The sequence below is a fragment of the Pseudophryne corroboree genome, chromosome 2 (assembly GCF_028390025.1).
Source record: "Pseudophryne corroboree isolate aPseCor3 chromosome 2, aPseCor3.hap2, whole genome shotgun sequence".
In the NCBI taxonomy this organism is placed as follows: Eukaryota; Metazoa; Chordata; class Amphibia; order Anura; family Myobatrachidae; genus Pseudophryne; species Pseudophryne corroboree.
Genome location: NC_086445.1, coordinates 647640431 through 648217146, shown reverse-complemented (window position 1 = coordinate 648217146; position 576716 = coordinate 647640431).

Here is a 576716-nt window from a genome sequence, read left to right as displayed (position 1 = left end):
CTAACCAGACCGTGTATACCAGACACACAATTTATCAGAGATTTAAGTGAATAAGCTACAGTGTCCAAGGTACTAAACAATATATTCTATGGGGTGTCATAAGCAAGTCATTAGAATACGTTCCTACTAAATTTATAAGACATAAGCATTCAATATTTGAGTAAACAAAGAGAAAATAAAGCTATCTATTGGGTTTCACTAAAAAGTCCATTGGAAGACTTGACTATTGTTGTTAAAAGACATAGGCATTCATATTATAGAACCACAAACCACACTAGTAAAATAAAAACATGATAACATGGGATTCGAACCAATGACAGTCTTAGTTTGATAGTGCAAACCCAACACAATACTAACTGTGCTAACCAGACCGTGTATACCAGACACACAATTTATCAGAGATTTAAGTGAATAAGCTACAGTGTCCAAGGTACTAAACAATATATTCTATGGGGTGTCATAAGCAAGTCATTAGAATACGTTCCTACTAAATTTATAAGACATAAGCATTCAATATTTGAGTAAACAAAGAGAAAATAAAGCTATCTATTGGGTTTCACTAAAAAGTCCATTGGAAGACTTGACTATTGTTGTTAAAAGACATAGGCATTCATATTATAGAACCACAAACCACACTAGTAAAATAAAAACATGATAACATGGGATTCGAACCAATGACAGTCTTAATTGATAGTGCAATCCCAACACCTTACTAACTGTGCTAACCAGACTGTGCATACCAGACATACAATTTATCAGAGCTTTAATTGAATAAGCTACAGTGTCCAAGGTACTAAACATAATATATTCTATGGGGTGTCATAAGCAAGTCATTAGAATACTTTCCTACTAAATTTATAAGACATAAGCATTCAATATTTGAGTAAACAAAGAGAAAATAAAGCTATCTATTGGGTTTCACTAAAAAGTCCATTGGAAGACTTGACTATTGTTGTTAAAAGATATAGGCATTCATATTATAGAGCCACAAACAACACTAATAAAATAAAAACATGGTAACATGGGATTTGAACCAATGACAGTCTCAATTTGATAATGCAATACCAACACCTTACCAACTGTGCTAACCAGACTGTTCATACGAGACATACAATTTATCAGAGATTTAAGTGAATAAGCTACAGTGTCCAAGGTACTAAACATAATATATTCTATGGGGTGTCATAAGCAAGTCATTAGAATACTTTCCTACTAAATTTATAAGACATAAGCATTCAATATTTGAGTAAACAAAGAAAAAATAAAGCTATCTATTGGGTTTCACTAAAAAGTCCATTGGAAGACTTGATTATTGTTGTTAAAAGACATAGGCATTCATATTATAGAGCCACAAACCACACTAGTAAAATAAAAACATGATAACATGGGATTTGAACCAATGACAGCCTTAATTTGATAGTGCAATCCCAACACCTTACTAACTGTGCTATCCAGACTGTGCATACCAGACACACAATTTATCAGAGATTTAAGTGAATAAGCTACAGTGTCCAAGGTACTAAACATTATATTCTATGGGGTGTCATAAGCAAGTCATTAGAATACGTTCCTACTAAATTTATAAGACATAAGCATTCAATATTTGAGTAAACAAAGAGAAAATAAAGCTATCTATTGGGTTTCACTAAAAAGTCCATTGGAAGACTTGACTATTGTTGTTAAAAGACATAGGCATTCATATTATAGAACCACAAACCACACTAGTAAAATAAAAACATGATAACATGGGATTCGAACCAATGACAGTCTTAATTTGATAGTGCAAACCCAACACCTTACTAACTGTGCTAACCAGACCGTGTATACCAGACACACAATTTATCAGAGATTTAAGTGAATAAGCTACAGTGTCCAAGGTACTAAACAATATATTCTATGGGGTGTCATAAGCAAGTCATTAGAATACGTTCCTACTAAATTTATAAGACATAAGCATTCAATATTTGAGTAAACAAAGAGAAAATAAAGCTATCTATTGGGTTTCACTAAAAAGTCCATTGGAAGACTTGACTATTGTTGTTAAAAGACATAGGCATTCATATTATAGAACCACAAACCACACTAGTAAAATAAAAACATGATAACATGGGATTCGAACCAATGACAGTCTTAATTTGATAGTGCAAACCCAACACCTTACTAACTGTGCTAACCAGACCGTGTATACCAGACACACAATTTATCAGAGATTTAAGTGAATAAGCTACAGTGTCCAAGGTACTAAACAATATATTCTATGGGGTGTCATAAGCAAGTCATTAGAATACAATCCTACTAAATTTATAAGACATAAGCATTCAATATTTGAGTAAACAAAGAGAAAATAAAGCTATCTATTGGGTTTCACTAAAAAGTCCATTGGAAGACTTGACTATTGTTGTTAAAAGACATAGGCATTCATATTATAGAACCACAAACCACACTAGTAAAATAAAAACATGATAACATGGGATTCGAACCAATGACAGTCTTAATTGATAGTGCAATCCCAACACCTTACTAACTGTGCTAACCAGACTGTGCATACCAGACATACAATTTATCAGAGCTTTAATTGAATAAGCTACAGTGTCCAAGGTACTAAACATAATATATTCTATGGGGTGTCATAAGCAAGTCATTAGAATACTTTCCTACTAAATTTATAAGACATAAGCATTCAATATTTGAGTAAACAAAGAGAAAATAAAGCTATCTATTGGGTTTCACTAAAAAGTCCATTGGAAGACTTGACTATTGTTGTTAAAAGACATAGGCATTCATATTATAGAACCACAAACCACACTAGTAAAATAAAAACATGATAACATGGGATTCGAACCAATGACAGTCTTAATTTGATAGTGCAAACCCAACACCTTACTAACTGTGCTAACCAGACCGTGTATACCAGACACACAATTTATCAGAGATTTAAGTGAATAAGCTACAGTGTCCAAGGTACTAAACAATATATTCTATGGGGTGTCATAAGCAAGTCATTAGAATACTTTCCTACTAAATTTATAAGACATAAGCATTCAATATTTGAGTAAACAAAGAAAAAATAAAGCTATCTATTGGGTTTCACTAAAAAGTCCATTGGAAGACTTGATTATTGTTGTTAAAAGACATAGGCATTCATATTATAGAGCCACAAACCACACTAGTAAAATAAAAACATGATAACATGGGATTTGAACCAATGACAGCCTTAATTTGATAGTGCAATCCCAACACCTTACTAACTGTGCTATCCAGACTGTGCATACCAGACACACAATTTATCAGAGATTTAAGTGAATAAGCTACAGTGTCCAAGGTACTAAACATTATATTCTATGGGGTGTCATAAGCAAGTCATTAGAATACGTTCCTACTAAATTTATAAGACATAAGCATTCAATATTTGAGTAAACAAAGAGAAAATAAAGCTATCTATTGGGTTTCACTAAAAAGTCCATTGGAAGACTTGACTATTGTTGTTAAAAGACATAGGCATTCATATTATAGAACCACAAACCACACTAGTAAAATAAAAACATGATAACATGGGATTCGAACCAATGACAGTCTTAATTTGATAGTGCAAACCCAACACCTTACTAACTGTGCTAACCAGACCGTGTATACCAGACACACAATTTATCAGAGATTTAAGTGAATAAGCTACAGTGTCCAAGGTACTAAACAATATATTCTATGGGGTGTCATAAGCAAGTCATTAGAATACGTTCCTACTAAATTTATAAGACATAAGCATTCAATATTTGAGTAAACAAAGAGAAAATAAAGCTATCTATTGGGTTTCACTAAAAAGTCCATTGGAAGACTTGACTATTGTTGTTAAAAGACATAGGCATTCATATTATAGAACCACAAACCACACTAGTAAAATAAAAACATGATAACATGGGATTCGAACCAATGACAGTCTTAATTTGATAGTGCAAACCCAACACCTTACTAACTGTGCTAACCAGACCGTGTATACCAGACACACAATTTATCAGAGATTTAAGTGAATAAGCTACAGTGTCCAAGGTACTAAACAATATATTCTATGGGGTGTCATAAGCAAGTCATTAGAATACAATCCTACTAAATTTATAAGACATAAGCATTCAATATTTGAGTAAACAAAGAGAAAATAAAGCTATCTATTGGGTTTCACTAAAAAGTCCATTGGAAGACTTGACTATTGTTGTTAAAAGACATAGGCATTCATATTATAGAACCACAAACCACACTAGTAAAATAAAAACATGATAACATGGGATTCGAACCAATGACAGTCTTAATTGATAGTGCAATCCCAACACCTTACTAACTGTGCTAACCAGACTGTGCATACCAGACATACAATTTATCAGAGCTTTAATTGAATAAGCTACAGTGTCCAAGGTACTAAACATAATATATTCTATGGGGTGTCATAAGCAAGTCATTAGAATACTTTCCTACTAAATTTATAAGACATAAGCATTCAATATTTGAGTAAACAAAGAGAAAATAAAGCTATCTATTGGGTTTCACTAAAAAGTCCATTGGAAGACTTGACTATTGTTGTTAAAAGACATAGGCATTCATATTATAGAACCACAAACCACACTAGTAAAATAAAAACATGATAACATGGGATTCGAACCAATGACAGTCTTAATTTGATAGTGCAAACCCAACACCTTACTAACTGTGCTAACCAGACCGTGTATACCAGACACACAATTTATCAGAGATTTAAGTGAATAAGCTACAGTGTCCAAGGTACTAAACAATATATTCTATGGGGTGTCATAAGCAAGTCATTAGAATACGTTCCTACTAAATTTATAAGACATAAGCATTCAATATTTGAGTAAACAAAGAGAAAATAAAGCTATCTATTGGGTTTCACTAAAAAGTCCATTGGAAGACTTGACTATTGTTGTTAAAAGACATAGGCATTCATATTATAGAACCACAAACCACACTAGTAAAATAAAAACATGATAACATCGGATTCGAACCAATGACAGTCTTAATTTGATAGTGCAAACCCAACACCTTACTAACTGTGCTAACCAGACCGTGTATACCAGACACACAATTTATCAGAGATTTAAGTGAATAAGCTACAGTGTCCAAGGTACTAAACAATATATTCTATGGGGTGTCATAAGCAAGTCATTAGAATACGTTCCTACTAAATTTATAAGACATAAGCATTCAATATTTGAGTAAACAAAGAGAAAGTAAAGCTATCTATTGGGTTTCACTAAAAAGTCCATTGGAAGACTTGATTATTGTTGTTAAAAGACATAGGCATTCATATTATAGAGCCACAAACCACACTAGTAAAATAAAAACATGATAACATGGGATTTGAACCAATGACAGCCTTAATTTGATAGTGCAATCCCAACACCTTACTAACTGTGCTATCCAGACTGTGCATACCACACACACAATTTATCAGAGATTTAAGTGAATAAGCTACAGTGTCCAAGGTACTAAACATTATATTCTATGGGGTGTCATAAGCAAGTCATTAGAATACGTTCCTACTAAATTTATAAGACATAAGCATTCAATATTTGAGTAAACAAAGAGAAAATAAAGCTATCTATTGGGTTTCACTAAAAAGTCCATTGGAAGACTTGACTATTGTTGTTAAAAGACATAGGCATTCATATTATAGAACCACAAACCACACTAGTAAAATAAAAACATGATAACATGGGATTCGAACCAATGACAGTCTTAATTTGATAGTGCAAACCCAACACCTTACAAACTGTGCTAACCAGACTGTGCATACCAAACTAACAATTTATCATAGATTTAAGTGAGTAAGCTACAGTGTCCAAAGTACTAAACATAATATATTCTATGGGGTGTCATAAGCAAGTCATTAGAATACTTTCCTACTAAATTTATAAGACATAAGCATTCAATATTTGAGTAAACAAAGAGAAAGTAAAGCTATCTATTGGGTTTCACTAAAAAGTCCATTGGAAGACTTGACTATTGTTGTTAAAAGACATAGGCATTCATATTATAGAACCACAAACCACACTAGTAAAATAAAAACATGATAACATGGGATTCGAACCAATGACAGTCTTAATTGATAGTGCAATCCCAACACCTTACTAACTGTGCTAACCAGACTGTGCATACCAGACATACAATTTATCAGAGCTTTAATTGAATAAGCTACAGTGTCCAAGGTACTAAACATAATATATTCTATGGGGTGTCATAAGCAAGTCATTAGAATACTTTCCTACTAAATTTATAAGACATAAGCATTCAATATTTGAGTAAACAAAGAGAAAATAAAGCTATCTATTGGGTTTCACTAAAAAGTCCATTGGAAGACTTGACTATTGTTGTTAAAAGACATAGGCATTCATATTATAGAACCACAAACCACACTAGTAAAATAAAAACATGATAACATGGGATTCGAACCAATGACAGTCTTAATTTGATAGTGCAAACCCAACACCTTACTAACTGTGCTAACCAGACCGTGTATACCAGACACACAATTTATCAGAGATTTAAGTGAATAAGCTACAGTGTCCAAGGTACTAAACAATATATTCTATGGGGTGTCATAAGCAAGTCATTAGAATACGTTCCTACTAAATTTATAAGACATAAGCATTCAATATTTGAGTAAACAAAGAGAAAATAAAGCTATCTATTGGGTTTCACTAAAAAGTCCATTGGAAGACTTGACTATTGTTGTTAAAAGACATAGGCATTCATATTATAGAACCACAAACCACACTAGTAAAATAAAAACATGATAACATCGGATTCGAACCAATGACAGTCTTAATTTGATAGTGCAAACCCAACACCTTACTAACTGTGCTAACCAGACCGTGTATACCAGACACACAATTTATCAGAGATTTAAGTGAATAAGCTACAGTGTCCAAGGTACTAAACAATATATTCTATGGGGTGTCATAAGCAAGTCATTAGAATACGTTCCTACTAAATTTATAAGACATAAGCATTCAATATTTGAGTAAACAAAGAGAAAATAAAGCTATCTATTGGGTTTCACTAAAAAGTCCATTGGAAGACTTGACTATTGTTGGTAAAAGACATAGGCATTCATATTATAGAACCACAAACCACACTAGTAAAATAAAAACATGATAACATGGGATTTGAACCAATGACAGCCTTAATTTGATAGTGCAATCCCAACACCTTACTAACTGTGCTATCCAGACTGTGCATACCAGACACACAATTTATCAGAGATTTAAGTGAATAAGCTACAGTGTCCAAGGTACTAAACATTATATTCTATGGGGTGTCATAAGCAAGTCATTAGAATACGTTCCTACTAAATTTATAAGACATAAGCATTCAATATTTGAGTAAACAAAGAGAAAATAAAGCTATCTATTGGGTTTCACTAAAAAGTCCATTGGAAGACTTGACTATTGTTGTTAAAAGACATAGGCATTCATATTATAGAACCACAAACCACACTAGTAAAATAAAAACATGATAACATGGGATTCGAACCAATGACAGTCTTAATTTGATAGTGCAAACCCAACACCTTACAAACTGTGCTAACCAGACTGTGCATACCAAACTAACAATTTATCATAGATTTAAGTGAATAAGCTACAGTGTCCAAAGTACTAAACATAATATATTCTATGGGGTGTCATAAGCAAGTCATTAGAATACTTTCCTACTAAATTTATAAGACATAAGCATTCAATATTTGAGTAAACAAAGAGAAAGTAAAGCTATCTATTGGGTTTCACTAAAAAGTCCATTGGAAGACTTGACCATTGTTGTTAAAAGACATAGGCAATCATATTATAGAGCCACAAACCACACTAGTAAAATAAAAACATGATAACATGGGATTAGAACCAATGACAGTCTTAATTTGATAGTGCAAACCCAACACCTTACAAACGGTGCTAACCAGACTGTGCATACCAGATACACAATTTATCAGAAATTTAAGGGAATAAGCTACAGTGTCCAAGGTACTACACATAATATATTCTATGGGGTGTCATAAGCAAGTCATTAGAATACTTTCCTACTAAATTTCTAAGACATAAGCATTCAATATTTGAGTAAACAAAGAAAAAATAAAGCTATCTATTGGGTTTCACTAAAAAGTCCATTGGAAGACTTGATTATTGTTGTTAAAAGACATAGGCATTCATATTATAGAGCCACAAACCACACTAGTAAAATAAAAACATGATAACATGGGATTTGAACCAATGACAGCCTTAATTTGATAGTGCAACCCCAACACCTTACTAACTGTGCTAACCAGACTGTGCATACCAAACTAACAATTTATCAGAGATTTAAGTGAATAAGCTACAGTGTCCAAGGTACTAAACATAATATATTCTATGGGGTGTCATAAGCAAGTCATTAGAGTACTTTCCTACTAAATTTATAAGACATAAGCATTCAATATTTGAGTAAACAAAGAGAAAATAAAGCTATCTATTGGGTTTCACTAAAAAGTCCATTGGAAGACTTGACTATTGTTGTTAAAAGACATAGGCATTCATATTATAGAGCCACAAACAACACTAGTAAAATAAAAACATGGTAACATGGGATTTGAACCAATGACAGTCTCAATTTGATAATGCAATACCAACACCTTACCAACTGTGCTAACCAGACTGTTCATACCAGACATACAATTTATCAGAGATTTAAGTGAATAAGCTACAGTGTCCAAGGTACTAAACATTATATTCTATGGGGTGTCATAAGCAAGTCATTAGAATACGTTCCTACTAAATTTATAAGACATAAGCATTCAATATTTGAGTAAACAAAGAGAAAATAAAGCTATCTATTGGGTTTCACTAAAAAGTCCATTGGAAGACTTGACTATTGTTGTTAAAAGACATAGGCATTCATATTATAGAGCCACAAAAAACACTAGTAAAATAAAAACATGATAACATGGGATTTGAACCAATGACAGCCTTAATTTGATAGTGCAATCCCAACACCTTACTAACTGTGCTATCCAGACTGTGCATACCAGACACACAATTTATCAGAGATTTAAGTGAATAAGCTACAGTGTCCAAGGTACTAAACATTATATTCTATGGGGTGTCATAAGCAAGTCATTAGAATACTTTCCTACTAAATTTATAAGACATAAGCATTCAATATTTGAGTAAACAAAGAGAAAGTAAAGCTATCTATTGGGTTTCACTAAAAAGTCCATTGGAAGACTTGACCATTGTTGTTAAAAGACATAGGCAATCATATTATAGAGCCACAAACCACACTAGTAAAATAAAAACATGATAACATGGGATTAGAACCAATGACAGTCTTAATTTGATAGTGCAAACCCAACACCTTACAAACGGTGCTAACCAGACTGTGCATACCAGATACACAATTTATCAGAAATTTAAGGGAATAAGCTACAGTGTCCAAGGTACTACACATAATATATTCTATGGGGTGTCATAAGCAAGTCATTAGAATACTTTCCTACTAAATTTCTAAGACATAAGCATTCAATATTTGAGTAAACAAAGAAAAAATAAAGCTATCTATTGGGTTTCACTAAAAAGTCCATTGGAAGACTTGATTATTGTTGTTAAAAGACATAGGCATTCATATTATAGAGCCACAAACCACACTAGTAAAATAAAAACATGATAACATGGGATTTGAACCAATGACAGCCTTAATTTGATAGTGCAACCCCAACACCTTACTAACTGTGCTAACCAGACTGTGCATACCAAACTAACAATTTATCAGAGATTTAAGTGAATAAGCTACAGTGTCCAAGGTACTAAACATAATATATTCTATGGGGTGTCATAAGCAAGTCATTAGAGTACTTTCCTACTAAATTTATAAGACATAAGCATTCAATATTTGAGTAAACAAAGAGAAAATAAAGCTATCTATTGGGTTTCACTAAAAAGTCCATTGGAAGACTTGACTATTGTTGTTAAAAGACATAGGCATTCATATTATAGAGCCACAAACAACACTAGTAAAATAAAAACATGGTAACATGGGATTTGAACCAATGACAGTCTCAATTTGATAATGCAATACCAACACCTTACCAACTGTGCTAACCAGACTGTTCATACCAGACATACAATTTATCAGAGATTTAAGTGAATAAGCTACAGTGTCCAAGGTACTAAACATTATATTCTATGGGGTGTCATAAGCAAGTCATTAGAATACGTTCCTACTAAATTTATAAGACATAAGCATTCAATATTTGAGTAAACAAAGAGAAAATAAAGCTATCTATTGGGTTTCACTAAAAAGTCCATTGGAAGACTTGACTATTGTTGTTAAAAGACATAGGCATTCATATTATAGAGCCACAAACAACACTAGTAAAATAAAAACATGATAACATGGGATTTGAACCAATGACAGCCTTAATTTGATAGTGCAATCCCAACACCTTACTAACTGTGCTATCCAGACTGTGCATACCAGACACACAATTTATCAGAGATTTAAGTGAATAAGCTACAGTGTCCAAGGTACTAAACATTATATTCTATGGGGTGTCATAAGCAAGTCATTAGAATACGTTCCTACTAAATTTATAAGACATAAGCATTCAATATTTGAGTAAACAAAGAGAAAATAAAGCTATCTATTGGGTTTCACTAAAAAGTCCATTGGAAGACTTGACTATTGTTGTTAAAAGACATAGGCATTCATATTATAGAACCACAAACCACACTAGTAAAATAAAAACATGATAACATGGGATTCGAACCAATGACAGTCTTAATTTGATAGTGCAAACCCAACACCTTACTAACTGTGCTAACCAGACCGTGCATACCAGACCCACAATTTATCAGAGATTTAAGTGAATAAGCTACAGTGTCCAAGGTACTAAACATATATTCTATGGGGTGTCATAAGCAAGTCATTAGAATACTTTCCTACTAAATTTATAAGACATAAGCATTCAATATTTGAGTAAACAAAGAGAAAATAAAGCTATCTATTGGGTTTCACTAAAAAGTCCACTGGAAGACTTGACTATTGTTGTTAACAGACATAGTCATTCATATTATAGAGCCACAAACCACACTAGTAAAATAAAAACATGATAACATGGGATTCGAACCAATGACAGTCTTAATTTGATAGTGCAAACCCAACACCTTACTAACTGTGCTAACCAGACTGTGCATACCAAACTAACAATTTATCAGAGATTTAAGTGAATAAGCTACAGTGTCCAAAGTACTAAACATAATATATTCTATGGGGTGTCATAAGCAAGCCATTGGAATACTTTCCTACTAAATTTATAAGACATAAGCATTCAATATTTGAGTAAACAAAGAGAAAGTAAAGCTATCTATTGGGTTTCACTAAAAAGTCCATTGGAAGACTTGACCATTGTTGTTAAAAGACATAGGCATTCATATTATAGAGCCACAAACCACACTAGTAAAATAAAAACATGATAACATGGGATTCGAACCAATGACAGTCTTAATTTGATAGTGCAAACCCAACACCTTACTAACTGTGCTAACCAGACTGTGCATACCAAACTAACAATTTATCAGAGATTTAAGTGAATAAGCTACAGTGTCCAAAGTACTAAACATAATATATTCTATGGGGTGTCATAAGCAAGCCATTGGAATACTTTCCTACTAAATTTATAAGACATAAGCATTCAATATTTGAGTAAACAAAGAGAAAGTAAAGCTATCTATTGGGTTTCACTAAAAAGTCCATTGGAAGACTTGACCATTGTTGTTAAAAGACATAGGCATTCATATTATAGAGCCACAAACCACACTAGTAAAATAAAAACATGATAACATGGGATTCGAACCAATGACAGTCTTAATTTGATAGTGCAAACCCAACACCTTACAAACGGTGCTAACCAGACTGTGCATACCAGATACACAATTTATCAGAAATTTAAGGGAATAAGCTACAGTGTCCAAGGTACTAAACATAATATATTCTATGGGGTGTCATAAGCAAGTCATTAGAATACTTTCCTACTAAATTTCTAAGACATAAGCATTCAATATTTGAGGAAACAAAGAAAAAATAAAGCTATCTATTGGGTTTCACTAAAAAGTCCATTGGAAGACTTGACTATTGTTGTTAAAAGACATAGGCATTCATATTATAGAGCCACAAACAACACTAGTAAAATAAAAACATGATAACATGGGATTTGAACCAATGACAGTCTCAATTTGATAATGCAATCCTAACACCTTACCAACTGTGCTAACCAGACTGTTCATACCAGACATACAATTTATCAGAGATTTAAGTGAATAAGCTACAGTGTCCAAGGTACTAAACATAATATATTCTATGGGGTGTCATAAGCAAGTCATTAGAATACTTTACTACTAAATTTATAAGACATAAGCATTCAATATTTGAGTAAACGAAGATAAAATAAAGCTATCTATTGGGTTTCAATAAAAAGTCCATTGGAAGACTTGACTATTGTTGTTAACAGACATAGTCATTCATATTATAGAGCCACAAACCACACTAGTAAAATAAAAACATGATAACATGGGATTCGAACCAATGACAGTCTTAATTTGATAGTGCAAACCCAACACCTTACAAACTGTGCTAACCAGACTGTGCATACCAAACCCACAATTTATCATAGATTTAAGTGAATAAGCTACAGTGTCCAAAGTACTAAACATAATATATTCTATGGGGTGTCATAAGCAAGTCATTAGAATACTTTCCTACTAAATTTATAAGACATAAGCATTCAATATTTGAGTAAACAAAGAGAAAGTAAAGCTATCTATTGGGTTTCACTAAAAAGTCCATTGGAAGACTTGACCATTGTTGTTAAAAGACATAGGCAATCATATTATAGAGCCACAAACCACACTAGTAAAATAAAAACATGATAACATGGGATTAGAACCAATGACAGTCTTAATTTGATAGTGCAAACCCAACACCTTACAAACGGTGCTAACCAGACTGTGCATACCAGATACACAATTTATCAGAAATTTAAGGGAATAAGCTACAGTGTCCAAGGTACTACACATAATATATTCTATGGGGTGTCATAAGCAAGTCATTAGAATACTTTCCTACTAAATTTCTAAGACATAAGCATTCAATATTTGAGTAAACAAAGAAAAAATAAAGCTATCTATTGGGTTTCACTAAAAAGTCCATTGGAAGACTTGATTATTGTTGTTAAAAGACATAGGCATTCATATTATAGAGCCACAAACCACACTAGTAAAATAAAAACATGATAACATGGGATTTGAACCAATGACAGCCTTAATTTGATAGTGCAACCCCAACACCTTACTAAATGTGCTAACCAGACAGTGCATACCAAACTAACAATTTATCAGAGATTTAAGTGAATAAGCTACAGTGTCCAAGGTACTAAACATAATATATTCTATGGGGTGTCATAAGCAAGTCATTAGAGTACTTTCCTACTAAATTTATAAGACATAAGCATTCAATATTTGAGTAAACAAAGAGAAAATAAAGCTATCTATTGGGTTTCACTAAAAAGTCCATTGGAAGACTTGACTATTGTTGTTAAAAGACATAGGCATTCATATTATAGAACCACAAACCACACTAGTAAAATAAAAACATGATAACATGGGATTTGAACCAATGACAGTCTTAATTTGATAGTGCAAACCCAACACCTTACTAACTGTGCTAACCAGACCGTGCATACCAGACCCACAATTTATCAGAGATTTAAGTGAATAAGCTACAGTGTCCAAGGTACTAAACATAATATATTCTATGGGGTGTCATAAGCAAGTCATTAGAATACTTTCCTACTAAATTTATAAGACATAAGCATTCAATATTTGAGTAAACAAAGAGAAAATAAAGCTATCTATTGGGTTTCACTAAAAAGTCCATTGGAAGACTTGACTATTGTTGTTAAAAGACATAGGCATTCATATTATAGAGCCACAAACCACACTAGTAAAATAAAAACATGGTAACATGGGATTCGAACCAATGACAGTCTTAATTTGATAGTGCAAACCCAACACCTTACTAACTGTGCTAACCAGACTGTGCATACCAAACTAACAATTTATCAGAGATTTAAGTGAATAAGCTACAGTGTCCAAAGTACTAAACATAATATATTCTATGGGGTGTCATAAGCAAGCCATTGGAATACTTTCCTACTAAATTTATAAGACATAAGCATTCGATATTTGAGTAAACAAAGAGAAAGTAAAGCTATCTATTGGGTTTCACTAAAAAGTCCATTGGAAGACTTGACCATTGTTGTTAAAAGACATAGGCATTCATATTATAGAGCCACAAACCACACTAGTAAAATAAAAACATGATAACATGGGATTCAAACCAATGACAGTCTTAATTTGATAGTGCAAACCCAACACCTTACAAACGGTGCTAACCAGACTGTGCATACCAGATACACAATTTATCAGAAATTTAAGTGAATAAGCTACAGTGTCCAAGGTACTAAACATAATATATTCTATGGGGTGTCATAAGCAAGTCATTAGAATACTTTCCTACTAAATTTCTAAGACATAAGCATTCAATATTTGAGGAAACAAAGAAAAAATAAAGCTATCTATTGGGTTTCACTAAAAAGTCCATTGGAAGACTTGACTATTGTTGTTAAAAGACATAGGCATTCATATTATAGAGCCACAAACAACACTAGTAAAATAAAAACATGATAACATGGGATTTGAACCAATGACAGTCTCAATTTGATAATGCAATCCTAACACCTTACCAACTGTGCTAACCAGACTGTTCATACCAGACATACAATTTATCAGAGATTTAAGTGAATAAGCTACAGTGTCCAAGGTACTAAACATAATATATTCTATGGGGTGTCATAAGCAAGTCATTAGAATACTTTACTACTAAATTTATAAGACATAAGCATTCAATATTTGAGTAAACGAAGATAAAATAAAGCTATCTATTGGGTTTCAATAAAAAGTCCATTGGAAGACTTGACTATTGTTGTTAACAGACATAGTCATTCATATTATAGAGCCACAAACCACACTAGTAAAATAAAAACATGATAACATGGGATTCGAACCAATGACAGTCTTAATTTGATAGTGCAAACCCAACACCTTACAAACTGTGCTAACCAGACTGTGCATACCAAACTAACAATTTATCATAGATTTAAGTGAATAAGCTACAGTGTCCAAAGTACTAAACATAATATATTCTATGGGGTGTCATAAGCAAGTCATTAGAATACTTTCCTACTAAATTTATAAGACATAAGCATTCAATATTTGAGTAAACAAAGAGAAAGTAAAGCTATCTATTGGGTTTCACTAAAAAGTCCATTGGAAGACTTGACCATTGTTGTTAAAAGACATAGGCAATCATATTATAGAGCCACAAACCACACTAGTAAAATAAAAACATGATAACATGGGATTAGAACCAATGACAGTCTTAATTTGATAGTGCAAACCCAACACCTTACAAACGGTGCTAACCAGACTGTGCATACCAGATACACAATTTATCAGAAATTTAAGGGAATAAGCTACAGTGTCCAAGGTACTACACATAATATATTCTATGGGGTGTCATAAGCAAGTCATTAGAATACTTTCCTACTAAATTTCTAAGACATAAGCATTCAATATTTGAGTAAACAAAGAAAAAATAAAGCTATCTATTGGGTTTCACTAAAAAGTCCATTGGAAGACTTGATTATTGTTGTTAAAAGACATAGGCATTCATATTATAGAGCCACAAACCACACTAGTAAAATAAAAACATGATAACATGGGATTTGAACCAATGACAGCCTTAATTTGATAGTGCAACCCCAACACCTTACTAACTGTGCTAACCAGACAGTGCATACCAAACTAACAATTTATCAGAGATTTAAGTGAATAAGCTACAGTGTCCAAGGTACTAAACATAATATATTCTATGGGGTGTCATAAGCAAGTCATTAGAGTACTTTCCTATTAAATTTATAAGACATAAGCATTCAATATTTGAGTAAACAAAGAGAAAATAAAGCTATCTATTGGGTTTCACTAAAAAGTCCATTGGAAGACTTGACTATTGTTGTTAAAAGACATAGGCATTCATATTATAGAGCCACAAACAACACTAGTAAAATAAAAACATGGTAACATGGGATTTGAACCAATGACAGTCTCAATTTGATAATGCAATACCAACACCTTACCAACTGTGCTAACCAGACTGTTCATACGAGACATACAATTTATCAGAGATTTAAGTGAATAAGCTACAGTGTCCAAGGTACTAAACATAATATATTCTATGGGGTGTCATAAGCAAGTCATTAGAATACTTTACTACTAAATTTATAAGACATAAGCATTCAATATTTGAGTAAACAAAGAGAAAATAAAGCTATCTATTGGGTTTCACTAAAAAGTCCATTGGAAGACTTGACTATTGTTGTTAAAAGACATAGGCATTCATATTATAGAGCCACAAACAACACTAGTAAAATAAAAACATGATAACATGGGATTTGAACCAATGACAGCCTTAATTTGATAGTGCAATCCCAACACCTTACTAACTGTGCTATCCAGACTGTGCATACCAGACACACAATTTATCAGAGATTTAAGTGAATAAGCTACAGTGTCCAAGGTACTAAACATTATATTCTATGGGGTGTCATAAGCAAGTCATTAGAATACGTTCCTACTAAATTTATAAGACATAAGCATTCAATATTTGAGTAAACAAAGAGAAAATAAAGCTATCTATTGGGTTTCACTAAAAAGTCCATTGGAAGACTTGACTATTGTTGATAAAAGACATAGGCATTCATATTATAGAACCACAAACCACACTAGTAAAATAAAAACATGATAACATGGGATTTGAACCAATGACAGCCTTAATTTGATAGTGCAATCCCAACACCTTACTAACTGTGCTATCCAGACTGTGCATAACAGACACACAATTTATCAGAGATTTAAGTGAATAAGCTACAGTGTCCAAGGTACTAAACATTATATTCTATGGGGTGTCATAAGCAAGTCATTAGAATACGTTCCTACTAAATTTATAAGACATAAGCATTCAATATTTGAGTAAACAAAGAGAAAATAAAGCTATCTATTGGGTTTCACTAAAAAGTCCATTGGAAGACTTGACTATTGTTGTTAAAAGACATAGGCATTCATATTATAGAACCACAAACCACACTAGTAAAATAAAAACATGATAACATGGGATTCGAACCAATGACAGTCTTAATTTGATAGTGCAAACCCAACACCTTACTAACTGTGCTAACCAGACCGTGTATACCAGACACCCAATTTATCAGAGATTTAAGTGAATAAGCTACAGTGTCCAAGGTACTAAACAATATATTCTATGGGGTGTCATAAGCAAGTCTTTAGAATACGTTCCTACTAAATTTATAAGACATAAGCATTCAATATTTGAGTAAACAAAGAGAAAATAAAGCTATCTATTGGGTTTCACTAAAAAGTCCATTGGAAGACTTGACTATTGTTGTTAAAAGACATAGGCATTCATATTATAGAACCACAAACCACACTAGTAAAATAAAAACATGATAACATGGGATTCGAACCAATGACAGTCTTAATTTGATAGTGCAAACCCAACACCTTACTAACTGTGCTAACCAGACCGTGCATACCAGACCCACAATTTATCAGAGATTTAAGTGAATAAGCTACAGTGTCCAAGGTACTAAACATAATATATTCTATGGGGTGTCATAAGCAAGTCATTAGAATACTTTCCTACTAAATTTATAAGACATAAGCATTCAATATTTGAGTAAACAAAGAGAAAATAAAGCTATCTATTGGGTTTCACTAAAAAGTCCACTGGAAGACTTGACTATTGTTGTTAACAGACATAGGCATTCATATTATAGAGCCACAAACCACACTAGTAAAATAAAAACATGATAACATGGGATTCGAACCAATGACAGTCTTAATTTGATAGTGCAATCCCAACACTTTACTAACTGTGCTAACCAGACTGTGCATACCAGACATACAATTTATCAGAGATTTAAGTGAATAAGCTACAGTGTCCAAGGTACTAAACATAATATATTCTATGGGGTGTCTTAAGCAAGTCATTAGAATACTTTCCTACTAAATTTATAAGACATAAGCATTCAATATTTGAGTAAACAAAGAGAAAATAAAGCTATCTATTGGGTTTCACTAAAAAGTCCATTGGAAGACTTGACTATTGTTGTTAAAAGACATAGGCATTCATATTATAGAGCCACAAACCACACTAGTAAAATAAAAACATGATAACATGGGATTCGAACCAATGACAGTCTTAATTTGATAGTGCAAACCCAACACCTTACTAACTGTGCTAACCAGACTGTGCATACTAAACTAACAATTTATCAGAGATTTAAGTGAATAAGCTACAGTGTCCAAAGTACTAAACATAATATATTCTATGGGGTGTCATAAGCAAGCCATTGGAATACTTTCCTACTAAATTTATAAGACATAAGCATTCAATATTTGAGTAAACAAAGAGAAAGTAAAGCTATCTATTGGGTTTCACTAAAAAGTCCATTGGAAGACTTGACCATTGTTGTTAAAAGACATAGGCATTCATATTATAGAGCCACAAACCACACTAGTAAAATAAAAACATGATAACATGGGATTCGAACCAATGACAGTCTTAATTTGATAGTGCAAACCCAACACCTTACAAACGGTGCTAACCAGACTGTGCATACCAGATACACAATTTATCAGAAATTTAAGTGAATAAGCTACAGTGTCCAAGGTACTAAACATAATATATTCTATGGGGTGTCATAAGCAAGTCATTAGAATACTTTCCTACTAAATTTCTAAGACATAAGCATTCAATATTTGAGGAAACAAAGAAAAAATAAAGCTATCTATTGGGTTTCACTAAAAAGTCCATTGGAAGACTTGATTATTGTTGTTAAAAGACATAGGCATTCATATTATAGAGCCACAAACCACACTAGTAAAATAAAAACATGATAACATGGGATTTGAACCAATGACAGCCTTAATTTGATAGTGCAACCCCAACACCTTACTAACTGTGCTAACCAGACTGTGCATACCAAACTAACAATTTATCAGAGATTTAAGTGAATAAGCTACAGTGTCCAAGGTACTAAACATAATATATTCTATGGGGTGTCATAAGCAAGTCATTAGAATACTTTACTACTAAATTTATAAGACATAAGCATTCAATATTTGAGTAAACGAAGATAAAATAAAGCTATCTATTGGGTTTCAATAAAAAGTCCATTGGAAGACTTGACTATTATTGTTAACAGACATAGGCATTCATATTATAGAGCCACAAACCACACTAGTAAAATAAAAACATGATAACATGGGATTCAAACCAATGACAGTCTTAATTTGATAGTGCAAACCCAACACCTTACAAACTGTGCTATCCAGACTGTGCATACCAGACACACAATTTATCAGAGATTTAAGTGAATAAGCTACAGTGTCCAAGGTACTAAACATTATATTCTATGGGGTGTCATAAGCAAGTCATTAGAATACTTTCCTACTAAATTTCTAAGACATAAGCATTCAATATTTGAGTAAACAAAGAAAAAATAAAGCTATCTATTGGGTTTCACTAAAAAGTCCATTGGAAGACTTGATTATTGTTGTTAAAAGACATAGGCATTCATATTATAGAGCCACAAACCACACTAGTAAAATAAAAACATGATAACATGGGATTTGAACCAATGACAGCCTTAATTTGATAGTGCAACCCCAACACCTTACTAACTGTGCTAACCAGACTGTGCATACCAAACTAACAATTTATCAGAGATTTAAGTGAATAAGCTACAGTGTCCAAGGTACTAAACATAATATATTCTATGGGGTGTCATAAGCAAGTCATTAGAGTACTTTCCTACTAAATTTATAAGACATAAGCATTCAATATTTGAGTAAACAAAGAGAAAATAAAGCTATCTATTGGGTTTCACTAAAAAGTCCATTGGAAGACTTGACTATTGTTGTTAAAAGACATAGGCATTCATATTATAGAGCCACAAACAACACTAGTAAAATAAAAACATGGTAACATGGGATTTGAACCAATGACAATCTCAATTTGATAATGCAATACCAACACCTTACCAACTGTGCTAACCAGACTGTTCATACGAGACATACAATTTATCAGAGATTTAAGTGAATAAGCTACAGTGTCCAAGGTACTAAACATAATATATTCTATGGGGTGTCATAAGCAAGTCATTAGAATACTTTACTACTAAATTTATAAGACATAAGCATTCAATATTTGAGTAAACGAAGATAAAATAAAGCTATCTATTGGGTTTCAATAAAAAGTCCATTGGAAGACTTGACTATTATTGTTAACAGACATAGGCATTCATATTATAGAGCCACAAACCACACTAGTAAAATAAAAACATGGTAACATGGGATTCAAACCAATGACAGTCTTAATTTGATAGTGCAAACCCAACACCTTACAAACTGTGCTATCCAGACTGTGCATACCAGACACACAATTTATCAGAGATTTAAGTGAATAAGCTACAGTGTCCAAGGTACTAAACATTATATTCTATGGGGTGTCATAAGCAAGTCATTAGAATACGTTCCTACTAAATTTATAAGACATAAGCATTCAATATTTGAGTAAACAAAGAGAAAATAAAGCTATCTATTGGGTTTCACTAAAAAGTCCATTGGAAGACATGACTATTGTTGTTAAAAGACATAGGCATTCATATTATAGAGCCACAAACAACACTAGTAAAATAAAAACATGATAACATGGGATTTGAACCAATGACAGCCTTAATTTGATAGTGCAATCCCAACACCTTACTAACTGTGCTATCCAGACTGTGCATACCAGACACACAATTTATCAGAGATTTAAGTGAATAAGCTACAGTGTCCAAGGTACTAAACATTATATTCTATGGGGTGTCATAAGCAAGTCATTAGAATACGTTCCTACTAAATTTATAAGACATAAGCATTCAATATTTGAGTAAACAAAGAGAAAATAAAGCTATCTATTGGGTTTCACTAAAAAGTCCATTGGAAGACTTGACTATTGTTGTTAAAAGACATAGGCATTCATATTATAGAACCACAAACCACACTAGTAAAATAAAAACATGATAACATGGGATTTGAACCAATGACAGCCTTAATTTGATAGTGCAATCCCAACACCTTACTAACTGTGCTATCCAGACTGTGCATAACAGACACACAATTTATCAGAGATTTAAGTGAATAAGCTACAGTGTCCAAGGTACTAAACATTATATTCTATGGGGTGTCATAAGCAAGTCATTAGAATACGTTCCTACTAAATTTATAAGACATAAGCATTCAATATTTGAGTAAACAAAGAGAAAATAAAGCTATCTATTGGGTTTCACTAAAAAGTCCATTGGAAGACTTGACTATTGTTGTTAAAAGACATAGGCATTCATATTATAGAACCACAAACCACACTAGTAAAATAAAAACATGATAACATGGGATTTGAACCAATGACAGTCTCAATTTGATAATGCAATCCTAACACCTTACCAACTGTGCTAACCAGACTGTTCATACCAGACATACAATTTATCAGAGATTTAAGTGAATAAGCTACAGTGTCCAAGGTACTAAACATAATATATTCTATGGGGTGTCATAAGCAAGTCATTAGAATACTTTACTACTAAATTTATAAGACATAAGCATTCAATATTTGAGTAAACGAAGATAAAATAAAGCTATCTATTGGGTTTCAATAAAAAGTCCATTGGAAGACTTGACTATTGTTGTTAACAGACATAGTCATTCATATTATAGAGCCACAAACCACACTAGTAAAATAAAAACATGATAACATGGGATTCGAACCAATGACAGTCTTAATTTGATAGTGCAAACCCAACACCTTACAAACTGTGCTAACCAGACTGTGCATACCAAACTAACAATTTATCATAGATTTAAGTGAATAAGCTACAGTGTCCAAAGTACTAAACATAATATATTCTATGGGGTGTCATAAGCAAGTCATTAGAATACTTTCCTACTAAATTTATAAGACATAAGCATTCAATATTTGAGTAAACAAAGAGAAAGTAAAGCTATCTATTGGGTTTCACTAAAAAGTCCATTGGAAGACTTGACCATTGTTGTTAAAAGACATAGGCAATCATATTATAGAGCCACAAACCACACTAGTAAAATAAAAACATGATAACATGGGATTAGAACCAATGACAGTCTTAATTTGATAGTGCAAACCCAACACCTTACAAACGGTGCTAACCAGACTGTGCATACCAGATACACAATTTATCAGAAATTTAAGGGAATAAGCTACAGTGTCCAAGGTACTACACATAATATATTCTATGGGGTGTCATAAGCAAGTCATTAGAATACTTTCCTACTAAATTTCTAAGACATAAGCATTCAATATTTGAGTAAACAAAGAAAAAATAAAGCTATCTATTGGGTTTCACTAAAAAGTCCATTGGAAGACTTGATTATTGTTGTTAAAAGACATAGGCATTCATATTATAGAGCCACAAACCACACTAGTAAAATAAAAACATGATAACATGGGATTTGAACCAATGACAGCCTTAATTTGATAGTGCAACCCCAACACCTTACTAACTGTGCTAACCAGACAGTGCATACCAAACTAACAATTTATCAGAGATTTAAGTGAATAAGCTACAGTGTCCAAGGTACTAAACATAATATATTCTATGGGGTGTCATAAGCAAGTCATTAGAGTACTTTCCTACTAAATTTATAAGACATACGCATTCAATATTTGAGTAAACAAAGAGAAAATAAAGCTATCTATTGGGTTTCACTAAAAAGTCCATTGGAAGACTTGACTATTGTTGTTAAAAGACATAGGCATTCATATTATAGAGCCACAAACAACACTAGTAAAATAAAAACATGGTAACATGGGATTTGAACCAATGACAGTCTCAATTTGATAATGCAATACCAACACCTTACCAACTGTGCTAACCAGACTGTTCATACGAGACATACAATTTATCAGAGATTTAAGTGAATAAGCTACAGTGTCCAAGGTACTAAACATAATATATTCTATGGGGTGTCATAAGCAAGTCATTAGAATACTTTACTACTAAATTTATAAGACATAAGCATTCAATATTTGAGTAAACAAAGAGAAAATAAAGCTATCTATTGGGTTTCACTAAAAAGTCCATTGGAAGACTTGACTATTGTTGTTAAAAGACATAGGCATTCATATTATAGAGCCACAAACAACACTAGTAAAATAAAAACATGATAACATGGGATTTGAACCAATGACAGCCTTAATTTGATAGTGCAATCCCAACACCTTACTAACTGTGCTATCCAGACTGTGCATACCAGACACACAATTTATCAGAGATTTAAGTGAATAAGCTACAGTGTCCAAGGTACTAAACATTATATTCTATGGGGTGTCATAAGCAAGTCATTAGAATACGTTCCTACTAAATTTATAAGACATAAGCATTCAATATTTGAGTAAACAAAGAGAAAATAAAGCTATCTATTGGGTTTCACTAAAAAGTCCATTGGAAGACTTGACTATTGTTGTTAAAAGACATAGGCATTCATATTATAGAACCACAAACCACACTAGTAAAATAAAAACATGATAACATGGGATTCGAACCAATGACAGTCTTAATTTGATAGTGCAAACCCAACACCTTACTAACTGTGCTAACCAGACCGTGTATACCAGACACACAATTTATCAGAGATTTAAGTGAATAAGCTACAGTTTCCAAGGTACTAAACAATATATTCTATGGGGTGTCATAAGCAAGTCTTTAGAATACGTTCCTACTAAATTTATAAGACATAAGCATTCAATATTTGAGTAAACAAAGAGAAAATAAAGCTATCTATTGGGTTTCACTAAAAAGTCCATTGGAAGACTTGACTATTGTTGTTAAAAGACATAGGCATTCATATTATAGAACCACAAACCACACTAGTAAAATAAAAACATGATAACATGGGATTTGAACCAATGACAGTCTTAATTTGATAGTGCAAACCCAACACCTTACTAACTGTGCTAACCAGACCGTGCATACCAGACCCACAATTTATCAGAGATTTAAGTGAATAAGCTACAGTGTCCAAGGTACTAAACATAATATATTCTATGGGGTGTCATAAGCAAGTCATTAGAATACTTTCCTACTAAATTTATAAGACATAAGCATTCAATATTTGAGTAAACAAAGAGAAAATAAATCTATCTATTGGGTTTCACTAAAAAGTCCACTGGAAGACTTGACTATTGTTGTTAACAGACATAGGCATTCATATTATAGAGCCACAAACCACACTAGTAAAATAAAAACATGATAACATGGGATTCGAACCAATGACAGTCTTAATTTGATAGTGCAATCCCAACACTTTACTAACTGTGCTAACCAGACTGTGCATACCAGACATACAATTTATCAGAGATTTAAGTGAATAAGCTACAGTGTCCAAGGTACTAAACATAATATATTCTATGGGGTGTCTTAAGCAAGTCATTAGAATACTTTCCTACTAAATTTATAAGACATAAGCATTCAATATTTGAGTAAACAAAGAGAAAATAAAGCTATCTATTGGGTTTCACTAAAAAGTCCATTGGAAGACTTGACTATTGTTGTTAAAAGACATAGGCATTCATATTATAGAGCCACAAACCACACTAGTAAAATAAAAACATGATAACATGGGATTCGAACCAATGACAGTCTTAATTTGATAGTGCAAACCCAACACCTTACTAACTGTGCTAACCAGACTGTGCATACCAAACTAGCAATTTATCAGATATTTAAGTGAATAAGCTACAGTGTCCAAAGTACTAAACATAATATATTCTATGGGGTGTCATAAGCAAGCCATTGGAATACTTTCCTACTAAATTTATAAGACATAAGCATTCAATATTTGAGTAAACAAAGAGAAAGTAAAGCTATCTATTGGGTTTCACTAAAAAGTCCATTGGAAGACTTGACCATTGTTGTTAAAAGACATAGGCATTCATATTATAGAGCCACAAACCACACTAGTAAAATAAAAACATGATAACATGGGATTCGAACCAATGACAGTCTTAATTTGATAGTGCAAACCCAACACCTTACAAACGGTGCTAACCAGACTGTGCATACCAGATACACAATTTATCAGAAATTTAAGTGAATAAGCTACAGTGTCCAAGGTACTAAACATAATATATTCTATGGGGTGTCATAAGCAAGTCATTAGAATACTTTCCTACTAAATTTCTAAGACATAAGCATTCAATATTTGAGGAAACAAAGAAAAAATAAAGCTATCTATTGGGTTTCACTAAAAAGTCCATTGGAAGACTTGATTATTGTTGTTAAAAGACATAGGCATTCATATTATAGAGCCACAAACCACACTAGTAAAATAAAAACATGATAACATGGGATTTGAACCAATGACAGCCTTAATTTGATAGTGCAACCCCAACACCTTACTAACTGTGCTAACCAGACTGTGCATACCAAACTAACAATTTATCAGAGATTTAAGTGAATAAGCTACAGTGTCCAAGGTACTAAACATAATATATTCTATGGGGTGTCATAAGCAAGTCATTAGAGTACTTTCCTACTAAATTTATAAGACATAAGCATTCAATATTTGAGTAAACAAAGAGAAAATAAAGCTATCTATTGGGTTTCACTAAAAAGTCCATTGGAAGACTTGACTATTGTTGTTAAAAGACATAGGCATTCATATTATAGAGCCACAAACAACACTAGTAAAATAAAAACATGGTAACATGGGATTTGAACCAATGACAGTCTCAATTTGATAATGCAATACCAACACCTTACCAACTGTGCTAACCAGACTGTTCATACTAGACATACAATTTATCAGAGATTTAAGTGAATAAGCTACAGTGTCCAAGGTACTAAACATAATATATTCTATGGGGTGTCATAAGCAAGTCATTAGAATACTTTACTACTAAATTTATAAGACATAAGCATTCAATATTTGAGTAAACGAAGATAAAATAAAGCTATCTATTGGGTTTCAATAAAAAGTCCATTGGAAGACTTGACTATTATTGTTAACAGACATAGGCATTCATATTATAGAGCCACAAACCACACTAGTAAAATAAAAACATGATAACATGGGATTCAAACCAATGACAGTCTTAATTTGATAGTGCAAACCCAACACCTTACAAACTGTGCTATCCAGACTGTGCATACCAGACACACAATTTATCAGAGATTTAAGTGAATAAGCTACAGTGTCCAAGGTACTAAACATTATATTCTATGGGGTGTCATAAGCAAGTCATTAGAATACTTTCCTACTAAATTTCTAAGACATAAGCATTCAATATTTGAGTAAACAAAGAAAAAATAAAGCTATCTATTGGGTTTCACTAAAAAGTCCATTGGAAGACTTGATTATTGTTGTTAAAAGACATAGGCATTCATATTATAGAGCCACAAACCACACTAGTAAAATAAAAACATGATAACATGGGATTTGAACCAATGACAGCCTTAATTTGATAGTGCAACCCCAACACCTTACTAACTGTGCTAACCAGACTGTGCATACCAAACTAACAATTTATCAGAGATTTAAGTGAATAAGCTACAGTGTCCAAGGTACTAAACATAATATATTCTATGGGGTGTCATAAGCAAGTCATTAGAGTACTTTCCTACTAAATTTATAAGACATAAGCATTCAATATTTGAGTAAACAAAGAGAAAATAAAGCTATCTATTGGGTTTCACTAAAAAGTCCATTGGAAGACTTGACTATTGTTGTTAAAAGACATAGGCATTCATATTATAGAGCCACAAACAACACTAGTAAAATAAAAACATGGTAACATGGGATTTGAACCAATGACAGTCTCAATTTGATAATGCAATACCAACACCTTACCAACTGTGCTAACCAGACTGTTCATACGAGACATACAATTTATCAGAGATTTAAGTGAATAAGCTACAGTGTCCAAGGTACTAAACATAATATATTCTATGGGGTGTCATAAGCAAGTCATTAGAATACTTTACTACTAAATTTATAAGACATAAGCATTCAATATTTGAGTAAACGAAGATAAAATAAAGCTATCTATTGGGTTTCAATAAAAAGTCCATTGGAAGACTTGACTATTATTGTTAACAGACATAGGCATTCATATTATAGAGCCACAAACCACACTAGTAAAATAAAAACATGGTAACATGGGATTCAAACCAATGACAGTCTTAATTTGATAGTGCAAACCCAACACCTTACTAACTGTGCTATCCAGACTGTGCATACCAGACACACAATTTATCAGAGATTTAAGTGAATAAGCTACAGTGTCCAAGGTACTAAACATTATATTCTATGGGGTGTCATAAGCAAGTCATTAGAATACGTTCCTACTAAATTTATAAGACATAAGCATTCAATATTTGAGTAAACAAAGAGAAAATAAAGCTATCTATTGGGTTTCACTAAAAAGTCCATTGGAAGACTTGACTATTGTTGTTAAAAGACATAGGCATTCATATTATAGAGCCACAAACAACACTAGTAAAATAAAAACATGATAACATGGGATTTGAACCAATGACAGCCTTAATTTGATAGTGCAATCCCAACACCTTACTAACTGTGCTATCCAGACTGTGCATACCAGACACCCAATTTATCAGAGATTTAAGTGAATAAGCTACAGTGTCCAAGGTACTAAAGATTATATTCTATGGGGTGTCATAAGCAAGTCATTAGAATACGTTCCTACTAAATTTATAAGACATAAGCATTCAATATTTGAGTAAACAAAGAGAAAATAAAGCTATCTATTGGGTTTCACTAAAAAGTCCATTGGAAGACTTGACTATTGTTGTTAAAAGACATAGGCATTCATATTATAGAACCACAAACCACACTAGTAAAATAAAAACATGATAACATGGGATTTGAACCAATGACAGCCTTAATTTGATAGTGCAATCCCAACACCTTACTAACTGTGCTATCCAGACTGTGCATAACAGACACACAATTTATCAGAGATTTAAGTGAATAAGCTACAGTGTCCAAGGTACTAAACATTATATTCTATGGGGTGTCATAAGCAAGTCATTAGAATACGTTCCTACTAAATTTATAAGACATAAGCATTCAATATTTGAGTAAACAAAGAGAAAATAAAGCTATCTATTGGGTTTCACTAAAAAGTCCATTGGAAGACTTGACTATTGTTGTTAAAAGACATAGGCATTCATATTATAGAACCACAAACCACACTAGTAAAATAAAAACATGATAACATGGGATTCGAACCAATGACAGTCTTAATTTGATAGTGCAAACCCAACACCTTACTAACTGTGCTAACCAGACCGTGTATACCAGACACACAATTTATCAGAGATTTAAGTGAATAAGCTACAGTGTCCAAGGTACTAAACATTATATTCTATGGGGTGTCATAAGCAAGTCATTAGAATACGTTCCTACTAAATTTATAAGACATAAGCATTCAATATTTGAGTAAACAAAGAGAAAATAAAGCTATCTATTGGGTTTCACTAAAAAGTCCATTGGAAGACTTGACTATTGTTGTTAAAAGACATAGGCATTCATATTATAGAACCACAAACCACACTAGTAAAATAAAAACAAGATAACATGGGATTCGAACCAATGACAGTCTTAATTGATAGTGCAATCCCAACACCTTACTAACTGTGCTAACCAGACTGTGCATACCAGACATACAATTTATCAGAGCTTTAATTGAATAAGCTACAGTGTCCAAGGTACTAAACATAATATATTCTATGGGGTGTCATAAGCAAGTCATTAGAATACTTTCCTACTAAATTTATAAGACATAAGCATTCAATATTTGAGTAAACGAAGATAAAATAAAGCTATCTATTGGGTTTCAATAAAAAGTCCATTGGAAGACTTGACTATTGTTGTTAACAGACATAGGCATTCATATTATAGAGCCACAAACCACACAAGTAAAATAAAAACATGATAACATGGGATTCAAACCAATGACAGTCTTAATTTGATAGTGCAAACCCAACACCTTACAAACTGTGCTAACCAGACTGTGCATACCAGATACACAATTTATCAGAAATTTAAGGGAATAAGCTACAGTGTCCAAGGTACTAAACATAATATATTCTATGGGGTGTCATAAGCAAGTCATTAGAATACTTTCCTACTAAATTTATAAGACATAAGCATTCAATATTTGAGTAAACAAAGAAAAAATAAAGCTATCTATTGGGTTTCACTAAAAAGTCCATTGGAAGACTTGATTATTGTTGTTAAAAGACATAGGCATTCATATTATAGAGCCACAAACCACACTAGTAAAATAAAAACATGATAACATGGGATTTGAACCAATGACAGCCTTAATTTGATAGTGCAATCCCAACACCTTACTAACTGTGCTATCCAGACTGTGCATACCAGACACACAATTTATCAGAGATTTAAGTGAATAAGCTACAGTGTCCAAGGTACTAAACATTATATTCTATGGGGTGTCATAAGCAAGTCATTAGAATACGTTCCTACTAAATTTATAAGACATAAGCATTCAATATTTGAGTAAACAAAGAGAAAATAAAGCTATCTATTGGGTTTCACTAAAAAGTCCATTGGAAGACTTGATTATTGTTGTTAAAAGACATAGGCATTCATATTATAGAGCCACAAACCACACTAGTAAAATAAAAACATGATAACATGGGATTTGAACCAATGACAGCCTTAATTTGATAGTGCAATCCCAACACCTTACTAACTGTGCTATCCAGACTGTGCATACCAGACACACAATTTATCAGAGATTTAAGTGAATAAGCTACAGTGTCCAAGGTACTAAACATTATATTCTATGGGGTGTCATAAGCAAGTCATTAGAATACGTTCCTACTAAATTTATAAGACATAAGCATTCAATATTTGAGTAAACAAAGAGAAAATAAAGCTATCTATTGGGTTTCACTAAAAAGTCCATTGGAAGACTTGACTATTGTTGTTAAAAGACATAGGCATTCATATTATAGAACCACAAACCACACTAGTAAAATAAAAACATGATAACATGGGATTCGAACCAATGACAGTCTTAATTTGATAGTGCAAACCCAACACCTTACTAACTGTGCTAACCAGACCGTGTATATAAGACACACAATTTATCAGAGATTTAAGTGAATAAGCTACAGTGTCCAAGGTACTAAACAATATATTCTATGGGGTGTCATAAGCAAGTCATTAGAATACGTTCCTACTAAATTTATAAGACATAAGCATTCAATATTTGAGTAAACAAAGAGAAAATAAAGCTATCTATTGGGTTTCACTAAAAAGTCCATTGGAAGACTTGACTATTGTTGTTAAAAGACATAGGCATTCATATTATAGAACCACAAACCACACTAGTAAAATAAAAACATGATAACATGGGTTTCGAACCAATGACAGTCTTAATTTGATAGTGCAAACCCAACACCTTACTGACTGTGCTAACCAGACCGTGTATACCAGACACACAATTTATCAGAGATTTAAGTGAATAAGCTACAGTGTCCAAGGTACTAAACATAATATATTCTATGGGGTGTCATAAGCAAGTCATTAGAATACTTTACTACTAAATTTATAAGACATAAGCATTCAATATTTGAGTAAACGAAGATAAAATAAAGCTATCTATTGGGTTTCAATAAAAAGTCCATTGGAAGACTTGACTATTGTTGTTAACAGACATAGGCATTCATATTATAGAGCCACAAACCACACAAGTAAAATAAAAACATGATAACATGGGATTCAAACCAATGACAGTCTTAATTTGATAGTGCAAACCCAACACATTACAAACTGTGCTAACCAGACTGTGCATACCAGATACACAATTTATCAGAAATTTAAGGGAATAAGCTACAGTGTCCAAGGTACTAAACATAATATATTCTATGGGGTGTCATAAGCAAGTCATTAGAATACTTTCCTACTAAATTTATAAGACATAAGCATTCAATATTTGAGTAAACAAAGAAAAAATAAAGCTATCTATTGGGTTTCACTAAAAAGTCCATTGGAAGACTTGATTATTGTTGTTAAAAGACATAGGCATTCATATTATAGAGCCACAAACCACACTAGTAAAATAAAAACATGATAACATGGGATTTGAACCAATGACAGCCTTAATTTGATAGTGCAATCCCAACACCTTACTAACTGTGCTATCCAGACTGTGCATACCAGACACACAATTTATCAGAGATTTAAGTGAATAAGCTACAGTGTCCAAGGTACTAAACATTATATTCTATGGGGTGTCATAAGCAAGTCATTAGAATACGTTCCTACTAAATTTATAAGACATAAGCATTCAATATTTGAGTAAACAAAGAGAAAATAAAGCTATCTATTGGGTTTCACTAAAAAGTCCATTGGAAGACTTGACTATTGTTGTTAAAAGACATAGGCATTCATATTATAGAACCACAAACCACACTAGTAAAATAAAAACATGATAACATGGGATTCGAACCAATGACAGTCTTAATTTGATAGTGCAATCCCAACACCTTACTAACTGTGCTATCCAGACTGTGCATGCCAGACACACAATTTATCAGAGATTTAAGTGAATAAGCTACAGTGTCCAAGGTACTAAACATTATATTCTATGGGGTGTCATAAGCAAGTCATTAGAATACGTTCCTACTAAATTTATAAGACATAAGCATTCAATATTTGAGTAAACAAAGAGAAAATAAAGCTATCTATTGGGTTTCACTAAAAAGTCCATTGGAAGACTTGACTATTGTTGTTAAAAGACATAGGCATTCATATTATAGAACCACAAACCACACTAGTAAAATAAAAACATGATAACATGGGATTCGAACCAATGACAGTCTTAATTTGATAGTGCAAACCCAACACCTTACTAACTGTGCTAACCAGACCGTGTATATAAGACACACAATTTATCAGAGATTTAAGTGAATAAGCTACAGTGTCCAAGGTACTAAACAATATATTCTATGGGGTGTCATAAGCAAGTCATTAGAATACGTTCCTACTAAATTTATAAGACATAAGCATTCAATATTTGAGTAAACAAAGAGAAAATAAAGCTATCTATTGGGTTTCACTAAAAAGTCCATTGGAAGACTTGACTATTGTTGTTAAAAGACATAGGCATTCATATTATAGAACCACAAACCACACTAGTAAAATAAAAACATGATAACATGGGATTCGAACCAATGACAGTCTTAATTTGATAGTGCAAACCCAACACCTTACTAACTGTGCTAACCAGACCGTGTATACCAGACACACAATTTATCAGAGATTTAAGTGAATAAGCTACAGTGTCCAAGGTACTAAACAATATATTCTATGGGGTGTCATAAGCAAGTCATTAGAATACGTTCCTACTAAATTTATAAGACATAAGCATTCAATATTTGAGTAAACAAAGAGAAAATAAAGCTATCTATTGGGTTTCACTAAAAAGTCCATTGGAAGACTTGACTATTGTTGTTAAAAGACATAGGCATTCATATTATAGAACCACAAACCACACTAGTAAAATAAAAACATGATAACATGGGATTCGAACCAATGACAGTCTTAATTTGATAGTGCAAACCCAACACCTTACTAACTGTGCTAACCAGACCGTGTATACCAGACACACAATTTATCAGAGATTTAAGTGAATAAGCTACAGTGTCCAAGGTACTAAACAATATATTCTATGGGGTGTCATAAGCAAGTCATTAGAATACGTTCCTACTAAATTTATAAGACATAAGCATTCAATATTTGAGTAAACAAAGAGAAAATAAAGCTATCTATTGGGTTTCACTAAAAAGTCCATTGGAAGACTTGACTATTGTTGTTAAAAGACATAGGCATTCATATTATAGAACCACAAACCACACTAGTAAAATAAAAACATGATAACATGGGATTTGAACCAATGACAGCCTTAATTTGATAGTGCAATCCCAACACCTTACTAACTGTGCTATCCAGACTGTGCATAACAGACACACAATTTATCAGAGATTTAAGTGAATAAGCTACAGTGTCCAAGGTACTAAACATTATATTCTATGGGGTGTCATAAGCAAGTCATTAGAATACGTTCCTACTAAATTTATAAGACATAAGCATTCAATATTTGAGTAAACAAAGAGAAAATAAAGCTATCTATTGGGTTTCACTAAAAAGTCCATTGGAAGACTTGACTATTGTTGTTAAAAGACATAGGCATTCATATTATAGAACCACAAACCACACTAGTAAAATAAAAACATGATAACATGGGATTCGAACCAATGACAGTCTTAATTTGATAGTGCAAACCCAACACCTTACTAACTGTGCTAACCAGACCGTGTATACCAGACACACAATTTATCAGAGATTTAAGTGAATAAGCTACAGTGTCCAAGGTACTAAACATTATATTCTATGGGGTGTCATAAGCAAGTCATTAGAATACGTTCCTACTAAATTTATAAGACATAAGCATTCAATATTTGAGTAAACAAAGAGAAAATAAAGCTATCTATTGGGTTTCACTAAAAAGTCCATTGGAAGACTTGACTATTGTTGTTAAAAGACATAGGCATTCATATTATAGAACCACAAACCACACTAGTAAAATAAAAACAAGATAACATGGGATTCGAACCAATGACAGTCTTAATTGATAGTGCAATCCCAACACCTTACTAACTGTGCTAACCAGACTGTGCATACCAGACATACAATTTATCAGAGCTTTAATTGAATAAGCTACAGTGTCCAAGGTACTAAACATAATATATTCTATGGGGTGTCATAAGCAAGTCATTAGAATACTTTCCTACTAAATTTATAAGACATAAGCATTCAATATTTGAGTAAACGAAGATAAAATAAAGCTATCTATTGGGTTTCAATAAAAAGTCCATTGGAAGACTTGACTATTGTTGTTAACAGACATAGGCATTCATATTATAGAGCCACAAACCACACAAGTAAAATAAAAACATGATAACATGGGATTCAAACCAATGACAGTCTTAATTTGATAGTGCAAACCCAACACCTTACAAACTGTGCTAACCAGACTGTGCATACCAGATACACAATTTATCAGAAATTTAAGGGAATAAGCTACAGTGTCCAAGGTACTAAACATAATATATTCTATGGGGTGTCATAAGCAAGTCATTAGAATACTTTCCTACTAAATTTATAAGACATAAGCATTCAATATTTGAGTAAACGAAGATAAAATAAAGCTATCTATTGGGTTTCAATAAAAAGTCCATTGGAAGACTTGACTATTGTTGTTAACAGACATAGGCATTCATATTATAGAGCCACAAACCACACAAGTAAAATAAAAACATGATAACATGGGATTCAAACCAATGACAGTCTTAATTTGATAGTGCAAACCCAACACCTTACAAACTGTGCTAACCAGACTGTGCATACCAGACACACAATTTATCAGAAATTTAAGGGAATAAGCTACAGTGTCCAAGGTACTAAACATAATATATTCTATGGGGTGTCATAAGCAAGTCATTAGAATACGTTCCTACTAAATTTATAAGACATAAGCATTCAATATTTGAGTAAACAAAGAGAAAATAAAGCTATCTATTGGGTTTCACTAAAAAGTCCATTGGAAGACTTGATTATTGTTGTTAAAAGACATAGGCATTCATATTATAGAGCCACAAACCACACTAGTAAAATAAAAACATGATAACATGGGATTTGAACCAATGACAGCCTTAATTTAATAGTGCAATCCCAACACCTTACTAACTGTGCTATCCAGACTGTGCATACCAGACACACAATTTATCAGAGATTTAAGTGAATAAGCTACAGTGTCCAAGGTACTAAACATTATATTCTATGGGGTGTCATAAGCAAGTCATTAGAATACGTTCCTACTAAATTTATAAGACATAAGCATTCAATATTTGAGTAAACAAAGAGAAAATAAAGCTATCTATTGGGTTTCACTAAAAAGTCCATTGGAAGACTTGACTATTGTTGTTAAAAGACATAGGCATTCATATTATAGAACCACAAACCACACTAGTAAAATAAAAACATGATAACATGGGATTCGAACCAATGACAGTCTTAATTTGATAGTGCAAACCCAACACCTTACTAACTGTGCTAACCAGACCGTGTATATAAGACACACAATTTATCAGAGATTTAAGTGAATAAGCTACAGTGTCCAAGGTACTAAACAATATATTCTATGGGGTGTCATAAGCAAGTCATTAGAATACGTTCCTACTAAATTTATAAGACATAAGCATTCAATATTTGAGTAAACAAAGAGAAAATAAAGCTATCTATTGGGTTTCACTAAAAAGTCCATTGGAAGACTTGACTATTGTTGTTAAAAGACATAGGCATTCATATTATAGAACCACAAACCACACTAGTAAAATAAAAACATGATAACATGGGATTCGAACCAATGACAGTCTTAATTTGATAGTGCAAACCCAACACCTTACTGACTGTGCTAACCAGACCGTGTATACCAGACACACAATTTATCAGAGATTTAAGTGAATAAGCTACAGTGTCCAAGGTACTAAACAATATATTCTATGGGGTGTCATAAGCAAGTCATTAGAATACGTTCCTACTAAATTTATAAGACATAAGCATTCAATATTTGAGTAAACAAAGATAAAATAAAGCTATCTATTGGGTTTCACTAAAAAGTCCATTGGAAGACTTGACTATTGTTGTTAAAAGACATAGGCATTCATATTATAGAACCACAAACCACACTAGTAAAATAAAAACATGATAACATGGTATTCGAACCAATGACAGTCTTAATTGATAGTGCAATCCCAACACCTTACTAACTGTGCTAACCAGACTGTGCATACCAGACATCCAATTTATCAGAGCTTTAATTGAATAAGCTACAGTGTCCAAGGTACTAAACATAATATATTCTATGGGGTGTCATAAGCAAGTCATTAGAATACTTTCCTACTAAATTTATAAGACATAAGCATTCAATATTTGAGTAAACAAAGAGAAAATAAAGCTATCTATTGGGTTTCACTAAAAAGTCCATTGGAAGACTTGACTATTGTTGTTAAAAGACATAGGCATTCATATTATAGAGCCACAAACAACACTAGTAAAATAAAAACATGGTAACATGGGATTTGAACCAATGACAGTCTCAATTTGATAATGCAATACCAACACCTTACCAACTGTGCTAACCAGACTGTTCATACGAGACATACAATTTATCAGAGATTTAAGTGAATAAGCTACAGTGTCCAAGGTACTAAACATAATATATTCTATGGGGTGTCATAAGCAAGTCATTAGAATACTTTACTACTAAATTTATAAGACATAAGCATTCAATATTTGAGTAAACGAAGATAAAATAAAGCTATCTATTGGGTTTCAATAAAAAGTCCATTGGAAGACTTGACTATTGTTGTTAACAGACATAGGCATTCATATTATAGAGCCACAAACCACACAAGTAAAATAAAAACATGATAACATGGGATTCAAACCAATGACAGTCTTAATTTGATAGTGCAAACCCAACACCTTACAAACTGTGCTAACCAGACTGTGCATACCAGATACACAATTTATCAGAAATTTAAGGGAATAAGCTACAGTGTCCAAGGTACTAAACATAATATATTCTATGGGGTGTCATAAGCAAGTCATTAGAATACTTTCCTACTAAATTTATAAGACATAAGCATTCAATATTTGAGTAAACAAAGAAAAAATAAAGCTATCTATTGGGTTTCACTAAAAAGTCCATTGGAAGACTTGATTATTGTTGTTAAAAGACATAGGCATTCATATTATAGAGCCACAAACCACACTAGTAAAATAAAAACATGATAACATGGGATTTGAACCAATGACAGCCTTAATTTGATAGTGCAATCCCAACACCTTACTAACTGTGCTATCCAGACTGTGCATAACAGACACACAATTTATCAGAGATTTAAGTGAATAAGCTACAGTGTCCAAGGTACTAAACATTATATTCTATGGGGTGTCATAAGCAAGTCATTAGAATACGTTCCTACTAAATTTATAAGACATAAGCATTCAATATTTGAGTAAACAAAGAGAAAATAAAGCTATCTATTGGGTTTCACTAAAAAGTCCATTGGAAGACTTGACTATTGTTGTTAAAAGACATAGGCATTCATATTATAGAACCACAAACCACACTAGTAAAATAAAAACATGATAACATGGGATTCGAACCAATGACAGTCTTAATTTGATAGTGCAAACCCAACACCTTACTAACTGTGCTAACCAGACCGTGTATACCAGACACACAATTTATCAGAGATTTAAGTGAATAAGCTACAGTGTCCAAGGTACTAAACAATATATTCTATGGGGTGTCATAAGCAAGTCATTAGAATACGTTCCTACTAAATTTATAAGACATAAGCATTCAATATTTGAGTAAACAAAGAGAAAATAAAGCTATCTATTGGGTTTCACTAAAAAGTCCATTGGAAGACTTGACTATTGTTGTTAAAAGACATAGGCATTCATATTATAGAACCACAAACCACACTAGTAAAATAAAAACATGATAACATGGGATTCGAACCAATGACAGTCTTAATTTGATAGTGCAAACCCAACACCTTACTAACTGTGCTAACCAGACCGTGTATACCAGACACACAATTTATCAGAGATTTAAGTGAATAAGCTACAGTGTCCAAGGTACTAAACAATATATTCTATGGGGTGTCATAAGCAAGTCATTAGAATACGTTCCTACTAAATTTATAAGACATAAGCATTCAATATTTGAGTAAACAAAGAGAAAATAAAGCTATCTATTGGGTTTCACTAAAAAGTCCATTGGAAGACTTGACTATTGTTGTTAAAAGACATAGGCATTTATATTATAGAACCACAAACAACACTAGTAAAATAAAAACATGATAACATGGGATTCGAACCAATGACAGTCTTAATTGATAGTGCAATCCCAACACCTTACTAACTGTGCTAACCAGACTGTGCATACCAGACGTACAATTTATCAGAGCTTTAATTGAATAAGCTACAGTGTCCAAGGTACTAAACATAATATATTCTATGGGGTGTCATAAGCAAGTCATTAGAATACTTTCCTACTAAATTTATAAGACATAAGCATTCAATATTTGAGTAAACAAAGAGAAAATAAAGCTATCTATTGGGTTTCACTAAAAAGTCCATTGGAAGACTTGACTATTGTTGTTAAAAGACATAGGCATTCATATTATAGAGCCACAAACAACACTAGTAAAATAAAAACATGGTAACATGGGATTTGAACCAATGACAGTCTCAATTTGATAATGCAATACCAACACCATACTAACTGTGCTAACCAGACTGTTCATACGAGACATACAATTTATCAGAGATTTAAGTGAATAAGCTACAGTGTCCAAGGTACTAAACATAATATATTCTATGGGGTGTCATAAGCAAGTCATTAGAATACTTTACTACTAAATTTATAAGACATAAGCATTCAATATTTGAGTAAACGAAGATAAAATAAAGCTATCTATTGGGTTTCAATAAAAAGTCCATTGGAAGACTTGACTATTGTTGTTAACAGACATAGGCATTCATATTATAGAGCCACAAACCACACTAGTAAAATAAAAACATGATAACATGGGATTCGAACCAATGACAGTCTTAATTTGATAGTGCAAACCCAACACCTTACTAACTGTGCTAACCAGACTGTGCATACCAAACTAGCAATTTATCAGAGATTTAAGTGAATAAGCTACAGTGTCCAAAGTACTAAACATAATATATTCTATGGGGTGTCATAAGCAAGCCATTGGAATACTTTCCTACTAAATTTATAAGACATAAGCATTCAATATTTGAGTAAACAAAGAGAAAGTAAAGCTATCTATTGGGTTTCACTAAAAAGTCCATTGGAAGACTTGACCATTGTTGTTAAAAGACATAGGCATTCATATTATAGAGCCACAAACCACACTAGTAAAATAAAAACATGATAACATGGGATTTGAACCAATGACAGTCTCAATTTGATAATGCAATCCTAACACCTTACCAACTGTGCTAACCAGACTGTTCATACCAGACATACAATTTATCAGAGATTTAAGTGAATAAGCTACAGTGTCCAAGGTACTAAACATAATATATTCTATGGGGTGTCATAAGCAAGTCATTAGAATACTTTACTACTAAATTTATAAGACATAAGCATTCAATATTTGAGTAAACGAAGATAAAATAAAGCTATCTATTGGGTTTCAATAAAAAGTCCATTGGAAGACTTGACTATTGTTGTTAACAGACATAGTCATTCATATTATAGAGCCACAAACCACACTAGTAAAATAAAAACATGATAACATGGGATTCGAACCAATGACAGTCTTAATTTGATAGTGCAAACCCAACACCTTACAAACTGTGCTAACCAGACTGTGCATACCAAACTAACAATTTATCATAGATTTAAGTGAATAAGCTACAGTGTCCAAAGTACTAAACATAATATATTCCATGGGGTGTCATAAGCAAGTCATTAGAATACTTTCCTACTAAATTTATAAGACATAAGCATTCAATATTTGAGTAAACAAAGAGAAAGTAAAGCTATCTATTGGGTTTCACTAAAAAGTCCATTGGAAGACTTGACTATTGTTGTTAAAAGACATAGGCAATCATATTATAGAGCCACAAACCACACTAGTAAAATAAAAACATGATAACATGGGATTAGAACCAATGACAGTCTTAATTTGATAGTGCAAACCCAACACCTTACAAACGGTGCTAACCAGACTGTGCATACCAGATACACAATTTATCAGAAATTTAAGGGAATAAGCTACAGTGTCCAAGGTACTACACATAATATATTCTATGGGGTGTCATAAGCAAGTCATTAGAATACTTTCCTACTAAATTTCTAAGACATAAGCATTCAATATTTGAGTAAACAAAGAAAAAATAAAGCTATCTATTGGGTTTCACTAAAAAGTCCATTGGAAGACTTGATTATTGTTGTTAAAAGACATAGGCATTCATATTATAGAGCCACAAACCACACTAGTAAAATAAAAACATGATAACATGGGATTTGAACCAATGACAGCCTTAATTTGATAGTGCAACCCCAACACCTTACTAACTGTGCTAACCAGACTGTGCATACCAAACTAACAATTTATCAGAGATTTAAGTGAATGAGCTACAGTGTCCAAGGTACTAAACATAATATATTCTATGGGGTGTCATAAGCAAGTCATTAGAGTACTTTCCTACTAAATTTATAAGACATAAGCATTCAATATTTGAGTAAACAAAGAGAAAATAAAGCTATCTATTGGGTTTCACTAAAAAGTCCATTGGAAGACTTGACTATTGTTGTTAAAAGACATAGGCATTCATATTATAGAGCCACAAACAACACTAGTAAAATAAAAACATGATAACTTGGGATTTGAACCAATGACAGTCTCAATTTGATAATGGAATCCCAACACCTTACCAACTGTGCTAACCAGACTGTTCATACCAGCCATCCAATTTATCAGAGATTTAAGTGAATAAGCTACAGTGTCCAAGGTACTAAACATAATATATTCTATGGGGTGTCATAAGCAAGTCATTAGAATACTTTACTACTAAATTTATAAGACATAAGCATTCAATATTTGAGTAAACGAAGATAAAATAAAGCTATCTATTGGGTTTCAATAAAAAGTCCATTGGAAGACTTGATTATTGTTGTTAAAAGACATAGGCATTCATATTATAGAGCCACAAACCACACTAGTAAAATAAAAACATGATAACATGGGATTCGAACCAATGACAGTCTTAATTTGATAGTGCGAACCCAACACTTTACTAACTGTGCTAACCAGACTGTGCATACCAAACTAACAATTTATCAGAGATTTAAGTGAATAAGCTACAGTGTCCAAAGTACTAAACATAATATATTCTATGGGGTGTCATAAGCAAGTCATTAGAATACTTTCCTACTAAATTTATAAGACATAAGCATTCAATATTTGAGTAAACAAAGAGAAAATAAAGCTATCTATTGGGTTTCACTAAAAAGTCCATTGGAAGACTTGACCATTGTTGTTAAAAGACATAGGCATTCATATTATAGAGCCACAAACAACACTAGTAAAATAAAAACATGATAACATGGGATTTGAACCAATGACAGTCTCAATTTGATAATGCAATCCCAACACCTTACCAACTGTGCTAACCAGACTGTTCATACCAGACATACAATTTATCAGAGATTTAAGTGAATAAGCTACAGTGTCCAAGGTACTAAACATAATATATTCTATGGAGTGTCATAAGCAAGTCATTAGAATACTTTACTACTAAATTTATAAGACATAAGCATTCAATATTTGAGTAAACGAAGATAAAATAAAGCTATCTATTGGGTTTCAATAAAAAGTCCATTGGAAGACTTGACTATTGTTGTTAACAGACATAGTCATTCATATTATAGAGCCACAAACCACACTAGTAAAATAAAAACATGATAACATGGGATTCGAACCAATGACAGTCTTAATTTGATAGTGCAAACCCAACACCTTACAAACGGTGCTAACCAGACTGTGCATACCAAACTAACAATTTATCATAGATTTAAGTGAATAAGCTACAGTGTCCAAAGTACTAAACATAATATATTCTATGGGGTGTCATAAGCAAGTCATTAGAATACTTTCCTACTAAATTTATAAGACATAAGCATTCAATATTTGAGTAAACAAAGAGAAAGTAAAGCTATCTATTGGGTTTCACTAAAAAGTCCATTGGAAGACTTGACCATTGTTGTTAAAAGACATAGGCATTCATATTATAGAGCCACAAACCACACTAGTAAAATAAAAACATGATAACATGGGATTAGAACCAATGACAGTCTTAATTTGATAGTGCAAACCCAACACCTTACAAACGGTGCTAACCAGACTGTGCATACCAGATACACAATTTATCAGAAACTTAAGGGAATAAGCTACAGTGTCCAAGGTACTACACATAATATATTCTATGGGGTGTCATAAGCAAGTCATTAGAATACTTTCCTACTAAATTTCTAAGACATAAGCATTCAATATTTGAGTAAACAAAGAAAAAATAAAGCTATCTATTGGGTTTCACTAAAAAGTCCATTGGAAGACTTGATTATTGTTGTTAAAAGACATAGGCATTCATATTATAGAGCCACAAACCACACTAGTAAAATAAAAACATGATAACATGGGATTTGAACCAATGACAGCCTTAATTTGATAGTGCAACCCCAACACCTTACTAACTGTGCTAACCAGACTGTGCATACCAAACTAACAATTTATCATAGATTTAAGTGAATAAGCTACAGTGTCCAAGGTACTAAACATAATATATTCTATGGGGTGTCATAAGCAAGTCATTAGAGTACTTTCCTACTAAATTTATAAGACATAAGCATTCAATATTTGAGTAAACAAAGAGAAAATAAAGCTATCTATTGGGTTTCACTAAAAAGTCCATTGGAAGACTTGACTATTGTTGTTAAAAGACATAGGCATTCATATTATAGAGCCACAAACAACACTAGTAAAATAAAAACATGATAACTTGGGATTTGAACCAATGACAGTCTCAATTTGATAATGGAATCCCAACACCTTACCAACTGTGCTAACCAGACTGTTCATACCAGACATACAATTTATCAGAGATTTAAGTGAATAAGCTACAGTGTCCAAGGTACTAAACATAATATATTCTATGGGGTGTCATAAGCAAGCCATTGGAATACTTTCCTACTAAATTTATAAGACATAAGCATTCAATATTTGAGTAAACAAAGAGAAAATAAAGCTATCTATTGGGTTTCACTAAAAAGTCCATTGGAAGACTTGACTATTGTTGTTAAAAGACATAGGCATTCATATTATAGAGCCACAAACCACACTAGTAAAATAAAAACATGATAACATGGGATTCGAACCAATGACAGTCTTAATTTGATAGTGCAAACCCAACACCTTACTAACTGTGCTAACCAGACTGTGCATACCAAACTAACAATTTATCAGAGATTTAAGTGAATAAGCTACAGTGTCCAAAGTACTAAACATAATATATTCTATGGGGTGTCATAAGCAAGCCATTGGAATACTTTCCTACTAAATTTATAAGACATAAGCATTCAATATTTGAGTAAACAAAGAGAAAGTAAAGCTATCTATTGGGTTTCACTAAAAAGTCCATTGGAAGACTTGACTATTGTTGTTAAAAGACATAGGCATTCATATTATAGAGCCACAAACCACACTAGTAAAATAAAAACATGATAACATGGGATTCGAACCAATGACAGTCTTAATTTGATAGTGCAAACCCAACACCTTACAAACGGTGCTAACCAGACTGTGCATACCAGATACACAATTTATCAGAAATTTAAGGGAATAAGCTACAGTGTCCAAGGTACTAAACATAATATATTCTATGGGGTGTCATAAGCAAGTCATTAGAATACTTTCCTACTAAATTTCTAAGACATTAGCATTCAATATTTGAGGAAACAAAGAAAAAATAAAGCTATCTATTGGGTTTCACTAAAAAGTCCATTGGAAGACTTGACTATTGTTGTTAAAAGACATAGGCATTCATATTATAGAGCCACAAACAACACTAGTAAAATAAAAACATGATAACATGGGATTTGAACCAATGACAGTCTCAATTTGATAATGCAATCCTAACACTTTACCAACTGTGCTAACCAGACTGTTCATACCAGACATACAATTTATCAGAGATTTAAGTGAATAAGCTACAGTGTCCAAGGTACTAAACATAATATATTCTATGGGGTGTCATAAGCAAGTCATTAGAATACTTTACTACTAAATTTATAAGACATAAGCATTCAATATTTGAGTAAACGAAGATAAAATAAAGCTATCTATTGGGTTTCAATAAAAAGTCCATTGGAAGACTTGACTATTGTTGTTAACAGACATAGTCATTCATATTATAGAGCCACAAACCACACTAGTAAAATAAAAACATGATAACATGGGATTCGAACCAATGACAGTCTTAATTTGATAGTGCAAACCCAACACCTTACAAACTGTGCTAACCAGACTGTGCATACCAAACTAACAATTTATCATAGATTTAAGTGAATAAGCTACAGTGTCCAAAGTACTAAACATAATATATTCTATGGGGTGTCATAAGCAAGTCATTAGAATACTTTCCTACTAAATTTATAAGACATAAGCATTCAATATTTGAGTAAACAAAGAGAAAGTAAAGCTATCTATTGGGTTTCACTAAAAAGTCCATTGGAAGACTTGACCATTGTTGTTAAAAGACATAGGCAATCATATTATAGAGCCACAAACCACACTAGTAAAATAAAAACATGATAACATGGGATTAGAACCAATGACAGTCTTAATTTGATAGTGCAAACCCAACACCTTACAAACGGTGCTAACCAGACTGTGCATACCAGATACACAATTTATCAGAAATTTAAGGGAATAAGCTACAGTGTCCAAGGTACTACACATAATATATTCTATGGGGTGTCATAAGCAAGTCATTAGAATACTTTCCTACTAAATTTCTAAGACATAAGCATTCAATATTTGAGTAAACAAAGAAAAAATAAAGCTATCTATTGGGTTTCACTAAAAAGTCCATTGGAAGACTTGATTATTGTTGTTAAAAGACATAGGCATTCATATTATAGAGCCACAAACCACACTAGTAAAATAAAAACATGATAACATGGGATTTGAACCAATGACAGCCTTAATTTGATAGTGCAACCCCAACACCTTACTAACTGTGCTAACCAGACTGTGCATACCAAACTAACAATTTATCAGAGATTTAAGTGAATAAGCTACAGTGTCCAAGGTACTTAACATAATATATTCTATGGGGTGTCATAAGCAAGTCATTAGAGTACTTTCCTACTAAATTTATAAGACATAAGCATTCAATATTTGAGTAAACAAAGAGAAAATAAAGCTATCTATTGCGTTTCACTAAAAAGTCCATTGGAAGACTTGACTATTGTTGTTAAAAGACATAGGCATTCATATTATAGAGCCACAAACAACACTAGTAAAATAAAAACATGGTAACATGGGATTTGAACCAATGACAGTCTCAATTTGATAATGCAATACCAACACCTTACCAACTGTGCTAACCAGACTGTTCATACGAGACATACAATTTATCAGAGATTTAAGTAAATAAGCTACAGTGTCCAAGGTACTAAACATAATATATTCTATGGGGTGTCATAAGCAAGTCATTAGAATACTTTACTACTAAATTTATAAGACATAAGCATTCAATATTTGAGTAAACGAAGATAAAATAAAGCTATCTATTGGGTTTCAATAAAAAGTCCATTGGAAGACTTGACTATTATTGTTAACAGACATAGGCATTCATATTATAGAGCCACAAACCACACTAGTAAAATAAAGACATGATAACATGGGATTCAAACCAATGACAGTCTTAATTTGATAGTGCAAACCCAACACCTTACAAACTGTGCTATCCAGACTGTGCATACCAGACACACAATTTATCAGAGATTTAAGTGAATAAGCTACAGTGTCCAAGGTACTAAACATTATATTCTATGGGGTGTCATAAGCAAGTCATTAGAATACTTTCCTACTAAATTTCTAAGACATAAGCATTCAATATTTGAGTAAACAAAGAAAAAATAAAGCTATCTATTGGGTTTCACTAAAAAGTCCATTGGAAGACTTGATTATTGTTGTTAAAAGACATAGGCATTCATATTATAGAGACACAAACCACACTAGTAAAATAAAAACATGATAACATGGGATTTGAACCAATGACAGCCTTAATTTGATAGTGCAACCCCAACACCTTACTAACTGTGCTAACCAGACTGTGCATACCAAACTAACAATTTATCAGAGATTTAAGTGAATAAGCTACAGTGTCCAAGGTACTAAACATAATATATTCTATGGGGTGTCATAAGCAAGTCATTAGAGTACTTTCCTACTAAATTTATAAGACATAAGCATTCAATATTTGAGTAAACAAAGAGAAAATAAAGCTATCTATTGGGTTTCACTAAAAAGTCCATTGGAAGACTTGACTATTGTTGTTAAAAGACATAGGCATTCATATTATAGAGCCACAAACAACACTAGTAAAATAAAAACATGGTAACATGGGATTTGAACCAATGACAGTCTCAATTTGATAATGCAATACCAACACCTTACCAACTGTGCTAACCAGACTGTTCATACGAGACATACAATTTATCAGAGATTTAAGTGAATAAGCTACAGTGTCCAAGGTACTAAACATAATATATTCTATGGGGTGTCATAAGCAAGTCATTAGAATACTTTACTACTAAATTTATAAGACATAAGCATTCAATATTTGAGTAAACGAAGATAAAATAAAGCTATCTATTGGGTTTCAATAAAAAGTCCATTGGAAGACTTGACTATTATTGTTAACAGACATAGGCATTCATATTATAGAGCCACAAACCACACTAGTAAAATAAAAACATGATAACATGGGATTCAAACCAATGACAGTCTTAATTTGATAGTGCAAACCCAACACCTTACAAACTGTGCTATCCAGACTGTGCATACCAGACACACAATTTATCAGAGATTTAAGTGAATAAGCTACAGTGTCCAAGGTACTAAACATTATATTCTATGGGGTGTCATAAGCAAGTCATTAGAATACGTTCCTACTAAATTTATAAGACATAAGCATTCAATATTTGAGTAAACAAAGAGAAAATAAAGCTATCTATTGGGTTTCACTAAAAAGTCCATTGGAAGACTTGACTATTGTTGTTAAAAGACATAGGCATTCATATTATAGAGCCACAAACAACACTAGTAAAATAAAAACATGATAACATGGGATTTGAACCAATGACAGCCTTAATTTGATAGTGCAATCCCAACACCTTACTAACTGTGCTATCCAGACTGTGCATACCAGACACACAATTTATCAGAGATTTAAGTGAATAAGCTACAGTGTCCAAGGTACTAAACATTATATTCTATGGGGTGTCATAAGCAAGTCATTAGAATACGTTCCTACTAAATTTATAAGACATAAGCATTCAATATTTGAGTAAACAAAGAGAAAATAAAGCTATCTATTGGGTTTCACTAAAAAGTCCATTGGAAGACTTGACTATTGTTGTTAAAAGACATAGGCATTCATATTATAGAACCACAAACCACACTAGTAAAATAAAAACATGATAACATGGGATTTGAACCAATGACAGCCTTAATTTGATAGTGCAATCCCAACACCTTACTAACTGTGCTATCCAGACTGTGCATAACAGACACACAATTTATCAGAGATTTAAGTGAATAAGCTACAGTGTCCAAGGTACTAAACATTATATTCTATGGGGTGTCATAAGCAAGTCATTAGAATACGTTCCTACTAAATTTATAAGACATAAGCATTCAATATTTGAGTAAACAAAGAGAAAATAAAGCTATCTATTGGGTTTCACTAAAAAGTCCATTGGAAGACTTGACTATTGTTGTTAAAAGACATAGGCATTCATATTAAAGAACCACAAACCACACTAGTAAAATAGAAACATGATAACATGGGATTCGAACCAATGACAGTCTTAATTTGATAGTGCAACCCCAACACCTTACTAACTGTGCTAACCAGACCATGTATACCAGACACACAATTTATCAGAGATTTAAGTGAATAAGCTACAGTGTCCAAGGTACTAAACAATATATTCTATGGGGTGTCATAAGCAAGTCATTAGAATACGTTCCTACTAAATTTATAAGACATAAGCATTCAATATTTGAGTAAACAAAGAGAAAATAAAGCTATCTATTGGGTTTCACTAAAAAGTCCATTGGGAGACTTGACTATTGTTGTTAAAAGACATAGGCATTCATATTATAGAACCACAAACCACACTAGTAAAATAAAAACAAGATAACATTGGATTCGAACCAATGACAGTCTTAATTGATAGTGCAATCCCAACACCTTACTAACTGTGCTAACCAGACTGTGCATACCCGACATACAATTTATCAGAGCTTTAATTGAATAAGCTACAGTGTCCAAGGTACTAAACATAATATATTCTATGGGGTGTCATAAGCAAGTCATTAGAATACTTTCCTACTAAATTTATAAGACATAAGCATTCAATATTTGAGTAAACAAAGAGAAAATAAAGCTATCTATTGGGTTTCACTAAAAAGTCCATTGGAAGACTTGACTATTGTTGTTAAAAGACATAGGCATTCATATTATAGAGCCACAAACAACACTAGTAAAATAAAAACATGGTAACATGGGATTTGAACCAATGACAGTATCAATTTGATAATGCAATACCAACACCTTACCAACTGTGCTAACCAAACTGTTCATACGAGACACACAATTTATCAGAGATTTAAGTGAATAAGCTACAGTGTCCAAGGTACTAAACATAATATATTCTATGGGGTGTCATATGCAAGTCATTAGAATACTTTACTACTAAATTTATAAGACATAAGCATTCAATATTTGAGTAAACGAAGATAAAATAAAGCTATCTATTGGGTTTCAATAAAAAGTCCATTGGAAGACTTGACTATTGTTGTTAACAGACATAGGCATTCATATTATAGAGCCACAAACCACACAAGTAAATAAAAACATGATAACATGGGATTCAAACCAATGACAGTCTTAATTTGATAGTGCAAACCCAACACCTTACAAACTGTGCTAACCAGACTGTGCATACCAGATACACAATTTATCAGAAATTTAAGGGAATAAGCTACAGTGTCCAAGGTACTAAACATAATATATTCTATGGGGTGTCATAAGCAAGTCATTAGAATACTTTCCTACTAAATTTATAAGACATAAGCATTCAATATTTGAGTAAACAAAGAAAAAATAAAGCTATCTATTGGGTTTCACTAAAAAGTCCATTGGAAGACTTGATTATTGTTGTTAAAAGACATAGGCATTCATATTATAGAGCCACAAACCACACTAGTAAAATAAAAACATGATAACATGGGATTTGAACCAATGACAGCCTTAATTTGATAGTGCAATCCCAACACCTTACTAACTGTGCTATCCAGACTGTGCATACCAGACACACAATTTATCAGAGATTTAAGTGAATAAGCTACAGTGTCCAAGGTACTAAACATTATATTCTATGGGGTGTCATAAGCAAGTCATTATAATACGTTCCTACTAAATTTATAAGACATAAGCATTCAATATTTGAGTAAACAAAGAGAAAATAAAGCTATCTATTGGGTTTCACTAAAAAGTCCATTGGAAGACTTGATTATTGTTGTTAAAAGACATAGGCATTCATATTATAGAGCCACAAACCACACTAGTAAAATAAAAACATGATAACATGGGATTTGAACCAATGACAGCCTTAATTTGATAGTGCAATCCCAACACCTTACTAACTGTGCTATCCAGACTGTGCATACCAGACGCACAATTTATCAGAGATTTAAGTGAATAAGCTACAGTGTCCAAGGTACTAAACATTATATTCTATGGGGTGTCATAAGCAAGTCATTAGAATACGTTCCTACTAAATTTATAAGACATAAGCATTCAATATTTGAGTAAACAAAGAGAAAATAAAGCTATCTATTGGGTTTCACTAAAAAGTCCATTGGAAGACTTGACTATTGTTGTTAAAAGACATAGGCATTCATATTATAGAACCACAAATCACACTAGTAAAATAAAAACATGATAACATGGGATTCGAACCAATGACAGTCTTAATTTGATAGTGCAAACCCAACACCTTACTAACTGTGCTAACCAGACCGTGTATATAAGACACACAATTTATCAGAGATTTAAGTGAATAAGCTACAGTGTCCAAGGTACTAAACAATATATTCTATGGGGTGTCATAAGCAAGTCATTAGAATACGTTCCTACTAAATTTATAAGACATAAGCATTCAATATTTGAGTAAACAAAGAGAAAATAAAGCTATCTATTGGGTTTCACTAAAAAGTCCATTGGAAGACTTGACTATTGTTGTTAAAAGACATAGGCATTCATATTATAGAACCACAAACCACACTAGTAAAATAAAAACATGATAACATGGGATTCGAACCAATGACAGTCTTAATTTGATAGTGCAAACCCAACACCTTACTAACTGTGCTAACCAGACCGTGTATACCAGACACACAATTTATCAGAGATTTAAGTGAATAAGCTACAGTGTCCAAGGTACTAAACAATATATTCTATGGGGTGTCATTAGCAAGTCATTAGAATACGTTCCTACTAAATTTATAAGACATAAGCATTCAATATTTGAGTAAACAAAGATAAAATAAAGCTATCTATTGGGTTTCACTAAAAAGTCCATTGGAAGACTTGACTATTGTTGTTAAAAGACATAGGCATTCATATTATAGAACCACAAACCACACTAGTAAAATAAAAACATGATAACATGGTATTCAAACCAATGACAGTCTTAATTGATAGTGCAATCCCAACACCTTACTAACTGTGCTAACCAGACTGTGCATACCAGACATCCAATTTATCAGAGCTTTAATTGAATAAGCTACAGTGTCCAAGGTATTAAACATAATATATTCTATGGGGTGTCATAAGCAAGTCATTAGAATACTTTCCTACTAAATTTATAAGACATAAGCATTCAATATTTGAGTAAACAAAGAGAAAATAAAGCTATCTATTGGGTTTCACTAAAAAGTCCATTGGAAGACTTGACTATTGTTGTTAAAAGACATAGGCATTCATATTATAGAGCCACAAACAACACTAGTAAAATAAAAACATGGTAACATGGGATTTGAACCAATGACAGTCTCAATTTGATAATGCAATACCAACACCTTACCAACTGTGCTAACCAGACTGTTCATACGAGACATACAATTTATCAGAGATTTAAGTGAATAAGCTACAGTGTCCAAGGTACTAAACATAATATATTCTATGGGGTGTCATAAGCAAGTCATTAGAATACTTTACTACTAAATTTATAAGACATAAGCATTCAATATTTGAGTAAACGAAGATAAAATAAAGCTATCTATTGGGTTTCAATAAAAAGTCCATTGGAAGACTTGACTATTGTTGTTAACAGACATAGGCATTCATATTATAGAGCCACAAACCACACAAGTAAAATAAAAACATGATAACATGGGATTCAAACCAATGACAGTCTTAATTTGATAGTGCAAACCCAACACCTTACAAACTGTGCTAACCAGACTGTGCATACCAGATACACAATTTATCAGAAATTTAAGGGAATAAGCTACAGTGTCCAAGGTACTAAACATAATATATTCTATGGGGTGTCATAAGCAAGTCATTAGAATACTTTCCTACTAAATTTATAAGACATAAGCATTCAATATTTGAGTAAACAAAGAAAAAATAAAGCTATCTATTGGGTTTCACTAAAAAGTCCATTGGAAGACTTGATTATTGTTGTTAAAAGACATAGGCATTCATATTATAGAGCCACAAACCACACTAGTAAAATAAAAACATGATAACATGGGATTTGAACCAATGACAGCCTTAATTTGATAGTGCAATCCCAACACCTTACTAACTGTGCTATCCAGACTGTGTATACCAGACACACAATTTATCAGAGATTTAAGTGAATAAGCTACAGTGTCCAAGGTACTAAACATTATATTCTATGGGGTGTCATAAGCAAGTCATTATAATACGTTCCTACTAAATTTATAAGACATAAGCATTCAATATTTGAGTAAACAAAGAGAAAATAAAGCTATCTATTGGGTTTCACTAAAAAGTCCATTGGAAGACTTGACTATTGTTGTTAAAAGACATAGGCATTCATATTATAGAACCACAAACCACACTAGTAAAATAAAAACATGATAACATGGGATTCGAACCAATGACAGTCTTAATTTGATAGTGCAAACCCAACACCTTACTAACTGTGCTAACCAGACCATGTATACCAGACACACAATTTATCAGAGATTTAAGTGAATAAGCTACAGTGTCCAAGGTACTAAACAATATATTCTATGGGGTGTCATAAGCAAGTCATTAGAATACGTTCCTACTAAATTTATAAGACATAAGCATTCAATATTTGAGTTAACAAAGAGAAAATAAAGCTATCTATTGGGTTTCACTAAAAAGTCCATTGGAAGACTTGACTATTGTTGTTAAAAGACATAGGCATTCATATTATAGAACCACAAACCACACTAGTAAAATAAAAACATGATAACATGGGATTCGAACCAATGACAGTCTTAATTTGATAGTGCAAACCCAACACCTTACTAACTGTGCTAACCAGACTGTTCATACCAGACATACAATTTATCAGAGATTTAAGTGAATAAGCTACAGTGTCCAAGGTACTAAACATAATATATTCTATGGGGTGTCATAAGCAAGTCATTAGAATACTTTACTACTAAATTTATAAGACATAAGCATTCAATATTTGAGTAAACGAAGATAAAATAAAGCTATCTATTGGGTTTCAATAAAAAGTCCATTGGAAGACTTGACTATTGTTGTTAACAGACATAGTCATTCATATTATAGAGCCACAAACCACACTAGTAAAATAAAAACATGATAACATGGGATTCGAACCAATGACAGTCTTAATTTGATAGTGCAAACCCAACACCTTACAAACTGTGCTAACCAGACTGTGCATACCAAACTAACAATTTATCATAGATTTAAGTGAATAAGCTACAGTGTCCAAAGTACTAAACATAATATATTCTATGGGGTGTCATAAGCAAGTCATTAGAATACTTTCCTACTAAATTTATAAGACATAAGCATTCAATATTTGAGTAAACAAAGAGAAAGTAAAGCTATCTATTGGGTTTCACTAAAAAGTCCATTGGAAGACTTGACTATTGTTGTTAAAAGACATAGGCAATCATATTATAGAGCCACAAACCACACTAGTAAAATAAAAACATGATAACATGGGATTAGAACCAATGACAGTCTTAATTTGATAGTGCAAACCCAACACCTTACAAACGGTGCTAACCAGACTGTGCATACCAGATACACAATTTATCAGAAATTTAAGGGAATAAGCTACAGTGTCCAAGGTACTACACATAATATATTCTATGGGGTGTCATAAGCAAGTCATTAGAATACTTTCCTACTAAATTTCTAAGACATAAGCATTCAATATTTGAGTAAACAAAGAAAAAATAAAGCTATCTATTGGGTTTCACTAAAAAGTCCATTGGAAGACTTGATTATTGTTGTTAAAAGACATAGGCATTCATATTATAGAGCCACAAACCACACTAGTAAAATAAAAACATGATAACATGGGATTTGAACCAATGACAGCCTTAATTTGATAGTGCAACCCCAACACCTTACTAACTGTGCTAACCAGACTGTGCATACCAAACTAACAATTTATCAGAGATTTAAGTGAATGAGCTACAGTGTCCAAGGTACTAAACATAATATATTCTATGGGGTGTCATAAGCAAGTCATTAGAGTACTTTCCTACTAAATTTATAAGACATAAGCATTCAATATTTGAGTAAACAAAGAGAAAATAAAGCTATCTATTGGGTTTCACTAAAAAGTCCATTGGAAGACTTGACTATTGTTGTTAAAAGACATAGGCATTCATATTATAGAGCCACAAACAACACTAGTAAAATAAAAACATGATAACTTGGGATTTGAACCAATGACAGTCTCAATTTGATAATGGAATCCCAACACCTTACCAACTGTGCTAACCAGACTGTTCATACCAGCCATCCAATTTATCAGAGATTTAAGTGAATAAGCTACAGTGTCCAAGGTACTAAACATAATATATTCTATGGGGTGTCATAAGCAAGTCATTAGAATACTTTACTACTAAATTTATAAGACATAAGCATTCAATATTTGAGTAAACGAAGATAAAATAAAGCTATCTATTGGGTTTCAATAAAAAGTCCATTGGAAGACTTGATTATTGTTGTTAAAAGACATAGGCATTCATATTATAGAGCCACAAACCACACTAGTAAAATAAAAACATGATAACATGGGATTCGAACCAATGACAGTCTTAATTTGATAGTGCGAACCCAACACTTTACTAACTGTGCTAACCAGACTGTGCATACCAAACTAACAATTTATCAGAGATTTAAGTGAATAAGCTACAGTGTCCAAAGTACTAAACATAATATATTCTATGGGGTGTCATAAGCAAGTCATTAGAATACTTTCCTACTAAATTTATAAGACATAAGCATTCAATATTTGAGTAAACAAAGAGAAAATAAAGCTATCTATTGGGTTTCACTAAAAAGTCCATTGGAAGACTTGACCATTGTTGTTAAAAGACATAGGCATTCATATTATAGAGCCACAAACAACACTAGTAAAATAAAAACATGATAACATGGGATTTGAACCAATGACAGTCTCAATTTGATAATGCAATCCCAACACCTTACCAACTGTGCTAACCAGACTGTTCATACCAGACATACAATTTATCAGAGATTTAAGTGAATAAGCTACAGTGTCCAAGGTACTAAACATAATATATTCTATGGAGTGTCATAAGCAAGTCATTAGAATACTTTACTACTAAATTTATAAGACATAAGCATTCAATATTTGAGTAAACGAAGATAAAATAAAGCTATCTATTGGGTTTCAATAAAAAGTCCATTGGAAGACTTGACTATTGTTGTTAACAGACATAGTCATTCATATTATAGAGCCACAAACCACACTAGTAAAATAAAAACATGATAACATGGGATTCGAACCAATGACAGTCTTAATTTGATAGTGCAAACCCAACACCTTACAAACGGTGCTAACCAGACTGTGCATACCAAACTAACAATTTATCATAGATTTAAGTGAATAAGCTACAGTGTCCAAAGTACTAAACATAATATATTCTATGGGGTGTCATAAGCAAGTCATTAGAATACTTTCCTACTAAATTTATAAGACATAAGCATTCAATATTTGAGTAAACAAAGAGAAAGTAAAGCTATCTATTGGGTTTCACTAAAAAGTCCATTGGAAGACTTGACCATTGTTGTTAAAAGACATAGGCATTCATATTATAGAGCCACAAACCACACTAGTAAAATAAAAACATGATAACATGGGATTCGAACCAATGACAGTCTTAATTTGATAGTGCAAACCCAACACCTTACAAACGGTGCTAACCAGACTGTGCATACCAGATACACAATTTATCAGAAACTTAAGGGAATAAGCTACAGTGTCCAAGGTACTACACATAATATATTCTATGGGGTGTCATAAGCAAGTCATTAGAATACTTTCCTACTAAATTTCTAAGACATAAGCATTCAATATTTGAGTAAACAAAGAAAAAATAAAGCTATCTATTGGGTTTCACTAAAAAGTCCATTGGAAGACTTGATTATTGTTGTTAAAAGACATAGGCATTCATATTATAGAGCCACAAACCACACTAGTAAAATAAAAACATGATAACATGGGATTTGAACCAATGACAGCCTTAATTTGATAGTGCAACCCCAACACCTTACTAACTGTGCTAACCAGACTGTGCATACCAAACTAACAATTTATCATAGATTTAAGTGAATAAGCTACAGTGTCCAAGGTACTAAACATAATATATTCAATGGGGTGTCATAAGCAAGTCATTAGAGTACTTTCCTACTAAATTTATAAGACATAAGCATTCAATATTTGAGTAAACAAAGAGAAAATAAAGCTATCTATTGGGTTTCACTAAAAAGTCCATTGGAAGACTTGACTATTGTTGTTAAAAGACATAGGCATTCATATTATAGAGCCACAAACAACACTAGTAAAATAAAAACATGATAACTTGGGATTTGAACCAATGACAGTCTCAATTTGATAATGGAATCCCAACACCTTACCAACTGTGCTAACCAGACTGTTCATACCAGACATACAATTTATCAGAGATTTAAGTGAATAAGCTACAGTGTCCAAGGTACTAAACATAATATATTCTATGGGGTGTCATAAGCAAGCCATTGGAATACTTTCCTACTAAATTTATAAGACATAAGCATTCAATATTTGAGTAAACAAAGAGAAAATAAAGCTATCTATTGGGTTTCACTAAAAAGTCCATTGGAAGACTTGACTATTGTTGTTAAAAGACATAGGCATTCATATTATAGAGCCACAAACCACACTAGTAAAATAAAAACATGTTAACATGGGATTCGAACCAATGACAGTCTTAATTTGATAGTGCAAACCCAACACCTTACTAACTGTGCTAACCAGACTGTGCATACCAAACTAACAATTTATCAGAGATTTAAGTGAATAAGCTACAGTGTCCAAAGTACTAAACATAATATATTCTATGGGGTGTCATAAGCAAGCCATTGGAATACTTTCCTACTAAATTTATAAGACATAAGCATTCAATATTTGAGTAAACAAAGAGAAAGTAAAGCTATCTATTGGGTTTCACTAAAAAGTCCATTGGAAGACTTGACCATTGTTGTTAAAAGACATAGGCATTCATATTATAGAGCCACAAACCACACTAGTAAAATAAAAACATGATAACATGGGATTCGAACCAATGACAGTCTTAATTTGATAGTGCAAACCCAACACCTTACAAACGGTGCTAACCAGACTGTGCATACCAGATACACAATTTATCAGAAATTTAAGGGAATAAGCTACAGTGTCCAAGGTACTAAACATAATATATTCTATGGGGTGTCATAAGCAAGTCATTAGAATACTTTCCTACTAAATTTCTAAGACATAAGCATTCAATATTTGAGGAAACAAAGAAAAAATAAAGCTATCTATTGGGTTTCACTAAAAAGTCCATTGGAAGACTTGACTATTGTTGTTAAAAGACATAGGCATTCATATTATAGAGCCACAAACAACACTAGTAAAATAAAAACATGATAACATGGGATTTGAACCAATGACAGTCTCAATTTGATAATGCAATCCTAACACCTTACCAACTGTGCTAACCAGACTGTTCATACCAGACATACAATTTATCAGAGATTTAAGTGAATAAGCTACAGTGTCCAAGGTACTAAACATAATATATTCTATGGGGTGTCATAAGCAAGTCATTAGAATACTTTACTACTAAATTTATAAGACATAAGCATTCAATATTTGAGTAAACGAAGATAAAATAAAGCTATCTATTGGGTTTCAATAAAAAGTCCATTGGAAGACTTGACTATTGTTGTTAACAGACATAGTCATTCATATTATAGAGCCACAAACCACACTAGTAAAATAAAAACATGATAACATGGGATTCGAACCAATGACAGTCTTAATTTGATAGTGCAAACCCAACACCTTACAAACTGTGCTAACCAGACTGTGCATACCAAACTAACAATTTATCATAGATTTAAGTGAATAAGCTACAGTGTCCAAAGTACTAAACATAATATATTCTATGGGGTGTCATAAGCAAGTCATTAGAATACTTTCCTACTAAATTTATAAGACATAAGCATTCAATATTTGAGTAAACAAAGAGAAAGTAAAGCTATCTATTGGGTTTCACTAAAAAGTCCATTGGAAGACTTGACCATTGTTGTTAAAAGACATAGGCAATCATATTATAGAGCCACAAACCACACTAGTAAAATAAAAACATGATAACATGGGATTAGAACCAATGACAGTCTTAATTTGATAGTGCAAACCCAACACCTTACAAACGGTGCTAACCAGACTGTGCATACCAGATACAGAATTTATCAGAAATTTAAGGGAATAAGCTACAGTGTCCAAGGTACTACACATAATATATTCTATGGGGTGTCATAAGCAAGTCATTAGAATACTTTCCTACTAAATTTCTAAGACATAAGCATTCAATATTTGAGTAAACAAAGAAAAAATAAAGCTATCTATTGGGTTTCACTAAAAAGTCCATTGGAAGACTTGATTATTGTTGTTAAAAGACATAGGCATTCATATTATAGAGCCACAAACCACACTAGTAAAATGAAAACATGATAACATGGGATTTGAACCAATGACAGCCTTAATTTGATAGTGCAACCCCAACACCTTACTAACTGTGCTAACCAGACTGTGCATACCAAACTAACAATTTATCAGAGATTTAAGTGAATAAGCTACAGTGTCCAAGGTACTAAACATAATATATTCTATGGGGTGTCATAAGCAAGTCATTAGAGTACTTTCCTACTAAATTTATAAGACATAAGCATTCAATATTTGAGTAAACAAAGAGAAAATAAAGCTATCTATTGGGTTTCACTAAAAAGTCCATTGGAAGACTTGACTATTGTTGTTAAAAGACATAGGCATTCATATTATAGAGCCACAAACAACACTAGTAAAATAAAAACATGGTAACATGGGATTTGAACCAATGACAGTCTCAATTTGATAATGCAATACCAACACCTTACCAACTGTGCTAACCAGACTGTTCATACGAGACATACAATTTATCAGAGATTTAAGTAAATATGCTACAGTATCCAAGGTACTAAACATAATATATTCTATGGGGTGTCATAAGCAAGTCATTAGAATACTTTACTACTAAATTTATAAGACATAAGCATTCAATATTTGAGTAAACGAAGATAAAATAAAGCTATCTATTGGGTTTCAATAAAAAGTCCATTGGAAGACTTGACTATTATTGTTAACAGACATAGGCATTCATATTATAGAGCCACAAACCACACTAGTAAAATAAAAACATGATAACATGGGATTCAAACCAATGACAGTCTTAATTTGATAGTGCAAACCCAACACCTTACAAACTGTGCTATCCAGACTGTGCATACCAGACACACAATTTATCAGAGATTTAAGTGAATAAGCTACAGTGTCCAAGGTACTAAACATTATATTCTATGGGGTGTCATAAGCAAGTCATTAGAATACTTTCCTACTAAATTTCTAAGACATAAGCATTCAATATTTGAGTAAACACAGAAAAAATAAAGCTATCTATTGGGTTTCACTAAAAAGTCCATTGGAAGACTTGATTATTGTTGTTAAAAGACATAGGCATTCATATTATAGAGCCACAAACCACACTAGTAAAATAAAAACATGATAACATGGGATTTGAACCAATGACAGCCTTAATTTGATAGTGCAACCCCAACACCTTACTAACTGTGCTAACCAGACTGTGCATACCAAACTAACAATTTATCAGAGATTTAAGTGAATAAGCTACAGTGTCCAAGGTACTAAACATAATATATTCTATGGGGTGTCATAAGCAAGTCATTAGAGTACTTTCCTACTAAATTTATAAGACATAAGCATTCAATATTTGAGTAAACAAAGAGAAAATAAAGCTATCTATTGGGTTTCACTAAAAAGTCCATTGGAAGACTTGACTATTGTTGTTAAAAGACATAGGCATTCATATTATAGAGCCACAAACAACACTAGTAAAATAAAAACATGGTAACATGGGATTTGAACCAATGACAGTCTCAATTTGATAATGCAATACCAACACCTTACCAACTGTGCTAACCAGACTGTTCATACGAGACATACAATTTATCAGAGATTTAAGTGAATAAGCTACAGTGTCCAAGGTACTAAACATAATATATTCTATGGGGTGTCATAAGCAAGTCATTAGAATACTTTACTACTAAATTTATAAGACATAAGCATTCAATATTTGAGTAAACGAAGATAAAATAAAGCTATCTATTGGGTTTCAATAAAAAGTCCATTGGAAGACTTGACTATTATTGTTAACAGACATAGGCATTCATATTATAGAGCCACAAACCACACTAGTAAAATAAAAACATGATAACATGGGATTCAAACCAATGACAGTCTTAATTTGATAGTGCAAACCCAACACCTTACAAACTGTGCTATCCAGACTGTGCATACCAGACACACAATTTATCAGAGATTTAAGTGAATAAGCTACAGTGTCCAAGGTACTAAACATTATATTCTATGGGGTGTCATAAGCAAGTCATTAGAATACGTTCCTACTAAATTTCTAAGACATAAGCATTCAATATTTGAGTAAACAAAGAGAAAATAAAGCTATCTATTGGGTTTCACTAAAAAGTCCATTGGAAGACTTGACTATTGTTGTTAAAAGACATAGGCATTCATATTATAGAGCCACAAACAACACTAGTAAAATAAAAACATGATAACATGGGATTTGAACCAATGACAGCCTTAATTTGATAGTGCAATCCCAACACCTTACTAACTGTGCTATCCAGACTGTGCATACCAGACACACAATTTATCAGAGATTTAAGTGAATAAGCTACAGTGTCCAAGGTACTAAACATTATATTCTATGGGGTGTCATAAGCAAGTCATTAGAATACATTCCTACTAAATTTATAAGACATAAGCATTCAATATTTGAGTAAACAAAGAGAAAATAAAGCTATCTATTGGGCTTCACTAAAAAGTCCATTGGAAGACTTGACTATTGTTGTTAACAGACATAGGCATTCATATTATAGAACCACAAACCACACTAGTAAAATAAAAACATGATAACATGGGATTTGAACCAATGACAGCCTTAATTTGATAGTGCAATCCCAACACCTTACTAACTGTGCTATCCAGACTGTGCATAACAGACACACAATTTATCAGAGATTTAAGTGAATAAGCTACAGTGTCCAAGGTACTAAACATTATATTCTATGGGGTGTCATAAGCAAGTCATTAGAATACGTTCCTACTAAATTTATAAGACATAAGCATTCAATATTTGAGTAAACAAAGAGAAAATAAAGCTATCTATTGGGTTTCACTAAAAAGTCCATTGGAAGACTTGACTATTGTTGTTAAAAGACATAGGCATTCATATTAAAGAACCACAAACCACACTAGTAAAATAGAAACATGATATTCGAACCAATGACAGTCTTAATTTGATAGTGCACACCCAACACCTTACTAACTGTGCTAACCAGACCATGTATACCAGACACACAATTTATCAGAGATTTAAGTGAATAAGCTACAGTGTCCAAGGTACTAAACAATATATTCTATGGGGTGTCATAAGCAAGTCATTAGAATACGTTCCTACTAAATTTATAAGACATAAGCATTCAATATTTGAGTAAACAAAGAGAAAATAAAGCTATCTATTGGGTTTCACTAAAAAGTCCATTGGAAGACTTGACTATTGTTGTTAAAAGACATAGGCATTCATATTATAGAACCACAAACCACACTAGTAAAATAAAAACAAGATAACATGGGATTCGAACCAATGACAGTCTTAATTGATAGTGCAATCCCAACACCTTACTAACTGTGCTAACCAGACTGTGCATACCCGACATACAATTTATCAGAGCTTTAATTGAATAAGCTACAGTGTCCAAGGTACTAAACATAATATATTCTATGGGGTGTCATAAGCAAGTCATTAGAATACTTTCCTACTAAATTTATAAGACATAAGCATTCAATATTTGAGTAAACAAAGAGAAAATAAAGCTATCTATTGGGTTTCACTAAAAAGTCCATTGGAAGACTTGACTATTGTTGTTAAAAGACATAGGCATTCATATTATAGAGCCACAAACAACACTAGTAAAATAAAAACATGGTAACATGGGATTTGAACCAATGACAGTATCAATTTGATAATGCAATACCAACACCTTACCAACTGTGCTAACCAAACTGTTCATACGAGACACACAATTTATCAGAGATTTAAGTGAATAAGCTACAGTGTCCAAGGTACTAAACATAATATATTCTATGGGGTGTCATAAGCAAGTCATTAGAATACTTTACTACTAAATTTATAAGACATAAGCATTCAATATTTGAGTAAACGAAGATAAAATAAAGCTATCTATTGGGTTTCAATAAAAAGTCCATTGGAAGACTTGACTATTGTTGTTAACAGACATAGGCATTCATATTATAGAGCCACAAACCACACAAGTAAATAAAAACATGATACCATGGGATTCAAACCAATGACAGTCTTAATTTGATAGTGCAAACCCAACACCTTACAAACTGTGCTAACCAGACTGTGCATACCAGATACACAATTTATCAGAAATTTAAGGGAATAAGCTACAGTGTCCAAGGTACTAAACATAATATATTCTATGGGGTGTCATAAGCAAGTCATTAGAATACTTTCCTACTAAATTTATAAGACATAAGCATTCAATATTTGAGTAAACAAAGAAAAAATAAAGCTATCTATTGGGTTTCACTAAAAAGTCCATTGGAAGACTTGATTATTGTTGTTAAAAGACATAGGCATTCATATTATAGAGCCACAAACCACACTAGTAAAATAAAAACATGATAACATGGGATTTGAACCAATGACAGCCTTAATTTGATAGTGCAATCCCAACACCTTACTAACTGTGCTATCCAGACTGTGCATACCAGACGCACAATTTATCAGAGATTTAAGTGAATAAGCTACAGTGTCCAAGGTACTAAACATTATATTCTATGGGGTGTCATAAGCAAGTCATTAGAATACGTTCCTACTAAATTTATAAGACATAAGCATTCAATATTTGAGTAAACAAAGAGAAAATAAAGCTATCTATTGGGTTTCACTAAAAAGTCCATTGGAAGACTTGACTATTGTTGTTAAAAGACATAGGCATTCATATTATAGAACCACAAACCACACTAGTAAAATAAAAACATGATAACATGGGATTCGAACCAATGACAGTCTTAATTTGATAGTGCAAACCCAACACCTTACTAACTGTGCTAACCAGACCGTGTATATAAGACACACAATTTATCAGAGATTTAAGTGAATAAGCTACAGTGTCCAAGGTACTAAACAATATATTCTATGGGGTGTCATAAGCAAGTCATTAGAATACGTTCCTACTAAATTTATAAGACATAAGCATTCAATATTTGAGTAAACAAAGAGAAAATAAAGCTATCTATTGGGTTTCACTAAAAAGTCCATTGGAAGACTTGACTATTGTTGTTAAAAGACATAGGCATTCATATTATAGAACCACAAACCACACTAGTAAAATAAAAACATGATAACATGGGATTCGAACCAATGACAGTCTTAATTTGATAGTGCAAACCCAACACCTTACTAACTGTGCTAATCAGACCGTGTATACCAGACACACAATTTATCAGAGATTTAAGTGAATAAGCTACAGTGTCCAAGGTACTAAACAATATATTCTATGGGGTGTCATAAGCAAGTCATTAGAATACGTTCCTACTAAATTTATAAGACATAAGCATTCAATATTTGAGTAAACAAAGATAAAATAAAGCTATCTATTGGGTTTCACTAAAAAGTCCATTGGAAGACTTGACTATTGTTGTTAAAAGACATAGGCATTCATATTATAGAACCACAAACCACACTAGTAAAATAAAAACATGATAACATGGTATTCAAACCAATGACAGTCTTAATTGATAGTGCAATCCCAACACCTTACTAACTGTGCTAACCAGACTGTGCATACCAGACATCCAATTTATCAGAGCTTTAATTGAATAAGCTACAGTGCCCAAGGTACTAAACATAATATATTCTATGGGGTGTCATAAGCAAGTCATTAGAATACTTTCCTACTAAATTTATAAGACATAAGCATTCAATATTTGAGTAAACAAAGAGAAAATAAAGCTATCTATTGGGTTTCACTAAAAAGTCCATTGGAAGACTTGACTATTGTTGTTAAAAGACATAGGCATTCATATTATAGAGCCACAAACAACACTAGTAAAATAAAAACATGGTAACATGGGATTTGAACCAATGACAGTCTCAATTTGATAATGCAATACCAACACCTTACCAACTGTGCTAACCAGACTGTTTATACGAGACATACAATTTATCAGAGATTTAAGTGAATAAGCTACAGTGTCCAAGGTACTAAACATAATATATTCTATGGGGTGTCATAAGCAAGTCATTAGAATACTTTACTACTAAATTTATAAGACATAAGCATTCAATATTTGAGTAAACGAAGATAAAATAAAGCTATCTATTGGGTTTCAATAAAAAGTCCATTGGAAGACTTGACTATTGTTGTTAACAGACATAGGCATTCATATTATAGAGCCACAAACCACACAAGTAAAATAAAAACATGATAACATGGGATTCAAACCAATGACAGTCTTAATTTGATAGTGCAAACCCAACACCTTACAAACTGTGCTAACCAGACTGTGCATACCAGATACACAATTTATCAGAAATTTAAGGGAATAAGCTACAGTGTCCAAGGTACTAAACATAATATATTCTATGGGGTGTCATAAGCAAGTCATTAGAATACTTTCCTACTAAATTTATAAGACATAAGCATTCAATATTTGAGTAAACAAAGAAAAAATAAAGCTATCTATTGGGTTTCACTAAAAAGTCCATTGGAAGACTTGATTATTGTTGTTAAAAGACATAGGCATTCATATTATAGAGCCACAAACCACACTAGTAAAATAAAAACATGATAACATGGGATTTGAACCAATGACAGCCTTAATTTGATAGTGCAATCCCAACACCTTACTAACTGTGCTATCCAGACTGTGCATACCAGACACACAATTTATCAGAGATTTAAGTGAATAAGCTACAGTGTCCAAGGTACTAAACATTATATTCTATGGGGTGTCATAAGCAAGTCATTAGAATACGTTCCTACTAAATTTATAAGACATAAGCATTCAATATTTGAGTAAACAAAGAGAAAATAAAGCTATCTATTGGGTTTCACTAAAAAGTCCATTGGAAGACTTGACTATTGTTGTTAAAAGACATAGGCATTCATATTATAGAACCACAAACCACACTAGTAAAATAAAAACATGATAACATGGGATTCGAACCAATGACAGTCTTAATTTGATAGTGCAAACCCAACACCTTACTAACTGTGCTAACCAGACCGTGTATACCAGACACACAATTTATCAGAGATTTAAGTGAATAAGCTACAGTGTCCAAGGTACTAAACAATATATTCTATGGGGTGTCATAAGCAAGTCATTAGAATACGTTCCTACTAAATTTATAAGACATAAGCATTCAATATTTGAGTAAACAAAGAGAAAATAAAGCTATCTATTGGGTTTCACTAAAAAGTCCATTGGAAGACTTGACTATTGTTGTTAAAAGACATAGGCATTCATATTATAGAACCACAAACCACACTAGTAAAATAAAAACATGATAACATGGGATTCGAACCAATGACAGTCTTAATTTGATAGTGCAAACCCAACACCTTACTAACTGTGCTAACCAGACCGTGTATACCAGACACACAATTTATCAGAGATTTAAGTGAATAAGCTACAGTGTCCAAGGTACTAAACAATATATTCTATGGGGTGTCATAAGCAAGTCATTAGAATACGTTCCTACTAAATTTATAAGACATAAGCATTCAATATTTGAGTAAACAAAGAGAAAATAAAGCTATCTATTGGGTTTCACTAAAAAGTCCATTGGAAGACTTGACTATTGTTGTTAAAAGACATAGGCATTTATATTATAGAACCACAAACAACACTAGTAAAATAAAAACATGATAACATGGGATTCGAACCAATGACAGTCTTAATTGATAGTGCAATCCCAACACCTTACTAACTGTGCTAACCAGACTGTGCATACCAGACATACAATTTATCAGAGCTTTAATTGAATAAGCTACAGTGTCCAAGGTACTAAACATAATATATTCTATGGGGTGTCATAAGCAAGTCATTAGAATACTTTCCTACTAAATTTATAAGACATAAGCATTCAATATTTGAGTAAACAAAGAGAAAATAAAGCTATCTATTGGGTTTCACTAAAAAGTCCATTGGAAGACTTGACTATTGTTGTTAAAAGACATAGGCATTCATATTATAGAGCCACAAACAACACTAGTAAAATAAAAACATGGTAACATGGGATTTGAACCAATGACAGTCTCAATTTGATAATGCAATACCAACACCTTACTAACTGTGCTAACCAGACTGTTCATACGAGACATACAATTTATCAGAGATTTAAGTGAATAAGCTACAGTATCCAAGGTACTAAACATAATATATTCTATGGGGTGTCATAAGCAAGTCATTAGAATACTTTACTACTAAATTTATAAGACATAAGCATTCAATATTTGAGTAAACGAAGATAAAATAAAGCTATCTATTGGGTTTCAATAAAAAGTCCATTGGAAGACTTGACTATTGTTGTTAACAGACATAGGCATTCATATTATAGAGCCACAAACCACACTAGTAAAATAAAAACATGATAACATGGGATTCAAACCAATGACAGTCTTAATTTGATAGTGCAAACCCAACACCTAACAAACTGTGCTATCCAGACTGTGCATACCAGACACACAATTTATCAGAGATTTAAGTGAATAAGCTACAGTGTCCAAGGTACTAAACATTATATTCTATGGGGTGTCATAAGCAAGTCATTAGAATACGTTCCTACTAAATTTATAAGACATAAGCATTCAATATTTGAGTAAACAAAGAGAAAATAAAGCTATCTATTGGGTTTCACTAAAAAGTCCATTGGAAGACTTGACTATTGTTGTTAAAAGACATAGGCATTCATATTATAGAACCACAAACCACACTAGTAAAATAAAAACATGATAACATGGGATTCGAACCAATGACAGTCTTAATTTGATAGTGCAAACCCAACACCTTACTAACTGTGCTAACCAGACCGTGTATACCAGACACACAATTTATCAGAGATTTAAGTGAATAAGCTACAGTGTCCAAGGTACTAAACAATATATTCTATGGGGTGTCATAAGCAAGTCATTAGAATACGTTCCTACTAAATTTATAAGACATAAGCATTCAATATTTGAGTAAACAAAGAGAAAATAAAGCTATCTATTGGGTTTCACTAAAAAGTCCATTGGAAGACTTGACTATTGTTGTTAAAAGACATAGGCATTCATATTATAGAACCACAAACCACACTAGTAAAATAAAAACATGATAACATGGGATTCGAACCAATGACAGTCTTAATTTGATAGTGCAAACCCAACACCTTACTAACTGTGCTAACCAGACTGTGCATACCAAACTAACAATTTATCAGAGATTTAAGTGAATAAGCTACAGTGTCCAAAGTACTAAACATAATATATTCTATGGGGTGTCATAAGCAAGCCATTGGAATACTTTCCTACTAAATTTATAAGACATAAGCATTCAATATTTGAGTAAACAAAGAGAAAGTAAAGCTATCTATTGGGTTTCACTAAAAAGTCCATTGGAAGACTTGACCATTGTTGTTAAAAGACATAGGCATTCATATTATAGAGCCACAAACCACACTAGTAAAATAAAAACATGATAACATGGGATTCGAACCAATGACAGTCTTAATTTGATAGTGCAAACCCAACACCTTACAAACGGTGCTAACCAGACTGTGCATACCAGATACACAATTTATCAGAAATTTAAGGGAATAAGCTACAGTGTCCAAGGTACTAAACATAATATATTCTATGGGGTGTCATAAGCAAGTCATTAGAATACTTTCCTACTAAATTTCTAAGACATAAGCATTCAATATTTGAGGAAACAAAGAAAAAATAAAGCTATCTATTGGGTTTCACTAAAAAGTCCATTGGAAGACTTGACTATTGTTGTTAAAAGACATAGGCATTCATATTATAGAGCCACAAACAACACTAGTAAAATAAAAACATGATAACATGGGATTTGAACCAATGACAGTCTCAATTTGATAATGCAATCCTAACACCTTACCAACTGTGCTAACCAGACTGTTCATACCAGACATCCAATTTATCAGAGATTTAAGTGAATAAGCTACAGTGTCCAAGGTACTAAACATAATATATTCTATGGGGTGTCATAAGCAAGTCATTAGAATACTTTACTACTAAATTTATAAGACATAAGCATTCAATATTTGAGTAAACGAAGATAAAATAAAGCTATCTATTGGGTTTCAATAAAAAGTCCATTGGAAGACTTGACTATTGTTGTTAACAGACATAGTCATTCATATTATAGAGCCACAAACCACACTAGTAAAATAAAAACATGATAACATGGGATTCGAACCAATGACAGTCTTAATTTGATTGTGCAAACCCAACACCTTACAAACTGTGCTAACCAGACTGTGCATACCAAACTAACAATTTATCATAGATTTAAGTGAATAAGCTACAGTGTCCAAAGTACTAAACATAATATATTCTATGGGGTGTCATAAGCAAGTCATTAGAATACTTTCCTACTAAATTTATAAGACATAAGCATTCAATATTTGAGTAAACAAAGAGAAAGTAAAGCTATCTATTGGGTTTCACTAAAAAGTCCATTGGAAGACTTGACCATTGCTGTTAAAAGACATAGGCAATCATATTATAGAGCCACAAACCACACTAGTAAAATAAAAACATGATAACATGGGATTAGAACCAATGACAGTCTTAATTTGATAGTGCAAACCCAACACCTTACAAACGGTGCTAACCAGACTGTGCATACCAGATACACAATTTATCAGAAATTTAAGGGAATAAGCTACAGTGTCCAAGGTACTACACATAATATATTCTATGGGGTGTCATAAGCAAGTCATTAGAATACTTTCCTACTAAATTTCTAAGACATAAGCATTCAATATTTGAGTAAACAAAGAAAAAATAAAGCTATCTATTGGGTTTCACTAAAAAGTCCATTGGAAGACTTGATTATTGTTGTTAAAAGACATAGGCATTCATATTATAGAGCCACAAACCACACTAGTAAAATAAAAACATGATAACATGGGATTTGAACCAATGACAGCCTTAATTTGATAGTGCAACCCCAACACCTTACTAACTGTGCTAACCAGACTGTGCATACCAAACTAACAATTTATCAGAGATTTAAGTGAATAAGCTACAGTGTCCAAGGTACTAAACATAATATATTCTATGGGGTGTCATAAGCAAGTCATTAGAGTACTTTCCTACTAAATTTATAAGACATAAGCATTCAATATTTGAGTAAACAAAGAGAAAATAAAGCTATCTATTGGGTTTCACTAAAAAGTCCATTGGAAGACTTGACTATTGTTGTTAAAAGACATAGGCATTCATATTATAGAGCCACAAACAACACTAGTAAAATAAAAACATGATAACTTGGGATTTGAACCAATGACAGTCTCAATTTGATAATGGAATCCCAACACCTTACCAACTGTGCTAACCAGACTGTTCATACCAGCCATCCAATTTATCAGAGATTTAAGTGAATAAGCTACAGTGTCCAAGGTACTAAACATAATATATTCTATGGGGTGTCATAAGCAAGTCATTAGAATACTTTACTACTAAATTTATAAGACATAAGCATTCAATATTTGAGTAAATGAAGATAATATAAAGCTATCTATTGGGTTTCAATAAAAAGTCCATTGGAAGACTTGACTATTGTTGTTAACAGACATAGTCATTCATATTATAGAGCCACAAACCACACTAGTAAAATAAAAACATGATAACATGGGATTCGAACCAATGACAGTCTTAATTTGATAGTGCGAACCCAACACTTTACTAACTGTGCTAACCAGACTGTGCATACCAAACTAACAATTTATCAGAGATTTAAGTGAATAAGCTACAGTGTCCAAAGTACTAAACATAATATATTCTATGGGGTGTCATAAGCAAGTCATTAGAATACTTTCCTACTAAATTTATAAGACATAAGCATTCAATATTTGAGTAAACAAAGAGAAAATAAAGCTATCTATTGGGTTTCACTAAAAAGTCCATTGGAAGACTTGACCATTGTTGTTAAAAGACATAGGCATTCATATTATAGAGCCACAAACAACACTAGTAAAATAAAAACATGATAACATGGGATTTGAACCAATGACAGTCTCAATTTGATAATGCAATCCCAACACCTTACCAACTGTGCTAACCAGACTGTTCATACCAGACATACAATTTATCAGAGATTTAAGTGAATAAGCTACAGTGTCCAAGGTACTAAACATAATATATTCTATGGAGTGTCATAAGCAAGTCATTAGAATACTTTACTACTAAATTTATAAGACATAAGTATTCAATATTTGAGTAAACGAAGATAAAATAAAGCTATCTATTGGGTTTCAATAAAAAGTCCATTGGAAGACTTGATTATTGTTGTTAAAAGACATAGGCATTCATATTATAGAGCCACAAACAACACTAGTAAAATAAAAACATGATAACATGGGATTTGAACCAATGACAGTCTCAATTTGATAATGCAATCCCAACACCTTACCAACTGTGCTAACCAGACTGTTCATACCAGACATACAATTTATCAGAGATTTAAGTGAATAAGCTACAGTGTCCAAGGTACTAAACATAATATATTCTATGGAGTGTCATAAGCAAGTCATTAGAATACTTTACTACTAAATTTATAAGACATAAGCATTCAATATTTGAGTAAACGAAGATAAAATAAAGCTATCTATTGGGTTTCAATAAAAAGTCCATTGGAAGACTTGACTATTGTTGTTAACAGACATAGTCATTCATATTATAGAGCCACAAACCACACTAGTAAAATAAAAACATGATAACATGGGATTCGAACCAATGACAGTCTTAATTTGATAGTGCAAACCCAACACCTTACAAACGGTGCTAACCAGACTGTGCATACCAAACTAACAATTTATCATAGATTTAAGTGAATAAGCTACAGTGTCCAAAGTACTAAACATAATATATTCTATGGGGTGTCATAAGCAAGTCATTAGAATACTTTCCTTCTAAATTTATAAGACATAAGCATTCAATATTTGAGTAAACAAAGAGAAAGTAAAGCTATCTATTGGGTTTCACTAAAAAGTCCATTGGAAGACTTGACCATTGTTGTTAAAAGACATAGGCATTCATATTATAGAGCCACAAACCACACTAGTAAAATAAAAACATAATAACATGGGATTAGAACCAATGACAGTCTTAATTTGATAGTGCAAACCCAACACCTTACAAACGGTGCTAACCAGACTGTGCATACCAGATACACAATTTATCAGAAACTTAAGGGAATAAGCTACAGTGTCCAAGGTACTACACATAATATATTCTATGGGGTGTCATAAGCAAGTCATTAGAATACTTTCCTACTAAATTTCTAAGACATAAGCATTCAATATTTGAGTAAACAAAGAAAAAATAAAGCTATCTATTGGGTTTCACTAAAAAGTCCATTGGAAGACTTGATTATTGTTGTTAAAAGACATAGGCATTCATATTATAGAGCCACAAACCACACTAGTAAAATAAAAACATGATAACATGGGATTTGAACCAATGACAGCCTTAATTTGATAGTGCAACCCCAACACCTTACTAACTGTGCTAACCAGACTGTGCATACCAAACTAATAATTTATCAGAGATTTAAGTGAATAAGCTACAGTGTCCAAGGTACTAAACATAATATATTCTATGGGGTGTCATAAGCAAGTCATTAGAGTACTTTCCTACTAAATTTATAAGACATAAGCATTCAATATTTGAGTAAACAAAGAGAAAATAAAGCTATCTATTGGGTTTCACTAAAAAGTCCATTGGAAGACTTGACTATTGTTGTTAAAAGACATAGGCATTCATATTATAGAGCCACAAACAACACTAGTAAAATAAAAACATGATAACTTGGGATTTGAACCAATGACAGTCTCAATTTGATAATGGAATCCCAACACCTTACCAACTGTGCTAACCAGACTGTTCATACCAGACATACAATTTATCAGAGATTTAAGTGAATAAGCTACAGTGTCCAAGGTACTAAACATAATATATTCTATGGGGTGTCATAAGCAAGTCATTAGAATACTTTACTACTAAATTTATAAGACATAAGCATTCAATATTTGAGTAAACGAAGATAAAATAAAGCTATCTATTGGGTTTCAATAAAAAGTCCATTGGAAGACTTGATTATTGTTGTTAAAAGACATAGGCATTCATATTATAGAGCCACAAACCACACTAGTAAAATAAAAACATGATAACATGGGATTCTAACCAATGACAATCTTAATTTGATAGTGCAAACCCAACACCTTACTAACTGTGCTAACCAGACTGTGCATACCAGACACGCAATTTATCATAGATTTAAGTGAATAAGCTACAGTGTCCAAGGTACTAAACAATATATTCTATGGGGTGTCATAAGCAAGTCATTAGAATATGTTCCTACTAAATTTATAAGACATAAGCATTCAATATTTGAGTAAACAAAGAGAAAATGAAGCTATCTATTGGGTTTCACTAAAAAGTCCATTGGAAGACTTGACTATTGATGTTAGAAGACATAGGTATTCATATTATACAGCCACAAACCACACTAGTAAAATAAAAACATGATAACATGGGATTCGAACCAATGACAGTTTCAATTTGATAGTGCAAACCCAATACCTTACTAACTGTGCTATCCAGACTGTGCATACCAGACACGCAATTTATCATAGATCTAAGTGAATAAGCTACAGTGTCCAAGGTACTAAACAATATATTCTATGGGGTGTCATAAGCAAGTCATTAGAATACGTTCCTACTAAATTTATAAGACATAAGCATTCAATATTTGAGTAAACAAAGAGAAAATGAAGCTATCTATTGGGTTTCACTAAAAAGTCCATTGGAAGACTTGACTATTGATGTTAGAAGACATAGGTATTCATATTATACAGCCACAAACCACACTAGTAAAATAAAAACATGATATCATGGGATTCGAACCAATGACAGTTTCAATTTGATAGTGCAAACCCAACACCTTACTAACTGTGCTAACCAGACTGTGCATACCAGATGCACAATTTATCAGAAATTTAAGGGAATAAGCTACAGTGTCCAAGGTACTACACATAATATATTCTATGGGGTGTCATAAGCAAGTCATTAGAATACTTTCCTACTAAATTTCTAAGACATAAGCATTCAATATTTGAGTAAACAAAGAAAAAATAAAGCTATCTATTGGGTTTCACTAAAAAGTCCATTGGAAGACTTGATTATTGTTGTTAAAAGACATAGGCATTCATATTATAGAGCCACAAACCACACTAGTAAAATAAAAACATGATAACATGGGATTTGAACCAATGACAGCCTTAATTTGATAGTGCAACCCCAACACCTTACTAACTGTGCTAACCAGACTGTGCATACCAAACTAACAATTTATCAGAGATTTAAGTGAATAAGCTACAGTGTCCAAGGTACTAAACATAATATATTCTATGGGGTGTCATAAGCAAGTCATTAGAGTACTTTCATACTAAATTTATAAGACATAAGCATTCAATATTTGAGTAAACAAAGAGAAAATAAAGCTATCTATTGGGTTTCACTAAAAAGTCCATTGGAAGACTTGACTGTTGTTGTTAAAAGACATAGGCATTCATATTATAGAGCCACAAACAACACTAGTAAAATAAAAACATGATAACTTGGGATTTGAACCAATGACAGTCTCAATTTGATAATAGAATCCCAACACCTTACCAACTGTGCTAACCAGACTGTTCATACCAGACATACAATTTATCAGAGATTTAAGTGAATAAGCTACAGTGTCCAAGGTACTAAACATAATATATTCTATGGGGTGTCATAAGCAAGTCATTAGAATACTTTACTACTAAATTTATAAGACATAAGCATTCAATATTTGAGTAAACGAAGATAATATAAAGCTATCTATTGGGTTTCAATAAAAAGTCCATTGGAAGACTTGACTATTGTTGTTAACAGACATAGTCATTCATATTATAGAGCCACAAACCACACTAGTAAAATAAAAACATGATAACATGGGATTCGAACCAATGACAGTCTTAATTTGATAGTGCAAACCCAACACTTTACTAACTGTGCTAACCAGACTGTGCATACCAAACTAACAATTTATCAGAGATTTAAGTGAATAAGCTACAGTGTCCAAAGTACTAAACATAATATAGTCTATGGGGTGTCATAAGCAAGTCATTAGAATACTTTCCTACTAAATTTATAAGACATAAGCATTCAATATTTGAGTAAACAAAGAGAAAATAAAGCTATCTATTGGGTTTCACTAAAAAGTCCATTGGAAGACATGACCATTGTTGTTAAAAGACATAGGCATTCATATTATAGAGCCACAAACAACACTAGTAAAATAAAAACATGATAATATGGGATTTGAACCAATGACAGTCTCAATTTGATAATGCAATCCCAACACCTTACCAACTGTGCTAACCAGACTGTTCATACCAGAAATACAATTTATCAGAGATTTAAGTGAATAAGCTACAGTGTCCAAGGTACTAAACATAATATATTCTATGGAGTGTCATAAGCAAGTCATTAGAATACTTTACTACTAAATTTATAAGACATAAGCATTCAATATTTGAGTAAACGAAGATAAAATAAAGCTATCTATTGGGTTTCAATAAAAAGTCCATTGGAAGACTTGATTATTGTTGTTAAAAGACATAGGCATTCATATTATAGAGCCACAAACCACACTAGTAAAATAAAAACATGATAACATGGGATTCTAACCAATGACAATCTTAATTTGATAGTGCAAACCCAACACCTTACTAACTGTGCTAACCAGACTGTGCATACCAGACACGCAATTTATCATAGATTTAAGTGAATAAGCTACAGTGTCTAAGGTACTAAACAATATATTCTATGGGGTGTCATAAGCAAGTCATTAGAATACGTTCCTACTAAATTTATAAGACATAAGCATTCAATATTTGAGTAAACAAAGAGAAAGTAAAGCTATCTATTGGGTTTCACTAAAAAGTCCATTGGAAGACTTGACTATTGATGTTAGAAGACATAGGTATTCATATTATACAGCCACAAACCACACTAGTAAAATAAAAACATGATAACATGGGATTCGAACCAATGACAGTTTCAATTTGATAGTGCAAAACCAACACCTTACTAACTGTGCTATCCAGACTGTGCATACCAGACACACAATTTATCATAGATTTAAGTGAATAAGCTACAGTGTCCAAGGTACTAAACAATATATTCTATGGGGTGTCATAAGCAAGTCATTAGAATACGTTCCTACTAAATTTATAAGACATAAGCATTCAATATTTGAGTAAACAAAGAGAAAATGAAGCTATCTATTGGGTTTCACTAAAAAGTCCATTGGAAGACTTGACTATTGTTGTTAACAGACATAGGCATTCATATTATAGAGCCACAAACCAACCTAGTAAAATAAAAACATGATAACATGGGATTCGAACTAATGACAGTCTTAATTGATAGTGCAATCCCAACACCTTACTAACTGTGCTAACCAGACTGTGCATACCAGACATACAATTTATCAGAGCTTTAATTAAATAAGCTACAGTGTCCAAGGTACTAAACATAATATATTCTATGGGATGTCATAAGCAAGTCATTAGAATACTTTACTACTAAATTTATAAGACATAAGCATTCAATATTTGAGTAAACGAAGATAAAATAAAGCTATCTATTGGGTTTCAATAAAAAGTCCATTGGAAGACTTGACTATTGTTGTTAACAGACATAGTCATTCATATTATAGAGCCACAAACCACACTAGTAAAATAAAAACATGATAACATGGGATTCGAACCAATGACAGTCTTAATTTGATAGTGCAAACCCAACACCTTACAAACTGTGCTAACCAGACTGTGCATACCAAACTAACAATTTATCAGAGATTTAAGTGAATAAGCTACAGTGTCCAAAGTACTAAACATAATATATTCTATGGGGTGTCATAAGCAAGTCATTAGAATACTTTCCTACTAAATTTATAAGACATAAGCATTCAATATTTGAGTAAACAAAGAGAAAATAAAGCTATCTATTGGGTTTCACTAAAAAGTCCATTGGAAGACTTGACCATTGTTGTTAAAAGACATAGGCATTCATATTATAGAGCCACAAACCACACTAGTAAAATAAAAACATGATATCATGGGATTCGAACCAATGACAGTTTCAATTTGATAGTGCAAACCCAACACCTTACTAACTGTGCTAACCAGACTGTGCATACCAGATACACAATTTATCAGAAATTTAAGGGAATAAGCTACAGTGTCCAAGGTACTACACATAATATATTCTATGGGGTGTCATAAGCAAGTCATTAGAATACTTTCCTACTAAATTTCTAAGACATAAGCATTCAATATTTGAGTAAACAAAGAAAAAATAAAGCTATCTATTGGGTTTCACTAAAAAGTCCATTGGAAGACTTGATTATTGTTGTTAAAAGACATAGGCATTCATATTATAGAGCCACAAACCACACTAGTAAAATAAAAACATGATAACATGGGATTTGAACCAATGACAGCCTTAATTTGATAGTGCAACCCCAACACCTTACTAACTGTGCTAACCAGACTGTGCATACCAAACTAACAATTTATCAGAGATTTAAGTGAATAAGCTACAGTGTCCAAGGTACTAAACATAATATATTCTATGGGGTGTCATAAGCAAGTCATTAGAGTACTTTCATACTAAATTTATAAGACATAAGCATTCAATATTTGAGTAAACAAAGAGAAAATAAAGCTATCTATTGGGTTTCACTAAAAAGTCCATTGGAAGACTTGACTATTGTTGTTAAAAGACATAGGCATTCATATTATAGAGCCACAAACAACACTAGTAAAATAAAAACATGATAACTTGGGATTTGAACCAATGACAGTCTCAATTTGATAATAGAATCCCAACACCTTACCAACTGTGCTAACCAGACTGTTCATACCAGACATACAATTTATCAGAGATTTAAGTGAATAAGCTACAGTGTCCAAGGTACTAAACATAATATATTCTATGGGGTGTCATAAGCAAGTCATTAGAATACTTTACTACTAAATTTATAAGACATAAGCATTCAATATTTGAGTAAACGAAGATAATATAAAGCTATCTATTGGGTTTCAATAAAAAGTCCATTTGAAGACTTGACTATTGTTGTTAACAGACATAGTCATTCATATTATAGAGCCACAAACCACACTAGTAAAATAAAAACATGATAACATGGGATTCGAACCAATGACAGTCTGAATTTGATAGTGCAAACCCAACACTTTACTAACTGTGCTAACCAGACTGTGCATACCAAACTAACAATTTATCAGAGATTTAAGTGAATAAGCTACAGTGTCCAAAGTACTAAACATAATATATTCTATGGGGTGTCATAAGCAAGTCATTAGAATACTTTCCTACTAAATTTATAAGACATAAGCATTCAATATTTGAGTAAACAAAGAGAAAATAAAGCTATCTATTGGGTTTCACTAAAAAGTCCATTGGAAGACTTGACCATTGTTGTTAAAAGACATAGGCATTCATATTATAGAGCCACAAACAACACTAGTAAAATAAAAACATGATAATATGGGATTTGAACCAATGACAGTCTCAATTTGATAATGCAATCCCAACACCTTACCAACTGTGCTAACCAGACTGTTCATACCAGAAATACAATTTATCAGAGATTTAAGTGAATAAGCTACAGTGTCCAAGGTACTAAACATAATATATTCTATGGAGTGTCATAAGCAAGTCATTAGAATACTTTACTACTAAATTTATAAGACATAAGCATTCAATATTTGAGTAAACGAAGATAAAATAAAGCTATCTATTGGGTTTCAATAAAAAGTCCATTGGAAGACTTGATTATTGTTGTTAAAAGACATAGGCATTCATATTATAGAGCCACAAACCACAATAGTAAAATAAAAACATGATAACATGGGATTCTAACCAATGACAATCTTAATTTGATAGTGCAAACCCAACACCTTACTAACTGTGCTAACCAGACTGTGCATACCAGACATGCAATTTGTCATAGATTTAAGTGAATAAGCTACAGTGTCTAAGGTACTAAACAATATATTCTATGGGGTGTCATAAGCAAGTCATTAGAATACGTTCCTACTAAATTTATAAGACATAAGCATTCAATATTTGAGTAAACAAAGAGAAAGTAAAGCTATCTATTGGGTTTCACTAAAAAGTCCATTGGAAGACTTGACTATTGATGTTAGAAGACATAGGTATTCATATTATACAGCCACAAACCACACTAGTAAAATAAAAACATGATAACATGGGATTCGAACCAATGACAGTTTCAATTTGATAGTGCAAACCCAACACCTTACTAACTGTGCTATCCAGACTGTGCATACCAGACACACAATTTATCATAGATTTAAGTGAATAAGCTACAGTGTCCAAGGTACTAAACAATATATTCTATGGGGTGTCATAAGCAAGTCATTAGAATACGTTCCTACTAAATTTATAAGACATAAGCATTCAATATTTGAGTAAACAAAGAGAAAATGAAGCTATCTATTGGGTTTCACTAAAAAGTCCATTGGAAGACTTGACTATTGTTGTTAACAGACATAGGCATTCATATTATAGAGCCACAAACCAACCTAGTAAAATAAAAACATGATAACATGGGATTCGAACTAATGACAGTCTTAATTGATAGTGCAATCCCAACACCTTACTAACTGTGCTAACCAGACTGTGCATACCAGACATACAATTTATCAGAGCTTTAATTGAATAAGCTACAGTGTCCAAGGTACTAAACATAATATATTCTATGGGATGTCATAAGCAAGTCATTAGAATACTTTCCTACTAAATTTCTAAGACATAAGCATTCAATATTTGAGTAAACAAAAAAAAATAAAGCTATCTATTGGGTTTCACTAAAAAGTCCATTGGAAGACTTGACTATTGTTGTTAAAAGACATAGGCATTCATATTATAGAGCCACAAACAACACTAGTAAAATAAAAACATGATAACATGGGATTTGAACCAATGACAGTCTCAATTTGATAATGCAATCCCAACACCTTTCCAACTGTGCTAACCAGACTGTTCATACCAGACATACAATTTATCAGAGATTTAAGTGAATAAGCTACAGTGTCCAAGGTACTAAACATAATATATTCTATGGGGTGTCATAAGCAAGTCATTAGAATACTTTACTACTAAATTTATAAGACATAAGCATTCAATATTTGAGTAAACGAAGATAAAATAAAGCTATCTATTGGGTTTCAATAAAAAGTCCATTGGAAGACTTGACTATTGTTGTTAACAGACATAGTCATTCATATTATAGAGCCACAAACCACACTAGTAAAATAAAAACATGATAACATGGGATTCGAACCAATGACAGTCTTAATTTGATAGTGCAAACCCAACACCTTACAAACTGTGCTAACCAGACTGTGCATACCAAACTAACAATTTATCAGAGATTTAAGTGAATAAGCTACAGTGTCCAAAGTACTAAACATAATATATTCTATGGGGTGTCATAAGCAAGTCATTAGAATACTTTCCTACTAAATTTATAAGACATAAGCATTCAATATTTGAGTAAACAAAGAGAAAGTAAAGCTATCTATTGGGTTTCACTAAAAAGTCCATTGGAAGACTTGACCATTGTTGTTAAAAGACATAGGCATTCATATTATAGAGCCACAAACCACACTAGTAAAATAAAAACATGATAACATGGGATTAGAACCAATGACAGTCTTAATTTGATAGTGCAAACCCAACACCTTACAAACGGTGCTAACCAGACTGTGCATACCAGATACACAATTTATCAGAAATTTAAGGGAATAAGCTACAGTGTCCAAGGTACTAAACATAATATATTCTATGGGGTGTCATAAGCAAGTCATTAGAATACTTTCCTACTAAATTTCTAAGACATAAGCATTCAATATTTGAGTAAACAAAGAAAAAATAAAGCTATCTATTGGGTTTCACTAAAAAGTCCATTGGAAGACTTGATTATTGTTGTTAAAAGACATAGGCATTCATATTATAGAGCCACAAACCACACTAGTAAAATAAAAACATGATAACATGGGATTTGAACCAATGACAGCCTTAATTTGATAGTGCAACCCCAGCACCTTACTAACTGTGCTAACCAGACTGTGCATACCAAACTACCAATTTATCAGAGATTTAAGTGAATAAGCTACAGTGTCCAAGGTACTAAACATAATATATTCTATGGGGTGTCATAAGCAAGTCATTAGAATACTATCCTACTAAATTTCTAAGACATAAGCATTCAATATTTGAGTAAACAAAGAAAAAATAAAGCTATCTATTGGGTTTCACTAAAAAGTCCATTGGAAGACTTGATTATTGTTGTTAAAAGACATAGGCATTCATATTATAGAGCCACAAACCACACTAGTAAAATAAAAACATGATAACATGGGATTTGAACCAATGACAGCCTTAATTTGATAGTGCAACCCCAACACCTTACTAACTGTGCTAACCAGACTGTGCATACCAAACTAACAATTTATCAGAGATTTAAGTGAATAATCTACAGTGTCCAAGGTACTAAACATAATATATTCTATGGGGTGTCATAAGCAAGTCATTAGAGTACTTTCCTACTAAATTTATAAGACATAAGCATTCAATATTTGAGTAAACAAAGAGAAAGTAAAGCTATCTATTGGGTTTCACTAAAAAGTCCATTGGAAGACTTGACCATTGTTGTTAAAAGACATAGGCATTCATATTATAGAGCCACAAACCACACTAGTAAAATAAAAACATGATAACATGGGATTTGAACCAATGACAGTCTCAATTTGATAATGCAATCCCAACACCTTACCAACTGTGCTAACCAGACTGTTCATACCAGACATAAATTTTTATCAGAGATTTAAGTGAATAAGCTACAGTGTCTAAGGTACTAAACATAATATATTCTATGGGGTGTCATAAGCAAGTCATTAGAATACTTTACTACTAAATTTATAAGACATAAGCATTCAATATTTGAGTAAACGAAGATAAAATAAAGCTATCTATTGGGTTTCAATAAATAGTCCATTGGAAGACTTGACTATTGTTGTTAACAGACATAGTCATTCATATTATAGAGCCACAAACCACACTAGTAAAATAAAAACATGATAACATGGGATTTGAACCAATGACAGTCTTAATTTGATAGTGCAAACCCAACACTTTACTAACTGTGCTAACCAGACTGTGCATACCAAACTAACAATTTATCAGAGATTTAAGTGAATAAGCTACAGTGTCCAAGGTACTAAACAATATATTCTATGGGGTGTCATAAGCAAGTCATTAGAATACGTTCCTACTAAATTTATAAGACATAAGCATTCAATATTTGAGTAAACAAAGAGAAAGTAAAGCTATCTATTGGGTTTCACTAAAAAGTCCATTGGAAGACTTGACCATTGTTGTTAAAAGACATAGGCATTCATATTATAGAGCCACAAACCACACTAGTAAAATAAAAACATGATAACATGGGATTTGAACCAATGACAGCCTTAATTTGATAGTGCAACCCCAACACCTTACTAACTGTGCTAACCAGACTGTGCATACCAAACTACCAATTTATCAGAGATTTAAGTGAATAAGCTACAGTGTCCAAGGTACTAAACATAATATATTCTATGGGGTGTCATAAGCAAGTCATTAGAATACTTTCCTACTAAATTTCTAAGACATAAGCATTCAATATTTGAGTAAACAAAGAAAAAATAAAGCTATCTATTGGGTTTCACTAAAAAGTCCATTGGAAGACTTGATTATTGTTGTTAAAAGACATAGGCATTCATATTATAGAGCCACAAACCACACTAGTAAAATAAAAACATGATAACATGGGATTTGAACCAATGACAGCCTTAATTTGATAGTGCAACCCCAACACCTTACTAACTGTGCTAACCAGACTGTGCATACCAAACTAACAATTTATCAGAGATTTCAGTGAATAAGCTACAGTGTCCAAGGTACTAAACATAATATATTCTATGGGGTGTCATAAGATAGTCATTAGAGTACTTTCCTACTAAATTTATAAGACATAAGCATTCAATATTTGAGTAAACAAAGAGAAAGTAAAGCTATCTATTGGGTTTCACTAAAAAGTCCATTGGAAGACTTGACCATTGTTGTTAAAAGACATAGGCATTCATATTATAGAGCCACAAACCACACTAGTAAAATAAAAACATGATAACATGGGATTCGAACCAATGACAGTCTTAATTTGATAGTGCAAACCCAACACCTTACAAACGGTGCTAACCAGACTGTGCATACCAGATACACAATTTATCAGAAATTTAAGGGAATAAGCTACAGTGTCCAAGGTACTAAACATAATATATTCTATGGGGTGTCATAAGCAAGTCATTAGAGTACTTTCCTACTAAATTTATAAGACATAAGCATTCAATATTTGAGTAAACAAAGAGAAAATAAAGCTATCTATTGGGTTTCACTAAAAAGTCCATTGGAAGACTTGACTATTGTTGTTAAAAGACATAGGCATTCATATTATAGAGCCACAAACAACACTAGTAAAATAAAAACATGATAACATGGGATTTGAACCAATCACAGTCTCAATTTGATAATGCAATCCCAACACCTTACCAACTGTGCTAACCAGACTGTTCATACCAGACATACAATGTATCAGAGATTTAAGTGAATAAGCTACAGTGTCCAAGGTACTAAACATAATATATTCTATGGGGTGTCATAAGTAAGTCATTAGAATACTTTACTACTAAATTTATAAGACATAAGCATTCAATATTTGAGTAAACGAAGATAAAATAAAGCTATCTATTGGGTTTCAATAAAAAGTCCATTGGAAGACTTGACTATTGTTGTTAACAGACATAGTCATTCATATTATAGAGCCACAAACCACACTAGTAAAATAAAAACATGATAACATGGGATTCGAACCAATAACAGTCTTAATTTGATAGTGCAATCCCAACACCTTACTAACTGTGCTATCCAGACTGTGCATACCAGACACACAATTTATCAGAGATTTAAGTGAATAAGCTACAGTGTCCAAGGTACTAAACATAATATATTCTATGGGGTGTCATAAGCAAGTCATTAGAATACTTTCCTACTAAATTTATAAGACATAAGCATTCAATATTTGAGTAAACAAAGAAAAAATAAAGCTATCTATTGGGTTTCACTAAAAAGTCCATTGGAAGACTTGATTATTGTTGTTAAAAGACATAGGCATTCATATTATAGAGCCACAAACCACACTAGTAAAATAAAAACATGATAACATGGGATTTGAACCAATGACAGCCTTAATTCGATAGTGCAATCCCAACACCTTACTAACTGTGCTATCCAGACTGTGCATAGCAGACACACAATTTATCAGAGATTTAAGTGAATAAGCTACAGTGTCCAAGGTACTAAACAATATATTCTATGGGGTGTCATAAGCAAGTCATTAGAATACGTTCCTACTAAATTTATAAGACATAAGCATTCAATATTTGAGTAAACAAAGAGAAAATGAAGCTATCTATTGGGTTTCACTAAAAAGTCCATTGGAAGACTTGACTATTGTTGTTAACAGACATAAGCATTCATATTATAGAGCCACAAACCAACCTAGTAAAATAAAAACATGATAACATGGGATTCGAACTAATGACAGTCTTAATTGATAGTGCAATCCCAACACATTACTAACTGTGCTAACCAGACTGTGCATACCAGACATACAATTTATCAGAGCTTTAATTGAATAAGCTACAGTGTCCAAGGTACTAAACATAATATATTCTATGGGATGTCATAAGCAAGTCATTAGAATACTTTCCTACTAAATTTCTAAGACATAAGCATTCAATATTTGAGTAAACAAAGAAAAAATAAAGCTATCTATTGGGTTTCACTAAAAAGTCCATTGGAAGACTTGACTATTGTTGTTAAAAGACATAGGCATTCATATTATAGAGCCACAAACAACACTAGTAAAATAAAAACATGATAACATGGGATTTGAACCAATGACAGTCTCAATTTGATAATGCAATCCCAACACCTTTCCAACGGTGCTAACCAGACTGTTCATACCAGACATACAATTTATCAGAGATTTAAGTGAATAAGCTACAGTGTCCAAGGTACTAAACATAATATATTCTATGGGGTGTCATAAGCAAGTCATTAGAATACTTTACTACTAAATTTATAAGACATAAGCATTCAATATTTGAGTAAACGAAGATAAAATAAAGCTATCTATTGGGTTTCAATAGAAAGTCCATTGGAAGACTTGACTATTGTTGTTAACAGACATAGTCATTCATATTATAGAGCCACAAACCACACTAGTAAAATAAAAACATGATAACATGGGATTCGAACCAATGACAGTCTTAATTTGATAGTGCAAACCCAACACCTTACAAACTGTGCTAACCAGACTGTGCATACCAAACTAACAATTTATCAGAGATTTAAGTGAATAAGCTACAGTGTCCAAAGTACTAAACATAATATATTCTATTGGGTGTCATAAGCAAGTCATTAGAATACTTTCCTACTAAATTTATAAGACATAAGCATTCAATATTTGAGTAAACAAAGAGAAAGTAAAGCTATCTATTGGGTTTCACTAAAAAGTCCATTGGAAGACTTGACCATTGTTGTTAAAAGACATAGGCATTCATATTATAGAGCCACAAACCACACTAGTAAAATAAAAACATGATAACATGGGATTAGAACCAATGACAGTCTTAATTTGATAGTGCAAACCCAACACCTTACAAACGGTGCTAACCAGACTGTGCATACCAGATACACAATTTATCAGAAATTTAAGGGAATAAGCTACAGTGTCCAAGGTACTAAACATAATATATTCTATGGGGTGTCATAAGCAAGTCATTAGAATACTTTCCTACTAAATTTCTAAGACATAAGCATTCAATATTTGAGTAAACAAAGAAAAAATAAAGCTATCTATTGGGTTTCACTAAAAAGTCCATTGGAAGACTTGATTATTGTTGTTAAAAGACATAGGCATTCATATTATAGAGCCACAAACCACACTAGTAAAATAAAAACATGATAACATGGGATTTGAACCAATGACAGCCTTAATTTGATAGTGCAACCCCAGCACCTTACTAACTGTGCTAACCAGACTGTGCATACCAAACTACCAATTTATCAGAGATTTAAGTGAATAAGCTACAGTGTCCAAGGTACTAAACATAATATATTCTATGGGGTGTCATAAGCAAGTCATTAGAATACTATCCTACTAAATTTCTAAGACATAAGCATTCAATATTTGAGTAAACAAAGAAAAAATAAAGCTATCTATTGGGTTTCACTAAAAAGTCCATTGGAAGACTTGATTATTGTTGTTAAAAGACATAGGCATTCATATTATAGAGCCACAAACCACACTAGTAAAATAAAAACATGATAACATGGGATTTGAACCAATGACAGCCTTAATTTGATAGTGCAACCCCAACACCTTACTAACTGTGCTAACCAGACTGTGCATACCAAACTAACAATTTATCAGAGATTTAAGTGAATAATCTACAGTGTCCAAGGTACTAAACATAATATATTCTATGGGGTGTCATAAGCAAGTCATTAGAGTACTTTCCTACTAAATTTATAAGACATAAGCATTCAATATTTGAGTAATCAAAGAGAAAGTAAAGCTATCTATTGGGTTTCACTAAAAAGTCAATTGGAAGACTTGACCATTGTTGTTAAAAGACATAGGCATTCATATTATAGAGCCACAAACCACACTAGTAAAATAAAAACATGATAACATGGGATTTGAACCAATGACAGTCTCAATTTGATAATGCAATCCCAACACCTTACCAACTGTGCTAACCAGACTGTTCATACCAGACATAAATTTTTATCAGAGATTTAAGTGAATAAGCTACAGTGTCTAAGGTACTAAACATAATATATTCTATGGGGTGTCATAAGCAAGTCATTAGAATACTTTACTACTAAATTTATAAGACATAAGCATTCAATATTTGAGTAAACGAAGATAAAATAAAGCTATCTATTGGGTTTCAATAAATAGTCCATTGGAAGACTTGACTATTGTTGTTAACAGACATAGTCATTCATATTATAGATCCACAAACCACACTAGTAAAATAAAAACATGATAACATGGGATTCGAACCAATGACAGTCTTAATTTGATAGTGCAAACCCAACACTTTACTAACTGTGCTAACCAGACTGTGCATACCAAACTAACAATTTATCAGAGATTTAAGTGAATAAGCTACAGTGTCCAAGGTACTAAACATAATATATTCTATGGGGTGTCATAAGCAAGTCATTAGAATACTTTCCTACTAAATTTATAAGACATAAGCATTCAATATTTGAGTAAACAAAGAAAAAATAAAGCTATCTATTGGGTTTCACTAAAAAGTCCATTGGAAGACTTGATTATTGTTGTTAAAAGACATAGGCATTCATATTATAGAGCCACAAACCACACTAGTAAAATAAAAACATGATAACATGGGATTTGAACCAATGACAGCCTTAATTTGATAGTGCAACCCCAACACCTTACTAACTGTGCTAACCAGACTGTGCATACCAAACTACCAATTTATCAGAGATTTAAGTGAATAAGCTACAGTGTCCAAGGTACTAAACATAATATATTCTATGGGGTGTCATAAGCAAGTCATTAGAATACTTTCCTACTAAATTTCTAAGACATAAGCATTCAATATTTGAGTAAACAAAGAAAAAATAAAGCTATCTATTGGGTTTCACTAAAAAGTCCATTGGAAGACTTGACTATTGTTGTTAAAAGACATAGGCATTCATATTATAGAACCACAAACACACTAGTAAAATAATAACATGATAACATGGGATTCGAACCAATGACAGTCTTAATTTGATAGCACAAACCCAACACCTTACTAACTGTGCTAACCAGACCGTGTATACCAGACACACAATTTATCAGAGATTTAAGTGAATAAGCTACAGTGTCCAAGGTACTAAACATAATATATTCTATGGGGTGTCATAAGCAAGTCATTAGAATACGTTCCTACTAAATTTATAAGACATAAGCATTCAATATTTGAGTAAACAAAGAGAAAATAAAGCTATCTATTGGGTTTCACTAAAAAGTCCATTGGAAGACTTGACTATTGTTGTTAAAAGACATAGGCATTCATATTATAGAGCCACAAACAACACTAGTAAAATAAAAACATGATAACTTGGGATTTGAACCAATGACAGTCTCAATTTGATAATGGAATCCCAACACCTTACCAACTGTGCTAACCAGACTGTTCATACCAGACATACAATTTATCAGAGATTTAAGTGAATAAGCTACAGTGTCCAAGGTACTAAACATAATATATTCTATGGGGTGTCATAAGCAAGTCATTAGAATACTTTACTACTAAATTTATAAGACATAAGCATTCAATATTTGAGTAAACGAAGATAATATAAAGCTATCTATTGGGTTTCAATAAAAAGTCCATTGGAAGACTTGACTATTGTTGTTAACAGACATAGTCATTCATATTATAGAGCCACAAACCACACTAGTAAAATAAAAACATGATAACATGGGATTCGAACCAATGACAGTCTTAATTTGATAGTGCAAACCCAACACTTTACTAACTGTGCTAAACAGACTGTGCATACCAAACTAACAATTTATCAGAGATTTAAGTGAATAAGCTACAGTGTCCAAAGTACTAAACATAATATATTCTATGGGGTGTCATAAGCAAGTCATTAGAATACTTTCCTACTAAATTTATAAGACATAAGCATTCAATATTTGAGTAAACAAAGAGAAAATAAAGCTATCTATTGGGTTTCACTAAAAAGTCCATTGGAAGACTTGACCATTGTTGTTAAAAGACATAGGCATTCATATTATAGAGCCACAAACAACACTGGTAAAATAAAAACATGATAACATGTGATTTGAACCAATGACAGTCTCAATTTGATAATGCAATCCCAACACCTTACCAACTGTGCTAACCAGACTGTTCATACCAGACATACAATTTATAAGAGATTTAAGTGAATAAGCTACAGTGTCCAAGGTACTAAACATAATATATTCTATGGAGTGTCATAAGCAAGTCATTAGAATACTTTACTACTAAATTTATAAGACATAAGCATTCAATATTTGAGTAAACGAAGATAAAATAAAGCTATCTATTGGGTTTCAATAAAAAGTCCATTGGAAGACTTTATTATTGTTGTTAAAAGACATAGGCATTCATATTATAGAGCCACAAACCACACTAGTAAAATAAAAACATGATAACATGGGATTCTAACCAATGACAATCTTAATTTGATAGTGCAAACCCAACACCTTACTAACTGTGCTAACCAGACTGTGCATACCAGACACGCAATTTATCATAGATTTAAGTGAATAAGCTACAGTGTCCAAGGTACTAAACAATATATTCTATGGGGTGTCATAAGCAAGTCATTAGAATACGTTCCTACTAAATTTATAAGACATAAGCATTCAATATTTGAGTAAACAAAGAGAAAATGAAGCTATCTATTGGGTTTCACTAAAAAGTCCATTGGAAGACTTGACTATTGATGTTAGAAGACATAGGTATTCATATTATACAGCCACAAACCACACTAGTAAAATAAAAACATGATAACATGGGAGTCAAACCAATGACAGTTTCAATTTGATAGTGCAAACCCAACACCTTACTAACTGTGCTATCCAGACTGTGCATACCAGACACGCAATTTATCATAGATTTAAGTGAATAAGCTACAGTGTCCAAGGTACTAAACAATATATTCTATGGGGTGTCATAAGCAAGTCATTAGAATACGTTCCTACTAAATTTATAAGACATAAGCATTCAATATTTGAGTAAACAAAGAGAAAATGAAGCTATCTATTGGGTTTCACTAAAAAGTCCATTGGAAGACTTGATTATTGTTGTTAAAAGACATAGGCATTCATATTATAGAGCCACAAACCACACTAGTAAAATAAAAACATGATAACATGGGATTCGAACCAATGACAGTCTTAATTTGATAGTGCAAACCCAACACCTTACAAACGGTGCTAACCAGACTGTGCATACCAGATACACAATTTATCAGAAATTTAAGGGAATAAGCTACAGTGTCCAAGGTACTAAACATAATATATTCTATGGGGTGTCATAAGCAAGTCATTAGAGTACTTTCCTACTAAATTTATAAGACATAAGCATTCAATATTTGAGTAAACAAAGAGAAAATAAAGCTATCTATTGGGTTTCACTAAAAAGTCCATTGGAAGACTTGACTATTGTTGTTAAAAGACATAGGCATTCATATTATAGAGCCACAAACAACACTAGTAAAATAAAAACATGATAACATGGGATTTGAACCAATCACAGTCTCAATTTGATAATGCAATCCCAACACCTTACCAACTGTGCTAACCAGACTGTTCATACCAGACATACAATTGATCAGAGATTTAAGTGAATAAACTACAGTGTCCAAGGTACTAAACATAATATATTCTATGGGGTGTCATAAGTAAGTCATTAGAATACTTTACTACTAAATTTATAAGACATAAGCATTCAATATTTGAGTAAACGAAGATAAAATAAAGCTATCTATTGGGTTTCAATAAAAAGTCCATTGGAAGACTAGACTATTGTTGTTAACAGACATAGTCATTCATATTATAGAGCCACAAACCACACTAGTAAAATAAAAACATGATAACATGGGATTCGAACCAATAACAGTCTTAATTTGATAGTGCAATCCCAACACCTTACTAACTGTGCTATCCAGACTGTGCATACCAGACACACAATTTATCAGAGATTTAAGTGAATAAGCTACAGTGTCCAAGGTACTAAACATAATATATTCTATGGGGTGTCATAAGCAAGTCATTAGAATACTTTCCTACTAAATTTATAAGACATAAGCATTCAATATTTGAGTAAACAAAGAAAAAATAAAGCTATCTATTGGGTTTCGCTAAAAAGTCCATTGGAAGACTTGATTATTGTTGTTAAAAGACATAGGCATTCATATTATAGAGCCACAAACCACACTAGTAAAATAAAAACATGATAACATGGGATTTGAACCAATGACAGCCTTAATTCGATAGTGCAATCCCAACACCTTACTAACTGTGCTATCCAGACTGTGCATACCAGACACACAATTTATCAGAGATTTAAGTGAATAAGCTACAGTGTCCAAGGTACTAAACAATATATTCTATGGGGTGTCATAAGCAAGTCATTAGAATACGTTCCTACTAAATTTATAAGACATAAGCATTCAATATTTGAGTAAACAAAGAGAAAATAAAGCTATCTATTGGGTTTCACTAAAAAGTCCATTGGAAGACTTGACTATTGTTGTTAAAAGACATAGGCATTCATATTATAGAACCACAAACACACTAGTAAAATAATAACATGGGATTCGAACCAATGACAGTCTTAATTTGATAGTACAAACCCAACACCTTACTAACTGTGCTAACCAGACCGTGTATACCAGACACACAATTTATCAGAGATTTAAGTGAATAAGCTACAGTGTCCAAGGTACTAAGCATAATATATTCTATGGGGTGTCATAAGCAAGTCATTAGAATACGTTCCTACTAAATTTATAAGACATAAGCATTCAATATTTGAGTAAACAAAGAGAAAATAAAGCTATCTATTGGGTTTCACTAAAAAGTCCATTGGAAGATTTGACTATTGTTGTTAAAAGACATAGGCATTCATATTATAGAGCCACAAACAACACTAGTAAAATAAAAACATGATAACTTGGGATTTGAACCAATGACAGTCTCAATTTGATAATGGAATCCCAACACCTTACCAACTGTGCTAACCAGACTGTTCATACCAGACATACAATTTATCAGAGATTTAAGTGAATAAGCTACAGTGTCCAAGGTACTAAACATAATATATTCTATGGGGTGTCATAAGCAAGTCATTAGAATACTTTACTACTAAATTTATAAGACATAAGCATTCAATATTTGAGTAAACGAAGATAATATAAAGCTATCTATTGGGTTTCAATAAAAAGTCCATTGGAAGACTTGACTATTGTTGTTAACAGACATAGTCATTCATATTATAGAGCCACAAACCACACTAGTAAAATAAAAACATGATAACATGGGATTCGAACCAATGACAGTCTTAATTTGATAGTGCAAACCCAACACTTTACTAACTGTGCTAAACAGACTGTGCATACCAAACTAACAATTTATCAGAGATTTAAGTGAATAAGCTACAGTGTCCAAAGTACTAAACATAATATATTCTATGGGGTGTCATAAGCAAGTCATTAGAATACTTGCCTACTAAATTTATAAGACATAAGCATTCAATATTTGAGTAAACAAAGAGAAAATAAAGCTATCTATTGGGTTTCACTAAAAAGTCCATTGGAAGACTTGACCATTGTTGTTAAAAGACATAGGCATTCATATTATAGAGCCACAAACAACACTGGTAAAATAAAAACATGATAACATGTGATTTGAACCAATGACAGTCTCAATTTGATAATGCAATCCCAACACCTTACCAACTGTGCTAACCAGACTGTTCATACCAGACATACTATTTATAAGAGATTTAAGTGAATAAGCTACAGTGTCCAAGTTACTAAACATAATATATTCTATGGAGTGTCATAAGCAAGTCATTAGAATACTTTACTACTAAATTTATAAGACATAAGCATTCAATATTTGAGTAAACGAAGATAAAATAAAGCTATCTATTGGGTTTCAATAAAAAGTCCATTGGAAGACTTGATTATTGTTGTTAAAAGACATAGGCATTCATATTATAGAGCCACAAACCACACTAGTAAAATAAAAACATGATAACATGGGATTCTAACCAATGACAATCTTAATTTGATAGTGCAAACCCAACACCTTACTAACTGTGCTAACCAGACTGTGCATACCAGACACGCAATTTATCATAGATTTAAGTGAATAAGCTACAGTGTCCAAGGTACTAAACAATATATTCTATGGGGTGTCATAAGCAAGTCATTAGAATACGTTCCTACTAAATTTATAAGACATAAGCATTCAATATTTGAGTAAACAAAGAGAAAATGAAGCTATCTATTGGGTTTCACTAAAAAGTCCATTGGAAGACTTGACTATTGATGTTAGAAGACATAGGTATTCATATTATACAGCCACAAACCACACTAGTAAAATAAAAACATGATAACATGGGATTCGAACCAATGACAGTTTCAATTTGATAGTGCAAACCCAACACCTTACTAACTGTGCTATCCAGACTGTGCATACCAGACACGCAATTTATCATAGATTTAAGTGAATAAGCTACAGTGTCCAAGGTACTAAACAATATATTCTATGGGGTGTCATTAGCAAGTCATTAGAATACGTTCCTACTAAATTTATAAGACATAAGCATTCAATATTTGAGTAAACAAAGAGAAAATGAAGCTATCTATTGGGTTTCACTAAAAAGTCCATTGGAAGACTTGACTATTGTTGTTAACAGACATAGGCATTCATATTATAGAGCCACAAACCACACTAGTAAAATAAAAACATGATAACATGGGATTCAAACTAATGACAGTCTTAATTGATAGTGCAATCCCAACACCTTACTAACTGTGTTAACCAGACTGTGCACACCAGACATACAATTTATCAGAGCTTTAATTGAATAAGCTACAGTGTCCAAGGTACTAAACATAATATATTCTATGGGGTGTCATAAGCAAGTCATTAGAATACTATCCTACTAAATTTCTAAGACATAAGCATTCAATATTTGAGTAAACAAAGAAAAAATAAAGCTATCTATTGGGTTTCACTAAAAAGTCCATTGGAAGACTTGATTATTGTTGTTAAAAGACATAGGCATTCATATTATAGAGCCACAAACCACACTAGTAAAATAAAAACATGATAACATGGGATTTGAACCAATGACAGCCTTAATTTGATAGTGCAACCCCAACACCTTACTAACTGTGCTAACCAGACTGTGCATACCAAACTAACAATTTATCAGAGATTTAAGTGAATAATCTACAGTGTCCAAGGTACTAAACATAATATATTCTATGGGGTGTCATAAGCAAGTCATTAGAGTACTTTCCTACTAAATTTATAAGACATAAGCATTCAATATTTGAGTAAACAAAGAGAAAGTAAAGCTATCTATTGGGTTTCACTAAAAAGTCCATTGGAAGACTTGACCATTGTTGTTAAAAGACATAGGCATTCATATTATAGAGCCACAAACCACACTAGTAAAATAAAAACATGATAACATGGGATTTGAACCAATGACAGTCTCAATTTGATAATGCAATCCCAACACCTTACCAACTGTGCTAACCAGACTGTTCATACCAGACATAAATTTTTATCAGAGATTTAAGTGAATAAGCTACAGTGTCTAAGGTACTAAACATAATATATTCTATGGGGTGTCATAAGCAAGTCATTAGAATACTTTACTACTAAATTTATAAGACATAAGCATTCAATATTTGAGTAAACAAAGATAAAATAAAGCTATCTATTGGGTTTCAATAAATAGTCCATTGGAAGACTTGACTATTGTTGTTAACAGACATAGTCATTCATATTATAGAGCCACAAACCACACTAGTAAAATAAAAACATGATAACATGGGATTCGAACCAATGACAGTCTTAATTTGATAGTGCAAACCCAACACTTTACTAACTGTGCTAACCAGACTGTGCATACCAACCTAACAATTTATCAGAGATTTAAGTGAATAAGCTACAGTGTCCAAGGTACTAAACATAATATATTCTATGGGGTGTCATAAGCAAGTCATTAGAATACTTTCCTACTAAATTTATAAGACATAAGCATTCAATATTTGAGTAAACAAAGAAAAAATAAAGCTATCTATTGGGTTTCACTAAAAAGTCCATTGGAAGACTTGATTATTGTTGTTAAAAGACATAGGCATTCATATTATAGAGCCACAAACCACACTAGTAAAATAAAAACATGATAACATGGGATTTGAACCAATGACAGCCTTAATTTGATAGTGCAATCCCAACACCTTACTAACTGTGCTATCCAGACTGTGCATACCAGATACACAATTTATCAGAAATTTAAGGGAATAAGCTACAGTGTCCAAGGTACTAAACATAATATATTCTATGGGGTGTCATAAGCAAGTCATTAGAATACTTTCCTACTAAATTTCTAAGACATAAGCATTCAATATTTGAGTAAACAAAGAAAAAATAAAGCTATCTATTGGGTTTCACTAAAAAGTCCATTGGAAGACTTGATTATTGTTGTTAAAAGACATAGGCATTCATATTATAGAGCCACAAACCACACTAGTAAAATAAAAACATGATAACATGGGATTTGAACCAATGACAGCCTTAATTTGATAGTGCAACCCCAACACCTTACTAACTGTGCTAACCAGACTGTGCATACCAAACTACCAATTTATCAGAGATTTAAGTGAATAAGCTACAGTGTCCAAGGTACTAAACATAATATATTCTATGGGGTGTCATAAGCAAGTCATTAGAATACGTTCCTACTAAATTTATAAGACATAAGCATTCAATATTTGAGTAAACAAAGAGAAAATGAAGCTATCTATTGGGTTTCACTAAAAAGTCCATTGGAAGACTTGACTATTGATGTTAGAAGACATAGGTATTCATATTATACAGCCACAAACCACACTAGTAAAATAAAAACATGATAACATGGGATTCGAACCAATGACAGTTTCAATTTGATAGTGCAAACCCAACACCTTACTAACTGTGCTATCCAGACTGTGCATACCAGACACGCAATTTATCATAGATTTAAGTGAATAAGCTACAGTGTCCAAGGTACTAAACAATATATTCTATGGGGTGTCATAAGCAAGTCATTAGAATACGTTCCTACTAAATTTATAAGACATAAGCATTCAATATTTGAGTAAACAAAGAGAAAATGAAGCTATCTATTGGGTTTCACTAAAAAGTCCATTGGAAGACTTGATTATTGTTGTTAAAAGACATAGGCATTCATATTATAGAGCCACAAACCACACTAGTAAAATAAAAACATGATAACATGGGATTCGAACCAATGACAGTCTTAATTTGATAGTGCAAACCCAACACCTTACAAACAGTGCTAACCAGACTGTGCATACCAGATACACAATTTATCAGAAATTTAAGGGAATAAGCTACAGTGTCCAAGGTACTAAACATAATATATTCTATGGGGTGTCATAAGTAAGTCATTAGAATACTTTACTACTAAATTTATAAGACATAAGCATTCAATATTTGAGTAAACGAAGATAAAATAAAGCTATCTATTGGGTTTCAATAAAAAGTCCATTGGAAGACTAGACTATTGTTGTTAACAGACATAGTCATTCATATTATAGAGCCACAAACCACACTAGTAAAATAAAAACATGATAACATGGGATTCGAACCAATAACAGTCTTAATTTGATAGTGCAATCCCAACACCTTACTAACTGTGCTATCCAGACTGTGCATACCAGACACACAATTTATCAGAGATTTAAGTGAATAAGCTACAGTGTCCAAGGTACTAAACATAATATATTCTATGGGGTGTCATAAGCAAGTCATTAGAATACTTTCCTACTAAATTTATAAGACATAAGCATTCAATATTTGAGTAAACAAAGAAAAAATAAAGCTATCTATTGGGTTTCACTAAAAAGTCCATTGGAAGACTTGATTATTGTTGTTAAAAGACATAGGCATTCATATTATAGAGCCACAAACCACACTAGTAAAATAAAAACATGATAACATGGGATTTGAACCAATGACAGCCTTAATTCGATAGTGCAATCCCAACACCTTACTAACTGTGCTATCCAGACTGTGCATACCAGACACACAATTTATCAGAGATTTAAGTGAATAAGCTACAGTGTCCAAGGTACTAAACAATATATTCTATGGGGTGTCATAAGCAAGTCATTAGAATACGTTCCTACTAAATTTATAAGACATAAGCATTCAATATTTGAGTAAACAAAGAGAAAATAAAGCTATCTATTGGGTTTCACTAAAAAGTCCATTGGAAGACTTGACTATTGTTGTTAAAAGACATAGGCATTCATATTATAGAACCACAAACACACTAGTAAAATAATAACATGATAACATGGGATTCGAACCAATGACAGTCTTAATTTGATAGTACAAACCCAACACCTTACTAACTGTGCTAACCAGACCGTGTATACCAGACACACAATTTATCAGAGATTTAAGTGAATAAGCTACAGTGTCCAAGGTACTAAGCATAATATATTCTATGGGGTGTCATAAGCAAGTCATTAGAATACGTTCCTACTAAATTTATAAGACATAAGCTTTCAATATTTGAGTAAACAAAGAGAAAATAAAGCTATCTATTGGGTTTCACTAAAAAGTCCATTGGAAGATTTGACTATTGTTGTTAAAAGACATAGGCATTCATATTATAGAGCCACAAACAACACTAGTAAAATAAAAACATGATAACTTGGGATTTGAACCAATGACAGTCTCAATTTGATAATGGAATCCCAACACCTTACCAACTGTGCTAACCAGACTGTTCATACCAGACATACAATTTATCAGAGATTTAAGTGAATAAGCTACAGTGTCCAAGGTACTAAACATAATATATTCTATGGGGTGTCATAAGCAAGTCATTAGAATACTTTACTACTAAATTTATAAGACATAAGCATTCAATATTTGAGTAAACGAAGATAACATAAAGCTATCTATTGGGTTTCAATAAAAAGTCCATTGGAAGACTTGACTATTGTTGTTAACAGACATAGTCATTCATATTATAGAGCCACAAACCACACTAGTAAAATAAAAACATGATAACATGGGATTCGAACCAATGACAGTCTTAATTTGATAGTGCAAACCCAACACTTTACTAACTGTGCTAAACAGACTGTGCATACCAAACTAACAATTTATCAGAGATTTAAGTGAATAAGCTACAGTGTCCAAAGTACTAAACATAATATATTCTATGGGGTGTCATAAGCAAGTCATTAGAATACTTTCCTACTAAATTTATAAGACATAAGCATTCAATATTTGAGTAAACAAAGAGAAAATAAAGCTATCTATTGGGTTTCACTAAAAAGTCCATTGGAAGACTTGACCATTGTTGTTAAAAGACATAGGCATTCATATTATAGAGCCACAAACAACACTGGTAAAATAAAAACATGATAACATGTGATTTGAACCAATGACAGTCTCAATTTGATAATGCAATCCCAACACCTTACCAACTGTGCTAACCAGACTGTTCATACCAGACATACAATTTATAAGAGATTTAAGTGAATAAGCTACAGTGTCCAAGTTACTAAACATAATATATTCTATGGAGTGTCATAAGCAAGTCATTAGAATACTTTACTACTAAATTTATAAGACATAAGCATTCAATATTTGAGTAAACGAAGATAAAATAAAGCTATCTATTGGGTTTCAATAAAAAGTCCATTGGAAGACTTGATTATTGTTGTTAAAAGACATAGGCATTCATATTATAGAGCCACAAACCACACTAGTAAAATAAAAACATGATAACATGGGATTCTAACCAATGACAATCTTAATTTGATAGTGCAAACCCAACACCTTACTAACTGTGCTAACCAGACTGTGCATACCAGACACGCAATTTATCATAGATTTAAGTGAATAAGCTACAGTGTCCAAGGTACTAAACAATATATTCTATGGGGTGTCATAAGCAAGTCATTAGAATACGTTCCTACTAAATTTATAAGACATAAGCATTCAATATTTGAGTAAACAAAGAGAAAATGAAGCTATCTATTGGGTTTCACTAAAAAGTCCATTGGAAGACTTGACTATTGATGTTAGAAGACATAGGTATTCATATTATACAGCCACAAACCACACTAGTAAAATAAAAACATGATAACATGGGATTCGAACCAATGACAGTTTCAATTTGATAGTGCAAACCCAACACCTTACTAACTGTGCTATCCAGACTGTGCATACCAGACACGCAATTTATCATAGATTTAAGTGAATAAGCTACAGTGTCCAAGGTACTAAACAATATATTCTATGGGGTGTCATTAGCAAGTCATTAGAATACGTTCCTACTAAATTTATAAGACATAAGCATTCAATATTTGAGTAAACAAAGAGAAAATGAAGCTATCTATTGGGTTTCACTAAAAAGTCCATTGGAAGACTTGACTATTGTTGTTAACAGACATAGGCATTCATATTATAGAGCCACAAACCACACTAGTAAAATAAAAACATGATAACATGGGATTCAAACTAATGACAGTCTTAATTGATAGTGCAATCCCAACACCTTACTAACTGTGTTAACCAGACTGTGCACACCAGACATACAATTTATCAGAGCTTTAATTGAATAAGCTACAGTGTCCAAGGTACTAAACATAATATATTCTATGGGGTGTCATAAGCAAGTCATTAGAATACTTTCCTACTAAATTTATAAGACATAAGCATTCAATATTTGAGTAAACAAAGAGAAAATAAAGCTATCTATTGGGTTTCACTAAAAAGTCCATTGGAAGACTTGACCATTGTTGTTAAAAGACATAGGCATTCATATTATAGAGCCACAAACAACACTAGTAAAATAAAAACATGATAACATGTGATTTGAACCAATGACAGTCTCAATTTGATAATGCAATCCCAACACCTTACCAACTGTGCTAACCAGACTGTTCATACCAGACATACAATTTATCAGAGATTTAAGTGAATAAGCTACAGTGTCCAAGGTACTAAACATAATATATTCTATGGAGTGTCATAAGCAAGTCATTAGAATACTTTACTACTAAATTTATAAGACATAAGCATTCAATATTTGAGTAAACGAAGATAAAATAAAGCTATCTATTGGGTTTCACTAAAAAGTCCATTGGAAGACTTGATTATTGTTGTTAAAAGACATAGGCATTCATATTATAGAGCCACAAACCACACTAGTAAAATAAAAACATGATAACATGGGATTCTAACCAATGACAATCTTAATTTGATAGTGCAAACCCAACACCTTACTAACTGTGCTAACCAGACTGTGCATACCAGACACGCAATTTATCATAGATTTAAGTGAATAAGCTACAGTGTCCAAGGTACTAAACAATATATTCTATGGGGTGTCATAAGCAAGTCATTAGAATACGTTCCTACTAAATTTATAAGACATAAGCATTCAATATTTGAGTAAACAAAGAGAAAATGAAGCTATCTATTGGGTTTCACTAAAAAGTCCATTGGAAGACTTGACTATTGATGTTAGAAGACATAGGTATTCATATTATACAGCCACAAACCACACTAGTAAAATAAAAACATGATAACATGGGATTCGAACCAATGACAGTTTCAATTTGATAGTGCAAACCCAACACCTTACTAACTGTGCTATCCAGACTATGCATACCAGACACGCAATTTATCATAGATTTAAGGGAATAAGCTACAGTGTCCAAGGTACTAAACAATATATTCTATGGGGTGTCATAAGCAAGTCATTAGAATACGTTCCTACTAAATTTATAAGACATAAGCATTCAATATTTGAGTAAACAAAGAGAAAATGAAGCTATCTATTGGGTTTCACTAAAAAGTCCATTGGAAGACTTGACTATTGTTGTTAACCGACATAGGCATTCATATTATAGAGCCACAAACCACACTAGTAAAATAAAAACATGATAACATGGGATTCGAACTAATGACAGTCTTAATTGATAGTGCAATCCCAACACCTTACTAACTGTGCTAACCAGACTGTGCATACCAGACATACAATTTATCAGAGCTTTAATTGAATAAGCTACAGTGTCCAAGGTACTAAACATAATATATTCTATGGGGTGTCATAAGCAAGTCATTAGAATACTTTCCTACTAAATTTATAAGACATAAGCATTCAATATTTGAGTAAACAAAGAAAAAATAAAGCTATCTATTGGGTTTCACTAAAAAGTCCATTGGAAGACTTGACTATTGATGTTAGAAGACATAGGCATTCATATTATAGAGCCACAAACCACACTATTAAAATAAAAACATGATAACATGGGATTCAAACCAATGACAGTCTTAATTTGATAGTGCAAACCCAACACCTTACAAACTGTGCTAACCAGACTGTGCATACCAGATGCACAATTTATCAGAAATTTAAGGGAATAAGCTACAGTGTCCAAGGTACTAAACATAATATATTCTATGGGGTGTCATAAGCAAGTCATTAGAATACTTTCCTACTAAATTTATAAGACATAAGCATTCAATATTTGAGTAAACAAAGAAAAAATAAAGCTATCTATTGGGTTTCACTAAAAAGTCCATTGGAAGACTTGATTATTGTTGTTAAAAGACATAGGCATTCATACTATAGAGCCACAAACCACACTAGTAAAATAAAAACATGATAACATGGGATTTGAACCAATGACAGCCTTAATTTGATAGTGCAATCCCAACACCTTACTAACTGTGCTATAAAGACTGTGCATACCAGACACACAATTTATCAGAGATTTAAGTGAATAAGCTACAGTGTCCAAGGTACTAAGCATAATATATTCTATGGGGTGTCATAAGCAAGTCATTAGAATACGTTCCTACTAAATTTATAAGACATAAGCTTTCAATATTTGAGTAAACAAAGAGAAAATAAAGCTATCTATTGGGTTTCACTAAAAAGTCCATTGGAAGATTTGACTATTGTTGTTAAAAGACATAGGCATTCATATTATAGAGCCACAAACAACACTAGTAAAATAAAAACATGATAACTTGGGATTTGAACCAATGACAGTCTCAATTTGATAATGGAATCCCAACACCTTACCAACTGTGCTAACCAGACTGTTCATACCAGACATACAATTTATCAGAGATTTAAGTGAATAAGCTACAGTGTCCAAGGTACTAAACATAATATATTCTATGGGGTGTCATAAGCAAGTCATTAGAATACTTTACTACTAAATTTATAAGACATAAGCATTCAATATTTGAGTAAACGAAGATAACATAAAGCTATCTATTGGGTTTCAATAAAAAGTCCATTGGAAGACTTGACTATTGTTGTTAACAGACATAGTCATTCATATTATAGAGCCACAAACCACACTAGTAAAATAAAAACATGATAACATGGGATTCGAACCAATGACAGTCTTAATTTGATAGTGCAAACCCAACACTTTACTAACTGTGCTAAACAGACTGTGCATACCAAACTAACAATTTATCAGAGATTTAAGTGAATAAGCTACAGTGTCCAAAGTACTAAACATAATATATTCTATGGGGTGTCATAAGCAAGTCATTAGAATACTTTCCTACTAAATTTATAAGACATAAGCATTCAATATTTGAGTAAACAAAGAGAAAATAAAGCTATCTATTGGGTTTCACTAAAAAGTCCATTGGAAGACTTGACCATTGTTGTTAAAAGACATAGGCATTCATATTATAGAGCCACAAACAACACTGGTAAAATAAAAACATGATAACATGTGATTTGAACCAATGACAGTCTCAATTTGATAATGCAATCCCAACACCTTACCAACTGTGCTAACCAGACTGTTCATACCAGACATACAATTTATAAGAGATTTAAGTGAATAAGCTACAGTGTCCAAGTTACTAAACATAATATATTCTATGGAGTGTCATAAGCAAGTCATTAGAATACTTTACTACTAAATTTATAAGACATAAGCATTCAATATTTGAGTAAACGAAGATAAAATAAAGCTATCTATTGGGTTTCAATAAAAAGTCCATTGGAAGACTTGATTATTGTTGTTAAAAGACATAGGCATTCATATTATAGAGCCACAAACCACACTAGTAAAATAAAAACATGATAACATGGGATTCTAACCAATGACAATCTTAATTTGATAGTGCAAACCCAACACCTTACTAACTGTGCTAACCAGACTGTGCATACCAGACACGCAATTTATCATAGATTTAAGTGAATAAGCTACAGTGTCCAAGGTACTAAACAATATATTCTATGGGGTGTCATAAGCAAGTCATTAGAATACGTTCCTACTAAATTTATAAGACATAAGCATTCAATATTTGAGTAAACAAAGAGAAAATGAAGCTATCTATTGGGTTTCACTAAAAAGTCCATTGGAAGACTTGACTATTGATGTTAGAAGACATAGGTATTCATATTATACAGCCACAAACCACACTAGTAAAATAAAAACATGATAACATGGGATTCGAACCAATGACAGTTTCAATTTGATAGTGCAAACCCAACACCTTACTAACTGTGCTATCCAGACTGTGCATACCAGACACGCAATTTATCATAGATTTAAGTGAATAAGCTACAGTGTCCAAGGTACTAAACAATATATTCTATGGGGTGTCATTAGCAAGTCATTAGAATACGTTCCTACTAAATTTATAAGACATAAGCATTCAATATTTGAGTAAACAAAGAGAAAATGAAGCTATCTATTGGGTTTCACTAAAAAGTCCATTGGAAGACTTGACTATTGTTGTTAACAGACATAGGCATTCATATTATAGAGCCACAAACCACACTAGTAAAATAAAAACATGATAACATGGGATTCAAACTAATGACAGTCTTAATTGATAGTGCAATCCCAACACCTTACTAACTGTGTTAACCAGACTGTGCACACCAGACATACAATTTATCAGAGCTTTAATTGAATAAGCTACAGTGTCCAAGGTACTAAACATAATATATTCTATGGGGTGTCATAAGCAAGTCATTAGAATACTTTCCTACTAAATTTATAAGACATAAGCATTCAATATTTGAGTAAACAAAGAGAAAATAAAGCTATCTATTGGGTTTCACTAAAAAGTCCATTGGAAGACTTGACCATTGTTGTTAAAAGACATAGGCATTCATATTATAGAGCCACAAACAACACTAGTAAAATAAAAACATGATAACATGTGATTTGAACCAATGACAGTCTCAATTTGATAATGCAATCCCAACACCTTACCAACTGTGCTAACCAGACTGTTCATACCAGACATACAATTTATCAGAGATTTAAGTGAATAAGCTACAGTGTCCAAGGTACTAAACATAATATATTCTATGGAGTGTCATAAGCAAGTCATTAGAATACTTTACTACTAAATTTATAAGACATAAGCATTCAATATTTGAGTAAACGAAGATAAAATAAAGCTATCTATTGGGTTTCACTAAAAAGTCCATTGGAAGACTTGATTATTGTTGTTAAAAGACATAGGCATTCATATTATAGAGCCACAAACCACACTAGTAAAATAAAAACATGATAACATGGGATTCTAACCAATGACAATCTTAATTTGATAGTGCAAACCCAACACCTTACTAACTGTGCTAACCAGACTGTGCATACCAGACACGCAATTTATCATAGATTTAAGTGAATAAGCTACAGTGTCCAAGGTACTAAACAATATATTCTATGGGGTGTCATAAGCAAGTCATTAGAATACGTTCCTACTAAATTTATAAGACATAAGCATTCAATATTTGAGTAAACAAAGAGAAAATGAAGCTATCTATTGGGTTTCACTAAAAAGTCCATTGGAAGACTTGACTATTGATGTTAGAAGACATAGGTATTCATATTATACAGCCACAAACCACACTAGTAAAATAAAAACATGATAACATGGGATTCGAACCAATGACAGTTTCAATTTGATAGTGCAAACCCAACACCTTACTAACTGTGCTATCCAGACTATGCATACCAGACACGCAATTTATCATAGATTTAAGGGAATAAGCTACAGTGTCCAAGGTACTAAACAATATATTCTATGGGGTGTCATAAGCAAGTCATTAGAATACGTTCCTACTAAATTTATAAGACATAAGCATTCAATATTTGAGTAAACAAAGAGAAAATGAAGCTATCTATTGGGTTTCACTAAAAAGTCCATTGGAAGACTTGACTATTGTTGTTAACCGACATAGGCATTCATATTATAGAGCCACAAACCACACTAGTAAAATAAAAACATGATAACATGGGATTCGAACTAATGACAGTCTTAATTGATAGTGCAATCCCAACACCTTACTAACTGTGCTAACCAGACTGTGCATACCAGACATACAATTTATCAGAGCTTTAATTGAATAAGCTACAGTGTCCAAGGTACTAAACATAATATATTCTATGGGGTGTCATAAGCAAGTCATTAGAATACTTTCCTACTAAATTTATAAGACATAAGCATTCAATATTTGAGTAAACAAAGAAAAAATAAAGCTATCTATTGGGTTTCACTAAAAAGTCCATTGGAAGACTTGACTATTGATGTTAGAAGACATAGGCATTCATATTATAGAGCCACAAACCACACTATTAAAATAAAAACATGATAACATGGGATTCAAACCAATGACAGTCTTAATTTGATAGTGCAAACCCAACACCTTACAAACTGTGCTAACCAGACTGTGCATACCAGATGCACAATTTATCAGAAATTTAAGGGAATAAGCTACAGTGTCCAAGGTACTAAACATAATATATTCTATGGGGTGTCATAAGCAAGTCATTAGAATACTTTCCTACTAAATTTATAAGACATAAGCATTCAATATTTGAGTAAACAAAGAAAAAATAAAGCTATCTATTGGGTTTCACTAAAAAGTCCATTGGAAGACTTGATTATTGTTGTTAAAAGACATAGGCATTCATACTATAGAGCCACAAACCACACTAGTAAAATAAAAACATGATAACATGGGATTTGAACCAATGACAGCCTTAATTTGATAGTGCAATCCCAACACCTTACTAACTGTGCTATAAAGACTGTGCATACCAGACACACAATTTATCAGAGATTTAAGTGAATAAGCTACAGTGTCCAAGGTACTAAACATAATATATTCTATGGAGTGTCATAAGCAAGTCATTAGAGTACTTTCCTACTAAATTTATAAGACATAAGCATTCAATATTTGAGTAAACAAAGAGAAAATAAAGCTATCTATTGGGTTTCACTAAAAAGTCCATTGGAAGACTTGACTATTGTTGTTAAAAGACATAGGCATTCATATTATAGAGCCACAAACAACACTAGTAAAATAAAAACATGATAACTTGGGATTTGAACCAATGACAGTCTCAATTTGATAATGGAATCCCAACACCTTACCAACTGTGCTAACCAGACTGTTCATACCAGACATACAATTTATCAGAGATTTAAGTGAATAAACTACAGTGTCCAAGGTACTAAACATAATATATTCTATGGGGTGTCATAAGCAAGTCATTACAATACTTTACTACTAAATTTATAAGACATAAGCATTCAATATTTGAGTAAACGAAGATAATATAAAGCTATCTATTGGGTTTCAATAAAAAGTCCATTGGAAGACTTGACTATTGTTGTTAACAGACATAGTCATTCATATTATAGAGCCACAAACCACACTAATAAAATAAAAACATGATAACATGGGATTCGAACCAATGACAGTCTTAATTTGATAGTGCAAACCCGACACTTTACTAACTGTGCTAACCAGACTGTGCATACCAAACTAACAATTTATCAGAGATTTAAGTGAATAAGCTACAGTGTCCAAAGTACTAAACATAATATATTCTATGGGGTGTCATAAGCAAGTCATTAGAATACTTTCCTACTAAATTTATAAGACATAAGCATTCAATATTTGAGTAAACAAAGAGAAAATAAAGCTATCTATTGGGTTTCACTAAAAAGTCCATTGGAAGACTTGACCATTGTTGTTAAAAGACATAGGCATTCATATTATAGAGCCACAAACAACACTAGTAAAATAAAAACATGATAACACGGGATTTGAACCAATGACAGTCTCAATTTGATAATGCAATCCCAACACCTTACCAACTGTGCTAACCAGACCGTTCATACCAGACATACAATTTATCAGAGATTTAAGTGAATAAGCTACAGTGTCCAAGGTACTAAACATAATATATTCTATGGAGTGTCATAAGCAAGTCATTAGAATACTTTACTACTAAATTTATAAGACATAAGCATTCAATATTTGAGTAAACGAAGATAAAATAAAGCTATCTATTGGGTTTCAATAAAAAGTCCATTGGAAGACTTGATTATTGTTGTTAAAAGACATAGGCATTCATATTATAGAGCCACAAACCACACTAGTAAAATAAAAACATGATAACATGGGATTCTAACCAATGACAATCTTAATTTGATAGTGCAAACCCAACACCTTACTAACTGTGCTAACCAGACTGTGCATACCAGACACGCAATTTATCATAGATTTAAGTGAATAAGCTACAGTGTCCAAGGTACTAAACAATATATTCTATGGGGTGTCATAAGCAAGTCATTAGAATACGTTCCTACTAAATTTATAAGACATAAGCATTCAATATTTGAGTAAACAAAGAGAAAATGAAGCTATCTATTGGGTTTCACTAAAAAGTCCATTGGAAGACTTGACTATTGATGTTAGAAGACATAGGTATTCATATTATACAGCCACAAACCACACTAGTAAAATAAAAACATGATAACATGGGATTCGAACCAATGAGAGTTTCAATTTGATAGTGCAAACCCAACACCTTACTAACTGTGCTATCCAGACTGTGCATACCAAACACGCAATTTATCATAGATTTAAGTGAATAAGCTACAGTGTCCAAGGTACTAAACAATATATTCTATGGGGTGTCATAAGCAAGTCATTAGAATACGTTCCTACTAAATTTATAAGACATAAGCATTCAATATTTGAGTAAACAAAGAGAAAATGAAGCTATCTATTGGGTTTCACTAAAAAGTCCATTGGAAGACTTGACTATTGTTGTTAACAGACATAGGCATTCATATTATAGAGCCACAAACCACACTAGTAAAATAAAAACATGATAACATGGGATTCAAACCAATGACAGTCTTAATTGATAGTGCAATCCCAACACATTACTAACTGTGCTAACCAGACTGTGCATACCAGACATACAATTTATCAGAGCTTTAATTGAATAAGCTACAGTGTCCAAGGTACTAAACATAATATATTCTATGGGGTGTCATAAGCAAGTCATTAGAATACTTTCCTACTAAATTTATAAGGCATAAGCATTCAATATTTGAGTAAACAAAGAGAAAATAAAGCTATCTATTGGGTTTCACTAAAAAGTCCATTGGAAGACTTGACTATTGTTGTTAAAAGACATAGGCATTCATATTATAGAGCCACAAACAACACTAGTAAAATAAAAACATGATAACATGGGATTTGAACCAATGACAGTCTCAATTTGATAATGCAATCCCAACACCTTACCAACTGTGCTAACCAGACTGTTCATAGCAGACATACAATTTATCAGAGATTTAAGTGAATAAGCTACAGTGTCCAAGGTACTAAACATAATATATTCTATGGGGTGTCATAAGCAAGTCATTAGAATACTTTACTACTAAATTTATAAGACATAAGCATTCAATATTTGAGTAAACGAAGATAAAATAAAGCTATCTATTGGGTTTCAATAAAAAGTCCATTGGAAGACTTGACTATTGTTGTTAACAGACATAGGCATTCATATTATAGAGCCACAAACCACACTAGTAAAATAAAAACATGATAACATGGGATTCAAACCAATGACAGTCTTAATTTGATAGTGCAAACCCAACACCTTACAAACTGTGCTAACCAGACTATGCATACCAGATGCACAATTTATCAGAAATTTAAGGGAATAAGCTACAGTGTCCAAGGTACTAAACATAATATATTCTATGGGGTGTCATAAGCAAGTCATTAGAATACTTTCCTACTAAATTTATAAGACATAAGCATTCAATATTTGAGTAAACAAAGAAAAAATAAAGCTATCTATTGGGTTTCACTAAAAAGTCCATTGGAAGACTTGATTATTGTTGTTAAAAGACATAGGCATTCATATTATAGAGCCACAAACCACACTAGTAAAATAAAAACATGATAACATGGGATTTGAACCAATGACAGCCTTAATTTGATAGTGCAAACCCAACACCTTACTAACTGTGCTATCCAGACTGTGTATACCAGACACACCATTTATCAGAGATTTAAGTGAATAAGCTACAGTGTCCAAGGTACTAAACAATATATTCTATGGGGTGTCATAAGCAAGTCATTAGAATACGTTCCTACTAAATTTATAAGACATAAGCATTCAATATTTGAGTAAACAAAGAGAAAATAAAGCTATCTATTGGGTTTCACTAAAAAGTCCATTGGAAGACTTGACTATTGTTGTTAAAAGACATAGGCATTCATATTATAGAACCACAAACCACACTAGTAAAATAAAAACATGATAACATGGGATTCGAACCAATGACAGTCTTAATTTGATAGTGCAAACCCAACACCTTACTAACTGTGCTAACCAGACCGTGTATACCAGACACACAATTTATCAGAGATTTAAGTGAATAAGCTACAGTGTCCAAGGTACTAAACATAATATATTCTATGGGGTGTCATAAGCAAGTCATTAGAATACTTTCCTACTAAATTTATAAGACATAAGCATTCAATATTTGAGTAAACAAAGAGAAAATAAAGCTATCTATTGGGTTTCACTAAAAAGTCCACTGGAAGACTTGACTATTGTTGTTAACAGACATAGGCATTCATATTATAGAGCCACAAACCACACTAGTAAAATAAAAACATGATAACATGGGATTCGAACCAATGACAGTTTCAATTTGATAGTGCAAACCCAACACCTTACTAACTGTGCTATCCAGACTGTGCATACCAGACACGCAATTTATCATAGATTTAAGTGAATAAGCTACAGTGTCCAAGGTACTAAACAATATATTCTATGGGGTGTCATAAGCAAGTCATTAGAATACGTTCCTACTAAATTTATAAGACATAAGCATTCAATATTTGAGTAAACAAAGAGAAAATAAAGCTATCTATTGGGTTTCACTAAAAAGTCCATTGGAAGACTTGACTATTGTTGTTAAAAGACATAGGCATTCATATTATAGAGCCACAAACAACACTAGTAAAATAAAAACATGATAACATGGGATTTGAACCAATGACAGTCTCAATTTGATAATGCAATCCCAACACCTTACCAACTGTGCTAACCAGACTGTTCATACCAGACATACAATTTATCAGAGATTTAAGTGAATAAGCTACAGTGTCCAAGGTACTAAACATAATATATTCTATGGGGTGTCATAAGCAAGTCATTAGAATACTTTACTACTAAATTTATAAGACATAAGCATTCAATATTTGAGTAAACGAAGATAAAATAAAGCTATCTATTGGGTTTCAATAAAAAGTCCATTGGAAGACTTGACTATTGTTGTTAACAGACATAGGCATTCATATTATAGAGCCACAAACCACACTATTAAAATAAAAACATGATAACATGGGATTCAAACCAATGACAGTCTTAATTTGATAGTGCAAACCAAACACCTTACAAACTGTGCTAACCAGACTGTGCATACCAGATGCACAATTTATCAGAAATTTAAGGGAATAAGCTACAGTGTCCAAGGTACTAAACATAATATATTCTATGGGGTGTCATAAGCAAGTCATTAGAATACTTTCCTACTAAATTTATAAGACATAAGCATTCAATATTTGAGTAAACAAAGAAAAAATAAAGCTATCTATTGGGTTTCACTAAAAAGTCCATTGGAAGACTTGATTATTGTTGTTAAAAGACATAGGCATTCATACTATAGAGCCACAAACCACACTAGTAAAATAAAAACATGATAACATGGGATTTGAACCAATGACAGCCTTAATTTGATAGTGCAATCCCAACACCTTACTAACTGTGCTATCCAGACTGTGCATACCAGACAAACAATTTATCAGAGATTTAAGTGAATAAGCTACAGTGTCCAAGGTACTAAACATAATATATTCTATGGAGTGTCATAAGCAAGTCATTAGAGTACTTTCCTACTAAATTTATAAGACATAAGCATTCAATATTTGAGTAAACAAAGAGAAAATAAAGCTATCTATTGGGTTTCACTAAAAAGTCCATTGGAAGACTTGACTATTGTTGTTAAAAGACATAGGCATTCATATTATAGAGCCACAAACAACACTAGTAAAATAAAAACATGATAACTTGGGATTTGAACCAATGACAGTCTCAATTTGATAATGGAATCCCAACACCTTACCAACTGTGCTAACCAGACTTTTCATACCAGACATACAATTTATCAGAGATTTAAGTGAATAAACTACAGTGTCCAAGGTACTAAACATAATATATTCGATGGGGTGTCATAAGCAAGTCATTAGAATACTTTACTACTAAATTTATAAGACATAAGCATTCAATATTTGAGTAAACGAAGATAATATAAAGCTATCTATTGGGTTTCAATAAAAAGTCCATTGGAAGACTTGACTATTGTTGTTAACAGACATAGTCATTCATATTATAGAGCCACAAACCACACTAGTAAAATAAAAACATGATAACATGGGATTCGAACCAATGACAGTCTTAATTTGATAGTGCTATCCCAACACCTTACTAACTGTGCTAACCAGACTGTGCATACCAAACTAACAATTTATCAGAGATTTAAGTGAATAAGCTACAGTGTCCAAAGTACTAAACATAATATATTCTATGGGGTGTCATAAGCAAGTCATTAGAATACTTTCCTACTAAATTTATAAGACATAAGCATTCAATATTTGAGTAAACAAAGAGAAAATAAAGCTATCTATTGGGTTTCACTAAAAAGTCCATTGGAAGACTTGACCATTGTTGTTAAAAGACATAGGCATTCATATTATAGAGCCACAAACAACACTAGTAAAATAAAAACATGATAACATGGGATTTGAACCAATGACAGTCTCAATTTGATAATGCAATCCCAACACCTTACCAACTGTGCTAACCAGACTGTTCATACCAGACATACAATTTATCAGAGATTTAAGTGAATAAGCTACAGTGTCCAAGGTACTAAACATAATATATTCTATGGAGTGTCATAAGCAAGTCATTAGAATACTTTACTACTAAATTTATAAGACATAAGCATTCAATATTTGAGTAAACGAAGATAAAATAAAGCTATCTATTGGGTTTCAATAAAAAGTCCATTGGAAGACTTGATTATTGTTGTTAAAAGACATAGGCATTCATATTATAGAGCCACAAACCACACTAGTAAAATAAAAACATGATAACATGGGATTCTAACCAATGACAATCTTAATTTGATAGTGCAAACCCAACACCTTACTAACTGTGCTAACCAGACTGTGCATACCAGACACGCAATTTATCATAGATTTAAGTGAATAAGCTACAGTGTCCAAGGTACTAAACAATATATTCTATGGGGTGTCATAAGCAAGTCATTAGAATACGTTCCTACTAAATTTATAAGACATAAGCATTCAATATTTGAGTAAACAAAGAGAAAATGAAGCTATCTATTGGGTTTCACTAAAAAGTCCATTGGAAGACTTGACTATTGATGTTAGAAGACATAGGTATTCATATTATACAGCCACAAACAACACTAGTAAAATAAAAACATGATAACATGGGATTCGAACCAATGACAGTTTCAATTTGATAGTGCAAACCCAACACCTTACTAACTGTGCTATCCAGACTGTGCATACCAGACATGCAATTTATCATAGATTTAAGTGAATAAGCTACAGTGTCCAAGGTACTAAACAATATATTCTATGGGGTGTCATAAGCAAGTCATTAGAATACGTTCCTACTAAATTTATAAGACATAAGCATTCAATATTTGAGTAAACAAAGAGAAAATGAAGCTATCTATTGGGTTTCACTAAAAAGTCCATTGGAAGACTTGACTATTGTTGTTAACAGACATAGGCATTCATATTATAGAGCCACAAACCACACTAGTAAAATAAAAACATGATAACATGGGATTCAAACCAATGACAGTCTTAATTGATAGTGCAATCCCAACACCTTACTAACTGTGCTAACCAGACTGTGCATAACAGACATACAATTTATCAGAGCTTTAATTGAATAAGCTACAGTGTCCAAGGTACTAAACATAATATATTCTATGGGGTGTCATAAGCAAGTCATTAGAATACTTTCCTACTAAATTTATAAGACATAAGCATTCAATATTTGAGTAAACAAAGAGAAAATAAAGCTATCTATTGGGTTTCACTAAAAAGTCCTTTGGAAGACTTGACTATTGTTGTTAAAAGACATAGGCATTCATATTATAGAGCCACAAACAACACTAGTAAAATAAAAACATGATAACATGGGATTTGAACCAATGACAGTCTCAATTTGATAATGCAATCCCAACACCTTACCAACTGTGCTAACCAGACTGTTCATACCAGACATACAATTTATCAGAGATTTAAGTGAATAAGCTACAGTGTCCAAGGTACTAAACATAATATATTCTATGGGGTGTCATAAGCAAGTCATTAGAATACTTTACTACTAAATTTATAAGACATAAGCATTCAATATTTGAGTAAACGAAGATAAAATAAAGCTATCTATTGGGTTTCAATAAAAAGTCCATTGGAAGACTTGACTATTGTTGTTAACAGACATAGGCATTCATATTATAGAGCCACAAACCACACTAGTAAAATAAAAACATGATAACATGGGATTCAAACCAATGACAGTCTTAATTTGATAGTGCAAACCCAACACCTTACAAACTGTGCTAACCAGACTGTGCATACCAGATGCACAATTTATCAGAAATTTAAGGGAATAAGCTACAGTGTCCAAGGTACTAAACATAATATATTCTATGGGGTGTCATAAGCAAGTCATTAGAATACTTTCCTACTAAATTTATAAGACATAAGCATTCAATATTTGAGTAAACAAAGAAAAAATAAAGCTATCTATTTGGGTTTCACTAAAAAGTCCATTGGAAGACTTGATTATTGTTGTTAAAAGACATAGGCATTCATATTATAGAGCCACAAACCACACTAGTAAAATAAAAACATGATAACATGGGATTTGAACCAATGACAGCCTTAATTTGATAGTGCAATCCCAACACCTTACTAACTGTGCTATCCAGACTGTGCATACCAGACACACAATTTATCAGAGATTTAAGTGAATAAGCTACAGTGTCCAAGGTACTAAACAATATATTCTATGGGGTGTCATAAGCAAGTCATTAGAATACGTTCCTACTAAATTTATAAGACATAAGCATTCAATATTTGAGTAAACAAAGAGAAAATAAAGCTATCTATTGGGTTTCACTAAAAAGTCCATTGGAAGACTTGACTATTGTTGTTAAAAGACATAGGCATTCATATTATAGAACCACAAACCACACTAGTAAAATAAAAACATGATAACATGGGATTCGAACCAATGACAGTCTTAATTTGATAGTGCAAAACCAACACCTTACTAACTGTGCTAACCAGACCATGTATACCAGACACACAATTTATCATAGATTTAAGTGAATAAGCTACAGTGTCCAAGGTACTAAACATAATATATTCTATGGGGTGTCATAAGCAAGTCATTAGAATACTTTCCTACTAAATTTATAAGACATAAGCATTCAATATTTGAGTAAACAAAGAGAAAATAAAGCTATCTATTGGGTTTCACTAAAAAGTCCACTGGAAGACTTGACTATTGTTGTTAACAGACATAGGCATTCATATTATAGAGCCACAAACCACACTAGTAAAATAAAAACATGATAACATGGGATTCGAACCAATGACAGTCTTAATTTGATAGTGCAAACCCAACACCTTACAAACGGTGCTAACCAGACTGTGCATACCAGATACACAATTTATCAGAAATTTAAGGGAATAAGCTACAGTGTCCAAGGTACTAAACATAATATATTCTATGGGGTGTCATAAGCAAGTCATTAGAATACTTTCCTACTAAATTTCTAAGACATAAGCATTCAATATTTGAGTAAACAAAGAAAAAATAAAGCTATCTATTGGGTTTCACTAAAAAGTCCTTTGGAAGACTTGACTATTGTTGTTAAAAGACATAGGCATTCATATTATAGAGCCACAAACAACACTAGTAAAATAAAAACATGATAACATGGGATTTGAACCAATGACAGTCTTAATTTGATAATGCAATCCCAACACCTTACCAACTGTGCTAACCAGACTGTTCATACCAGACATACAATTTATCAGAGATTTAAGTGAATAAGCTACAGTGTCCAAGGTACTAAACATAATATATTGTATGGGGTGTCATAAGCAAGTCATTAGAATACTTTACTACTAAATTTATAAGACATAAGCATTCAATATTTGAGTAAATGAAGATAAAATAAAGCTATCTATTGGGTTTCAATAAAATGTCCATTGGAAGACTTGACTATTGTTGTTAACAGACATAGTCATTCATATTATAGAGCCACAAACCACACTAGTAAAATAAAAACATGATAACATGGGATTCGAACCAATGACAGTCTTAATTTGATAGTGCAAACCCAACACTTTACTAACTGTGCTAACCAGACTGTGCATACCAAACTAACAATTTATCAGATATTTAAGTGAATAAGCTACAGTGTCCAAAGTACTAAACATACTATATTCTATGGGGTGTCATAAGCAAGTCATTAGAATACTTTCCTACTAAATTTATAAGACATAAGCATTCAATATTTGAGTAAACAAAGAGAAAGTAAAGCTATCTATTGGGTTTCACTAAAAAGTCCATTGGAAGACTTGACTATTGTTGTTAAAAGACATAGGCATTCATATTATAGAGCCACAAACCACACTAGTAAAATAAAAACATGATAACATGGGATTTGAACCAATGACAGTCTTAATTTGATAGTGCAAACCCAACACCTTACTAACTGTGCTAACCAGACCGTGCATACCAGACTCACAATTTATCAGAGATTTAAGTGAATAAGCTACAGTGTCCAAGGTACTAAACATAATATATTCTATGGGGTGTCATAAGCAAGTCATTATAATACTTTCCTACTAAATTTACAAGACATAAGCATTCAATATTTGAGTAAACGAAGATAAAATAAAGCTATCTATTGGGTTTCATTAAAAAGTCCATTGGAAGACTTGACTATTGTTGTTAACAGACATAGGCATTCATATTATAGAGCCAAACACCACACTAGTAAAATAAAAACATGATAACATGGGATTCAAACCAATGACAGTCTTAATTTGATAGTGCAAACCCAACACCTTACTAACTGTGCTAACCAGACTGTGCATACCAGACAGACAATTTATCAGAGATTTAAGTGAATAAGCTACAGTGTCCAAGGTACTAAACATAATATATTCTATGGGGTGTCATAAGCAAGTCATTAGAATACTTTCCTACTAAATTTATAAGACATAAGCATTCAATATTTGAGTAAACAAAGAGAAAATAAAGCTATCTATTGGGTTTCACTAAAAAGTCCATTGGAAGACTAGACTATTGTTGTTAAAAGACATAGGCATTCATATTATAGAGCCACAAACAACACTAGTAAAATAAAAACATGATAACATGGGATTTGAACCAATGACAGTCTCAATTTGATAATGCAATCCCAACACCTTACCAACTGTGCTAACCAGACTGTTCATACCAGACATACAATTTATCAGAGATTTTAGTGAATAAGCTACAGTGTCCAAGGTACTAAACATAATATATTCTATGGGGTGTCATAAGCAAGTCATTAGAATACTTTCCTACTAAATTTATAAGACATAAGCATTCAATATTTGAGTAAACAAAGAAAAAATAAAGCTATCTATTGGGTTTCACTAAAAAGTCCATTGGAAGACTAGACTATTGTTGTTAAAAGACATAGGCATTCATATTATAGAGCCACAAACAACACTAGTAAAATAAAAACATGATAACATGGGATTTGAACCAATGACAGTCTCAATTTGATAATGCAATCCCAACACCTTACCAACTGTGCTAACCAGACTGTTCATACCAGACATACAATTTATCAGAGATTTAAGTGAATAAGCTACAGTGTCCAAGGTACTAAACATAATATATTGTATGGGGTGTCATAAGCAAGTCATTAGAATACTTTACTACTAAATTTATAAGACATAAGCATTCAATATTTGAGTAAATGAAGATAAAATAAAGCTATCTATTGGGTTTCAATAAAAAGTCCATTGGAAGACTTGACTATTGTTGTTAACAGACATAGTCATTCATATTATAGAGCCACAAACCACACTAGTAAAATAAAAACATGATAACATGGGATTCGAACCAATGACAGTCTTAATTTGATAGTGCAAACCCAACACTTTACTAACTGTGCTAACCAGACTGTGCATACCAAACTAACAATTTATCAGATATTTAAGTGAATAAGCTACAGTGTCCAAAGTACTAAACATACTATATTCTATGGGGTGTCATAAGCAAGTCATTAGAATACTTTCCTACTAAATTTATAAGACATAAGCATTCAATATTTGAGTAAACAAAGAGAAAGTAAAGCTATCTATTGGGTTTCACTAAAAAGTCCATTGGAAGACTTGACTATTGTTGTTAAAAGACATAGGCATTCATATTATAGAGCCACAAACCACACTAGTAAAATAAAAACATGATAACATGGGATTCGAACCAATGACAGTCTTAATTTGATAGTGCAAACCCAACACCTTACTAACTGTGCTAACCAGACCGTGCATACCAGACTCACAATTTATCAGAGATTTAAGTGAATAAGCTACAGTGTCCAAGGTACTAAACATAATATATTCTATGGGGTGTCATAAGCAAGTCATTATAATACTTTCCTACTAAATTTACAAGACATAAGCATTCAATATTTGAGTAAACGAAGATAAAATAAAGCTATCTATTGGGTTTCATTAAAAAGTCCATTGGAAGACTTGACTATTGTTGTTAACAGACATAGGCATTCATATTATAGAGCCAAACACCACACTAGTAAAATAAAAACATGATAACATGGGATTCAAACCAATGACAGTCTTAATTTGATAGTGCAAACCCAACACCTTACTAACTGTGCTAACCAGACTGTGCATACCAGACAGACAATTTATCAGAGATTTAAGTGAATAAGCTACAGTGTCCAAGGTACTAAACATAATATATTCTATGGGGTGTCATAAGCAAGTCATTAGAATACTTTCCTACTAAATTTATAAGACATAAGCATTCAATATTTGAGTAAACAAAGAGAAAATAAAGCTATCTATTGGGTTTCACTAAAAAGTCCATTGGAAGACTAGACTATTGTTGTTAAAAGACATAGGCATTCATATTATAGAGCCACAAACAACACTAGTAAAATAAAAACATGATAACATGGGATTTGAACCAATGACAGTCTCAATTTGATAATGCAATCCCAACACCTTACCAACTGTGCTAACCAGACTGCTCATACCAGACATACAATTTATCAGAGATTTAAGTGAATAAGCTACAGTGTCCAAGGTACTAAACATAATATATTCTATGGGGTGTCATAAGCAAGTCATTAGAATACTTTCCTACTAAATTTATAAGACATAAGCATTCAATATTTGAGTAAACAAAGAAAAAATAAAGCTATCTATTGGGTTTCACTAAAAAGTCCATTGGAAGACTTGATTATTGTTGTTAAAAGACATAGGCATTCATATTATAGAGCCACAAACCACACTAGTAAAATAAAAACACGATAACATGGGATTTGAACCAATGACAGCCTTAATTTGATAGTGCAAACCCAACACCTTACTAACTGTGCTAACCAGACCGTGCATACCAGACTCACAATTTATCAGAGATTTAAGTGAATAAGCTACAGTGTCCAAGGTACTAAACATAATATATTCTATGGGGTGTCATAAGCAAGTCATTAGAATACTTTCCTACTAAATTTATAAGACATAAGCATTCAATATTTGAGTAAACAAAGAGAAAATAAAGCTATCTATTGGGTTTCACTAAAAAGTCCACTGGAAGACTTGACTATTGTTGTTAACAGACATAGGCATTCATATTATAGAGCCACAAAACACACTAGTAAAATAAAAACATGATAACATGGAATTCGAACCAATGACAGTCTTAATTTGATAGTGCAATCCCAACACCTTACTAAATGTGCAAACCAGACTGTGCATACCAGACATACAATTTATCAGAGATTTAAGTGAATAAGCTACAGTGTCCAAGGTACTAAACATAATATATTCTATGGGGTGTCTTAAGCAAGTCATTAGAATACTTTCCTACTAAATTTATAAGACATAAGCATTCAATATTTGAGTAAACAAAGAGAAAATAAAGCTATCTATTGGGTTTCACTAAAAAGTCCATTGGAAGACTTGACTATTGTTGTTAAAAGACATAGGCATTCATATTATAGAGCCACAAACCACACTAGTAAAATAAAAACATGATAACATGGGATTCGAACCAATGACAGTCTTAATTTGATAGTGCAAACCCAACACCTTACTAACTGTGCTAACCAGACTGTGCATACCAAACTAACAATTTATCAGAGATTTAAGTGAATAAGCTACAGTGTCCAAAGTACTAAACATAATATATTCTATGGGGTGTCATAAGCAAGTCATTAGAATACTTTCCTACTAAATTTATAAGACATAAGCATTCAATATTTGAGTAAACAAAGAGAAAATAAAGCTATCTATTGGGTTTCACTAAAAAGTCCATTGGAAGACTTGACTATTGTTGTTAAAAGACATAGGCATTCATATTATAGAGCCACAAACAACACTAGTAAAATAAAAACATGATAACATAGGATTCGAACCAATGACAATCTTAATTTGATAGTGCAAACCCAACAGCTTACAAACGGTGCTAACCAGACTGTGCATACCAGATACACAATTTATCAGAAATTTAAGGGAATAAGCAACAGTGTCCAAGGTACTAAACATAATATATTCTATGGGGTGTCATAAGCAAGTCATTAGAATACTTTCCTACTAAATTTCTAAGACATAAGCATTCAATATTTGAGTAAACAAAGAAAAAATAAAGCTATCTATTGGGTTTCACTAAAAAGTCCATTGGAAGACTTGATTATTGTTGTTAAAAGACATAGGCATTCATATTATAGAGCCACAAACCACACTAGTAAAATAAAAACATGATAACATGGGATTTGAACCAATGACAGCCTTAATTTGATAGTGCAACCCCTACACCTTACTAACTATGCTAACCAGACTGTGCATACCAGACATACAATTTATCAGAGATTTAAGTGAATAAGCTACAGTGTCCAAGGAACTAAACATAATATATTCTATGGGGTGTCATAAGCAAGTCATTAGAATACTTTCCTACTAAATTTATAAGACATAAGCATTCAATATTTGAGTAAACAAAGAGAAAATAAAGCTATCTATTGGGTTTCACTAAAAAGTCCATTGGAAGACTTGACTATTGTTGTTAAAAGACATAGGCATTCATATTATAGAGCCACAAACCACACTAGTAAAATAAAAACATGATAATATGGGATTCGAACCAATGACAGTCTTAATTTGATAGTGCAAACCCAACACCTTACAAACTGTGCTAACCAGACTGTGCATACCAGATACACAATTTATCAGAGATTTAAGTGAATAAGCTACAGTGTCCAAGGTACTAAACATAATATATTCTATGGGGTGTCATAAGCAAGTCATTAGAATACTTTCCTACTAAATTTATAAGACATAAGCATTCAATATTTGAGTAAACGAAGATAAAATAAAGCTATCTATTGGGTTTCACTAAAAAGTCCATTGGAAGACTTGACTATTGTTGTTAACAGACATAGGCATTCATATTATAGAGCCACAAACCACACTAGTAAAATAAAAACATGATAACATGGGATTTGAACCAATGACAGTCTTAATTTGATAGTGCAATCCCAACACTTTACCAACTGTGCTAACCAGACTGTTCATACCAGACATACAATTTATCAGAGATTTAAGTGAATAAGCTACAGTGTCCAAGGAACTAAACATAATATATTCTATGGGGTGTCATAAGCAAGTCATTAGAATACTTTCCTACTAAATTTATAAGACATAAGCATTCAATATTTGAGTAAACGAAGATAAAATAAAGCTATCTATTGGGTTTCAATAAAAAGTCCATTGGAAAACTTGACTATTGTTGTTAACATACATAGGCATTCATATTATAGAGCCACAAACCACACTAGTAAAATAAAAACATGATAACATGGGATTCAAACCAATGACAGTCTTAATTTAATAGTGCAAACCCAACACCTTACTAACTGTGCTAACCAGACCGTGCATACCAGACTCTCAATTTATCAGAGATTTAAGTGAATAAGCTGCAGTGTCCAAGGTACTAAACATAATATATTCTATGGGGTGTCATAAGCAAGTCATTATAATACTTTCCTACTAAATTTATAAGACATAAGCATTCAATATTTGAGTAAACGAAGATAAAATAAAGCTATCTATTGGGTTTCATTAAAAAGTCCATTGGAAGACTTGACTATTGTTGTTAACAGACATAGGCATTCATATTATAGAGCCAAACACCACACTAGTAAAATAAAAACATGATAACATGGGATTCAAACCAATGACAGTCTTAATTTGATAGTGCAATCCCAACACCTTACTAACTGTGCTAACCAGACTGTGCATACCAGACATACAGTTTATCAGAGATTTAAGTGAATAAGCTACAGTGTCCAAGGTACTAAACATAATATATTCTATGGGGTGTCATAAGCAAGTCATTAGAATACTTTCCTACTAAATTGATAAGACATAAGCATTCAATATTTGAGTAAACAAAGAGAAAATAAAGCTATCTATTGGGTTTCACTAAAAAGTCCATTGGAAGACTTGATTATTGTTGTTAAAAGACATAGGCATTCATATTATAGAGCCACAAACCACACTAGTAAAATAAAAACATGATAACATGGGATTCTAACCAAAGACAATCTTAATTTGATAGTGCAAACCCAACACCTTACTAACTGTGCTAACCAGACTGTGCATACCAGACAAGCAATTTATCATAGATTTAAGTGAATAAGCTACAGTGTCCAAGGTACTAAACAATATATTCTATGGGGTGTCATAAGCAAGTCATTAGAATACGTTCCTACTAAATTTATAAGACATAAGCATTCAATATTTGAGTAAACAAAGAGAAAATGAAGCTATCTATTGGGTTTCACTAAAAAGTCCATTGGAAGACTTGACTATTGATGTTAGAAGACATAGGTATTCATATTATAGAGCCACAAACCACACTAGTAAATTAAAAACATGATAACATGGGATTCGAACCAATGACAGTTTTAATTTGATAGTGCAAACCCAACACCTTACTAACTGTGCTATCCAGACTGTGCATTCCAGACATGCAATTTATCATAGATTTAAGTGAATAAGCTACAGTGTCCAAGGTACTAAACATAATATATTCTATGGGGTGTCATAAGCAAGTCATTAGAATACTTTCCTACTAAATTTATAAGACATAAGCATTCAATATTTAAGTAAACAAAGAGAAAATAAAGCTATCTATTGGGTTTCACTAAAAAGTCAATTGGAAGACTTGACTATTGTTGTTAAAAGACATAGGCATTCATATTATAGAGCCAAACACCACACTAGTAAAATAAAAACATGATAACATGGGATTCAAACCAATGACAGTCTTAATTTGATAGTGCAAACCCAACACCTTACTAACCAGACTGTGCATAACAGACACACAATTTATCAGAGATTTAAGTGAATAAGCTACAGTGTCCAAGGTACTAAACATAATATATTCTATGGGGTGTCATAAGCAAGTCATTAGAATACTTTCCTACTAAATTTATAAGACATAAGCATTCAATATTTAAGTAAACAAAGAGAAAATAAAGCTATCTATTGGGTTTCACTAAAAAGTCAATTGGAAGACTTGACTATTGTTGTTAAAAGACATAGGCATTCATATTATAGAGCCAAACACCACACTAGTAAAATAAAAACATGATAACATGGGATTCAAACCAATGACAATCTTAATTTGATAGTGCAAACCCAACACCTTTCTAACCAGACTGTGCATACCAGACACACAATTTATCAGAGATTTAAGTGAATAAGCTACAGTGTCCAAGGTACTAAACATAATATATTCTATGGGGTGTCATAAGCAAGTCATTAGAATACTTTCCTACTAAATTGATAAGACATAAGCATTCAATATTTGAGTAAACAAAGAGAAAATGAAGCTATCTAATGGGTTTCACTAAAAAGTCCATTGGAAGACTTGACTATTGAGGTTAGAAGACATAGGTATTCATATTATACAGCCACAAACCACACTAGTAAAATAAAAACATGATAACATGGGATTCGAACCAATGACAGTTTTAATTTGATACTGCAAACCCAACATCTTACTAACTGTGCTATCCAGACTGTGCATACCAGACAAACAATTTATCAGAGATTTAAGTGAATAAGCTACAGTGTCCAAGGTACTAAACAATATATTCTATGGGGTGTCATAAGCAAGTCATTAGAATACTTTCCTACTAAATTCATAAGACATAAGCATTCAATATTTGAGTAAACGAAGATAAAATAAAGCTATCTATTGGGTTTTAATAAAAAGTCCATTGGAAGACTTGACTATTGTTGTTAACAGACATAGTCATTCATATTATAGAGCCACAAACCACACTAGTAAAATAAAAACATGATAACATGGGATTTGAACCAATGACAGTCTCAATTTGATAATGCAACCCCAACACCTTACCAACTGTGCTAACCACACTGTTCATACCAGACATACAATTTATCAGAGATTTAAGTGAATAAGCTACAGTGTCCAAGGTACTAAACATAATATATTCTATGGGATGTCATAAGCAAGTCATTAGAATACTTTACTACTAAATTTATAAGACATAAGCATTCAATATTTGAGTAAACGAAGATAAAATAAAGCGATCTATTGGGTTTCAATAAAAAGTCCATTGGAAGACTTGACTATTGTTGTTAACAGACATAGGCATTCATATTATAGAGCCACAAACCACACTAGTAAAATAAAAACATGATAACATGGGATTCAAACCAATGACAGTCTTAATTTGATAGTGCAAACCCAACACCTTACTAACCAGACTGTGCATACCAGAAAACAATTTGTCAGAGATTTAAGTGAATAAGCTACAGTTTTCAAGGTACTAAACATAATATATTCTATGGGGTGTCATAAGCAAGTCATTAGAATACTTTTCTACTAAATTTATAAGACATAAGCATTCAATATTTGAGTAAACAAAGAGAAAATGCAGCTATCTATTGGGTTTCACTAAAAAGTCCATTGGAAGACTTGACTATTGTTGTTAACATACATAGGCATTCATATTATAGAGCCACAAACCACACTAGTAAAATAAAAACATGATAACATGGGATTCGAACCAATGACAGTCTTAATTTGATAGTGCAATCCCAACACCTTACCAACTGTGCTAACCAGACTGTGCATACCAGACATACAGTTTATCAGAGATTTAAGTGAATAAGCTACAGTGTCCAAGGTACTAAACATAATATATTCTATGGGGTGTCATAAGCAAGTCATTAGAATACTTTCCTACTAAATTGATAAGACATAAGCATTCAATATTTGAGTAAACAAAGAGAAAATAAAGCTATCTATTGGGTTTCACTAAAAAGTCCATTGGAAGACTTGATTATTGTTGTTAAAAGACATAGGCATTCATATTATAGAGCCACAAACCACACTAGTAAAATAAAAACATGATAACATGGGATTCTAACCAATGACAATCTTAATTTGATAGTGCCAACCCAACACCTTACTAACTGTGCTAACCAGACTGTGCATACCAGACAAGCAATTTATCATAGATTTAAGTGAATAAGCTACAGTGTCCAAGGTACTAAACAATATATTCTATGGGGTGTCATAAGCAAGTCATTAGAATACGTTCCTACTAAATTTATAAGACATAAGCATTCAATATTTGAGTAAACAAAGAGAAAATGAAGCCATCTATTGGGTTTCACTAAAAAGTCCATTGGAAGACTTGACTATTGATGTTAGAAGACATAGGTATTCATATTATACAGCCACAAACCACACTAGTAAAATAAAAACATGATAACATGGGATTCGAACCAATGACAGTTTTAATTTGATAGTGCAAACCCAACACCTTACTAACTGTGCTATCCAGACTGTGCATTCCAGACACGCAATTTATCATAGATTTAAGTGAATAAGCTACAGTGTCCAAGGTACTAAACATAATATATTCTATGGGGTGTCATAAGCAAGTCATTAGAATACTTTCCTACTAAATTTATAAGACATAAGCATTCAATATTTAAGTAAACAAAGAGAAAATAAAGCTATCTATTGGGTTTCACTAAAAAGTCAATTGGAAGACTTGACTATTGTTGTTAAAAGACATAGGCATTCATATTATAGAGCCAAACACCACACTAGTAAAATAAAAACATGATAACATGGGATTCAAACCAATGACAGTCTTAATTTGATAGTGCAAACCCAACACCTTACTAACCAGACTGTGCATAACAGACACACAATTTATCAGAGATTTAAGTGAATAAGCTACAGTGTCCAAGGTACTAAACATAATATATTCTATGGGGTGTCATAAGCAAGTCATTAGAATACTTTCCTACTAAATTTATAAGACATAAGCATTCAATATTTAAGTAAACAAAGAGAAAATAAAGCTATCTATTGGGTTTCACTAAAAAGTCAATTGGAAGACTTGACTATTGTTGTTAAAAGACATAGGCATTCATATTATAGAGCCAAACACCACACTAGTAAAATAAAAACATGATAACATGGGATTCAAACCAATGACAGTCTTAATTTGATAGTGCAAACCCAACACCTTACTAACCAGACTGTGCATACCAGACACACAATTTATCAGAGATTTAAGTGAATAAGCTACAGTGTCCAAGGTACTAAACATAATATATTCTATGGGGTGTCATAAGCAAGTCATTAGAATACTTTCCTACTAAATTGATAAGACATAAGCATTCAATATTTGAGTAAACAAAGAGAAAATGAAGCTATCTAATGGGTTTCACTAAAAAGTCCATTGGAAGACTTGACTATTGAGGTTAGAAGACATAGGTATTCATATTATACAGCCACAAACCACACTAGTAAAATAAAAACATGATAACATGGGATTCGAACCAATGACAGTTTTAATTTGATACTGCAAACCCAACACCTTACTAACTGTGCTATCCAGACTGTGCATACCAGACAAACAATTTATCAGAGATTTAAGTGAATAAGCTACAGTGTCCAAGGTACTAAACAATATATTCTATGGGGTGTCATAAGCAAGTCATTAGAATACTTTCCTACTAAATTCATAAGACATAAGCATTCAATATTTGAGTAAACGAAGATAAAATAAAGCTATCTATTGGGTTACAATAAAAAGTCCATTGGAAGATTTGACTATTGTTGTTAACAGACATAGTCATTCATATTATAGAGCCACAAACCACACTAGTAAAATAAAAACATGATAACATGGGATTCGAACCAATGACAGTCTTAATTTGATAGTGCAAACCCAACACTTTACTAACTGTGCTAACCAGACTGTGCATACCAAACTAACGATTTATCAGAGATTTAAGTGAATAAGCTACAGTGTCCAAACTACTAAACATAATATATTCTATGGGGTGTCATAAGCAAGTCATTAGAATACTTTCCTACTAAATTTATAAGACATAAGCATTCAATATTTGAGTAAACAAAGAGAAAATAAAGCTATCTATTGGGTTTCACTAAAAAGTCCATTGGAAGACTTGACCATTGTTGTTAAAAGACATAGGCATTCATATTATAGAGCCACAAACAACACTAGTAAAATAAAAACATGATAACATGGGATTTGAACCAATGACAGTCTCAATTTGATAATGCAACCCCAACACCTTACCAACAGTGCTAACCAGACTGTTCATACCAGACATACAATTTATCAGAGATTGAAGTGAATAAGCTACAGTGTCCAAGGTACTAAACATAATATATTCTATGGGATGTCATAAGCAAGTCATTAGAATACTTTACTACTAAATTTATAAGACATAAGCATTCAATATTTGAGTAAACGAAGATAAAATAAAGCGATCTATTGGGTTTCACTAAAAAGTCAATTGGAAGACTTGACTATTGTTGTTAAAAGACATAGGCATTCATATTATAGAGCCAAACACCACACTAGTAAAATAAAAACATGATAACATGGGATTCAAACCAATGACAGTCTTAATTTGATAGTGCAAACCCAACACCTTACTAACCAGACTGTGCATAACAGACACACAATTTATCAGAGATTTAAGTGAATAAGCTACAGTGTCCAAGGTACTAAACATAATATATTCTATGGGGTGTCATAAGCAAGTCATTAGAATACTTTCCTACTAAATTTATAAGACATAAGCATTCAATATTTAAGTAAACAAAGAGAAAATAAAGCTATCTATTGGGTTTCACTAAAAAGTCAATTGGAAGACTTGACTATTGTTGTTAAAAGACATAGGCATTCATATTATAGAGCCAAACACCACACTAGTAAAATAAAAACATGATAACATGGGATTCAAACCAATGACAGTCTTAATTTGATAGTGCAAACCCAACACCTTACTAACCAGACTGTGCATACCAGACACACAATTTATCAGAGATTTAAGTGAATAAGCTACAGTGTCCAAGGTACTAAACATAATATATTCTATGGGGTGTCATAAGCAAGTCATTAGAATACTTTCCTACTAAATTGATAAGACATAAGCATTCAATATTTGAGTAAACAAAGAGAAAATGAAGCTATCTAATAGGTTTCACTAAAAAGTCCATTGGAAGACTTGACTATTGAGGTTAGAAGACATAGGTATTCATATTATACAGCCACAAACCACACTAGTAAAATAAAAACATGATAACATGGGATTCGAACCAATGACAGTTTTAATTTGATACTGCAAACCCAACACCTTACTAACTGTGCTATCCAGACTGTGCATACCAGACAAACAATTTATCAGAGATTTAAGTGAATAAGCTACAGTGTCCAAGGTACTAAACAATATATTCTATGGGGTGTCATAAGCAAGTCATTAGAATACTTTCCTACTAAATTCATAAGACATAAGCATTCAATATTTGAGTAAACGAAGATAAAATAAAGCTATCTATTGGGTTACAATAAAAAGTCCATTGGAAGATTTGACTATTGTTGTTAACAGACATAGTCATTCATATTATAGAGCCACAAACCACACTAGTAAAATAAAAACATGATAACATGGGATTCGAACCAATGACAGTCTTAATTTGATAGTGCAAACCCAACACTTTACTAACTGTGCTAACCAGACTGTGCATACCAAACTAACGATTTATCAGAGATTTAAGTGAATAAGCTACAGTGTCCAAACTACTAAACATAATATATTCTATGGGGTGTCATAAGCAAGTCATTAGAATACTTTCCTACTAAATTTATAAGACATAAGCATTCAATATTTGAGTAAACAAAGAGAAAATAAAGCTATCTATTGGGTTTCACTAAAAAGTCCATTGGAAGACTTGACCATTGTTGTTAAAAGACATAGGCATTCATATTATAGAGCCACAAACAACACTAGTAAAATAAAAACATGATAACATGGGATTTGAACCAATGACAGTCTCAATTTGATAATGCAACCCCAACACCTTACCAGCTGTGCTAACCAGACTGTTCATACCAGACATACAATTTATCAGAGATTGAAGTGAATAAGCTACAGTGTCCAAGGTACTAAACATAATATATTCTATGGGATGTCATAAGCAAGTCATTAGAATACTTTACTACTAAATTTATAAGACATAAGCATTCAATATTTGAGTAAACGAAGATAAAATAAAGCGATCTATTGGGTTTCAATAAAAAGTCCATTGGAAGACTTGACTATTGTTGTTAACAGACATAGGCATTCATATTACAGAGCCACAAACCACACTAGTAAAATAAAAACATGATAACATGGGATTCAAACCAATGACAGTCTTAATTTGATAGTGCAAACCCAACACCTTACTAACCAGACTGTGCATACCAGAAAACAATTTATCAGAGATTTAAGTGAATAAGCTACAGTGTCCAAGGTACTAAACATAATATATTCTATGGGGTGTCATAAGCAAGTCATTAGAATACTTTTCTACTAAATTGATAAGACATAAGCATTCAATATTTGAGTAAACAAAGAGAAAATGCAGCTATCTATTGGGTTTCACTAAAAAGTCCATTGGAAGACTTGACTATTGTTGTTAACATACATAGGCATTCATATTATAGAGCCACAAACCACACTAGTAAAATAAAAGCATGATAACATGGGATTCGAACCAATGACAGTCTTAATTTGATAGTGCAAACCCAACACCTTACTAACTGTGCTAACCAGACCGTGCATACCAGACTCACAATTTATCAGAGATTTAAGTGAATAAGCTGCAGTGTCCAAGGTACTAAACATAATATATTCTATGGGGTGTCATAAGCAAGTCATTATAATACTTTCCTACTAAATTTATAAGACATAAGCATTCAATATTTGAGTAAACGAAGATAAAATAAAGCTATCTATTGGGTTTCATTAAAAAGTCCATTGGAAGACTTGACTATTGTTGTTAACAGACATAGGCATTCATATTATAGAGCCAAACACCACACTAGTAAAATAAAAACATAACATGGGATTCAAACCAATGACAGTCTTAATTTGATAGTGCAATCCCAACACCTTACTAACTGTGCTAACCAGACTGTGCATACCAGACATACAGTTTATCAGAGATTTAAGTGAATAAGCTACAGTGTCCAAGGTACTAAACATAATATATTCTATGGGGTGTCATAAGCAAGTCATTAGAATACTTTCCTACTAAATTGATAAGACATAAGCATTCAATATTTGAGTAAACAAAGAGAAAATAAAGCTATCTATTGGGTTTCACTAAAAAGTCCATTGGAAGACTTGATTATTGTTGTTAAAAGACATAGGCATTCATATTATAGAGCCACAAACCACACTAGTAAAATAAAAACATGATAACATGGGATTCTAACCAATGACAATCTTAATTTGATAGTGCCAACCCAACACCTTACTAACTGTGCTAACCAGACTGTGCATACCAGACAAGCAATTTATCATAGATTTAAGTGAATAAGCTACAGTGTCCAAGGTACTAAACAATATATTCTATGGGGTGTCATAAGCAAGTCATTAGAATACGTTCCTACTAAATTTATAAGACATAAGCATTCAATATTTGAGTAAACAAAGAGAAAATGAAGCCATCTATTGGGTTTCACTAAAAAGTCCATTGGAAGACTTGACTATTGATGTTAGAAGACATAGGTATTCATATTATACAGCCACAAACCACACTAGTAAAATAAAAACATGATAACATGGGATTCGAACCAATGACAGTTTTAATTTGATAGTGCAAACCCAACACCATACTAACTGTGCTATCCAGACTGTGCATTCCAGACACGCAATTTATCATAGATTTAAGTGAATAAGCTACAGTGTCCAAGGTACTAAACATAATATATTCTATGGGGTGTCATAAGCAAGTCATTAGAATACGTTCCTACTAAATTTATAAGACATAAGCATTCAATATTTAAGTAAACAAAGAGAAAATAAAGCTATCTATTGGGTTTCACTAAAAAGTAAATTGGAAGACTTGACTATTGTTGTTAAAAGACATAGGCATTCATATTATAGAGCCAAACACCACACTAGTAAAATAAAAACATGATAACATGGGATTCAAACCAATGACAGTCTTAATTTGATAGTGCAAACCCAACACCTTACTAACCAGACTGTGCATAACAGACACACAATTTATCAGAGATTTAAGTGAATAAGCTACAGTGTCCAAGGTACTAAACATAATATATTCTATGGGGTGTCATAAGCAAGTCATTAGAATACTTTCCTACTAAATTTATAAGACATAAGCATTCAATATTTAAGTAAACAAAGAGAAAATAAAGCTATCTATTGGGTTTCACTAAAAAGTCAATTGGAAGACTTGACTATTGTTGTTAAAAGACATAGGCATTCATATTATAGAGCCAAACACCACACTAGTAAAATAAAAACATGATAACATGGGATTCAAACCAATGACAGTCTTAATTTGATAGTGCAAACCCAACACCTTACTAACCAGACTGTGCATACCAGACACACAATTTATCAGAGATTTAAGTGAATAAGCTACAGTGTCCAAGGTACTAAACATAATATATTCTATGGGGTGTCATAAGCAAGTCATTAGAATACTTTCCTACTAAATTGATAAGACATAAGCATTCAATATTTGAGTAAACAAAGAGAAAATGAAGCTATCTAATGGGTTTCACTAAAAAGTCCATTGGAAGACTTGACTATTGAGGTTAGAAGACATAGGTATTCATATTATACAGCCACAAACCACACTAGTAAAATAAAAACATGATAACATGGGATTCGAACCAATGACAGTTTTAATTTGATACTGCAAACCCAACACCTTACTAACTGTGCTATCCAGACTGTGCATACCAGACAAACAATTTATCAGAGATTTAAGTGAATAAGCTACAGTGTCCAAAGTACTAAACAATATATTCTATGGGGTGTCATAAGCAAGTCATTAGAATACTTTCCTACTAAATTCATAAGACATAAGCATTCAATATTTGAGTAAACAAAGAGAAAATAAAGCTATCTATTGGGTTTCACTAAAAAGTCCATTGGAAGACTTGACCATTGTTGTTAAAAGACATAGGCATTCATATTATAGAGCCACAAACAACACTAGTAAAATAAAAACATGATAACATGGGATTGGAACCAATGACAGTCTCAATTTGATAATGCAACCCCAACACCTTACCAACTGTGCTAACCAGACTGTTCATACCAGACATACAATTTATCAGAGATTTAAGTGAATAAGCTACAGTGTCCAAGGTACTAAACATAATATATTCTATGGGATGTCATAAGCAAGTCATTAGAATACTTTACTACTAAATTTATAAGACATAAGCATTCAATATTTGAGTAAACGAAGAAAAAATAAAGCGATCTATTGGGTTTCAATAAAAAGTCCATTGGAAGACTTGACTATTGTTGTTAACAGACATAGGCATTCATATTATAGAGCCACAAACCACACTAGTAAAATAAAAACATGATAACATGGGATTCAAACCAATGACAGTCTTAATTTGATAGTGCAAACCCAACACCTTACTAACCAGACTGTGCATACCAGAAAACAATTTATCAGAGATTTAAGTGAATAAGCTACAGTGTCCAAGGTACTAAACATAATATATTCTATGGGGTGTCATAAGCAAGTCATTAGAATACTTTCCTACTAAATTGATAAGACATAAGCATTCAATATTTGAGTAAACAAAGAGAAAATGAAGCTATCTATTGGGTTTCACTAAAAAGTCCATTGGAAGACTTGACTATTGATGTTAGAAGACATAGGTATTCATATTATACAGCCACAAACCACACTAGTAAAATAAAAACATGATAACATGGGATTCGAACCAATGACAGTTTTAATTTGATAGTGCAAACCCAACACCTTACTAACTGTGCTATCCAGACTGTGCATACCAGACAAACAATTTATCAGAGATTTAAGTGAATAAGCTACAGTGTCCAAGGTACTAAACAATATATTCTATGGGGTGTCATAAGCAAGTCATTAGAATACTTTCCTACTAAATTGATAAGACATAAGCATTCAATATTTGAGTAAACAAAGAGAAAATGAAGCTATCTATTGGGTTTCACTAAAAAGTCCATTGGAAGACTTGACTATTGTTGTTAACAGACATAGGCATTCATATTATAGAGCCACAAACCACACTAGTAAAATAAAAACATGATAACATGGGATTTGAACCAATGACAGTCTTAATTTGATAGTGCAATCCCAACACCTTACTAACTGTGCTAACCAGACTGTGCATACCAGACATACAATTTATCAGAGATTTAAGTGAATAAGCTACAGTGTCCAAGGTACTAAACATAATATATTCTATGGGGTGTCATAAGCAAGTCATTAGAATACTTTCCTACTAAATTTATAAGACATAAGCATTCAATATTTGAGTAAACAAAGAGAAAATAAAGCTATCTATTGGGTTTCACTAAAAAGTCCATTGGAAGACTTGACTATTGTTGTTAAAAGACATAGGCATTCATATTATAGAGCCACAAACCACACTAGTAAAATAAAAACATGATAACATGGGATTTGAACCAATGCAGTCTTAATTTGATAGTGCAAACCCAACACCTTACTAACTGTGCTAACCAGACTGAGCATACCAAACTAACAATTTATCAGAGATTTAAGTGAATAAGCTACAGTGTCCAAAGTACTAAACATAATATATTCTATGGGGTGTCATAAGCAAGTCATTAGAATACTTTCCTACTAAATTTATAAGACATAAGCATTCAATATTTGAGTAAACAAAGAGAAAATAAAGCTATCTATTGGGTTTCACTAAAAAGTCCATTGGAAGACTTGACCATTGTTGTTAAAAGACATAGGCATTCATATTATAGAGCCACAAACAACACTAGTAAAATAAAAACATGATAACATGGGATTTGAACCAATGACAGTCTCAATTTGATAATGCAATCCCAACACCTTACCAACTGTGCTAACCAGACTGTTCATACCAGACATACAATTTATCAGAGATTTAAGTAAATAAGCTACAGTGTCCAAGGTACTAAACATAATATATTCTATGGGGTGTCATAAGCAAGTCATTAGAATACTTTACTACTAAATTTATAAGACATAAGCATTCAATATTTGAGTAAACGAAGATAAAATAAAGCTATCTATTGGGTTTCAATAAAAATTCCATTGGAAGACTTGACTATTGTTGTTAACAGACATAGGCATTCATATTATAGAGCCACAAACAATACTAGTAAAATAAAAACATGATAACATGGGATTCGAACCAACGACAGTCTTAATTTGATAATGCAAACCCAACACCTTACAAACTGTGCTAACCAGACTGTGCATACCAGATACACAATTTATCAGAAATTTAAGGGAATAAGCCACAGTGTCCAAGGTACTAAAAATAATATAGTCTATGGGGTGTCATAAGCAAGTCATTAGAATACGTTCCTACTAAATTTCTAAGACATAAGCATTCAATATTTGAGTAAACAAAGAAAAAATAAAGCTATCTATTGGGTTTCACTAAAAAGTCCATTGGAAGACTTGATTATTGTTGTTAAAAGACATAGGCATTCATATTATAGAGCAACAAACTACACTAGTAAAATAAAAACATGATAACATGGGATTCGAACCAATGACAGTCTTAATTTGATAGTGCAAACCCAACACTTTACTAACTGTGCTAACCAGACTGTGCATACCAAATTAACAGTTTATCAGAGATTTAAGTGAATAAGCTACAGTGTCCAAAGTACTAAACATAATATATTCTATGGGGTGTCATAAGCAAGTCATTAGAATACTTTCCTACTAAATTTATAAGACATAAGCATTCAATATTTGAGTAAACAAAGAGAAAATAAAGCTATCTATTGTGTTTCACTAAAAAGTCCATTGGAAGACTTGACCATTGTTGTTAAAAGACATAGGCATTCATATTATAGAGCCACAAACAACACTAGTAAAATAAAAACATGATAACATGGGATTTGAACCAATGACAGTCTCAATTTGATAATGCAATCCCAACACCTTACCAACTGAGCTAAGAAGACTGTTCATACCATACATTCAATTTATCAGAGATTTAAGTGAATAAGCTACAGTGTCCAAGGTACTAAACATAATATATTCTATGGGATGTCATAAGCAAGTCATTAGAATACTTTACTACTAAATTTATAAGACATAAGCATTCAATATTTGAGTAAACGAAGATAAAATAAAGCTATCTATTGGGTTTCAATAAAAAGTCCATTGGAAGACTTGACTATTGTTGTTAACAGACATAGGCATTCATATTATAGAGCCACAAACCACACTAGTAAAATAAAAACATGATAACATGGGATTCAAACCAATGACAGTCTTAATTTGATAGTGCAAACCCAACACCTTACTAACCAGACTGTGCATACCAGAAAACAATTTATCAGAGATTTAAGTGAATAAGCTACAGTGTCCAAGGTACTAAACATAATATATTCTATGGGGTGTCATAAGCAAGTCATTAGAATACTTTTCTACTAAATTGAAAAGACATAAGCATTCAATATTTGAGTAAACAAAGAGAAAATGAAGCTATCTATTGGGTTTCACTAAAAAGTCCATTGGAAGACTTGACTATTGAGGTTAGAAGACATAGGTATTCATATTATACAGCCACAAACCACACTAGTAAAATAAAAACATGATAACATGGGATTCGAACCAATGACAGTTTTAATTTGATAGTGCAAACCCAACACCTTACTAACTGTGCTATCCAGACTGTGCATACCAGACAAACAATTTATCAGAGATTTAAGTGAATAAGCTACAGTGTCCAAGGTACTAAACAATATATTCTATGGGGTGTCATAAGCAAGTCATTAGAATACTTTCCTACTAAATTGATAAGACATAAGCATTCAATATTTGAGTAAACAAAGAGAAAATGAAGCTATCTATTGGGTTTCACTAAAAAGTCCATTGGAAGACTTGACTATTGTTGTTAACAGACATAGTCATTCATATTATAGAGCCACAAACAACACTAGTAAAATAAAAACATGATAACATGGGATTTGAACCAATGACAGTCTTAATTTGATAGTGCAAACCCAACACCTTACAAACTGTGCTAACCAGACTGTGCATACCAGATACACAATTTATCAGAGATTTAAGGGAATAAGCTACAGTGTCCAAGGTACTAAACATAATATATTCTATGGGGTGTCATAAGCAAGTCATTAGAATACTTTACTACTAAATTTATAAGACATAAGCATTCAATATTTGAGTAAACGAAGATAAAATAAAGCTATCTATTGGGTTTCAATAAAAAGTCCATTGGAAGACTTGACTATTGTTGTTAACAGACATAGGCATTCATATTATAGAGCCACAAACCACACTAGTAAAATAAAAACATGATAACATGGGATTCGAACCAATGACAGTCTTAATTTGATAGTGCAAATCTAACACTTTACTAACTGTGCTAACCAGACTGTGCATACCAAATTAACAATTTATCAGAGATTTAAGTGAATAAGCTACAGTGTCCAAAGTACTAAACATAATATATTCTATGGGGTGTCATAAGCAAGTCATTAGAATACTTTCCTACTAAATTTATAAGACATAAGCATTCAATATTTGAGTAAACAAAGAGAAAATAAAGCTATCTATTGGGTTTCACTAAAAAGTCAATTGGAAGACTTGACTATTGTTGTTAAAAGACATAGGCATTCATATTATAGAGCCAAACACCACACTAGTAAAATAAAAACATGATAACATGGGATTCAAACCAATGACAGTCTTAATTTGATAGTGCAAACCCAACACCTTACTAACCAGACTGTGCATAACAGACACACAATTTATCAGAGATTTAAGTGAATAAGCTACAGTGTCCAAGGTACTAAACATAATATATTCTATGGGGTGTCATAAGCAAGTCATTAGAATACTTTCCTACTAAATTTATAAGACATAAGCATTCAATATTTAAGTAAACAAAGAGAAAATAAAGCTATCTATTGGGTTTCACTAAAAAGTCAATTGGAAGACTTGACTATTGTTGTTAAAAGACATAGGCATTCATATTATAGAGCCAAACACCACACTAGTAAAATAAAAACATGATAACATGGGATTCAAACCAATGACAGTCTTAATTTGATAGTGCAAACCCAACACCTTACTAACCAGACTGTGCATACCAGACACACAATTTATCAGAGATTTAAGTGAATAAGCTACAGTGTCCAAGGTACTAAACATAATATATTCTATGGGGTGTCATAAGCAAGTCATTAGAATACTTTCCTACTAAATTGATAAGACATAAGCATTCAATATTTGAGAAAACAAAGAGAAAATGAAGCTATCTAATGGGTTTCACTAAAAAGTCCATTGGAAGACTTGACTATTGAGGTTAGAAGACATAGGTATTCATATTATACAGCCACAAACCACACTAGTAAAATAAAAACATGATAACATGGGATTCGAACCAATGACAGTTTTAATTTGATACTGCAAACCCAACACCTTACTAACTGTGCTATCCAGACTGTGCATACCAGACAAACAATTTATCAGAGATTTAAGTGAATAAGCTACAGTGTCCAAGGTACTAAACAATATATTCTATGGGGTGTCATAAGCAAGTCATTAGAATACTTTCCTACTAAATTCATAAGACATAAGCATTCAATATTTGAGTAAACGAAGATAAAATAAAGCTATCTATTGTGTTTCAATAAAAAGTCCATTGGAAGATTTGACTATTGTTGTTAACAGATATAGTCATTCATATTATAGAGCCACAAACCACACTAGTAAAATAAAAACATGATAACATGGGATTCGAACCAATGACAGTCTTAATTTGATAGTGCAAACCCAACACTTTACTAACTGTGCTAACCAGACTGTGCATACCAAACTAACGATTTATCAGAGATTTAAGTGAATAAGCTACAGTGTCCAAACTACTAAACATAATATATTCTATGGGGTGTCATAAGCAAGTCATTAGAATACTTTCCTACTAAATTTATAAGACATAAGCATTCAATATTTGAGTAAACAAAGAGAAAATAAAGCTATCTATTGGGTTTCACTAAAAAGTCCATTGGAAGACTTGACCATTGTTGTTAAAAGACATAGGCATTCATATTATAGAGCCACAAACAACACTAGTAAAATAAAAACATGATAACATGGGATTTGAACCAATGACAGTCTCAATTTGATAATGCAACCCCAACACCTTACCAACTGTGCTAACCAGACTGTTCATACCAGACATACAATTTATCAGAGATTTAAGTGAATAAGCTACAGTGTCCAAGGTACTAAACATAATATATTCTATGGGATGTCATAAGCAAGTCATTAGAATACTTTACTACTAAATTTATAAGACATAAGCATTCAATATTTGAGTAAACGAAGAAAAAATAAAGCGATCTATTGGGTTTCAATAAAAAGTCCATTGGAAGACTTGACTATTGTTGTTAACAGACATAGGCATTCATATTATAGAGCCACAAACCACACTAGTAAAATAAAAACATGATAACATGGGATTCAAACCAATGACAGTCTTAATTTGATAGTGCAAACCCAACACCTTACTAACCAGACTGTGCATACCAGAAAACAATTTATCAGAGATTTAAGTGAATAAGCTACAGTGTCCAAGGTACTAAACATAATATATTCTATGGGGTGTCATAAGCAAGTCATTAGAATACTTTCCTACTAAATTGATAAGACATAAGCATTCAATATTTGAGTAAACAAAGAGAAAATGAAGCTATCTAATGGGTTTCACTAAAAAGTCCATTGGAAGACTTGACTATTGAGGTTAGAAGACATAGGTATTCATATTATACAGCCACAAACCACACTAGTAAAATAAAAACATGATAACATGGGATTCGAACCAATGACAGTTTTAATTTGATACTGCAAACCCAACACCTTACTAACTGTGCTATCCAGACTGTGCATACCAGACAAACAATTTATCAGAGATTTAAGTGAATAAGCTACAGTGTCCAAAGTACTAAACAATATATTCTATGGGGTGTCATAAGCAAGTCATTAGAATACTTTCCTACTAAATTCATAAGACATAAGCATTCAATATTTGAGTAAACGAAGATAAAATAAAGCTATCTATTGGGTTTCAATAAAAAGTCCATTGGAAGATTTGACTATTGTTGTTAACAGATATAGTCATTCATATTATAGAGCCACAAACCACACTAGTAAAATAAAAACATGATAACATGGGATTCGAACCAATGACAGTCTTAATTTGATAGTGCAAACCCAACACTTTACTAACTGTGCTAACCAGACTGTGCATACCAAACTAACGATTTATCAGAGATTTAAGTGAATAAGCTACAGTGTCCAAACTACTAAACATAATATATTCTATGGGGTGTCATAAGCAAGTCATTAGAATACTTTCCTACTAAATTTATAAGACATAAGCATTCAATATTTGAGTAAACAAAGAGAAAATAAAGCTATCTATTGGGTTTCACTAAAAAGTCCATTGGAAGACTTGACCATTGTTGTTAAAAGACATAGGCATTCATATTATAGAGCCACAAACAACACTAGTAAAATAAAAACATGATAACATGGGATTTGAACCAATGACAGTCTCAATTTGATAATGCAACCCCAACACCTTACCAACTGTGCTAACCAGACTGTTCATACCAGACATACAATTTATCAGAGATTTAAGTGAATAAGCTACAGTGTCCAAGGTACTAAACATAATATATTCTATGGGATGTCATAAGCAAGTCATTAGAATACTTTACTACTAAATTTATAAGACATAAGCATTCAATATTTGAGTAAACGAAGAAAAAATAAAGCGATCTATTGGGTTTCAATAAAAAGTCCATTGGAAGACTTGACTATTGTTGTTAACAGACATAGGCATTCATATTATAGAGCCACAAACCACACTAGTAAAATAAAAACATGATAACATGGGATTCAAACCAATGACAGTCTTAATTTGATAGTGCAAACCCAACACCTTACTAACCAGACTGTGCATACCAGAAAACAATTTATCAGAGATTTAAGTGAATAAGCTACAGTGTCCAAGGTACTAAACATAATATATTCTATGGGGTGTCATAAGCAAGTCATTAGAATACTTTCCTACTAAATTGATAAGACATAAGCATTCAATATTTGAGTAAACAAAGAGAAAATGAAGCTATCTATTGGGTTTCACTAAAAAGTCCATTGGAAGACTTGACTATTGATGTTAGAAGACATAGGTATTCATATTATACAGCCACAAACCACACTAGTAAAATAAAAACATGATAACATGGGATTCGAACCAATGACAGTTTTAATTTGATAGTGCAAACCCAACACCTTACTAACTGTGCTATCCAGACTGTGCATACCAGACAAACAATTTATCAGAGATTTAAGTGAATAAGCTACAGTGTCCAAGGTACTAAACAATATATTCTATGGGGTGTCATAAGCAAGTCATTAGAATACTTTCCTACTAAATTGATAAGACATAAGCATTCAATATTTGAGTAAACAAAGAGAAAATGAAGCTATCTATTGGGTTTCACTAAAAAGTCCATTGGAAGACTTGACTATTGTTGTTAACAGACATAGGCATTCATATTATAGAGCCACAAACCACACTAGTAAAATAAAAACATGATAACATGGGATTTGAACCAATGACAGTCTTAATTTGATAGTGCAATCCCAACACCTTACTAACTGTGCTAACCAGACTGTGCATACCAGACATACAATTTATCAGAGATTTAAGTGAATAAGCTACAGTGTCCAAGGTACTAAACATAATATATTCTATGGGGTGTCATAAGCAAGTCATTAGAATACTTTCCTACTAAATTTATAAGACATAAGCATTCAATATTTGAGTAAACAAAGAGAAAATAAAGCTATCTATTGGGTTTCACTAAAAAGTCCATTGGAAGACTTGACTATTGTTGTTAAAAGACATAGGCATTCATATTATAGAGCCACAAACCACACTAGTAAAATAAAAACATGATAACATGGGATTTGAACCAATGACAGTCTTAATTTGATAGTGCAAACCCAACACCTTACTAACTGTGCTAACCAGACTGAGCATACCAAACTAACAATTTATCAGAGATTTAAGTGAATAAGCTACAGTGTCCAAAGTACTAAACATAATATATTCTATGGGGTGTCATAAGCAAGTCATTAGAATACTTTCCTACTAAATTTATAAGACATAAGCATTCAATATTTGAGTAAACAAAGAGAAAATAAAGCTATCTATTGGGTTTCACTAAAAAGTCCATTGGAAGACTTGACCATTGTTGTTAAAAGACATAGGCATTCATATTATAGAGCCACAAACAACACTAGTAAAATAAAAACATGATAACATGGGATTTGAACCAATGACAGTCTCAATTTGATAATGCAATCCCAACACCTTACCAACTGTGCTAAGCAGACTGTTCATACCAGACATACAATTTATCAGAGATTTAAGTAAATAAGCTACAGTGTCCAAGGTACTAAACATAATATATTCTATGGGGTGTCATAAGCAAGTCATTAGAATACTTTACTACTAAATTTATAAGACATAAGCATTCAATATTTGAGTAAACGAAGATAAAATAAAGCTATCTATTGGGTTTCAATAAAAATTCCATTGGAAGACTTGACTATTGTTGTTAACAGACATAGGCATTCATATTATAGAGCCACAAACAACACTAGTAAAATAAAAACATGATAACATGGGATTCGAACCAACGACAGTCTTAATTTGATAATGCAAACCCAACACCTTACAAACTGTGCTAACCAGACTGTGCATACCAGATACACAATTTATCAGAAATTTAAGGGAATAAGCCACAGTGTCCAAGGTACTAAAAATAATATAGTCTATGGGGTGTCATAAGCAAGTCATTAGAATACTTTCCTACTAAATTTCTAAGACATAAGCATTCAATATTTGAGTAAACAAAGAAAAAATAAAGCTATCTATTGGGTTTCACTAAAAAGTCCATTGGAAGACTTGATTATTGTTGTTAAAAGACATAGGCATTCATATTATAGAGCAACAAACTACACTAGTAAAATAAAAACATGATAACATGGGATTCGAACCAATGACAGTCTTAATTTGATAGTGCAAACCCAACACTTTACTAACTGTGCTAACCAGACTGTGCATACCAAATTAATAGTTTATCAGAGATTTAAGTGAATAAGCTACAGTGTCCAAAGTACTAAACATAATATATTCTATGGGGTGTCATAAGCAAGTCATTAGAATACTTTCCTACTAAATTTATAAGACATAAGCATTCAATATTTGAGTAAACAAAGAGAAAATAAAGCTATCTATTGTGTTTCACTAAAAAGTCCATTGGAAGACTTGACCATTGTTGTTAAAAGACATAGGCATTCATATTATAGAGCCACAAACAACACTAGTAAAATAAAAACATGATAACATGGGATTTGAACCAATGACAGTCTCAATTTGATAATGCAATCCCAACACCTTACCAACTGAGCTAAGAAGACTGTTCATACCAGACATTCAATTTATCAGAGATTTAAGTGAATAAGCTACAGTGTCCAAGGTACTAAACATAATATATTCTATGGGATGTCATAAGCAAGTCATTAGAATACTTTACTACTAAATTTATAAGACATAAGCATTCAATATTTGAGTAAACGAAGATAAAATAAAGCTATCTATTGGGTTTCAATAAAAAGTCCATTGGAAGACTTGACTATTGTTGTTAACAGACATAGGCATTCATATTATAGAGCCACAAACCACACTAGTAAAATAAAAACATGATAACATGGGATTCGAACCAATGACAGTCTTAATTTGATAGTGCAAATCTAACACTTTACTAACTGTGCTAACCAGACTGTGCATACCAAATTAACAATTTATCAGAGATTTAAGTGAATAAGCTACAGTGTCCAAAGTACTAAACATAATATATTCTATGGGGTGTCATAAGCAAGTCATTAGAATACTTTCCTACTAAATTTATAAGACATAAGCATTCAATATTTGAGTAAACAAAGAGAAAATAAAGCTATCTATTGGGTTTCACTAAAAAGTCAATTGGAAGACTTGACTATTGTTGTTAAAAGACATAGGCATTCATATTATAGAGCCAAACACCACACTAGTAAAATAAAAACATGATAACATGGGATTCAAACCAATGACAGTCTTAATTTGATAGTGCAAACCCAACACCTTACTAACCAGACTGTGCATAACAGACACACAATTTATCAGAGATTTAAGTGAATAAGCTACAGTGTCCAAGGTACTAAACATAATATATTCTATGGGGTGTCATAAGCAAGTCATTAGAATACTTTCCTACTAAATTTATAAGACATAAGCATTCAATATTTAAGTAAACAAAGAGAAAATAAAGCTATCTATTGGGTTTCACTAAAAAGTCAATTGGAAGACTTGACTATTGTTGTTAAAAGACATAGGCATTCATATTATAGAGCCAAACACCACACTAGTAAAATAAAAACATGATAACATGGGATTCAAACCAATGACAGTCTTAATTTGATAGTGCAAACCCAACACCTTACTAACCAGACTGTGCATACCAGACACACAATTTATCAGAGATTTAAGTGAATAAGCTACAGTGTCCAAGGTACTAAACATAATATATTCTATGGGGTGTCATAAGCAAGTCATTAGAATACTTTCCTACTAAATTGATAAGACATAAGCATTCAATATTTGAGAAAACAAAGAGAAAATGAAGCTATCTAATGGGTTTCACTAAAAAGTCCATTGGAAGACTTGACTATTGAGGTTAGAAGACATAGGTATTCATATTATACAGCCACAAACCACACTAGTAAAATAAAAACATGATAACATGGGATTCGAACCAATGACAGTTTTAATTTGATACTGCAAACCCAACACCTTACTAACTGTGCTATCCAGACTGTGCATACCAGACAAACAATTTATCAGAGATTTAAGTGAATAAGCTACAGTGTCCAAGGTACTAAACAATATATTCTATGGGGTGTCATAAGCAAGTCATTAGAATACTTTCCTACTAAATTCATAAGACATAAGCATTCAATATTTGAGTAAACGAAGATAAAATAAAGCTATCTATTGTGTTTCAATAAAAAGTCCATTGGAAGATTTGACTATTGTTGTTAACAGATATAGTCATTCATATTATAGAGCCACAAACCACACTAGTAAAATAAAAACATGATAACATGGGATTCGAACCAATGACAGTCTTAATTTGATAGTGCAAACCCAACACTTTACTAACTGTGCTAACCAGACTGTGCATACCAAACTAACGATTTATCAGAGATTTAAGTGAATAAGCTACAGTGTCCAAACTACTAAACATAATATATTCTATGGGGTGTCATAAGCAAGTCATTAGAATACTTTCCTACTAAATTTATAAGACATAAGCATTCAATATTTGAGTAAACAAAGAGAAAATAAAGCTATCTATTGGGTTTCACTAAAAAGTCCATTGGAAGACTTGACCATTGTTGTTAAAAGACATAGGCATTCATATTATAGAGCCACAAACAACACTAGTAAAATAAAAACATGATAACATGGGATTTGAACCAATGACAGTCTCAATTTGATAATGCAACCCCAACACCTTACCAACTGTGCTAACCAGACTGTTCATACCAGACATACAATTTATCAGAGATTTAAGTGAATAAGCTACAGTGTCCAAGGTACTAAACATAATATATTCTATGGGATGTCATAAGCAAGTCATTAGAATACTTAACTACTAAATTTATAAGACATAAGCATTCAATATTTGAGTAAACGAAGAAAAAATAAAGCGATCTATTGGGTTTCAATAAAAAGTCCATTGGAAGACTTGACTATTGTTGTTAACAGACATAGGCATTCATATTATAGAGCCACAAACCACACTAGTAAAATAAAAACATGATAACATGGGATTCAAACCAATGACAGTCTTAATTTGATAGTGCAAACCCAACACCTTACTAACCAGACTGTGCATACCAGAAAACAATTTATCAGAGATTTAAGTGAATAAGCTACAGTGTCCAAGGTACTAAACATAATATATTCTATGGGGTGTCATAAGCAAGTCATTAGAATACTTTTCTACTAAATTGATAAGACATAAGCATTCAATATTTGAGTAAACAAAGAGAAAATGCAGCTATCTATTGGGTTTCACTAAAAAGTCCATTGGAAGACTTGACTATTGATGTTAGAAGACATAGGTATTCATATTATACAGCCACAAACCACACTAGTAAAATAAAAACATGATAACATGGGATTCGAACCAATGACAGTTTTAATTTGATAGTGCAAACCCAACACCTTACTAACTGTGCTATCCAGACTGTGCATACCAGACAAACAATTTATCAGAGATTTAAGTGAATAAGCTACAGTGTCCAAGGTACTAAACAATATATTCTATGGGGTGTCATAAGCAAGTCATTAGAATACTTTCCTACTAAATTGATAAGACATAAGCATTCAATATTTGAGTAAACAAAGAGAAAATGAAGCTATCTATTGGGTTTCACTAAAAAGTCCATTGGAAGACTTGATTATTGTTGTTAAAAGACATAGGCATTCATATTATAGAGCCACAAACCGCACTAGTAAAATAAAAACATGATAACATGGGATTCTAACCAATGACAATCTTAATTTGATAGTGCAAACCCAACACCTTACTAACTGTGCTAACCAGACTGTGCATACCAGACATGCAATTTATCATAGATTTAAGTGAATAAGCTACAGTGTCCAAGGTACTAAACAATATATTCTATGGGGTGTCATAAGCAAGTCATTAGAATACGTTCCTACTAAATTTATAAGACATAAGCATTCAATATTTGAGTAAACAAAGAGAAAATGAAGCTATCTATTGGGTTTCACTAAAAAGTCCATTGGAAGACTAGACTATTGATGTTAGAAGACATAGGTATTCATATTATACAGCCACAAACCACACTAGTAAAATAAAAACATGATAACATGGGATTCGAACCAATGACAGTTTTAATTTGATAGTGCAAACCCAACACCTTACTAACTGTGCTATCCAGACTGTGCATACCAGACACGCAATTTATCATAGATTTAAGTGAATAAGCTACAGTGTCCAAGGTACTAAACAATATATTCTATGGGGTGTCATAAGCAAGTCATTAGAATACTTTCCTACTAAATTGATAAGACATAAGCATTCAATATTTGAGTAAACAAAGAGAAAATGAAGCTATCTATTGGGTTTCACTAAAAAGTCCATTGGAAGACTTGACTATTGTTGTTAACAGACATAGGCATTCATATTATAGAGCCACAAACCACACTAGTAAAATAAAAACATGATAACATGGGATTTGAACCAATGACAGTCTTAATTTGATAGTGCAATCCCAACACCTTACTAACTGTGCTAACCAGACTGTGCATACCAGACATACAATTTATCAGAGATTTAAGTGAATAAGCTACAGTGTCCAAGGTACTAAACATAATATATTCTATGGGGTGTCATAAGCAAGTCATTAGAATACTTTCCTACTAAATTTATAAGACATAAGCATTCAATATTTGAGTAAACAAAGAGAAAATAAAGCTATCTATTGGGTTTCACTAAAAAGTCCATTGGAAGACTTGACTATTGTTGTTAAAAGACATAGGCATTCATATTATAGAGCCACAAACCACACTAGTAAAATAAAAACATGATAACATGGGATTTGAACCAATGACAGTCTCAATTTGATAGTGCAAACCCAACACCTTACTAACTGTGCTAACCAGACTGTGCATACCAAACTAACAATTTATCAGAGATTTAAGTGAATAAGCTACAGTGTCCAAAGTACTAAACATAATATATTCTATGGGGTGTCATAAGCAAGTCATTAGAATACTTTCCTACTAAATTTATAAGACATAAGCATTCAATATTTGAGTAAACAAAGAGAAAATAAAGCTATCTATTGGGTTTCACTAAAAAGTCCATTGGAAGACTTGACCATTGTTGTTAAAAGACATAGGCATTCATATTATAGAGCCACAAACAACACTAGTAAAATAAAAACATGATAACATGGGATTTGAACCAATGACAGTCTCAATTTGATAATGCAATCCCAACACTTTACCAACTGTGCTAACCAGACTGTTCATACCAGACATACAATTTATCAGAGATTTAAGTAAATAAGCTACAGTGTCCAAGGTACTAAACATAATATATTCTATGGGGTGTCATAAGCAAGTCATTAGAATACTTTACTACTAAATTTATAAGACATAAGCATTCAATATTTGAGTAAACGAAGATAAAATAAAGCTATCTATTGGGTTTCAATAAAAAGTCCATTGGAAGACTTGACTATTGTTGTTAACAGACATAGGCATTCATATTATAGAGCCACAAACCACACTAGTAAAATAAAAACATGATAACATGGGATTCGAACCAATGACAGTCTTAATTTGATAGTGCAAATCTAACACTTTACTAACTGTGCTAACCAGACTGTGCATACCAAATTAACAATTTATCAGAGATTTAAGTGAATAAGCTACAGTGTCCAAAGTACTAAACATAATATATTCTATGGGGTGTCATAAGCAAGTCATTAGAATACTTTCCTACTAAATTTATAAGACATAAGCATTCAATATTTGAGTAAACAAAGAGAAAATAAAGCTATCTATTGGGTTTCACTAAAAAGTCCATTGGAAGACTTGATTATTGTTGTTAAAAGACATAGGCATTCATATTATAGAGCCACAAACCACACTAGTAAAATAAAAACATGATAACATTGGATTTGAACCAATAACAGTCTCAATTTGATAATGCAATCCCAACACCTTACCAACTGTGCTAACCAGACTGTTCTTACCAGAAATCCAATTTATCAGAGATTTAAGTGAATAAGCTACAGTGTCCAAGGTACTAAACATAATATATTCTATGGGGTGTCATAAGCAAGTCATTAGAATACTTTACTAATAAATTTATAAGACATAAGCATTCAATAGTTGAGTAAACGAAGATAAAATAAAGCTATCTATTGGGTTTCAATAAAAAGTCCATTGGAAGACTTGACTATTGTTGTTAACAGACATAGGCATTCATATTATAGAGCCACAAACCACACTAGTAAAATAAAAACATGATAACATGGGATTCGAACCAATGACAGTCTTAATTTGATAGTGCAAACCCAACACCTTACTAACTGTGCTAACCAGACTGTGCATACCAGATACACAATTTATCAGAAATTTAAGGGAATAAGCTACAGTGTCCAAGGTACTAAACATAATATATTCTATGGGGTGTCATAAGCAAGTCATTAGAATACTTTCCTACTAAATTTCTAAGACATAAGCATTCAATATTTGAGTAAACAAAGAAAAAATAAAGCTATCTATTGGGTTTCACTAAAAAGTCCATTGGAAGACTTGATTATTGTTGTTAAAAGACATAGGCATTCATATTATAGAGCCACAAACCACACTAGTAAAATAAAAACATGATAACATGGGATTCTAACCAATGACAATCTTAATTTGATAGTGCAAACCCAACACCTTACTAACTGTGCTAACCAGACTGTGCATACCAGACATGCAATTTATCATAGATTTAAGTGAATAAGCTACAGTGTCCAAGGTACTAAACAATATATTCTATGGGGTGTCATAAGCAAGTCATTAGAATACTTTCCTACTAAATTTATAAGACATAAGCATTCAATATTTGAGTAAACAAAGAGAAAATAAAGCTATCTATTGGGTTTCACTAAAAAGTCCATTGGAAGACTTGATTATTGTTGTTAAAAGACATAGGCATTCATATTATAGAGCCACAAACCACACTAGTAAAATAAAAACATGATAACATTGGATTTGAACCAATAACAGTCTCAATTTGATAATGCAATCCCAACACCTTACCAACTGTGCTAACCAGACTGTTCTTACCAGAAATCCAATTTATCAGAGATTTAAGTGAATAAGCTACAGTGTCCAAGGTACTAAACATAATATATTCTATGGGGTGTCATAAGCAAGTCATTAGAATACTTTACTAATAAATTTATAAGACATAAGCATTCAATAGTTGAGTAAACGAAGATAAAATAAAGCTATCTATTGGGTTTCAATAAAAAGTCCATTGGAAGACTTGACTATTGTTGTTAACAGACATAGGCATTCATATTATAGAGCCACAAACCACACTAGTAAAATAAAAGCATGATAACATGGGATTTGAACCAATGACAGTCTTAATTTGATAGTGCAATCCCAACACCTTACTAACTGTGCTAACCAGACTGTGCATACCAGACATACAATTTATCAGAGATTTAAGTGAATAAGCTACAGTGTCCAAGGTACTAAACATAATATATTCTATGGGGTGTCATAAGCAAGTCATTAGAATACTTTCCTACTAAATTTATAAGACATAAGCATTCAATATTTGAGTAAACAAAGAGAAAATAAAGCTATCTATTGGGTTTCACTAAAAAGTCCATTGGAAGACTTGACTATTGTTGTTAAAAGACATAGGCATTCATATTATAGAGCCACAAACCACACTAGTAAAATAAAAACATGATAACATGGGATTTGAACCAATGACAGTCTCAATTTGATAGTGCAAACCCAACACCTTACTAACTGTGCTAACCAGACTGTGCATACCAAACTAACAATTTATCAGAGATTTAAGTGAATAAGCTACAGTGTCCAAAGTACTAAACATAATATATTCTATGGGGTGTCATAAGCAAGTCATTAGAATACTTTCCTACTAAATTTATAAGACATAAGCATTCAATATTTGAGTAAACAAAGAGAAAATAAAGCTATCTATTGGGTTTCACTAAAAAGTCCATTGGAAGACTTGACCATTGTTGTTAAAAGACATAGGCATTCATATTATAGAGCCACAAACAACACTAGTAAAATAAAAACATGATAACATGGGATTTGAACCAATGACAGTCTCAATTTGATAATGCAATCCCAACACTTTACCAACTGTGCTAACCAGACTGTTCATACCAGACATACAATTTATCAGAGATTTAAGTAAATAAGCTACAGTGTCCAAGGTACTAAACATAATATATTCTATGGGGTGTCATAAGCAAGTCATTAGAATACTTTACTACTAAATTTATAAGACATAAGCATTCAATATTTGAGTAAACGAAGATAAAATAAAGCTATCTATTGGGTTTCAATAAAAAGTCCATTGGAAGACTTGACTATTGTTGTTAACAGACATAGGCATTCATATTATAGAGCCACAAACCACACTAGTAAAATAAAAACATGATAACATGGGATTCGAACCAATGACAGTCTTAATTTGATAGTGCAAATCTAACACTTTACTAACTGTGCTAACCAGACTGTGCATACCAAATTAACAATTTATCAGAGATTTAAGTGAATAAGCTACAGTGTCCAAAGTACTAAACATAATATATTCTATGGGGTGTCATAAGCAAGTCATTAGAATACTTTCCTACTAAATTTATAAGACATAAGCATTCAATATTTGAGTAAACAAAGAGAAAATAAAGCTATCTATTGGGTTTCACTAAAAAGTCCATTGGAAGACTTGATTATTGTTGTTAAAAGACATAGGCATTCATATTATAGAGCCACAAACCACACTAGTAAAATAAAAACATGATAACATTGGATTTGAACCAATAACAGTCTCAATTTGATAATGCAATCCCAACACCTTACCAACTGTGCTAACCAGACTGTTCTTACCAGAAATCCAATTTATCAGAGATTTAAGTGAATAAGCTACAGTGTCCAAGGTACTAAACATAATATATTCTATGGGGTGTCATAAGCAAGTCATTAGAATACTTTACTAATAAATTTATAAGACATAAGCATTCAATAGTTGAGTAAACGAAGATAAAATAAAGCTATCTATTGGGTTTCAATAAAAAGTCCATTGGAAGACTTGACTATTGTTGTTAACAGACATAGGCATTCATATTATAGAGCCACAAACCACACTAGTAAAATAAAAACATGATAACATGGGATTCGAACCAATGACAGTCTTAATTTGATAGTGCAAACCCAACACCTTACTAACTGTGCTAACCAGACTGTGCATACCAGATACACAATTTATCAGAAATTTAAGGGAATAAGCTACAGTGTCCAAGGTACTAAACATAATATATTCTATGGGGTGTCATAAGCAAGTCATTAGAATACTTTCCTACTAAATTTCTAAGACATAAGCATTGAATATTTGAGTAAACAAAGAAAAAATAAAGCTATCTATTGGGTTTCACTAAAAAGTCCATTGGAAGACTTGATTATTGTTGTTAAAAGACATAGGCATTCATATTATAGAGCCACAAACCACACTAGTAAAATAAAAACATGATAACATGGGATTCTAACCAATGACAATCTTAATTTGATAGTGCAAACCCAACACCTTACTAACTGTGCTAACCAGACTGTGCATACCAGACATGCAATTTATCATAGATTTAAGTGAATAAGCTACAGTGTCCAAGGTACTAAACAATATATTCTATGGGGTGTCATAAGCAAGTCATTAGAATACGTTCCTACTAAATTTATAAGACATAAGCATTCAATATTTGAGTAAACAAAGAGAAAATGAAGCTATCTATTGGGTTTCACTAAAAAGTCCATTGGAAGACTTGACTATTGATGTTAGAAGACATAGGTATTCATATTATACAGCCACAAACCACACTAGTAAAATAAAAACATGATAACATGGGATTCGAACCAATGACAGTTTTAATTTGATAGTGCAAACCCAACACCTTACTAACTGTGCTATCCAGACTGTGCATACCAGACATGCAATTTATCATAGATTTAAGTGAATAAGCTACAGTGTCCAAGGTACTAAACAATATATTCTATGGGGTGTCATAAGCAAGTCATTAGAATACTTTCCTACTAAATTGATAAGACATAAGCATTCAATATTTGAGTAAACAAAGAGAAAATGAAGCTATCTATTGGGTTTCACTAAAAAGTCCATTGGAAGACTTGACTATTGTTGTTAACAGACATAGGCATTCATATTATAGAGCCACAAACCACACTAGTAAAATAAAAACATGATAACATGGGATTTGAACCAGACAGTCTTAATTTGATAGTGCAATCCCAACACCTTACTAACTGTGCTAACCAGACTGTGCATACCAGACATACAATTTATCAGAGATTTAAGTGAATAAGCTACAGTGTCCAAGGTACTAAACATAATATATTCTATGGGGTGTCATAAGCAAGTCATTAGAATACTTTCCTACTAAATTTATAAGACATAAGCATTCAATATTTGAGTAAACAAAGAGAAAATAAAGCTATCTATTGGGTTTCACTAAAAAGTCCATTGGAAGACTTGACTATTGTTGTTAAAAGACATAGGCATTCATATTATAGAGCCACAAACCACACTAGTAAAATAAAAACATGATAACATGGGATTTGAACCAATGACAGTCTTAATTTGATAGTGCAAACCCAACACCTTACTAACTGTGCTAACCAGACTGTGCATACCAAACTAACAATTTATCAGAGATTTAAGTGAATAAGCTACAGTGTCCAAAGTACTAAACATAATATATTCTATGGGGTGTCATAAGCAAGTCATTAGAATACTTTCCTACTAAATTTATAAGACATAAGCATTCAATATTTGAGTAAACAAAGAGAAAATAAAGCTATCTATTGGGTTTCACTAAAAAGTCCATTGGAAGACTTGACCATTGTTGTTAAAAGACATAGGCATTCATATTATAGAGCCACAAACAACACTAGTAAAATAAAAACATGATAACATGGAATTTGAACCAATGACAGTCTCAATTTGATAATGCAATCCCAACACTTTACCAACTGTGCTAACCAGACTGTTCATACCAGACATACAATTTATCAGAGATTTAAGTAAATAAGCTACAGTGTCCAAGGTACTAAACATAATATATTCTATGGGGTGTCATAAGCAAGTCATTAGAATACTTTACTACTAAATTTATAAGACATAAGCATTCAATATTTGAGTAAACGAAGATAAAATAAAGCTATCTATTGGGTTTCAATAAAAATTCCATTGGAAGACTTGACTATTGTTGTTAACAGACATAGGCATTCATATTATAGAGCCACAAACAACACTAGTAAAATAAAAACATGATAACATGGGATTCGAACCAATGACAGTCTTAATTTGATAGTGCAAACCCAACACCTTACAAACTGTGCTAACCAGACTGTGCATACCAGATACACAATTTATCAGAAATTTAAGGGAATAAGCCACTGTGTTCAAGGTACTAAAAATAATATAGTCTATGGGGTGTCATAAGCAAGTCATTAGAATACTTTCCTACTAAATTTCTAAGACATAAGCATTCAATATTTGAGTAAACAAAGAAAAAATAATGCTATCTATTGGGTTTCACTAAAAAGTCCATTGGAAGACTTGATTATTGTTGTTAAAAGACATAGGCATTCATATTATAGAGCCACAAACCACACTAGTAAAATAAAAACATGATAACATGGGATTCGAACCAATGACAGTTTTAATTTGATAGTGCAAACCCAACACCTTACTAACTGTGCTATCCAGACTGTGCATACCAGACACGCAATTTATCATAGATTTAAGTGAATAAGCTACAGTGTCCAAGGTACTAAACAATATATTCTATGGGGTGTCATAAGCAAGTCATTAGAATACTTTCCTACTAAATTGATAAGACATAAGCATTCAATATTTGAGTAAACAAAGAGAAAATGAAGCTATCTATTGGGTTTCACTAAAAAGTCCATTGGAAGACTTGACTATTGTTGTTAACAGACATAGGCATTCATATTATAGAGCCACAAACCACACTAGTAAAATAAAAACATGATAACATGGGATTTGAACCAATGACAGTCTTAATTTGATAGTGCAATCCCAACACCTTACTAACTGTGCTAACCAGACTGTGCATACCAGACATACAATTTATCAGAGATTTAAGTGAATAAGCTACAGTGTCCAAGGTACTAAACATAATATATTCTATGGGGTGTCATAAGCAAGTCATTAGAATACTTTCCTACTAAATTTATAAGACATAAGCATTCAATATTTGAGTAAACAAAGAGAAAATAAAGCTATCTATTGGGTTTCACTAAAAAGTCCATTGGAAGACTTGACTATTGTTGTTAAAAGACATAGGCATTCATATTATAGAGCCACAAACCACACTAGTAAAATAAAAACATGATAACATGGGATTTGAACCAATGACAGTCTCAATTTGATAGTGCAAACCCAACACCTTACTAACTGTGCTAACCAGACTGTGCATACCAAACTAACAATTTATCAGAGATTTAAGTGAATAAGCTACAGTGTCCAAAGTACTAAACATAATATATTCTATGGGGTGTCATAAGCAAGTCATTAGAATACTTTCCTACTAAATTTATAAGACATAAGCATTCAATATTTGAGTAAACAAAGAGAAAATAAAGCTATCTATTGGGTTTCACTAAAAAGTCCATTGGAAGACTTGACCATTGTTGTTAAAAGACATAGGCATTCATATTATAGAGCCACAAACAACACTAGTAAAATAAAAACATGATAACATGGAATTTGAACCAATGACAGTCTCAATTTGATAATGCAATCCCAACACTTTACCAACTGTGCTAACCAGACTGTTCATACCAGACATACAATTTATCAGAGATTTAAGTAAATAAGCTACAGTGTCCAAGGTACTAAACATAATATATTCTATGGGGTGTCATAAGCAAGTCATTAGAATACTTTACTACTAAATTTATAAGACATAAGCATTCAATATTTGAGTAAACGAAGATAAAATAAAGCTATCTATTGGGTTTCAATAAAAAGTCCATTGGAAGACTTGACTATTGTTGTTAACAGACATAGGCATTCATATTATAGAGCCACAAACCACACTAGTAAAATAAAAACATGATAACATGGGATTCGAACCAATGACAGTCTTAATTTGATAGTGCAAATCTAACACTTTACTAACTGTGCTAACCAGACTGTGCATACCAAATTAACAATTTATCAGAGATTTAAGTGAATAAGCTACAGTGTCCAAAGTACTAAACATAATATATTCTATGGGGTGTCATAAGCAAGTCATTAGAATACTTTCCTACTAAATTTATAAGACATAAGCATTCAATATTTGAGTAAACAAAGAGAAAATAAAGCTATCTATTGGGTTTCACTAAAAAGTCCATTGGAAGACTTGATTATTGTTGTTAAAAGACATAGGCATTCATATTATAGAGCCACAAACCACACTAGTAAAATAAAAACATGATAACATTGGATTTGAACCAATAACAGTCTCAATTTGATAATGCAATCCCAACACCTTACCAACTGTGCTAACCAGACTGTTCTTACCAGAAATCCAATTTATCAGAGATTTAAGTGAATAAGCTACAGTGTCCAAGGTACTAAACATAATATATTCTATGGGGTGTCATAAGCAAGTCATTAGAATACTTTACTAATAAATTTATAAGACATAAGCATTCAATAGTTGAGTAAACGAAGATAAAATAAAGCTATCTATTGGGTTTCAATAAAAAGTCCATTGGAAGACTTGACTATTGTTGTTAACAGACATAGGCATTCATATTATAGAGCCACAAACCACACTAGTAAAATAAAAACATGATAACATGGGATTCGAACCAATGACAGTCTTAATTTGATAGTGCAAACCCAACACCTTACTAACTGTGCTAACCAGACTGTGCATACCAGATACACAATTTATCAGAAATTTAAGGGAATAAGCTACAGTGTCCAAGGTACTAAACATAATATATTCTATGGGGTGTCATAAGCAAGTCATTAGAATACTTTCCTACTAAATTTCTAAGACATAAGCATTCAATATTTGAGTAAACAAAGAAAAAATAAAGCTATCTATTGAGTTTCACTAAAAAGTCCATTGGAAGACTTGATTATTGTTGTTAAAAGACATAGGCATTCATATTATAGAGCCACAAACCACACTAGTAAAATAAAAACATGATAACATGGGATTCTAACCAATGACAATCTTAATTTGATAGTGCAAACCCAACACCTTACTAACTGTGCTAACCAGACTGTGCATACCAGACATGCAATTTATCATAGATTTAAGTGAATAAGCTACAGTGTCCAAGGTACTAAACAATATATTCTATGGGGTGTCATAAGCAAGTCATTAGAATACGTTCCTACTAAATTTATAAGACATACGCATTCAATATTTGAGTAAACAAAGAGAAAATGAAGCTATCTATTGGGTTTCACTAAAAAGTCCATTGGAAGACTTGACTATTGATGTTAGAAGACATAGGTATTCATATTATACAGCCACAAACCACACTAGTAAAATAAAAACATGATAACATGGGATTCGAACCAATGACAGTTTTAATTTGATAGTGCAAACCCAACACCTTACTAACTGTGCTATCCAGACTGTGCATACCAGACATGCAATTTATCATAGATTTAAGTGAATAAGCTACAGTGTCCAAGGTACTAAACAATATATTCTATGGGGTGTCATAAGCAAGTCATTAGAATACTTTCCTACTAAATTGATAAGACATAAGCATTCAATATTTGAGTAAACAAAGAGAAAATGAAGCTATCTATTGGGTTTCACTAAAAAGTCCATTGGAAGACTTGACTATTGTTGTTAACAGACATAGGCATTCATATTATAGAGCCACAAACCACACTAGTAAAATAAAAACATGATAACATGGGATTTGAACCAGACAGTCTTAATTTGATAGTGCAATCCCAACACCTTACTAACTGTGCTAACCAGACTGTGCATACCAGACATACAATTTATCAGAGATTTAAGTGAATAAGCTACAGTGTCCAAGGTACTAAACATAATATATTCTATGGGGTGTCATAAGCAAGTCATTAGAATACTTTCCTACTAAATTTATAAGACATAAGCATTCAATATTTGAGTAAACAAAGAGAAAATAAAGCTATCTATTGGGTTTCACTAAAAAGTCCATTGGAAGACTTGACTATTGTTGTTAAAAGACATAGGCATTCATATTATAGAGCCACAAACCACACTAGTAAAATAAAAACATGATAACATGGGATTTGAACCAATGACAGTCTTAATTTGATAGTGCAAACCCAACACCTTACTAACTGTGCTAACCAGACTGTGCATACCAAACTAACAATTTATCAGAGATTTAAGTGAATAAGCTACAGTGTCCAAAGTACTAAACATAATATATTCTATGGGGTGTCATAAGCAAGTCATTAGAATACTTTCCTACTAAATTTATAAGACATAAGCATTCAATATTTGAGTAAACAAAGAGAAAATAAAGCTATCTATTGGGTTTCACTAAAAAGTCCATTGGAAGACTTGACCATTGTTGTTAAAAGACATAGGCATTCATATTATAGAGCCACAAACAACACTAGTAAAATAAAAACATGATAACATGGAATTTGAACCAATGACAGTCTCAATTTGATAATGCAATCCCAACACTTTACCAACTGTGCTAACCAGACTGTTCATACCAGACATACAATTTATCAGAGATTTAAGTAAATAAGCTACAGTGTCCAAGGTACTAAACATAATATATTCTATGGGGTGTCATAAGCAAGTCATTAGAATACTTTACTACTAAATTTATAAGACATAAGCATTCAATATTTGAGTAAACGAAGATAAAATAAAGCTATCTATTGGGTTTCAATAAAAATTCCATTGGAAGACTTGACTATTGTTGTTAACAGACATAGGCATTCATATTATAGAGCCACAAACAACACTAGTAAAATAAAAACATGATAACATGGGATTCGAACCAATGACAGTCTTAATTTGATAGTGCAAACCCAACACCTTACAAACTGTGCTAACCAGACTGTGCATACCAGATACACAATTTATCAGAAATTTAAGGGAATAAGCCACTGTGTTCAAGGTACTAAAAATAATATAGTCTATGGGGTGTCATAAGCAAGTCATTAGAATACTTTCCTACTAAATTTCTAAGACATAAGCATTCAATATTTGAGTAAACAAAGAAAAAATAATGCTATCTATTGGGTTTCACTAAAAAGTCCATTGGAAGACTTGATTATTGTTGTTAAAAGACATAGGCATTCATATTATAGAGCCACAAACCACACTAGTAAAATAAAAACATGATAACATGGGATTCGAACCAATGACAGTTTTAATTTGATAGTGCAAACCCAACACCTTACTAACTGTGCTATCCAGACTGTGCATACCAGACACGCAATTTATCATAGATTTAAGTGAATAAGCTACAGTGTCCAAGGTACTAAACAATATATTCTATGGGGTGTCATAAGCAAGTCATTAGAATACTTTCCTACTAAATTGATAAGACATAAGCATTCAATATTTGAGTAAACAAAGAGAAAATGAAGCTATCTATTGGGTTTCACTAAAAAGTCCATTGGAAGACTTGACTATTGTTGTTAACAGACATAGGCATTCATATTATAGAGCCACAAACCACACTAGTAAAATAAAAACATGATAACATGGGATTTGAACCAATGACAGTCTTAATTTGATAGTGCAATCCCAACACCTTACTAACTGTGCTAACCAGACTGTGCATACCAGACATACAATTTATCAGAGATTTAAGTGAATAAGCTACAGTGTCCAAGGTACTAAACATAATATATTCTATGGGGTGTCATAAGCAAGTCATTAGAATACTTTCCTACTAAATTTATAAGACATAAGCATTCAATATTTGAGTAAACAAAGAGAAAATAAAGCTATCTATTGGGTTTCACTAAAAAGTCCATTGGAAGACTTGACTATTGTTGTTAAAAGACATAGGCATTCATATTATAGAGCCACAAACCACACTAGTAAAATAAAAACATGATAACATGGGATTTGAACCAATGACAGTCTCAATTTGATAGTGCAAACCCAACACCTTACTAACTGTGCTAACCAGACTGTGCATACCAAACTAACAATTTATCAGAGATTTAAGTGAATAAGCTACAGTGTCCAAAGTACTAAACATAATATATTCTATGGGGTGTCATAAGCAAGTCATTAGAATACTTTCCTACTAAATTTATAAGACATAAGCATTCAATATTTGAGTAAACAAAGAGAAAATAAAGCTATCTATTGGGTTTCACTAAAAAGTCCATTGGAAGACTTGACCATTGTTGTTAAAAGACATAGGCATTCATATTATAGAGCCACAAACAACACTAGTAAAATAAAAACATGATAACATGGAATTTGAACCAATGACAGTCTCAATTTGATAATGCAATCCCAACACTTTACCAACTGTGCTAACCAGACTGTTCATACCAGACATACAATTTATCAGAGATTTAAGTAAATAAGCTACAGTGTCCAAGGTACTAAACATAATATATTCTATGGGGTGTCATAAGCAAGTCATTAGAATACTTTACTACTAAATTTATAAGACATAAGCATTCAATATTTGAGTAAACGAAGATAAAATAAAGCTATCTATTGGGTTTCAATAAAAAGTCCATTGGAAGACTTGACTATTGTTGTTAACAGACATAGGCATTCATATTATAGAGCCACAAACCACACTAGTAAAATAAAAACATGATAACATGGGATTCGAACCAATGACAGTCTTAATTTGATAGTGCAAATCTAACACTTTACTAACTGTGCTAACCAGACTGTGCATACCAAATTAACAATTTATCAGAGATTTAAGTGAATAAGCTACAGTGTCCAAAGTACTAAACATAATATATTCTATGGGGTGTCATAAGCAAGTCATTAGAATACTTTCCTACTAAATTTATAAGACATAAGCATTCAATATTTGAGTAAACAAAGAGAAAATAAAGCTATCTATTGGGTTTCACTAAAAAGTCCATTGGAAGACTTGATTATTGTTGTTAAAAGACATAGGCATTCATATTATAGAGCCACAAACCACACTAGTAAAATAAAAACATGATAACATTGGATTTGAACCAATAACAGTCTCAATTTGATAATGCAATCCCAACACCTTACCAACTGTGCTAACCAGACTGTTCTTACCAGAAATCCAATTTATCAGAGATTTAAGTGAATAAGCTACAGTGTCCAAGGTACTAAACATAATATATTCTATGGGGTGTCATAAGCAAGTCATTAGAATACTTTACTAATAAATTTATAAGACATAAGCATTCAATAGTTGAGTAAACGAAGATAAAATAAAGCTATCTATTGGGTTTCAATAAAAAGTCCATTGGAAGACTTGACTATTGTTGTTAACAGACATAGGCATTCATATTATAGAGCCACAAACCACACTAGTAAAATAAAAACATGATAACATGGGATTCGAACCAATGACAGTCTTAATTTGATAGTGCAAACCCAACACCTTACTAACTGTGCTAACCAGACTGTGCATACCAGATACACAATTTATCAGAAATTTAAGGGAATAAGCTACAGTGTCCAAGGTACTAAACATAATATATTCTATGGGGTGTCATAAGCAAGTCATTAGAATACTTTCCTACTAAATTTCTAAGACATAAGCATTCAATATTTGAGTAAACAAAGAAAAAATAAAGCTATCTATTGGGTTTCACTAAAAAGTCCATTGGAAGACTTGATTATTGTTGTTAAAAGACATAGGCATTCATATTATAGAGCCACAAACCACACTAGTAAAATAAAAACATGATAACATGGGATTCTAACCAATGACAATCTTAATTTGATAGTGCAAACCCAACACCTTACTAACTGTGCTAACCAGACTGTGCATACCAGACATGCAATTTATCATAGATTTAAGTGAATAAGCTACAGTGTCCAAGGTACTAAACAATATATTCTATGGGGTGTCATAAGCAAGTCATTAGAATACGTTCCTACTAAATTTATAAGACATAAGCATTCAATATTTGAGTAAACAAAGAGAAAATGAAGCTATCTATTGGGTTTCACTAAAAAGTCCATTGGAAGACTTGACTATTGATGTTAGAAGACATAGGTATTCATATTATACAGCCACAAACCACACTAGTAAAATAAAAACATGATAACATGGGATTTGAACCAATGACAGTTTTAATTTGATAGTGCAAACCCAACACCTTACTAACTGTGCTATCCAGACTGTGCATACCAGACATGCAATTTATCATAGATTTAAGTGAATAAGCTACAGTGTCCAAGGTACTAAACAATATATTCTATGGGGTGTCATAAGCAAGTCATTAGAATACTTTCCTACTAAATTGATAAGACATAAGCATTCAATATTTGAGTAAACAAAGAGAAAATGAAGCTATCTATTGGGTTTCACTAAAAAGTCCATTGGAAGACTTGACTATTGTTGTTAACAGACATAGGCATTCATATTATAGAGCCACAAACCACACTAGTAAAATAAAAACATGATAACATGGGATTTGAACCAGACAGTCTTAATTTGATAGTGCAATCCCAACACCTTACTAACTGTGCTAACCAGACTGTGCATACCAGACATACAATTTATCAGAGATTTAAGTGAATAAGCTACAGTGTCCAAGGTACTAAACATAATATATTCTATGGGGTGTCATAAGCAAGTCATTAGAATACTTTCCTACTAAATTTATAAGACATAAGCATTCAATATTTGAGTAAACAAAGAGAAAATAAAGCTATCTATTGGGTTTCACTAAAAAGTCCATTGGAAGACTTGACTATTGTTGTTAAAAGACATAGGCATTCATATTATAGAGCCACAAACCACACTAGTAAAATAAAAACATGATAACATGGGATTTGAACCAATGACAGTCTTAATTTGATAGTGCAAACCCAACACCTTACTAACTGTGCTAACCAGACTGTGCATACCAAACTAACAATTTATCAGAGATTTAAGTGAATAAGCTACAGTGTCCAAAGTACTAAACATAATATATTCTATGGGGTGTCATAAGCAAGTCATTAGAATACTTTCCTACTAAATTTATAAGACATAAGCATTCAATATTTGAGTAAACAAAGAGAAAATAAAGCTATCTATTGGGTTTCACTAAAAAGTCCATTGGAAGACTTGACCATTGTTGTTAAAAGACATAGGCATTCATATTATAGAGCCACAAACAACACTAGTAAAATAAAAACATGATAACATGGAATTTGAACCAATGACAGTCTCAATTTGATAATGCAATCCCAACACTTTACCAACTGTGCTAACCAGACTGTTCATACCAGACATACAATTTATCAGAGATTTAAGTAAATAAGCTACAGTGTCCAAGGTACTAAACATAATATATTCTATGGGGTGTCATAAGCAAGTCATTAGAATACTTTACTACTAAATTTATAAGACATAAGCATTCAATATTTGAGTAAACGAAGATAAAATAAAGCTATCTATTGGGTTTCAATAAAAATTCCATTGGAAGACTTGACTATTGTTGTTAACAGACATAGGCATTCATATTATAGAGCCACAAACAACACTAGTAAAATAAAAACATGATAACATGGGATTCGAACCAATGACAGTCTTAATTTGATAGTGCAAACCCAACACCTTACAAACTGTGCTAACCAGACTGTGCATACCAGATACACAATTTATCAGAAATTTAAGGGAATAAGCCACTGTGTTCAAGGTACTAAAAATAATATAGTCTATGGGGTGTCATAAGCAAGTCATTAGAATACTTTCCTACTAAATTTCTAAGACATAAGCATTCAATATTTGAGTAAACAAAGAAAAAATAATGCTATCTATTGGGTTTCACTAAAAAGTCCATTGGAAGACTTGATTATTGTTGTTAAAAGACATAGGCATTCATATTATAGAGCCACAAACTACACTAGTAAAATAAAAACATGATAACATGGGATTCGAACCAATGACAGTCTTAATTTGATAGCGCAAACCCAACACCTTACAAACTGTGCTAACCAGACTGTGCATACCAGATACACAATTTATCAGAGATTTAAGTGAATAAGCTACAGTGTCCAAAGTACTAAACATAATATATTCTATGGGGTGTCATAAGCAAGTCATTAGAATACTTTCCTACTAAATTTATAAGACATAAGCATTCAATATTTGAGTAAACAAAGAAAAAATAAAGCTATCTATTGGGTTTCACTAAAAAGTCCATTGGAAGACTTGATTATTGTTGTTAAAAGACATAGGCATTCATATTATAGAGCCACAAACTACACTAGTAAAATAAAAACATGATAATATGGGATTTGAACCAATGACAGCCTTAATTTGATAGTGTAACCCCGACACCTTACTAACTGTGCTAACCAGACTGTGCATACCAGACATACAATTTATCAGAGATTTAAGTGAATAAGCTACAGTGTCCAAGGAACTAAACATAATATATTCTATGGGGTGTCATAAGCAAGTCATTAGAATACTTTCCTACTAAATTTATAAGACATAAGCATTCAATATTTGAGTAAACAAAGAGAAAATAAAGCTATCTATTGGGTTTCACTAAAAAGTCCATTGGAAGACTTGACTATTGTTGTTAAAAGACATAGGCATTCATATTATAGAGCCACAAACCACACTAGTAAAATAAAAACATGATAACATGGGATTCGAACCAATGACAGTCTTAATTTGATAGTGCAAACCCAACACCTTACAAACTGTGCTAACCAGACTGTGCATACCAGATACACAATTTATCAGAGATTTAAGGGAATAAGCTACAGTGTCCAAGGTACTAAACATAATATATTCTATGGGGTGTCATAAGCAAGTCATTAGAATACTTTCCTACTAAATTTATAAGACATAAGCATTCAATATTTGAGTAAACGAAGATAAAATAAAGCTATCTATTGGGTTTCAATAAATAGTCCATTGGAAGACTTGACTATTGTTGTTAACAGACATAGTCATTCATATTATAGAGCCACAAACCACACTAGTACAATAAAAACATGATAACATTAGATTCGAACCAATGACAGTCTTAATTTGATAGTGCAAACCCAACACTTTACTAACTGTGCTGACCAGACTGTGCATACCAAATTAACAGTTTATCAGAGATTTAAGTGAATAAGCTACAGTGTCCAAGGTACTAAACATAATATATTCTATGGGATGTCATAAGCAAGTCATTAGAATACTTTCCTACTAAATTTATAAGACATAAGCATTCAATATTTGAGTAAACAAAGAAAATAAAGCTATCTATTGGGTTTCACTAAAAAGTCCATTGGAAGACTTGACCATTGTTGTTAAAAGACATAGGCATTCATATTATAGAGCCACAAACAACACTAGTAAAATAAAAACATGATAACATGGGATTTGAACCAATGACAGTCTCAATTTGATAATGCAATCCCAACACCTTACCAACTGAGCTAACAAGACTGTTCATACCAGACATTCAATTTATCAGAGATATAAGTGAATAAGCTACAGTGTCCAAGGTACTAAACATAATATATTCTATGGGATGTCATAAGCAAGTCATTAGAATACTTTACTACTAAATTTATAAGACATAAGCATTCAATATTTGAGTAAACGAAGATAAAATAAAGCTATCTATTGGGTTTCAATAAAAAGTCCATTGGAAGACTTGACTATTGTTGTTAACAGACATAGGCATTCATATTATAGAGCCACAAACCACACTAGTAAAATAAAAACATGATAACATGGGATTCAAACCAATGACAGTTATAATTTGATAGTGCAAACCCAACACCTTACTAACTGTGCTATCCAGACTGTGCATACCAGACAAACAATTTATCAGAGATTTAAGTGAATAAGCTACAGTGTCCAAGGTACTAAACAATATATTCTATGGGGTGTCATAAGCAAGTCATTAGAATACTTTCCTACTAAATTGATAAGACATAAGCATTCAATATTTGAGTAAACAAAGAGAAAATGAAGCTATCTATTGGGTTTCACTAAAAAGTCCACTGGAAGACTTGACTATTGTTGTTAACAGACATAGGCATTCATATTATAGAGCCACAAACAACACTAGTAAAATAAAAACATGATAACATGGGATTTGAACCAATGACAGTCTTAATTTGATAGTTCAAACCCAACACCTTACAAACTGTGCTAACCAGACTGTGCATACCAGATACACAATTTATCAGAGATTTAAGGGAATAAGCTACAGTGTCCAAGGTACTAAACATAATATATTCTATGGGGTGTCATAAACAAGTCATTAGAATACTTTCCTACTAAATTTATAAGACATAAGCATTCAATATTTGAGTAAACGAAGATAAAATAAAGCTATCTATTGGGTTTCAATAAAAAGTCCATTGGAAGACTTGACTATTGTTGTTAACAGACATAGTCATTCATATTATAGAGCCACAAACCACACTAGTAAAATAAAAACATGATAACATGGGATTCAAACCAATGACAGTCTTAATTTGATAGTGCAAACCCAACACCTTACTAACTGTGCTAACCAGACTGTGCATACCAGATGCACAATTTATCAGAAATTTAAGGGAATAAGCTACAGTGTCCAAGGTACTAAACATAATATATTCTATGGGGTGTCATAAGCAAGTCATTAGAATACTTTCCTACTAAATTTATAAGACATAAGCATTCAATATTTGAGTAAACAAAGAGAAAATAAAGCTATCTATTGGGTTTCACTAAAAAGTCCATTGGAAGACTTGATTATTGTTGTTAAAAGACATAGGCATTCATATTATAGAGCCACAAACCGCACTAGTAAAATAAAAACATGATAACATGGGATTCTAACCAATGACAATCTTAATTTGATAGTGCAAACCCAACACCTTACTAACTGTGCTAACCAGACTGTGCATACCAGACATGCAATTTATCATAGATTTAAGTGAATAAGCTACAGTGTCCAAGGTACTAAACAATATATTCTATGGGGTGTCATAAGCAAGTCATTAGAATACGTTCCTACTAAATTTATAAGACATAAGCATTCAATATTTGAGTAAACAAAGAGAAAATGAAGCTATCAATTGGGTTTCACTAAAAAGTCCATTGGAAGACTTGACTATTGATGTTAGAAGACATAGGTATTCATATTATACAGCCACAAACCACACTAGTAAAATAAAAACATGATAACATGGGATTCGAACCAATGACAGTTTTAATTTGATAGTGCAAACCCAACACCTTACTAACTGTGCTATCCAGACTGTGCATACCAGACACGCAATTTATCATAGATTTAAGTGAATAAGCTACAGTGTCCAAGGTACTAAACAATATATTCTATGGGGTGTCATATGCAAGTCATTAGAATACTTTCCTACTAAATTGATAAGACATAAGCATTCAATATTTGAGTAAACAAAGAGAAAATGAAGCTATCTATTGGGTTTCACTAAAAAGTCCATTGGAAGACTTGACTATTGTTGTTAACAGACATAGGCATTCATATTATAGAGCCACAAACCACACTAGTAAAATAAAAACATGATAACATGGGATTTGAACCAATGACAGTCTTAATTTGATAGTGCAATCCCAACCCCTTACTAACTGTGCTAACCAGACTGTGCATACCAGACATACAATTTATCAGAGATTTAAGTGAATAAGCTACAGTGTCCAAGGTACTAAACATAATATATTCTATGGGGTGTCATAAGCAAGTCATTAGAATACTTTCCTACTAAATTTATAAGACATAAGCATTCAATATTTGAGTAAACAAAGAGAAAATAAAGCTATCTATTGGGTTTCACTAAAAAGTCCATTGGAAGACTTGACTATTGTTGTTAAAAGACATAGGCATTCATATTATAGAGCCACAAACCACACTAGTAAAATAAAAACATGATAACATGGGATTTGAACCAATGACAGTCTTAATTTGATAGTGCAAACCCAACACCTTACTAACTGTGCTAACCAGACTGTGCATACCAAACTAACAATTTATCAGAGATTTAAGTGAATAAGCTACAGTGTCCAAAGTACTAAACATAATATATTCTATGGGGTGTCATAAGCAAGTCATTAGAATACTTTCCTACTAAATTTATAAGACATAAGCATTCAATATTTGAGTAAACAAAGAGAAAATAAAGCTATCTATTGGGTTTCACTAAAAAGTCCATTGGAAGACTTGACCATTGTTGTTAAAAGACATAGGCATTCATATTATAGAGCCACAAACAACACTAGTAAAATAAAAACATGATAACATGGGATTTGAACCAATGACAGTCTCAATTTGATAATGCAATCCCAACACTTTACCAACTGTGCTAACCAGACTGTTCATACCAGACATACAATTTATCAGAGATTTAAGTAAATAAGCTACAGTGTCCAAGGTACTAAACATAATATATTCTATGGGGTGTCATAAGCAAGTCATTAGAATACTTTACTACTAAATTTATAAGACATAAGCATTCAATATTTGAGTAAACGAAGATAAAATAAAGCTATCTATTGGGTTTCAATAAAAAGTCCATTGGAAGACTTGACTATTGTTGTTAACAGACATAGGCATTCATATTATAGAGCCACAAACCACACTAGTAAAATAAAAACATGATAACATGGGATTCGAACCAATGACAGTCTTAATTTGATAGTGCAAATCTAACACTTTACTAACTGTGCTAACCAGACTGTGCATACCAAATTAACAATTTATCAGAGATTTAAGTGAATAAGCTACAGTGTCCAAAGTACTAAACATAATATATTCTATGGGGTGTCATAAGCAAGTCATTAGAATACTTTCCTACTAAATTTATAAGACATAAGCATTCAATATTTGAGTAAACAAAGAGAAAATAAAGCTATCTATTGGGTTTCACTAAAAAGTCCATTGGAAGACTTGATTATTGTTGTTAAAAGACATAGGCATTCATATTATAGAGCCACAAACCACACTAGTAAAATAAAAACATGATAACATTGGATTTGAACCAATAACAGTCTCAATTTGATAATGCAATCCCAACACCTTACCAACTGTGCTAACCAGACTGTTCTTACCAGAAATCCAATTTATCAGAGATTTAAGTGAATAAGCTACAGTGTCCAAGGTACTAAACATAATATATTCTATGGGGTGTCATAAGCAAGTCATTAGAATACTTTACTACTAAATTTATAAGACATAAGCATTCAATAGTTGAGTAAACGAAGATAAAATAAAGCTATCTATTGGGTTTCAATAAAAAGTCCATTGGAAGACTTGACTATTGTTGTTAACAGACATAGGCATTCATATTATAGAGCCACAAACCACACTAGTAAAATAAACACATGATAACATGGGATTCGACCCAATGACAGTCTTAATTTGATAGTGCAAACCCAACACCTTACTAACTGTGCTAACCAGACTGTGCATACCAGATGCACAATTTATCAGAAATTTAAGGGAATAAGCTACAGTGTCCAAGGTACTAAACATAATATATTCTATGGGGTGTCATAAGCAAGTCATTAGAATACTTTCCTACTAAATTTCTAAGACATAAGCATTCAATATTTGAGTAAACAAAGAAAAAATAAAGCTATCTATTGGGTTTCACTAAAAAGTCCATTGGAAGACTTGATTATTGTTGTTAAAAGACATAGGCATTCATATTATAGAGCCACAAACCGCACTAGTAAAATAAAAACATGATAACATGGGATTCTAACCAATGACAATCTTAATTTGATAGTGCAAACCCAACACCTTACTAACTGTGCTAACCAGACTGTGCATACCAGACATGCAATTTATCATAGATTTAAGTGAATAAGCTACAGTGTCCAAGGTACTAAACAATATATTCTATGGGGTGTCATAAGCAAGTCATTAGAATACGTTCCTACTAAATTTATAAGACATAAGCATTCAATATTTGAGTAAACAAAGAGAAAATGAAGCTATCTATTGGGTTTCACTAAAAAGTCCATTGGAAGACTTGACTATTGATGTTAGAAGACATAGGTATTCATATTATACAGCCACAAACCACACTAGTAAAATAAAAACATGATAACATGGGATTCGAACCAATGACAGTTTTAATTTGATAGTGCAAACCCAACACCTTACTAACTGTGCTATCCAGACTGTGCATACCAGACACGCAATTTATCGTAGATTTAAGTGAATAAGCTACAGTGTCCAAGGTACTAAACAATATATTCTATGGGGTGTCATAAGCAAGTCATTAGAATACTTTCCTACTAAATTGATAAGACATAAGCATTCAATATTTGAGTAAACAAAGAGAAAATGAAGCTATCTATTGGGTTTCACTAAAAAGTCCATTGGAAGACTTGACTATTGTTGTTAACAGACATAGGCATTCATATTATAGAGCCACAAACCACACTAGTAAAATAAAAACATGATAACATGGGATTTGAACCAATGACAGTCTTAATTTGATAGTGCAATCCCAACACCTTACTAACTGTGCTAACCAGACTGTGCATACCAGACATACAATTTATCAGAGATTTAAGTGAATAAGCTACAGTGTCCAAGGTACTAAACATAATATATTCTATGGGGTGTCATAAGCAAGTCATTAGAATACTTTCCTACTAAATTTATAAGACATAAGCATTCAATATTTGAGTAAACAAAGAGAAAATAAAGCTATCTATTGGGTTTCACTAAAAAGTCCATTGGAAGACTTGACTATTGTTGTTAAAAGACATAGGCATTCATATTATAGAGCCACAAACCACACTAGTAAAATAAAAACATGATAACATGGGATTTGAACCAATGACAGTCTTAATTTGATAGTGCAAACCCAACACCTTACTAACTGTGCTAACCAGACTGTGCATACCAAACTAACAATTTATCAGAGATTTAAGTGAATAAGCTACAGTGTCCAAAGTACTAAACATAATATATTCTATGGGGTGTCATAAGCAAGTCATTAGAATACTTTCCTACTAAATTTATAAGACATAAGCATTCAATATTTGAGTAAACAAAGAGAAAATAAAGCTATCTATTGGGTTTCACTAAAAAGTCCATTGGAAGACTTGACCATTGTTGTTAAAAGACATAGGCATTCATATTATAGAGCCACAAACAACACTAGTAAAATAAAAACATGATAACATGGGATTTGAACCAATGACAGTCTCAATTTGATAATGCAATCCCAACACTTTACCAACTGTGCTAACCAGACTGTTCATACCAGACATACAATTTATCAGAGATTTAAGTAAATAAGCTACAGTGTACAAGGTACTAAACATAATATATTCTATGGGGTGTCATAAGCAAGTCATTAGAATACTTTACTACTAAATTTATAAGACATAAGCATTCAATATTTGAGTAAACGAAGATAAAATAAAGCTATCTATTGGGTTTCAATAAAAATTCCATTGGAAGACTTGACTATTGTTGTTAACAGACATAGGCATTCATATTATAGAGCCACAAACAACACTAGTAAAATAAAAACATGATAACATGGGATTCGAACCAATGACAGTCTTAATTTGATAGTGCAAACCCAACACCTTACAAACTGTGCTAACCAGACTGTGCATACCAGATGCACAATTTATCAGAGATTTAAGGGAATAAGCTACAGTGTCCAAGGTACTAAACATAGTATATTATATGGGGTGTCATAAGCAAGTCATTAGAATACTTTCCTACTAAATTTCTAAGACATAAGCATTCAATATTTGAGTAAACGAAGATAAAATAAAGCTATCTATTGGGTTTCAATAAAAAGTCCATTGGAAGACTTGACTATTGTTGTTAACAGACATAGTCATTCATATTTTAGAGCCACATACCACACTAGTAAAATAAAAACATGATAACATGGGATTCGAACCAATGACAGTCTTAATTTGATAGTGCAAACCCAACACTTTACTAACTGTGCTAACCAGACTGTGCATACCAAATTAACAATTTATCAGAGATTTAAGTGAATAAGCTACAGTGTCCAAAGTACTAAACATAATATATTCTATGGGGTGTCATAAGCAAGTCATTAGAATACTTTCCTACTAAATTTATAAGACATAAGCATTCAATATTTGAGTAAACAAAGAGAAAATAAAGCTATCTATTGGGTTTCACTAAAAAGTCCATTGGAAGACTTGACCATTGTTGTTAAAAGACATAGGCATTCATATTATAGAGCCACAAACAACACTAGTAAAATAAAAACATGATAACATGGGATTTGAACCAATAACAGTCTCAATTTGATAATGCAATCCCAACACCTTACCAACTGTGCTAACCAGACTCTTCATACCAGAAATCCAATTTATCAGAGATTTAAGTGAATAAGCTACAGTGTCCAAGGTACTAAACATAATATATTCTATGGGGTGTCATAAGCAAGTCATTAGAATACTTCACTACTAAATTTATAAGACATAAGCATTCAATAGTTGAGTAAACGAAGATAAAATAAAGCTATCTATTGGGTTTCAATAAAAAGTCCATTGGAAGACTTGACTATTGTTGTTAACAGACATAGGCATTCATATTATAGAGCCACAAACCACACTAGTAAAATAAAAACATGATAACATGGGATTTGAACCAATGACAGTCTTAATTTGATAGTGCAAACCCAACACCTTACTAACTGTGCTAACCAGACTGTGCATACCAGATACACAATTTATCAGAAATTTAAGGGAATAAGCTACAGTGTCCAAGGTACTAAACATAATATATTCTATGGGGTGTCATAAGCAAGTCATTAGAATACTTTCCTACTAAATTTCTAAGACATAAGCATTCAATATTTGAGTAAACAAAGAAAAAATAAAGCTATCTATTGGGTTTCACTAAAAAGTCCATTGGAAGACTTGATTATTGTTGTTAAAAGACATAGGCATTCATAATATAGAGCCACAAACCACACTAGTAAAATAAAATTATTATAACATGGGATTCTAACCAATGACAATCTTAATTTGATAGTGCAAACCCAACACCTTACTAACTGTGCTAACCAGACTGTGCATACCAGACACGCAATTTATCATAGATTTAAGTGAATAAGCTACAGTGTCCAAGGTACTAAACATAATATATTCTATGGGGTGTCATAAGCAAGTCATTAGAATACTTTCCTACTAAATTTATAAGACATAAGCATTCAATATTTGAGTAAACGAAGATAAAATAAAGCTATCTATTGGGTTTCAATAAAAAGTCCATTGGAAGACTTGACTATTGTTGTTAACAGACATAGTCATTCATATTATAGAGCCACAAACCACACTAGTAAAATAAAAACATGATAACATGGGATTCGAACCAATGACAGTCTTAATTTGATAGTGCAAACCCAACACTTTACTAACTGTGCTAACCAGACTTGCATACCAAATTAACAATTTATCAGAGATTTAAGTGAATAAGCTACAGTGTCCAAAGTACTAAACATAATATATTCTATGGGGTGTCATAAGCAAGTCATTAGAATACTTTCCTACTAAATTTATAAGACATAAGCATTCAATATTTGATTAAACAAAGAGAAAATAAAGCTATCTATTGGGTTTCACTAAAAAGTCCATTGGAAGACTTGACCATTGTTGTTAAAAGACATAGGCATTCATATTATAGAGCCACAAACACACTAGTAAAATAAAAACATGATAACATGGGATTTGAACCAATAACAGTCTCAATTTGATAATGCAATCCCAACACCTTACCAACTGTGCTAACCAGACTGTTCATACCAGAAATCCAATTTATCAGAGATTTAAGTGAATAAGCTACAGTGTCCAAGGTACTAAACATAATATATTCTATGGGGTGTCATAAGCAAGTCATTAGAATACTTTCCTACTAAATTTATAAGACATAAGCATTCAATATTTGAGTAAACGAAAATAAAATAAAGCTATCTATTGGGTTTCATTAAAAAGTCCATTGGAAGACTTGACTATTGTTGATAACAGACATAGGCATTCATATTATAGAGCCAAACACCACACTAGTAAAATAAAAACATGATAACATGGTATTCAAACCAATGACAGTCTTAATTTGATAGTGCAAACCCAACACCTTACTAACTGTGCTAACCAGACTGTGCATACCAGACATACAATTTATCAGAGATTTAAGTGAATAAGCTACAGTGTCCAAGGTACTAAACATAATATATTCTATGGGGTGTCATAAGCAAGTCATTAGAATACTTTCCTACTAAATTGATAAGACATAAGCATTCAATATTTGAGTAAACAAAGAGAAAATAAAGCTATCTATTGGGTTTCACTAAAAAGTCCATTGGAAGACTTGACTATTGTTGTTAAAAGACATAGGCATTCATATTATAGAGCCACAAACCACACTAGTAAAATAAAAACATGATAACATGGGATTCAAACCAATGACAGTCTTAATTTGATAGTGCAAACCCAATACCTTACAAACTGTGCTAACCAGACTGTGCATACCAGATACACAATTTATCAGAGATTTAAGGGAATAAGCTACAGTGTCCAAGGTACTAAACATAATATATTCTATGGGGTGTCATAAGCAAGTCATTAGAATACTTTCCTACTAAATTTATAAGACATAAGCATTCAATATTTGAGTAAACGAAGATAAAATAAAGCTATCTATTGGGTTTCAATAAAAAGTCCATTGGAAGACTTGACTATTGTTGTTAACAGACATAGTCATTCATATTATAGAGCCACAAACCACACTAGTAAAATAAAAACATGATAACATGGGATTCGAACCAATGACAGTCTTAATTTGATAGTGCAAACCCAACACCTTACTAACTGTGCTAACCAGACTGTGCATACCAAACTAACAATTTATCAGAGATTTAAGTGAATAAGCTACAGTGTCCAAAGTACTAAACATAATATATTCTATGGGGTGTCATAAGCAAGTCATTAGAATACTTTCCTATTAAATTTATAAGACATAAGCATTCAATATTTGAGTAAACAAAGAGAAAATAAAGCTATCTATTGGGTTTCACTAAAAATTCCATTGGAAGACTTGACCATTGTTGTTAAAAGACATAGGCATTCATATTATAGAGCCACAAACAACACTAGTAAAATAAAAACATGATAACATGGGATTTGAACCAATAACAGTCTCAATTTGATAATGCAATCCCAACACCTTACCAACTGTGCTAACCAGACTGTTCATACCAGAAATTCAATTTGTCAGAGATTTAAGTGAATAAGCTACAGTGTCCAAGGTACTAAACATAATATATTCTATGGGGTGTCATAAGCAAGTCATTAGAATACGTTCCTACTAAATTTATAAGACATAAGCATTCAATATTTGAGTAAACAAAGAGAAAATGAAGCTATCTATTGGGTTTCACTAAAAAGTCCATTGGAAGACTTGACTATTGATGTTAGAAGACATAGGTATTCATATTATACAGCCACAAACCACACTAGTAAAATAAAAACATGATAACATGGGATTCGAACCAATGACAGTTTTAATTTGATAGTGCAAACCCAACACTTTACTAACTGTGCTATCCAGACTGTGCATACCAGACACGCAATTTATCATAGATTTAAGTGAATAAGCTACAGTGTCCAAGGTACTAAACAATATATTCTATGGGGTGTCATAAGCAAGTCATTATAATACGTTCCTACTAAATTTATAAGACATAAGCATTCAATATTTGAGTAAACGAAGATAAAATAAAGCTATCTATTGGGTTTCATTAAAAAGTCCTTTGGAAGACTTGACTATTGTTGTTAACAGACATAGGCATTCATATTATAGAGCCAAACACCACACTAGTAAAATAAAAACATGATAACATGGGCTTCAAACCAATGACAGTCTTAATTTGATAGTGCAAACCCAACACCTTACTAACTGTGCTAACCAGACTGTGCATACCAAACTAACAATTTATCAGAGATTTAAGTGAATAAGCTACAGTGTCCAAGGTACTAAACATAATATATTCTATGGGGTGTCATAAGCAAGTCATTAGAATACTTTCCTACTAAATTGATAAGACATAAGCATTCAATATTTGAGTAAACAAAGAGAAAATAAAGCTATCTATTGGGTTTCACTAAAAAGTCCATTGGAAGACTTGACTATTGTTGTTAAAAGACATAGGCATTCATATTATAGAGCCACAAACAACACTAGTAAAATAAAAACATGATAACATGGGATTTGAACCAATGACAGTTTTAATTTGATAGTGCAATCCCAACACCTTACTAACTGTGCTAACCAGACTGTGCATACCAGACATACAGTTTATCAGAGATTTAAGTGAATAAGCTACAGTGTCCAAGGTACTAAACATAATATATTCTATGGGGTGTCATAAGCAAGTTATTAGAATACTTTCCTACTAAATTTATAAGACATAAGCATTCAATATTTGAGTAAACAAATAGAAAATAAAGCTATCTATTGGGTTTCACTAAAAAGTACATTGGAAGACTTGATTATTGTTGTTAAAAGACATAGGCATTCATATTATAGAGCCAAACACCACACTAGTAAAATAAAAACATGATAACATGGGATTCAAACCAACAACAGTCTTAATTTGATAGTGCAAACCCAACACCTTACTAACTGTGCTAACCAGACTGTGCATACCAGACACACAATTTATCAGAGATTTAAGTGAATAAGCTACAGTGTCCAAGGTACTAAACATAATATATTCTATGGGGTGTCATAAGCAAGTCATTAGAATACTTTCCTACTAAATTGATAAGACATAAGCATTCAATATTTGAGTAAACAAAGAGAAAATAAAGCTATCTATTGGGTTTCACTAAAAAGTCCATTGGAAGACTTGACTATTGTTGTTAAAAGACATAGGCATTCATATTATAGAGCCACAAACCACACTAGTAAAATAAAAACATGATAACATGGGATTCGAACCAATGACAGTCTTAATTTGATAGTGCAAACCCAACACCTTACAAACTGTGCTAACCAGACTGTGCATACCAGATACACAATTTATCAGAGATTTAAGGGAATAAGCTACAGTGTCCAAGGTACTAAACATAATATATTCTATGGGGTGTCATAAGCAAGTCATTAGAATACTTTCCTACTAAATTTATAAGACATAAGCATTCAATATTTGAGTAAACGAAGATAAAATAAAGCTATCTATTGGGTTTCAATAAAAAGTCCATTGGAAGACTTGACTATTGTTGTTAACAGACATAGTCATTCATATTATAGAGCCACAAACCACACTAGTAAAATAAAAACATGATAACATGGGATTCGAACCAATGACAGTCTTAATTTGATAGTGCAAACCCAACACCTTACTAACTGTGCTAACCAGACTGTGCATACCAGAAATCCAATTTGTCAGAGATTTAAGTGAATAAGCTACAGTGTCCAAGGGACTAAACATAATATATTCTATGGGGTGTCATAAGCAAGTCATTAGAATACTTTCCTACTAAATTTATAAGACATAAGCATTCAATATTTGAGTAAACAAAGAGAAAATAAAGCTATTTATTGGGTTTCACTAAAAAGTACATTGGAAGACTTGATTATTGTTGTTAAAAGACATAGGCATTCATATTATAGAGCCACAAACCACACTAGTAAAATAAAAACATGATAGCAAGGGATTTGAACCAATGACAGCCTTAATTTGATAGTGCAAACCCAACACCTTACTAACTGTGCTAACCAGACTGTGCATACCAGACACACAATTTATCAGAGATTTAAGTGAATAAGCTACTGTGTCCAAGGTACTAAACATAATATATTCTATGGGGTGTCATAAGCAAGTCATTAGAATACTTTCCTACTAAATTTATAAGACATAAGCATTCAATATTTTAGTAAACAAAGAGAAAATAAAGCTATCTATTGGGTTTCACTAAAAAGTCAATTGGAAGACTTGACTATTGTTGTTAAAAGACATAGGCATTCATATTATAGAGCCAAACACCACACTAGTAAAATAAAAACATGATAACATGGGATTCAAACCAATGACAGTCTTAATTTGATAGTGCAAACCCAACACCTTACTAACCAGACTGTGCATACCAGACACACAATTTATCAGAGATTTAAGTGAATAAGCTACAGTGTCCAAGGTACTAAACATAATATATTCTATGGGGTGTCATAAGCAAGTCATTAGAATACTTTCCTACTAAATTTATAAGACATAAGCATTCAATATTTGAGTAAACAAAGAGAAAATAAAGCTATCTATTGGGTTTCACTAAAAAGTCAATTGGAAGACTTGACTATTGTTGTTAACAGACATAGGCATTCATATTATAGAGCCACAAACCACACTAGTAAAATAAAAACATGATAACATGGGATTCGAACCAATGACAGTCTTAATTTGATAGTGCAATCCCAACACCTTACTAACTGTGCTAACCAGACTGTGCATACCAGATATACAATTTATCAGAGATTTAAGTGAATAAGCTACAGTGTCCAAGGTACTAAACATAATATATTCTATGGGGTGTCATAAGCAAGTCATTAGAATACTTTACTACTAAATTTATAAGACATAAGCATTCAATATTTGAGTAAACAAAGAGAAAATAAAGCTATCTATTGGGTTTCACTAAAAAGTCCATTGGAAGACTTGACTATTGTTGTTAAAAGACATAGGCATTCATATTATAGAGCCACAAACCACACTAGTAAAATAAAAACATGATAACATAGGATTCGAACCAATGACAGTCTTAATTTGACAGTGCAAACCCAACATCTTACTAACTGTGCTAACCAGACTGTGCATACCAAACTAACAATTTATCAGAGATTTAAGTGAATAAGCTACAGTGTCCAAAGTACTAAACATAATATATTCTATGGGGTGTCATAAGCAAGTCATTAGAATACTTTCCTACTAAATTTATAAGACATAAGCATTCAATATTTGAGTAAACGAAGATAAAATAAAGCTATCTATTGGGTTTCACTAAAAAGTCTATTGGAAGACTTGACTGTTGTTGTTAAAACACATAGGCATTCATATTATAGAGCCACAAACCACACTAGTAAAATAAAAACATGATAACATGGGATTCAAACCAATGACAGTCTTAATTTGATAGTGCAAACCCAAAACCTTATTAACTGTGCTAAGCAGACTGTGCATACCAGACATACAATTTATCAGAGATTTAAGTGAATAAGCTACAGTGTCCAAGGTACTAAACATAATATATTCTATGGGGTGTCATAAGCAAGTCATTAGAATACTTTCCTACTAAATTTATAAGACATAAGCATTCAATATTTAAGTAAACAAAGAGAAAATAAAGCTATCTATTGGGTTTCACTAAAAAGTCCATTGGAAGACTTGACTATTGTTGTTAAAAGACATAGGCATTCATATTATAGAGCCAAACACCACTCTAGTAAAATAAAAACATGATAACATGGGATTCTAACAAATGACAGTCTTAATTTGATAGTGCAAACCCAACACCTTACTAACTGTGCTAACCAGACTGTGCATACCAGACACACAATTTATCAGAGACTTAAGTGAATAAGCTACAGTGTCCAAGGTACTAAACATAATATATTCTATGGGGTGTCATAAGCAAGTCATTAGAATACTTTCCTACTAAATTGATAAGACATAAGCATTCAATATTTGAGTAAGCAAAGAGAAAATAAAGCTATCTATTGGGTTTCACTAAAAAGTCCATTGGAAGACTTGACTATTGTTGTTAAAAGACATAGGCATTCATATTATAGAGCCACAAACAACACTAGTAAAATAAAAACATGATAACATGGGATTTGAACCAATGACAGTTTTAATTTGATAGTGCAATCCCAATACCTTACTAACTGTGCTAACCAGACTGTGCATACCAGACATACAGTTTATCAGAGATTTAAGTGAATAAGCTACAGTGTCCAAGGTACTAAACATAATATATTCTATGGGGTGTCATAAGCAAGTCATTAGAATACTTTCCTACTAAATTTATAAGACATAAGCATTCAATATTTGAGTAAACAAAGAGAAAATAAAGCTATCTATTGGGTTTCACTAAAAAGTACATTGGAAGACTTGATTATTGTTGTTAAAAGACATAGGCATTCATATTATAGAGCCACAAACCACACTAGTAAAATAAAAACATGATAACAAGGGATTTGAACCAATGACAGCCTTAATTTGATAGTGCAAACCCAACACCTTACTAACTGTGCTAACCAGACTGTGCATACCAGACACCCAATTTATCAGAGATTTAAGTGAATAAGCTACAGTGTCCAAGGTACTAAACATAATATATTCTATGGGGTGTCATAAGAAAGTCATTAGAATACTTTCCTACTAAATTTATAAGACATAAGCATTCAATATTTGAGTAAACAAAGAGAAAATAAAGCTATCTATTGGGTTTCACTAAAAAGTCAATTGGAAGACTTGACTATTGTTGTTAAAAGACATAGGCATTCATATTATAGAGCCAAACACCACACTAGTAAAATAAAAACATGATAACATGGGATTCAAACCAATGACAGTCTTAATTTGATAGTGCAAACCCAACACCTTACTAACCAGACTGTGCATACCAGACACACAATTTATCAGAGATTTAAGTGAATAAGCTACAGTGTCCAAGGTACTAAACATAATATATTCTATGGGGTGTCATAAGCAAGTCATTAGAATACATTCCTACTAAATTTATAAGACATAAGCATTCAATATTTGAGTAAACAAAGAGAAAATAAAGCTATCTATTGGGTTTCACTAAAAAGTCAATTGGAAGACTTGACTATTGTTGTTAACAGACATAGGCATTCATATTATAGAGCCACAAACCACACTAGTAAAATAAAAACATGATAACATGGGATTCGAACCAATGACAGTCTTAATTTGATAGTGCAATCCCAACACCTTACTAACTGTGCTAACCAGACTGTGCATACCAGACATACAATTTATCAGAGATTTAAGTGAATAAGCTACAGTGTCCAAGGTACTAAACATAATATATTCTATGGGGTGTCATAAGCAAGTCATTAGAATACTTTCCTACTAAATTTATAAGACATAAGCATTCAATATTTGAGTAAACAAAGAGAAAATAAAGCTATCTATTGGGTTTCACTAAAAAGTCAATTGGAAGACTTGACTATTGTTGTTAACAGACATAGGCATTCATATTATAGAGCCACAAACCACACTAGTAAAATAAAAACATGATAACATGGGATCCGAACCAATGACAGTCTTAATTTGATAGTGCAAACCCAACATCTTACTAACTGTGCTAACCAGACTGTGCATACCAAACTAACAATTTATCAGAGATTTAAGTGAATAAGCTACAGTGTCCAAAGTACTAAACATAATATATTCTATGGGGTGTCATAAGCAAGTCATTAGAATACTTTACTACTAAATTTATAAGACATAAGCATTCAATATTTGAGTAAACAAAGAGAAAATAAAGCTATCTATTGGGTTTCACTAAAAAGTCCATTGAAAGACTTGACTATTGTTGTTAAAAGACATAGGCATTCATATTATAGAGCCACAAACAACACTAGTAAAATAAAAACATGATAACATGGGATTTGTACCAATGACAGTCTCAATTTGATAATGCAATCCCAACACCTTACCAACTGTGCTAACCAGACTGTTCATACCAGACATACACTTTATCAGAGATTTAAGTGAATAAGCTACAGTGTCCAAGGTACTAAACATAATATATTCTATGGGGTGTCATAAGCAAGTCATTAGAATACTTTACTACTAAATTTATAAGACATAAGCATTCAATATTTGAGTAAACGAAGATAAAATAAAGCTATCTATTGGGTTTCAATAAAAAGTCCATTGGAAGACTTGACTATTGTTGTTAACAGACATAGGCATTCATATTATAGAGCCACAAACCACACTAGTAAAATAAAAACATGATAACATGGGATTCGAACCAATGACAGTCTTAATTTGATAGTGCAAACCCAACACCTTACAAACTGTGCTAACCAGACTGTGCATACCAGATACACAATTTATCAGAAATTTAAGGGAATAAGCTACAGTGTCCAAGGTACTAAACATAATATATTCTATGGGGTGTCATAAGCAAGTCATTAGAATACTTTCCTACTAAATTGATAAGACATAAGCATTCAATATTTGAGTAAACAAAGAGAAAATAAAGCTATCTATTGGGTTTCACTAAAAAGTCCATTGGAAGACTTGATTATTGTTGTTAAAAGACATAGGCATTCATATTATAGAGCCACAAACCACACTAGTAAAATAAAAACATGATAACATGGGATTCTAACCAAAGACAATCTTAATTTGATAGTGCAAACCCAACACCTTACTAACTGTGCTAACCAGACTGTGCATACCAGACAAGCAATTTATCATAGATTTAAGTGAATAAGCTACAGTGTCCAAGGTACTAAACAATATATTCTATGGGGTGTCATAAGCAAGTCATTAGAATACGTTCCTACTAAATTTATAAGACATAAGCATTCAATATTTGAGTAAACAAAGAGAAAATGAAGCTATCTATTGGGTTTCACTAAAAAGTCCATTGGAAGACTTGACTATTGATGTTAGAAGACATAGGTATTCATATTATAGAGCCACAAACCACACTAGTAAATTAAAAACATGATAACATGGGATTCGAACCAATGACAGTTTTAATTTGATAGTGCAAACCCAACACCTTACTAACTGTGCTATCCAGACTGTGCATTCCAGACACGCAATTTATCATAGATTTAAGTGAATAAGCTACAGTGTCCAAGGTACTAAACATAATATATTCTATGGGGTGTCATAAGCAAGTCATTAGAATACTTTACTACTAAATTTATAAGACATAAGCATTCAATATTTAAGTAAACAAAGAGAAAATAAAGCTATCTATTGGGTTTCAATAAAAAGTCCATTGGAAGACTTGACTATTGTTGTTAACAGACATAGGCATTCATATTATAGAGCCACAAACCACACTAGTAAAATAAAAACATGATAACATGGGATTCAAACCAATGACAGTCTTAATTTGATAGTGCAAACCCAACACCTTACAAACTGTGCTAACCAGACTGTGCATACCAGATACACAATTTATCAGAAATTTAAGGGAATAAGCTACAGTGTCCAAGGTACTAAACATAATATATTCTATGGGGTGTCATAAGCAAGTCATTAGAATACTTTCCTACTAAATTTCTAAGACATAAGCATTCAATATTTGAGTAAACAAAGAAAAAATAAAGCTATCTATTGGGTTTCACTAAAAAGTCCATTGGAAGACTTGATTATTGTTGTTAAAAGACATAGGCATTCATATTATAGAGCCACAAACCACACTAGTAAAATAAAAACATGATAACATGGGATTCTAACCAATGACAATCTTAATTTGATAGTGCAAACCCAACACATTACTAACTGTGCTAACCAGACTGTGCATACCAGACATGCAATTTATCATAGATTTAAGTGAATAAGCTACAGTGTCCAAGGTACTAAACAATATATTCTATGGGGTGTCAAAAGCAAGTCATTAGAATACGTTCCTACTAAATTTATAAGACATAAGCATTCAATATTTGAGTAAACAAAGAGAAAATGAAGCTATCTATTGGGTTTCACTAAAAAGTCCATTGGAAGACTTGACTATTGTTGTTTAAAGACATAGGCATTCATATTATAGAGCCACAAACCACACTAGTAAAATAAAAACATGGTAACATGGGATTCGAACCAATGACAGTCTTAATTTGATAGTGCAAACCCAACACCTTACTAACTGTGCTAACCAGACCGTGCATACCAGACCCACAATTTAACAGAGATTTAAGTGAATAAGCTACAGTGTCCAAGGTACTAAACATAATATATTCTATGGGGTGTCATAAGCAAGTCATTATAATACTTTCCTACTAAATTTATAAGACATAAGCATTCAATATTTGAGTAAACGAAAATAAAATAAAGCTATCTATTGGGTTTCATTAAAAAGTCCATTGGAAGACTTGACTATTGTTGTTAACAGACATAGGCATTCATATTATAGAGCCAAACACCACACTAGTAAAATAAAAACATGATAACATGGGATTCAAACCAATGACAGTCTTAATTTGATAGTGCAAACCCAACACCTTACTAACTGTGCTAACCAGACTGTGCATACCAGACACACAATTTATCAGAGATTTAAGTGAATAAGCTACAGTGTCCAAGGTACTAAACATAATATATTCTATGGGGTGTCATAAGCAAGTCATTAGAATACTTTCCTACTAAATTGATAAGACATAAGCATTCAATATTTGAGTAAACAAAGAGAAAATAAAGCTATCTATTGGGTTTCACTAAAAAGTCCATTGGAAGACTTGACTATTGTTGTTAAAAGACATAGGCATTCATATTATAGAGCCACAAACCACACTAGTAAAATAAAAACATGATAACATGGGATTCGAACCAATGACAGTCTTAATTTGATAGTGCAAACCCAACACCTTACAAACTGTGCTAACCAGACTGTGCATACCAGATACACAATTTATCAGAGATTTAAGGGAATAAGCTACAGTGTCCAAGGTACTAAACATAATATATTCTATGGGGTGTCATAAGCAAGTCATTAGAATACTTTCCTACTAAATTTATAAGACATAAGCATTCAATATTTGAGTAAACGAAGATAAAATAAAGCTATCTATTGGGTTTCAATAAAAAGTCCATTGGAAGACTTGACTATTGTTGTTAACAGACATAGTCATTCATATTATAGAGCCACAAACAACACTAGTAAAATAAAAACATGATAACATGGGATTCGAACCAATGACCGTCTTAATTTGATAGTGCAAACCCAACAACTTACTAACTGTGCTAACCAGACTGTGCATACCAAACTAACAATTTATCAGAGATTTAAGTGAATAAGCTACAGTGTCCAAAGTACTAAACATAATATATTCTATGGGGTGTCATAAGCAAGTCATTAGAATACTTTCCTACTAAATTTATAAGACATAAGCATTCAATATTTGAGTAAACAAAGAGAAAATAAAGCTATCTATTGGGTTTCACTAAAAAGTCCATTGGAAGACTTGACTATTGTTGTTAAAAGACATAGGCATTCATATTATAGAGCCACAAACAACACTAGTAAAATAAAAACATGATAACATGGGATTTGAACCAATGACAGTTTTAATTTGATAGTGCAATCCCAATACCTTACTAACTGTGCTAACCAGACTGTGCATACCAGACATACAGTTTATCAGAGATTTAAGTGAATAAGCTACAGTGTCCAAGGTACTAAACATAATATATTCTATGGGGTGTCATAAGCAAGTCATTAGAATACTTTCCTACTAAATTTATAAGACATAAGCATTCAATATTTGAGTAAACAAAGAGAAAATAAAGCTATCTATTGGGTTTCACTAAAAAGTACATTGGAAGACTTGACTATTGTTGTTAAAAGACATAGGCATTCATATTATAGAGCCAAACACCACACTAGTAAAATAAAAACATGATAACATGGGATTCGAACCAATGACAGTCTTAATTTGATAGTGCAATCCCAACACCTTACTAACTGTGCTAACCAGACTGTGCATAGCAGACATACAATTTATCAGAGATTTAAGTGAATAAGCTACAGTGTCCAAGGTACTAAACATAATATATTCTATGGGGTGTCATAAGCAAGTCATTAGAATACTTTCCTACTAAATTTATAAGACATAAGCATTCAATATTTGAGTAAACAAAGAGAAAATAAAGCTATCTATTGGGTTTCACTAAAAAGTCCATTGGAAGACTTGACTATTGTTGTTAAAAGACATAGGCATTCATATTATAGAGCCACAAACCACACTAGTAAAATAAAAACATGATAACATGGGATTCGAACCAATGACAGTCTTAATTTGATAGTGCAAACCCAACACCTTACAAACTGTGCTAACCAGACTGTGCATACCAGATACACAATTTATCAGAGATTTAAGGGAATAAGCTACAGTGTCCAAGGTACTAAACATAATATATTCTATGGGGTGTCATAAGCAAGTCATTAGAATACTTTCCTACTAAATTTATAAGACATAAGCATTCAATATTTGAGTAAACGAAGATAAAATAAAGCTATCTATTGGGTTTCAATAAAAAGTCCATTGGAAGACTTGACTATTGTTGTTAACAGACATAGTCATTCATATTATAGAGCCACAAACCACACTAGTAAAATAAAAACATGATAACATGGGATTCGAACCAATGACAGTCTTAATTTGATAGTGCAAACCCAACACCTTACTAACTGTGCTAACCAGACTGTGCATACCAGAAATCCAATTTGTCAGAGATTTAAGTGAATAAGCTACAGTGTCCAAGGGACTAAACATAATATATTCTATGGGGTGTCATAAGCAAGTCATTAGAATACTTTCCTACTAAATTTATAAGACATAAGCATTCAATATTTGAGTAAACAAAGAGAAAATAAAGCTATTTATTGGGTTTCACTAAAAAGTACATTGGAAGACTTGATTATTGTTGTTAAAAGACATAGGCATTCATATTATAGAGCCACAAACCACACTAGTAAAATAAAAACATGATAGCAAGGGATTTGAACCAATGACAGCCTTAATTTGATAGTGCAAACCCAACACCTTACTAACTGTGCTAACCAGACTGTGCATACCAGACACACAATTTATCAGAGATTTAAGTGAATAAGCTACTGTGTCCAAGGTACTAAACATAATATATTCTATGGGGTGTCATAAGCAAGTCATTAGAATACTTTCCTACTAAATTTATAAGACATAAGCATTCAATATTTTAGTAAACAAAGAGAAAATAAAGCTATCTATTGGGTTTCACTAAAAAGTCAATTGGAAGACTTGACTATTGTTGTTAAAAGACATAGGCATTCATATTATAGAGCCAAACACCACACTAGTAAAATAAAAACATGATAACATGGGATTCAAACCAATGACAGTCTTAATTTGATAGTGCAAACCCAACACCTTACTAACCAGACTGTGCATACCAGACACACAATTTATCAGAGATTTAAGTGAATAAGCTACAGTGTCCAAGGTACTAAACATAATATATTCTATGGGGTGTCATAAGCAAGTCATTAGAATACTTTCCTACTAAATTTATAAGACATAAGCATTCAATATTTGAGTAAACAAAGAGAAAATAAAGCTATCTATTGGGTTTCACTAAAAAGTCAATTGGAAGACTTGACTATTGTTGTTAACAGACATAGGCATTCATATTATAGAGCCACAAACCACACTAGTAAAATAAAAACATGATAACATGGGATTCGAACCAATGACAGTCTTAATTTGATAGTGCAATCCCAACACCTTACTAACTGTGCTAACCAGACTGTGCATACCAGATATACAATTTATCAGAGATTTAAGTGAATAAGCTACAGTGTCCAAGGTACTAAACATAATATATTCTATGGGGTGTCATAAGCAAGTCATTAGAATACTTTACTACTAAATTTATAAGACATAAGCATTCAATATTTGAGTAAACAAAGAGAAAATAAAGCTATCTATTGGGTTTCACTAAAAAGTCCATTGGAAGACTTGACTATTGTTGTTAAAAGACATAGGCATTCATATTATAGAGCCACAAACCACACTAGTAAAATAAAAACATGATAACATAGGATTCGAACCAATGACAGTCTTAATTTGACAGTGCAAACCCAACATCTTACTAACTGTGCTAACCAGACTGTGCATACCAAACTAACAATTTATCAGAGATTTAAGTGAATAAGCTACAGTGTCCAAAGTACTAAACATAATATATTCTATGGGGTGTCATAAGCAAGTCATTAGAATACTTTCCTACTAAATTTATAAGACATAAGCATTCAATATTTGAGTAAACGAAGATAAAATAAAGCTATCTATTGGGTTTCACTAAAAAGTCTATTGGAAGACTTGACTGTTGTTGTTAAAACACATAGGCATTCATATTATAGAGCCACAAACCACACTAGTAAAATAAAAACATGATAACATGGGATTCAAACCAATGACAGTCTTAATTTGATAGTGCAAACCCAAAACCTTATTAACTGTGCTAAGCAGACTGTGCATACCAGACATACAATTTATCAGAGATTTAAGTGAATAAGCTACAGTGTCCAAGGTACTAAACATAATATATTCTATGGGGTGTCATAAGCAAGTCATTAGAATACTTTCCTACTAAATTTATAAGACATAAGCATTCAATATTTAAGTAAACAAAGAGAAAATAAAGCTATCTATTGGGTTTCACTAAAAAGTCCATTGGAAGACTTGACTATTGTTGTTAAAAGACATAGGCATTCATATTATAGAGCCAAACACCACTCTAGTAAAATAAAAACATGATAACATGGGATTCTAACAAATGACAGTCTTAATTTGATAGTGCAAACCCAACACCTTACTAACTGTGCTAACCAGACTGTGCATACCAGACACACAATTTATCAGAGACTTAAGTGAATAAGCTACAGTGTCCAAGGTACTAAACATAATATATTCTATGGGGTGTCATAAGCAAGTCATTAGAATACTTTCCTACTAAATTGATAAGACATAAGCATTCAATATTTGAGTAAGCAAAGAGAAAATAAAGCTATCTATTGGGTTTCACTAAAAAGTCCATTGGAAGACTTGACTATTGTTGTTAAAAGACATAGGCATTCATATTATAGAGCCACAAACAACACTAGTAAAATAAAAACATGATAACATGGGATTTGAACCAATGACAGTTTTAATTTGATAGTGCAATCCCAATACCTTACTAACTGTGCTAACCAGACTGTGCATACCAGACATACAGTTTATCAGAGATTTAAGTGAATAAGCTACAGTGTCCAAGGTACTAAACATAATATATTCTATGGGGTGTCATAAGCAAGTCATTAGAATACTTTCCTACTAAATTTATAAGACATAAGCATTCAATATTTGAGTAAACAAAGAGAAAATAAAGCTATCTATTGGGTTTCACTAAAAAGTACATTGGAAGACTTGATTATTGTTGTTAAAAGACATAGGCATTCATATTATAGAGCCACAAACCACACTAGTAAAATAAAAACATGATAACAAGGGATTTGAACCAATGACAGCCTTAATTTGATAGTGCAAACCCAACACCTTACTAACTGTGCTAACCAGACTGTGCATACCAGACACCCAATTTATCAGAGATTTAAGTGAATAAGCTACAGTGTCCAAGGTACTAAACATAATATATTCTATGGGGTGTCATAAGAAAGTCATTAGAATACTTTCCTACTAAATTTATAAGACATAAGCATTCAATATTTGAGTAAACAAAGAGAAAATAAAGCTATCTATTGGGTTTCACTAAAAAGTCAATTGGAAGACTTGACTATTGTTGTTAAAAGACATAGGCATTCATATTATAGAGCCAAACACCACACTAGTAAAATAAAAACATGATAACATGGGATTCAAACCAATGACAGTCTTAATTTGATAGTGCAAACCCAACACCTTACTAACCAGACTGTGCATACCAGACACACAATTTATCAGAGATTTAAGTGAATAAGCTACAGTGTCCAAGGTACTAAACATAATATATTCTATGGGGTGTCATAAGCAAGTCATTAGAATACATTCCTACTAAATTTATAAGACATAAGCATTCAATATTTGAGTAAACAAAGAGAAAATAAAGCTATCTATTGGGTTTCACTAAAAAGTCAATTGGAAGACTTGACTATTGTTGTTAACAGACATAGGCATTCATATTATAGAGCCACAAACCACACTAGTAAAATAAAAACATGATAACATGGGATTCGAACCAATGACAGTCTTAATTTGATAGTGCAATCCCAACACCTTACTAACTGTGCTAACCAGACTGTGCATACCAGACATACAATTTATCAGAGATTTAAGTGAATAAGCTACAGTGTCCAAGGTACTAAACATAATATATTCTATGGGGTGTCATAAGCAAGTCATTAGAATACTTTCCTACTAAATTTATAAGACATAAGCATTCAATATTTGAGTAAACAAAGAGAAAATAAAGCTATCTATTGGGTTTCACTAAAAAGTCAATTGGAAGACTTGACTATTGTTGTTAACAGACATAGGCATTCATATTATAGAGCCACAAACCACACTAGTAAAATAAAAACATGATAACATGGGATCCGAACCAATGACAGTCTTAATTTGATAGTGCAAACCCAACATCTTACTAACTGTGCTAACCAGACTGTGCATACCAAACTAACAATTTATCAGAGATTTAAGTGAATAAGCTACAGTGTCCAAAGTACTAAACATAATATATTCTATGGGGTGTCATAAGCAAGTCATTAGAATACTTTACTACTAAATTTATAAGACATAAGCATTCAATATTTGAGTAAACAAAGAGAAAATAAAGCTATCTATTGGGTTTCACTAAAAAGTCCATTGAAAGACTTGACTATTGTTGTTAAAAGACATAGGCATTCATATTATAGAGCCACAAACAACACTAGTAAAATAAAAACATGATAACATGGGATTTGAACCAATGACAGTCTCAATTTGATAATGCAATCCCAACACCTTACCAACTGTGCTAACCAGACTGTTCATACCAGACATACACTTTATCAGAGATTTAAGTGAATAAGCTACAGTGTCCAAGGTACTAAACATAATATATTCTATGGGGTGTCATAAGCAAGTCATTAGAATACTTTACTACTAAATTTATAAGACATAAGCATTCAATATTTGAGTAAACGAAGATAAAATAAAGCTATCTATTGGGTTTCAATAAAAAGTCCATTGGAAGACTTGACTATTGTTGTTAACAGACATAGGCATTCATATTATAGAGCCACAAACCACACTAGTAAAATAAAAACATGATAACATGGGATTCGAACCAATGACAGTCTTAATTTGATAGTGCAAACCCAACACCTTACAAACTGTGCTAACCAGACTGTGCATACCAGATACACAATTTATCAGAAATTTAAGGGAATAAGCTACAGTGTCCAAGGTACTAAACATAATATATTCTATGGGGTGTCATAAGCAAGTCATTAGAATACTTTCCTACTAAATTGATAAGACATAAGCATTCAATATTTGAGTAAACAAAGAGAAAATAAAGCTATCTATTGGGTTTCACTAAAAAGTCCATTGGAAGACTTGATTATTGTTGTTAAAAGACATAGGCATTCATATTATAGAGCCACAAACCACACTAGTAAAATAAAAACATGATAACATGGGATTCTAACCAAAGACAATCTTAATTTGATAGTGCAAACCCAACACCTTACTAACTGTGCTAACCAGACTGTGCATACCAGACAAGCAATTTATCATAGATTTAAGTGAATAAGCTACAGTGTCCAAGGTACTAAACAATATATTCTATGGGGTGTCATAAGCAAGTCATTAGAATACGTTCCTACTAAATTTATAAGACATAAGCATTCAATATTTGAGTAAACAAAGAGAAAATGAAGCTATCTATTGGGTTTCACTAAAAAGTCCATTGGAAGACTTGACTATTGATGTTAGAAGACATAGGTATTCATATTATAGAGCCACAAACCACACTAGTAAATTAAAAACATGATAACATGGGATTCGAACCAATGACAGTTTTAATTTGATAGTGCAAACCCAACACCTTACTAACTGTGCTATCCAGACTGTGCATTCCAGACACGCAATTTATCATAGATTTAAGTGAATAAGCTACAGTGTCCAAGGTACTAAACATAATATATTCTATGGGGTGTCATAAGCAAGTCATTAGAATACTTTACTACTAAATTTATAAGACATAAGCATTCAATATTTAAGTAAACAAAGAGAAAATAAAGCTATCTATTGGGTTTCAATAAAAAGTCCATTGGAAGACTTGACTATTGTTGTTAACAGACATAGGCATTCATATTATAGAGCCACAAACCACACTAGTAAAATAAAAACATGATAACATGGGATTCAAACCAATGACAGTCTTAATTTGATAGTGCAAACCCAACACCTTACAAACTGTGCTAACCAGACTGTGCATACCAGATACACAATTTATCAGAAATTTAAGGGAATAAGCTACAGTGTCCAAGGTACTAAACATAATATATTCTATGGGGTGTCATAAGCAAGTCATTAGAATACTTTCCTACTAAATTTCTAAGACATAAGCATTCAATATTTGAGTAAACAAAGAAAAAATAAAGCTATCTATTGGGTTTCACTAAAAAGTCCATTGGAAGACTTGATTATTGTTGTTAAAAGACATAGGCATTCATATTATAGAGCCACAAACCACACTAGTAAAATAAAAACATGATAACATGGGATTCTAACCAATGACAATCTTAATTTGATAGTGCAAACCCAACACATTACTAACTGTGCTAACCAGACTGTGCATACCAGACATGCAATTTATCATAGATTTAAGTGAATAAGCTACAGTGTCCAAGGTACTAAACAATATATTCTATGGGGTGTCAAAAGCAAGTCATTAGAATACGTTCCTACTAAATTTATAAGACATAAGCATTCAATATTTGAGTAAACAAAGAGAAAATGAAGCTATCTATTGGGTTTCACTAAAAAGTCCATTGGAAGACTTGACTATTGTTGTTTAAAGACATAGGCATTCATATTATAGAGCCACAAACCACACTAGTAAAATAAAAACATGATAACATGGGATTCGAACCAATGACAGTCTTAATTTGATAGTGCAAACCCAACACCTTACTAACTGTGCTAACCAGACCGTGCATACCAGACCCACAATTTAACAGAGATTTAAGTGAATAAGCTACAGTGTCCAAGGTACTAAACATAATATATTCTATGGGGTGTCATAAGCAAGTCATTATAATACTTTCCTACTAAATTTATAAGACATAAGCATTCAATATTTGAGTAAACGAAAATAAAATAAAGCTATCTATTGGGTTTCATTAAAAAGTCCATTGGAAGACTTGACTATTGTTGTTAACAGACATAGGCATTCATATTATAGAGCCAAACACCACACTAGTAAAATAAAAACATGATAACATGGGATTCAAACCAATGACAGTCTTAATTTGATAGTGCAAACCCAACACCTTACTAACTGTGCTAACCAGACTGTGCATACCAGACACACAATTTATCAGAGATTTAAGTGAATAAGCTACAGTGTCCAAGGTACTAAACATAATATATTCTATGGGGTGTCATAAGCAAGTCATTAGAATACTTTCCTACTAAATTGATAAGACATAAGCATTCAATATTTGAGTAAACAAAGAGAAAATAAAGCTATCTATTGGGTTTCACTAAAAAGTCCATTGGAAGACTTGACTATTGTTGTTAAAAGACATAGGCATTCATATTATAGAGCCACAAACCACACTAGTAAAATAAAAACATGATAACATGGGATTCGAACCAATGACAGTCTTAATTTGATAGTGCAAACCCAACACCTTACAAACTGTGCTAACCAGACTGTGCATACCAGATACACAATTTATCAGAGATTTAAGGGAATAAGCTACAGTGTCCAAGGTACTAAACATAATATATTCTATGGGGTGTCATAAGCAAGTCATTAGAATACTTTCCTACTAAATTTATAAGACATAAGCATTCAATATTTGAGTAAACGAAGATAAAATAAAGCTATCTATTGGGTTTCAATAAAAAGTCCATTGGAAGACTTGACTATTGTTGTTAACAGACATAGTCATTCATATTATAGAGCCACAAACAACACTAGTAAAATAAAAACATGATAACATGGGATTCGAACCAATGACCGTCTTAATTTGATAGTGCAAACCCAACAACTTACTAACTGTGCTAACCAGACTGTGCATACCAAACTAACAATTTATCAGAGATTTAAGTGAATAAGCTACAGTGTCCAAAGTACTAAACATAATATATTCTATGGGGTGTCATAAGCAAGTCATTAGAATACTTTCCTACTAAATTTATAAGACATAAGCATTCAATATTTGAGTAAACAAAGAGAAAATAAAGCTATCTATTGGGTTTCACTAAAAAGTCCATTGGAAGACTTGACTATTGTTGTTAAAAGACATAGGCATTCATATTATAGAGCCACAAACAACACTAGTAAAATAAAAACATGATAACATGGGATTTGAACCAATGACAGTTTTAATTTGATAGTGCAATCCCAATACCTTACTAACTGTGCTAACCAGACTGTGCATACCAGACATACAGTTTATCAGAGATTTAAGTGAATAAGCTACAGTGTCCAAGGTACTAAACATAATATATTCTATGGGGTGTCATAAGCAAGTCATTAGAATACTTTCCTACTAAATTTATAAGACATAAGCATTCAATATTTGAGTAAACAAAGAGAAAATAAAGCTATCTATTGGGTTTCACTAAAAAGTACATTGGAAGACTTGACTATTGTTGTTAAAAGACATAGGCATTCATATTATAGAGCCAAACACCACACTAGTAAAATAAAAACATGATAACATGGGATTCGAACCAATGACAGTCTTAATTTGATAGTGCAATCCCAACACCTTACTAACTGTGCTAACCAGACTGTGCATAGCAGACATACAATTTATCAGAGATTTAAGTGAATAAGCTACAGTGTCCAAGGTACTAAACATAATATATTCTATGGGGTGTCATAAGCAAGTCATTAGAATACTTTCCTACTAAATTTATAAGACATAAGCATTCAATATTTGAGTAAACAAAGAGAAAATAAAGCTATCTATTGGGTTTCACTAAAAAGTCCATTGGAAGACTTGACTATTGTTGTTAAAAGACATAGGCATTCATATTATAGAGCCACAAACCACACTAGTAAAATAAAAACATGATAACATGGGATTCGAACCAATGACAGTCTTAATTTGATAGTGCAAACCCAACATCTTACTAACTGTGCTAACCAGACTGTGCATACCAAACTAACAATTTATCAGAGATTTAAGTGAATAAGCTACAGTGTCCAAAGTACTAAACATAATATATTCTATGGGGTGTCATAAGCAAGTCATTAGAATACTTTCCTACTAAATTTATAAGACATAAGCATTCAATATTTGAGTAAACAAAGAGAAAATAAAGCTATCTATTGGGTTTCACTAAAAAGTCCATTGAAAGACTTGACTATTGTTGTTAAAAGACATAGGCATTCATATTATAGAGCCACAAACAACACTAGTAAAATAAAAACATGATAACATGGGATTCAAACCAATAACAGTCTTAATTTGATAGTGCAAACCCAACACCTTACTAACCAGACTGTGCATACCAGACACACAATTTATCAGAGATTTAAGTGAATAAGCTACAGTGTCCAAGGTACTAAACATAATATATTCTATGGGGTGTCATAAGCAAGTCATTAGAATACTTTCCTACTAAATTTATAAGACATAAGCATTCAATATTTGAGTAAACAAAGAGAAAATAAAGCTATCTATTGGGTTTCACTAAAAAGTCAATTGGAAGACTTGACTATTGTTGTTAACAGACATAGGCATTCATATTATAGAGCCACAAACCACACTAGTAAAATAAAAACATGATAACATGGGATTCGAACCAATGACAGTCTTAATTTGATAGTGCAATCCCAACACCTTACTAACTGTGCTAACCAGACTGTGCATAGCAGACATACAATTTATCAGAGATTTAAGTGAATAAGCTACAGTGTCCAAGGTACTAAACATAATATATTCTATGGGGTGTCATAAGCAAGTCATTAGAATACTTTCCTACTAAATTTATAAGACATAAGCATTCAATATTTGAGTAAACAAAGAGAAAATAAAGCTATCTATTGGGTTTCACTAAAAAGTCCATTGGAAGACTTGACTATTGTTGTTAAAAGACATAGGCATTCATATTATAGAGCCACAAACCACACTAGTAAAATAAAAACATGATAACATGGGATTCGAACCAATGACAGTCTTAATTTGATAGTGCAAACCCAACATCTTACTAACTGTGCTAACCAGACTGTGCATACCAAACTAACAATTTATCAGAGATTTAAGTGAATAAGCTACAGTGTCCAAAGTACTAAACATAATATATTCTATGGGGTGTCATAAGCAAGTCATTAGAATACTTTCCTACTAAATTTATAAGACATAAGCATTCAATATTTGAGTAAACAAAGAGAAAATAAAGCTATCTATTGGGTTTCACTAAAAAGTCCATTGAAAGACTTGACTATTGTTGTTAAAAGACATAGGCATTCATATTATAGAGCCACAAACAACACTAGTAAAATAAAAACATGATAACATGGGATTCAAACCAATAACAGTCTTAATTTGATAGTGCAAACCCAACACCTTACTAACTGTGCTAACCAGACTGTGCATACCAGACACACAATTTATCAGAGATTTAAGTGAATAAGCTACAGTGTCCAAGGTACTAAACATAATATATTCTATGGGGTGTCATAAGCAAGTCATTAGAATACTTTCCTACTAAATTGATAAGACATAAGCATTCAATATTTGAGTAAACAAAGAGAAAATAAAGCTATCTATTGGGTTTCACTAAAAAGTCCATTGGAAGACTTGATTATTGTTGTTAAAAGACATAGGCATTCATATTATAGAGCCACAAACCACACTAGTAAAATAAAAACATGATAACATGGGATTCTAACCAAAGACAATCTTAATTTGATAGTGCAAACCCAACACCTTACTAACTGTGCTAACCAGACTGTGCATACCAGACAAGCAATTTATCATAGATTTAAGTGAATAAGCTACAGTGTCCAAGGTACTAAACAATATATTCTATGGGGTGTCATAAGCAAGTCATTAGAATACGTTCCTACTAAATTTATAAGACATAAGCATTCAATATTTGAGTAAACAAAGAGAAAATGAAGCTATCTATTGGGTTTCACTAAAAAGTCCATTGGAAGACTTGACTATTGTTGTTAACAGACATAGGCATTCATATTATAGAGCCACAAACCACACTAGTAAAATAAAAACATGATAACATAGGATTTGAACCAATGACAGTCTTAATTTGATAGTGCAATCCCAACCCCTTACTAACTGTGCTAACCAGACTGTGCATACCAGACATACAATTTATCAGAGATTTAAGTGAATAAGCTACAGTGTCCAAGGTACTAAACATAATATATTCTATGGGGTGTCATAAGCAAGTCATTAGAATACTTTCCTACTAAATTTATAAGACATAAGCATTCAATATTTGAGTAAACAAAGAGAAAATAAAGCTATCTATTGGGTTTCACTAAAAAGTCCATTGGAAGACTTGACTATTGTTGTTAAAAGACATAGGCATTCATATTATAGAGCCACAAACCACACTAGTAAAATAAAAACATGATAACATGGGATTTGAACCAATGACAGTCTTAATTTGATAGTGCAAACCCAACACCTTACTAACTGTGCTAACCAGACTGTGCATACCAAACTAACAATTTATCAGAGATTTAAGTGAATAAGCTACAGTGTCCAAAGTACTAAACATAATATATTCTATGGGGTGTCATAAGCAAGTCATTAGAATACTTTCCTACTAAATTTATAAGACATAAGCATTCAATATTTGAGTAAACAAAGAGAAAATAAAGCTATCTATTGGGTTTCACTAAAAAGTCCATTGGAAGACTTGACCATTGTTGTTAAAAGACATAGGCATTCATATTATAGAGCCACAAACAACACTAGTAAAATAAAAACATGATAACATGGGATTTGAACCAATGACAGTCTCAATTTGATAATGCAATCCCAACACTTTACCAACTGTGCTAACCAGACTGTTCATACCAGACATACAATTTATCAGAGATTTAAGTAAATAAGCTACAGTGTCCAAGGTACTAAACATAATATATTCTATGGGGTGTCATAAGCAAGTCATTAGAATACTTTACTACTAAATTTATAAGACATAAGCATTCAATATTTGAGTAAACGAAGATAAAATAAAGCTATCTATTGGGTTTCAATAAAAAGTCCATTGGAAGACTTGACTATTGTTGTTAACAGACATAGGCATTCATATTATAGAGCCACAAACCACACTAGTAAAATAAAAACATGATAACATGGGATTCGAACCAATGACAGTCTTAATTTGATAGTGCAAATCTAACACTTTACTAACTGTGCTAACCAGACTGTGCATACCAAATTAACAATTTATCAGAGATTTAAGTGAATAAGCTACAGTGTCCAAAGTACTAAACATAATATATTCTATGGGGTGTCATAAGCAAGTCATTAGAATACTTTCCTACTAAATTTATAAGACATAAGCATTCAATATTTGAGTAAACAAAGAGAAAATAAAGCTATCTATTGGGTTTCACTAAAAAGTCCATTGGAAGACTTGATTATTGTTGTTAAAAGACATAGGCATTCATATTATAGAGCCACAAACCACACTAGTAAAATAAAAACATGATAACATTGGATTTGAACCAATAACAGTCTCAATTTGATAATGCAATCCCAACACCTTACCAACTGTGCTAACCAGACTGTTCTTACCAGAAATCCAATTTATCAGAGATTTAAGTGAATAAGCTACAGTGTCCAAGGTACTAAACATAATATATTCTATGGGGTGTCATAAGCAAGTCATTAGAATACTTTACTACTAAATTTATAAGACATAAGCATTCAATAGTTGAGTAAACGAAGATAAAATAAAGCTATCTATTGGGTTTCAATAAAAAGTCCATTGGAAGACTTGACTATTGTTGTTAACAGACATAGGCATTCATATTATAGAGCCACAAACCACACTAGTAAAATAAAAACATGATAACATGGGATTCGACCCAATGACAGTCTTAATTTGATAGTGCAAACCCAACACCTTACTAACTGTGCTAACCAGACTGTGCATACCAGATGCACAATTTATCAGAAATTTAAGGGAATAAGCTACAGTGTCCAAGGTACTAAACATAATATATTCTATGGGGTGTCATAAGCAAGTCATTAGAATACTTTCCTACTAAATTTCTAAGACATAAGCATTCAATATTTGAGTAAACAAAGAAAAAATAAAGCTATCTATTGGGTTTCACTAAAAAGTCCATTGGAAGACTTGATTATTGTTGTTAAAAGACATAGGCATTCATATTATAGAGCCACAAACCGCACTAGTAAAATAAAAACATGATAACATGGGATTCTAACCAATGACAATCTTAATTTGATAGTGCAAACCCAACACCTTACTAACTGTGCTAACCAGACTGTGCATACCAGACATGCAATTTATCATAGATTTAAGTGAATAAGCTACAGTGTCCAAGGTACTAAACAATATATTCTATGGGGTGTCATAAGCAAGTCATTAGAATACGTTCCTACTAAATTTATAAGACATAAGCATTCAATATTTGAGTAAACAAAGAGAAAATGAAGCTATCTATTGGGTTTCACTAAAAAGTCCATTGGAAGACTTGACTATTGATGTTAGAAGACATAGGTATTCATATTATACAGCCACAAACCACACTAGTAAAATAAAAACATGATAACATGGGATTCGAACCAATGACAGTTTTAATTTGATAGTGCAAACCCAACACCTTACCAACTGTGCTAACCAGACTGTGCATACCAGACATACAATTTATCAGAGATTTAAGTGAATAAGCTACAGTGTCCAAGGTACTAAACATAATATATTCTATGGGGTGTCATAAGCAAGTCATTAGAATACTTTCCTACTAAATTTATAAGACATAAGCATTCAATATTTGAGTAAACAAAGAGAAAATAAAGCTATCTATTGGGTTTCACTAAAAAGTCCATTGGAAGACTTGACTATTGTTGTTAAAAGACATAGGCATTCATATTATAGAGCCACAAACCACACTAGTAAAATAAAAACATGATAACATGGGATTTGAACCAATGACAGTCTTAATTTGATAGTGCAAACCCAACACCTTACTAACTGTGCTAACCAGACTGTGCATACCAAACTAACAATTTATCAGAGATTTAAGTGAATAAGCTACAGTGTCCAAAGTACTAAACATAATATATTCTATGGGGTGTCATAAGCAAGTCATTAGAATACTTTCCTACTAAATTTATAAGACATAAGCATTCAATATTTGAGTAAACAAAGAGAAAATAAAGCTATCTATTGGGTTTCACTAAAAAGTCCATTGGAAGACTTGACCATTGTTGTTAAAAGACATAGGCATTCATATTATAGAGCCACAAACAACACTAGTAAAATAAAAACATGATAACATGGGATTTGAACCAATGACAGTCTCAATTTGATAATGCAATCCCAACACTTTACCAACTGTGCTAACCAGACTGTTCATACCAGACATACAATTTATCAGAGATTTAAGTAAATAAGCTACAGTGTACAAGGTACTAAACATAATATATTCTATGGGGTGTCATAAGCAAGTCATTAGAATACTTTACTACTAAATTTATAAGACATAAGCATTCAATATTTGAGTAAACGAAGATAAAATAAAGCTATCTATTGGGTTTCAATAAAAATTCCATTGGAAGACTTGACTATTGTTGTTAACAGACATAGGCATTCATATTATAGAGCCACAAACAACACTAGTAAAATAAAAACATGATAACATGGGATTCGAACCAATGACAGTCTTAATTTGATAGTGCAAACCCAACACCTTACAAACTGTGCTAACCAGACTGTGCATACCAGATACACAATTTATCAGAGATTTAAGGGAATAAGCTACAGTGTCCAAGGTACTAAACATAGTATATTCTATGGGGTGTCATAAGCAAGTCATTAGAATACTTTCCTACTAAATTTCTAAGACATAAGCATTCAATATTTGAGTAAACGAAGATAAAATAAAGCTATCTATTGGGTTTCAATAAAAAGTCCATTGGAAGACTTGACTATTGTTGTTAACAGACATAGTCATTCATATTTTAGAGCCACAAACAACACTAGTAAAATAAAAACATGATAACATGGGATTTGAACCAATAACAGTTTCAATTTGATAATGCAATCCCAACACCTTACCAACTGTGCTAACCAGACTCTTCATACCAGAAATCCAATTTATCAGAGATTTAAGTGAATAAGCTACAGTGTCCAAGGTACTAAACATAATATATTCTATGGGGTGTCATAAGCAAGTCATTAGAATACTTCACTACTAAATTTATAAGACATAAGCATTCAATAGTTGAGTAAACAAAGATAAAATAAAGCTATCTATTGGGTTTCAATAAAAAGTCCATTGGAAGACTTGACTATTGTTGTTAACAGACATAGGCATTCATATTATAGAGCCACAAACCACACTAGTAAAATAAAAACATGATAACATGGGATTTGAACCAATAACAGTCTTAATTTGATAGTGCAAACCCAACACCTTACTAACTGTGCTAACCAGACTGTGCATACCAGATACACAATTTATCAGAAATTTAAGGGAATAAGCTACAGTGTCCAAGGTACTAAACATAATATATTCTATGGGGTGTCATAAGCAAGTCATTAGAATACTTTCCTACTAAATTTATAAGACATAAGCATTCAATATTTGAGTAAACGAAGATAAAATAAAGCTATCTATTGGGTTTCAATAAAAAGTCCATTGGAAGACTTGACTATTGTTGTTAACAGACATAGGCATTCATATTATAGAGCCACAAACCACACTAGTAAAATAAAAACATGATAACATGGGATTCGAACCAATGACAGTCTTAATTTGATAGTGCAAACCCAACACTTTACTAACTGTGCTAACCAGACTTGCATACCAAATTAACAATTTATCAGAGATTTAAGTGAATAAGCTACAGTGTCCAAAGTACTAAACATAATATATTCTATGGGGTGTCATAAGCAAGTCATTAGAATACTTTCCTACTAAATTTATAAGACATAAGCATTCAATATTTGATTAAACAAAGAGAAAATAAAGCTATCTATTGGGTTTCATTAAAAAGTCCATTGGAAGACTTGACTATTGTTGATAACAGACATAGGCATTCATATTATAGAGCCAAACACCACACTAGTAAAATAAAAACATGATAACATGGTATTCAAACCAATGACAGTCTTAATTTGATAGTGCAAACCCAACACCTTACTAACTGTGCTAACCAGACTGTGCATACCAGATACACAATTTATCAGAGATTTAAGGGAATAAGCTACAGTGTCCAAGGTACTAAACATAATATATTCTATGGGGTGTCATAAGCAAGTCATTAGAATACTTTCCTACTAAATTTATAAGACATAAGCATTCAATATTTGAGTAAACGAAGATAAAATAAAGCTATCTATTGGGTTTCAATAAAAAGTCCATTGGAAGACTTGACTATTGTTGTTAACAGACATAGTCATTCATATTATAGAGCCACAAACCACACTAGTAAAATAAAAACATGATAACATGGGATTCGAACCAATGACAGTCTTAATTTGATAGTGCAAACCCAACACCTTACTAACTGTGCTAACCAGACTGTGCATACCAAACTAACAATTTATCAGAGATTTAAGTGAATAAGCTACAGTGTCCAAAGTACTAAACATAATATATTCTATGGGGTGTCATAAGCAAGTCATTAGAATACTTTCCTATTAAATTTATAAGACATAAGCATTCAATATTTGAGTAAACAAAGAGAAAATAAAGCTATCTATTGGGTTTCACAAAAAATTCCATTGGAAGACTTGACCATTGTTGTTAAAAGACATAGGCATTCATATTATAGAGCCACAAACAACACTAGTAAAATAAAAACATGATAACATGGGATTTGAACCAATAACAGTCTCAATTTGATAATGCAATCCCAACACCTTACCAACTGTGCTAACCAGACTGTTCATACCAGAAATTCAATTTGTCAGAGATTTAAGTGAATAAGCTACAGTGTCCAAGGTACTAAACATAATATATTCTATGGGGTGTCATAAGCAAGTCATTAGAATACGTTCCTACTAAATTTATAAGACATAAGCATTCAATATTTGAGTAAACAAAGAGAAAATGAAGCTATCTATTGGGTTTCACTAAAAAGTCCATTGGAAGACTTGACTATTGATGTTAGAAGACATAGGTATTCATATTATACAGCCACAAACCACACTAGTAAAATAAAAACATGATAACATGGGATTCGAACCAATGACAGTTTTAATTTGATAGTGCAAACCCAACACTTTACTAACTGTGCTATCCAGACTGTGCATACCAGACACGCAATTTATCATAGATTTAAGTGAATAAGCTACAGTGTCCAAGGTACTAAACAATATATTCTATGGGGTGTCATAAGCAAGTCATTATAATACGTTCCTACTAAATTTATAAGACATAAGCATTCAATATTTGAGTAAACGAAGATAAAATAAAGCTATCTATTGGGTTTCATTAAAAAGTCCTTTGGAAGACTTGACTATTGTTGTTAACAGACATAGGCATTCATATTATAGAGCCAAACACCACACTAGTAAAATAAAAACATGATAACATGGGCTTCAAACCAATGACAGTCTTAATTTGATAGTGCAAACCCAACACCTTACTAACTGTGCTAACCAGACTGTGCATACCAAACTAACAATTTATCAGAGATTTAAGTGAATAAGCTACAGTGTCCAAGGTACTAAACATAATATATTCTATGGGGTGTCATAAGCAAGTCATTAGAATACTTTCCTACTAAATTGATAAGACATAAGCATTCAATATTTGAGTAAACAAAGAGAAAATAAAGCTATCTATTGGGTTTCACTAAAAAGTCCATTGGAAGACTTGACTATTGTTGTTAAAAGACATAGGCATTCATATTATAGAGCCACAAACAACACTAGTAAAATAAAAACATGATAACATGGGATTTGAACCAATGACAGTTTTAATTTGATAGTGCAATCCCAACACCTTACTAACTGTGCTAACCAGACTGTGCATACCAGACATACAGTTTATCAGAGATTTAAGTGAATAAGCTACAGTGTCCAAGGTACTAAACATAATATATTCTATGGGGTGTCATAAGCAAGTCATTAGAATACTTTCCTACTAAATTTATAAGACATAAGCATTCAATATTTGAGTAAACAAATAGAAAATAAAGCTATCTATTGGGTTTCACTAAAAAGTACATTGGAAGACTTGATTATTGTTGTTAAAAGACATAGGCATTCATATTATAGAGCCAAACACCACACTAGTAAAATAAAAACATGATAACATGGGATTCAAACCAACAACAGTCTTAATTTGATAGTGCAAACCCAACACCTTACTAACTGTGCTAACCAGACTGTGCATACCAGACACACAATTTATCAGAGATTTAAGTGAATAAGCTACAGTGTCCAAGGTACTAAACATAATATATTCTATGGGGTGTCATAAGCAAGTCATTAGAATACTTTCCTACTAAATTGATAAGACATAAGCATTCAATATTTGAGTAAACAAAGAGAAAATAAAGCTATCTATTGGGTTTCACTAAAAAGTCCATTGGAAGACTTGACTATTGTTGTTAAAAGACATAGGCATTCATATTATAGAGCCACAAACCACACTAGTAAAATAAAAACATGATAACATGGGATTCGAACCAATGACAGTCTTAATTTGATAGTGCAAACCCAACACCTTACAAACTGTGCTAACCAGACTGTGCATACCAGATACACAATTTATCAGAGATTTAAGGGAATAAGCTACAGTGTCCAAGGTACTAAACATAATATATTCTATGGGGTGTCATAAGCAAGTCATTAGAATACTTTCCTACTAAATTTATAAGACATAAGCATTCAATATTTGAGTAAACGAAGATAAAATAAAGCTATCTATTGGGTTTCAATAAAAAGTCCATTGGAAGACTTGACTATTGTTGTTAACAGACATAGTCATTCATATTATAGAGCCACAAACCACACTAGTAAAATAAAAACATGATAACATGGGATTCGAACCAATGACAGTCTTAATTTGATAGTGCAAACCCAACACCTTACTAACTGTGCTAACCAGACTGTGCATACCAGAAATCCAATTTGTCAGAGATTTAAGTGAATAAGCTACAGTGTCCAAGGGACTAAACATAATATATTCTATGGGGTGTCATAAGCAAGTCATTAGAATACTTTCCTACTAAATTTATAAGACATAAGCATTCAATATTTGAGTAAACAAAGAGAAAATAAAGCTATTTATTGGGTTTCACTAAAAAGTACATTGGAAGACTTGATTATTGTTGTTAAAAGACATAGGCATTCATATTATAGAGCCACAAACCACACTAGTAAAATAAAAACATGATAACAAGGGATTTGAACCAATGACAGCCTTAATTTGATAGTGCAAACCCAACACCTTACTAACTGTGCTAACCAGACTGTGCATACCAGACACACAATTTATCAGAGATTTAAGTGAATAAGCTACTGTGTCCAAGGTACTAAACATAATATATTCTATGGGGTGTCATAAGCAAGTCATTAGAATACTTTCCTACTAAATTTATAAGACATAAGCATTCAATATTTTAGTAAACAAAGAGAAAATAAAGCTATCTATTGGGTTTCACTAAAAAGTCAATTGGAAGACTTGACTATTGTTGTTAAAAGACATAGGCATTCATATTATAGAGCCAAACACCACACTAGTAAAATAAAAACATGATAACATGGGATTCAAACCAATGACAGTCTTAATTTGATAGTGCAAACCCAATACCTTACTAACCAGACTGTGCATACCAGACACACAATTTATCAGAGATTTAAGTGAATAAGCTACAGTGTCCAAGGTACTAAACATAATATATTCTATGGGGTGTCATAAGCAAGTCATTAGAATACTTTCCTACTAAATTTATAAGACATAAGCATTCAATATTTGAGTAAACAAAGAGAAAATAAAGCTATCTATTGGGTTTCACTAAAAAGTCAATTGGAAGACTTGACTATTGTTGTTAACAGACATAGGCATTCATATTATAGAGCCACAAACCACACTAGTAAAATAAAAACATGATAACATGGGATTCGAACCAATGACAGTCTTAATTTGATAGTGCAATCCCAACACCTTACTAACTGTGCTAACCAGACTGTGCATACCAGATATACAATTTATCAGAGATTTAAGTGAATAAGCTACAGTGTCCAAGGTACTAAACATAATATATTCTATGGGGTGTCATAAGCAAGTCATTAGAATACTTTCCTACTAAATTGATAAGACATAAGCATTCAATATTTGAGTAAGCAAAGAGAAAATAAAGCTATCTATTGGGTTTCACTAAAAACTCCATTGGAAGACTTGACTATTGTTGTTAAAAGACATAGGCATTCATATTATAGAGCCACAAACAACACTAGTAAAATAAAAACATGATAACATGGGATTTGAACCAATGACAGTTTTAATTTGATAGTGCAATCCCAATACCTTACTAACTGTGCTAACCAGACTGTGCATACCAGACATACAGTTTATCAGAGATTTAAGTGAATAAGCTACAGTGTCCAAGGTACTAAACATAATATATTCTATGGGGTGTCATAAGCAAGTCATTAGAATACTTTCCTACTAAATTTATAAGACATAAGCATTCAATATTTGAGTAAACAAAGAGAAAATAAAGCTATCTATTGGGTTTCACTAAAAAGTACATTGGAAGACTTGATTATTGTTGTTAAAAGACATAGGCATTCATATTATAGAGCCACAAACCACACTAGTAAAATAAAAACATGATAACAAGGGATTTGAACCAATGACAGCCTTAATTTGATAGTGCAAACCCAACACCTTACTAACTGTGCTAACCAGACTGTGCATACCAGCCACCCAATTTATCAGAGATTTAAGTGAATAAGCTACAGTGTCCAAGGTACTAAACATAATATATTCTATGGGGTGTCATAAGAAAGTCATTAGAATACTTTCCTACTAAATTTATAAGACATAAGCATTCAATATTTGAGTAAACAAAGAGAAAATAAAGCTATCTATTGGGTTTCACTAAAAAGTCAATTGGAAGACTTGACTATTGTTGTTAAAAGACATAGGCATTCATATTATAGAGCCAAACACCACACTAGTAAAATAAAAACATGATAACATGGGATTCAAACCAATGACAGTCTTAATTTGATAGTGCAAACCCAACACCTTACTAACCAGACTGTGCATACCAGACACACAATTTATCAGAGATTTAAGTGAATAAGCTACAGTGTCCAAGGTACTAAACATAATATATTCTATGGGGTGTCATAAGCAAGTCATTAGAATACATTCCTACTAAATTTATAAGACATAAGCATTCAATATTTGAGTAAACAAAGAGAAAATAAAGCTATCTATTGGGTTTCACTAAAAAGTCAATTGGAAGACTTGACTATTGTTGTTAACAGACATAGGCATTCATATTATAGAGCCACAAACCACACTAGTAAAATAAAAACATGATAACATGGGATTCGAACCAATGACAGTCTTAATTTGATAGTGCAATCCCAACACCTTACTAACTGTGCTAACCAGACTGTGCATACCAGACATACAATTTATCAGAGATTTAAGTGAATAAGCTACAGTGTCCAAGGTACTAAACATAATATATTCTATGGGGTGTCATAAGCAAGTCATTAGAATACTTTCCTACTAAATTTATAAGACATAAGCATTCAATATTTGAGTAAACAAAGAGAAAATAAAGCTATCTATTGGGTTTCACTAAAAAGTCAATTGGAAGACTTGACTATTGTTGTTAACAGACATAGGCATTCATATTATAGAGCCACAAACCACACTAGTAAAATAAAAACATGATAACATGGGATTCGAACCAATGACAGTCTTAATTTGATAGTGCAAACCCAACATCTTACTAACTGTGCTAACCAGACTGTGCATACCAAACTTACAATTTATCAGAGATTTAAGTGAATAAGCTACAGTGTCCAAAGTACTAAACATAATATATTCTATGGGGTGTCATAAGCAAGTCATTAGAATACTTTACTACTAAATTTATAAGACATAAGCATTCAATATTTGAGTAAACAAAGAGAAAATAAAGCTATCTATTGGGTTTCACTAAAAAGTCCATTGAAAGACTTGACTATTGTTGTTAAAAGACATAGGCATTCATATTATAGAGCCACAAACAACACTAGTAAAATAAAAACATGATAACATGGGATTTGAACCAATGACAGTCTCAATTTGATAATGCAATCCCAACACCTTACCAACTGTGCTAACCAGACTGTTCATACCAGACATACACTTTATCAGAGATTTAAGTGAATAAGCTACAGTGTCCAAGGTACTAAACATAATATATTCTATGGGGTGTCATAAGCAAGTCATTAGAATACTTTACTACTAAATTTATAAGACATAAGCATTCAATATTTGAGTAAACGAAGATAAAATAAAGCTATCTATTGGGTTTCAATAAAAAGTCCATTGGAAGACTTGACTATTGTTGTTAACAGACATAGGCATTCATATTATAGAGCCACAAACCACACTGGTAAAATAAAAACATGATAACATGGGATTCGAACCAATGACAGTCTTAATTTGATAGTGCAAACCCAACACCTTACAAACTGTGCTAACCAGACTGTGCATACCAGATACACAATTTATCAGAAATTTAAGGGAATAAGCTACAGTGTCCAAGGTACTAAACATAATATATTCTATGGGGTGTCATAAGCAAGTCATTAGAATACTTTCCTACTAAATTGATAAGACATAAGCATTCAATATTTGAGTAAACAAAGAGAAAATAAAGCTATCTATTGGGTTTCACTAAAAAGTCCATTGGAAGACTTGATTATTGTTGTTAAAAGACATAGGCATTCATATTATAGAGCCACAAACCACACTAGTAAAATAAAAACATGATAACATGGGATTCTAACCAAAGACAATCTTAATTTGATAGTGCAAACCCAACACCTTACTAACTGTGCTAACCAGACTGTGCATACCAGACAAGCAATTTATCATAGATTTAAGTGAATAAGCTACAGTGTCCAAGGTACTAAACAATATATTCTATGGGGTGTCATAAGCAAGTCATTAGAATACGTTCCTACTAAATTTATAAGACATAAGCATTCAATATTTGAGTAAACAAAGAGAAAATGAAGCTATCTATTGGGTTTCACTAAAAAGTCCATTGGAAGACTTGACTATTGATGTTAGAAGACATAGGTATTCATATTATAGAGCCACAAACCACACTAGTAAATTAAAAACATGATAACATGGGATTCGAACCAATGACAGTTTTAATTTGATAGTGCAAACCCAACACCTTACTAACTGTGCTATCCAGACTGTGCATTCCAGACACGCAATTTATCATAGATTTAAGTGAATAAGCTACAGTGTCCAAGGTACTAAACATAATATATTCTATGGGGTGTCATAAGCAAGTCATTAGAATACTTTACTACTAAATTTATAAGACATAAGCATTCAATATTTAAGTAAACAAAGAGAAAATAAAGCTATCTATTGGGTTTCAATAAAAAGTCCATTGGAAGACTTGACTATTGTTGTTAACAGACATAGGCATTCATATTATAGAGCCACAAACCACACTAGTAAAATAAAAACATGATAACATGGGATTCAAACCAATGACAGTCTTAATTTGATAGTGCAAACCCAACACCTTACAAACTGTGCTAACCAGACTGTGCATACCAGATACACAATTTATCAGAAATTTAAGGGAATAAGCTACAGTGTCCAAGGTACTAAACATAATATATTCTATGGGGTGTCATAAGCAAGTCATTAGAATACTTTCCTACTAAATTTCTAAGACATAAGCATTCAATATTTGAGTAAACAAAGAAAAAATAAAGCTATCTATTGGGTTTCACTAAAAAGTCCATTGGAAGACTTGATTATTGTTGTTAAAAGACATAGGCATTCATATTATAGAGCCACAAACCACACTAGTAAAATAAAAACATGATAACATGGGATTCTAACCAATGACAATCTTAATTTGATAGTGCAAACCCAACACATTACTAACTGTGCTAACCAGACTGTGCATACCAGACATGCAATTTATCATAGATTTAAGTGAATAAGCTACAGTGTCCAAGGTACTAAACAATATATTCTATGGGGTGTCAAAAGCAAGTCATTAGAATACGTTCCTACTAAATTTATAAGACATAAGCATTCAATATTTGAGTAAACAAAGAGAAAATGAAGCTATCTATTGGGTTTCACTAAAAAGTCCATTGGAAGACTTGACTATTGTTGTTTAAAGACATAGGCATTCATATTATAGAGCCACAAACCACACTAGTAAAATAAAAACATGATAACATGGGATTCGAACCAATGACAGTCTTAATTTGATAGTGCAAACCCAACACCTTACTAACTGTGCTAACCAGACCGTGCATACCAGACCCACAATTTAACAGAGATTTAAGTGAATAAGCTACAGTGTCCAAGGTACTAAACATAATATATTCTATGGGGTGTCATAAGCAAGTCATTATAATACTTTCCTACTAAATTTATAAGACATAAGCATTCAATATTTGAGTAAACGAAAATAAAATAAAGCTATCTATTGGGTTTCATTAAAAAGTCCATTGGAAGACTTGACTATTGTTGTTAACAGACATAGGCATTCATATTATAGAGCCAAACACCACACTAGTAAAATAAAAACATGATAACATGGGATTCAAACCAATGACAGTCTTAATTTGATAGTGCAAACCCAACACCTTACTAACTGTGCTAACCAGACTGTGCATACCAGACACACAATTTATCAGAGATTTAAGTGAATAAGCTACAGTGTCCAAGGTACTAAACATAATATATTCTATGGGGTGTCATAAGCAAGTCATTAGAATACTTTCCTACTAAATTGATAAGACATAAGCATTCAATATTTGAGTAAACAAAGAGAAAATAAAGCTATCTATTGGGTTTCACTAAAAAGTCCATTGGAAGACTTGACTATTGTTGTTAAAAGACATAGGCATTCATATTATAGAGCCACAAACCACACTAGTAAAATAAAAACATGATAACATGGGATTCGAACCAATGACAGTCTTAATTTGATAGTGCAAACCCAACACCTTACAAACTGTGCTAACCAGACTGTGCATACCAGATACACAATTTATCAGAGATTTAAGGGAATAAGCTACAGTGTCCAAGGTACTAAACATAATATATTCTATGGGGTGTCATAAGCAAGTCATTAGAATACTTTCCTACTAAATTTATAAGACATAAGCATTCAATATTTGAGTAAACGAAGATAAAATAAAGCTATCTATTGGGTTTCAATAAAAAGTCCATTGGAAGACTTGACTATTGTTGTTAACAGACATAGTCATTCATATTATAGAGCCACAAACAACACTAGTAAAATAAAAACATGATAACATGGGATTCGAACCAATGACAGTCTTAATTTGATAGTGCAAACACAACAACTTACTAACTGTGCTAACCAGACTGTGCATACCAAACTAACAATTTATCAGAGATTTAAGTGAATAAGCTACAGTGTCCAAAGTACTAAACATAATATATTCTATGGGGTGTCATAAGCAAGTCATTAGAATACTTTCCTACTAAATTTATAAGACATAAGCATTCAATATTTGAGTAAACAAAGAGAAAATAAAGCTATCTATTGGGTTTCACTAAAAAGTCCATTGGAAGACTTGACTATTGTTGTTAAAAGACATAGGCATTCATATTATAGAGCCACAAACAACACTAGTAAAATAAAAACATGATAACATGGGATTTGAACCAATGACAGTTTTAATTTGATAGTGCAATCCCAATACCTTACTAACTGTGCTAACCAGACTGTGCATACCAGACATACAGTTTATCAGAGATTTAAGTGAATAAGCTACAGTGTCCAAGGTACTAAACATAATATATTCTATGGGGTGTCATAAGCAAGTCATTAGAATACTTTCCTACTAAATTTATAAGACATAAGCATTCAATATTTGAGTAAACAAAGAGAAAATAAAGCTATCTATTGGGTTTCACTAAAAAGTCAATTGGAAGACTTGACTATTGTTGTTAAAAGACATAGGCATTCATATTATAGAGCCAAACACCACACTAGTAAAATAAAAACATGATAACATGGGATTCAAACCAATGACAGTCTTAATTTGATAGTGCAAACCCAACACCTTACTAACCAGACTGTGCATACCAGACACACAATTTATCAGAGATTTAAGTGAATAAGCTACAGTGTCCAAGGTACTAAACATAATATATTCTATGGGGTGTCATAAGCAAGTCATTAGAATACTTTCCTACTAAATTTATAAGACATAAGCATTCAATATTTGAGTAAACAAAGAGAAAATAAAGCTATCTATTGGGTTTCACTAAAAAGTCAATTGGAAGACTTGACTATTGTTGTTAACAGACATAGGCATTCATATTATAGAGCCACAAACCACACTAGTAAAATAAAAACATGATAACATGGGATTCGAACCAATGACAGTCTTAATTTGATAGTGCAATCCCAACACCTTACTAACTGTGCTAACCAGACTGTGCATAGCAGACATACAATTTATCAGAGATTTAAGTGAATAAGCTACAGTGTCCAAGGTACTAAACATAATATATTCTATGGGGTGTCATAAGCAAGTCATTAGAATACTTTCCTACTAAATTTATAAGACATAAGCATTCAATATTTGAGTAAACAAAGAGAAAATAAAGCTATCTATTGGGTTTCACTAAAAAGTCCATTGGAAGACTTGACTATTGTTGTTAAAAGACATAGGCATTCATATTATAGAGCCACAAACCACACTAGTAAAATAAAAACATGATAACATGGGATTCGAACCAATGACAGTCTTAATTTGATAGTGCAAACCCAACATCTTACTAACTGTGCTAACCAGACTGTGCATACCAAACTAACAATTTATCAGAGATTTAAGTGAATAAGCTACAGTGTCCAAAGTACTAAACATAATATATTCTATGGGGTGTCATAAGCAAGTCATTAGAATACTTTCCTACTAAATTTATAAGACATAAGCATTCAATATTTGAGTAAACAAAGAGAAAATAAAGCTATCTATTGGGTTTCACTAAAAAGTCCATTGAAAGACTTGACTATTGTTGTTAAAAGACATAGGCATTCATATTATAGAGCCACAAACAACACTAGTAAAATAAAAACATGATAACATGGGATTCAAACCAATAACAGTCTTAATTTGATAGTGCAAACCCAACACCTTACTAACTGTGCTAACCAGACTGTGCATACCAGACACACAATTTATCAGAGATTTAAGTGAATAAGCTACAGTGTCCAAGGTACTAAACATAATATATTCTATGGGGTGTCATAAGCAAGTCATTAGAATACTTTCCTACTAAATTGATAAGACATAAGCATTCAATATTTGAGTAAACAAAGAGAAAATAAAGCTATCTATTGGGTTTCACTAAAAAGTCCATTGGAAGACTTGACTATTGTTGTTAAAAGACATAGGCATTCATATTATAGAGCCACAAACCACACTAGTAAAATAAAAACATGATAACATGGGATTCGAACCAATGACAGTCTTAATTTGATAGTGCAAACCCAACACCTTACAAACTGTGCTAACCAGACTGTGCATACCAGATACACAATTTATCAGAGATTTAAGGGAATAAGCTACAGTGTCCAAGGTACTAAACATAATATATTCTATGGGGTGTCATAAGCAAGTCATTAGAATACTTTCCTACTAAATTTATAAGACATAAGCATTCAATATTTGAGTAAACGAAGATAAAATAAAGCTATCTATTGGGTTTCAATAAAAAGTCCATTGGAAGACTTGACTATTGTTGTTAACAGACATAGTCATTCATATTATAGAGCCACAAACCACACTAGTAAAATAAAAACATGATAACATGGGATTCGAACCAATGACAGTCTTAATTTGATAGTGCAAACCCAACACCTTACTAACTGTGCTAATCAGACTGTGCATACCAGAAATCCAATTTAACAGAGATTTAAGTGAATAAGCTACAGTGTCCAAGGTACTAAACATAATATATTCTATGGGGTGTCATAAGCAAGTCATTAGAATACTTTCCTACTAAATTTATAAGACATAAGCATTCAATATTTTAGTAAACAAAGAGAAAATAAAGCTATCTATTGGGTTTCACTAAAAAGTCAATTGGAAGACTTGACTATTGTTGTTAAAAGACATAGGCATTCATATTATAGAGCCAAACACCACACTAGTAAAATAAAAACATGATAACATGGGATTCAAAACAATGACAGTCTTAATTTGATAGTGCAAACCCAACACCTTACTAACCAGACTGTGCATACCAGACACACAATTTATCAGAGATTTAAGTGAATAAGCTACAGTGTCCAAGGTACTAAACATAATATATTCTATGGGGTGTCATAAGCAAGTCATTAGAATACTTTCCTACTAAATTTATAAGACATAAGCATTCAATATTTGAGTAAACAAAGAGAAAATAAAGCTATCTATTGGGTTTCACTAAAAAGTCAATTGGAAGACTTGACTATTGTTGTTAACAGACATAGGCATTCATATTATAGAGCCACAAACCACACTAGTAAAATAAAAACATGATAACATGGGATTCGAACCAATGACAATCTTAATTTGATAGTGCAATCCCAACACCTTACTAATTGTGCTAACCAGACTGTGCATACCAGATATACAATTTATCAGAGATTTAAGTGAATAAGCTACAGTGTCCAAGGTACTAAACATAATATATTCTATGGGGTGTCATAAGCAAGTCATTAGAATACTTTACTACTAAATTTATAAGACATAAGCATTCAATATTTGAGTAAACAAAGAGAAAATAAAGCTATCTATTGGGTTTCACTAAAAAGTCCATTGGAAGACTTGACTATTGTTGTTAAAAGACATAGGCATTCATATTATAGAGCCACAAACCACACTAGTAAAATAAAAACATGATAACATAGGATTCGAACCAACGACAGTCTTAATTTGACAGTGCAAACCCAACATCTTACTTACTGTGCTAACCAGACTGTGCATACCAAACTAACAATTTATCAGAGATTTAAGTGAATAAGCTACAGTGTCCAAAGTACTAAACATAATATATTCTATGGGGTGTCATAAGCAAGTCATTAGAATACTTTCCTACTAAATTTATAAGACATAAGCATTCAATATTTGAGTAAACGAAGATAAAATAAAGCTATCTATTGGGTTTCACTAAAAAGTCTATTGGAAGACTTGACTATTGTTGTTAAAACACATAGGCATTCATATTATAGAGCCACAAACCACACTAGTAAAATAAAAACATGATAACATGGGATTCGAACCAATGACAGTCTTAATTTGATAGTGCAAACCCAACACCTTACTAACTGTGCTAAGCAGACTGTGCATACCAGACATACAATTTATCAGAGATTTAAGTGAATAAGCTACAGTGTCCAAGGTACTAAACATAATATATTCTATGGGGTGTCATAAGCAAGTCATTAGAATACTTTCCTACTAAATTTATAAGACATAAGCATTCAATATTTAAGTAAACAAAGAGAAAATAAAGCTATCTATTGGGTTTCACTAAAAAGTCCATTGGAAGACTTGACTATTGTTGTTAAAAGACATAGGCATTCATATTATAGAGCCAAACACCACTCTAGTAAAATAAAAACATGATAACATGGGATTCTAACCAATGACAGTCTTAATTTGATAGTGCAAACCCAACACCTTACTAACTGTGCTAACCAGACTGTGCATACCAGACACACAATTTATCAGAGATTTAAGTGAATAAGCTACAGTGTCCAAGGTACTAAACATAATATATTCTATGGGGTGTCATAAGCAAGTCATTAGAATACTTTCCTACTAAATTGATAAGACATAAGCATTCAATATTTGAGTAAACAAAGAGAAAATAAAGCTATCTATTGGGTTTCACTAAAAAGTCCATTGGAAGACTTGACTATTGTTGTTAAAAGACATAGGCATTCATATTATAGAGCCACAAACAACACTAGTAAAATAAAAACATGATAACATGGGATTTGAACCAATGACAGTTTTAATTTGATAGTGCAATCCCAATACCTTACTAACTGTGCTAACCAGACTGTGCATACCAGACATACAGTTTATCAGAGATTTAAGTTAATAAGCTACAGTGTCCAAGGTACTAAACATAATATATTCTATGGGGTGTCATAAGCAAGTCATTAGAATACTTTCCTACTAAATTTATAAGACATAAGCATTCAATATTTGAGTAAACAAAGAGAAAATAAAGCTATCTATTGGGTTTCACTAAAAAGTACATTGGAAGACTTGATTATTGTTGTTAAAAGACATAGGCATTCATATTATAGAGCCACAAACCACACTAGTAAAATAAAAACATGATAACAAGGGATTTGAACCAATGACAGCCTTAATTTGATAGTGCAAACCCAACACCTTACTAACTGTGCTAACCAGACTGTGCATACCAGACACACAATTTATCAGAGATTTAAGTGAATAAGCTACAGTGTCCAAGGTACTAAACATAATATATTCTATGGGGTGTCATAAGCAAGTCATTAGAATACTTTCCTACTAAATTTATAAGACATAAGCATTCAATATTTAAGTAAACAAAGATAAAATAAAGCTATCTATTGGGTTTCAATAAAAAGTCCATTGGAAGACTTGACTATTGTTGTTAACAGACATAGTCATTCATATTATAGAGCCACAAACCACACTAGTAAAATAAAAACATGATAACATGGGATTCAAACCAATGACAGTCTTAATTTGATAGTGCAAACCCAACACCTTACTAACTGTGCTAACCAGACTGTGCATACCAGAAACCCAATTTGTCAGAGATTTAAGTGAATAAGCTACAGTGTCCAAGGTACTAAACATAATATATTCTATGGGGTGTCATAAGCAAGTCATTAGAATACTTTCCTACTAAATTTATAAGACATAAGCATTCAATATTTGAGTAAACAAAGAGAAAATAAAGCTATCTATTGGGTTTCACTAAAAAGTACATTGGAAGACTTGATTATTGTTGTTAAAAGACATAGGCATTCATATTATAGAGCCACAAACCACACTAGTAAAATAAAAACATGATAACAAGGGATTTGAACCAATGACAGCCTTAATTTGATAGTGCAAACCCAACACCTTACTAACTGTGCTAACCAGACTGTGCATACCAGACACACAATTTATCAGAGATTTAAGTGAATAAGCTACAGTGTCCAAGGTACTAAACATAATATATTCTATGGGGTGTCATAAGCAAGTCATTAGAATACTTTCCTACTAAATTTATAAGACATAAGCATTCAATATTTGAGTAAACAAAGAGAAAATAAAGCTATCTATTGGGTTTCACTAAAAAGTCAATTGGAAGACTTGACTATTGTTGTTAACAGACATAGGCATTCATATTATAGAGCCACAAACCACACTAGTAAAATAAAAACATGATAACATGGGATTCAAACCAATGACAGTCTTAATTTGATAGTGCAAACCCAACACCTTACTAACTGTGCTAACTAGACTGTGCATACCAAGCTAACAATTTATCAGAGATTTAAGTGAATAAGCTACAGTGTCCAAAGTACTAAACATAATATATTCTATGGGGTGTCATAAGCAAGTCATTAGAATAATTTCCTACTAAATTTATAAGACATAAGCATTCAATATTTGAGTAAACAAAGAGAAAATAAAGCTATCTATTGGGTTTCACTAAAAAGTACATTGGAAGACTTGATTATTGTTGTTAAAAGACATAGGCATTCATATTATAGAGCCACAAACCACACTAGTAAAATAAAAACATGATAACAAGGGATTTGAACCAATGACAGCCTTAATTTGATAGTGCAAACCCAACACCTTACTAACTGTGCTAACCAGACTGTGCATACCAGACACACAATTTATCAGAGATTTAAGTGAATAAGCTACAGTGTCCAAGGTACTAATCATAATATATTCTATGGGGTGTCATAAGCAAGTCATTAGAATACTTTCCTACTAAATTTATAAGACATAAGCATTCAATATTTTAGTAAACAAAGAGAAAATAAAGCTATCTATTGGGTTTCACTAAAAAGTCAATTGGAAGACTTGACTATCGTTGTTAAAAGACATAGGCATTCATATTATAGAGCCAAACACCACACTAGTAAAATAAAAACATGATAACATGGGATTCAAACCAATGACAGTCTTAATTTGATAGTGCAAACCCAACACCTTACTAACCAGACTGTGCATACCAGACACACAATTTATCAGAGATTTAAGTGAATAAGCTACAGTGTCCAAGGTACTAAACATAATATATTCTATGGGGTGTCATAAGCAAGTCATTAGAATACTTTCCTACTAAATTTATAAGACATAAGCATTCAATATTTGAGTAAACAAAGAGAAAATAAAGCTATCTATTGGGTTTCACTAAAAAGTCAATTGGAAGACTTGACTATTGTTGTTAACAGACATAGGCATTCATATTATAGAGCCACAAACCACACTAGTAAAATAAAAACATGATAACATGGGATTCGAACCAATGACAGTCTTAATTTGATAGTGCAATCCCAACACCTTACTAACTGTGCTAACCAGACTGTGCATACCAGATATACAATTTATCAGAGATTTAAGTGAATAAGCTACAGTGTCCAAGGTACTAAACATAATATATTCTATGGGGTGTCATAAGCAAGTCATTAGAATACTTTACTACTAAATTTATAAGACATAAGCATTCAATATTTGAGTAAACGAAGATAAAATAAAGCTATCTATTGGGTTTCAATAAAAAGTCCATTGGAAGACTTGACTATTGTTGTTAACAGACATAATCATTCATATTATAGAGCCACAAACCACACTAGTAAAATAAAAACATGATAACATGGGATTCGAACCAATGACAGTCTTAATTTGATAGTGCAAACCCAACACCTTACTAACTGTGCTAATCAGACTGTGCATACCAGAAATCCAATTTAACAGAGATTTAAGTGAATAAGCTACAGTGTCCAAGGTACTAAACATAATATATTCTATGGGGTGTCATAAGCAAGTCATTAGAATACTTTCCTACTAAATTTATAAGACATAAGCATTCAATATTTTAGTAAACAAAGAGAAAATAAAGCTATCTATTGGGTTTCACTAAAAAGTCAATTGGAAGACTTGACTATTGTTGTTAAAAGACATAGGCATTCATATTATAGAGCCAAACACCACACTAGTAAAATAAAAACATGATAACATGGGATTCAAAACAATGACAGTCTTAATTTGATAGTGCAAACCCAACACCTTACTAACCAGACTGTGCATACCAGACACACAATTTATCAGAGATTTAAGTGAATAAGCTACAGTGTCCAAGGTACTAAACATAATATATTCTATGGGGTGTCATAAGCAAGTCATTAGAATACTTTCCTACTAAATTTATAAGACATAAGCATTCAATATTTGAGTAAACAAAGAGAAAATAAAGCTATCTATTGGGTTTCACTAAAAAGTCAATTGGAAGACTTGACTATTGTTGTTAACAGACATAGGCATTCATATTATAGAGCCACAAACCACACTAGTAAAATAAAAACATGATAACATGGGATTCGAACCAATGACAATCTTAATTTGATAGTGCAATCCCAACACCTTACTAATTGTGCTAACCAGACTGTGCATACCAGATATACAATTTATCAGAGATTTAAGTGAATAAGCTACAGTGTCCAAGGTACTAAACATAATATATTCTATGGGGTGTCATAAGCAAGTCATTAGAATACTTTCCTACTAAATTTATAAGACATAAGCATTCAATATTTAAGTAAACAAAGAGAAAATAAAGCTATCTATTGGGTTTCACTAAAAAGTCCATTGGAAGACTTGACTATTGTTGTTAAAAGACATAGGCATTCATATTATAGAGCCACAAACCACACTAGTAAAATAAAAACATGATAACATAGGATTCGAACCAACGACAGTCTTAATTTGACAGTGCAAACCCAACATCTTACTTACTGTGCTAACCAGACTGTGCATACCAAACTAACAATTTATCAGAGATTTAAGTGAATAAGCTACAGTGTCCAAAGTACTAAACATAATATATTCTATGGGGTGTCATAAGCAAGTCATTAGAATACTTTCCTACTAAATTTATAAGACATAAGCATTCAATATTTGAGTAAACGAAGATAAAATAAAGCTATCTATTGGGTTTCACTAAAAAGTCTATTGGAAGACTTGACTATTGTTGTTAAAACACATAGGCATTCATATTATAGAGCCACAAACCACACTAGTAAAATAAAAACATGATAACATGGGATTCGAACCAATGACAGTCTTAATTTGATAGTGCAAACCCAACACCTTACTAACTGTGCTAAGCAGACTGTGCATACCAGACATACAATTTATCAGAGATTTAAGTGAATAAGCTACAGTGTCCAAGGTACTAAACATAATATATTCTATGGGGTGTCATAAGCAAGTCATTAGAATACTTTCCTACTAAATTTATAAGACATAAGCATTCAATATTTAAGTAAACAAAGAGAAAATAAAGCTATCTATTGGGTTTCACTAAAAAGTCCATTGGAAGACTTGACTATTGTTGTTAAAAGACATAGGCATTCATATTATAGAGCCAAACACCACTCTAGTAAAATAAAAACATGATAACATGGGATTCTAACCAATGACAGTCTTAATTTGATAGTGCAAACCCAACACCTTACTAACTGTGCTAACCAGACTGTGCATACCAGACACACAATTTATCAGAGATTTAAGTGAATAAGCTACAGTGTCCAAGGTACTAAACATAATATATTCTATGGGGTGTCATAAGCAAGTCATTAGAATACTTTCCTACTAAATTGATAAGACATAAGCATTCAATATTTGAGTAAACAAAGAGAAAATAAAGCTATCTATTGGGTTTCACTAAAAAGTCCATTGGAAGACTTGACTATTGTTGTTAAAAGACATAGGCATTCATATTATAGAGCCACAAACAACACTAGTAAAATAAAAACATGATAACATGGGATTTGAACCAATGACAGTTTTAATTTGATAGTGCAATCCCAATACCTTACTAACTGTGCTAACCAGACTGTGCATACCAGACATACAGTTTATCAGAGATTTAAGTTAATAAGCTACAGTGTCCAAGGTACTAAACATAATATATTCTATGGGGTGTCATAAGCAAGTCATTAGAATACTTTCCTACTAAATTTATAAGACATAAGCATTCAATATTTGAGTAAACAAAGAGAAAATAAAGCTATCTATTGGGTTTCACTAAAAAGTACATTGGAAGACTTGATTATTGTTGTTAAAAGACATAGGCATTCATATTATAGAGCCACAAACCACACTAGTAAAATAAAAACATGATAACAAGGGATTTGAACCAATGACAGCCTTAATTTGATAGTGCAAACCCAACACCTTACTAACTGTGCTAACCAGACTGTGCATACCAGACACACAATTTATCAGAGATTTAAGTGAATAAGCTACAGTGTCCAAGGTACTAAACATAATATATTCTATGGGGTGTCATAAGCAAGTCATTAGAATACTTTCCTACTAAATTTATAAGACATAAGCATTCAATATTTAAGTAAACAAAGATAAAATAAAGCTATCTATTGGGTTTCAATAAAAAGTCCATTGGAAGACTTGACTATTGTTGTTAACAGACATAGTCATTCATATTATAGAGCCACAAACCACACTAGTAAAATAAAAACATGATAACATGGGATTCAAACCAATGACAGTCTTAATTTGATAGTGCAAACCCAACACCTTACTAACTGTGCTAACCAGACTGTGCATACCAGAAACCCAATTTGTCAGAGATTTAAGTGAATAAGCTACAGTGTCCAAGGTACTAAACATAATATATTCTATGGGGTGTCATAAGCAAGTCATTAGAATACTTTCCTACTAAATTTATAAGACATAAGCATTCAATATTTGAGTAAACAAAGAGAAAATAAAGCTATCTATTGGGTTTCACTAAAAAGTACATTGGAAGACTTGATTATTGTTGTTAAAAGACATAGGCATTCATATTATAGAGCCACAAACCACACTAGTAAAATAAAAACATGATAACAAGGGATTTGAACCAATGACAGCCTTAATTTGATAGTGCAAACCCAACACCTTACTAACTGTGCTAACCAGACTGTGCATACCAGACACACAATTTATCAGAGATTTAAGTGAATAAGCTACAGTGTCCAAGGTACTAAACATAATATATTCTATGGGGTGTCATAAGCAAGTCATTAGAATACTTTCCTACTAAATTTATAAGACATAAGCATTCAATATTTGAGTAAACAAAGAGAAAATAAAGCTATCTATTGGGTTTCACTAAAAAGTCAATTGGAAGACTTGACTATTGTTGTTAACAGACATAGGCATTCATATTATAGAGCCACAAACCACACTAGTAAAATAAAAACATGATAACATGGGATTCAAACCAATGACAGTCTTAATTTGATAGTGCAAACCCAACACCTTACTAACTGTGCTAACTAGACTGTGCATACCAAGCTAACAATTTATCAGAGATTTAAGTGAATAAGCTACAGTGTCCAAAGTACTAAACATAATATATTCTATGGGGTGTCATAAGCAAGTCATTAGAATAATTTCCTACTAAATTTATAAGACATAAGCATTCAATATTTGAGTAAACAAAGAGAAAATAAAGCTATCTATTGGGTTTCACTAAAAAGTACATTGGAAGACTTGATTATTGTTGTTAAAAGACATAGGCATTCATATTATAGAGCCACAAACCACACTAGTAAAATAAAAACATGATAACAAGGGATTTGAACCAATGACAGCCTTAATTTGATAGTGCAAACCCAACACCTTACTAACTGTGCTAACCAGACTGTGCATACCAGACACACAATTTATCAGAGATTTAAGTGAATAAGCTACAGTGTCCAAGGTACTAATCATAATATATTCTATGGGGTGTCATAAGCAAGTCATTAGAATACTTTCCTACTAAATTTATAAGACATAAGCATTCAATATTTTAGTAAACAAAGAGAAAATAAAGCTATCTATTGGGTTTCACTAAAAAGTCAATTGGAAGACTTGACTATTGTTGTTAAAAGACATAGGCATTCATATTATAGAGCCAAACACCACACTAGTAAAATAAAAACATGATAACATGGGATTCAAACCAATGACAGTCTTAATTTGATAGTGCAAACCCAACACCTTACTAACCAGACTGTGCATACCAGACACACAATTTATCAGAGATTTAAGTGAATAAGCTACAGTGTCCAAGGTACTAAACATAATATATTCTATGGGGTGTCATAAGCAAGTCATTAGAATACTTTCCTACTAAATTTATAAGACATAAGCATTCAATATTTGAGTAAACAAAGAGAAAATAAAGCTATCTATTGGGTTTCACTAAAAAGTCAATTGGAAGACTTGACTATTGTTGTTAACAGACATAGGCATTCATATTATAGAGCCACAAACCACACTAGTAAAATAAAAACATGATAACATGGGATTCGAACCAATGACAGTCTTAATTTGATAGTGCAATCCCAACACCTTACTAACTGTGCTAACCAGACTGTGCATACCAGATATACAATTTATCAGAGATTTAAGTGAATAAGCTACAGTGTCCAAGGTACTAAACATAATATATTCTATGGGGTGTCATAAGCAAGTCATTAGAATACTTTACTACTAAATTTATAAGACATAAGCATTCAATATTTGAGTAAACAAAGAGAAAATAAAGCTATCTATTGGGTTTCACTAAAAAGTCCATTGGAAGACTTGACTATTGTTGTTAAAAGACATAGGCATTCATATTATAGAGCCACAAACCACACTAGTAAAATAAAAACATGATAACATAGGATTCGAACCAATGACAGTCTTAATTTGACAGTGCAAACCCAACATCTTACTAACTGTGCTAACGAGACTGTGCATACCAAACTAACAATTTATCAGAGATTTTAGTGAATAAGCTACAGTGTCCAAAGTACTAAACATAATATATTCTATGGGGTGTCATAAGCAAGTCATTAGAATACTTTCCTACTAAATTTATAAGACATAAGCATTCAATATTTGAGTAAACGAAGATAAAATAAAGCTATCTATTGGGTTTCACTAAAAAGTCTATTGGAAGACTTGACTATTGTTGTTAAAACACATAGGCATTCATATTATAGAGCCACAAACCACACTAGTAAAATAAAAACATGATAACATGGGATTCTAACCAATGACAGTCTTAATTTGATAGTGCAAACCCAACACCTTACTAACTGTGCTAACCAGACTGTGCATACCAGACACACAATTTATCAGAGACTTAAGTGAATAAGCTACAGTGTCCAAGGTACTAAACATAATATATTCTATGGGGTGTCATAAGCAAGTCATTAGAATACTTTCCTACTAAATTGATAAGACATAAGCATTCAATATTTGAGTAAACAAAGAGAAAATAAAGCTATCTATTGGGTTTCACTAAAAAGTCCATTGGAAGACTTGACTATTGTTGTTAAAAGACATAGGCATTCATATTATAGAGCCACAAACAACACTAGTAAAATAAAAACATGATAACATGGGATTTGAACCAATGACAGTTTTAATTTGATAGTGCAATCCCAATACCTTACTAACTGTGCTAACCAGACTGTGCATACCAGACATACAGTTTATCAGAGATTTAAGTGAATAAGCTACAGTGTCCAAGGTACTAAACATAATATATTCTATGGGGTGTCATAAGCAAGTCATTAGAATACTTTCCTACTAAATTTATAAGACATAAGCATTCAATATTTGAGTAAACAAAGAGAAAATAAAGCTATCTATTGGGTTTCACTAAAAAGTACATTGGAAGACTTGATTATTGTTGTTAAAAGACATAGGCATTCATATTATAGAGCCACAAACCACACTAGTAAAATAAAAACATGATAACAAGGGATTTGAACCAATGACAGCCTTAATTTGATAGTGCAAACCCAACACCTTACTAACTGTGCTAACCAGACTGTGCATACCAGACACACAATTTATCAGAGATTTAAGTGAATAAGCTACAGTGTCCAAGGTACTAAACATAATATATTCTATGGGGTGTCATAAGCAAGTCATTAGAATACTTTCCTACTAAATTTATAAGACATAAGCATTCAATATTTAAGTAAACAAAGAGAAAATAAAGCTATCTATTGGGTTTCACTAAAAAGTCAATTGGAAGACTTGACTATTGTTGTTAAAAGACATAGGCATTCATATTATAGAGCCAAACACCACACTAGTAAAATAAAAACATGATAACATGGGATTCAAACCAATGACAGTCTTAATTTGATAGTGCAAACCCAACACCTTACTAACCAGACTGTGCATACCAGACACACAATTTATCAGAGATTTAAGTGAATAAGCTACAGTGTCCAAGGTACTAAACATAATATATTCTATGGGGTGTCATAAGCAAGTCATTAGAATACTTTCCTACTAAATTTATAAGACATAAGCATTCAATATTTGAGTAAACAAAGAGAAAATAAAGCTATCTATTGGGTTTCACTAAAAAGTCAATTGGAAGACTTGACTATTGTTGTTAACAGACATAGGCATTCATATTATAGAGCCACAAACCACACTAGTAAAATAAAAACATGATAACATGGGATTCGAACCAATGACAGTCTTAATTTGATAGTGCAATCCCAACACCTTACTAACTGTGCTAACCAGACTGTGCATACCAGACATACAATTTATCAGAGATTTAAGTGAATAAGCTACAGTGTCCAAGGTACTAAACATAATATATTCTATGGGGTGTCATAAGCAAGTCATTAGAATACTTTCCTACTAAATTTATAAGACATAAGCATTCAATATTTGAGTAAACAAAGAGAAAATAAAGCTATCTATTGGGTTTCACTAAAAAGTCAATTGGAAGACTTGACTATTGTTGTTAACAGACATAGGCATTCATATTATAGAGCCACAAACCACACTAGTAAAATAAAAACATGATAACATGGGATTCGAACCAATGACAGTCTTAATTTGATAGTGCAAACCCAACATCTTACTAACTGTGCTAACCAGACAGTGCATACCAAACTAACAATTTATCAGAGATTTAAGTGAATAAGCTACAGTGTCCAAAGTACTAAACATAATATATTCTATGGGGTGTCATAAGCAAGTCATTAGAATACTTTACTACTAAATTTATAAGACATAAGCATTCAATATTTGAGTAAACAAAGAGAAAATAAAGCTATCTATTGGGTTTCACTAAAAAGTCCATTGAAAGACTTGATTATTGTTGTTAAAAGACATAGGCATTCATATTATAGAGCCACAAACAACACTAGTAAAATAAAAACATGATACCATGGGATTTGAACCAATGACAGTCTCAATTTGATAATGCAATCCCAACACCTTACCAACTGTGCTAACCAGACTGTTCATACCAGACATACAATTTATCAGAGATTTAAGTGAATAAGCTACAGTGTCCAAGGTACTAAACATAATATATTCTATGGGGTGTCATAAGCAAGTCATTAGAATACTTTACTACTAAATTTATAAGACATAAGCATTCAATATTTGAGTAAACGAAGATAAAATAAAGCTATCTATTGGGTTTCAATAAAAAGTCCATTGGAAGACTTGACTATTGTTGTTAACAGACATAGTCATTCATATTATAGAGCCACAAACAACACTAGTAAAATAAAAACATGATAACATGGGATTTGAACCAATGACAGTCTTAATTTGATAGTGCAAACCCAACACCTTACTAACTGTGCTAACCAGACTGTGCATACCAAACTAACAATTTATCAGAGATTTAAGTGAATAAGCTACAGTGTCCAAAGTACTAAACATAATATATTCTATGGGGTGTCTTAAGCAAGTCATTAGAATACTTTCCTACTAAATTTATAAGACATAAGCATTCAATATTTGAGTAAACAAAGAGAAAATAAAGCTATCTATTGGGTTTCACTAAAAAGTCCATTGGAAGACTTGACTATTGTTGTTAAAAGACATAGGCATTCATATTATAGAGCCACAAACAACACTAGTAAAATAAAAACATGATAACATGGGATTTGAACCAATGACAGTTTTAATTTGATAGTGCAATCCCAATACCTTACTAACTGTGCTAACCAGACTGTGCATACCAGACATACAGTTTATCAGAGATTTAAGTGAATAAGCTACAGTGTCCAAGGTACTAAACATAATATATTCTATGGGGTGTCATAAGCAAGTCATTAGAATACTTTCCTACTAAATTTATAAGACATAAGCATTCAATATTTGAGTAAACAAAGAGAAAATAAAGCTATCTATTGGGTTTCTCTAAAAAGTACATTGGAAGACTTGACTATTGTTGTTAAAAGACATAGGCATTCATATTATAGAGCCAAACACCACACTAGTAAAATAAAAACATGATAACATGGGATTCAAACCAATGACAGTCTTAATTTGATAGTGCAAACCCAACACCTTACTAACCAGACTGTGCATACCAGACACACAATTTATCAGAGATTTAAGTGAATAAGCTACAGTGTCCAAGGTACTAAACATAATATATTCTATGGGGTGTCATAAGCAAGTCATTAGAATACTTTCCTACTAAATTTATAAGACATAAGCATTCAATATTTGAGTAAACAAAGAGAAAATAAAGCTATCTATTGGGTTTCACTAAAAAGTCCATTGGAAGACTTGACTATTGTTGTTAAAAGACATAGGCATTCATATTATAGAGCCACAAACCACACTAGTAAAATAAAAACATGATAACATAGGATTCGAACCAATGACAGTCTTAATTTGACAGTGCAAACCCAACATCTTACTAACTGTGCTAACGAGACTGTGCATACCAAACTAACAATTTATCAGAGATTTAAGTGAATAAGCTACAGTGTCCAAAGTACTAAACATAATATATTCTATGGGGTGTCATAAGCAAGTCATTAGAATACTTTCCTACTAAATTTATAAGACATAAGCATTCAATATTTGAGTAAACGAAGATAAAATAAAGCTATCTATTGGGTTTCACTAAAAAGTCTATTGGAAGACTTGACTATTGTTGTTAAAACACATAGGCATTCATATTATAGAGCCACAAACCACACTAGTAAAATAAAAACATGATAACATGGGATTCGAACCAATGACAGTCTTAATTTGATAGTGCAAACCGAACACCTTACTAACTGTGCTAAGCAGACTGTGCATACCAGACATACAATTTATCAGAGATTTAAGTGAATAAGCTACAGTGTCCAAAGTACTAAACATAATATATTCTATGGGGTGTCATAAGCAAGTCATTAGAATACTTTCCTACTAAATTTATAAGACATAAGCATTCAATATTTAAGTAAACAAAGAGAAAATAAAGCTATCTATTGGGTTTCACTAAAAAGTCCATTGGAAGACTTGACTATTGTTGTTAAAAGACATAGGCATTCATATTATAGAGCCAAACACCACTCTAGTAAAATAAAAACATGATAACATGGGATTTTAACCAATGACAGTCTTAATTTGATAGTGCAAACCCAACACCTTACTAACTGTGCTAACCAGACTGTGCATACCAGACACACAATTTATCAGAGACTTAAGTGAATAAGCTACAGTGTCCAAGGTACTAAACATAATATATTCTATGGGGTGTCATAAGCAAGTCATTAGAATACTTTCCTACTAAATTGATAAGACATAAGCATTCAATATTTGAGTAAACAAAGAGAAAATAAAGCTATCTATTGGGTTTCACTAAAAAGTCCATTGGAAGACTTGACTATTGTTGTTAAAAGACATAGGCATTCATATTATAGAGCCACAAACAACACTAGTAAAATAAAAACATGATAACATGGGATTTGAACCAATGACAGTTTTAATTTGATAGTGCAATCCCAATACCTTACTAACTGTGCTAACCAGACTGTGCATACCAGACATACAGTTTATCAGAGATTTAAGTGAATAAGCTACAGTGTCCAAGGTACTAAACATAATATATTCTATGGGGTGTCATAAGCAAGTCATTAGAATACTTTCCTACTAAATTTATAAGACATAAGCATTCAATATTTGAGTAAACAAAGAGAAAATAAAGCTATCTATTGGGTTTCACTAAAAAGTACATTGGAAGACTTGATTATTGTTGTTAAAAGACATAGGCATTCATATTATAGAGCCACAAACCACACTAGTAAAATAAAAACATGATAACAAGGGATTTGAACCAATGACAGCCTTAATTTGATAGTGCAAACCCAACACCTTACTAACTGTGCTAACCAGACTGTGCATACCAGACACACAATTTATCAGAGATTTAAGTGAATAAGCTACAGTGTCCAAGGTACTAAACATAATATATTCTATGGGGTGTCATAAGCAAGTCATTAGAATACTTTCCTACTAAATTTATAAGACATAAGCATTCAATATTTAAGTAAACAAAGAGAAAATAAAGCTATCTATTGGGTTTCACTAAAAAGTCAATTGGAAGACTTGACTATTGTTGTTAAAAGACATAGGCATTCATATTATAGAGCCAAACACCACACTAGTAAAATAAAAACATGATAACATGGGATTCAAACCAATGACAGTCTTAATTTGATAGTGCAAACCCAACACCTTACTAACCAGACTGTGCATACCAGACACACAATTTATCAGAGATTTAAGTGAATAAGCTACAGTGTCCAAGGTACTAAACATAATATATTCTATGGGGTGTCATAAGCAAGTCATTAGAATACTTTCCTACTAAATTTATAAGACATAAGCATTCAATATTTGAGTAAACAAAGAGAAAATAAAGCTATCTATTGGGTTTCACTAAAAAGTCAATTGGAAGACTTGACTATTGTTGTTAACAGACATAGGCATTCATATTATAGAGCCACAAACCACACTAGTAAAATAAAAACATGATAACATGGGATTCGAACCAATGACAGTCTTAATTTGATAGTGCAATCCCAACACCTTACTAACTGTGCTAACCAGACTGTGCATACCAGACATACAATTTATCAGAGATTTAAGTGAATAAGCTACAGTGTCCAAGGTACTAAACATAATATATTCTATGGGGTGTCATAAGCAAGTCATTAGAATACTTTCCTACTAAATTTATAAGACATAAGCATTCAATATTTGAGTAAACAAAGAGAAAATAAAGCTATCTATTGGGTTTCACTAAAAAGTCAATTGGAAGACTTGACTATTGTTGTTAACAGACATAGGCATTCATATTATAGAGCCACAAACCACACTAGTAAAATAAAAACATGATAACATGGGATTCGAACCAATGACAGTCTTAATTTGATAGTGCAAACCCAACATCTTACTAACTGTGCTAACCAGACTGTGCATACCAAACTAACAATTTATCAGAGATTTAAGTGAATAAGCTACAGTGTCCAAAGTACTAAACATAATATATTCTATGGGGTGTCATAAGCAAGTCATTAGAATACTTTACTACTAAATTTATAAGACATAAGCATTCAATATTTGAGTAAACAAAGAGAAAATAAAGCTATCTATTGGGTTTCACTAAAAAGTCCATTGAAAGACTTGATTATTGTTGTTAAAAGACATAGGCATTCATATTATAGAGCCACAAACAACACTAGTAAAATAAAAACATGATACCATGGGATTTGAACCAATGACAGTCTCAATTTGATAATGCAATCCCAACACCTTACCAACTGTGCTAACCAGACTGTTCATACCAGACATACAATTTATCAGAGATTTAAGTGAATAAGCTACAGTGTCCAAGGTACTAAACATAATATATTCTATGGGGTGTCATAAGCAAGTCATTAGAATACTTTACTACTAAATTTATAAGACATAAGCATTCAATATTTGAGTAAACGAAGATAAAATAAAGCTATCTACTGGGTTTCAATAAAAAGTCCATTGGAAGACTTGACTATTGTTGTTAACAGACATAGGCATTCATATTATAGAGCCACAAACCACACTAGTAAAATAAAAACATGATAACATGGGATTCGAACCAATGACAGTCTTAATTTGATAGTGCAAACCCAACACATTACTAACTGTGCTAACCAGACTGTGCATACCAGACACGCAATTTATCAGAGATTTAAGTGAATAAGCTACAGTGTCCAAGGTACTAAACAATATATTCTATGGGGTGTCATAAGCAAGTCATTAGAATACGTTCCTACTAAATTTATAAGACATAAGCATTCAATATTTGAGTAAACGAAGATAAAATAAAGCTATCTATTGGGTTTCAATAAAAAGTCCATTGGAAGACTTGACTATTGTTGTTAACAGACATAGTCATTCATATTATAGAGCCACAAACAACACTAGTAAAATAAAAACATGATAACATGGGATTTGAACCAATGACAGTCTTAATTTGATAGTGCAAACCCAACACCTTACTAACTGTGCTAACCAGACTGTGCATACCAAACTAACAATTTATCAGAGATTTAAGTGAATAAGCTACAGTGTCCAAAGTACTAAACATAATATATTCTATGGGGTGTCTTAAGCAAGTCATTAGAATACTTTCCTACTAAATTTATAAGACATAAGCATTCAATATTTGAGTAAACAAAGAGAAAATAAAGCTATCTATTGGGTTTCACTAAAAAGTCCATTGGAAGACTTGACTATTGTTGTTAAAAGACATAGGCATTCATATTATAGAGCCACAAACAACACTAGTAAAATAAAAACATGATAACATGGGATTTGAACCAATGACAGTTTTAATTTGATAGTGCAATCCCAATACCTTACTAACTGTGCTAACCAGACTGTGCATACCAGACATACAGTTTATCAGAGATTTAAGTGAATAAGCTACAGTGTCCAAGGTACTAAACATAATATATTCTATGGGGTGTCATAAGCAAGTCATTAGAATACTTTCCTACTAAATTTATAAGACATAAGCATTCAATATTTGAGTAAACAAAGAGAAAATAAAGCTATCTATTGGGTTTCACTAAAAAGTCTATTGGAAGACTTGACTATTGTTGTTAAAACACATAGGCATTCATATTATAGAGCCACAAACCACACTAGTAAAATAAAAACATGATAACATGGGATTCGAACCAATGACAGTCTTAATTTGATAGTGCAAACCGAACACCTTACTAACTGTGCTAAGCAGACTGTGCATACCAGACATACAATTTATCAGAGATTTAAGTGAATAAGCTACAGTGTCCAAGGTACTAAACATAATATATTCTATTGGGTGTCATAAGCAAGTCATTAGAATACTTTCCTACTAAATTTATAAGACATAAGCATTCAATATTTAAGTAAACAAAGAGAAAATAAAGCTATCTATTGGGTTTCACTAAAAAGTCCATTGGAAGACTTGACTATTGTTGTTAAAAGACATAGGCATTCATATTATAGAGCCAAACACCACTCTAGTAAAATAAAAACATGATAACATGGGATTTTAACCAATGACAGTCTTAATTTGATAGTGCAAACCCAACACCTTACTAACTGTGCTAACCAGACTGTGCATACCAGACACACAATTTATCAGAGACTTAAGTGAATAAGCTACAGTGTCCAAGGTACTAAACATAATATATTCTATGGGGTGTCATAAGCAAGTCATTAGAATACTTTCCTACTAAATTGATAAGACATAAGCATTCAATATTTGAGTAAACAAAGAGAAAATAAAGCTATCTATTGGGTTTCACTAAAAAGTCCATTGGAAGACTTGACTATTGTTGTTAAAAGACATAGGCATTCATATTATAGAGCCACAAACAACACTAGTAAAATAAAAACATGATAACATGGGATTTGAACCAATGACAGTTTTAATTTGATAGTGCAATCCCAATACCTTACTAACTGTGCTAACCAGACTGTGCATACCAGACATACAGTTTATCAGAGATTTAAGTGAATAAGCTACAGTGTCCAAGGTACTAAACATAATATATTCTATGGGGTGTCATAAGCAAGTCATTAGAATACTTTCCTACTAAATTTATAAGACATAAGCATTCAATATTTGAGTAAACAAAGAGAAAATAAAGCTATCTATTGGGTTTCACTAAAAAGTACATTGGAAGACTTGATTATTGTTGTTAAAAGACATAGGCATTCATATTATAGAGCCACAAACCACACTAGTAAAATAAAAACATGATAACAAGGGATTTGAACCAATGACAGCCTTAATTTGATAGTGCAAACCCAACACCTTACTAACTGTGCTAACCAGACTGTGCATACCAGACACACAATTTATCAGAGATTTAAGTGAATAAGCTACAGTGTCCAAGGTACTAAACATAATATATTCTATGGGGTGTCATAAGCAAGTCATTAGAATACTTTCCTACTAAATTTATAAGACATAAGCATTCAATATTTAAGTAAACAAAGAGAAAATAAAGCTATCTATTGGGTTTCACTAAAAAGTCAATTGGAAGACTTGACTATTGTTGTTAAAAGACATAGGCATTCATATTATAGAGCCAAACACCACACTAGTAAAATAAAAACATGATAACATGGGATTCAAACCAATGACAGTCTTAATTTGATAGTGCAAACCCAACACCTTACTAACCAGACTGTGCATACCAGACACACAATTTATCAGAGATTTAAGTGAATAAGCTACAGTGTCCAAGGTACTAAACATAATATATTCTATGGGGTGTCATAAGCAAGTCATTAGAATACTTTCCTACTAAATATATAAGACATAAGCATTCAATATTTGAGTAAACTAAGAGAAAATAAAGCTATCTATTGGGTTTCACTAAAAAGTCAATTGGAAGACTTGACTATTGTTGTTAACAGACATAGGCATTCATATTATAGAGCCACAAACCACACTAGTAAAATAAAAACATGATAACATGGGATTCGAACCAATGACAGTCTTAATTTGATAGTGCAATCCCAACACCTTACTAACTGTGCTAACCAGACTGTGCATACCAGACATACAATTTATCAGAGATTTAAGTGAATAAGCTACAGTGTCCAAGGTACTAAACATAATATATTCTATGGGGTGTCATAAGCAAGTCATTAGAATACTTTCCTACTAAATTTATAAGACATAAGCATTCAATATTTGAGTAAACAAAGAGAAAATAAAGCTATCTATTGGGTTTCACTAAAAAGTCAATTGGAAGACTTGACTATTGTTGTTAACAGACATAGGCATTCATATTATAGAGCCACAAACCACACTAGTAAAATAAAAACATGATAACATGGGATTCGAACCAATGACAGTCTTAATTTGATAGTGCAAACCCAACATCTTACTAACTGTGCTAACCAGACTGTGCATACCAAACTAACAATTTATCAGAGATTTAAGTGAATAAGCTACAGTGTCCAAAGTACTAAACATAATATATTCTATGGGGTGTCATAAGCAAGTCATTAGAATACTTTCCTACTAAATTTATAAGACATAAGCATTCAATATTTGAGTAAACAAAGAGAAAATAAAGCTATCTATTGGGTTTCACTAAAAAGTCTATTGGAAGACTTGACTATTGTTGTTAAAACACATAGGCATTCATATTATAGAGCCACAAACCACACTAGTAAAATAAAAACATGATAACATGGGATTCGAACCAATGACAGTCTTAATTTGATAGTGCAAACCGAACACCTTACTAACTGTGCTAAGCAGACTGTGCATACCAGACATACAATTTATCAGAGATTTAAGTGAATAAGCTACAGTGTCCAAGGTACTAAACATAATATATTTTATTGGGTGTCATAAGCAAGTCATTAGAATACTTTCCTACTAAATTTATAAGACATAAGCATTCAATATTTAAGTAAACAAAGAGAAAATAAAGCTATCTATTGGGTTTCACTAAAAAGTCCATTGGAAGACTTGACTATTGTTGTTAAAAGACATAGGCATTCATATTATAGAGCCAAACACCACTCTAGTAAAATAAAAACATGATAACATGGGATTTTAACCAATGACAGTCTTAATTTGATAGTGCAAACCCAACACCTTACTAACTCTGCTAACCAGACTGTGCATACCAGACACACAATTTATCAGAGACTTAAGTGAATAAGCTACAGTGTCCAAGGTACTAAACATAATATATTCTATGGGGTGTCATAAGCAAGTCATTAGAATACTTTCCTACTAAATTGATAAGACATAAGCATTCAATATTTGAGTAAACAAAGAGAAAATAAAGCTATCTATTGGGTTTCACTAAAAAGTCCATTGGAAGACTTGACTATTGTTGTTAAAAGACATAGGCATTCATATTATAGAGCCACAAACAACACTAGTAAAATAAAAACATGATAACATGGGATTTGCACCAATGACAGTTTTAATTTGATAGTGCAATCCCAATACCTTACTAACTGTGCTAACCAGACTGTGCATACCAGACATACAGTTTATCAGAGATTTAAGTGAATAAGCTACAGTGTCCAAGGTACTAAACATAATATATTCTATGGGGTGTCATAAGCAAGTCATTAGAATACTTTCCTACTAAATTTATAAGACATAAGCATTCAATATTTGAGTAAACAAAGATAAAATAAAGCTATCTATTGGGTTTCACTAAAAAGTACATTGGAAGACTTGATTATTGTTGTTAAAAGACATAGGCATTCATATTATAGAGCCACAAACCACACTAGTAAAATAAAAACATGATAACAAGGGATTTGAACCAATGACAGCCTTAATTTGATAGTGCAAACCCAACACCTTACTAACTGTGCTAACCAGACTGTGCATACCAGACACACAATTTATCAGAGATTTAAGTGAATAAGCTACAGTGTCCAAGGTACTAAACATAATATATTCTATGGGGTGTCATAAGCAAGTCATTAGAATACTTTCCTACTAAATTTATAAGACATAAGCATTCAATATTTAAGTAAACAAAGAGAAAATAAAGCTATCTATTGGGTTTCACTAAAAAGTCAATTGGAAGACTTGACTATTGTTGTTAAAAGACATAGGCATTCATATTATAGAGCCAAACACCACACTAGTAAAATAAAAACATGATAACATGGGATCCAAACCAATGACAGTCTTAATTTTCTTAATTTGATAGTGCAAACCCAACACCTTACTAACCAGACTGTGCATACCAGACACACAATTTATCAGAGATTTAAGTGAATAAGCTACAGTGTCCAAGGTACTAAACATAATATATTCTATGGGGTGTCATAAGCAAGTCATTAGAATACTTTCCTACTAAATTTATAAGACATAAGCATTCAATATTTGAGTAAACAAAGAGAAAATAAAGCTATCTATTGGGTTTCACTAAAAAGTCAATTGGAAGACTTGACTATTGTTGTTAACAGACATAGGCATTCATATTATAGAGCCACAAACCACACTAGTAAAATAAAAACATGATAACATGGGATTCGAACCAATGACAGTCTTAATTTGATAGTGCAATCCCAACACCTTACTAACTGTGCTAACCAGACTGTGCATACCAGACATACAATTTATCAGAGATTTAAGTGAATAAGCTACAGTGTCCAAGGTACTAAACATAATATATTCTATGGGGTGTCATAAGCAAGTCATTAGAATACTTTCCTACTAAATTTATAAGACATAAGCATTCAATATTTGAGTAAACAAAGAGAAAATAAAGCTATCTATTGGGTTTCACTAAAAAGTCAATTGGAAGACTTGACTATTGTTGTTAACAGACATAGGCATTCATATTATAGAGCCACAAACCACACTAGTAAAATAAAAACATGATAACATGGGATTCGAACCAATGACAGTCTTAATTTGATAGTGCAAACCCAACATCTTACTAACTGTGCTAACCAGACTGTGCATACCAAACTAACAATTTATCAGAGATTTAAGTGAATAAGCTACAGTGTCCAAAGTACTAAACATAATATATTCTATGGGGTGTCATAAGCAAGTCATTAGAATACTTTACTACTAAATTTATAAGACATAAGCATTCAATATTTGAGTAAACAAAGAGAAAATAAAGCTATCTATTGGGTTTCACTAAAAAGTCCATTGAAAGACTTGATTATTGTTGTTAAAAGACATAGGCATTCATATTATAGAGCCACAAACAACACTAGTAAAATAAAAACATGATACCATGGGATTTGAACCAATGACAGTCTCAATTTGATAATGCAATCCCAACACCTTACCAACTGTGCTAACCAGACTGTTCATACCAGACATACAATTTATCAGAGATTTAAGTGAATAAGCTACAGTGTCCAAGGTACTAAACATAATATATTCTATGGGGTGTCATAAGCAAGTCATTAGAATACTTTACTACTAAATTTATAAGACATAAGCATTCAATATTTGAGTAAACGAAGATAAAATAAAGCTATCTATTGGGTTTCACTAAAAAGTCCATTGAAAGACTTGATTATTGTTGTTAAAAGACATAGGCATTCATATTATAGAGCCACAAACAACACTAGTAAAATAAAAACATGATACCATGGGATTTGAACCAATGACAGTCTCAATTTGATAATGCAATCCCAACACCTTACCAACTGTGCTAACCAGACTGTTCATACCAGACATACAATTTATCAGAGATTTAAGTGAATAAGCTACAGTGTCCAAGGTACTAAACATAATATATTCTATGGGGTGTCATAAGCAAGTCATTAGAATACTTTACTACTAAATTTATAAGACATAAGCATTCAATATTTGAGTAAACGAAGATAAAATAAAGCTATCTATTGGGTTTCAATAAAAAGTCCATTGGAAGACTTGACTATTGTTGTTAACAGACATAGGCATTCATATTATAGAGCCACAAACCACACTAGTAAAATAAAAACATGATAACATGGGATTCGAACCAATGACAGTCTTAATTTGATAGTACAAACCCAACACATTACTAACTGTGCTAACCAGACTGTGCATACCAGACACGCAATTTATCAGAGATTTAAGTGAATAAGCTACAGTGTCCAAGGTACTAAACAATATATTCTATGGGGTGTCATAAGCAAGTCATTAGAATACGTTCCTACTAAATTTATAAGACATAAGCATTCAATATTTGAGTAAACGAAGATAAAATAAAGCTATCTATTGGGTTTCAATAAAAAGTCCATTGGAAGACTTGACTATTGTTGTTAACAGACATAGTCATTCATATTATAGAGCCACAAACAACACTAGTAAAATAAAAACATGATAACATGGGATTTGAACCAATGACAGTCTTAATTTGATAGTGCAAACCCAACACCTTACTAACTGTGCTAACCAGACTGTGCATACCAAACTAACAATTTATCAGAGATTTAAGTGAATAAGCTACAGTGTCCAAAGTACTAAACATAATATATTCTATGGGGTGTCTTAAGCAAGTCATTAGAATACTTTCCTACTAAATTTATAAGACATAAGCATTCAATATTTGAGTAAACAAAGAGAAAATAAAGCTATCTATTGGGTTTCACTAAAAAGTCCATTGGAAGACTTGACTATTGTTGTTAAAAGACATAGGCATTCATATTATAGAGCCACAAACAACACTAGTAAAATAAAAACATGATAACATGGGATTTGAACCAATGACAGTTTTAATTTGATAGTGCAATCCCAATACCTTACTAACTGTGCTAACCAGACTGTGCATACCAGACATACAGTTTATCAGAGATTTAAGTGAATATGCTACAGTGTCCAAGGTACTAAACATAATATATTCTATGGGGTGTCATAAGCAAGTCATTAGAATACTTTCCTACTAAATTTATAAGACATAAGCATTCAATATTTGAGTAAACAAAGAGAAAATAAAGCTATCTATTGGGTTTCACTAAAAAGTACATTGGAAGACTTGACTATTGTTGTTAAAAGACATAGGCATTCATATTATAGAGCCAAACACCACACTAGTAAAATAAAAACATGATAACATGGGATTCAAACCAATGACAGTCTTAATTTGATAGTGCAAACCCAACACCTTACTAACCAGACTGTGCATACCAGACACACAATTTATCAGAGATTTAAGTGAATAAGCTACAGTGTCCAAGGTACTAAACATAATATATTCTATGGGGTGTCATAAGCAAGTCATTAGAATACTTTCCTACTAAATTTATAAGACATAAGCATTCAATATTTGAGTAAACAAAGAGAAAATAAAGCTATCTATTGGGTTTCACTAAAAAGTCAATTGGAAGACTTGACTATTGTTGTTAACAGACATAGGCATTCATATTATAGAGCCACAAACCACACTAGTAAAATAAAAACATGATAACATGGGATTCGAACCAATGACAATCTTAATTTGATAGTGCAATCCCAACACCTTACTAACTGTGCTAACCAGACTGTGCATACCAGACATACAATTTATCAGAGATTTAAGTGAATAAGCTACAGTGTCCAAGGTACTAAACATAATATATTCTATGGGGTGTCATAAGCAAGTCATTAGAATACTTTCCTACTAAATTTATAAGACATAAGCATTCAATATTTGAGTAAACAAAGAGAAAATAAAGCTATCTATTGGGTTTCACTAAAAAGTCCATTGGAAGACTTGACTATTGTTGTTAAAAGACATAGGCATTCATATTATAGAGCCACAAACAACACTAGTAAAATAAAAACATGATAACATGGGATTCGAACCAATGACAGTCTTAATTTGATAGTGCAAACCCAACATCTTACTAACTGTGCTAACCAGACTGTGCATACCAAACTAACAATTTATCAGAGATTTAAGTGAATAAGCTACAGTGTCCAAAGTACTAAACATAATATATTCTATGGGGTGTCATAAGCAAGTCATTAGAATACTTTCCTACTAAATTTATAAGACATAAGCATTCAATATTTGAGTAAACAAAGAGAAAATAAAGCTATCTATTGGGTTTCACTAAAAAGTCCATTGAAAGACTTGACTATTGTTGTTAAAAGACATAGGCATTCATATTATAGAGCCACAAACAACACTAGTAAAATAAAAACATGATAACATGGGATTTGAACCAATGACAGTCTCAATTTGATAATGCAATCCCAACACCTTACCAACTGTGCTAACCAGACTGTTCATACCAGACATACAATTTATCAGAGATTTAAGTGAATAAGCTACAGTGTCCAAGGTACTAAACATAATATATTCTATGGGGTGTCATAAGCAAGTCATTAGAATACTTTACTACTAAATTTATAAGACATAAGCATTCAATATTTGAGTAAACGAAGATAAAATAAAGCTATCTATTGGGTTTCAATAAAAAGTCCATTGGAAGACTTGACTATTGTTGTTAACAGACATAGGGATTCATATTATAGAGCCACAAACCACACTAGTAAAATAAAAACATGATAACATGGGATTCAAACCAATGACAGTCTTAATTTGATAGTGCAAACCCAACACCTTACTAACTGTGCTAACCAGACTGTGCATACCAGACACGCAATTTATCATAGATTTAAGTGAATAAGCTACAGTGTCCAAGGTACTAAACAATATATTCTATGGGGTGTCATAAGCAAGTCATTAGAATACGTTCCTACTAAATTTATAAGATATAAGCATTCAATATTTGAGTAAACAAAGAGAAAATGAAGCTATCTATTGGGTTTCACTAAAAAGTCCATTGGAAGACTTGACTATTGTTGTTTAAAGACATAGGCATTCATATTATAGAGCCACAAACCACACTAGTAAAATAAAAACATGATAACATGGGATTCGAACCAATAACAGTCTTAATTTGATAGTGCAAACTCAACACCTTACTAACTGTGCTAACCAGACCGTGCATACCAGACTCACAATTTAACAGAGATTTAAGTGAATAAGCTACAGTGTCCAAGGTACTAAACATAATATATTCTATGGGGTGTCATAAGCAAGTCATTATAATACTTTCCTACTAAATTTATAAGACATAAGCATTCAATATTTGAGTAAACGAAAATAAAATAAAGCTATCTATTGGGTTTCATTAAAAAGTCCATTGGAAGACTTGACTATTGTTGTTAACAGACATAGGCATTCATATTATAGAGCCAAACACCACACTAGTAAAATAAAAACATGATAACATGGGATTCAAACCAATGACAGTCTTAATTTGATAGTGCAAACCCAACACCTTACTAACTGTGCTATCCAGACTGTGCATACCAGACACGCAATTTATCATAGATTTAAGTGAATAAGCTACAGTGTCCAAGGTACTAAACAATATATTCTATGGGGTGTCATAAGCAAGTCATTAGAAGACTTTCCTACTAAATTGATAAGACATAAGCATTCAATATTTGAGTAAACAAAGAGAAAATGAAGCTATCTATTGGGTTTCACTAAAAGTCCATTGGAAGACTTGACTATTGTTGTTAACAGACATAGGCATTCATATTATAGAGCCACAAACCACACTAGTAAAATAAAAACATGATAACATGGGATTCGAACCAATGACAGTCTTAATTTGATAGTGCAAACCCAACACTTTACTAACTGTGCTAACCAGACTGTGCATACCAAACTAACAATGTATCAGATATTTAAGTGAATAAGCTACAGTGTCCAAAGTACTAAACATAATATATTCTATGGGGTGTCATAAGCAAGTCATTAGAATACTTTCCTACTAAATTTATAAGACATAAGCATTCAATATTTGAGTAAACAAAGAGAAAATAAAGCTATCTATTGGGTTTCACTAAAAAGTCCATTGGAAGACTTGACCATTGTTGTTAAAAGACATAGGCATTCATATTATAGAGCCACAAACCACACTAGTAAAATAAAAACATGATAACATGGGATTCGAACCAATGACAGTCTTAATTTGATAGTGCAAACCCAACACCTTACAAACTGTGCTAACCAGACTGTGCATACCAGATACACAATTTATCAGAGATTTAAGGGAATAAGCTACAGTGTGCAAGGTACTAAACATAATATATTCTATGGGGTGTCATAAGCAAGTCATTAGAATACTTTCCTACTAAATTTATAAGACATAAGCATTCAATATTTGAGTAAACGAAGATAAAATAAAGCTATCTATTGGGTTTCAATAAAAAGTCCATTGGAAGACTTGACTATTGTTGTTAACAGACATAGTCATTCATATTATAGAGCCACAAACCACACTAGTAAAATAAAAACATGATAACATGGGATTCGAACCAATGACAGTCTTAATTTGATAGTGCAAACCCAACACTTTACTAACTGTGCTAACCAGACTGTGCATACCAAATTAACAATTTATCAGAGATTTAAGTGAATAAGCTACAGTGTCCAAAGTACTAAACATAATATATTCTATGGGGTGTCATAAGCAAGTCATTAGAATACTTTCCTACTAAATTTATAAGACATAAGCATTCAATATTTGATTAAACAAAGAGAAAATAAAGCTATCTATTGGGTTTCACTAAAAAGTCCATTGGAAGACTTGACCATTGTTGTTAAAAGACATAGGCATTCATATTATAGAGCCACAAACAACACTAGTAAAATAAAAACATGATAACATGGGATTTGAACCAATAACAGTCTCAATTTGATAATGCAATCCCAACACCTTACCAACTGTGCTAACCAGACTGTTCATACCAGAACTCCAATTTATCAGAAATTTAAGTGAATAAGCTACAGTGTCCAAGGTACTAAACATAATATATTCTATGGGGTGTCATAAGCAAGTCATTAGAATACTTTACTACTAAATTTATAAGACATAAGCATTCAATATTTGAGTAAACGAAGATAAAATAAAGCTATCTATTGGGTTTCAAAAAAAGTCCATTGGAAGACTTGACTATTGTTGTTAACAGACATAGGCATTCATATTATAGAGCCACAAACCACACTAGTAAAATAAAAACATGATAACATGGGATTCGAAAAAATGACAGTCTTAATTTGATAGCGCAAACCCAACACCTTACAAACTGTGCTAACAAGACTGTGCATACCAGATGCACAATTTATCAGAAATTTAAGGGAATAAGCTACAGTGTCCAAGGTACTAAACATAATATATTCTATGGGGTGTCATAAGCAAGTCATTAGAATACTTTCCTACTAAATTTCTAAGACATAAGCATTCAATATTTGAGTAAACAAAGAAAAAATAAAGCTATCTATTGGGTTTCACTAAAAAGTCCATTGGAAGACTTGATTATTGTTGTTAAAAGACATAGGCATTCATATTATAGAGCCACAAACCACACTAGTAAAATAAAAACATGATAACATTGGATTCTAACCAATGACAATCTTAATTTGATAGTGCAAACCCAACACCTTACTAAACTGTGCTAACCAGACTGTGCATACCAGACACACAATTTATCATAGATTTAAGTGAATAAGCTACAGTGTCCAAGGTACTAAACAATATATTCTATGGGGTGTCATAAGCAAGTCATTAGAATACGTTCCTACTAAATTTATAAGACATAAGCATTCAATATTTGAGTAAACAAAGAGAAAATGAAGCTATCTATTGGGTTTCACTAAAAAGTCCATTGGAAGACTTGACTATTGTTGTTTAAAGACATAGGCATTCATATTATAGAGCCACAAACCACACTAGTAAAATAAAAACATGATAACATGGGATTCGAACCAATGACAGTCTTAATTTGATAGTGCAAACCCAACACCTTACTAACTGTGCTAACCAGACCGTGCATACCAGACTCACAATTTAACAGAGATTTAAGTGAATAAGCTACAGTGTCCAAGGTACTAAACATAATATATTCTATGGGGTGTCATAAGCAAGTCATTATAATACTTTCCTACTAAATTTATAAGACATAAGCATTCAATATTTGAGTAAACGAAAATAAAATAAAGCTATCTATTGGGTTTCATTAAAAAGTCCATTGGAAGACTTGACTATTGTTGTTAACAGACATAGGCATTCATATTATAGAGCCAAACACCACACTAGTAAAATAAAAACATGATAACATGGGATTCAAACCAATGACAGTCTTAATTTGATAGTGCAAACCCAACACCTTACTAACTGTGCTAACCAGACTGTGCATACCAGACACACAATTTATCAGAGATTTAAGTGAATAAGCTACAGTGTCCAAGGTACTAAACATAATATATTCTATGGGGTGTCATAAGCAAGTCATTAGAATACTTTCCTACTAAATTTATAAGACATAAGCATTCAATATTTGATTAAACAAAGAGAAAATAAAGCTATCTATTGGGTTTCACTAAAAAGTCCATTGGAAGACTTGACCATTGTTGTTAAAAGACATAGGCATTCATATTATAGAGCCACAAACAACACTAGTAAAATAAAAACATGATAACATGGGATTTGAACCAATGACAGTCTCAATTTGATAATGCAATCCCAACACCTTACCAACTGTGCTAACCAGACTGTTCATACCAGACATACAATTTATCAGAGATTTAAGTAAATAAGCTACAGTGTCCAAGGTACTAAACATAATATATTCTATGGGGTGTCATAAGCAAGTCATTAGAATACTTTACTACTAAATTTATAAGACATAAGCATTCAATATTTGAGTAAACGAAGATAAAATAAAGCTATCTATTGGGTTTCAATAAAAATTCCGTTGGAAGACTTGACTATTGTTGTTAACAGACATAGGCATTCATATTATAGAGCCACAAACAACACTAGTAAAATAAAAACATGATAACATGGGATTCGAACCAATGACAGTCTTAATTTGATAGTGCAAATCCAACACCTTACAAACTGTGCTAACCAGACTGTGCATACCAGATACACAATTTATCAGAAATTTAAGGGAATAAGCCACAGTGTCCAAGGTACTAAAAATAATATAATCTATGGGGTGTCATAAGCAAGTCATTAGAATACTTTCCTACTAAATTTCTAAGACATAAGCTTTCAATATTTGAGTAAACAAAGAAAAAATAAAGCTATCTATTGGGTTTCACTAAAAAGTCCTTTGGAAGACTTGATTATTGTTGTTAAAAGACATAGGCATTCATATTATAGAGCCACAAACTACACTAGTAAAATAAAAACATGATAACATGGGATTTGAACCAATGACAGACTTAATTTGATAGTGCAACCCCAACACCTTACTAACTGTGCTAACCAGACTGTGCATACCAGACATACAATTTATCAGAGATTTAAGTGAATAAGCTACAGTGTCCAAGGAACTAAACATAATATATTCTATGGGGTGTCATAAGCAAGTCATTAGAATACTTTCCTACTAAATTTATAAGACATAAGCATTCAATATTTGAGTAAACAAAGAGAAAATAAAGCTATCTATTGGGTTTCACTAAAAAGTCCATTGGAAGACTTGACTATTGTTGTTAAAAGACATAGGCATTCATATTATAGAGCCACAAACCACACTAGTAAAATAAAAACATGATAACATGGGATTCGAACCAATGACAGTCTTAATTTGATAGTGCAAACCCAACACCTTACAAACTGTGCTAACCAGACTGTGCATACCAGACACACAATTTATCAGAGATTTAAGGGAATAAGCTACTGTGTGCAAGGTACTAAACATAATATATTCTATGGGGTGTCATAAGCAAGTCATTAGAATACTTTCCTACTAAATTTATAAGACATAAGCATTCAATATTTGAGTAAACGAAGATAAAATAAAGCTATCTATTGGGTTTCAATAAAAAGTCCATTGGAAGACTTGACTATTGTTGTTAACAGACATAGTCATTCATATTATAGAGCCACAAACCACACTAGTAAAATAAAAACATGATAACATGGGATTCGAACCAATGACAGTCTTAATTTGATAGTGCAAACCCAACACTTTACTAACTGTGCTAACCAGACTGTGCATACCAAATTAACAATTTATCAGAGATTTAAGTGAATAAGCTACAGTGTCCAAAGTACTAAACATAATATATTCTATGGGGTGTCATAAGCAAGTCATTAGAATACTTTCCTACTAAATTTATAAGACATAAGCATTCAATATTTGATTAAACAAAGAGAAAATAAAGCTATCTATTGGGTTTCACTAAAAAGTCCATTGGAAGACTTGACCATTGTTGTTAAAAGACATAGGCATTCATATTATAGAGCCACAAACAACACTAGTAAAATAAAAACATGATAACATGGGATTTGAACCAATAACAGTCTCAATTTGATAATGCAATCCCAACACCTTACCAACTGTGCTAACCAGACTGTTCATACCAGAAATCCAATTTATCAGAAATTTAAGTGAATAAGCTACAGTGTCCAAGGTACTAAACATAATATATTCTATGGGGTGTCATAAGCAAGTCATTAGAATACTTTACTACTAAATTTATAAGACATAAGCATTCAATATTTGAGTAAACGAAGATAAAATAAAGCTATCTATTGGGTTTCAATAAAAAGTCCATTGGAAGACTTGACTATTGTTGTTAACAGACATAGGCATTCATATTATAGAGCCACAAACCACACTAGTAAAATAAAAACATGATAACATGGGATTCGAAAAAATGACAGTCTTAATTTGATAGTGCAAACCCAACACCTTACAAACTGTGCTAACCAGACTGTGCATACCAGATGCACAATTTATCAGAAATTTAAGGGAATAAGCTACAGTGTCCAAGGTACTAAACATAATATATTCTATGGGGTGTCATAAGCAAGTCATTAGAATACTTTCCTACTAAATTTCTAAGACATAAGCATTCAATATTTGAGTAAACAAAGAAAAAATAAAGCTATCTATTGGGTTTCACTAAAAAGTCCATTGGAAGACTTGATTATTGTTGTTAAAAGACATAGGCATTCATATTATAGAGCCACAAACCACACTAGTAAAATAAAAACATGATAACATGGGATTCGAACCAATGACAGTCTTAATTTGATAGTGCAAACCCAACACCTTACTAACTGTGCTAACCAGACCGTGCATACCAGACTCACAATTTAACAGAGATTTAAGTGAATAAGCTACAGTGTCCAAGGTACTAAACATAATATATTCTATGGGGTGTCATAAGCAAGTCATTATAATACTTTCCTACTAAATTTATAAGACATAAGCATTCAATATTTGAGTAAACGAAAATAAAATAAAGCTATCTATTGGGTTTCATTAAAAAGTCCATTGGAAGACTTGACTATTGTTGTTAACAGACATAGGCATTCATATTATAGAGCCAAACACCACACTAGTAAAATAAAAACATGATAACATGGGATTCAAACCAATGACAGTCTTAATTTGATAGTGCAAACCCAACACCTTACTAACTGTGCTAACCAGACTGTGCATACCAGACACACAATTTATCAGAGATTTAAGTGAATAAGCTACAGTGTCCAAGGTACTAAACATAATATATTCTATGGGGTGTCATAAGCAAGTCATTAGAATACTTTCCTACTAAATTGATAAGACATAAGCATTCAATATTTGAGTAAACAAAGAGAAAATAAAGCTATCTATTGGGTTTCACTAAAAAGTCCATTGGAAGACTTGACTATTGTTGTTAAAAGACATAGGCATTCATATTATAGAGCCACAAACCACACTAGTAAAATAAAAACATGATAACATGGGAATCAAACCAATGACAGTCTTAATTTGATAGTGCAAACCCAATACCTTACAAACTGTGCTAACCAGACTGTGCATACCAGATACCCAATTTATCAGAGATTTAAGGGAATAAGCTACAGTGTCAGAGGTACTAAACATAATATATTCTATGGGGTGTCATAAGCAAGTCATTAGAATACTTTCCTACTAAATTTATAAGACATAAGCATTCAATATTTGAGTAAACGAAGATAAAATAAAGCTATCTATTGGGTTTCAATAAAAAGTCCATTGGAAGACTTGACTATTGTTGTTAACAGACATAGTCATTCATATTATAGAGCCACAAACCACACTAGTAAAATAAAAACATGATAACATGGGATTCAAACCAATGACAGTCTTAATTTGATAGTGCAAACCCAATACCTTACAAACTGTGCTAACCAGACTGTGCATACCAGATACACAATTTATCAGAGATTTAAGTGAATAAGCTACAGTGTCCAAGGTACTAAACATAATATATTCTATGGGGTGTCATAAGCAAGTCATTAGAATACTTTCCTACTAAATTGATAAGACATAAGCATTCAATATTTGAGTAAACAAAGAGAAAATAAAGCTATCTATTGGGTTTCACTAAAAAGTCCATTGGAAGACTTGACTATTGTTGTTAAAAGACATAGGCATTCATATTATAGAGCCACAAACCACACTAGTAAAATAAAAACATGATAACATGGGATTCAAACCAATGACAGTCTTAATTTGATAGTGCAAACCCAATACCTTACAAACTGTGCTAACCAGACTGTGCATACCAGATACACAATTTATCAGAGATTTAAGGGAATAAGCTACAGTGTCAGAGGTACTAAACATAATATATTCTATGGGGTGTCATAAGCAAGTCATTAGAATACTTTCCTACTAAATTTATAAGACATAAGCATTCAATATTTGAGTAAACGAAGATAAAATAAAGCTATCTATTGGGTTTCAATAAAAAGTCCATTGGAAGACTTGACTATTGTTGTTAACAGACATAGTCATTCATATTATAGAGCCACAAACCACACTAGTAAAATAAAAACATGATAACATGGGATTCGAACCAATGACAGTCTTAATTTGATAGTGCAAACCCAACACCTTACTAACTGTGCTAACCAGACTGTGCATACCAAACTAACAATTTATCAGAGATTTAAGTGAATAAGCTACAGTGTCCAAGGTACTAAACATAATATATTCTATGGGGTGTCATAAGCAAGTCATTAGAATACTTTCCTACTAAATTGATAAGACATAAGCATTCAATATTTGAGTAAACAAAGAGAAAATAAAGCTATCTATTGGGTTTCACTAAAAAGTCCATTGGAAGACTTGACTATTGTTGTTAAAAGACATAGGCATTCATATTATAGAGCCACAAACCACACTAGTAAAATAAAAACATGATAACATGGGATTCAAACCAATGACAGTCTTAATTTGATAGTGCAAACCCAATACCTTACAAACTGCGCTAACCAGACTGTGCATACCAGATACACAATTTATCAGAGATTTAAGGGAATAAGCTACAGTGTCAGAGGTACTAAACATAATATATTCTATGGGGTGTCATAAGCAAGTCATTAGAATACTTTCCTACTAAATTTATAAGACATAAGCATTCAATATTTGAGTAAACGAAGATAAAATAAAGCTATCTATTGGGTTTCAATAAAAAGTCCATTGGAAGACTTGACTATTGTTGTTAACAGACATAGTCATTCATATTATAGAGCCACAAACCACACTAGTAAAATAAAAACATGATAACATGGGATTCTAACCAATGACAGTCTTAATTTGATAGTGCAAACCCAACACCTTACTAACTGTGCTAACCAGACTGTGCATACCAAACTAACAATTTATCAGAGATTTAAGTGAATAAGCTACAGTGTCCAAAGTACTAAACATAATATATTCTATAGGGTGTCATAAGCAAGTCATTAGAATACTTTCCTATTAAATTTATAAGACATAAGCATTCAATATTTGAGTAAACAAAGAGAAAATAAAGCTATCTATTGGGTTTCACTAAAAAGTCCATTGGAAGACTTGACCATTGTTGTTAAAAGACATAGGCATTCATATTATAGAGCCACAAACAACACTAGTAAAATAAAAACATGATAACATGGGATTTGAACCAATAACAGTCTCAATTTGATAATGCAATCCCAACACCTTACCAACTGTGCTAACCAGACTGTTCATACCAGAAATCCAATTTATCAGAAATTTAAGTGAATAAGCTACAGTGTCCAAGGTACTAAACATAATATATTCTATGGGGTGTCATAAGCAAGTCATTAGAATACTTTACTACTAAATTTATAAGACATAAGCATTCAATATTTGAGTAAACGAAGATAAAATAAAGCTATCTATTGGGTTTCAATAAAAAGTCCATTGGAAGACTTGACTATTGTTGTTAACAGACATAGGCATTCATATTATAGAGCCACAAACCACACTAGTAAAATAAAAACATGATAACATGGGATTCGAAAAAATGACAGTCTTAATTTGATAGTGCAAACCCAACACCTTACAAACTGTGCTAACCAGACTGTGCATACCAGATGCACAATTTATCAGAAATTTAAGGGAATAAGCTACAGTGTCCAAGGTACTAAACATAATATATTCTATGGGGTGTCATAAGCAAGTCATTAGAATACTTTCCTACTAAATTTCTAAGACATAAGCATTCAATATTTGAGTAAACAAAGAAAAAATAAAGCTATCTATTGGGTTTCACTAAAAAGTCCATTGGAAGACTTGATTATTGTTGTTAAAAGACATAGGCATTCATATTATAGAGCCACAAACCACACTAGTAAAATAAAAACATGATAACATGGGATTCGAACCAATGACAATCTTAATTTGATAGTGCAAACCCAACACCTTACTAACTGTGCTAACCAGACTGTGCATACCAGACACGCAATTTATCATAGATTTAAGTGAATAAGCTACAGTGTCCAAGGTACTAAACAATATATTCTATGGGGTGTCATAAGCAAGTCATTAGAATACGTTCCTACTAAATTTATAAGACATAAGCATTCAATATTTGAGTAAACAAAGAGAAAATGAAGCTATCTATTGGGTTTCACTAAAAAGTCCATTGGAAGACTTGACTATTGTTGTTTAAAGACATAGGCATTCATATTATAGAGCCACAAACCACACTAGTAAAATAAAAACATGATAACATGGGATTCGAACCAATGACAATCTTAATTTGATAGTGCAAACCCAACACCTTACTAAACTGTGCTAACCAGACTGTGCATACCAGACACGCAATTTATCATAGATTTAAGTGAATAAGCTACAGTGTCCAAGGTACTAAACAATATATTCTATGGGGTGTCATAAGCAAGTCATTAGAATACGTTCCTACTAAATTTATAAGACATAAGCATTCAATATTTGAGTAAACAAAGAGAAAATGAAGCTATCTATTGGGTTTCACTAAAAAGTCCATTGGAAGACTTGACTATTGTTGTTTAAAGACATAGGCATTCATATTATAGAGCCACAAACCACACTAGTAAAATAAAAACATGATAACATGGGATTCGAACCAATGACAGTCTTAATTTGATAGTGCAAACCCAACACCTTACTAACTGTGCTAACCAGACCGTGCATACCAGACTCACAATTTAACAGAGATTTAAGTGAATAAGCTACAGTGTCCAAGGTACTAAACATAATATATTCTATGGGGTGTCATAAGCAAGTCATTATAATACTTTCCTACTAAATTTATAAGACATAAGCATTCAATATTTGAGTAAACGAAAATAAAATAAAGCTATCTATTGGGTTTCATTAAAAAGTCCATTGGAAGACTTGACTATTGTTGTTAACAGACATAGGCATTCATATTATAGAGCCAAACACCACACTAGTAAAATAAAAACATGATAACATGGGATTCAAACCAATGACAGTCTTAATTTGATAGTGCAAACCCAACACCTTACTAACTGTGCTAACCAGACTGTGCATACCAGACACACAATTTATCAGAGATTTAAGTGAATAAGCTACAGTGTCCAAGGTACTAAACATAATATATTCTATGGGGTGTCATAAGCAAGTCATTAGAATACTTTCCTACTAAATTTATAAGACATAAGCATTCAATATTTGATTAAACAAAGAGAAAATAAAGCTATCTATTGGGTTTCACTAAAAAGTCCATTGGAAGACTTGACCATTGTTGTTAAAAGACATAGGCATTCATATTATAGAGCCACAAACAACACTAGTAAAATAAAAACATGATAACATGGGATTTGAACCAATGACAGTCTCAATTTGATAATGCAATCCCAACACCTTACCAACTGTGCTAACCAGACTGTTCATACCAGACATACAATTTATCAGAGATTTAAGTAAATAAGCTACAGTGTCCAAGGTACTAAACATAATATATTCTATGGGGTGTCATAAGCAAGTCATTAGAATACTTTACTACTAAATTTATAAGACATAAGCATTCAATATTTGAGTAAACGAAGATAAAATAAAGCTATCTATTGGGTTTCAATAAAAAGTCCATTGGAAGACTTGACTATTGTTGTTAACAGACATAGGCATTCATATTATAGAGCCACAAACCACACTAGTAAAATAAAAACATGATAACATGGGATTCGAAAAAATGACAGTCTTAATTTGATAGTGCAAACCCAACACCTTACAAACTGTGCTAACCAGACTGTGCATACCAGATGCACAATTTATCAGAAATTTAAGGGAATAAGCTACAGTGTCCAAGGTACTAAACATAATATATTCTATGGGGTGTCATAAGCAAGTCATTAGAATACTTTCCTACTAAATTTCTAAGACATAAGCATTCAATATTTGAGTAAACAAAGAAAAAATAAAGCTATCTATTGGGTTTCACTAAAAAGTCCATTGGAAGACTTGATTATTGTTGTTAAAAGACATAGGCATTCATATTATAGAGCCACAAACCACACTAGTAAAATAAAAACATGATAACATTGGATTCTAACCAATGACAATCTTAATTTGATAGTGCAAACCCAACACCTTACTAACTGTGCTAACCAGACTGTGCATACCAGACACGCAATTTATCATAGATTTAAGTGAATAAGCTACAGTGTCCAAGGTACTAAACAATATATTCTATGGGGTGTCATAAGCAAGTCATTAGAATACGTTCCTACTAAATTTATAAGACATAAGCATTCAATATTTGAGTAAACAAAGAGAAAATGAAGCTATCTATTGGGTTTCACTAAAAAGTCCATTGGAAGACTTGACTATTGTTGTTTAAAGACATAGGCATTCATATTATAGAGCCACAAACCACACTAGTAAAATAAAAACATGATAACATGGGATTCGAACCAATGACAGTCTTAATTTGATAGTGCAAACCCAACACCTTACTAACTGTGCTAACCAGACCGTGCATACCAGACTCACAATTTAACAGAGATTTAAGTGAATAAGCTACAGTGTCCAAGGTACTAAACATAATATATTCTATGGGGTGTCATAAGCAAGTCATTATAATACTTTCCTACTAAATTTATAAGACATAAGCATTCAATATTTGAGTAAACGAAAATAAAATAAAGCTATCTATTGGGTTTAATTAAAAAGTCCATTGGAAGACTTGACTATTGTTGTTAACAGACATAGGCATTCATATTATAGAGCCAAACACCACACTAGTAAAATAAAAACATGATAACATGGGATTCAAACCAATGACAGTCTTAATTTGATAGTGCAAACCCAACACCTTACTAACTGTGCTAACCAGACTGTGCATACCAGACACACAATTTATCAGAGATTTAAGTGAATAAGCTACAGTGTCCAAGGTACTAAACATAATATATTCTATGGGGTGTCATAAGCAAGTCATTAGAATACTTTCCTACTAAATTGATAAGACATAAGCATTCAATATTTGAGTAAACAAAGAGAAAATAAAGCTATCTATTGGGTTTCACTAAAAAGTCCATTGGAAGACTTGACTATTGTTGTTAAAAGACATAGGCATTCATATTATAGAGCCACAAACCACACTAGTAAAATAAAAACATGATAACATGGGAATCAAACCAATGACAGTCTTAATTTGATAGTGCAAACCCAATACCTTACAAACTGTGCTAACCAGACTGTGCATACCAGATACACAATTTATCAGAGATTTAAGGGAATAAGCTACAGTGTCAGAGGTACTAAACATAATATATTCTATGGGGTGTCATAAGCAAGTCATTAGAATACTTTCCTACTAAATTTATAAGACATAAGCATTCAATATTTGAGTAAACGAAGATAAAATAAAGCTATCTATTGGGTTTCAATAAAAAGTCCATTGGAAGACTTGACTATTGTTGTTAACAGACATAGTCATTCATATTATAGAGCCACAAACCACACTAGTAAAATAAAAACATGATAACATGGGATTCAAACCAATGACAGTCTTTATTTGATAGTGCAAACCCAATACCTTACAAACTGTGCTAACCAGACTGTGCATACCAGATACACAATTTATCAGAGATTTAAGTGAATAAGCTACAGTGTCCAAGGTACTAAACATAATATATTCTATGGGGTGTCATAAGCAAGTCATTAGAATACTTTCCTACTAAATTGATAAGACATAAGCATTCAATATTTGAGTAAACAAAGAGAAAATAAAGCTATCTATTGGGTTTCACTAAAAAGTCCATTGGAAGACTTGACTATTGTTGTTAAAAGACATAGGCATTCATATTATAGAGCCACAAACCACACTAGTAAAATAAAAACATGATAACATGGGATTCAAACCAATGACAGTCTTAATTTGATAGTGCAAACCCAATACCTTACAAACTGCGCTAACCAGACTGTGCATACCAGATACACAATTTATCAGAGATTTAAGGGAATAAGCTACAGTGTCAGAGGTACTAAACATAATATATTCTATGGGGTGTCATAAGCAAGTCATTAGAATACTTTCCTACTAAATTTATAAGACATAAGCATTCAATATTTGAGTAAACGAAGATAAAATAAAGCTATCTATTGGGTTTCAATAAAAAGTCCATTGGAAGACTTGACTATTGTTGTTAACAGACATAGTCATTCATATTATAGAGCCACAAACCACACTAGTAAAATAAAAACATGATAACATGGGATTCGAACCAATGACAGTCTTAATTTGATAGTGCAAACCCAACACCTTACTAACTGTGCTAACCAGACTGTGCATACCAAACTAACAATTTATCAGAGATTTAAGTGAATAAGCTACAGTGTCCAAAGTACTAAACATAATATATTCTATAGGGTGTCATAAGCAAGTCATTAGAATACTTTCCTATTAAATTTATAAGACATAAGCATTCAATATTTGAGTAAACAAAGAGAAAATAAAGCTATCTATTGGGTTTCACTAAAAAGTCCATTGGAAGACTTGACCATTGTTGTTAAAAGACATAGGCATTCATATTATAGAGCCACAAACAACACTAGTAAAATAAAAACATGATAACATGGGATTTGAACCAATAACAGTCTCAATTTGATAATGCAATCCCAACACCTTACCAACTGTGCTAACCAGACTGTTCATACCAGAAATCCAATTTATCAGAAATTTAAGTGAATAAGCTACAGTGTCCAAGGTACTAAACATAATATATTCTATGGGGTGTCATAAGCAAGTCATTAGAATACTTTACTACTAAATTTATAAGACATAAGCATTCAATATTTGAGTAAACGAAGATAAAATAAAGCTATCTATTGGGTTTCAATAAAAAGTCCATTGGAAGACTTGACTATTGTTGTTAACAGACATAGGCATTCATATTATAGAGCCACAAACCACACTAGTAAAATAAAAACATGATAACATGGGATTCGAAAAAATGACAGTCTTAATTTGATAGTGCAAACCCAACACCTTACAAACTGTGCTAACCAGACTGTGCATACCAGATGCACAATTTATCAGAAATTTAAGGGAATAAGCTACAGTGTCCAAGGTACTAAACATAATATATTCTATGGGGTGTCATAAGCAAGTCATTAGAATACTTTCCTACTAAATTTCTAAGACATAAGCATTCAATATTTGAGTAAACAAAGAAAAAATAAAGCTATCTATTGGGTTTCACTAAAAAGTCCATTGGAAGACTTGATTATTGTTGTTAAAAGACATAGGCATTCATATTATAGAGCCACAAACCACACTAGTAAAATAAAAACATGATAACATGGGATTCGAACCAATGACAATCTTAATTTGATAGTGCAAACCCAACACCTTACTAACTGTGCTAACCAGACTGTGCATACCAGACACGCAATTTATCATAGATTTAAGTGAATAAGCTACAGTGTCCAAGGTACTAAACAATATATTCTATGGGGTGTCATAAGCAAGTCATTAGAATACGTTCCTACTAAATTTATAAGACATAAGCATTCAATATTTGAGTAAACAAAGAGAAAATGAAGCTATCTATTGGGTTTCACTAAAAAGTCCATTGGAAGACTTGACTATTGTTGTTTAAAGACATAGGCATTCATATTATAGAGCCACAAACCACACTAGTAAAATAAAAACATGATAACTTGGGATTCGAACCAATGACAGTCTTAATTTGATAGTGCAAACTCAACACCTTACTAACTGTGCTAACCAGACCGTGCATACCAGACTCACAATTTAACAGAGATTTAAGTGAATAAGCTACAGTGTCCAAGGTACTAAACATAATATATTCTATGGGGTGTCATAAGCAAGTCATTATAATACTTTCCTACTAAATTTATAAGACATAAGCATTCAATATTTGAGTAAACGAAAATAAAATAAAGCTATCTATTGGGTTTCATTAAAAAGTCCATTGGAAGACTTGACTATTGTTGTTAACAGACATAGGCATTCATATTACAGAGCCAAACACCACACTAGTAAAATAAAAACATGATAACATGGGATTCAAACCAATGACAGTCTTAATTTGATAGTGCAAACCCAACACCTTACTAACTGTGCTAACCAGACTGTGCATACCAGACACACAATTTATCAGAGATTTAAGTGAATAAGCTACAGTGTCCAAGGTACTAAACATAATATATTCTATGGGGTGTCATAAGCAAGTCATTAGAATACTTTCCTACTAAATTGATAAGACATAAGCATTCAATATTTGAGTAAACAAAGAGAAAATAAAGCTATCTATTGGGTTTCACTAAAAAGTCCATTGGAAGACTTGACTATTGTTGTTAAAAGACATAGGCATTCATATTATAGAGCCACAAACCACACTAGTAAAATAAAAACATGATAACATGGGATTCAAACCAATGACAGTCTTAATTTGATAGTGCAAACCCAATACCTTACAAACTGTGCTAACCAGACTGTGCATACCAGATACACAATTTATCAGAGATTTAAGGGAATAAGCTACAGTGTCAGAGGTACTAAACATAATATATTCTATGGGGTGTCATAAGCAAGTCATTAGAATACTTTCCTACTAAATTTATAAGACATAAGCATTCAATATTTGAGAAAACGAAGATAAAATAAAGCTATCTATTGGGTTTCAATAAAAAGTCCATTGGAAGACTTGACTATTGTTGTTAACAGACATAGTCATTCATATTATAGAGCCACAAACCACACTAGTAAAATAAAAACATGATAACATAGGATTCGAAACAATGACAGTCTTAATTTGATAGTGCAAACCCAACACCTTACTAACTGTGCTAACCAGACTGTGCATACCAAACTAACAATTTATCAGAGATTTAAGTGAATAAGCTACAGTGTCCAAAGTACTAAACATAATATATTCTATAGGGTGTCATAAGCAAGTCATTAGAATACTTTCCTATTAAATTTATAAGACATAAGCATTCAATATTTGAGTAAACAAAGAGAAAATAAAGCTATCTATTGGGTTTCACTAAAAAGTCCATTGGAAGACTTGACCATTGTTGTTAAAAGACATAGGCATTCATATTATAGAGCCACAAACAACACTAGTAAAATAAAAACATGATAACATGGGATTTGAACCAATAACAGTCTCAATTTGATAATGCAATCCCAACACCTTACCAACTGTGCTAACCAGACTGTTCATACCAGAAATCCAATTTATCAGAAATTTAAGTGAATAAGCTACAGTGTCCAAGGTACTAAACATAATATATTCTATGGGGTGTCATAAGCAAGTCATTAGAATACTTTACTACTAAATTTATAAGACATAAGCATTCAATATTTGAGTAAACGAAGATAAAATAAAGCTATCTATTGGGTTTCAATAAAAAGTCCATTGGAAGACTTGACTATTGTTGTTAACAGACATAGGCATTCATATTATAGAGCCACAAACCACACTAGTAAAATAAAAACATGATAACATGGGATTCGAAAAAATGACAGTCTTAATTTGATAGTGCAAACCCAACACCTTACAAACTGTGCTAACCAGACTGTGCATACCAGATGCACAATTTATCAGAAATTTAAGGGAATAAGCTACAGTGTCCAAGGTACTAAACATAATATATTCTATGGGGTGTCATAAGCAAGTCATTAGAATACTTTCCTACTAAATTTCTAAGACATAAGCATTCAATATTTGAGTAAACAAAGAAAAAATAAAGCTATCTATTGGGTTTCACTAAAAAGTCCATTGGAAGACTTGATTATTGTTGTTAAAAGACATAGGCATTCATATTATAGAGCCACAAACCACACTAGTAAAATAGAAACATGATAACATTGGATTCTAACCAATGACAATCTTAATTTGATAGTGCAAACCCAACACCTTACTAACTGTGCTAACCAGACTGTGCATACCAGACACGCAATTTATCATAGATTTAAGTGAATAAGCTACAGTGTCCAAGGTACTAAACAATATATTCTATGGGGTGTCATAAGCAAGTCATTAGAATACGTTCCTACTAAATTTATAAGACATAAGCATTCAATATTTGAGTAAACAAAGAGAAAATGAAGCTATCTATTGGGTTTCACTAAAAAGTCCATTGGAAGACTTGACTATTGTTGTTTAAAGACATAGGCATTCATATTATAGAGCCACAAACCACACTAGTAAAATAAAAACATGATAACATGGGATTCGAACCAATGACAGTCTTAATTTGATAGTGCAAACCCAACACCTTACTAACTGTGCTAACCAGACCGTGCATACCAGACTCACAATTTAACAGAGATTTAAGTGAATAAGCTACAGTGTCCAAGGTACTAAACATAATATATTCTATGGGGTGTCATAAGCAAGTCATTATAATACTTTCCTACTAAATTTATAAGACATAAGCATTCAATATTTGAGTAAACGAAAATAAAATAAAGCTATCTATTGGGTTTCATTAAAAAGTCCATTGGAAGACTTGACTATTGTTGTTAACAGACATAGGCATTCATATTATAGAGCCAAACACCACACTAGTAAAATAAAAACATGATAACATGGGATTCAAACCAATGACAGTCTTAATTTGATAGTGCAAACCCAACACCTTACTAACTGTGCTAACCAGACTGTGCATACCAGACACACAATTTATCAGAGATTTAAGTGAATAAGCTACAGTGTCCAAGGTACTAAACATAATATATTCTATGGGGTGTCATAAGCAAGTCATTAGAATACTTTCCTACTAAATTGATAAGACATAAGCATTCAATATTTGAGTAAACAAAGAGAAAATAAAGCTATCTATTGGGTTTCACTAAAAAGTCCATTGGAAGACTTGACTATTGTTGTTAAAAGACATAGGCATTCATATTATAGAGCCACAAACCACACTAGTAAAATAAAAACATGATAACATGGGATTCAAACCAATGACAGTCTTAATTTGATAGTGCAAACTCAATACCTTACAAACTGTGCTAACCAGACTGTGCATACCAGATACACAATTTATCAGAGATTTAAGGGAATAAGCTACAGTGTCAGAGGTATTAAACATAATATATTCTATGGGGTGTCATAAGCAAGTCATTAGAATACTTTCCTACTAAATTTATAAGACATAAGCATTCAATATTTGAGTAAACGAAGATAAAATAAAGCTATCTATTGGGTTTCAATAAAAAGTCCATTGGAAGACTTGACTATTGTTGTTAACAGACATAGTCATTCATATTATAGAGCCACAAACCACACTAGTAAAATAAAAACATGATAACATGGGATTCGAACCAATGACAGTCTTAATTTGATAGTGCAAACCCAACACTTTACTAACTGTGCTAACCAGACTGTGCATACCAAATTAACAATTTATCAGAGATTTAAGTGAATAAGCTACAGTGTCCAAAGTACTAAACATAATATATTCTATGGGGTGTCATAAGCAAGTCATTAGAATACTTTCCTACTAAATTTATAAGACATAAGCATTCAATATTTGATTAAACAAAGAGAAAATAAAGCTATCTATTGGGTTTCACTAAAAAGTCCATTGGAAGACTTGACCATTGTTGTTAAAAGACATAGGCATTCATATTATAGAGCCACAAACAACACTAGTAAAATAAAAACATGATAACATGGGATTTGAACCAATAACAGTCTCAATTTGATAATGCAATCCCAACACCTTACCAACTGTGCTAACCAGACTGTTCATACCAGAAATCCAATTTATCAGAAATTTAAGTGAATAAGCTACAGTGTCCAAGGTACTAAACATAATATATTCTATGGGGTGTCATAAGCAAGTCATTAGAATACTTTACTACTAAATTTATAAGACATAAGCATTCAATATTTGAGTAAACGAAGATAAAATAAAGCTATCTATTGGGTTTCAATAAAAAGTCCATTGGAAGACTTGACTATTGTTGTTAACAGACATAGGCATTCATATTATAGAGCCACAAACCACACTAGTAAAATAAAAACATGATAACATGGGATTCGAAAAAATGACAGTCTTAATTTGATAGTGCAAACCCAACACCTTACAAACTGTGCTAACCAGACTGTGCATACCAGATGCACAATTTATCAGAAATTTAAGGGAATAAGCTACAGTGTCCAAGGTACTAAACATAATATATTCTATGGGGTGTCATAAGCAAGTCATTAGAATACTTTCCTACTAAATTTCTAAGACATAAGCATTCAATATTTGAGTAAACAAAGAAAAAATAAAGCTATCTATTGGGTTTCACTAAAAAGTCCATTGGAAGACTTGATTATTGTTGTTAAAAGACATAGGCATTCATATTATAGAGCCACAAACCACACTAGTAAAATAAAAACATGATAACATTGGATTCTAACCAATGACAATCTTAATTTGATAGTGCAAACCCAACACCTTACTAACTGTGCTAACCAGACTGTGCATACCAGACACGCAATTTATCATAGATTTAAGTGAATAAGCTACAGTGTCCAAGGTACTAAACAATATATTCTATGGGGTGTCATAAGCAAGTCATTAGAATACGTTCCTACTAAATTTATAAGACATAAGCATTCAATATTTGAGTAAACGAAGATAAAATAAAGCTATCTATTGGGTTTCAATAAAAAGTCCATTGGAAGACTTGACTATTGTTGTTAACAGACATAGTCATTCATATTATAGAGCCACAAACCACACTAGTAAAATAAAAACATGATAACATGGGATTCGTACCAATGACAGTCTTAATTTGATAGTGCAAACCCAACACCTTACCAACTGTGCTAACCAGACTGTTCATACCAGAAATTCAATTTGTCAGAGATTTAAGTGAATAAGCTACAGTGTCCAAGGTACTAAACATAATATATTCTATGGGGTGTCATAAGCAAGTCATTAGAATACGTTCCTACTAAATTTATAAGACATAAGCATTCAATATTTGAGTAAACAAAGAGAAAATGAAGCTATCTATTGGGTTTCACTAAAAAGTCCATTGGAAGACTTGACTATTGATGTTAGAAGACATAGGTATTCATATTATACAGCCACAAACCACACTAGTAAAATAAAAACATGATAACATGGGATTCGAACCAATGACAGTTTTAATTTGATAGTGCAAACTCAACACTTTACTAACTGTGCTATCCAGACTGTGCATACCAGACACGCAATTTATCATAGATTTAAGTGAATAAGCTACAGTGTCCAAGGTACTAAACAATATATTCTATGGGGTGTCATAAGCAAGTCATTATAATACGTTCCTACTAAATTTATAAGACATAAGCATTCAATATTTGAGTAAACGAAGATAAAATAAAGCTATCTATTGGGTTTCATTAAAAAGTCCATTGGAAGACTTGACTATTGTTGTTAACAGACATAGGCATTCATATTATAGAGCCAAACACCACACTAGTAAAATAAAAACATGATAACATGGGCTTCAAACCAATGACAGTCTTAATTTGATAGTGCAAACCCAACACCTTACTAACTGTGCTAACCAGACTGTGCATACCAAACTAACAATTTATCAGAGATTTAAGTGAATAAGCTACAGTGTCCAAGGTACTAAACATAATATATTCTATGGGGTGTCATAAGCAAGTCATTAGAATACTTTCCTACTAAATTGATAAGACATAAGCATTCAATATTTGAGTAAACAAAGAGAAAATAAAGCTATCTATTGGGTTTCACTAAAAAGTCCATTGGAAGACTTGACTATTGTTGTTAAAAGACATAGGCATTCATATTATAGAGCCACAAACAACACTAGTAAAATAAAAACATGATAACATGGGATTTGAACCAATGACAGTTTTAATTTGATAGTGCAATCCCAACACCTTACTAACTGTGCTAACCAGACTGTGCATACCAGACATACAGTTTATCAGAGATTTAAGTGAATAAGCTACAGTGTCCAAGGTACTAAACATAATATATTCTATGGGGTGTCATAAGCAAGTCATTAGAATACTTTCCTACTAAATTTATAAGACATAAGCATTCAATATTTGAGTAAACAAAGAGAAAATAAAGCTATCTATTGGGTTTCACTAAAAAGTACATTGGAAGACTTGATTATTGTTGTTAAAAGACATAGGCATTCATATTATAGAGCCAAACACCACACTAGTAAAATAAAAACATGATAACATGGGATTCAAACCAACGACAGTCTTAATTTGATAGTGCAAACCCAACACCTTACTAACTGTGCTAACCAGACTGTGCATACCAGACACACAATTTATCAGAGATTTAAGTGAATAAGCTACAGTGTCCAAGGTACTAAACATAATATATTCTATGGGGTGTCATAAGCAAGTCATTAGAATACTTTCCTACTAAATTGATAAGACATAAGCATTCAATATTTGAGTAAACGAAGATAAAATAAAGCTATCTATTGGGTTTCAATAAAAAGTCCATTGGAAGACTTGACTATTGTTGTTAACAGACATAGTCATTCATATTATAGAGCCACAAACCACACTAGTAAAATAAAAACATGATAACATGGGATTCGAACCAATGACAGTCTTAATTTGATAGTGCAAACCCAACACCTTACTAACTGTGCTAACCAGACTGTGCATACCAAACTAACAATTTATCAGAGATTTAAGTGAATAAGCTACAGTGTCCAAAGTACTAAACATAATATATTCTATAGGGTGTCATAAGCAAGTCATTAGAATACTTTCCTATTAAATTTATAAGACATAAGCATTCAATATTTGAGTAAACAAAGAGAAAATAAAGCTATCTATTGGGTTTCACTAAAAAGTCCATTGGAAGACTTGACCATTGTTGTTAAAAGACATAGGCATTCATATTATAGAGCCACAAACAACACTAGTAAAATAAAAACATGATAACATGGGATTTGAACCAATAACAGTCTCAATTTGATAATGCAATCCCAACACCTTACCAACTGTGCTAACCAGACTGTTCATACAAGAAATTCAATTTGTCAGAGATTTAAGTGAATAAGCTACAGTGTCCAAGGTACTAAACATAATATATTCTATGGGGTGTCATAAGCAAGTCATTAGAATACGTTCCTACTAAATTTATAAGACATAAGCATTCAATATTTGAGTAAACAAAGAGAAAATGAAGCTATCTATTGGGTTTCACTAAAAAGTCCATTGGAAGACTTGACTATTGATGTTAGAAGACATAGGTATTCATATTATACAGCCACAAACCACACTAGTAAAATAAAAACATGATTACATGGGATTCGAACCAATGACAGTTTTAATTTGATAGTGCAAACCCAACACTTTACTAACTGTGCTATCCAGACTGTGCATACCAGACACGCAATTTATCATAGATTTAAGTGAATAAGCTACAGTGTCCAAGGTACTAAACAATATATTCTATGGGGTGTCATAAGCAAGTCATTATAATACGTTCCTACTAAATTTATAAGACATAAGCATTCAATATTTGAGTAAACGAAGATAAAATAAAGCTATCTATTGGGTTTCATTAAAAAGTCCATTGGAAGACTTGACTATTGTTGTTAACAGACATAGGCATTCATATTATAGAGCCAAACACCACACTAGTAAAATAAAAACATGATAACATGGGCTTCAAACCAATGACAGTCTTAATTTGATAGTGCAAACCCAACACCTTACTAACTGTGCTAACCAGACTGTGCATACCAAACTAACAATTTATCAGAGATTTAAGTGAATAAGCTACAGTGTCCAAGGTACTAAACATAATATATTCTATGGGGTGTCATAAGCAAGTCATTAGAATACTTTCCTACTAAATTGATAAGACATAAGCATTCAATATTTGAGTAAACAAAGAGAAAATAAAGCTATCTATTGGGTTTCACTAAAAAGTCCATTGGAAGACTTGACTATTGTTGTTAAAAGACATAGGCATTCATATCATAGAGCCACAAACAACACTAGTAAAATAAAAACATGATAACATGGGATTTGAACCAATGACAGTTTTAATTTGATAGTGCAATTCCAACACCTTACTAACTGTGCTAACCAGACTGTGCATACCAGACATACAGTTTATCAGAGATTTAAGTGAATAAGCTACAGTGTCCAAGGTACTAAACATAATATATTCTATAGGGTGTCATAAGCAAGTCATTAGAATACTTTCCTACTAAATTTATAAGACATAAGCATTCAATATTTGAGTAAACAAAGAGAAAATAAAGCTATCTATTGGGTTTCACTAAAAAGTACATTGGAAGACTTGATTATTGTTGTTAAAAGACATAGGCATTCATATTATAGAGCCAAACACCACACTAGTAAAATAAAAACATGATAACATGGGATTCAAACCAACGACAGTCTTAATTTGATAGTGCAAACCCAACACCTTACTAACTGTGCTAACCAGACTGTGCATACCAGACACACAATTTATCAGAGATTTAAGTGAATAAGCTACAGTGTCCAAGGTACTAAACATAATATATTCTATGGGGTGTCATAAGCAAGTCATTAGAATACTTTCCTACTAAATTGATAAGACATAAGCATTCAATATTTGAGTAAACAAAGAGAAAATAAAGCTATCTATTGGGTTTCACTAAAAAGTCCATTGGAAGACTTGACTATTGTTGTTAAAAGACATAGGCATTCATATTATAGAGCCACAAACCACACTAGTAAAATAAAAACATGATAACATGGGATTCGAACCAATGACAGTCTTAATTTGATAGTGCAAACCCAACACCTTACAAACTGTGCTAACCAGACTGTGCATACCAGATACACAATTTATCAGAGATTTAAGGGAATAAGCTACAGTGTCAGAGGTACTAAACATAATATATTCTATGGGGTGTCATAAGCAAGTCATTAGAATACTTTCCTACTAAATTTATAAGACATAAGCATTCAATATTTGAGTAAACGAAGATAAAATAAAGCTATCTATTGGGTTTCAATAAAAAGTCCATTGGAAGACTTGACTATTGTTGTTAACAGACATAGTCATTCATATTATAGAGCCACAAACCACACTAGTAAAATAAAAACATGATAACATGGGATTCGAACCAATGACAGTCTTAATTTGATAGTGCAAACCCAACACCTTACTAACTGTGCTAACCAGACTGTGCATACCAAACTAACAATTTATCAGAGATTTAAGTGAATAAGCTACAGTGTCCAAAGTACTAAACATAATATATTCTATAGGGTGTCATAAGCAAGTCATTAGAATACTTTCCTATTAAATTTATAAGACATAAGCATTCAATATTTGAGTAAACAAAGAGAAAATAAAGCTATCTATTGGGTTTCACTAAAAAGTCCATTGGAAGACTTGACCATTGTTGTTAAAAGACATAGGCATTCATATTATAGAGCCACAAACAACACTAGTAAAATAAAAACATGATAACATGGGATTTGAACCAATAACAGTCTCAATTTGATAATGCAATCCCAACACCTTACCAACTGTGCTAACCAGACTGTTCATACCAGAAATTCAATTTGTCAGAGATTTAAGTGAATAAGCTACAGTGTCCAAGGTACTAAACATAATATATTCTATGGGGTGTCATAAGCAAGTCATTAGAATACGTTCCTACTAAATTTATAAGACATAAGCATTCAATATTTGAGTAAACAAAGAGAAAATGAAGCTATCTATTGGGTTTCACTAAAAAGTCCATTGGAAGACTTGACTATTGATGTTAGAAGACATAGGTATTCATATTATACAGCCACAAACCACACTAGTAAAATAAAAACATGATAACATGGGATTCGAACCAATGACAGTTTTAATTTGATAGTGCAATCCCAACACCTTACTAACTGTGCTAACCAGACTGTGCATACCAGACATACAGTTTATCAGAGATTTAAGTGAATAAGCTACAGTGTCCAAGGTACTAAACATAATATATTCTATGGGGTGTCATAAGCAAGTCATTAGAATACTTTCCTACTAAATTTATAAGACATAAGCATTCAATATTTGAGTAAACAAAGAGAAAATAAAGCTATCTATTGGGTTTCACTAAAAAGTACATTGGAAGACTTGATTATTGTTGTTAAAAGACATAGGCATTCATATTATAGAGCCAAACACCACACTAGTAAAATAAAAACATGAAAACATGGGATTCAAACCAACGACAGTCTTAATTTGATAGTGCAAACCCAACACCTTACTAACTGTGCTAACCAGACTGTGCATACCAGACACACAATTTATCAGAGATTTAAGTGAATAAGCTACAGTGTCCAAGGTACTAAACATAATATATTCTATGGGGTGTCATAAGCAAGTCATTAGAATACTTTCCTACTAAATTGATAAGACATAAGCATTCAATATTTGAGTAAACAAAGAGAAAATAAAGTTATCTATTGGGTTTCACTAAAAAGTCCATTGGAAGACTTGACTATTGTTGTTAAAAGACATAGGCATTCATATTATAGAGCCACAAACCACACTAGTAAAATAAAAACATGATAACATGGGATTCGAACCAATGACAGTCTTAATTTGATAGTGCAAACCCAACACCTTACAAACTGTGCTAACCAGACTGTGCATACCAGATACACAATTTATCAGAGATTTAAGGGAATAAGCTACAGTGTCCAAGGTACTAAACATAATATATTCTATGGGGTGTCATAAGCAAGTCATTAGAATACTTTCCTACTAAATTTATAAGACATAAGCATTCAATATTTGAGTAAACGAAGATAAAATAAAGCTATCTATTGGGTTTCAATAAAAAGTCCATTGGAAGACTTGACTATTGTTGTTAACAGACATAGTCATTCATATTATAGAGCCACAAACCACACTAGTAAAATAAAAACATGATAACATGGGATTCGAACAAATGACAGTCTTAATTTGATAGTGCAAACCCAACACCTTACTAACTGTGCTAACCAGACTGTGCATACCAGAAATCCAATTTGTCAGAGATTTAAGTGAATAAGCTACAGTGTCCAAGGTACTAAACATAATATATTCTATGGGGTGTCATAAGCAAGTCATTAGAATACTTTCCTACTAAATTTATAAGACATAAGCATTCAATATTTGAGTAAACAAAGAGAAAATAAAGCTATTTATTGGGTTTCACTAAAAAGTACATTGGAAGACTTGATTATTGTTGTTAAAAGACATAGGCATTCATATTATAGAGCCACAAACCACACTAGTAAAATAAAAACATGATAACAAGGGATTTGAACCAATGACAGCCTTAATTTGATAGTGCAAACCCAACACCTTACTAACTGTGCTAACCAGACTGTGCATACCAGACACACAATTTATCAGAGATTTAAGTGAATAAGCTACAGTGTCCAAGGTACTAAACATAATATATTCTATGGGGTGTCATAAGCAAGTCATTAGAATACTTTCCTACTAAATTTACAAGACATAAGCATTCAATATTTTAGTAAACAAAGAGAAAATAAAGCTATCTATTGGGTTTCACTAAAAAGTCAATTGGAAGACTTGACTATTGTTGTTAAAAGACATAGGCATTCATATTATAGAGCCAAACACCACACTATTAAAATAAAAACATGATAACATGGGATTCAAACCAATGACAGTCTTAATTTGATAGTGCAAACCCAACACCTTACTAACCAGACTGTGCATACCAGACACACAATTTATCAGAGATTTAAGTGAATAAGCTACAGTGTCCAAGGTACTAAACATAATATATTCTATGGGGTGTCATAAGCAAGTCATTAGAATACTTTCCTACTAAATTTATAAGACATAAGCATTCAATATTTGAGTAAACAAAGAGAAAATAAAGCTATCTATTGGGTTTCACTAAAAAGTCAATTGGAAGACTTGACTATTGTTGTTAACAGACATAGGCATTCATATTATAGAGCCACAAACCACACTAGTAAAATAAAAACATGATAACATGGGATTCGAACCAATGACAGTCTTAATTTGATAGTGCAATCCCAACACCTTACTAACTGTGCTAACCAGACTGTGCATACCAGATATACAATTTATCAGAGATTTAAGTGAATAAGCTACAGTGTCCAAGGTACTAAACATAATATATTCTATGGGGTGTCATAAGCAAGTCATTAGAATACTTTACTACTAAATTTATAAGACATAAGCATTCAATATTTGAGTAAACAAAGAGAAAATAAAGCTATCTATTGGGTTTCACTAAAAAGTCCATTGGAAGACTTGACTATTGTTGTTAAAAGACATAGGCATTCATATTATAGAGCCACAAACCACACTAGTAAAATAAAAACATGATAACATAGGATTCAAACCAATGACAGTCTTAATTTGACAGTGCAAACCCAACATCTTACTAACTGTGCTAACCAGACTGTGCATACCAAACTAACAATTTATCAGAGATTTAAGTGAATAAGCTACAGTGTCCAAAGTACTAAACATAATATATTCTATGGGGTGTCATAAGCAAGTCATTAGAATACTTTCCTACTAAATTTATAAGACATAAGCATTCAATATTTGAGTAAACAAAGAGAAAATAAAGCTATTGGGTTTCACTAAAAAGTCCATTGGAAGACTTGACTATTGTTGTTAAAAGACATAGGCATTCATATTACAGAGCCACAAACCACACTAGTAAAATAAAAACATGATAACATGGGATTCGAACCAATGACAGTCTTAATTTGATAGTGCAAACCCAACACCTTACAAACTGTGCTAACCAGACTGTGCATACCAGATACACAATTTATCAGAGATTTAAGGGAATAAGCTACAGTGTCCAAGGTACTAAACATAATATATTCTATGGGGTGTCATAAGCAAGTCATTAGAATACTTTCCTACTAAATTTATAAGACATAAGCATTCAATATTTGAGTAAACGAAGATAAAATAAAGCTATCTATTGGGTTTCACTAAAAAGTCTATTGGAAGACTTGACTATTGTTGTTAAAACACATAGGCATTCATATTATAGAGCCACAAACCACACTAGTAAAATAAAAACATGATAACATGGGATTCGAACCAATGACAGTCTTAATTTGATAGTGCAAACCCAACACCTTACTAACTGTGCTAACCAGACTGTGCATACCAGACATACAATTTATCTGAGATTTAAGTGAATAAGCTACAGTGTCCAAGGTACTAAACATAATATATTCTATGGGGTGTCATAAGCAAGTCATTAGAATACTTTCCTACTAAATTGATAAGACATAAGCATTCAATATTTGAGTAAACAAAGAGAAAATAAAGCTATCTATTGGGTTTCACTAAAAAGTCCATTGGAAGACTTGACTATTGTTGTTAAAAGACATAGGCATTCATATTATAGAGCCACAAACCACACTAGTAAAATAAAAACATGATAACATGGGATTCGAACCAATGACAGTCTTAATTTGATAGTGCAAACCCAACACCTTACAAACTGTGCTAACCAGACTGTGCATACCAGATAAACAATTTATCAGAGATTTAAGGGAATAAGCTACAGTGTCCAAGGTACTAAACATAATATATTCTATGGGGTGTCATAAGCAAGTCATTAGAATACTTTCCTACTAAATTTATAAGACATAAGCATTCAATATTTAAGTAAACAAAGAGAAAATAAAGCTATCTATTGGGTTTCACTAAAAAGTCCATTGGAAGACTTGACTATTGTTGTTAAAAGACATAGGCATTCATATTATAGAGCCAAACACCACTCTAGTAAAATAAAAACATGATAACATGGGATTCTAACCAATGACAGTCTTAATTTGATAGTGCAAACCCAACACCTCACTAACTGTGCTAACCAGACTGTGCATACCAGACACACAATTTATCAGAGACTTAAGTGAATAAGCTACAGTGTCCAAGGTACTAAACATAATATATTCTATGGGGTGTCATAAGCAAGTCATTAGAATACTTTCCTACTAAATTGATAAGACATAAGCATTCAATATTTGAGTAAACAAAGAGAAAATAAAGCTATCTATTGGGTTTCACTAAAAAGTCCATTGGAAGACTTGACTATTGTTGTTAAAAGACATAGGCATTCATATTATAGAGCCACAAACCACACTAGTAAAATAAAAACATGATAACATGGGATTCGAACCAATGACAGTCTTAATTTGATAGTGCAACCCCAACACCTTACAAACTGTGCTAACCAGACTGTGCATACCAGATACACAATTTATCAGAGATTTAAGGGAATAAGCTACAGTGTCAGAGGTACTAAACATAATATATTCTATGGGGTGTCATAAGCAAGTCATTAGAATACTTTCCTACTAAATTTATAAGACATAAGCATTCAATATTTGAGTAAACGAAGATAAAATAAAGCTATCTATTGGGTTTCAATAAAAAGTCCATTGGAAGACTTGACTATTGTTGTTAACAGACATAGTCATTCATATTATAGAGCCACAAACCACACTAGTAAAATAAAAACATGATAACATGGGATTCGAACCAATGACAGTCTTAATTTGATAGTGCAAACCCAACACCTTACTAACTGTGCTAACCAGACTGTGCATACCAAACTAACAATTTATCAGAGATTTAAGTGAATAAGCTACAGTGTCCAAAGTACTAAACATAATATATTCTATAGGGTGTCATAAGCAAGTCATTAGAATACTTTCCTATTAAATTTATAAGACATAAGCATTCAATATTTGAGTAAACAAAGAGAAAATAAAGCTATCTATTGGGTTTCACTAAAAAGTCCATTGGAAGACTTGACCATTGTTGTTAAAAGACATAGGCATTCATATTATAGAGCCACAAACAACACTAGTAAAATAAAAACATGATAACATGGGATTTGAACCAATAACAGTCTCAATTTGATAATGCAATCCCAACACCTTACCAACTGTGCTAACCAGACTGTTCATACCAGAAATTCAATTTGTCAGAGATTTAAGTGAATAAGCTACAGTGTCCAAGGTACTAAACATAATATATTCTATGGGGTGTCATAAGCAAGTCATTAGAATACGTTCCTACTAAATTTATAAGACATAAGCATTCAATATTTGAGTAAACAAAGAGAAAATGAAGCTATCTATTGGGTTTCACTAAAAAGTCCATTGGAAGACTTGACTATTGATGTTAGAAGACATAGGTATTCATATTATACAGCCACAAACCACACTAGTAAAATAAAAACATGATAACATGGGATTCGAACCAATGACAGTTTTAATTTGATAGTGCAAACCCAGCACTTTACTAACTGTGCTATCCAGACTGTGCATACCAGACACGCAATTTATCATAGATTTAAGTGAATAAGCTACAGTGTCCAAGGTACTAAACAATATATTCTATGGGGTGTCATAAGCAAGTCATTATAATACGTTCCTACTAAATTTATAAGACATAAGCATTCAATATTTGAGTAAACGAAGATAAAATAAAGCTATCTATTGGGTTTCATTAAAAAGTCCATTGGAAGACTTGACTATTGTTGTTAACAGACATAGGCATTCATATTATAGAGCCAAACACCACACTAGTAAAATAAAAACATGATAACATGGGCTTCAAACCAATGACAGTCTTAATTTGATAGTGCAAACCCAACACCTTACTAACTGTGCTAACCAGACTGTGCATACCAGACACACAATTTATCAGAGATTTAAGTGAATAAGCTACAGTGTCCAAGGTACTAAACATAATATATTCTATGGGGTGTCATAAGCAAGTCATTAGAATACTTTCCTACTAAATTGATAAGACATAAGCATTCAATATTTGAGTAAACAAAGAGAAAATAAAGTTATCTATTGGGTTTCACTAAAAAGTCCATTGGAAGACTTGACTATTGTTGTTAAAAGACATAGGCATTCATATTATAGAGCCACAAACCACACTAGTAAAATAAAAACATGATAACATGGGATTCGAACCAATGACAGTCTTAATTTGATAGTGCAAACCCAACACCTTACAAACTGTGCTAACCAGACTGTGCATACCAGATACACAATTTATCAGAGATTTAAGGGAATAAGCTACAGTGTCCAAGGTACTAAACATAATATATTCTATGGGGTGTCATAAGCAAGTCATTAGAATACTTTCCTACTAAATTTATAAGACATAAGCATTCAATATTTGAGTAAACGAAGATAAAATAAAGCTATCTATTGGGTTTCAATAAAAAGTCCATTGGAAGACTTGACTATTGTTGTTAACAGACATAGTCATTCATATTATAGAGCCACAAACCACACTAGTAAAATAAAAACATGATAACATGGGATTCGAACAAATGACAGTCTTAATTTGATAGTGCAAACCCAACACCTTACTAACTGTGCTAACCAGACTGTGCATACCAGAAATCCAATTTGTCAGAGATTTAAGTGAATAAGCTACAGTGTCCAAGGTACTAAACATAATATATTCTATGGGGTGTCATAAGCAAGTCATTAGAATACTTTCCTACTAAATTTATAAGACATAAGCATTCAATATTTGAGTAAACAAAGAGAAAATAAAGCTATTTATTGGGTTTCACTAAAAAGTACATTGGAAGACTTGATTATTGTTGTTAAAAGACATAGGCATTCATATTATAGAGCCACAAACCACACTAGTAAAATAAAAACATGATAACAAGGGATTTGAACCAATGACAGCCTTAATTTGATAGTGCAAACCCAACACCTTACTAACTGTGCTAACCAGACTGTGCATACCAGCCACACAATTTATCAGAGATTTAAGTGAATAAGCTACAGTGTCCAAGGTACTAAACATAATATATTCTATGGGGTGTCATAAGCAAGTCATTAGAATACTTTCCTACTAAATTTACAAGACATAAGCATTCAATATTTTAGTAAACAAAGAGAAAATAAAGCTATCTATTGGGTTTCACTAAAAAGTCAATTGGAAGACTTGACTATTGTTGTTAAAAGACATAGGCATTCATATTATAGAGCCAAACACCACACTATTAAAATAAAAACATGATAACATGGGATTCAAACCAATGACAGTCTTAATTTGATAGTGCAAACCCAACACCTTACTAACCAGACTGTGCATACCAGACACACAATTTATCAGAGATTTAAGTGAATAAGCTACAGTGTCCAAGGTACTAAACATAATATATTCTATGGGGTGTCATAAGCAAGTCATTAGAATACTTTCCTACTAAATTTATAAGACATAAGCATTCAATATTTGAGTAAACAAAGAGAAAATAAAGCTATCTATTGGGTTTCACTAAAAAGTCAATTGGAAGACTTGACTATTGTTGTTAACAGACATAGGCATTCATATTATAGAGCCACAAACCACACTAGTAAAATAAAAACATGATAACATGGGATTCGAACCAATGACAGTCTTAATTTGATAGTGCAATCCCAACACCTTACTAACTGTGCTAACCAGACTGTGCATACCAGATATACAATTTATCAGAGATTTAAGTGAATAAGCTACAGTGTCCAAGGTACTAAACATAATATATTCTATGGGGTGTCATAAGCAAGTCATTAGAATACTTTACTACTAAATTTATAAGACATAAGCATTCAATATTTGAGTAAACAAAGAGAAAATAAAGCTATCTATTGGGTTTCACTAAAAAGTCCATTGGAAGACTTGACTATTGTTGTTAAAAGACATAGGCATTCATATTATAGAGCCACAAACCACACTAGTAAAATAAAAACATGATAACATAGGATTCAAACCAATGACAGTCTTAATTTGACAGTGCAAACCCAACATCTTACTAACTGTGCTAACCAGACTGTGCATACCAAACTAACAATTTATCAGAGATTTAAGTGAATAAGCTACAGTGTCCAAAGTACTAAACATAATATATTCTATGGGGTGTCATAAGCAAGTCATTAGAATACTTTCCTACTAAATTTATAAGACATAAGCATTCAATATTTGAGTAAACAAAGAGAAAATAAAGCTATCTATTGGGTTTCACTAAAAAGTCCATTGGAAGACTTGACTATTGTTGTTAAAAGACATAGGCATTCATATTATAGAGCCACAAACCACACTAGTAAAATAAAAACATGATAACATGGGATTCGAACCAATGACAGTCTTAATTTGATAGTGCAAACCCAACACCTTACAAACTGTGCTAACCAGACTGTGCATACCAGATACACAATTTATCAGAGATTTAAGGGAATAAGCTACAGTGTCCAAGGTACTAAACATAATATATTCTATGGGGTGTCATAAGCAAGTCATTAGAATACTTTCCTACTAAATTTATAAGACATAAGCATTCAATATTTGAGTAAACGAAGATAAAATAAAGCTATCTATTGGGTTTCACTAAAAAGTCTATTGGAAGACTTGACTATTGTTGTTAAAACACATAGGCATTCATATTATAGAGCCACAAACCACACTAGTAAAATAAAAACATGATAACATGGGATTCGAACCAATGACAGTCTTAATTTGATAGTGCAAACCCAACACCTTACTAACTGTGCTAACCAGACTGTGCATACCAGACATACAATTTATCTGAGATTTAAGTGAATAAGCTACAGTGTCCAAGGTACTAAACATAATATATTCTATGGGGTGTCATAAGCAAGTCATTAGAATACTTTCCTACTAAATTGATAAGACATAAGCATTCAATATTTGAGTAAACAAAGAGAAAATAAAGCTATCTATTGGGTTTCACTAAAAAGTCCATTGGAAGACTTGACTATTGTTGTTAAAAGACATAGGCATTCATATTATAGAGCCACAAACCACACTAGTAAAATAAAAACATGATAACATGGGATTCGAACCAATGACAGTCTTAATTTGATAGTGCAAACCCAACACCTTACAAACTGTGCTAACCAGACTGTGCATACCAGATAAACAATTTATCAGAGATTTAAGGGAATAAGCTACAGTGTCCAAGGTACTAAACATAATATATTCTATGGGGTGTCATAAGCAAGTCATTAGAATACTTTCCTACTAAATTTATAAGACATAAGCATTCAATATTTAAGTAAACAAAGAGAAAATAAAGCTATCTATTGGGTTTCACTAAAAAGTCCATTGGAAGACTTGACTATTGTTGTTAAAAGACATAGGCATTCATATTATAGAGCCAAACACCACTCTAGTAAAATAAAAACATGATAACATGGGATTCTAACCAATGACAGTCTTAATTTGATAGTGCAAACCCAACACCTCACTAACTGTGCTAACCAGACTGTGCATACCAGACACACAATTTATCAGAGACTTAAGTGAATAAGCTACAGTGTCCAAGGTACTAAACATAATATATTCTATGGGGTGTCATAAGCAAGTCATTAGAATACTTTCCTACTAAATTGATAAGACATAAGCATTCAATATTTGAGTAAACAAAGAGAAAATAAAGCTATCTATTGGGTTTCACTAAAAAGTCCATTGGAAGACTTGACTATTGTTGTTAAAAGACATAGGCATTCATATTATAGAGCCACAAACCACACTAGTAAAATAAAAACATGATAACAAGGGATTTGAACCAATGACAGCCTTAATTTGATAGTGCAAACCCAACACCTTACTAACTGTGCTAACCAGACTGTGCATACCAGACACACAATTTATCAGAGATTTAAGTGAATAAGCTACAGTGTCCAAGGTACTAAACATAATATATTCTATGGGGTGTCATAAGCAAGTCATTAGAATACTTTCCTACTAAATTTATAAGACATAAGCATTCAATATTTAAGTAAACAAAGAGAAAATAAAGCTATCTATTGGGTTTCACTAAAAAGTCAATTGGAAGACTTGACTATTGTTGTTAAAAGACATAGGCATTTATATTATAGAGCCAAACACCACACTAGTAAAATAAAAACATGATAACATGGGATTCAAACCAATGACAGTCTTAATTTGATAGTGCAAACCCAACACCTTACTAACCAGACTGTGCATACCAGACACACAATTTATCAGAGATTTTAGTGAATAAGCTACAGTGTCCAAGGTACTAAACATAATATATTCTATGGGGTGTCATAAGCAAGTCATTAGAATACTTTCCTACTAAATTTATAAGACATAAGCATTCAATATTTGAGTAAACAAAGAGAAAATAAAGCTATCTATTGGGTTTCACTAAAAAGTCAATTGGAAGACTTGACTATTGTTGTTAACAGACATAGGCATTCATATTATAGAGCCACAAACCACACTAGTAAAATAAAAACATGATAACATGGGATTCGAACCAATGACAGTCTTAATTTGATAGTGCAATCCCAACACCTTACTAACTGTGCTAACCAGACTGTGCATACCAGACATACAATTTATCAGAGATTTAAGTGAATAAGCTACAGTGTCCAAGGTACTAAACATAATATATTCTATGGGGTGTCATAAGCAAGTCATTAGAATACTTTCCTACTAAATTTATAAGACATAAGCATTCAATATTTGAGTAAACAAAGAGAAAATAAAGCTATCTATTGGGTTTCACTAAAAAGTCAATTGGAAGACTTGACTATTGTTGTTAACAGACATAGGCATTCATATTATAGAGCCACAAACCACACTAGTAAAATAAAAACATGTTAACATGGGATTCGAACCAATGACAGTCTTAATTTGATAGTGCAAACCCAACATCTTACTAACTGTGCTAACCAGACTGTGCATACCAAACTAACAATTTATCAGAGATTTAAGTGAATAAGCTACAGTGTCCAAAGTACTAAACATAATATATTCTATGGGGTGTCATAAGCAAGTCATTAGAATACTTTACTACTAAATTTATAAGACATAAGCATTCAATATTTGAGTAAACAAAGAGAAAATAAAGCTATCTATTGGGTTTAACTAAAAAGTCCATTGAAAGACTTGACTATTGTTGTTAAAAGACATAGGCATTCATATTATAGAGCCACAAACAACACTAGTAAAATAAAAACATGATAACATGGGATTTGAACCAATGACAGTCTCAATTTGATAATGCAATCCCAACACCTTACCAACTGTGCTAACCAGACTGTTCATACCAGACATACAATTTATCAGAGATTTAAGTGAATAAGCTACAGTGTCCAAGGTACTAAACATAATATATTCTATGGGGTGTCATAAGCAAGTCATTAGAATACTTTACTACTAAATTTATAAGACATAAGCATTCAATATTTGAGTAAACGAAGATAAAATAAAGCTATCTATTGGGTTTCAATAAAAAGTCCATTGGAAGACTTGACTATTGTTGTTAACAGACATAGGCATTCATATTATAGAGCCACAAACCACACTAGTAAAATAAAAACATGATAACATGGGATTCGAACCAATGACAGTCTTAATTTGATAGTGCAAACCCAACACCTTACAAACTGTGCTAACCAGACTGTGCATACCAGATACACAAGTTATCAGAAATTTAAGGGAATAAGCTACAGTGTCCAAGGTACTAAACATAATATATTCTATGGGGTGTCATAAGCAAGTCATTAGAATACTTTCCTACTAAAGTTCTAAGACATAAGCATTCAATATTTGAGTAAACAAAGAAAAAATAAAGCTATCTATTGGGTTTCACTAAAAAGTCCATTGGAAGACTTGATTATTGTTGTTAAAAGACATAGGCATTCATATTATAGAGCCACAAACCACACTAGTAAAATAAAAACATGATAACATGGGATTCAAACCAATGACAATCTTAATTTGATAGTGCAAACCCAACACATTACTAACTGTGCTAACCAGACTGTGCATACCAGACACGCAATTTATCATAGATTTAAGTGAATAAGCTACAGTGTCCAAGGTACTAAACAATATATTCTATGGGGTGTCATAAGCAAGTCATTAGAATACGTTCCTACTAAATTTATAAGACATAAGCATTCAATATTTGAGTAAACAAAGAGAAAATTAAGCTATCTATTGGGTTTCACTAAAAAGTCCATTGGAAGACTTGACTATTGTTGTTTAAAGACATAGGCATTCATATTATAGAGCCACAAACCACACTAGTAAAATAAAAACATGATAACATGGGATTCGAACCAATGACAGTCTTAATTTGATAGTGCAAACCCAACACCTTACTAACTGTGCTAACCAGACCGTGCATACCAAACTCACAATTTAACAGAGATTTAAGTGAATAAGCTACAGTGTCCAAGGTACTAAACATAATATATTCTATGGGGTGTCATAAGCAAGTCATTAGAATACGTTCCTACTAAATTGATAAGACATAAGCATTCAATATTTGAGTAAACAAAGAGAAAATGAAGCTATGTATTGGGTTTCACTAAAAAGTCCATTGGAAGACTTGACTATTGATGTTAGAAGACATAGGTATTCATATTATACAGCCACAAACCACACTAGTAAAATAAAAACATGATAACATGGGATTCGAACCAATGACAGTTTTAATTTGATAGTGCAAACCCAACACTTTACTAACTGTGCTATCCAGACTGTGCATACCAGACACGCAATTTATCATAGATTTAAGTGAATAAGCTACAGTGTCCAAGGTACTAAACAATATATTCTATGGGGTGTCATAAGCAAGTCATTATAATACGTTCCTACTAAATTTATAAGACATAAGCATTCAATATTTGAGTAAACGAAGATAAAATAAAGCTATCTATTGGGTTTCATTAAAAAGTCCATTGGAAGACTTGACTATTGTTGTTAACAGACATAGGCATTCATATTATAGAGCCAAACACCACACTAGTAAAATGAAAACATGATAACATGGGCTTCAAACCAATGACAGTCTTAATTTGATAGTGCAAACCCAACACCTTACTAACTGTGCTAACCAGACTGTGCATACCAAACTAACAATTTATCAGAGATTTAAGTGAATAAGCTACAGTGTCCAAGGTACTAAACATAATATATTCTATGGGGTGTCATAAGCAAGTCATTAGAATACTTTCCTACTAAATTTATAAGACATAAGCATTCAATATTTGAGTAAACGAAGATAAAATAAAGCTATCTATTGGGTTTCAATAAAAAGTCCTTTGGAAGACTTGACTATTGTTGTTAACAGACATAGTCATTCATATTATAGAGCCACAAACCACACTAGTAAAATAAAAACATGATAACATGGGATTCGAACCAATGACAGTCTTAATTTGATAGTGCAAACCCAACACTTTACTAACTGTGCTAACCAGACTGTGCATACCAAATTAACAATTTATCAGAGATTTAAGTGAATAAGCTACAGTGTCCAAAGTACTAAACATAATATATTCTATGGGGTGTCATAAGCAAGTCATTAGAATACTTTCCTACTAAATTTATAAGACATAAGCATTCAATATTTGATTAAACAAAGAGAAAATAAAGCTATCTATTGGGTTTCACTAAAAAGTCCATTGGAAGACTTGACCATTGTTGTTAAAAGACATAGGCATTCATATTATAGAGCCACAAACAACACTAGTAAAATAAAAACATGATAACATGGGATTTGAACCAATAACAGTCTCAATTTGATAATGCAATCCCAACACCTTACCAACTGTGCTAACCAGACTGTTCATACCAGAAATCCAATTTATCAGAAATTTAAGTGAATAAGCTACAGTGTCCAAGGTACTAAACATAATATATTCTATGGGGTGTCATAAGCAAGTCATTAGAATACTTTACTACTAAATTTATAAGACATAAGCATTCAATATTTGAGTAAACGAAGATAAAATAAAGCTATCTATTGGGTTTCAATAAAAAGTCCATTGGAAGACTTGACTATTGTTGTTAACAGACATAGGCATTCATATTATAGAGCCACAAACCACACTAGTAAAATAAAAACATGATAACATGGGATTCGAAAAAATGACAGTCTTAATTTGATAGTGCAAACCCAACACCTTACAAACTGTGCTAACCAGACTGTGCATACCAGATGCACAATTTATCAGAAATTTAAGGGAATAAGCTACAGTGTCCAAGGTACTAAACATAATATATTCTATGGGGTGTCATAAGCAAGTCATTAGAATACTTTCCTACTAAATTTCTAAGACATAAGCATTCAATATTTGAGTAAACAAAGAAAAAATAAAGCTATCTATTGGGTTTCACTAAAAAGTCCATTGGAAGACTTGATTATTGTTGTTAAAAGACATAGGCATTCATATTATAGAGCCACAAACCACACTAGTAAAATAAAAACATGATAACATTGGATTCTAACCAATGACAATCTTAATTTGATAGTGCAAACCCAACACCTTACTAACTGTGCTAACCAGACTGTGCATACCAGACACGCAATTTATCATAGATTTAAGTGAATAAGCTACAGTGTCCAAGGTACTAAACAATATATTCTATGGGGTGTCATAAGCAAGTCATTAGAATACGTTCCTACTAAATTTATAAGACATAAGCATTCAATATTTGAGTAAACAAAGAGAAATGAAGCTATCTATTGGGTTTCACTAAAAAGTCCATTGGAAGACTTGACTATTGTTGTTTAAAGACATAGGCATTCATATTATAGAGCCACAAACCACACTAGTAAAATAAAAACATGATAACATGGGATTCGAACCAATGACAGTCTTAATTTGATAGTGCAAACCCAACACCTTACTAACTGTGCTAACCAGACCGTGCATACCAGACTCACAATTTAACAGAGATTTAAGTGAATAAGCTACAGTGTCCAAGGTACTAAACATAATATATTCTATGGGGTGTCATAAGCAAGTCATTATAATACTTTCCTACTAAATTTATAAGACATAAGCATTCAATATTTGAGTAAACGAAAATAAAATAAAGCTATCTATTGGGTTTCATTAAAAAGTCCATTGGAAGACTTGACTATTGTTGTTAACAGACATAGGCATTCATATTATAGAGCCAAACACCACACTAGTAAAATAAAAACATGATAACATGGGATTCAAAACAATGACAGTCTTAATTTGATAGTGCAAACCCAACACCTTACTAACTGTGCTAACCAGACTGTGCATACCAGACACACAATTTATCAGAGATTTAAGTGAATAAGCTACAGTGTCCAAGGTACTAAACATAATATATTCTATGGGGTGTCATAAGCAAGTCATTAGAATACTTTCCTACTAAATTGATAAGACATAAGCATTCAATATTTGAGTAAACAAAGAGAAAATAAAGCTATCTATTGGGTTTCACTAAAAAGTCCATTGGAAGACTTGACTATTGTTGTTAAAAGACATAGGCATTCATATTATAGAGCCACAAACTACACTAGTAAAATAAAAACATGATAACATGGGATTCAAACCAATGACAGTCTTAATTTGATAGTGCAAACCCAATACCTTACAAACTGTGCTAACCAGACTGTGCATACCAGATACACAATTTATCAGAGATTTAAGGGAATAAGCTACAGTGTCAGAGGTACTAAACATAATATATTCTATGGGGTGTCATAAGCAAGTCATTAGAATACTTTCCTACTAAATTAATAAGACATAAGCATTCAATATTTGAGTAAACGAAGATAAAATAAAGCTATCTATTGGGTTTCAATAAAAAGTCCATTGGAAGACTTGACTATTGTTGTTAACAGACATAGTCATTCATATTATAGAGCCACAAACCACACTAGTAAAATAAAAACATGATAACATGGGATTCGAACCAATGACAGTCTTAATTTGATAGTCCAAACCCAACACCTTACTAACTGTGCTAACCAGACTGTGCATACCAAACTAACAATTTATCAGAGATTTAAGTGAATAAGCTACAGTGTCCAAAGTACTAAACATAATATATTCTATAGGGTGTCATAAGCAAGTCATTAGAATACTTTCCTATTAAATTTATAAGACATAAGCATTCAATATTTGAGTAAACAAAGAGAAAATAAAGCTATCTATTGGGTTTCACTAAAAAGTCCATTGGAAGACTTGACCATTGTTGTTAAAAGACATAGGCATTCATATTATAGAGCCACAAACAACACTAGTAAAATAAAAACATGATAACATGGGATTTGAACCAATAACAGTCTCAATTTGATAATGCAATCCCAACACCTTACCAACTGTGCTAACCAGACTGTTCATACCAGAAATTCAATTTGTCAGAGATTTAAGTGAATAAGCTACAGTGTCCAAGGTACTAAACATAATATATTCTATGGGGTGTCATAAGCAAGTCATTAGAATACGTTCCTACTAAATTTATAAGACATAAGCATTCAATATTTGAGTAAACAAAGAGAAAATGAAGCTATCTATTGGGTTTCACTAAAAAGTCCATTGGAAGACTTGACTATTGATGTTAGAAGACATAGGTATTCATATTATACAGCCACAAACCACACTAGTAAAATAAAAACATGATAACATGGGATTCGAACCAATGACAGTTTTAATTTGATAGTGCAAACCCAACACTTTACTAACTGTGCTATCCAGACTGTGCATACCAGACGCGCAATTTATCATAGATTTAAGTGAATAAGCTACAGTGTCCAAGGTACTAAACAATATATTCTATGGGGTGTCATAAGCAAGTCATTATAATACGTTCCTACTAAATTTATAAGACATAAGCATTCAATATTTGAGTAAACAAAGAGAAAATAAAGCTATCTATTGGGTTTCACTAAAAAGTCCATTGGAAGACTTGACTATTGTTGTTAAAAGACATAGGCATTCATATTATAGAGCCACAAACCACACTAGTAAAATAAAAACATGATAACATGGGATTCAAACCAATGACAGTCTTAATTTGATAGTGCAAACCCAATACCTTACAAACTGTGCTAACCAGACTGTGCATACCAGATACACAATTTATCAGAGATTTAAGGGAATAAGCTACAGTGTCAGAGGTACTAAACATAATATATTCTATGGGGTGTCATAAGCAAGTCATTAGAATACTTTCCTACTAAATTTATAAGACATAAGCATTCAATATTTGAGTAAACGAAGATAAAATAAAGCTATCTATTGGGTTTCAATTAAAAGTCCATTGGAAGACTTGACTATTGTTGTTAACAGACATAGTCATTCATATTATAGAGCCACAAACCACACTAGTAAAATAAAAACATGATAACATGGGATTCGAACCAATGACAGTCTTAATTTGATAGTGCAAACCCAACACCTTACTAACTGTGCTAACCAGACTGTGCATACCAAACTAACAATTTATCAGAGATTTAAGTGAATAAGCTACAGTGTCCAAAGTACTAAACATAATATATTCTATAGGGTGTCATAAGCAAGTCATTAGAATACTTTCCTATTAAATTTATAAGACATAAGCATTCAATATTTGAGTAAACAAAGAGAAAATAAAGCTATCTATTGGGTTTCACTAAAAAGTCCATTGGAAGACTTGACCATTGTTGTTAAAAGACATAGGCATTCATATTATAGAGCCACAAACAACACTAGTAAAATAAAAACATGATAACATGGGATTTGAACCAATAACAGTCTCAATTTGATAATGCAATCCCAACACCTTACCAACTGTGCTAACCAGACTGTTCATACCAGAAATTCAATTTGTCAGAGATTTAAGTGAATAAGCTACAGTGTCCAAGGTACTAAACATAATATATTCTATGGGGTGTCATAAGCAAGTCATTAGAATACGTTCCTACTAAATTTATAAGACATAAGCATTCAATATTTGAGTAAACAAAGAGAAAATGAAGCTATCTATTGGGTTTCACTAAAAAGTCCATTGGAAGACTTGACTATTGATGTTAGAAGACATAGGTATTCATATTATACAGCCACAAACCACACTAGTAAAATAAAAACATGATAACATGGGATTCGAACCAATGACAGTTTTAATTTGATAGTGCAAACCCAACACTTTACTAACTGTGCTATCCAGACTGTGCATACCAGACACGCAATTTATCATAGATTTAAGTGAATAAGCTACAGTGTCCAAGGTACTAAACAATATATTCTATGGGGTGTCATAAGCAAGTCATTATAATACGTTCCTACTAAATTTATAAGACATAAGCATTCAATATTTGAGTAAACGAAGATAAAATAAAGCTATCTATTGGGTTTCATTAAAAAGTCCATTGGAAGACTTGACTATTGTTGTTAACAGACATAGGCATTCATATTATAGAGCCAAACACCACACTAGTAAAATAAAAACATGATAACATGGGCTTCAAACCAATGACAGTCTTAATTTGATAGTGCAAACCCAACACCTTACTAACTGTGCTAACCAGACTGTGCATACCAAACTAACAATTTATCAGAGATTTAAGTGAATAAGCTACAGTGTCCAAGGTACTAAACATAATATATTCTATGGGGTGTCATAAGCAAGTCATTAGAATACTTTCCTACTAAATTGATAAGACATAAGCATTCAATATTTGAGTAAACAAAGAGAAAATAAAGCTATCTATTGGGTTTCACTAAAAAGTCCATTGGAAGACTTGACTATTGTTGTTAAAAGACATAGGCATTCATATTATAGAGCCACAAACCACACTAGTAAAATAAAAACATGATAACATGGGATTCAAACCAATGACAGTCTTAATTTGATAGTGCAAACCCAATACCTTACAAACTGTGCTAACCAGACTGTGCATACCAGATACACAATTTATCAGAGATTTAAGGGAATAAGCTACAGTGTCAGAGGTACTAAACATAATATATTCTATGGGGTGTCATAAGCAAGTCATTAGAATACTTTCCTACTAAATTTATAAGACATAAGCATTCAATATTTGAGTAAACGAAGATAAAATAAAGCTATCTATTGGGTTTCAATTAAAAGTCCATTGGAAGACTTGACTATTGTTGTTAACAGACATAGTCATTCATATTATAGAGCCACAAACCACACTAGTAAAATAAAAACATGATAACATGGGATTCGAACCAATGACAGTCTTAATTTGATAGTGCAAACCCAACACCTTACTAACTGTGCTAACCAGACTGTGCATACCAAACTAACAATTTATCAGAGATTTAAGTGAATAAGCTACAGTGTCCAAAGTACTAAACATAATATATTCTATAGGGTGTCATAAGCAAGTCATTAGAATACTTTCCTATTAAATTTATAAGACATAAGCATTCAATATTTGAGTAAACAAAGAGAAAATAAAGCTATCTATTGGGTTTCACTAAAAAGTCCATTGGAAGACTTGACCATTGTTGTTAAAAGACATAGGCATTCATATTATAGAGCCACAAACAACACTAGTAAAATAAAAACATGATAACATGGGATTTGAACCAATAACAGTCTCAATTTGATAATGCAATCCCAACACCTTACCAACTGTGCTAACCAGACTGTTCATACCAGAAATTCAATTTGTCAGAGATTTAAGTGAATAAGCTACAGTGTCCAAGGTACTAAACATAATATATTCTATGGGGTGTCATAAGCAAGTCATTAGAATACGTTCCTACTAAATTTATAAGACATAAGCATTCAATATTTGAGTAAACAAAGAGAAAATGAAGCTATCTATTGGGTTTCACTAAAAAGTCCATTGGAAGACTTGACTATTGATGTTAGAAGACATAGGTATTCATATTATACAGCCACAAACCACACTAGTAAAATAAAAACATGATAACATGGGATTCGAACCAATGACAGTTTTAATTTGATAGTGCAAACCCAACACTTTACTAACTGTGCTATCCAGACTGTGCATACCAGACAAGCAATTTATCATAGATTTAAGTGAATAAGCTACAGTGTCCAAGGTACTAAACAATATATTCTATGGGGTGTCATAAGCAAGTCATTATAATACGTTCCTACTAAATTTATAAGACATAAGCATTCAATATTTGAGTAAACGAAGATAAAATAAAGCTATCTATTGGGTTTCATTAAAAAGTCCATTGGAAGACTTGACTATTGTTGTTAACAGACATAGGCATTCATATTATAGAGCCAAACACCACACTAGTAAAATAAAAACATGATAACATGGGCTTCAAACCAATGACAGTCTTAATTTGATAGTGCAAACCCAACACCTTACTAACTGTGCTAACCAGACTGTGCATACCAAACTAACAATTTATCAGAGATTTAAGTGAATAAGCTACAGTGTCCAAGGTACTAAACATAATATATTCTATGGGGTGTCATAAGCAAGTCATTAGAATACTTTCCTACTAAATTGATAAGACATAAGCATTCAATATTTGAGTAAACAAAGAGAAAATAAAGCTATCTATTGGGTTTCACTAAAAAGTCCATTGGAAGACTTGACTATTGTTGTTAAAAGACATAGGCATTCATATTATAGAGCCACAAACAACACTAGTAAAATAAAAACATGATAACATGGGATTTGAACCAATGACAGTTTTAATTTGATAGTGCAATCCCAACACCTTACTAACTGTGCTAACCAGACTGTGCATACCAGACATACAGTTTATCAGAGATTTAAGTGAATAAGCTACAGTGTCCAAGGTACTAAACATAATATATTCTATGGGGTGTCATAAGCAAGTCATTAGAATACTTTCCTACTAAATTTATAAGACATAAGCATTCAATATTTGAGTAAACAAAGAGAAAATAAAGCTATCTATTGGGTTTCACTAAAAAGTACATTGGAAGACTTGATTATTGTTGTTAAAAGACATAGGCATTCATATTATAGAGCCAAACACCACACTAGTAAAATAAAAACATGATAACATGGGATTCAAACCAACGACAGTCTTAATTTGATAGTGCAAACCCAACACCTTACTAACTGTGCTAACCAGACTGTGCATACCAGACACACAATTTATCAGAGATTTAAGTGAATAAGCTACAGTGTCCAAGGTACTAAACATAATATATTCTATGGGGTGTCATAAGCAAGTCATTAGAATACTTTCCTACTAAATTGATAAGACATAAGCATTCAATATTTGAGTAAACAAAGAGAAAATAAAGCTATCTATTGGGTTTCACTAAAAAGTCCATTGGAAGACTTGACTATTGTTGTTAAAAGACATAGGCATTCATATTATAGAGCCACAAACCACACTAGTAAAATAAAAACATGATAACATGGGATTCGAACCAATGACAGTCTTAATTTGATAGTGCAAACCCAACACCTTACAAACTGTGCTAACCAGACTGTGCATACCAGATACACAATTTATCAGAGATTTAAGGGAATAAGCTACAGTGTCAGAGGTACTAAACATAATATATTCTATGGGGTGTCATAAGCAAGTCATTAGAATACTTTCCTACTAAATTTATAAGACATAAGCATTCAATATTTGAGTAAACGAAGATAAAATAAAGCTATCTATTGGGTTTCAATAAAAAGTCCATTGGAAGACTTGACTATTGTTGTTAACAGACATAGTCATTCATATTATAGAGCCACAAACCACACTAGTAAAATAAAAACATGATAACATGGGATTCGAACCAATGACAGTCTTAATTTGATAGTGCAAACCCAACACCTTACTAACTGTGCTAACCAGACTGTGCATACCAAACTAACAATTTATCAGAGATTTAAGTGAATAAGCTACAGTGTCCAAAGTACTAAACATAATATATTCTATAGGGTGTCATAAGCAAGTCATTAGAATACTTTCCTATTAAATTTATAAGACATAAGCATTCAATATTTGAGTAAACAAAGAGAAAATAAAGCTATCTATTGGGTTTCACTAAAAAGTCCATTGGAAGACTTGACCATTGTTGTTAAAAGACATAGGCATTCATATTATAGAGCCACAAACAACACTAGTAAAATAAAAACATGATAACATGGGATTTGAACCAATAACAGTCTCAATTTGATAATGCAATCCCAACACCTTACCAACTGTGCTAACCAGACTGTTCATACCAGAAATTCAATTTGTCAGAGATTTAAGTGAATAAGCTACAGTGTCCAAGGTACTAAACATAATATATTCTATGGGGTGTCATAAGCAAGTCATTAGAATACGTTCCTACTACATTTATAAGACATAAGCATTCAATATTTGAGTAAACAAAGAGAAAATGAAGCTATCTATTGGGTTTCACTAAAAAGTCCATTGGAAGACTTAACTATTGATGTTAGAAGACATAGGTATTCATATTATACAGCCACAAACCACACTAGTAAAATAAAAACATGATAACATGGGATTCGAACCAATGACAGTTTTAATTTGATAGTGCAAACCCAACACTTTACTAACTGTGCTATCCAGACTGTGCATACCAGACACGCAATTTATCATAGATTTAAGTGAATAAGCTACAGTGTCCAAGGTACTAAACAATATATTCTATGGGGTGTCATAAGCAAGTCATTATAATACGTTCCTACTAAATTTATAAGACATAAGCATTCAATATTTGAGTAAACGAAGATAAAATAAAGCTATCTATTGTGTTTCATTAAAAAGTCCATTGGAAGACTTGACTATTGTTGTTAACAGACATAGGCATTCATATTATAGAGCCAAACACCACACTAGTAAAATAAAAACATAATAACATGGGCTTCAAACCAATGACAGTCTTAATTTGATAGTGCAAACCCAACACCTTACTAACTGTGCTAACCAGACTGTGCATACCAAACTAACAATTTATCAGAGATTTAAGTGAATAAGCTACAGTGTCCAAGGTACTAAACATAATATATTCTGTGGGGTGTCATAAGCAAGTCATTAGAATACTTTCCTACTAAATTGATAAGACATAAGCATTCAATATTTGAGTAAACAAAGAGAAAATAAAGCTATCTATTGGGTTTCACTAAAAAGTCCATTGGAAGACTTGACTATTGTTGTTAAAAGACATAGGCATTCATAATATAGAGCCACAAACAACACTAGTAAAATAAAAACATGATAACATGGGATTTGAACCAATGACAGTTTTAATTTGATAGTGCAATCCCAACACCTTACTAACTGTGCTAACCAGACTGTGCATACCAGACATACAGTTTATCAGAGATTTAAGTGAATAAGCTACAGTGTCCAAGGTACTAAACATAATATATTCTATGGGGTGTCATAAGCAAGTCATTAGAATACTTTCCTACTAAATTTATAAGACATAAGCATTCAATATTTGAGTAAACAAAGAGAAAATAAAGCTATCTATTGGGTTTCACTAAAAAGTACATTGGAAGACTTGATTATTGTTGTTAAAAGACATAGGCATTCATATTATAGAGCCAAACACCACACTAGTAAAATAAAAACATGATAACATGGGATTCAAACCAACGACAGTCTTAATTTGATGGTACAAACCCAACACCTTACTAACTGTGCTAACCAGACTGTGCATACCAGACACACAATTTATCAGAGATTTAAGTGAATAAGCTACAGTGTCCAAGGTACTAAACATAATATATTCTATGGGGTGTCATAAGCAAGTCATTAGAATACTTTCCTACTAAATTGATAAGACATAAGCATTCAATATTTGAGTAAACAAAGAGAAAATAAAGCTATCTATTGGGTTTCACTAAAAAGTCCATTGGAAGACTTGACTATTGTTGTTAAAAGACATAGGCATTCATATTATAGAGCCACAAACCACACTAGTAAAATAAAAACATGATAACATGGGATTCGAACCAATGACAGTCTTAATTTGATAGTGCAAACCCAACACCTTACAAACTGTGCTAACCAGACTGTGCATACCAGATACACAATTTATCAGAGATTTAAGGGAATAAGCTACAGTGTCAGAGGTACTAAACATAATATATTCTATGGGGTGTCATAAGCAAGTCATTAGAATACTTTCCTACTAAATTTATAAGACATAAGCATTCAATATTTGAGTAAACGAAGATAAAATAAAGCTATCTATTGGGTTTCAATAAAAAGTCCATTGGAAGACTTGACTATTGTTGTTAACAGACATAGTCATTCATATTATAGAGCCACAAACCACACTAGTAAAATAAAAACATGATAACATGGGATTCGAACCAATGACAGTCTTAATTTGATAGTGCAAACCCAACACCTTACTAACTGTGCTAACCAGACTGTGCATACCAAACTAACAATTTATCAGAGATTTAAGTGAATAAGCTACAGTGTCCAAAGTACTAAACATAATATATTCTATAGGGTGTCATAAGCAAGTCATTAGAATACTTTCCTATTAAATTTATAAGACATAAGCATTCAATATTTGAGTAAACAAAGAGAAAATAAAGCTATCTATTGGGTTTCACTAAAAAGTCCATTGGAAGACTTGACCATTGTTGTTAAAAGACATAGGCATTCATATTATAGAGCCACAAACAACACTAGTAAAATAAAAACATGATAACATGGGATTTGAACCAATAACAGTCTCAATTTGATAATGCAATCCCAACACCTTCCCAACTGTGCTAACCAGACTGTTCATACCAGAAATTCAATTTGTCAGAGATTTAAGTGAATAAGCTACAGTGTCCAAGGTACTAAACATAATATATTCTATGGGGTGTCATAAGCAAGTCATTAGAATACGTTCCTACTAAATTTATAAGACATAAGCATTCAATATTTGAGTAAACAAAGAGAAAATGAAGCTATCTATTGGGTTTCACTAAAAAGTCCATTGGAAGACTTGACTATTGATGTTAGAAGACATAGGTATTCATATTATACAGCCACAAACCACACTAGTAAAATAAAAACATGATAACATGGGATTCGAACCAATGACAGTTTTAATTTGATAGTGCAAACCCAACACTTTACTAACTGTGCTATCCAGACTGTGCATACCAGACACGCAATTTATCATAGATTTAAGTGAATAAGCTACAGTGTCCAAGGTACTAAACAATATATTCTATGGGGTGTCATAAGCAAGTCATTATAATACGTTCCTACTAAATTTATAAGACATAAGCATTCAATATTTGAGTAAACGAAGATAAAATAAAGCTATCTATTGGGTTTCATTAAAAAGTCCATTGGAAGACTTGACTATTGTTGTTAACAGACATAGGCATTCATATTATAGAGCCAAACACCACACTAGTAAAATAAAAACATAATAACATGGGCTTCAAACCAATGACAGTCTTAATTTGATAGTGCAAACCCAACACCTTACTAACTGTGCTAACCAGACTGTGCATACCAAACTAACAATTTATCAGAGATTTAAGTGAATAAGCTACAGTGTCCAAGGTACTAAACATAATATATTCTGTGGGGTGTCATAAGCAAGTCATTAGAATACTTTCCTACTAAATTGATAAGACATAAGCATTCAATATTTGAGTAAACAAAGAGAAAATAAAGCTATCTATTGGGTTTCACTAAAAAGTCCATTGGAAGACTTGACTATTGTTGTTAAAAGACATAGGCATTCATAATATAGAGCCACAAACAACACTAGTAAAATAAAAACATGATAACATGGGATTTGAACCAATGACAGTTTTAATTTGATAGTGCAATCCCAACACCTTACTAACTGTGCTAACCAGACTGTGCATACCAGACATACAGTTTATCAGAGATTTAAGTGAATAAGCTACAGTGTCCAAGGTACTAAACATAATATATTCTATGGGGTGTCATAAGCAAGTCATTAGAATACTTTCCTACTAAATTTATAAGACATAAGCATTCAATATTTGAGTAAACAAAGAGAAAATAAAGCTATCTATTGGGTTTCACTAAAAAGTACATTGGAAGACTTGATTATTGTTGTTAAAAGACATAGGCATTCATATTATAGAGCCAAACACCACACTAGTAAAATAAAAACATGATAACATGGGATTCAAACCAACGACAGTCTTAATTTGATGGTACAAACCCAACACCTTACTAACTGTGCTAACCAGACTGTGCATACCAGACACACAATTTATCAGAGATTTAAGTGAATAAGCTACAGTGTCCAAGGTACTAAACATAATATATTCTATGGGGTGTCATAAGCAAGTCATTAGAATACTTTCCTACTAAATTGATAAGACATAAGCATTCAATATTTGAGTAAACAAAGAGAAAATAAAGCTATCTATTGGGTTTCACTAAAAAGTCCATTGGAAGACTTGACTATTGTTGTTAAAAGACATAGGCATTCATATTATAGAGCCACAAACCACACTAGTAAAATAAAAACATGATAACATGGGATTCGAACCAATGACAGTCTTAATTTGATAGTGCAAACCCAACACCTTACAAACTGTGCTAACCAGACTGTGCATACCAGATACACAATTTATCAGAGATTTAAGGGAATAAGCTACAGTGTCAGAGGTACTAAACATAATATATTCTATGGGGTGTCATAAGCAAGTCATTAGAATACTTTCCTACTAAATTTATAAGACATAAGCATTCAATATTTGAGTAAACGAAGATAAAATAAAGCTATCTATTGGGTTTCAATAAAAAGTCCATTGGAAGACTTGACTATTGTTGTTAACAGACATAGTCATTCATATTATAGAGCCACAAACCACACTAGTAAAATAAAAACATGATAACATGGGATTCGAACCAATGACAGTCTTAATTTGATAGTGCAAACCCAACACCTTACTAACTGTGCTAACCAGACTGTGCATACCAAACTAACAATTTATCAGAGATTTAAGTGAATAAGCTACAGTGTCCAAAGTACTAAACATAATATATTCTATAGGGTGTCATAAGCAAGTCATTAGAATACTTTCCTATTAAATTTATAAGACATAAGCATTCAATATTTGAGTAAACAAAGAGAAAATAAAGCTATCTATTGGGTTTCACTAAAAAGTCCATTGGAAGACTTGACCATTGTTGTTAAAAGACATAGGCATTCATATTATAGAGCCACAAACAACACTAGTAAAATAAAAACATGATAACATGGGATTTGAACCAATAACAGTCTCAATTTGATAATGCAATCCCAACACCTTCCCAACTGTGCTAACCAGACTGTTCATACCAGAAATTCAATTTGTCAGAGATTTAAGTGAATAAGCTACAGTGTCCAAGGTACTAAACATAATATATTCTATGGGGTGTCATAAGCAAGTCATTAGAATACGTTCCTACTAAATTTATAAGACATAAGCATTCAATATTTGAGTAAACAAAGAGAAAATGAAGCTATCTATTGGGTTTCACTAAAAAGTCCATTGGAAGACTTGACTATTGATGTTAGAAGACATAGGTATTCATATTATACAGCCACAAACCACACTAGTAAAATAAAAACATGATAACATGGGATTCGAACCAATGACAGTTTTAATTTGATAGTGCAAACCCAACACTTTACTAACTGTGCTATCCAGACTGTGCATACCAGACACGCAATTTATCATAGATTTAAGTGAATAAGCTACAGTGTCCAAGGTACTAAACAATATATTCTATGGGGTGTCATAAGCAAGTCATTATAATACGTTCCTACTAAATTTATAAGACATAAGCATTCAATATTTGAGTAAACGAAGATAAAATAAAGCTATCTATTGGGTTTCATTAAAAAGTCCATTGGAAGACTTGACTATTGTTGTTAACAGACATAGGCATTCATATTATAGAGCCAAACACCACACTAGTAAAATAAAAACATGATAACATGGGCTTCAAACCAATGACAGTCTTAATTTGATAGTGCAAACCCAACACCTTACTAACTGTGCTAACCAGACTGTGCATACCAAACTAACAATTTATCAGAGATTTAAGTGAATAAGCTACAGTGTCCAAGGTACTAAACATAATATATTCTATGGGGTGTCATAAGCAAGTCATTAGAATACTTTCCTACTAAATTGATAAGACATAAGCATTCAATATTTGAGTAAACAAAGAGAAAACAAAGCTATCTATTGGGTTTCACTAAAAAGTCCATTGGAAGACTTGACTATTGTTGTTAAAAGACATAGGCATTCATATTATAGAGCCACAAACAACACTAGTAAAATAAAAACATGATAACATGGGATTTGAACCAATGACAGTTTTAATTTGATAGTGCAATCCCAACACCTTACTAACTGTGCTAACCAGACTGTGCATACCAGACATACAGTTTATCAGAGATTTAAGTGAATAAGCTACAGTGTCCAAGGTACTAAACATAATATATTCTATGGGGTGTCATAAGCAAGTCATTAGAATACTTTCCTACTAAATTTATAAGACATAAGCATTCAATATTTGAGTAAACAAAGAGAAAATAAAGCTATCTATTGGGTTTCACTAAAAAGTACATTGGAAGACTTGATTATTGTTGTTAAAAGACATAGGCATTCATATTATAGAGCCAAACACCACACTAGTAAAATAAAAAATGATAACATGGGATTCAAACCAACGACAGTCTTAATTTGATAGTGCAAACCCAACACCTTACTAACTGTGCTAACCAGACTGTGCATACCAGACACACAATTTATCAGAGATTTAAGTGAATAAGCTACAGTGTCCAAGGTACTAAACATAATATATTCTATGGGGTGTCATAAGCAAGTCATTAGAATACTTTCCTACTAAATTGATAAGACATAAGCATTCAATATTTGAGTAAACAAAGAGAAAATAAAGCTATCTATTGGGTTTCACTAAAAAGTCCATTGGAAGACTTGACTATTGTTGTTAAAAGACATAGGCATTCATATTATAGAGCCACAAACCACACTAGTAAAATAAAAACATGATAACATGGGATTCGAACCAATGACAGTCTTAATTTGATAGTGCAAACCCAACACCTTACAAACTGTGCTAACCAGACTGTGCATACCAGATACACAATTTATCAGAGATTTAAGGGAATAAGCTACAGTGTCAGAGGTACTAAACATAATATATTCTATGGGGTGTCATAAGCAAGTCATTAGAATACTTTCCTACTAAATTTATAAGACATAAGCATTCAATATTTGAGTAAACGAAGATAAAATAAAGCTATCTATTGGGTTTCAATAAAAAGTCCATTGGAAGACTTGACTATTGTTGTTAACAGACATAGTCATTCATATTATAGAGCCACAAACCACACTAGTAAAATAAAAACATGATAACATGGGATTCGAACCAATGACAGTCTTAATTTGATAGTGCAAACCCAACACCTTACTAACTGTGCTAACCAGACTGTGCATACCAAACTAACAATTTATCAGAGATTTAAGTGAATAAGCTACAGTGTCCAAAGTACTAAACATAATATATTCTATAGGGTGTCATAAGCAAGTCATTAGAATACTTTCCTATTAAATTTATAAGACATAAGCATTCAATATTTGAGTAAACAAAGAGAAAATAAAGCTATCTATTGGGTTACACTAAAAAGTCCATTGGAAGACTTGACCATTGTTGTTAAAAGACATAGGCATTCATATTATAGAGCCACAAACAACACTAGTAAAATAAAAACATGATAACATGGGATTTGAACCAATAACAGTCTCAATTTGATAATGCAATCCCAACACCTTACCAACTGTGCTAACCAGACTGTTCATACCAGAAATTCAATTTGTCAGAGATTTAAGTGAATAAGCTACAGTGTCCAAGGTACTAAACATAATATATTCTATGGGGTGTCATAAGCAAGTCATTAGAATACGTTCCTACTAAATTTATAAGACATAAGCATTCAATATTTGAGTAAACAAAGAGAAAATGAAGCTATCTATTGGGTTTCACTAAAAAGTCCATTGGAAGACTTGACTATTGATGTTAGAAGACATAGGTATTCATATTATACAGCCACAAACCACACTAGTAAAATAAAAACATGATAACATGGGATTCGAACCAATGACAGTTTTAATTTGATAGTGCAAACCCAACACTTTACTAACTGTGCTATCCAGACTGTGCATACCAGACACGCAATTTATCATAGATTTAAGTGAATAAGCTACAGTGTCCAAGGTACTAAACAATATATTCTATGGGGTGTCATAAGCAAGTCATTATAATACGTTCCTACTAAATTTATAAGACATAAGCATTCAATATATGAGTAAACAAAGATAAAATAAAGCTATCTATTGGGTTTCATTAAAAAGTCCATTGGAAGACTTGACTATTGTTGTTAACAGACATAGGCATTCATATTATAGAGCCAAACACCACACTAGTAAAATAAAAACATGATAATATGGGCTTCAAACCAATGACAGTCTTAATTTGATAGTGCAAACCCAACACCTTACTAACTGTGCTAACCAGACTGTGCATACCAAACTAACAATTTATCAGAGATTTAAGTGAATAAGCTACAGTGTCCAAGGTACTAAACATAATATATTCTATGGGGTGTCATAAGCAAGTCATTAGAATACTTTCCTACTAAATTTATAAGACATAAGCATTCAATATTTGAGTAAACAAAGAGAAAATAAAGCTATCTATTGGGTTTCACTAAAAAGTACATTGGAAGACTTGATTATTGTTGTTAAAAGACATAGGCATTCATATTATAGAGCCAAACACCACACTAGTAAAATAAAAACATGATAACATGGGATTCAAACCAACGACAGTCTTAATTTGATAGTGCAAACCCAACACCTTACTAACTGTGCTAACCAGACTGTGCATACCAGACACACAATTTATCAGAGATTTAAGTGAATAAGCTACAGTGTCCAAGGTACTAAACATAATATATTCTATGGGGTGTCATAAGCAAGTCATTAGAATACTTTCCTACTAAATTGATAAGACATAAGCATTCAATATTTGAGTAAACAAAGAGAAAATAAAGCTATCTATTGGGTTTCACTAAAAAGTCCATTGGAAGACTTGACTATTGTTGTTAAAAGACATAGGCATTCATATTATAGAGCCACAAACCACACTAGTAAAATAAAAACATGATAACATGGGATTGGAACCAATGACAGTCTTAATTTGATAGTGCAAACCCAACACCTTACAAACTGTGCTAACCAGACTGTGCATACCAGATACACAATTTATCAGAGATTTAAGGGAATAAGCTACAGTGTCCAAGGTACTAAACATAATATATTCTATGGGGTGTCATAAGCAAGTCATTAGAATACTTTCCTACTAAATTTATAAGACATAAGCATTCAATATTTGAGTAAACGAAGATAAAATAAAGCTATCTATTGGGTTTCAATAAAAAGTCCATTGGAAGACTTGACTATTGTTGTTAACAGACATAGTCATTCATATTATAGAGCCACAAACCACACTAGTAAAATAAAAACATGATAACATGGGATTCGAACAAATGACAGTCTTAATTTGATAGTGCAAACCCAACACCTTACTAACTGTGCTAACCAGACTGTGCATACCAGAAATCCGATTTGTCAGAGATTTAAGTGAATAAGCTACAGTGTCCAAGGTACTAAACATAATATATTCTATGGGGTGTCATAAGCAAGTCATTAGAATACTTTCCTACTAAATTTATAAGACATAAGCATTCAATATTTGAGTAAACAAAGAGAAAATAAAGCTATTTATTGGGTTTCACTAAAAAGTACATTGGAAGACTTGATTATTGTTGTTAAAAGACATAGGCATTCATATTATAGAGCCACAAACCACACTAGTAAAATAAAAACATGATAACAAGGGATTTGAACCAATGACAGCCTTAATTTGATAGTGCAAACCCAACACCTTACTAACTGTGCTAACCAGACTGTGCATACCAGACACACAATTTATCAGAGATTTAAGTGAATAAGCTACAGTGTCCAAGGTACTAAACATAATATATTCTATGGGGTGTCATAAGCAAGTCATTAGAATACTTTCCTACTAAATTTACAAGACATAAGCATTCAATATTTTAGTAAACAAAGAGAAAATAAAGCTATCTATTGGGTTTCACTAAAAAGTCAATTGGAAGACTTGACTATTGTTGTTAAAAGACATAGGCATTCATATTATAGAGCCAAACACCACACTATTAAAATAAAAACATGATAACATGGAATTCAAACCAATGACAGTCTTAATTTGATAGTGCAAACCCAACACCTTACTAACCAGACTGTGCATACCAGACACACAATTTATCAGAGATTTAAGTGAATAAGCTACAGTGTCCAAGGTACTAAACATAATATATTCTATGGGGTGTCATAAGCAAGTCATTAGAATACTTTCCTACTAAATTTATAAGACATAAGCATTCAATATTTGAGTAAACAAAGAGAAAATAAAGCTATCTATTGGGTTTCACTAAAAAGTCAATTGGAAGACTTGACTATTGTTGTTAACAGACATAGGCATTCATATTATAGAGCCACAAACCACACTAGTAAAATAAAAACATGATAACATGGGATTTGAACCAATGACAGTCTTAATTTGATAGTGCAATCCCAACACCTTACTAACTGTGCTAACCAGACTGTGCATACCAGATATACAATTTATCAGAGATTTAAGTGAATAAGCTACAGTGTCCAAGGTACTAAACATAATATATTCTATGGGGTGTCATAAGCAAGTCATTAGAATACTTTACTACTAAATTTATAAGACATAAGCATTCAATATTTGAGTAAACAAAGAGAAAATAAAGCTATCTATTGGGTTTCACTAAAAAGTCCATTGGAAGACTTGACTATTGTTGTTAAAAGACATAGGCATTCATATTATAGAGCCACAAACCACACTAGTAAAATAAAAACATGATAACATGGGATTCGAACCAATGACAGTCTTAATTTGATAGTGCAAACCCAACACCTTACAAACTGTGCTAACCAGACTGTGCATACCAGATACACAATTTATCAGAGATTTAAGGGAATAAGCTACAGTGTCCAAGGTACTAAACATAATATATTCTATGGGGTGTCATAAGCAAGTCATTAGAATACTTTCCTACTAAATTTATAAAACATAAGCATTCAATATTTGAGTAAACGAAGATAAAATAAAGCTATCTATTGGGTTTCACTAAAAAGTCTATTGGAAGACTTGACTATTGTTGTTAAAACACATAGGCATTCATATTATAGAGCCACAAACCACACTAGTAAAATAAAAACATGATAACATGGGATTCAAACCAATGACAGTCTTAATTTGATAGTGCAAACCCAACACCTTACTAACTGTGCTAACCAGACTGTGCATACCAGACATACAATTTATCTGAGATTTAAGTGAATAAGCTACAGTGTCCAAGGTACTAAACATAATATATTCTATGGGGTGTCATAAGCAAGTCATTAGAATACTTTCCTACTAAATTGATAAGACATAAGCATTCAATATTTGAGTAAACAAAGAGAAAATAAAGCTATCTATTGGGTTTCACTAAAAAGTCCATTGGAAGACTTGACTATTGTTGTTAAAAGACATAGGCATTCATATTATAGAGCCACAAACCACACTAGTAAAATAAAAACATGATAACATGGGATTCGAACCAATGACAGTCTTAATTTGATAGTGCAAACCCAACACCTTACAAACTGTGCTAACCAGACTGTGCATACCAGATAAACAATTTATCAGAGATTTAAGGGAATAAGCTACAGTGTCCAAGGTACTAAACATAATATATTCTATGGGGTGTCATAAGCAAGTCATTAGAATACTTTCCTACTAAATTTATAAGACATAAGCATTCAATATTTAAGTAAACAAAGAGAAAATAAAGCTATCTATTGGGTTTCACTAAAAAGTCCATTGGAAGACTTGACTATTGTTGTTAAAAGACATAGGCATTCATATTATAGAGCCAAACACCACTCTAGTAAAATAAAAACATGATAACATGGGATTCTAACCAATGACAGTCTTAATTTGATAGTGCAAACCCAACACCTCACTAACTGTGCTAACCAGACTGTGCATACCAGACACACAATTTATCAGAGACTTAAGTGAATAAGCTACAGTGTCCAAGGTACTAAACATAATATATTCTATGGGGTGTCATAAGCAAGTCATTAGAATACTTTCCTACTAAATTGATAAGACATAAGCATTCAATATTTGAGTAAACAAAGAGAAAATAAAGCTATCTATTGGGTTTCACTAAAAAGTCCATTGGAAGACTTGACTATTGTTGTTAAAAGACATAGGCATTCATATTATAGAGCCACAAACCACACTAGTAAAATAAAAACATGATAACAAGGGATTTGAACCAATGACAGCCTTAATTTGATAGTGCAAACCCAACACCTTACTAACTGTGCTAACCAGACTGTGCATACCAGACACACAATTTATCAGAGATTTAAGTGAATAAGCTACAGTGTCCAAGGTACTAAACATAATATATTCTATGGGGTGTCATAAGCAAGTCATTAGAATACTTTCCTACTAAATTTATAAGACATAAGCATTCAATATTTAAGTAAACAAAGAGAAAATAAAGCTATCTATTGGGTTTCACTAAAAAGTCAATTGGAAGACTTGACTATTGTTGTTAAAAGACATAGGCATTTATATTATAGAGCCAAACACCACACTAGTAAAATAAAAACATGATAACATGGGATTCAAACCAATGACAGTCTTAATTTGATAGTGCAAACCCAACACCTTACTAACCAGACTGTGCATACCAGACACACAATTTATCAGAGATTTTAGTGAATAAGCTACAGTGTCCAAGGTACTAAACATAATATATTCTATGGGGTGTCATAAGCAAGTCATTAGAATACTTTCCTACTAAATTTATAAGACATAAGCATTCAATATTTGAGTAAACAAAGAGAAAATAAAGCTATCTATTGGGTTTCACTAAAAAGTCAATTGGAAGACTTGACTATTGTTGTTAACAGACATAGGCATTCATATTATAGAGCCACAAACCACACTAGTAAAATAAAAACATGATAACATGGGATTCGAACCAATGACAGTCTTAATTTGATAGTGCAATCCCAACACCTTACTAACTGTGCTAACCAGACTGTGCATACCAGACATACAATTTATCAGAGATTTAAGTGAATAAGCTACAGTGTCCAAGGTACTAAACATAATATATTCTATGGGGTGTCATAAGCAAGTCATTAGAATACTTTACTACTAAATTTATAAGACATAAGCATTCAATATTTGAGTAAACAAAGAGAAAATAAAGCTATCTATTGGGTTTAACTAAAAAGTCCATTGAAAGACTTGACTATTGTTGTTAAAAGACATAGGCATTCATATTATAGAGCCACAAACAACACTAGTAAAATAAAAACATGATAACATGGGATTTGAACCAATGACAGTCTCAATTTGATAATGCAATCCCAACACCTTACCAACTGTGCTAACCAGACTGTTCATACCAGACATACAATTTATCAGAGATTTAAGTGAATAAGCTACAGTGTCCAAGGTACTAAACATAATATATTCTATGGGGTGTCATAAGCAAGTCATTAGAATACTTTACTACTAAATTTATAAGACATAAGCATTCAATATTTGAGTAAACGAAGATAAAATAAAGCTATCTATTGGGTTTCAATAAAAAGTCCATTGGAAGACTTGACTATTGTTGTTAACAGACATAGGCATTCATATTATAGAGCCACAAACCACACTAGTAAAATAAAAACATGATAACATGGGATTCGAACCAATGACAGTCTTAATTTGATAATGCAAACCCAACACCTTACAAACTGTGCTAACCAGACTGTGCATACCAGATACACTATTTATCAGAAATTTAAGGGAATAAGCTACAGTGTCCAAGGTACTAAACATAATATATTCTATGGGGTGTCATAAGCAAGTCATTAGAATACTTTCCTACTAAATTTCTAAGACATAAGCATTCAATATTTGAGTAAACAAAGAAAAAATAAAGCTATCTATTGGGTTTCACTAAAAAGTCCATTGGAAGACTTGATTATTGTTGTTAAAAGACATAGGCATTCATATTATAGAGCCACAAACCACACTAGTAAAATAAAAACATGATAACATGGGATTCAAACCAATGACAATCTTAATTTGATAGTGCAAACCCAACACATTACTAACTGTGCTAACCAGACTGTGCATACCAGACACGCAATTTATCATAGATTTAAGTGAATAAGCTACAGTGTCCAAGGTACTAAACAATATATTCTATGGGGTGTCATAAGCAAGTCATTAGAATACGTTCCTACTAAATTTATAAGACATAAGCATTCAATATTTGAGTAAACAAAGAGAAAATGAAGCTATCTATTGGGTTTCACTAAAAAGTCCATTGGAAGACTTGACTATTGTTGTTTAAAGACATAGGCATTCATATTATAGAGCCACAAACCACACTAGTAAAATAAAAACATGATAACATGGGATTCGAACCAATGACAGTCTTAATTTGATAGTGCAAACCCAACACCTTACTAACTGTGCTAACCAGACCGTGCATACCAAACTCACAATTTAACAGAGATTTAAGTGAATAAGCTACAGTGTCCAAGGTACTAAACATAATATATTCTATGGGGTGTCATAAGCAAGTCATTATAATACTTTCCTACTAAATTTATAAGACATAAGCATTCAATATTTGAGTAAACGAAAATAAAATAAAGCTATCTATTGGGTTTCATTAAAAAGTCCATTGGAAGACTTGACTATTGTTGTTAACAGACATAGGCATTCATATTATAGAGCCAAACACCACACTAGTAAAATAAAAACATGATAACATGGGATTCAAACCAATGACAGTCTTAATTTGATAGTGCAAACCCAACACCTTACTAACTGTGCTAACCAGACTGTGCATACCAGACACACAATTTATCAGAGATTTAAGTGAATAAGCTACAGTGTCCAAGGTACTAAACATAATATATTCTATGGGGTGTCATAAGCAAGTCATTAGAATACTTTCCTACTAAATTGATAAGACATAAGCATTCAATATTTGAGTAAACAAAGAGAAAATAAAGCTATCTATTGGGTTTCACTAAAAAGTCCATTGGAAGACTTGACTATTGTTGTTAAAAGACATAGGCATTCATATTATAGAGCCACAAACCACACTAGTAAAATAAAAACATGATAACATGAGATTCGAACCAATGACAGTCTTAATTTGATAGTGCAAACCCAAAACCTTACTAACTGTGCTAACCAGACTGTGCATACCAAACTAACAATTTATCAGAGATTTAAGTAAATAAGCTACAGTGTCCAAAGTACTAAACATAATATATTCTATGGGGTGTCATAAGCAAGTCATTAGAATACTTTCCTACTAAATTTATAAGACATAAGCATTCAATATTTGAGTAAACAAAGAGAAAATAAAGCTATCTATTGGGTTTCACTAAAAAGTCCATTGGAAGACTTGACCATTGTTGTTAAAAGACATAGGCATTCATATTATAGAGCCACAAACAACACTAGTAAAATAAAAACATGATAACATGGGATTTGAACCAATAACAGTCTCAATTTGATAATGCAATCCCAACACCTTACCAACTGTGCTAACCAGACTGTTCATACCAGAAATCCAATTTGTCAGAGATTTAAGTGAATAAGCTACAGTGTCCAATGTACTAAACATAATATATTCTATGGGGTGTCATAAGCAAGTCATTAGAATACTTTCCTACTAAATTTATAAGACATAAGCATTCAATATTTGAGTAAACAAAGAGAAAATAAAGCTATCTATTGGGTTTCACTAAAAAGTACATTGGAAGACTTGATTATTGTTGTTAAAAGACATAGGCATTCATATTATAGAGCCACAAACCACACTAGTAAAATAAAAACATGATAACAAGGGATTTGAACCAATGACAGCCTTAATTTGATAGTGCAAACCCAACACCTTACTAACTGTGCTAACCAGACTGTGCATACCAGACACACAATTTATCAGAGATTTAAGTGAATAAGCTACAGTGTCCAAGGTACTAAACATAATATATTCTATGGGGTGTCATAAGCAAGTCATTAGAATACTTTCCTACTAAATTTATAAGACATAAGCATTCAATATTTAAGTAAACAAAGAGAAAATAAAGCTATCTATTGGGTTTCACTAAAAAGTCAATTGGAAGACTTGACTATTGTTGTTAAAAGACATAGGCATTCATATTATAGAGCCAAACACCACACTAGTAAAATAAAAACATGATAACATGGGATTCAAACCAATGACAGTCTTAATTTGATAGTGCAAACCCAACACCTTACTAACCAGACTGTGCATACCAGACACACAATTTATCAGAGATTTAAGTGAATAAGCTACAGTGTCCAAGGTACTAAACATAATATATTCTATGGGGTGTCATAAGCAAGTCATTAGAATACTTTCCTACTAAATTTATAAGACATAAGCATTCAATATTTGAGTAAACAAAGAGAAAATAAAGCTATCTATTGGGTTTCACTAAAAAGTCCATTGGAAGACTTGACTATTGTTGTTAACAGACATAGGCATTCATATTATAGAGCCACAAACCACACTAGTAAAATAAAAACATGATAACATGGGATTCGAACCAATGACAGTCTTAATTTGATAGTGCAATCCCAACACCTTACTAACTGTGCTAACCAGACTGTGCATACCAGATATACAATTTATCAGAGATTTAAGTGAATAAGCTACAGTGTCCAAGGTACTAAACAATATATTCTATGGGGTGTCATAAGCAAGTCATTATAATACGTTCCTACTAAATTTATAAGACATAAGCATTCAATATTTGAGTAAACGAAGATAAAATAAAGCTATCTATTGGGTTTCATTAAAAAGTCCATTGGAAGACTTGACTATTGTTGTTAACAGACATAGGCATTCATATTATAGAGCCAAACACCACACTAGTAAAATAAAAACATGATAACATGGGATTCAAACCAATGACAGTATTAATTTGATAGTGCAAACCCAACACCTTACTAACCTTGCTAACCAGACTGTGCATACCAGACACACAATTTATCAGAGATTTAAGTGAATAAGCTACAGTGTCCAAGGTACTAAACATAATATATTCTATGGGGTGTCATAAGCAAGTCATTAGAATACTTTCCTACTAAATTGATAAGACATAAGCATTCAATATTTGAGTAAACAAAGAGAAAATAAAGCTATCTATTGGGTTTCACTAAAAAGTCCATTGGAAGACTTGACTATTGTTGTTAAAAGACATAGGCATTCATATTATAGAGCCACAAACAACACTAGTAAAATAAAAACATGATAACATGGGATTTGAACCAATGACAGTTTTAATTTGATAGTGCAATCCCAATTCCTTACTAACTGTGCTAACCAGACTGTGCATACCAGACATACAGTTTATCAGAGATTTAAGTGAATAAGCTACAGTGTACAAGGTACTAAACATAATATATTCTATGGGGTGTCATAAGCAAGTCATTAGAATACTTTCCTACTAAATTGATAAGACATAAGCATTCAATATTTGAGTAAACAAAGAGAAAATAAAGCTATCTATTGGGTTTCACTAAAAAGTCAATTGGAAGACTTGACTATTGTTGTTAACAGACATAGGCATTCATATTATAGAGCCACAAACCACACTAGTAAAATAAAAACATGATAACATGGGATTTGAACCAATGACAGTCTTAATTTGATAGTGCAATCCCAACACCTTACTAACTGTGCTAACCAGACTGTTCATACCAGATATACAATTTATCAGAGATTTAAGTGAATAAGCTACAGTGTCCAAGGTACTAAACATAATATATTCTATGGGGTGTCATAAGCAAGTCATTAGAATACTTTACTACTAAATTTATAAGACATAAGCATTCAATATTTGAGTAAACAAAGAGAAAATAAAGCTATCTATTGGGTTTCACTAAAAAGTCCATTGGAAGACTTGACTATTGTTGTTAAAAGACATAGGCATTCATATTATAGAGCCACAAACCACACTAGTAAAATAAAAACATGATAACATGGGATTCGAACCAATGACAGTCTTAATTTGATAGTGCAAACCCAACACCTTACAAACTGTGCTAACCAGACTGTGCATACCAGATACACAATTTATCAGAGATTTAAGGGAATAAGCTACAGTGTCCAAGGTACTAAACATAATATATTCTATGGGGTGTCATAAGCAAGTCATTAGAATACTTTCCTACTAAATTTATAAAACATAAGCATTCAATATTTGAGTAAACGAAGATAAAATAAAGCTATCTATTGGGTTTCACTAAAAAGTCTATTGGAAGACTTGACTATTGTTGTTAAAACACATAGGCATTCATATTATAGAGCCACAAACCACACTAGTAAAATAAAAACATGATAACATGGGATTCAAACCAATGACAGTCTTAATTTGATAGTGCAAACCCAACACCTTACTAACTGTGCTAACCAGACTGTGCATACCAGACATACAATTTATCTGAGATTTAAGTGAATAAGCTACAGTGTCCAAGGTACTAAACATAATATATTCTATGGGGTGTCATAAGCAAGTCATTAGAATACTTTCCTACTAAATTGATAAGACATAAGCATTCAATATTTGAGTAAACAAAGAGAAAATAAAGCTATCTATTGGGTTTCACTAAAAAGTCCATTGGAAGACTTGACTATTGTTGTTAAAAGACATAGGCATTCATATTATAGAGCCACAAACCACACTAGTAAAATAAAAACATGATAACATGGGATTCGAACCAATGACAGTCTTAATTTGATAGTGCAAACCCAACACCTTACAAACTGTGCTAACCAGACTGTGCATACCAGATAAACAATTTATCAGAGATTTAAGGGAATAAGCTACAGTGTCCAAGGTACTAAACATAATATATTCTATGGGGTGTCATAAGCAAGTCATTAGAATACTTTCCTACTAAATTTATAAGACATAAGCATTCAATATTTAAGTAAACAAAGAGAAAATAAAGCTATCTATTGGGTTTCACTAAAAAGTCCATTGGAAGACTTGACTATTGTTGTTAAAAGACATAGGCATTCATATTATAGAGCCAAACACCACTCTAGTAAAATAAAAACATGATAACATGGGATTCTAACCAATGACAGTCTTAATTTGATAGTGCAAACCCAACACCTCACTAACTGTGCTAACCAGACTGTGCATACCAGACACACAATTTATCAGAGACTTAAGTGAATAAGCTACAGTGTCCAAGGTACTAAACATAATATATTCTATGGGGTGTCATAAGCAAGTCATTAGAATACTTTCCTACTAAATTGATAAGACATAAGCATTCAATATTTGAGTAAACAAAGAGAAAATAAAGCTATCTATTGGGTTTCACTAAAAAGTCCATTGGAAGACTTGACTATTGTTGTTAAAAGACATAGGCATTCATATTATAGAGCCACAAACCACACTAGTAAAATAAAAACATGATAACAAGGGATTTGAACCAATGACAGCCTTAATTTGATAGTGCAAACCCAACACCTTACTAACTGTGCTAACCAGACTGTGCATACCAGACACACAATTTATCAGAGATTTAAGTGAATAAGCTACAGTGTCCAAGGTACTAAACATAATATATTCTATGGGGTGTCATAAGCAAGTCATTAGAATACTTTCCTACTAAATTTATAAGACATAAGCATTCAATATTTAAGTAAACAAAGAGAAAATAAAGCTATCTATTGGGTTTCACTAAAAAGTCAATTGGAAGACTTGACTATTGTTGTTAAAAGACATAGGCATTTATATTATAGAGCCAAACACCACACTAGTAAAATAAAAACATGATAACATGGGATTCAAACCAATGACAGTCTTAATTTGATAGTGCAAACCCAACACCTTACTAACCAGACTGTGCATACCAGACACACAATTTATCAGAGATTTTAGTGAATAAGCTACAGTGTCCAAGGTACTAAACATAATATATTCTATGGGGTGTCATAAGCAAGTCATTAGAATACTTTCCTACTAAATTTATAAGACATAAGCATTCAATATTTGAGTAAACAAAGAGAAAATAAAGCTATCTATTGGGTTTCACTAAAAAGTCAATTGGAAGACTTGACTATTGTTGTTAACAGACATAGGCATTCATATTATAGAGCCACAAACCACACTAGTAAAATAAAAACATGATAACATGGGATTCGAACCAATGACAGTCTTAATTTGATAGTGCAATCCCAACACCTTACTAACTGTGCTAACCAGACTGTGCATACCAGACATACAATTTATCAGAGATTTAAGTGAATAAGCTACAGTGTCCAAGGTACTAAACATAATATATTCTATGGGGTGTCATAAGCAAGTCATTAGAATACTTTACTACTAAATTTATAAGACATAAGCATTCAATATTTGAGTAAACAAAGAGAAAATAAAGCTATCTATTGGGTTTAACTAAAAAGTCCATTGAAAGACTTGACTATTGTTGTTAAAAGACATAGGCATTCATATTATAGAGCCACAAACAACACTAGTAAAATAAAAACATGATAACATGGGATTTGAACCAATGACAGTCTCAATTTGATAATGCAATCCCAACACCTTACCAACTGTGCTAACCAGACTGTTCATACCAGACATACAATTTATCAGAGATTTAAGTGAATAAGCTACAGTGTCCAAGGTACTAAACATAATATATTCTATGGGGTGTCATAAGCAAGTCATTAGAATACTTTACTACTAAATTTATAAGACATAAGCATTCAATATTTGAGTAAACGAAGATAAAATAAAGCTATCTATTGGGTTTCAATAAAAAGTCCATTGGAAGACTTGACTATTGTTGTTAACAGACATAGGCATTCATATTATAGAGCCACAAACCACACTAGTAAAATAAAAACATGATAACATGGGATTCGAACCAATGACAGTCTTAATTTGATAGTGCAAACCCAACACCTTACAAACTGTGCTAACCAGACTGTGCATACCAGATACACAATTTATCAGAAATTTAAGGGAATAAGCTACAGTGTCCAAGGTACTAAACATAATATATTCTATGGGGTGTCATAAGCAAGTCATTAGAATACTTTCCTACTAAATTTCTAAGACATAAGCATTCAATATTTGAGTAAACAAAGAAAAAATAAAGCTATCTATTGGGTTTCACTAAAAAGTCCATTGGAAGACTTGATTATTGTTGTTAAAAGACATAGGCATTCATATTATAGAGCCACAAACCACACTAGTAAAATAAAAACATGATAACATGGGATTCAAACCAATGACAATCTTAATTTGATAGTGCAAACCCAACACATTACTAACTGTGCTAACCAGACTGTGCATACCAGACACGCAATTTATCATAGATTTAAGTGAATAAGCTACAGTGTCCAAGGTACTAAACAATATATTCTATGGGGTGTCATAAGCAAGTCATTATAATACTTTCCTACTAAATTTATAAGACATAAGCATTCAATATTTGAGTAAACGAAAATAAAATAAAGCTATCTATTGGGTTTCATTAAAAAGTCCATTGGAAGACTTGACTATTGTTGTTAACAGACATAGGCATTCATATTATAGAGCCAAACACCACACTAGTAAAATAAAAACATGATAACATGGGATTCAAACCAATGACAGTCTTAATTTGATAGTGCAAACCCAACACCTTACTAACTGTGCTAACCAGACTGTGCATACCAGACACACAATTTATCAGAGATTTAAGTGAATAAGCTACAGTGTCCAAGGTACTAAACATAATATATTCTATGGGGTGTCATAAGCAAGTCATTAGAATACTTTCCTACTAAATTGATAAGACATAAGCATTCAATATTTGAGTAAACAAAGAGAAAATAAAGCTATCTATTGGGTTTCACTAAAAAGTCCATTGGAAGACTTGACTATTGTTGTTAAAAGACATAGGCATTCATATTATAGAGCCACAAACCACACTAGTAAAATAAAAACATGATAACATGGGATTCGAACCAATGACAGTCTTAATTTGATAGTGCAAACCCAAAACCTTACTAACTGTGCTAACCAGACTGTGCATACCAAACTAACAATTTATCAGAGATTTAAGTAAATAAGCTACAGTGTCCAAAGTACTAAACATAATATATTCTATGGGGTGTCATAAGCAAGTCATTAGAATACTTTCCTACTAAATTTATAAGACATAAGCATTCAATATTTGAGTAAACAAAGAGAAAATAAAGCTATCTATTGGGTTTCACTAAAAAGTCCATTGGAAGACTTGACCATTGTTGTTAAAAGACATAGGCATTCATATTATAGAGCCACAAACAACACTAGTAAAATAAAAACATGATAACATGGGATTTGAACCAATAACAGTCTCAATTTGATAATGCAATCCCAACACCTTACCAACTGTGCTAACCAGACTGTTCATACCAGAAATCCAATTTGTCAGAGATTTAAGTGAATAAGCTACAGTGTCCAAGGTACTAAACATAATATATTCTATGGGGTGTCATAAGCAAGTCATTAGAATACTTTCCTACTAAATTTATAAGACATAAGCATTCAATATTTGAGTAAACAAAGAGAAAATAAAGCTATCTATTGGGTTTCACTAAAAAGTACATTGGAAGACTTGATTATTGTTGTTAAAAGACATAGGCATTCATATTATAGAGCCACAAACCACACTAGTAAAATAAAAACATGATAACAAGGGATTTGAACCAATGACAGCCTTAATTTGATAGTGCAAACCCAACACCTTACTAACTGTGCTAACCAGACTGTGCATACCAGACACACAATTTATCAGAGATTTAAGTGAATAAGCTACAGTGTCCAAGGTACTAAACATAATATATTCTATGGGGTGTCATAAGCAAGTCATTAGAATACTTTCCTACTAAATTTATAAGACATAAGCATTCAATATTTAAGTAAACAAAGAGAAAATAAAGCTATCTATTGGGTTTCACTAAAAAGTCAATTGGAAGACTTGACTATTGTTGTTAAAAGACATAGGCATTCATATTATAGAGCCAAACACCACACTAGTAAAATAAAAACATGATAACATGGGATTCAAACCAATGACAGTCTTAATTTGATAGTGCAAACCCAACACCTTACTAACCAGACTGTGCATACCAGACACACAATTTATCAGAGATTTAAGTGAATAAGCTACAGTGTCCAAGGTACTAAACATAATATATTCTATGGGGTGTCATAAGCAAGTCATTAGAATACTTTCCTACTAAATTTATAAGACATAAGCATTCAATATTTGAGTAAACAAAGAGAAAATAAAGCTATCTATTGGGTTTCACTAAAAAGTCAATTGGAAGACTTGACTATTGTTGTTAACAGACATAGGCATTCATATTATAGAGCCACAAACCACACTAGTAAAATAAAAACATGATAACATGGGATTCGAACCAATGACAGTCTTAATTTGATAGTGCAATCCCAACACCTTACTAACTGTGCTAACCAGACTGTGCATACCAGATATACAATTTATCAGAGATTTAAGTGAATAAGCTACAGTGTCCAAGGTACTAAACAATATATTCTATGGGGTGTCATAAGCAAGTCATTATAATACGTTCCTACTAAATTTATAAGACATAAGCATTCAATATTTGAGTAAACGAAGATAAAATAAAGCTATCTATTGGGTTTCATTAAAAAGTCCATTGGAAGACTTGACTATTGTTGTTAACAGACATAGGCATTCATATTATAGAGCCAAACACCACACTAGTAAAATAAAAACATGATAACATGGGATTCAAACCAATGACAGTCTTAATTTGATAGTGCAAACCCAACACCTTACTAACCTTGCTAACCAGACTGTGCATACCAGACACACAATTTATCAGAGATTTAAGTGAATAAGCTACAGTGTCCAAGGTACTAAACATAATATATTCTATGGGGTGTCATAAGCAAGTCATTAGAATACTTTCCTACTAAATTGATAAGACATAAGCATTCAATATTTGAGTAAACAAAGAGAAAATAAAGCTATCTATTGGGTTTCACTAAAAAGTCCATTGGAAGACTTGACTATTGTTGTTAAAAGACATAGGCATTCATATTATAGAGCCACAAACAACACTAGTAAAATAAAAACATGGTAACATGGGATTTGAACCAATGACAGTTTTAATTTGATAGTGCAATCCCAATTCCTTACTAACTGTGCTAACCAGACTGTGCATACCAGACATACAGTTTATCAGAGATTTAAGTGAATAAGCTACAGTGTACAAGGTACTAAACATAATATATTCTATGGGGTGTCATAAGCAAGTCATTAGAATACTTTCCTACTAAATTTATAAGACATAAGCATTCAATATTTGAGTAAACAAAGAGAAAATAAAGCTATCTATTGGGTTTCACTAAAAAGTACATTGGAAGACTTGACTATTGTTGTTAAAAGACATAGGCATTCATATTATAGAGCCAAACACCACACTAGTAAAATAAAAACATGATAACATGGGATTCAAACCAATGACAGTCTTAATTTGATAGTGCAAACCCAACACCTTACTAACCAGACTGTGCATACCAGACACACAATATATCAGAGATTTAAGTGAATAAGCTACAGTGTCCAAGGTACTAAACATAATATATTCTATGGGGTGTCATAAGCAAGTCATTAGAATACTTTCCTACTAAATTTATAAGACATAAGCATTCAATATTTGAGTAAACAAAGAGAAAATAAAGCTATCTATTGGGTTTCACTAAAAAGTCCATTGGAAGACTTGACTATTGTTGTTAAAAGACATAGGCATTCATATTATAGAGCCACAAACAACACTAGTAAAATAAAAACATGATAACATGGGATTTGAACCAATGACAGTTTTAATTTGATAGTGCAATCCCAATTCCTTACTAACTGTGCTATCCAGACTGTGCATACCAGACATACAGTTTATCAGAGATTTAAGTGAATAAGCTACAGTGTCCAAGGTACTAAACAATATATTCTATGGGGTGTCATAAGCAAGTCATTATAATACGTTCCTACTAAATTTATAAGACATAAGCATTCAATATTTGAGTAAATGAAGATAAAATAAAGCTATCTATTGGGTTTCATTAAAAAGTCCATTGGAAGACTTGACTATTGTTGTTAACAGACATAGGCATTCATATTATAGAGCCAAACACCACACTAGTAAAATAAAAACATGATAACATGGGATTCAAACCAATGACAGTCTTAATTTGATAGTGCAAACCCAACACCTTACTAACCGTGCTAACCAGACTGTGCGTACCAGACACACAATTTATCAGAGATTTAAGTGAATAAGCTACAGTGTCCAAGGTACTAAACATAATATATTCTATGGGGTGTCATAAGCAAGTCATTAGAATACTTTCCTACTAAATTGATAAGACATAAGCATTCAATATTTGAGTAAACAAAGAGAAAATAAAGCTATCTATTGGGTTTCACTAAAAAGTCCATTGGAAGACTTGACTATTGTTGTTAAAAGACATAGGCATTCATATTATAGAGCCACAAACAACACTAGTAAAATAAAAACATGATAACATGGGATTTGAACCAATGACAGTTTTAATTTGATAGTGCAATCCCAATTCCTTACTAACTGTGCTAACCAGACTGTGCATACCAGACATACAGTTTATCAGAGATTTAAGTGAATAAGCTACAGTGTACAAGGTACTAAACATAATATATTCTATGGGGTGTCATAAGCAAGTCATTAGAATACTTTCCTACTAAATTTATAAGACATAAGCATTCAATATTTGAGTAAACAAAGAGAAAATAAAGCTATCTATTGGGTTTCACTAAAAAGTACATTGGAAGACTTGACTATTGTTGTTAAAAGACATAGGCATTCATATTATAGAGCCAAACACCACACTAGTAAAATAAAAACATGATAACATGGGATTCAAACCAATGACAGTCTTAATTTGATAGTGCAAACCCAACACCTTACTAACCAGACTGTGCATACCAGACACACAATATATCAGAGATTTAAGTGAATAAGCTACAGTGTCCAAGGTACTAAACATAATATATTCTATGGGGTGTCATAAGCAAGTCATTAGAATACTTTCCTACTAAATTTATAAGACATAAGCATTCAATATTTGAGTAAACAAAGAAAAAATAAAGCTATCTATTGGGTTTCACTAAAAAGTCAATTGGAAGACTTGACTATTGTTGTTAACAGACATAGGCATTCATATTATAGAGCCACAAACCACACTAGTAAAATAAAAACATGATAACATGGGATTCGAACCAATGACAGTCTTAATTTGATAGTGCAATCCCAACACCTTACTAACTGTGCTAACCAGACTGTGCATACCAGACTTACAATTTATCAGAGATTTAAGTGAATAAGCTACAGTGTCCAAGGTACTAAACATAATATATTCTATGGGGTGTCATAAGCAAGTCATTAGAATACTTTCCTACTAAATTTATAAGACATAAGCATTCAATATTTGAGTAAACAAAGAGAAAATAAAGCTATCTATTGGGTTTCACTAAAAAGTCCATTGGAAGACTTGACTATTGTTGTTAAAAGACATAGGCATTCATATTATAGAGCCACAAACCACACTAGTAAAATAAAAACATGATAACATGGGATTCGAACCAATGACAGTCTTAATTTGATAGTGCAAACCCAACATCTTACTAACTGTGCTAACCAGACTGTGCATACCAAACTAACAATTTATCAGAGATTTAAGTGAATAAGCTACAGTGTCCAAAGTACTAAACATAATATATTCTATGGGGTGTCATAAGCAAGTCGTTAGAATACTTTCCTACTAAATTTATAAGACATAAGCATTCAATATTTGAGTAAACGAAAATAAAATAAAGCTATCTATTGGGTTTCATTAAAAAGTCCATTGGAAGACTTGACTATTGTTGTTAACAGACATAGGCATTCATATTATAGAGCCAAACACCACACTAGTAAAATAAAAACATGATAACATGGGATTCAAACCAATGACAGTCTTAATTTGATAGTGCAAACCCAACACCTTACTAACTGTGCTAACCAGACTGTGCATACCAGACACACAATTTATCAGAGATTTAAGTGAATAAGCTACAGTGTCCAAGGTACTAAACATAATATATTCTATGGGGTGTCATAAGCAAGTCATTAGAATACTTTCCTACTAAATTGATAAGACATAAGCATTCAATATTTGAGTAAACAAAGAGAAAATAAAGCTATCTATTGGGTTTCACTAAAAAGTCCATTGGAAGACTTGACTATTGTTGTTAAAAGACATAGGCATTCATATTATAGAGCCACAAACCACACTAGTAAAATAAAAACATGATAACATGGGATTCGAACCAATGACAGTCTTAATTTGATAGTGCAAACCCAAAACCTTACTAACTGTGCTAACCAGACTGTGCATACCAAACTAACAATTTATCAGAGATTTAAGTAAATAAGCTACAGTGTCCAAAGTACTAAACATAATATATTCTATGGGGTGTCATAAGCAAGTCATTAGAATACTTTCCTACTAAATTTATAAGACATAAGCATTCAATATTTGAGTAAACAAAGAGAAAATAAAGCTATCTATTGGGTTTCACTAAAAAGTCCATTGGAAGACTTGACCATTGTTGTTAAAAGACATAGGCATTCATATTATAGAGCCACAAACAACACTAGTAAAATAAAAACATGATAACATGGGATTTGAACCAATAACAGTCTCAATTTGATAATGCAATCCCAACACCTTACCAACTGTGCTAACCAGACTGTTCATACCAGAAATCCAATTTGTCAGAGATTTAAGTGAATAAGCTACAGTGTCCAAGGTACTAAACATAATATATTCTATGGGGTGTCATAAGCAAGTCATTAGAATACTTTCCTACTAAATTTATAAGACATAAGCATTCAATATTTGAGTAAACAAAGAGAAAATAAAGCTATCTATTGGGTTTCACTAAAAAGTACATTGGAAGACTTGATTATTGTTGTTAAAAGACATAGGCATTCATATTATAGAGCCACAAACCACACTAGTAAAATAAAAACATGATAACAAGGGATTTGAACCAATGACAGTCTTAATTTGATAGTGCAAACCCAACACCTTACTAACTGTGCATACCAGACACACAATTTATCAGAGATTTAAGTGAATAAGCTACAGTGTCCAAGGTACTAAACATAATATATTCTATGGGGTGTCATAAGCAAGTCATTAGAATACTTTCCTACTAAATTTATAAGACATAAGCATTCAATATTTAAGTAAACAAAGAGAAAATAAAGCTATCTATTGGGTTTCACTAAAAAGTCAATTGGAAGACTTGACTATTGTTGTTAACAGACATAGGCATTCATATTATAGAGCCACAAACCACACTAGTAAAATAAAAACATGATAACATGGGATTCGAACCAATGACAGTCTTAATTTGATAGTGCAATCCCAACACCTTACTAACTGTGCTAACCAGACTGTGCATACCAGATATACAATTTATCAGAGATTTAAGTGAATAAGCTACAGTGTCCAAGGTACTAAACAATATATTCTATGGGGTGTCATAAGCAAGTCATTATAATACGTTCCTACTAAATTTATAAGACATAAGCATTCAATATTTGAGTAAACGAAGATAAAATAAAGCTATCTATTGGGTTTCATTAAAAAGTCCATTGGAAGACTTGACTATTGTTGTTAACAGACATAGGCATTCATATTATAGAGCCAAACACCACACTAGTAAAATAAAAACATGATAACATGGGATTCAAACCAGTGACAGTCTTAATTTGATAGTGCAAACCCAACACCTTACTAACCTTGCTAACCAGACTGTGCATACCAGACACACAATTTATCAGAGATTTAAGTGAATAAGCTACAGTGTCCAAGGTACTAAACATAATATATTCTATGGGGTGTCATAAGCAAGTCATTAGAATACTTTCCTACTAAATTGATAAGACATAAGCATTCAATATTTGAGTAAACAAAGAGAAAATAAAGCTATCTATAGGGTTTCACTAAAAAGTCCATTGGAAGACTTGACTATTGTTGTTAAAAGACATAGGCATTCATATTATAGAGCCACAAACAACACTAGTAAAATAAAAACATGATAACATGGGATTTGAACCAATGACAGTTTTAATTTGATAGTGCAATCCCAATTCCTTACTAACTGTGCTAACCAGACTGTGCATACCAGACATACAGTTTATCAGAGATTTAAGTGAATAAGCTACAGTGTACAAGGTAATAAACATAATATATTCTATGGGGTGTCATAAGCAAGTCATTAGAATACTTTCCTACTAAATTTATAAGACATAAGCATTCAATATTTGAGTAAACAAAGAGAAAATAAAGCTATCTATTGGGTTTCACTAAAAAGTACATTGGAAGACTTGACTATTGTTGTTAAAAGACATAGGCATTCATATTATAGAGCCAAACACCACACTAGTAAAATAAAAACATGATAACATGGGATTCAAACCAATGACAGTCTTAATTTGATAGTGCAAACCCAACACCTTACTAACCAGACTGTGCATACCAGACACACAATATATCAGAGATTTAAGTGAATAAGCTACAGTGTCCAAGGTACTAAACATAATATATTCTATGGGGTGTCATAAGCAAGTCATTAGAATACTTTCCTACTAAATTTATAAGACATAAGCATTCAATATTTGAGTAAACAAAGAGAAAATAAAGCTATCTATTGGGTTTCACTAAAAAGTCCATTGGAAGACTTGACTATTGTTGTTAAAAGACATAGGCATTCATATTATAGAGCCACAAACAACACTAGTAAAATAAAAACATGATAACATGGGATTTGAACCAATGACAGTTTTAATTTGATAGTGCAATCCCAATTCCTTACTAACTGTGCTATCCAGACTGTGCATACCAGACATACAGTTTATCAGAGATTTAAGTGAATAAGCTACAGTGTCCAAGGTACTAAACAATATATTCTATGGGGTGTCATAAGCAAGTCATTATAATACGTTCCTACTAAATTTATAAGACATAAGCATTCAATATTTGAGTAAATGAAGATAAAATAAAGCTATCTATTGGGTTTCATTAAAAAGTCCATTGGAAGACTTGACTATTGTTGTTAACAGACATAGGCATTCATATTATAGAGCCAAACACCACACTAGTAAAATAAAAACATGATAACATGGGATTCAAACCAATGACAGTCTTAATTTGATAGTGCAAACCCAACACCTTACTAACCGTGCTAACCAGACTGTGCGTACCAGACACACAATTTATCAGAGATTTAAGTGAATAAGCTACAGTGTCCAAGGTACTAAACATAATATATTCTATGGGGTGTCATAAGCAAGTCATTAGAATACTTTCCTACTAAATTGATAAGACATAAGCATTCAATATTTGAGTAAACAAAGAGAAAATAAAGCTATCTATTGGGTTTCACTAAAAAGTACATTGGAAGACTTGACTATTGTTGTTAAAAGACATAGGCATTCATATTATAGAGCCAAACACCACACTAGTAAAATAAAAACATGATAACATGGGATTCAAACCAATGACAGTCTTAATTTGATAGTGCAAACCCAACACCTTACTAACCAGACTGTGCATACCAGACACACAATATATCAGAGATTTAAGTGAATAAGCTACAGTGTCCAAGGTACTAAACATAATATATTCTATGGGGTGTCATAAGCAAGTCATTAGAATACTTTCCTACTAAATTTATAAGACATAAGCATTCAATATTTGAGTAAACAAAGAAAAAATAAAGCTATCTATTGGGTTTCACTAAAAAGTCAATTGGAAGACTTGACTATTGTTGTTAACAGACATAGGGATTCATATTATAGAGCCACAAACCACACTAGTAAAATAAAAACATGATAACATGGGATTCGAACCAATGACAGTCTTAATTTGATAGTGCAAACCCAACACCTTACAAACTGTGCTAACCAGACTGTGCATACCAGATACACAATTTATCAGAAATTTAAGGGAATAAGCTACAGTGTCCAAGGTACTAAACATAATATATTCTATGGGGTGTCATAAGCAAGTCATTATAATACTTTCCTACTAAATTTATAAGACATAAGCATTCAATATTTGAGTAAACGAAAATAAAATAAAGCTATCTATTGGGTTTCATTAAAAAGTCCATTGGAAGACTTGACTATTGTTGTTAACAGACATAGGCATTCATATTATAGAGCCAAACACCACACTAGTAAAATAAAAACATGATAACATGGGATTCAAACCAATGACAGTCTTAATTTAATAGTGCAAACCCAACACCTTACTAACTGTGCTAATCAGACTGTGCATACCAGATACACAATTTATCAGAAATTTAAGGGAATAAGCTACAGTGTCCAAGGTACTAAACATAATATATTCTATGGGGTGTCATAAGCAAGTCATTATAATACTTTCCTACTAAATTTATAAGACATAAGCATTCAATATTTGAGTAAACGAAAATAAAATAAAGCTATCTATTGGGTTTCATTAAAAAGTCCATTGGAAGACTTGACTATTGTTGTTAACAGACATAGGCATTCATATTATAGAGCCAAACACCACACTAGTAAAATAAAAACATGATAACATGGGATTCAAACCAATGACAGTCTTAATTTGATAGTGCAAACCCAACACCTTACTAACTGTGCTAACCAGACTGTGCATACCAGACATACAATTTATCAGAGATTTAAGTGAATAAGCTACAGTGTCCAAGGTACTAAACATAATATATTCTATGGGGTGTCATAAGCAAGTCATTAGAATACTTTCCTACTAAATTGATAAGACATAAGCATTCAATATTTGAGTAAACAAAGAGAAAATAAAGCTATCTATTGGGTTTCACTAAAAAGTCCATTGGAAGACTTGACTATTGTTGTTAAAAGACATAGGCATTCATATTATAGAGCCACAAACCACACTAGTAAAATAAAAACATGATAACATGGGATTCGAACCAATGACAGTCTTAATTTGATAGTGCAAACCCAACACCTTACAAACTGTGCTAACCAGACTGTGCATACCAGATACACAATTTATCAGAGATTTAAGATAATAAGCTACAGTGTCCAAGGTACTAAACATAATATATTCTATGGGGTGTCATAAGCAAGTCATTAGAATACTTTCCTACTAAATTTATAAGACATAAGCATTCAATATTTGAGTAAATGAAGATAAAATAAAGCTATCTATTGGGTTTCAATAAAAAGTCCATTGGAAGACTTGACTATTGTTGTTAACAGACATAGGCATTCATATTATAGAGCCACAAACCACACTAGTAAAATAAAAACATGATAACATGGGATTCGAACCAATGACAGTCTTAATTTGATAGTGCAAACCCAACACCTTACTAACTGTGCTAACCAGACTGTGCATACCAAACTAACAATTTATAAGAGATTTAAGTGAATAAGCTACAGTGTCCAAAGTGCTAAACATAATATATTCTATGGGGTGTCATAAGCAAGTCATTAGAATACTTTCCTACTAAATTTATAAGACATAAGCATTCAATATTTGAGTAAACAAAGAGAAAATAAAGCTATCTATTGGGTTTCACTAAAAAGTCCATTGGAAGACTTGACCATTGTTGTTAAAAGACATAGGCATTCATATTATAGAGCCACAAACAACACTAGTAAAATAAAAACAAGACAACATGGGATTTGAACCAATAACAGTCTCAATTTGATAATGCAATCCCAACACCTTACCAACTGTGCTAACCAGACTGTTCATACCAGAAAGCCAATTTGTCAGAGATTTAAGTGAATAAGCTACAGTGTCCAAGGTACTAAACATAATATATTCTATGGGGTGTCATAAGCAAGTCATTAGAATACTTTCCTACTAAATTTATAAGACATAAGCATTCAATATTTGAGTAAACAAAGAGAAAATAAAGCTATCTATTGGGTTTCACTAAAAAGTACATTGGAAGACTTGATTATTGTTGTTAAAAGACATAGGCATTCATATTATAGAGCCACAAACCACACTAGTAAAATAAAAACATGATAACAAGGGATTTGAACCAATGACAGCCTTAATTTGATAGTGCAAACCCAACACCTTACTAACTGTGCTAACCAGACTGTGCATACCAGACACACAATTTATCAGAGATTTAAGTGAATAAGCTACAGTGTCCAAGGTACTAAACATAATATATTCTATGGGGTGTCATAAGCAAGTCATTAGAATACTTTCCTACTAAATTTATAAGACATAAGCATTCAATATTTGAGTAAACAAAGAGAAAATAAAGCTATCTATTGGGTTTCACTAAAAAGTCCATTGGAAGACTTGACTATTGTTGTTTAAAGACATAGGCATTCATATTATAGAGCCACAAACCACACTAGTAAAATAAAAACATGATAACATGGGATTCGAACCAATGACAGTCTTAATTTGATAGTGCAATCCCAACACCTTACTAACTGTGCTAACCAGACTGTGCATACCAGACATACAATTTATCAGAGATTTAAGTGAATAAGCTACAGTGTCCAAGGTACTAAACATAATATATTCTATGGGGTGTCATAAGCAAGTCATTAGAATACTTTCCTACTAAATTTATAAGACATAAGCATTCAATATTTGAGTAAACAAAGAGAAAATAAAGCTATCTATTGGGTTTCACTAAAAAGTCAATTGGAAGACTTGACTATTGTTGTTAAAAGACATAGGCATTCATATTATAGAGCCAAACACACACACTAGTAAAATAAAAACATGATAACATGGGATTCAAACCAATGACAGTCTTAATTTGATAGTGCAAACCCAACACCTTACTAACCAGACTGTGCATACCAGACACACAATTTATCAGAGATTTAAGTGAATAAGCTACAGTGTCCAAGGTACTAAACATAATATATTCTATGGGGTGTCATAAGCAAGTCATTAGAATACTTTCCTACTAAATTTATAAGACATAAGCATTCAATATTTGAGTAAACAAAGAGAAAATAAAGCTATCTATTGGGTTTCACTAAAAAGTCAATTGGAAGACTTGACTATTGTTGTTAACAGACATAGGCATTCATATTATAGAGCCACAAACCACACTAGTAAAATAAAAACATGATAACATGGGATTCGAACCAATGACAGTCTTAATTTGATAGTGCAATCCCAACACCTTACTAACTGTGCTAACCAGACTGTGCATACCAGACATACAATTTATCAGAGATTTAAGTGAATAAGCTACAGTGTCCAAGGTACTAAACATAATATATTCTATGGGGTGTCATAAGCAAGTCATTAGAATACTTTCCTACTAAATTTATAAGACATAAGCATTCAATATTTGAGTAAACAAAGAGAAAATAAAGCTATCTATTGGGTTTCACTAAAAAGTCCATTGGAAGACTTGACTATTGTTGTTTAAAGACATAGGCATTCATATTATAGAGCCACAAACCACACTAGTAAAATAAAAACATGATAACATGGGATTCGAACCAATGACAGTCTTAATTTGATAGTGCAAACTCAACACCTTACTAACTGTGCTAACCAGACCGTGCATGCCAGACTCACAATTTAACAGAGATTTAAGTGAATAAGCTACAGTGTCCAAGGTACTAAACATAATATATTCTATGGGGTGTCATAAGCAAGTCATTATAATACTTTCCTACTAAATTTATAAGACATAAGCATTCAATATTTGAGTAAACGAAAATAAAATAAAGCTATCTATTGGGTTTCATTAAAAAGTCCATTGGAAGACTTGACTATTGTTGTTAACAGACATATGCATTCATATTATAGAGCCAAACACCACACTAGTAAAATAAAAACATGATAACATGGGATTCAAACCAATGACAGTCTTAATTTGATAGTGCAAACCCAACACCTTACTAACTGTGCTAACCAGACTGTGCATACCAGACACACAATTTATCAGAGATTTAAGTGAATAAGCTACAGTGTCCAAGGTACTAAACATAATATATTCTATGGGGTGTCATAAGCAAGTCATTAGAATACTTTCCTACTAAATTGATAAGACATAAGCATTCAATATTTGAGTAAACAAAGAGAAAATAAAGCTATCTATTGGGTTTCACTAAAAAGTCCATTGGAAGACTTGACTATTGTTGTTAAAAGACATAGGCATTCATATTATAGAGCCACAAACCACACTAGTAAAATAAAAACATGATAACATGGGATTCGAACCAATGACAGTCTTAATTTGATAGTGCAAACCCAACACCTTACAAACTGTGCTAACCAGACTGTGCATACCAGATACACAATTTATCAGAGATTTAAGATAATAAGCTACAGTGTCCAAGGTACTAAACATAATATATTCTATGGGGTGTCATAAGCAAGTCATTAGAATACTTTCCTACTAAATTTATAAGACATAAGCATTCAATATTTGAGTAAACGAAGATAAAATAAAGCTATCTATTGGGTTTCAATAAAAAGTCCATTGGAAGACTTGACTATTGTTGTTAACAGACATAGGGATTCATATTATAGAGCCACAAACCACACTAGTAAAATAAAAACATGATAACATGGGATTCGAACCAATGACAGTCTTAATTTGATAGTGCAAACCCAACACCTTACAAACTGTGCTAACCAGACTGTGCATACCAGATACACAATTTATCAGAAATTTAAGGGAATAAGCTACAGTGTCCAAGGTACTAAACATAATATATTCTATGGGGTGTCATAAGCAAGTCATTATAATACTTTCCTACTAAATTTATAAGACATAAGCATTCAATATTTGAGTAAACGAAAATAAAATAAAGCTATCTATTGGGTTTCATTAAAAAGTCCATTGGAAGACTTGACTATTGTTGTTAACAGACATAGGCATTCATATTATAGAGCCAAACACCACACTAGTAAAATAAAAACATGATAACATGGGATTCAAACCAATGACAGTCTTGATTTAATAGTGCAAACCCAACACCTTACTAACTGTGCTAATCAGACTGTGCATACCAGATACACAATTTATCAGAAATTTAAGGGAATAAGCTACAGTGTCCAAGGTACTAAACATAATATATTCTATGGGGTGTCATAAGCAAGTCATTATAATACTTTCCTACTAAATTTATAAGACATAAGCATTCAATATTTGAGTAAACGAAAATAAAATAAAGCTATCTATTGGGTTTCATTAAAAAGTCCATTGGAAGACTTGACTATTGTTGTTAACAGACATAGGCATTCATATTATAGAGCCAAACACCACACTAGTAAAATAAAAACATGATAACATGGGATTCAAACCAATGACAGTCTTAATTTGATAGTGCAAACCCAACACCTTACTAACTGTGCTAACCAGACTGTGCATACCAGACATACAATTTATCAGAGATTTAAGTGAATAAGCTACAGTGTCCAAGGTACTAAACATAATATATTCTATGGGGTGTCATAAGCAAGTCATTAGAATACTTTCCTACTAAATTGATAAGACATAAGCATTCAATATTTGAGTAAACAAAGAGAAAATAAAGCTATCTATTGGGTTTCACTAAAAAGTCCATTGGAAGACTTGACTATTGTTGTTAAAAGACATAGGCATTCATATTATAGAGCCACAAACCACACTAGTAAAATAAAAACATGATAACATGGGATTCGAACCAATGACAGTCTTAATTTGATAGTGCAAACCCAACACCTTACAAACTGTGCTAACCAGACTGTGCATACCAGATACACAATTTATCAGAGATTTAAGATAATAAGCTACAGTGTCCAAGGTACTAAACATAATATATTCTATGGGGTGTCATAAGCAAGTCATTAGAATACTTTCCTACTAAATTTATAAGACATAAGCATTCAATATTTGAGTAAACGAAGATAAAATAAAGCTATCTATTGGGTTTCAATAAAAAGTCCATTGGAAGACTTGACTATTGTTGTTAACAGACATAGGCATTCATATTATAGAGCCAAAAACCACACTAGTAAAATAAAAACATGATAACATGGGATTCGAACCAATGACAGTCTTAATTTGATAGTGCAAACCCAACACCTTACTAACTGTGCTAACCAGACTGTGCATACCAAACTAACAATTTATAAGAGATTTAAGTGAATAAGCTACAGTGTCCAAAGTGCTAAACATAATATATTCTATGGGGTGTCATAAGCAAGTCATTAGAATACTTTCCTACTAAATTTATAAGACATAAGCATTCAATATTTGAGTAAACAAAGAGAAAATAAAGCTATCTATTGGGTTTCACTAAAAAGTCCATTGGAAGACTTGACCATTGTTGTTAAAAGACATAGGCATTCATATTATAGAGCCACAAACAACACTAGTAAAATAAAAACAAGACAACATGGGATTTGAACCAATAACAGTCTCAATTTGATAATGCAATCCCAACACCTTACCAACTGTGCTAACCAGACTGTTCATACCAGAAAGCTAATTTGTCAGAGATTTAAGTGAATAAGCTACAGTGTCCAAGGTACTAAACATAATATATTCTATGGGGTGTCATAAGCAAGTCATTAGAATACTTTCCTACTAAATTTATAAGACATAAGCATTCAATATTTGAGTAAACAAAGAGAAAATAAAGCTATCTATTGGGTTTCACTAAAAAGTACATTGGAAGACTTGATTATTGTTGTTAAAAGACATAGGCATTCATATTATAGAGCCACAAACCACACTAGTAAAATAAAAACATGATAACAAGGGATTTGAACCAATGACAGCCTTAATTTGATAGTGCAAACCCAACACCTTACTAACTGTGCTAACCAGACTGTGCATACCAGACACACAATTTATCAGAGATTTAAGTGAATAAGCTACAGTGTCCAAGGTACTAAACATAATATATTCTATGGGGTGTCATAAGCAAGTCATTAGAATACTTTCCTACTAAATTTATAAGACATAAGCATTCAATATTTGAGTAAACAAAGAGAAAATAAAGCTATCTATTGGGTTTCACTAAAAAGTCCATTGGAAGACTTGACTATTGTTGTTTAAAGACATAGGCATTCATATTATAGAGCCACAAACCACACTAGTAAAATAAAAACATGATAACATGGGATTCGAACCAATGACAGTCTTAATTTGATAGTGCAATCCCAACACCTTACTAACTGTGCTAACCAGACTGTGCATACCAGACATACAATTTATCAGAGATTTAAGTGAATAAGCTACAGTGTCCAAGGTACTAAACATAATATATTCTATGGGGTGTCATAAGCAAGTCATTAGAATACTTTCCTACTAAATTTATAAGACATAAGCATTCAATATTTGAGTAAACAAAGAGAAAATAAAGCTATCTATTGGGTTTCACTAAAAAGTCAATTGGAAGACTTGACTATTGTTGTTAAAAGACATAGGCATTCATATTATAGAGCCAAACACACACACTAGTAAAATAAAAACATGATAACATGGGATTCAAACCAATGACAGTCTTAATTTGATAGTGCAAACCCAACACCTTACTAACCAGACTGTGCATACCAGACACACAATTTATCAGAGATTTAAGTGAATAAGCTACAGTGTCCAAGGTACTAAACATAATATATTCTATGGGGTGTCATAAGCAAGTCATTAGAATACTTTCCTACTAAATTTATAAGACATAAGCATTCAATATTTGAGTAAACAAAGAAAAAATAAAGCTATCTATTGGGTTTCACTAAAAAGTCAATTGGAAGACTTGACTATTGTTGTTAACAGACATAGGCATTCATATTATAGAGCCACAAACCACACTAGTAAAATAAAAACATGATAACATGGGATTCGAACCAATGACAGTCTTAATTTGATAGTGCAATCCCAACACCTTACTAACTGTGCTAACCAGACTGTGCATACCAGACATACAATTTATCAGAGATTTAAGTGAATAAGCTACAGTGTCCAAGGTACTAAACATAATATATTCTATGGGGTGTCATAAGCAAGTCATTAGAATACTTTCCTACTAAATTTATAAGACATAAGCATTCAATATTTGAGTAAACAAAGAGAAAATAAAGCTATCTATTGGGTTTCACTAAAAAGTCCATTGGAAGACTTGACTATTGTTGTTTAAAGACATAGGCATTCATATTATAGAGCCACAAACCACACTAGTAAAATAAAAACATGATAACATGGGATTCGAACCAATGACAGTCTTAATTTGATAGTGCAAACTCAACACCTTACTAACTGTGCTAACCAGACCGTGCATGCCAGACTCACAATTTAACAGAGATTTAAGTGAATAAGCTACAGTGTCCAAGGTACTAAACATAATATATTCTATGGGGTGTCATAAGCAAGTCATTATAATACTTTCCTACTAAATTTATAAGACATAAGCATTCAATATTTGAGTAAACGAAAATAAAATAAAGCTATCTATTGGGTTTCATTAAAAAGTCCATTGGAAGACTTGACTATTGTTGTTAACAGACATATGCATTCATATTATAGAGCCAAACACCACACTAGTAAAATAAAAACATGATAACATGGGATTCAAACCAATGACAGTCTTAATTTGATAGTGCAAACCCAACACCTTACTAACTGTGCTAACCAGACTGTGCATACCAGACACACAATTTATCAGAGATTTAAGTGAATAAGCTACAGTGTCCAAGGTACTAAACATAATATATTCTATGGGGTGTCATAAGCAAGTCATTAGAATACTTTCCTACTAAATTGATAAGACATAAGCATTCAATATTTGAGTAAACAAAGAGAAAATAAAGCTATCTATTGGGTTTCACTAAAAAGTCCATTGGAAGACTTGACTATTGTTGTTAAAAGACATAGGCATTCATATTATAGAGCCACAAACCACACTAGTAAAATAAAAACATGATAACATGGGATTCGAACCAATAACAGTCTTAATTTGATAGTGCAAACCCAACACCTTACAAACTGTGCTAACCAGACTGTGCATACCAGATACACAATTTATCAGAGATTTAAGATAATAAGCTACAGTGTCCAAGGTACTAAACATAATATATTCTATGGGGTGTCATAAGCAAGTCATTAGAATACTTTCCTACTAAATTTATAAGACATAAGCATTCAATATTTAAGTAAACAAAGAGAAAATAAAGCTATCTATTGGGTTTCACTAAAAAGTCAATTGGAAGACTTGACTATTGTTGTTAAAAGACATAGGCATTCATATTATAGAGCCAAACACCACACTAGTAAAATAAAAACATGATAACATGGGATTCAAACCAATGACAGTCTTAATTTGATAGTGCAAACCCAACACCTTACTAACCAGACTGTGCATACCAGACACACAATTTATCAGAGATTTAAGTGAATAAGCTACAGTGTCCAAGGTACTAAACAATATATACTATGGGGTGTCATAAGCAAGTCATTAGAATACGTTCCTACTAAATTTATAAGACATAAGCATTCAATATTTGAGTAAACAAAGAGAAAATAAAGCTATCTATTGGGTTTCACTAAAAAGTCCATTGGAAGACTTGACTATTGTTGTTTAAAGACATAGGCATTCATATTATAGAGCCACAAACCACACTAGTAAAATAAAAACATGATAACATGGGATTCAAACCAATGACAGTCTTAATTTGATAGTGCAAACCCAACACCTTACTAACTGTGCTAACCAGACCGTGCATACCAGACTCACAATTTAACAGAGATTTAAGTGAATAAGCTACATGGTCCAAGGTACTAAACATAATATATTCTATGGGGTGTCATAAGCAAGTCATTATAATACTTTCCTACAAAATTTATAAGACATAAGCATTCAATATTTGAGTAAACGAAAATAAAATAAAGCTATCTATTGGGTTTCATTAAAAAGTCCATTGGAAGACTTGACTATTGTTGTTAACAGACATAGGCATTCATATTATAGAGCCAAACACCACACTAGTAAAATAAAAACATGATAACATGGGATTCAAACCAATGACAGTCTTAATTTGATAGTGCAAACCCAACACCTTACTAACTGTGCTAACCAGACTGTGCATACCAGACACACAATTTATCAGAGATTTAAGTGAATAAGCTACAGTGTCCAAGGTACTAAACATAATATATTCTATGGGGTGTCATAAGCAAGTCATTAGAATACTTTCCTACTAAATTGATAAGACATAAGCATTCAATATTTGAGTAAACAAAGAGAAAATAAAGCTATCTATTGGGTTTCACTAAAAAGTCCATTGGAAGACTTGACTATTGTTGTTAAAAGACATAGGCATTCATATTATAGAGCCACAAACCACACTAGTAAAATAAAAACATGATAACATGGGATTCGAACCAATGACAGTCTTAATTTGATAGTGCAAACCCAACACCTTACAAACTGTGCTAACCAGACTGTGCATACCAGATACACAATTTATCAGAGATTTAAGATAATAAGCTACAGTGTCCAAGGTACTAAACATAATATATTCTATGGGGTGTCATAAGCAAGTCATTAGAATACTTTCCTACTAAATTTATAAGACATAAGCATTCAATATTTGAGTAAACGAAGATAAAATAAAGCTATCTATTGGGTTTCAATAAAAAGTCCATTGGAAGACTTGACTATTGTTGTTAACAGACATAGTCATTTATATTATAGAGCCACAAACCACACTAGTAAAATAAAAACATGATAACATGGGATTCGAACCAATGACAGTCTTAAATTGATAGTGCAAACCCAACACCTTACTAACTGTGCTAACCAGACTGTGCATACCAAACTAACAATTTATCAGAGATTTAAGTGAATAAGCTACAGTGTCCAAAGTACTAAACATAATATATTCTATGGGGTGTCATAAGCAAGTCATTAGAATACTTTCCTACTAAATTTATAAGACATAAGCATTCAATATTTGAGTAAACAAAGAGAAAATAAAGCTATCTATTGGGTTTCACTAAAAAGTCCATTGGAAGACTTGACCATTGTTGTTAAAAGACATAGGCATTCATATTATAGAGCCACAAACAACACTAGTAAAATAAAAACAAGATAACATGGGATTTGAACCAATAACAGTCTCAATTTGATAATGCAATCCCAACACCTTACCAACTGTGCTAACCAAACTGTTCATACCAGAAAGCCAATTTGTCAGAGATTTAAGTGAATAAGCTACAGTGTCCAAGGTACTAAACATAATATATTCTATGGGGTGTCATAAGCAAGTCATTAGAATACTTTCCTACTAAATTTATAAGACATAAGCATTCAATATTTGAGTAAACAAAGAGAAAATAAAGCTATCTATTGGGTTTCACTAAAAAGTACATTGGAAGACTTGATTATTGTTGTTAAAAGACATAGGCATTCATATTATAGAGCCACAAACCACACTAGTAAAATAAAAACATGATAACAAGGGATTTGAACCAATGACAGCCTTAATTTGATAGTGCAAACCCAACACCTTACTAACTGTGCTAACCAGACTGTGCATACCAGACACACAATTTATCAGAGATTTAAGTGAATAAGCTACAGTGTCCAAGGTACTAAACATAATATATTCTATGGGGTGTCATAAGCAAGTCATTAGAATACTTTCCTACTAAATTTATAAGACATAAGCATTCAATATTTAAGTAAACAAAGAGAAAATAAAGCTATCTATTGGGTTTCACTAAAAAGTCAATTGGAAGACTTGACTATTGTTGTTAAAAGACATAGGCATTCATATTATAGAGCCAAACACACACACTAGTAAAATAAAAACATGATAACATGGGATTCAAACCAATGACAATCTTAATTTGATAGTGCAAACCCAACACCTTACTAACCAGACTGTGCATACCAGACACACAATTTATCAGAGATTTAAGTGAATAAGCTACAGTGTCCAAGGTACTAAACATAATATATTCTATGGGGTGTCATAAGCAAGTCATTAGAATACTTTCCTACTAAATTTATAAGACATAAGCATTCAATATTTGAGTAAACAAAGAGAAAATAAAGCTATCTATTGGGTTTCACTAAAAAGTCCATTGGAAGACTTGACTATTGTTGTTAAAAGACATAGGCATTCATATTATAGAGCCACAAACCACACTAGTAAAATAAAAACATGATAACATGGGATTCGAACCAATGACAGTCTTAATTTGATAGTGCAAACCCAACACCTTACAAACTGTGCTAACCAGACTGTGCATACCAGATACACAATTTATCAGAGATTTAAGATAATAAGCTACAGTGTCCAAGGTACTAAACATAATATATTCTATGGGGTGTCATAAGCAAGTCATTAGAATACTTTCCTACTAAATTTATAAGACATAAGCATTCAATATTTGAGTAAACGAAGATAAAATAAAGCTATCTATTGGGTTTCAATAAAAAGTCCATTGGAAGACTTGACTATTGTTGTTAACAGACATAGTCATTCATATTATAGAGCCACAAACCACACTAGTAAAATAAAAACATGATAACATGGGATTCGAACCAATGACAGTCTTAAATTGATAGTGCAAACCCAACACCTTACTAACTGTGCTAACCAGACTGTGCATACCAAACCAACAATTTATCAGAGATTTAAGTGAATAAGCTACAGTGTCCAAAGTACTAAACATAATATATTCTATGGGGTGTCATAAGCAAGTCATTAGAATACTTTCCTACTAAATTTATAAGACATAAGCATTCAATATTTGAGTAAACAAAGAGAAAATAAAGCTATCTATTGGGTTTCACTAAAAAGTACATTGGAAGACTTGATTATTGTTGTTAAAAGACATAGGCATTCATATTATAGAGCCACAAACCACACTAGTAAAATAAAAACATGATAACAAGGGATTTGAACCAATGACAGCCTTAATTTGATAGTGCAAACCCAACACCTTACTAACTGTGCTAACCAGACTGTGCATACCAGACACACAATTTATCAGAGATTTAAGTGAATAAGCTACAGTGTCCAAGGTACTAAACATAATATATTCTATGGGGTGTCATAAGCAAGTCATTAGAATACTTTCCTACTAAATTTATAAGACATAAGCATTCAATATTTAAGTAAACAAAGAGAAAATAAAGCTATCTATTGGGTTTCACTAAAAAGTCAATTGGAAGACTTGACTATTGTTGTTAAAAGACATAGGCATTCATATTATAGAGCCAAACACACACACTAGTAAAATAAAAACATGATAACATGGGATTCAAACCAATGACAGTCTTAATTTGATAGTGCAAACCCAACACCTTACTAACCAGACTGTGCATACCAGACACACAATTTATCAGAGATTTAAGTGAATAAGCTACAGTGTCCAAGGTACTAAACATAATATATTCTATGGGGTGTCATAAGCAAGTCATTAGAATACTTTCCTACTAAATTTATAAGACATAAGCATTCAATATTTGAGTAAACAAAGAGAAAATAAAGCTATCTATTGGGTTTCACTAAAAAGTCAATTGGAAGACTTGACTATTGTTGTTAACAGACATAGGCATTCATATTATAGAGCCACAAACCACACTAGTAAAATAAAAACATGATAACATGGGATTCGAACCAATGACAGTCTTAATTTGATAGTGCAATCCCAACACCTTACTAACTGTGCTAACGAGACTGTGCATACCAGACATACAATTTATCAGAGATTTAAGTGAATAAGCTACAGTGTCCAAGGTACTAAACATAATATATTCTATGGGGTGTCATAAGCAAGTCATTAGAATACTTTCCTACTAAATTTATAAGACATAAGCATTCAATATTTGAGTAAACAAAGAGAAAATAAAGCTATCTATTGGGTTTCACTAAAAAGTCCATTGGAAGACTTGACTATTGTTGTTTAAAGACATAGGCATTCATATTATAGAGCCACAAACCACACTAGTAAAATAAAAACATGATAACATGGGATTCGAACCAATGACAGTCTTAATTTGATAGTGCAAACTCAACACCTTACTAACTGTGCTAACCAGACCGTGCATACGAGACTCGCAATTTAACAGAGATTTAAGTGAATAAGCTACAGTGTCCAAGGTACTAAACATAATATATTCTATGGGGTGTCATAAGCAAGTCATTATAATACTTTCCTACTAAATTTATAAGACATAAGCATTCAATATTTGAGTAAACGAAAATAAAATAAAGCTATCTATTGGGTTTCATTAAAAAGTCCATTGGAAGACTTGACTATTGTTGTTAACAGACATAGGCATTCATATTATAGAGCCAAACACCACACTAGTAAAATAAAAACATGATAACATGGGATTCGAACCAATGACAGTCTTAATTTGATAGTGCAAACCCAACACCTTACAAACTGTGCTAACCAGACTGTGCATACCAGATGCACAATTTATCAGAGATTTAAGATAATAAGCTACAGTGTCCAAGGTACTAAACATAATATATTCTATGGGGTGTCATAAGCAAGTCATTAGAATACTTTCCTACTAAATTTATAAGACATAAGCATTCAATATTTGAGTAAACGAAGATAAAATAAAGCTATCTATTGGGTTTCAATAAAAAGTCCATTGGAAGACTTGACTATTGTTGTTAACAGACATAGTCATTCATATTATAGAGCCACAAACCACACTAGTAAAATAAAAACATGATAACATGGGATTCGAACCAATGACAGTCTTAAATTGATAGTGCAAACCCAACACCTTACTAACTGTGCTAACCAGACTGTGCATACCAAACTAACAATTTATCAGAGATTTAAGTGAATAAGCTACAGTGTCCAAAGTACTAAACATAATATAGTCTATGGGGTGTCATAAGCAAGTCATTAGAATACTTTCCTACTAAATTTATAAGACATAAGCATTCAATATTTGAGTAAACAAAGAGAAAATAAAGCTATCTATTGGGTTTCACTAAAAAGTCCATTGGAAGACTTGACCATTGTTGTTAAAAGACATAGGCATTCATATTATAGAGCCACAAACAACACTAGTAAAATAAAAACATGATAACATGGGATTTGAACCAATAACAGTCTCAATTTAATAATGCAATCCCAACACCTTACCAACTGTGCTAACCAGACTGTTCATACCAGAAATCCAATTTGTCAGAGATTTAAGTGAATAAGCTACAGTGTCCAAGGTACTAAACATAATATATTCTATGGGGTGTCATAAGCAAGTCATTAGAATACTTTCCTACTAAATTTATAAGACATAAGCATTCAATATTTGAGTAAACAAAGAGAAAATAAAGCTATCTATTGGGTTTCACTAAAAAGTCAATTGGAAGACTTGACTATTGTTGTTAAAAGACATAGGCATTCATATTATAGAGCCAAACACCACACTAGTAAAATAAAAACATGATAACATGGGATTCGAACCAATGACAGTCTTAATTTGATAGTGCAAACCCAACACCTTACTAACCAGACTGTGCATACCAGACACACAATTTATCAGAGATTTAAGTGAATAAGCTACAGTGTCCAAGGTACTAAACATAATATATTCTATGGGGTGTCATAAGCAAGTCATTAGAATACTTTCCTACTAAATTTATAAGACATAAGCATTCAATATTTGAGTAAACAAAGAGAAAATAAAGCTATCTATTGGGTTTCACTAAAAAGTCAATTGGAAGACTTGACTATTGTTGTTAACAGACATAGGCATTCATATTATAGAGCCACAAACCACACTAGTAAAATAAAAACATGATAACATGGGATTCGAACCAATGACAGTCTTAATTTGATAGTGCAATCCCAACACCTTACTAACTGTGCTAACCAGACTGTGCATACCAGACATACAATTTATCAGAGATTTAAGTGAATAAGCTACAGTGTCCAAGGTACTAAACATAATATATTCTATGGGGTGTCATAAGCAAGTCATTAGAATACTTTCCTACTAAATTTATAAGACATAAGCATTCAATATTTGAGTAAACAAAGAGAAAATAAAGCTATCTATTGGGTTTCACTAAAAAGTCCATTGAAAGACTTGACTATTGTTGTTAAAAGACATAGGCATTCATATTATAGAGCCACAAACAACACTAGTAAAATAAAAACATGATAACATGGGATTTGAACCAATGACAGTCTCAATTTGATAATGCAATCCCAACACCTTACCAACTGTGCTAACCAGACTGTTCATACCAGACATACAATTTATCAGAGATTTAAGTGAATAAGCTACAGTGTCCAAGGTACTAAACATAATATATTCTATGGGGTGTCATAAGCAAGTCATTAGAATACTTTACTACTAAATTTATAAGACATAAGCATTCAATATTTGAGTAAACGAAGATAAAATAAAGCTATCTATTGGGTTTCAATAAAAAGTCCATTGGAAGACTTGACTATTGTTGTTAACAGACATAGGCATTCATATTATAGAGCCACAAACCACACTAGTAAAATAAAAACATGATAACATGGGATTCGAACCAATGACAGTCTTAATTTGATAGTGCAAACCCAACACCTTACAAACTGTGCTAACCAGACTGTGCATACCAGATACACAATTTATCAGAAATTTAAGGGAATAAGCTACAGTGTCCAAGGTACTAAACATAATATATTCTATGGGGTGTCATAAGCAAGTCATTAGAATACTTTCCTACTAAATTTCTAAGACATAAGCATTCAATATTTGAGTAAACAAAGAAAAAATAAAGCTATATATTGGGTTTCACTAAAAAGTCCATTGGAAGACTTGATTATTGTTGTTAAAAGAAATAGGCATTCATATTATAGAGCCACAAACCACACTAGTAAAATGAAAACATGATAACATGGGATTCTAACCAATGACAATCTTAATTTGATAGTGCAAACCCAACACCTTACTAACTGTGCTAACCAGACTGTGCATACCAGACACGCAATTTATCATAGATTTAAGTGAATAAGCTACAGTGTCCAAGGTACTAAACAATATATACTATGGGGTGTCATAAGCAAGTCATTAGAATACGTTCCTACTAAATTTATAAGACATAAGCATTCAATATTTGAGTAAACAAAGAGAAAATGAAGCTATCTATTGGGTTTCACTAAAAAGTCCATTGGAAGACTTGACTATTGTTGTTTAAAGACATAGGCATTCATATTATAGAGCCACAAACCACACTAGTAAAATAAAAACATGATAACATGGGATTCAAACCAATGACAGTCTTAATTTGATAGTGCAAACCCAACACCTTACTAACTGTGCTAACCAGACCGTGCATACCAGACTCACAATTTAACAGAGATTTAAGTGAATAAGCTACAGTGTCCAAGGTACTAAACATAATATATTCTATGGGGTGTCATAAGCAAGTCATTATAATACTTTCCTACTAAATTTATAAGACATAAGCATTCAATATTTGAGTAAACGAAAATAAAATAAAGCTATCTATTGGGTTTCATTAAAAAGTCCATTGGAAGACTTGACTATTGTTGTTAACAGACATAGTCATTCATATTATAGAGCCACAAACCACACTAGTAAAATAAAAACATGATAACATGGGATTCGAACCAATGACAGTCTTAATTTGATAGTGCAAACCCAACACCTTACAAACTGTGCTAACCAGACTGTGCATACCAGATACACAATTTATCAGAAATTTAAGGGAATAAGCTACAGTGTCCAAGGTACTAAACATAATATATTCTATGGGGTGTCATAAGCAAGTCATTAGAATACTTTCCTACTAAATTTCTAAGACATAAGCATTCAATATTTGAGTAAACAAAGAAAAAATAAAGCTATATATTGGGTTTCACTAAAAAGTCCATTGGAAGACTTGATTATTGTTGTTAAAAGAAATAGGCATTCATATTATAGAGCCACAAACCACACTAGTAAAATGAAAACATGATAACATGGGATTCTAACCAATGACAATCTTAATTTGATAGTGCAAACCCAACACCTTACTAACTGTGCTAACCAGACTGTGCATACCAGACACGCAATTTATCATAGATTTAAGTGAATAAGCTACAGTGTCCAAGGTACTAAACATAATATATTCTATGGGGTGTCATAAGCAAGTCATTAGAATACTTTCCTACTAAATTTCTAAGACATAAGCATTCAATATTTGAGTAAACAAAGAAAAAATAAAGCTATATATTGGGTTTCACTAAAAAGTCCATTGGAAGACTTGATTATTGTTGTTAAAAGAAATAGGCATTCATATTATAGAGCCAAACACCACACTAGTAAAATAAAAACATGATAACATGGGATTCAAACCAATGACAGTCTTAATTTGATAGTGCAAACCCAACACCTTACTAACTGTGCTAACCAGACTGTGCATACCAGACACACAATTTATCAGAGATTTAAGTGAATAAGCTACAGTGTCCAAGGTACTAAACATAATATATTCTATGGGGTGTCATAAGCAAGTCATTAGAATACTTTCCTACTAAATTGATAAGACATAAGCATTCAATATTTGAGTAAACAAAGAGAAAATAAAGCTATCTATTGGGTTTCACTAAAAAGTCCATTGGAAGACTTGACTATTGTTGTTAAAAGACATAGGCATTCATATTATAGAGCCACAAACCACACTAGTAAAATAAAAACATGATAACATGGGATTCGAACCAATGACAGTCTTAATTTGATAGTGCAAACCCAACACCTTACAAACTGTGCTAACCAGACTGTGCATACCAGATACACAATTTATCAGAGATTTAAGATAATAAGCTACAGTGTCCAAGGTACTAAACATAATATATTCTATGGGGTGTCATAAGCAAGTCATTAGAATACTTTCCTACTAAATTTATAAGACATAAGCATTCAATATTTGAGTAAACGAAGATAAAATAAAGCTATCTATTGGGTTTCAATAAAAAGTCCATTGGAAGACTTGACTATTGTTGTTAACAGACATAGTCATTCATATTATAGAGCCACAAACCACACTAGTAAAATAAAAACATGATAACATGGGATTCGAACCAATGACAGTCTTAAATTGATAGTGCAAACCCAACACCTTACTAACTGTGCTAACCAGACTGTGCATACCAAACTAACAATTTATCAGAGATTTAAGTGAATAAGCTACAGTGTCCAAAGTACTAAACATAATATATTCTATGGGGTGTCATAAGCAAGTCATTAGAATACTTTCCTACTAAATTTATAAGACATAAGCATTCAATATTTGAGTAAACAAAGAGAAAATAAAGCTATCTATTGGGTTTCACTAAAAAGTCCATTGGAAGACTTGACCATTGTTGTTAAAAGACATAGGCATTCATATTATAGAGCCACAAACAACACTAGTAAAATAAAAACATGATAACATGGGGTTTGAACCAATAACAGTCTCAATTTAATAATGCAATCCCAACACCTTACCAACTGTGCTAACCAGACTGTTCATACCAGAAATCCAATTTGTCAGAGATTTAAGTGAATAAGCTACAGTGTCCAAGGTACTAAACATAATATATTCTATGGGGTGTCATAAGCAAGTCATTAGAATACTTTCCTACTAAATTTATAAGACATAAGCATTCAATATTTGAGTAAACAAAGAGAAAATAAAGCTATCTATTGGGTTTCACTAAAAAGTACATTGGAAGACTTGATTATTGTTGTTAAAAGACATAGGCATTCATATTATAGAGCCACAAACCACACTAGTAAAATAAAAACATGATAACAAGGGATTTGAACCAATGACAGCCTTAATTTGATAGTGCAAACCCAACACCTAACTAACTGTGCTAACCAGACTGTGCATACCAGACATACAATTTATCAGAGATTTAAGTGAATAAGCTACAGTGTCCAAGGTACTAAACATAATATATTCTATGGGGTGTCATAAGCAAGTCATTAGAATACTTTCCTACTAAATTTATAAGACATAAGCATTCAATATTTGAGTAAACAAAGAGAAAATGAAGCTATCTATTGGGTTTCACTAAAAAGTCCATTGGAAGACTTGATTATTGTTGTTAACAGACATAGGCATTCATATTATAGAGCCACAAACCACACTAGTAAAATAAAAACATGATAACATGGGATTCGAACCAATGACAGTCTTAATTTGATAGTGCAATCCCAACACCTTACTAACTGTGCTAACCAGACTGTGCATACCAGACACGCAATTTATCAGAGATTTAAGTGAATAAGCTACAGTGTCCAAGGTACTAAACAATATATTCTATGGGGTGTCATAAGCAAGTCATTAGAATACGTTCCTACTAAATTTATAAGACATAAGCATTCAATATTTGAGTAAACAAAGAGAAAATGAAGCTATCTATTGGGTTTCACTAAAAAGTCCATTGGAAGACTTGACTATTGTTGTTTAAAGACATAGGCATTCATATTATAGAGCCACAAACCACACTAGTAAAATAAAAACATGATAACATGGGATTCGAACCAATGACAGTCTTAATTTGATAGTGCAAACTCAACACCTTACTAACTGTGCTAACCAGACCGTGCATACCAGACTCACAATTTAACAGAGATTTAAGTGAATAAGCTACAGTGTCCAAGGTACTAAACATAATATATTCTATGGGGTGTCATAAGCAAGTCATTATAATACTTTCCTACTAAATTTATAAGACATAAGCATTCAATATTTGAGTAAACGAAAATAAAATAAAGCTATCTATTGGGTTTCATTAAAAAGTCCATTGGAAGACTTGACTATTGTTGTTAACAGACATAGGCATTCATATTATAGAGCCAAACACCACACTAGTAAAATAAAAACATGATAACATGGGATTCAAACCAATGACAGTCTTAATTTGATAGTGCAAACCCAACACCTTACTAACTGTGCTAACCAGACTGTGCATACCAGACACACAATTTATCAGAGATTTAAGTGAATAAGCTACAGTGTCCAAGGTACTAAACATAATATATTCTATGGGGTGTCATAAGCAAGTCATTAGAATACTTTCCTACTAAATTGATAAGACATAAGCATTCAATATTTGAGTAAACAAAGAGAAAATAAAGCTATCTATTGGGTTTCACTAAAAAGTCCATTGGAAGACTTGACTATTGTTGTTAAAAGACATAGGCATTCATATTATAGAGCCACAAACCACACTAGTAAAATAAAAACTTGATAACATGGGATTCAAACCAATGACAGTCTTAATTTGATAGTGCAAACCCAATACCTTACAAACTGTGCTAACCAGACTGTGCATACCAGATACACAATTTATCAGAGATTTAAGGGAATAAGCTACAGTGTCAGAGGTACTAAACATAATATATTCTATGGGGTGTCATAAGCAAGTCATTAGAATACTTTCCTACTAAATTTATAAGACATAAGCATTCAATATTTGAGTAAACGAAGATAAAATAAAGCTATCTATTGGGTTTCAATAAAAAGTCCATTGGAAGACTTGACTATTGTTGTTAACAGACATAGTCATTCATATTATAGAGCCACAAACCACACTAGTAAAATAAAAACATGATAACATAGGATTCGAAACAATGACAGTCTTAATTTGATAGTGCAAACCCAACACCTTACTAACTGTGCTAACCAGACTGTGCACACCAAACTAACAATTTATCAGAGATTTAAGTGAATAAGCTACAGTGTCCAAAGTACTAAACATAATATATTCTATAGGGTGTCATAAGCAAGTCATTAGAATACTTTCCTATTAAATTTATAAGACATAAGCATTCAATATTTGAGTAAACGAAGATAAAATAAAGCTATCTATTGGGTTTCAATAAAAAGTCCATTGGAAGACTTGACTATTGTTGTTAACAGACATAGGCATTCATATTATAGAGCCACAAACCACACTAGTAAAATAAAAACATGATAACATGGGATTCGAAAAAATGACAGTCTTAATTTGATAGTGCAAACCCAACACCTTACAAACTGTGCTAACCAGACTGTGCATACCAGATGCACAATTTATCAGAAATTTAAGGGAATAAGCTACAGTGTCCAAGGTACTAAACATAATATATTCTATGGGGTGTCATAAGCAAGTCATTAGAATACTTTCCTACTAAATTTCTAAGACATAAGCATTCAATATTTGAGTAAACAAAGAAAAAATAAAGCTATCTATTGGGTTTCACTAAAAAGTCCATTGGAAGACTTGATTATTGTTGTTAAAAGACATAGGCATTCATATTATAGAGCCACAAACCACACTAGTAAAATAAAAACATAATAACATTGGATTCTAACCAATGACAATCTTAATTTGATAGTGCAAACCCAACACCTTACTAACTGTGCTAACCAGACTGTGCATACCAGACACGCAATTTATCATAGATTTAAGTGAATAAGCTACAGTGTCCAAGGTACTAAACAATATATTCTATGGGGTGTCATAAGCAAGTCATTAGAATACGTTCCTACTAAATTTATAAGACATAAGCATTCAATATTTGAGTAAACAAAGAGAAAATGAAGCTATCTATTGGGTTTCACTAAAAAGTCCATTGGAAGACTTGACTATTGTTGTTTAAAGACATAGGCATTCATATTATAGAGCCACAAACCACACTAGTAAAATAAAAACATGATAACATGGGATTCGAACCAATGACAGTCTTAATTTGATAGTGCAAACCCAACACCTTACTAACTGTGCTAACCAGACCGTGCATACCAGACTCACAATTTAACAGAGATTTAAGTGAATAAGCTACAGTGTCCAAGGTACTAAACATAATATATTCTATGGGGTGTCATAAGCAAGTCATTATAATACTTTCCTACTAAATTTATAAGACATAAGCATTCAATATTTGAGTAAACGAAAATAAAATAAAGCTATCTACTGGGTTTCATTAAAAAGTCCATTGGAACACTTGACTATTGTTGTTAACAGACATAGGCATTCATATTATAGAGCCAAACACCACACTAGTAAAATAAAAACATGATAACATGGGATTCAAACCAATGACAGTCTTAATTTGATAGTGCAAACCCAATACCTTACAAACTGTGCTAACCAGACTGTGCATACCAGATACACAATTTATCAGAGATTTAAGGGAATAAGCTACAGTGTCAGAGGTACTAAACATAATATATTCTATGGGGTGTCATAAGCAAGTCATTAGAATACTTTCCTACTAAATTTATAAGACATAAGCATTCAATATTTGAGTAAACGAAGATAAAATAAAGCTATCTATTGGGTTTCAATAAAAAGTCCATTGGAAGACTTGACTATTGTTGTTAACAGACATAGTCATTCATATTATAGAGCCACAAACCACACTAGTAAAATAAAAACATGATAACATGGGATTCGAACCAATGACAGTCTTAATTTGATAGTGCAAACCCAACACTTTACTAACTGTGCTAACCAGACTGTGCATACCAAATTAACAATTTATCAGAGATTTAAGTGAATAAGCTACAGTGTCCAAAGTACTAAACATAATATATTCTATGGGGTGTCATAAGCAAGTCATTAGAATACTTTCCTACTAAATTTATAAGACATAAGCATTCAATATTTGATTAAACAAAGAGAAAATAAAGCTATCTATTGGGTTTCACTAAAAAGTCCATTGGAAGACTTGACCATTGTTGTTAAAAGACATAGGCATTCATATTATAGAGCCACAAACAACACTAGTAAAATAAAAACATGATAACATGGGATTTGAACCAATAACAGTCTCAATTTGATAATGCAATCCCAACACCTTACCAACTGTGCTAACCAGACTGTTCATACCAGAAATCCAATTTATCAGAAATTTAAGTGAATAAGCTACAGTGTCCAAGGTACTAAACATAATATATTCTATGGGGTGTCATAAGCAAGTCATTAGAATACTTTACTACTAAATTTATAAGACATAAGCATTCAATATTTGAGTAAACGAAGATAAAATAAAGCTATCTATTGGGTTTCAATAAAAAGTCCATTGGAAGACTTGACTATTGTTGTTAACAGACTTAGGCATTCATATTATAGAGCCACAAACCACACTAGTAAAATAAAAACATGATAACATGGGATTCGAAAAAATGACAGTCTTAATTTGATAGTGCAAACCCAACACCTTACAAACTGTGCTAACCAGACTGTGCATACCAAATGCACAATTTATCAGAAATTTAAGGGAATAAGCTACAGTGTCCAAGGTACTAAACATAATATATTCTATGGGGTGTCATAAGCAAGTCATTAGAATACTTTCCTACTAAATTTCTAAGACATAAGCATTCAATATTTGAGTAAACAAAGAAAAAATAAAGCTATCTATTGGGTTTCACTAAAAAGTCCATTGGAAGACTTGATTATTGTTGTTAAAAGACATAGGCATTCATATTATAGAGCCACAAACCACACTAGTAAAATAAAAACATGATAACATTGGATTCTAACCAATGACAATCTTAATTTGATAGTGCAAACCCAACACCTTACTAACTGTGCTAACCAGACTGTGCATACCAGACACGCAATTTATCATAGATTTAAGTGAATAAGCTACAGTGTCCAAGGTACTAAACATAATATATTCTATGGGGTGTCATAAGCAAGTCATTATAATACTTTCCTACTAAATTTATAAGACATAAGCATTCAATATTTGAGTAAACGAAGATAAAATAAAGCTATCTATTGGGTTTCATTAAAAAGTCCATTGGAAGACTTGACTATTGTTGTTAACAGACATAGGCATTCATATTATAGAGCCAAACACCACACTAGTAAAATAAAAACATGATAACATGGGCTTCAAACCAATGACAGTCTTAATTTGATAGTGCAAACCCAACACCTTACTAACTGTGCTAACCAGACTGTGCATACCAAACTAACAATTTATCAGAGATTTAAGTGAATAAGCTACAGTGTCCAAGGTACTAAACATAATATATTCTATGGGGTGTCATAAGCAAGTCATTAGAATACTTTCCTACTAAATTGATAAGACATAAGCATTCAATATTTGAGTAAACAAAGAGAAAATAAAGCTATCTATTGGGTTTCACTAAAAAGTCCATTGGAAGACTTGACTATTGTTGTTAAAAGACATAGGCATTCATATTATAGAGCCACAAACAACACTAGTAAAATAAAAACATGATAACATGGGATTTGAACCAATGACAGTTTTAATTTGATAGTGCAATCCCAACACCTTACTAACTGTGCTAACCAGACTGTGCATACCAGACATACAGTTTATCAGAGATTTAAGTGAATAAGCTACAGTGTCCAAGGTACTAAACATAATATATTCTATGGGGTGTCATAAGCAAGTCATTAGAATACTTTCCTACTAAATTTATAAGACATAAGCATTCAATATTTGAGTAAACAAAGAGAAAATAAAGCTATCTATTGGGTTTCACTAAAAAGTACATTGGAAGACTTGATTATTGTTGTTAAAAGACATAGGCATTCATATTATAGAGCCAAACACCACACTAGTAAAATAAAAACATGATAACATGGGATTCAAACCAACGACAGTCTTAATTTGATAGTGCAAACCCAACACCTTACTAACTGTGCTAACCAGACTGTGCATACCAGACACACAATTTATCAGAGATTTAAGTGAATAAGCTACAGTGTCCAAGGTACTAAACATAATATATTCTATGGGGTGTCATAAGCAAGTCATTAGAATACTTTCCTACTAAATTGATAAGACATAAGCATTCAATATTTGAGTAAACAAAGAGAAAATAAAGCTATCTATTGGGTTTCACTAAAAAGTCCATTGGAAGACTTGACTATTGTTGTTAAAAGACATTGGCATTCATATTATAGAGCCACAAACCACACTAGTAAAATAAAAACATGATAACATGGGATTCGAACCAATGACAGTCTTAATTTGATAGTGCAAACCCAACACCTTACAAACTGTGCTAACCAGACTGTGCATACCAGATACACAATTTATCAGAGATTTAAGGGAATAAGCTACAGTGTCAGAGGTACTAAACATAATATATTCTATGGGGTGTCATAAGCAAGTCATTAGAATACTTTCCTACTAAATTTATAAGACATAAGCATTCAATATTTGAGTAAACGAAGATAAAATAAAGCTATCTATTGGGTTTCAATAAAAAGTCCATTGGAAGACTTGACTATTGTTGTTAACAGACATAGTCATTCATATTATAGAGCCACAAACCACACTAGTAAAATAAAAACATGATAACATGGGATTCGAACCAATGACAGTCTTAATTTGATAGTGCAAACCCAACACCTTACTAACTGTGCTAACCAGACTGTGCATACCAAACTAACAATTTATCAGAGATTTAAGTGAATAAGCTACAGTGTCCAAAGTACTAAACATAATATATTCTATAAGGTGTCATAAGCAAGTCATTAGAATACTTTCCTATTAAATTTATAAGACATAAGCATTCAATATTTGAGTAAACAAAGAGAAAATAAAGCTATCTATTGGGTTTCACTAAAAAGTCCATTGGAAGACTTGACCATTGTTGTTAAAAGACATAGGCATTCATATTATAGAGCCACAAACAACACTAGTAAAATAAAAACATGATAACATGGGATTTGAACCAATAACAGTCTCAATTTGATAATGCAATCCCAACACCTTACCAACTGTGCTAACCAGACTGTTCATACCAGAAATTCAATTTGTCAGAGATTTAAGTGAATAAGCTACAGTGTCCAAGGTACTAAACATAATATATTCTATGGGGTGTCATAAGCAAGTCATTAGAATACGTTCCTACTAAATTTATAAGACATAAGCATTCAATATTTGAGTAAACAAAGAGAAAATGAAGCTATCTATTGGGTTTCACTAAAAAGTCCATTGGAAGACTTGACTATTGATGTTAGAAGACATAGGTATTCATATTATACAGCCACAAACCACACTAGTAAAATAAAAACATGATAACATGGGATTCGAACCAATGACAGTTTTAATTTGATAGTGCAAACCCAACACTTTACTAACTGTGCTATCCAGACTGTGCATACCAGACACGCAATTTATCATAGATTTAAGTGAATAAGCTACAGTGTCCAAGGTACTAAACAATATATTCTATGGGGTGTCATAAGCAAGTCATTATAATACGTTCCTACTAAATTTATAAGACATAAGCATTCAATATTTGAGTAAACGAAGATAAAATAAAGCTATCTATTGGGTTTCATTAAAAAGTCCATTGGAAGACTTGACTATTGTTGTTAACAGACATAGGCATTCATATTATAGAGCCAAACACCACACTAGTAAAATAAAAACATGATAACATGGGCTTCAAACCAATGACAGTCTTAATTTGATAGTGCAAACCCAACACCTTACTAACTGTGCTAACCAGACTGTGCATACCAAACTAACAATTTATCAGAGATTTAAGTGAATAAGCTACAGTGTCCAAGGTACTAAACATAATATATTCTATGGGGTGTCATAAGCAAGTCATTAGAATACTTTCCTACTAAATTGATAAGACATAAGCATTCAATATTTGAGTAAACAAAGAGAAAATAAAGCTATCTATTGGGTTTCACTAAAAAGTCCATTGGAAGACTTGACTATTGTTGTTAAAAGACATAGGCATTCATATTATAGAGCCACAAACAACACTAGTAAAATAAAAACATGATAACATGGGATTTGAACCAATGACAGTTTTAATTTGATAGTGCAATCCCAACACCTTACTAACTGTGCTAACCAGACTGTGCATACCAGACATACAGTTTATCAGAGATTTAAGTGAATAAGCTACAGTGTCCAAGGTACTAAACATAATATATTCTATGGGGTGTCATAAGCAAGTCATTAGAATACTTTCCTACTAAATTTATAAGACATAAGCATTCAATATTTGAGTAAACAAAGAGAAAATAAAGCTATCTATTGGGTTTCACTAAAAAGTACATTGGAAGACTTGATTATTGTTGTTAAAAGACATAGGCATTCATATTATAGAGCCAAACACCACACTAGTAAAATAAAAACATGATAACATGGGATTCAAACCAACGACAGTCTTAATTTGATAGTGCAAACCCAACACCTTACTAACTGTGCTAACCAGACTGTGCATACCAGACACACAATTTATCAGAGATTTAAGTGAATAAGCTACAGTGTCCAAGGTACTAAACATAATATATTCTATGGGGTGTCATAAGCAAGTCATTAGAATACTTTCCTACTAAATTGATAAGACATAAGCATTCAATATTTGAGTAAACAAAGAGAAAATAAAGCTATCTATTGGGTTTCACTAAAAAGTCCATTGGAAGACTTGACTATTGTTGTTAAAAGACATTGGCATTCATATTATAGAGCCACAAACCACACTAGTAAAATAAAAACATGATAACATGGGATTCGAACCAATGACAGTCTTAATTTGATAGTGCAAACCCAACACCTTACAAACTGTGCTAACCAGACTGTGCATACCAGATACACAATTTATCAGAGATTTAAGGGAATAAGCTACAGTGTCAGAGGTACTAAACATAATATATTCTATGGGGTGTCATAAGCAAGTCATTAGAATACTTTCCTACTAAATTTATAAGACATAAGCATTCAATATTTGAGTAAACGAAGATAAAATAAAGCTATCTATTGGGTTTCAATAAAAAGTCCATTGGAAGACTTGACTATTGTTGTTAACAGACATAGTCATTCATATTATAGAGCCACAAACCACACTAGTAAAATAAAAACATGATAACATGGGATTCGAACCAATGACAGTCTTAATTTGATAGTGCAAACCCAACACCTTACTAACTGTGCTAACCAGACTGTGCATACCAAACTAACAATTTATCAGAGATTTAAGTGAATAAGCTACAGTGTCCAAAGTACTAAACATAATATATTCTATAAGGTGTCATAAGCAAGTCATTAGAATACTTTCCTATTAAATTTATAAGACATAAGCATTCAATATTTGAGTAAACAAAGAGAAAATAAAGCTATCTATTGGGTTTCACTAAAAAGTCCATTGGAAGACTTGACCATTGTTGTTAAAAGACATAGGCATTCATATTATAGAGCCACAAACAACACTAGTAAAATAAAAACATGATAACATGGGATTTGAACCAATAACAGTCTCAATTTGATAATGCAATCCCAACACCTTACCAACTGTGCTAACCAGACTGTTCATACCAGAAATTCAATTTGTCAGAGATTTAAGTGAATAAGCTACAGTGTCCAAGGTACTAAACATAATATATTCTATGGGGTGTCATAAGCAAGTCATTAGAATACGTTCCTACTAAATTTATAAGACATAAGCATTCAATATTTGAGTAAACAAAGAGAAAATGAAGCTATCTATTGGGTTTCACTAAAAAGTCCATTGGAAGACTTGACTATTGATGTTAGAAGACATAGGTATTCATATTATACAGCCACAAACCACACTAGTAAAATAAAAACATGATAACATGGGATTCGAACCAATGACAGTTTTAATTTGATAGTGCAAACCCAACACTTTACTAACTGTGCTATCCAGACTGTGCATACCAGACACGCAATTTATCATAGATTTAAGTGAATAAGCTACAGTGTCCAAGGTACTAAACAATATATTCTATGGGGTGTCATAAGCAAGTCATTATAATACGTTCCTACTAAATTTATAAGACATAAGCATTCAATATTTGAGTAAACGAAGATAAAATAAAGCTATCTATTGGGTTTCATTAAAAAGTCCATTGGAAGACTTGACTATTGTTGTTAACAGACATAGGCATTCATATTATAGAGCCAAACACCACACTAGTAAAATAAAAACATGATAACATGGGCTTCAAACCAATGACAGTCTTAATTTGATAGTGCAAACCCAACACCTTACTAACTGTGCTAACCAGACTGTGCATACCAAACTAACAATTTATCAGAGATTTAAGTGAATAAGCTACAGTGTCCAAGGTACTAAACATAATATATTCTATGGGGTGTCATAAGCAAGTCATTAGAATACTTTCCTACTAAATTGATAAGACATAAGCATTCAATATTTGAGTAAACAAAGAGAAAATAAAGCTATCTATTGGGTTTCACTAAAAAGTCCATTGGAAGACTTGACTATTGTTGTTAAAAGAGATAGGCATTCATATTATAGAGCCACAAACAACACTAGTAAAATAAAAACATGATAACATGGGATTTGAACCAATGACAGTTTTAATTTGATAGTGCAATCCCAACACCTTACTAACTGTGCTAACCAGACTGTGCATACCAGACATACAGTTTATCAGAGATTTAAGTGAATAAGCTACAGTGTCCAAGGTACTAAACATAATATATTCTATGGGGTGTCATAAGCAAGTCATTAGAATACTTTCCTACTAAATTTATAAGACATAAGCATTCAATATTTGAGTAAACAAAGAGAAAATAAAGCTATCTATTGGGTTTCACTAAAAAGTACATTGGAAGACTTGATTATTGTTGTTAAAAGACATAGGCATTCATATTATAGAGCCAAACACCACACTAGTAAAATAAAAACATGAGATTCAAACCAACGACAGTCTTAATTTGATAGTGCAAACCCAACACCTTACTAACTGTGCTAACCAGACTGTGCATACCAGACACACAATTTATCAGAGATTTAAGTGAATAAGCTACAGTGTCCAAGGTACTAAACATAATATATTCTATGGGGTGTCATAAGCAAGTCATTAGAATACTTTCCTACTAAATTGATAAGACATAAGCATTCAATATTTGAGTAAACAAAGAGAAAATAAAGCTATCTATTGGGTTTCACTAAAAAGTCCATTGGAAGACTTGACTATTGTTGTTAAAAGACATAGGCATTCATATTATAGAGCCACAAACCACACTAGTAAAATAAAAACATGATAACATGGGATTCGAACCAATGACAGTCTTAATTTGATAGTGCAAACCCAACACCTTACAAACTGTGCTAACCAGACCGTGCATACCAGATACACAATTTATCAGAGATTTAAGGGAATAAGCTACAGTGTCAGAGGTACTAAACATAATATATTCTATGGGGTGTCATAAGCAAGTCATTAGAATACTTTCCTACTAAATTTATAAGACATAAGCATTCAATATTTGAGTAAACGAAGATAAAATAAAGCTATCTATTGGGTTTCAATAAAAAGTCCATTGGAAGACTTGACTATTGTTGTTAACAGACATAGTCATTCATATTATAGAGCCACAAACCACACTAGTAAAATAAAAACATGATAACATGGGATTCGAACCAATGACAGTCTTAATTTGATAGTGCAAACCCAACACCTTACTAACTGTGCTAACCAGACTGTGCATACCAAACTAACAATTTATCAGAGATTTAAGTGAATAAGCTACAGTGTCCAAAGTACTAAACATAATATATTCTATAGGGTGTCATAAGCAAGTCATTAGAATACTTTCCTATTAAATTTATAAGACATAAGCATTCAATATTTGAGTAAACAAAGAGAAAATAAAGCTATCTATTGGGTTTCACTAAAAAGTCCATTGGAAGACTTGACCATTGTTGTTAAAAGACATAGGCATTCATATTATAGAGCCACAAACAACACTAGTAAAATAAAAACATGATAACATGGGATTTGAACCAATAACAGTCTCAATTTGATAATGCAATCCCAACACCTTACCAACTGTGCTAACCAGACTGTTCATACCAGAAATTCAATTTGTCAGAGATTTAAGTGAATAAGCTACAGTGTCCAAGGTACTAAACATAATATATTCTATGGGGTGTCATAAGCAAGTCATTAGAATACGTTCCTACTAAATTTATAAGACATAAGCATTCAATATTTGAGTAAACAAAGAGAAAATGAAGCTATCTATTGGGTTTCACTAAAAAGTCCATTGGAAGACTTGACTATTGATGTTAGAAGACATAGGTATTCATATTATACAGCCACAAACCACACTAGTAAAATAAAAACATGATAACATGGGATTCGAACCAATGACAGTTTTAATTTGATAGTGCAAACCCAACACTTTACTAACTGTGCTATCCAGACTGTGCATACCAGACACGCAATTTATCATAGATTTAAGTGAATAAGCTACAGTGTCCAAGGTACTAAACAATATATTCTATGGGGTGTCATAAGCAAGTCATTATAATACGTTCCTACTAAATTTATAAGACATAAGCATTCAATATTTGAGTAAACGAAGATAAAATAAAGCTATCTATTGGGTTTCATTAAAAAGTCCATTGGAAGACTTGACTATTGTTGTTAACAGACATAGGCATTCATATTATAGAGCCAAACACCACACTAGTAAAATAAAAACATGATAACATGGGCTTCAAACCAATGACAGTCTTAATTTGATAGTGCAAACCCAACACCTTACTAACTGTGCTAACCAGACTGTGCATACCAAACTAACAATTTATCAGAGATTTAAGTGAATAAGCTACAGTGTCCAAGGTACTAAACATAATATATTCTATGGGGTGTCATAAGCAAGTCATTAGAATACTTTCCTACTAAATTGATAAGACATAAGCATTCAATATTTGAGTAAACAAAGAGAAAATAAAGCTATCTATTGGGTTTCACTAAAAAGTCCATTGGAAGACTTGACTATTGTTGTTAAAAGACATAGGCATTCATATTATAGAGCCACAAACAACACTAGTAAAATAAAAACATGATAACATGGGATTTGAACCAATGACAGTTTTAATTTGATAGTGCAATCCCAACACCTTACTAACTGTGCTAACCAGACTGTGCATACCAGACACACAGTTTATCAGAGATTTAAGTGAATAAGCTACAGTGTCCAAGGTACTAAACATAATATATTCTATGGGGTGTCATAAGCAAGTCATTAGAATACTTTCCTACTAAATTTATAAGACATAAGCATTCAATATTTGAGTAAACAAAGAGAAAATAAAGCTATCTATTGGGTTTCACTAAAAAGTACATTGGAAGACTTGATTATTGTTGTTAAAAGACATAGGCATTCATATTATAGAGCCAAACACCACACTAGTAAAATAAAAACATGATAACATGGGATTCAAACCAACGACAGTCTTAATTTGATAGTGCAAACCCAACACCTTACTAACTGTGCTAACCAGACTGTGCATACCATACACACAATTTATCAGAGATTTAAGTGAATAAGCTACAGTGTCCAAGGTACTAAACATAATATATTCTATGGGGTGTCATAAGCAAGTCATTAGAATACTTTCCTACTAAATTTATAAGACATAAGCATTCAATATTTGAGTAAACAAAGAGAAAATAAAGCTATCTATTGGGTTTCACTAAAAAGTCAATTGGAAGACTTGACTATTGTTGTTAACAGACATAGGCATTCATATTATAGAGCCACAAACCACACTAGTAAAATAAAAACATGATAACATGGGATTCGAACCAATGACAGTCTTAATTTGATAGTGCAATCCCAACACCTTACTAACTGTGCTAACCAGACTGTACATACCAGATATACAATTTATCAGAGATTTAAGTGAATAAGCTACAGTGTCCAAGGTACTAAACATAATATATTCTATGGGGTGTCATAAGCAAGTCATTAGAATACTTTACTACTAAATTTATAAGACATAAGCATTCAATATTTGAGTAAACAAAGAAAAAATAAAGCTATCTATTGGGTTTCACTAAAAAGTCCATTGGAAGACTTGACTATTGTTGTTAAAAGACATAGGCATTCATATTATAGAGCCACAAACCACACTAGTAAAATAAAAACATGATAACATAGGATTCAAACCAATGACAGTCTTAATTTGACAGTGCAAACCCAACATCTTACTAACTGTGCTAACCAGACTGTGCATACCAAACTAACAATTTATCAGAGATTTAAGTGAATAAGCTACAGTGTCCAAAGTACTAAACATAATATATTCTATGGGGTGTCATAAGCAAGTCATTAGAATACTTTCCTACTAAATTTATAAGACATAAGCATTCAATATTTGAGTAAACAAAGAGAAAATAAAGCTATCTATTGGGTTTCACTAAAAAGTCCATTGGAAGACTTGACTATTGTTGTTAAAAGACATAGGCATTCATATTATAGAGCCACAAACCACACTAGTAAAATAAAAACATGATAACATGGGATTCGAACCAATGACAGTCTTAATTTGATAGTGCAAACCCAACACCTTACAAACTGTGCTAACCAGACTGTGCATACCAGATACACAATTTATCAGAGATTTAAGGGAATAAGCTACAGTGTCCAAGGTACTAAACATAATATATTCTATGGGGTGTCATAAGCAAGTCATTAGAATACTTTCCTACTAAATTTATAAGACATAAGCATTCAATATTTGAGTAAACGAAGATAAAATAAAGCTATCTATTGGGTTTCACTAAAAAGTCTATTGGAAGACTTGACTATTGTTGTTAAAACACATAGGCATTCATATTATAGAGCCACAAACCACACTAGTAAAATAAAAACATGATAACATGGGATTCGAACCAATGACAGTCTTAATTTGATAGTGCAAACCCAACACCTTACTAACTGTGCTAACCAGACTGTGCATACCAGACATACAATTTATCTGAGATTTAAGTGAATAAGCTACAGTGTCCAAGGTACTAAACATAATATATTCTATGGGGTGTCATAAGCAAGTCATTAGAATACTTTCCTACTAAATTGATAAGACATAAGCATTCAATATTTGAGTAAACAAAGAGAAAATAAAGCTATCTATTGGGTTTCACTAAAAAGTCCATTGGAAGACTTGACTATTGTTGTTAAAAGACATAGGCATTCATATTATAGAGCCACAAACCACACTAGTAAAATAAAAACATGATAACATGGGATTCGAACCAATGACAGTCTTAATTTGATAGTGCAAACCCAACACCTTACAAACTGTGCTAACCAGACTGTGCATACCAGATAAACAATTTATCAGAGATTTAAGGGAATAAGCTACAGTGTCAGAGGTACTAAACATAATATATTCTATGGGGTGTCATAAGCAAGTCATTAGAATACTTTCCTACTAAATTTATAAGACATAAGCATTCAATATTTGAGTAAACGAAGATAAAATAAAGCTATCTATTGGGTTTCAATAAAAAGTCCATTGGAAGACTTGACTATTGTTGTTAACAGACATAGTCATTCATATTATAGAGCCACAAACCACACTAGTAAAATAAAAACATGATAACATGGGATTCGAACCAATGACAGTCTTAATTTGATAGTGCAAACCCAACACCTTACTAACTGTGCTAACCAGACTGTGCATACCAAACTAACAATTTATCAGAGATTTAAGTGAATAAGCTACAGTGTCCAAAGTACTAAACATAATATATTCTATAGGGTGTCATAAGCAAGTCATTAGAATACTTTCCTATTAAATTTATAAGACATAAGCATTCAATATTTGAGTAAACAAAGAGAAAATAAAGCTATCTATTGGGTTTCACTAAAAAGTCCATTGGAAGACTTGACCATTGTTGTTAAAAGACATAGGCATTCATATTATAGAGCCACAAACAACACTAGTAAAATAAAAACATGATAACATGGGATTTGAACCAATAACAGTCTCAATTTGATAATGCAATCCCAACACCTTACCAACTGTGCTAACCAGACTGTTCATACCAGAAATTCAATTTGTCAGAGATTTAAGTGAATAAGCTACAGTGTCCAAGGTACTAAACATAATATATTCTATGGGGTGTCATAAGCAAGTCATTAGAATACGTTCCTACTAAATTTATAAGACATAAGCATTCAATATTTGAGTAAACAAAGAGAAAATGAAGCTATCTATTGGGTTTCACTAAAAAGTCCATTGGAAGACTTGACTATTGATGTTAGAAGACATAGGTATTCATATTATACAGCCACAAACCACACTAGTAAAATAAAAACATGATAACATGGGATTCGAACCAATGACAGTTTTAATTTGATAGTGCAAACCCAACACTTTACTAACTGTGCTATCCAGACTGTGCATACCAGACACGCAATTTATCATAGATTTAAGTGAATAAGCTACAGTGTCCAAGGTACTAAACAATATATTCTATGGGGTGTCATAAGCAAGTCATTATAATACGTTCCTACTAAATTTATAAGACATAAGCATTCAATATTTGAGTAAACGAAGATAAAATAAAGCTATCTATTGGGTTTCATTAAAAAGTCCATTGGAAGACTTGACTATTGTTGTTAACAGACATAGGCATTCATATTATAGAGCCAAACACCACACTAGTAAAATAAAAACATGATAACATGGGCTTCAAACCAATGACAGTCTTAATTTGATAGTGCAAACCCAACACCTTACTAACTGTGCTAACCAGACTGTGCATACCAAACTAACAATTTATCAGAGATTTAAGTGAATAAGCTACAGTGTCCAAGGTACTAAACATAATATATTCTATGGGGTGTCATAAGCAAGTCATTAGAATACTTTCCTACTAAATTGATAAGACATAAGCATTCAATATTTGAGTAAACAAAGAGAAAATAAAGCTATCTATTGGGTTTCACTAAAAAGTCCATTGGAAGACTTGACTATTGTTGTTAAAAGACATAGGCATTCATATTATAGAGCCACAAACAACACTAGTAAAATAAAAACATGATAACATGGGATTTGAACCAATGACAGTTTTAATTTGATAGTGCAATCCCAACACCTTACTAACTGTGCTAACCAGACTGTGCATACCAGACATACAGTTTATCAGAGATTTAAGTGAATAAGCTACAGTGTCCAAGGTACTAAACATAATATATTCTATGGGGTGTCATAAGCAAGTCATTAGAATACTTTCCTACTAAATTTATAAGACATAAGCATTCAATATTTGAGTAAACAAAGAGAAAATAAAGCTATCTATTGGGTTTCACTAAAAAGTACATTGGAAGACTTGATTATTGTTGTTAAAAGACATAGGCATTCATATTATAGAGCCAAACACCACACTAGTAAAATAAAAACATGAGATTCAAACCAACGACAGTCTTAATTTGATAGTGCAAACCCAACACCTTACTAACTGTGCTAACCAGACTGTGCATACCAGACACACAATTTATCAGAGATTTAAGTGAATAAGCTACAGTGTCCAAGGTACTAAACATAATATATTCTATGGGGTGTCATAAGCAAGTCATTAGAATACTTTCCTACTAAATTGATAAGACATAAGCATTCAATATTTGAGTAAACAAAGAGAAAATAAAGCTATCTATTGGGTTTCACTAAAAAGTCCATTGGAAGACTTGACTATTGTTGTTAAAAGACATAGGCATTCATATTATAGAGCCACAAACCACACTAGTAAAATAAAAACATGATAACATGGGATTCGAACCAATGACAGTCTTAATTTGATAGTGCAAACCCAACACCTTACAAACTGTGCTAACCAGACCGTGCATACCAGATACACAATTTATCAGAGATTTAAGGGAATAAGCTACAGTGTCAGAGGTACTAAACATAATATATTCTATGGGGTGTCATAAGCAAGTCATTAGAATACTTTCCTACTAAATTTATAAGACATAAGCATTCAATATTTGAGTAAACGAAGATAAAATAAAGCTATCTATTGGGTTTCAATAAAAAGTCCATTGGAAGACTTGACTATTGTTGTTAACAGACATAGTCATTCATATTATAGAGCCACAAACCACACTAGTAAAATAAAAACATGATAACATGGGATTCGAACCAATGACAGTCTTAATTTGATAGTGCAAACCCAACACCTTACTAACTGTGCTAACCAGACTGTGCATACCAAACTAACAATTTATCAGAGATTTAAGTGAATAAGCTACAGTGTCCAAAGTACTAAACATAATATATTCTATAGGGTGTCATAAGCAAGTCATTAGAATACTTTCCTATTAAATTTATAAGACATAAGCATTCAATATTTGAGTAAACAAAGAGAAAATAAAGCTATCTATTGGGTTTCACTAAAAAGTCCATTGGAAGACTTGACCATTGTTGTTAAAAGACATAGGCATTCATATTATAGAGCCACAAACAACACTAGTAAAATAAAAACATGATAACATGGGATTTGAACCAATAACAGTCTCAATTTGATAATGCAATCCCAACACCTTACCAACTGTGCTAACCAGACTGTTCATACCAGAAATTCAATTTGTCAGAGATTTAAGTGAATAAGCTACAGTGTCCAAGGTACTAAACATAATATATTCTATGGGGTGTCATAAGCAAGTCATTAGAATACGTTCCTACTAAATTTATAAGACATAAGCATTCAATATTTGAGTAAACAAAGAGAAAATGAAGCTATCTATTGGGTTTCACTAAAAAGTCCATTGGAAGACTTGACTATTGATGTTAGAAGACATAGGTATTCATATTATACAGCCACAAACCACACTAGTAAAATAAAAACATGATAACATGGGATTCGAACCAATGACAGTTTTAATTTGATAGTGCAAACCCAACACTTTACTAACTGTGCTATCCAGACTGTGCATACCAGACACGCAATTTATCATAGATTTAAGTGAATAAGCTACAGTGTCCAAGGTACTAAACAATATATTCTATGGGGTGTCATAAGCAAGTCATTATAATACGTTCCTACTAAATTTATAAGACATAAGCATTCAATATTTGAGTAAACGAAGATAAAATAAAGCTATCTATTGGGTTTCATTAAAAAGTCCATTGGAAGACTTGACTATTGTTGTTAACAGACATAGGCATTCATATTATAGAGCCAAACACCACACTAGTAAAATAAAAACATGATAACATGGGCTTCAAACCAATGACAGTCTTAATTTGATAGTGCAAACCCAACACCTTACTAACTGTGCTAACCAGACTGTGCATACCAAACTAACAATTTATCAGAGATTTAAGTGAATAAGCTACAGTGTCCAAGGTACTAAACATAATATATTCTATGGGGTGTCATAAGCAAGTCATTAGAATACTTTCCTACTAAATTGATAAGACATAAGCATTCAATATTTGAGTAAACAAAGAGAAAATAAAGCTATCTATTGGGTTTCACTAAAAAGTCCATTGGAAGACTTGACTATTGTTGTTAAAAGACATAGGCATTCATATTATAGAGCCACAAACAACACTAGTAAAATAAAAACATGATAACATGGGATTTGAACCAATGACAGTTTTAATTTGATAGTGCAATCCCAACACCTTACTAACTGTGCTAACCAGACTGTGCATACCAGACATACAGTTTATCAGAGATTTAAGTGAATAAGCTACAGTGTCCAAGGTACTAAACATAATATATTCTATGGGGTGTCATAAGCAAGTCATTAGAATACTTTCCTACTAAATTTATAAGACATAAGCATTCAATATTTGAGTAAACAAAGAGAAAATAAAGCTATCTATTGGGTTTCACTAAAAAGTACATTGGAAGACTTGATTATTGTTGTTAAAAGACATAGGCATTCATATTATAGAGCCAAACACCACACTAGTAAAATAAAAACATGAGATTCAAACCAACGACAGTCTTAATTTGATAGTGCAAACCCAACACCTTACTAACTGTGCTAACCAGACTGTGCATACCAGACACACAATTTATCAGAGATTTAAGTGAATAAGCTACAGTGTCCAAGGTACTAAACATAATATATTCTATGGGGTGTCATAAGCAAGTCATTAGAATACTTTCCTACTAAATTGATAAGACATAAGCATTCAATATTTGAGTAAACAAAGAGAAAATAAAGCTATCTATTGGGTTTCACTAAAAAGTCCATTGGAAGACTTGACTATTGTTGTTAAAAGACATAGGCATTCATATTATAGAGCCACAAACCACACTAGTAAAATAAAAACATGATAACATGGGATTCGAACCAATGACAGTCTTAATTTGATAGTGCAAACCCAACACCTTACAAACTGTGCTAACCAGACCGTGCATACCAGATACACAATTTATCAGAGATTTAAGGGAATAAGCTACAGTGTCAGAGGTACTAAACATAATATATTCTATGGGGTGTCATAAGCAAGTCATTAGAATACTTTCCTACTAAATTTATAAGACATAAGCATTCAATATTTGAGTAAACGAAGATAAAATAAAGCTATCTATTGGGTTTCAATAAAAAGTCCATTGGAAGACTTGACTATTGTTGTTAACAGACATAGTCATTCATATTATAGAGCCACAAACCACACTAGTAAAATAAAAACATGATAACATGGGATTCGAACCAATGACAGTCTTAATTTGATAGTGCAAACCCAACACCTTACTAACTGTGCTAACCAGACTGTGCATACCAAACTAACAATTTATCAGAGATTTAAGTGAATAAGCTACAGTGTCCAAAGTACTAAACATAATATATTCTATAGGGTGTCATAAGCAAGTCATTAGAATACTTTCCTATTAAATTTATAAGACATAAGCATTCAATATTTGAGTAAACAAAGAGAAAATAAAGCTATCTATTGGGTTTCACTAAAAAGTCCATTGGAAGACTTGACCATTGTTGTTAAAAGACATAGGCATTCATATTATAGAGCCACAAACAACACTAGTAAAATAAAAACATGATAACATGGGATTTGAACCAATAACAGTCTCAATTTGATAATGCAATCCCAACACCTTACCAACTGTGCTAACCAGACTGTTCATACCAGAAATTCAATTTGTCAGAGATTTAAGTGAATAAGCTACAGTGTCCAAGGTACTAAACATAATATATTCTATGGGGTGTCATAAGCAAGTCATTAGAATACGTTCCTACTAAATTTATAAGACATAAGCATTCAATATTTGAGTAAACAAAGAGAAAATGAAGCTATCTATTGGGTTTCACTAAAAAGTCCATTGGAAGACTTGACTATTGATGTTAGAAGACATAGGTATTCATATTATACAGCCACAAACCACACTAGTAAAATAAAAACATGATAACATGGGATTCGAACCAATGACAGTTTTAATTTGATAGTGCAAACCCAACACTTTACTAACTGTGCTATCCAGACTGTGCATACCAGACACGCAATTTATCATAGATTTAAGTGAATAAGCTACAGTGTCCAAGGTACTAAACAATATATTCTATGGGGTGTCATAAGCAAGTCATTATAATACGTTCCTACTAAATTTATAAGACATAAGCATTCAATATTTGAGTAAACGAAGATAAAATAAAGCTATCTATTGGGTTTCATTAAAAAGTCCATTGGAAGACTTGACTATTGTTGTTAACAGACATAGGCATTCATATTATAGAGCCAAACACCACACTAGTAAAATAAAAACATGATAACATGGGCTTCAAACCAATGACAGTCTTAATTTGATAGTGCAAACCCAACACCTTACTAACTGTGCTAACCAGACTGTGTATACCAAACTAACAATTTATCAGAGATTTAAGTGAATAAGCTACAGTGTCCAAGGTACTAAACATAATATATTCTATGGGGTGTCATAAGCAAGTCATTAGAATACTTTCCTACTAAATTGATAAGACATAAGCATTCAATATTTGAGTAAACAAAGAGAAAATAAAGCTATCTATTGGGTTTCACTAAAAAGTCCATTGGAAGACTTGACTATTGTTGTTAAAAGACATAGGCATTCATATTATAGAGCCACAAACAACACTAGTAAAATAAAAACATGATAACATGGGATTTGAACCAATGACAGTTTTAATTTGATAGTGCAATCCCAACACCTTACTAACTGTGCTAACCAGACTGTGCATACCAGACACACAGTTTATCAGAGATTTAAGTGAATAAGCTACAGTGTCCAAGGTACTAAACATAATATATTCTATGGGGTGTCATAAGCAAGTCATTAGAATACTTTCCTACTAAATTTATAAGACATAAGCATTCAATATTTGAGTAAACAAAGAGAAAATAAAGCTATCTATTGGGTTTCACTAAAAAGTACATTGGAAGACTTGATTATTGTTGTTAAAAGACATAGGCATTCATATTATAGAGCCAAACACCACACTAGTAAAATAAAAACATGATAACATGGGATTCAAACCAACGACAGTCTTAATTTGATAGTGCAAACCCAACACCTTACTAACTGTGCTAACCAGACTGTGCATACCATACACACAATTTATCAGAGATTTAAGTGAATAAGCTACAGTGTCCAAGGTACTAAACATAATATATTCTATGGGGTGTCATAAGCAAGTCATTAGAATACTTTACTACTAAATTTATAAGACATAAGCATTCAATATTTGAGTAAACAAAGAGAAAATAAAGCTATCTATTGGGTTTCACTAAAAAGTCCATTGGAAGACTTGACTATTGTTGTTAAAAGACATAGGCATTCATATTATAGAGCCACAAACCACACTAGTAAAATAAAAACATGATAACATAGGATTCAAACCAATGACAGTCTTAATTTGACAGTGCAAACCCAACATCTTACTAACTGTGCTAACCAGACTGTGCATACCAAACTAACAATTTATCAGAGATTTAAGTGAATAAGCTACAGTGTCCAAAGTACTAAACATAATATATTCTATGGGGTGTCATAAGCAAGTCATTAGAATACTTTCCTACTAAATTTATAAGACATAAGCATTCAATATTTGAGTAAACAAAGAGAAAATAAAGCTATCTATTGGGTTTCACTAAAAAGTCCATTGGAAGACTTGACTATTGTTGTTAAAAGACATAGGCATTCATATTATAGAGCCACAAACCACACTAGTAAAATAAAAACATGATAACATGGGATTCGAACCAATGACAGTCTTAATTTGATAGTGCAAACCCAACACCTTACAAACTGTGCTAACCAGACTGTGCATACCAGATACACAATTTATCAGAGATTTAAGGGAATAAGCTACAGTGTCCAAGGTACTAAACATAATATATTCTATGGGGTGTCATAAGCAAGTCATTAGAATACTTTCCTACTAAATTTATAAGACATAAGCATTCAATATTTGAGTAAACGAAGATAAAATAAAGCTATCTATTGGGTTTCACTAAAAAGTACATTGGAAGACTTGATTATTGTTGTTAAAAGACATAGGCATTCATATTATAGAGCCAAACACCACACTAGTAAAATAAAAACATGATAACATGGGATTCAAACCAACGACAGTCTTAATTTGATAGTGCAAACCCAACACCTTACTAACTGTGCTAACCAGACTGTGCATACCATACACACAATTTATCAGAGATTTAAGTGAATAAGCTACAGTGTCCAAGGTACTAAACATAATATATTCTATGGGGTGTCATAAGCAAGTCATTAGAATACTTTCCTACTAAATTTATAAGACATAAGCATTCAATATTTGAGTAAACAAAGAGAAAATAAAGCTATCTATTGGGTTTCACTAAAAAGTCAATTGGAAGACTTGACTATTGTTGTTAAGAGACATAGGCATTCATATTATAGAGCCACAAACCACACTAGTAAAATAAAAACATGATAACATGGGATTCGAACCAATGACAGTCTTAATTTGATAGTGCAATCCCAACACCTTACTAACTGTGCTAACCAGACTGTACATACCAGATATACAATTTATCAGAGATTTAAGTGAATAAGCTACAGTGTCCAAGGTACTAAACATAATATATTCTATGGGGTGTCATAAGCAAGTCATTAGAATACTTTACTACTAAATTTATAAGACATAAGCATTCAATATTTGAGTAAACAAAGAGAAAATAAAGCTATCTATTGGGTTTCACTAAAAAGTCCATTGGAAGACTTGACTATTGTTGTTAAAAGACATAGGCATTCATATTATAGAGCCACAAACCACACTAGTAAAATAAAAACATGATAACATAGGATTCAAACCAATGACAGTCTTAATTTGACAGTGCAAACCCAACATCTTACTAACTGTGCTAACCAGACTGTGCATACCAAACTAACAATTTATCAGAGATTTAAGTGAATAAGCTACAGTGTCCAAAGTACTAAACATAATATATTCTATGGGGTGTCATAAGCAAGTCATTAGAATACTTTCCTACTAAATTTATAAGACATAAGCATTCAATATTTGAGTAAACAAAGAGAAAATAAAGCTATCTATTGGGTTTCACTAAAAAGTCCATTGGAAGACTTGACTATTGTTGTTAAAAGACATAGGCATTCATATTATAGAGCCACAAACCACACTAGTAAAATAAAAACATGATAACATGGGATTCGAACCAATGACAGTCTTAATTTGATAGTGCAAACCCAACACCTTACAAACTGTGCTAACCAGACTGTGCATACCAGATACACAATTTATCAGAGATTTAAGGGAATAAGCTACAGTGTCCAAGGTACTAAACATAATATATTCTATGGGGTGTCATAAGCAAGTCATTAGAATACTTTCCTACTAAATTTATAAGACATAAGCATTCAATATTTGAGTAAACGAAGATAAAATAAAGCTATCTATTGGGTTTCACTAAAAAGTCTATTGGAAGACTTGACTATTGTTGTTAAAACACATAGGCATTCATATTATAGAGCCACAAACCACACTAGTAAAATAAAAACATGATAACATGGGATTCGAACCAATGACAGTCTTAATTTGATAGTGCAAACCCAACACCTTACTAACTGTGCTAACCAGACTGTGCATACCAGACATACAATTTATCTGAGATTTAAGTGAATAAGCTACAGTGTCCAAGGTACTAAACATAATATATTCTATGGGGTGTCATAAGCAAGTCATTAGAATACTTTCCTACTAAATTGATAAGACATAAGCATTCAATATTTGAGTAAACAAAGAGAAAATAAAGCTATCTATTGGGTTTCACTAAAAAGTCCATTGGAAGACTTGACTATTGTTGTTAAAAGACATAGGCATTCATATTATAGAGCCACAAACCACACTAGTAAAATAAAAACATGATAACATGGGATTCGAACCAATGACAGTCTTAATTTGATAGTGCAAACCCAACACCTTACAAACTGTGCTAACCAGACTGTGCATACCAGATAAACAATTTATCAGAGATTTAAGGGAATAAGCTACAGTGTCCAAGGTACTAAACATAATATATTCTATGGGGTGTCATAAGCAAGTCATTAGAATACTTTCCTACTAAATTTATAAGACATAAGCATTCAATATTTAAGTAAACAAAGAGAAAATAAAGCTATCTATTGGGTTTCACTAAAAAGTCCATTGGAAGACTTGACTATTGTTGTTAAAAGACATAGGCATTCATATTATAGAGCCACAAACCACACTAGTAAAATAAAAACATGATAACAAGGGATTTGAACCAATGACAGCCTTAATTTGATAGTGCAAACCCAACACCTTACTAACTGTGCTAACCAGACTGTGCATACCAGACACACAATTTATCAGAGATTTAAGTGAATAAGCTACAGTGTCCAAGGTACTAAACATAATATATTCTATGGGGTGTCATAAGCAAGTCATTAGAATACTTTCCTACTAAATTTATAAGACATAAGCATTCAATATTTAAGTAAACAAAGAGAAAATAAAGCTATCTATTGGGTTTCACTAAAAAGTCAATTGGAAGACTTGACTATTGTTGTTAAAAGACATAGGCATTTATATTATAGAGCCAAACACCACACTAGTAAAATAAAAACATGATAACATGGGATTCAAACCAATGACAGTCTTAATTTGATAGTGCAAACCCAACACCTTACTAACCAGACTGTGCATACCAGACACACAATTTATCAGAGATTTTAGTGAATAAGCTACAGTGTCCAAGGTACTAAACATAATATATTCTATGGGGTGTCATAAGCAAGTCATTAGAATACTTTCCTACTAAATTTATAAGACATAAGCATTCAATATTTGAGTAAACAAAGAGAAAATAAAGCTATCTATTGGGTTTCACTAAAAAGTCAATTGGAAGACTTGACTATTGTTGTTAACAGACATAGGCATTCATATTATAGAGCCACAAACCACACTAGTAAAATAAAAACATGATAACATGGGATTCGAACCAATGACAGTCTTAATTTGATAGTGCAATCCCAACACCTTACTATCTGTGCTAACCAGACTGTGCATACCAGACATACAATTTATCAGAGATTTAAGTGAATAAGCTACAGTGTCCAAGGTACTAAACATAATATATTCTATGGGGTGTCATAAGCAAGTCATTAGAATACTTTCCTACTAAATTTATAAGACATAAGCATTCAATATTTGAGTAAACAAAGAGAAAATAAAGCTATCTATTGGGTTTCACTAAAAAGTCAATTGGAAGACTTGACTATTGTTGTTAACAGACATAGGCATTCATATTATAGAGCCACAAACCACACTAGTAAAATAAAAACATGTTAACATGGGATTCGAACCAATGACAGTCTTAATTTGATAGTGCAAACCCAACATCTTACTAACTGTGCTAACCAGACTGTGCATACCAAACTAACAATTTATCAGAGATTTAAGTGAATAAGCTACAGTGTCCAAAGTACTAAACATAATATATTCTATGGGGTGTCATAAGCAAGTCATTAGAATACTTTACTACTAAATTTATAAGACATAAGCATTCAATATTTGAGTAAACAAAGAGAAAATAAAGCTATCTATTGGGTTTAACTAAAAAGTCCATTGAAAGACTTGACTATTGTTGTTAAAAGACATAGGCATTCATATTATAGAGCCACAAACAACACTAGTAAAATAAAAACATGATAACATGGGATTTGAACCAATGACAGTCTCAATTTGATAATGCAATCCCAACACCTTACCAACTGTGCTAACCAGACTGTTCATACCAGACATACAATTTATCAGAGATTTAAGTGAATAAGCTACAGTGTCCAAGGTACTAAACATAATATATTCTATGGGGTGTCATAAGCAAGTCATTAGAATACTTTACTACTAAATTTATAAGACATAAGCATTCAATATTTGAGTAAACGAAGATAAAATAAAGCTATCTATTGGGTTTCAATAAAAAGTCCATTGGAAGACTTGACTATTGTTGTTAACAGACATAGGCATTCATATTATAGAGCCACAAACCACACTAGTAAAATAAAAACATGATAACATGGGATTCGAACCAATGACAGTCTTAATTTGATAGTGCAAACCCAACACCTTACAAACTGTGCTAACCAGACTGTGCATACCAGATACACAATTTATCAGAAATTTAAGGGAATAAGCTACAGTGTCCAAGGTACTAAACATAATATATTCTATGGGGTGTCATAAGCAAGTCATTAGAATACTTTCCTACTAAATTTCTAAGACATAAGCATTCAATATTTGAGTAAACAAAGAAAAAATAAAGCTATCTATTGGGTTTCACTAAAAAGTCCATTGGAAGACTTGATTATTGTTGTTAAAAGACATAGGCATTCATATTATAGAGCCACAAACCACACTAGTAAAATAAAAACATGATAACATGGGATTCAAACCAATGACAATCTTAATTTGATAGTGCAAACCCAACACATTACTAACTGTGCTAACCAGACTGTGCATACCAGACACGCAATTTATCATAGATTTAAGTGAATAAGCTACAGTGTCCAAGGTACTAAACAATATATTCTATGGGGTGTCATAAGCAAGTCATTAGAATACGTTCCTACTAAATTTATAAGACATAAGCATTCAATATTTGAGTAAACAAAGAGAAAATTAAGCTATCTATTGGGTTTCACTAAAAAGTCCATTGGAAGACTTGACTATTGTTGTTTAAAGACATAGGCATTCATATTATAGAGCCACAAACCACACTAGTAAAATAAAAACATGATAACATGGGATTCGAACCAATGACAGTCTTAATTTGATAGTGCAAACCCAACACCTTACTAACTGTGCTAACCAGACCGTGCATACCAAACTCACAATTTAACAGAGATTTAAGTGAATAAGCTACAGTGTCCAAGGTACTAAACATAATATATTCTATGGGGTGTCATAAGCAAGTCATTAGAATACGTTCCTACTAAATTGATAAGACATAAGCATTCAATATTTGAGTAAACAAAGAGAAAATGAAGCTATCTATTGGGTTTCACTAAAAAGTCCATTGGAAGACTTGACTATTGATGTTAGAAGACATAGGTATTCATATTATACAGCCACAAACCACACTAGTAAAATAAAAACATGATAACATGGGATTCGAACCAATGACAGTTTTAATTTGATAGTGCAAACCCAGCACTTTACTAACTGTGCTATCCAGACTGTGCATACCAGACACGCAATTTATCATAGATTTAAGTGAATAAGCTACAGTGTCCAAGGTACTAAACAATATATTCTATGGGGTGTCATAAGCAAGTCATTATAATACGTTCCTACTAAATTTATAAGACATAAGCATTCAATATTTGAGTAAACGAAGATAAAATAAAGCTATCTATTGGGTTTCATTAAAAAGTCCATTGGAAGACTTGACTATTGTTGTTAACAGACATAGGCATTCATATTATAGAGCCAAACACCACACTAGTAAAATAAAAACATGATAACATGGGCTTCAAACCAATGACAGTCTTAATTTGATAGTGCAAACCCAACACCTTACTAACTGTGCTAACCAGACTGTGCATACCAAACTAACAATTTATCAGAGATTTAAGTGAATAAGCTACAGTGTCCAAGGTACTAAACATAATATATTCTATGGGGTGTCATAAGCAAGTCATTAGAATACTTTCCTACTAAATTGATAAGACATAAGCATTCAATATTTGAGTAAACAAAGAGAAAATAAAGCTATCTATTGGGTTTCACTAAAAAGTCCATTGGAAGACTTGACTATTGTTGTTAAAAGACATAGGCATTCATATTATAGAGCCACAAACCACACTAGTAAAATAAAAACATGATAACATGGGATTCAAACCAATGACAGTCTTAATTTGATAGTGCAAACCCAATACCTTACAAACTGTGCTAACCAGACTGTGCATACCAGATACACAATTTATCAGAGATTTAAGGGAATAAGCTACAGTGTCAGAGGTACTAAACATAATATATTCTATGGGGTGTCATAAGCAAGTCATTAGAATACTTTCCTACTAAATTTATAAGACATAAGCATTCAATATTTGAGTAAACGAAGATAAAATAAAGCTATCTATTGGGTTTCAATAAAAAGTCCTTTGGAAGACTTGACTATTGTTGTTAACAGACATAGTCATTCATATTATAGAGCCACAAACCACACTAGTAAAATAAAAACATGATAACATGGGATTCGAACCAATGACAGTCTTAATTTGATAGTGCAAACCCAACACTTTACTAACTGTGCTAACCAGACTGTGCATACCAAATTAACAATTTTTCAGAGATTTAAGTGAATAAGCTACAGTGTCCAAAGTACTAAACATAATATATTCTATGGGGTGTCATAAGCAAGTCATTAGAATACTTTCCTACTAAATTTATAAGACATAAGCATTCAATATTTGATTAAACAAAGAGAAAATAAAGCTATCTATTGGGTTTCACTAAAAAGTCCATTGGAAGACTTGACCATTGTTGTTAAAAGACATAGGCATTCATATTATAGAGCCACAAACAACACTAGTAAAATAAAAACATGATAACATGGGATTTGAACCAATAACAGTCTCAATTTGATAATGCAATCCCAACACCTTACCAACTGTGCTAACCAGACTGTTCATACCAGAAATCCAATTTATCAGAAATTTAAGTGAATAAGCTACAGTGTCCAAGGTACTAAACATAATATATTCTATGGGGTGTCATAAGCAAGTCATTAGAATACTTTACTACTAAATTTATAAGACATAAGCATTCAATATTTGAGTAAACGAAGATAAAATAAAGCTATCTATTGGGTTTCAATAAAAAGTCCATTGGAAGACTTGACTATTGTTGTTAACAGACATAGACATTCATATTATAGAGCCACAAACCACACTAGTAAAATAAAAACATGATAACATGGGATTCGAAAAAATGACAGTCTTAATTTGATAGTGCAAACCCAACACCTTACAAACTGTGCTAACCAGACTGTGCATACCAGATGCACAATTTATCAGAAATTTAAGGGAATAAGCTACAGTGTCCAAGGTACTAAACATAATATATTCTATGGGGTGTCATAAGCAAGTCATTAGAATACTTTCCTACTAAATTTCTAAGACATAAGCATTCAATATTTGAGTAAACAAAGAAAAAATAAAGCTATCTATTGGGTTTCACTAAAAAGTCCATTGGAAGACTTGATTATTGTTGTTAAAAGACATAGGCATTCATATTATAGAGCCACAAACCACACTAGTAAAATAAAAACATGATAACATTGGATTCTAACCAATGACAATCTTAATTTGATAGTGCAAACCCAACACCTTACTAACTGTGCTAACCAGACTGTGCATACCAGACACGCAATTTATCATAGATTTAAGTGAATAAGCTACAGTGTCCAAGGTACGAAACAATATATTCTATGGGGTGTCATAAGCAAGTCATTAGAATACGTTCCTACTAAATTTATAAGACATAAGCATTCAATATTTGAGTAAACAAAGAGAAAATGAAGCTATCTATTGGGTTTCACTAAAAAGTCCATTGGAAGACTTGACTATTGTTGTTTAAAGACATAGGCATTCATATTATAGAGCCACAAACCACACTAGTAAAATAAAAACATGATAACATGGGATTCGAACCAATGACAGTCTTAATTTGATAGTGCAAACCCAACACCTTACTAACTGTGCTAACCAGACCGTGCATACCAGACTCACAATTTAACAGAGATTTAAGTGAATAAGCTACAGTGTCCAAGGTACTAAACATAATATATTCTATGGGGTGTCATAAGCAAGTCATTATAATACTTTCCTACTAAATTTATAAGACATAAGCATTCAATATTTGAGTAAACGAAAATAAAATAAAGCTATCTATTGGGTTTCATTAAAAAGTCCATTGGAAGACTTGACTATTGTTGTTAACAGACATAGGCATTCATATTATAGAGCCAAACACCACACTAGTAAAATAAAAACATGATAACATGGGATTCAAACCAATGACAGTCTTAATTTGATAGTGCAAACCCAACACCTTACTAACTGTGCTAACCAGACTGTGCATACCAGACACACAATTTATCAGAGATTTAAGTGAATAAGCTACAGTGTCCAAGGTACTAAACATAATATATTCTATGGGGTGTCATAAGCAAGTCATTAGAATACTTTCCTACTAAATTGATAAGACATAAGCATTCAATATTTGAGTAAACAAAGAGAAAATAAAGCTATCTATTGGGTTTCACTAAAAAGTCCATTGGAAGACTTGACTATTGTTGTTAAAAGACATAGGCATTCATATTATAGAGCCACAAACCACACTAGTAAAATAAAAACATGATAACATGGGATTCAAACCAATGACAGTCTTAATTTGATAGTGCAAACCCAATACCTTACAAACTGTGCTAACCAGACTGTGCATACCAGATACACAATTTATCAGAGATTTAAGGGAATAAGCTACAGTGTCAGAGGTACTAAACATAATATATTCTATGGGGTGTCATAAGCAAGTCATTAGAATACTTTCCTACTAAATTTATAAGACATAAGCATTCAATATTTGAGTAAACGAAGATAAAATAAAGCTATCTATTGGGTTTCAATAAAAAGTCCATTGGAAGACTTGACTATTGTTGTTAACAGACATAGTCATTCATATTATAGAGCCACAAACCACACTAGTAAAATAAAAACATGATAACATGGGATTCGAACCAATGACAGTCTTAATTTGATAGTGCAAACCCAACACCTTACTAACTGTGCTAACCAGACTGTGCATACCAAACTAACAATTTATCAGAGATTTAAGTGAATAAGCTACAGTGTCCAAAGTACTAAACATAATATATTCTATAGGGTGTCATAAGCAAGTCATTAGAATACTTTCCTATTAAATTTATAAGACATAAGCATTCAATATTTGAGTAAACAAAGAGAAAATAAAGCTATCTATTGGGTTTCACTAAAAAGTCCATTGGAAGACTTGACCATTGTTGTTAAAAGACATAGGCATTCATATTATAGAGCCACAAACAACACTAGTAAAATAAAAACATGATAACATGGGATTTGAACCAATAACAGTCTCAATTTGATAATGCAATCCCAACACCTTACCAACTGTGCTAACCAGACTGTTCATACCAGAAATTCAATTTGTCAGAGATTTAAGTGAATAAGCTACAGTGTCCAAGGTACTAAACATAATATATTCTATGGGGTGTCATAAGCAAGTCATTAGAATACGTTCCTACTAAATTTATAAGACATAAGCATTCAATATTTGAGTAAACAAAGAGAAAATGAAGCTATCTATTGGGTTTCACTAAAAAGTCCATTGGAAGACTTGACTATTGATGTTAGAAGACATAGGTATTCATATTATACAGCCACAAACCACACTAGTAAAATAAAAACATGATAACATGGGATTCGAACCAATGACAGTTTTAATTTGATAGTGCAAACCCAACACTTTACTAACTGTGCTATCCAGACTGTGCATACCAGACACGCAATTTATCATAGATTTAAGTGAATAAGCTACAGTGTCCAAGGTACTAAACAATATATTCTATGGGGTGTCATAAGCAAGTCATTATAATACGTTCCTACTAAATTTATAAGACATAAGCATTCAATATTTGAGTAAACGAAGATAAAATAAAGCTATCTATTGGGTTTCATTAAAAAGTCCATTGGAAGACTTGACTATTGTTGTTAACAGACATAGGCATTCATATTATAGAGCCAAACACCACACTAGTAAAATAAAAATATGATAACATGGGCTTCAAACCAATGACAGTCTTAATTTGATAGTGCAAACCCAACACCTTACTAACTGTGCTAACCAGACTGTGCATACCAAACTAACAATTTATCAGAGATTTAAGTGAATAAGCTACAGTGTCCAAGGTACTAAACATAATATATTCTATGGGGTGTCATAAGCAAGTCATTAGAATACTTTCCTACTAAATTGATAAGACATAAGCATTCAATATTTGAGTAAACAAAGAGAAAATAAAGCTATCTATTGGGTTTCACTAAAAAGTCCATTGGAAGACTTGACTATTGTTGTTAAAAGACATAGGCATTCATATTATAGAGCCACAAACAACACTAGTAAAATAAAAACATGATAACATGGGATTTGAACCAATGACAGTTTTAATTTGATAGTGCAATCCCAACACCTTACTAACTGTGCTAACCAGACTGTGCATACCAGACATACAGTTTATCAGAGATTTAAGTGAATAAGCTACAGTGTCCAAGGTACTAAACATAATATATTCTATGGGGTGTCATAAGCAAGTCATTAGAATACTTTCCTACTAAATTTATAAGACATAAGCATTCAATATTTGAGTAAACAAAGAGAAAATAAAGCTATCTATTGGGTTTCACTAAAAAGTACATTGGAAGACTTGATTATTGTTGTTAAAAGACATAGGCATTCATATTATAGAGCCAAACACCACACTAGTAAAATAAAAACATGATAACATGGGATTCAAACCAACGACAGTCTTAATTTGATAGTGCAAACCCAACACCTTACTAACTGTGCTAACCAGACTGTGCATACCAGACACACAATTTATCAGAGATTTAAGTGAATAAGCTACAGTGTCCAAGGTACTAAACATAATATATTCTATGGGGTGTCATAAGCAAGTCATTAGAATACTTTCCTACTAAATTGATAAGACATAAGCATTCAATATTTGAGTAAACAAAGAGAAAATAAAGCTATCTATTGGGTTTCACTAAAAAGTCCATTGGAAGACTTGACTATTGTTGTTAAAAGACATAGGTATTCATATTATAGAGCCACAAACCACACTAGTAAAATAAAAACATGATAACATGGGATTTGAACCAATGACAGTTTTAATTTGATAGTGCAATCCCAACACCTTACTAACTGTGCTAACCAGACTGTGCATACCAGACATACAGTTTATCAGAGATTTAAGTGAATAAGCTACAGTGTCCAAGGTACTAAACATAATATATTCTATGGGGTGTCATAAGCAAGTCATTAGAATACTTTCCTACTAAATTTATAAGACATAAGCATTCAATATTTGAGTAAACAAAGAGAAAATAAAGCTATCTATTGGGTTTCACTAAAAAGTACATTGGAAGACTTGATTATTGTTGTTAAAAGACATAGGCATTCATATTATAGAGCCAAACACCACACTAGTAAAATAAAAACATGATAACATGGGATTCAAACCAACGACAGTCTTAATTTGATGGTACAAACCCAACACCTTACTAACTGTGCTAACCAGACTGTGCATACCAGACACACAATTTATCAGAGATTTAAGTGAATAAGCTACAGTGTCCAAGGTACTAAACATAATATATTCTATGGGGTGTCATAAGCAAGTCATTAGAATACTTTCCTACTAAATTGATAAGACATAAGCATTCAATATTTGAGTAAACAAAGAGAAAATAAAGCTATCTATTGGGTTTCACTAAAAAGTCCATTGGAAGACTTGACTATTGTTGTTAAAAGACATAGGCATTCATATTATAGAGCCACAAACCACACTAGTAAAATAAAAACATGATAACATGGGATTCGAACCAATGACAGTCTTAATTTGATAGTGCAAACCCAACACCTTACAAACTGTGCTAACCAGACTGTGCATACCAGATACACAATTTATCAGAGATTTAAGGGAATAAGCTACAGTGTCAGAGGTACTAAACATAATATATTCTATGGGGTGTCATAAGCAAGTCATTAGAATACTTTCCTACTAAATTTATAAGACATAAGCATTCAATATTTGAGTAAACGAAGATAAAATAAAGCTATCTATTGGGTTTCAATAAAAAGTCCATTGGAAGACTTGACTATTGTTGTTAACAGACATAGTCATTCATATTATAGAGCCACAAACCACACTAGTAAAATAAAAACATGATAACATGGGATTCGAACCAATGACAGTCTTAATTTGATAGTGCAAACCCAACACCTTACTAACTGTGCTAACCAGACTGTGCATACCAAACTAACAATTTATCAGAGATTTAAGTGAATAAGCTACAGTGTCCAAAGTACTAAACATAATATATTCTATAGGGTGTCATAAGCAAGTCATTAGAATACTTTCCTATTAAATTTATAAGACATAAGCATTCAATATTTGAGTAAACAAAGAGAAAATAAAGCTATCTATTGGGTTTCACTAAAAAGTCCATTGGAAGACTTGACCATTGTTGTTAAAAGACATAGGCATTCATATTATAGAGCCACAAACAACACTAGTAAAATAAAAACATGATAACATGGGATTTGAACCAATAACAGTCTCAATTTGATAATGCAATCTCAACACCTTACCAACTGTGCTAACCAGACTGTTCATACCAGAAATTCAATTTGTCAGAGATTTAAGTGAATAAGCTACAGTGTCCAAGGTACTAAACATAATATATTCTATGGGGTGTCATAAGCAAGTCATTAGAATACTTTCCTACTAAATTTATAAGACATAAGCATTCAATATTTGAGTAAACAAAGAGAAAATGAAGCTATCTATTGGGTTTCACTAAAAAGTCCATTGGAAGACTTGACTATTGATGTTAGAAGACATAGGTATTCATATTATACAGCCACAAACCACACTAGTAAAATAAAAACATGATAACATGGGATTCGAACCAATGACAGTTTTAATTTGATAGTGCAAACCCAACACTTTACTAACTGTGCTATCCAGACTGTGCATACCAGACACGCAATTTATCATAGATTTAAGTGAATAAGCTACAGTGTCCAAGGTACTAAACAATATATTCTATGGGGTGTCATAAGCAAGTCATTATAATACGTTCCTACTAAATTTATAAGACATAAGCATTCAATATTTGAGTAAACGAAGATAAAATAAAGCTATCTATTGGGTTTCATTAAAAAGTCCATTGGAAGACTTGACTATTGTTGTTAACAGACATAGGCATTCATATTATAGAGCCAAACACCACACTAGTAAAATAAAAACATGATAACATGGGCTTCAAACCAATGACAGTCTTAATTTGATAGTGCAAACCCAACACCTTACTAACTGTGCTAACCAGACTGTGCATACCAAACTAACAATTTATCAGAGATTTAAGTGAATAAGCTACAGTGTCCAAGGTACTAAACATAATATATTCTATGGGGTGTCATAAGCAAGTCATTAGAATACTTTCCTACTAAATTGATAAGACATAAGCATTCAATATTTGAGTAAACAAAGAGAAAATAAAGCTATCTATTGGGTTTCACTAAAAAGTCCATTGGAAGACTTGACTATTGTTGTTAAAAGACATAGGCATTCATATTATAGAGCCACAAACAACACTAGTAAAATAAAAACATGATAACATGGGATTTGAACCAATGACAGTTTTAATTTGATAGTGCAATCCCAACACCTTACTAACTGTGCTAACCAGACTGTGCATACCAGACATACAGTTTATCAGAGATTTAAGTGAATAAGCTACAGTGTCCAAGGTACTAAACATAATATATTCTATGGGGTGTCATAAGCAAGTCATTAGAATACTTTCCTACTAAATTTATAAGACATAAGCATTCAATATTTGAGTAAACAAAGAGAAAATAAAGCTATCTATTGGGTTTCACTAAAAAGTACATTGGAAGACTTGATTATTGTTGTTAAAAGACATAGGCATTCATATTATAGAGCCAAACACCACACTAGTAAAATAAAAACATGATAACATGGGATTCAAACCAACGACAGTCTTAATTTGATAGTGCAAACCCAACACCTTACTAACTGTGCTAACCAGACTGTGCATACCAGACACCCAATTTATCAGAGATTTAAGTGAATAAGCTACAGTGTCCAAGGTACTAAACATAATATATTCTATGGGGTGTCATAAGCAAGTCATTAGAATACTTTCCTACTAAATTGATAAGACATAAGCATTCAATATTTGAGTAAACAAAGAGAAAATAAAGCTATCTATTGGGTTTCACTAAAAAGTCCATTGGAAGACTTGACTATTGTTGTTAACAGACATAGTCATTCATATTATAGAGCCACAAACCACACTAGTAAAATAAAAACATGATAACATGTGATTCGAACCAATGACAGTCTTAATTTGATAGTGCAAACCCAACACCTTACAAACTGTGCTAACCAGACTGTGCATACCAGATACACAATTTATCAGAGATTTAAGGGAATAAGCTACAGTGTCAGAGGTACTAAACATAATATATTCTATGGGGTGTCATAAGCAAGTCATTAGAATACTTTCCTACTAAATTTATAAGACATAAGCATTCAATATTTGAGTAAACGAAGATAAAATAAAGCTATCTATTGGGTTTCAATAAAAAGTCCATTGGAAGACTTGACTATTGTTGTTAACAGACATAGTCATTCATATTATAGAGCCACAAACCACACTAGTAAAATAAAAACATGATAACATGGGATTCGAACCAATGACAGTCTTAATTTGATAGTGCAAACCCAACACCTTACTAACTGTGCTAACCAGACTGTGCATACTAAACTAACAATTTATCAGAGATTTAAGTGAATAAGCTACAGTGTCCAAAGTACTAAACATAATATATTCTATAGGGTGTCATAAGCAAGTCATTAGAATACTTTCCTATTAAATTTATAAGACATAAGCATTCAATATTTGAGTAAACAAAGAGAAAATAAAGCTATCTATTGGGTTTCACTAAAAAGTCCATTGGAAGACTTGACCATTGTTGTTAAAAGACATAGGCATTCATATTATAGAGCCACAAACAACACTAGTAAAATAAAAACATGATAACATGGGATTTGAACCAATAACAGTCTCAATTTGATAATGCAATCCCAACACCTTACCAACTGTGCTAACCAGACTGTTCATACCAGAAATTCAATTTGTCAGAGATTTAAGTGAATAAGCTACAGTGTCCAAGGTACTAAACATAATATATTCTATGGGGTGTCATAAGCAAGTCATTAGAATACGTTCCTACTAAATTTATAAGACATAAGCATTCAATATTTGAGTAAACAAAGAGAAAATGAAGCTATCTATTGGGTTTCACTAAAAAGTCCATTGGAAGACTTGACTATTGATGTTAGAAGACATAGGTATTCATATTATACAGCCACAAACCACACTAGTAAAATAAAAACATGATAACATGGGATTCAAACCAACGACAGTCTTAATTTGATGGTACAAACCCAACACCTTACTAACTGTGCTAACCAGACTGTGCATACCAGACACACAATTTATCAGAGATTTAAGTGAATAAGCTACAGTGTCCAAGGTACTAAACATAATATATTCTATGGGGTGTCATAAGCAAGTCATTAGAATACTTTCCTACTAAATTGATAAGACATAAGCATTCAATATTTGAGTAAACAAAGAGAAAATAAAGCTATCTATTGGGTTTCACTAAAAAGTCCATTGGAAGACTTGACTATTGTTGTTAAAAGACATAGGCATTCATATTATAGAGCCACAAACCACACTAGTAAAATAAAAACATGATAACATGGGATTCGAACCAATGACAGTCTTAATTTGATAGTGCAAACCCAACACCTTACAAACTGTGCTAACCAGACTGTGCATACCAGATATACAATTTATCAGAGATTTAAGGGAATAAGCTACAGTGTCAGAGGTACTAAACATAATATATTCTATGGGGTGTCATAAGCAAGTCATTAGAATACTTTCCTACTAAATTTATAAGACATAAGCATTCAATATTTGAGTAAACGAAGATAAAATAAAGCTATCTATTGGGTTTCAATAAAAAGTCCATTGGAAGACTTGACTATTGTTGTTAACAGACATAGTCATTCATATTATAGAGCCACAAACCACACTAGTAAAATAAAAACATGATAACATGGGATTCGAACCAATGACAGTCTTAATTTGATAGTGCAAACCCAACACCTTACTAACTGTGCTAACCAGACTGTGCATACCAAACTAACAATTTATCAGAGATTTAAGTGAATAAGCTACAGTGTCCAAAGTACTAAACATAATATATTCTATAGGGTGTCATAAGCAAGTCATTAGAATACTTTCCTATTAAATTTATAAGACATAAGCATTCAATATTTGAGTAAACAAAGAGAAAATAAAGCTATCTATTGGGTTTCACTAAAAAGTCCATTGGAAGACTTGACCATTGTTGTTAAAAGACATAGGCATTCATATTATAGAGCCACAAACAACACTAGTAAAATAAAAACATGATAACATGGGATTTGAACCAATAACAGTCTCAATTTGATAATGCAATCCCAACACCTTACCAACTGTGCTAACCAGACTGTTCATACCAGAAATTCAATTTGTCAGAGATTTAAGTGAATAAGCTACAGTGTCCAAGGTACTAAACATAATATATTCTATGGGGTGTCATAAGCAAGTCATTAGAATACTTTCCTACTAAATTTATAAGACATAAGCATTCAATATTTGAGTAAACAAAGAGAAAATGAAGCTATCTATTGGGTTTCACTAAAAAGTCCATTGGAAGACTTGACTATTGATGTTAGAAGACATAGGTATTCATATTATACAGCCACAAACCACACTAGTAAAATAAAAACATGATAACATGGGATTCGAACCAATGACAGTTTTAATTTGATAGTGCAAACCCAACACTTTACTAACTGTGCTATCCAGACTGTGCATACCAGACACGCAATTTATCATAGATTTAAGTGAATAAGCTACAGTGTCCAAGGTACTAAACAATATATTCTATGGGGTGTCATAAGCAAGTCATTATAATACGTTCCTACTAAATTTATAAGACATAAGCATTCAATATTTGAGTAAACGAAGATAAAATAAAGCTATCTATTGGGTTTCATTAAAAAGTCCATTGGAAGACTTGACTATTGTTGTTAACAGACATAGGCATTCATATTATAGAGCCAAACACCACACTAGTAAAATTAAAACATGATAACATGGGCTTCAAACCAATGACAGTCTTAATTTGATAGTGCAAACCCAACACCTTACTAACTGTGCTAACCAGACTGTGCATACCAAACTAACAATTTATCAGAGATTTAAGTGAATAAGCTACAGTGTCCAAGGTACTAAACATAATATATTCTATGGGGTGTCATAAGCAAGTCATTAGAATACTTTCCTACTAAATTGATAAGACATAAGCATTCAATATTTGAGTAAACAAAGAGAAAATAAAGCTATCTATTGGGTTTCACTAAAAAGTCCATTGGAAGACTTGACTATTGTTGTTAAAAGACATAGGCATTCATATTATAGAGCCACAAACAACACTAGTAAAATAAAAACATGATAACATGGGATTTGAACCAATGACAGTTTTAATTTGATAGTGCAATCCCAACACCTTACTAACTGTGCTAACCAGACTGTGCATACCAGACATACAGTTTATCAGAGATTTAAGTGAATAAGCTACAGTGTCCAAGGTACTAAACATAATATATTCTATGGGGTGTCATAAGCAAGTCATTAGAATACTTTCCTACTAAATTTATAAGACATAAGCATTCAATATTTGAGTAAACAAAGAGAAAATAAAGCTATCTATTGGGTTTCACTAAAAAGTACATTGGAAGACTTGATTATTGTTGTTAAAAGACATAGGCATTCATATTATAGAGCCAAACACCACACTAGTAAAATAAAAACATGATAACATGGGATTCAAACCAACGACAGTCTTAATTTGATAGTGCAAACCCAACACCTTACTAACTGTGCTAACCAGACTGTGCATACCAGACACACAATTTATAAGAGATTTAAGTGAATAAGCTACAGTGTCCAAGGTACTAAACATAATATATTCTATGGGGTGTCATAAGCAAGTCATTAGAATACTTTCCTACTAAATTGATAAGACATAAGCATTCAATATTTGAGTAAACAAAGAGAAAATAAAGCTATCTATTGGGTTTCACTAAAAAGTCCATTGGAAGACTTGACTATTGTTGTTAACAGACATAGTCATTCATATTATAGAGCCACAAACCACACTAGTAAAATAAAAACACGATAACATGTGATTCGAACCAATGACAGTCTTAATTTGATAGTGCAAACCCAACACCTTACAAACTGTGCTAACCAGACTGTGCATACCAGATACACAATTTATCAGAGATTTAAGGGAATAAGCTACAGTGTCAGAGGTACTAAACATAATATATTCTATGGGGTGTCATAAGCAAGTCATTAGAATACTTTCCTACTAAATTTATAAGACATAAGCATTCAATATTTGAGTAAACGAAGATAAAATAAAGCTATCTATTGGGTTTCAATAAAAAGTCCATTGGAAGACTTGACTATTGTTGTTAACAGACATAGTCATTCATATTATAGAGCCACAAACCACACTAGTAAAATAAAAACATGATAACATGGGATTCGAACCAATGACAGTCTTAATTTGATAGTGCAAACCCAACACCTTACTAACTGTGCTAACCAGACTGTGCATACTAAACTAACAATTTATCAGAGATTTAAGTGAATAAGCTACAGTGTCCAAAGTACTAAACATAATATATTCTATAGGGTGTCATAAGCAAGTCATTAGAATACTTTCCTATTAAATTTATAAGACATAAGCATTCAATATTTGAGTAAACGAAGATAAAATAAAGCTATCTATTGGGTTTCATTAAAAAGTCCATTGGAAGACTTGACTATTGTTGTTAACAGACATAGGCATTCATATTATAGATCCAAACACCACACTAGTAAAATAAAAACATGATAACATGGGCTTCAAACCAATGACAGTCTTAATTTGATAGTGCAAACCCAACACCTTACTAACTGTGCTAACCAGACTGTGCATACCAAACTAACAATTTATCAGAGATTTAAGTGAATAAGCTACAGTGTCCAAGGTACTAAACATAATATATTCTATGGGGTGTCATAAGCAAGTCATTAGAATACTTTCCTACTAAATTGATAAGACATAAGCATTCAATATTTGAGTAAACAAAGAGAAAACAAAGCTATCTATTGGGTTTCACTAAAAAGTCCATTGGAAGACTTGACTATTGTTGTTAAAAGACATAGGCATTCATATTATAGAGCCACAAACAACACTAGTAAAATAAAAACATGATAACATGGGATTTGAACCAATGACAGTTTTAATTTGATAGTGCAATCCCAACACCTTACTAACTGTGCTAACCAGACTGTGCATACCAGACATACAGTTTATCAGAGATTTAAGTGAATAAGCTACAGTGTCCAAGGTACTAAACATAATATATTCTATGGGGTGTCATAAGCAAGTCATTAGAATACTTTCCTACTAAATTTATAAGACATAAGCATTCAATATTTGAGTAAACAAAGAGAAAATAAAGCTATCTATTGGGTTTCACTAAAAAGTCCATTGGAAGACTTGACTATTGTTGTTAAAAGACATAGGCATTCATATTACAGAGCCACAAACCACACTAGTAAAATAAAAACATGATAACATGGGATTCGAACCAATGACAGTCTTAATTTGATAGTGCAAACCCAACACCTTACAAACTGTGCTAACCAGACTGTGCATACCAGATACACAATTTATCAGAGATTTAAGGGAATAAGCTACAGTGTCAGAGGTACTAAACATAATATATTCTATGGGGTGTCATAAGCAAGTCATTAGAATACTTTCCTACTAAATTTATAAGACATAAGCATTCAATATTTGAGTAAACGAAGATAAAATAAAGCTATCTATTGGGTTTCAATAAAAAGTCCATTGGAAGACTTGACTATTGTTGTTAACAGACATAGTCATTCATATTATAGAGCCACAAACCACACTAGTAAAATAAAAACATGATAACATGGGATTCGAACCAATGACAGTCTTAATTTGATAGTGCAAACCCAACACCTTACTAACTGTGCTAACCAGACTGTGCATACCAAACTAACAATTTATCAGAGATTTAAGTGAATAAGCTACAGTGTCCAAAGTACTAAACATAATATATTCTATAGGGTGTCATAAGCAAGTCATTAGAATACTTTCCTATTAAATTTATAAGACATAAGCATTCAATATTTGAGTAAACAAAGAGAAAATAAAGCTATCTATTGGGTTTCACTAAAAAGTCCATTGGAAGACTTGACCATTGTTGTTAAAAGACATAGGCATTCATATTATAGAGCCACAAACAACACTAGTAAAATAAAAACATGATAACATGGGATTTGAACCAATAACAGTCTCAATTTGATAATGCAATCCCAACACCTTACCAACTGTGCTAACCAGACTGTTCATACCAGAAATTCAATTTGTCAGAGATTTAAGTGAATAAGCTACAGTGTCCAAGGTACTAAACATAATATATTCTATGGGGTGTCATAAGCAAGTCATTAGAATACGTTCCTACTAAATTTATAAGACATAAGCATTCAATATTTGAGTAAACAAAGAGAAAATGAAGCTATCTATTGGGTTTCACTAAAAAGTCCATTGGAAGACTTGACTATTGATGTTAGAAGACATAGGTATTCATATTATACAGCCACAAACCACACTAGTAAAATAAAAACATGATAACATGGGATTCGAACCAATGACAGTTTTAATTTGATAGTGCAAACCCAACACTTTACTAACTGTGCTATCCAGACTGTGCATACCAGACACGCAATTTATCATAGATTTAAGTGAATAAGCTACAGTGTCCAAGGTACTAAACAATATATTCTATGGGGTGTCATAAGCAAGTCATTATAATACGTTCCTACTAAATTTATAAGACATAAGCATTCAATATATGAGTAAACAAAGAGAAAATAAAGCTATCTATTGGGTTTCATTAAAAAGTCCATTGGAAGACTTGACTATTGTTGTTAACAGACATAGGCATTCATATTATAGAGCCAAACACCACACTAGTAAAATAAAAACATGATAACATGGGCTTCAAACCAATGACAGTCTTAATTTGATAGTGCAAACCCAACACCTTACTAACTGTGCTAACCAGACTGTGCATACCAAACTAACAATTTATCAGAGATTTAAGTGAATAAGCTACAGTGTCCAAGGTACTAAACATAATATATTCTATGGGGTGTCATAAGCAAGTCATTAGAATACTTTCCTACTAAATTGATAAGACATAAGCATTCAATATTTGAGTAAACAAAGAGAAAATAAAGCTATCTATTGGGTTTCACTAAAAAGTCCATTGGAAGACTTGACTATTGTTGTTAAAAGACATAGGCATTCATATTATAGAGCCACAAACAACACTAGTAAAATAAAAACATGATAACATAGGATTTGAACCAATGACAGTTTTAATTTGATAGTGCAATCCCAACACCTTACTAACTGTGCTAACCAGACTGTGCATACCAGACATACAGTTTATCAGAGATTTAAGTGAATAAGCTACAGTGTCCAAGGTACTAAACATAATATATTCTATGGGGTGTCATAAGCAAGTCATTAGTATACTTTCCTACTAAATTTATAAGACATAAGCATTCAATATTTGAGTAAACAAAGAGAAAATAAAGCTATCTATTGGGTTTCACTAAAAAGTACATTGGAAGACTTGATTATTGTTGTTAAAAGACATAGGCATTCATATTATAGAGCCAAACACCACACTAGTAAAATAAAAACATGATAACATGGGATTCAAACCAACGACAGTCTTAATTTGATAGTGCAAACCCAACACCTTACTAACTGTGCTAACCAGACTGTGCATACCAGACACACAATTTATCAGAGATTTAAGTGAATAAGCTACAGTGTCCAAGGTACTAAACATAATATATTCTATGGGGTGTCATAAGCAAGTCATTAGAATACTTTCCTACTAAATTGATAAGACATAAGCATTCAATATTTGAGTAAACAAAGAGAAAATAAAGCTATCTATTGGGTTTCACTAAAAAGTCCATTGGAAGACTTGACTATTGTTGTTAAAAGACATAGGCATTCATATTATAGAGCCACAAACCACACTAGTAAAATAAAAACATGATAACATGGGATTCGAACCAATGACAGTCTTAATTTGATAGTGCAAACCCAACACCTTACAAACTGTGCTAACCAGACTGTGCATACCCGATACACAATTTATCAGAGATTTAAGGGAATAAGCTACAGTGTCCAAGGTACTAAACATAATATATTCTATGGGGTGTCATAAGCAAGTCATTAGAATACTTTCCTACTAAATTTATAAGACATAAGCATTCAATATTTGAGTAAACGAAGATAAAATAAAGCTATCTATTGGGTTTCAATAAAAAGTCCATTGGAAGACTTGACTATTGTTGTTAACAGACATAGTCATTCATATTATAGAGCCACAAACCACACTAGTAAAATAAAAACATGATAACATGGGATTCGAACCAATGACAGTCTTAATTTGATAGTGCAAACCCAACACCTTACTAACTGTGCTAACCAGACTGTGCATACCAGAAATCCAATTTGTCAGAGATTTAAGTGAATAAGCTACAGTGTCCAAGGTACTAAACATAATATATTCTATGGGGTGTCATAAGCAAGTCATTAGAATACTTTCCTACTAAATTTATAAGACATAAGCATTCAATATTTGAGTAAACAAAGAGAAAATAAAGCTATCTATTGGGTTTCACTAAAAAGTACATTGGAAGACTTGATTATTGTTGTTAAAAGACATAGGCATTCATATTATAGAGCCAAACACCACACTAGTAAAATAAAAACATGATAACATGGGATTCAAACCAACGACAGTCTTAATTTGATAGTGCAAACCCAACACCTTACTAACTGTGCTAACCAGACTGTGCATACCAGACACACAATTTATCAGAGATTTAAGTGAATAAGCTACAGTGTCCAAGGTACTAAACATAATATATTCTATGGGGTGTCATAAGCAAGTCATTAGAATACTTTCCTACTAAATTGATAAGACATAAGCATTCAATATTTGAGTAAACAAAGAGAAAATAAAGCTATCTATTGGGTTTCACTAAAAAGTCCATTGGAAGACTTGACTATTGTTGTTAAAAGACATAGGCATTCATATTATAGAGCCACAAACCACACTAGTAAAATAAAAACATGATAACATGGGATTCGAACCAATGACAGTCTTAATTTGATAGTGCAAACCCAACACCTTACAAACTGTGCTAACCAGACTGTGCATACCCGATACACAATTTATCAGAGATTTAAGGGAATAAGCTACAGTGTCCAAGGTACTAAACATAATATATTCTATGGGGTGTCATAAGCAAGTCATTAGAATACTTTCCTACTAAATTTATAAGACATAAGCATTCAATATTTGAGTAAACGAAGATAAAATAAAGCTATCTATTGGGTTTCAATAAAAAGTCCATTGGAAGACTTGACTATTGTTGTTAACAGACATAGTCATTCATATTATAGAGCCACAAACCACACTAGTAAAATAAAAACATGATAACATGGGATTCGAACAAATGACAGTCTTAATTTGATAGTGCAAACCCAACACCTTACTAACTGTGCTAACCAGACTGTGCATACCAGAAGTCCAATTTGTCAGAGATTTAAGTGAATAAGCTACAGTGTCCAAGGTACTAAACATAATATATTCTATGGGGTGTCATAAGCAAGTCATTAGAATACTTTCCTACTAAATTTATAAGACATAAGCATTCAATATTTGAGTAAACAAAGAGAAAATAAAGCTATTTATTGGGTTTCACTAAAAAGTACATTGGAAGACTTGATTATTGTTGTTAAAAGACATAGGCATTCATATTATAGAGCCACAAACCACACTAGTAAAATAAAAACATGATAACAAGGGATTTGAACCAATGACAGCCTTAATTTGATAGTGCAAACCCAACACCTTACTAACTGTGCTAACCAGACTGTGCATACCAGACACACAATTTATCAGAGATTTAAGTGAATAAGCTACAGTGTCCAAGGTACTAAACATAATATATTCTATGGGGTGTCATAAGCAAGTCATTAGAATACTTTCCTACTAAATTTACAAGACATAAGCATTCAATATTTTAGTAAACAAAGAGAAAATAAAGCTATCTATTGGGTTTCACTAAAAAGTCAATTGGAAGACTTGACTATTGTTGTTAAAAGACATAGGCATTCATATTATAGAGCCAAACACCACACTATTAAAATAAAAACATGATAACATGGAATTCAAACCAATGACAGTCTTAATTTGATAGTGCAAACCCAACACCTTACTAACCAGACTGTGCATACCAGACACACAATTTATCAGAGATTTAAGTGAATAAGCTACAGTGTCCAAGGTACTAAACATAATATATTCTATGGGGTGTCATAAGCAAGTCATTAGAATACTTTCCTACTAAATTTATAAGACATAAGCATTCAATATTTGAGTAAACAAAGAGAAAATAAAGCTATCTATTGGGTTTCACTAAAAAGTCAATTGGAAGACTTGACTATTGTTGTTAACAGACATAGGCATTCATATTATAGAGCCACAAACCACACTAGTAAAATAAAAACATGATAACATGGGATTTGAACCAATGACAGTCTTAATTTGATAGTGCAATCCCAACACCTTACTAACTGTGCTAACCAGACTGTGCATACCAGACATACAATTTATCAGAGATTTAAGTGAATAAGCTACAGTGTCCAAGGTACTAAACATAATATATTCTATGGGGTGTCATAAGCAAGTCATTAGAATACTTTACTACTAAATTTATAAGACATAAGCATTCAATATTTGAGTAAACAAAGAGAAAATAAAGCTATCTATTGGGTTTCACTAAAAAGTCCATTGGAAGACTTGACTATTGTTGTTAAAAGACATAGGCATTCATATTATAGAGCCACAAACCACACTAGTAAAATAAAAACATGATAACATGGGATTTGAACCAATGACAGTCTTAATTTGATAGTGCAATCCCAACACCTTACTAACTGTGCTAACCAGACTGTGCATACCAGACATACAATTTATCAGAGATTTAAGTGAATAAGCTACAGTGTCCAAGGTACTAAACATAATATATTCTATGGGGTGTCATAAGCAAGTCATTAGAATACTTTACTACTAAATTTATAAGACATAAGCATTCAATATTTGAGTAAACAAAGAGAAAATAAAGCTATCTATTGGGTTTCACTAAAAAGTCCATTGGAAGACTTGACTATTGTTGTTAAAAGACATAGGCATTCATATTATAGAGCCACAAACCACACTAGTAAAATAAAAACATGATAACATGGGATTCGAACCAATGACAGTCTTAATTTGATAGTGCAAACCCAACACCTTACAAACTGTGCTAACCAGACTGTGCATACCAGATACACAATTTATCAGAGATTTAAGTGAATAAGCTACAGTGTCCAAGGTACTAAACATAATATATTCTATGGGGTGTCATAAGCAAGTCATTAGAATACTTTCCTACTAAATTGATAAGACATAAGCATTCAATATTTGAGTAAACAAAGAGAAAATAAAGCTATCTATTGGGTTTCAATAAAAAGTCCATTGGAAGACTTGACTATTGTTGTTAACAGACATAGGCATTCATATTATAGAGCCACAAACCACACTAGTAAAATAAAAACATGATAACATGGGATTCGAACCAATGACAGTCTTAATTTGATAGTGCAAACCCAACACCTTACAAACTGTGCTAACCAGACTGTGCATACCAGATACACAATTTATCAGAAATTTAAGGGAATAAGCTACAGTGTCCAAGGTACTAAACATAATATATTCTATGGGGTGTCATAAGCAAGTCATTAGAATACTTTCCTACTAAATTTCTAAGACATAAGCATTCAATATTTGAGTAAACAAAGAAAAAATAAAGCTATCTATTGGGTTTCACTAAAAAGTCCATTGGAAGACTTGATTATTGTTGTTAAAAGACATAGGCATTCATATTATAGAGCCACAAACCACACTAGTAAAATAAAAACATGATAACATGGGATTCAAACCAATGACAATCTTAATTTGATAGTGCAAACCCAACACATTACTAACTGTGCAAACCAGACTGTGCATACCAGACACGCAATTTATCATAGATTTAAGTGAATAAGCTACAGTGTCCAAGGTACTAAACAATATATTCTATGGGGTGTCATAAGCAAGTCATTAGAATACGTTCCTACTAAATTTATAAGACATAAGCATTCAATATTTGAGTAAACAAAGAGAAAATGAAGCTATCTATTGGGTTTCACTAAAAAGTCCATTGGAAGACTTGACTATTGTTGTTTAAAGACATAGGCATTCATATTATAGAGCCACAAACCACACTAGTAAAATAAAAACATGATAACATGGGATTCGAACCAATGACAGTCTTAATTTGATAGTGCAAACCCAACACCTTACTAACTGTGCTAACCAGACCGTGCATACCAAACTCACAATTTAACAGAGATTTAAGTGAATAAGCTACAGTGTCCAAGGTACTAAACATAATATATTCTATGGGGTGTCATAAGCAAGTCATTATAATACTTTCCTACTAAATTTATAAGACATAAGCATTCAATATTTGAGTAAACGAAAATAAAATAAAGCTATCTATTGGGTTTCATTAAAAAGTCCATTGGAAGACTTGACTATTGTTGTTAACAGACATAGGCATTCATATTATAGAGCCAAACACCACACTAGTAAAATAAAAACATGATAACATGGGATTCAAACCAATGACAGTCTTAATTTGATAGTGCAAACCCAACACCTTACTAACTGTGCTAACCAGACTGTGCATACCAGACACACAATTTATCAGAGATTTAAGTGAATAAGCTACAGTGTCCAAGGTACTAAACATAATATATTCTATGGGGTGTCATAAGCAAGTCATTAGAATACTTTCCTACTAAATTGATAAGACATAAGCATTCAATATTCGAGTAAACAAAGAGAAAATAAAGCTATCTATTGGGTTTCACTAAAAAGTCCATTGGAAGACTTGACTATTGTTGTTAAAAGACATAGGCATTCATATTATAGAGCCACAAACCACACTAGTAAAATAAAAACATGATAACATGGGATTCGAAACAATGACAGTCTTAATTTGATAGTGCAAACCCAAAACCTTACTAACTGTGCTAACCAGACTGTGCATACCAAACTAACAATTTATCAGAGATTTAAGTAAATAAGCTACAGTGTCCAAAGTACTAAACATAATATATTCTATGGGGTGTCATAAGCAAGTCATTAGAATACTTTCCTACTAAATTTATAAGACATAAGCATTCAATATTTGAGTAAACAAAGAGAAAATAAAGCTATCTATTGGGTTTCACTAAAAAGTCCATTGGAAGACTTGACCATTGTTGTTAAAAGACATAGGCATTCATATTATAGAGCCACAAACAACACTAGTAAAATAAAAACATGATAACATGGGATTTGAACCAATAACAGTCTCAATTTGATAATGCAATCCCAACACCTTACCAACTGTGCTAACCAGACTGTTCATACCAGAAATCCAATTTGTCAGAGATTTAAGTGAATAAGCTACAGTGTCCAAGGTACTAAACATAATATATTCTATGGGGTGTCATAAGCAAGTCATTAGAATACTTTCCTACTAAATTTATAAGACATAAGCATTCAATATTTGAGTAAACAAAGAGAAAATAAAGCTATCTATTGGGTTTCACTAAAAAGTACATTGGAAGACTTGATTATTGTTGTTAAAAGACATAGGCATTCATATTATAGAGCCACAAACCACACTAGTAAAATAAAAACATGATAACAAGGGATTTGAACCAATGACAGCCATAATTTGATAGTGCAAACCCAACACCTTACTAACTGTGCTAACCAGACTGTGCATACCAGACACACAATTTATCAGAGATTTAAGTGAATAAGCTACAGTGTCCAAGGTACTAAACATAATATATTCTATGGGGTGTCATAAGCAAGTCATTAGAATACTTTCCTACTAAATTTATAAGACATAAGCATTCAATATTTAAGTAAACAAAGAGAAAATAAAGCTATCTATTGGGTTTCACTAAAAAGTCAATTGGAAGACTTGACTATTGTTGTTAAAAGACATAGGCATTCATATTATAGAGCCAAACACCACACTAGTAAAATAAAAACATGATAACATGGGATTCAAACCAATGACAGTCTTAATTTGATAGTGCAAACCCAACACCTTACTAACCAGACTGTGCATACCAGACACACAATTTATCAGAGATTTAAGTGAATAAGCTACAGTGTCCAAGGTACTAAACATAATATATTCTATGGGGTGTCATAAGCAAGTCATTAGAATACTTTCCTACTAAATTTATAAGACATAAGCATTCAATATTTGAGTAAACAAAGAGAAAATAAAGCTATCTATTGGGTTTCACTAAAAAGTCAATTGGAAGACTTGACTATTGTTGTTAACAGACATAGGCATTCATATTATAGAGCCACAAACCACACTAGTAAAATAAAAACATGATAACATGGGATTCGAACCAATGACAGTCTTAATTTGATAGTGCAATCCCAACACCTTACTAACTGTGCTAACCAGACTGTGCATACCAGATATCCAATTTATCAGAGATTTAAGTGAATAAGCTACAGTGTCCAAGGTACTAAACAATATATTCTATGGGGTGTCATAAGCAAGTCATTATAATACGTTCCTACTAAATTTATAAGACATAAGCATTCAATATTTGAGTAAACGAAGATAAAATAAAGCTATCTATTGGGTTTCATTAAAAAGTCCATTGGAAGACTTGACTATTGTTGTTAACAGACATAGGCATTCATATTATAGAGCCAAACACCACACTAGTAAAATAAAAACATGATAACATGGGATTCAAACCAATGACAGTCTTAATTTGATAGTGCAAACCCAACACCTTACTAACCTTGCTAACCAGACTGTGCATACCAGACACACAATTTATCAGAGATTTAAGTGAATAAGCTACAGTGTCCAAGGTACTAAACATAATATATTCTATGGGGTGTCATAAGCAAGTCATTAGAATACTTTCCTACTAAATTGATAAGACATAAGCATTCAATATTTGAGTAAACAAAGAGAAAATAAAGCTATCTATTGGGTTTCACTAAAAAGTCCATTGGAAGACTTGACTATTGTTGTTAAAAGACATAGGCATTCATATTATAGAGCCACAAACAACACTAGTAAAATAAAAACATGATAACATGGGATTTGAACCAATGACAGTTTTAATTTGATAGTGCAATCCCAATTCCTTACTAACTGTGCTAACCAGACTGTGCATACCAGACATACAGTTTATCAGAGATTTAAGTGAATAAGCTACAGTGTACAAGGTACTAAACATAATATATTCTATGGGGTGTCATAAGCAAGTCATTAGAATACTTTCCTACTAAATTTATAAGACATAAGCATTCAATATTTGAGTAAACAAAGAGAAAATAAAGCTATCTATTGGGTTTCACTAAAAAGTACATTGGAAGTCTTGACTATTGTTGTTAAAAGACATAGGCATTCATATTATAGAGCCAAACACCACACTAGTAAAATAAAAACATGATAACATGGGATTCAAACCAATGACAGTCTTAATTTGATAGTGCAAACCCAACACCTTACTAACCAGACTGTGCATACCAGACACACAATATATCAGAGATTTAAGTGAATAAGCTACAGTGTCCAAGGTACTAAACATAATATATTCTATGGGGTGTCATAAGCAAGTCATTAGAATACTTTCCTACTAAATTTATAAGACATAAGCATTCAATATTTGAGTAAACAAAGAGAAAATAAAGCTATCTATTGGGTTTCACTAAAAAGTACATTGGAAGACTTGACTATTGTTGTTAAAAGACATAGGCATTCATATTATAGAGCCACAAACAACACTAGTAAAATAAAAACATGATAACATGGGATTTGAACCAATGACAGTTTTAATTTGATAGTGCAATCCCAATTCCTTACTAACTGTGCTATCCAGACTGTGCATACCAGACATACAGTTTATCAGAGATTTAAGTGAATAAGCTACAGTGTCCAAGGTACTAAACAATATATTCTATGGGGTGTCATAAGCAAGTCATTATAATACGTTCCTACTAAATTTATAAGACATAAGCATTCAATATTTGAGTAAATGAAGATAAAATAAAGCTATCTATTGGGTTTCATTAAAAAGTCCATTGGAAGACTTGACTATTGTTGTTAACAGACATAGGCATTCATATTATAGAGCCAAACACCACACTAGTAAAATAAAAACATGATAACATGGGATTCAAACCAATGACAGTCTTAATTTGATAGTGCAAACCCAACACCTTACTAACCGTGCTAACCAGACTGTGCGTACCAGACACACAATTTATCAGAGATTTAAGTGAATAAGCTACAGTGTCCAAGGTACTAAACATAATATATTCTATGGGGTGTCATAAGCAAGTCATTAGAATACTTTCCTACTAAATTGATAAGACATAAGCATTCAATATTTGAGTAAACAAAGAGAAAATAAAGCTATCTATTGGGTTTCACTAAAAAGTCCATTGGAAGACTTGACTATTGTTGTTAAAAGACATAGGCATTCATATTATAGAGCCACAAACAACACTAGTAAAATAAAAACATGATAACATGGGATTTGAACCAATGACAGTTTTAATTTGATAGTGCAATCCCAATTCCTTACTAACTGTGCTAACCAGACTGTGCATACCAGACATACAGTTTATCAGAGATTTAAGTGAATAAGCTACAGTGTACAAGGTACTAAACATAATATATTCTATGGGGTGTCATAAGCAAGTCATTAGAATACTTTCCTACTAAATTTATAAGACATAAGCATTCAATATTTGAGTAAACAAAGAGAAAATAAAGCTATCTATTGGGTTTCACTAAAAAGTACATTGGAAGACTTGACTATTGTTGTTAAAAGACATAGGCATTCATATTATAGAGCCAAACACCACACTAGTAAAATAAAAACATGATAACATGGGATTCAAACCAATGACAGTCTTAATTTGATAGTGCAAACCCAACACCTTACTAACCAGACTGTGCATACCAGACACACAATATATCAGAGATTTAAGTGAATAAGCTACAGTGTCCAAGGTACTAAACATAATATATTCTATGGGGTGTCATAAGCAAGTCATTAGAATACTTTCCTACTAAATTTATAAGACATAAGCATTCAATATTTGAGTAAACAAAGAAAAAATAAAGCTATCTATTGGGTTTCACTAAAAAGTCAATTGGAAGACTTGACTATTGTTGTTAACAGACATAGGCATTCATATTATAGAGCCACAAACCACACTAGTAAAATAAAACATGATAACATGGGATTCGAACCAATGACAGTCTTAATTTGATAGTGCAATCCCAACACCTTACTAACTGTGCTAACCAGACTGTGCATACCAGACTTACAATTTATCAGAGATTTAAGTGAATAAGCTACAGTGTCCAAGGTACTAAACATAATATATTCTATGGGGTGTCATAAGCAAGTCATTAGAATACTTTCCTACTAAATTTATAAGACATAAGCATTCAATATTTGAGTAAACAAAGAGAAAATAAAGCTATCTATTGGGTTTCACTAAAAAGTCCATTGGAAGACTTGACTATTGTTGTTAAAAGACATAGGCATTCATATTATAGAGCCACAAACCACACTAGTAAAATAAAACATGATAACATGGGATTCGAACCAATGACAGTCTTAATTTGATAGTGCAAACCCAACATCTTACTAACTGTGCTAACCAGACTGTGCATACCAAACTAACAATTTATCAGAGATTTAAGTGAATAAGCTACAGTGTCCAAAGTACTAAACATAATATATTCTATGGGGTGTCATAAGCAAGTCGTTAGAATACTTTCCTACTAAATTTATAAGACATAAGCATTCAATATTTGAGTAAACGAAAATAAAATAAAGCTATCTATTGGGTTTCATTAAAAAGTCCATTGGAAGACTTGACTATTGTTGTTAACAGACATAGGCATTCATATTATAGAGCCAAACACCACACTAGTAAAATAAAAACATGATAACATGGGATTCAAACCAATGACAGTCTTAATTTGATAATGCAAACCCAACACCTTACTAACTGTGCTAACCAGACTGTGCATACCAGACACACAATTTATCAGAGATTTAAGTGAATAAGCTACAGTGTCCAAGGTACTAAACATAATATATTCTATGGGGTGTCATAAGCAAGTCATTAGAATACTTTCCTACTAAATTGATAAGACATAAGCATTCAATATTTGAGTAAACAAAGAGAAAATAAAGCTATCTATTGGGTTTCACTAAAAAGTCCATTGGAAGACTTGACTATTGTTGTTAAAAGACATAGGCATTCATATTATAGAGCCACAAACCACACTAGTAAAATAAAAACATGATAACATGGGATTCGAACCAATGACAGTCTTAATTTGATAGTGCAAACCCAAAACCTTACTAACTGTGCTAACCAGACTGTGCATACCAAACTAACAATTTATCAGAGATTTAAGTAAATAAGCTACAGTGTCCAAAGTACTAAACATAATATATTCTATGGGGTGTCATAAGCAAGTCATTAGAATACTTTCCTACTAAATTTATAAGACATAAGCATTCAATATTTGAGTAAACAAAGAGAAAATAAAGCTATCTATTGGGTTTCACTAAAAAGTCCATTGGAAGACTTGACCATTGTTGTTAAAAGACATAGGCATTCATATTATAGAGCCACAAACAACACTAGTAAAATAAAAACATGATAACATGGGATTTGAACCAATAACAGTCTCAATTTGATAATGCAATCCCAACACCTTACCAACTGTGCTAACCAGACTGTTCATACCAGAAATCCAATTTGTCAGAGATTTAAGTGAATAAGCTACAGTGTCCAAGGTACTAAACATAATATATTCTATGGGGTGTCATAAGCAAGTCATTAGAATACTTTCCTACTAAATTTATAAGACATAAGCATTCAATATTTGAGTAAACAAAGAGAAAATAAAGCTATCTATTGGGTTTCACTAAAAAGTACATTGGAAGACTTGATTATTGTTGTTAAAAGACATAGGCATTCATATTATAGAGCCACAAACCACACTAGTAAAATAAAAACATGATAACAAGGGATTTGAACCAATGACAGCCTTAATTTGATAGTGCAAACCCAACACCTTACTAACTGTGCTAACCAGACTGTGCATACCAGACACACAATTTATCAGAGATTTAAGTGAATAAGCTACAGTGTCCAAGGTACTAAACATAATATATTCTATGGGGTGTCATAAGCAAGTCATTAGAATACTTTCCTACTAAATTTATAAGACATAAGCATTCAATATTTAAGTAAACAAAGAGAAAATAAAGCTATCTATTGGGTTTCACTAAAAAGTCAATTGGAAGACTTGACTATTGTTGTTAAAAGACATAGGCATTCATATTATAGAGCCAAACACCACACTAGTAAAATAAAAACATGATAACATGGGATTCAAACCAATGACAGTCTTAATTTGATAGTGCAAACCCAACACCTTACTAACCAGACTGTGCATACCAGACACACAATTTATCAGAGATTTAAGTGAATAAGCTACAGTGTCCAAGGTACTAAACATAATATATTCTATGGGGTGTCATAAGCAAGTCATTAGAATACTTTCCTACTAAATTTAAAAGACATAAGCATTCAATATTTGAGTAAACAAAGAGAAAATAAAGCTATCTATTGGGTTTCACTAAAAAGTCAATTGGAAGACTTGACTATTGTTGTTAACAGACATAGGCATTCATATTATAGAGCCACAAACCACACTAGTAAAATAAAAACATGATAACATGGGATTCGAACCAATGACAGTCTTAATTTGATAGTGCAATCCCAACACCTTACTAACTGTGCTAACCAGACTGTGCATACCAGATATACAATTTATCAGAGATTTAAGTGAATAAGCTACAGTGTCCAAGGTACTAAACAATATATTCTATGGGGTGTCATAAGCAAGTCATTATAATACGTTCCTACTAAATTTATAAGACATAAGCATTCAATATTTGAGTAAACGAAGATAAAATAAAGCTATCTATTGGGTTTCATTAAAAAGTCCATTGGAAGACTTGACTATTGTTGTTAAAAGACATAGGCATTCATATTATAGAGCCACAAACAACACTAGTAAAATAAAAACATGATAACATGGGATTTGAACCAATGACAGTTTTAATTTGATAGTGCAATCCCAATTCCTTACTAACTGTGCTAACCAGACTGTGCATACCAGACATACAGTTTATCAGAGATTTAAGTGAATAAGCTACAGTGTACAAGGTACTAAACATAATATATTCTATGGGGTGTCATAAGCAAGTCATTAGAATACTTTCCTACTAAATTTATAAGACATAAGCATTCAATATTTGAGTAAACAAAGAGAAAATAAAGCTATCTATTGGGTTTCACTAAAAAGTACATTGGAAGACTTGACTATTGTTGTTAAAAGACATAGGCATTCATATTATAGAGCCAAACACCACACTAGTAAAATAAAAACATGATAACATGGGATTCAAACCAATGACAGTCTTAATTTGATAGTGCAAACCCAACACCTTACTAACCAGACTGTGCATACCAGACACACAATATATCAGAGATTTAAGTGAATAAGCTACAGTGTCCAAGGTACTAAACATAATATATTCTATGGGGTGTCATAAGCAAGTCATTAGAATACTTTCCTACTAAATTTATAAGACATAAGCATTCAATATTTGAGTAAACAAAGAGAAAATAAAGCTATCTATTGGGTTTCACTAAAAAGTCCATTGGAAGACTTGACTATTGTTGTTAAAAGACATAGGCATTCATATTATAGAGCCACAAACAACACTAGTAAAATAAAAACATGATAACATGGGATTTGAACCAATGACAGTTTTAATTTGATAGTGCAATCCCAATTCCTTACTAACTGTGCTATCCAGACTGTGCATACCAGACATACAGTTTATCAGAGATTTAAGTGAATAAGCTACAGTGTCCAAGGTACTAAACAATATATTCTATGGGGTGTCATAAGCAAGTCATTAGAATACTTTCCTACTAAACTTATAAGACATAAGCATTCAATATTTAAGTAAACAAAGAGAAAATAAAGCTATCTATTGGGTTTCACTAAAAAGTCAATTGGAAGACTTGACTATTGTTGTTAAAAGACATAGGCATTCATATTATAGAGCCAAACACCACACTAGTAAAATAAAAACATGATAACATGGGATTCAAACCAATGACAGTCTTAATTTGATAGTGCAAACCCAACACCTTACTAACCAGACTGTGCATACCAGACACACAATTTATAAGAGATTTAAGTGAATAAGCTACAGTGTCCAAGGTACTAAACATAATATATTCTATGGGGTGTCATAAGCAAGTCATTAGAATACTTTCCTACTAAATTTATAAGACATAAGCATTCAATATTTGAGTAAACAAAGAAAAAATAAAGCTATCTATTGGGTTTCACTAAAAAGTCAATTGGAAGACTTGACTATTGTTGTTAACAGACATAGGCATTCATATTATAGAGCCACAAACCACACTAGTAAAATAAAACATGATAACATGGGATTCGAACCAATGACAGTCTTAATTTGATAGTGCAATCCCAACACCTTACTAACTGTGCTAACCAGACTGTGCATACCAGACTTACAATTTATCAGAGATTTAAGTGAATAAGCTACAGTGTCCAAGGTACTAAACATAATATATTCTATGGGGTGTCATAAGCAAGTCATTAGAATACTTTCCTACTAAATTTATAAGACATAAGCATTCAATATTTGAGTAAACAAAGAGAAAATAAAGCTATCTATTGGGTTTCACTAAAAAGTCCATTGGAAGACTTGACTATTGTTGTTAAAAGACATAGGCATTCATATTATAGAGCCACAAACCACACTAGTAAAATAAAACATGATAACATGGGATTCGAACCAATGACAGTCTTAATTTGATAGTGCAAACCCAACATCTTACTAACTGTGCTAACCAGACTGTGCATACCAAACTAACAATTTATCAGAGATTTAAGTGAATAAGCTACAGTGTCCAAAGTACTAAACATAATATATTCTATGGGGTGTCATAAGCAAGTCGTTAGAATACTTTCCTACTAAATTTATAAGACATAAGCATTCAATATTTGAGTAAACGAAAATAAAATAAAGCTATCTATTGGGTTTCATTAAAAAGTCCATTGGAAGACTTGACTATTGTTGTTAACAGACATAGGCATTCATATTATAGAGCCAAACACCACACTAGTAAAATAAAAACATGATAACATGGGATTCAAACCAATGACAGTCTTAATTTGATAATGTAAACCCAACACCTTACTAACTGTGCTAACCAGACTGTGCATACCAGACACACAATTTATCAGAGATTTAAGTGAATAAGCTACAGTGTCCAAGGTACTAAACATAATATATTCTATGGGGTGTCATAAGCAAGTCATTAGAATACTTTCCTACTAAATTGATAAGACATAAGCATTCAATATTTGAGTAAACAAAGAGAAAATAAAGCTATCTATTGGGTTTCACTAAAAAGTCCATTGGAAGACTTGACTATTGTTGTTAAAAGACATAGGCATTCATATTATAGAGCCACAAACCACACTAGTAAAATAAAAACATGATAACATGGGATTCGAACCAATGACAGTCTTAATTTGATAGTGCAAACCCAAAACCTTACTAACTGTGCTAACCAGACTGTGCATACCAAACTAACAATTTATCAGAGATTTAAGTAAATAAGCTACAGTGTCCAAAGTACTAAACATAATATATTCTATGGGGTGTCATAAGCAAGTCATTAGACTACTTTCCTACTAAATTTATAAGACATAAGCATTCAATATTTGAGTAAACAAAGAGAAAATAAAGCTATCTATTGGGTTTCACTAAAAAGTCCATTGGAAGACTTGACCATTGTTGTTAAAAGACATAGGCATTCATATTATAGAGCCACAAACAACACTAGTAAAATAAAAACATGATAACGTGGGATTTGAACCAATAACAGTCTCAATTTGATAATGCAATCCCAACACCTTACCAACTGTGCTAACCAGACTGTTCATACCAGAAATCCAATTTGTCAGAGATTTAAGTGAATAAGCTACAGTGTCCAAGGTACTAAACATAATATATTCTATGGGGTGTCATAAGCAAGTCATTAGAATACTTTCCTACTAAATTTATAAGACATAAGCATTCAATATTTGAGTAAACAAAGAGAAAATAAAGCTATCTATTGGGTTTCACTAAAAAGTACATTGGAAGACTTGATTATTGTTGTTAAAAGACATAGGCATTCATATTATAGAGCCACAAACCACACTAGTAAAATAAAAACATGATAACAAGGGATTTGAACCAATGACAGCCTTAATTTGATAGTGCAAACCCAACACCTTACTAACTGTGCTAACCAGACTGTGCATACCAGACACACAATTTATCAGAGATTTAAGTGAATAAGCTACAGTGTCCAAGGTACTAAACATAATATATTCTATGGGGTGTCATAAGCAAGTCATTAGAATACTTTCCTACTAAATTTATAAGACATAAGCATTCAATATTTAAGTAAACAAAGAGAAAATAAAGCTATCTATTGGGTTTCACTAAAAAGTCAATTGGAAGACTTGACTATTGTTGTTAAAAGACATAGGCATTCATATTATAGAGCCAAACACCACACTAGTAAAATAAAAACATGATAACATGGGATTCAAACCAATGACAGTCTTAATTTGATAGTGCAAACCCAACACCTTACTAACCAGACTGTGCATACCAGACACACAATTTATCAGAGATTTAAGTGAATAAGCTACAGTGTCCAAGGTACTAAACATAATATATTCTATGGGGTGTCATAAGCAAGTCATTAGAATACTTTCCTACTAAATTTAAAAGACATAAGCATTCAATATTTGAGTAAACAAAGAGAAAATAAAGCTATCTATTGGGTTTCACTAAAAAGTCAATTGGAAGACTTGACTATTGTTGTTAACAGACATAGGCATTCATATTATAGAGCCACAAACCACACTAGTAAAATAAAAACATGATAACATGGGATTCGAACCAATGACAGTCTTAATTTGATAGTGCAATCCCAACACCTTACTAACTGTGCTAACCAGACTGTGCATACCAGATATACAATTTATCAGAGATTTAAGTGAATAAGCTACAGTGTCCAAGGTACTAAACAATATATTCTATGGGGTGTCATAAGCAAGTCATTATAATACGTTCCTACTAAATTTATAAGACATAAGCATTCAATATTTGAGTAAACGAAGATAAAATAAAGCTATCTATTGGGTTTCATTAAAAAGTCCATTGGAAGACTTGACTATTGTTGTTAAAAGACATAGGCATTCATATTATAGAGCCACAAACAACACTAGTAAAATAAAAACATGATAACATGGGATTTGAACCAATGACAGTTTTAATTTGATAGTGCAATCCCAATTCCTTACTAACTGTGCTAACCAGACTGTGCATACCAGACATACAGTTTATCAGAGATTTAAGTGAATAAGCTACAGTGTACAAGGTACTAAACATAATATATTCTATGGGGTGTCATAAGCAAGTCATTAGAATACTTTCCTACTAAATTTATAAGACATAAGCATTCAATATTTGAGTAAACAAAGAGAAAATAAAGCTATCTATTGGGTTTCACTAAAAAGTACATTGGAAGACTTGACTATTGTTGTTAAAAGACATAGGCATTCATATTATAGAGCCAAACACCACACTAGTAAAATAAAAACATGATAACATGGGATTCAAACCAATGACAGTCTTAATTTGATAGTGCAAACCCAACACCTTACTAACCAGACTGTGCATACCAGACACACAATATATCAGAGATTTAAGTGAATAAGCTACAGTGTCCAAGGTACTAAACATAATATATTCTATGGGGTGTCATAAGCAAGTCATTAGAATACTTTCCTACTAAATTTATAAGACATAAGCATTCAATATTTGAGTAAACAAAGAGAAAATAAAGCTATCTATTGGGTTTCACTAAAAAGTCCATTGGAAGACTTGACTATTGTTGTTAAAAGACATAGGCATTCATATTATAGAGCCACAAACAACACTAGTAAAATAAAAACATGATAACATGGGATTTGAACCAATGACAGTTTTAATTTGATAGTGCAATCCCAATTCCTTACTAACTGTGCTATCCAGACTGTGCATACCAGACATACAGTTTATCAGAGATTTAAGTGAATAAGCTACAGTGTCCAAGGTACTAAACAATATATTCTATGGGGTGTCATAAGCAAGTCATTATAATACGTTCCTACTAAATTTATAAGACATAAGCATTCAATATTTGAGTAAATGAAGATAAAATAAAGCTATCTATTGGGTTTCATTAAAAAGTCCATTGGAAGACTTGACTATTGTTGTTAACAGACATAGGCATTCATATTATAGAGCCAAACACCACACTAGTAAAATAAAAACATGATAACATGGGATTCAAACCAATGACAGTCTTAATTTGATAGTGCAAACCCAACACCTTACTAACCGTGCTAACCAGACTGTGCGTTCCAGACACACAATTTATCAGAGATTTAAGTGAATAAGCTACAGTGTCCAAGGTACTAAACATAATATATTCTATGGGGTGTCATAAGCAAGTCATTAGAATACTTTCCTACTAAATTGATAAGACATAAGCATTCAATATTTGAGTAAACAAAGAGAAAATAAAGCTATCTATTGGGTTTCACTAAAAAGTCCATTGGAAGACTTGACTATTGTTGTTAAAAGACATAGGCATTCATATTATAGAGCCACAAACAACACTAGTAAAATAAAAACATGATAACATGGGATTTGAACCAATGACAGTTTTAATTTGATAGTGCAATCCCAATTCCTTACTAACTGTGCTAACCAGACTGTGCATACCAGACATACAGTTTATCAGAGATTTAAGTGAATAAGCTACAGTGTACAAGGTACTAAACATAATATATTCTATGGGGTGTCATAAGCAAGTCATTAGAATACTTTCCTACTAAATTTATAAGACATAAGCATTCAATATTTGAGTAAACAAAGAGAAAATAAAGCTATCTATTGGGTTTCACTAAAAAGTACATTGGAAGACTTGACTATTGTTGTTAAAAGACATAGGCATTCATATTATAGAGCCAAACACCACACTAGTAAAATAAAAACATGATAACATGGGATTCAAACCAATGACAGTCTTAATTTGATAGTGCAAACCCAACACCTTACTAACCAGACTGTGCATACCAGACACACAATATATCAGAGATTTAAGTGAATAAGCTACAGTGTCCAAGGTACTAAACATAATATATTCTATGGGGTGTCATAAGCAAGTCATTAGAATACTTTCCTACTAAATTTATAAGACATAAGCATTCAATATTTGAGTAAACAAAGAAAAAATAAAGCTATCTATTGGGTTTCACTAAAAAGTCAATTGGAAGACTTGACTATTGTTGTTAACAGACATAGGCATTCATATTATAGAGCCACAAACCACACTAGTAAAATAAAACCATGATAACATGGGATTCGAACCAATGACAGTCTTAATTTGATAGTGCAATCCCAACACCTTACTAACTGTGCTAACCAGACTGTGCATACCAGACTTACAATTTATCAGAGATTTAAGTGAATAAGCTACAGTGTCCAAGGTACTAAACATAATATATTCTATGGGGTGTCATAAGCAAGTCATTAGAATACTTTCCTACTAAATTTATAAGACATAAGCATTCAATATTTGAGTAAACAAAGAGAAAATAAAGCTATCTATTGGGTTTCACTAAAAAGTCCATTGGAAGACTTGACTATTGTTGTTAAAAGACATAGGCATTCATATTATAGAGCCACAAACCACACTAGTAAAATAAAAACATGATAACATGGGATTCGAACCAATGACAGTCTTAATTTGATAGTGCAAACCCAACATCTTACTAACTGTGCTAACCAGACTGTGCATACCAAACTAACAATTTATCAGAGATTTAAGTGAATAAGCTACAGTGTCCAAAGTACTAAACATAATATATTCTATGGGGTGTCATAAGCAAGTCGTTAGAATACTTTCCTACTAAATTTATAAGACATAAGCATTCAATATTTGAGTAAACAAAGAGAAAATAAAGCTATCTATTGGGTTTCACTAAAAAGTCCATTGAAAGACTTGACTATTGTTGTTAAAAGACATAGGCATTCATATTATAGAGCCACAAACAACACTAGTAAAATAAAAACATGATAACATGGGATTTGAAACAATGACAGTCTCAATTTGATAATGCAATCCCAACACCTTACCAACTGTGCTAACCAGACTGTTCATACCAGACATACAATTTATCAGAGATTTAAGTGAATAAGCTACAGTGTCCAAGGTACTAAACATAATATATTCTATGGGGTGTCATAAGCAAGTCATTAGAATACTTTACTACTAAATTTATAAGACATAAGCATTCAATATTTGAGTAAACGAAGATAAAATAAAGCTATCTATTGGGTTTCAATAAAAAGTCCATTGGAAGACTTGACTATTGTTGTTAACAGACATAGGGATTCATATTATAGAGCCACAAACCACACTAGTAAAATAAAAACATGATAACATGGGATCCGAACCAATGACAGTCTTAATTTGATAGTGCAAACCCAACACCTTACAAACTGTGCTAACCAGACTGTGCATACCAGATACACAATTTATCAGAAATTTAAGGGAATAAGCTACAGTGTCCAAGGTACTAAACATAATATATTCTATGGGGTGTCATAAGCAAGTCATTATAATACTTTCCTACTAAATTTATAAGACATAAGCATTCAATATTTGAGTAAACGAAAATAAAATAAAGCTATCTATTGGGTTTCATTAAAAAGTCCATTGGAAGACTTGACTATTGTTGTTAACAGACATAGGCATTCATATTATAGAGCCAAACACCACACTAGTAAAATAAAAACATGATAACATGGGATTCAAACCAATGACAGTCTTAATTTAATAGTGCAAACCCAACACCTTACTAACTGTGCTAATCAGACTGTGCATACCAGATACACAATTTATCAGAAATTTAAGGGAATAAGCTACAGTGTCCAAGGTACTAAACATAATATATTCTATGGGGTGTCATAAGCAAGTCATTATAATACTTTCCTACTAAATTGATAAGACATAAGCATTCAATATTTGAGTAAACGAAGATAAAATAAAGCTATCTATTGGGTTTCAATAAAAAGTCCATTGGAAGACTTGACTATTGTTGTTAACAGACATAGTCATTCATATTATAGAGCCACAAACCACACTAGTAAAATAAAAACATGATAACATGGGATTCGAACCAATGACAGTCTTAAATTGATAGTGCAAACCCAACACCTTACTAACTGTGCTAACCAGACTGTGCATACCAAACTAACAATTTATCAGAGATTTAAGTGAATAAGCTACAGTGTCCAAAGTACTAAACATAATATATTCTATGGGGTGTCATAAGCAAGTCATTAGAATACTTTCCTACTAAATTTATAAGACATAAGCATTCAATATTTGAGTAAACAAAGAGAAAATAAAGCTATCTATTGGGTTTCACTAAAAAGTCCATTGGAAGACTTGACCATTGTTGTTAAAAGACATAGGCATTCATATTATAGAGCCACAAACAACACTAGTAAAATAAAAACAAGATAACATGGGATTTGAACCAATAACAGTCTCAATTTGATAATGCAATCCCAACACCTTACCAACTGTGCTAACCAGACTGTTCATACCAGAAAGCCAATTTGTCAGAGATGTAAGTGAATAAGCTACAGTGTCCAAGGTACTAAACATAATATATTCTATGGGGTGTCATAAGCAAGTCATTAGAATACTTTCCTACTAAATTTGTAAGACATAAGCATTCAATATTTGAGTAAACAAAGAGAAAATAAAGCTATCTATTGGGTTTCACTAAAAAGTACATTGGAAGACTTGATTATTGTTGTTAAAAGACATAGGCATTCATATTATAGAGCCACAAACCACACTAGTAAAATAAAAACATGATAACAAGGGATTTGAACCAATGACAGCCTTAATTTGATAGTGCAAACCCAACACCTTACTAACTGTGCTAACCAGACTGTGCATACCAGACACACAATTTATCAGAGATTTAAGTGAATAAGCTACAGTGTCCAAGGTACTAAACATAATATATTCTATGGGGTGTCATAAGCAAGTCATTAGAATACTTTCCTACTAAATTTATAAGACATAAGCATTCAATATTTAAGTAAACAAAGAGAAAATAAAGCTATCTATTGGGTTTCACTAAAAAGTCAATTGGAAGACTTGACTATTGTTGTTAAAAGACATAGGCATTCATATTATAGAGCCAAACACACACACTAGTAAAATAAAAACATGATAACATGGGATTCAAACCAATGACAGTCTTAATTTGATAGTGCAAACCCAACACCTTACTAACCAGACTGTGCATACCAGACACACAATTTATCAGAGATTTAAGTGAATAAGCTACAGTGTCCAAGGTACTAAACATAATATATTCTATGGGGTGTCATAAGCAAGTCATTAGAATACTTTCCTACTAAATTTATAAGACATAAGCATTCAATATTTGAGTAAACAAAGAGAAAATAAAGCTATCTATTGGGTTTCACTAAAAAGTCAATTGGAAGACTTGACTATTGTTGTTAACAGACATAGGCATTCATATTATAGAGCCACAAACCACACTAGTAAAATAAAAACATGATAACATGGGATTCGAACCAATGACAGTCTTAATTTGATAGTGCAATCCCAACACCTTACTAACTGTGCTAACGAGACTGTGCATACCAGACATACAATTTATCAGAGATTTAAGTGAATAAGCTACAGTGTCCAAGGTACTAAACATAATATATTCTATGGGGTGTCATAAACAAGTCATTAGAATACTTTCCTACTAAATTTATAAGACATAAGCATTCAATATTTGAGTAAACAAAGAGAAAATAAAGCTATCTATTGGGTTTCACTAAAAAGTCCATTGGAAGACTTGACTATTGTTGTTTAAAGACATAGGCATTCATATTATAGAGCCACAAACCACACTAGTAAAATAAAAACATGATAACATGGGATTCGAACCAATGACAGTCTTAATTTGATAGTGCAAACTCAACACCTTACTAACTGTGCTAACCAGACCGTGCATACCAGACTCGCAATTTAACAGAGATTTAAGTGAATAAGCTACAGTGTCCAAGGTACTAAACATAATATATTCTATGGGGTGTCATAAGCAAGTCATTATAATACTTTCCTACTAAATTTATAAGACATAAGCATTCAATATTTGAGTAAACGAAAATAAAATAAAGCTATCTATTGGGTTTCATTAAAAAGTCCATTGGAAGACTTGACTATTGTTGTTAACAGACATAGGCATTCATATTATAGAGCCAAACACCACACTAGTAAAATAAAAACATGATAACATGGGATTCGAACCAATGACAGTCTTAATTTGATAGTGCAAACCCAACACCTTACTAACTGTGCTAACCAGACTGTGCATACCAGACACACAATTTATCAGAGATTTAAGTGAATAAGCTACAGTGTCCAAGGTACTAAACATAATATATTCTATGGGGTGTCATAAGCAAGTCATTAGAATACTTTCCTACTAAATTGATAAGACATAAGCATTCAATATTTGAGTAAACAAAGAGAAAATAAAGCTATCTATTGGGTTTCACTAAAAAGTCCATTGGAAGACTTGACTATTGTTGTTAAAAGACATAGGCATTCATATTATAGAGCCACAAACCACACTAGTAAAATAAAAACATGATAACATGGGATTCGAACCAATGACAGTCTTAATTTGATAGTGCAAACCCAACACCTTACAAACTGTGCTAACCAGACTGTGCATACCAAACTAACAATTTATCAGAGATTTAAGTGAATAAGCTACAGTGTCCAAAGTACTAAACATAATATATTCTATGGGGTGTCATAAGCAAGTCATTAGAATACTTTCCTACTAAATTTATAAGACATAAGCATTCAATATTTGAGTAAACAAAGAGAAAATAAAGCTATCTATTGGGTTTCACTAAAAAGTCCATTGGAAGACTTGACCATTGTTGTTAAAAGACATAGGCATTCATATTATAGAGCCACAAACAACACTAGTAAAATAAAAACATGATAACATGGGATTTGAACCAATAACAGTCTCAATTTAATAATGCAATCCCAACACCTTACCAACTGTGCTAACCAGTCTGTTCATACCAGAAATCCAATTTGTCAGAGATTTAAGTGAATAAGCTACAGTGTCCAAGGTACTAAACATAATATATTCTATGGGGTGTCATAAGCAAGTCATTAGAATACTTTCCTACTAAATTTATAAGACATAAGCATTCAATATTTGAGTAAACAAAGAGAAAATAAAGCTATCTATTGGGTTTCAATAAAAAGTACATTGGAAGACTTGATTATTGTTGTTAAAAGACATAGGCATTCATATTATAGAGCCACAAACCACACTAGTAAAATAAAAACATGATAACAAGGGATTTGAACCAATGACAGCCTTAATTTGATAGTGCAAACCCAACACCTTACTAACTGTGCTAACCAGACTATGCATACCAGACATACAATTTATCAGAGATTTAAGTGAATAAGCTACAGTGTCCAAGGTACTAAACATAATATATTCTATGGGGTGTCATAAGCAAGTCATTAGAATACTTTCCTACTAAATTTATAAGACATAAGCATTCAATATTTAAGTAAACAAAGAGAAAATAAAGCTATCTATTGGGTTTCACTAAAAAGTCAATTGGAAGACTTGACTATTGTTGTTAAAAGACATAGGCATTCATATTATAGAGCCAAACACCACACTAGTAAAATAAAAACATGATAACATGGGATTCAAACCAATGACAGTCTTAATTTGATAGTGCAAACCCAACACCTTACTAACCAGACTGTGCATACCAGACACACAATTTATCAGAGATTTAAGTGAATAAGCTACAGTGTCCAAGGTACTAAACATAATATATTCTATGGGGTGTCATAAGCAAGTCATTAGAATACTTTCCTACTAAATTTATAAGACATAAGCATTCAATATTTGAGTAAACAAAGAGAAAATAAAGCTATCTATTGGGTTTCACTAAAAAGTCCATTGAAAGACTTGACTATTGTTGTTAACAGACATAGTCATTCATATTATAGAGCCACAAACCACACTAGTAAAATAAAAACATGATAACATGGGATTCGAACCAATGACAGTCTTAAATTGATAGTGCAAACCCAACACCTTACTAACTGTGCTAACCAGACTGTGCATACCAAACTAACAATTTATCAGAGATTTAAGTGAATAAGCTACAGTGTCCAAAGTACTAAACATAATATATTCTATGGGGTGTCATAAGCAAGTCATTAGAATACTTTCCTACTAAATTTATAAGACATAAGCATTCAATATTTGAGTAAACAAAGAGAAAATAAAGCTATCTATTGGGTTTCACTAAAAAGTCCATTGGAAGACTTGACCATTGTTGTTAAAAGACATAGGCATTCATATTATAGAGCCACAAACAACACTAGTAAAATAAAAACATGATAACATGGGGTTTGAACCAATAACAGTCTCAATTTAATAATGCAATCCCAACACCTTACCAACTGTGCTAACCAGACTGTTCATACCAGAAATCCAATTTGTCAGAGATTTAAGTGAATAAGCTACAGTGTCCAAGGTACTAAACATAATATATTCTATGGGGTGTCATAAGCAAGTCATTAGAATACTTTCCTACTAAATTTATAAGACATAAGCATTCAATATTTGAGTAAACAAAGAGAAAATAAAGCTATCTATTGGGTTTCACTAAAAAGTACATTGGAAGACTTGATTATTGTTGTTAAAAGACATAGGCATTCATATTATAGAGCCACAAACCACACTAGTAAAATAAAAACATGATAACAAGGGATTTGAACCAATGACAGCCTTAATTTGATAGTGCAAACCCAACACCTTACAAACTGTGCTAACCAGACTGTGCATACCAGATACACAATTTATCAGAAATTTAAGGGAATAAGCTACAGTGTCCAAGGTACTAAACATAATATATTCTATGGGGTGTCATAAGCAAGTCATTAGAATACTTTCCTACTAAATTTCTAAGACATAAGCATTCAATATTTGAGTAAACAAAGAAAAAATAAAGCTATATATTGGGTTTCACTAAAAAGTCCATTGGAAGACTTGATTATTGTTGTTAAAAGACATAGGCATTCATATTATAGAGCCACAAACCACACTAGTAAAATGAAAACATGATAACATGGGATTCTAACCAATGACAATCTTAATTTGATAGTGCAAACCCAACACCTTACTAACTGTGCTAACCAGACTGTGCATACCAGACACGCAATTTATCATAGATTTAAGTGAATAAGCTACAGTGTCCAAGGTACTAAACAATATATACTATGGGGTGTCATAAGCAAGTCATTAGAATACGTTCCTACTAAATTTATAAGACATAAGCATTCAATATTTGAGTAAACAAAGAGAAAATGAAGCTATCTATTGGGTTTCACTAAAAAGTCCATTGGAAGACTTGACTATTGTTGTTTAAAGACATAGGCATTCATATTATAGAGCCACAAACCACACTAGTAAAATAAAAACATGATAACATGGGATTCAAACCAATGACAGTCTTAATTTGATAGTGCAAACCCAACACCTTACTAACTGTGCTAACCAGACCGTGCATACCAGACTCACAATTTAACAGAGATTTAAGTGAATAAGCTACAGTGTCCAAGGTACTAAACATAATATATTCTATGGGGTGTCATAAGCAAGTCATTATAATACTTTCCTACAAAATTTATAAGACATAAGCATTCAATATTTGAGTAAACGAAAATAAAATAAAGCTATCTATTGGGTTTCATTAAAAAGTCCATTGGAAGACTTGACTATTGTTGTTAACAGACATAGGCATTCATATTATAGAGCCAAACACCACACTAGTAAAATAAAAACATGATAACATGGGATTCAAACCAATGACAGTCTTAATTTGATAGTGCAAACCCAACACCTTACTAACTGTGCTAACCAGACTGTGCATACCAGACACACAATTTATCAGAGATTTAAGTGAATAAGCTACAGTGTCCAAGGTACTAAACATAATATATTCTATGGGGTGTCATAAGCAAGTCATTAGAATACTTTCCTACTAAATTGATAAGACATAAGCATTCAATATTTGAGTAAACAAAGAGAAAATAAAGCTATCTATTGGGTTTCACTAAAAAGTCCATTGGAAGACTTGACTATTGTTGTTAAAAGACATAGGCATTCATATTATAGAGCCACAAACCACACTAGTAAAATAAAAACATGATAACATGGGATTCGAACAAATGACAGTCTTAATTTGATAGTGCAAACCCAACACCTTACTAACTGTGCTAACCAGACTGTGCATACCAGATACACAATTTATCAGAGATTTAAGATAATAAGCTACAGTGTCCAAGGTACTAAACATAATATATTCTATGGGGTGTCATAAGCAAGTCATTAGAATACTTTCCTACTAAATTTATAAGACATAAGCATTCAATATTTGAGTAAACGAAGATAAAATAAAGCTATCTATTGGGTTTCAATAAAAAGTCCATTGGAAGACTTGACTATTGTTGTTAACAGACATAGTCATTCATATTATAGAGCCACAAACCACACTAGTAAAATAAAAACATGATAACATGGGATTCGAACCAATGACAGTCTTAATTTGATAGTGCAAACCCAACACCTTACTAACCAGACTGTGCATACCAGACACACAATTTATCAGAGATTTAAGTGAATAAGCTACAGTGTCCAAGGTACTAAACATAATATATTCTATGGGGTGTCATAAGCAAGTCATTAGAATACTTTCCTACTAAATTTATAAGACATAAGCATTCAATATTTGAGTAAACAAAGAGAAAATAAAGCTATCTATTGGGTTTCACTAAAAAGTCAATTGGAAGACTTGACTATTGTTGTTAACAGACATAGGCATTCATATTATAGAGCCACAAACCACACTAGTAAAATAAAAACATGATAACATGGGATTCGAACCAATGACAGTCTTAATTTGATAGTGCAATCCCAACACCTTACTAACTGTGCTAACCAGACTGTGCATACCAGACATACAATTTATCAGAGATTTAAGTGAATAAGCTACAGTGTCCAAGGTACTAAACATAATATATTCTATGGGGTGTCATAAGCAAGTCATTAGAATACTTTCCTACTAAATTTATAAGACATAAGCATTCAATATTTGAGTAAACAAAGAGAAAATAAAGCTATCTATTGGGTTTCACTAAAAAGTCCATTGGAAGACTTGACTATTGTTGTTTAAAGACATAGGCATTCATATTATAGAGCCACAAACCACACTAGTAAAATAAAAACATGATAACATGGGATTCGAACCAATGACAGTCTTAATTTGATAGTGCAAACTCAACACCTTACTAACTGTGCTAACCAGACCGTGCATACCAGACTCACAATTTAACAGAGATTTAAGTGAATAAGCTACAGTGTCCAAGGTACTAAACATAATATATTCTATGGGGTGTCATAAGCAAGTCATTATAATACTTTCCTACTAAATTTATAAGACATAAGCATTCAATATTTGAGTAAACTAAAATAAAATAAAGCTATCTACTGGGTTTCATTAAAAAGTCCATTGGAAGACTTGACTATTGTTGTTAACAGACATAGGCATTCATATTATAGAGCCAAACACCACACTAGTAAAATAAAAACATGATAACATGGGATTCAAACCAATGACAGTCTTAATTTGATAGTGCAAACCCAATACCTTACTAACTGTGCTAACCAGACTGTGCATACCAAACACACAATTTATCAGAGATTTAAGTGAATAAGCTACAGTGTCCAAGGTACTAAACATAATATATTCTATGGGGTGTCATAAGCAAGTCATTAGAATACTTTCCTACTAAATTGATAAGACATAAGCATTCAATATTTGAGTAAACAAAGAGAAAATAAAGCTATCTATTGGGTTTCACTAAAAAGTCCATTGGAAGACTTGACTATTGTTGTTAAAAGACATAGGCATTCATATTATAGAGCCACAAACCACACTAGTAAAATAAAAACATGATAACATGGGATTCGAACCAATGACAGTCTTAATTTGATAGTGCAAACCCAACACCTTACAAACTGTGCTAACCAGACTGTGCATACCAGATACACAATTTATCAGAGATTTAAGATAATAAGCTACAGTGTCCAAGGTACTAAACATAATATATTCTATGGGGTGTCATAAGCAAGTCATTAGAATACTTTCCTACTAAATTTATAAGACATAAGCATTCAATATTTGAGTAAACGAAGATAAAATAAAGCTATCTATTGGGTTTCAATAAAAAGTCCATTGGAAGACTTGACTATTGTTGTTAACAGACATAGTCATTCATATTATAGAGCCACAAACCACACTAGTAAAATAAAAACATGATAACATGGGATTCGAACCAATGACAGTCTTAAATTAATAGTGCAAACCCAACACCTTACTAACTGTGCTAACCAGACTGTGCATACCAAACTAACAATTTATCAGAGATTTAAGTGAATAAGCTACAGTGTCCAAAGTACTAAACATAATATATTCTATGGGGTGTCATAAGCAAGTCATTAGAATACTTTCCTACTAAATTTATAAGACATAAGCATTCAATATTTGAGTAAACAAAGAGAAAATAAAGCTATCTATTGGGTTTCACTAAAAAGTCCATTGGAAGACTTGACCATTGTTGTTAAAAGACATAGGCATTCATATTATAGAGCCACAAACAACACTAGTAAAATAAAAACATGATAACATGGGATTTGAACCAATAACAGTCTCAATTCAATAATGCAATCCCAACACCTTACCAACTGTGCTAACCAGACTGTTCATACCAGAAATCCAATTTGTCAGAGATTTAAGTGAATAAGCTACAGTGTCCAAGGTACTAAACATAATATATTCTATGGGGTGTCATAAGCAAGTCATTAGAATACTTTCCTACTAAATTTATAAGACATAAGCATTCAATATTTGAGTAAACAAAGAGAAAATAAAGCTATCTATTGGGTTTCACTAAAAAGTACATTGGAAGACTTGATTATTGTTGTTAAAAGACATAGGCATTCATATTATAGAGCCACAAACCACACTAGTAAAATAAAAACATGATAACAAGGGATTTGAACCAATGACAGCCTTAATTTGATAGTGCAAACCCAACACCTTACTAACTGTGCTAACCAGACTGTGCATACCAGACATACAATTTATCAGAGATTTAAGTGAATAAGCTACAGTGTCCAAGGTACTAAACATAATATATTCTATGGGGTGTCATAAGCAAGTCATTAGAATACTTTCCTACTAAATTTATAAGACATAAGCATTCAATATTTAAGTAAACAAAGAGAAAATAAAGCTATCTATTGGGTTTCACTAAAAAGTCAATTGGAAGACTTGACTATTGTTGTTAAAAGACATAGGCATTCATATTATAGAGCCAAACACCACACTAGTAAAATAAAAACATGATAACATGGGATTCAAACCAATGACAGTCTTAATTTGATAGTGCAAACCCAACACCTTACTAACCAGACTGTGCATACCAGACACACAATTTATCAGAGATTTAAGTGAATAAGCTACAGTGTCCAAGGTACTAAACATAATATATTCTATGGGGTGTCATAAGCAAGTCATTAGAATACTTTCCTACTAAATTTATAAGACATAAGCATTCAATATTTGAGTAAACAAAGAGAAAATAAAGCTATCTATTGGGTTTCACTAAAAAGTCAATTGGAAGACTTAACTATTGTTGTTAACAGACATAGGCATTCATATTATAGAGCCACAAACCACACTAGTAAAATAAAAACATGATAACATGGGATTCGAACCAATGACAGTCTTAATCTGATAGTGCAATCCCAACACCTTACTAACTGTGCTAACCAGACTGTGCATACCAGACATACAATTTATCAGAGATTTAAGTGAATAAGCTACAGTGTCCAAGGTACTAAACATAATATATTCTATGGGGTGTCATAAGCAAGTCATTAGAATACTTTCCTACTAAATTTATAAGACATAAGCATTCAATATTTGAGTAAACGAAGATAAAATAAAGCTATCTATTGGGTTTCAATAAAAAGTCCATTGGAAGACTTGACCATTGTTGTTAAAAGACATAGGCATTCATATTATAGAGCCACAAACAACACTAGTAAAATAAAAACAAGATAACATGGGATTTGAACCAATAACAGTCTCAATTTGATAATGCAATCCCAACACCTTACCAACTGTGCTAACCAGACTGTTCATACCAGAAAGCCAATTTGTCAGAGATTTAAGTGAATAAGCTACAGTGTCCAAGGTACTAAACATAATATATTCTATGGGGTGTCATAAGCAAGTCATTAGAATACTTTCCTACTAAATTTAAAAAGACATAAGCATTCAATATTTGAGTAAACAAAGAGAAAATAAAGCTATCTATTGGGTTTCACTAAAAAGTACATTGGAAGACTTGATTATTGTTGTTAAAAGACATAGGCATTCATATTATAGAGCCACAAACCACACTAGTAAAATAAAAACATGATAACAAGGGATTTGAACCAATGACAGCCTTAATTTGATAGTGCAAACCCAACACCTTACTAACTGTGCTAACCAGACTGTGCATACCAGACACACAATTTATCAGAGATTTAAGTGAATAAGCTACAGTGTCCAAGGTACTAAACATAATATATTCTATGGGGTGTCATAAGCAAGTCATTAGAATACTTTCCTACTAAATTTATAAGACATAAGCATTCAATATTTAAGTAAACAAAGAGAAAATAAAGCTATCTATTGGGTTTCACTAAAAAGTCAATTGGAAGACTTGACTATTGTTGTTAAAAGACATAGGCATTCATATTATAGAGCCAAACACACACACTAGTAAAATAAAAACATGATAACATGGGATTCAAACCAATGACAGTCTTAATTTGATAGTGCAAACCCAACACCTTACTAACCAGACTGTGCATACCAGACACACAATTTATCAGAGATTTAAGTGAATAAGCTACAGTGTCCAAGGTACTAAACATAATATATTCTATGGGGTGTCATAAGCAAGTCATTAGAATACTTTCCTACTAAATGTATAAGACATAAGCATTCAATATTTGAGTAAACAAAGAGAAAATAAAGCTATCTATTGGGTTTCACTAAAAAGTCCATTGGAAGACTTGACTATTGTTGTTAAAAGACATAGGCATTCATATTATAGAGCCACAAACCACACTAGTAAAATAAAAACATGATAACATGGGATTCGAACCAATGACAGTCTTAATTTGATAGTGCAAACCCAACACCTTACAAACTGTGCTAACCAGACTGTGCATACCAGATACACAATTTATCAGAGATTTAAGATAATAAGCTACAGTGTCCAAGGTAATAAACATAATATATTCTATGGGGTGTCATAAGCAAGTCATTAGAATACTTTCCTACTAAATTTATAAGACATAAGCATTCAATATTTGAGTAAATGAAGATAAAATAAAGCTATCTATTGGGTTTCAATAAAAAGTCCATTGGAAGACTTGACTATTGTTGTTAACAGACATAGTCATTCATATTATAGAGCCACAAACCACACTAGTAAAATAAAAACATGATAACATGGGATTCGAACCAATGACAGTCTTAAATTGATAGTGCAAACCCAACACCTTACTAACTGTGCTAACCAGACTGTGCATACCAAACTAACAATTTATCAGAGATTTAAGTGAATAAGCTACAGTGTCCAAAGTACTAAACATAATATATTCTATGGGGTGTCATAAGCAAGTCATTAGAATACTTTCCTACTAAATTTATAAGACATAAGCATTCAATATTTGAGTAAACAAAGAGAAAATAAAGCTATCTATTGGGTTTCACTAAAAAGTCCATTGGAAGACTTGACCATTGTTGTTAAAAGACATAGGCATTCATATTATAGAGCCACAAACAACACTAGTAAAATAAAAACAAGATAACATGGGATTTGAACCAATAACAGTCTCAATTTGATAATGCAATCCCAACACCTTACCAACTGTGCTAACCAGACTGTTCATACCAGAAAGCCAATTTGTCAGAGATTTAAGTGAATAAGCTACAGTGTCCAAGGTACTAAACATAATATATTCTATGGGGTGTCATAAGCAAGTCATTAGAATACTTTCCTACTAAATTTATAAGACATAAGCATTCAATATTTGAGTAAACAAAGAGAAAATAAAGCTATCTATTGGGTTTCACTAAAAAGTACATTGGAAGACTTGATTATTGTTGTTAAAAGACATAGGCATTCATATTATAGAGCCACAAACCACACTAGTAAAATAAAAACATGATAACAAGGGATTTGAACCAATGACAGCCTTAATTTGATAGTGCAAACCCAACACCTTACTAACTGTGCTAACCAGACTGTGCATACCAGACACACAATTTATCAGAGATTTAAGTGAATAAGCTACAGTGTCCAAGGTACTAAACATAATATATTCTATGGGGTGTCATAAGCAAGTCATTAGAATACTTTCCTACTAAATTTATAAGACATAAGCATTCAATATTTAAGTAAACAAAGAGAAAATAAAGCTATCTATTGGGTTTCACTAAAAAGTCAATTGGAAGACTTGACTATTGTTGTTAAAAGACATAGGCATTCATATTATAGAGCCAAACACACACACTAGTAAAATAAAAACATGATAACATGGGATTCAAACCAATGACAGTCTTAATTTGATAGTGCAAACCCAACACCTTACTAACTGTGCTAACCAGACTGTGCATACCAGACACACAATTTATCAGAGATTTAAGTGAATAAGCTACAGTGTCCAAGGTACTAAACATAATATATTCTATGGGGTGTCATAAGCAAGTCATTAGAATACTTTCCTACTAAATTGATAAGACATAAGCATTCAATATTTGAGTAAACAAAGAGAAAATAAAGCTATCTATTGGGTTTCACTAAAAAGTCCATTGGAAGACTTGACTATTGTTGTTAAAAGACATAGGCATTCATATTATAGAGCCACAAACCACACTAGTAAAATAAAAACATGATAACATGGGATTCGAACCAATGACAGTCTTAATTTGATAGTGCAAACCCAACACCTTACAAACTGTGCTAACCAGACTGTGCATACCAGATACACAATTTATCAGAGATTTAAGATAATAAGCTACAGTGTCCAAGGTACTAAACATAATATATTCTATGGGGTGTCATAAGCAAGTCATTAGAATACTTTCCTACTAAATTTATAAGACATAAGCATTCAATATTTGAGTAAACGAAGATAAAATAAAGCTATCTATTGGGTTTCAATAAAAAGTCCATTGGAAGACTTGACTATTGTTGTTAACAGACATAGTCATTCATATTATAGAGCCACAAACCACACTAGTAAAATAAAAACATGATAACATGGGATTCGAACCAATGACAGTCTTAAATTGATAGTGCAAACCCAACACCTTACTAACTGTGCTAACCAGACTGTGCATACCAAACTAACAATTTATCAGAGATTTAAGTGAATAAGCTACAGTGTCCAAAGTACTAAACATAATATATTCTATGGGGTGTCATAAGCAAGTCATTAGAATACTTTCCTACTAAATTTATAAGACATAAGCATTCAATATTTGAGTAAACAAAGAGAAAATAAAGCTATCTATTGGGTTTCACTAAAAAGTCCATTGGAAGACTTGACTATTGTTGTTTAAAGACATAGGCATTCATATTATAGAGCCACAAACCACACTAGTAAAATAAAAACATGATAACATGGGATTCGAACCAATGACAGTCTTAATTTGATAGTGCAAACTCAACACCTTACTAACTGTGCTAACCAGACCGTGCATACCAGACTCGCAATTTAACAGAGATTTAAGTGAATAAGCTACAGTGTCCAAGGTACTAAACATAATATATTCTATGGGGTGTCATAAGCAAGTCATTATAATACTTTCCTACTAAATTTATAAGACATAAGCATTCAATATTTGAGTAAACGAAAATAAAATAAAGCTATCTATTGGGTTTCATTAAAAAGTCCATTGGAAGACTTGACTATTGTTGTTAACAGACATAGGCATTCATATTATAGAGCCAAACACCACACTAGTAAAATAAAAACATGATAACATGGGATTCAAACCAATGACAGTCTTAATTTGATAGTGCAAACCCAACACCTTACTAACTGTGCTAACCAGACTGTGCATACCAGACACACAATTTATCAGAGATTTAAGTGAATAAGCTACAGTGTCCAAGGTACTAAACATAATATATTCTATGGGGTGTCATAAGCAAGTCATTAGAATACTTTCCTACTAAATTGATAAGACATAAGCATTCAATATTTGAGTAAACAAAGAGAAAATAAAGCTATCTATTGGGTTTCACTAAAAAGTCCATTGGAAGACTTGACTATTGTTGTTAAAAGACATAGGCATTCATATTATAGAGCCACAAACCACACTAGTAAAATAAAAACATGATAACATGGGATTCGAACCAATGACAGTCTTAATTTGATAGTGCAAACCCAACACCTTACAAACTGTGCTAACCAGACTGTGCATACCAGATACACAATTTATCAGAGATTTAAGATAATAAGCTACAGTGTCCAAGGTACTAAACATAATATATTCTATGGGGTGTCATAAGCAAGTCATTAGAATACTTTCCTACTAAATTTATAAGACATAAGCATTCAATATTTGAGTAAACGAAGATAAAATAAAGCTATCTATTGGGTTTCAATAAAAAGTCCATTGGAAGACTTGACTATTGTTGTTAACAGACATAGTCATTCATATTATAGAGCCACAAACCACACTAGTAAAATAAAAACATGATAACATGGGATTCGAACCAATGACAGTCTTAAATTGATAGTGCAAACCCAACACCTTACTAACTGTGCTAACCAGACTGTGCATACCAAACTAACAATTTATCAGAGATTTAAGTGAATAAGCTACAGTGTCCAAAGTACTAAACATAATATATTCTATGGGGTGTCATAAGCAAGTCATTAGAATACTTTCCTACTAAATTTATAAGACATAAGCATTCAATATTTGAGTAAACAAAGAGAAAATAAAGCTATCTATTGGGTTTCACTAAAAAGTACATTGGAAGACTTGATTATTGTTGTTAAAAGACATAGGCATTCATATTATAGAGCCACAAACCACACTAGTAAAATAAAAACATGATAACAAGGGATTTGAACCAATGACAGCCTTAATTTGATAGTGCAAACCCAACACCTTACTAACTGTGCTAACCAGACTGTTCATACCAGAAATCCAATTTGTCAGAGATTTAAGTGAATAAGCTACAGTGTCCAAGGTACTAAACATAATATATTCTATGGGGTGTCATAAGCAAGTCATTAGAATACTTTCCTACTAAATTTATAAGACATAAGCATTCAATATTTGAGTAAACAAAGAGAAAATAAAGCTATCTATTGGGTTTCACTAAAAAGTACATTGGAAGACTTGATTATTGTTGTTAAAAGACATAGGCATTCATATTATAGAGCCACAAACCACACTAGTAAAATAAAAACATGATAACAAGGGATTTGAACCAACGACAGCCTTAATTTGATAGTGCAAACCCAACACCTTACTAACTGTGCTAACCAGACTGTGCATAACAGACATACAATTTATCAGAGATTTAAGTGAATAAGCTACAGTGTCCAAGGTACTAAACATAATATATTCTATGGGGTGTCATAAGCAAGTCATTAGAATACTTTCCTACTAAATTTATAAGACATAAGCATTCAATATTTAAGTAAACAAAGAGAAAATAAAGCTATCTATTGGGTTTCACTAAAAAGTCAATTGGAAGACTTGACTATTGTTGTTAAAAGACATAGGCATTCATATTATAGAGCCAAACACCACACTAGTAAAATAAAAACATGATAACATGGGATTCAAACCAATGACAGTCTTAATTTGATAGTGCAAACCCAACACCTTACTAACCAGACTGTGCATACCAGACACACAATTTATCAGAGATTTAAGTGAATAAGCTACAGTGTCCAAGGTACTAAACATAATATATTCTATGGGGTGTCATAAGCAAGTCATTAGAATACTTTCCTACTAAATTTATAAGACATAAGCATTCAATATTTGAGTAAACAAAGAGAAAATAAAGCTATCTATTGGGTTTCACTAAAAAGTCCATTGAAAGACTTGACTATTGTTGTTAAAAGACATAGGCATTCATATTATAGAGCCACAAACAACACTAGTAAAATAAAAACATGATAACATGGGATTTGAACCAATGACAGTCTCAATTTGATAATGCAATCCCAACACCTTACCAACTGTGCTAACCAGACTGTTCATACCAGACATACAATTTATCAGAGATTTAAGTTAATAAGCTACAGTGTCCAAGGTACTAAACATAATATATTCTATGGGGTGTCATAAGCAAGTCATTAGAATACTTTACTACTAAATTTATAAGACATAAGCATTCAATATTTGAGTAAACGAAGATAAAATAAAGCTATCTATTGGGTTTCAATAAAAAGTCCATTGGAAGACTTGACTATTGTTGTTAACAGACATAGGCATTCATATTATAGAGCCACAAACCACACTAGTAAAATAAAAACATGATAACATGGGATTCGAACCAATGACAGTCTTAATTTGATAGTGCAAACCCAACACCTTACAAACTGTGCTAACCAGACTGTGCATACCAGATACACAATTTATCAGAAATTTAAGGGAATAAGCTACAGTGTCCAAGGTACTAAACATAATATATTCTATGGGGTGTCATAAGCAAGTCATTAGAATACTTTCCTACTAAATTTCTAAGACATAAGCATTCAATATTTGAGTAAACAAAGAAAAAATAAAGCTATATATTGGGTTTCACTAAAAAGTCCATTGGAAGATTTGATTATTGTTGTTAAAAGAAATAGGCATTCATATTATAGAGCCACAAACCACACTAGTAAAATGAAAACATGATAACATGGGATTCTAACCAATGACAATCTTAATTTGATAGTGCAAACCCAACACCTTACTAACTGTGCTAACCAGACTGTGCATACCAGACACGCAATTTATCATAGATTTAAGTGAATAAGCTACAGTGTCCAAGGTACTAAACAATATATACTATGGGGTGTCATAAGCAAGTCATTAGAATACGTTCCTACTAAATTTATAAGACATAAGCATTCAATATTTGAGTAAACAAAGAGAAAATGAAGCTATCTATTGGGTTTCACTAAAAAGTCCATTGGAAGACTTGACTATTGTTGTTTAAAGACATAGGCATTCATATTATAGAGCCACAAACCACACTAGTAAAATAAAAACATGATAACATGGGATTCAAACCAATGACAGTCTTAATTTGATAGTGCAAACCCAACACCTTACTAACTGTGCTAACCAGACCGTGCATACCAGACTCACAATTTAACAGAGATTTAAGTGAATAAGCTACAGTGTCCAAGGTACTAAACATAATATATTCTATGGGGTGTCATAAGCAAGTCATTATAATACTTTCCTACTAAATTTATAAGACATAAGCATTCAATATTTGAGTAAACGAAAATAAAATAAAGCTATCTATTGGGTTTCATTAAAAAGTCCATTGGAAGACTTGACTATTGTTGTTAACAGACATAGGCATTCATATTATAGAGCCAAACACCACACTAGTAAAATAAAAACATGATAACATGGGATTCAAACCAATAACAGTCTTAATTTGATAGTGCAAACCCAACACCTTACTAACTGTGCTAACCAGACTGTGCATACCAGACACACAATTTATCAGAGATTTAAGTGAATAAGCTACAGTGTCCAAGGTACTAAACATAATATATTCTATGGGGTGTCATAAGCAAGTCATTAGAATACTTTCCTACTAAATTGATAAGACATAAGCATTCAATATTTGAGTAAACAAAGAGAAAATAAAGCTATCTATTGGGTTTCACTAAAAAGTCCATTGGAAGACTTGACTATTGTTGTTAAAAGACATAGGCATTCATATTATAGAGCCACAAACCACACTAGTAAAATAAAAACATGATAACATTGGATTCGAACCAATGACAGTCTTAATTTGATAGTGCAAACCCAACACCTTACAAACTGTGCTAACCAGACTGTGCATACCAGATACACAATTTATCAGAGATTTAAGATAATAAGCTACAGTGTCCAAGGTACTAAACATAATATATTCTATGGGGTGTCATAAGCAAGTCATTAGAATACTTTCCTACTAAATTTATAAGACATAAGCATTCAATATTTGAGTAAACGAAGATAAAATAAAGCTATCTATTGGGTTTCAATAAAAAGTCCATTGGAAGACTTGACTATTGTTGTTAACAGACATAGTCATTCATATTATAGAGCCACAAACCACACTAGTAAAATAAAAACATGATAACATGGGATTCGAACCAATGACAGTCTTAAATTGATAGTGCAAACCCAACACCTTACTAACTGTGCTAACCAGACTGTGCATACCAAACTAACAATTTATCAGAGATTTAAGTGAATAAGCTACAGTGTCCAAAGTACTAAACATAATATATTCTATGGGGTGTCATAAGCAAGTCATTAGAATACTTTCCTACTAAATTTATAAGACATAAGCATTCAATATTTGAGTAAACAAAGAGAAAATAAAGCTATCTATTGGGTTTCACTAAAAAGTACATTGGAAGACTTGATTATTGTTGTTAAAAGACATAGGCATTCATATTATAGAGCCACAAACCACACTAGTAAAATAAAAACATGATAACAAGGGATTTGAACCAATGACAGCCTTAATTTGATAGTGCAAACCCAACACCTTACTAACTGTGCTAACCAGACTGTTCATACCAGAAATCCAATTTGTCAGAGATTTAAGTGAATAAGCTACAGTGTCCAAGGTACTAAACATAATATATTCTATGGGGTGTCATAAGCAAGTCATTAGAATACTTTCCTACTAAATTTATAAGACATAAGCATTCAATATTTGAGTAAACAAAGAGAAAATAAAGCTATCTATTGGGTTTCACTAAAAAGTACATTGGAAGACTTGATTATTGTTGTTAAAAGACATAGGCATTCATATTATAGAGCCACAAACCACACTAGTAAAATAAAAACATGATAACAAGGGATTTGAACCAATGACAGCCTTAATTTGATAGTGCAAACCCAACACCTTACTAACTGTGCTAACCAGACTGTGCATAACAGACATACAATTTATCAGAGATTTAAGTGAATAAGCTACAGTGTCCAAGGTACTAAACATAATATATTCTATGGGGTGTCATAAGCAAGTCATTAGAATACTTTCCTACTAAATTTATAAGACATAAGCATTCAATATTTAAGTAAACAAAGAGAAAATAAAGCTATCTATTGGGTTTCACTAAAAAGTCAATTGGAAGACTTGACTATTGTTGTTAAAAGACATAGGCATTCATATTATAGAGCCAAACACCACACTAGTAAAATAAAAACATGATAACATGGGATTCAAACCAATGACAGTCTTAATTTGATAGTGCAAACCCAACACCTTACTAACCAGACTGTGCATACCAGACACACAATTTATCAGAGATTTAAGTGAATAAGCTACAGTGTCCAAGGTACTAAACATAATATATTCTATGGGGTGTCATAAGCAAGTCATTAGAATACTTTCCTACTAAATTTATAAGACATAAGCATTCAATATTTGAGTAAACAAAGAGAAAATAAAGCTATCTATTGGGTTTCACTAAAAAGTCCATTGAAAGACTTGACTATTGTTGTTAAAAGACATAGGCATTCATATTATAGAGCCACAAACAACACTAGTAAAATAAAAACATGATAACATGGGATTTGAACCAATGACAGTCTCAATTTGATAATGCAATCCCAACACCTTACCAACTGTGCTAACCAGACTGTTCATACCAGACATACAATTTATCAGAGATTTAAGTGAATAAGCTACAGTGTCCAAGGTACTAAACATAATATATTCTATGGGGTGTCATAAGCAAGTCATTAGAATACTTTACTACTAAATTTATAAGACATAAGCATTCAATATTTGAGTAAACGAAGATAAAATAAAGCTATCTATTGGGTTTCAATAAAAAGTCCATTGGAAGACTTGACTATTGTTGTTAACAGACATAGGCATTCATATTATAGAGCCACAAACCACACTAGTAAAATAAAAACATGATAACATGGGATTCGAACCAATGACAGTCTTAATTTGATAGTGCAAACCCAACACCTTACAAACTGTGCTAACCAGACTGTGCATACCAGATACACAATTTATCAGAAATTTAAGGGAATAAGCTACAGTGTCCAAGGTACTAAACATAATATATTCTATGGGGTGTCATAAGCAAGTCATTAGAATACTTTCCTACTAAATTTCTAAGACATAAGCATTCAATATTTGAGTAAACAAAGAAAAAATAAAGCTATATATTGGGTTTCACTAAAAAGTCCATTGGAAGATTTGATTATTGTTGTTAAAAGAAATAGGCATTCATATTATAGAGCCACAAACCACACTAGTAAAATGAAAACATGATAACATGGGATTCTAACCAATGACAATCTTAATTTGATAGTGCAAACCCAACACCTTACTAACTGTGCTAACCAGACTGTGCATACCAGACACGCAATTTATCATAGATTTAAGTGAATAAGCTACAGTGTCCAAGGTACTAAACAATATATACTATGGGGTGTCATAAGCAAGTCATTAGAATACGTTCCTACTAAATTTATAAGACATAAGCATTCAATATTTGAGTAAACAAAGAGAAAATGAAGCTATCTATTGGGTTTCACTAAAAAGTCCATTGGAAGACTTGACTATTGTTGTTTAAAGACATAGGCATTCATATTATAGAGCCACAAACCACACTAGTAAAATAAAAACATGATAACATGGGATTCAAACCAATGACAGTCTTAATTTGATAGTGCAAACCCAACACCTTACTAACTGTGCTAACCAGACCGTGCATACCAGACTCACAATTTAACAGAGATTTAAGTGAATAAGCTACAGTGTCCAAGGTACTAAACATAATATATTCTATGGGGTGTCATAAGCAAGTCATTATAATACTTTCCTACTAAATTTATAAGACATAAGCATTCAATATTTGAGTAAACGAAAATAAAATAAAGCTATCTATTGGGTTTCATTAAAAAGTCCATTGGAAGACTTGACTATTGTTGTTAACAGACATAGGCATTCATATTATAGAGCCAAACACCACACTAGTAAAATAAAAACATGATAACATGGGATTCAAACCAATAACAGTCTTAATTTGATAGTGCAAACCCAACACCTTACTAACTGTGCTAACCAGACTGTGCATACCAGACACACAATTTATCAGAGATTTAAGTGAATAAGCTACAGTGTCCAAGGTACTAAACATAATATATTCTATGGGGTGTCATAAGCAAGTCATTAGAATACTTTCCTACTAAATTGATAAGACATAAGCATTCAATATTTGAGTAAACAAAGAGAAAATAAAGCTATCTATTGGGTTTCACTAAAAAGTCCATTGGAAGACTTGACTATTGTTGTTAAAAGACATAGGCATTCATATTATAGAGCCACAAACCACACTAGTAAAATAAAAACATGATAACATGGGATTCGAACCAATGACAGTCTTAATTTGATAGTGCAAACCCAACACCTTACAAACTGTGCTAACCAGACTGTGCATACCAGATACACAATTTATCAGAGATTTAAGATAATAAGCTACAGTGTCCAAGGTACTAAACATAATATATTCTATGGGGTGTCATAAGCAAGTCATTAGAATACTTTCCTACTAAATTTATAAGACATAAGCATTCAATATTTGAGTAAACGAAGATAAAATAAAGCTATCTATTGGGTTTCAATAAAAAGTCCATTGGAAGACTTGACTATTGTTGTTAACAGACATAGTCATTCATATTATAGAGCCACAAACCACACTAGTAAAATAAAAACATGATAACATGGGATTCGAACCAATGACAGTCTTAAATTGATAGTGCAAACCCAACACCTTACTAACTGTGCTAACCAGACTGTGCATACCAAACTAACAATTTATCAGAGATTTAAGTGAATAAGCTACAGTGTCCAAAGTACTAAACATAATATATTCTATGGGGTGTCATAAGCAAGTCATTAGAATACTTTCCTACTAAATTTATAAGACATAAGCATTCAATATTTGAGTAAACAAAGAGAAAATAAAGCTATCTATTGGGTTTCACTAAAAAGTCCATTGGAAGACTTGACCATTGTTGTTAAAAGACATAGGCATTCATATTATAGAGCCACAAACAACACTAGTAAAATAAAAACATGATAACATGGGATTTGAACCAATAACAGTCTCAATTTAATAATGCAATCCCAACACCTTACCAACTGTGCTAACCAGACTGTTCATACCAGAAATCCAATTTGTCAGAGATTTAAGTGAATAAGCTACAGTGTCCAAGGTACTAAACATAATATATTCTATGGGGTGTCATAAGCAAGTCATTAGAATACTTTCCTACTAAATTTATAAGACATAAGCATTCAATATTTGAGTAAACAAAGAGAAAATAAAGCTATCTATTGGGTTTCACTAAAAAGTACATTGGAAGACTTGATTATTGTTGTTAAAAGACATAGGCATTCATATTATAGAGCCACAAACCACACTAGTAAAATAAAAACATGATAACAAGGGATTTGAACCAATGACAGCCTTAATTTGATAGTGCAAACCCAACACCTTACTAACTGTGCTAACCAGACTGTGCATACCAGACATACAATTTATCAGAGATTTAAGTGAATAAGCTACAGTGTCCAAGGTACTAAACATAATATATTCTATGGGGTGTCATAAGCAAGTCATTAGAATACTTTCCTACTAAATTTATAAGACATAAGCATTCAATATTTAAGTAAACAAAGAGAAAATAAAGCTATCTATTGGGTTTCACTAAAAAGTCAATTGGAAGACTTGACTATTGTTGTTAAAAGACATAGGCATTCATATTATAGAGCCAAACACCACACTAGTAAAATAAAAACATGATAACATGGGATTCAAACCAATGACAGTCTTAATTTGATAGTGCAAACCCAACACCTTACTAACCAGACTGTGCATACCAGACACACAATTTATCAGAGATTTAAGTGAATAAGCTACAGTGTCCAAGGTACTAAACATAATATATTCTATGGGGTGTCATAAGCAAGTCATTAGAATACTTTCCTACTAAATTTATAAGACATAAGCATTCAATATTTGAGTAAACAAAGAGAAAATAAAGCTATCTATTGGGTTTCACTAAAAAGTCCATTGAAAGACTTGACTATTGTTGTTAAAAGACATAGGCATTCATATTATAGAGCCACAAACAACACTAGTAAAATAAAAACATGATAACATGGGATTTGAACCAATGACAGTCTCAATTTGATAATGCAATCCCAACACCTTACCAACTGTGCTAACCAGACTGTTCATACCAGACATACAATTTATCAGAGATTTAAGTGAATAAGCTACAGTGTCCAAGGTACTAAACATAATATATTCTATGGGGTGTCATAAGCAAGTCATTAGAATACTTTACTACTAAATTTATAAGACATAAGCATTCAATATTTGAGTAAACGAAGATAAAATAAAGCTATCTATTGGGTTTCAATAAAAAGTCCATTGGAAGACTTGACTATTGTTGTTAACAGACATAGGCATTCATATTATAGAGCCAAACACCACACTAGTAAAATAAAAACATGATAACATGGGATTCAAACCAATGACAGTCTTAATTTGATAGTGCAAACCCAACACCTTACTAACTGTGCTAACCAGACTGTGCATACCAGACACACAATTTATCAGAGATTTAAGTGAATAAGCTACAGTGTCCAAGGTACTAAACATAATATATTCTATGGGGTGTCATAAGCAAGTCATTAGAATACTTTCCTACTAAATTGATAAGACATAAGCATTCAATATTTGAGTAAACAAAGAGAAAATAAAGCTATCTATTGGGTTTCACTAAAAAGTCCATTGGAAGACTTGACTATTGTTGTTAAAAGACATAGGCATTCATATTATAGAGCCACAAACCACACTAGTAAAATAAAAACATGATAACATGGGATTCGAACCAATGACAGTCTTAATTTGATAGTGCAAACCCAACACCTTACAAACTGTGCTAACCAGACTGTGCATACCAGATACACAATTTATCAGAGATTTAAGATAATAAGCTACAGTGTCCAAGGTACTAAACATAATATATTCTATGGGGTGTCATAAGCAAGTCATTAGAATACTTTCCTACTAAATTTATAAGACATAAGCATTCAATATTTGAGTAAACGAAGATAAAATAAAGCTATCTATTGGGTTTCAATAAAAAGTCCATTGGAAGACTTGACTATTGTTGTTAACAGACATAGTCATTCATATTATAGAGCCACAAACCACACTAGTAAAATAAAAACATGATAACATGGGATTCGAACCAATGACAGTCTTAAATTGATAGTGCAAACCCAACACCTTACTAACTGTGCTAACCAGACTGTGCATACCAAACTAACAATTTATCAGAGATTTAAGTGAATAAGCTACAGTGTCCAAAGTACTAAACATAATATATTCTATGGGGTGTCATAAGCAAGTCATTAGAATACTTTCCTACTAAATTTATAAGACATAAGCATTCAATATTTGAGTAAACAAAGAGAAAATAAAGCTATCTATTGGGTTTCACTAAAAAGTCCATTGGAAGACTTGATTATTGTTGTTAAAAGACATAGGCATTCATATTATAGAGCCACAAACCACACTAGTAAAATAAAAACATGATAACAAGGGATTTGAACCAATGACAGCCTTAATTTGATAGTGCAAACCCAACACCTTACTAACTGTGCTAACCAGACTGTTCATACCAGAAATCCAATTTGTCAGAGATTTAAGTGAATAAGCTACAGTGTCCAAGGTACTAAACATAATATATTCTATGGGGTGTCATAAGCAAGTCATTAGAATACTTTCCTACTAAATTTATAAGACATAAGCATTCAATATTTGAGTAAACAAAGAGAAAATAAAGCTATCTATTGGGTTTCACTAAAAAGTACATTGGAAGACTTGATTATTGTTGTTAAAAGACATAGGCATTCATATTATAGAGCCACAAACCACACTAGTAAAATAAAAACATGATAACAAGGGATTTGAACCAATGACAGCCTTAATTTGATAGTGCAAACCCAACACCTTACTAACTGTGCTAACCAGACTGTGCATAACAGACATACAATTTATCAGAGATTTAAGTGAATAAGCTACAGTGTCCAAGGTACTAAACATAATATATTCTATGGGGTGTCATAAGCAAGTCATTAGAATACTTTCCTACTAAATTTATAAGACATAAGCATTCAATATTTAAGTAAACAAAGAGAAAATAAAGCTATCTATTGGGTTTCACTAAAAAGTCAATTGGAAGACTTGACTATTGTTGTTAAAAGACATAGGCATTCATATTATAGAGCCAAACACCACACTAGTAAAATAAAAACATGATAACATGGGATTCAAACCAATGACAGTCTTAATTTGATAGTGCAAACCCAACACCTTACTAACCAGACTGTGCATACCAGACACACAATTTATCAGAGATTTAAGTGAATAAGCTACAGTGTCCAAGGTACTAAACATAATATATTCTATGGGGTGTCATAAGCAAGTCATTAGAATACTTTCCTACTAAATTTATAAGACATAAGCATTCAATATTTGAGTAAACAAAGAGAAAATAAAGCTATCTATTGGGTTTCACTAAAAAGTCCATTGAAAGACTTGACTATTGTTGTTAAAAGACATAGGCATTCATATTATAGAGCCACAAACAACACTAGTAAAATAAAAACATGATAACATGGGATTTGAACCAATGACAGTCTCAATTTGATAATGCAATCCCAACACCTTACCAACTGTGCTAACCAGACTGTTCATACCAGACATACAATTTATCAGAGATTTAAGTGAATAAGCTACAGTGTCCAAGGTACTAAACATAATATATTCTATGGGGTGTCATAAGCAAGTCATTAGAATACTTTACTACTAAATTTATAAGACATAAGCATTCAATATTTGAGTAAACGAAGATAAAATAAAGCTATCTATTGGGTTTCAATAAAAAGTCCATTGGAAGACTTGACTATTGTTGTTAACAGACATAGGCATTCATATTATAGAGCCACAAACCACACTAGTAAAATAAAAACATGATAACATGGGATTCGAACCAATGACAGTCTTAATTTGATAGTGCAAACCCAACACCTTACAAACTGTGCTAACCAGACTGTGCATACCAGATACACAATTTATCAGAAATTTAAGGGAATAAGCTACAGTGTCCAAGGTACTAAACATAATATATTCTATGGGGTGTCATAAGCAAGTCATTAGAATACTTTCCTACTAAATTTCTAAGACATAAGCATTCAATATTTGAGTAAACAAAGAAAAAATAAAGCTATATATTGGGTTTCACTAAAAAGTCCATTGGAAGATTTGATTATTGTTGTTAAAAGAAATAGGCATTCATATTATAGAGCCACAAACCACACTAGTAAAATGAAAACATGATAACATGGGATTCTAACCAATGACAATCTTAATTTGATAGTGCAAACCCAACACCTTACTAACTGTGCTAACCAGACTGTGCATACCAGACACGCAATTTATCATAGATTTAAGTGAATAAGCTACAGTGTCCAAGGTACTAAACAATATATACTATGGGGTGTCATAAGCAAGTCATTAGAATACGTTCCTACTAAATTTATAAGACATAAGCATTCAATATTTGAGTAAACAAAGAGAAAATGAAGCTATCTATTGGGTTTCACTAAAAAGTCCATTGGAAGACTTGACTATTGTTGTTTAAAGACATAGGCATTCATATTATAGAGCCACAAACCACACTAGTAAAATAAAAACATGATAACATGGGATTCAAACCAATGACAGTCTTAATTTGATAGTGCAAACCCAACACCTTACTAACTGTGCTAACCAGACCGTGCATACCAGACTCACAATTTAACAGAGATTTAAGTGAATAAGCTACAGTGTCCAAGGTACTAAACATAATATATTCTATGGGGTGTCATAAGCAAGTCATTATAATACTTTCCTACTAAATTTATAAGACATAAGCATTCAATATTTGAGTAAACGAAAATAAAATAAAGCTATCTATTGGGTTTCATTAAAAAGTCCATTGGAAGACTTGACTATTGTTGTTAACAGACATAGGCATTCATATTATAGAGCCAAACACCACACTAGTAAAATAAAAACATGATAACATGGGATTCAAACCAATAACAGTCTTAATTTGATAGTGCAAACCCAACACCTTACTAACTGTGCTAACCAGACTGTGCATACCAGACACACAATTTATCAGAGATTTAAGTGAATAAGCTACAGTGTCCAAGGTACTAAACATAATATATTCTATGGGGTGTCATAAGCAAGTCATTAGAATACTTTCCTACTAAATTGATAAGACATAAGCATTCAATATTTGAGTAAACAAAGAGAAAATAAAGCTATCTATTGGGTTTCACTAAAAAGTCCATTGGAAGACTTGACTATTGTTGTTAAAAGACATAGGCATTCATATTATAGAGCCACAAACCACACTAGTAAAATAAAAACATGATAACATGGGATTCGAACCAATGACAGTCTTAATTTGATAGTGCAAACCCAACACCTTACAAACTGTGCTAACCAGACTGTGCATACCAGATACACAATTTATCAGAGATTTAAGATAATAAGCTACAGTGTCCAAGGTACTAAACATAATATATTCTATGGGGTGTCATAAGCAAGTCATTAGAATACTTTCCTACTAAATTTATAAGACATAAGCATTCAATATTTGAGTAAACGAAGATAAAATAAAGCTATCTATTGGGTTTCAATAAAAAGTCCATTGGAAGACTTGACTATTGTTGTTAACAGACATAGTCATTCATATTATAGAGCCACAAACCACACTAGTAAAATAAAAACATGATAACATGGGATTCGAACCAATGACAGTCTTAAATTGATAGTGCAAACCCAACACCTTACTAACTGTGCTAACCAGACTGTGCATACCAAACTAACAATTTATCAGAGATTTAAGTGAATAAGCTACAGTGTCCAAAGTACTAAACATAATATATTCTATGGGGTGTCATAAGCAAGTCATTAGAATACTTTCCTACTAAATTTATAAGACATAAGCATTCAATATTTGAGTAAACAAAGAGAAAATAAAGCTATCTATTGGGTTTCACTAAAAAGTCCATTGGAAGACTTGACCATTGTTGTTAAAAGACATAGGCATTCATATTATAGAGCCACAAACAACACTAGTAAAATAAAAACATGATAACATGGGATTTGAACCAATAACAGTCTCAATTTAATAATGCAATCCCAACACCTTACCAACTGTGCTAACCAGACTGTTCATACCAGAAATCCAATTTGTCAGAGATTTAAGTGAATAAGCTACAGTGTCCAAGGTACTAAACATAATATATTCTATGGGGTGTCATAAGCAAGTCATTAGAATACTTTCCTACTAAATTTATAAGACATAAGCATTCAATATTTGAGTAAACAAAGAGAAAATAAAGCTATCTATTGGGTTTCACTAAAAAGTACATTGGAAGACTTGATTATTGTTGTTAAAAGACATAGGCATTCATATTATAGAGCCACAAACCACACTAGTAAAATAAAAACATGATAACAAGGGATTTGAACCAATGACAGCCTTAATTTGATAGTGCAAACCCAACACCTTACTAACTGTGCTAACCAGACTGTGCATACCAGACATACAATTTATCAGAGATTTAAGTGAATAAGCTACAGTGTCCAAGGTACTAAACATAATATATTCTATGGGGTGTCATAAGCAAGTCATTAGAATACTTTCCTACTAAATTTATAAGACATAAGCATTCAATATTTAAGTAAACAAAGAGAAAATAAAGCTATCTATTGGGTTTCACTAAAAAGTCAATTGGAAGACTTGACTATTGTTGTTAAAAGACATAGGCATTCATATTATAGAGCCAAACACCACACTAGTAAAATAAAAACATGATAACATGGGATTCAAACCAATGACAGTCTTAATTTGATAGTGCAAACCCAACACCTTACTAACCAGACTGTGCATACCAGACACACAATTTATCAGAGATTTAAGTGAATAAGCTACAGTGTCCAAGGTACTAAACATAATATATTCTATGGGGTGTCATAAGCAAGTCATTAGAATACTTTCCTACTAAATTTATAAGACATAAGCATTCAATATTTGAGTAAACAAAGAGAAAATAAAGCTATCTATTGGGTTTCACTAAAAAGTCCATTGAAAGACTTGACTATTGTTGTTAAAAGACATAGGCATTCATATTATAGAGCCACAAACAACACTAGTAAAATAAAAACATGATAACATGGGATTTGAACCAATGACAGTCTCAATTTGATAATGCAATCCCAACACCTTACCAACTGTGCTAACCAGACTGTTCATACCAGACATACAATTTATCAGAGATTTAAGTGAATAAGCTACAGTGTCCAAGGTACTAAACATAATATATTCTATGGGGTGTCATAAGCAAGTCATTAGAATACTTTACTACTAAATTTATAAGACATAAGCATTCAATATTTGAGTAAACGAAGATAAAATAAAGCTATCTATTGGGTTTCAATAAAAAGTCCATTGGAAGACTTGACTATTGTTGTTAACAGACATAGGCATTCATATTATAGAGCCAAACACCACACTAGTAAAATAAAAACATGATAACATGGGATTCAAACCAATGACAGTCTTAATTTGATAGTGCAAACCCAACACCTTACTAACTGTGCTAACCAGACTGTGCATACCAGACACACAATTTATCAGAGATTTAAGTGAATAAGCTACAGTGTCCAAGGTACTAAACATAATATATTCTATGGGGTGTCATAAGCAAGTCATTAGAATACTTTCCTACTAAATTGATAAGACATAAGCATTCAATATTTGAGTAAACAAAGAGAAAATAAAGCTATCTATTGGGTTTAACTAAAAAGTCCATTGGAAGACTTGACTATTGTTGTTAAAAGACATAGGCATTCATATTATAGAGCCACAAACCACACTAGTAAAATAAAAACATGATAACATGGGATTCGAACCAATGACAGTCTTAATTTGATAGTGCAAACCCAACACCTTACAAACTGTGCTAACCAGACTGTGCATACCAGATACACAATTTATCAGAGATTTAAGATAATAAGCTACAGTGTCCAAGGTACTAAACATAATATATTCTATGGGGTGTCATAAGCAAGTCATTAGAATACTTTCCTACTAAATTTATAAGACATAAGCATTCAATATTTGAGTAAACGAAGATAAAATAAAGCTATCTATTGGGTTTCAATAAAAAGTCCATTGGAAGACTTGACTATTGTTGTTAACAGACATAGTCATTCATATTATAGAGCCACAAACCACACTAGTAAAATAAAAACATGATAACATGGGATTCGAACCAATGACAGTCTTAAATTGATAGTGCAAACCCAACACCTTACTAACTGTGCTAACCAGACTGTGCATACCAAACTAACAATTTATCAGAGATTTAAGTGAATAAGCTACAGTGTCCAAAGTACTAAACATAATATATTCTATGGGGTGTCATAAGCAAGTCATTAGAATACTTTCCTACTAAATTTATAAGACATAAGCATTCAATATTTGAGTAAACAAAGAGAAAATAAAGCTATCTATTGGGTTTCACTAAAAAGTCCATTGGAAGACTTGACCATTGTTGTTAAAAGACATAGGCATTCATATTATAGAGCCACAAACAACACTAGTAAAATAAAAACATGATAACATGGGATTTGAACCAATAACAGTCTCAATTTAATAATGCAATCCCAACACCTTACCAACTGTGCTAACCAGACTGTTCATACCAGAAATCCAATTTGTCAGAGATTTAAGTGAATAAGCTACAGTGTCCAAGGTACTAAACATAATATATTCTATGGGGTGTCATAAGCAAGTCATTAGAATACTTTCCTACTAAATTTATAAGACATAAGCATTCAATATTTGAGTAAACAAAGAGAAAATAAAGCTATCTATTGGGTTTCACTAAAAAGTACATTGGAAGACTTGATTATTGTTGTTAAAAGACATAGGCATTCATATTATAGAGCCACAAACCACACTAGTAAAATAAAAACATGATAACAAGGGATTTGAACCAATGACAGCCTTAATTTGATAGTGCAAACCCAACACCTTACTAACTGTGCTAACCAGACTGTGCATACCAGACATACAATTTATCAGAGATTTAAGTGAATAAGCTACAGTGTCCAAGGTACTAAACATAATATATTCTATGGGGTGTCATAAGCAAGTCATTAGAATACTTTCCTACTAAATTTATAAGACATAAGCATTCAATATTTAAGTAAACAAAGAGAAAATAAAGCTATCTATTGGGTTTCACTAAAAAGTCAATTGGAAGACTTGACTATTGTTGTTAAAAGACATAGGCATTCATATTATAGAGCCAAACACCACACTAGTAAAATAAAAACATGATAACATGGGATTCAAACCAATGACAGTCTTAATTTGATAGTGCAAACCCAACACCTTACTAACCAGACTGTGCATACCAGACACACAATTTATCAGAGATTTAAGTGAATAAGCTACAGTGTCCAAGGTACTAAACATAATATATTCTATGGGGTGTCATAAGCAAGTCATTAGAATACTTTCCTACTAAATTTATAAGACATAAGCATTCAATATTTGAGTAAACAAAGAGAAAATAAAGCTATCTATTGGGTTTCACTAAAAAGTCCATTGAAAGACTTGACTATTGTTGTTAAAAGACATAGGCATTCATATTATAGAGCCACAAACAACACTAGTAAAATAAAAACATGACAACATGGGATTTGAACCAATGACAGTCTCAATTTGATAATGCAATCCCAACACCTTACCAACTGTGCTAACCAGACTGTTCATACCAGACATACAATTTATCAGAGATTTAAGTGAATAAGCTACAGTGTCCAAGGTACTAAACATAATATATTCTATGGGGTGTCATAAGCAAGTCATTAGAATACTTTACTACTAAATTTATAAGACATAAGCATTCAATATTTGAGTAAACGAAGATAAAATAAAGCTATCTATTGGGTTTCAATAAAAAGTCCATTGGAAGACTTGACTATTGTTGTTAACAGACATAGGCATTCATATTATAGAGCCACAAACCACACTAGTAAAATAAAAACATGATAACATGGGATTCGAACCAATGACAGTCTTAATTTGATAGTGCAAACCCAACACCTTACAAACTGTGCTAACCAGACTGTGCATACCAGATACACAATTTATCAGAAATTTAAGGGAATAAGCTACAGTGTCCAAGGTACTAAACATAATATATTCTATGGGGTGTCATAAGCAAGTCATTAGAATACTTTCCTACTAAATTTCTAAGACATAAGCATTCAATATTTGAGTAAACAAAGAAAAAATAAAGCTATATATTGGGTTTCACTAAAAAGTCCATTGGAAGACTTGATTATTGTTGTTAAAAGACATAGGCATTCATATTATAGAGCCACAAACCACACTAGTAAAATGAAAACATGATAACATGGGATTCTAACCAATGACAATCTTAATTTGATAGTGCAAACCCAACACCTTACTAACTGTGCTAACCAGACTGTGCATACCAGACACGCAATTTATCATAGATTTAAGTGAATAAGCTACAGTGTCCAAGGTACTAAACAATATATACTATGGGGTGTCATAAGCAAGTCATTAGAATACGTTCCTACTAAATTTATAAGACATAAGCATTCAATATTTGAGTAAACAAAGAGAAAATGAAGCTATCTATTGGGTTTCACTAAAAAGTCCATTGGAAGACTTGACTATTGTTGTTTAAAGACATAGGCATTCATATTATAGAGCCACAAACCACACTAGTAAAATAAAAACATGATAACATGGGATTCAAACCAATGACAGTCTTAATTTGATAGTGCAAACCCAACACCTTACTAACTGTGCTAACCAGACCGTGCATACCAGAATCACAATTTAACAGAGATTTAAGTGAATAAGCTACAGTGTCCAAGGTACTAAACATAATATATTCTATGGGGTGTCATAAGCAAGTCATTATAATACTTTCCTACAAAATTTATAAGACATAAGCATTCAATATTTGAGTAAACGAAAATAAAATAAAGCTATCTATTGGGTTTCATTAAAAAGTCCATTGGAAGACTTGACTATTGTTGTTAACAGACATAGGCATTCATATTATAGAGCCAAACACCACACTAGTAAAATAAAAACATGATAACATGGGATTCAAACCAATGACAGTCTTAATTTGATAGTGCAAACCCAACACCTTACTAACTGTGCTAACCAGACTGTGCATACCAGACACACAATTTATCAGAGATTTAAGTGAATAAGCTACAGTGTCCAAGGTACTAAACATAATATATTCTATGGGGTGTCATAAGCAAGTCATTAGAATACTTTCCTACTAAATTGATAAGACATAAGCATTCAATATTTGAGTAAACAAAGAGAAAATAAAGCTATCTATTGGGTTTCACTAAAAAGTCCATTGGAAGACTTGACTATTGTTGTTAAAAGACATAGGCATTCATATTATAGAGCCACAAACCACACTAGTAAAATAAAAACATGATAACATGGGATTCGAACAAATGACAGTCTTAATTTGATAGTGCAAACCCAACACCTTACTAACTGTGCTAACCAGACTGTGCATACCAGATACACAATTTATCAGAGATTTAAGATAATAAGCTACAGTGTCCAAGGTACTAAACATAATATATTCTATGGGGTGTCATAAGCAAGTCATTAGAATACTTTCCTACTAAATTTATAAGACATAAGCATTCAATATTTGAGTAAACGAAGATAAAATAAAGCTATCTATTGGGTTTCACTAAAAAGTCCATTGGAAGACTTGACTATTGTTGTTAACAGACATAGTCATTCATATTATAGAGCCACAAACCACACTAGTAAAATAAAAACATGATAACATGGGATTCGAACCAATGACAGTCTTAAATTGATAGTGCAAACCCAACACCTTACTAACTGTGCTAACCAGACTGTGCATACCAAACTAACAATTTATCAGAGATTTAAGTGAATAAGCTACAGTGTCCAAAGTACTAAACATAATATATTCTATGGGGTGTCATAAGCAAGTCATTAGAATACTTTCCTACTAAATTTATAAGACATAAGCATTCAATATTTGAGTAAACAAAGAGAAAATAAAGCTATCTATTGGGTTTCACTAAAAAGTCCATTGGAAGACTTGACCATTGTTGTTAAAAGACATAGGCATTCATATTATAGAGCCACAAACAACACTAGTAAAATAAAAACAAGATAACAAGGGATTTGAACCAATAACAGTCTCAATTTGATAATGCAATCCCAACACCTTACCAACTGTGCTAACCAGACTGTTCATACCAGAAAGCCAATTTGTCAGAGATTTAAGTGAATAAGCTACAGTGTCCAAGGTACTAAACATAATATATTCTATGGGGTGTCATAAGCAAGTCATTAGAATACTTTCCTACTAAATTTATAAGACATAAGCATTCAATATTTGAGTAAACAAAGAGAAAATAAAGCTATCTATTGGGTTTCACTAAAAAGTCCATTGGAAGACTTGACTATTGTTGTTTAAAGACATAGGCATTCATATTATAGAGCCACAAACCACACTAGTAAAATAAAAACATGATAACATGGGATTCGAACCAATGACAGTCTTAATTTGATAGTGCAAACTCAACACCTTACTAACTGTGCTAACCAGACCGTGCATACCAGACTCGCAATTTAACAGAGATTTAAGTGAATAAGCTACAGTGTCCAAGGTACTAAACATAATATATTCTATGGGGTGTCATAAGCAAGTCATTATAATACTTTCCTACTAAATTTATAGGACATAAGCATTCAATATTTGAGTAAACGAAAATAAAATAAAGCTATCTATTGGGTTTCATTAAAAAGTCCATTGGAAGACTTGACTATTGTTGTTAACAGACATAGGCATTCATATTATAGAGCCAAACACCACACTAGTAAAATAAAAACATGATAACATGGGATTCAAACCAATGACAGTCTTAATTTGATAGTGCAAACCCAACACCTTACTAACTGTGCTAACCAGACTGTGCATACCAGACACACAATTTATCAGAGATTTAAGTGAATAAGCTACAGTGTCCAAGGTACTAAACATAATATATTCTATGGGGTGTCATAAGCAAGTCATTAGAATACTTTCCTACTAAATTGATAAGACATAAGCATTCAATATTTGAGTAAACAAAGAGAAAATAAAGCTATCTATTGGGTTTCACTAAAAAGTCCATTGGAAGACTTGACTATTGTTGTTAAAAGACATAGGCATTCATATTATAGAGCCACAAACCACACTAGTAAAATAAAAACATGATAACATGGGATTCGAACCAATGACAGTCTTAATTTGATAGTGCAAACCCAACACCTTACAAACTGTGCTAACCAGACTGTGCATACCAGATACACAATTTATCAGAGATTTAAGATAATAAGCTACAGTGTCCAAGGTACTAAACATAATATATTCTATGGGGTGTCATAAGCAAGTCATTAGAATACTTTCCTACTAAATTTATAAGACATAAGCATTCAATATTTGAGTAAACGAAGATAAAATAAAGCTATCTATTGGGTTTCAATAAAAAGTCCATTGGAAGACTTGACTATTGTTGTTAACAGACATAGTCATTCATATTATAGAGCCACAAACCACACTAGTAAAATAAAAACATGATAACATGGGATTCGAACCAATGACAGTCTTAAATTGATAGTGCAAACCCAACACCTTACTAACTGTGCTAACCAGACTGTGCATACCAAACTAACAATTTATCAGAGATTTAAGTGAATAAGCTACAGTGTCCAAAGTACTAAACATAATATATTCTATGGGGTGTCATAAGCAAGTCATTAGAATACTTTCCTACTAAATTTATAAGACATAAGCATTCAATATTTGAGTAAACAAAGAGAAAATAAAGCTATCTATTGGGTTTCACTAAAAAGTACATTGGAAGACTTGATTATTGTTGTTAAAAGACATAGGCATTCATATTATAGAGCCACAAACCACACTAGTAAAATAAAAACATGATAACAAGGGATTTGAACCAATGACAGCCTTAATTTGATAGTGCAAACCCAACACCTTACTAACTGTGCTAACCAGACTGTGCATACCAGACATACAATTTATCAGAGATTTAAGTGAATAAGCTACAGTGTCCAAGGTACTAAACATAATATATTCTATGGGGTGTCATAAGCAAGTCATTAGAATACTTTCCTACTACATTTATAAGACATAAGCATTCAATATTTAAGTAAACAAAGAGAAAATAAAGCTATCTATTGGGTTTCACTAAAAAGTCAATTGGAAGACTTGACTATTGTTGTTAAAAGACATAGGCATTCATATTATAGAGCCAAACACCACACTAGTAAAATAAAAACATGATAACATGGGATTCAAACCAATGACAGTCTTAATTTGATAGTGCAAACCCAACACCTTACTAACCAGACTGTGCATACCAGACACACAATTTATCAGAGATTTAAGTGAATAAGCTACAGTGTCCAAGGTACTAAACATAATATATTCTATGGGGTGTCATAAGCAAGTCATTAGAATACTTTCCTACTAAATTTATAAGACATAAGCATTCAATATTTGAGTAAACAAAGAGAAAATAAAGCTATCTATTGGGTTTCACTAAAAAGTCAATTGGAAGACTTGACTATTGTTGTTAACAGACATAGGCATTCATATTATAGAGCCACAAACCACACTAGTAAAATAAAAACATGATAACATGGGATTCGAACCAATGACAGTCTTAATTTGATAGTGCAATCCCAACACCTTACTAACTGTGCTAACCAGACTGTGCATACCAGACATACAATTTATCAGAGATTTAAGTGAATAAGCTACAGTGTCCAAGGTACTAAACATAATATATTCTATGGGGTGTCATAAGCAAGTCATTAGAATACTTTCCTACTAAATTTATAAGACATAAGCATTCAATATTTGAGTAAACAAAGAGAAAATAAAGCTATCTATTGGGTTTCACTAAAAAGTCCATTGAAAGACTTGACTATTGTTGTTAAAAGACATAGGCATTCATATTATAGAGCCACAAACAACACTAGTAAAATAAAAACATGATAACATGGGATTTGAACCAATGACAGTCTCAATTTGATAATGCAATCCCAACACCTTACCAACTGTGCTAACCAGACTGTTCATACCAGACATACAATTTATCAGAGATTTAAGTGAATAAGCTACAGTGTCCAAGGTACTAAACATAATATATTCTATGGGGTGTCATAAGCAAGTCATTAGAATACTTTACTACTAAATTTATAAGACATAAGCATTCAATATTTGAGTAAACGAAGATAAAATAAAGCTATCTATTGGGTTTCAATAAAAAGTCCATTGGAAGACTTGACTATTGTTGTTAACAGACATAGGCATTCATATTATAGAGCCACAAACCACACTAGTAAAATAAAAACATGATAACATGGGATTCGAACCAATGACAGTCTTAATTTGATAGTGCAAACCCAACACCTTACAAACTGTGCTAACCAGACTGTGCATACCAGATTCACAATTTATCAGAAATTTAAGGGAATAAGCTACAGTGTCCAAGGTACTAAACATAATATATTCTATGGGGTGTCATAAGCAAGTCATTAGAATACTTTCCTACTAAATTTCTAAGACATAAGCATTCAATATTTGAGTAAACAAAGAAAAAATAAAGCTATATATTGGGTTTCACTAAAAAGTCCATTGGAAGATTTGATTATTGTTGATAAAAGAAATAGGCATTCATATTATAGAGCCACAAACCACACTAGTAAAATGAAAACATGATAACATGGGATTCTAACCAATGACAATCTTAATTTGATAGTGCAAACCCAACACCTTACTAACTGTGCTAACCAGACTGTGCATACCAGACACGCAATTTATCATAGATTTAAGTGAATAAGCTACAGTGTCCAAGGTACTAAACAATATATACTATGGGGTGTCATAAGCAAGTCATTAGAATACGTTCCTACTAAATTTATAAGACATAAGCATTCAATATTTGAGTAAACAAAGAGAAAATGAAGCTATCTATTGGGTTTCACTAAAAAGTCCATTGGAAGACTTGACTATTGTTGTTTAAAGACATAGGCATTCATATTATAGAGCCACAAACCACACTAGTAAAATAAAAACATGATAACATGGGATTCAAACCAATGACAGTCTTAATTTGATAGTGCAAACCCAACACCTTACTAACTGTGCTAACCAGACCGTGCATACCAGACTCACAATTTAACAGAGATTTAAGTGAATAAGCTACAGTGTCCAAGGTACTAAACATAATATATTCTATGGGGTGTCATAAGCAAGTCATTATAATACTTTCCTACTAAATTTATAAGACATAAGCATTCAATATTTGAGTAAACGAAAATAAAATAAAGCTATCTATTGGGTTTCATTAAAAAGTCCATTGGAAGACTTGACTATTGTTGTTAACAGACATAGGCATTCATATTATAGAGCCAAACACCACACTAGTAAAATAAAAACATGATAACATGGGATTCAAACCAATGACAGTCTTAATTTGATAGTGCAAACCCAACACCTTACTAACTGTGCTAACCAGACTGTGCATACCAGACACACAATTTATCAGAGATTTAAGTGAATAAGCTACAGTGTCCAAGGTACTAAACATAATATATTCTATGGGGTGTCATAAGCAAGTCATTAGAATACTTTCCTACTAAATTGATAAGACATAAGCATTCAATATTTGAGTAAACAAAGAGAAAATAAAGCTATCTATTGGGTTTCACTAAAAAGTCCATTGGAAGACTTGACTATTGTTGTTAAAAGACATAGGCATTCATATTATAGAGCCACAAACCACACTAGTAAAATAAAAACATGATAACATGGGATTCGAACCAATGACAGTCTTAATTTGATAGTGCAAACCCAACATCTTACAAACTGTGCTAACCAGACTGTGCATACCAGATACACAATTTATCAGAGATTTAAGATAATAAGCTACAGTGTCCAAGGTACTAAACATAATATATTCTATGGGGTGTCATAAGCAAGTCATTAGAATACTTTCCTACTAAATTTATAAGACATAAGCATTCAATATTTGAGTAAACGAAGATAAAATAAAGCTATCTATTGGGTTTCAATAAAAAGTCCATTGGAAGACTTGACTATTGTTGTTAACAGACATAGTCATTCATATTATAGAGCCACAAACCACACTAGTAAAATAAAAACATGATAACATGGGATTCGAACCAATGACAGTCTTAAATTGATAGTGCAAACCCAACACCTTACTAACTGTGCTAACCAGACTGTGCATACCAAACTAACAATTTATCAGAGATTTAAGTGAATAAGCTACAGTGTCCAAAGTACTAAACATAATATATTCTATGGGGTGTCATAAGCAAGTCATTAGAATACTTTCCTACTAAATTTATAAGACATAAGCATTCAATATTTGAGTAAACAAAGAGAAAATAAAGCTATCTATTGGGTTTCACTAAAAAGTCCATTGGAAGACTTGACCATTGTTGTTAAAAGACATAGGCATTCATATTATAGAGCCACAAACAACACTAGTAAAATAAAAACATGATAACATGGGATTTGAACCAATAACAGTCTCAATTTAATAATGCAATCCCAACACCTTACCAACTGTGCTAACCAGACTGTTCATACCAGAAATCCAATTTGTCAGAGATTTAAGTGAATAAGCTACAGTGTCCAAGGTACTAAACATAATATATTCTATGGGGTGTCATAAGCAAGTCATTAGAATACTTTCCTACTAAATTTATAAGACATAAGCATTCAATATTTGAGTAAACAAAGAGAAAATAAAGCTATCTATTGGGTTTCACTAAAAAGTACATTGGAAGACTTGATTATTGTTGTTAAAAGACATAGGCATTCATATTATAGAGCCACAAACCACACTAGTAAAATAAAAACATGATAACAAGGGATTTGAACCAATGACAGCCTTAATTTGATAGTGCAAACCCAACACCTTACTAACTGTGCTAACCAGACTGTGCATACCAGACATACAATTTATCAGAGATTTAAGTGAATAAGCTACAGTGTCCAAGGTACTAAACATAATATATTCTATGGGGTGTCATAAGCAAGTCATTAGAATACTTTCCTACTAAATTTATAAGACATAAGCATTCAATATTTAAGTAAACAAAGAGAAAATAAAGCTATCTATTGGGTTTCACTAAAAAGTCAATTGGAAGACTTGACTATTGTTGTTAAAAGACATAGGCATTCATATTATAGAGCCAAACACCACACTAGTAAAATAAAAACATGATAACATGGGATTCAAACCAATGACAGTCTTAATTTGATAGTGCAAACCCAACACCTTACTAACCAGACTGTGCATACCAGACACACAATTTATCAGAGATTTAAGTGAATAAGCTACAGTGTCCAAGGTACTAAACATAATATATTCTATGGGGTGTCATAAGCAAGTCATTAGAATACTTTCCTACTAAATTTATAAGACATAAGCATTCAATATTTGAGTAAACAAAGAGAAAATAAAGCTATCTATTGGGTTTCACTAAAAAGTCCATTGAAAGACTTGACTATTGTTGTTAAAAGACATAGGCATTCATATTATAGAGCCACAAACAACACTAGTAAAATAAAAACATGATAACATGGGATTTGAACCAATGACAGTCTCAATTTGATAATGCAATCCCAACACCTTACCAACTGTGCTAACCAGACTGTTCATACCAGACATACAATTTATCAGAGATTTAAGTGAATAAGCTACAGTGTCCAAGGTACTAAACATAATATATTCTATGGGGTGTCATAAGCAAGTCATTAGAATACTTTACTACTAAATTTATAAGACATAAGCATTCAATATTTGAGTAAACGAAGATAAAATAAAGCTATCTATTGGGTTTCAATAAAAAGTCCATTGGAAGACTTGACTATTGTTGTTAACAGACATAGGCATTCATATTATAGAGCCACAAACCACACTAGTAAAATAAAAACATGATAACATGGGATTCGAACCAATGACAGTCTTAATTTGATAGTGCAAACCCAACACCTTACAAACTGTGCTAACCAGACTGTGCATACCAGATACACAATTTATCAGAAATTTAAGGGAATAAGCTACAGTGTCCAAGGTACTAAACATAATATATTCTATGGGGTGTCATAAGCAAGTCATTAGAATACTTTCCTACTAAATTTCTAAGACATAAGCATTCAATATTTGAGTAAACAAAGAAAAAATAAAGCTATATATTGGGTTTCACTAAAAAGTCCATTGGAAGACTTGATTATTGTTGTTAAAAGACATAGGCATTCATATTATAGAGCCACAAACCACACTAGTAAAATGAAAACATGATAACATGGGATTCTAACCAATGACAATCTTAATTTGATAGTGCAAACCCAACACCTTACTAACTGTGCTAACCAGACTGTGCATACCAGACACGCAATTTATCATAGATTTAAGTGAATAAGCTACAGTGTCCAAGGTACTAAACAATATATACTATGGGGTGTCATAAGCAAGTCATTAGAATACGTTCCTACTAAATTTATAAGACATAAGCATTCAATATTTGAGTAAACAAAGAGAAAATGAAGCTATCTATTGGGTTTCACTAAAAAGTCCATTGGAAGACTTGACTATTGTTGTTTAAAGACATAGGCATTCATATTATAGAGCCACAAACCACACTAGTAAAATAAAAACATGATAACATGGGATTCAAACCAATGACAGTCTTAATTTGATAGTGCAAACCCAACACCTTACTAACTGTGCTAACCAGACCGTGCATACCAGACTCACAATTTAACAGAGATTTAAGTGAATAAGCTACAGTGTCCAAGGTACTAAACATAATATATTCTATGGGGTGTCATAAGCAAGTCATTATAATACTTTCCTACAAAATTTATAAGACATAAGCATTCAATATTTGAGTAAACGAAAATAAAATAAAGCTATCTATTGGGTTTCATTAAAAAGTCCATTGGAAGACTTGACTATTGTTGTTAACAGACATAGGCATTCATATTATAGAGCCAAACACCACACTAGTAAAATAAAAACATGATAACATGGGATTCAAACCAATGACAGTCTTAATTTGATAGTGCAAACCCAACACCTTACTAACTGTGCTAACCAGACTGTGCATACCAGACACACAATTTATCAGAGATTTAAGTGAATAAGCTACAGTGTCCAAGGTACTAAACATAATATATTCTATGGGGTGTCATAAGCAAGTCATTAGAATACTTTCCTACTAAATTGATAAGACATAAGCATTCAATATTTGAGTAAACAAAGAGAAAATAAAGCTATCTATTGGGTTTCACTAAAAAGTCCATTGGAAGACTTGACTATTGTTGTTAAAAGACATAGGCATTCATATTATAGAGCCACAAACCACACTAGTAAAATAAAAACATGATAAAATGGGATTCGAACAAATGACAGTCTTAATTTGATAGTGCAAACCCAACACCTTACTAACTGTGCTAACCAGACTGTGCATACCAGATACACAATTTATCAGAGATTTAAGATAATAAGCTACAGTGTCCAAGGTACTAAACATAATATATTCTATGGGGTGTCATAAGCAAGTCATTAGAATACTTTCCTACTAAATTTATAAGACATAAGCATTCAATATTTGAGTAAACGAAGATAAAATAAAGCTATCTATTGGGTTTCACTAAAAAGTCCATTGGAAGACTTGACTATTGTTGTTAACAGACATAGTCATTCATATTATAGAGCCACAAACCACACTAGTAAAATAAAAACATGATAACATGGGATTCGAACCAATGACAGTCTTAAATTGATAGTGCAAACCCAACACCTTACTAACTGTGCTAACCAGACTGTGCATACCAAACTAACAATTTATCAGAGATTTAAGTGAATAAGCTACAGTGTCCAAAGTACTAAACATAATATATTCTATGGGGTGTCATAAGCAAGTCATTAGAATACTTTCCTACTAAATTTATAAGACATAAGCATTCAATATTTGAGTAAACAAAGAGAAAATAAAGCTATCTATTGGGTTTCACTAAAAAGTCCATTGGAAGACTTGACCATTGTTGTTAAAAGACATAGGCATTCATATTATAGAGCCACAAACAACACTAGTAAAATAAAAACAAGATAACATGGGATTTGAACCAATAACAGTCTCAATCTGATAATGCAATCCCAACACCTTACCAACTGTGCTAACCAGACTGTTCATACCAGAAAGCCAATTTGTCAGAGATTTAAGTGAATAAGCTACAGTGTCCAAGGTACTAAACATAATATATTCTATGGGGTGTCATAAGCAAGTCATTAGAATACTTTCCTACTAAATTTATAAGACATAAGCATTCAATATTTGAGTAAACAAAGAGAAAATAAAGCTATCTATTGGGTTTCACTAAAAAGTACATTGGAAGACTTGATTATTGTTGTTAAAAGACATAGGCATTCATATTATAGAGCCACAAACCACACTAGTAAAATAAAAACATGATAACAAGGGATTTGAACCAATGACAGCCTTAGTTTGATAGTGCAAACCCAGCACCTTACTAACTGTGCTAACCAGACTGTGCATACCAGACACACAATTTATCAGAGATTTAAGTGAATAAGCTACAGTGTCCAAGGTACTAAACATAATATATTCTATGGGGTGTCATAAGCAAGTCATTAGAATACTTTCCTACTAAATTTATAAGACATAAGCATTCAATATTTAAGTAAACAAAGAGAAAATAAAGCTATCTATTGGGTTTCACTAAAAAGTCAATTGGAAGACTTGACTATTGTTGTTAAAAGACATAGGCATTCATATTATAGAGCCAAACACACACACTAGTAAAATAAAAACATGATAACATGGGATTCAAACCAATGACAGTCTTAATTTGATAGTGCAAACCCAACACCTTACTAACCAGACTGTGCATACCAGACACACAATTTATCAGAGATTTAAGTGAATAAGCTACAGTGTCCAAGGTACTAAACATAATATATTCTATGGGGTGTCATAAGCAAGTCATTAGAATACTTTCCTACTAAATTTATAAGACATAAGCATTCAATATTTGAGTAAACAAAGAGAAAATAAAGCTATCTATTGGGTTTCACTAAAAAGTCAATTGGAAGACTTGACTATTGTTGTTAACAGACATAGGCATTCATATTATAGAGCCACAAACCACACTAGTAAAATAAAAACATGATAACATGGGATTCGAACCAATGACAGTCTTAATTTGATAGTGCAATCCCAACACCTTACTAACTGTGCTAACCAGACTGTGCATACCAGACATACAATTTATCAGAGATTTAAGTGAATAAGCTACAGTGTCCAAGGTACTAAACATAATATATTCTATGGGGTGTCATAAGCAAGTCATTAGAATACTTTCCTACTAAATTTATAAGACATAAGCATTCAATATTTGAGTAAACAAAGAGAAAATAAAGCTATCTATTGGGTTTCACTAAAAAGTCCATTGGAAGACTTGACTATTGTTGTTTAAAGACATAGGCATTCATATTATAGAGCCACAAACCACACTAGTAAAATAAAAACATGATAACATGGGATTCGAACCAATGACAGTCTTAATTTGATAGTGCAAACTCAACGCCTTACTAACTGTGCTAACCAGACCGTGCATACCAGACTCGCAATTTAACAGAGATTTAAGTGAATAAGCTACAGTGTCCAAGGTACTAAACATAATATATTCTATGGGGTGTCATAAGCAAGTCATTATAATACTTTCCTACTAAATTTATAAGACATAAGCATTCAATATTTGAGTAAACGAAAATAAAATAAAGCTATCTATTGGGTTTCATTAAAAAGTCCATTGGAAGACTTGACTATTGTTGTTAACAGACATAGGCATTCATATTATAGAGCCAAACACCACACTAGTAAAATAAAAACATGATAACATGGGATTCAAACCAATGACAGTCTTAATTTGATAGTGCAAACCCAACACCTTACTAACTGTGCTAACCAGACTGTGCATACCAGACACACAATTTATCAGAGATTTAAGTGAATAAGCTACAGTGTCCAAGGTACTAAACATAATATATTCTATGGGGTGTCATAAGCAAGTCATTAGAATACTTTCCTACTAAATTGATAAGACATAAGCATTCAATATTTGAGTAAACAAAGAGAAAATAAAGCTATCTATTGGGTTTCACTAAAAAGTCCATTGGAAGACTTGACTATTGTTGTTAAAAGACATAGGCATTCATATTATAGAGCCACAAACCACACTAGTAAAATAAAAACATGATAACATGGGATTCGAACCAATGACAGTCTTAATTTGATAGTGCAAACCCAACACCTTACAAACTGTGCTAACCAGACTGTGCATACCAGATACACAATTTATCAGAGATTTAAGATAATAAGCTACAGTGTCCAAGGTACTAAACATAATATATTCTATGGGGTGTCATAAGCAAGTCATTAGAATACTTTCCTACTAAATTTATAAGACATAAGCATTCAATATTTGAGTAAACGAAGATAAAATAAAGCTATCTATTGGGTTTCAATAAAAAGTCCATTGGAAGACTTGACTATTGTTGTTAACAGACATAGTCATTCATATTATAGAGCCACAAACCACACTAGTAAAATAAAAACATGATAACATGGGATTCGAACCAATGACAGTCTTAAATTGATAGTGCAAACCCAACACCTTACTAACTGTGCTAACCAGACCGTGCATACCAAACTAACAATTTATCAGAGATTTAAGTGAATAAGCTACAGTGTCCAAAGTACTAAACATAATATATTCTATGGGGTGTCATAAGCAAGTCATTAGAATACTTTCCTACTAAATTTATAAGACATAAGCATTCAATATTTGAGTAAACAAAGAGAAAATAAAGCTATCTATTGGGTTTCACTAAAAAGTCCATTGGAAGACTTGACCATTGTTGTTAAAAGACATAGGCATTCATATTATAGAGCCACAAACAACACTAGTAAAATAAAAACATGATAACATGGGATTTGAACCAATAACAGTCTCAATTTAATAATGCAATCCCAACACCTTACCAACTGTGCTAACCAGACTGTTCATACCAGAAATCCAATTTGTCAGAGATTTAAGTGAATAAGCTACAGTGTCCAAGGTACTAAACATAATATATTCTATGGGGTGTCATAAGCAAGTCATTAGAATACTTTCCTACTAAATTTATAAGACATAAGCATTCAATATTTGAGTAAACAAAGAGAAAATAAAGCTATCTATTGGGTTTCACTAAAAAGTACATTGGAAGACTTGATTATTGTTGTTAAAAGACATAGGCATTCATATTATAGAGCCACAAACCACACTAGTAAAATAAAAACATGATAACAAGGGATTTGAACCAATGACAGCCTTAATTTAATAGTGCAAACCCAACACCTTACTAACTGTGCTAACCAGACTGTGCATACCAGACATACAATTTATCAGAGATTTAAGTGAATAAGCTACAGTGTCCAAGGTACTAAACATAATATATTCTATGGGGTGTCATAAGCAAGTCATTAGAATACTTTCCTACTAAATTTATAAGACATAAGCATTCAATATTTAAGTAAACAAAGAGAAAATAAAGCTATCTATTGGGTTTCACTAAAAAGTCAATTGGAAGACTTGACTATTGTTGTTAAAAGACATAGGCATTCATATTATAGAGCCAAACACCACACTAGTAAAATAAAAACATGATAACATGGGATTCAAACCAATGACAGTCTTAATTTGATAGTGCAAACCCAACACCTTACTAACCAGACTGTGCATACCAGACACACAATTTATCAGAGATTTAAGTGAATAAGCTACAGTGTCCAAGGTACTAAACATAATATATTCTATGGGGTGTCATAAGCAAGTCATTAGAATACTTTCCTACTAAATTTATAAGACATAAGCATTCAATATTTGAGTAAACAAAGAGAAAATAAAGCTATCTATTGGGTTTCACTAAAAAGTCAATTGGAAGACTTGACTATTGTTGTTAACAGACATAGGCATTCATATTATAGAGCCACAAACCACACTAGTAAAATAAAAACATGATAACATGGGATTCGAACCAATGACAGTCTTAATTTGATAGTGCAATCCCAACACCTTACTAACTGTGCTAACCAGACTGTGCATACCAGACATACAATTTATCAGAGATTTAAGTGAATAAGCTACAGTGTCCAAGGTACTAAACATAATATATTCTATGGGGTGTCATAAGCAAGTCATTAGAATACTTTCCTACTAAATTTATAAGACATAAGCATTCAATATTTGAGTAAACAAAGAGAAAATAAAGCTATCTATTGGGTTTCACTAAAAAGTCCATTGAAAGACTTGACTATTGTTGTTAAAAGACATAGGCATTCATATTATAGAGCCACAAACAACACTAGTAAAATAAAAACATGATAACATGGGATTTGAACCAATGACAGTCTCAATTTGATAATGCAATCCCAACACCTTACCAACTGTGCTAACCAGACTGTTCATACCAGACATACAATTTATCAGAGATTTAAGTGAATAAGCTACAGTGTCCAAGGTACTAAACATAATATATTCTATGGGGTGTCATAAGCAAGTCATTAGAATACTTTACTACTAAATTTATAAGACATAAGCATTCAATATTTGAGTAAACGAAGATAAAATAAAGCTATCTATTGGGTTTCAATAAAAAGTCCATTGGAAGACTTGACTATTGTTGTTAACAGACATAGGCATTCATATTATAGAGCCACAAACCACACTAGTAAAATAAAAACATGATAACATGGGATTCGAACCAATGACAGTCTTAATTTGATAGTGCAAACCCAACACCTTACTAACTGTGCTAACCAGACTGTGCATACCAGACACACAATTTATCAGAGATTTAAGTGAATAAGCTACAGTGTCCAAGGTACTAAACATAATATATTCTATGGGGTGTCATAAGCAAGTCATTAGAATACTTTCCTACTAAATTGATAAGACATAAGCATTCAATACTTGAGTAAACAAAGAGAAAATAAAGCTATCTATTGGGTTTCACTAAAAATTCCATTGGAAGACTTGACTATTGTTGTTAAAAGACATAGGCATTCATATTATAGAGCCACAAACCACACTAGTAAAATAAAAACATGATAACATGGGATTCGAACCAATGACAGTCTTAATTTGATAGTGCAAACCCAACACCTTACAAACTGTGCTAACCAGACTGTGCATACCAGATAAACAATTTATCAGAGATTTAAGGGAATAAGCTACAGTGTCCAAGGTACTAAACATAATATATTCTATGGGGTGTCATAAGCAAGTCATTATAATACTTTCCTACTAAATTTATAAGACATAAGCATTCAATATTTGAGTAAACGAAAATAAAATAAAGCTATCTATTGGGTTTCATTAAAAAGTCCATTGGAAGACTTGACTATTGTTGTTAACAGACATAGGCATTCATATTATAGAGCCAAACACCACACTAGTAAAATAAAAACATGATAACATGGGATTCAAACCAATGACAGTCTTAATTTGATAGTGCAAACCCAACACCTTACTAACTGTGCTAACCAGACTGTGCATACCAGACACACAATTTATCAGAGATTTAAGTGAATAAGCTACAGTGTCCAAGGTACTAAACATAATATATTCTATGGGGTGTCATAAGCAAGTCATTAGAATACTTTCCTACTAAATTGATAAGACATAAGCATTCAATACTTGAGTAAACAAAGAGAAAATAAAGCTATCTATTGGGTTTCACTAAAAATTCCATTGGAAGACTTGACTATTGTTGTTAAAAGACATAGGCATTCATATTATAGAGCCACAAACCACACTAGTAAAATAAAAACATGATAACATGGGATTCGAACCAATGACAGTCTTAATTTGATAGTGCAAACCCAACACCTTACAAACTGTGCTAACCAGACTGTGCATACCAGATAAACAATTTATCAGAGATTTAAGGGAATAAGCTACAGTGTCCAAGGTACTAAACATAATATATTCTATGGGGTGTCATAAGCAAGTCATTAGAATACTTTCCTACTAAATTTATAAGACATAAACATTCAATATTTGAGTAAACGAAGATAAAATAAAGCTATCTATTGGGTTTCACTAAAAAGTCAATTGGAAGACTTGACTATTGTTGTTAACAGACATAGGCATTCATGTTATAGAGCCACAAACCACACTAGTAAAATAAAAACATGATAACATGGGATTCGAACCAATGACAGTCTTAATTTGATAGTGCAATCCCAACACCTTACTAACTGTGCTAACCAGACTGTGCATACCAGACATACAATTTATCAGAGATTTAAGTGAATAAGCTACAGTGTCCAAGGTACTAAACATAATATATTCTATGGGGTGTCATAAGCAAGTCATTAGAATACTTTCCTACTAAATTTATAAGACATAAGCATTCAATATTTGAGTAAACAAAGAGAAAATAAAGCTATCTATTGGGTTTCACTAAAAAGTCCATTGAAAGACTTGACTATTTTTGTTAAAAGACATAGGCATTCATATTATAGAGCCACAAACACTAGTAAAATAAAAACATGATAACATGGGGTTTGAACCAATGACAGTCTCAATTTGATAATGCAATCCCAACACCTTACCAACTGTGCTAACCAGACTGTTCATACCAGACATACAATTTATCAGAGATTTAAGTGAATAAGCTACAGTGTCCAAGGTACTAAACATAATATATTCTATGGGGTGTCATAAGCAAGTCATTAGAATACTTTACTACTAAATTTATAAGACATAAGCATTCAATATTTGAGTAAACGAAGATAAAATAAAGCTATCTATTGGGTTTCAATAAAAAGTCCATTGGAAGACTTGACTATTGTTGTTAACAGACATAGGCATTCATATTATAGAGCCACAAACCACACTAGTAAAATAAAAACATGATAACATGGGATTCGAACCAATGACAGTCTTAATTTTATAGTGCAAACCCAACACCTTACAAACTGTGCTAACCAGACTGTGCATACCAGATACACAATTTATCAGAAATTTAAGGGAATAAGCTACAGTGTCCAAGGTACTAAACATAATATATTCTATGGGGTGTCATAAGCAAGTCATTAGAATACTTTCCTACTAAATTTCTAAGACATAAGCATTCAATATTTGAGTAAACAAAGAGAAAATAAAGCTATCTATTGGGTTTCACTAAAAAGTCCATTGGAAGACTTGACTATTGTTGTTTAAAGACATAGGCATTCATATTATAGAGCCACAAACCACACTAGTAAAATAAAAACATGATAACATGGGATTCAAACCAATGACAGTCTTAATTTGATAGTGCAAACCCAACACCTTACTAACTGTGCTAACCAGACCGTGCATACCAGACTCACAATTTAACAGAGATTTAAGTGAATAAGCTACAGTGTCCAAGGTACTAAACATAATATATTCTATGGGGTGTCATAAGCAAGTCATTATAATACTTTCCTACTAAATTTATAAGACATAAGCATTCAATATTTGAGTAAACGAAAATAAAATAAAGCTATCTATTGGGTTTCATTAAAAAGTCCATTGGAAGACTTGACTATTGTTGTTAACAGACATAGGCATTCATATTATAGAGCCAAACACCACACTAGTAAAATAAAAACATGATAACATGGGATTCAAACCAATGACAGTCTTAATTTGATAGTGCAAACCCAACACCTTACTAACTGTGCTAACCAGACTGTGCATACCAGACACACAATTTATCAGAGATTTAAGTGAATAAGCTACAGTGTCCAAGGTACTAAACATAATATATTCTATGGGGTGTCATAAGCAAGTCATTAGAATACTTTCCTACTAAATTGATAAGACATAAGCATTCAATATTTGAGTAAACAAAGAGAAAATAAAGCTATCTATTGGGTTTCACTAAAAATTCCATTGGAAGACTTGACTATTGTTGTTAAAAGACATAGGCATTCATATTATAGAGCCACAAACCACACTAGTAAAATAAAAACATGATAAAATGGGATTAGAACCAATGACAGTCTTAATTTGATAGTGCAAACCCAACACCTTACAAACTGTGCTAACCAGACTGTGCATACCAGATAAACAATTTATCAGAGATTTAAGGGAATAAGCTACAGTGTCCAAGGTACTAAACATAATATATTCTATGGGGTGTCATAAGCAAGTCATTAGAATACTTTCCTACTAAATTTATAAGACATAAGCATTCAATATTTGAGTAAACGAAGATAAAATAAAGCTATCTATTGGGTTTCAATAAAAAGTCCATTGGAAGACTTGACTATTGTTGTTAACAGACATAGTCATTCATATTATAGAGCCACAAACCACACTAGTAAAATAAAAACATGATAACATGGGATTTGAACCAATGACAGTCTTAATTTGATAGTGCAAACCCAACACCTTACTAACTGTGCTAACCAGACTGTGCATACCAAACTAACAATTTATCAGAGATTTAAGTGAATAAGCTACAGTGTCCAAAGTACTAAACATAATATATTCTATGGGGTGTCATAAGCAAGTCATTAGAATACTTTCCTACTAAATTTATAAGACATAAGCATTCAATATTTGAATAAACAAAGAGAAAATAAAGCTATCTATTGGGTTTCACTAAAAAGTCCATTGGAAGACTTGACCATTGTTGTTAAAAGACATAGGCATTCATATTTAAGAGCCACAAACAACACTAGTAAAATAAAAACATGATAACATGGGATTTGAACCAATAACAGTCTCAATTTGATAATGCAATCCCAACACCTTACCAACTGTGCTAACCAGACTGTTCATACAAGAAATCCAATTTGTCAGAGATTTAAGTGAATAAGCTACAGTGTCCAAGGTACTAAACATAATATATTCTATGGGGTGTCATAAGCAAGTCATTAGAATACGTTCCTACTAAATTTATAAGACATAAGCATTCAATATTTGAGTAAACAAAGAGAAAATAAAGCTATCTATTGGGTTTCACTAAAAATTCCATTGGAAGACTTGACTATTGTTGTTAAAAGACATAGGCATTCATATTATAGAGCCACAAACCACACTAGTAAAATAAAAACATGATAAAATGGGATTCGAACCAATGACAGTCTTAATTTGATAGTGCAAACCCAACACCTTACAAACTGTGCTAACCAGACTGTGCATACCAGATAAACAATTTATCAGAGATTTAAGGGAATAAGCTACAGTGTCCAAGGTACTAAACATAATATATTCTATGGGGTGTCATAAGCAAGTCATTAGAATACTTTCCTACTAAATTTATAAGACATAAGCATTCAATATTTGAGTAAACGAAGATAAAATAAAGCTATCTATTGGGTTTCAATAAAAAGTCCATTGGAAGACTTGACTATTGTTGTTAACAGACATAGTCATTCATATTATAGAGCCACAAACCACACTAGTAAAATAAAAACATGATAACATGGGATTCGAACCAATGACAGTCTTAATTTGATAGTGCAAACCCAACACCTTACTAACTGTGCTAACCAGACTGTGCATACCAAACTAACAATTTATCAGAGATTTAAGTGAATAAGCTACAGTGTCCAAAGTACTAAACATAATATATTCTATGGGGTGTCATAAGCAAGTCATTAGAATACTTTCCTACTAAATTTATAAGACATAAGCATTCAATATTTGAGTAAACAAAGAGAAAATAAAGCTATCTATTGGGTTTCACTAAAAAGTCCATTGGAAGACTTGACCATTGTTGTTAAAAGACATAGGCATTCATATTTAAGAGCCACAAACAACACTAGTAAAATAAAAACATGATAACATGGGATTTGAACCAATGACAGTCTCAATTTGATAATGCAATCCCAACACCTTACCAACTGTGCTAACCAGACTGTTCATACAAGAAATCCAATTTGTCAGAGATTTAAGTGAATAAGCTACAGTGTCCAAGGTACTAAACATAATATATTCTATGGGGTGTCATAAGCAAGTCATTAGAATACGTTCCTACTAAATTTATAAGACATAAGCATTCAATATTTGAGTAAACAAAGAGAAAATGAAGCTATCTATTGGGTTTCACTAAAAAGTCCATTGGAAGACTTGACTATTGATGTTAGAAGACATAGGTATTCATATTATACAGCCACAAACCACACTAGTAAAATAAAAACATGATAACATGGGATTCGAACCAATGACAGTTTTAATTTGATAGTGCAAACCCAACACTTTACTAACTGTGCTATCCAGACTGTGCACACTAGGCATGCAATTTATCATAGATTTAAGTGAATAAGCTACAGTGTCCAAGGTACTAAACAATATATTCTATGGGGTGTCATAAGCAAGTCATTATAATACGTTCCTACTAAATTTATAAGACATAAGCATTCAATATTTGAGTAAACGAAGATAAAATAAAGCTATCTATTGGGTTTCACTAAAAAGTCCATTGGAAGACCTGACTATTGTTGTTAAAAGACATAGGCATTCATATTATAGAGCCACAAACACTAGTAAAATAAAAACATGATAACATGGGATTTGAACCAATGACAGTTTTAATTTGATAGTGCAATCCCAACACCTTACTAACTGTGCTAACCAGACTGTGCATACCAGACATACAGTTTATCAGAGATTTAAGTGAATAAGCTACAGTGTCCAAGGTACTAAACATAATATATTCTATGGGGTGTCATAAGCAAGTCATTAGAATACTTTCCTACTAAATTTATAAGACATAAGCATTCAATATTTAAGTAAACAAAGAGAAAATAAAGCTATCTATTGGGTTTCACTAAAAAGTCAATTGGAAGACTTGACTATTGTTGTTAAAAGACATAGGCATTCATATTATAGAGCCAAACACCACACTAGTAAAATATAAACATGATAACATGGGATTCAAACCAATGACAGTCTTAATTTGATAGTGCAAACCCAACACCTTACTAACCAGACTGTGCATACCAGACACACAATTTATCAGAGATTTAAGTGAATAAGCTACAGTGTCCAAGGTACTAAACATAATATATTCTATGGGGTGTCATAAGCAAGTCATTAGAATACTTTCCTACTAAATTTATAAGACATAAGCATTCAATATTTGAGTAAACAAAGAGAAAATAAAGCTATCTATTGGGTTTCACTAAAAAGTCCATTGGAAGACTTGACCATTGTTGTTAAAAGACATAGGCATTCATATTATAGAGCCACAAACAACACTAGTAAAATAAAAACATGATAACATGGGATTTGAACCAATGACAGTTTTAATTTGATAGTGCAATCCCAACACCTTACTAACTGTGCTAACCAGACTGTGCATACCAGACATACGGTTTATCAGAGATTTAAGTGAATAAGCTACAGTGTCCATTGTACTAAACATAATATATTCTATGGGGTGTCATAAGCAAGTCATTAGAATACTTTCCTACTAAATTTATAAGACATAAGCATTCAATATTTAAGTAAACAAAGAGAAAATAAAGCTATCTATTGGGTTTCACTAAAAAGTCAATTGGAAGACTTGACTATTGTTGTTAAAAGACATAGGCATTCATATTATAGAGCCAAACACCACACTAGTAAAATAAAAACATGATAACATGGGATTCAAAACAATGACAGTCTTAATTTGATAGTGCAAACCCAACACCTTACTAACCAGACTGTGCATACCAGACACACAATTTATCAGAGATTTAAGTGAATAAGCTACAGTGTCCAAGGTACTAAACATAATATATTCTATGGGGTGTCATAAGCAAGTCATTTGAATACTTTCCTACTAAATTTATAAGACATAAGCATTCAATATTTGAGTAAACAAAGAGAAAATAAAGCTATCTATTGGGTTTCACTAAAAAGTCAATTGGAAGACTTGACTATTGTTGTTAACAGACATAGGCATTCATATTATAGAGCCACAAACCACACTAGTAAAATAAAAACATGATAACATGGGATTCAAACCAATGACAGTCTTAATTTGATAGTGCAAACCCAACACCTTACTAACTGTGCTAACCAGACTGTGCATACCATACACACAATTTATCAGAGATTTAAGTGAATAAGCTACAGTGTCCAAGGTACTAAACATAATATATTCTATGGGGTGTCATAAGCAAGTCATTAGAATACTTTCCTACTAAATTGATAAGACATAAGCATTCAATATTTGAGTAAACAAAGAGAAAATAAAGCTATCTATTGGGTTTCACTAAAAAGTCCATTGGAAGACTTGACTATTGTTGTTAAAAGACATAGGCATTCATATTATAGAGCCACAAACCACACTAGTAAAATAAAAACATGATAACATGGGATTCGAACCAATGACAGTCTTAATTTGATAGTGCAAACCCAACACCTTACAAACTGTGCTAACCAGACTGTGCATACCAGATAAACAATTTATCAGAGATTTAAGGGAATAAGCTACAGTGTCCAAGGTACTAAACATAATATATTCTATGGGGTGTCATAAGCAAGTCATTAGAATACTTTCCTACTAAATTTATAAGACATAAGCATTCAATATTTGAGTAAACGAAGATAAAATAAAGCTATCTATTGGGTTTCAATAAAAAGTCCATTGGAAGACTTGACTATTGTTGTTAACAGACATAGTCATTCATATTATAGAGCCACAAACCACACTAGTAAAATAAAAACATGATAACATGGGATTCGAACCAATGACAGTCTTAATTTGATAGTGCAAACCCAACACCTTACTAACTGTGCTAACCAGACTGTGCATACCAAACTTACAATTTATCAGAGATTTAAGTGAATAAGCTACAGTGTCCAAAGTACTAAACATAATATATTCTATGGGGTGTCATAAGCAAGTCATTAGAATACTTTCCTACTAAATTTATAAGACTTAAGCATTCAATATTTGAGTAAACAAAGAGAAAATAAAGCTATCTATTGGGTTTCACTAAAAAGTCCATTGGAAGACTTGACCATTGTTGTTAAAAGACATAGGCATTCATATTATAGAGCCACAAACAACACTAGTAAAATAAAAACATGATAACATGGGATTTGAACCAATAACAGTCTCAATTTGATAATGCAATCCCAACACCTTACCAACTGTGCTAACCAGACTGTTCATACCAGAAATCCAATTTGTCAGAGATTTAAGTGAATAAGCTACAGTGTCCAAGGTACTAAACATAATATATTCTATGGGGTGTCATAAGCAAGTCATTAGAATACGTTCCTACTAAATTTATAAGACATAAGCATTCAATATTTGAGTAAACAAAGAGAAAATGAAGATATCTATTGGGTTTCACTAAAAAGTCCATTGGAAGACTTGACTATTGATGTTAGAAGACATAGGTATTCATATTATACAGCCACAAACCACACTAGCAAAATAAAAACATGATAACATGGGATTCGAACCAATGACAGTTTTAATTTGATAGTGCAAACCCAACATTTTACTAACTGTGCTATCCAGACTGTGCACACCAGACACGCAATTTATCATAGATTTAAGTGAATAAGCTACAGTGTCCAAGGTACTAAACATAATATATTCTATGGGGTGTCATAAGCAAGTCATTATAATACGTTCCTACTAAATTTATAAGACATAAGCATTCAATATTTGAGTAAACGAAGATAAAATAAAGCTATCTATTGGGTTTCATTAAAAAGTCCATTGGAAGACTTGACTATTGTTGTTAACAGACATAGGCATTCATATTATAGAGCCAAACACCACACTAGTAAAATAAAAACATGATAACATGGGATTCAAACCAATGACAGTCTTAATTTGATAGTGCAAACCCAACACCTAACTAACTGTGCTAACCAGACTGTGCATACCAGACACACAATTTATCAGAGATTTAAGTGAATAAGCTACAGTGTCCAAGGTACTAAACATAATATATTCTATGGGGTGTCATAAGCAAGTCATTAGAATACTTTCCTACTAAATTGATAAGACATAAGCATTCAATATTTGAGTAAACAAAGAGAAAATAAAGCTATCTATTGGGTTTCACTAAAAAGTCCATTGGAAGACTTGACTATTGTTGTTAAAAGACATAGGCATTCATATTATAGAGCCACAAACACTAGTAAAATAAAAACATGATAACATGGGATTTGAACCAATGACAGTTTTATTTGATAGTGCAATTCCAACACCTTACTAACTGAGCTAACCAGACTGTGCATACCAGACATACAGTTTATCAGAGATTTAAGTGAATAAGCTACAGTGTCCAAGGTACTAAACATAATATATTCTATGGGGTGTCATAAGCAAGTCATTAGAATACTTTCCTACTAAATTGATAAGACATAAGCATTCAATATTTGAGTAAACAAAGAGAAAATAAAGCTATCTATTGGGTTTCACTAAAAAGTCCATTGGAAGACTTGACTATTGTTGTTAAAAGACATAGGCATTCATATTATAGAGCCACAAACACTAGTAAAATAAAAACATGATAACATGTGATTTGAACCAATGACAGTTTTAATTTGATAGTGCAATCCCAACACCTTACTAACTGTGCTAACCAGACTGTGCATACCAGACATACAGTTTATCAGAGATTTAAGTGAATAAGCTACAGTGTCCAAGGTACTAAACATAATATATTCTATGGGGTGTCATAAGCAAGTCATTAGAATACTTTCCTACTAAATTTATAAGACATAAGCATTCAATATTTAAGTAAACAAAGAGAAAATAAAGCTATCTATTGGGTTTCACTAAAAAGTCAATTGGAAGACTTGACTATTGTTGTTAAAAGACACAGGCATTCATATTATAGAGCCAAACACCACACTAGTAAAATAAAAACATGATAACATGGGATTCAAACCAATGACAGTCTTAATTTGATAGTGCAAACCCAACACCTTACCAACCAGACTGTGCATACCAGACACACAATTTATCAGAGATTTAAGTGAATAAGCTACAGTGTCCAAGGTACTAAACATAATATATTCTATGGGGTGTCATAAGCAAGTCATTAGAATACTTTCCTACTAAATTTATAAGACATAAGCATTCAATATTTGAGTAAACAAAGAGAAAATAAAGCTATCTATTGGGTTTCACTAAAAAGTCAATTGGAAGACTTGACTATTGTTGTTAACAGACATAGGCATTCATATTATAGAGCCACAAACCACACTAGTAAAATAAAAACATGATAACATGGGATTCAAACCAATGACAGTCTCAATTTGATAATTCAATCCCAACACCTTACCAACTGTGCTAACCAGACTGTTCATACCAAACATACAATTTATCAGAGATTTAAGTGAATAAGCTACAGTGTCCAAGGAACTAAACATAATATATTCTATGGGGTGTCATAAGCAAGTCATTAGAATACTTTCCTACTAAATTTATAAGACATAAGCATTCAATATTTGAGTAAACGAAGATAAAATAAAGCTATCTATTGGGTTTCAATAAAAAGTCCATTGGAAGACTTGACTATTGTTGTTAACAGACATAGTCATTCATATTATAGAGCCACAAACCACACTAGTAAAATAAAAACATGATAACATGGGATTCGAACCAATGACAGTCTTAATTTGATAGTGCAAACCCAACACCTTACTAACTGTGCTAACCAGACTGTGCATACCAACCTAACAATTTATCAGAGATTTAAGTGAATAAGCTACAGTGTCCAAAGTACTAAACATAATATATTCTATGGGGTGTCATAAGCAAGTCATTAGAATACTTTCCTACTAAATTTATAAGACATAAGCATTCAATATTTGAGTAAACAAAGAGAAAATAAAGCTATCTATTGGGTTTCACTAAAAAGTCAATTGGAAGACTTGACTATTGTTGTTAAAAGACATAGGCATTCATATTATAGAGCCACAAACCACACTAGTAAAATAAAAACATGATTACATGGGATTCGAACCAATGACAGTCTTAATTTGATAGTGCAAACCCAACACCTTACAAACTGTGCTAACCAGACTGTGCATACCAGATAAACAATTTATCAGAGATTTAAGGGAATAAGCTACAGTGTCCAAGGTACTAAACATAATATATTCTATGGGGTGTCATAAGCAAGTCATTAGAATACTTTCCTACTAAATTTATAAGACATAAGCATTCAATATTTGAGTAAACGAAGATAAAATAAAGCTATCTATTGGGTTTCAATAAAAAGTCCATTGGAAGACTTGACTATTGTTGTTAACAGACATAGTCATTCATATTATAGAGCCACAAACCACACTAGTAAAATAAAAACATGATAACATGGGATTCGAACCAATGACAGTCTTAATTTGATAGTGCAAACCCAACACCTTACTAACTGTGCTAACCAGACTGTGCATACCAACCTAACAATTTATCAGAGATTTAAGTGAATAAGCTACAGTGTCCAAAGTACTAAACATAATATATTCTATGGGGTGTCATAAGCAAGTCATTAGAATACTTTCCTACTAAATTTATAAGACATAAGCATTCAATATTTGAGTAAACAAAGAGAAAATAAAGCTATCTATTGGGTTTCACTAAAAAGTCCATTGGAAGACTTGACCATTGTTGTTAAAAGACATAGGCATTCATATTATAGAGCCACAAACAACACTAGTAAAATAAAAACATGATAACATGGGATTTGAACCAATAACAGTCTCAATTTGATAATGCAATCCCAACACCTTACCAACTGTGCTAACCAGACTGTTCGTACCAGAAATCCAATTTGTCAGAGATTTAAGTGAATAAGCTACAGTGTCCAAAGTACTAAACATAATATATTCTATGGGGTGTCATAAGCAAGTCATTAGAATACGTTCCTACTAAATTTATAAGACATAAGCATTCAATATTTGAGTAAACAAAGAGAAAATGAAGCTATCTATTGGGTTTCACTAAAAAGTCCATTGGAAGACTTGACTATTGATGTTAGAAGACATAGGTATTCATATTATACAGCCACAAACCACACTAGTAAAATAAAAACATGATAACATGGGATTCGAACCAATGACAGTTTTAATTTGATAGTGCAAACCCAACACTTTACTAACTGTGCTATCCAGACTGTGCACACCAGACACGCAATTTATCATAGATTTAAGTGAATAAGCTACAGTGTCCAAGGTACTAAACAATATATTCTATGGGGTGTCATAAGCAAGTCATTATAATACGTTCCTACTAAATTTATAAGACATAAGCATTCAATATTTGAGTAAACGAAGATAAAATAAAGCTATCTATTGGGTTTCACTAAAAAGTGCATTGGAAGACTTGACTATTGTTGTTAAAAGACATAGGCATTCATATTATAGAGCCACAAACACTAGTAAAATAAAAACATGATAACATGGGATTTGAACCAATGACAGTTTTAATTTGATAGTGCAATCCCAACACCTTACTAACTGTGCTAACCAGACTGTGCATACCAGACATACGGTTTATCAGAGATTTAAGTGAATAAGCTACAGTGTCCATTGTACTAAACATAATATATTCTATGGGGTGTCATAAGCAAGTCATTAGAATACTTTCCTACTAAATTTATAAGACATAAGCATTCAATATTTAAGTAAACAAAGAGAAAATAAAGCTATCTATTGGGTTTCACTAAAAAGTCAATTGGAAGACTTGACTATTGTTGTTAAAAGACATAGGCATTCATATTATAGAGCCAAACACCACACTAGTAAAATAAAAACATGATAACATGGGATTCAAACCAATGACAGTCTTAATTTGATAGTGCAAACCCAACACCTTACTAACCAGACTGTGCATACCAGACACACAATTTATCAGAGATTTAAGTGAATAAGCTACAGTGTCCAAGGTACTAAACATAATATATTCTATGGGGTGTCATAAGCAAGTCATTAGAATACTTTCCTACTAAATTTATAAGACATAAGCATTCAATATTTGAGTAAACAAAGAGAAAATAAAGCTATCTATTGGGTTTCACTAAAAAGTCAATTGGAAGACTTGACTATTGTTGTTAACAGACATAGGCATTCATATTATAGAGCCACAAACCACACTAGTAAAATTAAAACATGATAACATGGGATTCAAACCAATGACAGTCTTAATTTGATAGTGCAAACCCAACACCTTACTAACTGTGCTAACCAGACTGTGCATACCAGACACACAATTTATCAGAGATTTAAGTGAATAAGCTACAGTGTCCAAGGTACTAAACATAATATATTCTATGGGGTGTCATAAGCAAGTCATTAGAATACTTTCCTACTAAATTTATAAGACATAAGCATTCAATATTTGAGTAAACGAAGATAAAATAAAGCTATCTATTGGGTTTCAATAAAAAGTCCATTGGAAGACTTGACTATTGTTGTTAACAGACATAGTCATTCATATTATAGAGCCACAAACCACACTAGTAAAATAAAAACATGATAACATGGGATTCGAACCAATGACAGTCTTAATTTGATAGTGCAAACCCAACACCTTACTAACTGTGCTAACCAGACTGTGCATACCAAACTAACAATTTATCAGAGATTTAAGTGAATAAGCTACAGTGTCCAAAGTACTAAACATAATATATTCTATGGGGTGTCATAAGCAAGTCATTAGAATACTTTCCTACTAAATTTATAAGACATAAGCATTCAATATTTGAGTAAACAAAGAGAAAATAAAGCTATCTATTGGGTTTCACTAAAAAGTCCATTGGAAGACTTGACCATTGTTGTTAAAAGACATAGGCATTCATATTATAGAGCCACAAACAACACTAGTAAAATAAAAACATGAGATTTGAACCAATAACAGTCTCAATTTGATAATGCAATCCCAACACCTTACCAACTGTGCTAACCAGACTGTTCATACCAGAAATCCAATTTGTCAGAGATTTAAGTGAATAAGCTACAGTGTCCAAGGTACTAAACATAATATATTCTATGGGGTGTCATAAGCAAGTCATTAGAATACGTTCCTACTAAATTTATAAGACATAAGCATTCAATATTTGAGTAAACAAAGAGAAAATGAAGCTATCTATTGGGTTTCACTAAAAAGTCCATTGGAAGACTTGACTATTGATGTTAGAAGACATAGGTATTCATATTATACAGCCACAAACCACACTAGCAAAATAAAAACATGATAACATGGGATTCGAACCAATGACAGTTTTAATTTGATAGTGCAAACCCAACATTTTACTAACTGTGCTATCCAGACTGTGCACACCAGACACGCAATTTATCATAGATTTAAGTGAATAAGCTACAGTGTCCAAGGTACTAAACAATATATTCTATGGGGTGTCATAAGCAAGTCATTATAATACGTTCCTACTAAATTTATAAGACATAAGCATTCAATATTTGAGTAAACGAAGATAAAATAAAGCTATCTATTGGGTTTCATTAAAAAGTCCATTGGAAGACTTGACTATTGTTGTTAACAGACATAGGCATTCATATTATAGAGCCAAACACCACACTAGTAAAATAAAAACATGATAACATGGGATTCAAACCAATGACAGTCTTAATTTGATAGTGCAAACCCAACACCTTACTAACTGTGCTAACCAGACTGTGCATACCAGACACACAATTTATCAGAGATTTAAGTGAATAAGCTACAGTGTCCAAGGTACTAAACATAATATATTCTATGGGGTGTCATAAGCAAGTCATTAGAATACTTTCCTACTAAATTGATAAGACATAAGCATTCAATATTTGAGTAAACAAAGAGAAAATAAAGCTATCTATTGGGTTTCACTAAAAAGTCCATTGGAAGACTTGACTATTGTTGTTAAAAGACATAGGCATTCATATTATAGAGCCACAAACACTAGTAAAATAAAAACATGATAACATGGGATTTGAACCAATGACAGTTTTATTTGATAGTGCAATCCCAACACCTTACTAACTGAGCTAACCAGACTGTGCATACCAGACATACAGTTTATCAGAGATTTAAGTGAATAAGCTACAGTGTCCAAGGTACTAAACATAATATATTCTATGGGGTGTCATAAGCAAGTCATTAGAATACTTTCCTACTAAATTTATAAGACATAAGCATTCAATATTTAAGTAAACAAAGAGAAAATAAAGCTATCTATTGGGTTTCACTAAAAAGTCAATTGGAAGACTTGACTATTGTTGTTAAAAGACATAGGCATTCATATTATAGAGCCAAACACCACACTAGTAAAATAAAAACATGATAACATGGGATTCAAACCAATGACAGTCTTAATTTGATAGTGCAAACCCAACACCTTACTAACCAGACTGTGCATACCAGGCACACAATTTATCAGAAATTTAAGTGAATAAGCTACAGTGTCCAAGGTACTAAACATAATATATTCTATGGGGTGTCATAAGCAAGTCATTAGAATACTTTCCTACTAAATTTATAAGACATAAGCATTCAATATTTGAGTAAACGAAGATAAAATAAAGCTATCTATTGGGTTTCAATAAAAAGTCCATTGGAAGACTTGACTATTGTTGTTAACAGACATAGGCATTCATATTATAGAGCCACAAACCACACTAGTAAAATAAAAACATGATAACATGGGATTCGAACCAATGACAGTCTTAATTTGATAGTGCAAACCCAACATTTTACTAACTGTGCTATCCAGACTGTGCACACCAGACACGCAATTTATCATAGATTTAAGTGAATAAGCTACAGTGTCCAAGGTACTAAACAATATATTCTATGGGGTGTCATAAGCAAGTCATTATAATACGTTCCTACTAAATTTATAAGACATAAGCATTCAATATTTGAGTAAACGAAGATAAAATAAAGCTATCTATTGGGTTTCATTAAAAAGTCCATTGGAAGACTTGACTATTGTTGTTAACAGACATAGGCATTCATATTATAGAGCCAAACACCACACTAGTAAAATAAAAACATGATAACATGGGATTCAAACCAATGACAGTCTTAATTTGATAGTGCAAACCCAACACCTTACTAACTGTGCTAACCAGACTGTGCATACCAGACACACAATTTATCAGAGATTTAAGTGAATAAGCTACAGTGTCCAAGGTACTAAACATAATATATTCTATGGGGTGTCATAAGCAAGTCATTAGAATACTTTCCTACTAAATTGATAAGACATAAGCATTCAATATTTGAGTAAACAAAGAGAAAATAAAGCTATCTATTGGGTTTCACTAAAAAGTCCATTGGAAGACTTGACTATTGTTGTTAAAAGACATAGGCATTCATATTATAGAGCCACAAACACTAGTAAAATAAAAACATGATAACATGGGATTTGAACCAATGACAGTTTTATTTGATAGTGCAATCCCAACACCTTACTAACTGAGCTAACCAGACTGTGCATACCAGACATACAGTTTATCAGAGATTTAAGTGAATAAGCTACAGTGTCCAAGGTACTAAACATAATATATTCTATGGGGTGTCATAAGCAAGTCATTAGAATACTTTCCTACTAAATTTATAAGACATAAGCATTCAATATTTAAGTAAACAAAGAGAAAATAAAGCTATCTATTGGGTTTCACTAAAAAGTCAATTGGAAGACTTGACTATTGTTGTTAAAAGACATAGGCATTCATATTATAGAGCCAAACACCACAATAGTAAAATAAAAACATGATAACATGGGATTCAAACCAATGACAGTCTTAATTTGATAGTGCAAACCCAACACCTTACTAACCAGACTGTGCATACCAGACACACAATTTATCAGAGATTTAAGTGAATAAGCTACAGTGTCCAAGGTACTAAACATAATATATTCTATGGGGTGTCATAAGCAAGTCATTAGAATACTTTCCTACTAAATTTATAAGACATAAGCATTCAATATTTGAGTAAACGAAGATAAAATAAAGCTATCTATTGGGTTTCAATAAAAAGTCCATTGGAAGACTTGACTATTGTTGTTAACAGACATAGGCATTCATATTATAGAGCCACAAACCACACTAGTAAAATAAAAACATGATAACATGGGATTCGAACCAATGACAGTCTTAATTTGATAGTGCAAACCCAACACCTTACAAACTGTGCTAACCAGACTGTGCATACCAGATACACAATTTATCAGAAATTTAAGGGAATAAGCTACAGTGTCCAAGGTACTAAACATAATATATTCTATGGGGTGTCATAAGCAAGTCATTAGAATACTTTCCTACTAAATTTCTAAGACATAAGCATTCAATATTTGAGTAAACAAAGAAAAAATAAAGCTATCTATTGGGTTTCACTAAAAAGTCCATTGGAAGACTTGATTATTGTTGTTAAAAGACATAGGCATTCATATTATAGAGCCACAAACCACACTAGTAAAATGAAAACATGATAACATGGGATTCTAACCAATGACAATCTTAATTTGATAGTGCAAACCCAACACCTTACTAACTGTGCTAACCAGACTGTGCATACCAGACACGCAATTTATCATAGATTTAAGTGAATAAGCTACAGTGTCCAAGGTACTAAACAATATATTCTATGGGGTGTCATAAGCAAGTCATTAGAATACGTTCCTACTAAATTTACAAGACATAAGCATTCAATATTTGAGTAAACAAAGAGAAAATGAAGCTATCTATTGGGTTTCACTAAAAAGTCCATTGGAAGACTTGACTATTGTTGTTTAAAGACATAGGCATTCATATTACAGAGCCACAAACCACACTAGTAAAATAAAAACATGATAATATGGGATTCAAACCAATGACAGTCTTAATTTGATAGTGCAAACCCAACACCTTACTAACTGTGCTAACCAGACCGTGCATACCAGACTCACAATTTAACAGAGATTTAAGTGAATAAGCTACAGTGTCCAAGGTACTAAACATAATATATTCTATGGGGTGTCATAAGCAAGTCATTATAATACTTTCCTACTAAATTTATAAGACATAAGCATTCAATATTTGAGTAAACGAAAATAAAATAAAGCTATCTATTGGGTTTCATTAAAAAGTCCATTGGAAGACTTGACTATTGTTGTTAACAGACATAGGCATTCATATTATAGAGCCAAACACCACACTAGTAAAATAAAAACATGATAACATGGGATTCAAACCAATGACAGTCTTAATTTGATAGTGCAAACCCAACACCTTACTAACTGTGCTAACCAGACTGTGCATACCAGACACACAATTTATCAGAGATTTAAGTGAATAAGCTACAGTGTCCAAGGTACTAAACATAATATATTCTATGGGGTGTCATAAGCAAGTCATTAGAATACTTTCCTACTAAATTTATAAGACATAAGCATTCAATATTTGAGTAAACGAAGATAAAATAAAGCTATCTATTGGGTTTCAATAAAAAGTCCTTGGAAGACTTGACTATTGTTGTTAACAGACATAGTCATTCATATTATAGATCCACAAACCACACTAGTAAAATAAAAACATGATAACATGGGATTCGAACCAATGACAGTTTTAATTTGATAGTGCAAACCCAACACTTTAATAACTGTGCTATCCAGACTGTGCACACAAGACACGCAATTTATCATAGATTTAAGTGAATAAGCTACAGTGTCCAAGGTACTAAACAATATATTCTATGGGGTGTCATAAGCAAGTCATTATAATACGTTCCTACTAAATTTATAAGACATAAGCATTCAATATTTGAGTAAACGAAGATAAAATAAAGCTATCTATTGGGTTTCACTAAAAAGTCCATTGGAAGACTTGACTATTGTTGTTAAAAGACGTAGGCATTCATATTATAGAGCCACAAACACTAGTAAAATAAAAACATGATAACATGGGATTTGAACCAATGACAGTTTTAATTTGATAGTGCAATCCCAACACCTTACTAACTGTGCTAACCAGACTGTGCTTACCAGACATACAGTTTATCAGAGATTTAAGTGAATAAGCTACAATGTCCAAGGTACTAAACATAATATATTCTATGGGGTGTCATAAGCAAGTCATTAGAATACTTTCCTACTAAATTTATAAGACATAAGCATTCAATATTTAAGTAAACAAAGAGAAAATAAAGCTATCTATTGGGTTTCACTAAAAAGTCAATTGGAAGACTTGACTATTGTTGTTAAAAGACATAGGCATTCATATTATAGAGCCAAACACCACACTAGTAAAATAAAAACATGATAACATGGGATTCAAACCAATGACAGTCTTAATTTGATAGTGCAAACCCAACACCTTACTAACCAGACTGTGCATACCAGACACACAATTTATCAGAGATTTAAGTGAATAAGCTACAGTGTCCAAGGTACTAAACATAATATATTCTATGGGGTGTCATAAGCAAGTCATTAGAATACTTTCCTACTAAATTTATAAGACATAAGCATTCAATATTTGAGTAAACAAAGAGAAAATAAAGCTATCTATTGGGTTTCACTAAAAAGTCAATTGGAAGACTTGACTATTGTTGTTAACAGACATAGGCATTCATATTATAGAGCCACAAACCACACTAGTAAAATAAAAACATGATAACATGGGATTCAAACCAATGACAGTCTTAATTTGATAGTGCAAACCCAACACCTTACTAACTGTGCTAACCAGACTGTTCATACTAGACACACAATTTATCAGAGATTTAAGATAATAAGCTACAGTGTCCAAGGTACTAAACATAATATATTCTATGGGGTGTCATAAGCAAGTCATTAGAATAATTTCCTACTAAATTGATAAGACATAAGCATTCAATATTTGAGTAAACAAAGAGAAAATAAAGCTATCTATTGGGTTTCACTAAAAAGTCCATTGGAAGACTTGACTATTGTTGTTAAAAGACATAGGCATTCATATTATAGAGCCACAAACCACACTAGTAAAATAAAAACATGATAACATGGGATTCGAACCAACGACAGTCTTAATTTGATAGTGCAAACCCAACACCTTACAAACTGTGCTAACCAGACTGTGCATACCAGATAAACAATTTATCAGAGATTAAAGGGAATAAGCTACAGTGTCCAAGGTACTAAACATAATATATTCTATGGGGTGTCATAAGCAAGTCATTAGAATACTTTCCTACTAAATTTATAAGACATAAGCATTCAATATTTGAGTAAACGAAGATAAAATAAAGCTATCTATTGGGTTTCAATAAAAAGTCCATTGGAAGACTTGACTATTGTTGTTAACAGACATAGTCATTCATATTATAGAGCCACAAACAACACTAGTAAAATAAAAACATGATAACATGGGATTCGAACCAATGACAGTCTTAATTTGATAGTGCAAACCCAACACCTTACTAACTGTGCTAACCAGACTGTGCATACCAAACTAACAATTTATCAGAGATTTAAGTGAATAAGCTACATTGTCCAAAGTACTAAACATAATATATTCTATGGGGTGTCATAAGCAAGTCATTAGAATACTTTCCTACTAAATTTATAAGACATAAGCATTCAATATTTGAGTAAACAAAGAGAAAATAAAGCTATCTATTGGGTTTCACTAAAAAGTCCATTGGAAGACTTGATTATTGTTGTTAAAAGACATAGGCATTCATATTATAGAGCCACAAACCACACTAGTAAAATAAAAACATGATAACAAGGGATTTGAACCAATGACAGCCTTAATTTGATAGTGCAAACCCAACACCTTACTAACCAGACTGTGCATACCAGACACACAATTTCTCAGAGATTTAAGTGAATAAGCTACATTGTCCAAAGTACTAAACATAATATATTCTATGGGGTGTCATAAGCAAGTCATTAGAATACTTTCCTACTAAATTTATAAGACATAAGCATTCAATATTTGAGTAAACAAAGAGAAAATAAAGCTATCTATTGGGTTTCACTAAAAAGTCAATTGGAAGACTTGACTATTGTTGTTAAAAGACATAGGCATTCATATTATAGAGCCAAACACCACACTAGTAAAATAAAAACATGATAACATGGGATTCAAACCAATGACAGTCTTAATTTGATAGTGCAAACCCAACACCTTACTAACCAGACTGTGCATACCAGACACACAATTTCTCAGAGATTTAAGTGAATAAGCTACAGTGTCCAAGGTACTAAACATAATATATTCTATGGGGTGTCATAAGCAAGTCATTAGAATACTTTCCTACTAAATTTATAAGACATAAGCATTCAATATTTGAGTAAACAAAGAGAAAATAAAGCTATCTATTGGGTTTCACTAAAAAGTCAATTGGAAGACTTGACTATTGTTGTTAACAGACATAGGCATTCATATTATAGAGCAACAAACCACACTAGTAAAATAAAAACATGATAACATGGGATTCGAACCAATGACAGTCTTAATTTGATAGTGCAAACCCAATATCTTACTAACTGTGCTAACCAGACTGTGCATACCAAACTAACAATTTATCAGAGATTTAAGTGAATAAGCTACAGTGTCCAAAGTACTAAACATAATATATTCTATGGGGTGTCATAAGCAAGTCATTAGAATACTTTACTACTAAATTTATAAGACATAAGCATTCAATATTTGAGTAAACAAAGAGAAAATAAAGCTATCTATTGGGTTTCACTAAAAAGTCCATTGAAAGACTTGACTATTGTTGTTAAAAGACATAGGCATTCATATTATAGAGCCACAAACCACACTAGTAAAATAAAAACATGATAACATGGGATTTGAACCAATGACAGTCTCAATTTGATAATGCAATCCCAACACCTTACCAACTGTGCTAACCAGACTGTTCATACCAGACATACAATTTATCAGAGATTTAAGTGAATAAGCTGCAGTGTCCAAGGTACTAAACATAATATATTCTATGGGGTGTCATAAGCAAGTCATTAGAATACTTTACTACTAAATTTATGACATAAGCATTCAATATTTGAGTAAACGAAGATAAAATAAAGCTATCTATTGGGTTTCAATAAAAAGTCCATTGGAAGACTTGACTATTGTTGTTAACAGACATAGGCATTCATATTATAGAGCCACAAACCACACTAGTAAAATAAAAACATGATAACATGGGATTCGAACCAATGACAGTCTTAATTTGATAGTGCAAACCCAACACCTTACAAACTGTGCTAACCAGACTGTGCATACCAGATACACAATTTATCAGAAATTTAAGGTAATAATCTACAGTGTCCAAGGTACTAAACATAATATATTCTATGGGGTGTCATAAGCAAGTCATTAGAATACTTTCCTACTAAATTTCTAAGACATAAGCATTCAATATTTGAGTAAACAAAGAAAAAATAAAGCTATCTATTGGGTTTCACTAAAAAGTCCATTGGAAGACTTGATTATTGTTGTTAAAAGACATAGGCATTCATATTATAGAGCCACAAACCACACTAGTAAAATAAAAACATGATAACATGGGATTCTAACCAATGACAATCTTAATTTGATAGTGCAAACCCAACACCTTACTAACTGTGCTAACCAGACTGTGCATACCAGACACGCAATTTATCATAGATTTAAGTGAATAAGCTACAGTGTCCAAGGTACTAAACAATATATTCTATGGGGTGTCATAAGCAAGTCATTAGAATACGTTCCTACTAAATTTATAAGACATAAGCATTCAATATTTGAGTAAACAAATAGAAAATGAAGCTATCTATTGGGTTTCACTAAAAAGTCCATTGGAAGACTTGACTATTGTTGTTTAAAGACATAGGCATTCATATTATAGAGCCACAAACCACACTAGTAAAATAAAAACATGATAACATGGGATTCGAACCAATGACAGTCTTAATTTGATAGTGCAAACCCAACACCTTACTTACTGTGCTAACCAGACCGTGCATACCAGACTCACAATTTAACAGAGATTTAAGTGAATAAGCTACAGTGTCCAAGGTACTAAACATAATATATTCTATGGGGTGTCATAAGCAAGTCATTATAATACTTTCCTACTAAATTTATAAGACATAAGCATTCAATATTTGAGTAAACGAAAATAAAATAAAGCTATCTATTGGGTTTCATTAAAAAGTCCATTGGAAGACTTGACTATTGTTGTTAACAGACATAGGCATTCATATTATAGAGCCAAGCACCACACTAGTAAAATAAAAACATGATAACATGGGATTCAAACCAATGACAGTCTTAATTTGATAGTGCAAACCCAACACCTTACTAACTGTGCTAACCAGACTGTGCATACCAGACACACAATTTATCAGAGATTTAAGTGAATAAGCTACAGTGTCCAAGGTACTAAACATAATATATTCTATGGGGTGTCATAAGCAAGTCATTAGAATACTTTCCTACTAAATTGATAAGACATAAGCATTCAATATTTGAGTAAACGAAGATAAAATAAAGCTATCTATTGGGTTTCAATAAAAAGTCCATTGGAAGACTTGACTATTGTTGTTAACAGACATAGTCATTCATATTATAGAGCCACAAACAACACTAGTAAAATAAAAACATGATAACATGGGATTCGAACCAATGACAGTCTTAATTTGATAGTGCAAACCCAACACCTTACTAACTGTGCTAACCAGACTGTGCATACCAAACTGACAATTTATCAGAGATTTAAGTGAATAAGCTACAGTGTCCAAAGTACTAAACATAATATATTCTATGGGGTGTCATAAGCAAGTCATTAGAATACTTTCCTACTAAATTTATAAGACATAAGCATTCAATATTTGAGTAAACAAAGAGAAAATAAATCTATCTATTGGGTTTCACTAAAAAGTCCATTGGAAGACTTGACCATTGTTGTTAAAAGACATAGGCATTCATATTATAGAGCCACAAACAACACTAGTAAAATAAAAACATGATAACATGGGATTTGAACCAATAACAGTCTCAATTTGATAATGCAATCCCAACACCTTACCAACTGTGCTAACCAGACTGTTCATACCAGCAATCCAATTTGTCAGAGATTTAAGTGAATAAGCTACAGTGTCCAAGGTACTAAACATAATATATTCTATGGGGTGTCATAAGCAAGTCATTAGAATACTTTCCTACTAAATTTATAAGACATAAGCATTCAATATTTGAGTAAACAAAGAGAAAATAAAGCTATCTATTGGGTTTCACTAAAAAGTCAATTGGAAGACTTGACTATTGTTGTTAACAGACATAGGCATTCATATTATAGAGCCACAAACCACACTAGTAAAATAAAAACATGATAACATGGGATTCGAACCAATGACAGTCTTAATTTGATAGTGCAATCCCAACACCTTACTAACTGTGCTAACCAGACTGTGCATACCAGACATACAATTTATCAGAGATTTAAGTGAATAAGCTACAGTGTCCAAGGTACTAAACATAATATATTCTATGGGGTGTCATAAGCAAGTTATTAGAATACTTTCCTACTAAATTTATAAGACATAAGCATTCAATATTTGAGTAAACAAAGAGAAAATGAAGCTATCTATTGGGTTTCACTAAAAAGTCCATTGGAAGACTTGACTATTGATGTTAGAAGACATAGGTATTCATATTATACAGCCACAAACCACACTAGTAAAATAAAAACATGATAACATGGGATTCGAACCAATGACAGTTTTAATTTGATAGTGCAAACCCAACACCTTACTAACTGTGCTATCCAGACTGTGCATATCAAACAAGCAATTTATCATATATTTAAGTGAATAAGCTACAGTGTCCAAGGTACTAAACAATATATTCTATGGGGTGTCATAAGCAAGTCATTATAATACGTTCCTACTAAATTTATAAGACATAAGCATTCAATATTTGAGTAAACGAAGATAAAATAAAGCTATCTATTGGGTTTCATTAAAAAGTCCATTGGAAGACTTGACTATTGTTGTTAACAGACATAGGCATTCATATTATAGAGCCAAACACCACACTGGTAAAATAAAAACATGATAACATGGGCTTCAAACCAATGACAGTCTTAATTTGATAGTGCAAACCCAACACCTTACTAACTGTGCTAACCAGACTGTGCATACCAAACTAACAATTTATCAGAGATTTAAGTGAATAAGCTACAGTGTCCAAAGTACTAAACATAATATATTCTATGGGGTGTCATAAGCAAGTCATTAGAATACTTTCCTACTAAATTGATAAGACATAAGCATTCAATATTTGAGTAAACAAAGAGAAAATAAAGCTATCTATTGGGTTTCACTAAAAAGTCCATTGGAAGACTTGACTATTGTTGTTAAAAGACATAGGCATTCATATTATAGAGCCACAAACAACACTAGTAAAATAAAAACATGATAACATGGGATTTGAACCAATGACAATTTTAATTTGATAGTGCAATCCCAATACCTTACTAACTGTGCTAACCAGACTGTGCATACCAGACATACAGTTTATCAGAGATTTAAGTGAATAAGCTACAGTGTCCAAGGTACTAAACATAATATATTCTATGGGGTGTCATAAGCAAGTCATTAGAATACTTTCCTACTAAATTTATAAGACATAAGCATTCAATATTTGAGTAAACAAAGAGAAAATAAATCTATCTATTGGGTTTCACTAAAAAGTACATTGGAAGACTTGATTATTGTTGTTAAAAGACATAGGCATTCATATTATAGAGCCACAAACCACACTAGTAAAATAAAAACATGATAACAAGGGATTTGAACCAATGACAGCCTCAATTTGATAGTGCAAACCCAACACCTTACTAACTGTGCTAACCAGACTGTGCATACCAGACACACAATTTATCAGAGATTTAAGTGAATAAGCTACAGTGTCCAAGGTACTAAACATAATATATTCTATGGGGTGTCATAAGCAAGTCATTAGAATACTTTCCTACTAAATTTATAAGACATAAGCATTCAATATTTAAGTAAACAAAGAGAAAATAAAGCTATCTATTGGGTTTCACTAAAAAGTCAATTGGAAGACTTGACTATTGTTGTTAAAAGACATAGGCATTCATATTATAGAGCCAAACACCACACTAGTAAAATAAAAACATGATAACATGGGATTCAAACCAATGACAGTCTTAATTTGATAGTGCAAACCCAACACCTTACTAACCAGACTGTGCATACCAGACACACAATTTATCAGAGATTTAAGTGAATAAGCTACAGTGTCCAAGGTACTAAACATAATATATTCTATGGGGTGTCATAAGCAAGTCATTAGAATACTTTCCTACTAAATTTATAAGACATAAGCATTCAATATTTGAGTAAACAAAGAGAAAATAAAGCTATCTATTGGGTTTCACTAAAAAGTCAATTGGAAGACTTGACTATTGTTGTTAACAGACATAGGCATTCATATTATAGAGCCACAAACCACACTAGTAAAATAAAAACATGATAACATGGGATTCGAACCAATGACAGTTTTAATTTGATAGTGCAAACCCAACATTTTACTAACTGTGCTAACCAGACTGTGCATACCAAACTAACAATTTATCAGAGATTTAAGTGAATAAGCTACAGTGTCCAAAGTACTAAACATAATATATTCTATGGGGTGTCATAAGCAAGTCATTAGAATACTTTCCTACTAAATTTATAAGACATAAGCATTCAATATTTGAGTAAACAAAGAGAAAATAAAGCTATCTATTGGGTTTCACTAAAAAGTCCATTGAAAGACTTGACTATTGTTGTTAAAAGACATAGGCATTCATATTATAGAGCCACAAACAACACTAGTAAAATAAAAACATGATAACATGGGATTTGAACCAATGACAGTCTCAATTCGATAATGCAATCCCAACACCTTACCAACTGTGCTAACCAGACTGTTCATACCAGACATCCAATTTATCAGAGATTTAAGTGAATAAGCTACAGTGTCCAAGGTACTAAACATAATATATTCTATGGGGTGTCATAAGCAAGTCATTAGAATACTTTACTACTAAATTTATAAGACATAAGCATTCAATATTTGAGTAAACGAAGATAAAATAAAGCTATCTATTGGGTTTCAATAAAAAGTCCATTGGAAGACTTGACTATTGTTGTTAACAGACATAGGCATTCATATTATAGAGCCACAAACCACACTAGTAAAATAAAAACATGATAACATGGGATTCGAAATAATGACAGTCTTAATTTGATAGTGCAAACCCAACACCTTACAAACTGTGCTAACCAGACTGTGCATACCAGATACACAATTTATCAGAAATTTAAGGGAATAAGCTACAGTGTCCAAGGTACTAAACATAATATATTCTATGGGGTGTCATAAGCAAGTCATTAGAATACTTTCCTACTAAATTTCTAAGACATAAGCATTCAATATTTGAGTAAACAAAGAAAAAATAAAGCTATCTATTGGGTTTCACTAAAAAGTCCATTGGAAGACTTGATTATTGTTGTTAAAAGACAAAGGCATTCATATTATAGAGCCACAAACCACACTAGTAAAATAAAAACACGATAACATGGGATTCTAACCAATGACAATCTTAATTTGATAGTGCAAACCCAACACCTTACTAACTGTGCTAACCAGACTGTGCATACCAGACACGCAATTTATCATAGATTTAAGTGAATAAGCTACAGTGTCCAAGGTACTAAACAATATATTCTATGGGGTGTCATAAGCAAGTCATTAGAATACGTTCCTACTAAATTTATAAGACATAAGCATTCAATATTTGAGTAAACAAAGAGAAAATGAAGCTATCTATTGGGTTTCACTAAAAAGTCTATTGGAAGACTTGACTATTGTTGTTTAAAGACATAGGCATTCATATTATAGAGCCACAAACCACACTAGTAAAATAAAAACATGATAACATGGGATTCGAACCAATGACAGTCTTAATTTGATAGTGCAAACCCAACACCTTACAAACTGTGCTAACCAGACTGTGCATACCAGATACACAATTTATCAGAGATTTAAGGGAATAAGCTACAGTGTCCAAGGTACTAAACATAATATATTCTATGGGGTGTCATAAGCAAGTCATTAGAATACTTTCCTACTAAATTGATAAGACATAAGCATTCAATATTTGAGTAAACAAAGAGAAAATAAAGCTATCTATTGGGTTTCACTAAAAAGTCCATTGGAAGACTTGACTATTGTTGTTAAAAGACATAGGCATTCATATTATAGAGCCACAAACCACACTAGTAAAATAAAAACATGATAACATGGGATTCGAACCAATGACAGTCTTAATTTGATAGTGCAAACCCAACACCTTACAAACTGTGCTAACCAGACATTGCATACCAGATACACAATTTATCAGAGATTTAAGATAATAAGCTACAGTGTCCAAGGTACTAAACATAATATATTCTATGGGGTGTCATAAGCAAGTCATTAGAATACTTTCCTACTAAATTTATAAGACATAAGCATTCAATATTTGAGTAAACGAAGATAAAATAAAGCTATCTATTGGGTTTCAATAAAAAGTCCATTGGAAGACTTGACTATTGTTGTTAACAGACATAGTCATTCATATTATAGAGCCACAAACCACACTAGTAAAATAAAAACATGATAACATGGGATGCGAACCAATGACAGTCTTAAATTGATAGTGCAAACCCAACACCTTACTAACTGTGCTAACCAGACTGTGCATACCAAACTAACAATTTATCAGAGATTTAAGTGAATAAGCTACAGTGTCCAAAGTACTAAACATAATATATTCTATGGGGTGTCATAAGCAAGTCATTAGAATACTTTCCTACTAAATTTATAAGACATAAGCATTCAATATTTGAGTAAACAAAGAGAAAATAAAGCTATCTATTGGGTTTCACTAAAAAGTCCATTGGAAGACTTGACCATTGTTGTTAAAAGACATAGGCATTCATATTATAGAGCCACAAACAACGCTAGTAAAATAAAAACATAATAACATGGGATTTGAACCAATAACAGTCTCAATTTGATAATGCAATCCCAACACCTTACCAACTGTGCTAACCAGACTGTTCATACCAGAAATCCAATTTGTCAGAGATTTAAGTGAATAAGCTACAGTGTCCAAGGTACTAAACATAATATATTCTATGGGGTGTCATAAGCAAGTCATTAGAATACTTTCCTACTAAATTTATAAGACATAAGCATTCAATATTTGAGTAAACAAAGAGAAAATAAAGCTATCTATTGGGTTTCACTAAAAAGTACATTGGAAGACTTGATTATTGTTGTTAAAAGACATAGGCATTCATATTATAGAGCCACAAACCACACTAGTAAAATAAAAACATGATAACATGGGATTCGAACCAATGACAGTCTTAATTTGATAGTGCAAACCCAACACCTTACAAACTGTGCTAACCAGACATTGCATACCAGATACACAATTTATCAGAGATTTAAGATAATAAGCTACAGTGTCCAAGGTACTAAACATAATATATTCTATGGGGTGTCATAAGCAAGTCATTAGAATACTTTCCTACTAAATTTATAAGACATAAGCATTCAATATTTGAGTAAACGAAGATAAAATAAAGCTATCTATTGGGTTTCAATAAAAAGTCCATTGGAAGACTTGACTATTGTTGTTAACAGACATAGTCATTCATATTATAGAGCCACAAACCACACTAGTAAAATAAAAACAGGATAACATGGGATGCGAACCAATGACAGTCTTAAATTGATAGTGCAAACCCAACACCTTACTAACTGTGCTAACCAGACTGTGCATACCAAACTCACAATTTATCAGAGATTTAAGTGAATAAGCTACAGTGTCCAAAGTACTAAACATAATATATTCTATGGGGTGTCATAAGCAAGTCATTAGAATACTTTCCTACTAAATTTATAAGACATAAGCATTCAATATTTGAGTAAACAAAGAGAAAATAAAGCTATCTATTGGGTTTCACTAAAAAGTCCATTGAAAGACTTGACTATTGTTGTTAAAAGACATAGGCATTCATATTATAGAGCCACAAACAACACTAGTAAAATAAAAACATGATAACATGGGATTCGAACCAATGACAGTCTTAATTTGATAGTGCAAACCCAACACCTTACAAACTGTGCTAACCAGACTGTGCATACCAGATACACAATTTATCAGAAATTTAAGGGAATAAGCTACAGTGTCCAAGGTACTAAACATAATATATTCTATGGGGTGTCATAAGCAAGTCATTAGAATACTTTCCTACTAAATTTCTAAGACATAAGCATTCAATATTTGAGTAAACAAAGAAAAAATAAAGCTATCTATTGGGTTTCACTAAAAAGTCCATTGGAAGACTTGATTATTGTTGTTAAAAGACATAGGCATTCATATTATAGAGCCACAAACCACACTAGTAAAATAAAAACATGATAACATGGGATTCTAACCAATGACAATCTTAATTTGATAGTGCAAACCCAACACCTTACTAACTGTGCTAACCAGACTGTGCATACCAGACACGCAATTTATCATAGATTTAAGTGAATAAGCTACAGTGTCCAAGGTACTAAACAATATATTCTATGGGGTGTCATAAGCAAGTCATTAGAATACGTTCCTACTAAATTTATAAGACATAAGCATTCAATATTTGAGTAAACAAAGAGAAAATGAAGCTATCTATTGGGTTTCACTAAAAAGTCCATTGGAAGACTTGACTATTGTTGTTTAAAGACATAGGCATTCATATTATAGAGCCACAAACCACACTAGTAAAATAAAAACATGATAACATGGGATTCGAACCAATGACAGTCTTAATTTGATAGTGCAAACCCAACACCTTACTAACTGTGATAACCAGACCGTGCATACCAGACTCACAATTTAACAGAGATTTAAGTGAATAAGCTACAGTGTCCAAGGTACTAAACATAATATATTCTATGGGGTGTCATAAGCAAGTCATTAGAATACTTTCCTACTAAATTTATAAGACATAAGCATTCAATATTTGAGTAAACGAAAATAAAATAAAGCTATCTATTGGGTTTCATTAAAAAGTCCATTGGAAGACTTGACTATTGTTGTTTAAAGACATAGGCATTCATATTATAGAGCCAAACACCACACTAGTAAAATAAAAACATGATAACATGGGATTCAAACCAATGACAGTCTTAATTTGATAGTGCAAACCCAACACCTTACTAACTGTGCTAACCAGACTGTGCATACCAGACACACAATTTATCAGAGATTTTAGTGAATAAGCTACAGTGTCCAAGGTACTAAACATAATATATTCTATGGGGTGTCATAAGCAAGTCATTAGAATACTTTCCTACTAAATTGATAAGACATAAGCATTCAATATTTGAGTAAACAAAGAGAAAATAAAGCTATCTATTGGGTTTCACTAAAAAGTCCATTGGAAGACTTGACTATTGTTGTTAAAAGACATAGGCATTCATATTATAGAGCCACAAACCACACTAGTAAAATAAAAACATGATAACATGGGATTCGAACCAATGATAGTCTTAATTTGATAGTACAAACCCAACACCTTACAAACTGTGCTAACCAGACTGTGCATACCAGATACACAATTTATCAGAGATTTAAGGGAATAAGCTACAGTGTCCAAGGTACTAAACATAATATATTCTATGGGGTGTCATAAGCAAGTCATTAGAATACTTTCCTACTAAATTGATAAGACATAAGCATTCAATATTTGAGTAAACAAAGAGAAAATAAAGCTATCTATTCGGTTTCACTAAAAAGTACATTGGAAGACTTGATTATTGTTGTTAAAAGACATAGGCATTCATATTATAGAGCCACAAACCACACTAGTAAAATAAAAACATGATAACAAGGGATTTGAACCAATGACAGCCTTAATTTGATAGTGCAAACCCAACACCTTACTAACTGTGCTAACCAGACTGTGCATACCAGACACACAATTTATCAGAGATTTAAGTGAATAAGCTACAGTGTCCAAGGTACTAAACATAATATATTCTATGGGGTGTCATAAGCAAGTCATTAGAATACTTTCCTACTAAATTTATAAGACATAAGCATTCAATATTTGAGTAAACAAAGAGAAAATAAAGCTATCTATTGGGTTTCACTAAAAAGTCAATTGGAAGACTTGACTATTGTTGTTAACAGACATAGGCATTCATATTATAGAGCCACAAACCACACTAGTAAAATAAAAACATGATAACATGGGATTCGAACCAATGACAGTCTTAATTTGATAGTGCAATCCCAACACCTTACTAACTGTGCTAACCAGACTGTGCATACCAGACATACAATTTATCAGAGATTTAAGTGAATAAGCTACAGTGTCCAAGGTACTAAACATAATATATTCTATGGGGTGTCATAAGCAAGTTATTAGAATACTTTCCTACTAAATTTATAAGACATAAGCATTCAATATTTGAGTAAACAAAGAGAAAATGAAGCTATCTATTGGGTTTCACTAAAAAGTCCATTGGAAGACTTGACTATTGATGTTAGAAGACATAGGTATTCATATTATACAGCCACAAACCACACTAGTAAAATAAAAACATGATAACATGGGATTCGAACCAATGACAGTTTTAATTTGATAGTGCAAACCCAACACCTTACTAACTGTGCTATCCAGACTGTGCATATCAGACAAGCAATTTATCATATATTTAAGTGAATAAGCTACAGTGTCCAAGGTACTAAACAATATATTCTATGGGGTGTCATAAGCAAGTCATTATAATACGTTCCTACTAAATTTATAAGACATAAGCATTCAATATTTGAGTAAACGAAGATAAAATAAAGCTATCTATTGGGTTTCATTAAAAAGTCCATTGGAAGACTTGACTATTGTTGTTAACAGACATAGGCATTCATATTATAGAGCCAAACACCACACTAGTAAAATAAAAACATGATAACATGGGCTTCAAACCAATGACAGTCTTAATTTGATAGTGCAAACCCAACACCTTACTAACTGTGCTAACCAGACTGTGCATACCAAACTAACAATTTATCAGAGATTTAAGTGAATAAGCTACAGTGTCCAAAGTACTAAACATAATATATTCTATGGGGTGTCATAAGCAAGTCATTAGAATACTTTCCTACTAAATTGATAAGACATAAGCATTCAATATTTGAGTAAACAAAGAGAAAATAAAGCTATCTATTGGGTTTCACTAAAAAGTCCATTGGAAGACTTGACTATTGTTGTTAAAAGACATAGGCATTCATATTATAGAGCCACAAACAACACTAGTAAAATAAAAACATGATAACATGGGATTTGAACCAATGACAATTTTAATTTGATAGTGCAATCCCAATACCTTACTAACTGTGCTAACCAGACTGTGCATACCAGACATACAGTTTATCAGAGATTTAAGTGAATAAGCTACAGTGTCCAAGGTACTAAACATAATATATTCTATGGGGTGTCATAAGCAAGTCATTAGAATACTTTCCTACTAAATTTATAAGACATAAGCATTCAATATTTGAGTAAACAAAGAGAAAATAAATCTATCTATTGGGTTTCACTAAAAAGTACATTGGAAGACTTGATTATTGTTGTTAAAAGACATAGGCATTCATATTATAGAGCCACAAACCACACTAGTAAAATAAAAACATGATAACAAGGGATTTGAACCAATGACAGCCTCAATTTGATAGTGCAAACCCAACACCTTACTAACTGTGCTAACCAGACTGTGCATACCAGACACACAATTTATCAGAGATTTAAGTGAATAAGCTACAGTGTCCAAGGTACTAAACATAATATATTCTATGGGGTGTCATAAGCAAGTCATTAGAATACTTTCCTACTAAATTTATAAGACATAAGCATTCAATATTTAAGTAAACAAAGAGAAAATAAAGCTATCTATTGGGTTTCACTAAAAAGTCAATTGGAAGACTTGACTATTGTTGTTAAAAGACATAGGCATTCATATTATAGAGCCAAACACCACACTAGTAAAATAAAAACATGATAACATGGGATTCAAACCAATGACAGTCTTAATTTGATAGTGCAAACCCAACACCTTACTAACCAGACTGTGCATACCAGACACACAATTTATCAGAGATTTAAGTGAATAAGCTACAGTGTCCAAGGTACTAAACATAATATATTCTATGGGGTGTCATAAGCAAGTCATTAGAATACTTTCCTACTAAATTTATAAGACATAAGCATTCAATATTTGAGTAAACAAAGAGAAAATAAAGCTATCTATTGGGTTTCACTAAAAAGTCAATTGGAAGACTTGACTATTGTTGTTAACAGACATAGGCATTCATATTATAGAGCCACAAACCACACTAGTAAAATAAAAACATGATAACATGGGATTCGAACCAATGACAGTTTTAATTTGATAGTGCAAACCCAACATTTTACTAACTGTGCTAACCAGACTGTGCATACCAAACTAACAATTTATCAGAGATTTAAGTGAATAAGCTACAGTGTCCAAAGTACTAAACATAATATATTCTATGGGGTGTCATAAGCAAGTCATTAGAATACTTTCCTACTAAATTTATAAGACATAAGCATTCAATATTTGAGTAAACAAAGAGAAAATAAAGCTATCTATTGGGTTTCACTAAAAAGTCCATTGAAAGACTTGACTATTGTTGTTAAAAGACATAGGCATTCATATTATAGAGCCACAAACAACACTAGTAAAATAAAAACATGATAACATGGGATTTGAACCAATGACAGTCTCAATTCGATAATGCAATCCCAACACCTTACCAACTGTGCTAACCAGACTGTTCATACCAGACATCCAATTTATCAGAGATTTAAGTGAATAAGCTACAGTGTCCAAGGTACTAAACATAATATATTCTATGGGGTGTCATAAGCAAGTCATTAGAATACTTTACTACTAAATTTATAAGACATAAGCATTCAATATTTGAGTAAACGAAGATAAAATAAAGCTATCTATTGGGTTTCAATAAAAAGTCCATTGGAAGACTTGACTATTGTTGTTAACAGACATAGGCATTCATATTATAGAGCCACAAACCACACTAGTAAAATAAAAACATGATAACATGGGATTCGAAATAATGACAGTCTTAATTTGATAGTGCAAACCCAACACCTTACAAACTGTGCTAACCAGACTGTGCATACCAGATACACAATTTATCAGAAATTTAAGGGAATAAGCTACAGTGTCCAAGGTACTAAACATAATATATTCTATGGGGTGTCATAAGCAAGTCATTAGAATACTTTCCTACTAAATTTCTAAGACATAAGCATTCAATATTTGAGTAAACAAAGAAAAAATAAAGCTATCTATTGGGTTTCACTAAAAAGTCCATTGGAAGACTTGATTATTGTTGTTAAAAGACAAAGGCATTCATATTATAGAGCCACAAACCACACTAGTAAAATAAAAACACGATAACATGGGATTCTAACCAATGACAATCTTAATTTGATAGTGCAAACCCAACACCTTACTAACTGTGCTAACCAGACTGTGCATACCAGACACGCAATTTATCATAGATTTAAGTGAATAAGCTACAGTGTCCAAGGTACTAAACAATATATTCTATGGGGTGTCATAAGCAAGTCATTAGAATACGTTCCTACTAAATTTATAAGACATAAGCATTCAATATTTGAGTAAACAAAGAGAAAATGAAGCTATCTATTGGGTTTCACTAAAAAGTCTATTGGAAGACTTGACTATTGTTGTTTAAAGACATAGGCATTCATATTATAGAGCCACAAACCACACTAGTAAAATAAAAACATGATAACATGGGATTCGAACCAATGACAGTCTTAATTTGATAGTGCAAACCCAACACCTTACAAACTGTGCTAACCAGACTGTGCATACCAGATACACAATTTATCAGAGATTTAAGGGAATAAGCTACAGTGTCCAAGGTACTAAACATAATATATTCTATGGGGTGTCATAAGCAAGTCATTAGAATACTTTCCTACTAAATTGATAAGACATAAGCATTCAATATTTGAGTAAACAAAGAGAAAATAAAGCTATCTATTGGGTTTCACTAAAAAGTCCATTGGAAGACTTGACTATTGTTGTTAAAAGACATAGGCATTCATATTATAGAGCCACAAACCACACTAGTAAAATAAAAACATGATAACATGGGATTCGAACCAATGACAGTCTTAATTTGATAGTGCAAACCCAACACCTTACAAACTGTGCTAACCAGACATTGCATACCAGATACACAATTTATCAGAGATTTAAGATAATAAGCTACAGTGTCCAAGGTACTAAACATAATATATTCTATGGGGTGTCATAAGCAAGTCATTAGAATACTTTCCTACTAAATTTATAAGACATAAGCATTCAATATTTGAGTAAACGAAGATAAAATAAAGCTATCTATTGGGTTTCAATAAAAAGTCCATTGGAAGACTTGACTATTGTTGTTAACAGACATAGTCATTCATATTATAGAGCCACAAACCACACTAGTAAAATAAAAACATGATAACATGGGATGCGAACCAATGACAGTCTTAAATTGATAGTGCAAACCCAACACCTTACTAACTGTGCTAACCAGACTGTGCATACCAAACTAACAATTTATCAGAGATTTAAGTGAATAAGCTACAGTGTCCAAAGTACTAAACATAATATATTCTATGGGGTGTCATAAGCAAGTCATTAGAATACTTTCCTACTAAATTTATAAGACATAAGCATTCAATATTTGAGTAAACAAAGAGAAAATAAAGCTATCTATTGGGTTTCACTAAAAAGTCCATTGGAAGACTTGACCATTGTTGTTAAAAGACATAGGCATTCATATTATAGAGCCACAAACAACGCTAGTAAAATAAAAACATGATAACATGGGATTTGAACCAATAACAGTCTCAATTTGATAATGCAATCCCAACACCTTACCAACTGTGCTAACCAGACTGTTCATACCAGAAATCCAATTTGTCAGAGATTTAAGTGAATAAGCTACAGTGTCCAAGGTACTAAACATAATATATTCTATGGGGTGTCATAAGCAAGTCATTAGAATACTTTCCTACTAAATTTATAAGACATAAGCATTCAATATTTGAGTAAACAAAGAGAAAATAAAGCTATCTATTGGGTTTCACTAAAAAGTACATTGGAAGACTTGATTATTGTTGTTAAAAGACATAGGCATTCATATTATAGAGCCACAAACCACACTAGTAAAATAAAAACATGATAACATGGGATTCGAACCAATGACAGTCTTAATTTGATAGTGCAAACCCAACACCTTACAAACTGTGCTAACCAGACATTGCATACCAGATACACAATTTATCAGAGATTTAAGATAATAAGCTACAGTGTCCAAGGTACTAAACATAATATATTCTATGGGGTGTCATAAGCAAGTCATTAGAATACTTTCCTACTAAATTTATAAGACATAAGCATTCAATATTTGAGTAAACGAAGATAAAATAAAGCTATCTATTGGGTTTCAATAAAAAGTCCATTGGAAGACTTGACTATTGTTGTTAACAGACATAGTCATTCATATTATAGAGCCACAAACCACACTAGTAAAATAAAAACAGGATAACATGGGATGCGAACCAATGACAGTCTTAAATTGATAGTGCAAACCCAACACCTTACTAACTGTGCTAACCAGACTGTGCATACCAAACTAACAATTTATCAGAGATTTAAGTGAATAAGCTACAGTGTCCAAAGTACTAAACATAATATATTCTATGGGGTGTCATAAGCAAGTCATTAGAATACTTTCCTACTAAATTTATAAGACATAAGCATTCAATATTTGAGTAAACAAAGAGAAAATAAAGCTATCTATTGGGTTTCACTAAAAAGTCCATTGAAAGACTTGACTATTGTTGTTAAAAGACATAGGCATTCATATTATAGAGCCACAAACAACACTAGTAAAATAAAAACATGATAACATGGGATTCGAACCAATGACAGTCTTAATTTGATAGTGCAAACCCAACACCTTACAAACTGTGCTAACCAGACTGTGCATACCAGATACACAATTTATCAGAAATTTAAGGGAATAAGCTACAGTGTCCAAGGTACTAAACATAATATATTCTATGGGGTGTCATAAGCAAGTCATTAGAATACTTTCCTACTAAATTTCTAAGACATAAGCATTCAATATTTGAGTAAACAAAGAAAAAATAAAGCTATCTATTGGGTTTCACTAAAAAGTCCATTGGAAGACTTGATTATTGTTGTTAAAAGACATAGGCATTCATATTATAGAGCCACAAACCACACTAGTAAAATAAAAACATGATAACATGGGATTCTAACCAATGACAATCTTAATTTGATAGTGCAAACCCAACACCTTACTAACTGTGCTAACCAGACTGTGCATACCAGACACGCAATTTATCATAGATTTAAGTGAATAAGCTACAGTGTCCAAGGTACTAAACAATATATTCTATGGGGTGTCATAAGCAAGTCATTAGAATACGTTCCTACTAAATTTATAAGACATAAGCATTCAATATTTGAGTAAACAAAGAGAAAATGAAGCTATCTATTGGGTTTCACTAAAAAGTCCATTGGAAGACTTGACTATTGTTGTTTAAAGACATAGGCATTCATATTATAGAGCCACAAACCACACTAGTAAAATAAAAACATGATAACATGGGATTCGAACCAATGACAGTCTTAATTTGATAGTGCAAACCCAACACCTTACTAACTGTGATAACCAGACCGTGCATACCAGACTCACAATTTAACAGAGATTTAAGTGAATAAGCTACAGTGTCCAAGGTACTAAACATAATATATTCTATGGGGTGTCATAAGCAAGTCATTAGAATACTTTCCTACTAAATTTATAAGACATAAGCATTCAATATTTGAGTAAACGAAAATAAAATAAAGCTATCTATTGGGTTTCATTAAAAAGTCCATTGGAAGACTTGACTATTGTTGTTTAAAGACATAGGCATTCATATTATAGAGCCAAACACCACACTAGTAAAATAAAAACATGATAACATGGGATTCAAACCAATGACAGTCTTAATTTGATAGTGCAAACCCAACACCTTACTAACTGTGCTAACCAGACTGTGCATACCAGACACACAATTTATCAGAGATTTTAGTGAATAAGCTACAGTGTCCAAGGTACTAAACATAATATATTCTATGGGGTGTCATAAGCAAGTCATTAGAATACTTTCCTACTAAATTGATAAGACATAAGCATTCAATATTTGAGTAAACAAAGAGAAAATAAAGCTATCTATTGGGTTTCACTAAAAAGTCCATTGGAAGACTTGACTATTGTTGTTAAAAGACATAGGCATTCATATTATAGAGCCACAAACCACACTAGTAAAATAAAAACATGATAACATGGGATTCGAACCAATGATAGTCTTAATTTGATAGTACAAACCCAACACCTTACAAACTGTGCTAACCAGACTGTGCATACCAGATACACAATTTATCAGAGATTTAAGGGAATAAGCTACAGTGTCCAAGGTACTAAACATAATATATTCTATGGGGTGTCATAAGCAAGTCATTAGAATACTTTCCTACTAAATTTATAAGACATAAGCATTCAATATTTGAGTAAACAAAGAGAAAATAAAGCTATCTATTGGGTTTCACTAAAAAGTCCATTGGAAGACTTGACCATTGTTGTTAAAAGACATAGGCATTCATATTATAGAGCCACAAACAACACTAGTAAAATAAAAACATGATAACATGTGATTTGAACCAATAACAGTCTCAATTTGATAATGCAATCCCAACACCTTACCAACTGTGCTAACCAGACTGTTCATACCAGAAATCCAATTTGTCAGAGATTTAAGTGAATAAGCTACAGTGTCCAAGGTACTAAACATAATATATTCTATGGGGTGTCATAAGCAAGTCATTAGAATACGTTCCTACTAAATTTATAAGACATAAGCATTCAATATTTGAGTAAACAAAGAGAAAATGAAGCTATCTATTGGGTTTCACTAAAAAGTCCATTGGAAGACTTGACTATTGATGTTAGAAGACATAGGTATTCATATTATACAGCCACAAACCACACTAGTAAAATAAAAACATGATAACATGGGATTCGAACCAATGACAGTGTTAATTTGATAGTGCAAACCCAACACTTTACTAACTGTGCTATCCAGACTGTGCACACCAGACACGCAATTTATCATAGATTTAAGTGAATAAGCTACAGTGTCCAAGGTACTAAACAATATATTCTATGGGGTGTCATAAGCAAGTCATTATAATACGTTCCTACTAAATTTATAAGACATAAGCATTCAATATTTGAGTAAACGAAGATAAAATAAAGCTATCTATTGGGTTTCATTAAAAAGTCCATTGGAAGACTTGACTATTGTTGTTAACAGACATAGGCATTCATATTATAGAGCCAAACACCACACTAGTAAAATAAAAACATGATAACATGGGATTCAAACCAATGACAGCCTTAATTTGATAGTGCAAACCCAACACCTTACTAACTGTGCTAACCAGACTGTGCATACCAGACACACAATTTATCAGAGATTTAAGTGAATAAGCTACAGTGTCCAAGGTACTAAACATAATATATTCTATGGGGTGTCATAAGCAAGTCATTAGAATACTTTCCTACTAAATTGATAAGACATAAGCATTCAATATTTGAGTAAACAAAGAGAAAATAAAGCTATCTATTGGGTTTCACTAAAAAGTCCATTGGAAGACTTGACTATTGTTGTTAAAAGACATAGGCATTCATATTATAGAGCCACAAACACTAGTAAAATAAAAACATGATAACATGGGATTTGAACCAATGACAGTTTTAATTTGATAGTGCAATCCCAACACCTTACTAACTGTGCTAACCAGACTGTGCATACCAGACATACAGTTTATCAGAGATTTAAGTGAATAAGCTACAGTGTCCAAGGTACTAAACATAATATATTCTATGGGGTGTCATAAGCAAGTCATTAGAATACTTTCCTACTAAATTTATAAGACATAAGCATTCAATATTTAAGTAAACAAAGAGAAAATAAAGCTATCTATTGGGTTTCACTAAAAAGTCAATTGGAAGACTTGACTATTGTTGTTAAAAGACATAGGCATTCATATTATAGAGCCAAACACCACACTAGTAAAATAAAAACATGATAACATGGGATTCAAACCAATGACAGTCTTAATTTGATAGTGCAAACCCAACACCTTACTAACCAGACTGTGCATACCAGACACACAATTTATCAGAGATTTAAGTGAATAAGCTACAGTGTCCAAGGTACTAAACATAATATATTCTATGGGGTGTCATAAGCAAGTCATTAGAATACTTTCCTACTAAATTTATAAGACATAAGCATTCAATATTTGAGTAAACAAAGAGAAAATAAAGCTATCTATTGGGTTTCACTAAAAAGTCAATTGGAAGACTTGACTATTGTTGTTAACAGACATAGGCATTCATATTATAGAGCCACAAACCACACTAGTAAAATAAAAACATGATAACATGGGATTCGAACCAATGACAGTCTTAATTTGATAGTGCAAACCCAACATCTTACTAACTGTGCTAACCAGACTGTGCATACCAAACTAACAATTTATCAGAGATTTAAGTGAATAAGCTACAGTGTCCAAAGTACTAAACATAATATATTCTATGGGGTGTCATAAGCAAGTCATTAGAATACTTTCCTACTAAATTTATAAGACATAAGCATTCAATATTTGAGTAAACAAAGAGAAAATAAAGCTATCTATTGGGTTTCACTAAAAAGTCCATTGGAAGACTTGACTATTGTTGTTAAAAGACATAGGCATTCATATTATAGAGCCACAAACAACACTAGTAAAATAAAAACATGATAACATGGGATTTGAACCAATAACAGTCTCAATTTGATAATGCAATCCCAACACCTTACCAACTGTGCTAACCAGACTGTTCATACCAGAAATCCAATTTGTCAGAGATTTAAGTGAGTAAGCTACAGTGTCCAAGGTACTAAACATAATATATTCTATGGGGTGTCATAAGCAAGTCATTAGAATACGTTCCTACTAAATTTATAAGACATAAGCATTCAATATTTGAGTAAACAAAGAGAAAATGAAGCTATCTATTGGGTTTCACTAAAAAGTCAATTGGAAGACTTGACTATTGATGTTAGAAGACATAGGTATTCATATTATACAGCCACAAACCACACTAGTAAAATAAAAACATGATAACATGGGATTCGAACCAATGACAGTTTTAATTTGATAGTGCAAACCCAACACTTTACTAACTGTGCTATCCAGACTGTGCACACCAGACACGCAATTTATCATAGATTTAAGTGAATAAGCTACAGTGTCCAAGGTACTAAACAATATATTCTATGGGGTGTCATAAGCAAGTCATTATAATACGTTCCTACTAAATTTATAAGACATAAGCATTCAATATTTGAGTAAACGAAGATAAAATAAAGCTATCTACTGGGTTTCATTAAAAAGTCCATTGGAAGACTTGACTATTGTTGTTAACAGACATAGGCATTCATATTATAGAGCCAAACACCACACTAGTAAAATAAAAACATGATAACATGGGATTCAAACCAATGACAGTCTTAATTTGATAGTGCAAACCCAACACCTTACTAACTGTGCTAACCAGACTGTGCATACCAGACACACAATTTATCAGAGATTTAAGTGAATAAGCTACAGTGTCCAAGGTACTAAACATAATATATTCTATGGGGTGTCATAAGCAAGTCATTAGAATACTTTCCTACTAAATTGATAAGACATAAGCATTCAATATTTGAGTAAACAAAGAGAAAATAAAGCTATCTATTGGGTTTCACTAAAAAGTCCATTGGAAGACTTGACTATTGTTGTTAAAAGACATAGGCATTCATATTATAGAGCCACAAACACTAGTAAAATAAAAACATGATAACATGGGATTTGAACCAATGACAGTTTTAATTTAATAGTGCAATCCCAACACCTTACTAACTGTGCTAACCAGACTGTGCATACCAGACATACAGTTTATCAGAGATTTAAGTGAATAAGCTACAGTGTCCAAGGTACTAAACATAATATATTCTATGGGGTGTCATAAGCAAGTCATTAGAATACTTTCCTACTAAATTTATAAGACATAAGCATTCAATATTTAAGTAAACAAAGAGAAAATAAAGCTATCTATTGGGTTTCACTAAAAAGTCAATTGGAAGACATGACTATTGTTGTTAAAAGACATAGGCATTCATATTATAGAGCCAAACACCACACTAGTAAAATAAAAACATGATAACATGGGATTCAAACCAATGACAGTCTTAATTTGATAGTGCAAACCCAACACCTTACTAACCAGACTGTGCATACCAGACACACAATTTATCAGAGATTTAAGTGAATAAGCTACAGTGTCCAAGGTACTAAACATAATATATTCTATGGGGTGTCATAAGCAAGTCATTAGAATACTTTCCTACTAAATTTATAAGACATAAGCATTCAATATTTGAGTAAACAAAGAGAAAATAAAGCTATCTATAGGGTTTCACTAAAAAGTCAATTGGAAGACTTGACTATTGTTGTTAACAGACATAGGCATTCATATTATAGAGCCACAAACCACACTAGTAAAATAAAAACATGATAACATGGGATTCGAACCAATGACAGTCTTAATTTGATAGTGCAAACCCAACATCTTACTAACTGTGCTAACCAGACTGTGCATACCAAACTAACAATTTATCAGAGATTTAAGTGAATAAGCTACAGTGTCCAAAGTACTAAACATAATATATTCTATGGGGTGTCATAAGCAAGTCATTAGAATACTTTCCTACTAAATTTATAAGACATAAGCATTCAATATTTGAGTAAACAAAGAGAAAATAAAGCTATCTATTGGGTTTCACTAAAAAGTCCATTGGAAGACTTGACTATTGTTGTTAAAAGACATAGGCATTCATATTATAGAGCCACAAACAACACTAGTAAAATAAAAACATGCTAACATGGGATTTGAACCAATGACAGTCTCAATTTGATAATGCAATCCCAACACCTTACCAACTGTGCTAACCAGACTGTTCATACCAGACATACAATTTATCAGAGATTTAAGTGAATAAGCTACAGTGTCCAAGGAACTAAACATAATATATTCTATGGGGTGTCATAAGCAAGTCATTAGAATACTTTCCTACTAAATTTATAAGACATAAGCATTCAATATTTGAGTAAACAAAGAGAAAATAAAGCTATCTATTGGGTTTCACTAAAAAGACCATTGGAAGACTTGACTATTGTTGTTAAAAGATATAGGCATTCATATTATAGAGCCACAAACCACACTAGTAAAATAAAAACATGATAACATGGGATTCGAACCAATGACAGTCTTAATTTGATAGTGCAAACCCAACACCTTACAAACTGTGCTAATCAGACTGTGCATACCAGATACACAATTTATCAGAGATTTAAGGGAATAAGCTATAGTGTCCAAGGTACTAAACATAATATATTCTATGGGGTGTCATAAGCAAGTCATTAGAATACTTTCCTACTAAATTTATAAGACATAAGCATTCAATATTTGAGTAAACGAAGATAAAATAAAGCTATCTATTGGGTTTCAATAAAAAGTCCATTGGAAGACTTGACTATTGTTGTTAACAGACATAGTCATTCATATTATAGAGCCACAAACCACACTAGTAAAATAAAAACATGATAACATGGGATTCGAACCAATGACAGTCTTAATTTGATAGTGCAAACCCAACACTTTGCTAACTGTGCTAACCAGACTGTGCATACCAAACTAACAATTTATCAGAGATTTAAGTGAATAAGCTACAGTGTCCAAAGTACTAAACATAATATATTCTATGGGGTGTCATAAGCAAGTCATTAGAATACTTTCCTACTAAATTTATAAGACATAAGCATTCAATATTTGAGTAAACAAAGAGAAAATAAAGCTATCTATTGGGTTTCACTAAAAAGTACATTGGAAGACTTGATTATTGTTGTTAAAAGACATAGGCATTCATATTATAGAGCCACAAACCACACTAGTAAAATAAAAACATGATAACAAGGGATTTGAACCAATGACAGCCTTAATTTGATAGTGCAAACCCAACACCTTACTAACTGTGCTAACCAGACTGTGCATAAAAGACACACAATTTATCAGAGATTTAAGTGAATAAGCTACAGTGTCCAAGGTACTAAACATAATATATTCTATGGGGTGTCATAAGCAAGTCATTAGAATACTTTCCTACTAAATTTATAAGACATAAGCATTCAATGTTTAAGTAAACAAAGAGAAAATAAAGCTATCTATTGGGTTTCACTAAAAAGTCAATTGGAAGACTTGACTATTGTTGTTAAAAGACATAGGCATTCATATTATAGAGCCAAACACCACACTAGTAAAATAAAAACATGATAACATGGGATTCAAACTAATGACAGTCTTAATTTGATAGTGCAAACCCAACACCTTACTAACCAGACTGTGCATACCAGACACACAATTTATCAGAGATTTAAGTGAATAAGCTACAGTGTCCAAGGTACTAAACATAATATATTCTATGGGGTGTCATAAGCAAGTCATTAGAATACTTTCCTACTAAATTGATAAGACATAAGCATTCAATATTTGAGTAAACAAAGAGAAAATAAAGCTATCTATTGGGTTTCACTAAAAAGTCCATTGGAAGACTTGACTATTGTTGTTAAAAGACATAGGCATTCATATTATAGAGCCTCAAACACTAGTAAAATAAAAACATGATAACATGGGATTTGAACCAATGACAGTTTTAATTTGATAGTGCAATCCCAACACCTTACTAACTGTGCTAACCAGACTGTGCATACCAGACATACAGTTTATTAGAGATTTAAGTGAATAAGCTACAGTGTCCAAGGTACTAAACATAATATATTCTATGGGGTGTCATAAGCAAGTCATTAGAATACTTTCCTACTAAATTTATAAGACATAAGCATTCAATATTTAAGTAAACAAAGAGAAAATAAAGCTATCTATTGGGTTTCACTAAAAAGTCAATTGGAAGACTTGACTATTGTTGTTAAAAGACATAGGCATTCATATTATAGAGCCACAAACAACACTAGTAAAATAAAAACATGCTAACATGGGATTTGAACCAATGACAGTCTCAATTTGATAATGCAATCCCAACACCTTACCAACTGTGCTAACCAGACTGTTCATACCAGACATACAATTTATCAGAGATTTAAGTGAATAAGCTACAGTGTCCAAGGAACTAAACATAATATATTCTATGGGGTGTCATAAGCAAGTCATTAGAATACTTTCCTACTAAATTTATAAGACATAAGCATTCAATATTTGAGTAAACAAAGAGAAAATAAAGCTATCTATTGGGTTTCACTAAAAAGACCATTGGAAGACTTGACTATTGTTGTTAAAAGATATAGGCATTCATATTATAGAGCCACAAACCACACTAGTAAAATAAAAACATGATAACATGGGATTCGAACCAATGACAGTCTTAATTTGATAGTGCAAACCCAACACCTTACAAACTGTGCTAATCAGACTGTGCATACCAGATACACAATTTATCAGAGATTTAAGGGAATAAGCTATAGTGTCCAAGGTACTAAACATAATATATTCTATGGGGTGTCATAAGCAAGTCATTAGAATACTTTCCTACTAAATTTATAAGACATAAGCATTCAATATTTGAGTAAACGAAGATAAAATAAAGCTATCTATTGGGTTTCATTAAAAAGTCCATTGGAAGACTTGACTATTGTTGTTAACAGACATAGGCATTCATATTATAGAGCCAAACACCACACTAGTAAAATAAAAACATGATAACATGGGATTCAAACCAATGACAGTCTTAATTTGATAGTGCAAACCCAACACCTTACTAACTGTGCTAACCAGACTGTGCATACCAGACACACAATTTATCAGAGATTTAAGTGAATAAGCTACAGTGTCCAAGGTACTAAACATAATATATTCTATGGGGTGTCATAAGCAAGTCATTAGAATACTTTCCTACTAAATTGATAAGACATAAGCATTCAATATTTGAGTAAACAAAGAGAAAATAAAGCTATCTATTGGGTTTCACTAAAAAGTCCATTGGAAGACTTGACTATTGTTGTTAAAAGACATAGGCATTCATATTATAGAGCCACAAACACTAGTAAAATAAAAACATGATAACATGGGATTTGAACCAATGACAGTTTTAATTTAATAGTGCAATCCCAACACCTTACTAACTGTGCTAACCAGACTGTGCATACCAGACATACAGTTTATCAGAGATTTAAGTGAATAAGCTACAGTGTCCAAGGTACTAAACATAATATATTCTATGGGGTGTCATAAGCAAGTCATTAGAATACTTTCCTACTAAATTTATAAGACATAAGCATTCAATATTTAAGTAAACAAAGAGAAAATAAAGCTATCTATTGGGTTTCACTAAAAAGTCAATTGGAAGACATGACTATTGTTGTTAAAAGACATAGGCATTCATATTATAGAGCCAAACACCACACTAGTAAAATAAAAACATGATAACATGGGATTCAAACCAATGACAGTCTTAATTTGATAGTGCAAACCCAACACCTTACTAACCAGACTGTGCATACCAGACACACAATTTATCAGAGATTTAAGTGAATAAGCTACAGTGTCCAAGGTACTAAACATAATATATTCTATGGGGTGTCATAAGCAAGTCATTAGAATACTTTCCTACTAAATTTATAAGACATAAGCATTCAATATTTGAGTAAACAAAGAGAAAATAAAGCTATCTATAGGGTTTCACTAAAAAGTCAATTGGAAGACTTGACTATTGTTGTTAACAGACATAGGCATTCATATTATAGAGCCACAAACCACACTAGTAAAATAAAAACATGATAACATGGGATTCGAACCAATGACAGTCTTAATTTGATAGTGCAAACCCAACATCTTACTAACTGTGCTAACCAGACTGTGCATACCAAACTAACAATTTATCAGAGATTTAAGTGAATAAGCTACAGTGTCCAAAGTACTAAACATAATATATTCTATGGGGTGTCATAAGCAAGTCATTAGAATACTTTCCTACTAAATTTATAAGACATAAGCATTCAATATTTGAGTAAACAAAGAGAAAATAAAGCTATCTATTGGGTTTCACTAAAAAGTCCATTGGAAGACTTGACTATTGTTGTTAAAAGACATAGGCATTCATATTATAGAGCCACAAACAACACTAGTAAAATAAAAACATGCTAACATGGGATTTGAACCAATGACAGTCTCAATTTGATAATGCAATCCCAACACCTTACCAACTGTGCTAACCAGACTGTTCATACCAGACATACAATTTATCAGAGATTTAAGTGAATAAGCTACAGTGTCCAAGGAACTAAACATAATATATTCTATGGGGTGTCATAAGCAAGTCATTAGAATACTTTCCTACTAAATTTATAAGACATAAGCATTCAATATTTGAGTAAACAAAGAGAAAATAAAGCTATCTATTGGGTTTCACTAAAAAGACCATTGGAAGACTTGACTATTGTTGTTAAAAGATATAGGCATTCATATTATAGAGCCACAAACCACACTAGTAAAATAAAAACATGATAACATGGGATTCGAACCAATGACAGTCTTAATTTGATAGTGCAAACCCAACACCTTACAAACTGTGCTAATCAGACTGTGCATACCAGATACACAATTTATCAGAGATTTAAGGGAATAAGCTATAGTGTCCAAGGTACTAAACATAATATATTCTATGGGGTGTCATAAGCAAGTCATTAGAATACTTTCCTACTAAATTTATAAGACATAAGCATTCAATATTTGAGTAAACGAAGATAAAATAAAGCTATCTATTGGGTTTCAATAAAAAGTCCATTGGAAGACTTGACTATTGTTGTTAACAGACATAGTCATTCATATTATAGAGCCACAAACCACACTAGTAAAATAAAAACATGATAACATGGGATTCGAACCAATGACAGTCTTAATTTGATAGTGCAAACCCAACACTTTGCTAACTGTGCTAACCAGACTGTGCATACCAAACTAACAATTTATCAGAGATTTAAGTGAATAAGCTACAGTGTCCAAAGTACTAAACATAATATATTCTATGGGGTGTCATAAGCAAGTCATTAGAATACTTTCCTACTAAATTTATAAGACATAAGCATTCAATATTTGAGTAAACAAAGAGAAAATAAAGCTATCTATTGGGTTTCACTAAAAAGTACATTGGAAGACTTGATTATTGTTGTTAAAAGACATAGGCATTCATATTATAGAGCCACAAACCACACTAGTAAAATAAAAACATGATAACAAGGGATTTGAACCAATGACAGCCTTAATTTGATAGTGCAAACCCAACACCTTACTAACTGTGCTAACCAGACTGTGCATAAAAGACACACAATTTATCAGAGATTTAAGTGAATAAGCTACAGTGTCCAAGGTACTAAACATAATATATTCTATGGGGTGTCATAAGCAAGTCATTAGAATACTTTCCTACTAAATTTATAAGACATAAGCATTCAATGTTTAAGTAAACAAAGAGAAAATAAAGCTATCTATTGGGTTTCACTAAAAAGTCAATTGGAAGACTTGACTATTGTTGTTAAAAGACATAGGCATTCATATTATAGAGCCAAACACCACACTAGTAAAATAAAAACATGATAACATGGGATTCAAACTAATGACAGTCTTAATTTGATAGTGCAAACCCAACACCTTACTAACCAGACTGTGCATACCAGACACACAATTTATCAGAGATTTAAGTGAATAAGCTACAGTGTCCAAGGTACTAAACATAATATATTCTATGGGGTGTCATAAGCAAGTCATTAGAATACTTTCCTACTAAATTGATAAGACATAAGCATTCAATATTTGAGTAAACAAAGAGAAAATAAAGCTATCTATTGGGTTTCACTAAAAAGTCCATTGGAAGACTTGACTATTGTTGTTAAAAGACATAGGCATTCATATTATAGAGCCTCAAACACTAGTAAAATAAAAACATGATAACATGGGATTTGAACCAATGACAGTTTTAATTTGATAGTGCAATCCCAACACCTTACTAACTGTGCTAACCAGACTGTGCATACCAGACATACAGTTTATTAGAGATTTAAGTGAATAAGCTACAGTGTCCAAGGTACTAAACATAATATATTCTATGGGGTGTCATAAGCAAGTCATTAGAATACTTTCCTACTAAATTTATAAGACATAAGCATTCAATATTTAAGTAAACAAAGAGAAAATAAAGCTATCTATTGGGTTTCACTAAAAAGTCAATTGGAAGACTTGACTATTGTTGTTAAAAGACATAGGCATTCATATTATAGAGCCACAAACAACACTAGTAAAATAAAAACATGCTAACATGGGATTTGAACCAATGACAGTCTCAATTTGATAATGCAATCCCAACACCTTACCAACTGTGCTAACCAGACTGTTCATACCAGACATACAATTTATCAGAGATTTAAGTGAATAAGCTACAGTGTCCAAGGAACTAAACATAATATATTCTATGGGGTGTCATAAGCAAGTCATTAGAATACTTTCCTACTAAATTTATAAGACATAAGCATTCAATATTTGAGTAAACAAAGAGAAAATAAAGCTATCTATTGGGTTTCACTAAAAAGACCATTGGAAGACTTGACTATTGTTGTTAAAAGATATAGGCATTCATATTATAGAGCCACAAACCACACTAGTAAAATAAAAACATGATAACATGGGATTCGAACCAATGACAGTCTTAATTTGATAGTGCAAACCCAACACCTTACAAACTGTGCTAATCAGATTGTGCATACCAGATACACAATTTATCAGAGATTTAAGGGAATAAGCTATAGTGTCCAAGGTACTAAACATAATATATTCTATGGGGTGTCATAAGCAAGTCATTAGAATACTTTCCTACTAAATTTATAAGACATAAGCATTCAATATTTGAGTAAACGAAGATAAAATAAAGCTATCTATTGGGTTTCAATAAAAAGTCCATTGGAAGACTTGACTATTGTTGTTAACAGACATAGTCATTCATATTATAGAGCCACAAACCACACTAGTAAAATAAAAACATGATAACATGGGATTCGAACCAATGACAGTCTTAATTTGATAGTGCAAACCCAACACTTTGCTAACTGTGCTAACCAGACTGTGCATACCAAACTAACAATTTATCAGAGATTTAAGTGAATAAGCTACAGTGTCCAAAGTACTAAACATAATATATTCTATGGGGTGTCATAAGCAAGTCATTAGAATACTTTCCTACTAAATTTATAAGACATAAGCATTCAATATTTGAGTAAACAAAGAGAAAATAAAGCTATCTATTGGGTTTCACTAAAAAGTACATTGGAAGACTTGATTATTGTTGTTAAAAGACATAGGCATTCATATTATAGAGCCACAAACCACACTAGTAAAATAAAAACATGATAACAAGGGATTTGAACCAATGACAGCCTTAATTTGATAGTGCAAACCCAACACCTTACTAACTGTGCTAACCAGACTGTGCATAAAAGACACACAATTTATCAGAGATTTAAGTGAATAAGCTACAGTGTCCAAGGTACTAAACATAATATATTCTATGGGGTGTCATAAGCAAGTCATTAGAATACTTTCCTACTAAATTTATAAGACATAAGCATTCAATGTTTAAGTAAACAAAGAGAAAATAAAGCTATCTATTGGGTTTCACTAAAAAGTCAATTGGAAGACTTGACTATTGTTGTTAAAAGACATAGGCATTCATATTATAGAGCCAACCACCACACTAGTAAAATAAAAACATGATAACATGGGATTCAAACAAATGACAGTCTTAATTTGATAGTGCAAACCCAACACCTTACTAACCAGACTGTGCATACCAGACACACAATTTATCAGAGATTTAAGTGAATAAGCTACAGTGTCCAAGGTACTAAACATAATATATTCTATGGGGTGTCATAAGCAAGTCATTAGAATACTTTCCTACTAAATTGATAAGACATAAGCATTCAATATTTGAGTAAACAAAGAGAAAATAAAGCTATCTATTGGGTTTCACTAAAAAGTCCATTGGAAGACTTGACTATTGTTGTTAAAAGACATAGGCATTCATATTATAGAGCCACAAACACTAGTAAAATAAAAACATGATAACAAGGGATTTGAACCAATGACAGTTTTAATTTGATAGTGCAATCCCAACACCTTACTAACTGTGCTAACCAGACTGTGCATACCAGACATACAGTTTATCAGAGATTTAAGTGAATAAGCTACAGTGTCCAAGGTACTAAACATAATATATTCTATGGGGTGTCATAAGCAAGTCATTAGAATACTTTCCTACTAAATTTATAAGACATAAGCATTCAATATTTAAGTAAACAAAGAGAAAATAAAGCTATCTATTGGGTTTCACTAAAAAGTCAATTGGAAGACTTGACTATTGTTGTTAAAAGACATAGGCATTCATATTATAGAGCCACAAACCACACTAGTAAAATAAAAACATGATAACATGGGATTCGAACCAATGACAGTCTTAATTTGATAGTGCAAACCCAACACCTTACAAACTGTGCTAACCAGACTGTGCATACCAGATACACAATTTATCAGAGATTTAAGGGAATAAGCTATAGTGTCCAAGGTACTAAACATAATATATTCTATGGGGTGTCATAAGCAAGTCATTAGAATACTTTCCTACTAAATTTATAAGACATAAGCATTCAATATTTGAGTAAACGAAGATAAAATAAAGTTATCTATTGGGTTTCAATAAAAAGTCCATTGGAAGACTTGACTATTGTTGTTAACAGACATAGTCATTCATATTATAGAGCCACAAACCACACTAGTAAAATAAAAACATGATAACATGGGATTCGAACCAATGACAGTCTTAATTTGATAGTGCAAACCCAACACTTTACTAACTGTGCTAACCAGACTGTGCATACCAAACTAACAATTTATCAGAGATTTAAGTGAATAAGCTACAGTGTCCAAAGTACTAAACATAATATATTCTATTGGGTGTCATAAGCAAGTCATTAGAATACTTTCCTACTAAATTTATAAGACATAAGCATTCAATATTTGAGTAAACAAAGAGAAAATAAAGCTATCTATTGGGTTTCACTAAAAAGTACATTGGAAGACTTGATTATTGTTGTTAAAAGACATAGGCATTCATATTATAGAGCCACAAACCACACTAGTAAAATAAAAACATGATAACAAGGGATTTGAACCAATGACAGCCTTAATTTGATAGTGCAAACCCAACACCTTACTAACTGTGCTAACCAGACTGTGCATAAACGACACACAATTTATCAGAGATTTAAGTGAATAAGCTACAGTGTCCAAGGTACTAAACATAATATATTCTATGGGGTGTCATAAGCAAGTCATTAGAATACTTTCCTACTAAATTTATAAGACATAAGCATTCAATGTTTAAGTAAACAAAGAGAAAATAAAGCTATCTATTGGGTTTCACTAAAAAGTCAATTGGAAGACTTGACTATTGTTGTTAAAAGACATAGGCATTCATATTATAGAGCCAAACACCACACTAGTAAAATAAAAACATGATAACATGGGATTCAAACTAATGACAGTCTTAATTTGATAGTGCAAACCCAACACCTTACTAACCAGACTGTGCATACCAGACACACAATTTATCAGAGATTTAAGTGAATAAGCTACAGTGTCCAAGGTACTAAACATAATATATTCTATGGGGTGTCATAAGCAAGTCATTAGAATACTTTCCTACTAAATTGATAAGACATAAGCATTCAATATTTGAGTAAACAAAGAGAAAATAAAGCTATCTATTGGGTTTCACTAAAAAGTCCATTGGAAGACTTGACTATTGTTGTTAAAAGACATAGGCATTCATATTATAGAGCCTCAAACACTAGTAAAATAAAAACATGATAACATGGGATTTGAACCAATGACAGTTTTAATTTGATAGTGCAATCCCAACACCTTACTAACTGTGCTAACCAGACTGTGCATACCAGACATACAGTTTATTAGAGATTTAAGTGAATAAGCTACAGTGTCCAAGGTACTAAACATAATATATTCTATGGGGTGTCATAAGCAAGTCATTAGAATACTTTCCTACTAAATTTATAAGACATAAGCATTCAATATTTAAGTAAACAAAGAGAAAATAAAGCTATCTATTGGGTTTCACTAAAAAGTCAATTGGAAGACTTGACTATTGTTGTTAAAAGACATAGGCATTCATATTATAGAGCCAAACACCACACTAGTAAAATAAAAACATGATAACATGGGATTCAAACCAATGACAGTCTTAATTTGATAGTGCAAACCCAACACCTTACTAACCAGACTGTGCATACCAGACACACAATTTATCAGAGATTTAAGTGAATAAGCTACAGTGTCCAAGGTACTAAACATAATATATTCTATGGGGTGTCATAAGCAAGTCATTAGAATACTTTCCTACTAAATTTATAAGACATAAGCATTCAATATTTGAGTAAACAAAGAGAAAATAAAGCTATCTATAGGGTTTCACTAAAAAGTAAATTGGAAGACTTGACTATTGTTGTTAACAGACATAGGCATTCATATTATAGAGCCACAAACCACACTAGTAAAATAAAAACATGATAACATGGGATTCGAACCAATGACAGTCTTAATTTGATAGTGCAAACCCAACATCTTACTAACTGTGCTAACCAGACTGTGCATACCAAACTAACAATTTATCAGAGATTTAAGTGAATAAGCTACAGTGTCCAAAGTACTAAACATAATATATTCTATGGGGTGTCATAAGCAAGTCATTAGAATACTTTCCTACTAAATTTATAAGACATAAGCATTCAATATTTGAGTAAACAAATAGAAAATAAAGCTATCTATTGGGTTTCACTAAAAAGTCCATTGGAAGACTTGACTATTGATGTTAGAAGACATAGGTATTCATATTATACAGCCACAAACCACACTAGTAAAATAAAAACATGATAACATGGGATTCGAACCAATGCCAGTCTTAATTTGATAGTGCAAACCCAACATCTTACTAACTGTGCTAACCAGACTGTGCTTACCAAACTAACAATTTATCAGAGATTTAAGTGAATAAGCTACAGTGTCCAAAGTACTAAACATAATATATTCTATGGGGTGTCATAAGCAAGTCATTAGAATACTTTCCTACTAAATTTATAAGACATAAGCATTCAATATTTGAGTAAACAAAGAGAAAATAAAGCTATCTATTGGGTTTCACTAAAAAGTCCATTGGAAGACTTGACTATTGTTGTTAAAAGACATAGGCATTCATATTATAGAGCCACAAACAACACTAGTAAAATAAAAACATGATAACATGGGATTTGAACCAATAACAGTCTCAATTTGATAATGCAATCCCAACACCTTACCAACTGTGCTAACCAGACTGTTCATACCAGACATACTATTTATCAGAGATTTAAGTGAATAAGCTACAGTGTCCAAGGAACTAAACATAATATATTCTATGGGGTGTCATAAGCAAGTCATTAGAATACTTTCCTACTAAATTTCTAAGACATAAGCATTCAATATTTGAGTAAACAAAGAGAAAATAAAGCTATCTATTGGGTTTCACTAAAAAGTCCATTGGAAGACTTGACTATTGTTGTTAAAAGACATAGGCATTCATATTATAGAGCCACAAACCACACTAGTAAAATAAAAACATGATAACATGGGATTCGAACCAATGACAGTCTTAATTTGATAGTGCAAACCCAACACCTTACAAACTGTGCTAACCAGACTGTGAATACCAGATACACAATTTATCAGAGATTTAAGGGAATAAGCTACAGTGTCCAAGGTACTAAACATAATATATTCTATGGGGTGTCATAAGCAAGTCATTAGAATACTTTCCTACTAAATTTATAAGACATAAGCATTCAATATTTGAGTAAACGAAGATAAAATAAAGTTATCTATTGGGTTTCAATAAAAAGTCCATTGGAAGACTTGACTATTGTTGTTAACAGACATAGTCATTCATATTATAGAGCCACAAACCACACTAGTAAAATAAAAACATGATAACATGGGATTCGAACCAATGACAGTCTTAATTTGATAGTGCAAACCCAACACTTTACTAACTGTGCTAACCAGACTGTGCATACCAAACTAACAATTTATCAGAGATTTAAGTGAATAAGCTACAGTGTCCAAAGTACTAAACATAATATATTCTATGGGGTGTCATAAGCAAGTCATTAGAATACTTTCCTACTAAATTTACAAGACATAAGCATTCAATATTTGAGTAAACAAAGAGAAAATAAAGCTATCTATTGGGTTTCACTAAAAAGTACATTGGAAGACTTGATTATTGTTGTTAAAAGACATAGGCATTCATATTATAGAGCCACAAACCACACTAGTAAAATAAAAACATGATAACAAGGGATTTGAACCAATGACAGCCTTAATTTGATAGTGCAAACCCAACACCTTACTAACTGTGCTAACCAGACTGTGCATAAAAGACACACAATTTATCAGAGATTTAAGTGAATAAGCTACAGTGTCCAAGGTACTAAACATAATATATTCTATGGGGTGTCATAAGCAAGTCATTAGAATACTTTCCTACTAAATTTATAAGACATAAGCATTCAATGTTTAAGTAAACAAAGAGAAAATAAAGCTATCTATTGGGTTTCACTAAAAAGTCAATTGGAAGACTTGACTATTGTTGTTAAAAGACATAGGCATTCATATTATAGAGCCAAACACCACACTAGTAAAATAAAAACATGATAACATGGGATTCAAACCAACGACAGTCTTAATTTGATAGTGCAAACCCAACACCTTACTAACCAGACTGTGCATACCAGACACACAATTTATCAGAGATTTAAGTGAATAAGCTACAGTGTCCAAGGTACTAAACATAATATATTCTATGGGGTGTCATAAGCAAGTCATTAGAATACTTTCCTACTAAATTTATAAGACATAAGCATTCAATAATTGAGTAAACAAAGAGAAAATAAAGCTATCTATTGGGTTTCACTAAAAAGTCAATTGGAAGACTTGACTATTGTTGTTAACAGACATAGGCATTCATATTATAGAGCCACAAACCACACTAGTAAAATAAAAACATGATAACATGGGATTCGAACCAATGACAGTCTTAATTTGATAGTGCAAACCCAACACCTTACTAACTGTGCTAACCAGACTGTGCATACCAGACATACAATTTATCAGAGATTTAAGTGAATAAGCTACAGTGTCCAAGGTACTAAACATAATATATTCTATGGGGTGTCATAAGCAAGTCATTAGAATACTTTCCTACTAAATTTATAAGACATAAGCATTCAATATTTGAGTAAACAAAGAGAAAATGAAGCTATCTATTGGGTTTCACTAAAAAGTCCATTGGAAGACTTGACTATTGATGTTAGAAGACATAGGTATTCATATTATACAGCCACAAACCACACTAGTAAAATAAAAACATGATAACATGGGATTCAAACCAATGACAGTTTTAATTTGATAGTGCAAACCCAACACCTTACTAACTGTGCTATCCAGACTGTGCATACCAGACAAGCAATTTATCATAGATTTAAGTGAATAAGCTACAGTGTCCAAGGTACTAAACAATATATTCTATGGGGTGTCATAAGCAAGCCATTAGAATACTTTCCTACTAAATTGATAAGACATAAGCATTCAATATTTGAGTAAACAAAGAGAAAATAAAGCTATCTATTGGGTTTCACTAAAAAGTCCATTGGAAGACTTGACTATTGTTGTTAAAAGACATAGGCATTCATATTATAGAGCCACAAACAACACTAGTAAAATAAAAACATGATAACATGGGATTTGAACCAATGACAGTTTTAATTTGATAGTGCAATCCCAATACCTTACTAACTGTGCTAACCAGACTGTGCATACCAGACATACAGTTTATCAGAGATTTAAGTGAATAAGCTACAGTGTCCAAGGTACTAAACATAATATATTCTATGGGGTGTCATAAGCAAGTCATTAGAATACTTTCCTACTAAATTTATAAGACATAAGCATTCAATATTTAAGTAAACAAAGAGAAAATAAAGCTATCTATTGGGTTTCACTAAAAAGTCAATTGGAAGACTTGACTATTGTTGTTAAAAGACATAGGCATTCATATTATAGAGCCAAACACCACACTAGTAAAATAAAAACATGATAACATGGGATTCAAACCAATGACAGTCTTAATTTGATAGTGCAAACCCAACACCTTACTAACCAGACTGTGCATACCAGACACACAATTTATCAGAGATTTAAGTGAATAAGCTACAGTGTCCAAGGTACTAAACATAATATATTCTATGGGGTGTCATAAGCAAGTCATTAGAATACTTTCCTACTAAATTTATAAGACATAAGCATTCAATATTTGAGTAAACGAAGATAAAATAAAGTTATCTATTGGGTTTCAATAAAAAGTCCATTGGAAGACTTGACTATTGTTGTTAACAGACATAGTCATTCATATTATAGAGCCACAAACCACACTAGTAAAATAAAAACATGATAACATGGGATTCGAACCAATGACAGTCTTAATTTGATAGTGCAAACCCAACACTTTACTAACTGTGCTAACCAGACTGTGCATACCAAACTAACAATTTATCAGAGATTTAAGTGAATAAGCTACAGTGTCCAAAGTACTAAACATAATATATTCTATGGGGTGTCATAAGCAAGTCATTAGAATACTTTCCTACTAAATTTACAAGACATAAGCATTCAATATTTGAGTAAACAAAGAGAAAATAAAGCTATCTATTGGGTTTCACTAAAAAGTACATTGGAAGACTTGATTATTGTTGTTAAAAGACATAGGCATTCATATTATAGAGCCACAAACCACACTAGTAAAATAAAAACATGATAACAAGGGATTTGAACCAATGACAGCCTTAATTTGATAGTGCAAACCCAACACCTTACTAACTGTGCTAACCAGACTGTGCATAAAAGACACACAATTTATCAGAGATTTAAGTGAATAAGCTACAGTGTCCAAGGTACTAAACATAATATATTCTATGGGGTGTCATAAGCAAGTCATTAGAATACTTTCCTACTAAATTTATAAGACATAAGCATTCAATGTTTAAGTAAACAAAGAGAAAATAAAGCTATCTATTGGGTTTCACTAAAAAGTCAATTGGAAGACTTGACTATTGTTGTTAAAAGACATAGGCATTCATATTATAGAGCCAAACACCACACTAGTAAAATAAAAACATGATAACATGGGATTCAAACCAACGACAGTCTTAATTTGATAGTGCAAACCCAACACCTTACTAACCAGACTGTGCATACCAGACACACAATTTATCAGAGATTTAAGTGAATAAGCTACAGTGTCCAAGGTACTAAACATAATATATTCTATGGGGTGTCATAAGCAAGTCATTAGAATACTTTCCTACTAAATTTATAAGACATAAGCATTCAATAATTGAGTAAACAAAGAGAAAATAAAGCTATCTATTGGGTTTCACTAAAAAGTCAATTGGAAGACTTGACTATTGTTGTTAACAGACATAGGCATTCATATTATAGAGCCACAAACCACACTAGTAAAATAAAAACATGATAACATGGGATTCGAACCAATGACAGTCTTAATTTGATAGTGCAAACCCAACACCTTACTAACTGTGCTAACCAGACTGTGCATACCAGACATACAATTTATCAGAGATTTAAGTGAATAAGCTACAGTGTCCAAGGTACTAAACATAATATATTCTATGGGGTGTCATAAGCAAGTCATTAGAATACTTTCCTACTAAATTTATAAGACATAAGCATTCAATATTTGAGTAAACAAAGAGAAAATGAAGCTATCTATTGGGTTTCACTAAAAAGTCCATTGGAAGACTTGACTATTGATGTTAGAAGACATAGGTATTCATATTATACAGCCACAAACCACACTAGTAAAATAAAAACATGATAACATGGGATTCAAACCAATGACAGTTTTAATTTGATAGTGCAAACCCAACACCTTACTAACTGTGCTATCCAGACTGTGCATACCAGACAAGCAATTTATCATAGATTTAAGTGAATAAGCTACAGTGTCCAAGGTACTAAACAATATATTCTATGGGGTGTCATAAGCAAGCCATTAGAATACTTTCCTACTAAATTGATAAGACATAAGCATTCAATATTTGAGTAAACAAAGAGAAAATAAAGCTATCTATTGGGTTTCACTAAAAAGTCCATTGGAAGACTTGACTATTGTTGTTAAAAGACATAGGCATTCATATTATAGAGCCACAAACAACACTAGTAAAATAAAAACATGATAACATGGGATTTGAACCAATGACAGTTTTAATTTGATAGTGCAATCCCAATACCTTACTAACTGTGCTAACCAGACTGTGCATACCAGACATACAGTTTATCAGAGATTTAAGTGAATAAGCTACAGTGTCCAAGGTACTAAACATAATATATTCTATGGGGTGTCATAAGCAAGTCATTAGAATACTTTCCTACTAAATTTATAAGACATAAGCATTCAATATTTAAGTAAACAAAGAGAAAATAAAGCTATCTATTGGGTTTCACTAAAAAGTCAATTGGAAGACTTGACTATTGTTGTTAAAAGACATAGGCATTCATATTATAGAGCCAAACACCACACTAGTAAAATAAAAACATGATAACATGGGATTCAAACCAATGACAGTCTTAATTTGATAGTGCAAACCCAACACCTTACTAACCAGACTGTGCATACCAGACACACAATTTATCAGAGATTTAAGTGAATAAGCTACAGTGTCCAAGGTACTAAACATAATATATTCTATGGGGTGTCATAAGCAAGTCATTAGAATACTTTCCTACTAAATTTATAAGACATAAGCATTCAATATTTGAGTAAACAAAGAGAAAATAAAGCTATCTATTGGGTTTCACTAAAAAGTCAATTGGAAGACTTGACTATTGTTGTTAACAGACATAGGCATTCATATTATAGAGCCACAAACCACACTAGTAAAATAAAAACATGATAACATGGGATTCGAACCAATGACAGTCTTAATTTGATAGTGCAATCCCAACACCTTACTAACTGTGCTAACCAGACTGTGCATACCAGACATACAATTTATCAGAGATTTAAGTGAATAAGCTACAGTGTCCAAGGTACTAAACATAATATATTCTATGGGGTGTCATAAGCAAGTCATTAGAATACTTTCCTACTAAATTTATAAGACATAAGCATTCAATATTTGAGTAAACAAAGAGAAAATAAAGCTATCTATTGGGTTTCACTAAAAAGTCCATTGGAAGACTTGACTATTGTTGTTAAAAGACATAGGCATTCATATTATAGAGCCACAAACCACACTAGTAAAATAAAAACATGATAACATGGGATTCGAACCAATGACAGTCTTAATTTGATAGTGCAAATCCAACATCTTACTAACTGTGCTAACCAGACTGTGCATACCAAACTAACAATTTATCAGAGATTTAAGTGAATAAGCTACAGTGTCCAAAGTACTAAACATAATATATTCTATGGGGTGTCATAAGCAAGTCATTAGAATACTTTCCTACTAAATTTATAAGACATAAGCATTCAATATTTGAGTAAACAAAGAGAAAATAAAGCTATCTATTGGGTTTCACTAAAAAGTCCATTGAAAGACTTGACTATTGTTGTTAAAAGACATAGGCATTCATATTATAGAGCCACAAACAACACTAGTAAAATAAAAACATGATAACATGGGATTTGAACCAATGACAGTCTCAATTTGATAATGCAATCCCAACACCTTACCAACTGTGCTAACCAGACTGTTCATACCAGACATACAATTTATCAGAGATTTAAGTGAATAAGCTGCAGTGTCCAAGGTACGAAACATAATATATTCTATGGGGTGTCATAAGCAAGTCATTAGAATACTTTACTACTAAATTTATAAGACATAAGCATTCAATATTTGAGTAAACGAAGATAAAATAAAGCTATCTATTGGGTTTCACTAAAAAGTCCATTGGAAGACTTGACTATTGTTGTTTAAAGACATAGGCATTCATATTATAGAGCCACAAACCACACTAGTAAAATAAAAACATGATAACATGGGATTCGAACCAATGACAGTCTTAATTTGATAGTGCAAACCCAACACCTTACTAACTGTGATAACCAGACCGTGCATACCAGACTCACAATTTAACAGAGATTTAAGTGAATAAGCTACAGTGTCCAAGGTACTAAACATAATATATTCTATGGGGTGTCATAAGCAAGTCATTATAATACTTTCCTACTAAATTTATAAGACATAAGCATTCAATATTTGAGTAAACGAAAATAAAATAAAGCTATCTATTGGGTTTCATTAAAAAGTCCATTGGAAGACTTGACTATTGTTGTTTAAAGACATAGGCATTCATATTATAGAGCCAAACACCACACTAGTAAAATAAAAACATGATAACATGGGATTCAAACCAATGACAGTCTTAATTTGATAGTGCAAACCCAACACCTTACTAACTGTGCTAACCAGACTGTGCATACCAGACACACAATTTATCAGAGATTTTAGTGAATAAGCTACAGTGTCCAAGGTACTAAACATAATATATTCTATGGGGTGTCATAAGCAAGTCATTAGAATACTTTCCTACTAAATTGATAAGACATAAGCATTCAATATTTGAGTAAACAAAGAGAAAATAAAGCTATCTATTGGGTTTCACTAAAAAGTCCATTGGAAGACTTGACTATTGTTGTTAAAAGACATAGGCATTCATATTATAGAGCCACAAACCACACTAGTAAAATAAAAACATGATAACATGGGATTCGAACCAATGATAGTCTTAATTTGATAGTACAAACCCAACACCTTACAAACTGTGCTAACCAGACTGTGCATACCAGATACACAATTTATCAGAGATTTAAGGGAATAAGCTACAGTGTCCAAGGTACTAAACATAATATATTCTATGGGGTGTCATAAGCAAGTCATTAGAATACTTTCCTACTAAATTTATAAGACATAAGCATTCAATATTTGAGTAAACAAAGAGAAAATAAAGCTATCTATTGGGTTTCACTAAAAAGTCCATTGGAAGACTTGACCATTGTTGTTAAAAGACATAGGCATTCATATTATAGAGCCACAAACAACACTAGTAAAATAAAAACATGATAACATGTGATTTGAACCAATAACAGTCTCAATTTGATAATGCAATCCCAACACCTTACCAACTGTGCTAACCAGACTGTTCATACCAGAAATCCAATTTGTCAGAGATTTAAGTGAATAAGCTACAGTGTCCAAGGTACTAAACATAATATATTCTATGGGATGTCATAAGCAAGTCATTAGAATACGTTCCTACTAAATTTATAAGACATAAGCATTCAATATTTGAGTAAACAAAGAGAAAATGAAGCTATCTATTGGGTTTCACTAAAAAGTCCATTGGAAGACTTGACTATTGATGTTAGAAGACATAGGTATTCATATTATACAGCCACAAACCACACTAGTAAAATAAAAACATGATAACATGGGATTCGAACCAATGACAGTTTTAATTTGATAGTGCAAACCCAACACTTTACTAACTGTGCTATCCAGACTGTGCACACCAGACACGCAATTTATCATAGATTTAAGTGAATAAGCTACAGTGTCCAAGGTACTAAACAATATATTCTATGGGGTGTCATAAGCAAGTCATTATAATACGTTCCTACTAAATTTATAAGACATAAGCATTCAATATTTGAGTAAACGAAGATAAAATAAAGCTATCTATTGGGTTTCATTAAAAAGTCCATTGGAAGACTTGACTATTGTTGTTAACAGACATAGGCATTCATATTATAGAGCCAAACACCACACTAGTAAAATAAAAACATGATAACATGGGATTCAAACCAATGACAGCCTTAATTTGATAGTGCAAACCCAACACCTTACTAACTGTGCTAACCAGACTGTGCATACCAGACACACAATTTATCAGAGATTTAAGTGAATAAGCTACAGTGTCCAAGGTACTAAACATAATATATTCTATGGGGTGTCATAAGCAAGTCATTAGAATACTTTCCTACTAAATTGATAAGACATAAGCATTCAATATTTGAGTAAACAAAGAGAAAATAAAGCTATCTATTGGGTTTCACTAAAAAGTCCATTGGAAGACTTGACTATTGTTGTTAAAAGACATAGGCATTCATATTATAGAGCCACAAACACTAGTAAAATAAAAACATGATAACATGGGATTTGAACCAATGACAGTTTTAATTTGATAGTGCAATCCCAACACCTTACTAACTGTGCTAACCAGACTGTGCATACCATACATACAGTTTATCAGAGATTTAAGTGAATAAGCTACAGTGTCCAAGGTACTAAACATAATATATTCTATGGGGTGTCATAAGCAAGTCATTAGAATACTTTCCTACTAAATTTATAAGACATAAGCATTCAATATTTAAGTAAACAAAGAGAAAATAAAGCTATCTATTGGGTTTCACTAAAAAGTCAATTGGAAGACTTGACTATTGTTGTTAAAAGACATAGGCATTCATATTATAGAGCCAAACACCACACTAGTAAAATAAAAACATGATAACATGGGATTCAAACCAATGACAGTCTTAATTTGATAGTGCAAACCCAACACCTTACTAACCAGACTGTGCATACCAGACACACAATTTATCAGAGATTTAAGTGAATAAGCTACAGTGTCCAAGGTACTAAACATAATATATTCTATGGGGTGTCATAAGCAAGTCATTAGAATACTTTCCTACTAAATTTATAAGACATAAGCATTCAATATTTGAGTAAACAAAGAGAAAATAAAGCTATCTATTGGGTTTCACTAAAAAGTCAATTGGAAGACTTGACTATTGTTGTTAACAGACATAGGCATTCATATTATAGAGCCACAAACCACACTAGTAAAATAAAAACATGATAACATGGGATTCGAACCAATGACAGTCTTAATTTGATAGTGCAAACCCAACATCTTACTAACTGTGCTAACCAGACTGTGCATACCAAACTAACAATTTATCAGAGATTTAAGTGAATAAGCTACAGTGTCCAAAGTACTAAACATAATATATTCTATGGGGTGTCATAAGCAAGTCATTAGAATACTTTCCTACTAAATTTATAAGACATAAGCATTCAATATTTGAGTAAACAAAGAGAAAATAAAGCTATCTATTGGGTTTCACTAAAAGTCCATTGAAAGACTTGACTATTGTTGTTAAAAGACATAGGCATTCATATTATAGAGCCACAAACAACACTAGTAAAATAAAAACATGATAACATGGGATTTGAACCAATGACAGTCTCAATTTGATAATGCAATCCCAACACCTTACCAACTGTGCTAACCAGACTGTTCATACCAGACATACAATTTATCAGAGATTTAAGTGAATAAGCTACAGTGTCCAAGGAACTAAACATAATATATTCTATGGGGTGTCATAAGCAAGTCATTAGAATACTTTCCTACTAAATTTATAAGACATAAGCATTCAATATTTGAGTAAACAAAGAGAAAATAAAGCTATCTATTGGGTTTCACTAAAAAGTCCATTGGAAGACTTGACTATTGTTGTTAAAAGACATAGGCATTCATATTATAGAGCCACAAACAACACTAGTAAAATAAAAACATGATAACATGGGATTTGAACCAATAACAGTCTCAATTTGATAATGCAATCCCAACACCTTACCAACTGTGCTAACCAGACTGTTCATACCAGAAATCCAATTTGTCAGAGATTTAAGTGAATAAGCTACAGTGTCCAAGGTACTAAACATAATATATTCTATGGGGTGTCATAAGCAAGTCATTAGAATACGTTCCTACTAAATTTATAAGACATAAGCATTCAATATTTGAGTAAACAAAGAGAAAATGAAGCTATCTATTGGGTTTCACTAAAAAGTCAATTGGAAGACTTGACTATTGATGTTAGAAGACATAGGTATTCATATTATACAGCCACAAACCACACTAGTAAAATAAAAACATGATAACATGGGATTCGAACCAATGACAGTTTTAATTTGATAGTGCAAACCCAACACTTTACTAACTGTGCTATCCAGACTGTGCACACCAGACACGCAATTTATCATAGATTTAAGTGAATAAGCTACAGTGTCCAAGGTACTAAACAATATATTCTATGGGGTGTCATAAGCAAGTCATTATAATACGTTCCTACTAAATTTATAAGACATAAGCATTCAATATTTGAGTAAACGAAGATAAAATAAAGCTATCTATTGGGTTTCATTAAAAAGTCCATTGGAAGACTTGACTATTGTTGTTAACAGACATAGGCATTCATATTATAGAGCCAAACACCACACTAGTAAAATAAAAACATGATAACATGGGATTCAAACCAATGACAGTCTTAATTTGATAGTGCAAACCCAACACCTTACTAACTGTGCTAACCAGACTGTGCATACCAGACACACAAATTATCAGAGATTTAAGTGAATAAGCTACAGTGTCCAAGGTACTAAACATAATATATTCTATGGGGTGTCATAAGCAAGTCATTAGAATACTTTCCTACTAAATTGATAAGACATAAGCATTCAATATTTGAGTAAACAAAGAGAAAATAAAGCTATCTATTGGGTTTCACTAAAAAGTCCATTGGAAGACTTGACTATTGTTGTTAAAAGACATAGGCATTCATATTATAGAGCCACAAACACTAGTAAAATAAAAACATGATAACATGGGATTTGAACCAATGACAGTTTTAATTTGATAGTGCAATCCCAAAACCTTACTAACTGTGCTAACCAGACTGTGCATACCAGACATACAGTTTATCAGAGATTTAAGTGAATAAGCTACAGTGTCCAAGGTACTAAACATAATATATTCTATGGGGTGTCATAAGCAAGTCATTAGAATACTTTCCTACTAAATTTATAAGACATAAGCATTCAATATTTAAGTAAACAAAGAGAAAATAAAGCTATCTATTGGGTTTCACTAAAAAGTCAATTGGAAGACATGACTATTGTTGTTAAAAGACATAGGCATTCATATTATAGAGCCAAACACCACACTAGTAAAATAAAAACATGATAACATGGGATTCAAACCAATGACTGTCTTAATTTGATAGTGCAAACCCAACACCTTACTAACCAGACTGTGCATACCAGACACACAATTTATCAGAGATTTAAGTGAATAAGCTACAGTGTCCAAGGTACTAAACATAATATATTCTATGGGGTGTCATAAGCAAGTCATTAGAATACTTTCCTACTAAATTTATAAGACATAAGCATTCAATATTTGAGTAAACAAAGAGAAAATAAAGCTATCTATAGGGTTTCACTAAAAAGTCAATTGGAAGACTTGACTATTGTTGTTAACAGACATAGGCATTCATATTATAGAGCCACAAACCACACTAGTAAAATAAAAACATGATAACATGGGATTCGAACCAATGACAGTCTTAATTTGATAGTGCAAACGCAACATCTTACTAACTGTGCTAACCAGACTGTGCATACCAAACTAACAATTTATCAGAGATTTAAGTGAATAAGCTACAGTGTCCAAAGTACTAAACATAATATATTCTATGGGGTGTCATAAGCAAGTCATTAGAATACTTTCCTACTAAATTTATAAGACATAAGCATTCAATATTTGAGTAAACAAAGAGAAAATAAAGCTATCTATTGGGTTTCACTAAAAAGTCCATTGGAAGACTTGACTATTGTTGTTAAAAGACATAGGCATTCATATTATAGAGCCACAAACAACACTAGTAAAATAAAAACATGATAACATGGGATTTGAACCAATGACAGTCTCAATTTGATAATGCAATCCCAACACCTTACCAACTGTGCTAACCAGACTGTTCATACCAGACATACAATTTATCAGAGATTTAAGTGAATAAGCTACAGTGTCCAAGGAACTAAACATAATATATTCTATGGGGTGTCATAAGCAAGTCATTAGAATACTTTCCTACTAAATTTATAAGACATAAGCATTCAATATTTGAGTAAACAAAGAGAAAATAAAGCTATCTATTGGGTTTCACTAAAAAGTCCATTGGAAGACTTGACTATTGTTGTTAAAAGACATAGTCATTCATATTATAGAGCCACAAACCACACTAGTAAAATAAAAACATGATAACATGGGATTCGAACCAATGACAGTCTTAATTTGATACTACAAACCCAACACCTTACAAACTGTGCTAATCAGACTGTGCATACCAGATACACAATTTATCAGAGATTTAAGTGAATAAGCTATAGTGTCCAAGGTACTAAACATAATGCATTCTATGGGGTGTCATAAGCAAGTCATTAGAATACTTTCCTACTAAATTTATAAGACATAAGCATTCAATATTTGAGTAAACGAAGATAAAATAAAGTTATCTATTGGGTTTCAATAAAAAGTCCATTGGAAGACTTGACTATTGTTGTTAACAGACATAGTCATTCATATTATAGAGCCACAAACCACACTAGTAAAATAAAAACATGATAACATGGGATTCGAACCAATGACAATCTTAATTTGATAGTGCAAACCCAACACCATACTAACTGTGCTAACCAGACTGTGCATAAAAGACACACAATTTATCAGAGATTTAAGTGAATAAGCTACAGTGTCCAAGGTACTAAACATAATATATTCTATGGGGTGTCATAAGCAAGTCATTAGAATACTTTCCTACTAAATTTATAAGACATAAGCATTCAATGTTTAAGTAAACAAAGAGAAAATAAAGCTATCTATTGGGTTTCACTAAAAAGTCAATTGGAAGACTTGACTATTGTTGTTAAAAGACATAGGCATTCATATTATAGAGCCACAAACACTAGTAAAATAAAAACATGATAACATGGGATTTGAACCAATGACAGTTTTAATTTGATAGTGCAATCCCAACACCTTACTAACTGTGCTAACCAGACTGTGCATACCATACATCCAGTTTATCAGAGATTTAAGTGAATAAGCTACAGTGTCCAAGGTACTAAACATAATATATTCTATGGGGTGTCATAAGCAAGTCATTAGAATACTTTCCTACTAAATTTATAAGACATAAGCATTCAATATTTAAGTAAACAAAGAGAAAATAAAGCTATCTATTGGGTTTCACTAAAAAGTCAATTGGAAGACTTGACTATTGTTGTTAAAAGACATAGGCATTCATATTATAGAGCCAAACACCACACTAGTAAAATAAAAACATGATAACATGGGATTCAAACCAATGACAGTCTTAATTTGATAGTGCAAACCCAACACCTTACTAACCAGACTGTGCATACCAGACACACAATTTATCAGAGATTTAAGTGAATAAGCTACAGTGTCCAAGGTACTAAACATAATATATTCTATGGGGTGTCATAAGCAAGTCATTAGAATACTTTCCTACTAAATTTATAAGACATAAGCATTCAATATTTGAGTAAACAAAGAGAAAATAAAGCTATCTATTGGGTTTCACTAAAAAGTCAATTGGAAGACTTGACTATTGTTGTTAACAGACATAGGCATTCATATTATAGAGCCACAAACCACACTAGTAAAATAAAAACATGATAACATGGGATTCGAACCAATGACAGTCTTAATTTGATAGTGCAAACCCAACATCTTACTAACTGTGCTAACCAGACTGTGCATACCAAACTAACAATTTATCAGAGATTTAAGTGAATAAGCTACAGTGTCCAAAGTACTAAACATAATATATTCTATGGGGTGTCATAAGCAAGTCATTAGAATACTTTCCTACTAAATTTATAAGACATAAGCATTCAATATTTGAGTAAACAAAGAGAAAATAAAGCTATCTATTGGGTTTCACTAAAAGTCCATTGAAAGACTTGACTATTGTTGTTAAAAGACATAGGCATTCATATTATAGAGCCACAAACAACACTAGTAAAATAAAAACATGATAACATGGGATTTGAACCAATGACAGTCTCAATTTGATAATGCAATCCCAACACCTTACCAACTGTGCTAACCAGACTGTTCATACCAGACATACAATTTATCAGAGATTTAAGTGAATAAGCTACAGTGTCCAAGGAACTAAACATAATATATTCTATGGGGTGTCATAAGCAAGTCATTAGAATACTTTCCTACTAAATTTATAAGACATAAGCATTCAATATTTGAGTAAACAAAGAGAAAATAAAGCTATCTATTGGGTTTCACTAAAAAGTCCATTGGAAGACTTGACTATTGTTGTTAAAAGACATAGGCATTCATATTATAGAGCCACAAACAACACTAGTAAAATAAAAACATGATAACATGGGATTTGAACTAATAACAGTCTCAATTTGATAATGCAATCCCAACACCTTACCAACTGTGCTAACCAGACTGTTCATACCAGAAATCCAATTTGTCAGAGATTTAAGTGAATAAGCTACAGTGTCCAAGGTACTAAACATAATATATTCTATGGGGTGTCATAAGCAAGTCATTAGAATACGTTCCTACTAAATTTATAAGACATAAGCATTCAATATTTGAGTAAACAAAGAGAAAATGAAGCTATCTATTGGGTTTCACTAAAAAGTCAATTGGAAGACTTGACTATTGATGTTAGAAGACATAGGTATTCATAATATACAGCCACAAACCACACTAGTAAAATAAAAACATGATAACATGGGATTCGAACCAATGACAGTTTTAATTTGATAGTGCAAACCCAACACTTTACTAACTGTGCTATCCAGACTGTGCACACCAGACACGCAATTTATCATAGATTTAAGTGAATAAGCTACAGTGTCCAAGGTACTAAACAATATATTCTATGGGGTGTCATAAGCAAGTCATTATAATACGTTCCTACTAAATTTATAAGACATAAGCATTCAATATTTGAGTAAACGAAGATAAAATAAAGCTATCTATTGGGTTTCATTAAAAAGTCCATTGGAAGACTTGACTATTGTTGTTAACAGACATAGGCATTCATATTATAGAGCCAAACACCACACTAGTAAAATAAAAACATGATAACATGGGATTCAAACCAATGACAGTCTTAATTTGATAGTGCAAACCCAACACCTTACTAACTGTGCTAACCAGACTGTGCATACCAGACACACAATTTATCAGAGATTTAAGTGAATAAGCTACAGTGTCCAAGGTACTAAACATAATATATTCTATGGGGTGTCATAAGCAAGTCATTAGAATACTTTCCTACTAAATTGATAAGACATAAGCATTCAATATTTGAGTAAACAAAGAGAAAATAAAGCTATCTATTGGGTTTCACTAAAAAGTCCATTGGAAGACTTGACTATTGTTGTTAAAAGACATAGGCATTCATATTATAGAGCCACAAACACTAGTAAAATAAAAACATGATAACATGGGATTTGAACCAATGACAGTTTTAATTTGATAGTGCAATCCCAAAACCTTACTAACTGTGCTAACCAGACTGTGCATACCAGACATACAGTTTATCAGAGATTTAAGTGAATAAGCTACAGTGTCCAAGGTACTAAACATAATATATTCTATGGGGTGTCATAAGCAAGTCATTAGAATACTTTCCTACTAAATTTATAAGACATAAGCATTCAATGTTTAAGTAAACAAAGAGAAAATAAAGCTATCTATTGGGTTTCACTAAAAAGTCAATTGGAAGACTTGACTATTGTTGTTAAAAGACATAGGCATTCATATTATAGAGCCAAACACCACACTAGTAAAATAAAAACATGATAACATGGGATTCAAACCAATGACAGTCTTAATTTGATAGTGCAAACCCAACACCTTACTAACCAGACTGTGCATACCAGACACACAATTTATCAGAGATTTAAGTGAATAAGCTACAGTGTCCAAGGTACTAAACATAATATATTCTATGGGGTGTCATAAGCAAGTCATTAGAATACTTTCCTACTAAATTGATAAGACATAAGCATTCAATATTTGAGTAAACAAAGAGAAAATAAAGCTATCTATTGGGTTTCACTAAAAAGTCCATTGGAAGACTTGACTATTGTTGTTAAAAGACATAGGCATTCATATTATAGAGCCACAAACACTAGTAAAATAAAAACATGATAACATGGGATTTGAACCAATGACAGTTTTAATTTGATAGTGCAATCCCAACACCTTACTAACTGTGCTAACCAGACTGTGCATACCAGACATACAGTTTATCAGAGATTTAAGTGAATAAGCTACAGTGTCCAAGGTACTAAACATAATATATTCTATGGGGTGTCATAAGCAAGTCATTAGAATACTTTCCTACTAAATTTATAAGACATAAGCATTCAATATTTAAGTAAACAAAGAGAAAATAAAGCTATCTATTGGGTTTCACTAAAAAGTCAATTGGAAGACTTGACTATTGTTGTTAAAAGACATAGGCATTCATATTATAGAGCCACAAACCACACTAGTAAAATAAAAACATGATAACATGGGATTCGAACCAATGACAGTCTTAATTTGATAGTGCAAACCCAACACCTTACAAACTGTGCTAACCAGACTGTGCATACCAGATACACAATTTATCAGAGATTTAAGGGAATAAGCTATAGTGTCCAAGGTACTAAACATAATATATTCTATGGGGTGTCATAAGCAAGTCATTAGAATACTTTCCTACTAAATTTATAAGACATAAGCATTCAATATTTGAGTAAACGAAGATAAAATAAAGTTATCTATTGGGTTTCAATAAAAAGTCCATTGGAAGACTTGACTATTGTTGTTAACAGACATAGTCATTCATATTATAGAGCCACAAACCACACTAGTAAAATAAAAACATGATAACATGGGATTCGAACCAATGACAGTCTTAATTTGATAGTGCAAACCCAACACTTTACTAACTGTGCTAACCAGACTGTGCATACCAAACTAACAATTTATCAGAGATTTAAGTGAATAAGCTACAGTGTCCAAAGTACTAAACATAATATATTCTATGGGGTGTCATAAGCAAGTCATTAGAATACTTTCCTACTAAATTTATAAGACATAAGCATTCAATATTTGAGTAAACAAAGAGAAAATAAAGCTATCTATTGGGTTTCACTAAAAAGTACATTGGAAGACTTGATTATTGTTGTTAAAAGACATAGGCATTCATATTATAGAGCCACAAACCACACTAGTAAAATAAAAACATGATAACAAGGGATTTGAACCAATGACAGCCTTAATTTGATAGTGCAAACCCAACACCTTACTAACTGTGCTAACCAGACTGTGCATAAAAGACACAATTTATCAGAGATTTAAGTGAATAAGCTACAGTGTCCAAGGTACTAAACATAATATATTCTATGGGGTGTCATAAGCAAGTCATTAGAATACTTTCCTACTAAATTTATAAGACATAAGCATTCAATGTTTAAGTAAACAAAGAGAAAATAAAGCTATCTATTGGGTTTCACTAAAAAGTCAATTGGAAGACTTGACTATTGTTGTTAAAAGACATAGGCATTCATATTATAGAGCCAAACACCACACTAGTAAAATAAAAACATGATAACATGGGATTCAAACCAATGACAGTCTTAATTTGATAGTGCAAACCCAACACCTTACTAACCAGACTGTGCATACCAGACACACAATTTATCAGAGATTTAAGTGAATAAGCTACAGTGTCCAAGGTACTAAACATAATATATTCTATGGGGTGTCATAAGCAAGTCATTAGAATACTTTCCTACTAAATTGATAAGACATAAGCATTCAATATTTGAGTAAACAAAGAGAAAATAAAGCTATCTATTGGGTTTCACTAAAAAGTCCATTGGAAGACTTGACTATTGTTGTTAAAAGACATAGGCATTCATATTATAGAGCCACAAACACTAGTAAAATAAAAACATGATAACATGGGATTTGAACCAATGACAGTTTTAATTTGATAGTGCAATCCCAACACCTTACTAACTGTGCTAACCAGACTGTGCATACCAGACATACAGTTTATCAGAGATTTAAGTGAATAAGCTACAGTGTCCAAGGTACTAAACATAATATATTCTATGGGGTGTCATAAGCAAGTCATTAGAATACTTTCCTACTAAATTTATAAGACATAAGCATTCAATATTTAAGTAAACAAAGAGAAAATAAAGCTATCTATTGGGTTTCACTAAAAAGTCAATTGGAAGACTTGACTATTGTTGTTAAAAGACATAGGCATTCATATTATAGAGCCACAAACCACACTAGTAAAATAAAAACATGATAACATGGGATTCGAACCAATGACAGTCTTAATTTGATAGTGCAAACCCAACACCTTACAAACTGTGCTAACCAGACTGTGCATACCAGATACACAATTTATCAGAGATTTAAGGGAATAAGCTATAGTGTCCAAGGTACTAAACATAATATATTCTATGGGGTGTCATAAGCAAGTCATTAGAATACTTTCCTACTAAATTTATAAGACATAAGCATTCAATATTTGAGTAAACGAAGATAAAATAAAGTTATCTATTGGGTTTCAATAAAAAGTCCATTGGAAGACTTGACTATTGTTGTTAACAGACATAGTCATTCATATTATAGAGCCACAAACCACACTAGTAAAATAAAAACATGATAACATGGGATTCGAACCAATGACAGTCTTAATTTGATAGTGCAAACCCAACACTTTACTAACTGTGCTAACCAGACTGTGCATACCAAACTAACAATTTATCAGAGATTTAAGTGAATAAGCTACAGTGTCCAAAGTACTAAACATAATATATTCTATGGGGTGTCATAAGCAAGTCATTAGAATACTTTCCTACTAAATTTATAAGACATAAGCATTCAATATTTGAGTAAACAAAGAGAAAATAAAGCTATCTATTGGGTTTCACTAAAAAGTACATTGGAAGACTTGATTATTGTTGTTAAAAGACATAGGCATTCATATTATAGAGCCACAAACCACACTAGTAAAATAAAAACATGATAACAAGGGATTTGAACCAATGACAGCCTTAATTTGATAGTGCAAACCCAACACCTTACTAACTGTGCTAACCAGACTGTGCATAAAAGACACAATTTATCAGAGATTTAAGTGAATAAGCTACAGTGTCCAAGGTACTAAACATAATATATTCTATGGGGTGTCATAAGCAAGTCATTAGAATACTTTCCTACTAAATTTATAAGACATAAGCATTCAATGTTTAAGTAAACAAAGAGAAAATAAAGCTATCTATTGGGTTTCACTAAAAAGTCAATTGGAAGACTTGACTATTGTTGTTAAAAGACATAGGCATTCATATTATAGAGCCAAACACCACACTAGTAAAATAAAAACATGATAACATGGGATTCAAACCAATGACAGTCTTAATTTGATAGTGCAAACCCAACACCTTACTAACCAGACTGTGCATACCAGACACACAATTTATCAGAGATTTAAGTGAATAAGCTACAGTGTCCAAGGTACTAAACATAATATATTCTATGGGGTGTCATAAGCAAGTCATTAGCATACTTTCCTACTAAATTGATAAGACATAAGCATTCAATATTTGAGTAAACAAAGAGAAAATAAAGCTATCTATTGGGTTTCACTAAAAAGTCCATTGGAAGACTTGACTATTGTTGTTAAAAGACATAGGCATTCATATTATAGAGCCTCAAACACTAGTAAAATAAAAACATGATAACATGGGATTTGAACCAATGACAGTTTTAATTTGATAGTGCAATCCCAACACCTTACTAACTGTGCTAACCAGACTGTGCATACCAGACATACAGTTTATTAGAGATTTAAGTGAATAAGCTACAGTGTCCAAGGTACTAAACATAATATATTCTATGGGGTGTCATAAGCAAGTCATTAGAATACTTTCCTACTAAATTTATAAGACATAAGCATTCAATATTTAAGTAAACAAAGAGAAAATAAAGCTATCTATTGGGTTTCACTAAAAAGTCAATTGGAAGACTTGACTATTGTTGTTAAAAGACATAGGCATTCATATTATAGAGCCAAACACCACACTAGTAAAATAAAAACATGATAACATGGGATTCAAACCAATGACAGTCTTAATTTGATAGTGCAAACCCAACACCTTACTAACCAGACTGTGCATACCAGACACACAATTTATCAGAGATTTAAGTGAATAAGCTACAGTGTCCAAGGTACTAAACATAATATATTCTATGGGGTGTCATAAGCAAGTCATTAGAATACTTTCCTACTAAATTTATAAGACATAAGCATTCAATATTTGAGTAAACAAAGAGAAAATAAAGCTATCTATAGGGTTTCACTAAAAAGTAAATTGGAAGACTTGACTATTGTTGTTAACAGACATAGGCATTCATATTATAGAGCCACAAACCACACTAGTAAAATAAAAACATGATAACATGGGATTCGTACCAATGACAGTCTTAATTTGATAGTGTAAACCCAACATCTTACTAACTGTGCTAACCAGACTGTGCATACCAAACTAACAATTTATCAGAGATTTAAGTGAATAAGCTACAGTGTCCAAAGTACTAAACATAACATATTCTATGGGGTGTCATAAGCAAGGCATTAGAATACTTTCCTACTAAATTTATAAGACATAAGCATTCAATATTTGAGTAAACAAAGAGAAAATAAAGCTATCTATTGGGTTTCACTAAAAAGTACATTGAAAGACTTGACTATTGTTGTTAAAAGACATAGGCATTCATATTATAGAGCCACAAACAACACTAGTAAAATAAAAACATGATAACATGGGATTTGAACCAATGACAGTCTCAATTTGATAATGAAATCCCAACACCTTACCAACTGTGCTAACCAGACTGTTCATAACAGACGTACAATTTATCAGAGATTTAAGTGAATAAGCTACAGTGTCCAAGGAACTAAACATAATATATTCTATGGGGTGTCATAAGCAAGTCATTAGAATACTTTCCTACTAAATTTATAAGACATAAGCATTCAATATTTGAGTAAACAAAGAGAAAATAAAGCTATCTATTGGGTTTCACTAAAAAGTCCATTGAAAGACTTGACTATTGTTGTTAAAAGACATAGGCATTCATATTATAGAGCCACAAACCACACTAGTAAAATCAAAACATGATAACATGGGATTTGAACCAATGACAGTCTCAATTTGATAATGAAATCCCAACACCTTACCAACTGTGCTAACCAGACTGTTCATAACAGACATACAATTTATCAGAGATTTAAGTGAATAAGCTACAGTGTCCAAGGAACTAAACATAATATATTCTATGGGGTGTCATAAGCAAGTCATTAGAATACTTTCCTACTAAATTTATAAGACATAAGCATTCAATATTTGAGTAAACAAAGAGAAAATAAAGCTATCTATTGGGTTTCACTAAAAAGTCCATTGGAAGACTTGACTATTGTTGTTAAAAGACATAGGCATTCATATTATAGAGCCACAAACCACACTAGTAAAATAAAAACATGATAACATGGGATTCGAACCAATGACAGTCTTAATTTGATAGTGCAAACCCAACACCTTACAAACTGTGCTAACCAGACTGTGCATACCAGATACACAATTTATCAGAGATTTAAGGGAATAAGCTACAGTGTCCAAGGTACTAAACATAATATATTCTATGGGGTGTCATAAGCAAGTCATTAGAATACTTTCCTACTAAATTTATAAGACATAAGCATTCAATATTTGAGTAAACGAAGATAAAATAAAGCTATCTATTGGGTTTCACTAAAAAGTCTATTGGAAGACTTGACTATTGTTGTTAAAAGACATAGGCATTCATATTATAGAGCCAAGCACCACTCTAGTAAAATAAAAACATGATAACATGGGATTCTAACCAATGACAGTCTTAATTTGATAGTGCAAACCCAACACCTTACTAACTGTGCTAACCAGACTGTGCATACCAGACACGCAATTTATCATAGATTTAAGTGAATAAGCTACAGTGTCCAAGGTACTAAACAATATATTCTATGGGGTGTCATAAGCAAGTCATTAGAATACGTTCCTACTAAATTTATAAGACATAAGCATTCAATATTTGAGTAAACAAATAGAAAATAAAGCTATCTATTGGGTTTCACTAAAAAGTCCATTGGAAGACTTGACTATTGTTGTTAAAAGACATAGGCATTCATATTATAGAGCCACAAACAACACCAGTAAAATAAAAACATGATAACATGGGATTTGAACCAATGACAGTCTTAATTTGATAGTGCAAACCCAACATCTTACTAACTGTGCTAACCAGACTGTGCATACCAAACTAACAATTTATCAGAGATTTAAGTGAATAAGCTACAGTGTCCAAAGTACTAAACATAATATATTCTATGGGGTGTCATAAGCAAGTCATTAGAATACTTTCCTACTAAATTTATAAGACATAAGCATTCAATATTTGAGTAAACAAAGAGAAAATAAAGCTATCTATTGGGTTTCACTAAAAAGTCCATAGGAAGACTTGACTATTGTTGTTAAAAGACATAGGCATTCATATTATAGAGCCACAAACAACACTAGTAAAATAAAAACATGATAACATGGGATTTGAACCAATAACAGTCTCAATTTGATAATGCAATCCCAACACCTTACCAACTGTGCTAACCAGACTGTTCATACCAGACATACAATTTATCAGAGATTTAAGTGAATAAGCTACAGTGTCCAAGGAACTAAACATAATATATTCTATGGGGTGTCATAAGCAAGTCATTAGAATACTTTCCTACTAAATTTATAAGACATAAGCATTCAATATTTGAGTAAACAAAGAGAAAATAAAGCTATCTATTGGGTTTCACTAAAAAGTCCATTGGAAGACTTGACTATTGTTGTTAAAAGACATAGGCATTCATATTATAGAGCCACAAACCACACTAGTAAAATAAAAACATGATAACATGGGATTCGAACCAATGACAGTCTTAATTTGATAGTGCAAACCCAACACCTTACAAACTGTGCTAACCAGACTGTGCATACCAGATACACAATTTATCAGAGATTTAAGGGAATAAGCTACAGTGTCCAAGGTACTAAACATAATATATTCTATGGGGTGTCATAAGCAAGTCATTAGAATACTTTCCTACTAAATTTATAAGACATAAGCATTCAATATTTGAGTAAACGAAGATAAAATAAAGTTATCTATTGGGTTTCAATAAAAAGTCCATTGGAAGACTTGACTATTGTTGTTAACAGACATAGTCATTCATATTATAGAGCCACAAACCACACTAGTAAAATAAAAACATGATAACATGGGATTCGAACCAATGACAGTCTTAATTTGATAGTGCAAACCCAACACTTTACTAACTGTGCTAACCAGACTGTGCATACCAAACTAACAATTTATCAGAGATTTAAGTGAATAAGCTACAGTGTCCAAAGTACTAAACATAATATATTCTATGGGGTGTCATAAGCAAGTCATTAGAATACTTTCCTTCTAAATTTACAAGACATAAGCATTCAATATTTGAGTAAACAAAGAGAAAATAAAGCTATCTATTGGGTTTCACTAAAAAGTACATTGGAAGACTTGATTATTGTTGTTAAAAGACATAGGCATTCATATTATAGAGCCACAAACCACACTAGTAAAATAAAAACATGATAACAAGGGATTTGAACCAATGACAGCCTTAATTTGATAGTGCAAACCCAACACCTTACTAACTGTGCTAACCAGACTGTGCATAAAAGACACACAATTTATCAGAGATTTAAGTGAATAAGCTACAGTGTCCAAGGTACAAAACATAATATATTCTATGGGGTGTCATAAGCAAGTCATTAGAATACTTTCCTACTAAATTTATAAGACATAAGCATTCAATGTTTAAGTAAACAAAGAGAAAATAAAGCTATCTATTGGGTTTAACTAAAAAGTCAATTGGAAGACTTGACTATTGTTGTTAAAAGACATAGGCATTCATATTATAGAGCCAAACACCACACTAGTAAAATAAAAACATGATAACATGGGATTCAAACCAATGACAGTCTTAATTTGATAGTGCAAACCCAACACCTTACTAACCAGACTGTGCATACCAGACACACAATTTATCAGAGATTTAAGTGAATAAGCTACAGTGTCCAAGGTACTAAACATAATATATTCTATGGGGTGTCATAAGCAAGTCATTAGAATACTTTCCTACTAAATTTATAAGACATAAGCATTCAATAATTGAGTAAACAAAGAGAAAATAAAGCTATCTATTGGGTTTCACTAAAAAGTCAATTGGAAGACTTGACTATTGTTGTTAACAGACATAGGCATTCATATTATAGAGCCACAAACCACACTAGTAAAATAAAAACATGATAACATGGGATTCGAACCAATGACAGTCTTAATTTGATAGTGCAAACCCAACACCTTACTAACTGTGCTAACCAGACTGTGCATACCAGACATACAATTTATCAGAGATTTAAGTGAATAAGCTACAGTGTCCAAGGTACTAAACATAATATATTCTATGGGGTGTCATAAGCAAGTCATTAGAATACTTTCCTACTAAATTTATAAGACATAAGCATTCAATATTTGAGTAAACAAAGAGAAAATGAAGCTATCTATTGGGTTTCACTAAAAAGTCCATTGGAAGACTTGACTATTGATGTTAGAAGACATAGGTATTCATATTATACAGCCACAAACCACACTAGTAAAATAAAAACATGATAACATGGGATTCGAACCAATGACAGTTTTAATTTGATAGTGCAAACCCAACACCTTACTAACTGTGCTATCCAGACTGTGCATAACAGACAAGCAATTTATCATAGATTTAAGTGAATAAGCTACAGTGTCCAAGGTACTAAACAATATATTCTATGGGGTGTCATAAGCAAGTCATTAGAATACTTTTCTACTAAATTGATAAGACATAAGCATTCAATATTTGAGTAAACAAAGAGAAAATAAAGCTATCTATTGGGTTTCACTAAAAAGTCCATTGGAAGACTTGACTATTGTTGTTAAAAGACATAGGCATTCATATTATAGAGCCACAAACAACACTAGTAAAATAAAAACATGATAACATGGGATTTGAACCAATGACAGTTTTAATTTGATAGTGCAATCCCAATACCTTACTAACTGTGCTAACCAGACTGTGCATACGAGACATACAGTTTATCAGAGATTTAAGTGAATAAGCTACAGTGTCCAAGGTACTAAACATAATATATTCTATGGGGTGTCATAAGCAAGTCATTAGAATACTTTCCTACTAAATTTATAAGACATAAGCATTCAATATTTAAGTAAACAAAGAGAAAATAAAGCTATCTATTGGGTTTCACTAAAAAGTCAATTGGAAGACTTGACTATTGTTGTTAAAAGACATAGGCATTCATATTATAGAGCCAAACACCACACTAGTAAAATAAAAACATGATAACATGGGATTCAAACCAATGACAGTCTTAATTTGATAGTGTAAACCCAACACCTTACTAACCAGACTGTGCATACCAGACACACAATTTATCAGAGATTTAAGTGAATAAGCTACAGTGTCCAAAGTACTAAACATAATATATTCTATGGGGTGTCATAAGCAAGTCATTAGAATACTTTCCTACTAAATTTATAAGACATAAGCATTCAATATTTGAGTAAACAAAGAGAAAATAAAGCTATCTATTGGGTTTCACTAAAAAGTCAATTGGAAGACTTGACTATTGTTGTTAACAGACATAGGCATTCATATTATAGAGCCACAAACCACACTAGTAAAATAAAAACATGATAACATGGGATTCGAACCAATGACAGTCTTAATTTGATAGTGCAATCCCAACACCTTACTAACTGTGCTAACCAGACTGTGCATACCAGACATACAATTTATCAGAGATTTAAGTGAATAAGCTACAGTGTCCAAGGTACTAAACATAATATATTCTATGGGGTGTCATAAGCAAGTCATTAAAATACTTTCCTACTAAATTTATAAGACATAAGCATTCAATATTTGAGTAAACAAAGAGAAAATAAAGCTATCTATTGGGTTTCACTAAAAAGTCCATTGGAAGACTTGACTATTGTTGTTAAAAGACACAGGCATTCATATTATAGAGCCACAAACCACACTAGTAAAATAAAAACATGATAACATGGGATTCGAACCAATGACAGTCTTAATTTGATAGTGCAAACCCAACATCTTACTAACTGTGCTAACCAGACTGTGCATACCAAACTAACAATTTATCAGAGATTTAAGTGAATAAGCTACAGTGTCCAAAGTACTAAACATAATATATTCTATGGGGTGTCATAAGCAAGTCATTAGAATACTTTCCTACTAAATTTATAAGACATAAGCATTCAATATTTGAGTAAACAAAGAGAAAATAAAGCTATCTATTGGGTTTCACTAAAAAGTCCATTGAAAGACTTGACTATTGTTGTTAAAAGACATAGGCATTCATATTATAGAGCCACAAACAACACTAGTAAAATGAAAACATGATAACATGGGATTTGAACCAATGACAGTCTCAATTTGATAATGCAATCCCAACACCTTACCAACTGTGCTAACCAGACTGTTCGTACCAGACATACAATTTATCAGAGATTTAAGTGAATAAGCTACAGTGTCCAAGGTACTAAACATAATATATTCTATGGGGTGTCATAAGCAAGTCATTAGAATACTTTACTACTAAATTTATAAGACATAAGCATTCAATATTTGAGTAAACGAAGATAAAATAAAGCTATCTATTGGGTTTCAATAAAAAGTCCATTGGAAGACTTGACTATTGTTGTTAAAAGACATAGGCATTCATATTATAGAGCCACAAACCACACTAGTAAAATAAAAACATGATAACATGGGATTCAAACCAATGACAGTCTTAATTTGATAGTGCAAACCCAACACCTTACAAACTGTGCTAACCAGACTGTGCATACCAGATACACAATTTATCAGAAATTTAAGGGAATAAGCTACAGTGTCCAAGGTACTAAACATAATATATTCTATGGGGTGTCATAAGCAAGTCATTAGAATACTTTCCTACTAAATTTCTAAGACATAAGCATTCAATATTTGAGTAAACAAAGAAAAAATAAAGCTATCTATTGGGTTTCACTAAAAAGTCCATTGGAAGACTTGATTATTGTTGTTAAAAGACATAGGCATTCATATTATAGAGCCACAAACCACACTAGTAAAATAAAAACATGATAACATGGGATTCAAACCAATGACAGTTTTAATTTGATAGTGCAAACCCAACACCTTACTAACTGTGCTATCCAGACTGTGCATACCAGCCAAGCAATTTATCATAGATTTAAGTGAATAAGCTACAGTGTCCAAGGTACTAAACAATATATTCTATGGGGTGTCATAAGCAAGTCATTATAATACGTTCCTACTAAATTTATAAGACATAAGCATTCAATATTTGAGTAAACGAAGATAAAATAAAGCTATCTATTGGGTTTCATTAAAAAGTCCATTGGAAGACTTGACTATTGTTGTTAACAGACATAGGCATTCATATTATAGAGCCAAACACCACACTAGTAAAATAAAAACATGATAACATGGGATTCAAACCAATGACAGTCTTAATTTGATAGTGCAAACCCAACACCTTACTAACTGTGCTAACCAGACTGTGCATACCAGACACACAATTTATCAGAGATTTAAGTGAATAAGCTACAGTGTCCAAGGTACTAAACATAATATATTCTATGGGGTGTCATAAGCAAGTCATTAGAATACTTTCCTACTAAATTGATAAGACATAAGCATTCAATATTTGAGTAAACAAAGAGAAAATAAAGCTATCTATTGGGTTTCACTAAAAAGTCCATTGGAAGACTTGACTATTGTTGTTAAAAGACATAGGCATTCATATTATAGAGCCACAAACAACACTAGTAAAATAAAAACATGATAACATGGGATTTGAACCAATGACAGTTTTAATTTGATAGTGCAATCCCAATACCTTACTAACTGTGCTAACCAGACTGTGCATACCAGACATACAGTTTATCAGAGATTTAAGTGAATAAGCTACAGTGTCCAAGGTACTAAACATAATATATTCTATGGGGTGTCATAAGCAAGTCATTAGAATACTTTCCTACTAAATTAATAAGACATAAGCATTCAATATTTGAGTAAACAAAGAGAAAATAAAGCTATCTATTGGGTTTCACTAAAAAGTACATTGGAAGACTTGATTATTGTTGTTAAAAGACATAGGCATTCATATTATAGAGCCACAAACCACACTAGTAAAATAAAAACATGATAACAAGGGATTTGAACCAATGACAGCCTTAATTTGATAGTGCAAACCCAACATCTTACTAACTGTGCTAACCAGACTGTGCATACCAGACACACAATTTATAAGAGATTTAAGTGAATAAGCTACAGTGTCCAAGGTACTAAACATAATATATTCTATGGGGTGTCATAAGCAAGTCATTAGAATACTTTCCTACTAAATTTATAAGACATAAGCATTCAATATTTAAGTAAACAAAGAGAAAATAAAGCTATCTATTGGGTTTCACTAAAAAGTCAATTGGAAGACTTGACTATTGTTGTTAAAAGACATAGGCATTCATATTATAGAGCCAAACACCACACTAGTAAAATAAAAACATGATAACATGGGATTCAAACCAATGACAGTCTTAATTTGATAGTGCAAACCCAACACCTTACTAACCAGACTGTGCATACCAGACACACAATTTATCAGAGATTTAAGTGAATAAGCTACAGTGTCCAAGGTACTAAACATAATATATTCTATGGGGTGTCATAAGCAAGTCATTAGAATACTTTCCTACTAAATTTATAAGACATAAGCATTCAATATTTGAGTAAACAAAGAGAAAATAAAGCTATCTATTGGGTTTCACTAAAAAGTCAATTGGAAGACTTGACTATTGTTGTTAACAGACATAGGCATTCATATTATAGATCCACAAACCACACTAGTAAAATAAAAACATGATAACATGGGATTCGAACCAATGACAGTCTTAATTTGATAGTGCAATCCCAACACCTTACTGACTGTGCTAACCAGACTGTGCATACCAGACATACAATTTATCAGAGATTTAAGTGAATAAGCTACAGTGTCCAAGGTACTAAACATAATATATTCTATGGGGTGTCATAAGCAAGTCATTAGAATACTTTCCTACTAAATTTATAAGACATAAGCATTCAATATTTGAGTAAACAAAGAGAAAATAAAGCTATCTATTGGGTTTCAATAAAAAGTCCATTGAAAGACTTGACTATTGTTGTTAAAAGACATAGGCATTCATATTATAGAGCCACAAACAACACTAGTAAAATAAAAACATGATAACATGGGATTTGAACCAATGACAGTCTCAATTTGATAATGCAATCCCAACACCTTACCAACTGTGCTAACCAGACTGTTCATACCAGACATACAATTTATCAGAGATTTAAGTGAATAAGCTGCAGTGTCCAAGGTACTAAACATAATATATTCTATGGGGTGTCATAAGCAAGTCATTAGAATACTTTACTACTAAATTTATAAGACATAAGCATTCAATATTTGAGTAAACGAAGATAAAATAAAGCTATCTATTGGGTTTCAATAAAAAGTCCATTGGAAGACTTGACTATTGTTGTTAACAGACATAGGCATTCATATTATAGAGCCACAAACCACACTAGTAAAATAAAAACATAATAACATGGGATTTGAACCAATGACAGTTTTAATTTGATAGTGCAATCCCAATACCTTACTAACTGTGCTAACCAGACTGTGCATACCAGACATACAGTTTATCAGAGATTTAAGTGAATAAGCTACAGTGTCCAAGGTACTAAACATAATATATTCTATGGGGTGTCATAAGCAAGTCATTAGAATACTTTCCTACTAAATTTATAAGACATAAGCATTCAATATTTGAGTAAACAAAGAGAAAATAAAGCTATCTATTGGGTTTCACTAAAAAGTACATTGGAAGACTTGATTATTGTTGTTAAAAGACATAGGCATTCATATTATAGAGCCACAAACCACACTAGTAAAATAAAAACATGATAACAAGGGATTTGAACCAATGACAGCCTTAATTTGATAGTGCAAACCCAACATCTTACTAACTGTGCTAACCAGACTGTGCATACCAGACACACAATTTATCAGAGATTTAAGTGAATAAGCTACAGTGTCCAAGGTACTAAACATAATATATTCTATGGGGTGTCATAAGCAAGTCATTAGAATACTTTCCTACTAAATTTATAAGACATAAGCATTCAATATTTGAGTAAACAAAGAGAAAATAAAGCTATCTATTGGGTTTCACTAAAAAGTCAATTGGAAGACTTGACTATTGTTGTTTAAAGACATAGGCATTCATATTATAGAGCCACAAACCACACTAGTAAAATAAAAACATGATAACATGGGATTCGAACCAATGACAGTTTTAATTTGATAGTGCAAACCCAACACCTTACTAACTGTGCTATCCAGACTGTGCATACCAGACAAGCAATTTATCATAGATTTAAGTGAATAAGCTACAGTGTCCAAGGTACTAAACAATATATTCTATGGGGTGTCATAAGCAAGTCATTATAATACGTTCCTACTAAATTTATAAGACATAAGCATTCAATATTTGAGTAAACGAAGATAAAATAAAGCTATCTATTGGGTTTCATTAAAAAGTCCATTGGAAGACTTGACTATTGTTGTTAACAGACATAGGCATTCATATTATAGAGCCAAACACCACACTAGTAAAATAAAAACATGATAACATGGGATTCAAACCAATGACAGTCTTAATTTGATAATGCAAACCCAACACCTTGCTAACTGTGCTAACCAGACTGTGCATACCAGACACACAATTTATCAGAGATTTAAGTGAATAAGCTACAGTGTCCAAGGTACTAAACATAATATATTCTATGGGGTGTCATAAGCAAGTCATTAGAATACTTTCCTACTAAATTGATAAGACATAAGCATTCAATATTTGAGTAAACAAAGAGAAAATAAAGCTATCTATTGGGTTTCACTAAAAAGTCCATTGGAAGACTTGACTATTGTTGTTAAAAGACATAGGCATTCATATTATAGAGCCACAAACAACACTAGTAAAATAAAAACATGATAACATGGGATTTGAACCAATGACAGTTTTAATTTGATAGTGCAATCCCAATACCTTACTAACTGTGCTAACCAGACTGTGCATACCAAACATACAGTTTATCAGAGATTTAAGTGAATAAGCTACAGTGTCCAAGGTACTAAACATAATATATTCTATGGGGTGTCATAAGCAAGTCATTAGAATACTTTCCTACTAAATTTATAAGACATAAGCATTCAATATTTGAGTAAACAAAGAGAAAATAAAGCTATCTATTGGGTTTCACTAAAAAGTACATTGGAAGACTTGATTATTGTTGTTAAAAGACATAGGCATTCATATTATAGAGCCACAAACCACACTAGTAAAATAAAAACATGAAAACAAGGGATTTGAACCAATGACAGCCTTAATTTGATAGTGCAAACCCAACACCTTACTAACTGTGCTAACCAGACTGTGCATACCAGACACACAATTTATCAGAGATTTAAGTGAATAAGCTACAGTGTCCAAGGTACTAAACATAATATATTCTATGGGGTGTCATAAGCAAGTCATTAGAATACTTTCCTACTAAATTTATAAGACATAAGCATTCAATATTTAAGTAAACAAAGAGAAAATAAAGCTATCTATTGGGTTTCACTAAAAAGTCCATTGGAAGACTTGACTATTGTTGTTAAAAGACATAGGCATTCATATTATAGAGCCACAAACCACACTAGTAAAATAAAACATGATAACATGGGATTCGAACCAATGACAGTCTTAATTTGATAGTGCAAATCCAACATCTTACTAACTGTGCTAACCAGACTGTGCATACCAAACTAACAATTTATCAGAGATTTAAGTGAATAAGCTACAGTGTCCAAAGTACTAAACATAATATATTCTATGGGGTGTCATAAGCAAGTCATTAGAATACTTTCCTACTAAATTTATAAGACATAAGCATTCAATATTTGAGTAAACAAAGAGAAAATAAAGCTATCTATTGGGTTTCACTAAAAAGTCCATTGAAAGACTTGACTATTGTTGTTAAAAGACATAGGCATTCATATTATAGAGCCACAAACAACACTAGTAAAATAAAAACATGATAACATGGGATTTGAACCAATGACAGTCTCAATTTGATAATGCAATCCCAACACCTTACCAACTGTGCTAACCAGACTGTTCATACCAGACATACAATTTATCAGAGATTTAAGTGAATAAGCTGCAGTGTCCAAGGTACTAAACATAATATATTCTATGGGGTGTCATAAGCAAGTCATTAGAATACTTTACTACTAAATTTATAAGACATAAGCATTCAATATTTGAGTAAACGAAGATAAAATAAAGCTATCTATTGGGTTTCAATAAAAAGTCCATTGGAAGACTTGACTATTGTTGTTAACAGACATAGGCATTCATATTATAGAGCCACAAACCACACTAGTAAAATAAAAACATAATAACATGGGATTCGAACCAATGACAGTCTTAATTTGATAGTGCAAACCCAACACCTTACAAACTGTGCTAACCAGACTGTGCATACCAGATACACAATTTATCAGAAATTTAAGGTAATAAGCTACAGTGTCCAAGGTACTAAACATAATATATTCTATGGGGTGTCATAAGCAAGTCATTAGAATACTTTCCTACTAAATTTCTAAGACATAAGCATTCAATATTTGAGTAAACAAAGAAAAAATAAAGCTATCTATTGGGTTTCACTAAAAAGTCCATTGGAAGACTTGATTATTGTTGTTAAAAGACATAGGCATTCATATTATAGAGCCACAAACCACACTAGTAAAATAAAAACATGATAACATGGGATTCTAACCAATGACAATCTTAATTTGATAGTGCAAACCCAACACCTTACTAACTGTGCTAACCAGACTGTGCATACCAGACATGCAATTTATCATAGATTTAAGTGAATAAGCTACAGTGTCCAAGGTACTAAACAATATATTCTATGGGGTGTCATAAGCAAGTCATTAGAATACGTTCCTACTAAATTTATAAGACATAAGCATTCAATATTTGAGTAAACAAAGAGAAAATGAAGCTATCTATTGGGTTTCACTAAAAAGTCCATTGGAAGACTTGACTATTGTTGTTTAAAGACATAGGCATTCATATTATAGAGCCACAAACCACACTAGTAAAATAAAAACATGATAACATGGGATTCGAACCAATGACAGTTTTAATTTGATAGTGCAAACCCAACACCTTACTAACTGTGCTATCCAGACTGTGCATACCAGACAAGCAATTTATCATAGATTTAAGTGAATAAGCTACAGTGTCCAAGGTACTAAACAATATATTCTATGGGGTGTCATAAGCAAGTCATTATAATACGTTCCTACTAAATTTATAAGACATAAGCATTCAATATTTGAGTAAATGAAGATAAAATAAAGCTATCTATTGGGTTTCATTAAAAAGTCCATTGGAAGACTTGACTATTGTTGTTAACAGACATAGGCATTCATATTATAGAGCCAAACACCACACTAGTAAAATAAAAACATGATAACATGGGATTCAAACCAATGACAGTCTTAATTTGATAATGCAAACCCAACACCTTGCTAACTGTGCTAACCAGACTGTGCATACCAGACACACAATTTGTCAGAGATTTAAGTGAATAAGCTACAGTGTCCAAGGTACTAAACATAATATATTCTATGGGGTGTCATAAGCAAGTCATTAGAATACTTTCCTACTAAATTGATAAGACATAAGCATTCAATATTTGAGTAAACAAAGAGAAAATAAAGCTATCTATTGGGTTTCACTAAAAAGTCCATTGGAAGACTTGACTATTGTTGTTAAAAGACATAGGCATTCATATTATAGAGCCACAAACAACACTAGTAAAATAAAAACATGATAACATGGGATTTGAACCAATGACAGTTTTAATTTGATAGTGCAATCCCAATACCTTACTAACTGTGCTAACCAGACTGTGCATACCAGACATACAGTTTATCAGAGATTTAAGTGAATAAGCTACAGTGTCCAAGGTACTAAACATAATATATTCTATGGGGTGTCATAAGCAAGTCATTAGAATACTTTCCTACTAAATTTATAAGACATAAGCATTCAATATTTGAGTAAACAAAGAGAAAATAAAGCTATCTATTGGGTTTCACTAAAAAGTACATTGGAAGACTTGATTATTGTTGTTAAAAGACATAGGCATTCATATTATAGAGCCACAAACCACACTAGTAAAATAAAAACATGATAACAAGGGATTTGAACCAATGACAGCCTTAATTTGATAGTGCAAACCCAACACCTTACTAACTGTGCTAACCAGACTGTGCATACCAGACACACAATTTATCAGAGATTTAAGTGAATAAGCTACAGTGTCCAAGGTACTAAACATAATATATTCTATGGGGTGTCATAAGCAAGTCATTAGAATACTTTCCTACTAAATTTATAAGACATAAGCATTCAATATTTAAGTAAACAAAGAGAAAATAAAGCTATCTATTGGGTTTCACTAAAAAGTCAATTGGAAGACTTGACTATTGTTGTTAAAAGACATAGGCATTCATATTATAGAGCCAAACACCACACTAGTAAAATAAAAACATGATAACATGGGATTCAAACCAATGACAGTCTTAATTTGATAGTGCAAACCCAACACCTTACTAACCAGACTGTGCATACCAGACACACAATTTATCAGAGATTTAAGTGAATAAGCTACAGTGTCCAAGGTACTAAACATAATATATTCTATGGGGTGTCATAAGCAAGTCATTAGAATACTTTCCTACTAAATTTATAAGACATAAGCATTCAATATTTGAGTAAACAAAGAGAAAATAAAGCTATCTATTGGGTTTCACTAAAAAGTCAATTGGAAGACTTGACTATTGTTGTTACCAGACATAGGCATTCATATTATAGAGCCACAAACCACACTAGTAAAAAAAAAACATGATAACATGGGATTCGAACCAATGACAGTCTTAATTTGATAGTGCAATCCCAACACCTTACTAACTGTGCTAACCAAACTGTGCATACCAGACATACAATTTATCAGAGATTTAAGTGAATAAGCTACAGTGTCCAAAGTACTAAACATAATATATTCTATGGGGTGTCATAAGCAAGTCATTAGAATACTTTACTACTAAATTTACAAGACATAAGCATTCAATATTTGAGTAAACAAAGAGAAAATAAAGCTATCTATTGGGTTTCACTAAAAAGTCCATTGAAAGACTTGACTATTGTTGTTAAAAGACATAGGCATTCATATTATAGAGCCACAAACAACACTAGTAAAATAAAAACATGATAACATGGGATTTGAACCAATGACAGTCTCAATTTGATAATGCAATCCCAACACCTTACCAACTGTGCTAACCAGACTGTTCATACTAGACTTACAATTTATCAGAGATTTAAGTGAATAAGCTGCAGTGTCCAAGGTACTAAACATAATATATTCTATGGGGTGTCATAAGCAAGTCATTAGAATACTTTACTACTAAATTTATAAGACATAAGCATTCAATATTTGAGTAAACGAAGATAAAATAAAGCTATCTATTGGGTTTCAATAAAAAGTCCATTGGAAGACTTGACTATTGTTGTTAACAGACATAGGCATTCATATTATAGAGCCACAAACCACACTAGTAAAATAAAAACATAATAACATGGGATTCGAACCAATGACAGTCTTAATTTGATAGTGCAAACCCAACACCTTACAAACTGTGCTAACCAGACTGTGCATACCAGATACACAATTTATCAGAAATTTAAGGTAATAAGCTACAGTGTCCAAGGTACTAAACATAATATATTCTATGGGGTGTCATAAGCAAGTCATTAGAATACTTTCCTACTAAATTTCTAAGACATAAGCATTCAATATTTGAGTAAACAAAGAAAAAATAAAGCTATCTATTGGGTTTCACTAAAAAGTCCATTGGAAGACTTGATTATTGTTGTTAAAAGACATAGGCATTCATATTATAGAGCCACAAACCACACTAGTAAAATAAAAACATGATAACATGGGATTCTAACCAATGACAATCTTAATTTGATAGTGCAAACCCAACACCTTACTAACTGTGCTAACCAGACTGTGCATACCAGACACGCAATTTATCATAGATTTAAGTGAATAAGCTACAGTGTCCAAGGTACTAAACAATATATTCTATGGGGTGTCATAAGCAAGTCATTAGAATACGTTCCTACTAAATTTATAAGACATAAGCATTCAATATTTGAGTAAACAAATAGAAAATGAAGCTATCTATTGGGTTTCACTAAAAAGTCCATTGGAAGACTTGACTATTGTTGTTTAAAGACATAGGCATTCATATTATAGAGCCACAAACCACACTAGTAAAATAAAAACATGATAACATGGGATTCGAACCAATGACAGTCTTAATTTGATAGTGCAAACCCAACACCTTACTAACTGTGCTAACCAGACCGTGCATACCATACTCACAATTTAACAGAGATTTAAGTGAATAGGCTACAGTGTCCAAGGTACTAAACATAATATATTCTATGGGGTGTCATAAGCAAGTCATTATAATACTTTCCTACTAAATTTATAAGACATAAGCATTCAATATTTGAGTAAACGAAAATAAAATAAAGCTATCTATTGGGTTTCATTAAAAAGTCCATTGGAAGACTTGACTATTGTTGTTAACAGACATAGGCATTCATATTATAGAGCCAAACACCACACTAGTAAAATAAAAACATGATAACATGGGATTCAAACCAATGACAGTCTTAATTTGATAGTGCAAACCCAACACCTTACTAACTGTGCTAACCAGACTGTGCATACCAGACACACAATTTATCAGAGATTTAAGTGAATAAGCTACAGTGTCCAAGGTACTAAACATAATATATTCTATGGGGTGTCATAAGCAAGTCATTAGAATACTTTCCTACTAAATTGATAAGACATAAGCATTCAATATTTGAGTAAACAAAGAGAAAATAAAGCTATCTATTGGGTTTCACTAAAAAGTCCATTGGAAGACTTGACTATTGTTGTTAAAAGACATAGGCATTCATATTATAGAGCCACAAACCACACTAGTAAAATAAAAACATGATAACATGGGATTCGAACCAATGATAGTCTTAATTTGATAGTGCAAACCCAACACCTTACAAACTGTGCTAACCAGACTGTGCATACCAGATACACAATTTATCAGAGATTTAAGGGAATAAGCTACAGTGTCCAAGGTACTAAACATAATATATTCTATGGGGTGTCATAAGCAAGTCATTAGAATACTTTCCTACTAAATTTATAAGACATAAGCATTCAATATTTGAGTAAACGAAGATAAAATAAAGCTATCTATTGGGTTTCAATAAAAAGTCCATTGGAAGACTTGACTATTGTTGTTAACAGACATAGTCATTCATATTATAGAGCCACAAACAACACTAGTAAAATAAAAACATGATAACATGGGATTCGAACCAATGACAGTCTTAATTTGATAGTGCAAACCCAACACCTTACTAACTGTGCTAACCAGACTGTGCATACCAAACTAACAATTTATCAGAGATTTAAGTGAATAAGCTACAGTGTCCAAAGTACTAAACATAATATATTCTATGGGGTGTCATAAGCAAGTCATTAGAATACTTTCCTACTAAATTTATAAGACATAAGCATTCAATATTTGAGTAAACAAAGAGAAAATAAAGCTATCTATTGGGTTTCACTAAAAAGTCCATTGGAAGACTTGACCATTGTTGTTAAAAGACATAGGCATTCATATTATAGAGCCACAAACAACACTAGTAAAATAAAAACATGATAACATGGGATTTGAACCAATAACAGTCTCAATTTGATAATGCAATCCCAACACCTTACCAACTGTGCTAACCAGACTGTTCATACCAGAAATCCAATTTGTCAGAGATTTAAGTGAATAAGCTACAGTGTCCAAGGTACTAAACATAATATATTCTATGGGGTGTCATAAGCAAGTCATTAGAATACTTTCCTACTAAATTTATAAGACATAAGCATTCAATATTTGAGTAAACAAAGAGAAAATAAAGCTATCTATTGGGTTTCACTAAAAAGTACATTGGAAGACTTGATTATTGTTGTTAAAAGACATAGGCATTCATATTATAGAGCCACAAACCACACTAGTAAAATAAAAACATGATAACAAGGGATTTGAACCAATGACAGCCTTAATTTGATAGTGCAAACCCAACACCTTACTAACTGTGCTAACCAGACTGTGCATACCAGACACACAATTTATCAGAGATTTAAGTGAATAAGCTACAGTGTCCAAGGTACTAAACATAATATATTCTATGGGGTGTCATAAGCAAGTCATTAGAATACTTTCCTACTAAATTTATAAGACATAAGCATTCAATATTTAAGTAAACAAAGAGAAAATAAAGCTATCTATTGGGTTTCACTAAAAAGTCAATTGGAAGACTTGACTATTGTTGTTAAAAGACATAGGCATTCATATTATAGAGCCAAACACCACACTAGTAAAATAAAAACATGATAACATGGGATTCGAACCAATGACAGTCTTAATTTGATAGTGCAAACCCAACACCTTACAAACTGTGCTAACCAGACTGTGCATACCAGATACACAATTTATCAGAAATTTAAGGGAATAAGCTACAGTGTCCAAGGTACTAAACATAATATATTCTATGGGGTGTCATAAGCAAGTCATTAGAATACTTTCCTACTAAATTTCTAAGACATAAGCATTCAATATTTGAGTAAACAAAGAAAAAATAAAGCTATCTATTGGGTTTCACTAAAAAGTCCATTGGAAGACTTGATTATTGTTGTTAAAAGACATAGGCATTCATATTATAGAGCCACAAACCACACTAGTAAAATAAAAACATGATAACATGGGATTCTAACCAATGACAATCTTAATTTGATAGTGCAAACCCAACACCTTACTAACTGTGCTAACCAGACTGTGCATACCAGACACGCAATTTATCATAGATTTAAGTGAATAAGCTACAGTGTCCAAGGTACTAAACAATATATTCTATGGGGTGTCATAAGCAAGTCATTAGAATACGTTCCTACTAAATATATAAGACATAAGCATTCAATATTTGAGTAAACAAAGAGAAAATGAAGCTATCTATTGGGTTTCACTAAAAAGTCCATTGGAAGACTTGACTATTGTTGTTTAAAGACATAGGCATTCATATTATAGAGCCACAAACCACACTAGTAAAATAAAAACATGATAACAAGGGATTTGAACCAATGGCAGCCTTAATTTGATAGTGCAAACCCAACACTTTACTAACTGTGCTAACCAGACTGTGCATACCAGACACACAATTTATCAGAGATTTAAGTGAATAAGCTACAGTGTCCAAGGTACTAAACATAATATATTCTATGGGGTGTCATAAGCAAGTCATTAGAATACTTTCCTACTAAATTGATAAGACATAAGCATTCAATATTTGAGTAAACAAAGAGAAAATAAAGCTATCTATTGGGTTTCACTAAAAAGTCCATTGGAAGACTTGACTATTGTTGTTAAAAGACATAGGCATTCATATTATAGAGCCACAAACCACACTAGTAAAATAAAAACATGATAACATGGGATTCGAACCAATGACAGTCTTAATTTGATAGTGCAAACCCAACACCTTACAAACTGTGCTAACCAGACTGTGCATACCAGATACACAATTTATCAGAGATTTAAGGGAATAAGCTACAGTGTCCAAGGTACTAAACATAATATATTCTATGGGGTGTCATAAGCAAGTCATTAGAATACTTTCCTACTAAATTTATAAGACATAAGCATTCAATATTTGAGTAAACGAAGATAAAATAAAGCTATCTATTGGGTTTCAATAAAAAGTCCATTGGAAGACTTGACTATTGTTGTTAACAGACATAGTCATTCATATTATAGAGCCACAAACAACACTAGTAAAATAAAAACATGATAACATGGGATTCGAACCAATGACAGTCTTAATTTGATAGTGCAAACCCAACACCTTACTAACTGTGCTAACCAGACTGTGCATACCAAACTAACAATTTATCAGAGATTTAAGTGAATAAGCTACAGTGTCCAAAGTACTAAACATAATATATTCTATGGGGTGTCATAAGCAAGTCATTAGAATACTTTCCTACTAAATTTATAAGACATAAGCATTCAATATTTGAGTAAACAAAGAGAAAATAAAGCTATCTATTGGGTTTCACTAAAAAGTCAATTGGAAGACTTGACTATTGTTGTTAAAAGACATAGGCATTCATATTATAGAGCCAAACACCACACTAGTAAAATAAAAACATGATAACATGGGATTCGAACCAATGACAGTCTTAATTTGATAGTGCAAACCCAACACCTTACAAACTGTGCTAACCAGACTGTGCATACCAGATACACAATTTATCAGAAATTTAAGGGAATAAGCTACAGTGTCCAAGGTACTAAACATAATATATTCTATGGGGTGTCATAAGCAAGTCATTAGAATACTTTCCTACTAAATTTCTAAGACATAAGCATTCAATATTTGAGTAAACAAAGAAAAAATAAAGCTATCTATTGGGTTTCACTAAAAAGTCCATTGGAAGACTTGATTATTGTTGTTAAAAGACATAGGCATTCATATTATAGAGCCACAAACCACACTAGTAAAATAAAAACATGATAACATGGGATTCTAACCAATGACAATCTTAATTTGATAGTGCAAACCCAACACCTTACTAACTGTGCTAACCAGACTGTGCATACCAGACACGCAATTTATCATAGATTTAAGTGAATAAGCTACAGTGTCCAAGGTACTAAACAATATATTCTATGGGGTGTCATAAGCAAGTCATTAGAATACGTTCCTACTAAATATATAAGACATAAGCATTCAATATTTGAGTAAACAAAGAGAAAATGAAGCTATCTATTGGGTTTCACTAAAAAGTCCATTGGAAGACTTGACTATTGTTGTTTAAAGACATAGGCATTCATATTATAGAGCCACAAACCACACTAGTAAAATAAAAACATGATAACAAGGGATTTGAACCAATGGCAGCCTTAATTTGATAGTGCAAACCCAACACCTTACTAACTGTGCTAACCAGACTGTGCATACCAGACACACAATTTATCAGAGATTTAAGTGAATAAGCTACAGTGTCCAAGGTACTAAACATAATATATTCTATGGGGTGTCATAAGCAAGTCATTAGAATACTTTCCTACTAAATTGATAAGACATAAGCATTCAATATTTGAGTAAACAAAGAGAAAATAAAGCTATCTATTGGGTTTCACTAAAAAGTCCATTGGAAGACTTGACTATTGTTGTTAAAAGACATAGGCATTCATATTATAGAGCCACAAACCACACTAGTAAAATAAAAACATAACATGGGATTCGAACCAATGACAGTCTTAATTTGATAGTGCAAACCCAACACCTTACAAACTGTGCTAACCAGACTGTGCATACCAGATACACAATTTATCAGAGATTTAAGGGAATAAGCTACAGTGTCCAAGGTACTAAACATAATATATTCTATGGGGTGTCATAAGCAAGTCATTAGAATACTTTCCTACTAAATTTATAAGACATAAGCATTCAATATTTGAGTAAACGAAGATAAAATAAAGCTATCTATTGGGTTTCAATAAAAAGTCCATTGGAAGACTTGACTATTGTTGTTAACAGACATAGTCATTCATATTATAGAGCCACAAACAACACTAGTAAAATAAAAACATGATAACATGGGATTCGAACCAATGACAGTCTTAATTTGATAGTGCAAACCCAACACCTTACTAACTGTGCTAACCAGACTGTGCATACCAAACTAACAATTTATCAGAGATTTAAGTGAATAAGCTACAGTGTCCAAAGTACTAAACATAATATATTCTATGGGGTGTCATAAGCAAGTCATTAGAATACTTTCCTACTAAATTTATAAGACATAAGCATTCAATATTTGAGTAAACAAAGAGAAAATAAAGCTATCTATTGGGTTTCACTAAAAAGTCCATTGGAAGACTTGACCATTGTTGTTAAAAGACATAGGCATTCATATTATAGAGCCACAAACAACACTAGTAAAATAAAAACATGATAACATGGGATTTAAACCAATAACAGTCTCAATTTGATAATGCAATCCCAACACCTTACCAACTGTGCTAACCAGACTGTTCATACCAGAAATCCAATTTGTCAGAGATTTAAGTGAATAAGCTACAGTGTCCAAGGTACTAAACATAATATATTCTATGGGGTGTCATAAGCAAGTCATTAGAATACTTTCCTACTAAATTTATAAGACATAAGCATTCAATATTTGAGTAAACAAAGAGAAAATAAAGCTATCTATTGGGTTTCACTAAAAAGTACATTGGAAGACTTGACTATTGTTGTTAAAAGACATAGGCATTCATATTATAGAGCCACAAACCACACTAGTAAAATAAAAACATGATAACAAGGGATTTGAACCAATGACAGCCTTAATCTGATAGTGCAAACCCAACACCTTACTAACTGTGCTAACCAGACTGTGCATACCAGACACACAATTTATCAGAGATTTAAGTGAATAAGCTACAGTGTCCAAGGTACTAAACATAATATATTCTATGGGGTGTCATAAGCAAGTCATTAGAATACTTTCCTACTAAATTTATAAGACATAAGCATTCAATATTTAAGTAAACAAAGAGAAAATAAAGCTATCTATTGGGTTTCACTAAAAAGTCAATTGGAAGACTTGACTATTGTTGTTAAAAGACATAGGCATTCATATTATAGAGCCAAACACCACACTAGTAAAATAAAAACATGATAACATGGGATTCAAACCAATGACAGTCTTAATTTGATAGTGCAAACCCAACACCTTACTAACCAGACTGTGCATACCAGACACACAATTTATCAGAGATTTAAGTGAATAAGCTACAGTGTCCAAGGTACTAAACATAATATATTCTATGGGGTGTCATAAGCAAGTCATTAGAATACTTTCCTACTAAATTTATAAGACATAAGCATTCAATATTTGAGTAAACAAAGAGAAAATAAAGCTATCTATTGGGTTTCACTAAAAAGTCAATTGGAAGACTTGACTATTGTTGTTAACAGACATAGGCATTCATATTATAGAGCCACAAACCACACTAGTAAAATAAAAACATGATAACATAGGATTCGAACCAATGACAGTCTTAATTTGATAGTGCAATCCCAACACCTTACTAACTGTGCTAACCAGACTGTGCATACCAGACATACAATTTATCAGAGATTTAAGTGAATAAGCTACAGTGTCCAAGGTACTAAACATAATATATTCTATGGGGTGTCATAAGCAAGTCATTAGAATACGTTCCTACTAAATTTATAAGACATAAGCATTCAATATTTGAGTAAACAAAGAGAAAATGAAGCTATCTATTGGGTTTCACTAAAAAGTCCATTGGAAGACTTGACTATTGATGTTAGAAGACATAGGTATTCATATTATACAGCCACAAACCACACTAGTAAAATAAAAACATGATAACATGGGATTTGAACCAATGACAGTTTTAATTTGATAGTGCAAACCCAACACCTTACTAACTGTGCTATCCAGACTGTGCATACCAGACAAGCAATTTATCATATATTTAAGTGAATAAGCTACAGTGTCCAAGGTACTAAACAATATATTCTATGGGGTGTCATAAGCAAGTCATTATAATACGTTCCTACTAAATTTATAAGACATAAGCATTCAATATTTGAGTAAACGAAGATAAAATAAAGCAATCTATTGGGTTTCATTAAAAAGTCCATTGGAAGACTTGACTATTGTTGTTAACAGACATAGGCATTCATATTATAGAGCCAAACACCACACTAGTAAAATAAAAACATGATAACATGGGATTCAAACCAATGACAGTCTTAATTTGATAGTGCAAACCCACCACCTTACTAACCGTGCTAACCAGACTGTGCATACCAGACACACAATTTATCAGAGATTTAAGTGAATAAGCTACAGTGTCCAAGGTACTAAACATAATATATTCTATGGGGTGTCATAAGCAAGTCATTAGAATACTTTCCTACTAAATTGATAAGACATAAGCATTCAATATTTGAGTAAACAAAGAGAAAATAAAGCTATCTATTGGGTTTCACTAAAAAGTCCATTGGAAGACTTGACTATTGTTGTTAAAAAACATAGGCATTCATATTATAGAGCCACAAACAACACTAGTAAAATAAAAACATGATAACATGGGATTTGAACCAATGACAGTTTTAATTTGATAGTGCAATCCCAATACCTTACTAACTGTGCTAACCAGACTGTGCATACCAGACATACAGTTTATCAGAGATTTAAGTGAATAAGCTACAGTGTCCAAGGTACTAAACATAATATATTCTATGGGGTGTCATAAGCAAGTCATTAGAATACTTTCCTACTAAATTTATAAGACATAAGCATTCAATATTTAAGTAAACAAAGAGAAAATAAAGCTATCTATTGGGTTTCACTAAAAAGTCAATTGGAAGACTTGACTATTGTTGTTAAAAGACATAGGCATTCATATTATAGAGCCAAACACCACACTAGTAAAATAAAAACATGATAACATGGGATTCAAACCAATGACAGTCTTAATTTGATAGTGCAAACCCAACACCTTACTAACCAGACTGTGCATACCAGACACACAATTTATCAGAGATTTAAGTGAATAAGCTACAGTGTCCAAGGTACTAAACATAATATATTCTATGGGGTGTCATAAGCAAGTCATTAGAATACTTTCCTACTAAATTTATAAGACATAAGCATTCAATATTTGAGTAAACAAAGAGAAAATAAAGCTATCTATTGGGTTTCACTAAAAAGTCCATTGGAAGACTTGACTATTGTTGTTAAAAGACATAGGCATTCATATTATAGAGCCACAAACCACACTAGTAAAATAAAAACATGATAACATGGGATTCGAACCAATGACAGTCTTAATTTGATAGTGCAAACCCAACATCTTACTAACTGTGCTAACCAGACTGTGCATACCAAACTAACAATTTATCAGAGATTTAAGTGAATAAGCTACAGTGTCCAAAGTACTAAACATAATATATTCTATGGGGTGTCATAAGCAAGTCATTAGAATACTTTACTACTAAATTTATAAGACATAAGCATTCAATATTTGAGTAAACAAAGAGAAAATAAAGCTATCTATTGGGTTTCACTAAAAAGTCCATTGAAAGACTTGACTATTGTTGTTAAAAGACATAGGCATTCATATTATAGAGCCACAAACAACACTAGTAAAATAAAAACATGATAACATGGGATTTGAACCAATGACAATCTCAATTTGATAATGCAATCCCAACACCTTACCAACTGTGCTAACCAGACTGTTCATACCAGACATACAATTTATCAGAGATTTAAGTGAATAAGCTACAGTGTCCAAGGTACTAAACATAATATATTCTAAGGGGTGTCATAAGCAAGTCATTAGAATACTTTACTACTAAATTTATAAGACATAAGCATTCAATATTTGAGTAAACGAAGATAAAATAAAGCTATCTATTGGGTTTCAATAAAAAGTCCATTGGAAGACTTGACTATTGTTGTTAACAGACATAGGCATTCATATTATAGAGCCACAAACCACACTAGTAAAATAAAAACATGATAACTTGGGATTCGAACCAATGACAGTCTTAATTTGATAGTGCAAACCCAACACCTTACAAACTGTGCTAACCAGACTGTGCATACCAGATACACAATTTATCAGAAATTTAAGGGAATAAGCTACAGTGTCCAAGGTACTAAACATAATATATTCTATGGGGTGTCATAAGCAAGTCATTAGAATACTTTCCTACTAAATTTCTAAGACATAAGCATTCAATATTTGAGTAAACAAAGAAAAAATAAAGCTATCTATTGGGTTTCACTAAAAAGTCCATTGGAAGACTTGATTATTGTTGTTAAAAGACATAGGCATTCATATTATAGAGCCACAAACCACACTAGTAAAATAAAAACATGATAACATGGGATTTTAACCAATGACAATCTTAATTTGATAGTGCAAACCCAACACCTTACTAACTGTGCTAACCAGACTGTGCATACCAGACACGCAATTTATCATAGATTTAAGTGAATAAGCTACAGTGTCCAAGGTACTAAACAATATATTCTATGGGGTGTCATAAGCAAGTCATTAGAATACGTTCCTACTAAATTTATAAGACATAAGCATTCAATATTTGAGTAAACAAAGAGAAAATGAAGCTATCTATTGGGTTTCACTAAAAAGTCCATTGGAAGACTTGACTATTGTTGTTTAAAGACATAGGCATTCATATTATAGAGCCACAAACCACACTAGTAAAATAAAAACATGAAAACATGGGATTCGAACCAATGACAGTCTTAATTTGATAGTGCAAACTCAACACCTTACTAACTGTGCTAACCAGACCTTGCATACCAGACTCACAATTTAACAGAGATTTAAGTGAATAAGCTACAGTGTCCAAAGTACTAAACATAATATATTCTATGGGGTGTCATAAGCAAGTCATTAGAATACTTTCCTACTAAATTTATAAGACATAAGCATTCAATATTTGAGTAAACAAAGAGAAAATAAAGCTATCTATTGGGTTTCACTAAAAAGTCCATTGGAAGACTTGATTATTGTTGTTAAAAGACATAGGCATTCATATTATAGAGCCACAAACCACACTAGTAAAATAAAAACATGATAACATGGGATTCTAACCAATGACAATCTTAATTTGATAGTGCAAACCCAACACCTTACTAACTGTGCTAACCAGACTGTGCATACCAGACACGCAATTTATCATAGATTTAAGTGAATAAGCTACAGTGTCCAAGGTACTAAACATAATATATTCTATGGGGTGTCATAAGCAAGTCATTAGAATACTTTCCTACTAAATTTATAAGACATAAGCATTCAATATTTGAGTAAACAAAGAGAAAATAAAGCTATCTATTGGGTTTCACTAAAAAGTCCATTGGAAGACTTGATTATTGTTGTTAAAAGACATAGGCATTCATATTATAGAGCCACAAACCACACTAGTAAAATAAAAACATAATAACATGGGATTCGAACCAATGACAGTCTTAATTTGATAGTGCAAACCCAACACCTTACAAACTGTGCTAACCAGACTGTGCATACCAGATCCCCAATTTATCAGAAATTTAAGGTAATAAGCTACAGTGTCCAAGGTACTAAACATAATATATTCTATGGGGTGTCATAAGCAAGTCATTAGAATACTTTCCTACTAAATTTCTAAGACATAAGCATTCAATATTTGAGTAAACAAAGAAAAAATAAAGCTATCTATTGGGTTTCACTAAAAAGTCCATTGGAAGACTTGATTATTGTTGTTAAAAGACATAGGCATTCATATTATAGAGCCACAAACCACACTAGTAAAATAAAAACATGATAACATGGGATTCTAACCAATGACAATCTTAATTTGATAGTGCAAACCCAACACCTTACTAACTGTGCTAACCAGACTGTGCATACCAGACACGCAATTTATCATAGATTTAAGTGAATAAGCTACAGTGTCCAAGGTACTAAACAATATATTCTATGGGGTGTCATAAGCAAGTCATTAGAATACGTTCCTACTAAATTTATAAGACATAAGCATTCAATATTTGAGTAAACAAAGAGAAAATGAAGCTATCTATTGGGTTTCACTAAAAAGTCCATTGGAAGACTTGACTATTGTTGTTTAAAGACATAGGCATTCATATTATAGAGCCACAAACCACACTAGTAAAATAAAAACATGATAACATGGGATTCGAACCAATGACAGTTTTAATTTGATAGTGCAAACCCAACACCTTACTAACTGTGCTATCCAGACTGTGCATACCAGACAAGCAATTTATCATAGATTTAAGTGAATAAGCTACAGTGTCCAAGGTACTAAACAATATATTCTATGGGGTGTCATAAGCAAGTCATTATAATACGTTCCTACTAAATTTATAAGACATAAGCATTCAATATTTGAGTAAATGAAGATAAAATAAAGCTATCTATTGGGTTTCATTAAAAAGTCCATTGGAAGACTTGACTATTGTTGTTAACAGACATAGGCATTCATATTATAGAGCCAAACACCACACTAGTAAAATAAAAACATGATAACATGGGATTCAAACCAATGACAGTCTTAATTTGATAATGCAAACCCAACACCTTGCTAACTGTGCTAACCAGACTGTGCATACCAGACACACAATTTGTCAGAGATTTAAGTGAATAAGCTACAGTGTCCAAGGTACTAAACATAATATATTCTATGGGGTGTCATAAGCAAGTCATTAGAATACTTTCCTACTAAATTGATAAGACATAAGCATTCAATATTTGAGTAAACAAAGAGAAAATAAAGCTATCTATTGGGTTTCACTAAAAAGTCCATTGGAAGACTTGACTATTGTTGTTAAAAGACATAGGCATTCATATTATAGAGCCACAAACAACACTAGTAAAATAAAAACATGATAACATGGGATTTGAACCAATGACAGTTTTAATTTGATAGTGCAATCCCAATACCTTACTAACTGTGCTAACCAGACTGTGCATACCAGACATACAGTTTATCAGAGATTTAAGTGAATAAGCTACAGTGTCCAAGGTACTAAACATAATATATTCTATGGGGTGTCATAAGCAAGTCATTAGAATACTTTCCTACTAAATTTATAAGACATAAGCATTCAATATTTGAGTAAACAAAGAGAAAATAAAGCTATCTATTGGGTTTCACTAAAAAGTACATTGGAAGACTTGATTATTGTTGTTAAAAGACATAGGCATTCATATTATAGAGCCACAAACCACACTAGTAAAATAAAAACATGATAACAAGGGATTTGAACCAATGACAGCCTTAATTTGATAGTGCAAACCCAACACCTTACTAACTGTGCTAACCAGACTGTGCATACCAGACACACAATTTATCAGAGATTTAAGTGAATAAGCTACAGTGTCCAAGGTACTAAACATAATATATTCTATGGGGTGTCATAAGCAAGTCATTAGAATACTTTCCTACTAAATTTATAAGACATAAGCATTCAATATTTAAGTAAACAAAGAGAAAATAAAGCTATCTATTGGGTTTCACTAAAAAGTCAATTGGAAGACTTGACTATTGTTGTTAAAAGACATAGGCATTCATATTATAGAGCCAAACACCACACTAGTAAAATAAAAACATGATAACATGGGATTCAAACCAATGACAGTCTTAATTTGATAGTGCAAACCCAACACCTTACTAACCAGACTGTGCATACCAGACACACAATTTATCAGAGATTTAAGTGAATAAGCTACAGTGTCCAAGGTACTAAACATAATATATTCTATGGGGTGTCATAAGCAAGTCATTAGAATACTTTCCTACTAAATTTATAAGACATAAGCATTCAATATTTGAGTAAACAAAGAGAAAATAAAGCTATCTATTGGGTTTCACTAAAAAGTCAATTGGAAGACTTGACTATTGTTGTTACCAGACATAGGCATTCATATTATAGAGCCACAAACCACACTAGTAAAAAAAAAAACATGATAACATGGGATTCGAACCAATGACAGTCTTAATTTGATAGTGCAATCCCAACACCTTACTAACTGTGCTAACCAAACTGTGCATACCAGACATACAATTTATCAGAGAGTTAAGTGAATAAGCTACAGTGTCCAAGGTACTAAACATAATATATTCTATGGGGTGTCATAAGCATGTCATTAGAATTCTTTCCTACTAAATTTATAAGACATAAGCATTCAATATTTGAGTAAACAAAGAGAAAATAAAGCTATCTATTGGGTTTCACTAAAAAGTCCATTGGAAGACTTGACTATTGTTGTTAAAAGACATAGGTATTCATATTATAGAGCCACAAACCACACTAGTAAAATAAAAACATGATAACATGGGATTCGAACCAATGACAGTCTTAATTTGATAGTGCAAATCCAACATCTTACTAACTGTGCTAACCAGACTGTGCATACCAAACTAACAATTTATCAGAGATTTAAGTGAATAAGCTACAGTGTCCAAAGTACTAAACATAATATATTCTATGGGGTGTCATAAGCAGGTCATTAGAATACTTTACTACTAAATTTACAAGACATAAGCATTCAATATTTGAGTAAACAAAGAGAAAATAAAGCTATCTATTGGGTTTCACTAAAAAGTCCATTGAAAGACTTGACTATTGTTGTTAAAAGACATAGGCATTCATATTACAGAGCCACAAACAACACTAGTAAAATAAAAACATGATAACATGGGATTTGAACCAATGACAGTCTCAATTTGATAATGCAATCCCAACACCTTACCAACTGTGCTAACCAGACTGTTCATACTAGACTTACAATTTATCAGAGATTTAAGTGAATAAGCTGCAGTGTCCAAGGTACTAAACATAATATATTCTATGGGGTGTCATAAGCAAGTCATTAGAATACTTTCCTACTAAATTTCTAAGACATAAGCATTCAATATTTGAGTAAACAAAGAAAAAATAAAGCTATCTATTGGGTTTCACTAAAAAGTCCATTGGAAGACTTGATTATTGTTGTTAAAAGACATAGGCATTCATATTATAGAGCCACAAACCACACTAGTAAAATAAAAACATGATAACATGGGATTCTAACCAATGACAATCTTAATTTGATAGTGCAAACCCAACACCTTACTAACTGTGCTAACCAGACTGTGCATACCAGACACGCAATTTATCATAGATTTAAGTGAATAAGCTACAGTGTCCAAGGTACTAAACAATATATTCTATGGGGTGTCATAAGCAAGTCATTAGAATACGTTCCTACTAAATTTATAAGACATAAGCATTCAATATTTGAGTAAACAAATAGAAAATGAAGCTATCTATTGGGTTTCACTAAAAAGTCCATTGGAAGACTTGACTATTGTTGTTTAAAGACATAGGCATTCATATTATAGAGCCACAAACCACACTAGTAAAATAAAAACATGATAACATGGGATTCGAACCAATGACAGTCTTAATTTGATAGTGCAAACCCAACACCTTACTAACTGTGCTAACCAGACCGTGCATACCATACTCACAATTTAACAGAGATTTAAGTGAATAAGCTACAGTGTCCAAGGTACTAAACATAATATATTCTATGGGGTGTCATAAGCAAGTCATTATAATACTTTCCTACTAAATTTATAAGACATAAGCATTCAATATTTGAGTAAACGAAAATAAAATAAAGCTATCTATTGGGTTTCATTAAAAAGTCCATTGGAAGACTTGACTATTGTTGTTAACAGACATAGGCATTCATATTATAGAGCCAAACACCACACTAGTAAAATAAAAACATGATAACATGGGATTCAAACCAATGACAGTCTTAATTTGATAGTGCAAACCCAACACCTTACTAACTGTGCTAACCAGACTGTGCATACCAGACACACAATTTATCAGAGATTTAAGTGAATAAGCTACAGTGTCCAAGGTACTAAACATAATATATTCTATGGGGTGTCATAAGCAAGTCATTAGAATACTTTCCTACTAAATTGATAAGACATAAGCATTCAATATTTGAGTAAACAAAGAGAAAATAAAGCTATCTATTGGGTTTCACTAAAAAGTCCATTGGAAGACTTGACTATTGTTGTTAAAAGACATAGGCATTCATATTATAGAGCCACAAACCACACTAGTAAAATAAAAACATGATAACATGGGATTCGAACCAATGATAGTCTTAATTTGATAGTGCAAACCCAACACCTTACAAACTGTGCTAACCAGACTGTGCATACCAGATACACAATTTATCAGAGATTTAAGGGAATAAGCTACAGTGTCCAAGGTACTAAACATAATATATTCTATGGGGTGTCATAAGCAAGTCATTAGAATACTTTCCTACTAAATTTATAAGACATAAGCATTCAATATTTGAGTAAACGAAGATAAAATAAAGCTATCTATTGGGTTTCAATAAAAAGTCCATTGGAAGACTTGACTATTGTTGTTAACAGACATAGTCATTCATATTATAGAGCCACAAACAACACTAGTAAAATAAAAACATGATAATATGGGATTCGAACCAATGACAGTCTTAATTTGATAGTGCAAACCCAACACCTTACTAACTGTGCTAACCAGACTGTGCATACCAAACTAACAATTTATCAGAGATTTAAGTGAATAAGCTACAGTGTCCAAAGTACTAAACATAATATATTCTATGGGGTGTCATAAGCAAGTCATTAGAATACTTTCCTACTAAATTTATAAGACATAAGCATTCAATATTTGAGTAAACAAAGAGAAAATAAAGCTATCTATTGGGTTTCACTAAAAAGTCCATTGGAAGACTTGACCATTGTTGTTAAAAGACATAGGCATTCATATTATAGAGCCACAAACAACACTAGTAAAATAAAAACATGATAACATGGGATTTGAACCAATAACAGTCTCAATTTGATAATGCAATCCCAACACCTTACCAACTGTGCTAACCAGACTGTTCATACCAGAAATCCAATTTGTCAGAGATTTAAGTGAATAAGCTACAGTGTCCAAGGTACTAAACATAATATATTCTATGGGGTGTCATAAGCAAGTCATTAGAATACTTTCCTACTAAATTTATAAGACATAAGCATTCAATATTTGAGTAAACAAAGAGAAAATAAAGTTATCTATTGGGTTTCACTAAAAAGTACATTGGAAGACTTGATTATTGTTGTTAAAAGACATAGGCATTCATATTATAGAGCCACAAACCACACTAGTAAAATAAAAACATGATAACAAGGGATTTGAACCAATGACAGCCTTAATTTGATAGTGCAAACCCAACACCTTACTAACTGTGCTAACCAGACTGTGCATACCAGACACACAATTTATCAGAGATTTAAGTGAATAAGCTACAGTGTCCAAGGTACTAAACATAATATATTCTATGGGGTGTCATAAGCAAGTCATTAGAATACTTTCCTACTAAATTTATAAGACATAAGCATTCAATATTTAAGTAAACAAAGAGAAAATAAAGCTATCTATTGGGTTTCACTAAAAAGTCAATTGGAAGACTTGACTATTGTTGTTAAAAGACATAGGCATTCATATTATAGAGCCAAACACCACACTAGTAAAATAAAAACATGATAACATGGGATTCGAACCAATGACAGTCTTAATTTGATAGTGCAAACCCAACACCTTACAAACTGTGCTAACCAGACTGTGCATACCAGATACACAATTTATCAGAAATTTAAGGGAATAAGCTACAGTGTCCAAGGTACTAAACATAATATATTCTATGGGGTGTCATAAGCAAGTCATTAGAATACTTTCCTACTAAATTTCTAAGACATAAGCATTCAATATTTGAGTAAACAAAGAAAAAATAAAGCTATCTATTGGGTTTCACTAAAAAGTCCATTGGAAGACTTGATTATTGTTGTTAAAAGACATAGGCATTCATATTATAGAGCCACAAACCACACTAGTAAAATAAAAACATGATAACATGGGATTCTAACCAATGACAATCTTAATTTGATAGTGCAAACCCAACACCTTACTAACTGTGCTAACCAGACTGTGCATACCAGACACGCAATTTATCATAGATTTAAGTGAATAAGCTACAGTGTCCAAGGTACTAAACAATATATTCTATGGGGTGTCATAAGCAAGTCATTAGAATACGTTCCTACTAAATATATAAGACATAAGCATTCAATATTTGAGTAAACAAAGAGAAAATGAAGCTATCTATTGGGTTTCACTAAAAAGTCCATTGGAAGACTTGACTATTGTTGTTTAAAGACATAGGCATTCATATTATAGAGCCACAAACCACACTAGTAAAATAAAAACATGATAACAAGGGATTTGAACCAATGGCAGCCTTAATTTGATAGTGCAAACCCAACACCTTACTAACTGTGCTAACCAGACTGTGCATACCAGACACACAATTTATCAGAGATTTAAGTGAATAAGCTACAGTGTCCAAGGTACTAAACATAATATATTCTATGGGGTGTCATAAGCAAGTCATTAGAATACTTTCCTACTAAATTGATAAGACATAAGCATTCAATATTTGAGTAAACAAAGAGAAAATAAAGCTATCTATTGGGTTTCACTAAAAAGTCCATTGGAAGACTTGACTATTGTTGTTAAAAGACATAGGCATTCATATTATAGAGCCACAAACCACACTAGTAAAATAAAAACATGATAACATGGGATTCGAACCAATGACAGTCTTAATTTGATAGTGCAAACCCAACACCTTACAAACTGTGCTAACCAGACTGTGCATACCAGATACACAATTTATCAGAGATTTAAGGGAATAAGCTACAGTGTCCAAGGTACTAAACATAATATATTCTATGGGGTGTCATAAGCAAGTCATTAGAATACTTTCCTACTAAATTTATAAGACATAAGCATTCAATATTTGAGTAAACGAAGATAAAATAAAGCTATCTATTGGGTTTCAATAAAAAGTCCATTGGAAGACTTGACTATTGTTGTTAACAGACATAGTCATTCATATTATAGAGCCACAAACAACACTAGTAAAATAAAAACATGATAACATGGGATTCGAACCAATGACAGTCTTAATTTGATAGTGCAAACCCAACACCTTACTAACTGTGCTAACCAGACTGTGCATACCAAACTAACAATTTATCAGAGATTTAAGTGAATAAGCTACAGTGTCCAAAGTACTAAACATAATATATTCTATGGGGTGTCATAAGCAAGTCATTAGAATACTTTCCTACTAAATTTATAAGACATAAGCATTCAATATTTGAGTAAACAAAGAGAAAATAAAGCTATCTATTGGGTTTCACTAAAAAGTCCATTGGAAGACTTGACCATTGTTGTTAAAAGACATAGGCATTCATATTATAGAGCCACAAACAACACTAGTAAAATAAAAACATGATAACATGGGATTTAAACCAATAACAGTCTCAATTTGATAATGCAATCCCAACACCTTACCAACTGTGCTAACCAGACTGTTCATACCAGAAATCCAATTTGTCAGAGATTTAAGTGAATAAGCTACAGTGTCCAAGGTACTAAACATAATATATTCTATGGGGTGTCATAAGCAAGTCATTAGAATACTTTCCTACTAAATTTATAAGACATAAGCATTCAATATTTGAGTAAACAAAGAGAAAATAAAGCTATCTATTGGGTTTCACTAAAAAGTACATTGGAAGACTTGATTATTGTTGTTAAAAGACATAGGCATTCATATTATAGAGCCACAAACCACACTAGTAAAATAAAAACATGATAACAAGGGATTTGAACCAATGACAGCCTTAATCTGATAGTGCAAACCCAACACCTTACTAACTGTGCTAACCAGACTGTGCATACCAGACACACAATTTATCAGAGATTTAAGTGAATAAGCTACAGTGTCCAAGGTACTAAACATAATATATTCTATGGGGTGTCATAAGCAAGTCATTAGAATACTTTCCTACTAAATTTATAAGACATAAGCATTCAATATTTAAGTAAACAAAGAGAAAATAAAGCTATCTATTGGGTTTCACTAAAAAGTCAATTGGAAGACTTGACTATTGTTGTTAAAAGACATAGGCATTCATATTATAGAGCCAAACACCACACTAGTAAAATAAAAACATGATAACATGGGATTCAAACCAATGACAGTCTTAATTTGATAGTGCAAACCCAACACCTTACTAACCAGACTGTGCATACCAGACACACAATTTATCAGAGATTTAAGTGAATAAGCTACAGTGTCCAAGGTACTAAACATAATATATTCTATGGGGTGTCATAAGCAAGTCATTAGAATACTTTCCTACTAAATTTATAAGACATAAGCATTCAATATTTGAGTAAACAAAGAGAAAATAAAGCTATCTATTGGGTTTCACTAAAAAGTCAATTGGAAGACTTGACTATTGTTGTTAACAGACATAGGCATTCATATTATAGAGCCACAAACCACACTAGTAAAATAAAAACATGATAACATGGGATTCGAACCAATGACAGTCTTAATTTGATAGTGCAATCCCAACACCTTACTAACTGTGCTAACCAGACTGTGCATACCAGACATACAATTTATCAGAGATTTAAGTGAATAAGCTACAGTGTCCAAGGTACTAAACATAATATATTCTATGGGGTGTCATAAGCAAGTCATTAGAATACGTTCCTACTAAATTTATAAGACATAAGCATTCAATATTTGAGTAAACAAAGAGAAAATGAAGCTATCTATTGGGTTTCACTAAAAAGTCCATTGGAAGACTTGACTATTGATGTTAGAAGACATAGGTATTCATATTATACAGCCACAAACCACACTAGTAAAATAAAAACATGATAACATGGGATTCGAACCAATGACAGTTTTAATTTGATAGTGCAAACCCAACACCTTACTAACTGTGCTATCCAGACTGTGCATACCAGACAAGCAATTTATCATATATTTAAGTGAATAAGCTACAGTGTCCAAGGTACTAAACAATATATTCTATGGGGTGTCATAAGCAAGTCATTATAATACGTTCCTACTAAATTTATAAGACATAAGCATTCAATATTTGAGTAAACGAAGATAAAATAAAGCAATCTATTGGGTTTCATTAAAAAGTCCATTGGAAGACTTGACTATTGTTGTTAACAGACATAGGCATTCATATTATAGAGCCAAACACCACACTAGTAAAATAAAAACATGATAACATGGGATTCAAACCAATGACAGTCTTAATTTGATAGTGCAAACCCACCACCTTACTAACCGTGCTAACCAGACTGTGCATACCAGACACACAATTTATCAGAGATTTAAGTGAATAAGCTACAGTGTCCAAGGTACTAAACATAATATATTCTATGGGGTGTCATAAGCAAGTCATTAGAATACTTTCCTACTAAATTGATAAGACATAAGCATTCAATATTTGAGTAAACAAAGAGAAAATAAAGCTATCTATTGGGTTTCACTAAAAAGTCCATTGGAAGACTTGACTATTGTTGTTAAAAAACATAGGCATTCATATTATAGAGCCACAAACAACACTAGTAAAATAAAAACACGATAACATGGGATTTGAACCAATGACAGTTTTAATTTGATAGTGCAATCCCAATACCTTACTAACTGTGCTAACCAGACTGTGCATACCAGACATACAGTTTATCAGAGATTTAAGTGAATAAGCTACAGTGTCCAAGGTACTAAACATAATATATTCTATGGGGTGTCATAAGCAAGTCATTAGAATACTTTCCTACTAAATTTATAAGACATAAGCATTCAATATTTAAGTAAACAAAGAGAAAATAAAGCTATCTATTGGGTTTCACTAAAAAGTCAATTGGAAGACTTGACTATTGTTGTTAAAAGACATAGGCATTCATATTATAGAGCCAAACACCACACTAGTAAAATAAAAACATGATAACATGGGATTCAAACCAATGACAGTCTTAATTTGATAGTGCAAACCCAACACCTTACTAACCAGACTGTGCATACCAGACACACAATTTATCAGAGATTTAAGTGAATAAGCTACAGTGTCCAAGGTACTAAACATAATATATTCTATGGGGTGTCATAAGCAAGTCATTAGAATACTTTCCTACTAAATTTATAAGACATAAGCATTCAATATTTGAGTAAACAAAGAGAAAATAAAGCTATCTATTGGGTTTCACTAAAAAGTCCATTGGAAGACTTGACTATTGTTGTTAAAAGACATAGGCATTCATATTATAGAGCCACAAACCACACTAGTAAAATAAAAACATGATAACATGGGATTCGAACCAATGACAGTCTTAATTTGATAGTGCAAACCCAACATCTTACTAACTGTGCTAACCAGACTGTGCATACCAAACTAGCAATTTATCAGAGATTTAAGTGAATAAGCTACAGTGTCCAAAGTACTAAACATAATATATTCTATGGGGTGTCATAAGCAAGTCATTAGAATACTTTCCTACTAAATTTATAAGACATAAGCATTCAATATTTGAGTAAACAAAGAGAAAATAAAGCTATCTATTGGGTTTCACTAAAAAGTCCATTGAAAGACTTGACTATTGTTGTTAAAAGACATAGGCATTCATATTATAGAGCCACAAACAACACTAGTAAAATAAAAACATGATAACATGGGATTTGAACCAATGACAATCTCAATTTGATAATGCAATCCCAACACCTTACCAACTGTGCTAACCAGACTGTTCATACCAGACATACAATTTATCAGAGATTTAAGTGAATAAGCTACAGTGTCCAAGGTACTAAACATAATATATTCTATGGGGTGTCATAAGCAAGTCATTAGAATACTTTACTACTAAATTTATAAGACATAAGCATTCAATATTTGAGTAAACGAAGATAAAATAAAGCTATCTATTGGGTTTCAATAAAAAGTCCATTGGAAGACTTGACTATTGTTGTTAACAGACATAGGCATTCATATTATAGAGCCACAAACCACACTAGTAAAATAAAAACATGATAACTTGGGATTCGAACCAATGACAGTCTTAATTTGATAGTGCAAACCCAACACCTTACAAACTGTGCTAACCAGACTGTGCATACCAGATACACAATTTATCAGAAATTTAAGGGAATAAGCTACAGTGTCCAAGGTACTAAACATAATATATTCTATGGGGTGTCATAAGCAAGTCATTAGAATACTTTCCTACTAAATTTCTAAGACATAAGCATTCAATATTTGAGTAAACAAAGAAAAAATAAAGCTATCTATTGGGTTTCACTAAAAAGTCCATTGGAAGACTTGATTATTGTTGTTAAAAGACATAGGCATTCATATTATAGAGCCACAAACCACACTAGTAAAATAAAAACATGATAACATGGGATTTTAACCAATGACAATCTTAATTTGATAGTGCAAACCCAACACCTTACTAACTGTGCTAACCAGACTGTGCATACCAGACACGCAATTTATCATAGATTTAAGTGAATAAGCTACAGTGTCCAAGGTACTAAACAATATATTCTATGGGGTGTCATAAGCAAGTCATTAGAATACGTTCCTACTAAATTTATAAGACATAAGCATTCAATATTTGAGTAAACAAAGAGAAAATGAAGCTATCTATTGGGTTTCACTAAAAAGTCCATTGGAAGACTTGACTATTGTTGTTTAAAGACATAGGCATTCATATTATAGAGCCACAAACCACACTAGTAAAATAAAAACATGAAAACATGGGATTCGAACCAATGACAGTCTTAATTTGATAGTGCAAACTCAACACCTTACTAACTGTGCTAACCAGACCTTGCATACCAGACTCACAATTTAACAGAGATTTAAGTGAATAAGCTACAGTGTCCAAAGTACTAAACATAATATATTCTATGGGGTGTCATAAGCAAGTCATTAGAATACTTTCCTACTAAATTTATAAGACATAAGCATTCAATATTTGAGTAAACAAAGAGAAAATAAAGCTATCTATTGGGTTTCACTAAAAAGTCCATTGGAAGACTTGACCATTGTTGTTAAAAGACATAGGCATTCATATTATAGAGCCACAAACAACGCTAGTAAAATAAAAACATGATAACATGGGATTTGAACCAATAACAGTCTCAATTTGATAATGCAATCCCAACACCTTACCAACTGTGCTAACCAGACTGTTCATACCAGAAATCCAATTTGTCAGAGATTTAAGTGAATAAGCTACAGTGTCCAAGGTACTAAACATAATATATTCTATGGGGTGTCATAAGCAAGTCATTAGAATACTTTCCTACTAAATTTATAAGACATAAGCATTCAATATTTGAGTAAACAAAGAGAAAATAAAGCTATCTATTGGGTTTCACTAAAAAGTACATTGGAAGACTTGATTATTGTTGTTAAAAGACATAGGCATTCATATTATAGAGCCACAAACCACACTAGTAAAATAAAAACATGATAACAAGGGATTTGAACCAATGACAGCCTTAATTTGATAGTGCAAACCCAACACCTTACTAACTGTGCTAACCAGACTGTGCATACCAGACACACAATTTATCAGAGATTTAAGTGAATAAGCTACAGTGTCCAAGGTACTAAACATAATATATTCTATGGGGTGTCATAAGCAAGTCATTAGAATACTTTCCTACTAAATTTATAAGACATAAGCATTCAATATTTAAGTAAACAAAGAGAAAATAAAGCTATCTATTGGGTTTCACTAAAAAGTCAATTGGAAGACTTGACTATTGTTGTTAAAAGACATAGGCATTCATATTATAGAGCCAAACACCACACTAGTAAAATAAAAACATGATAACATGGGATTCAAACCAATGACAGTCTTAATTTGATAGTGCAAACCCAACACCTTACTAACCAGACTGTGCATACCAGACACACAATTTATCAGAGATTTAAGTGAATAAGCTACAGTGTCCAAGGTACTAAACATAATATATTCTATGGGGTGTCATAAGCAAGTCATTAGAATACTTTCCTACTAAATTTATAAGACATAAGCATTCAATATTTGAGTAAACAAAGAGAAAATAAAGCTATCTATTGGGTTTCACTAAAAAGTCAATTGGAAGACTTGACTATTGTTGTTAACAGACATAGGCATTCATATTATAGAGCCACAAACCACACTAGTAAAATAAAAACATGATAACATGGGATTCGAACCAATGACAGTCTTAATTTGATAGTCCAATCACAACACCTTACTAACTGTGCTAACCAGACTGTGCATACCAGACATACAATTTATCAGAGATTTAAGTGAATAAGCTACAGTGTCCAAGGTACTAAACATAATATATTCTATGGGGTGTCATAAGCAAGTCATTAGAATACTTTCCTACTAAATTGATAAGACATAAGCATTCAATATTTGAGTAAACGAAGATAAAATAAAGCTATCTATTGGGTTTCAATAAAAAGTCCATTGGAAGACTTGACTATTGTTGTTAACAGACATAGGCATTCATATTATAGAGCCACAAACCACACTAGTAAAATAAAAACATGATAACATGGGATTCGAACCAATGACAGTCTTAATTTGATAGTGCAAACCCAACACCTTACAAACTGTGCTAACCAGACTGTGCATACCAGATACACAATTTATCAGAAATTTAAGGGAATAAGCTACAGTGTCCAAGGTACTAAACATAATATATTCTATGGGGTGTCATAAGCAAGTCATTATAATACTTTCCTACTAAATTTATAAGACATAAGCATTCAATATTTGAGTAAACGAAAATAAAATAAAGCTATCTATTGGGTTTCATTAAAAAGTCCATTGGAAGACTTGACTATTGTTGTTGACAGACATAGGCATTCATATTATAGAGCCAAACACCACACTAGTAAAATAAAAACATGATAACATGGGATTCAAACCAATGACAGTCTTAATTTGATAGTGCAAACCCAACACCTTACTAACTGTGCTAACCAGACTGTGCATACCAGACACACAATTTATCAGAGATTTAAGTGAATAAGCTACAGTGTCCAAGGTACTAAACATAATATATTCTATGGGGTGTCATAAGCAAGTCATTAGAATACTTTCCTACTAAATTGATAAGACATAAGCATTCAATATTTGAGTAAACAAAGAGAAAATAAAGCTATCTATTGGGTTTCACTAAAAAGTCCATTGGAAGACTTGACTATTGTTGTTAAAAGACATAGGCATTCATATTATAGAGCCACAAACAACACTAGTAAAATAAAAACATGATAACATGGGATTTGAACCAATGACAGTCTCAATTTGATAATGCAATCCCAACACCTTACCAACTGTGCTAACCAGACTGTTCATACCAGACATACAATTTATCAGAGATTTAAGTGAATAAGCTACAGTGTCCAAGGTACTAAACATAATATATTCTATGGGGTGTCATAAGCAAGTCATTAGAATACTTTACTACTAAATTTATAAGACATAAGCATTCAATATTTGAGTAAACGAAGATAAAATAAAGCTATCTATTGGGTTTCAATAAAAAGTCCATTGGAAGACTTGACTATTGTTGTTAACAGACATAGGCATTCATATTATAGAGCCACAAACCACACTAGTAAAATAAAAACATGATAACATGGGATTCAAACCAATGACAGTCTTAATTTGATAGTGCAAACCCAACACCTTACAAACTGTGCTAACCAGACTGTGCATACCAGATACACAATTTATCAGAAATTTAAGGGAATAAGCTACAGTGTCCAAGGTACTAAACATAATATATTCTATGGGGTGTCATAAGCAAGTCATTATAATACTTTCCTACTAAATTTATAAGACATAAGCATTCAATATTTGAGTAAACGAAAATAAAATAAAGCTATCTATTGGGTTTCATTAAAAAGTCCATTGGAAGACTTGACTATTGTTGTTAACAGACATAGGCATTCATATTATAGAGCCAAACACCACACTAGTAAAATAAAAACATGATAACATGGGATTCAAACCAATGACAGTCTTAATTTGATAGTGCAAACCCAACACCTTACTAACTGTGCTAACCAGACTGTGCATACCAGACACACAATTTATCAGAGATTTAAGTGAATAAGCTACAGTGTCCAAGGTACTAAACATAATATATTCTATGGGGTGTCATAAGCAAGTCATTAGAATACTTTCCTACTAAATTGATAAGACATAAGCATTCAATATTTGAGTAAACAAAGAGAAAATAAAGCTATCTATTGGGTTTCACTAAAAAGTCCATTGGAAGACTTGACTATTGTTGTTAAAAGACATAGGCATTCATATTATAGAGCAACAAACCACACTAGTAAAATAAAAACATGATAACATGGGATTTGAACCAATAACAGTCTCAATTTGATAATGCAATCCCAACACCTTACCAACTGTGCTAACCAGACTGTTCATACCAGAAATCCAATTTGTCAGAGATTTAAGTGAATAAGCTACAGTGTCCAAGGTACTAAACATAATATATTCTATGGGGTGTCATAAGCAAGTCATTAGAATACTTTCCTACTAAATTTATAAGACATAAGCATTCAATATTTGAGTAAACAAAGAGAAAATAAAGCTATCTATTGGGTTTCACTAAAAAGTACATTGGAAGACTTGATTATTGTTGTTAAAAGACATAGGCATTCATATTATAGAGCCACAAACCACACTAGTAAAATAAAAACATGATAACAAGGGATTTGAACCAATGACAGCCTTAATTTGATAGTGCAAACCCAACACCTTACTAACTGTGCTAACCAGACTGTGCATACCAGACACACAATTTATCAGAGATTTAAGTGAATAAGCTACAGTGTCCAAGGTACTAAACATAATATATTCTATGGGGTGTCATAAGCAAGTCATTAGAATACTTTCCTACTAAATTTATAAGACATAAGCATTCAATATTTAAGTAAACAAAGAGAAAATAAAGCTATCTATTGGGTTTCACTAAAAAGTCAATTGGAAGACTTGACTATTGTTGTTAAAAGACATAGGCATTCATATTATAGAGCCAAACACCACACTAGTAAAATAAAAACATGATAACATGGGATTCAAACCAATGACAGTCTTAATTTGATAGTGCAAACCCAACACCTTACTAACCAGACTGTGCATACCAGACACACAATTTATCAGAGATTTAAGTGAATAAGCTACAGTGTCCAAGGTACTAAACATAATATATTCTATGGGGTGTCATAAGCAAGTCATTAGAATACTTTCCTACTAAATTTATAAGACATAAGCATTCAATATTTGAGTAAACAAAGAGAAAATAAAGCTATCTATTGGGTTTCACTAAAAAGTCAATTGGAAGACTTGACTATTGTTGTTAACAGACATAGGCATTCATATTATAGAGCCACAAACCACACTAGTAAAATAAAAACATGATAACATGGGATTCGAACCAATGACAGTCTTAATTTGATAGTGCAATCCCAACACCTTACTAACTGTGCTAACCAGACTGAGCATACCAGACATACAATTTATCAGAGATTTAAGTGAATAAGCTACAGTGTCCAAGGTACTAAACATAATATATTCTATGGGGTGTCATAAGCAAGTCATTAGAATACTTTCCTACTAAATTTATAAGACATAAGCATTCAATATTTGAGTAAACAAAGAGAAAATAAAGCTATCTATTGGGTTTCACTAAAAAGTCCATTGAAAGACTTGACTATTGTTGTTAAAAGACATAGGCATTCATATTATAGAGCCACAAACAACACTAGTAAAATAAAAACATGATAACATGGGATTTGAACCAATGACAGTCTCAATTTGATAATGCAATCCCAACACCTTACCAACTGTGCTAACCAGACTGTTCATACCAGACATACAATTTATCAGAGATTTAAGTGAATAAGCTACAGTGTCCAAGGTACTAAACATAATATATTCTATGGGGTGTCATAAGCAAGTCATTAGAATACTTTACTACTAAATTTATAAGATATAAGCATTCAATATTTGAGTAAACGTAGATAAAATAAAGCTATCTATTGGGTTTCAATAAAAAGTCCATTGGAAGACTTGACTATTGTTGTTAACAGACATAGGCATTCATATTATAGAGCCACAAACCACACTAGTAAAATAAAAACATGATAACATGGGATTCGAACCAATGACAGTCTTAATTTGATAGTGCAAACCCAACACCTTACAAACTGTGCTAACCAGACTGTGCATACCAGATACACAATTTATCAGAAATTTAAGGGAATAAGCAACAGTGTCCAAGGTACTAAACATAATATATTCTATGGGGTGTCATAAGCAAGTCATTAGAATACTTTCCTACTAAATTTCTAAGACATAAGCATTCAATATTTGAGTAAAAAAAGAAAAAATAAAGCTATCTATTGGGTTTCACTAAAAAGTCCATTGGAAGACTTG